At 37.0% G+C, this 574,339-nt stretch overlaps 1 protein-coding gene and 1 pseudogene across 1 annotated transcript; both read left to right on the forward strand.

Moving 5' to 3' along the window:
• LOC149089439 (DNA topoisomerase 1-like) overlaps positions 1-1,249 on the forward strand; it is a 5,890-nt pseudogene extending 4,641 nt beyond the window's left edge.
• Positions 1,250-42,311: 41,062 nt separating this feature from the next.
• Positions 42,312-457,510, forward strand: LOC149089440 (teneurin-a-like). The gene is made up of 31 exons (XM_089238543.1): positions 42,312-42,839; positions 128,056-128,117; positions 175,405-175,631; positions 224,082-224,387; positions 245,937-246,122; positions 256,522-256,630; positions 272,469-272,725; positions 272,833-273,072; positions 278,956-279,066; positions 280,754-281,046; positions 291,988-292,099; positions 296,551-296,655; positions 312,030-312,224; positions 312,338-312,547; positions 332,436-332,621; positions 344,670-344,816; positions 368,243-368,450; positions 372,138-372,164; positions 376,596-376,715; positions 395,552-395,837; positions 399,557-399,824; positions 407,572-407,712; positions 407,813-408,062; positions 408,147-408,382; positions 423,653-423,810; positions 423,927-424,974; positions 433,667-433,932; positions 442,561-442,863; positions 451,552-451,936; positions 452,938-454,152; positions 456,463-457,510. The coding sequence occupies exons 3-31, from the start codon at positions 175,412-175,414 to the stop codon at positions 457,377-457,379; spliced, it is 8,505 nt and encodes a 2,834-aa protein (XP_089094669.1). The 5' UTR covers positions 42,312-42,839; positions 128,056-128,117; positions 175,405-175,411; the 3' UTR covers positions 457,380-457,510.
• The last annotated feature ends 116,829 nt before the right edge of the window (positions 457,511-574,339 follow it).

The following is a 574,339-nucleotide window of genomic DNA, read 5'->3' on the forward strand; positions in this document are numbered from 1 at the left end:
AACCAAAAGATAGGCAACTTCAAAATTGAACCCCCCCCCCCCCCCCGGTTTGTTCCGTGAACGTGGAGAGCATCCGAAAATGGGAATGCTGAAGAGAAGAGTTCAACCTGAAGACGTTACAATTAACATTGGGAAAGAGGCTAACGTGCCAGACCCTCCTGCTGGTCATAAGTGGGAGGAAGTTCTGCAAGTGGCTGACCAGTTGGAATGAAAGCATACTCAATTCCACGAAGTACATTATGCTCAACCCAAGCTCAAAGCTTAAGGGTGAGAAAGATTGGCAGAAGTACGAAACAGCTCGGAAACTAAAGAACTACGTTCGTCAGATAAGACAAACATATTTTTCAGATTTCAAATCAAAACACACAAAAGTTAGACAAAGAGCTGTGGCATTGTACCTCATTGATAAGCTTGCTCTAAGAGCAGAAAATGAAAAAGATGAAGAGAGAGACACTGCAGATACAGTTGGTTGCTGGTCACTCCGGGTAGAGCACATAACTTTACATGAAGCAAAGGGTGACAAAAAGTACGTTGTTGATTTCGACCTTCCGGGTAAAGACTACATAAGGTAACAGAATTCTGTGCCTGCGGATAAACGAGCCTTCAAGAATCTGAATAGATTTAAGGAAGGCAAGCAGCCTGGTGATGATATCTTCGACAAACTGAACACAGCCATCCTCAACAAATACCTGAATGAATTGATGGAAGGCCTCACGGCTAAGGTCTTCCGTACCTACAACGCTAGAAGAACAGTTGGATGTCATTACACAAAAGGATATGTCTGTACCAGAGAAGATTCTTGTTTACAACAGAGCAAATAGGACAGTTGCAGACTTGTGTAACCATCGGCGTTCCACCCCAAAAACATTTCCAAAAAGCATGGAAACCCTTAAAAACAAGATAAATGGCAAATCACAGCAAATAGAAGACGTAAAAAAGGAGGTCAAACAAGCAGATGCTGATGCAGAAAATTCTGGATCTGCAAAAGACAAGATAACTATTGAAAAGCAAAAGGAGAAGCTGCAAAAACTGGGAGAACAGCTGAAGATATTGGAATTGGAAGCAACTGATAAAGAGGAAAACAAGCAGACTGCACTAGGAACATCCAAACTGAACTATCTCGATCCAAGGATATCTGTTGCATGGTGCAAGAAATGGGATGTGTCCCATCGAAAAAATCTACACCAAGGCACAGCGTGACAAGTTCAGATGGTCTGTGGAAATGGCAGGACGTGACTTCAGGTTTTGATACAAGGCTGTCAGCCTTTGAGACATTACTGGGGCTGATAGCCGCAAACCAGAATAACGTTCATCAGCTTATTGCGTTTTCCATTTTGTGCTGTTTATAAACATTCATTATTCGAATTTTTTTTGGTGGGTTTTTCTAAACAGTGAATAACCGAGTATATTTCTTCAATAAAATTGAAGTTCATAACAAGGTCTTCTTCTATTTATGGATTGTTCTTGTTTAAGCGGAATGCTTTTGTAGAGAACAGGATATTATAGAATAACATGGAATGTTCAGCAATTAATAATGTTATATACATAGATCTATATATCTTAGATGCAATGTGAAAACCATCAATATTCTCACTTCTGAAATAAATATCAAACAAATCTTGCTTACATAGAAGCTTTATTACTTTTTTTTATATAGAAACTGCAACGATCGTTCAGTGATATGCAGGAATGCATTAAAATGGTTTACGGAAAACTCACCACCGGAAAATTCACCGGCAACAATTCATCACCATGCAATTCACCTCTAGGAAAGTTCGTCGATCAACAATTCATCGACGGAAAATTCGCCGACTACAGTTCGACACGAGTCAGTGAGCCAATAAGTGAGCGAGGAATGACGAAGTGAGTGAGTCAGTAAATGATAAAATAGTTATAGTGAGTGAGTGGCAGGGTGGTTAGTGTTGGTGAGTGGAGCAAACTAGTGAGTGATCGAGTGACAGATGAGCGACCTAGAGATAGAGTAAGTGACCTAGTGTGTGAATGGACTAACTGGTGAGTGACCCAGCGGTAGACTGAGTAATATAGTGAGTAAGCGAGTGACAAAAGAAGTGACCTAGTGAGTAAGTGCGTGACCTGATGATTGAGAGTGTGTGTGGCAGAGTGAGCGACCTAGTCAGTGAGTAAGCTATTGAGACTGAGCGGTATATTAGAGAGTGAGTGAATGACAGAGTGAGCGACCAGGTGATTGAGTGTGTAACAGACTGAGCAACCTTCTGAGTTGATGGTAGAATGAATGACGTAGTGAGTGAATTAAACAAAGGTGGCACAGTAAGTGAGTAGCCAAGGAAGTAAGTGAGCGACATAGTGAATAAGCGAGTGACCGAGGGGGTAAATCAGCGACATAGAGAGCAAGTGACTGACCGACTAAGAGAGTGTTCGAGTGACATTATGAGTGAATGAGTGACCTCGTAAGTGGAACTCATTTGGCATGTTAACTAAGTGCAGTCGGACTTGGTTAATTCGAAGTCGAAAGTCACTGCAAAAAAGTTCGAATTATTCAATTAATCTATCCTGGCTCCATAAAATGACTACAAATTGGAACTTAATCATCTCAACATTCACGTAGAATAATATTCATCGATTATTAAAATTTTATCATCAGTTACGAAGCTGTTTCCCGAATTCTAGTAATTTATTAATTATAATAATATACATCTTAGCTGCTAGATTATTCCACTGTTCTGCAATCAGCATCACTGCAGGATTTCTTGACCATGCTCAAAGCCTGATTTACGGAAACAGTTCGTAATGAAACACATTCCCAAATTTTTCTTATCATTCTTATGGTATCAAGGAAATATACTGTAACATATCACAATGTGAACTTTCCGATACTTTCCATACTCTTCACGATGGCAAAAAAAAAATCCCAATTTTGAATGGTACACCTTGATTTATAGTTTGAAAAAACATAGTCGGTATCAACTGATACACATTCTCGATACCCTAAAGATGAACAAATTAAAAATGGGTATTAAATTATCAAAGAAAATGTAGAGAAAACAGAATTTTCAAACTTTTATTTGTCTTTAAAAATTTGTTGTTTAACAAATTGATCGACAGAAACAAAGTCTGACTTCTTGTAAACGTTTTGCAAATTAAATTTTCTTATACAAAAAAATCATAATTTTTTTTTCTTCCAACTTAAAATTGTCCAAAAAATTCGAATTTAACACGAAATTTTAACACTTTTTACTTACCTTTTGACTTTAACTTAAACTTAACTTTTAACTCTTAAGAACTTAAGTTCTTATTAGATATAAAGCTCGAGAGAAGCTCGTAAAAGTTCGAATTAACCAAGTGCCACTGTAAATCCTTAAAATGTTGAAAATCAGGTGGAATATTTATCACTTGGCTGCTAAAGAGTTAAGTTAAGACTCGCAGATATAAGTTTAATTCCTGTTGAGAAACTGACTTATAAAATTTTACTAGAAAAAAAGAAACAAAATTTCAAATGTCAATTTACTCCGATTCGCCTTTAAATATTGATTTTATAATATTTATTTTTAAAAATTAAGGTGGCAATTCAGCTGAAGGGATCTGAATCGTGGATAATAATCGCAATGGAGAATTTTCATCTAGTTCGAGAAAAGCACGAAGAATTTTGTAAAAAATAGTCACTACCGATTGTTAGCACCTCTTATCAAATACTCTCATAGAAAATACTGTATCTCGAGGAAAGTTACTAGGATGAGAATTAACGGGAATAACCACATGTATGTGTACTCAAAACTAGCCGACGGAACAGAAGTTGGCTCATACCGTTCGCGATGTGGGCACAATTTTTCTATCGCTAATTCCCGCAGCAATTTTCTGTACGAACCTCCTAAACATCCCGTTACGGCTCTTATCAGGAGACTTGATGAGTTTGTAGATTGTGTTTTAGGAGGAAGTGGCGAAAAGTCCTCTCTCACTCTCTCGTCCACGTCAGCACAAAACCTTTACCGCACATACACAGAAAGTGTGAGAGAGAGAGAGAGAGGATTTTCGTTCCTCCGAAATTAACACTCGTTTGACGACGGAAATTGCCAGACGGAAAAGCCACGGGTTCCAACCGAAAATAGAAGTTTTCCATCAATTTCAAACACATCCGCTCTCGACTAATGTCATTCCACACTTTCTCCGACCCCATTGTTTTGTTGTTGTTCCTTTCGATATCTCTGTTTCTCTGTTTCAGTTGGAAATCACCGTTGTTTTGGTGCTGTTTCTTCCACACAATCGGGATTCTATTCCATTAAGTCTCACTAGCAAGTCGAGATCCAAAATTTCTGAAAATGTGACTATTTTCAAATATCTAGAGCAATGGTCTTCAATCTGAGGCGATATGCTGCCCCCTTTGCAGTCCTGGGATATTCTAAGGTGGCTGCTGGTGAAAATACCAAATGAAAGGGGAGAAACGACAAGCGGTGAAGGAGGTCATGAAGAAGTAAAGTTCTCAAGTGAGATATATAGTGATATAGTGGGAAGTAATGTGACTAGTGCTTTCAGAATCCAACAAAGATGCCCATAGAACCAAGCCATATTCACACATGGGTTCATGTGGGCCTCATATATGGCCCAGTGGCCTCATGTGGGCCTCATATATGGCCAAGTGGCCTCATGTGGGCCCAGTGGCCTCATATCCATGGGGGGGGGGCATACATGATGAGATCTGGTACTATAATTCGAATGTAAATATGTAAGCTGTTACTTCCAGTTAATTATGGGGCTTCCTGAACATTACTTTGCCCGAGGAGACGGCTATGCATGAAAACCCGCACGGCAAGGAAGCTGTTGGATCATCTCGAATTTTGCACAGATTATTTTACTATTTTTACTACTTTTGGTCATATGAGTCGGCTATCAGGAAGGATGATCACAACTTCTGGATCCGTGCCCAGGCCCCACAATTCAAGAGATCGATCTCACTTATAAATTTTTTGTTCATTATAAATTCAGTTTTGATTTAAATCAATTCAGTAAGTAGAAAAGGTCTCACTCTTTGATGAGGATTGGTACCCTGGATGAGACGGGTGAGGGGGGGGGGGGCACTGAAAGAAAATATAGTACAAACGAGGCCATGGGCTGAGACAAAGGGTGAAAAATACTGTTCTAGCACATTTAGATTTCTCCAGACATTTAGTTCACACGGGGTACTCAAATCTATCGCGAATCACCCGATGACGGTCGAGAGACTGGCCATACTCGAATGACTCGAGTATTCAGTTTCGTAGATATCCTAGTCGCTAGTATTTTAATACTCTCGCCTGAGTACCATCATAGAAATGCACGTGTTGGATCGATTCAATACTGAGCCTTCTGGTATTTAGATAAGTGTCCCCATGTGAGCAGGGTCTAATGCTAATGTGGTATCAGTTCGATGTAGGCACTAAATGATGTACAGACGCTATCACGAATCATACCGCATGCTCGAAGAACACAACATGTACTTCCAGTTTTCAAATTTCTTTCATATCCAGATTTGATTAGACATTCAAGTTCTCTTTACATGGGGATACTGAAGTAGATCTTGAATAGCCCTGATAACAAGAGACTGGTCAACTGAACGACTGGAGTGGAGTTTTTTCCCTCACACACACACAGCAATACTAAAAACCCAACATACTGAGGATAAACTGGCGCAGTTCTTGATTTCGAGATTACCCCGTGAATTCGTCAGTCAACCGGTCTCGATCCCCTCAAGCGCCAGAGTGGTGCAGTGGTAAGATGTGAGTCTTCTACCATGAGATTACCGTTAAGGTCCTCGGGGCCGGAGAAGAACATCAGAAACAAGTTATCTACCGAGCCTGGGGCGACCACCGATATATATATAGATGACACTTTTATTTCCGAACCTTACTTTATTTACCTCCAACACACTGGTTAGAAACTGCAGTTCGGCGATATATGACCGGAGTTTGGAGTGCGGTAAAGTAATCAAACGGTCTCGTTGATATTTTAGTCCTGGATGCAGTTCTTGGAAAAAGAAATTACAGGGAAATTACATACTAAAGAAAACGCTGCAAAGCCGCGATTGCTTGCATAGTTTCATACAGGGTGCCCTGTAAGTCTTATAACTGGGATTCTATCTCATCAACCGTTCGTCGCGGAGGTATAGTAAAATTTTGGATACGTCCATCTTTCAGGAACGCTTCGATAACTCCTTGAGACGGGAAGCGGAGTTCGTCCGGTCTTTCAATGTATAATGACAAATAATACCGTCGGCACTCGGGGTATTCGCGGTGTTTGAATTAGTGTTCTTTTCCCATTTTTTTTTTTATTAGAAAACACTGTTGAGGTAATAATTCTCGTATTGGAAAAAGGTATAAATTGTGCATGCACTAACAAAAAAAAGTAACACGTATTAAAAAAATCCCTGTTAGGGGTTTGTATGGTACTTCTGAAAATATTTATGTGGTACAAGACTGTTGTTGTTTAAATACCGTTTCCAAAAGTGAAATCGTAAGTGAAACTTTCGTCCTCCGCGCAACCTCAAACACTCCACTCTGGATATCAGACTACTCTGTTACCAAACGTTTATCTTCCCCGTTCTTTCCTACGCCGCTGAAATTTGGGACACTTACACCTCCAGTAATAAAGACAAACTCGAATCAATCCAAAATAAATTCATCCGATTTGCTCGCGACTGCTGGTCATCTTTCGTTTCCGTGTCTGAACTTAAAAACGAACTTCATGTCCTCCCTCTTTCTACTCTTTGTCTCATTTCTCGATTAACATTGTTATACTAAAACTTTCCATGGTCAATTCAACATAGATACATGTGGTATCTTAGACAAGCCATCCTACATATCTAGAAAACTCGACCATTCCCTTACATTGAAACCTATTTTTGCTTCCACTGATTGCTTTAAATACAGCTTCTTTCCTCATACCATTGGTGAATGGAACAAACTCCCAAGGTATTGTCGAATCCCCCACTATCCACTGTGGTAAAAAACGCATCCTCTTGTATAGGCTCTAGGGCCAACAATATTGTATAAATAAATAATTGTAAACAAAATTCTAAATATTATCAATCGTTGCTGCGGGTTCTCGTTATTTCACGTTTACAGATAATTTTTTTTTGTCCCACGAGTGTCCGTAAAAGAGGGGTTTTACTGTATATCAAGAAATAAAAAATAATTAACGTTCGATCAGCCGTTGCTGTAGCTGCACCCTCAGAAAGTTCTGTTTTCTTGTGAGTGCGATAAAAAAGGTATGAAAGTCATGTATTGCATAATTTTCACATTATATCCAATATTATTTAATTTGCAAAGCCATGAGGTATTGATGGAAATAATAAGCCACATCTCCAAGTATTTTGCGTGAACAATGGGAAAGCTTGGACTACGAAAATACTTTTTTTGGATGGTTAATTAATAGAAGAGGGTTCACGGATGTAGGCATAAAAAAATTTGAAAATTAATTAACAGTAATTACGAAATCGGAAGAAGAGAGATTAATCGAGCTGATGCTTCTGAAACCGAAGCCGTTACCTTATGAAGATGATCAAGATTGAGAATGCGGAGACAAGTTCATTATGGGAGATATAGCAAAGGCTTCATTAGTTTAAATCAGCAAGGGACTGATTCCATGAAATAGTAGACCCATCCGTGGTGCGTTTTCACATGTAAAAACATTGGTAAGATGAGCTTTGTTACTATAAAATTTTAACTTTTCACCTCACACCAACTACGGTCATATCGTCATACGGAAATTTCCAGCCAGTGGAGTTGGGTGGGAAATTGAAAGTGCTATATTGATCACCCCAGGATCCGTAGGAAAACATTTCTGATGTTCCTCCCTGGATTCGAAACCGTTGACGTTCACGTTAAACTCCATGGTGGAAGACGAGCATCGTACCACAGTACCACTCGGGAACTAACGGATTAACTCTAATTTAGAAGAAACTGCTAACAGAGATTATGTTGTGCATCCAGAAAGCACATCGCCTTGAATCAGCAGACTCCTCCCCCCCCCCCTCTATATTTCTTCCACACAAAGCGGATACGTAAAAAGAAGATGCCTTTTTTAATGTTTGTGTTATTAGTGGATGTTTGGTATTTGTGGTCATCCCCGGAACGTAACAATCGCGAATACGTAATAAAATACTGTATAAAATTCCGACCAATCCTTATGGCAGATATCGCTCTTCAGGAACACGTATCTGGGTTGGGTTCCGTATTTGAAGTCAAAAATATTCTAGTCCGCAGATACTTAATATCGTCTTCTAATTGACACAATAGAAATGTACGAGTTAGATCACTTGGATACCAAGTTCCCTGGTACCCAGACCCAACATCAGTACAACCATATGAAGAGCGACTGATTCTAATGTGACATCAATTCATATTATGAAGATAAATGAGCACTCAATGATCGGTACATGGACCCACATCACGAATCATAACGCACAATTCAAAAACAGCGTGCAATCAAATTGTGCTCTGAGGAATACCTTTGAGGGAAGAAGAGACATTTTCGACGAGTGACTAGATCTACCAAAACAAATTACCAATTAATAGGATTTCGCCCTGTTTTCATGGAGTGAATCATATAACATGAATCATGCGGTTTTTTTTTCATGCCGCCCCTCTCTGGTGGGGGAGTCATAGTGTTCGCGGTCACACGCACTCTATATTCCGACATACGGCTCCACCTTTAGTTGAAACATTCGGAATAAAAAGCCAATTCAGAACATTTATAAAACACAAAAATTGGAAACCATTATGCTTTACTAGAAAAACTTCACACTCGGATATAACGGCCTCGGTTGTAACGTCAATGATTAGTGGTCCCTGCTGATATCACCATAGATAATAATGTTAATTAGCATTGTTTATAATGGCGATGAAAACGCAACGACCTCTTATACAAAGACGCTTTTTTCTGCGATATTCAGTGTTTTGTCAAGAAACTGATAGAACTGATCACCTTGAAAGAATAGTGTTCAAGTGCTGTTTTATTGATAGATAACGATTGAAAAAAATCATTGAATGTTCAATACTCAGGGGTCTTCAACATTTTAAGACATTCTGGGCCAAATTAAACTTTACACGAAGCCCATCGGGCCACCACGTCACACCACGGTATTCTCAGTTATTCCAGATTTTTCACTGAAAACACTTTTATTTGCTCTTAATTCATTTCTTTCATTAAATTTGAATTCTTATTTATTTTCAAATAACTTCCTTTCATTAATTAATTATTGCTTTAATTAAATCTGGAATTTGTTCGATAATTCTGAAATCAATTATTCATTAATTAGTTTTAAATTTTCATCAATTATGAAATTATTTCTTTCAAATATTCTCAATTATTTTTCATGAATTATTGCTCTCAAAAAGTTTGAAATTACTCTTGGCGGAAACTATCCTTAGCATTTATGAAACTACTCGTAATAATTCTGAAATTATTTCTTTCAGTAATTTTAAACTTTCATTAATTACGGAAATTATTATTATTTTTTAAATCTTAATTTTTTTTTTCATGAATAGTGTCTTAGCAATTGTAAAACTACTGTCACCAATTCTGAAAATCACTCTTCACAATTCTGAAAATTCCTGTTAACAATTCTGAAAATTCCTGTTAACAATTCTGAAAATTCCTGTTAACAATTCTGAAAAAATGCTCTAAACAATTCTGAAATTAAAAATACTTCTGAAATAATTTTTCACTAATTTTAAATTTTTATTAATTATGAACTTATTTCTTTCAAAAATTCTCAATTTTTCTCATGAATTATTATTCTTAACAGTTCTGAAACTACTCTTAACAATTCTGAAACTACTCTTAACAATTCTGAAACTACTCTTAACAATTCTGAAATTACTCTTAATACTTCTGAAATTATTACTTTCAGTAATTCTGTAACTATTTTTCCATTAATTATACACTTTAATTATGATTTTTTTCAATAATTTCAAAATTATTTCTTTCATTTGGAAGTATTTTTTTCGCTTTCCTGTAAATTCCGTAATCATATGTATCTTTCTGGATGCCGAATTTGGCCTCTCGCGAAGTATGTAATTTATATAAAAAAGCATAGAGAGAGACTCAGCTATTTTGGCTCCAGGTCCTTTGAATTCGTTATTACGGCCACTTAAATTTATCAAATACACAGCATTACTACGTATTATCCTTGAAAGTATCTCGCAGTTCTAAATACAGCAGTGGAAATTTCAGTGGCCAGAGTGCTCTCTTTAACATTTTTTTTTTTAAATGTAATCTTTTTCCTATCAGAGTAGATATTTTCTAAGTATGGGCGACGGGTCACAGCGAAAAGCTCGGAGGACCATATTTTGCCCGCGGGCCATGGATTGAAGACTCCTGTGCTCTAATGTCTCATTCACATCACCATGATACCGTATTTTCCTGTAATTCTTACCCGACTTTTCGAATGAAAATGTCCCGGCATATTGAAGATTACTTGAATTCGCAATCAGGGATGCAGATAATTTGAATAATTTGTAACAGGTATTCATATAACATACAGTCGATCCCGCTTTATCGGATAACGGATAAACGGATACCTCGCTTATAGGGATAAAATCCTAAGGCATCAAACTTTTTTCCCCCACAGAGACAATGTTAAAGTTTCTTTTTAATAAAAAGGGCCCTTCTTTTTAATATACAGGGCCTGGATCTTATAGCCATTACAGAAACTTGGGAAAACGATGAGATGAATCTTTCTTACAAATCTCAGGATATGATACTTTTTTGAGAAATAGATCTGAAAAGAAAGGGGGTTGGAGTGTTGATATACGTGAAATCATGTTTGAAGGCTAGAGAGTGTAACGTGCAGAGAGGTGATATTGAAACTATATGGGTTTGAGCTTGAAAACAAAAAGCGTCTTAATTAAATTTATTGTTGGGCTTTGTTACAATCCGCCAAATAGGGATCCAAACTATATCGCCAAATTTAATGATGAAATTTCCTACATGTGCAAGCATAAGAGGGTTGTCATATTAGGGGATTTCAATTACCCGGGTATCGATTGGGGGGATACTTTTGAGACCAATACGAAAGGGGCTTTTTTAAGTTGATGCTCGATAATTTTTTTGCATCAGAATGTATCAGAAGCCATCAGGAGTACTGCTATTTTTGATTTGGTTCTTACTAGTTCTGAGGATCTTGTTGAACATGTTTCGGTGGGGGACGAGTTTTCTTCCAGTGATCATCGTATCGTCAGATTTCACTGTAACTTTTCCTCGGGTAAGGTTGATAACAAAAGACTGGTTCCTTGTTTTCGGAGAACTAACTTTGATGTGTTGAGAAGAAGGTTAGCGGAAGTTTTCAAAGACCGGTTGGAATCAGTAGGGGTGGTAAGTCAATGGGAAGAATTTAGTACGAAGCTGTCCTCTGTTTTGCACGACGTCATACCCTTTGTTCGAGAAAAGCATGTTTGTACATCACATCCTCTATGGTTCACGGATAGCGTGCGTAATCTTTATCTTGAAAATAAAAGAGCGTTTAGATATAAAAGTGGATGAGGTGACTTTTCATTGTTTATTGATAAAAGAATAGCGTTGAAGAAAGCGATAAAAGATAGTAAAAAGGAAGTTGAATCTAGGTTGGCAGATAACATTGGCTCTGACCCAAAATCATTTTTTCGATACGTCAATAATGGATGTAAGGGGACAGTTGGCCCCCTCTCAATAGGAGGCTCTAGGTTATAGAGCGATGTCGGCATGTGTAGTGCTTTCAATGACTTTTTCGCGTCGGTATTTAATGAAGATGATGATATTCAATGTACGGGTGTTGCATGGGGTAATAAAATCCTCAACAATATTCAAGTGGAAGACGTAGAGGCCCTGAATTTTCTAAAAAATGTATGTGCAAGCAAAGAACCAGGACCAGGTGATCTATCCCGGGGTTCTCGGGGAATGGGCTAATGAATTGTTGGGGCCAGTCGCACAGATATACAGGAGTAGTATTGCTGAGGGTATCGTCCCAAGTGATTTGAAACTTGCTAATGTTGTTCCGATATTTAACAAGATATACACAGTAGAGAAGTTGTGCTCAATTATCGTCCAGTGAGTCTGGTCTCACCAAGCTACCTCTCGAGAATTTTGGAAATTATTATCAAAATGCAATTGTTGAAGTGGGTAGACGAGGATAATGAATTGTGGTATAATCAGCATGGGTTGAGGAAGGAGAAGTCGTGTGTAACTTACCTCCTTTGCTTCTATGATCACGTGACTAAGGCTTTGGGTAAAGGCAAAGAGGTAAATGTTGTTTACCTGAATTTCCAGAAGGCATTCAATCGTGTCCAACATGGCGTCCAACTCCTAAGGCGTTTGCACGAGATTGGGATTGGGAGAAACTTGCTGAATTGGATGGAATCGTGGTTAAGAGATAGGTCGCAATGAGTTATGGTGAACGGGGAATTCTCTAACTGGGCAAGCGGCAACAGTGGAATCGCTCAAGGAAGTGTCATTGGCCTCATACTTTTTCAATTTTTATCGATAAACTCAATCAGGGTATCGATGGGATTGTTAGCAAATTCGATGATGACATGAAGCTATTGGGGGTAGTTGGGAATCAAAGCTAGAGGGAGTTGCTCCAGACCCACTCGAACAAAATTGGAACATGGGGAAATGAATGGAACATGACGTTTAGCGTTGAAAAGTGCATTTTGGCTCGAACAACCCACATTTCTTTTCGCATTCTCTTAAATCAATCTTTCGCTTTTCTGAGGCTTAGTTCGTCCTGGATTGGAGTATGCCGTAAGGTTTTGGAGACCATACCTACAGAGGGACATAGACCTGGCTGAGGGAGGGGGTGAAGATATATGTTATTATTGGCCTCCTGTAGATGTATCAGTTCTGTATCGAGATGATGCGGCTCACAGATACGGTTAGCGCGGTTTATATACCAGTGTCTTTGGCACGCCTCTCTTTTGTCTTGGATGATGATTGGAGTTTCTGTGGAGGAACCGCTCTGCATGAGTAGGTTTTCTAAAACCACTGTGAGCGTTTTGGAGGCGTACAACGTTTTTGACGTTTTGAGCGTTTTCGAGGCGTACGAATCCTCTCTCGCTTGCCGCGGAGACTTGCGTCCGATTAACATCAGATTATGTCTTGCCACAGATATATGTAGGATAAACTTCAATAAGAAAATCTCTTAGACCATGGCCTAATAGCCCGGAAACCGCTTGCAAGTCATTGGACGCTGGCCATGAAAGCCTCAGACAATATTCGCTTCTAGAATACTTTCCGAGTTGTGACTTTTGGCGTTATTAGACCAATGCGTGACAAAACGAATTATAAGATCGGGAAAAAAGGAGGATCCTTTGACCTGGAGGAGAAGCTGGGTGTTCTTAGTCGTTCTCTTTGATCAGTCTTCCAATACCAGACTCCAACATTTGATGACTATCGCTAATGGTGGAGAGGCCACATTATCTGCCTATGGTAAACGTTGGAACGTATTGCGCCAGTCTGGACACGAGAGTGGCCTCGGTTTAATACATTTATGAATCAGCCGGTGCCAGGAAAGTGTTTGGAAATAATACATGTGTTCGATCAAATTTTTACATTCGCCAGACACATTGGGCAGACACAAGTTGAACCAAGCACGAGCAGGCTCTGCGGTTGCGTGATGTAATAAGTAAGCTCACAGCCCAGAGGGCGTGGTTGCACCGGAAGTATTTCCAACTGGGGAACGGGGTAGAAACAGAAACAGCATATGTCACGAAAGACGCATTTTAATGAGGTGTACAAAAAGTGTGCCCAGTGACGGGCATATGTGGTTCAAAAAACGATGCAGAGCATTTTCAGAGCTACAAAAGTAAAAGACGACAAATAAATTGTACATGTCATAGGGGGGGGGGGGTAATTGAGGGGTACGAAGTGGCCCAATGACGAGGGTTTATGTAAATTTCGGCTCCGATGTTTCGTCCCCTCCATTTCGCCCCTCGCACTGTCTATTTCGTCTGCTCTGACCGTGTGACCGACCAAATAAGTCACTGCATGAGTGACCATATGAATAACCAAAAGTGATTAACAAGTGAGTGTCTGTATGTGGGATCAGATGAGTGGGTACCTTGCCGTAAAAGTGGTCAATTGAAGGGGTGAGTAGCTATATGAGAAAGTGTCACTCATACTGCCACTAATTTGATCAATAATGCAGTAAACTCACTTGATCACTCATAGGGTCGCTCACTTAGTCACTACTACGGTCACTAACTTGATCACTAATACAGTCACCAACCCCCTCTCGATCTCTAATATAGTCAGTAACTTGATCAACAACACGATGACTCACTTGTTTACTCATACGGTTACATCTCGGTTAAAGTACAGTCACTCACTAACCCATACGGTTATTTTCCAATCACTTAAGTACTCGCACAGTCAGGAACTTACTCCCTCTGTCGCTTATACGGTCAGGGAGGGCTAAATGTCAATAGTGAAATGTCAGTGGCGAAACTTCTTTATCCCAGTGAGTGCGGTTCAGACATATCGGGCGATATATTTTTGTACAGTGCTATATTTGATGCATGTGAACATATTTTTCACATTTAAAAGTTCTTCAAAACGTCAACCACGATTGTAACGACACTCCGGTTATAGAGACAAAATTTCATGCAACCTTCAATGTTGTTATAACCGAGTATGACTGTAATGTCTGGAAAATTTAAAGACGTATTTTATATTACACAATTGCCTCCTTTATATCTACATCAAGTTTCCCGCTAAAGTGTTTCATAATCATTAAATTGGAGCGTATAATCCGTTTCTCTCCCGTATACGGAAATCACGAATAGTTTTGTTTGTAATGCACGACTCGGGCTAACATTCAGTTTGATGACTCAGTCGACGGTGAGCGAATCTTGATGTTTAGGTCACATTTACCTGAGTGCAGCCCCAAGCGACCCGCTAACTCAATATCCATCGTTCTGTGTTCCCGATGACCATAGTGAAGGTACCTGACGCAATGTACTGCTGGATGTTTTCTTCCACCGACCCGTCAAACATACTCACGACCGGTCTTCGTACTACTACAACTACCTCCACTACCACCAAACCTCCCCCCCCCCCATTTCAAACATCACGTGACGTCACGTTCTAGAGCATGACATCATATAGTCACGCTTAAGGCCCTTTTAATTAAAACCGAAAGCTTGGAGAGAGAGAGTGAGAGAGAAAGCTTCCATCAGAGGGCGATTTCCGGAATCAATATCCGAAACGATAGCGAAGATTCTGCATACACACACACAGCACCGGATTCTCCGGGATCCAGTGTTGACTATTCAAACTCGCACACAAACACATACACTGCGTATGATGGAGGGGATGGGGTTTGAGCGCACACACATACACACTTACCATCACAAAACGGTCCTCCGTTTATTCGCCTTTGAGAATTCATTCAGCTGTTAATGTACTAAAGCGAGAACATGATGCAGGGTCTCATACGTGTTCTGCAATATAACTTGTGTATGTACCCGACATACACATACTGTGTTGATATTTTCTTATATTATGTTCTCATAACAATGTCTCTCCTCATGATTACTCCTACAATCTTTGAAGGTTAGTAGGAAACAGGGCTGGAGAAATCTATTGCCCCCCACAAGCGAAATCCTTGCCGCTGTGGTGGCCGATTGTTCATAGTGACGGATTCTCGTAGCGAGGAGGCGGGTTCGAAATCCCGTCGGTGCCACAGTGGTGGTCGGATGAAGTTGGTATTCTGTGGTGCCCAACTTACGCGCGAATGTGAGTCGATCACTCCATTAAAAAGTCTTGGAACAGAGATCAACAGGGTTACAACAACGGTACGAAGGTCCAATCACTCACTTCCCTTCTGAAATAAAGATGGCAGCACTAAGAAAGCAGACACAACGCTATATACGTACTTGGACTGTTAAGTACTCACATGCGTTCCACATTCGGCCACGAAGCTTTGCTGGAAGAAATTTCTACAACGGGATAAGTCCAGCGGCAGAGTTCTGAAGTTCATTCATGCATTCATTGCCTGACGAATGTCTCGGAACTGCTGCTACCGGTTGATTTTTGAACGCACTTAGACCATTTTTTGAACAGTGAGCATACCTCTGCGACGAACGTTTGATGAGATGGACAACGAATTAGGACTTACAGGACACATTGTATAGGTTAAAAAAACATTATAGGCATCATAGCGGGACTCCGAGAGGTCGTTCCTTGTCGGTTCTCTTCCTACTTAGATGTTCGTACCGTAACACAGCAAGTTATTACCGGTCGAGTTGGGTTGGAAAGGAAGTCGCCAATATAAAGAAAAATTGCGAAAATACACTCATGTGCAAAATTAAGAGAATTAGCATATTATGTCGAATTTCTGGAAAACAAATGGACAGATTTTAATTAAATTTGGTACGAATACACAGTTATACCAGAGAAAGACATATATCGTACAAAAGTCATAGTACGCAAGCATGATTGCCAGTAAGTTTATACAAAAATTTCCACGTTTTCCCACATATTGAATTCACCTATGAAATAGAAAAAAATAATATGCTGCCTTTTCTCGACGTGCTCATTAAAAAGACAGACACTGAATTTCATACATCTGTGTACCGTAAGCCATTCGCTATCTCCATGCCACCTCATGCAAAATCCTTTCATCCTCCCAATCAGAAACTTTCGGCATTTTCTTCTTTTGTTCATCGAGCACTAAAACATCGCAGTGATTCAGCCTCCCTCCAGAATGAACTCAATATCCTTCGTGACATCGCTTCTAATCGGGGGTTTTCACCTTTTATCATCGACAAGATCCTCAGAAAAATTACCCAGACATGCACCACGAACCTGCTCCCAGCGGACTCAAAAAAGTTTTCTAATACCGTTGTTCTTCCATTCGATTCTTCAAGTTTCATGATCTCTTCTATCTTCAAGAAATTTGACTTCCATACAATATTCCAGCCAACAAATATACTCACCTTTTCCCATCTGAAAGATCCTATCTCACTCTCGAAAGAATCTGGTATCTACTTCATCCCATGCAAGAATTGTGAAAATGGATATATTGGCCAAACTAGAAGAAATCTAAATATTCGAGTTCCTCGAACACCGAAAGCATGTTGAGAAGGGACGGACGGATAATTCGGCTATTGCCCAACACTGTTGGCAACATTCACATTATTTTGATTTTGATAAAGCGTTTGTTTTTAAAAAAGCAACACACAATTCTGAATTGAATTTTCTCGAGGGATACTTCATCAGAACATGCCAGAATTTCCTCGTTAATGATGGAAGAAACACGCCACCCATTTCGTCAGCTTGGACAGGCTTTATTAACCTCAGTCGTGAAAAAACTTTCAACACTTTGCAACAGATGGCTCCCCAATTCGCATCCAAAGACCACTCGGATGCAGCAAATACAAAGGCGAACTCTTCGGACGACCAGACGTAAACATCACCCCTCCATGACTCATCCGTGTGAATTCTGACCACGAGGTCCCGATGACGGCTCTCCATTGAAGAGCCGAAACGCGTCGACCATTCGACCAATTGAATTTATTTGTCTTGAAAACGTGGCAATTTTTGCATAAATTAAAACCAGGCAAAGTTTCTCATTTTTGTGATAATTGCCAGTAAAGCTCATCATTGCAGGAATGTCCAAAATCCAGGTTGCAAGATCGAACCGAAAATGAATCTAATCTGGGGTATGGTCCCCTCTCGCAGTCAGACAGGTCGCACAGCGCGACGGCATACCCATTCCTGCAGCAACGAAAGTTTTCAGCTCTGGGATGGTTGCCCTCCTAAGAGCGTCCCAACATATTCTATAGGGTAAGAGATCTGCTGGCCAATCAGGTGATCCCGATGTGGGCGAACTTTATCGTCCTTGAGCAGGGACCGAGGGCCCAATGCGCCCCTGAAAACTAGGGCTTTAAGATCTCCTCTGTATACCTCCTAGCAGTGGTGGTAGGCTGAAGTTGGTTTTCTGCGATTTTATAGTTAGCCGGTCTTCCATTTATTTCACTTTTTCAAATAAATTTTCTGCGGAAGGACCTCCGCAGAGAGCTGGCAGACGTACAACACCGATTGAACATTGAACATTGAAGGACCGGACGCACCCCGCTTCCCATCTCAAGGAGATATCAAAGCGTTCCCGAAAGATGGGTGCATCCGGAATTTTATTAAATATGTATACATATATATATATCTATATAAATTTGTATAACAGAATAACAAGTCCAATTACAGAAGTATAAATCAACGGAATAATTATGATAAATCGTGATCTAAGAATCGAAATCTAAATTGATATTATTACGTCCTTGGCACGTCCGGACTCGATAATCAAATTCCGTTGGTGGCGGTCCGTCCGCGTTCATTGGATGTCACTAGTCGTGTAGGCCGTACAATGACGAATCTAATTCATGTTTGCGTCACATGTCATGGTCCAAGTGTCCAAGTCAGCCAATGTTCGGACTCCCAGATGTTTTAGCTCATTCTAAGCACACATTCCTGTTCCATAAGCATCCTACGTCTTAATTCTCCTGGGCAATTAGGAGATTTTCATCATTCCCGAAGCTACATTGGCTGGCTAGTTGGATTATGGGTGGCATTGGTTCACCACGTTTACATGTTGAGTGTTTATAGTTTCTCCAATAAAGTTCGCCGTTCAACGACGTATCAGTTTCGTGAACTTCCAGTACCCCTACGTGGCCGCAAGTTGTAGACTCTCCCTGGTATCAGCTTTACTGGTTTGGAAGGCTGAAATTCATCCTGCTTCTTCCGTAGTCCACCCTTCTTGTCGTGCAGCAAATATAGGTTACGGTCTAAAAATTGAATCAAATTTTGAATGCGCGAGATGTTCATCGGACTTTTTAGTATTCTTCTTTTGAATGCCGTCATCTGACTTTGTGACATCTGACCAAAATGAAACGCTGATGTGTGTGGACATTGCCAGACGTAATGCCATAGCGAGCCCGTAGCACCACACTTACAAGCATTGTGAGGTGATCGTCCAAAGTGCTGCAAGTATGTCGGAAATGGACCATGCTCAGTTAAAAGGATCGTTTTTGTTCGCGGCCATACACACTTGCGCAAAGCCACTCGACGTTGTATCTTGTATGCGTCTTTCGTTGAGTTCTTGTTCCATTCAACTTGCCAAAGATGAAGCATTCTGTCTTTCAAGATATTGCGGGCATGACTCCTCGGCCAAGGTAGAACAACCAAGTCTTTCAATGTTGTAGCTTCCTTGGCAAGTTGATCCGATTTTTCATTTCCAGCAATACCTACGTGCGCTTTGACCCAGACTAACCTTATGTCGTACAACACCGATACTAAAACAACATGAAAATTCAAGCATCTCCATCTTTACTTCAGACAATGTAAGGCACATGGCAGCATGAACACGAAACAAGCGTAACTCGACAACATAATACGTTAGGGCTACACATACACTCAGAACACATATTGCGGAATGTGTCGATTCGTTAGAAATTCCGTGGAGGAATGCATACAGGTAGAATCATACCTCTGCGACGGACGGTTGACGAGATAAAGGTGATATTAGTGCTTCCAGAACACCCTGTATACGCCAATATATATGGAAGATAAATTGTTTATGAAATTGATACCGGTATGCAGCATAAAAAATATATTGCGTAATAGGTTTTCTTTGTTTTCTTGCTGCATGCCAGCTTGAAACCAACAACTAGTTTTATTGAAAAAAAACTGTAACAGATAGTTTAGTTTTGCTATAGGTGACAGTACAAGCTTCCAGTTATACAAATACAACGCCACAACAGGCAAAATGCCCAACTAGGTGGCTGATAACAATCAATCATATTGTTGTAATTGGATTTTTATACGGTACCCTTGTCCTCTAATTTCCGATTAGAAAATTGTTGCCCTGTCTCTCTTGAGGCCAACAAAAAAAAACTTGTTTCCAAGTGCAATATTAGCTGAGATATTCGAATTCAAAAATTGGAGGAAAAGCAGCATATATAGTGTTGTCCGTTAGTTTTTGCTGCTCTTTAATAACTTAGTGAATATTCCACTTAGAAACATGTTTTTTTTTCCTGTTGGTCTCAGGAGATACAGGGCAACAGGTTTCTAATCGGAAGTTAGAGGGCAAGGGAGCATTTAAAAATTTATATATTTTTTTATTTTGTATATTTTCACTCTCAAAACTGGCACAGGGTAGTTTTGGAACGTCTATATAGCATTTTTGAAATTGGAATCATACCTCTACGACGGACAGTTGACGAGGTAAAGGCCGCATTAGTACTTTCAGAACACCCTGTACACATCGGTACTCCAATATATATATACGGAAGATAAATTGTTCTTGATTTACTTCTAATTAATTCGAGTAATGAGATCATTAATTTTTATTCCTCTCTGGAAACGTTAATGCTGAAGTAGAACCAAATCCGTAAGAAACATGACCGTCATCTCGCCATCGTCATCTTCGGGCCATCGTTAATTAGAGAAGCATCGCTTTCCTTCTCGGATCGCAATTCATTCAAATTTAAGAAATTTTTCAGGTTTTCTTTTAAAATAATGTTGAATTTCAATGGTTTTTGAGAAGGATATAATTAGTAAGTTGAGGCTGGAATTCGCTCGGGAGATCATGTAAATTCAATTGATAGTCAAAGATCAACAAATTAAAAATTAGAAAAATTGGATACTTTGAAGAGAAAATTCGAGAGAAATGCTCGTAATATCAGTTTAAATTGATTTTTGTTTTGTTGGGAAGCCCAGTTATAGTAACTGAACGGAAAATTAGGCTCGCCTATAGAAAAACCTGACTTAAGAGGCTATTATAGGTTAGACCTGGAATATTACAGGCTTCTTGCCTTTGGCTATTTACGCCGTTGAGTTCTCTTTGCGGTATGCGATGTGAAAATAATTGCAATGCTAATCTTTTATTGACAATTTGCAGCAGCGATTATTCGCACATTACACGGCATGTGCCGATTGGTTCGAAATTCTGTAGAGGAATGTGAGCGAGATGCATGTTCGGTTAAGTAGTAGTATCAGTTATTATTGGATTGTGGAGCGATGGGTACTCACCTTAGTGCCGATGATCTGCTTCTGCGAGAATCTCTCCCCCCTGACGGAGTGTCTCTTTGGGGCCATTCAAGTATTACGTAAGCAGATTTTCAGCCATTTTTGACCGCTGTATGAATTGCCAGAAAGTGTGACTGCATCATGAACATAATCGGAGGCGCGTTTATGGTTTTGCCGCCAGAGGGATACACGAATTTTCGCCGCCCTTCTCCCAATTTAGTCTACTTTTCGTGACTATTTCTTTGAATGCACCCCCCCCCCCCGCTTGGACTCCACCCACTCCTACGAGTACACCTGTGTCTTTAAATCACTCTTTTGCTCACCCCTATGCTATCTAAGCCATAATTTTAGTTATTCGCATGCTTACACATGTTTTGGTTACTCGTATGTTTGCACACTGCGAGTATGTTAAGAGGACAAAACTGTGTACAAAGATGTGAGTAACCAAAACAGTGTGCACATGTTTTGGTTACTCACATGCTTGAACACTTTTTTCGTCTCTTACATACTCTCACGCGCCCTTGGTTACTAAATGTTATAGCTTCGTGATTGTAAGTCATTGTTTTGGTAATTAACATGTTTGCACATGCTCTAGGCCCCTCACTGACCTAGTCCCCAGTTCTATACGTCACTCTTTTGTTCGTTCACATACCTGCTCGTGCTCCAACTCACTCATTTGCCCGCTGACGTGCTTGCGAATTCTGTAGGTCACTCTTTTGGTCACTGACTGACCTAGTTACTTACTGTCTCGACAGCAGGGCCGTTCTAAGAGCGCCATGGGCAAAGTGATATTTTTAAGGCCCCACCTGGCTATAAATGCTTTCCCGTTCCAATTTGCACGATTACCCTCGAAAATTTTAACCGGATCTCATTTTTTTTGTGACCCCCCCTCTGCTCTCCAGGCGGTTTCAGGTTGAAGACGGCACTACTCGACAGAAGCGTATTTATTTAAGGTTATACAAATTTTGCCGCCCTTCCCTCATTCTACTCATTTTCTCGGCCGCCCCTCCGAAATTTTCGCTGGTTATTGCCCGCTAAGCCCTCATGTAAATACGCCATTGAACATACTTAATATCAGTGTAACGGCATCATCAACATAAGTTGCAATGCACAATCAGTATAATGCAAGCATCAGATGCATTCCAATGGGTGAGGTGAGTAAGACTTGTTATGAGAGGCATGTGCAGAAACGAACTTCCAAATTTTCTCAAACATGTAGATTACTTCACCAAACACCAACTCTGGCCATATCGCTATATTGCAATTTACTGCCATTAGTGAGATGGGTTGGAAGTGAAGGCGCTGTCTATCGGTGGTCGCCTCGAGTTCGTTAGGAAAAATATCTTATCTATATCCTCCCTTGGGTTCGAACCCGGGACCCTGACAACAACCTTCACGATGGTAGACGAGCATCTTACCACCATGCCACTCGGGCACCAAATCAGGTAGACTCTCATTTGGAACCAAAACATTCATGTCTAACACCACCCGGTGGCAGAAAAGTCAATTGGTGGCAACAACAAGTTTCCTATCTCTCAGGCTCCTTTCTGATGATAATTAATATAAATATACGAAAAGTTAAACAGTTTTCAAAAGAGCAATTTTCTTTTGTTCTCAGTGGCACAAAATATTAAATTTCTACAGAATATGGCCTCTGAAATTTACCCATAGACTTGAAACAATGATAAAATCGGCATTTGTGTCAGGGAAATTAAAAAAAGAAGGTTAAAAAATAGGCAAAAAAACGCATTAAATCATTTGCCTAAACTTCTGGGCTGTATTTGATGAGTATATTACATTCATACGCGTTTGTATAATTATTGGTTTTCCAATTTTTATCCAATTAACATGAAGAAGATTATCACGAGATACATGTGGGGGTTATGGAGATTCCATCATAAAGAAAGAGATCAACATGTACTAAAGCTGTCTCGGTTCCCAAAGTTTGAAAAGACACAAAATAATAGCAAAACTATGAAAGATGACACTCGGGAAAGACTCATCGGATAGATGCCATTCAGTTTGGAGCGTCGCATTCATCTTGAAAATGAATGCTCGCCATTTTCGCTCAGGAAACGTCAGGTGTAACGAAGTATCTCTTTCTCTTAAACACTATAACCTGCCGAGAAAACAGTTGCCTATCGATCTCTAGCTCCATCTATTTCTATATATATTTTCTTTTTTCTGGATGAGAATTGGTTCTTTATGCGCCAGTGACGTTCTATGATGGGATCATAAATTAATTCGATCACGAAATCGATCGAAAATTTTTATCATATTTGTAACGATTTGAAATTGTAAAATGGCCGCGATTCCTGAAACGATAGTAGGTATAAATTACCAAGACACACTTCGCATTTTCTAGCAATGATAAAGCGTTCCAGGATATTGGGTGCGTATGGAAATGAGAAAGTCCCCGACATTTCCCAAGAGACCTTCACAAGTCAGTAGGGCGACCCGGCCATCGCTCTGCCTAAACTTTACATCCCCGCGTGACATGACATATGCATTTACGCACAATACGCATGTCAATAAGCAAATCACACATGCATTAACACAAATATCAGAAGTCACACACATCTAGAGGGTTGATGCACCGATTAGTTCAGTCAAAAACGCAGTCATCTGCCACTTTTACTTCAGAATGTGAAAGAAAGATGACAGCATCATTGGAATACAAAACACATATAACTCTGACAATATAAATTCTTTAAGATAATGCATGCACTCACGATATTCGTTAGGTACCGGGTCGTTACGAATTCTCCAGAGCAAAGTTAACGGGTTGCATGTACGATTCGAGTAGCAGTACTCACAAACGCATTCACACGGAGTTTAACAACCACATACAAATTTTGGGCGCGGTAGCCCAGGTCGATAAGATACTCGCGTAAAGTACCAAAGGATGTTCAGAGGTGTCGCGAGTTCGAGACCCGGCTCGTCCTTGTCAGAAAACTTCCCTGACGAAGGGGTAAAACAGAAGCGGCGATAGAAAAAATCCCTACCGCATCGAAGCGTTAGTGCACTAACCTCTCGATGAGTATGAAAACAATCCTGCCGTTCGGAATCGGCAATAAATAGTAGGTTCCCAGTCTAATTGGTCCTCGTGTGCAGAAAATAACCATGGTGCGACAAAAATGATCAAACATACACATTTACAGAGGTTAAAAAAATTGGCATATGCACAAAATACATAAAAATTGCATATGCATTCTGACAGTGTAAAAAATCATATGCGCTTTCACACAAAGCATAAACACACTTTCGCACTGACAGAAAATACACAAACGATATTACACGGCGAGATATTATATACGCATTCTCCCCAAGTAAAAAAATCATATACGTCTTTGAGCAGAGCAAAAAAAAAAAAAATTACACGTGTATTTACATGGAGCAAAAAAAAAAACACATATGGTATTATACATAGTAAAAAACACGTACGCTTTTACACATAGTAATTAAACGCATAGTAAAAAAAAAACAACGAATGTACGCAGATTATAAGACGCTCATTTACTCGGAGTAGAAAATCATATGCGCATTTACAGAATGTACAGATAAGAATTTACACAGTGTGAAAAACCGCACACATTCGCACAGAATGAATACCACAAAACGCTTTTACACAGTGTAAAAGAAAACACGCATTACTCAGAGTAGAAAAAATCCATACTCATTTACAGCGGGTATTCAAAGCGTAATTGATAGATACCGAATATATCATGCATTATCAAGAATTCAAATGATTTGTGAGTGTTTATAATACCAGCTGCTTTCGTAATGAAACCAACAGTACTTTTTTCCAGTCAATTTCAGCAATTTAGTTCTAACCTGAACTTTTTGAAGAATCAGAAATACGGCGCGTTAGTGAAAGTAAGTCACAGATACGGAAAAAATTCAGATACACATTTGCAAAGAGGAAAAAAATCACATTAAAAAATTCAGGTACGCATTTGCAGATAGTAAAAAATCACAGACGGTAAAGTCGCACAGATATTCACATAGTAAAAAAAGTTACATACGCATTTACACAGCGTAAAAAGTCAAATGAACATTTAAACAGAGTAAAATATCACATGCGCATTTACGCAGAGTAAAAAAAAAAATCAGGCATGCATTCACACATTGTAAAAAATAACTCATGCGCGTTTACACAGATTGAAAAACGGCATTAGGTAAAAATTCAGATACGCATTTGCACAGAGTAAAAAACGGCACACGATCAAAATTCAGATACACATTTACACAATAAAAAATCAGATACGGAGAAAACAGTGAAATACGCATTTACACAGAATAAAAATTAAGCACAAAAAAAGAATCCAAATACGCATTTCTACAAAGAAAGCATTACGCACAAAAAATTCCAAATACGCATTTATATAAAGAGTAAAAATTACTCACAAAAAAATTCAAATTCTCATTTACACAGTGTAAAACATCGCACAAAATAATCCAAATACTCATTTCTACAGAGTAAAAAACACACATGCGCATTTACACAGAGTAAGAAAGTGCATACGCATTTACATAAAATTAAAAAAAAACATATTTGCAATTACACAGAGTAAAAAATGCACGTGCATTCACACAAAATTGAAAAGATCACATACATAATTCACAGCTGGTACTTGAATCATAGCATATTTTATGAATCACTGACGTATACAGCACCCAAATCTAGATTTATATCGAAAATTCTAATGATTTTTCACAATATTCATGATTTAATATGGAGAGGTGCATGTCTGGTTTAGTAGTAATACATGATAGCATTCATGATAGTATCACGATGTAGTATTTATGATATGCACTGCTACTGTAATAAAATCAACAATGCCATTTAGCAGAGAATTTTAATGATTTCATTCTGACCTGAATTTTTTTCGAAGAATCTGAAATCATGATTTGAAAATTTGTTACTTCAATAATTACCGTTATATCAATTAATATCAATTAATTATATAATCAATCTCAAATCTATTGAAGACGAAGATACCGAAACGTATCGAAGGGTTTATTCGAGCTCTGAAACATATTACTCTTCTCATGTATAAAGGCGATGAATTTTCTTGAAATGATGTAATTATGCGAAATCCTCAGATTTCCCCCACGAAGGTCATTTATGACTCATTCCATATTGTTTACATTCAAGAACCTGCTTTATTGTGTACACGGACCGTCCATTAAAAGCACTCGACTTTGAAGCAGGACTCTCACTCTCTCTTTGAATACGTAAATGAATTCTTCCCATACCGTCTCTCTCATTCTGTGGGTAATATGAGTCGGCCTCGGTATTCATACGACCGCTATATTAGATACGACCGAATGCTCTGCAATGCGCACGGTAATTAAATGCAAATGCGTAATAATATTTGTTAATATTTAAGGGAGGATAGAGAGAGAGAGAGAATGATTATATGAGGGTAAAGCGAGAAATTTCTCGTGGTATGAGAGCCGTCAGCAGTGATGATAAAATGACTCCATTGAAGTATGATATCCATTTATTAACGCCGGGACAATGTTTCTATCCAATGAAGTGGGGGCTCCCCACCCCCTATATTCACACCTCTGTTGCTGGCAATGCACACACATTCTTTCGCGAGTGCAACGATCTGTAAATACGAGATAATATACATATGCGGATAGGTTGCTGTCATTTTAAACTACGCGATCCGGCTTTACGGTGGGCGCTGCCATGTTTGTTCAACGTCCCCAATACAAAATCTCCTGATGCGAGAAATTTTTTGATTGGAGACAACGCTGCTTTTATACCGACGGAAAGTAATATAATTATTTTTTTTTTCAGTCTTACAATCGCGTTTATTTACGCAGTGGAAGTTGTAAAACTTATTGTGGAAATAATTGAAGTTCGTCTGCATTTTAATGAGAATGCATATTAATAATGCTGAAAATGATGACAGCGATGTAGTTCGAGGATGTGATACCACTATCCACTATCCATACGAAGGTTTTTTAACCACTGGGTTGATGCGAAGATAATTTTTTTTTTTTTGGGGGAAAGAGGAAATTCAACTGCACTTGCGGGAAATCGAATCCATGACCTCTTACTTACCGTGTGAGTATCATATACCTCTAGACCAGTGTTTCTTAACCTTTTTCAGCTCATGGCCCCCTATGGATCACATTTTTTTCTCGTGGCCCCCCTGTCCTATCCGGGGCCCCCCTCTACCCTCGTTCAAGAGTGAGATGCTTTCTATTTTTTTCTTATGAATGGAATTTTAATAAATCAGATCAATCTCTGGAATCCTGGCTGGGCACGGATTCAAAAATGGTGGATTATCATTCCTCCCAGGAGTCAAATTATATGGTACAAAATGGTCTGTGTAAAATACGGGACGATCTAACGAATCTGCACGATAATTCGACCCTCCCAGCACATCAAATATTGCTCTGGCGGCCCTCCATACTTAGCTGGAAATAACAGCTTACATATGAAAATCATAGTACCAAATCCCCCCATAGTACCATATAGTGCAGTCCCCTCGTATTATAGACATGAAGACCCTGGTCATGCCCACATAGACCCAAGGGTTAAGATACCCCTGGCTCTATGGACGGATCTGATGAATTCTGAAAGTAGTAATATTTTTCAACCATGTTTCACTTTTAAACATTTTCTCATCACAGCTCTCTATAACTCCCTTCACCACCTGTCGTGGATCACCTTTCTTCTGATTTTCTCCCGTGGCCCCCCCCCTACAATATCCCAGGACCGCAAGGGGGCCATATGGCCCCAGGTTGAGAACCACTGCTCTAGACTACATAGGTAACGAATATCTCAATCTTTTCTTAGAACTCGTGTTCACTGAAATGGACCAGACATGGACGGTCGGGCCTTACTCGATTGCCATCTGGTGGCAGTGTCGGCAGTTGTGCGCTTCGGCCTGAGTTTTGCAACGCCTTCTATAGCAGAAGCCTCCGCGAGAAGCTTTGACGTCACTGAAGTCGTAAATTTCACCTGTAGCCATTGGATAAAGCAGGCCGATGTATGCGAAATCTTTCCCTTTTTTTTTTTGCAGTATATTCAACGGCTGTAGGTGGGTGAAATGGACGACTTCAATGACGTCACGAGCTTCGAGCGGAGACTTGCTGCTATAGAAGTTGTTGGTTAGGTCCGGCCGTCCATGTACGGTACCGTACAGTGCACACGAGCTCTAAGAAAAGATTGAGACATTCGTTGCTTTCGTAGTCAAGAGGTCTAGGGCGCGCACCCGGCAAGTGAGAGAACACACATTCGATTCCTCGGAAGGGGGAAGTTGCATTTTTCTATCTTTCCTAAAAAAATGCATCTTGGCATCAGCCAACTGTTACAAACCTTCGTAACGATGTAGTTGTTTGTGCATGTATAGTCTTTAAAATCTGGAAATATTCATTGCAGTTAAATGATAAAGAAATACATGAAATATACACGCCTCAATTAAGTCAAAAATAGCAATATAGATGATCCGTCCAAACCCCAAGTGGTGGTAGGCTCTGAAGTTAGTTTTCCGCGGATTTCCAACTCCGAGAAGTGAATGAGAGCCGGTCTCCTATTTATAAAAATATCTCCGCAGATACAAGCAGGTCTACAACACGATACTGACACAACATAAAAATCCAAGCATTTACCATCTTAACTTCAAAATATGGAAGACGGATGACATCAATAGTATATGTTAGAGCTGCACGCACGCGCACACAATAGCTGCGTCCAAACGTCCTTTGTGTTCCTAAAACCACGTACAAACTTTCGCTTAGAAGTTCCACGACCTTTCCTTCAGCTGTTGAATGGATGTCTTGCTCGTCTAGGAAGGTTCTAGAGAGAAAAGCCTAATCGACAGTTTTGCCTTTACCACTTATGGCTGCAAAGTATAGCCCGAAATAGCGTGTGACTAAGGACAGAGTGACCAGAACAGCATGTGAGAAGAAAAGATGTCGAAAACACGTGCCATTTTGATCACAATTCCGTTTTTTGATAAGAAGGAAAATTACGTCTAGCAATCAGATACACGCTTTATGTAATTTCTATAATGTCTCAAATATTATCTCAGAAAGATTTGATATATTCCTAAGGAGACGAAACTCGGTGTGATAGACCTTCTTCAAGTAAAAAAGTGACATTTTACTAGATCACTTAAGTCACTCAAGGTGTAAGTTCCACATCGCTTAAGACCCACGGAAAATTTACAGATCAATTTACTGATCTGCGGTGAAATTCTACATCACTTACGTTGTTCGAGGCACATTCATAGATGATTCAAGTGGCCCGCTGCACATTTTCACATCGCTTTGAGTGGTTCACGGCGCATTTACATATAAGATAAGTGATAATAATATAAGATTCATTATATTAAGATCCATACTAATATAAGTGACTCGTGCACATTATCAGATTGCTTAAGTGAACCACGACCCATTTACTTAAGATATCTGCGGTGGTATTTCACATCACTAAAGTTATCTGCGGCACTATTCCAAATCACTTAAATTATCTGCAACACATTTACACATCACCAAACATTACCAAATCGGTTATATGACCCACGACGTATTTACAGATCAGTTAAGTGACCCTCGGCACATTATCACATCACTTAAGTTATCTGCGGTGGTGTTCCACATCATTTAAGTGACTCGCGGCGCATTTCCGGATCGCTCGAGTGGCCAATCACCTTTTCACTTCACTCAATTTGCCGATGGCATATTCCCACTTCGTTTAAGTGCTTCATGGCTTATAATCAGAGAACTTACGTGATCTGCGGAGCTGTCACACACATCACCTTAGCGACTCGCATCACCTTTCCACATCACTCGAACGACCCGCGGGGAAGTTCCAAATCACTTGAGCGACCTGCGGCACATTTGTAAAATCACTTAAGTGGCCCGCACCAATAAAGCGCTGCACTCTCGGAAAACTTAAGAAGTTTTGCTTTACACAACACATATGGCTCGTAACATCATATCTAATATATGACAAAAGATATAGCGTCGTATTTTCTTTTTCCTACTGACCAATTTTTACATGTGAAAAGGGAAAATTTAGTCGAGAAAGTTGTTGAAAGATGGGAAGAAAAGTGAAGATATATATATAAAATCGGGGAAAATTTCTTTTCCGAAGGGGGAAAAAGAAATGTAGGGCTAAGGGGGAAGAAGAGGGTTTACCACACGTTGAAGAAGAAGACAGACAGCATAATAGCCTTTAGTGCATTATTAATAGTCCCTGCGTCGCTTCGTACTTCACGTGCACGTCAGAAATGAATTCATAAATGTCATCCTGAAGGATAGGGAACACCGAGAGCCCGTCACCATGGTAACGGGAAGCTCAAGATGAAATGGGGATGAAATCCTTCAACTTAGGGATGTGTGCGAGTGAGTTCACGCTCTACCAATTTTTTTTTTCCTCTTATTTATTTATTATTATTATTATTATTATTCGAAAGGGGGAAAAAATTTATACGAATTTCCAAGAATTTGACTGTGATGAGTGCTGTATAAAAGTCAGTTGATGCTGTGAGGGGGAGAAATTTTTATTATTATTATTATTATTGTGTTATTTTCATTTTTTCAACCAATTTCTTGCACTGACTTTGACAACTTTTGTGCATAATCTCGCGAGGGGGGGGGGGGGAGAAAAAGGATTACAGAAACAAATTTTAGCTGTCACCTTTTATGATAAGTATGACTTTTTTTATATATATGTTGGAGATGAAGCGGTACTTTGTGGAATGATGGTAATAATAATAAAAGACACAGCGAGTTTATTATTATTATTATTATAGAAAGAAATTCGATATAAATAGACGATTGGGTATGAGAAACGTATAAAATATACGTGATGATAAAGTAAGAAAATTCCAGGTATGAATACAGGTATATATTACGTGGGCTGAGTTTTGATTATATTTAAGGCGATTTGTGTATGTAATATTTCGAATAGTAATGTTATTTTCCGTTATAAAGGTTTAGATAGCTTATAAAATAATGATAAATAAATAACCACACTTTTTGTCTGGTAAAACGTTATTGAATAGACTATAGGCCGCAGCATTCAATTAGCCACGATAACTAAAAATCAACTTTTAAAGCTATTTATTCCTAATAATAATAATTTATTATTATTATTATTTCTATATAGACCTCTCCTCTTCTATCTTCCTAAATTTTCCGCTTGAAGACATATTCTAGCCCTAATCAGATGATACTTAAAATATCCCATATATCCCGACACGTAATCTTTGAAACAATAGTGCCTTAGCTAACCGGGAACAATTGATAGCTACAAATAAGCACAACACAATAAAATGCAACACTTGTGCGTCACAAATGTTGTATTCTCTCTAAGTACTTGGTTTCAAATCATTAGGTATGTATCTAATATGTGTTCGGTTCTCCATGGGTCAATCTTGACTCTTTTAGGGCAAATTAGAAAGATTGCATTCTGACACTAGCAAATAGACTATAACACCAGCGCATCATCAAGTACAAAAGACATTCGATGAAATTTTCATCATCATAGACTCGTTAATTATTACTTTTTATCAATTCGGGAATTATCTTTCTTTTTTTGTATCTCTCTATACTAACCGACTATTACATATTATCAAATGAAAAAGATGTTTTTAATGTCTTTTCTCTTAGACATAATACAGTCGCATCCCATTATAACGAACTCCAAGAGACCGGAGAAATCACTTCGTCATAATGAAATTTCGTTTAAAGGAGTTCCACGCTTTTACATTGTTCCTGCGCAGAATTATCGGGGAATTAGGAAAGTATAAATTAAAACGAGCTTATTTCATTATAACGGTATTCTTTAAAACAGAATATTCGACTGTATTTATTGTCTAATACGATACGTGTGTCAACGAATATACAAGAATCCAAAGGATAGTTTCAGGATACCATCATGTTTTAATAAATGGAAGAATCAGGAGAAAGTAAATAAATGAAAGTTGTGTATTCCATATAAACCTGAACTACACACACCTATGCATTTCTCTGTATTTTTTTTATTTCATACAGCTGAAAATATAATTATTTTGCATTCTAGCGCAATGCCTGGTATTGATTCAATACTATGTATTACTGATTCTCAAAAAATATATTAAGAGTACAAAATTTCAGTTTAATTCTGAGTTTCAGGTAATTTAAGTAGGTTTCACTTTTGTTTTACCTGATTCGATTTCGCCTATCAAATAATTAAAAAAAACCGAAAAACATCATAGAAAATAGAGAGATAGCGTCTTTTTTTCTTCTCAGCCCCATGATATCAAGGAAACGGATTTTCTGTATGTTTATGCCGAGGTGAATTCGGAAGGAAAAGTCATCTGAGACAAAGTCATTTCAAGCTGAAGTTAAGAGAGGATCCCAGTCTCTACTTCATGGCCTCACACCACAATTGGTGAAATAAGGAAGGTAGGGTCGTGTCTCTCAGTGGTGTAGCTGGTAGCATGCCTGTCCGGTTTGCAGGCACACCCAGGGTCCGAGTTCGAGTCCCGGTGGAGACCAGATGAATTTTCTTTCCGAGTTCACCCAGCACCTCCTAGACATAAAAGGCCTCCCACGCTGCTTGTGACGTCACGCAAGTAGTTCCTCCTCACTGAGAATATAATAATAATACTGGAGAAAAATTCCCACTACACGTGATAGTATCATCGTCGTGCGGAAAAGAAGCAAACGGGCACAGAAATGGTGATTTCTATCCCTCACACCCAATTACTATGCGGTATTTATGAGCCAGCCCGGCTCTATGGGCCGCCAAAATAGCAAGAAACGAAATTGGATGCTGTGTTTCAAAATGTGGCAAACTTGCTATGCAATCTTACCAGACTACTCTCATGACGTTCAGGTGAACTTCAGATTAAGAAATGGGTATTTAAACATGAAATTAATTTTGAGAAAACAAAATGGGGAATCATAAATTTGATAAATTTTTAGCAATAAAAATTCAGTTCTTTGTAATAAACTAAATTCAGTTCTTCGTAATAAACTAAATTCAGTTCTTCGTAATAAACTAAATTCAGTTCTTCGTAATAAACTAAATTCAGTTCTTCGTAATAAACTAAATTCAGTTCTTCGTAATAAACTAAATTCAGTTCTTCGTAATCAACTAAATTCAGACAATTTAGTTTTTAGTAATGAAATAATTTCTATAAAAATATTATATAACTTTTTGCCAATGAAAATTCAAAAATTGAAAATAAATTTCGATGATGAAATCAATGCATAAGATTTGAAGTAAATTAGAATAAGTTTTAGTATTTTTTTTTCCAAATTATCGCTGCTTATGAGAAGCTGCGTCGCGTTTACACGTACGCATGCTGAAAATAAGCCTCGGGTTATTTTCAGCATGCTCTTATACATCCCAGTGGACAGAAATAATTATAACTTTAAAAGTGTTTATGGGTTATTCCATAAGAAAACATGTGTAAAAGCACATAGGTTGGTGCACAGTATGGCCTTACATGATTTTCTATTAAACGAATCAACCGTCTGTAAAGATCGTTAAAAAAATCTGTTTGTTTAGACTTTCATTATTTTTCTGAAATTTTACGATTCTTTCAATAAAGTAAATGTATTTTTTTTTTTAATTTTAATTTCTGGGTATTTGTATAAATAATAATTTCAACAGAAAAAGACAGCAATTTATGCATATATTATGCAATTGTGTTTTTTGCTTTAAAATCATTCAATGACAAAAGTACTCTCATTTAATCATCTAATACTACATATAAGCACAACTAATTTTTCACATTTCAGCAAGTAATTTTTGAACAAAAGCGGTTTCTTACCTGCCAAAGAAACATGTTTTGGGGGGAAAAATAAATTCAAAACCAGCTTACTTTTTGGATATTTTGATAATTTTTCATATTTTTCATGTTTTTTGTCATTTTTACGCGAGAGATAACTTTTTCATGATTTTCAATAATTTTTAATAATCTTTTTAACGCTTTTCAATTAATCATTTTATGGCTTTTCCATGATTTTCAGTAATCTCAGTGTTCTTTTTTCATGATTTTCAGTAATCTCAGTGTTCTTTTTTCATGATTTTCAGTAATCTCAGTGTTCTTTTTTCATGATTTTCAGTAATCTCAGTGTTCTTTTTTCATGATTTTCAGTAATCTCAGTGTTCTTTTTTCATGATTTTCAGTAATCTCAGTGTTCTTTTTTCATGATTTTCAGTAATCTCAGTGTTCTTTTTTCATGATTTTCAGTAATTAATTTTAGAGCTTTTTTCCATGATCTTCAGAATTTAAGGCATATTCTCATATTTTGGAGCAGCATTATTTTGCATATTTCAGCTCAACAATGAAGAGGGATTTTTTCCTTCAAAAGCAACCGTTGGCAATATTACTTGTGTACCTTTAGCACTATTTTTGGCAATAATTGGTGCGATTCCCAGTAATTTCCCGTGTTTTTTCGAGAAAATATGGACTAGCTAATAGGAATAGCTAATAATAAAGCATACTTTTAGGTTTTTGCAGCAAATTGTTTTAGTTTTTTAGGACATAAATGCATTTTTTATGGAGCATATTCTGTTGGTTTTTAGGTCATAAAAATCCTATCCCTACTGCTTACAAATGATGCATGCAATCGATTTTCCGCGTAAAGTATCAAAAAAAATTTATATATTTTACAAAAAAATCAAAAAAATATATATTTTTAAATTATTTCCGCTATATATTTAAGCTTGTTGCATTCAAATCTAATCTATAGGATTCATATTTTTCGAGAAATTCGAATGAAAATGGAGTCAAATTTAGTTCAGTAATTAAGAAAAATAATAATACATACAGTAATTAACGAAATTTGGAAGAAAGCTAAGTTTAATATATACGCGAATACACTGAATTCAAGGAAAAGCAATTCGCTCATAAACTTTTCATGCAGATATGCAAATAAGATGGATATGCAAATAATCAGAGATGGCATATGATTAAAAGAACGGGTCCGACACCTCTGTGGATATACCACGTCCTCTTCTTTAATGCTAATCCAGTGCTTATGCCTAATTTTAAAGAAAAAAATAATTTTAATTGGAAAATTACAATTTTTTCCCCCTAAAAATTCTAATTTGAGGATCTCCTAATTTTGGACTGAATCGAGGGTGAGGACGTTAAGACTCTTCTTTATTTTGTTTTGTTGGAATTTCTTTTTAGTATACTCATTCTAGAGGGATGTCGAATCCACAGACTTGCCTTTAAGATGCGATGTGTGCGAATTCATTCAGTTCAATATAATTTGAAATAAACTAGGACATTTTTTAGAGTGTGGTAAGATTTGAAAATTGTAGAACGTTCAAATGAATATCGAAACATCTAGGGCGTTCTAGTGGCCAGGAAATCCACCGACAGCAGTTCACCGCCATGTAATTACGTTAACGTTACGAAAACGTTAAACGCGTTTTTACGAAGAATGATATTTAAACATTTTACTTGAGTTTGAAACATGATTTCTAAAAATCCATTCATTTTATCATTATGAAATTCTAATATAATATTTTACCGTATTTTTATGACAAATGTGCTGTACTAAAATCCAATTCCTAACACTTATAGGTATTTAATTACGGTGTTTTATGCACGTTGTGTAGAATGAAATTTGAAAAAAAAAAAAAATTCACTTGTGCACATGCACTTATAAACAGATTTTAGTGTAACTTATAAGCATACCATTCAAACATTTGAATTTTAGAAGATTAACCTGCGTCATCACTAGCTAAATATACAGTGTAAAAACAAGATATTGCATTTATAAAATTTTTAGCAATCGTGTTTTGAATAGCTCTTGAATTTGGCTTTAAATTTGACATAAAAATGACATTTCATGAAAAACGATACAGGTAGTCAAAAATGTATAGTTTTTTTCACATTTTGAGCAAGTATTTTTCAAAAAAATTTTATTAAATTTCACTCCAGTTCTATTAATTTAAACTTCCCACGAAGCCCGCGGGACACCAACTCATGTGATTTAGTTTCATCTTAATAGAGAAGGCCAATGGAACACCGAGTTAAACAGGAACGTAAATAATTGAAAAAATTTATTTATTCTGAGAATATTTCTTTTATGAATTAACAATTTTCATTAGTTCTGAGATGATATTTTTTTCACTTATTCTGAAGAAAAGGTTTTTCATTTTGATTACTCTGATTAAATTAATTAATTCTGAGATAAATTTTATTCTGAAATCACTGAATGATTCTCTGATTATTTATTTCGGTATAATCCTGAAATTATCTTCCTTCTATGTATGTCTTATCTTGAAAAAATATTTCTTTCATAATTGTGGAGTTATCCTTTTATTGATTGTGAAAAAAAAAAATTCCTATCAGAAATTACGATATTATTATCCCATTTATTTATAACTTTTTCACTTTTAATATCTTAAAAACTATTTGTTTCAAAAATTTTAAATTATTTGTTTCAAAAATTTTAAATTATTTGTTTCAAAAATATTCAAATTATTTTTTTCAGTAATTCTGAATATTCCTAATTTCTGGAATTATTTCTTTCAGTAATACTGAATATTCATAATTTCTGGAATTATTTCTTTCAGTAATTCTGAATAGTCATAATTTCTGGAATTATTTCTTTCAGTAATTCTGAATATTCATAACTTCTGGAATTATTTCTTTCAGTAATTCTGAATATTCATAATTTCTGGAATTATTTCTTTCATTCATCCCAGAATTAATTTTCTTATCCATTCTAGAATTAATTTTCTTATCCATTCTAGAATTAATTTTCTTATCCATTCTAGAATTATTTTTTTCATCAATTCCGGGAAAATATTTCATCACAATTCCGGAATGATTTCTTTGATTATTTCTAGATTTAATCGTTTTTCAATGTTTTCAACTATTTTCTGAAAATAATCGTGGGGTTGCGACTAAAAACTCCGAGGGCCAAAGTGTGTGTCCCGCGGGCAATGCGTTGAACATCCCTGCCGTAAGCTATTATAATGTATTGTCAGACTGTAAAATTTTATAATCACTTTTACCAATTAACAAATAAAGAGAACGAAACCAGTAATGCATTCGAACTTGCATTCTCTAGTCCATTTGTTATTTCATTCAAATGCCCATGGGTACATGAAAGGGATAAGCTGCAAGTTTTGATTGAAACTTTGCCAGGAATGTTCAATCTGCATGTTTTTCTCGCTGTCCTCTGGTGTTGTTATGTCCAACATGAATGTTACAAGTTTACCTTTCCAATGAATTATCTTTTTTCTAGTATTTCTAGAGAAGAACATCCTAACGTACGACGGATTCGATGTAATTTTTCTTTCAGAGATCCTGTTTGAAAACTAATGTAATTAAAACTATTAATGTCTAAAAAAGAATTATTCGTATTATTATGTGTATAAATTGCACAATTCAATTCACGATTAATCATTCATTATCTTCTCACCGAAGACATCGTATGCAAACATAGTGATTAATTAATTTCTTTATAAAAAATAGTTTAGAGACAATTCAAGAATATTCAAATATCTATTTATTTTTGTGCTTTACGTTATTAATACGATATTACAAATTTAGAAATTTCATTAAGAAATATCAAATAAGTTAAAAAATTGGATTATCACTTTCTGCCTCCGAGTGACGGTGTTTTTTTTTTATTGTATCAGAACGTATAACAAAAACAAACAATTTAAATTAAAATAATTAATGATATACATGTTTTTTTCAATATTTTGGGATTTCAAATCCAGAAGATTTTCGTAAAGAAAATTAAAGAATTTAAATTAAATGTAAACATTATGTAACACAAACACACAAATGTCTTAGGTTTTAGCGTGAAGATATAACTAAAGAAATAAAAATAAATTCATAAAATAAAGTTCCATCAAATCTAAAGTAAAATAATTAAGAAACCGATTGATGTGAAAATCAGAACAAGTTAATAAGAAGGGAAATAAATACTTTATGATGAAATAATTTTTGAAAATTCCAAATAGAGTGAGACAAATTTTGAAATAGATTCAGAAAATTTGATTCTGAGAATTTGAAATAAATTCAGAGGACCTGAGATAAATTATAAAAATTTGATAACAGTTTTTTAGAGAGAGATAGAGGGAGTAAATATCTGCATGCGCTTCTTCCTGTTGAAACCTTGACTTAAAAGGGTTGATGCACGCAAATTTTCTGCATCTAACTGTGTAAACGATTTTGTTTTACCTGTACTAAAAATAATTTTAAAACAATTTAATATAAACTGCTGGCAGGCATTACACATGCCAATGTTGTTCACTAAAATGTGTTTTTCTCAAAACTATGTTTATTGTTAGATAAGGAACAGTTTTACAAACACAACTCATTCAAATGTCTTGAAAATTTTCGTGTGTCTCAACACTATTACATACTTTACTTACTGTTACATACTTTAACTAGAATATTTTTTTATTAAAATTATTTAAAAAACATTTATGACACAAAATATGGATAAATTTAGGATATTTTTGAAAAAGTTGCATATTCGTAATGTTAAAATTCAAGAAAGAAATAACCAACAACTAAAATCCTAAAAGCTCGTGTATTATATTGAAGTATATAACACCATAGTGTTGACAGACACGCAACGTTTCTAGATATTCGAGTGAGTGGTGTTCCAAAAAAAATGTTCATTATCTAACAAAAAACTGTTTTGAGAAAGAAGCATTTTAGTGAAAAACATTAGCATGTGAAATGCCTGCCAGGGGGTTAGTTAAAATATTTTAAAAATATTTTTTTGAAACAGGTGGAACAAAATCTTGAACGCAGTTACAAGCAGAGAATTAGGTAGCATTGAAAAATCGGAAAATGTATTTTTTGCAAAATTTGCGTTCACCAACCCCCAATACTGTATAAGGCAGGCTCAAGAGCCCATGAAGAAGTGAAAAGTTTCAATGGAACAAAAATCACAAAAAATGAAGGAGGGAGAAAAATTTTTAATCTAATTTTTACTAATAAATCCCTGTTTAAGTTTGTCTTGATGACTACTTACTATTCGAAGAACCTATGGTCACTACAGAGAGATTCGAAATATTATGAAAAGGACTATTTTGAAAATTTCAAATAAGTTCAGAAAAGTTGAAATAAGTTCAGAAATTGTGAAACAGATTTGGAAAATGTTAAATAATCTCAAAAAATTTGAAATAAATTCAGAGTTCCTGATATAAACTAAGAAAATTTGAAATGGCTTCCTGACAGTAAAAAATTCAGAAAATTTGAGAAAAAAGTTTTCGACACAAAACATTCAGAGAATGGTGCAAAGGATGAGAAGATTTGACAATGAAAATTCAGAAAATTTGAGGGTTTTTTAGATAAAGAAAAAATTCAAGAATTATGAAAAAAAAATTTCCAGTAAGAATTAATTTGGAAATCCCTAACGATTTTTTTTTCCAATATAAATTCTTCTGAAAATTCCAAACGAATTTTTATTAATTTATCAAAATGAAGTCTTAAAATTCTAAATAAATTCTTGACAATGAATTTTATGAAAAACTGTGTCAAAAAAGAGATGAGTTCATAAAAATCTGAATGAACATTTCAAAAAACAGATTACTTCCTTTAGAAATAAAAAAAAAAACATTATTATAGCACATAAGTCTAAATAATTAATTGGTGTCTAATATTTTAATAAAACTGAAAGCAAACTGTAAAATTGATTGCTTAAAACATTTCTGATAAATTTGGAGAACGATATCCCATGTACATGATGGATATATTAACACGTAATAAAGCCGTATCTTCCATTGCAGAATCGAAATCTGAAGAAAATTAATTAATACATTTGTTGAATTTCTACGTCTTGTTCTGTCCACAGATAAACCTTGAAAAACTGATGAGAATCACTGATTTTCTTTTTACTTTGAGACATTTAATTGTATTTATTTAACATAAATATTATTTTTATGTTATTTAAAATTTAACATAATTATTTAACACAAACAATAAAAAGTTCAATATGAAGAATAGCTTCAATTAGCGACACTTAATTCATTTTACTTTTTTACAGTATAATGCGTTATAGTTTAATACAATAATTTTTTTCTTCTCTACCTTTCCTTATTTATAAATTATTTTGTTTTTTCTTCGTTTTCCGATAAAATTTGGCGGCAGCTTCAAATAGAAAAGAGACATGACTTAGTTTCTTCAATGATTTAATTTCAATTTTCAGAAAAAGATCGAAAGAAGCACATGAAAGCAAAATAAATGTCAAAAATCGAATTACTTTCATAAGAATGTCAGAAAACTTGTATTATATCATAAGAATCTCAATAATTAATCAGTGTCTAATATTTTCGTAAAACCGGAAGCAAACTCTATGACTGATACCACGACAATCACTGATGAATTGATGAAAATCATTGTACGTGATGGATATCTCAGCTCGTAATAAAGACGTATCTCATGGGGGAAAAAAAACAAAAATAAAATTAAGAAATTAAGAAATACCAGGAATCAGAAAATTCGTTTCAGAATTGAAATTCGAAGAAAATTATTTAATTCACCCCATGGATTTCTTTCATCTTGCTCTTCCCACTGATAAATCTTGAAAAGACTGATAATAAAAAAAAAATCATTGGTTTTTCTTTTATTTCTGTAAATGTAAAATTCCAATTTTCTTAAGTGTTCAAAAAGTGAAATTTTCAAAATGAGAAGAAATGTTTCAGCAGTTCACGGCGCTATATATAACTCATTCTACTTCTTTGCAGTATAATACTCTACAGTTGAATACATTTTCTTTTCTTTCCTACCTTCTCTTCCAATTTTATTGCATATATATGTTACCGCGAAAGGCCGAAGAGTCTTGACGAAAGTCCGAATTGCGGAAATTATCCGGTCGTTTCGTGAAGTGGCCCCGAGATTTCTGGCCAAAGCTCGATATGCTAATGAAAGACAGCCCTGTAGGAGCTAAATAAATTATTTTTTAATCGCCAGCCTATTATACATGTCTATGTATTAGCAACTGTATTGTATTAGGCCATGTGACGAGAGAGAAAATAAATTCAATGTGAGAGAAAAAGCTTTAAAAATAATTATGTAAAATTATAGTTCTTCCTTAATTTTGGAGAGAAAAAGTTATTACTGCGTCCTGACTGCTGTTTGATGGGTTGCCATAACTAACGGGGACATAATTATCACGAAAAAATACGCCAACTTGACAATGATCCCGAATCATACCTTTTGTTATCGGACTTCTTCCAGAGATCACCGGCCACTTCACGAACTGGCCAGGTAAATATTTAACGAAATTTACCAATTCGCGAAGTGGTCAGCCCCGTCGCGAATTGGCGAATTTCGGGCTTTGGCAGTAACATATATATTTTATTGTTAATCTTTTCTTCGTTAAGAAAAGTAAAGTCTTTAAGTCTCAAGTCATAAAAAGCAGCAGCTCAAGGAGAAAATAGACATGACTTAAGTTAAATTAATATTTTCATTTTACTATTCAGAGAAATCTTAACAAACACAGAATCAGAATAAATTAGAAAAAACATCAAATTACTTTCATTAGAAATATTAAAAAGAAGCCATCACACATCACATAAGAATGCTAATGAGTAATCAATTTTTAATAATTTCATAAAACTGGAAACAAACTCTATGATCGATACATTAAAAATCACAGATAAATTGGCCAAAACCATTGCGCATGATGGATATCTCAACACGTAATAAAGACGTATCTTCCTTCGTAAAAAAAAATTAAAAATTAAAAACTACCACGAATCGGAAAATTCGTCACAGAATTCAAATCCGAACAAAATTAATTAATTCATCCGTTGAATTTCTTCCATCTTGCTCTCCTCACAGATAAATCTTGCAAAGACTGATGAGAATCATTGGTTTTCTTCCTTTTACTTTCATACATTTAATTCCAATTTTCTTTTTTAATATATTATCTTTTTTCCCTCGAAATGAAGAAAAATTTCAGCTGGCACTTCACGGCGCTAACTCATCCCACTTCTTTACAGTATAATACTTTATAGTTAAGTACATTTTTTCTCCCTTCTTTTCCAATTTTATTTATAAATTTTTTTCGCTCATCCTTCCTTCGTTTTTCCGATAAAAAGCAGCAGCAGTTCAAAGAGAAAAGAGACATGACTTAGTTACTTTAATAATTTTATTTATTTTACTATTTTTTGGTTATTTCTTCCGATGGAAGCCTCGATTCAGTAATGTTAAGAGATGGGTAGTATCCGTTCGAGGAAAAAAATCCGGGGGAAAAAACAAAAAAAAAGGAGCAGAAATGTTTCTGTGTTCCGTCGCTGGATGGCGTTCAATTCAACCTCCTGTATGTTAGTATCGAAAGCAGCACTGGCAGCAGCAGCAGCAGCATCGGTTGCAAAACCCCTCTACATTTACCCATTCTCCAGAATCGGCAGAAGCACCGTTTCCTACACAAATAACCGATCAGGCCCATACCTCTCTCTCTATCTCTCGGCCTCGGGAACCGATTCAGAAACGCGCAAAAAAATATGGTTCTCTACTTTCTATATCATCTGTTTTTCTACTTCTTGCGAACAGATTTGAATTTGTGAGAAGGAAATATTAGTAGAGAAGGCGAAGGAAAAAAAAATATATATATATTATTTATACCGGGAAATTTGTTCCAAGAATACAGGAAATTTGTTGTACAATAATTATTATTTAATTCAACGGTAATAATTTGTGCGCGTGAATTTTTTCTTTTTCGTTGTGAAGTGACGTGATCGAATCGAAGGAGATTGTTTTCTTTTTTCTCTTGTTTTTGAAAACACATAGATATTAATATTTGTCTTCGACGGCAAACATTTATTTCATTTGCAGATGGCTTAGGAACTTATCACTACTGACAAGGCAAGTGGATATTTTGTACTTTGAAATTCTTACGTCTGTGCTATTATAGTCGGTATATACATAAGTACTATAGAGAGGCGATAATACTAGAATTCGCAACGCGTGTATCGAGAAACATCTTCATGTGCTGCATGCATGCTTAAAGCACGAATGTGCTACTTTAACGACCTGAGAGAATTTTTCAATAAAAATTCTCGTTGTTTGTAACGTTTCTGACGTTGAGGAAATGGTATCGTGGATAGGTGAAAGAGCGTTGATATGGACGCAAATTCAATCTACACCAAGTTATTAGTGTTTGAATTTAAAGATTCGAAGCAACACACTTTTGGTTAACTTTTCTTGCATTTTTATTATGGCTTTCACGAGATTTCAGTTCATTGACCATATTTTATTGATCAAATAACTGATTATATCTCGCTCGGCCTCGGGAATCAATCAAAAACGCGGGGAATAGGGTCATACCCCCCATCTGTTTTCTCCTTCTTACGTACAGATTTAAATTTTTAAGAAAGTGTTGGTAGACATAAAAATATAACTAGAATATACAACGCGTGCGTCGAGAAGAATCTTCATGTGCTGCATGTTTACAATGCGATCAGGAAACTTTAATGGCATGGGAATTTTTTTTACATAAATATTCGTTGTTTGTTCCGTTTCTGATTATAAGAAAATTGTTTTTGTGGATAGGTGAAAACGTTAATGTGGACGCGAATGAAGTTTGAAGCAGATTATTATGGAGTGAATTATAAGATTTGAAGCAACAAACTGTTTTTCATCTTTGCATGAATTTTTATTATGCCTTTTTTGAGATTCCAGTTCTCGTTATATTGACACATTTCACATTATTATCTCGTCTTTGACCATATTTTGTCAATCAAATAACAACGCTCGACCTTGTAGGCAATTCACAACGCGAAAAATGTGGTTCCATCATATGTTTCTTAGTTCTTACGAACATATTTAAATTTCAGAAGAAATTATTAGGGGACAAAACAAACAAATATAGTTTATACGAGAAAATTTGTTTCAAGAAAACATTTATATGTGTGATAACATTATCATTAATTCGACAACAATAATTTGAGTGGTGCTTGAATTTTTTGTGCAGTGACGTCATTGAATCTAAACTTTATATTACTGTTTCAATAAAAGTACTAGAGAGGGACGAGTCTAAAATGGAATATGCAATGCGTGTATTGAGAAATATATTCACATGTGCTGCATGCTTAAAATACGATTGTGGAACTTTGGACATCAAGATATTTTTGTATGAAAATGCGTTGTTTGTTCTATTTCTGAGTTTAATAATTATTTTTTGATAGATGAAAACTGGACGCGAATTATGTCTGAAGCAGATTAATATGGTGTGAATTTCAATATTTGAAGCAATGTTTTTTTAATCTTTGCATGAATTTTGATTATGCCTTTTACGAGATTTTAGTTCTCGTTACTGACATATTTTACATAATTATACGCCATTGACCATGTTTTATTAATCAAATAGCTTCGCTCAGCCTCGCAGCCAATTCGGAATGCGAAAAATATGGTTCTATCATCTGTTTCCTACTTCTTACACAAATATTTAAATTCGTGAAAAGAAATTACTAGGAGACAAAACAAATAAATGTAGTTTATACGAGAAAATTGGCTCCAAGAAAAACAATCATGATAACATTAGCATTAACTCGACGATAATAATGTCTGCGCGGGAAATTTTGTTAGTGACGTGATTGAATAGTAATTGTATATTAGTGTTAGAATAGACGGCATTGAAATAGATGATTCTCTAATACTGGAATATGCAACGCATGTAATTGAGACACATCTTCATGTTCTGCATGCGTAAAAAACGAATGTGCTACTTTAATGACGAGATTTTTTTTTTTTTTTAAATGCATGGTTTGTGTGTTTCGATTCTGACTCGTTATAGTTCTCGTTATTGATATATTTGACGTTGTTGTCTCGTAATTGACTATATTTTATTAATAAAATAACTGATCAGAGACCCATACCTTGCTCGGTCCCGGAACGAATTCAAAATGTGAAAAATATGGTACGATTACCTGTTTTCTACTTCTTACGAGGAAATTTGAATTTGTGAGAGGACAGTATTAGAAGACAAAAAATAATTAGTGAATGAATAACAATAATTTATACGTGAAAATTTGTTCGCTGAACACCATTACATGATTAGAGTATCATTACTTCGATAGCAATTGTGCGCGTTTTTGCGAGGGACATAATCGAATTGAACAAGATTGTTTATTTTTATTCCTCAACACATTTTTATCGGCAAACATTTGCTATATTATTTGCAGATGGCTTAAAGACTTATCACTACTGGCAAGAAAACTGGATATTTTGCACTTAGAAATATTTATATTTGTGTTATAATACATGCAGCGTGTGTGTTGAGAAACATCTTCACGTGCTGCATTGAAGCACGATTGGGCCACTTCAAAATAACGATATTTACTTGAGAATATTTTCAACTTGAGACATGAAAATGCGTTGTTTGTAGCTTTTCTGACGTTAAGAAAACATTTCTGTGGTTTGGTGAAAATGTTGATATGTACGCGAATTCAATCTAATTCAATTTTATGCAGTGGAATTTTCAGGAATTGAAACACCACACTGTTTGTCATCGTTTCACGCATTTTTATTATGCCTTTTACGAAATTTCCAAGCTCATCGAACATATTTTTCGTCCATCTATTCCCCATGACTTCGCGGTTTTCAATCTTCTATGACGCTTCTAATTTCCATGAAGGCTTTAAAGATGACGATACCAATAGTAATACTGGTTAACTAGTGTAATACGCAGTTATTAGTGAATTAAATTGAATTCTCACTTTTTAAAAGTCAAAACTTTTCTGCAATGCGCTCTTGTTGAGCTCGAATCGTGGATTTAGTTTCTTCTTTAATTTTTCAAATAATGTTTTTCTCTTCAATTTTTGTGACTTCCTTAACTAAGCTAAATTCACTACATTGCACGCTGAAATTGCTGAATATATTTATTTTCACAGAACTTTTTACATTTTCTGAAGTCATTCACTTAATAAGATGCTTATGTGGCTCCTCAATGACACAAAAATCGTCATGATTTCTCCCTCATTTTATTTGCATTTATGACGCGTTCAAATTCATTAGTTCTACGGTCTGATATATCTATACGTGCAACACAATAATTCTAAATTTTTCTCTGTGAAATCTTACAGTTTGGACGTTATTATTGGGATAATTCGTATATACACACACATAAAATTCCGATACTTTCGTCGGAAACCATAATTTCTACTTCTTTTCATACGTCGAAATCATTTGTCTTAGATCCCGGTGATAACTAAAACATTCATTATTTGGGATACGTTGGCTACTCATTTCAAGAATGAATTCATAGAGGATTTTGCTTAACATATTTTCATGGATAATATTTCTTGTTCATTTATCCAAGGATCTGTAATATTTTGGATTTCCTTTGACGCAAACAATCGTACTAGAAACAATATATAAATAAAAATCAAACTTCTATAGTTGTCTGATAGTTTACGTTTTGGAACAATGCATTATTATTGTGAAAAATCCTTACGTTCCACCGTATAGTCAATGAAATTAACTCTCTCATATGCTAGAATAAAGCAATCAAGCTGTAAGTGTGCATATAACAATGGTGAACTCCTGAATATTTCTACTTTCATATACTCATACCGATAATAATTTTATAGTGATTCCCTATTTGTCTTGAATTTCGATAGTTTTGCTGATTTGCGTATTGCCAGATTTTCGTAAAGTTACTGCCTTCGGGAGGTTCTACGGTATTGATATATACATATTTCGACATCGAAAACACGTGAATTAGGGAATACTTGATACATATTCATTTCAAATTTCGGTATCATTTAATACGTACATAGTCTATATCCGATTATAGAGTTTTACTATATATATAATATGCATATTATGAATATCAATTTATTTCATTTGAAATTTTTAATATAAATTTCCGATATTAGAAAATTCCATTTCATGACCATTGCTTTCAGACTGATAATTTCTGTGACGTTAAAGCAACTGTATTTAGCTGATCCACGCTGTGTTTTTGAAAACCCGTCTAACTCGATATTAGAATCAAACTTGAACTAGTTGACTTTCTATCGGACGATATTTTATTTCCTAATAAAAATAAATGCAGTGATACCTCAACTAACGAAGGCAATTTGTTCCGGAATAACTTTCGTTTGCCGAAAATAGTGGTAACGCGATTTTCCATCGCTTTCCATGAAAAATAGTTTATTTTGTTCCAGATTTGGTCTAAACGTTAAGGATAACTTTTTCAAAAAACACCAAGGAGTGCTATAAAAATGACTAAACTGACCGAAGGCTAAAATGGCAGCTTCAAAACTGGATAAATGTGAATTTAAGGAAGATGAGATACTGAGGGTATTTTTATTATACACAATGTACACGCAAACAACACCAGTTTTACGTCTTCTAAAGCTGGTGTTGACTGGACCCAGCCGAGTTCGTAGGTGTCGCCATCCATTTGTGAGTAGGCCAACTCATTTCTGTGTCAGATGCATATAAAGATTGAAAAGATAAGATCTTAGATGAATCTCCAGACTGTTCAGTTTGATGCTAAGAGTCTCGCACTGAAAGAACTCGTGCTCTGAAAACACAACTCTCTTTTTTTTCTCAGCGCATTTTTATTAGCTGAATCTTACATTTCACATGAAAAATATAAGAAAAATTCAGGCAAAGAATCTGGAAAAATATCCCGAGATAGATATGATTTAATCGAGCTCAAGCGTCAGTAATTCTGATGATGATACGCGCTAAAATACAGCCCGCGACGTGACTGTTTTATGTTAGTGTTAGTTCATCCACATCAACGAAAATGGTCTTTAGCCGAATCCGTATTCATTTGTCGAGGAAGAGAAATCACGAAAAAAAATCTCCGTTGGCCGAAAAGTTCGTTCGTTATCCGAGGTATCATTGTGCCAAGTCTACAACAGGCAAATTTTCAATTTTGTGATTATGGCATCATGTACACGAGACAAAATCTGAGCTTTTTTTGGAAAATTCACCAGATATAACGTATTTCAATGACATTGAAAAAGAAATGCCTGCTGGATATTTAGACTTCCATTTTCCGCTGGAAGTGAGAACGTCGTTCCGAATGGAATGAAAGTTCTTCAAAAAATTCTGTCGGGATACGTTTTTTTTTTTCAAAAGAGGGAAAAACACATCTTCGGAATATTCAATGTGGATTCTAAAAATCTTCAGCTTTGTGACCCATGGGGCTGTTTGTTTTTTGAAAGTGGTGAAATCCGTGACGCGATAAGTGCATTTATAACAGACTGCAAGTTGAGAATCAATGGCCGGGTATGACCGGTAGCTCAAGAGCCCCTGGTTATAAGTAGATCTCTACGCCCCTTATTGGAATCCACTGTGAATCAAATTTGGGTCGAGTCCCAGAGTCAAGAATCCCTGATTTTAAGTGAATTTGTACATTCCTCTCGAAAGCCCCTGCCTATCAAGTTAGGGTCGGGACCCATAGTTCAAGAAAACCTGGTTGTGAAAAGACTTATACGATCCCTCACCACAAAGCACCTGTGAATTAAATTTGGGATGGGACCAAAGGCGGCTTTCACGGTGGGCGCACCGGGTGCACGCCCGTTGCCCCCGACATCTGAAAGACCCTGAAAAACCGAAACTTTACACTTTTTCCTAATTTGAAGGGAGCCTCAATTTTCTCCTCCAGCGTCCGGGCCCTCATCTGACTACATTCCAGTTCAGGATGGACTATCCCAAATAGGCTCAAGAGACCCTGGCTGTGGGAAGTTTCGTACGAACCTTCTTGGAAGTCCCCGGGAATCAAGTTTACGTCATGATCCATATTTCAAAAACGCTCTTCTGTAAGTAGATTTGTATGACGCATTTCGAAAGCCCCTGCGACCCAATTTTGAGTCACGACCTGCAGACTAAGGACCCCCATCTAGGTTTCACTTAGGTTCTAAGTCTACAACAGGCTAATATTCCATATTTTGACTGTGGCAAACATACATGACATATTTCGAAATTAGAATTTTTCGGAAATTCACTATCATGTACTTTCAATGACCTTCGCCGACTGGCTATTTAGGGTTCCATAAATATTTTCCGCTGAAAATGAAAACCTCGTTCCGAGAGGAACGAAAATTTTCCAAATTCTGTCGGAATACTTTTTCCTTGAAAAGAGAAGTGAAAAGGCATCTTCGGGAAAATTCATGGTGGGTCCTAAAAATCTTGGGGGCCCCGCACGAGAAAGTGAGAGTAAAAAATCTCAGTCGGGCTGTTGTTTGCGAGCGGATTTCATGTCTTAATGCCTTTTCCTTCCATTTTTGTCGTAATTAACTGAAATTGCCATTGCCGCAACCAACGTCGGGCTCTAAGACTACTAGTACTACTACCACCACCACCACTACTACTATTATTACTCATGGAGAAAAGCGAGAGGAAAAGACGGTTATGGTTACGAGTTTTCACTATGGCGGAAAGATGTCTTCGGAACGAGGAATTTTAATGGATTTGAAAAAACTCACATTTCTATAATTTTCCTCTCCTTTTTTTAATATTTAAGAAAAAACTAATATTTATTTCTCTTTCAACTGAAATTCTAAAAAATCCGTTTTTCGTTTTAATATAGATCAGCTTTTCGACCCAAGGGTCTGTTTGTGTTTTTGAATTCGGTGAAACTCGTTACTGATTCGATAAGAGCATTTATAACAGACTGTAAGTTGCGCATCAAGTGTGGGTCTTAACCCATAGCTCAAGAGCCCGTAATTGTAAGTAGAAGTGTACGGTCCTTCCTGGAATACCCAGTGGTTAAATTTGGGTCGTGTCCCATATATCAAGAGGCTTTGTGTGTGAGTAGATTCAAGGCTTGTGGGAAGCCGATGCGAATCATGTTTGGGTCGTGAAACACAGCTCAAGCTATGAGAATATTCGTATGACCCTTCTCGGAAGCCCAAGAGAAGCAAGTTTGGGTCGAGACCCATTGCTCAAGGGACCTTGACTCTGAGAAGATTCGTACGACTCTACTCAGAAGTCCCTGCGTATCAAGTTTGGGTTGGGACCCATCAAAAATCATTGACTGTAAGTAAATTTGTGCGGATCCTTCTCTAAAGTTTCAGCGAATCAAGTTTGGGTCGTGACCTATAACTCAGAAACGTTTGGTTGTAAGTAGATTCGTACGACCTATCTCGAAAGCACATACGACATAATTTCGGTTCCCGACCTGTACGTTAAGAATCTCTGCATTAGACCAAACAAGATTAGATATACAGTCGAATCCCGTTTTAACGAATACCGTTATAGCGAAAATCTCGTTTTAACCAACACTTTTCTAACCCCCCAAATAAGTTAGGAACAATGCTAGGTAACATTCTAACATTCTATCTATTCTAGGTTCTTTATAACGAAGTGATTCTTTCGGTCTGTTGGCGTTCGTTATAATGGGATTCGACTATATATATATATATATATATATATATATAAACACATCTTTGTAGAGAGAGAGCAATGTTTCTCAACCTTTGGAAGCCCACGGCGCAGTGGAATTATTTTTTTGAGTGCAAAGCCCCGGTCATAAACTCGACTAACGGAAATGAAATGAGATGAATGACTCACGGCCCGACGTACAACTACACTGTCGTAGAGGGAATTATCGTTGTAGCGAGGTTTCACTGTAATTGCAAAGTTTCCAACAGGCTAATATTCCATATCGTCATTAAAGCAAAACATACCATACATGAGTATATACAGGGTGTTCTGTTAATGGACCGACATACTCAGAGGATTGTTAGTAGACATCAAGAGGAACAAAAATCTCAATGGAACACGGTGTCGCAAACCACGTTGAGAGGGTGAAAATCGTGAAAAACGCATGCAGGTTTCAACGTCACTCTCGAACAACAGAAAGCACAATAATGACTGCAAAAAGATTTATTTCATTAATTATTACAAGAGTTGTTGGAAGTGGCGGCCGCTGACGTCGTTGCACAGTCTAAAATGACATAAAAACGATTCCCGAACGCGCTCGAAGCCATCCCGATACTCATTGAAACAGGCAACTGACTGCTGCACGTGCTTACTACCTCAATAGCGCTAATTTACGTCGTGCGCAGAGCGTGATCCTATCCCAGCGCATGCGTTTCACGACGCTGCTTACGTCAGATATGGTGATCCAAACCACGAACGCATTCAGCAATCAACTGACATCCATCTTTCATCTCCTCTGGACTCAGAGCCTGCATACGTTTTTCGCGATTTTCATTCACCGTGGTTTGCGACACCATGTTCCATTGCAATTTCTGTTCCTCTTGATGCCTACTAACAACTCTCTGAGTTTGTCAGTCCATTAACAGAACCCTGTATATCCAAAAATTAAAATTTTTCGCAAATTCACTATCATTTTCAATGACCTTGAAGAAAGGAAAGCCGACTGGATATTTAGGCTTCCATAAACATTTCCCGCTGAAAATGAGAAAGTCGTTCCGGGCGGAACGGAAATTTTTCAAATTCTGTCGGAATACTTTTTCCCTTGAAAAGAGGAGAAGTGAAAAGGCATCTTCAGAAAATTCATGGCGGGTCCTAAAAATCTTGGGGGGCCCCCCGCACGAGAAAGTGAGCGTAAAAATCTGAGTCGGGCTGTTGTTGGCGAGCAGATTTCATGTCTTAATGACTTTCTTTCTTCCGCTGATTGCGTCGAATTTTCGCCGTAATTAACTGAAATTGTAATTACCGTAACCAACTTCGGGCTCTACGACTACTACTACTACCACCACCACCACCACCACCACCACTACTATTAATACTGCTGGAGAAAAGCGAGAGGAAAAGACGGTTATGGTTATGAGTTTTCGCTATGGCGGAAAGCTGTCTTCGGAACGAGGTATTCTAATGGCTTTGGGAACTCAAATGTTACCAATTTTCGTCCTTTTTTTTAATATTTCCAAAAAAATTTAATATTTACTTTACCATTTTTTTTCTTTCTTCTTCTCTTTCAACTGAAATTTTAAGACCCGTTTTTTTTTTTTTTCCTTTTTGTCTTGAAATTAAGACTGAACATTAAAATAATTTTTCTTCATGTACAGAAAAGAATCCGAAACACTTTAAAAGATTTTAAGAATGTTTTTTTAATAATAATGTGTAGAAGTGATTAGAAAATTTATTGTAATTCTGTTGTTTTGGAAAAGAATACTTGAGATGAAATTATTTTATTTCCTTTTTTATAATGGTATCATATTTAATTCCTGAAAAATAATATATATATACTTTATTTTGAATTTGTTTATATGTACATTAAGATGATTTATTTTTAAAAAGTTTTATAATATTTACATATTAATTTTCCGACTGATTGATATTGCATTGAGTCAACAATTATTAAGAAATCCGATGCAGTATATTTACCAGTTATTTGGAGATATTTAATTGTTTTAGTTTGCTTACTCTTCTTTTTTTTAACATTGTTTAAGAAAAATTGATATTCAATTTACAATTTTTTTTTCTTATTATCCAACTGAATTCTACCCGTTTTTTCGATTATTTTTTGAAATTAAGAATGAACACTGAAATGATTTTTCCGCAAATACACACGAGAGAAATTCAAAACACTTTGAAATATTTTAAGAATTATTTTCAATACTCATGTGTAGAAGTGGTTAGAAAATTTATTACAATTTTTTTTTGGGAAAAAAATATTAATTTATATTTTAATGGTAGGTACAAAAAATATATTTTATTTTACATTTTTTGCATGCTGAAATAAATTTTTAACATTATTATTCCATTTTTAAATAGTTTTATAATATTTACATATCAATTTCGATTGATTGATTTTCCATTAAGGCAACATTTATTAAGAAATTCGACGCAGTATATTTCCCAATTTTTTGAATCATTTTACTTCATTTTTTTTTATTATTTTCAAAAAAAATAATAATATTTTTAATTTGCCTTCTTTTCTTCCCTTCCAACTAAAATTTTAAGACTTGTTTTTCCGTTTAATTTTTAAAATTAAGAATGAACATTAAAATGATTTTTCTTCATATACAAGCGATAGAAAAGAACAATTTGAAACACTTTTTCAATAATCATGTGTAGAAGTGAAAATTTATTAAAATTCTTTAGATGAAATTCTTTTATTTATATTTTGATGGTATATCTATTTTCATTGGAAAAATATATTTCATTTTAAATTTTGTTTTATGAATATTTAGATACATTTTTGGATTATTTCATTTGCAAATAGGTTTATATTATTTGCTTATTAATTCCGACTGATTGATTTTGCATTGAACCAACAATTATTTGGAAATTTGATGCAATATGTTTAGAAATTATTTAAAGAACTTTAATCATTTAATTTTAATTCCTGTTCTTTTTAATAATTTAATTTTTATTCTCTTTCAACTCAAAATTTTAAAACCCGTTTTTTTCGTTTGGTTTTTGAAATTAAGAGAATGAACATTAAAATGATTTTTCTAAGCATACAAACGAGAAAAAAGAACATTTGGAATATTTATAAACGATTTTAAGGATGTTTTTCTGTTAATCATGTGTAGAAATGACTAGAAAATTTATTGTAATTATTACGTTTTTTTTTTCCTTTTTTTTGTCCAAAAATGATTATTTTAGAAAAAATTATTTTATTTGTTTCCCTTGATGGTTTTATACTTAGGTTTGTTAACAAAAAATTTTATTTTAAATTTTTCATTAATTCAACATTTAGATACATTTTAGTATTATCCCATTTCAAATACCTTTATATTGATTCCGACTGATTGATATTTTACTGCGTCAGGAATTGTTATCCATACGTTACGGTGAATGTCATTATGGGTATTATGCATACTCATCAACCGGTTTGGCAAGTTTGATAAATTTATCACTTTTTTACTGGCGAATATGCATAATAACCAAGTGTCTTTGGTAAATTTGATAAATACTTGAAATTTATTTGCCTTTATCCGGGATTATGCATAATACCCTGGTGTAATTGGTGAATTTGATGAATACCAATGAAATTCCAAATTAGTCTAGTATTTGTGGCGAATATAATTTGACCCCGATAAAATGATAAGACATTTCATGATCGTATATAATGATACAATACATGTATGAATTATAACGTATAGTATATGATGTAGTACGATTTTATCATGTTTAATAACGACGCGACGCTTGGGTATTGTTCATAATCAACGGTAAACGTGATTAACTTAAGGAAATTTATCAAATTTACCAACGACGCTTTGGTGCTATGCATAATCGCCAGTAAAAGTGATAAAATTAGGCACATTTATCAAACTTACCAAAATGCTTGGCGATTATGCATAATAACCGGATTTATCACATTTAACGTAACACATATATTTCCAAATTATTTAAACACATTTAATCATTTTATTTTTCATGAGATGAATTCTTTACGTGATGCACTTGATCATTGTATTTTATTGAAATTACAATTGATTCCGTAATATGTGCGCAGTAATTGACAGGTATTTGACACAATAAATCTAAGCTAAGAATGCTCAACCTTTACGAGAATGCGGGCCACTTAAGTGATCCTTAAATGTACCGCGGGTCGCTCAGGTGATCTACGAATGTGCCGCAGACCCAACCGCGGTCAGCTTAAGCACTCTGGAACTAAAGTGATCTGTAAATATATCGCGTGTCACTTGAGTGATTTGAAAACCTGCCGCGTGCCTCGTGAATGATGTGAAACTGCACCACGGCTCATTTAAGTGTTCTGAAACTGTACCACGGGTTACTCAATGATCTGTAAATAAGTCGCGGGTCACTCAACGATCTGTCAGTATATCGCGGGTCACTCAAGTGATCTGTAAATGCCCCGCTGATCACTAAAGAGCTCTGAAACTGTGTCGCGTGTCACTTAATGAACTATAAATATGTCATGGGTCACTTATATTATTTGGAAATGCGCCACGGATTACTCAATTATACAGAAATATGCCGCCTGGTGAATTTTTTACAAAATTGTTTATGAGGGTCTCCGGTCACATTAGATGACCCTGAGGATCAAATTTGGTCCGCGGGCTACAGGATGAGCATATATGCCCTAGATAATTTCTATCGCTACAGTTCCCAAAGTAATATGTTCATACAATAATTTCCCCCGAAATTAAGTTTTATTTCATAAAAATATTGTCTTGACATATCTATAATTTTGCCGCGGGTGACTTGAATGATATGGAACTGCACCGCGGGCAGCTTAAGCGCTCTGGAACTGAAGTGATCTTTAAATATGTCACATGCCACTTGGGTGATTTCAAAAAATGCCGCGGGCCTCTCGAATCATGTGGAACTGTCCCGCGAGTCACTTAATTACTCTGAAACTGGACCATGGATTACTCGACGGTCTGTAAATAAGTCGTGGTTTACTCAACGATCTGTCAGTATGCCACAGGTCACTTAATGAACTATAGTAACTTGTCACGGGTCACTTAATGAACTATAGTAACTTGTCACGGGTCGCTTCATGAACTATAATTACTTGTCATGGGTCGCTTAATGAACTATAATAACTTGTCACGGGTCACTTAATGAACTATAATAACTTGTCATGGGTCACTTAATGAACTATAATAACTTGTCATGGGTCACTTAATGAACTATAATAACTTGTCATGGGTCACTTAATGAACTATAAATATGTCATGAGTCACTTGAGTTATTTGGAAATGTACCACGGATTACTGAAATTATCCGGAAATGTGCCGCGTGGTTAGTTTTTGCAAAATAGTTTATGAGGTCACCGGTCACATTAGATGACCCCGAGGGCAAAATTTGCCCCACCGGCTACAGGTTGAGCATATATGTCCTAGATACCTTCTATCTCTACAGTTCCCAAAGTAATATATTCAGACAATAATATCCACCGGAATTTAATTTTTTTTTCCATCCGCCAATATGTCAGAATAAAGAAGCGAATATGCAAACAAAAATTGTATATACATGCATTTCATAACTCTCTAAGAATTCATATCTTAAATCGTTTTGTAACGTTCAATTTATTAAATCGATTAAAATTCCATTTTATAGATAGCTTTAGCATAGCTTTGTAAACATTTCGGCAAGAGGAACAAATATAAGCAAAATAAATTTATTTACAGAACGCGTATATATATATATATATATATATATATATATATATATACACACACACACACACACACACAAAATATTATAATAAATTGAGGCCTAATATAAACATATTTTCAAAAGTCTGCAAAATTGCATTAAATTTTTTCGTTTGAAATTTCTTCTTTCTTCAATTTCAATTCATGTTTATATTTTATTTTTGTATTGTATTTAAAGAAAATTAAATACCTAGAAATAATCGTTGATTCAATTCATGTGTGTAATTTATATCGGAGAGTTTTTTTAAATTTTATTTTCCGTTAAAAATCCGGTTTTTTTTTAACATATCGTGACAGATGGTAGAGGATAAACTTGTTATTTATTTCTGTGTTACTACCTGAAACCGGGGCCAGTTCGTGCATTTGCAAATTTCGTTGAAAATTGACCCGGCCAATGTCCGAATTTCCGGCTTCGGCCAGCTGGTTCACGCAGTCAACGGAGATCCTTGGCCAAATAACAAAAAAAGAATGGTCCGGGTTCAACGGCATTTGGCGTATTTTTTCGACGTATGTCCACGTTAGCTTTGGCAACTCATCAAACCACAGTCATGATGCAGTAATCACAGTAATCACTTTTCTTTCAAGTTTTGACAGAAAAACACGGTATGTCTATATTTCACTCGCGTAAGAAATTAAGAGAATTTGCAGACTTGGTCGATTATCTCTAGAATTACTGTACCGATTTTAATGAAATTTGATATGTACATACATTGATACAATACAAAACAAATAACTATTCAATAATTGTAATACACTCGCATGATCGCGCGTAACACTCGTTGGAGTCGGAAGGTATGCAGATTAAACAAAAAAATGGGTTAATAGGGGGGTATGGGTCTTTTCTTACAGATATACAGGTCTCGCAGCGTGATTTCATACTTGAAATAAGGCAGTTTATCATTTCCTGTGGCAATTGGTCCCACTCGTTCAGCAACGCTGTTTTCATTCCCTGCATGGCTCTCGGAGGGGGGTTGCGAGTTGCAATTGCCCTCCCCAGAGCGTCCCAGACATGCTCTATAGGGTTAAGGTCTGGAGATCTCGCTGGCCAATCCATCCGGCGAATATCTTCACTCTCTGTAAAGTCGTCGAGCAGAAGAACTCTATGTGGCCTCGCGTTATCGTCCATTAAAATGAACTCAGGGTCAACTGCACCCCTGAAAAGGTGAACATAGGGCTGCAAGACCTCATCCCTATACCTCACACCAGTCACAGTGCCTCTTTCAAAGACATGGAGGGGTGTGCGGCCATCCAACGTGATGCCTGCCCAGACCATTAAACCTCCCCCGCCATAATGGTCGATTTCGCGGACATTGGAGGGTAGGTAGCGGGTCGCTGGTTCTCTCCATATGAACGTACGGCGAGAATCGGTGCTTAAGCTGAACCGGGACTCATCAGTGAAGAGAACGGTCGCCCATTTACGCCTCGCTATAATCGACAAGTGGCGATCTTCTCTGGCCGTCATGGCTCTTGGAGGACCTTGCCCAGGCTTTCTCTCGATGGATCCGGTAATCTGGAACTGTTTCCATAAGTTACACACGACGATGGGCGTTAAATTGAACTCTCTACAAATCTGGACTTGAGATTGGCCTGCTTCTAGCCTGCCCACAATTCGCCACCTCATTCCATCATCTAAACGTTGGTGGTTACTCATTTTTACTGTTACAATTTGAAATTAACCGATTGCTGCAAAATAACACCAAGAAATTCGCCGAGGTGTGCTAGCGAACGTAATGCGTCTTAACTTACGCGCGCTTATAAAGCCTGTTTCTCTACTGGCTTAGCCTACACACACGTGTACGCTTACGTATTTGACGTATAAGATTTGCATTTTTGTCTAGAAGCAGTGGTTTTACATTCAGTTCAGTTCTTTTCATGAAATTCGATAAAATATGCAAATTCTCTTAATTTATTTCACCAGCGTATTATACACGTAGTTTTACTCTAAAATATATCTTTTCTTTCCTTTCGCCACATGGAACTATTCCGATATAGTTGCTATATATAACTATGTATCACTCGTTGGCGATGAAAGAAATATATTTGGGGCCTACCGGACAGTTTTATATCAGCATCTCACACTTTGACCAGGGACTTCCGGCCACTTCGCGATTCCACAACACTTCGGTCAAAGTACTCATAATATAGCAAAGTATTGTATTAGTAGTATATTTTAGATAGATAGATAGATAGATAGAACCGCGCACACCCCGGACTGATGCAAAGCACCTTACTTCCGTTACCTCAAAAGAGGCAAAGTTGTGTCGGAAAAGTTAGCAATATATTTATAGTGGTGGCTCCCCTTGCCCCGTGCTCGCAGGTATCGAATCACTCGCGTCGTTCTCCCCCATGAAGACAGCCATCAACTCGATGTAACTCACCAGCCATTTGACTAAAATGTATAGCTGAACCCAATGATTAGGGAGAAAAGGTGCACGCGTGCCCAGTGGTGCATAAGGGCCACGTTGTGTATATATATATATATATACAACGCCTCCACTGTGACGGGGAACGAGGAAACAAAGCCTCCTTCCACAGTGCTGAGGAGTTTTGCTTTCCTTTCTTTTTACAGAATATGCAATATGTGCACAGACAGATGAAACCACACAGAGCCTCCACTGCGACTTGAATAATCAAACAGATCCTCCGCTCACAGTGCTGGGCATTCACTTTTGAATTACTCAAATATATTATTTACATTGCAAAAATTTGCCTTTTTGACATAATTGAGAATGCACATAACATTAATATAAACACAACACATACTGGGAACAAATATGTGCTCATACAAGTATTCATGGTTACAAAATTCTAATCATGCTATGTCAGTGTACTATAATATTTAGTAGTACTATATGGTAAGTATATACATTTAGTACTATATTTTAAGTATACATATAATATAGGCCGAGGAATAGTTATCTCGGCAAATATAACAGACTTTTCCGTTATACGAAATTCCCAGACATTCCCAGACTAGATTTCTCAAATATGTTCATAAGATATTTTCCTCAGAAATTTTAATTGTATTTGATGCGTATCAACATGTTTATAACTCAGAACAAAGAAAGAAACCAATATGCAAATACAATAATGCACATATATTTTGTATCGTTTTGCGCTGTTCAATTCATTACAGCGATAAAAAATTCAATTTAATCAATATTTAATGCATTGTATAAAAAAGTAAAATATTTTAAACAATGGCTATTTTTTTCCGAAAAAAAATCTTCTACGTTTGGAAAAAAAACCATAAAAATAAAATAAATCTATTTAACAAAACTCTCTTATACGCAAAACAATATTCTTATTGATTCAATAATGTTTTCAAAATATAAATATATTGAAACATCTTTTTTGAAATTTTATTTTGCAATTTAAATACAAAATTTAATGCATGGAAAAGATTGATGATTGAAAAACGTAAACTTTATCATATTTAAATTTTCAGTAATTTAATGTTTAACGCATTGTGGAAGGTGACAGATATAATAACTTTCTGGTAGATGATAAACAACTTTCTTACAAATTTTTTTTCTATTGGTGTAGAATATTGTGTAGAATTGTAATTTGTAAATTGTAATTTATCAAATATAACAAAATTTCCCTTTATATATACACGCAAGTTCTGGATACTTGCTATTTCTACATTTATTAAATATGCAGTGAAATCTTCCCTAATGGACATCTCCCGTTGACAGACACTTCTCTGATCCTCGGCCCGTAGAATAGGACTTTAATGTACTTCAATTCCCGTTAGCGGACAGCAAAATCAGGAAAACTAATTTTTTTTCAAAGTCAAATTTATTATTTTTTCCATAATTCGAGAATTTATCATATCCAACAGTAGTTATATACAATCCCAAGCTCGTTTTAGTAAATATGATAATTCGTCTATTAATTACTTGATTAACAGAACACAACTACGTAGGTCCAAGATATTGATTCCGAATGATAATGTTGGTTTTGTTTGCACATGTTGATATGTATGAAGAAAGCCAACATTACGAGACTATAATATTATTTTCTTATCTTCTTCACACTTTTTATTTATCACTTTCCAACTTTTGGAATTATGCTTAATCGCCGATGAAAGTAATTATCATATAGTGAAATTTAGTCAAACTTTCTTTATCCACAGGATTGGTGAATTACGCATAATCACCGGTGGTTGTATCACTTTTGCAGTAATATATAAATTTAAAGAACCGATTACGACTGACGCGAAATGCCGTATAAATGACAACACTGCATATCGTGCCTCGCCAAAAGCGGACGATCCCTATTAGTGAACAACATTTTTGGTCACATGGTTGTCCGTTATCGAGAGGGTCTATTCTGTACTGCATTTTATCCATTTAAATATATATGTAACTCCGAAAAAAGAAACATATATAGAAATACAAAGAAAAACGCATATTTCGTAACTTCGCATCGTTTTCCACGATTCTATTTATTACAGAGATATAAAACTTCCATTTTATTGAAAATTTATACGCTGTACAAAAATTACATTACAACATTAACATTACAACGTTAACAACAACGACTTTTCTTATAGGGTACAAAATCTTCCTCGATAAATTAAAAATGTATATGAGCAAAACGAATTTATTTACCAAACTTGTACAGAAATAATATCAAAAAACTTTGCAATAATTAATTAATAATTAATTTTTATAGTCTACTTTTGTATATTTTTACAATAAAGTTAAATGTCTGGAAATGATCGATAATTGAAATCATATTGCATTTAAATTTTTGTTATGGATACTTTCATACCACAATGAGCAGAAACCTGTCTTATTCCGGGATTGCATTATAAAAGTTTGATAACTTCTAACTCTTATAATTAGGACGTTGTCGTCCTCTATCCTCCTTTGCGCAACAGAAAAACATTCCAGGTTTTCAAGTGAAATATTCGCTAAGAATTTCAATTCAAAAAGCGGAGAAAAGTCATGAAAGAACAGCAGAAACTAACGGATCTTTTCCTCTCTCTTTTCTCTTATTATGCCGTTCTTTCCCAACTTTTTTACGATTTTTAATTTGGAAATTAGGATAATGATAAATGAATGGTTTTTTTCCTGTTGGCCTTAGGAGATGCAGACCAACAACGTTCTAACTGGAATTTAGAGGACATGGTTACCGTAGAAAAATTTAGATTTTTTTCATTTTGTAGCACACTGTATTTTCCCTCTCAAAAACGGATACAGGGGACGCGTGTTGGACACTTTTCAAATTGAAACTATACCTCTACGACGGACGGCTGATGCGATAAAGGCTGCATTAGCACTTACAGGACACCCTGTATACGCGATATTTCACATTACAATAACAAGAAATTTCCATGTTATTCTCGATTCCTCTAAAATATCCTGGATCTCATTCAACTTTTGACTTTTATTCTTCAATATTCGATGATAGAAACTTAAAACGAAAAAAAAAAACACCGAACTGTCTACGTATCGGTATATTAAGACTAGCAATATGTCTACTTTCCTTATTTTTGAAGAATTTATTCCAAAAAAAAAATGTATTTTTTTGAATATATACAACATTTTTTCCTTTGTTAGTCTACATTCCGCAGTATGTTATAGTCTGAAAATGAATGATAACCGCAATGTCTGAAAAGGTGTCTGACGGATTCCGTCTTTCTTTAGAAAATCCTTCGGAGAAGTATTCAGTGCTATTTATCGTTCTGTGATAGGGCTATAACAGGAGTAAAAAATAGGAAAATAAATGGATGAGGGAAAAAAAAGGAGAAAGTACACATACACCGATGGCTGATATCGGTTCTATATTAGTCTCAGTTTTTTTTCTCCTATCTTTTGTCGAAAGTTCTTTGTTATATGAATACTTAATGCTGTTAGTTAGCATATGAGACAATACGAGGCGTTACAGACATCAAGTGTAGATTATAAAAAAAAATATATCTTAATATCTCCTGAAAAATGGAGTGTAGTCTGGAAAACGAAACTAATGTTAAATTTATTTATAAGCTGTGAAAGAGCGGAGAAATATTATTGTCTGGATCTTGAGGGGGGGATAGATGTAATTTTTGAATAATCTTAGTGAAATAAAACTATTCATCAGTCTGATACAAAATGAATGAAGATGTTTCTACCAACGGCGGCTCGTTAATGAGTAATTACTACGGCTTAGACAGTCGAAGTTGGTTAACCACTTGCCTGACGGGTTTTTAATTTTTTTTTCTGCACGGAAAATGTCTGGTTTTTGTACTATTTTTTCCCATTGTTTTCTTATGTCTGTGACTAGGAATAACACAATTACACGAAATCTTACTTATTTTTTTTCAAATTTAAAAATATTAAAATTTATACAAGGATGACGTCACTCTCCGCTACCATATACACAGGTTTTTAGCAACTCTCTGTTGCGAAGATATATTTCGGAAAGAGAGAAAATTCAACTGCAGCTGCGGGGAATCGAACCCACGCCCTAGACCACTAGACTACACATCCACAGAATCTCTCAATCTTTCCTTGGAGCTCGTTAGGGCGTTCACCCGTAACAGCCAGTTGTTAAAATCCTTCGTAATAAAATTTAGATTCACTTGATAACTTTTTTTTTAAATTAAAAAGAAATGAAAAGCTCTTACTTTTGAATTGTCTTGGGGGAAAAATCACCGACCCAACTCGATCCTTAACACCTGAATTGCCGTATGGCGATATGACCGGAGCTGGTTGAGTAGTAGGATTGTAGTATAGTAGCAATATCACCGGCTCGACGGTTGATTTTCCATGCACTCGTGCCAGTATTTCATCCGTACGAGCACATTTCTTTCTCGATGTGGTCTCAAAGTTTATGGAATTTTTGAAGATGGAAAAATAAGCCGTCTAGCAGTCCAGTGGTTAGAGGAGCCAGCTTCTGACTGTGCAGGTCTGGGTTCGGATCCTGGCTCGGGCATGGATGTCTAACAAATTCCCTGGACAGATCGTAATGATCTCTTTGGAATACGTGATGATCACGTTATGATTGAAAAAATAATAATCAATTAATGGAAACCTCACGAGCGTGGATTGAGACGACGAGTCTACATTATAAAGAATGGGGATTTGTTGAACCCCTTGCGGGTGCGCTGTCGGGCAAAGAATCGTAATTTTACGATTTCGGACACAAACATGTCTTGATTATTGCGTTCAGATTCGTCACTCGTTCTTGGCTAATCTTTTGTTGAAATCACTGACATATATTTGACGTACAGGGCTACTTAATTTGACTATACTACATCAGTGCAGGATAGATAAAATCCTGCTAAAAAGTGTCGAATTTATTCAGGTTTATTTCTTTTAAGTTTTATATCAACAAAAATTTAAAGAATTATACTACTTTCACCAACGATCGATTCTACTATATCGCAGTGTACAGGGTGCACAAAAAGTCCGTAGAAACTTTAAAAATTCATAAAAACCGAAATAAAAAAACGGCATTCAGGGTTAGTACTTTTTTTTGACAGGAAAAACTCAAAAACAGCCGATAGGTGGCGCTAACGTACACAAGTAAAAAAAAAAGAGACGCAAATAACGAATAGAATGCCTCTAAATCGTTTATTACAGCAGTATGTGTTCCACGTGACCACCACCATAGGTGATAGCACATTGTAGGCGAGTCACAAATCCAGCAACGCCAGAGTGCAGCAGGTCCGGATGTATACATGACACCTCTCGGCGGATCGCATCTTTCAGTTCCGACAGATTGGATGGACCGGATCGACACACTTTTCTTTGACTTGTACACGTCAGCGTCACCTATCGGCTGTTTTTGAGTTTTCCCTGTCAAAAAGCATTCCCTTGACCAAGCGATGCTAACCCTGCAAAAACCGGTTTTTTTTTTATTTCTGTTATTTTTCCAGTTTTTATGAATTTTTAAAGTTTTTACGCGGATTTTTTGCCCGCCCTGTATATACTTATCACTATATTGAAATTTACTGCCATTAACGAGTTTGGTTAGAAATTGAAGCGCCATCTATCAGTGGTCACCTCAAGCCCCTTAGGAAAAATATCTTGTAAATCTTTATTCTTTACAATAATTACCGAATATTCCCGTACAGCTGTTACTATACATTTCCGTACAAAGTTATGATCAAATGCATAAGGTTTCTTAAAAATACTAAAATGTAATTCGACTTTTGGTTCTCACTCATCTAAGTTATGATAACTGTTACTCATGATAACCGTTGTGGCAATTTCACAGATAGCAAAAACGCTCCATACTCATGTAATACCATGGAAAATGGTGTTAGAAAGTTTGATGCACGTTAATATATATCTTATATTTCGACATTTTTAATCTGCCAACAAAACTGGCATCACTGGCATCACACCAAGCATTATCTCTAACGTGATATCGCTGACAAACATCATCTGCCGTAACTTAACAAGATTAAGTTTAGGATGTGCGACGGAGATAGAAGTTATTTTTCGTAAAACTCCGGAGAGAGTAACACGAGATCATTCGCTAATACAATGATAAAACCATAAAGTTCGATCACCGTCCGGAAGAGAATGGAACTTCACCGCCGCGTGCCGACGACTCACACACAAAATGCGTGACGTAAAGCGGGTAATTAATTGAGTCATCTTACCTTACGTTATTTCATTATCTCGGAAGGATAAACACCACGGCGAAGGCATGCAATGGCGGTGTTGTTTTACTGGAGGAATGTCCGAAAGTTTCAGAGGGTTTTGGATGTTTGAGAGCAAACAGTTTCGTTCTCCTCTTTTCGGTCTATAAAAATTGAATTTCCCAATGAAAAGATATGTCATATACGGTGCCGAAATATTCACAACGCATAATCGAAGATGTATTCTCAAAATTTACGACGTTGGAATGCATTTAAAAATGAACATACATATATTTTCCATAATATTCTGCTGTTTTTTTAAGGTATCCAACTACGTTCGAGAGAGCGCTTCTCAGTAAAATGGTGCTGGAGTGATGATAACCTTATATGATTCAAACGTCTCGAAATTTTGAGAACAATAATAAATGTTTGACTACCAATTGCATTTCTATGAACAATTCCTTTTGATGTCAAATTTTAAGCTGAATTCCTGTAACATTCAGAACACGATTACTCAACATTCTTATGAATGATGGAATGTTCTGTTATTTTCACAGTGCATCCAGGCTAGTATAGAAAACAATGTTAAAAGTTGGTCTCATTATGTGGGATACTGCGCCGGAAAGGGAGGATTGTATGGTATTCTCTTAAGCTTACACTCAAATCTACATATCGTGTATTATCGCTGTGATTAGCTGTTTCAGACCCTGGCGTCACGAATGTGTGGGTTGCTTTTTCTCAATGTATAATTTTTTTTTTCTTTTGTGTTTAGGGAGTTAAGCCCTGACTTAAAGAATTGCGTAAGTTTCGAGCAAGAAATATGGCGAGCATGACCTTTGAGGGCTTTCATCAGAGGGCAGCACCCAAAGCTAAATTTTCGAAGGGGATTTTAAAATGGCTTCCAAGATAAAGTGCCTCGGGGAAATTTTAATTTACTACTTAAAATTTAGCAATAAAATTCTGGAAGAGATTTGTATGCAAAGACGAAGTAAAAACAATTTGTGACATTTGTTTTTTGAATGAAGATTTGCAACATCTAAATCTAGAATCATGTAGTGGCGACAGGAATTGTGTGAAATGTTTCGTGGATGGGCGTCGGTCCGTGGACCATGGTATAACGAATACTGGCATGTACTATAACGTTAGAGCTACTAATAATACATTTAAAAACACATGTAACTGTTGAAAATCCCATTAGAGACAAAAATGCAATCGTGTTTAATTGAAATAATTTTTTATACGATAATAATAGTTATTACTGGAATATTTCGTACCGAAAAATGGTAGTGATTATTTTCACTGAATTAATATTTACTTATTTTTACTTAAATATCGAAAATTAATAAATTTACTAATTAATTCGATCATGTTCAAACCAGAACGTAGTCATTAAATTAATCCCAAATATATCTCCATAATGTTTCAATATATACCGGAAAGTTTCTAAAATACTCGTAGTCCCCATGAATCTATTCAATTCAATTCCAGTTTTGCTAAGTGGATTTTTAAATGTGTAAACATGTGTCCAAACATGTTTTGAAGTAGTATAAGATCATGCGATTCAATTATCTCGTAAAACTGACGCACGAAGAGGAGATCCGGCACAACGTTGAAATCAGCGCGAGTTCCCACAAAGAACTTACCCGGAAGCAGTAAAAGTAAATTACACAAATGCAAAAAAACATACATTGTTGTTTAGATGTATCATTATCCGGCTGAGTTTCATCGACTAAATTCTTTCTCCCTACTCTTTTATCTCGTATTTCTAGGGGGATTCCGAGCACATAAAATACTTGACGATAGTATTCCTCGCGAGGAAAACGCGAAATTTAACCCTTTATATCCGAAATTAAGAAAAGTAGAATAAAAAGAAAATTATAATCAATTAAAATAAAAGTATAAATGTAAAGATAACAAGAAATAGTTATCACGTAAATTATTTGGTACGTCATTTTAGTTCTAATTAAACACAAAAAACAATGCTTTTGAAATAATTAGTTAGTTCAAAACAAACTATCTAACCTGATACTTTAAAGTACCGTCAGTATAGTTAATGAGACATCGGCCGAATTCTTTTGAAATTAAGACGCGTTTCCAGTGTACATGAAACAATTCTGAAATAATTCTTAAAAGAATTAATCAACTTAGGAAAATAAATTATATAATCATGAAATCAGATGGAGTCCAATAACAATCGTAAAACAAATCGTAAACATATCTCTAAAACAACTCGATATATTCTGAAAAAATTTCCAAAATATCCGGAGTCTTCGAATATCTCTCTTTCCAGTTCCAATTCCACTAAGTGGATTTTGAAACGTGTAAACATATCTGTGTATCAAAACATATTTCTTGAGACAGGGAAAGACCAAGTCGTGTAAAATCATGAGATTTTAAATAATAACACCCCCGTGGCACCAACAGGAGATCCCACCACCGCGTTGAAATTCGACACGAATTCCACAAAGAGCTTCTGAATTTACCTAGACGCAGTAAAAGTAAATCACACAAATGAAGAAACATATGTATTATTGTTTAGATGTATTACGCGGTTGAGTTCATCCGCCGAGATTCTCTGTCTACCCTTTTATGTCGTATTTCTGGAAGATTCCGAGCACACGAGATGCTTCACTGTATTCCTCGCGCGGAAAACGCTCAATTTAATGAGATATCTGCCGAGTTCTTTGTCGAAATTAAGACGCGTTTTCGGTGTTATATGAAAGAATTCCTCGTTTATGTGAGGTAGAAATTTTCCCTCAAAATCGCACAAGGAACGATGACAACATCTTAACTTTCCAGGTTATATATATATACATACTGTATCTTGCTAAGCTTTAGTAGCTTGTCTTATTTAGTATGTAAAAAGGCTCGAGAAACGCTCTTCGAAGGTAATCCGATGCTTCGGAATCGACCTCAATTTTTCTTCGAAATTTCGCAATTATTCTAATGCGCTTGTATTTTTTCCTCTTTTTCACTCGATCGTTCAAGAAGCAGCTTAAAATACATTATTGTTATTATCAGTGGTGCTTTGAGAAATCCAGAACCTTCTATTCTTCCGAATTCAGTCAGATTTCAGTCTATTTTGCATGACCGATAGTGATTTCGAATGTTTTATTGTAGAGCTTTATCAAGGTATATATAAACGTAATTATAAAATTTGCTGGGAACTCTGTATGAGTTAATATCGGTAACTGATTTTACAACAATTCATTGTTAGTAATAATATCGTCATTAATATTACTCTTTATACATTGGAACCTCCCTTAACGGACACTTCTTCCCCCCCCCCTCCGTTATCGGAGACTTTTCTGGTCCCTGGTCCTGTGGAATAGGACTTTAATGTATTTCACTCCCCGTTAACGGACAGTAAAATGTGGCAATTGTTTTTCCAAACCGCAAATTTTTGTTCATAAATCGAAAATTTATTATATTCAACGGTAATTATGTATCACATCAAGCCCGTATTGATAAATATGATAACCCATCAATTAATTATTTGATTAAGTGAATGTAATCAGATTTTCCAACTTCATTCGGGAATTACGCATAATCGTTGGTAAAAAAAGATAAATGTAGTGAAATTTAATCAAAAACTTTCTTTATCGAGAAGACTGATGATTATGCATAACTACCGGTGTATAACTTTTACAAACAGTACCATATAAGAACCAATATCGACCGAACCAAAACGTCATATAAATTCAAAAGTTGTATAAGTAAAGTTCTACTGTATATCGTACCCCCTGAATAGCGGACAAAAGTTTTGGTTCCATGGGTGCCCGCTATCGAGATGTTCTACTGTATAAAAAACAATTTATAATTTTTTTTTTAAATTATATGTATATATATTTGCTCATCCAAAAATGAATAATATTACAACGATTTTTCATAATTTATTATGAGTAAAATATCATAAAAATATGTAAATTACGTGTATTCCTGACCTAAATGGTGTTCTAGATTCAATAACAAAAATAATTTATGATAATTTTTAACAATTTCCCAAAACATTCTTAGTTACAAAAACACATCATGCGTCCAGGTTGTTTAAATAGTGATTTTAATATTCGAAAAAAATATATCAGTATATGCATTATTGTTAGTTGAATACAGGGTGTTCCATAAATTCGTAGATAGTTTAAAAGTTCACAATGCGGTTTTCGTAAAAGCTATTCATACGCGAGGGAATTTTTTTTATACAGAAAACAAATTAATTCCAACGTTTGTTGATAGACGGTGCTGTACGAAGCAAATTACAGGAAATATGGAAATCAGAATCATATAAAATGCAGGGCTTACGATTAAGAGCTTATTTCTGAATTTGCCTGTTACTCCCGCCCATACAAAGTTTCCATTGTGATGTTGCTTCACCTCAGCCACGAATCACCGCTGAACCTTTGCAAACGTTACGGACACGGAAGGGATTTGAGAAAGGTTTAGGTCCAATCACTTTTACTATACTTGTTTTATTGGCCCTCTATCGAGAAAAATTTAAACTAATTTTTTTTCGGTGTTAAGAAAAATTCTTTTTCCGTGGGAGAGAAAGTTATTCGCAAACCACATTCAAATATACCGATTCCTTCGAATTTTAGCAATTTTAAAACTATGGCAACTTTGTAAGGGCACCCTCTTGTAATTTTTTATACCATGATAATAAATACTATAAGAGTAAATCTCATCGAAAAATGGTAGCACAGTCAAATCCCGTTATAACGAACTCCAAGAGACCGTAAAAATCACTTCGTTATAACGAAATTTCGTTATAAAGGAATTCCAAGTTATTTAAAAATGTCCCTGTATAAACGTATCTGGGGCATTAGAAAATTGTTCGTTAAAACGAGATTTTTGCTATAATGGTATTCGGCTGTAATTTTTTTTTCCCCGAATTGACATCTTAGATACTATTCGAAACTAATCAATTCCCTCAACTTCAAACCAGAATAAGTCAAATAGTAGTCATAAAATGAATAAATTACAAATATATCTCCAACATAAGTTGATATATTCCGAAAATTTTCCAACACATCCGTAGTCCCCGAATCTTTCCAGTTCAATTCCGATTCCACTAAGTGGATTTTGAAATGTGTAAACAGTACGTGTCAAAACACGTTCACAAGTCGAGTGAAATCATGTGAATTTAAATATTTGATAAGACCGTGGCATCAAGAGGATATCCGGCACCATGTTGAATTCGGCGTGAATTCCACAAAGAGATTTGAAATTTACCCGGGCGCAGTAAAATTATATCACGCAAATGGAGAAACACATTCATAGTTGCTTAAATGTAAGAAGTCTCCGGTTGAGTTCATCTGCAAACTTCTCTCTCAAGTTTCCTAACTCTTGAAGATTCCGAGCACACAAAATACTTGACGACTGTATTCCTCGAAGGGAAAACGCTCAGTATAATGAGATATCTGCCGAGTTTGTTGAAATTAAGACGCGTTTTTTCAGTGCATATGAAACAATTTTTCCAGAAATTAATCAACTAACGTGAATTAATTCCATCATCTTCAAACTAGAACGAGTCAAATCATAGTCATGAAATACATAGGGAACATGCGATAATAATAATTATTATAGGAATATTTATCAAAAAATTATAATACAGTCGACTCTCGTTATAACGACCCCATGTTACAGTCACCAATCCATTACAACGACCGGTAAGATGTCTCAATAACGAGTATCATTGTATATTTTCGTTTCGATATAACGACCGTCGCAATATTAGCCATTTTCGACGAGACGAGCGGGTCGTTATATCGAGTGCCGACTGCAATTATTTTTACTGAATTACTATTTATGGAAGAGTAAATTTATTCATTTATGTATCACAAAAAAATGAAAAAAAAAATACAAATTCCGTCTTAAAACAAGAAGGTATAGTCAAAAAATAAATTGCAAATACTTCTCTCTCAAGTTTCCTAACTCTTGAAGATTCCGAGCACACAAAATACTTGACGACTGTATTCCTCGAAGGGAAAACGCTCAGTATAATGAGATATCTGCCGAGTTTGTTGAAATTAAGACGCGTTTTTTCAGTGCATATGAAACAATTTTTCCAGAAATTAATCAACTAACGTGAATTAATTCCATCATCTTCAAACTAGAACGAGTCAAATCATAGTCATGAAATACATAGGAAACATGCGATAATAATAATTATTATAGGAATATTTATCAAAAAATTATAATACAGTCGACTCTCGTTATAACGACCCCATGTTACAGTCACCAATCCATTACAACGACCGGTAAGATGTCTCAATAACGAGTATCATTGTATATTTTCGTTTCGATATAACGACCGTCGCAATATTAGCCATTTTCGACGAGACGAGCGGGTCGTTATATCGAGTGCCGACTGCAATTATTTTTACTGAATTACTATTTATGGAAGAGTAAATTTATTCATTTATGTATCACAAAAAAATGAAAAAAAAAATACAAATTCCGTCTTAAAACAAGAAGGTATAGTCAAAAAATAAATTGCAAATACTTCTCTCTCAAGTTTCCTAACTCTTGAAGATTCCGAGCACACAAAATACTTGACGACTGTATTCCTCGAAGGGAAAACGCTCAGTATAATGAGATATCTGCCGAGTTTGTTGAAATTAAGACGCGTTTTTTCAGTGCATATGAAACAATTTTTCCAGAAATTAATCAACTAACGTGAATTAATTCCATCATCTTCAAACTAGAACGAGTCAAATCATAGTCATGAAATACATAGGGAACATGCGATAATAATAATTATTATAGGAATATTTATCAAAAAATTATAATACAGTCGACTCTCGTTATAACGACCCCATGTTACAGTCACCAATCCATTACAACGACCGGTAAGATGTCTCAATAACGGGTATCATTGTATATTTTCGTTTCGATATAACGACCGTCGCAATATTAGCCATTTTCGACGAGACGAGCGGGTCGTTATATCGAGTGCCGACTGCAATTATTTTTACTGAATTACTATTTATGGAAGAGTAAATTTATTCATTTATGTATCACAAAAAAATGAAAAAAAAAATACAAATTCTGTCTTAAAACAAGAAGGTATAGTCAAAAAATAAATTGCAAATAACATATCTCCGAAATAACTCAATGTATCCCGAAAATTTCCTAAAATATCCGTAGACTTTCCAGTTCGATTCCGATTTCACTAAGTTGATTTTGAAATGTGCAAACAGCATGTGTCAAAACACGTTTACAAGTCGTGTAAAATCCTACGATTTGAATATCTGATAAAATCGAGGCACCGCGAGTTCCGCAAAGAGCTTCGGGATTTAACCGGCCGCAGTAAAAGTAAATCACGTAAAGGGAGAGAAACAAGCATTGTGTGTTTGTTCAGATTGTATTATCCGGTTGAGTTCATCACAACAAAATTCTCTCTCTCTCTCTCTCTCTACCCTTTTATCTCGTATTTCTGGAAGATTCCGAACGCACACGATACTTGACGACTGTATTCCTCGCGCGGAAAACGCTCAATTTAATGAGATATCTGCCGAGTTCTTTGTTGAAATTAAGACGCGTTTTCGGTGTTATATGAAAGAATTCCTCGTTGAAATTTTCTCTGCAAGTCACACAAGGAACGGTGGCGTGTCTTAACTTTCCACGATATATACGAATAAATCTCTTGTTACGCTTTACTACCTTTTCTTATTTATTACGTAAAAGACATGGGTTTGATATGCTCCAGAAACGTTTCGGAAAGTAATCCGATGCTTTGGAATCGGTCTCAATTTTTCCCAGAAAATCCGCAATCATTCTAATGCGTTTCTATTTTCCCTCTTTTCGCCCGATCCTTCGAGATGTAGCTTTCAAGACATTATTATCAGCGGTAGTGTTTGGGTTTTTGAAAACGTTGTTTCCTCCCAAATAATTATCAGGTAAGTTATTTTATCGTGCATAAATTTCACCGATTTCAGTTTACATTTTGATCTCCCAGTTGAAAGCTCATCAAAGTGAACAACAGGCCTACAACGATACAATTATTCAATCATTACACTTTAGTGATTATTAGAAAAACTGATGGCAGATGGTCGCATATTACACATGGCAAGCACTTTATACACGGAAACAAACTCCACGGCAATTTCACCACCAACGTGTTCCAGTTCGTTAGAAATTCCTCAAAGGAATATGGACGAGGTGCATGTGTGGTTTTGCAGTGGTAGTCTACATTTTTCATGGCCGATAGCAATTTTGAATGTTAACATAGAGATTTTTCAAAGGAAATTTCATTTGAGAGAAAGAGATGAAAATTATAAATTCAGTTGAAGAGTATCTATATATAGAAACTGCATATACATATATAAGTAAACATCGATAACTGATTTTGTAACGATCGACTTCAGAAATATACAATGGCAAATTGAAAAAAATATATCTTGGCACTCTACTACAGGGTTATTTTACGGTAAATGACCCGTGGGACATACGTGACCCTCGAAGCTTTTTTTCAGTGACTTACTCCCGCAAAAGCTTACATAATACAGAATTTATAGAAATGATGGGAAAAAATCTCTATTACGAAATATATACCGAAATTGGTTTAAATTTCGCATATGATTCACATCTCAGCGAACAAATAAATTCACCAAGAGATCATACGATCCATCCCAGTGTTCACAGTTGAAAAAGATACAATCAATTCATTTCATGTACATAATTCACACACAAATACATAAATAGAATTCACCATGTATGAATGAAACGTTTTCATTAATTTTGTTAGCATTGTTAGATTTATGACCATATTTTTTGTCTCTTTTGAGGGCTAATTAGACAGGGACCTATACAATTTATTGCCGCTTCCGAATGGCAGCCATCTTTTTTTTTCTCACCAAGAGTTTGGTGCGCTAACCCCTCGATTTTGGGGGGTCAGCGCACTCCCTGCGGTAGCAATCTTTTTCTGTGGTCAGTATCTGTGTGAGAAAAGTTTCTGAAAAGGATGAACCGGATATCGAACTCGCGACATCTCTAAATATCCTTTAGTACTTTAGGCGGGTATCTTATCGACTTGGGCTACTACTACTACGCACGCCATACATGCACCTCGTCCATATTCATCTCCGGAACCTCTAACAAATTCATACATGTTTGAATGTACGTGTACGTATAGTGAAACCTGGAGTGAAGTTTTTTTCTGTGTAATACTTGTTATGTGTAGTGCTGCCATCTGCCACCAGTTTTTCTAACTAAGAGTGAAGTGTAATGATTGAATGATTTAACGTTGTAGGCCTGTTCGCTCTCTATGGCGAGACTTTTTAATGAGGAGATCGGCTCGCATTTGCGCCCTTAGTTGGGAACCACAGGAAACCAACTTCAGCCGACTACTACTGTGATGACGGTGGGGTTCGAACCCGGATGCGTGTCCGTCACTATGTCCACCCGACCACCACAGCGGCTATCGACCTAGGCTACCACGTCCTATACATTTATGAAGATTACATTTATTTTGAAGATAAAATGATAAACTTGCTGTAAAATATTAATATCATTATGTGGCAAACAGAAATGTCAGTTTTAATAAAATATAATATCAGTCATTACAGTGTTATTTCAGAATTAGAGTGAAAAAGAGATGGCAAATGCCACAAAGAAGTCAGATACGACATTTTAAAAATATTGTTCAATATTAGTAATGGAAAGTATGATTGTTTAAACAATTTTTTAGAGTATTAATTTTTTTTTCATTTTGGATATCGATGTCCATTGTATTGAGGGCAGACAGGCCTACAACACGATACTGACAAAACATGAAAATTCAAGCATTTCCATCTTTACTTTCCAAAATGGAATCTAGATGGCAGCATGAGCACGAAATAACTGCACCTCGACAACATAAACACGTTAGGGCTAAGCATACGCTCAGAGAGAACACACATTCAAATAAAATTCCCCGACACCACCAGCCCCTTAACCGGGATATGGGCTGAAATTGGCGAATGTCGACAAAGCCTGGGTGATGCACAGTTTAAAAGTAGAAAAAAGCAAAGAACACACTTTCCGACATGTACCGATTCGTTAGAAGTTCAGTAGAGGAATGTGTATGAGGTGCATGTTCGGTTAAGTAGTAGTAGTAGTAATCTATTCCATTGCTATGGGGCAAAGTAAATTCAGTTTTTACACAGAATAATTTTTTTTTCTGTTCAGAAACAACTAAAATTTGATTTCGTCTTTTGAGATTAATGATATTCTGTTTATTGCACTGAACTCGATATTTGAATCTGACGTTTTTATATAAATATTATAATATTTTTAGAAAATATTTCAGAACTAATGAGAGAAATTATTTTAGAAATAATGAGAAAAATGATTTCAAAACTAATGAGAGAAATGGTTTCAGAAATAATAAGAGGAATGATTCCAGATCTAATGAGATAAAAAGGATTTCAGAACTAATGAGATAAAAAGGATTTCAGAACTAATGAGATAAAAAGGATTTCAGAACTAATGAGAGAAATTATTTCAGAACTATTCAGAGAACTAATGAGAGAAGTGGTTTCAGAACTATTCAGAGAACTAATGAGAGAAATTATTTTAGAAGTATTGAGATAAAAATGATTTCAGAACTAATGAGAGAAAAGTAAGTTCATGATTAACCTCTTAATTGTATCGATTACCATTAGAACAATGTTTATGTGGTTGAGATAATTTCCATTTTTGTGACGACAAAAAAAATCAACCTCGAAGGCTAAATTGAGTTTGTTCATTCTTCTTATTGATATAATACACGAAATCAAACAGGAAACTTGCAATTTTTCACGTATTCTTCCGAAACATATTCCACGGTTGCGTGGTGAATAGGCGACCTAGTTATCCAAATTTACTCTCGATCCATTTTCTCCAGTTAATCGAATATTATACACAGTTCTTTGTCAGTATATATAATAATATTTCTCAAAGTTTTTCCTCCGTGTAAGGATTTTTTTTCCTCAAATTATCTTGGAAAAATGTTAATTAGCAATAGATGATCAAATTTAGTGATTCCGTGTGTAGTTATCTCTTCAAAATTCTTCCTCGGGGCTTGTATATATAGGTCACGGTAAATGTGACAAATCCGATGGTTATGCATAATTACCGACCATTTCGATAAATTTAATATATTTTGAGAATTTATTAGTTTTACCGGTGATCGTGCGTAATTCCTTAATGAAGTTGGTAATTATGATAAATATGGAAGAAATAATGCGGAATGTTCCCGTAAATTCACCCACTCTTATCAGTCAGTTAAATATGAAAGTAAATATTATATAAAAAAAATATATATTACACAATAAACGTTTAAGTAAGTTTACGTTTTTTTTGATAACAGTTATGTTATCATAAAAAACAACCAACAAGCGAATCGGTTACATTGGCCCGGATGTAACTAACACGCTGAGATTGAAAAAAATTATCAAATTTGCTGTAACATTTACTTTATAAACTTTTATCCAAGATGCACATGGTGATATAGCTATTATTTTAGAAAATTATTTCAATTGCATTCAGGCTAAGTGTCTATTCAAACACACCTCTGAAAATGAAAATGACTCTTATTCCATCATTAGGTACTTTTGAGTAATACGTAGTTTCCCAAATTTTTTGTTCCATCACCCCCCCTCCTTCAGAAAATTTTTTCTCTCATCGCCCCCCGACTCAAGCGAACCCATAGGATGCTACGTTAAACCAGTAGCTTTTATCGCCCCCTGGACCATTCCATCGCCCACCAGAGGGCGATATTGGATAATAATTATAATTCTATAAAGCAGGTTTGACTACGATTGTTTAAGGTCGTGTAATTCGGGCTTTATTTTCGATTGACAGTCCACTGGCAATATCATACTCTTGAGAAATTTGCGAAGAGATTTCATGTGAGGAACGAAACAAACGGGTACAGTCGTCAAACCCTGAGAAATGTAAAAAATACATACATTAAACAACTTTTTGATTCCGACCGCTTTGTGCACTGCGTGAATACGTTCTATAGAAAATATCAAAACGACACCTATAAGTAGAATAATGAAATTTCATAATCTCTGCCTGAAAATTCTTTTGTCAGCGATTTCAAGTTTGTATTACTCAAGACCTAGATTTTGTCTGCCTACCAACTGTGCGATTATTTTTTTTTGTTCTGTCGAAAGCATGATATGGAGTACAATAATAACTCCCAACATCATCGAGCAAGACCCCTGGGCTGAGATCTTTGGTAGGGTACATGAGCTTGAAGATACAAAAAATGAGAAGAAACATAAAGATCTTTTCACATCATACAACATTGTACCAGCGAAAGCAATGCAGTAAAAGTGCAAATACCCATAAAAACGCGAAATTTCAATAACGTACGAGGACATGCTTCTTCACAAGTGTACCTTCAGAAGGTACAATATGGTTACTGGAGAAAGGCAAATACCATGGTAGAAACATCTGATCTCTTCTTATTTATATTCGCATAAGAAGGTTGTCCATTTCAGCATGTTTAACGCAAAATATGCATCCATATTAGGCAAATACTCTACAGTTGTTCTAGGTAGAACTTCGTTTTTACCACTAAACCAAGAAGCCTAGAACATTTATATTTTAGGAGTTCAAGCGACAACAAATTCAAGATCCTCAAAACTGATGAAATTTTTATGACCTGAGATAATTCGTTTCGGTGTAATCGCATGTCAAAGTAGCTTTGCGGTCAAAATGGCCGCTTTTCTAGTTTTTTTCGCTTCTGTCGTTCTAGTGTTAAAGCTTTCCAGCAAAAAGGATTGTGGGTCTACCAATGGCATTGCCACTTCCAAAGAAATACACTTTGATCTCTATATAGTTGCCCATCCCAATGCAGTGGTTCCCCGAAAATAACACCCGTCTTATATAAATTTTTGCCTCAAAAAATGCACTAGGACTTATTTTCGGGGTAGGGCTTATAATAGGATCATCCTGAAAAATAACGCTAAGGCTGCTTTTGGTAGAATAACTTATCTTTTTTGAAAATATTTTTTAATGATGATTACACGGAAATCGAAGAAAAATAGCAACTTCATAAATACTTCTTTTGGGTGTCATGGTTTAAAGTAAACAAGAACTTCAGACTTTCAGCATCAAACGAGGCAATGTGCCCATGCCAGCTGGAATTACGCGTCGCTTCATTCGGCCGAACAGTACTGTTAACGAGCTCACGTTTTTATTGTATATCGAGTGTGACCCTACTGCAACATTGATTCTAATCATCCCACTAATGTAAACATCCCAAAATGCCGTGATCGAATTTTATTCATAATCTTACGAATTTTGTGCTCCATTGATATTCATTGCGCAGTGAATCTAAGTCAATAACCACAGGCCCGTGTAAATGACAAGTCCAAGGAAACAAAGATAAAACAGTTAATTAATCTTTAATTATTAGGCTACTATAAATAAGGGCATTAAATATACGATTTACAAATAGAAGCTAGGATAGTGCAATTACATAATTTCAATTTACATGGAGAGTGATAAATGGTTCGTAAAATCGGAAGTGTGACTTACCCCAAATCCGGTGAAGATCAACTTCACTACGGCGTAGCTGCCCATCTCACACTTATCTTGTGGACTTCCACAACCTCTCTCTATCTCACTCACTCAGTCTCTCTCAATCTCTCTTTTAGTCTCTCCCTCTGTGTCCCTCAAACTTCATATATATATTTTTCTTTGGCTATCCGCCTACTCCTACCTATATTCCATAAACTTCATTTCATTCGCTAATTCCGATTTTCTTTTCTAAATTTTCTTTACCGAACTTCTCTTCACTTTACATTATTGGATAACATTTTCCTATGGACATGCGTTTCATTGGCTACTGCTATCCCTTTGGTTCGGTTGACGTTCCTGTGGGAACTATTCCCGGAATTCGCAAATCTCCTTTCACCTAATACCATCTGCTCTAACCCTGGACTTTCTCACGCTTTTACATGTATACAAAATTCTGACCAGCTGCAAATATCATTGAAATATGAGCGCGGCCGCTGAATTTTATTACCATATTCTTCTTATACAACTTATACCGATTTCTTTCATAATGTCCTGCACCCTTTATACGATTCATTTCAGTCCCCATATTTATAGATCTGTTTATCGCTACTTTTTATACTACTTCTTCGATTCTGTATTCCTTACGTGCTACGCGCAAAATTTATAGGTTTCTTTCATGATCCATATTCTTTGGGACTCTAACTCCTAACACCTGGATAACACCTGGCTGGTATGGCTTTGAAATACATAATTTCAAAGTCCATCCTTTCATACCTTTATTCCTCGAACGATACTATTATTTAACTTTGCTAATTCCTTTACAGTATAACAGTACCGGTTGTTTACTTATGGCCGCGTATATAGCACTTAAAAAGTTTGATAACGGGCCGTTCAAGTATTACGTCAGCAATTTTTTTTCCATTTTAGTCCCCCGCCAATTGTCAGCAAAAGTCAGCAAAACTCCGACCACCCCGCCCCGTCCCCGTCAGCAAAATTTCGACATCTCTGCCCCCTACCTCCTAATGCATATTGGTGGGATCAAAAATAAACTCGTGAGGGCGGGCATAGGGGGGTCGTGTGCCGCCCCCCCCCCGAAGTTATCTGATGTGGCTTGCCCGCTCAAACCCAATTTCGTAAAAATGAACTAAGCGGCACGTTTACAGATCGCTAAAATCACCCGTGGTACAATCCCAGTGCACGTAAGTGGCCCGGAAACATTTTCTGAACACTTGAGGTATCCGTGAAACATTTAGAGATCACTGAAGTAGCTCTGTAAGGGATTTATCATTAGAGAGAATGTTAATTCAGGTGACCACAAACTAACCTAAGATTTTTCTCGTTTTTGGCGCACCGAGTAAGATGTCATTAAAAATATTTCATACTTTCATAAAGGGTGGTTGATGACGTAAGCATTATCCAAACCCTCCCTTGCCATCAAAAGTCAGCAAATCGGAAACCCCTTCTGCCCATCGATGCTGACGTAATACTTGAATGCCCCCTAAATGATATTTTACAAAACTTGAAAAAACATCCAATAAGCCTATTGGTTACTTTTGCTTTACAGGTCGCATTTTTTAAAATTTCATCAAAGAACTTTTAGAAAACTTTTATAGCGTAATCCTGGTTATCCCTTTATGACAACGGCATCCATTGGGTATACGAAATGTGGCATAAGCCGGGATTACACTATAAAAACTTGAAAAAAGTTATTTTATAAAACTTGAAAAACAACCAATAAGCTTATTCTAATGTGCTCAAATGTAGCCAACACGCTTATTGGGTGCATTTTTCAAGTTTTATAAAAGAACTTATCCAAAACTTTTATAGTGCAATATAGGCCGTATGTCGTTTTTTTATCTACCATCAGAAACGAGTAGTGATTTCCTTCGTTTTCTTTGATAAAAATCACAGTCTCAAATTTATCTGTTTACGTAGGCGTCCAAGGAGGCCCGCTTTGGTGTCTACGAAACTGTAATTTTTTTTGTTTGCATTACAACTTATTTCAAATATAAATTTCAACGATATTTGATACTAAATAATAATAAAACCATCGTCATTTTATATAGTAGAATACGTCCATCACGTGATGCAACGACATACTAAATGCGTCGCATTGAAGAATTTAGCTACGCCTTACTTTCGGAGGAAAACACGGTATTATTCTTCCTGATGCATTTTACATAAGATCTCGTGTATTACAAAAACCGATGTTTCAAACTGCAAACCCAAACGGGGAGCAAGCGATGAAACCGATACCCTAGACAGGAGTGTGGATCGGGGATATTCCAGTGAAAAATATCCCAACACCATTGTGGCCCCGATTTAAATATATTAACCTTCAATGTTGTTCTCACAGGAAGAGTCGGTAACTATTCAAGTGCCCTTAACCCCACCCACGTTCGTTCGAGATTGTTCTTTTTCCCCCCGTTCTCTCTTTCTGTTTTAGCCTTTAATTGCATCAAACCCGTGAATTAGTAAACGGCGTATTTCTACAGCTGAGGGGTTTCTCATGCTTTTCCTCATGACTGGGAGACAGAGAGAGTGAACGTGGAGTGGATTCGGGTGAAAGATCGATCGAAAATTTTGAAGGTTACGCGGAAACTCCACTCACACGCGCGCCGCTTCTGCCTCCGATCCGAAACTTTGTATGTTTCCCGGAGTTCTTTAGGGGCAGGAAAAAAAAAAAACGGGACACATTCCCGTGTAATTCACTGCGCGTTAGTGCGTTCCCTTGAAAAAAAAAATAAACCATAAACTTAATGGACCTTTTTTTTTTCTCCTCTCGGGCCACGAAATTCGAAACTGATAGCTGTATTTATGGAGTAATGTCTCCTTTACGTATATATATATGTATATATATAGCAGTACTTTTCGTTAGAATATTTATAGAGCAATATTAATGCATTGACTGATCATAAAATTGAAATAATTTCACATGGAATTTTTTTTTTTTTTTTACCCGGAAACCTAAATTATTATTACAATGAGAATAGTTTTATGCGCCGTAGTTTTTCGGTTATTATTTGATCGGTTATCATAATTTCAGATTCAAATGGTTTTCGGTGAACGAATATGGCATGTTTTTATTATTGTTCCGGTAAAATATAAGGATATTTTCATAAATATGATGGCATATTGTTGTTACTTTTTATTGTATTATGGTTGTTTTTTCGGGAATAACTTGAAAATTCCCCCTCAAAGTTCATGTCTTTAAATTGAAGTTTGATAGAAATGGAAGTACTGTTATAAAGGCATTTTGTACTGTTATTTATTTTATTTGAACTTGAATTCCGGATGCACTTTTCAGAAATATCTTTCCAGTAATTCCTCGCCATTCTGTCATTTTCTGCCATATTCTGCGTGATTCTCTCATTGGAGACTTTTCGATGTTGTCTATAGATATTTTTGGGATAATTTTTTGAAAATCCATATGCGTTTACCTTCAGTATAATACAAGAGAAATACAAAACCAATTGAAAAAAAAAACATTTTTGATAGTATTACAAATTTTGCAGAATTTTTATTTCATATATCATATTTTTCTTTCTTCTAATATATATTTTTTGCATAGGTACGATAAATGTGTCCGTTCCAAATAATAAATGTCATAACCAATACTAAAGTATATATTGATAGAGATGAAGATCATGTCTATGAAACCGAAAATATTGTTCTCTAATAATAAAAATTCTCAAATTCAGATGAAGATAACAACAATTTTATGAGCAGTGTGTCAATACTATACTTTACCCATTGCTCTTAATTTTTTCATGAAGATTGCTTTCGTTTTGGGCATTTTTAGATGTATCCGTTAATAGGAGTTGCCCATTATGGAAGGTGAAACTGTAGCCAGTTTCTTCAAATACGCACAGATATGGTGACTTCTTTTAACCACCATCGATTATTCCGCGTAGAGACGACTTGTTTACCTGCAATCAACATATCTGGCCTTGAAAAGTAAGCTAAAGCTATTGAAAATCAGCATTGAGATTTAGTGAGCAATTCAAATAACCAATTAAAGAAACAAACATGGTACTTTGAAAATTTTTCAATTTTTGTTACTGAAGAGTAACTTCTTAAACGGTGCAATGAGTCATTTCGCAAACGAGAGATCAGTGCTGAACTTTCCAATATTCATGGATTAGAACCTCAGTGAGAAACATTGGAAACGGTGCATTTCCGAATGATTTTTAAACTGTGATTTTTAGCAAACGTTGCAAGCGATAGTAACTGTGGTGGGACTGAACGGTAGAATGCTTGTCAAAGTTGTAATTCCGAAATATCGTGGAATTTAATTTAATATATATCGATACAGTGATCTATACACATGGTTATTCATAAAAAAGTTAACTGAACATTTTAAGGCAAATGGGTATGTGAGTAGCTTGTTACAATGCATCACTCGTGAACGTTTCAGCTTAGAAGGTTTTCCGATAAGTGCGACTTATTTTCGTGGACCCAACCCTTGCTAACATTCATCGATATTTCCTTTTTAAAGCGTTTTATTGCTCTAACCACTTTTCATGGTGGTTTTTTGAAGAACATCACAAGTGGAATCATCACAAGTGGTTGATCTAGGAATGTAAGGTTTGGGTATACGCCACCGGGCCTATGGTAAAGACGCCCTTGACTGTATTAACTGACGAGCAAAATTTGGAAAACGAATCTCACATAAGAAAAGTTTCATTATGACCAGTCACGGTGAGCCAAATCCCTTACAATGTGCCGCTGTGGTGGTCAAGTGGTTATAGTGACGGACTCGCGATGCGAGGATCCGCGTTCGAACCCCACAGTGGTGGTCGGCTGAAGTTGGTTTTCTGTGGTTCCCAACTTCAAGGCGCAAATGCGAGCCGATCTCCCCGTTAAAAAGTCTCGCCACAGAGAGCGACAGTCCTACAACGATAAATCATTCAATCATAACACTTCACTCATAGTTAGAAAAACTGGTGGCAGATGGCAGCACTACACATAACAAGCATTACAGAGAAACAAAAAACTTTACGTCAGGTTTCACTACACGTACACGCACATTCCCGCATGTACCGATTCGTTGGGGGTTCCGCGGGGGCGGGGTGCATGTGTGGTGTAGCAGTAGTAGGTAGGGCCTCCAAAAAATGGCTCGGGGATCCATGATGTTCTTAAGTCAGCCACCTCGTTGGGCAATTTGCCTGTTGTGGCGTTGTATTTGTATGTATATAATTTGTATGCATATTACTCTGTAATTCGGTCTCAACAACAACTGAAGATTGCTTCTCTGTGGGCAACATCTTTCTGCAGCAAAGCCTGTCTTACAAGCAGATTCGTTGCTTCGTTCACAACAGTATCTCCCTTGAAGAACGCGTAAATCTCGCAAGAAAAGTAACTTCGCTGAAAACCCAACGAAAGAATCAACTTCTGCAGCCCATACTTTGCAAGCTAATTATGAAAATGTATGACATCACATATGTGTTTAGAAACTGATGGATTTCAATCGGGTGGCCTCATAATCACCAAATCTGACATCGAGAAAATCCTTTAACTTCGACCAGGTCAAGGAATTTGTGTCGAATGTTCTCACCGCTGACGTAGACCATGGCTTCGTCTCCTCTCTACATGCACATCCGTAGATACCATACAAGCATCACCATTATTCTACTATGTGTCAAGCTATGTCCAAGCATGCCCGGTGAGCATGCATGTAGCTACGTTGCTGTTGTTTTAAATTAGGTGGGGTTTTTTTCGTGCAACTAAAAAAAAGCATGCACGTTAAAAACATCCTTCAACCCTCTTTTACGATCAAATATTTTATTTTTTTTTATTTCAAAATCTTTAATAGGAACCCTTTTATTACGGTCATCCCCATTTTATGGTCGGATTTGTTTGTCCCACCGGTGTCCTCAAAAGAGGAGTATTTTTTCGCATAAATACTGTAAAAATCAACGACAATAGAGACATAATTTTTGGACAATTTGTTTGGAACCGAGTGAAGACTATTGTATCGAATGGCTATGAATTCTCATTGGCGTATAAGAAATTATGAAAACCTGATTCAGAACATAATATGAACCCCCATTAGCCATGCCCTGTTTCTCATAACTTCGGACCATGGGCAAATATTGATTTTTGTGGCTCTTTACATGTAGGCTTTACTTTAGGCAGAGGCGGGGAGGAGACAGAGGGAGCCGTGCTTATAATACAAAAGGAAGCCAATTTCGGTGCGATGGACACATGCCCCATTTTCCCATGCGAGATACAGACCCTGCTATCAGCAATAGGAACAAGTTAGCGTCAACTATAATTGAAGACGACTTAGTACTGAGATAATAACATCATAATCATAATGATAAAAATTGTCTATTGGAAAATTCAAAATAATTAAATACCACATAATATCTATAGTTCCAATATTAGAAAGTTTCCTTAACTGCCCGATTTTCTCTACATTTGTAGGTCCCAACCCCACGAAACACCAAATAAATGCTAAAGTATGTACGTACGATCGGAATTATCTCACGTTAATAAAATAAAATAGTGTTGTAATAACCTATTATTACATTCTCTTCTTCTTCTTCTTCTTTATTCATGACCCGAAGTTAATGAGAAAGAAAATTTCATCCGGTGATAGAAACTTTATGACCAAACCAGGGGGGGATAAAAAAAAGAACTAGATAAAATGAACTAGATTTTTATGACTTCTTATTTTGCTTTTTAACCAATGGTTTTTATGGCTGAACATATTACTACATGCCGCTATCGCGAAACCTCATTACAAGTTCAGTAGTTGGGTTAATGCATTATTAAATAAAGGAGTATAACCAGCGATATAAAATATACTTCACATTTCGAGAGAGTAGTGTTTCTCAACCAAGTAGTTCATTTACTTTCGCTCGCTTAGCTACCCAGAAATGTATTACTATAACATAAGCGCCGCATACTCAGCGTGGAGATGTTGGAGTTATCGGTGGGTTAGTCACTGGTTTGACTGAAATGACCATTTTCGTCTACTGTGAGTAGATCCTAAATGACCCTTCATCAAAGCGGTCGCATGACTGGGTAATCTCGGCCATGGGAACGGATCTCATTAGCGTTTCGCGGGGTACTTTCGAGAGGAAAAACATGATCACATACTGCATACATGCCGTGTAACCGCATACACGCACTTCAACCTGCTGACGTCCACGAAGCTTTAGCGTTTGGATATGCCTCGGGTACGGATTTATCGGTGCAATAATGCTACGCAATTTAACGAGTAGCTGCTGCTACTACATAACTATGCGAACTCACGCGGATTTCTCCGCGATCTAAATGGTTTTGTGAGAGAAGTTGAGGGTGTTTTGCCAATCTGTATAACTATAACTCTACTTCGTGTAAGAATCACATAACACAGTAACGAGGATAGAAATGTGTCAAAATGTTTTGTGCTTTTTATGTGTAGGTGTTCGATCTTGCGCGGTTTTACCTATGGGCGCAGATGCATATTTCATGAGGAATTTCTTGAGAAAGAATGTGTTCGTATGCGTATATTATAACACATGAAAATAGCTCTGTAAATATTCTAAAACGCGGTGCTCTATATGTTTACGCGATGTTGCCATAAACTATATTAGGTTCGTATTTCTACACCAATAGTGTTGAAAATACCCAATTAGATATGGTTATAGTTCTATATGTTCGAAAATAACTTAATACTATATTCTTCGAAATAAAATTGTCGTATAATACAGTTATTCTTATCATTTTTTTCAAGCGTGGGTGCTTTCGGGAACATATTTTCTTCTCGTTGCCCACGTATTATTCAGGGTCTACACCCTCACTAAGTAACATAATTCTTAGTTACTGAGTTTTTTTTTTCGAATGAATTTATTGTGAACGAAAATGTTATGAATAACAACTGCCCTGGACATCCAGGTTAGATCTCTGTGATTGTTCTATGTCAGGTCATTTCAACATCGTAGGTTTAAGGCAAAGAAATGTCCCGGTACACACAGAAATATCTGGAGGCCCATAAGCAGGAGTTAACAGCTAATGAGTTGTATATTTACATACTTAAACTGGAAAGAATCATTGCACTAGATCTTATTATTCAACACCTCTCCACCGTCTTAAAAGCATCATGGGCCCCCGGGCAGAGTGATATTATAGAGGCTACACTACTCCTTTCAGGCTGGAAATATCAGGCTACAACTTTACATACTTTACAAAAATCCGAGTAATATATATCATTAACATGATCTCTAATGTCCAAGCCCCCGGATAGGCCCATGTATTAAGACAATCTGGAAAGATAACATTCCAGGACATTCCTGGAAAGGCCTATTAAGATGGCCATGAATCTATGAGTCACATTTCTTCCCACTAATATCACTTAAAAGCTTTATTTCTTCACATCTGATTCACATCTTTTTTTTCATGTTCTTTGTGGGCCACTTAGCCACCTTTGATTTTACCTGTGTCCCCCGCAGAATGTTTTAGTTGGGGGCGATATAGTTCCATGTTCAGGAACACTGATATAAAATATACCTGATAATAACATAAGAAATTTTATGAATTTTTTCTCATTTCGAGTGGAATTCTACGAATATCCAATGATATGTTCAGCCAGCTATAAGCGTGCAAGCGTGGACATACGGCCTATTTTTATTTTGGTTGAGAAATGAACAATTTGGCACTAATTCGTTTTGTAAAGCCGAACGTCATTGAAATCTTGGCTCTTTATATTACACTTTCGCTGATTTTTTTAATTCCCTGATCCCATCCATGCAAAAAAGTATGGGGGGGGAGGCAAGGACACTTCCTTGAAGGGTACCACTTGTAACACCTGTCCAATGAGAAATTTTCCCCTATTCACCACAATCCACCGCGCCTATCTCTCAACCACGATTTCACCAATTAAGCAAGGAATCCCAATTCCCCCCCCCCAATCCCGATTTCATGTAAACGCTTCAAGAGTTTACCATGTAGGGCACGATCGAATGCCTTTTGAAAATCCAAATAAACAACATCGACATTTTTTTTTCCTTGCCCAAAACGTTAGTCATGTGATCATAGAAGCAAAGGAGGTCAGTTACACGTGACTTCCCTTTCTGAACCCATGCTGCTTGTCCGACAATACATTATTCCCGTCTATCCATTTCAACAATTTCCTTTTGATATTAATTTCCAAAATTCTTGACAAACTCGAAGGTTGATAATTGCTAATATTAATTAATAATAACGGTTTCTCTACTACCATCGTTAAATATCGGAACCACATTAGTAAGCTTCCGATCTCTCGGGATATTTTCTCTTTCAAGTAAATGTTATTCCTCAAGGCTTCCTAATCATATGCAGTTTTGTTGTTTTCATGATTTTTTGACATTATCATCGTAAGTTACCTCGATAAAAAAGTCTGCCCGATAGTAGCATTTTTTAGGCCAATGGAAATGGTTTCTTTGGATTCATTGCTAATACCAAGTTCCACATGTAAAAAATTAGCATAATATTTTTTTTTATTCCTCAATATTTGTTCCCCTAAAGGTCAGGATTTCGATTCCAAAGTTTATTATCAAATCGAAGTTTTTCTAAAATATTTAGATATTTCGACAAAATTGTCAATGTATTCGTTAAAATTCTGTGAAATAAGAAAACGAATAACCTGATTGCATTTTAACTCATTCACTGCCATTTTTTTGTGAAATATTTGGCCGGATAAATTATATATGTGCACAAAAAGTTGTGAACGTAAAGCACGTGAAATTCCAAAATCCCCAAATAAGGATCGTAGCAGCTAATGGGTTAATAACGAATTTAATACGGCTAGAATATATTAACTAGACGTTTTTTCAAAAATTTTTCTTCGATACGGATTATTTTTTCCTATTTTTATAACACTACAATTTTTTTTCAGCGCTAAATGTTTCTCATGATTTTCCAAACAAACCTGAGCAAAAATCACGATAAATCTCAGCATAGCCCATCAATTTCATATAACTTATCTGACAAAAACAATTTTTACTCTAATGAAGTAACTCACCAACATGAAAATATATAATGGTATCAAATATTTGTATAAAAGCTTCGATTTACAATTTCCCTATATTCACATAATAAAAGATACCTCACCATCAGCGTTGATGAATATTGATGGATACTCATCCAATTCCTGTCACGAACGGATTCGATCGATCATTGATTGTGAATATCGTCTTCAAGCGTTAAAATTGTAATAGCTATCTCCTTGAAATGTTACACAGAAAGAAGCAAAAAATAAGTAAAGTACAAATAAAAGTCATCATAGAGATAAAAGTGATGATAAAAGACAGCATAAAGAAAACTAGAGAATTTTTTGCATGTTAATTTTTCTTTGCGATAGAATCTTTCGTCAGCCGATAGAATTGTAATCGATTATTCATTCTTTTGGATTTCCGTGAAAACAAAATGAATAACCTGATTGCAATTTAACTATATTTACTGCCAAAATACAAATTCTCTAGATTTTCTTTCAATCTTCCCATTCAATACAATTGACAAATTCTTTTTCTTATTTTTAGAACATTACAAGGTCTTTTAAAATATTAAACGTTAACAATTGTCTAAACTACCCTGAAGAAAAATCACTGAACCTCAGCATGACCCTATCAACCACAGGTAAATTATCTGAAAAAAATAATAATAAAATACAGTATTTCACTCTATAAAGCATAATACATCAACATTAAAACAGATAATGGTATCAAAGATTTGTATAAAAACCTCGATTCCCAATTGCTCCATTCACGTAATAAAACATATCGCATCATTAACGTTGATGAGTATTGATGGAATCTCATCCAAATGCTGTCACGAACGGAATCAATCGATCCTTTATCTTGACTATCGTCCTCAAGCGTTAAAATAGTTATAGCTTTCTTCTCGATACGTTACACAAAAAGGAGCAAAAAAAAATATAACAAAAGTCATAAAATTCAAAACCAGACGGAAAGGATTTTTAAAAGGATTCAAACCAATCTTTTGTTGAATAAAATCAGTATAACTTTAGAAATTATGGTTGGAGAGGGCTGAAATTTTTACAAAAAAGTCATTTATAGTAAAAAAAAAATAGCTGAAAGAGGTATAAGTGAGGATAGAAGGAAGCATGAAGAAAACCAGAGAATTTTTACATGTGATTTCTTTATTCTATTTTTTTTTGTGATAGGATCTCTCGTCAACGATGGGATCGTATGTATTGCTTCATTCGTTACTCATCCCTTAAATGTATTTTTATTTTAGCTGTGGAGGTTTTTTTTTCCCCCTTAATGCATTTCGTGTTGAGGAACAATGACAAGCTCTAGCTCATTTGCATTGCAAAATGTCTGCAATGCTAAGAATCTCTCTCTCTCTCTCTCTCTTTCTTTCTTTCTTTATACTCAACTAAAACTAAAAATACAAAGGAAAGATTTTTAACGCAACAAAAGAAACGCATCTACTTTTGAATCGATTCGGAAAACTTCTAGCTCTACATCTCTTCTGGAAATTTTTCTTATGATTTTTCTACTCATTTCTGTTTGCTTTTTTTAACAGAAAAAAAAAAGGTAAATAGAAATTTCCTTTCTTTTCTCTGGAAATCATGTCCTTTAGAAATGTAAAATTGCGCAGTTAGATATTTAATATGATTTCCATTTCTTGGTTCTTTAATTGCTGCATCTTAATTGTATATCTTATATGAAGGTTTTTAAATTATGTTATGCACATATACGTGCATTAATGTTTTCATTAAAAGAGCGTATATTTCTGTGCAATTCACCATTAATTTTACTGGGAAACCGAAACTAATGAAAATAGCTAAGTTTCTTTATTGTTATTTTTAAATTTTGAGTTTTTTTGAGGTTTATACGAATTTATTTATGATAAAAGTATGCTAGAAATTAATGAGGGGCACTTTTAGGGAAACGAGTTAAATAATGAATATAATATAATAATACAGAGAGAAAACTTTGTTAAGCAAAATTTGAATTCATAAACAGTTTGAAAGAAAATCATTTATACAAATAGAAATGCAAATACAACGCCACAACAGGAAAAATGCCTAACGAGGTGGTTGAGAAAAAGATGTCCGTAATAAATATAGATCTCGTATTTATTATATGATTATTCATTGGATTGATGGATTATGTGTCATAGGTAATACATATACATGTATTATTCCATTTCGTTTTGTAGAACAAAGACAAGCTCCAGTTAATCTGAATTGCAAAATACTAAGAACATTCTTTCATTCTTTTTCATTCTTTTTACTAAACTGAAACTAAAAATATAAAAGAAAGTCTTTTATCGTAATAAAAGAAACACATCTACATTCGAATCGATTAAAAATACTCTATTTGTACGTACATTTTCTATAATTGTTCGATGATTTTTCTACTCGTTTCTTTTATTTTGTTCTTCGTTTTCACAAAAGGTCAATAGAAATTTCTTTCTTTTCTGGAAAAATTATGTTCATACTTTAAAAATGAAAAATTACGTCATTGAATATTTAACATGATTTCGTGTCATTGTTTTGGAAATTGTTATAATTGTATCGCGTATGAAGGTTTTGAAATTATTTTATTTTGGAAACCTTTTTGAAATTATATTATTTAATTTTGAAGAAACTCTTGGTTAAAAATTAAACTCTAATATCTCACTATGGAAAATTAAACTAATCGAAATATCTATGAACTTTGAGGCGCTGTCTAAGATTTATTTTCCCTCTCAAATATTAAGATTTTTGCAAATTTTCAATTAAATAGAAAATATATTAGAAACTAATAAGATGTTCTTTTAGAAAATATAACTTCAACAATGCATTAAAATATAATAGTGTAGTAAAATTTGGAAAAACAAATAGGATTCTGTATATATTTAGAAAATATAATGATAATTTATTCATTGGATTGATGGATAATGTATAAAGAAACAGAGAATATGAAAATTAAACATTTTTAAATCACCTCCAGGCTATTAAAAGTAAGTATAACGCAGAATTCTTATTACTTTTTATACATTTTGCCAGATATGTCAATATTTTATTACACTAATATAACTCAACAGCTAATGGCTCCATAACCGTGTTCTGACTTACGTTGAACTTTACCGGCAGTGAGTACTTTGAAACATAGACTCGAGAACAAAGTTCAAGTGATGATGATAAAGTACAGGGTAATGAATTTGTTTTGTTTAAAAAAAAAATTCACTTGAACTACTAATTCAGAGTTGTCTTCATTTAAATTACATGTACCCTCAACTATTTTATCACACTGTAAATTGCGATTAGGTGGCATGTTCGCTGAGAAGCACTTTATTGCGTACTTTTTCGTTGAATTTAAGAATTCCTTTGTGTGCACTATTTTTGGCAAATAAGACTTTCATAGCCACATTTCGTCTTCATAGGGAGCAGTTCTGAGCCATCCTTTTGAGTATGTAGTGCCTATTCTAGCAAGAATAGGCACTACATACTCAAAAGGATGAGTACATACTCACTGTTGAGTCTGTCTATTAGCTGTTGAGTAGATATTTTGATGAAACGTAGATATTTTGGTATATAGGATGCATGGATCATGGGCGAGAACAAAGATTCAATAAAAGTAGTTGCACTTGTTACCACCAGGTGGGGAAAGTGGCTTTTTTTCATGGGAATTATCTGTTTCTCATGATCTAAATAACCATATACATCAAGTTTCAATGAAATGCGTCCAATACAACGGACAGTACATTTGTCGGACTAGTGTCAGTATAATTAAGATGATTAGTGTGAGTTGAAATTACGTGATTTGTAATTCCAAAATGTAACAATTTTACTAGTTTTATTCAATCTTTCTGTTCTCCCATGGTCCATTGTCGTATATTATATCTATCCCACACACACATGGTCCCATGCAGTCGAATCCCGTTATAACGAACGCCAAGAGGCCGGAGGAATCACTTCGTTAAAACGGAATATCGTTATAAAGGAATTCCAGGTTACCTAGCATTGTACCTGTGTAAACTTATTTGGGGGATTAGAAAAATGTTCGTTAAAATGAGATTTTCGCTATAACGGTATTCGTTAAAACGGGATTCGACTGTATTACCACGGTTCATCAAAATACCTGCATTAGAATGGAGACTACACGCGGCTTATTTATAACCACCCTGTACGTTAGGCGAGTAGCTTATTGACCTGGGCTATCGCGGCCTAATAAATGTATCTATCTCAATTTGACAAAACGGGAAAAAGACATCCAGGAAAGGAAATTAGACTATCGCTGATTGGATAAGATTTTGTTGTAGATGGAAGTAATTTTAACATTTGCGGCAACTTCTGATTCATTATAGTTATAGACAGCGGATAATTTGATTAAGAAAGAAAAAGTAAAACTGTTATTTCGATTACCATTTCAAATCCAGAATTCGGTTTACGTGAACGGAAACCAAAACTTGCAACGAACACGAATAAACATCGTTCCGTTCTATTTTCCTTCAATCTCGGAACAGATACTGTTTAAACAAAGTTATATTCCGGTAAAATGCAAAAAAAAAAGAAAGAAAGATAATAAATAAAATATTTGTTTAAAAAAAAGTAAAATAAAAATGCAAAACCAAAAAGAAAATGCAGCGTTCGTGTTGTCACATCAGTGAGTCGAAATATTCGCGTGCGGCACGAAAACTCCTCCTTAGTGCAAGAATAAATGCTAGTTTGAGCACATTCTGTGCCATGATCATTACTGGCACATGAGAAACTTAATTTTGTTTTTGCTCCCCTCTCGTTTTATTGTACGTATAATATATTAATGCATTTTTTTTTTCATTTTTGTATAATTTTTTCAACAACAAAAAAGAAACATAAAATGTCTGAAAAGTTAATTATATATCTGAATTGGGCTGAAATAAATGATACGTGCGTTTCGTACTTCAAAAATAAGCCTTAATATCTAGCTCTAGGGGTCTAGAAACTCCGAAATAGGGGAGCCCTAAATCATAAACATAATTTAAGGGTTGTAAATTTTGTATTACTGTAATCAACTTTATTCCAAAAATCGTATAAAATAGTTAGAATGCAGTAATGAAATCGTTATTTTATCCACGTAATAAATTTCATTATAATTTTTCCCACATAAGTTAGCGTATTCGAATAATTTTCAAATCAATTATTAAGGGCAATTACTTCAATATTTGTGACAGCGAAAATAGCTGTTGTTTGTGCCGTTGTTTAGAATACTTTTAGTAAAAAATGAAATGTTTTTCCCGTCTTGAACCAACCAAATATCCTTCATTCGAAAGATGACCCCCTCTCCCCCCCACACACACACACGGCAGAGGCTGACAGGGTTCCAGTCCTGGGGTCGTTGTCTTCATCCATATGGTCTCATTTCATGGAATTAAAATCCAAAGTTCAGTTTTTGAGTGTTGGGCAGCACAGGACACCACGCTTGTTGATCCCGCTTTCGCAGCAACCGAAACGAAACAAAAACAAATGGGAAAAACCAGATGATTTTAAATTTTAAGCGCCAAGTTTAGGAAAAATCACATGTTAATAATTTAAGAAGTGGGAAACCACTCATTTCATGAAGGAGTGTAACAGTTGCTCCTCCCAACGATTATTTTCGCAATAGCGTCCGTGACTGGTAAGGGTAGCCCAATGCAAATAGTTGTCTTGAGAGATTTCAAACATTACAAACTGAATCGTAGCAGTTGTTCAAGATCTATAACAGTAAATATCCATTCTTTTCATGTATGTAAACTAATATTACTGCCAAAGCCCGAAACTGGCTAGTTCGCAAAATGAAAAATTTCATTGGATATTTACCCAGCTAATGTCAGAATTTCAGGCTTTGGCCAGCCATCGCAAAGAAGCCGGAAATCCCTAGAGAAAGTCTGATAACTAAAGACGTGATTCGATGCCGGCACCAAGTTGGCGCATTTTTTCGTGATAAATGAGCCACGTAAGCTACGGCAACCGATCCAACCGTATATATATATAGTCACGATGCAGTAATTTTTTTTTTCAAAAAAATTTTACAAAAAAAAACTATGTCAATATTATATAAATAGTTTTTCCTCTCAAGTTTCTTTTTCCCCCTTGTTACATGGAGCTAAGTCAATACATCTGCTATAAATAAATCTATTTGGCGCATACCAGGTCATCTTACATCAGCACGTCGAACTTTGGCCAGGGATCTATGGCGACTTTGCGTAATGACTAGCCATTTCCCGAATTGCATTTCGGAAGATGATATTTTAGCCGAATCTCTCTCTGCCATATTGCGAACTGGTCGCACTTCGGGCTTTGGCAGTAACATTGTACTCTCAATAGTAGTTCCCTTACCGAAGAATATAGAAAATAACACAATGTGCGAATTAATATACAAAACACAGTGTGCGAAACAGATTGATCATGTCGATCACTTTTTGTCATTCCATGTGTTAAAAAACCTACTTAGCATTTTTTTCGTGAAAACTTATTTCCTCTGTCATGTAATACTGCCACGGAAAGCAGGCTGCTGTCAATAATATGGAGTGTCTGGATAAAAAGCAAGTAACAATCCGCTTTTTATGCATCATAGATAACACTACATACTGAATCAGCATTATGCTCAGGTCTCTCGAGTCACAAACATGCCCTCACGCCGTCCTCGCATGCACTTGGCGACTGTTGGCCACAGTCTTTGGTGAGCCACCGCAGACATTTAATAATTAACATTCCACTAATTCTTACACATCACGTGATTGCACTATATTGGGTTTCGTCCCGTTTTTACGCTCGCTTAGAATCTGTTATTATCCAGAAACAATGTCTGACGTTATTTGGGGTATCGCTAAAGATACAATTAGTTCTGAACAAAACAAATTTGACTATAACACACCGCGAGGATCTCATATCCGAACTCAACTACCTCTACTAGCTAATCTTGTGAATTGCTTTTCCGTAGAACTCGGTTGCATGTTTTCATCTTAGATTTCTTTAAAACGAATATTACATTAGTGAGAGCTGAATTTATCCCTGAAATTTTAGCCCGATTTTTACTTTACACTTTTTTGTCGCACGGAACCGTAATCCTAGCAGCCCTTCAAGATCAAGCGATCTAGTATGTGTACAGGGTTATATGAATAAACCCGTCTCTTTCTCAGAAGAATGTGAAGGGAAATCCAATGAGCTAAATGACACCGAATTCGGGCAACTGGGACTTCAGATATAGTTGAATCGCGTTTTTAAGGGATACCGTTATAGTGAAAATCTCGTTTTAACAAACATTTTTCTAATTCCTCAGATAAGTTTATTTATATCATGATGTTATTATATCATGTTATTATAAATATAATAACATGATCTTCGCGCATTCCCAAGGGATGATCCGTCGAGGGAATTTGTTAGTATTAGTAGACATCCATCCATTCCCGAGAACCGGTATTCGAACCCAGACCTGCACAGTTAGGGGTTAGCTCTTTAACCACTTACATAGATAATAATATAATTGCACACACAATGCGAAAACTTTCTTCATAACCAAGTGATTTCTCAGGTCTTTTGGAGTTCGTTATAACGTTATTTTGACTGCTACGTGCTGACCGTTTCATAAATTAAAAAAAAATATATAGTATAATCAGTGACACTGACTGCATTGATTGCAATGGCTTTTTAATATAATGACCTCTCCATTACGGCGACCAGTATTATAAATTATTAATGCTAACTGAATCTCATGGTTTTCCTTTCAACATAACGAAGTCACGATTAACGTCCGTTTTTCATAGAACGAAGTGGTGTCCGTTATAATGAGCGTCGACTCTATTAATATCAGTCTATATATGACACTACCATTCAAATAATCATTCTGGGGATGTTTAACATATCTCTATAGTTCTTGGCAATGCTTTCTATCCACAGGTCTACTAAGAATAAATCTGTCACACTTGAGACCTAACATTAGTCAGAATAATGTGTGCCAAAAAGCTATTATCCTAAAGAGCATATTGAACATCTGTAGAGAGATTCACCGATGGTGTAAGACCTATCTGTAAATTTTTATACGGCATAACCACTTCACGTACAGCATTTTGGTAACAAATTCGGCCAACCTGTATTTGAAATATCGGCGATAAATCTAAAAAAACTGGTTTCCTCGTTAGCATGATAGAAATAAAAGGCGGGAAGGAAGCAGTTAGATATCCCCTTCTCTCTTTCTCTCTTTCCCTCACCCACTATTTTTCTTTGATTGATAATTATATAGAAAGTCACATCATATGCGGAGGGGAAACACTACCGTAGATTACGGAAAGAACGAGGAGGAAAAAACATGAGAAAAGCTACAGTTAATTTCTTCCGTTCGCATTAGGACGAGATATCTCGTTCCTGATCGTAAAAAGGTAGAATAATTATTGAATATTGAGCATATATAGTTTAAAATTTTTTTGGTGTCCGAAAATAATATAGCGTCATTTCGTTTAGTAGATCGCCCTCAACAACCTCGTTGTTCGAGAAGATCAATTTCAACAACCCCGTAGTAGTATTTCCTCCCCGCCCGCCCCCCCCCCCCACCACCAACACCAAACAAGACGAATTTCCAGAATCGAGGTAATTACCGAAACGGACATGAATTAGAGAATACAACGGGGGAAAAAAAAGCACATGCACATATCTAAGAACATATCACACATCAAAACTCATCAAGCAAAGCAACACACGGAAGTCCATCGTTACCACGGTTGAAAAAAAAACAAATCGTGACGAGAGAGAGAGAGAGAGAGATAGAACGAGTATTAGACAACCACACATAACCTAGACTAGACGTCCTACTGGTTATTAGCTGATCCATCTGCTTTTTTTTTTTTTCGGGAAACATCCTACGGTCGTCAGCCATGTAGGTTTTAAGGAAGTTTCGTCCTCCCCAATGACACAATCCATCATATCCTCGGCCTCATCAATCACTAGGCCGTTAAGGCTCGTGAAAAGAAAATAAGCCTCCAAAAATAGTAATAATCAAAAAAATATATATATTCTTACATCTTCTACATACACTTCGGGAACCGAAAGGCAGAACCGAAATAATGATATTTAGGAAGAGGAGAAGAAAAAAAAGGATATTTTTCTAGAGGAAAATCGGATAAAAATTTCTTTGTTATGCAAATGCGTTTATGCTAATGACGTTACATATACGATTTTTAAAAGTGCTATTGTTTCAAGGGATTCCGCCGCGCGATGAAAAATGTTATCCGCTCTGATGATGTGCGCCATAAATCTCGCTACGAAATGACTTCCCGAAGTATAATACGTATATAATGCATTTATAAATCTCTCTTATATACGTATATTGCTTTATTTTTTTGAGATTTTTATTCATATTTCGATTTTTTTTTTTTACTATCCTAACTATTTACGTAGATCACTTTATAATCTGTTCATGAGAGTGACAGTTTGAAAAAAAAAACGATCTGGAATTTTTTGAAATTTTTTTTAGGGTTTTGTTGCGTTTTGAGAAGTGTATTTTCAGTGTTATATATCATACTAGCTTGCTTCCGGGTTTTCTTCAATTACTGGGAGGATTGGAAATGTGGCAAACCATGCATATATATATGTCTGAAACGTATTGCTAGGGAACCAAGGCAACTAAAGTTAACCTTCCGAAAATGATTGTTGAGGCTCAGAAACCATTGTTGCCGACGGTTTTATTTTTTGCCTGTTTCGGGCATTTGTCCTGCTCTGATGAACTTTTAAATTAGCCTATCGTTCATGTCAGGTCCCGTTTGGTATATATGCGAAATTTGGCGACGATAGATCTAAAATTGTGGATTTGTATAGAGGACATAAACGCACACAAACACAGGAAGTCAATTTTATATATATAGACTACTAGCAAAAATGTCCGGTGCTGCCCGGGTTTTCTTCAATTGCTGGGAGGATTGCTGGAAAAAGGAACAAACCATTACAAAGGAACGAACTACAATACTAGCAGCATCAAAGTGACAAACCATTGTAAACGCATGTGGATGTCTGAAACGCATTGTTAGGGAACCACGACAACCGATGTGGCATTCCGAAAGTGACTGTTGGGGCCCAGGAACCATTGTTGCCCGATGGTGTTTTGGCCACTTCGGGTATTTCACCTGCTATGACGAACTACAATACTAGCAGCATCAAAGTGACAAACCATTGTAAACGCATGTGCATGTCTGAAACGCATTGTTAGGGAACCACGACAACCGATGTGGCATTCCGAAAGTGACTGTTGGGGCCCAGGAACCATTGTTGCCCGATGGTGTTTTGGCCACTTCGGGTATTTCCCCTGCTTTGACGAACTGTGAAAGTAGTCTACGGTTCAATACCAGTCCTGTGTGGTATATGCGCAAAATTTGACGACGATCGGTCTAAAATTGTAGATTTTTATAAAGAACAGACATACATGCAGACATACTTTCACATTTACGTATAAGATAATACCCGGCGCACCCGGTTTTTCTTCAATTGCTGGAAGGATTGCTGGAAAAAGGAACAAACCATTACAAAGGAATGAACTACAATACTGGCAGCATCAAAAAAGTGACAAACCATTGTAAAGGCATGTGCATGTCTGAAACGCATTGTCAAGGAACCACTACAACCGAAGTTGCCATTCCGAAAGTGAATTTTGGGGCCCCAAGAACCATTGTTGCCCGATGGTATTTTGCCTATTTCGGGTATTTGCCCTGCTTTGACGAACTTTTGAAGTAGTCTACAGTTCAATACCGGCCCTGTTTGGTACATGCGCAAAATTTGACGACGATCGGCCTAAAATTGTAGATTTGTATAAAGAATAGACATACTTTCACATTTACATATAAGATAATATCCGGCGCGCCCGAGTTTTCTTCAATTACTGGGAGGATCGGAAAAGTGGCAAACCATTATAAAGGCATATAAACTATTGTGCATATATATATACTAACAGGATTGAATAAGTGGCGAACCATTGTAAAGGCATATACATGTCTTGAACGTATTGCTAAGACATCCCAAGATAACCAAAGTAAACCGAAAATGATTTTGAGGCCCAGAAACGATTGTTGCCGACGGTTTTTCGCCCGTTTTGGGCATTTGCTCTGCTCTGACAAACTTTTAAGGCAGCCTATATCGTTCAATCCGGGCTGTGATTTATATAATGTATATATGCAAAATTTGGCGACGATCGATATAAAATTGTAGATTTGTATAGAGAACATACACACACAGAGAGAAAATTAATTTTATGTATAGAGATTTATAAATAAGGGTAGTAAATGTTAAAATTTATGAATTTCGCTTGATGTAATTCGGAACAGGGTTGTTTTTCCCTTTTTCCCTAACAAACTTCTTAATTCACAGGATTTCGGGGAGTGTCCAATGCAAAAAAGCGTTTGAAAAATAGTTTTTATATATAAAAGGCATTCTGAAAATCATTTTCTGAGCAGAGCAATGACTTTCTTAATAACTATCTAAACAATAATGTGTTTATTAATACTTTTCTGGTCTCTACAGATATCTCGATTCCTCCTTCTACCCTGAACCGTGTATCTTAACAATTCTAATAACAAGATCTGCATGTCAGCCCTTTTGCAGGCTCGCTGTAATTTTTTACTGGATTGCAGCTATTTCAACCGCTACTGCCCACCTCTGTGACGGGCGATGCCCCCACAGATTTTTTTACAATTCTTTTGCACCTGCCCTATAGTGATCTCCCTACGTGATCACCTTTTCGGTATTTGTGACCCTTCCCTTTCCGATTTAATCAGTTTCTTGAATACCCAGCTAGGTCGGGTTTGTCATGTTATCATTTCTGTAAAAATACGCATTGGCAACTCTCATATGTAAATTATGCTTGTTTTATTCATTTAATTGTATATATTCCATATGACTGCATGTTCTTCACCTTAATATATATCTTTTATATTGTATCTCAACTCGCCCCCTTTCGCCTCGCCCCTTTTTTTCAATTGTTTCATGTAATTTTGTGTTTGTTTAGTCACAGACTCCGGCCTAAAGCTGACTTAAACTACTGTTAATACTTTTCTGGGCAACAATGACTTGTTGCCCAGAAAAGTATTAACAGTAGTTCAATTTTTTCTCAATTTTTTTTTCCATATTAACAATGGATTTCATAATTTATATATAGTGATACCTTTAACTATTTATTTCTAACAACTTTCACAGTAAGTTTCTGAGTTTTCAAAGGATTTCAGAGGTTTACAAAGGTTTTCCTTGATAGTCTTCGGAGTAACAATGCAGTAGTTTTCTGCGTACAAAAATGGCTTTCTCAATAACTTTCTGCGTAGAAATGCCTTTCTCAATAACTTTCCGAATAATAACACAGCTTTCTCGACAATTTTTTAAACAACGATGACTTTCTAAGTAATAACATGGACAATAATGACTTTCCCAATAACATTCTGAGTAACGATTCGAGATTTGGGAACAGGGTTGTTTGCGAAAATCGACTTCAGAGGATTTTTGAGAGGTTCCAATGCAAAAATAATGGATTTATCCGAAAAACTTTCTGAGTAGAGCAATATTTTCTCAATAATTTTCTAATCAACAATGAGTTTTTCAATACTTTTCTGGACAACAACGAATTTTCCAATTTTTTTTTAAATTTTTACAATGGCTTTCTTAATAAGTTTCTGAGTAATAACTTTCACAATAAATATCAGTGTAAAACTTTCGTAATACATTTCTGAGTAATAAAGGTTTACCTCTTGATAGTCTTCTGGGATAACAATGCAGTAATTTTCTGTGGCAAGATGCTTTCTCAATAATTTTCTGCCCAAAAATGACTTTACCAATAACTTTCCGAGTAAAATATCTTTGTCAATAACTTTCTGAATAATAACGGCTTTCTCAAAAAATTTTTAAAGAACAACACGACTTTCCAAATCACTTGGGTGACAATGACTTTCTGATCCGAGATTTGGAAACAGGGTTAATTCCTAAAATAGACTTCAGAGGATTTTGGAGAGCGTTTAATGCTAAAGAATTTTAAAAAAAGGGAGAAAGGCTTTTTCTGAATAATTTTCTAAGTAGTAATAGCTTTCCACAATAACTTTCTGAACAACAATGAGTTTTTCAATGCTTTTCTGAGCAACAATGAATTTCACAATACTTTTCCTATTTTACAGTGGCTATCTTAATAATTTTATGAGTAACAATTTTCACAACAAATTTCTGAATAACAATGATTTTGATTGCAGTCTTTTGCGTAACAATGGTTTTCTCAATAATTCCCTATAAGAAATAAACTAAAGATTTTCTGAGCAACAATGTAATACTTTTCTGGACAACAATGTAATACTTTTCTGAGCAACAATGTAATACTTTTCTGAGCAACAATGTAATACTTTTCTGAGCAACAATGTAATACTTTTCTGAGCAACAATGTAATACTTTTCTGAGCAACAATGTAATACTTTTCTGAGCAACAATGTAATACTTTTCTGAGCAACAATGTAAAACTTTTCTGAGTAAAAAATGTTTTCTCATTAGTTTTCTGCGAAAAATGGCTTATACTTTCTCAAAAGCTTCCAGGGTAACAACGTAATAATTTTCAGAACGAATTCTCAATAATTTTTTTAACAACAATGACTTTCTCAATAATTTTCTGAGTAACGATGGCTTTTCATTTCCACTGCATTTGACAACTATGGTTCTTGAGTTGTTCATTGGGATAATTTAATGAAATATTTTAGTTCTCAATGGTATTTTTCAATAATTAGTGAGTAAAAAAAATATAGTTTTTCCAATAATTCTCTGTGCAACAATGGTTTTCTTGATAACTACCTAATTAACAGTGGCTTTTCCAATAACTTTCTGCGTAACAATAGCTAGCAGTAATTTTTCTGAGTAACAACGGCTTTTCTAACAGTTTTCTTAACAGCAATAAATTCCTAAATAGGTCTCCGAGTAAAAATGAGTTCATGAATAACTTTCATATTTCTAACTATATGGTTGTGCTTCAAGTAATGCTGAGTGGAAACGTGTGTATAAATAATGTTTGGATAATAATAATTATTATTATTGTAACTTCCTGATTACGTATCAAATTTAGTCGAGTGAGAATGACTTTTAATATTTTTTGAGTATATAAGTAACAGTGACTTTTTTGATTATGTAGATTAAAAATGGATTTTCTCATTGTGTTGAGGAACAATGCTTCTCAAATAAAGCTATGGCGAGTAATAATGACTTTTAAAATATTCTGAGTATAAAAATTGCTTTCCAAACAATTTTCTTCAAGGAATTGCGGTGAGTAATTCCTTATTACTCACCGCAAGTAAGGAATTACTCAAGGAAGTGACATTGTTCCTATATTTTTTGTTTCTTCAATTTTTACCGATCAAGTCAATCAGGGTATCAATGGGATTGTTAGCTCATTCACAGCTTTGAAGAATGCTTCAATTAACAATAGGATTATCATTAAGGTTCGTAATAAGTAATTATGACTTTTTGATAATGAATCATGTTAAGAAAAACTGCTTTTTAAAAACATGTTCCTTATAACATTTTATCTTAAGTGTGTTCTGAATAACAATGAAATTTTGAAAAATATCAGATAAACAATAAATTTTCGAAAAATATCAGAGTATCGATATAACTATTTCCAAAAAATATATACATCACAGTAACAATGTGACGGATTTTCGAATAGCAAACAGCGTCTTCTGGGAAAACTCCATGATGTAATAAACTTGACCAATCTCGCAATTCATGCCAGTAACCAATAATTGCCGACGTGGCAGCTGAGGAAATAAGCCCCCCAATGTATTATCCTTATTAAGGTTGCCATCGGGGCAGCGGATGGTATTTGAGATTGAAGAGCTAATCGTCTTCGAGTATATCTTGTCAGCGAATGTGTCGGTAATAAACAAGGAATTAGAAGCATCTCCAGCCAATGGTAATTGCATTGCGCAGTTCGCGTATGTACCTACGCATATGGCAGTTCCTATGTGTTCTTCTGGGTTATACAATATTAAACTGAATAACTTTCCAATCTGTGAGCAACTACAGCAATTTAAGCCGATACAAAAACAGATTACAAGGAAAGGGTCGCAAGGCGACGCCTTCGAAAAGTTTTGAAAAGCTTACCCCACTGATTCTACTCATTCAAATATGCATAGAAATTTGAAAGGGAAAAAAAATCCGGCGGAATTATCACAGATCACTCAAAAAAATGCAGATACTTACATTTTGAACGCCAATAGAGGCCAAGAAACAATTTAAAAATCCCTCAAACCTAGAGTGACGTCATTCAAACAACAAATTATCAAGTACAGCACAGATAAAGAAAGAAGGAAAAAAGAGAAATAAATAGTTTATAGAAACAGAGACAGAAGCTAGAGGAAAGAAAGGAAAAGAAAGTGAAAAAGAAGATTTTTATGTATATCGCAAAGAAGCGCTAGAGACGATGAGTAGCCAAATTATCATTTTTGATAATTTTTTGCGGCTTTAATGATCGCATTCCACCTCTAATCTTTTTTATTTTGTTTTCATATGTTTTTAGGTGAGTAATGTCATTATCCGATATTACTACAAAAATAGTGAATGACTTTCTCAAGAAAGAAAGACAAAAAAGAGAGACATTCAAAAATCGACAAAAAAACATTTTTTTACTCAAAAAATTATTTTATTGTTACTCAGAAAAGTATTACATTGTTGCTCAGAAAAGTATTACATTGTTGCTCAGAAAAGTATTACATTATTGCTCAGAAAAGTATTACATTGTTGCTCAGAAAAGTATTACATTGTTGCTCAGAAAAGTATTACATTGTTGCTCAGAAAAGTATTACATTGTTGCTCAGAAAATTATTACATTTTTATTTAAAAACATTTCAGAAATGATTGTTGCTCAGAAAATGTTTAGCTTATTTCTTAGGAAATTATTGAGAAAACCATTGTTACGCAGAAGACTGCCAACAAAAACCATTGTTATTCAGAAATTTGTTGTGAAAGTTGTTACTCAGAAAATTATTAAGATAGCCACTGTAAAATAGGAAAAATATTGTGAAATTGTGTATGCACTTTGTTTATAATTTGTTCCATTTATACGTACGACTATCACGCATGAGTCCGTTTCCACACTACACATATGTACGTCTAGTTCATTTCTAAATATTCCCTCACCCAATAACTGAATATGATTAAATTACAATAAAACTTATCTCTTCGAACCTATTCGCCTCGAGTATTTTGGCATGCTTTAACTATTGCGGTATTCACGAATACCTTAATAGTAATGAATTCATGAATACCGTAATCATTCTGTTACTCTTTTAATATACATATTTATTTCACCAATCTCAAACAGAAATTCCCGATAAGTCTAAGGTTTTTTTTTTTCGGCTGCTGCACATTCGATTTATAGACTGTAGTCCAAAATTTATAATTTTTGTGCCGTGATATTCATTCCACAACAGTCTGGATATAAATGATGCTCGCGAATGTAGAAAGTTGGAAGAAAATTCAAAATTAATTAGAATTACACCAGAAATTTCAAAATTTTCCTCGTAATTTCGAACTTGCAGGAATTCTACTGCACTCCAAATCCCTCGTTTTCGAAGTTAGAATAAAAATGCCCGTATACAAGGAATATCTGAAAAAAATAAAATTCAATATTTCTCTCAAGTGAACTTCACACAGAAGAAAATTCACCTTCGCCTTCTTTTCCTTTAAGAAAACTCGGATGTCACTTCTCTCTGTATACCCATTTTTTCTCTCTTTCTGATATTCCCCATGTTTTCTTATCATAAGGCACCAAAAGTACCTCACACCTAAAGTACAAAAACAGGAAAAAGTCAAGTCGAAACTATAGATCGAGAAAGAGAGAGAGAGAGAGGAGGGAAAAGAAAGCCATTCGTGCTTAAGGCATTTTATATTGTGGCGTCCCAGAGACCATATATAGACTAGTATATACAGGGCATATTGTTATTTTTTATCTACACTCACAAAAAAGCAAAAATAGTTCGCTGAAGTTTAAAGAAAATGCACTCTCGGGGATAGACATACACACACGTATATACAGCCTTGTGCAGTATAACACCAAGTAGCATGTACAGAAAAATAAGAAGAACCCCGGAAAAATGTCCGCCTTGTATCTACAATGGCTCGGAATGGTGTTTGATAGCGAGCTATTTACCCCCCTGGAGTGGCATTTTCCTAGTTGTACGCGGCGAACTGTTTACAAGGAGAATTCTCCCATTTTCTCCTCTCCTTATGACCTCAGTGCTCCTTTTTTCTTTCCTTTATTTTGCCTCCACCTACATATTCTCCAGCTGCTAAGTTTGTCTAGTATTTTTTTTTCTTTTCCTGAAGAGCCATTTCACCCTGTGCTCTGGAGAGATAGTTGGGATGTAGAGCTGTTTGGGGGTTTCCTATGTGCACCTTGGGAGTCTAGATGGGTTCCATGAAGTAGATGAACATCAGTCCAGAATAATTGTCTGTATCTATTATTACTGTTTCGTGCGAGCACAGTGTCTCTCATTTCCCTTCCTCTCCGCTTTATATGACATATTTAATTCCATATCAAATTTTTGACTTTATGGATGTGAGTAGAGTCGGCCCCGCTTAATCGGATAACAGATGAACGGATGCCCCGCTAAAACGAATAAAATTTCTACCATAGAGAAAAATTTCCTCACTTAAGATGATAATTTGACACTTCTACATGCTTAATCGAACATATCATTTCAGACATCAACTGATAATACGCATCAACCACTGCAAAAATAATGTTTTTATTGAATGAAACACCTGGAATTAATGAAAAATATGCTACCAATTTTTTTAAGTTAAATACATTTGAGAACATGTACCGGCCTCCAAGTATTCAAGTTGTCTTCAATACGTACATTTAGTTACTTTATTTTTCTTCTCTGTTGAGCCAATTGGGGACGCTAACTTCTTTAAAGAAAAGTAAAAAATCTTAGGAATTGTGTGATCAGTGTAATTAATTATAATTTCCATTTCATTCTTGATGTCTGATTTATTCGACAAATGCTATTAATATTGATCTTTCATCAGTTTTCTATACCAAAATTATACTAGCATTGTAAAATGACAATAGAATTGTTCCCCGCTTAATCGGATGTTGTGTGCTGGAATCATTGATATCGTATTGAGCGGGGACGATTGTATGTTCTGAAACAGTGGTGTGGTGTCTTCAATAGTGTGTATAACTTCCAACCGATCCGCGGAACATTTGGTCCAGTTCATGTAGCCAGTGCCTGTCAGCCACATTCTGACATGCCGAAAACATTAACCAATTAGCACAATTCTGACAACAAAATACTGTATATTTCTTGCTAAAAATGATTTAATGACATTTTAGTATCAATATAATAAGAATTTCAAGTATCTTAGTCTAAAAAATATATTTGTTTCGGCAAGTTTTGCGCCTTATTTAGACACTAAGAGTTCCTAAAATGGAACGGTCATTTTTGGGTCAATTTTGGTCCCCTGCGTCTCAAATTTCATTGGAAAGCGTCAATTGTTTTTTTCATTTTGCTCTGTGGGCATATATCAATTATTTGTGCCATCCATTTTACTGTGTGATTTTGTTTTCTTAATAATTTTCGCAGAAAAAATTGGAACTAAGCATAACAAGCAAATTTATGCCATAATTTTGCTTGTTTGGCTTATATTATTTTATTCATTAATATTTTCTCATAATGCGCGAAGCATACTAAAAATCATTGATATGTGCCTACATAGCAAAATATAAAAAAATTGATGCTTTTCAATGAAATTTGAAACGCAGGGGGCCCAAAAATAACCGTTACAGTTTGGCACCTTTTGGTGTCCAAATAAGACGCTGAACTTGTCGAAACACGTATTTTTTAAACTGAGATCTGAAATTGTTACTATATATTGATACTAAATTATCATTAAATCATTTTTAGCAAAAAATATACGGCAATGAGGTATTTTCATTTGAACGTCAGGTGTCCCCTTAAGATAAAAATCAAAATAAAGAGCACAATGAAAAATTTGCAGGGACATTACGTTTCGGTTACTTAATTAATAGTATGATTTGAATCATTCAATCCATAGTTTCCTAACCTTTTTTTGTCCATTCGCCCCCCTCAGAAAGTTTTTTCTCCCATCGCACGCCAACGCGATCGAACCCATAGGATCCTATGTTATACCGGTAGCTCCCACCTCCCCTCAGGGGGCGGGAATCACGCCCCCTCCCCACGTTGGGAATCAATGATTTAATCACTTCACAAACATATTTTAAAACATTATTTATTAAACTCTTCAATCAAAACTCTTTAAACACTTGAACTGCGACTTCTTCCGTGGTGAATAAATTAAATTTCATCAAAAAGGGTTATAGCTTATAACATTGGCAAGAACATAGAAATTTTAAAAACCACTAATAATAATATTTATATAATAATTTATATATATATATATATATATATATATATATATACAGTGGTTTTTAAAAACAGTATATACTTTATTATTATAACTTGCTATTATAAATGCGAGAAACACCGCTAAGCTATGTGTTCCTGCTGCCACCTAACGAATAAAAGTAAAACTGCTTGTTATAATTCTTGAAATAAAATTGTGCTTCGTTTTAAAGCGATGTGCAGCATATGAAAATATGCATCATGTGTGTGTTATGAAACTATACATATATGTATATTATTTTCCATGCTGTACGCTAGTGTTTGAACTTTTTTCCCCAAAATACCGGTTACTATGTTTTTGGTGGCTAAAAGTGATTTTGTGCTAAATATAAGAACATTGTAACCAACAATTTGGCCCAAAAAATCTACAACTATGTGCAGCGTAAAAATAAAAATATAGTTTCATACTACGTGTTTCTCATTTTTTTGGGCTACACACCAGTTTATAAAACCAAAAACTACATTAATTCAAAAATTGTAACAGAAAGCTTTTATTTGAAAGATCACAGCACAAGTCATAACGCATCAGAAAATTTCAATAACACAGCGGGTATATATATATATATATAATTTAACAGTAAACTTCATATATGAAGTAAAATCATAAATTATCTCTAGTTTCAATGAGAAATGAACACTGAGTCTAATTTTATTGTTATTGGTCCAGCTCAAAAATGATACAAAACTTCACTTAAAAAAATTATCCAAAACAAAAAAATTAAAAGGATGACTATTAGGGGGTCTATAATCAGAAATCCCAATTACTTCGATATTACTATTTTTTTTATAATTTAAAACATTTAATTATTTTTGATTTTTCAATATTGAATTTTTTACAATCTCTGATTTAAAGACAAAAAAATATGATAGAGGGAAGAGATTTAATTTCCATAAAAAATGAAATAACGTGTTGTATTTTGCTATAATTTTATGTTCAAAATAATTTTTTTGGCACGGTACTTGCTTCACTATAATCTTCAATTTTAAACATCTTATAAACGTTAACATGTAACTATTCCGCATCAGCGAATTTCAATAACACATCGGATAATTTAACAGCAAACTACATTTTAAGAAAAAAATCGCATTTATCTGAAGTTTTAATGAAAAACGAACGTTGAATCTCATTTTATCACTGTTTTTCCAGATAAAAAAACATCCATAACTGATGGGTCTCCTAATCTTTCACAGACAACGCGAATTTTTAACTACCACCACCATCGTCATCATCAATACAGATTTTATCTTTTTTACATGTTCAAAAGATAGAACTTTTATATTTTTCTGGGAAGACATCCGACCGAAAAATAGATATACGTACGAATATCTCGCATCGGAGTTACGAGAAAAAATATTGTTTCGTTGCAATATTGCTTATATTTTTCCCTTTAAAAATTAACTAGAAAAATATATAAAAATCAAAAATATACGAGTATATACTGTATATAATACTTGAAATAAATACAAATATAGTACTAAAATTATAAGAAGATGCAATTGGTGTTTTTTTTATAAAGCTTTTATTTGTATGAATAAAATACATTCAATTACATAACAGAAACAACACATAAACTACACAAAAATTTAATATAAGGGTATGATCTCCCAAGGAACCTGTGTCCGTCCAGATCCATCCGTCCGAGGCCGATCCATGAAAATACACCAAAATGAGTAATTTTTATGAAATATTCATAATTTTTCAATTGAATGAATTCAATTAATTGATTGAATTTTTTTATGAAGTATTTATTAAAAATATTTAAGATATCCGAGAGTATGTTGAAAACGTCATTTTGTGAAAGGAAATGTTGATTTTTATTAATTTGTGTTTTTTTATGAAAACTCTGTTTGGATTCCAAAACAGGCCTTGTTTTGTTTATATGACGCTCATAACCGAAGTTGCGTCCAATTTAGTGTTGCGTTTTTACACACAATTAATCCGTGAATAAAAACTTAACACGCGTTTAACGAAGAATGCTATTTCTGACATTTCAAATTGAAATATAGAAATATCCACAGAAATGTATAAAACATATTAAAAAAAAATAATTATAAATATAATAAAGAAAAGTCTTCCATTTTGTTTCCTTCTTATTACTAGCCTACGTATTTTGTAAAATCTTATTTCACAATGCACCACATTTTCTTCTCCATCCTTCGTTTTTTCGCATCTTCTTCAAGGAAACTGTGTGAGAACATATATCATAAATGAAAGAAAATGTGGCAGTTTCTATGGGTTTTAGTGTCATGGTTCTAGAAATGCAATGCATTCACATTAATCAAAAAATTACTTGAAAAAATTGTTCGAAAACAGTTTAAAACCGATGAACTCAACTATTAGTTCCATAAATAATAATGAAAAAAAAAAAAAATACAGTACGTGATAATCCTCACTTAAAAAAATCGATAGTCGAGAGATTCAATTAAGAAAAAAACTATCTAAAATAAATTCAAGAGGAATTCTTCATAAAATATCAATAAGAAACAGGTTATAACTTACTATATTATTTATTTTACGTTCGAAATAAGTTTTCTCGCTGCTTGATCTTATACACGTTAACGTATTATTTTCCCGCATCAGCAAATTTCAATAACACAGCGGGTAATTTAGCAGCAAACTTCATTTTAGAAATAAAATCTCGATTTATCTCAAGTTTTAATGAGAAATGAACGCTGTCTTATTTTACTATATACTTCCAGCTAAAAAAAAAAAGAAACATCCATAAAATGATAGGATACTGATGGAGCCCCTAATCTTTCACAGACAACGCGCATTTTAAGCAAGATCACCGCCGTCGTCATCAATACAGTGGTTTTTTTTTATCGCTGCTTGTGCATTTCTACATGTAAAAAGAGATAGGACTTTATCTTTCTGGAAAGACATCCCTACCATCAAAAAAAAAAAAATAATAATAATATCGCAACGCATACGTACGAATATCTCGCATCGGAGTTACGAGAAAAGATATCGCTGCGTTATAATATCGCTTATGATAATTTTTTTCCCCTGGAAAATAAACTAGAAAAATCCTGGAATCACATCTCGGCACTATTTTCTCTTATTTTTATTTTGTTATAGAAAATACATGGAAACACGACTCCACAAAACGCGCAATAAAATACGCGTTAAAAAGCCTCGGCAATTTAGGAACCTGGTGCCGCATTATGTTATTTCCCTGATATGCAAAGTTTTACGGCTTTTTCCATTTTTCCTTTTATTTTTTTTTCCTGTGTAACATTTATATTCTTCTCTTCTATTTATTCCGCTAACTTCCCTCGCTGATAAGAGTGTAAAGCAGTAAAAAATGCTTGTAAATCTCTATGTTTTTTTACTACTAAAAGCATGTTGGAACTATCCTTTTTTTCTGATATGAGTTAGTTAAGAGCATCATACACGTGAACTAAAGTATTAAAATATTTATAGAAATCAACGGTGCGAGATAGAAAGAAAAAAAAACGGTACTAAATTGTTATGTAGAGATGCGTATAAAAGAATTTTCAGGAATGCTTTTTAAATGATTAAACATACGCTTTTGATATTTTTCCAGTATGTACCGATTCCGTTCCTACCCCTTATACTGCTTTTTATAGGTGGTTTTTAGATGAAAATGCGTTAATCTAAAAACACAGACATCATTTATCTGCTCGATCGGTTCTTATGCGTTTTAGGTTCTCGTTTAGGAAAGCGGGAAAAAAATTGCTTTTTCTGGGGAGAAAATTCAATTTAATCGCTGGGCTATTCTGGAATCGTTTTCTTTAAATGCAGATTCGTGTTTCTCTGAAGGGAAATATGGGGGAAAAAATTTTAGATCTAACTAAATATTTTCTTTTATTTGTATCAATTTGAGCAACGTGAATAAAATTGTTATATAATGGGCCTGTATGGAATTTTACGAGGGTTTAAAAAGAGACTTTCGTTGCAGTGTGCAAGTTTTTTCATCCCCGCCATTTTCTTATTTATTTCAAATCAATTATTACATCATAACTTAGTATCGTCATTTGATGTTTTGAGTAAAACGTAATATTTCGATTTACGATTTGTATCGGATCGTAAACTGGAAATGTCATCTCCAAGATTAAAAACTTTTTTAACCATTTCACCGGCATAGACGAGATATATCGTCTCCTTAAAACTGTCTTATATACTTCTTTATATCGTGGCTATGACGAGCCCAAAGATTTCCGTAACTTTGTTTCACCGGAGAGTGTGCTTTCACACCTCCCCCCCCCCAACCTGCCAGACCAACCGCTGTCGGATTTTATCAAAATGTTGATAACAGAAGGAGAGAGGCACTGCCTATTTGAAATAAACACTTTCCCTTTCCCCTCTTGGGCAGTGTAGGAATGCACACACAGTACAAATAATAGAAAAAGCCAAAGTGTTTCCCTTTTTGGGTTTCATGAATTCGGGAGGAGGGGGCACTATCACCTGCACGAAACTGACCACTGTTTCAGTGAAGTTTTTAAAACTCACGAAAAGAATTAAGCAACCAGTAATTCATAATGTCCTATAAATTGGTAAATAGTTAAAAAATTCATAAAAGTAGGAAGAACTGATATGCAGAAAAGTTTGTTATAACGAGTACCGCTAATAACGAGAATCTCGACATAGCGAGTGATTTGCATGTGGTTGTTATAGAGCTAATGTTTCTATGAATGAAACGTTCGTGGAACTTCAGTCGTTGATTCACGGTTAAATTACAAAAACTTCACCAAAATAGTGCTTTACCCACCAATGCCAACATCAAAATGAAAACCTGACAGTTACAGGAAAATTCAGAAATCCTGAATTTTATAGGTCTCTGATTTGCATATTTCTAGTAATTCGATTTCGTGCAGCGCCGTCTATCGAATAAAATTCGAAAGAATTCTCCATCTCTGTAAAAAATAAATAAATAAATAAATAAATAAATAAAAATAAAAAATAAATAAATAAATAAAAATAAAAAATAAATAAATAAATAATAAATTGATAAATAAATCATCATTCCTTTCATACATAAGATTATAATTTTTCCAAACCGTATCCACAAGTACTAATTCGTTAAATTTTCATGAATTTTTTTGAACTTATTTTACACAAGTTCCATCATTAGATACTCATTGAGAAAATAAGTTGCCGTCTACAATTCTAAAAAGCGATTCAATATGTTTTTCCTTTGGAAACTAATTTTCTATTTGGTATACCAAGCAACGCAGTGTTTCTACGTACACGTATTTTTCCATATGCGGCTTATACATCCAAGAATCGTTCTATTTTACCGAAATTTATCAGGAATATTATTAGATTATTTTCAATAGTAGTAATAATAACATTACTTGTCACGCAAAATGAGGAAATAAAAGAGTATAGACGGATATTATCGTTATACGGAGATCGATAGCGGCAAACACAAAAAAACATTATAATGAAACATTAACACATAGAATCAAGCAAACGAAAATAAATGAAAGCAAAGGAGTAGAATTGTATTTATCGGAAATAAGAGATGGGCAGTGATATGTGTGTGTGTGTGACACAGAACCCGAAATCCTTCTCTCTCATTCACGAAGAGATTAAACATGACACAAGTCATTACCGCACCTGTTTGTTCCTCCGCTGGCTAAATTACTGTCCGAAAATTGCCGGTAATTTGGAAAATCACGTTCTCACTTTCCTTACCTATACCTGGGAGTGTGTGTGAATGGAGGAGAGAAAGGGTAAAATGGGAGGATATTATATCGGACACACACACACACACACACACAAACGTAGAAAAGGAACCGACCGCGTTTAATGATTTTTCTGTCCAAAGTATTATTCTTTGAAACACATACACAACACAGTCCTGTTTTTGTCTATCTGTGTATGTTTACTTGAAATAAATATATAAATGTTCATTCTGGACAAAAAAAAAAGAGGAAAACACGGGAAAGGAAAAGGATATGGTAGTAGCCTAGCAACACATTAGCAAAACACCAGATTTCATTTAAAGAGCTCTACTTTCTTGGTTAGAATATTAACTTTGCGAATTAGTTTCGGTTTCTCTAATGCGCTTATTTGCAGTATTGTATATGAAGATTTTACGGCTGTTATGGAGTTCCTTGCTCTGGAAAACCCGTGTTCGGTTCGATATCATTGCAAAAAAAAATCAATTGTCAGTAACCCAAGAACCCTCTTGGTAAATCACATAGAGCCCTAGAGCAGTGTTCGTCAACGTTTTTACATCTACGGACCGGCGGAAATTGGGAGAAATGATTTGCGAGCCGACAAGAAACAAATATACAGGGTGTCCTGTAAGTGCTAATGCGGCCTTCATCTCGTAAACCGTTTGTCGTAGAGGTATGATTACAATTTAAGAAATTCTCGAAATGTGTTCGAAAATTGCTCTGCGCGTTTCGAAAGTGAAAATACACTATGTCACAAAATAAAATAATAAAATCTAAATTGTTAATGCGTTTCCTCGTCCTCTAACTGTTAGTTGGAAAATCGTTACCCTGTCGCTACCGAGGTCAACTAAAAAAAAATTATTCGCTGAGATTTAAAAAACAAATCGGAGAAAAGTCGGGTCATGACAGCCTAAAAGAGAGTTGTCCGTTAATTTTTGCTGTTATTTCCCAACTTTTCTTTGATTTTGAATTGATTAAAACATCTCAGTAAATATTTCAGTTAAAGACATGGGACTTTTTGAGAGGGGGGTAAGAAAAGACAGGGCCAACAACTTTCTTATTGGAAGTTAGAGGCCTAGGGGGCCCATATAAATGTTTGGATTGTTTTCTTATTTTGCTTTGCGGAACGCTGTATTCTCACTCTTATAACTTGTACAGTTATTAGAATCACACTTCTACAACGGACAGTTGATAAGATAAGAGGTAATAATAACCCCCCCCCCTCTCAATATCAGTACTTACAGGACACCATGTATTTATTTTAAATTATTTGCGGACCTGGGGAAATAAATAAATGGAAGAAATAGTTTACGGACACACCGGCCAAAGAATAGGAGAAATAATCTTCCGATCGGCAAAAAGTAAATAGGAGAAATATTTTATTAAATAATTATATTAATAATTATTTAATATAATATAATATCAATTAAATGGGAAGCACTATTGGCAGACCCTGCGACAGCTGAGACAGAAATAAAAATCAACATAGAGGCGGTAACATATTTAAATATATAAATATATTGTATAGCGGCTACTTGAGTTGGTCAAGATTTTCTGTTCCTTCAATAATTCCATAGAAAAATGTAGAATCAGTACAAAAATAATTGGCAAAATAACGAAATGAACTCGTTTTCGTTATTTTTTGGCCAACCATATATTATAGTGAGATTTTTGAGACAAAGACTACTTCAATGTTTTGCTTTCATTTGCGGTTTTATTGAGGTAATTTGGAGCAAACACATTGTGTGGGTATGTGTGCGTTGCCACGCGTGGGACACATGGGGCCCTCGAAGCTTCTCTTCGAAGCATTTGGAGCACACACACACAGACAGTGTGAATGTGTGTACCAGGCGTGGGACACATGTGGCCCTCGAAGCTTTCCTTCAGTGACCAGCGAATCATTCATCGTGCGACCAGGGCTGTCTCAAGACCATCATTGGCCCGCCCCCGGGCCAAGTGATTTTTGCAATTATTATGCAAAAATTATTTATTGTAACTTATTTGTTATTGTTAATTACTTTTGCCTTATTTATCAAATTCTCGAAAATTTCAACCAGATCTCATTTTGTGAGGTCCCTTCTTCGATTGAGGTTCGCGACACGTCTAGACATCTTTTGATACTTCAGGAAAGTATCACGGACCATTTGCAAAACAATTGCTTAATTATTCCTAAATAAACTTGATTAGTCTTCAATCATTTGGTGCAATTGCTCAACTCGGGGCACCGTTGATCATTCTGTCCATACGCTTGTGTACATTACGTTAAGCCTTTTTGAATCTGAATTCCATCGTAGAATTCTAAATAGGAATTGGTAGCCCGCAGGCTTTGTGAAAAGTTTCAATTCCGCCCGCAATATCTGAAAGGTTGAGGACACCCCCCCTCTCCCCTAATGTACACTTTTAGCATCGTCCCGCGCATATGACGTCCATTACAAACGTCCCCTCCAGCATAATTAGCAAAATGGGAATCTTCGTTATTATGTTACTCCACTCATTCGGTCCCAGAGGTAGTTGTTATACCGAGGTCTGCTTAAACTATCCAGCAATTGAGAAATGAAATTTTTCGAGACTCGATATCATTTCAATAAAATACATTAAGGAAAAATACAAGAGTAATAATAAAATGAAAAATAACCATAAGATATATTATTTAAAAGGACAAAAAAATGGTTTTCCGCTATCTCCATCCTTTTGATAACTCAATTTCCCATCCGTTTATTGATGTTCTTTCCAAAGATAGTGATTAAATAAATAAAATCACTTTGTTGTGATTCATGTAGTATTATTAATTTTGATTGTGATTTTTTCTTTTTTTTACATTCAAGGGGATCGGAAACTTCTCGAAAATTCTATCAAATAATCTTTAGAAATCCAAGAAAAATGATCGCGCAAATCGGATTAATGAGATTTCACAATTCCTTTGAAAAAGAATGAAAATTAGAAATTTTCGATCTCAATATTTGTTCAGAGAGCTTTGTGTGTGTTCGATGAAATTTCGAAACGAGTGTTTCATAAATTTATGTGCATTGCATTTTTGGTTTTCCCCTTCTTTTTGGAAAGCCGAGTAAAGATGACAAACAGTCATCTTGCAACAAAAAACAAAATATCCTCGTTCCCAGAATTTCATTTGTCAAGTATTTTTATCTTGGTTTTGAGGATTAGAGACTTATGAAAATTGTTTTGTTATGAAATATGAGATGCGTTGTGATTTCAAAACCCTTAAAGTAATTTCATCAATGGTTATATTTAATCAATATTTTTGTTTTATGTATATGTTACGATAAATGCTATAAATCCAGTTATTATGTATAATAACCGGCTGATATGCATGCTTACGAAGCATTTTGGTAAAAATGATAAAAATTTCCCCTATCCCCAAATTTATCACATTTACTAGCGATTATGCATATTACTCAAACGTCGCGTCGTGTATAAACATGATAAATCATGATATATGATATACATGTAACTCATACATGTATTGCATCATTATACTGGGGTACGATCGTGGAATTTGTCATCATTATATCGTGTACGAATTTGTTATCATTAGGACTCGGATATTATGACATTTTAGGCATTTCCAAGCTATTGGTTATATTTTAAGCATTTTTGAGCGATCGGTCATATCGTGATAATTTTCAAGCAGTAGATCATTTTTCTTGGTCATTTTATCACCGAAAATTCCAATCTGTAGGAATTTTTTTTTTTGTGCATTTACAATATATTCTTGTCTTTCGTTTCTTTTTTTTGGAGAAAAAAATGGCATGACCAGTATCCACGTAACATGATTATTAAGAGAGACTAAGAGAGAGAGAGAGAGAGTGACATATATATATATATATGCCAATCACGTGTGAAAGATCTTATTCTTTCGAACACTCGAAATCTTTGCGTTATATAGATTTTCATCAACACAAGTACTTTTGTCAGGAAGTGCACTGAGACCTCGGTTGGAATCCCATCGGTGGCGTAGTGGTGATTGGCTGGAATTGGTTTTCCGTCGTTTTGCGGCTTCAGTCGCAAATGTGAGTCGATCTCAGTGTGAAAAAGTCTTGCAACAGATCCTACATGCAGGGCCGCAATGGAAAAACCAAAATTGGCACTGTCGCCCAGGGCAAGTACGCATTTTGGCGTCCCCCTCTTCGTAATTTTGGACGAACGAAAAGCAAACTTGGAGCCCATCTTGATCCAGCGCTTGCAGCACCAGACTCTCTTGCCTCTCCTAGTTGCGGCCTCATCTACAACCGTACAACTATCCAAGCTTTACACTTCATTTACAATTTGAAATGAAGGTAGCAGCACCAACTTCGAACATAACACTAGATACGTGTGCAGTCGGTTAGGTATACAGTATAAAGTATCAGTTATATATAGGCATACACTCGCATTCGGCACAACTCCCTTACTTTTGAAAAGGGAGATTGTAAATATTTCAAAAAAGAAAAAAAAAGAGTAAACTGCCTAAATGACGATAAACCGGACTTGTGCTCGATTTAAAAGAAGAACCATTGGTACTGTACAACTGTATCGTACTTTGTTAAACACGTTAAAAGTTTCAGCACAAAACTGATTTAATGTGAACTGCATTATTGCAATTCAACTTGAGACACAATCAACGGGATTGCAGAAACTAGGCATCTGCTTTGTGACAAACCTTCTTGAAATATCGCTCCATCTGGTAATTTTTCCTGAATTTTCAGAAGAAAACCTTTGCAAAGTAGTTTCTAAATATTTCTTAGAAGAAACTAAACAAAAATAGTTTTTTTCCCCTCATCAAATAATTTTTCAATATCTCATTATATTCAGCGTTATTCTAGAACGTAATGAGAAACAGTTACTGTGCATAAGATAGGCATGGTGTCCATTTAAATTTGGTGACAGAATTTTAATTAAAATTCCAAATTGATGAATTAATTTCGTTTATTTTTCAACTGAGTAATATAAGAAGCAATAAATGATAAGACGGGATGAAATAATGCAAAAACTGTAAGGTCATATTTTTTAGGTCATAAATGCTTGCATATTTTTAACATTTTTAGGTTATAAAAATCCCAGCCCTAGTTATCATTTAATATTAAACACACATACCAGACTGATTTGGATATTTTTTTTTCATATTTGTCAAGTTGACCAACGACGCATAGGTATTATGCATATTCAAGAGTGATAAATTTATCAAACTCACAAATAAGATTGGTAAGTATGCATGTTGAGGTATTTAATGTACCGTTTTCTTCATCTCATTCCTCCAAGAGAAATGAGGTGAAGAAAACGTTAACGCCTAAGTTTGCAGTTTCTTCAATAACGCTTGAGTTGTGGCGGCGTTGCTGTAGCAGCGAGAGAAAAGTAGGTCACGAGCTCGTGTGTGGTGTTTTCTCTCCAGTTAGTTGCTGTAGTGTGGTCGTTGATTTGTGTTCACGTGTGCGTCATGTTAATTTTGCATTAAATATATAATCATTTTATTGCTATGATGAGTAGCTTCTCTCTTTCTCTCTCTCTGCTGTTAAACGATATCTCCGCTGAGATTACCAAGAATGAATAATAACCGGTTATTGTATATAACAGCCAGTTTATCACATTTACCGTAACATTTATAACAAGATCTTACAATCCTGTATCATTCAATGATAGTATTCGGTTATGAAGTCTTGGTATTTACAGTTATCTTGGATCTTAATCTCCTTGTACATTTATGTAACATGTATGTCTAAAATGTAAACGGATGTAGAGATTCAATTTGTTTTTGTTAATTTTAATCTGAATTTTCTGTGTGAATTTGTTTGACCCTTAAATCCTCAAAATGTATTTTATGTTGATTATCCATTCTATTCAAGAAATGAAGAGTAATTTATAACATTTTTAGTAAAGTTGAAATTCGTAAATGTGGGAGTAGTATGTCATGTTTCCTCTTCCTACCTTTGTCTTCGAAAAACTATGCGTATTACGAAGTTGTATTTGTTATATCAGAAATACGAGTTTAAAAAAATCCTTTGCACATACGTAAAGCTACGAATGGCTATGGTTGAAATTCAATTTCAAACCCTTAAGTTGGGTAAGCAGAGTTTTACTCAGAATGAATATTTTTCTAAAATTTGCTTAACACTAAAAAAAAGATTAGAAATTAGAGAGAGGCCTTGTTGGCACCGGTGGTTGTGTTATCAGTGTCTGTAAGAATATACGTGCATGGTAAAATAGCGTGGCATGAATGTAATTGAATAAAAATTAATTCAAAATAAAGAAAACTGTTCATTTCATCAAATGAAGCGGGAGATTTAAATTTTAGTGCCTCGATCTTATTTAAATTCAAATTTTAAAAGAAAATTCAAAACATTTGTGTTTCATAGATGAAATACCGTATTTTCTTGCGTATAATCCGCAGGATTTAAAAACTAATAATCATAACTTACCTTGTGTTTCAATAACCAATCCATTGATACGCTAATTAATGAAACATATTTACGAAACAATAGGATTATTTACACGCAAAACATAATTTACAGTTCAAACAAATTCAGACTCATCAGAATAGTCATTACGCTGATTACATCCTTATCTGCAGGTGCAGATTGTTAGCAGCGGTAGATAATCCGTATTTTTTTTTGTTTAACCACTTTTTTAACTGATAATCCGCGGAGAAATCAGATAATTATACCGAGGAAAATACTGAATTTATGAATAATTTCTTTACGTTTCGCCTAAATTTCAAAGCCAAAATTTTTTTTGATCTTCAATCAATTTTTATCCCACTACATTGATTCTGTGCTACTTTACCATGCACTTGAGGAATTATTAATGCATTTTTTCCCTTCTTTTATATAAACCACTTGCTTGACATGGCCATGTCAGACGGGAAGAAGGGCATCCGCTTCTTCCTGAAATTGACTTGCCAAAGCATAGCACAGGCATCGTAATCTTTAAATCCAGAGGGTGCCAACGAAAAGTTGAAAATTAACTAAATCTCCACAAACGCTATGGTTTTATGCAAAAATGCTAATGATATGTAGACACATAATATTGTAGTTTAATTACATAGACAAACAATCTAGTTCAGTTACATAATCTATATGAAAGCTACATTATTTTTCTTCCATGCAAAAAAATCAAATAAGAGCTGTTGAAAAAAATTAGTTAAAAAAAATTTAGAAGTGTACAATTTTTTTTTTAATTAAAAATTAAGTGCGACTTTTGTTAATTTTTTGTTATTCCTAGTCATAGACTTACGAATAAAATGAAAAACTGAAAACCTGACATTTTCTGTACAGAAAAAAAATCAAAAACCCATCATGTAAGTGGCTAATAGTAGAAAATTTAGAAAAAGCATCAGATTTATAGAAAAAATTGTGATAGCATAGCATAGGATGTAAAAAATCAAAAATATGTGTACTAAATTTGAAATAAATTAATATTTAAATAATAATTTTAATTATATTTCCACTAGGCCGGTGCTCCGCGGAGCCATTGGGGCTCCTTATGCACTCTCCGGGGGCTCCGCGGCCGCTGTAGGAAAAAACATTAATATTTAAAATCATGATTATAATTATTTTTAAATAGTAAAAATAAACCAGTAACTTTAAAGAATAATTAAAAATGGGCCTAGGGGGATCCGCCATAGAAATTTTATACTAAAAAGGGCTCCGCGAGTCAAAAAAGGGTAGGAACCGCTGCCTTAGACCATAGTTTCTTTTTAAAGCTTCTTGATGATGTTAAAAGATATCGGTACCCCTTAAAATTACAAATACATTTTTTTTCTCTCTTCTCAATATCAACTCACAACAATGCCCAATATTTCATAAGTATCGTTTCAATAGTTGAATTCCATCACGTTACGCACAAGACCTAAAAAATCCCCACCAATAATAACATAATTGAATATACATGTACATACCTTTCTGGGAAACGTATCAGAAGGGTTATTTTTCCTCTTTTCTCCCACTATCTCTTTTAATACACGAATCACATTTGGGAAGAATTCCATTTGTTTCAGTGAAATATTTCTTTATACGAAGGTGTTCAAGACCCAAAAAAAAAAAAGAGAGAAATATTTGAGAAAAAGAGAGAAAAATCATAGAAATAGAATGTGTTTTTCCTCCCGACCAAAAATTTCTGAGTCTGCAATAAGTGATGACTCTTGTATCTTTTATTTATTTATTTTTTCATTCAATTTTTCTTTTTCTTATATATATATATATAAAATATTTTATATTTTCTTCTCCTTGTCAATGTCCGTGATTGAATTTTTCCTCCGTTGTGATGTTGCGTTTATATACAGCTTTTCATTTCCTTATATATATAATTTTTTTTTTTAGAAATTTTCTCCAAAAAGAGCAACACTTTTCAATTTTGGCCTCTTCTTCCAATACAGTTTATTTCTCAAAGAGACAGACTCATATTGCTCTTTTTTTCACATATATATAGAAAAAATATATATTTCCTTTATATATATATATATTCTTACTTGACTTTTCTATACTTTTTTTTTTATTATCTTTCTTCGAGGGGAAAACCAATCGATCCCAAGAAGTCCTTCAAAAGACGTACCAGCGTTGACAGTTCTCTACCGATGCCATCCGATATTTGCAAAATAAATAACAATAAAAAATTGCGAAAAATATTCCAGAGCACTCGAATCCCCCCCCCCACTCTCTCTCTCTCCATGCATTTTTCATTCGAACATCTAGTGTTAGGTGAGCAATAATATAACAGAAAAATGAAGAAGAAGAGAAACTATTGCACTTCCTCACCCCCTGTTTTTCCGAAGCCTATTTTTAGTTCTAATGGCTTTTCCATTGATTAGTTAGCTGAACAGCACTCAGGAAGCGAAAAATACAGGACGGAATAAAAGAATAATAATAAAGGAAGGACCAACCTCCGTTGCGATCTTTCTTTTAGATTCCGCTGCTGCTCTAATTGGTGCTAAAAGGATCATAAAACAATCCACGAATCGATTCGCGAAAAGATGGAGGAAATACGTAAACGTAATAAAAGAAGAGAAGATGGTAAACATTGTGTTATCTTCGGATAAGTTTAATATCGAATTTCCTCGGAATTTCTTTCTATTTTGTTTCGTTCTCTCCGTACTTGATAGAGAATCATATTTACATTTGTTCGAAATAAAACTAGGCAAATTTTGAATCGTTGTGAGGCATGTAGGAAGTTGTACTTGTGTATGTAAATGGATATATTTTTCGACAAATTGTAAGGTGTCTGTGATGGTAATATCGCCAATTTTCTGTGGTTTTTTTTTATTTATTTATTTAGAAAGCAATTTGAAATTTGGTGCTGTTATGCTGTGTAGCTATTTATACAGGCATTCACCTAACTTTTTTTTTTGCTTTGGTGATGCGCAGTGTCGGGCTAATTCGCCATATTGTGCCACAAGTGTCATTCGGAAAGTCATATCATTATTTTATCACGTTTGTATTTATTCTCAGTTTTCAATTACTCCACAAATTTAGTTCGTTAATCGTGACGTGTGGTTTTTAATGCTTCTCAACAGCATTCATTTTAGTTGTAATGTCTTTAAAATTCTGTATGTCATGCAGGTTTCTTTAAAATATTTGACAAGTTGCTTTTATGACCAGGTATGCTATATTCACTGCGCATGTGCGAGTACCAAATAATTTTTGTCAGAAATTTTATGTGACTATGTCTCTAAACCCTCTCCCTCCCTTCCACATTCGAAATTTCTATTCATTAAGAAGGAAGAGAAAAAATTCATATGCCCAAAATGTTTCCCTTACTTGGAAAGTTTTCAGTCTTACAGTTAGGATTTACTATTTTAATTTTAGTAAAAGCTTACGAACTAGATATTCTGAACGAAGTGTTTTTCTTTTTGTACAGGGTGGGCAAAAAGTCCGTAGAAACTTCAAAAATGATTAAAAAACCGGAAAAATAACCGAAATAAAAAACGGTTTGCAGGGTTAGCATCGCTGAATGAACGTCGTTAGGTCACAGGAATTTTTTTGACAACAAGAAAAACAACTCAAAAAACAGCCGATAGCTGGCGCTGGTACGAGTGACTTCGGTGTGAATATGCAAATGACACGGTTATATGAACCTGCACTCCTAATCTTCAGCCGGTTTACCATTGTAAACCGTGTGTGTGGACCGGCTGCACTTTTCCGTTGCTGGATTTGTGATTCGCCTGCAATGTGTTATACCCTGCGGTGGTGGTGATGTGAACACGTACTGCTGTAATAAACGATTTTGAGACATTCTGTTCGTTATTTGCGTGTCTTTTCTTTGACGTTGTATGTCAGCGCCACCTATTGGCCGTTTTTGAGTTGTTGATTTTCCTGTCAAAAAAATTCTCTAGTGATGCTAACCCTGCAAGCCGTTTTTTATTTCGGTTTTTTTTCTGGTTTTTATAAATTTTTAAAGTTTTTACTGACTTTTTGCCGACTTTTTATTTAATTTTGAATCAAATATTTATTTAATAAAATAAATTTTAGAATTAATAATACCCAAATTCAATGTCCGTTGTTTTGCTCAGAGGAATGCCTTCACCCATTGGGAATATGACCAAGAGGGTGGCTCCTACGTTCCGTTGAAATATGTACCGTATGGATCATTACTTTTTTGTTTTCTTTTAACAGCACTTCGATGTATTTTTTAACATTATCTGGCTTCCAAAATTTACCAGACAGGCCTCAGCAAAAATTATTGAAGCTTAGCATGACCATATTACCCTCACTCACCTTACATACTTCAGGTTGATTCCGGAAAGCGATTATATTAGAAAAAAAAACCGCATTATGCACAGTATTTAAAGTAAACCATATATCCGATAGAGAAAGCGTCATCTGGGAGTTCATTAGAATGTAAAAGAATGAGCTCTTTAAAAACCCTCCAAATTGGCCATTGAGAGTTTTCATTATACAATGCCCCATACAGAGGATCTTCAGCTTCTCGGACATTACGGGCCAAGCTGCTACTTCCTTGAATCGCACGGGACGGGCCATCACGTTCGTCCGCGGTATTTAGAGTTGTCAGACGGTATTAATATTCATAATGAGTGAATATCATCAGTAAAAAAACTATGTAATGAACATTGATGCTTCAACGAACAGCCCAATGGTGAGAAAACTCATCCCCAAAATTATTGGAGGCGTTTATTTACTAGAGACATTAGTGCCGTTTACATGTGCAATATTGCTGTAGCATAAGCTATAAAGTATAAAGAGTTCTAGCACCCGCTTGACGACGTTTTCCCTCGTAGGGAAAGAAATGAAGAACGGGAATTGTTCCTTCTTTGTTGGGGATACTTGGGGGAGTGTAACCTTCTTTCCTATAATCCTTTGCAACACCCCCATAGATAAAGTAAGATCTTATCTATGCGGGTGTTGATCCTTTGCACTGCGAATTGAACCGGCTAACCCACGTGATTTCTGACGACATTTGAAACATGGGTTAGTGGTCCAATACACGGTCAATGTAAACGGGTTTTGGTGGAAATCCTTACAACGGATATATTAAACCCGCTCTTTTTTTCCATGTAATCTTAATGTATATTTTCTAAATGTGAAAATCCCCATTTCTTTCACAAATTCCGGAATAAAAAAAAAAGAGATTGATTGTTTTTTTGTTGTTATTTTTTTCAGGAGCACTGAAATTACTTATTTCAGTAAGCTGTTTTTCAGCATTTTTCTAAGTTCGGTATTTACGTATGTCTTTTCGGATGCCGCTTATATATATATGAAATCAGGGCTCTAAAAAATGTGAGTGTCTCGCGTCCGTGGGCTTGCCAAGGTAGTCTTGTTAATGCATCAAATCCATTATTGGTCAATTTAGGAAAGCTTCTCATGGTCTTAAATATTCTTACATTGTTTCGAGCTTTATCAATTTTTCCCTCATAATTGTCTTTCGATTTCAAGCAGCTGTTTTGACAAAATGTTCAGTGGGCCTGGACAAAATGCCAAGAGATCCATAAATGACCCTCGTTCTATGCATTGGTGATCCATGGCCTATATCCCTACGATGGTCATATTAAACAAAAAAACGGAACATTTCATTGATGTTCACTCATCACGATTAAAAAAATATCAAACTGAGCTTTCATAGCATACTTGTCAAAATTAGCATGTTTACTTGCATTGGCCGAATGCTATGATAAAAAAAAAAAAAATTCTGCTTCGAGAAATATGGATATTATAGCTTCCTAGATCTTCAGATTCATTTCCGGACCAAAATGGCTAGACCAAAAATGACAAAATTACTGTCTGTACTACGTATAAGCAAAAGCAGGGTTGGACAACATCCCTCTGTTCGAGGGCCAACATAATGCTCAGCTTCGCGGGCCTCACTGGTGGCAATACTCCGACGTATGAGCTGCATCAGTAAAATGACCTGGAACTCTTGCAGCTTTGTCTCCGTCGTAAGTAATATGGTGAAACACGGGTAATTTAGTCGCTAAACTTTTACTTACTCAGTGTTTTGTATTTTCCTCCACTTCTTCATAACACTGATGCATATTCATTGTTTATTTGGTTGCTTTCCCCGATAGATGCGATGCATCCTAAAAACTGCAGGTTCTGCTGCAAATCATTTCATCCAATATATAGCTTGAATTTCCAGAGTCAAAACTTTTTTTTTTTCAGAATTTTTCTGTAATTGACCCTTGATTTGTCACCCCTCTAATAACCGTTGCACGGGTCAAACAGACGTTTAAGAAATTGATACACGTACCGGTAGACTAGGAGAGAGGTGCTTTATTATTGGTATGAAAAGCTTTGGAAAATGCAGTCGCGTGGATCGCATTGAATGCTTCTCCGCTTTGACACAAATATTCATCTTGTTCGGGAGAGCCCTCTGCAGTTATTAGAACTGTGTAGTTTCGACATGGCATTGTGAGTTGACATCCACTCCAGAAAAAAAATTCGTCACAGTGGGCAACACCAGATATACATTCAGATATTACACAGAGATTAAATACAGAGAATACGAACGGGCAACTTTCCCAACGAGAAAAGAAAAACATTTCCATATATATAACTTCATAGGCATTTTTTGTGTGTTCAAACGGCAGATGACAACATTGTAAATTATTTTCGTCCAGGAAATAATGAATGTCATGTCTGTTTGCAGTTAAAACCAACACTTGAAATAATAATCACAAATTCAATTTAATACACAGATTGTTCACCTAGTCGGGGGGGGGGGGGGCACAGAAAATCAACTCGCGTGCCAGCTGATGTCCACCCCTGCTCTAAATAATCTTCAAGATTTGATCTACACGTGAGTGGTAAGGAAAAAAAAAGACAAAAAACAAATCGTCCCTAGATGCAGATACCGACGTGGGTGAATACTCAAAATAGTTAAAATTATTTATTTCTACGCCAAATCGAATCAAGTAATTTGTACATATTTCGATTTGGAACACCATTTCTTATTTGTAAATGTAATCAATCGATTGAGACTAATATTCTGTCTCAAGGATGTTACTCAAATCAATTGTTGATATGTATAGTCGATAAGTGAGAAGTTTGGACTCTCCGTGAATACGAAAAAAACAAAGATCATGTCTACAGCAGATATTCACAGTTTTCAACTAGATGGCGAAAGTTTTGAGATTGTGGACAGATTTGATTTCCTAGGATCAAAAATTGTAAAAGAGGGAACTTGCACAGAAGAAATAAAAAGACGAGTAGTTCTGGGTAAAACAGCCATGAGAAAGCTTAATATAATAATGAAAGACAAAGATGTATCAATGGAAACAAAAATTAGAATTATAAATGCGTTGGTCTTTCCTGTCTTTATGTATGGATGTGAGAGCTGGACACTACGGAAAGCAGGTAAAAAAATAATTGATTCCTTCTAACTTTGGTGCTGGAGGAGGATGCAGAGAATTCCATGGACAGCTAAAAGGACTAAAAAATCGGTTATCGAAGAAGTCAAGGTTGACTATTCTCTAGAAGCAACAGTCATTAGACAGATACTCTCTTACTTTGGCCATGTAATGCGCACAGAGAGCTCACTAGAAAAAATGGTAATGCTTGGAAGAATCTAGAGAACGAGAGGCAGACCAAGCACCAGATGGATAGAATAGGTGTTGCAAAACACTGGAATGAAGCTAGCACAACTGAGACATGCTGTGAATGACAGACCAGCTTGGAGAGCCATGATCTATAGAGTCACCAGGATTCGAAATCGACTCGATGGTTCCTAACAACAACGCATAGTCGATGATCCTAATCTCATTCAAATTTCTATTAAACAATATCTTAACTTATCTTGGCTTAGTATCTTGGATGCAAAAAAATATTTTTGTTAATCTCCCTATTCCTTTTGGTATTTTAACGTGTATTTTCAGTCATTTCATAGAAAATTACCTTGATCCAATAGCTGTGCTGCCTATTGCTCCCTAATCTCGAATTACTTCTTAAACAGATGATTATTTCATATTTTTAATTCATCAACATTTAAATAATGGATTCTTAAACTATGACAAACTTGTTATTACAGGCATGATATTTTCCTTCCCTATTTTTTTGTATAAATATCATTATTTAATAATTCCGGCTTTCAGTATTAAAGAATAATTGACATCCATATAATGTTTAGGAGTTTTTTCGCCCACCCCGTTTTGGCAATTTGCCTGTTGTGGTCCTTGATGAAAGTTCTATTTCTCAAACGCTTTATAATGTCAAGAATGAATAAGTTACAAAAGAAACCACGCCACGATATAAACTGTCATTTATCATTTTAACAGAATGATATAATGAGTGATTGCACTATATTCAAGAGTCTTGAACAGAAATGATGACTTTTAGTATGACTCATAATTATGGAATTGGAGGTTAGGGTATGATTATGCGGAGATGTTTTTATTCTTATTTGTGAATTTTAATATAGCCAATTTTGATGCAATTTCTTAATGAAAATATTGTAGAATTAATTGTAATTGTTTCCATACATACAGGCTCGGCGGATTAAGCAGCGAGGCATGAAACATGGGAACAAGTTAATTGCAATATAACCACGGTAAGTTATTACAAATTACAGCATTTCGTTTGATATGTTTAAAATATGTATGAATTTCCTACTTCTACGGTTTCCTATATTTTTCTTATATTTTTAAATTATTATCATGCGTGTATTATATCTTCCCCAAACCTGAGACAAAACTACTCATTTTTTTTATTTGTGTATATTATATATCAAAAAACCCTTTAAAGAGAAAAAAATATAGAAAATTAATTTTAAAAAAGTTAATTAATTAATTAACTAATTGATTTGTGTCGATATCTTTGCTATTACCATTTGAGATTGGTACCCTTAAGCTTACTTTAGGTCTTAACTTGAAAAAAAAAAATCTTTAAAACCATTAAAAATATTGGTACACGTGCGTACCTCTAGAGCGAAGAGAACATAAATACAAGATTATCAATCATTGTAAAATTTAATAAATAAATGTGAAATTTCCACAAAATAATGCAAAGCTATTTTGAAAAATTGACATAAAAATTTTCATGTAAATTGAATATAGAAATTTAATATCATAAAAAAGCATAACTTTTCGTACAATATTCTCAGAACGTCATTCTTATAACAGTCATGAACTATTTCGACTAATTGATTCATTTTATTAATATACTAGCTATAATACCCGGCGCTGCCCGGGTTTTCTTCAATGAGGCTTTTTTGGATCACGTGATATCTCCCTCTCTTTTTCTTGAGGGACATACAAACCGTGTGCAAGTTAACCAATATAGCGACTTCGCGATTCATGAAATAATTAAATCTAGATTTACAGAAACGTAGAAATGAATATATATTTTTCCTTTTTGAAGGGGTGCTAGGTATTTCGATAAACCTCCACTCCCTGAACTTCACGTTACCCATCTGGCTATTTCAGCTTTCAAAAAATGCTTAATTAAAGCTGTGGAGTTTTTTCGATCCAATTTTTACGGGCTCATAACTAATTTCAAAATATCCTAACCTACACGAATTCATGCAAATAAATATCAAAAGACAATACGGAGACATTAATTTTCATGCTTGAGAAGATATAAATAAAAAGTTGAAATCAATGTTATTGCATGGATAGCCAAATCAAAAGTAGGTCCGGCTAATTACTTCATATTTAATCTCCTGGGCTTCGTATATCTCTAAGCGAACTGAATATTTCAAAAATCTAGAATTCAATACAATTTTTAAAATTATTGATGGGGCGGAAAATCCCACTAACTTCCGCATTTCTACAGTAAAATCGACAATTTTAGCACTGATTTCTATGAGGATCACCCTTTTCCTGACTCTCAAAGCGATGCTGATGATGATTATGACGTCTATTCAAAAAGCCTCATTACTGAGTGTATATTGAAAATGTGGCAAACTATTATAAAGGCATAAACTATTATACATATACTAACAGGATTAAAGAAGTGACAAACCGTTGTAAAGGCATATATACGTCTGAAACGCATTGCTAGGGAACCACGGTAACCAAAGTAAACGTTCCGAAAGTGATTGTTGAGGCCCAAAAACCATTGTTGCCGGACAGTTTTTTGCCCGTTTGGGGCATTTGCCCTGGGCTGACGAAATTTTAAAGTAGCCTATCGTTCAAGTCGGGTCCCATTTGGTATATATGCAAAATTTGGCGACGATCGATCTAAAATTGTAGATTTGTATAGAGAACATACACACACACACACACACACACACACACAGACACACAGAAAATCAATTTTATATATATAGAAGATAGATTTCGATAAAAAAATTCGATTCGCGTCCATACTGTTTTTCGTTTACATATTTTACATTCAATCTTTTCTTTTTGGAATTTTGATTTCATTTAAAAATGAATAATGAAAATCAAGATGCAAAAAAGAAAAAAAAAAAACCACTGATCAGATTTCTACTCAATTTGGTTTTTACTTAATCAGATCCTTAATTGATTACATTTTCTCTCTTTCCCTTTTGAAAAACTAATTAAATTTTTAGAGTAGTCGCTGTATTAATTTCTTTTTAAATTAATAAAACTGGCTGTAAAAATAACATATTGACTGTAAAAATTATATTTTTGTGAATCAATTATAGAATTATTCTTGAAAACAAAAATTATATAAATTCATCATGCAAGAAATATGTTTTGAAATTCCTTCAAAAATGATTTGAATGATTGCAAATATTTCGAAAAATCGATTGTAAGGAGAACTTCAAAATTCGATTAAAAAATTGTTTATAAAATCGATAATAAATAAATATCTTCTGACGTCATGTCAAAATTGAAATATACTGTCGTTTTTTGTTTTTGTTTGTTTTTTTTTTGGTCGTCCCATAAATTCCTAAATACCAGTTAGAAAATTCATAAAAATGGAAGGAATCGTATGTTTGAATAGCGGTTTGTGAAAAAAGTTCTCACAAAGGGGGATTTTTCGGTGCACAAAAAATGTTTCGAATTTTTGTCGATAGAGGGCCATATCACAATGAAAACCTTATGCAAAGCACCAGTGACGAAAATACAGAAATAAACTACTAATCCTACACCATTATATATTTTAGAGGACTATAAATTGCGTATTTTCAGTGATTACCTATAATTATGCACCTATAAGGTGCAACGTCGTCTATCGACAAAAATGTTCACTGCATTTTTTTTCTTATCAAAACAAACATTCCTCTCTCTAAGAACATTTTTTCAATGAATTGCATTCAAATATACTAATTATTTAAATTTTTATAAATTTTTAAACTTTTTATGAATTTATGAGGCATGGTTCATATTTTTAAGAGATAAAAAAATTTATAATTAATATGTATGTTTCACAAATATCGTCATCCAATTTTTCGTAGCGTTATTGTACGTAGAAGACATCTCGCCCGTTGAGGTTTCTTCTATCTGACTGCGTGCTTGCTGAATCCCATAGCTGCCAAGCCTACTGAATTTTAGTTTCATCTTTCGACCTCACGGCGACTTGACCGCTGTACCAAAATTGCTACCGCAGGGAGTCCCCCATCGAGATGTTAGCACACCAACCTCTCGATGAGTATAAAAAACAAGCCCGCCGTTCGGAATCGGCAATAAATTGTAGGTCCCGGTCTAATTAGCCCTCGTGTGCAGAAAATGACCGTGGTGCGACAAAAATGATCAAAAGATCTTTCGACCTCTCGAAAAGTTCTTCAATCTCCCGAATTTTTACAAAATCACAAAAATCCCTAATTGGCCCAAAAAATTCCCTACTTCGTTTAAAAAGAATCCCTAAGGAATTTCTTGTGGGGCAAAAAGTCTTTTGGTTCTGTTTTTCCCCCTTTCGAAATGACGTCACCAAATTTCATTCTGAAACCTCTCCTTCAATATTACAAGGGGGTGTAAAAAGGCGCGCTGCTGGCTTGCCCCGGGTGACGAAACATCTAGTTTTGGCCCCGCATCTTATCGTGCAGGGAAATAGCTTATCAGCCAATAGTCCTGGACAATAATTGAAGATTATATTGACGCGCATGATGTCAAAACTTCCTCTTTTGTTGAAGTTACTGGCGATAACAAAACATGAAAACTGATAAGCAAAAAAAAATATTTAATCGATTTCAAAGATACTTATTCCGATGAATTTCCTTTCATCAAACGTTCCAGAAAAAGGTCGACTTTTTCTTTTTGTACAAGTTGTGCGATAAGAACATACACATTGGTCATGGTGGAAAGACTGACATCATCACCCATGTGAAATCAAAAAAAAAACATTAAGCAAGTGTCTTCAAAAATCAACGCTTTTTTTCCTTCATCTTCCGTTGATTTTGGAGTCATTCGCGCAGAATGTTTTTTGTTCACATCGTTTCTGATTGAACACAATATATTTCTTTTAGATCACCATTGAAGTTTTGGCTTTCAATTTCACTTGTTTTTTGCGTAGGGATTTGATTCACAAGGGTTTAACTTCCACGCGTGTGTAAAATTCCTATTTTATTAGACTCCAATTTTCGAGTAGGGATTTTATTCCCTACGCTCCAACTGTTGTGTCGAAAATTTCTATTTTATTTGGAAAAATCCCTTTCGTATTCGTTTAAGTATAAAATACACGTCCACGCGAAAATCTCCCTAATTTTCATTTTCAAAATTTGGCAGCTATGCAATCCACTCCAGGCGTATACACACGCCTGTGGGAGTTAAGGGGTTAATCTTGTTTTATATATATAATAGCATACCATGAACTGATTCATCATCGCCGACCGGAAACACCGAAACTATAAATATGATATTTCATCAGTGGTTTCATCTAATGATTATAAAGACTCACTAAGAAGGAGTTTTTTTCAAAATTCGACCCCTATGGGTGGTTCAAATGTTGTATAGAGAAATCATGCCGAGCCAAAATTACTGAAGCTATGAATAAGGAATTTGGTTAGTAGTTTTATTTTTCATGACTTAAAGACTACTTAAGAAGGAATTTTTTGAAATTCGACCCCTATAGTGTTCATAAGAGGGTTAAAAGGTGACATCGGCTGAGCCGAAATAGCTGAAGCTATAAATAAATAATTTGGTGTGTAGTTTTATTTTGTAATGTAGAGACTCACTAAGAAGGGATTTTTGCCAAATACAGCCTCTAAAGGTGTCATAAGGAAGGGGCAGGTTCTAAAGTTATATGGGACAAGCATCGCTGAGCTCAAACCACTGAAACTATAAATATGAAATTTGGTCAGTATTATAATTTTTTATATCGAGACTCGCTCTAAGACGGGATTTCTGGAAATTCAACCCCTAAGGGAGTCGGGGATGGGGGTTCAAGTGTCGGGGAAATTATCACCGAGAAGTTTTCAGGTAACCGAATCCACGCTAGTGAAACCCCGAGTAAGCTAGTAGGTAATAGCTAGTCACATACATTTAATCACGCAATTCATTGGAATGAATACATACAGAGTGCTTACCACACAGGGAGGGGGTATGGCATTTTTATGCCGATCGGGTGATCCTAGATGTATACGTCAAATTAGTAAAAGTATCCGAATAGGTGTAGTACTCAGATACGTCATTCATATTTCAAAGTATGTATGGTTATTGAAATAAAATGAATAACTTTTTATACAGTCCCCGTAGGCTCCAAAACCCAATTAAAAAGTTGTTGCCCTGTCTCTCCTGATATCCGAATTCGACCAACTGTAGAAAGCGGGGGAAAAACCGTTTTACTCTCATTTAACGCTGTTTTTCCGAAATTTTCACCCAACCTTTTTCTGAATTCGAATATCTTAGCTAATATTGCACTTAGAAACATGATTTTTTTTTTTTTTTGGCATCAGAAAAGACAGGGCAACAAGTTTTTAATTTGGTTTTTGTGCGCATAGGGAATATATAAAAGTTTTTTTTTAATTTAATAACTGTGCAACCCCTTGAAACATGAATGGAATATCCGAGTACTATACGTTATTTGAATATTTTTTCTAACTGAAAGTATACCGGTAGGATCGCCAGTAAAATGCCATACCCCTGTTTGCTATGCGCCCTGTATATGCTCTTGGTGGAGGGTTCCATACATGTTTGTCAAATATTAGTTCAGATAATTGACAGTTAGATTCTGTAATTGCATAAGGGAATCATTGGCCGAGCGAATAATATGTTGGGAGTTTACTCAATGTTCTTGAAGTTGAGATACACTTCAGTAACAAATATAATAACAACATGCAGGGTTTTCCAATAGACAGTCTAAGGGGTTTATATCCCGAAGAATACCCAAAACGTCGGGTTTCCGGGTCTTTACGCGGGCAATAACATCGTCCGTGGTTATATCGTCTCCTGTAGATCAGCGGTTCTCAACCGGTGCTCCGCATAGACTTAAAGGCTCTGTGTAAACTCCAAGGGGCCCAACGGCCAATCGAGAAAAATAAAAAACAGTAAATTTTTGAAGAAAAAAAATTATAAGTATTTTTCAATAATAAAAATAAGTCAGTATCTATGATGAAAAAATAATAAATTTACCTACGGGGCTCCGCCATAGAAATTGTGTACCAGAAAGGGCCCCGTTGGTCAAAAAAGGTTGAGAACCGCTCTGCTGTAGATTGTAATATCTAGTAAAGATTTGTCGACCTATTTCGAAAGTCAACTTCCAATTATTCCATGATAAGTAAGCCACAATTTTTCGAATTCCTTTCTTAATTGATTAATTTATGCTGACTCTCTGAAGCTCGGGCTGTATATTCTATTGACACGTCTTATATACATGTGCAATCATACACCCGATTATCACATACAAACAGTTTCTAATCTTCCTCATCCAAACTCGTACGAAGCATTATAGAACAAGGAAGCTTATGGGAAGTCTATAGACTTGGGTACGCCCTGAGAAAATACATCTACCTCAATCACACAGTCATACGTTATCTCTACTGCAAATATTAATCAAATAATCGAGCTTTTCCATGAGAAAAATTATGAAAAGTGTTTATAAATGTTTCCGAAAAATGAATAAAATTTTTAATTTACAGAATGATTTTTCCCCCAGATAATACCGAATATGAAAAAAAAAACCCAGCCACACAGCTGTACACTTTTCCGAACTCACTTTCCCAATAACCCGAAGAAAATTTCGTACCACGTATCCCCGATAATCGACTGCGGCAAACCGCAACGGTGATTACGATTAAGATAATTGCGCATAATTAGTATACTCAGTGAATTGATTTTTTTTTCTCTCTCTCTTCTCCTCCTTACTCCACATCAAATGAGGATTGAGTCATTGAAAAAGAATTATCAAAAATCCTCGCAGTAATTAGGAGGGAAAGTGAGAGAGAGAGAGAGAGATGGAGGGAGAGTTTGCGACTTTATTTAATGAACAATCGATAAATTAAATCATGTGCAGATAGCTGTCATTACCAGAACCTAAATCTCTTAGAGGCTAAAACGCAGGGAATCCAAAATCACTTTCCTCGTCTTCCAATTCCTTTGAAAAGTCGAAAATGAGAGAGAGAGACAGAGCAAAAAAAAAATCGTCCGAAAAATCTATCAATTTGCACAGTCCTGGGCCCATTATTTAAATCACCGTGTTTTTCCAAGGATAGAAATTTGATAGCACCGGGGGTGAACCGAAAATATCCAGGAAATCATGTCAATGCAACGATTAAGCTAAGGTTTACCTGCTACTTAATCGGTCCGGATGATTTAATTTTATCTGTGTTTGGGACGACTATTTGCTGAAGAGGCGCAGTGGTTGTCGTCAAGATTGAAGCTCCATTTAAACGGGCTAATGTTCGATTTGTACAACCTTTAACGTACTACCTTCGTTTTTGACTGTGTGGAGTTCATTATGGAACCACCGCCTATTGATGATGAGCATGTTATCGATGTGAGAGAAAGCTATATTCTTGTTTTAATCACGAAATTTTGGTATACCACCTTTTTTAGACCCGAGCATTCATTTTTAGGAATTTTCAAAATATTTGTGTGTGTGTGTGTGCGCGCGCGCGCACTTTTGACACTCAAAAAATGCATTAGAACATAAATGACAGCAATTCTTCAAAATTTCAACTTTTTTTATATTTGTTTGTGAAAAAATAATACCCAATTCATTCAACATTTTTCAGCCAAAATAATGCAGGGTATATATTCATCTTCACATACAATTTTCCCCAGAATTTTATTGCTCAATTTTTTTGTAATAGATCACGATTTTGGAGGTACTTTCTCTCTTGGAATCCATTTCAAAACCCATCCCCCAGAAAAATTCAACTTTTAGTACTGCCCTGTGATGGAAGCCCCCCAAAAAGTTCAAATCACCATATCTCTAACTCAAAATTTGCGCAATCCTTTAAGTCAGGGCTTAACTACCTGAGGACAAAAGAAAAATCCTACAGTGAGAAGAAGCAAACCACATATTTATTTGTGGCACCAGGGTCTGACAAGAGATACATCCTCTCGTTTCTAGGAAACACTAAAATTTAAGAGTAAGTCTTGATAGAAATGAATAATCAGACTAAATAATGATCCAGCAAACCCGTCATGTAAAAAAAGCAGGGAGTGGTTTCCCCCCGGCTTTTGAAAATACACTAAAAATGGTATATATATATACATACATTGAGTACATGTGCTTCCCCCCCCGGAAAAGTTGAAATGACGGCCCTGTGATCCAGACTGGAAATATCTGTACATCAAAGGAAATTCGAAATTCAAATGATTTTGTATCCATCTGTGATAGCATATTCAGTAGTTACGGGGGAGAGTCGTAAATAGAGGAGAACAAGGGCGGCAGGTGCTCCGTATTTTCAACCTTGGACTTCCATTGACCGTTCGTGCATAATTATGGGTATATGGCTACAAAATGAACGTTATAACAAATGAAAGCCTATATTTTCGGTTCTAGTTACTATCCTGGAGACTTGATAGCGACGGTAAAATCTTCTCCGCTGTTCCAGAGATCATTAAGGGCCGTATTCACCGACATGGTATGGTTTGAATTGTTGTCACACAATTTTTGGATAGGAGATCAACATAGACTATTGGTTAAATTCAGGTTTTTAACCAATCCATGTTGATATCTTATCCAAAAATTGAGACTACAGTTTAAACCATGTCGGTGTGAATGCGGCCCCTATTTAGTTTGCGTTCTCATTTATATAAGGAAATGATTGAGTTGAAGTGGTAAGGGGTCATTCAAGTATCACGTCAGCATTGAGGGTGGGGGGGTTTCGGATTCGTTGACTTTTGATGACAAAGGGGGAGGGGGATTTGAAGGTTGCTTACGTCATCAACCACCCTTTTTGAAGATATGAAAAATTATAAGTCGCTGACGAAATTTTGCTGACAAGGGGAGAGGGGGGGAGAGGGTCAAAAATGTCTAAAAATCTGCTTACGTAATACTTGAATGGCCCCTAAGATAATATATGACATGATGCCGCTTTCCACTTGTTAATGCAAGATATGCAGAAAACTGGATTTTGTGAAGATAATTTTATTTTTTGAGATGTCGATTTTTTAAGGAAGAAAATAACTCATCTCTATATACCGGGAGTCGCATCCGGGTCCCTCGTTTGCCGGACGAGTGCTTTTGCCCCTAAGCTACAGATTTTCCTCCATATTAGAGCGTATATATGCCAAACGGGACCGTGCAATGGACAGTGGCACTCGTGGCTTGTCATTAATGAGCTATTAGCTGATCGCGTGTCCATTGTACGGTCTTGTTCGCCATATATACGCTCCAATGCAGAAGATTCGCTATCTCCCCTGTAGCTTAGTGGCGCGAGCACTCGTCCGGCAAACGCGGGACCCGGTTTCGACTCCCGGTAGAGGCAGCGATGAGTTATTTCCTTCCATAAATATATGATCACAACGTCCAGTTTTCAGTGTATCTTGCACGGTGACGTAGCCTTATTAGGGTTGGAAGTTTTTGATTGACAATTCTATTCCTTTCTAGCCGAATATCACGTACAGTATCGCCATGTGTACTTCACTCCAGCAGTTAAAATTATACATTTATAAATATTCAATACATATTTGTTAACCTCTTCGCTTACAAACTATTGGCAAGAAATTAAAATGATTTTTATTTGATGAATCGGCGATAAATATAGTAACCTTGTCCTAACCTAACCACGTTAGAAAAAAGAAGGAAAAAAGTGAAAGTAAAACAGTATAATAGATAAGTTGATAAGAGATTCCTTACGAAGTAGATTTCTCTTTTTACCTTCATCCTACCTGCTCACTTTCGCTCTTATATGTATCTAATAGGAGGATACATCACATGTGTAAGAAAATCACTAATATATGTAAATATAGAAATGAACAGAGGAAAAAAAAAACCAACTTTTCCATAGGGTTACATCAAAGCTTCACGATTATGATGATGAGAGAAGAAAGAAAACAGAGGGAACTTCTTTGAATTTATTACCACTGGCATTTGGACGCGATATTACGTCACTGTTCGCCCTATGCGATTGTGGAGTCAAAATGGCTATTTTCTCTCTATTGGATATACAGTCGAATCCCGTTTTAACGAATACTGTTATAGCGAGAATCTCGTTTTAACGAACACTTTTCTGATTCCCCCAAATATGTTTTCATATTAACAATGCAAAAACCTGGAATTACTTCGTTATAACGAAGTGATCTTCTCGGTCTCTTGGATTCTCTCTCGTCGTTATAACGGGATTCGACTGCATTTTCGTTTCTAATTACGATCCACTACCGCATCTTTAAAAACCCACATTTTTGTAAATATTCAGAAATTTCCTTTCCTGAATCGCCATTGGCCGTCGTTTGATCACTAGTGCTGCACTAGAGAGATTGGGCGCCAAGACAGATGCTTTACCCGATAGACAAACAGTATTTTCGTGCTAGTTATTGTCCTTCAGACTTGCACGGAGTCGATAAGATCCCCGCTGTCCAGAGATGAGTGTCTCCATCTATTGTAATTTGTGTGATTATATACTTTATATCCGGGAATTACCAAGTTTCATTAGTATCTCAAGAACTGAAATGTTTTGTTAGTACGGGACTGTGAATCAGTTTCATGAAAATCGGAATTCTGGGATTGCAAAATATTTTTCCTGTACTAGTCGATTCTCAAGTGCAGTATTACCATGTCTACTTCCAAACCAGCGGTGAAAACGTGCAATTTCGCATGTATACATTATACATTTTTTTCCTAAATCACTTGGTGTCATTCTTTGACCGCTTGTTGAAGATGGATTCTTTCCCTGAGTGGCGGAGTATATTTTCGTTTTTAGGTACTATCGTGGGTACTGAGAAAGTCGGTATGACCATATCCTGAGAGATACAGTCATACAAGGGGAACGGTTATTTAGCCATATAAAGAGTATGTTACTGTATGCAGTGAAACATCGCTACAAAGATACTACTCGATGTAACGATAATACCTCTAGAACGAATTTTTTTTCAAATCTTGTTAGGAATCGCCTGTACTCTAATGTTAACCTCCTCTCGATACGACGATATCCTCTATTACGACATTTTTGAGGAGACTTTGACAACAACTACAACAATGTAGGATATATTTATTTATTTATTTATTCATTTATTTAATTTAAATCGTCATGCATTTAATTTTAACTTGTTTTCATTCTTCCAAGAGCGTCTAATATCATCGGTGTTTCGAATCACATGATCACCGAAAATGTTCATAAAGCTGTTGGTGTATTGCCACTTTCTAAGTCAAAAATGAGCAATACATGAATGAATGAACGCCAGAACTTTGCCACTGGACTTATCCCGTTGCCGAGATCTCTTCCAGCCCAGCTTCGTGGCAGAGTCTGGAACAAAATGAGCAATACAGTAAAATCCTTTACAGGGGCAATTAATGCATTTGAACGAAATTTCATTAAAACCTAGTAATTGATTACAGTTTTTCGCTACGAATAAATACTTTAAAGCGCGTTTTCTGATGGTATATACTAACAAAGCAGCTTTAGAAAAGATGCCAGCAAAAGCATGAATTTCGTGGCTCGAGATAATAATGATATGCTTCTTAATATAACGATAATTCCTCTACAACGATATACTTTCATGGCCAGTAGAATATCACTATATCGAAGTTTCACTGCATAATATTGCAATGTAATTTTCCACAGCTTTTCAAACATAATAACCCCAGAAAAGCTCCCGCAGAATCCGCTTACTATAACAGTTGAAGATACATGTTATAAAAAAATCTGAAATAGAGCATAAGAGAATTCGGAGGGGGGCACCATTGTTATGTGATTTTTCCTTGGCCCCGCGAAATGACCGAGTGTTGAATACTTCCCACTATTGAAATTCTTCTTTCCCTGGTAACAGATTTTCACACTTTAAAAAGGAATACGACAAGTATGTTGGGATAAATCCAGATGCTATTCATACATAGAATAAGACAACGTTAAATATACTTTATGGGCAGTGTATAATATTTTATCATGTATATACAGGGTGTGTCCCATCAAGACCGCCCAAACTCATCCAGATACCCCCCCCCCAAACCTAATTTTGTAAAAATGAACTAAGCGGCACATTGACAGATCGCTTAAGTGACCCGGGACACAGTTCCAGAACACTTAAGCGATCCGTGACACATTTACAAATAAATACAAATACCAATACAACGCCACAACAGGCAAATTGTCCAACGAGGTGGCTGACTTAAGAACATCATGGATCCCCGAGCCATTTTATGGAGGCCCTACCTACTACTGCTACACCACCCCCCCCCCCCCCCGTGGAACCTCCAACGAATCGGTACATGCGGGAATGTGCGTGTACGTTTTTGCGTGCGTGCGTGTTTTGTTTCTCTGTAATGCTTGTTATGTGCAGTGCTGCCATCTGCCAAAGATCCCATTTAGAGATCCCTTGAGTGACATGTGATCTAGTTTTAGAGCACTTGAGTGACCCCCACTGTGTTCTACATCTCTCAAGTTACCCGCACACATTCTGAGATTATTTAAGTGTGATCCGCGGCATATAATTACGGACCACTTGAGTGATGCGTAGCACAGTTCCAGAGCACTTAAGCGGCCCGTATACGCTTCCTTCGCATTTTTCTCAAAAGCTGTGGGTCGTACAGGTTATACAGTTCTCTGAGATTTTTTTTTTTTTTTTTATGTATTCCAAGCGAGGAATCTGGCAGTGCAGAATTTGTTTGGTCCTGATGGGACACCCTGTATAGTTTTAGCATTTTCATTCATTCTTTATTGTTAAAAGTATATGTCATACATATTTATGTTATGGACATATTTTTCTCAGTCTCCTCGTTAGGCATTTCACCCGTTGTGGCCTTGCATTTGTATTCTTTATATCCTTCTGTCTTTGAATCTTTCAATACGCCCCAAGTTCGCGAGACTCAATTTTGTTCCCCTGAATGAAAATAATGACTCCAGTAGGAAGCGTTGTCTGAATGAGAAATTGTAACGAGAGAAATATTAGGATAATTACATTGTTCCGATCAAACGTGGAAATTCGGGGAAAAGGGTATTTTCCACTCAAAATGCCGGAATATCATCGCTTGATTTCAAAAATCGTTCCAAAAAGGCCTCTCTACTCTCAAAGAATATTCCATACGTGCATTCATGCCCGGTTGTATACAGTACAGCACGCGCGCGTGTGTGTGTGTGTACGCACGCTTATAACAGCAGCCATTTCCAGCAATGCCGCTGTAAAGCGAAGGGCATGCAAATTACTCACACCGAAGCGATGAGCGATGAGATATAACTAACTCTTATTATGGAAATAGCCGTTAAGATTAATGGCTTCGAAAAGATGACTGCTGTTTTCTGATGCAATAGTATCTCATTATACGATCTACTCCGTGAGGAGCATCAATTTCAAAAGCTCGTATCAACCATTGTTATGAAAATGAGAAGAAGACTCGAAGTGCGTACGTGTGTTATACATGTATATATGTTGCAAGCATCAACATTAAGAATTCTCTCCTAATGCTGTGCTGCTACATAGGTAGGGAGAAGGAAAGGAGCGATTTCTAGGAAGAGTGTGTGTGTGTTTTAGGAAAATAACATGAAGTAGCTGCCCTTTCGCAATGACAAGATGCAATAACTCTCTCTCTCTCTCTCATCTTTCTCCGCTATAGAGAGAGATATATCTCCTCCCGATGAATCTCAACTACGAGAGAGAGAGAGAGAGAGAGAGAGCGAATGCAAGAGTACATGACTCTTCTCTGAGATCAACGAGGATCTTAATCAAACCACTCCATGGAAAGTTCCTCCCATATTCTGATATGAATCATGAAACATCCTAAATTATCAGATGCTCGTCCAAAGGCTGGGCGGTTAATTGCAACTCGGGGATATAACGAGCTATAACGTAGTTCCATCCAGTTGGCGTGAATTTTTTTCCACTCCTACAGCAATATACGATATAACTATTGCGAGTTCGGCTTTCCTTGAGTAACCACCACGCTTTCTCTCGAGTAAAACCGTTGGTATCCAATAACCAATAAATTTGTAAGTTACGTATAATTGAAGTTGGCCTATTCTGAGCTGTCTACACCCTTGATCAGCCATCAGAAAAATTTAATGACGTCGTTTTGAGGGATGGGGAGGATTTTCGAAGCTCATTCAACGACTAAAAATACTGAAAAAGCTGTTGGCGGAGAATCACGTTGTTCGTAAAAGAGATCTGCCAGCGAAGCACGTTTTTGCAAGCTCATAGTGAAGGCTATATAGTAAAGGCTGTTTCATCGCTTTGGAATCGCGCTTGCCAAACCGGTCACAGCGAGCGTGATCTCGGAGATACTGCGTAATGTCACTGTTTAGACACTTTTTTAACAGACGTCATCAGCACGCGAAACGTGCTAATTTTTTTTTTAATTTTTAGTAACTCATTTTGTTGTTTTAAGTGAGCGAGCTCTCGTTTATGGCGTTGTTTTAGAGTCACGGGTGTGCGCGTGTGGTGTTCTTATAATCTTTTTACACTCTATCAGCAAAGAGAAAATGGATTATATTCAAAAAATAGTTGGTAAGTAATGTCTTCTGTGATGTTAGCATTCAAAACAAAATAATAATGGTAATGCATTCAAACATTTTATACCCGAATTTTTATATATATATTTGCCTCCGACGTTTTTATATTATGAATGATATAGTTGTATTGGTAGTAACGAAGTGCAAGGCTTCTAAAAGCTACACCTAATTTTAAATGCAAACAAAAATATAATCAAAAAATATTAGAAAGTTCAAAAAATAATAATTGAAATTATCTGTCTCGAGTTGATCATGTTGAATGATGTACGTTAATCGACTTTCATTGGGTTGAAAGCCAACTCGAGACACATAATTTCAATTATTATCTGTTGAACTTACTTTTCTGTGTGATTATATTTTTGTTTGCATTTAAAATTAGGTGTAGCTTTTAGACGCCTTAGACTTCGTTATTGCTCTCAGTTACTCTTGTTACTCTCAGTGGAAGTTACCTCACAAGCAAATGCGAAATTCCTTATTGTAAATGTTTAAATGGTTTAGAAACAAGCCAATAAATATACAAATACTAATGAAAATGATCGAAAAGATAATTTTGGAAAAAATTCAGTAAAATAGGCAGTTCACAAGCGATACATTTGCCTTGAGGGATTTGCCCTGTGTGTCATGCACCTAACATGAAGTTTGTTCCTGAGGAATAATTGTCGTGCGTCAGGGGAAGTGCTGCCATCTTAACTCCATTTTCAAAAACAACTACGTATTTGGTTATATTAGCTTGTCCATATTCAGCGTAAATTCTCAATATTGTGGCCAGATTGAGTATGAAACTATAAAGTATTTCACTTCATCGATGGTGACCAAGCAGCCATATGTTTAGTATACCCTCAATGGTATGGATTGAATCACTAGTAAAAGGAATATAATTTAAAGAAAAAAACAACATGAAATCATTTGGAAAATCATTGGATCACCTTTGAATGACCGTAGGCTGAAAACATCATAATTACATTAACAGATGTGGTTTCTCTGAAGCGCAGAGATTTCATCCCGTTGCCCATGAGCACCACGGTACACACCAACCAACCACGTTGATTTCACGGGATTCGGTTTACATATCCAATTAACTTTTAAACCTAACCGCATGTGTTGTTAGGTTACCGGAGGATAAGCCGACAACCTCTTTCAGGAAAACCCATTTAAATAGCAATCTTTCATTCCACGGTGCTCACCGGAGTATTCAATGTGTACGTCCAATTTCGTACTCGCGCGAGAAATATTGATTATCACCTTCAGTGAAGTCATATCCAAAGATTAACATTAGAATCTAGCTATTGCTAATTTAATGTCTTGACGTGAGTGAGTCTGATCATATGAGACAGAATTTGCTGCTCAAATTTGATTGTGTTCTCAAAGATATTTCAGTGATTTAGGGGTGATTTCGGGGCGCTGAATCTGAATGTGGCATTCGTTTTGTTAGATCTGTTTTTTTAGATAAAGTGAATGTTAAATCTCAGTAGTATAATGCATAAGCAGTATAAAAATTAAATTGAAACTGTGCGTTATAAATAATAATAAATCAAATTGTGGTAAAAATATTTCAGCGATTTCAGGGTGCTTATTTCGAATCATGCATTGGTTTCGTCAGATCGGATCGAGTTTTAGAGATAAAGTAAAAATTAATTCCAGTTAAGTAATACATAAGTAGTGCGAAATGTAAATCAGTAATGAACTTAATGTTAATTAGCAAAGACCACTAATCAATTAAACAGATATTTTCTGTAGTTATGTCGAGGTGAACTCGAAAAGAAAAGTCATCCGGTCTCCATTGGGACTCGAACTTAGCCGCTCTTACAAACCAGGCAAGCATGCTACCATCTACACCACTGGAGACACGACCCTGCCTTTCATATTTGACGCACTGTGGCGTGATGTGGTGCAGTAGAGGCATTGGTAGCCTCTTAACTTCAGCAAATGGGACTCCAGATGGCGTGGGACGGTAGATGGCTTTCTTGAGCCCAAAATATCAAGAAAACAAATATTTCATGTGCCGAAGTGAACTCGGAAAGAAAAGGTATCTTGTGTGATCACCACCGTTGTATCATGCTCATGATATAAATTTATATTGAATATGTCCATGATATATTGAACAAAATGTGGGAGGGGAAGAGAAATGTTGAAAGTAAAACTCCGGCGACAAAAATTGGTGCCTCTAGAGTGTAGACCAGCGGTTCTCAACCGGTGCTCCGTGTGCACTTCTCAGGGGCTCCGCGGCTACTCGAGTATAATAAAATAAATCAATAAATTTGATAAACAAACAAAAAAAGAGGCCTAAAGGGTACCGCCATATAAATAATTTACTAAAAAGGGCTCCTCGAGTTAAACAGGGCTCCACCATAGAAATTGTTCACTGCGAGTCAGAAAAGGTTGAGAACCGCTGGTGTAGACTATTGTAACTTGTTTAGAGCAGTGGTGCGCAAACCGTGAGTCGCGACCCCACGTGGGATCGTGTCAATGAACAACGGGTTCACGAGAGATTCTCCAGAATGAAAAAACTCCCAAATAACAAATCTTTTTTTGATAAAAATTGTTTTTTCGGGTTCGAAGACCGTCGTCCGTTTGAGTTTGTTCTCAACGTTTCCCCAACACTAGTGGTTGGCATCATCAGGAGAATTGATAAACTGGATCAAAGTCAAGTTTTCCGGAGTCTCAGGTTGTATTTATGCACATAAGTGGCTTGAACTACACTATTGTTTTGTGATTGGTCAGTTGATTCTATGGCTGGCAGCGTATTGTAAACAGTTGTTATGCTGGTAGAACCTGATTGGCCGAGAGATGTGGAGTTATCTGATTGGCTGTTGTCATCATTCTGTTGCTGGACCTTGAAGGGGAAGGTTCTTGTTCTTCTGAGAGCTGGTGTCCAGGATCTGCTCAATTTCAAAGTTTCTTCTCTTCTATTATAGCTGTTTTTGTGCTTGTATATTTCAATAGCCTCTCTGTAGATTCGTGGGAAGAAGTGGTCAACATTAGCTATTACCTGTGTTTTGCTGAACTGTACACTGTGGTTGTCGTAAAGCGCATGCTCTGCCACCGCCGACTTTTCTGTTTGGCCCATTCTGCAGCATCGTTCGTGCTCTTTTATTCTCGTGGCCACAGATCTTTTTGTGGTTCCAATATATACCTGACCACAGGTGCACGGTATTCGGTAGATCCCCGGTGTTGATAGAGGGTCACGGCGGTCTTTTGCTGATCGTAGCATTTCACATATTTTTCTGGTTGGTGTGAAAATGGTCTTTATACGATGTTTTTTCATGACCTTGCTGATTCTTGCCGTCACTCCGGGGATAAAAGGCAGCACAGCTTTTCCAATTGATTGTGACTGCTCATTTTCCGTTGGTGATTCCTTGATGGAAAGGTCAGGTATATATTGGAACCACAAAAAGATCTGTGGCCACGAGAATAAAAGAGCACGAACGATGCTGCAGAATGGGCCAAACAGAAAAGTCGGCGGTGGCAGAGCATGCGCTTTACGACAACCACAGTGTACAGTTCAGCAAAACACAGGTAATAGCTAATGTTGACCACTTCTTCCCACGAATCTACAGAGAGGCTATTGAAATATACAAGCACAAAAACAGCTATAATAGAAGAGAAGAAACTTTGAAATTGAGCAGATCCTGGACACCAGCTCTCAGAAGAACAAGAACCTTCCCCTTCAAGGTCCAGCAACAGAATGATGACAACAGCCAATCAGATAACTCCACATCTCTCGGCCAATCAGGTTCTACCAGCATAACAACTGTTTACAATACGCTGCCAGCCATAGAATCAACTGACCAATCACAAAACAATAGTGTAGTTCAAGCCACTTATGTGCATAAATACAACCTGAGACTCCGGAAAACTTGACTTTGATCCAGTTTATCAATTCTCCTGATGATGCCAACCACTAGTGTTGGGGAAACGTTGAGAACAAACTCAAACGGACGACGGTCTTCGAACCCGAAAAAACAATTTTTATCAAATGATGGCCGCGAAAACCTTATCAACTATTTAAATCTTTTTTTATTTAAAAATATGTTTGAACTAAAGAATGCCTTTATTCAGCTGAGCTGATTACCATGTATCATACAATGTTATTTTATAAAATTCTAGTTGTAGAATAATTAATATATCGGCTCCGTCATGCCTGGGCATGTGCAAAAAAAAAAGGACGTGGGAGAATCATCCAATTTCAGAATTGTAAATTTCTTGAAAATTAAAAACACAGAACAGTAAATAGAATAAGTAATATGTGAATATACGGGAAAATTTGTGTATGTTTTATGAGCAATTTTTTTTATGGTTGATTTCAAGTGCAGAATAATTTTAAAATAAATTCTTAATCACCCTGTATACGAAAATACATCAACCATACACCTCGCTACACTTCCATCTTGCATAAGGGATACTAAGCACATCAAAAAACAAAGTAAATATTTATTATGATATTTAAAAAAAAAACTGAATATCTTTGAAAGTTAATATCGCGTAATTAAAATCGGAACAAGTGTTCCGAAAAGGGTTTTCGGGACAGTACGTTTACTTGCAAAATAAATCGGGACATATGGTCAGCCTATGTAGGGTCTCGGGACATATGATCAATCTATGTAGGCGTCTCAGAACATATGATCAGTCTATGTAGGCGTCTCAAGTCATATGGTCAGCTTGTATAGGGGTAGCCAAAAACCAAAAGCAACACCAGTTTTAAAAGCAGTAGCTCCAATCTACCAGAAAACCGTTAAAATTTCCTTGGGAAATGATTTTTTTTAATAGTGTTATCAGGTGAGTGCTCTTTTTCCGGTATTGAACATAAAGAGAATATACCCGTAAAAAAGATTTCGAACACTTTAGTCTAATTTCTACCATCCCTCGTACAAATTGAAAACAAATGAAATTATTATAACACCTAATAAAATCCTTACATTCGAAATAAGAGAAATATTTCCTACCGGAATAATTCCGAATTGGTGCTTTCAAACTTAGATTAATAAGTTTTCTTTGTTTTTTGGTTTTTAGATTATTCCCACTATAGCCTTTTCAATCATCATGTTTAAAATATCTCGACCGGTCATGGTCAGCTCCAGAACATGTTTCCTCCATGAGAATCATTAACTTTTGATGGAATCCCTTACCTCTAGGATAAGACTCGGAGAGTGTTATTAGAAGTCAAGTGGAGAGAGAGAGAACGAAAAGATACGCTTCCATAAATATCTGTAAAGTTTTCGAGAGTTAAAACGTTAAAATGCCGTCCCAGTCTACGAAATCCCTGGTATCGTTTCCACGCGGATTCCGATAAACATCTTACTTAAGGCAGTCCACGTAACCCATTGGCAATCCTTACCCATTAACTATGAATCTTAGTGATATATCTTAAAAGCGCCTGGAGGTGCACATTTTCCACTTTCTCTCTCTCTCTCTCTAGTGTAAAGTTTTTTTTTTTGGAAGAAAATGTCGATTTTTGAAAGTGGAGCTCGAAGAAGCCGTAAGAAAAGAAAGAAATGGTCAGAGGAAAAAAAGAAAAAGAGCAAGGAAAGCGTAGTGCGTGATGAGAAGTCACAATTACAGTTGGCAGCCCTTCAAGGCAAGTCGTAACGTCTGAAATGGAGGAGAAAAAACACCAAAGCACACAAGAGAAATAAAATGGAAAAGAAAAGGGGTCCTTCTCTCTCCTCTCGTTTCACCATGACTTTCGATCTCTTCTGGCATCATTCCAATTTTCGGCCATTCTCATAAGAATCTGACTGTTCAACCAGAACATGGAATCGGACCTCTTTAGCTTTCCACGAGAAAAAAGACCTTAGAGAAGTCGTGAAGTAGCCTTCACCTGATGAGCTGTCCACATTAGTTCGGTATAGAAATCTGCTGCGCTGATAAGAAAAGTACACATTTATATACATTACACTCAGTTATACTTTGATGAAAGGTATATCAAACAAATGGGAATCAAGTCTTGCATCGGGTAGCCCCATTGAGTGGTATTTGGTTTCAGTTTGCTTCCGTACTTCTCGTCATGAGAGATGTGTTTCTTTCGGTATTCGGTTGCGATTGGAATACATGGAACGAATGCAAAAGAATACTGCTACTACTACTTTCCAACTACGGTCATATCGACGAAGTGGGAGCCATGTTCTGGTTTGGTGGTGGTCATATCGTCATACATCAATTTACTACAGAACTGAGACTTCCCTGACTGTGAAGAGAACCGAATCGCCTACTGCTGGGGAAGTTCGCGATATGCCTGGAATATTCCAGAGTGTTCGCCAATCCCTCCTTCTCCACTGGTCTTCTTGCATCACTGTTGGCTCTTTTGAGCAATTATTGTAAATTATTCATTAAAATTTCTTTTTTTTTTAAGGTATACGTTATTCTTGTGTTTTTTTCTCGTATCCTCGGTTTCACTCTGTTGCGCCCTGTAGCACGTTTGCATTTCATTTCAGATCACGCATTCTTTGATGAACATTGTTTTTGTGTGCACTATCACCTCTTAAAGTTTCCCCCCCCCCTTATTTTTTGGATCACCCTGTATACAAGCTCTTAAATGTTATTACTTGTTTGCGGCAAGACAACCATAAATACATTATGGACATTGTATAGCATTTTATCATGTGTATATATTGTTTATAATTTTTGTGATTGTGTTTTCAATTGGGTTGCTTTATTTTTGAAATACACTGGTGAAAGAAATTAAGAGAATTTGCAGACTTGGTCGATTGTCTCTAGAACTACTGTACCGATTTTAATGAAATTTGATATGTACATACATTGATACAATACAAAACAAATAACCATTCAATAATTGTAATACACACGCATGATCGTGCGTAACACTCGTTGGAGTCGGAAGGTATGAAACAGCGGTTGCAGAATAAACAAAAAAATGGGTTAATAGATGGGTTAATGGGGTTATGGTCCCCTCTTACAGATATACAGGTATCGCAGCGTGATTTCATACTTGAAATAAGGCAGTTTATCATTTCCTGTGGCAATTGGTCCCACTCGTTCAGCAACGCTGTTTTTATTCCCTGGATGGTTCCCGGAGGGGGGTTGCGAGTTGCAATTGCCCTCCCCAGAGCGTCCCAGACATGCTCTATAGGGTTAAGGTCTGGCTGGCCAATCCATCCGGCGAGCAGAAGAGCTCTATGTGGCCTCGCGTTATCGTCCATTAAAATGAACTCAGGGCCAACTGCACCCCTGAGAAGGCGAACATAGGGCGCCAAGACCTCATCCCTATACCTCACACTAGTCACAGTGCCTCTTTCAAAGACATGGAGAGGTATGCGGATATCCAACATGATGCCTGCCCAGACCATTAAACCTCTTCCGCCATAATGGTTGATTTCGCGGACATTGGAGGGTAGGTAGCGAGTCCCTGAATCTCTCCATATGAACGTACGGCGAGAATCGGTGCTTAGGCTGAACCGGGACTCATCAGTGAAGAGAACGGTCGCCCATTGATCCATACTCCAATCTCTATGCTCTCTGTACCATGATAAACGGATTCTCCTGTCCGTAGAAATGAGCGGGACGCAAACAGCCTCTGCAAACAACCCAAACAACCCATTCTTGCAAACAACCCTCTCTCATGAAATCTTTTGGAAACAGTCACCCTTGACACACGGGTTCCTGTGGCTGCATACAAGTCACGAGAGAGCTGAGAAGCTGTAGCACTTCTGTTACGCCTCGCTATAATCGACAAATGACGATCTTCTCTGGCCGTCGTGGCTCTTGGACGACCTTGCCCAGGCTTTCTCTCGATGGATCCGGTATCCTGGAACTGTTTCCATAAGTTACACACGACGCTGGGCGTTAAATTGAACTATCTGAACAAATCTGGACTTGAGATTGGCCTGCTTCTATCCTCCCCACAATTCGCCACCTCATTCCATCATCTAAACGTTGGTGGTTACTCATTTTTACTGTTACAATTTGAAATTAACCGATTGCTGCCAAATAACACCAAGAAATTCGCCGAGGTGTGCTAGCGAACGAAATGCGTCTTAACTTACGCGCGCTTATAAAGCCTGTTACTCTACTGGCTCCGCCTACACACACGTGTACGCTTACGTATTTGACGTACAAGATTTGCATTTTTGTCTAGAAACAGTGGTATTACATTCAGTTCAGTTCTTTTCATGAAATTTGATAAAATATGCAAATTCTCTTAATTTATTTCACCAGTGTATATGACATCCATATTTGTTATGGGCATCTTTTGCTCATCCACCTCGTTGGGCATTTTGCCCGTTTGTGGCGTTGTATTTGTATTTGAACGAGTCGGGTTGGAAATGAAGACTCCAACTCTCGGTGGTAGCTTCAGGCTCGATAGGAAAAATACGTTGCTATTTATGTTGTCGCCGAAGATTGAACCCACGGACCGGACGGCAATCTTCACGGTGGTAAATGAATATCTTCCGAACCACATTTTTGCTTTTTTTTACTCACCGAGAGCTTTTGCTTTTTTTTTTTCCAACCCCTCGGTGTCGGGGGAATCCCCCTGCGGTATCAATCGTTTTCTGTGTGGTCATGTTGATGCCGTTTCTGTTTTACCTCCGCGTCAGACAAGTTTCTGACACAAGCACGAATCGGGGTATCTCATTCGCCACAACCTCTATGCATTCCTTGCGTATACTAAAACGGTCTACGTGTAAGTCCTGTCTAATCTATAGTACAAATTCCCACAAAGTGACTTTAACTGACTTTAAAGTGACAAAAACTTCCGTTTCTTCGAAGGCTGTCCATCCCTTTGTGAAAAGAGAGAAAACCGTCCCAAGATGGTCTCTCAGGGCTGTCAGTGGTCATGTCTCTCTCTGAGACGGATTTCAAGCTCTCGTTGCTTGATTTACACCTTGATTATATCGATCCAGTGGCATGCAAGAATTCGCATTGCCCTCGTTTGTCAGAAACATCGGCCATTATCATAAGAACGTGGAATCGGACCTCTTTAGCTTTTAACGCATAAAAAGTATAGTGGTCGTAAAATAGACTTTACCTGATGAGCAGTGCACATTAGCTCGGTATAGAAAGCTGCTGTTCAGGTAAGAAGTATACATTTATATACATTATGCAGACGTACTTTGATGAAAGTTATATCAAACAATATCAAATGATTGTCGGACTCATATGATGATATGTGAATGTATATCTACAGTGTGATGGAATAATTACAATGTAAAATATAATACTTAAGTGAAGTAATTATTATAAATCCCAGGGACACTAAATTGCTGCTCACGAATTGTTAATTGTTGCTCCCTGGGGTAAGATGTAGAGTTGATTTTTTTTTTTTTTTTTTGTGGAGAAAATAAATGCTCCCTTCGGGGAACCCCGTATGGTGAACTATTTTTGCCGGACTGGGGTTCAGTATCTCTTATATCAAACGAATAGAATGAAGTCGATGCTCATTGTTGTGATGGAACGTTCGCCAGAACGTGTGGTCATTATAACCAGCGTTGACACTATCGAGAGTGGTATATACAGTAGTTCCAGACAGTTTCCTTCTCTGCATTTTCCATCAGAGATGTGGGGTTTTTTTCTCGGTTACTATTAGAATACATGGAATGAATGCAGAAGAATTTCGGTGTGTACAGTGAGAATTGTTGTTGAAAAGTTGACAATTTTTGACGTAGAAATTTCGGCCGATTTTACCAGGTGGTCGAAGAAGACCTGGGTCCTGCTGGAAGCCGTGCATATATGTATGTGTTGTGAACCTAAAGCGAAGTCTGTTTCTGCGTAATGATCGTCATGTGTAGTGCCACCGTCAGTTTTTCTAACTATGAGTGAAATGTAATGATTGAATAATTGTATCTCGTCATGGGCCTGTTGCTCTCTGTGGCGAGACTTTTTAACTGGCAAGCATTCACCCGGAACACACACACATTGTCTCTCCGACCTGTGCCGATGCGTTAGAAATTCCGTAGAGGAATATGTACGAAGTGTGAACGAACGGTTAATTAGTAGTAGTGTATCCAATGGCTATAGGGGGGATGACCTTCTTCAGTGACGTCATGAGCTTCACGCGGAGGGCTTCTGCTATAGATGGTGTTGGCAACACCCAGGATGTTGGTGCCAATAGGTAATTTTATCCATTGCATCACGATTCGCCGCAATAGGATTGTTTTCTTCAAAATGTCCCTTTATTAATGAATTGATTTGCGTTAGGTTTCGGTTTTTAGGATTTATCCAGTTTCTTAGTCTCATAATCTGCTCACCCCATTCCTCGGTCCGGTTCCGTAAATCAGCTACTACTGCTAAATCAGCACCTCGTACACATTCCTCAGCGGAATTTCTAACGAATTGGTACATGCTGGAATGTAAGGTGTTGTGAATATAACTTGAAGTTTTTTATTGTGTAATGCTTGTTATGTGTGTAGTGCTTCCATCAATATTACAGAGTATGCGTGAAGTGCAATGATTTCAGATTTGTACCGTTGTAGGCCTGTTGCCCTCTGTCGCGAGACTTTTTTAAAATAGCTGTAATCATCGTTCTGGGCTCTCATACTGAGATTCCAAGTTCGAACCCCGGTGGTGGTCAGCTGAAGATGGGTTTCCTGCGGTTTTTCCAACTTCGAGGTGTGAATGCGAGCCGATCTTTTATTTGAAACAGCCTCCCCGCTGCAGGCAGGCAGGCCCACAGCATCATAATTTCAGAACATGAAAATTCAAACATTTACCATCTTCATTTCAAAATATGGAAGACAGATGGCTGTATAAGGAACAACACGTAACAAGCGCAACTCTCGAAAATAGATATGTTAGGGCCGCATACACACACAAGACAACACACATTCCGACATGCGAAATTTCGCACAGGAATGTGTACGAGATGCATTTACGGTTAAGTAATGTAATAGGGCTTCAACAAAAAATATTCAATATGCTTACTTTGATAATTAACATAATTAATAACTGAAATAACATATAATTTAATTTATAATCTAATTATAAACTAATATACAGGGTTGGCAAAACGTCCGGAGAAAAACTTTGAAAATGAATAAAAAGAGAAATGAAAAACGGTTTGTAGGGATACCATCGGTAGGTGACGGGAATTATTTCGACAGGAAAAAAAAATAACTCAAAAAACAGCCTGGTATAGATAGCACTGGTAAAAGTGATTTCTGTGTGAATATGCAAATGAGACGGTTATAAGGACAGGAGCTCCTGATCCACAACCAGTTCACCGTTGTAAACCGTGTATGTGGACCTGCTGCACTTTGCCGTTGCTGGATTTGTGACTCCCCCTGCAATGTGTTTCACCCTGTGGTGCTCATGCGAAACACATACTACTTACTAAACGATTTGGAGGCATTCTGTTCTTTATTTGCTTTTCTTTGACTTTCTTTTTTTAGCGCCACCTATCGGCTCTTTTTCGATTATTTTTCCTGTCTTTAAAAACATTCCCGTGATCTAGCGATGCTAACGTTGCAAACCGTTTTTTATTTCGGTTATTTTGCGGTTTTTATGGATTTTTGAAGTTTGTACGGACTTTTTGCTCACCTTGTATAATCTAATTATAAATTAATATATAATCTAAAACTAAATATTTATAAATTGTATAAAACAAAAATAACAGTGTAATTCGATGATACTTTCTTTTTTATATTTAAGGACGGTTTCACTGATTTTCAATTGGTGATCGTATTTCTTTCAAATTTCCGATTTGAAAAAAAAAGAAGGTTTATTTGACTTTCGATAATTTCTTGTGCAAATAAATCAAATTGCTGTGTTCATCAGAACCGTCTACGAGTAAGTTCCGACTGATTTAATTAGTACGAGAAAATTCTCTCTCTCTCTCTCTTACCATGAACTCACCGAACTCCCACCAAGAGTACTTGGTGGTACTTGATTTCGTACTATATTCATCAACACCCCGATTATATGTTGGGCTTCGTGTTGCCACCTACCAAATGAAAACAAAACTATCTGTTATGATTCTGGAATCAAAATTGATTGTTGGTTTGAAACGATTTTGCAGCATCAAAATGGACTACATGGTATGGCGGTAAATATTGTTTATTTGCATTACGAGATGTTTTAATGATACCACGCAACTTTTCGTTGTTCTGTCATCACAAGATGCTGAACAGGATAATTGTTACATGGAAAGAAATAACTTTCATATGTGTCGGCAAATATACCCACTTTACCTGAATAACTGTAGGCAGTGTCATTAGGTTCATGAATTGGCGGAATTCGTTTGGTTGTAGGTCTGCAAATTTTACAAACTTTGTTACAAAGTTCTATCAGAACAGGCGACATGTTTAAGAAAATTCATGTAGCGCTTGTTCATGAATCCTTAATGTCACGTGACAATTCCACCTTGCGAGTCCTGTATCTATCGTGGAAGTACGGATTCAGGGTACGTTGCCATTTCCTCCGAAATTTATTTTCAGTTTGATTCTTTCTTCCATCCAGTGGGCAATGCCAACACCATCTATATCGCCAAGCGAAGCTCGTGACATCACTCAAGATGGTCGTCTCACTTACGTGTTTTAGTAGCAGGCCGCTACTGAACCGTGCATGCACCTCATATACATTTCTCTATGGAATTTCTAACGAATCGGCGCATGCCGTAATGTGCGTTCTGGGTGTATGTGTAGCCCTAACATATTTACGTTGCGCTTGTTTCGTGTTGCCATCTGTCTTCCATTTCCTGAAGTAAAGATGGAAATGTTTGAATTCTCATGTTTTGTCAGTATCGTGTTGTAGGCCTGCCTGCTCTCTGCGGAGAGACTTTTTCAAATGGAGACCAGCTCGCATTCTCGTCTCGAAGCTAGATAACCGCAGAAAACCAACTTCAGCCCACCACCACTGTACCGTCAACGGGGCTTGAACCTGGATCCTCAGGAAGAGATTTCAGCACGATGCCCACACGACCGCACAGCGACTATGGGTAGTGATGTAATCTGTCATCTATTTTTCTAACGGACATTGCAGGCCGACGGATGCTACATCTTCCCCTTTTTTTGTAGTATATCCAATAGCTGACCTTCTTCAGTAAAGTCACGAGCTTTGCGCGAAAGTCTTCAGCTATTGATTGTGTTGGCCATGCCTAGTGTATTATTATTAGCGACCTCACGGGCCGAAGTATTGGCTGAAGTTGTGATGGGATCTGTGAGTTGTGATGGATGTCAGTCTCACAATGTGAGTAATACTGACACCAACGGAGGAAGGCATTGTGAATATGTCTAATTTGCATTTAAAGTTGGCCCAGCTCTCGCACCATCTTTACCGGTTTGTAGATGTAGGAGATGATCAATTCCGCTTCCAAAAATATTGGGTTGTGATCTGATGATGTGAAATGGGTTGAACATAAACCGACATTGCGAGTGAGTGACCATATAGGTGACTCACTCACTCGCTTATTCATCCAGTCACTTGCTCAATCACTAACTCGTCCACTCACTTACTTGCTCAATCACTTACTCGTCCACTCACTTACTTGCTCAATCACTAACTCGTCCACTCACTCACTTGCTCAATCACTAACTCTTCTACTCACTCACTTGTTCAATTACTAACTCTTCTACTCACTAACTTATTCACTCATTCACTCACTCCCTTATTCACTCATTCACTCACTCCCTTATTCACTCATTCACTCACTCCCTTATTCACTCATTCACTCACTCTCTTATTCACTCACTCCCTTATTCACTCATTCACTTATTCACCCATTCACTTATTCACCCATTCACTTATTCACTCACTCATTTATTCACATCCTCACTCAATATCTCACCCACCAGATCAATCACTCACATGCTTCCTTGCGCACTGGCTCAACCACCTGTTCAAACACTCACTCACTGTCACTCCGTCGATTTCATCAGTGAATTTTTGCAGTGATGAATTGTCATGCCTGTAAATTGTTGGCGATAAATTTTCTGGCGGTGGATTTTAAGGCCAAAGGATCGCTATCGGTGAATTTTCCACATACGAATTTTCAATTGATTGGAAACGAATTAAATGCTCTTTGTGAGCATCTGCTAGCACTAGCCGGTGCTGTGCTGTCGTGTGGGCATCGTTCAGGACTCACATCATCAGAATCCACGTTCGAGACCCCGTTGGCGATACAGTGGTGGTCGACTGAACTGACCGAATGCGAGCCGGTGTCCCATTTGAAATAAGTCTTTCCGTGGGGATCGGGTAGACCTTCAACATGCTACTTAATTCCCATAACCACGCTTTTCACGGAAGAGAAGTTTATTTGACCCATATCAAAAATAATCCAAAAAATCAAGTTCCAAACCAAAGTTTGAAATTTACATTCCAAACAACGCTGTAAAATATTGATAACTTTCTCCAAATTTCTGGAATTCTCGATCCTACGGAATCCACAAGCGCAGTACCTCAAGAGTTTTATGGTCCTCTCTCTCTCTCACCATACGAAAAACAAACCCAAAACAACATCATAAGAGATTCTCCCAACTCTTAAATTACGTTCTCTCCAGACTCTCACACAAAACACAAAAAAAATTCTACGACTAACTTCTGGTATTGGTCGTGTCCTTCGTGTTGGATTTCGGCCAATGTTTTAAACCTTTACGTGAGGAGAAAAATGAAACATTTCGTTGTCGAAGAACAGGAGGAAAAAAAACAAAAAAATATGGAGAAGATATTACATGGCGTTTTACTCGCCGAAATAAACCGAGTTATTTGGAAATAACATAGTAACGGCCGGCGATTTTATTGTTCCATGTTCTCCAGAAAATTTACGGACTTCCGCGACATAATTCCAAGGGAGCCAGACTACAACTCTCCGAGCATTTATCACCGAGCGTCACCTTCCGAAAGTCTTATAATAACGCCGCTATACTACGTATATTACGTAAGTACAACGCGCGCTGCGTTCCATTCAGAAAGCATTCAGCTGTTATTTTCAATAAACACGGAATTATTATGTAAAAGGATTTTCCTGTCATTTTTTTCTTCTGTCTTTCTCATTGCTCGGATGACGTGATGGATTATTTAGAGCAGACGCCAATGGGGCCGTGGAAGGAAAATGAAAAAAATTTCTACTTTTGTGTTCTTATTATTTAATATATTATAGATGTATTTTATTTTATATTATTAACCCTATACATGTTTTAATTAATTATCATTAGAAACCATAGTATTTGTTAGTAAGTGAAGTTTTAAGGTGTGCTTTTAGGGAAAAGCAGGCGATTCCTGGTTGAATATCATAAATGTATTTTCTTTATACAGGGTGGACAAAAAGTACGGAGAAAATTCAATAATTCATAGAAACCGTAAATATAACCGAAATAAAAAACGATTTGCAGGTCACCGCTAGGTAACAGGAATTTTTTTTAAGACAGGAAAAAAAAAAACCTCACGAAACAGCCGATACGTGGCGCTGACGTACACAAGTCAAAGGAAAGATACGCAAATAACGGACAGAATGCCTCCAAATCGTTCAATACAGCAGTATATATTCCACATGATCACCACCACAGAGGATAATACATTGCAGGCGAGTCACAAATCCTGCAGGGGCAGAGTGCAGCAAGTCCACATGCAGGGTTTACAACGGTGAACTGATTGTGGATCAACGGATCTTGGATAACAAAATTTGGAAGAAACTGGAAAGAAACACGATCACCAATTGAAAATCAGTGAAAACGCTTTTAACGCCATAAAAGAAAATTTATCAAGTTAAAATTTATTTTTGTTTTTTAAATTTATAAATATTTAGTTTCAGATAATGAATTAGTTTATAATTTGATTATACAGGATGGGCAAAAAATCCGTACAAACTTCAAAAATCCATAAAAACCGCAAAATAACCGGAAAAAAAACGGTTTGCAAGGTTAGCATCGCTAGATCACGGGAAAAATAATCTAAAAAGAGCCGATAGGTGGCGCTAAAAAAGAAAGTCAAAGAAAAGCAAATAAAGAACAGAATGCCTCCAAATCGTTTAATACAGTAGTATGTGTTTCGCATGAGCACCACAGGGTAAAACACATTGCAGGGGAGTCACAAATCCATCAACGGCAGAGTGCAGCGGGTCCACATACACGATTTACAACGGTGAACTGGTTGCGGAATAGGAGCGCGAAAGTTCTTACATTTTTTTATTGTTGCTTCACATTCATTTTACACTGCAATTAAAGTCACGCTTACATTACGGATACTTTGTATTTATGTCGCATTTACTTTACGAACACATACTACATTTTGCATTTATTTATAACGGACATTCTACCAACTGCTCTAAATGATTCTATTATTTTTTCCCGAAATTTTCTAAATTTATTTTGAGTTTATTTTTTTCACGTTTGTATTTATTTGTGTCACGTTCATGTTACAGTTATTTATAATAATGATTTCTTATTGAATTACGATATAACATGTGTCTTTTATATTTTAACTATTCACTCATATATATTGTTAGCTTAAAAATTACGAGTTACCCTGTTCAAAATATTCTGCAGTGGCAAAAAATTGTTTTCTAACAACAATTTTCGTCACTCTTTCTAACGGCTATACTTTATTACAACTGTTAAATTACGATGATCCGTATGGTAAGGCCAGTATGGTTTCCTATTCACCCCATGTTATTTCGTCGCATCCAATATAACGACCTGCAAAGACCATCCAATCCACTAAAACGCGACATAATTCCAGGAAGCCAGACTACAGCTCTCTGAGCGTTTATCACCGAGTGTCACCTTCTGAATGTCTCGTGATACCGTCGCTACGTACACTCATTGTCATAAAAATTTGCGCACCGAGAAGTAATTGTTAGATCGTAACGAAACTTATCATGAAGATACCTGTCTGGCAGATATGTAAATGATTACATAAACAGCGTGATTGCGCAATGTGTAATTCCACCAGAGGGCTCTGAACTTCGTTCCCCTTGGCGTATGAAAGTACGCAGATGAATTTTGCGTATACTTAATCTGTTGCAGAGGGATGCTTTTTCATTAGGGATGTCGTTACGCTACCATCGAAGGCAAGTAATCATCAGCATAGCGTAATTGTTATGTCCTGAATACTTGTAAAACGAGAAAGTGCCTTTTTAATGATTCTTGGACGTATTTCAGATGTGATATTAGTATCATAAATGTGTTTTCTTTATGGATTTATTCATGAAGTGATAATGCATTTATCGTAAGATTATGGCCTTTTTCTTTAACGTTTGCGCTATTTTCCTTCTACGCTTACGTAAAGCTCATCTTACATTCTAATTAGATTACCGTCATATTTAGATTACAATTTATTTTGCATTTTTAATCAATTATGTTTATTTTACATTGCGATCTAATAATGCTTACATTACGGATAGTTCAGATTTGTTTCACATTAACTTTACGAACATGCTACATTTTGCATGTACAGTAAATCTCTTTGCGGACAGTCGCAGGACAAAAAAAAATTGTCCGTAAAAAAGAGGGGACCGTATCCGAGAAGGGTTCCTGTATTAATTGTATTATATAGTGTCGACAGTAATTGAAATTGTTATTCATATGAATGTGAATGAAAAATTCTGACAATATGAGATTATATAGAAGCACAATCAGCAACACATGATTCCAGATTGTAAATCGGACATCAGAAGTGCCAAACATTACCGAACTTCAAGCCAAAATTTCATTAAAAAGTAGCCAAATATATACACAAAATATCAAATATTAAAACTTTTGCTACCAAATCTAGTGAGCATAATTCGCACTACAATACGGAACGACGTGTTCGTATTGGGGTTTTAGTCCAATGGAAATTATGTCCTGGGCTGGGGCTCAAAATAGGGTTGTTTTTTTTTTTATATGCAGTCGTCCCCCGTATTGGCGGGGGTTACGTTCTACGGGTGACCGCAAATGCGGAAAATCCGCGAATAATTTGGAAACGGACATGTTAATTGTAGAATTAAAATTTCTATATTTCATTACACACTCACATATCTCTCCTCGCTGTTTTTTTTTTTATATATCATTATTTGCCGCATTGCATTTTTCACAAAATAATTTATTTATAAATCATTTTTAGCGGCTAATAAGCCACGTTAATGGTCACGAAAATTGTTTCGCCCCCAAACTAGCCTTTATGTTGGTAATTAAACTGGAAATTCCTTCGAATTCGTGAGTGAAAACCATAATCGTGGGAGCTCATGGGCGTTGCCAGGGAAGGTCATAACTCCCCTTGTACTAGACATGATATTGATAAATTATTAAGTTAATGAAAATAGAGAAAGAAAATATTATTCTTATGAAGATATATGTTATGTAGGGTCTGCAAAGCCTGGATTTTCTGTAATTACCCTAATAAGGACATTTCCTGTGTGTGTGAAACTGAAACAAAACATAAATCTTCTCCTAGAGTGTAAAATTCGCCAAAAACCTGGAATTTTGGCTACACCCATGTTTTTGTGATGTGCAAAACATTCCCGTGATGTACTTCAGAAAGATTACTTGCCCGACGGGTTCAAAGCAGGGCTATTACATTGTGTCCCGTAAGTGGTAATGCGGGCATTATCACATCCACCATCCGTCGTAGAGATATGATTCCAATTTAAGAAATGCTCAAAAGACTTTCAAAAATTACCCTGTGCAAGTTTTGAGAGAAAATACAAAGTTTACATTTTTATACAGTCCCACTGTGCTCTTAATTTTCTGTGTTTTTCAATATCAAAACTGACACAGGGTAATTTTTTAACGCCTTTTCGGCATTTTTAAAATGAGAATCGTTCCTTGATGAGATAAAGGCCGGATTAACACAGGACACCTTGTATTATAAAGGCTGTTTCTCTCTCTCATTCCTTTTGAAGTCGCGATGCCGTGTTGGCTCAGTGGGCGTGGTCTCGGAGCTACTGCGAGACGTCGCTGCTCAAGCAGTTTTTTAGCGCACGGCATCGGCACAAGAAACATACTAATATTTTTACATTTTTATGGTGGCTTATTCTACTGTTTTAAGTCTATTGTTGTTTCAGTGTCAAAAGAGTATGCTTGTGTGGTATTTTTATAATCTACAAGCTAAGAAATGTGGATAAAATCCAAGGAATAGTTTGGCAAGTAGAAATATCTCTTTACATCTCGCATCCATAAAACAATAATAATTTCAAATATTTTATAATAGGATTTATTTTACATTTGCTTCTGACGTTTTTATGTTCTTGTTGTATTGGTAATAAGTCCAAGCCTCTCCAAAAGTGGCACTGCCGATATTGCCAATGCGTCGGCTTCTTCGTCCCCGTAAATGTTCCTTCACTCATATAAGGCGTACTTGGCTATTTGCACAAACTACACGAATACGACGTACATGTTCAGTAATTTACTACCGATCGTGTTGGATCGGAGATTAAGGCGCCATCTATGGTTGCATCAGGTTTGATAGGGAAAGGATTTGTGACATATATGTATATGTTACTGCCTGAGCCCGAAGTTGGCCAGATCGCGAAGTGGCCAGCCCAGTTGACCAGACCAATATCCAAAATTCTAGCTTCCGCTGGCCCCTGTGTCGATCCCTATATATGGATGACTAAGATATCAATATTTACAGAATCCTTCGATCGTTAGGGTTGCCAAAGCTAGTTATAATAATTATAGGTAAATATGGCTAATTATAAATCGCCATAATTATCGCACACAAAAAAAGGCAACGCGGCATTGACCAAAAATCACGGAAACAATACATAGAGACAGGCTTAAGCCCGAATTTCGTTCATTGATCGGGTCACCTTACCGCACACCAAATCCAGCCATATAATATCTCCCTACGACAATTTCCAACCAGTAGAGTTAGGTGGGAAATGAAGGCACCATCTATCCCCATGCTCGTTAGGTAAATAACTTTTTCCTAACGTTCTATGGCCGGATTCGAACCCGTGGACCTCGACGATAATCTTCATAGTGGGTAACGGGAACCTTACCACTTCGCCACTCGGACACAGGACTGGCTACTTGGCGAAGTGGCCAAAAATTCAGGATTTTTGGCAGTATATATATATATATATATATATATATATATACAGGGTGATTCAGAAAAGATGGGAAAAGCTTTAATAGGTGAGCTCTCTCTATCTATCTATATATCTATATATATAGGTTCAGGAGAAATGAGATAAACATCAAGAAGTGGTAGTACACACAAAAACAAACAAATAATAATTATTATTATTGTTTTGTTGTTATTTCTTTTGCCTTTGTGTGTACTACTTTTCCTGAACCTATATATATATATATATATAGATATAGATAGATAGATAGAGAGAGACAGAGAGAGACACAGGGAGAAAGACTGACTTGCGTTAACATATGAAGATTGGAAAACAGTTCAGCCGGCCACCACAGTACTGCTGCAATCGCTAAACCAACACGACCGTGCAGCGGCTATCATAACCCGCACTGAAAATTTAATGACTGTATTTCTAACGACATTATTCCATGCATGTAATCGACATAACGCGGTGAAATATTTCAATATAGTGGCAGGTAATAGAGTATTTTGAAGCTTCTCATGGACACGGGAATTCCCAGTGAGAAAAGCAGTCCTGGACTTCGAAGATGGATTTCTTTTTCTTTTTTGTTTTGTAACGTTCGCGGCGCGAGAGAGAGAATTTAAAATTCATTCCGATTCCCAAGGATATTAGCAATGGCCAGAACTCCGTGGAAAAGATTCAGCTCGAGATAAGATTTCGCTTATACAAACATTGGGGGGGGGGGGCTAAAGGGTCTCTCCTGCATTCAAATGAGGCCCTTTTTTTGTTCTTTCTTGTGGACGGTGACCAGTCATGAGCCAAAGTACTTTTTTTTTTTAACATTCTTTAAAATTCTCTCTCGGTGTCTTATCCCCGAGGGGGACAAAACGTCTGCCAGCGTTTGTCGGAGCATCGAGCAATCCATGCTGGAATAGAGAGAAAGAGGAAAAAAAAGGAAAAAACCCCCTCTTCTCCAGGTTTGTGGAGGCTGAACAAATAGTTTATACACTTCGGGAGTGAAGTAGAAAAATACCTCGAGCAAAGGCATCTTAAGTAAACATATCACTACACACACACGCACACACTTCTTTCTTGATGCATGCGAGGGGGCGGCCGCGCGCCCCGTGGAAGTTCACAGACACCGACGGAATAAAAGTCGAAGGACCCATAGAATTGCAAAGTTTTCATTTCCTCCAGTTTACCTTCAGGGCGCAGCTGAACTTTTGAAACTTTTCTGCCCGAGATAAAAAACAAAATAATAATAATGGAAGAAATTCGTCTTGAATTTTCTTTGGCTTATATTCCTTGTTTATCTTATTTGATCTTCTTCTTTCTTTCAATTTCTTGTGAGCGTTCGTTTTGGATATCAACCAGCGGATCCATAACTGCCGATGTCGTATCATGATATTCTCAACTCATCCCATTCGGGCAATTGTGTAGTTAACAATTATGTGCAATTATAAACAGTAAATAGATCAATTCCCAAAATGTAACTAATACAATTCATAACTATTATAAGTTTTAAATTTCGGAATAATCAGAAGTATATAGGTTACTCCTTGAAGATCGAAATTCAATGGCCAAGAGTTAATGGTCATAGTTCGATTCGTAGAAATGGTTCGGGTGTCGTCCGGGCAATGAATGAAGTAGCGGGAAATCCCTGGCCAATGTCCGATGTGCTGATGTAAGACCATCGAGCTTATGTTACTGGAGGGCGTGTGACGTCAGCGGACTTCGCCTTGGCAGTACTGAGAACGGTGTCCGCAACATCATTCCTGGGAAGATCACCTGACATGTTGAATATCTGCGCAATTCCCTTAATTTTCTTATGGACATCCATAGGATTTCAAAGGAGTTTACAACAATAAAGGAAGAAAAACATTTCAGCATCGATGCCATAATTCCAAAAGTAAAGACATAACTCCAGAATTAATGAAAGTAAAATTCCAGAATTAATGAAAGTAAAATTCCAGAATTAATGAAAGTAAAATTCCAGAATTAATGAAAGTAAAATTCCAGAATTAATGAAAGTAAAATTCCAGAATTAATGAAAGAAAAATTCTTGAATTAATGAAGAAGGTAATTCTCCAGAGTCGATGAAAGATAATTCATGAATTAATCAAAGAGATAATTTCAGCATTAATCAAAGAGGTAATTGCAGAATTAATGAAATAGCAAATTTCTAGAATAAATAAAATAGGTAATTTCAGCATAAAGAAAGATATACGTATATAAATATAATTTCAGCATTGACGAAAGAGGATATTTCAGCGTTGATGAAAGATAATTGTATAACTAATGAAACTAATTGTCCCAAAATCAACAACAAGATCAGCTTAGCAAGCCATGGGACTGTTTGCTTTTCGAAATGACTCAAACCAGTAACGCAATAAGTATATTTATAACAGGCTGTAAGTGGATTCGACTCATCTAGTAAGACCCTGCAAATCAAGTTCGTGTCGTGACTCTTATGGCTCATGAATCCTTATTCATTCATTACACTTCACTCACTACGAGTTCAGAAAATCTGTTAGTTTAAAAAAATACTGTAGATGGCAGCACTACACAAGCATCACACTGAGACAAACTTTACGAAAGGTTCACTACACGTACATACACATTCCAACTTGTACCAATTCGTTAGAAGTTCCGCAGAGGATTATGGACGAGGTACATGTCTGGATTAGTAGTAGTAGTAGCTCATGCATCCCTGGTTATAAATGAACTTATATGACCCATCTTGACAGGCCCTGCAAATCAAGTTTCGGTCATGACTCATAGCTAAAGAATCCTTGACTGTGAGAGGCTTTTTACGGCGCATTTTGGAATAAAATTTCGATCATGACCCATAGCTCAAGAATATACGGGGTGGGGGAGTCGTTAGTAGGCATCAAGAGCAACAAAAATTTCAATGACATTTGGTGTCGCAAACCACATCGGGAGGGTGGAAATCGCGAAAAACGCATTCAGGCTCTGAGTCCAGATGACACGAAAGGTTGATGTGAGTTGATCGCTGAATGCGTTCGTGGGTTCCCTCACCATATCTGACGTAAGCAGCGTCGCGAAATACATGCGCTGGGGTAGGATCACGCGCTGCGGACGACGTAAATTATAGCTATTGCTCTAGTATGCACGTGTAGCAGTTAGTTGTCTGTTTCAATGAGTACCGTGATGGCTGACTACACGAACGAGACATACACTGATATGCACCTGCTTTACGGTCGAGCAGATGGCAATGTGAGCTCAGCACAGTGGCTGTGCCAACATCAATATCCGACAGCAATAAGCATACCTGGTATCTTCGTACGCGTCCGCGAATCGTTTCTACGTTGTTGTAGACTGCCCAATGACGTCAGCGGCCGTCACTTCTGCTAACTCTTGCAATAAGTAATCAAATAAATGTTTTTGGATTTATTATTGTCGTTCCACCGTAACGTCGTAACCCGCGTGCGTTTTTCGACATTTTTCACCCTCTCAACGTCGTTTGCGACACCATATTCTACTGCAATTTTTGTTCCTCTTGATGTCTACTAACGACCCTCTGAGTTTGACGTATATATATATATATATATACACACGGCCCATCTGGGATACCACTGCGAATCGATTTTGGGTCATAACACAAGAATATTCGGCTGTAGGTGGGTTTATATGATCCATTTCGGAAGCCATTGCGATTTAAGTTTGGATCGTGAGTAGCTCAAGAGTCCCGTTTCTCTTGACTATCGTGATGTCGCATCGTCCAAAGCGATATCTGCCCATGTTCTTATATTATTTTGCATATTGATGTTTTACGTATATTCTTCTATTGTTCCGGAAATGCAAGTCCAGCAGCTTCACATACCGCCCTTATTGTTATATATCTGGGACCTCTTGCCCTTTTCGTACTTTTCGAGTGAGCTTTGTGCGGATGTGATTGGGGAATGGGTTGGGGCTTGTGTTGGATGTCACTGGATGTTTCCACCGTGGCCCACGTCTCCTGAGACGGACCAGCTTATATCCCCTAGTGGGACAGAGCGGTGGTCTGGTGGTGGTTGGGGCTTGATGGGACCCTGTGGTCTTCCATAGGAAATTTAACGGCATTTCAACATGCTCCCTATATGCTAGAGGTTTCCAGTTGGAATGTTAACGAGTGAGTGAGCGTGTGGTTTTCAAGCTCAAGAGTTTCTTTCTGAAAGTAGATTTTCACGATTCATTTTTGGAAGACATTGCGAATAAAGTTTCCGTCGTGCACATAGGTCAAGAATACGTGGCTGTGTGCGGGTTTATACGGACCATCTCGCAAGCCCCTGAGAGCCAAGTTTGGGTCGCGACTCGTAGGTCAAGAACTTGGGCTGTGTGCTTGCGTGCGCGTGCTACTATGCATCAAAACTACCATTTTTCGGAAAAAATGAGGATATGAACTTTTTTGCGTTGCGATAAAATTCGCCTGTTGCGGCGACACAAGATTGTTTACTTGCATGTGATTGTCGTGAAAAAGTACACGTGATTCTATCACCATATTTGAAGGTTCAATAATAGTTACTTTATACAAAAATTGTCACGTTTTTAAGACAAATAAATTCAATTGGTCGAATGGTCGACGCGTTTCGGCTCTTCAATGGAGATCCGTCATCAGGACCTCGTGGTCAGAATTCACACGAATGAGTCGTGGAGGAGTGACGTTTACGTCTGGTCGTCCGAAGAGTTCGCCTTTGTAGTATTTGCTGCGTCCGAGTGGTCTTTGGATGCGAATTGGGGAGCCATCTGTTGCAAAGTGTTGAAAGTTTTGTCACGACCAGTCAAAGTTTCTCATTTTTGTGATAATAGTTACTTGCTTTGCATAATCATGTGCGATCATGCAAGCATTGTGATAGATTAGTATCGTGAGGATTCTCAGGTACGAACCCAGTTGACAGTTCAATAATGGCCTAATATAAACTTGGTTTTCTTTTGTTTTCGAACTTCGAGGCCTTTAAAATATTGAAATTAAGAGTTTTGCTTTATATACATTATTTTCAATGTAAATATATTATATTTTGAATATAATACAGTCAAACCTCGTTAATGAGTCACTCTTAGGAGAGCAAAAATATGACTTGATAAGCAGAGTGACTCGTTAAACGGAGTAAGCCATAGCAGTGCTAATTCCTGCCTGAGGATAATTGGGACTTCCAAACGGTGATCCGGTAAGCGGAGTGACGTATTAACCGGATGACGCACTAACGAGGTTTGACTGTATATATATATAATCACTTTCTCTAAAAGGAATGGAATCACACGTGAACTTTACTCATCCCTTCCAGACCCTACATGCAGAAATGGGATGGCTGCTTTTTCTTACTGTAGGAATTTTTTTTATCCCCAGGGAGTTAAGCATTGTTTGTAAATTTTGGGTTAAATATATGGTGAATATGAACTTGAGCGACTTCCATCAGAGGGCAGCACTTAGAGTCGTTTTGGCTTTTTTAAGACAGCTTCAAGGAGAAAGTGCCTCAGGGAAAATGTTATTTATTACATAAAATTTTGCTATAAAATTACGAAAAAAATTGCTTATGAAGATGAATGTACCTTGCATCATCTCGGCTGAAAAAAAAATTGTATAAAGTAAATTATTTCTTCACAGAAAAAATTGAAAATGAAATAAAAATTTGTCAACATTTATGTTTTTAATGCATTATTTTGAGTTTCAAAAATGCGAAAGCATCTTGAAAAATCCATGCTCGGGTCTGGAAGCGTTATAAAACTTGAAAATACTCTCCCCCAGTCCTAATTTTTCCAAGTCTCGAATCTAGCTGAAGTACAAAAGAGCTATTGTCAGAAGTGACCGCTCTCAAAAGCTGTTCATCTATACAGGGTGTCCTAAAAGTCATAACGCGGCCTTCATCTCACAACCGTTCATTGTAGAGGTACGTTTTCAATCTAAAAAAAAATTCAAAATGTGTTCCAAAATCACTCTAGTTTGAGAGTGAGAATGGAGTATCATAAACTAAAAAATATAAATTTTTATACGATTCAACTGTCTTCTAACTTCCAATATCAAAGGTGTTGCCCTGTCTTTCCTGAGGCCAACAAAACATTTCTAAGTGAAATACGTGCTTAGATATTTGAATTTAAAAAAACTGAGAATAGTTGGGACAGACGAGCATAAACTAGCGGGTGTGACTGTCCTTTCCCTCATTTAAGTTGTTCTTTCCCAACTTTTCTCCGATTTTTGGAATTCAAATATTTCCACAAATCTTCCACTTTTGTTGGACTCAGGAAACACAGGGCAGCAACTTTCCTATTGGAAGTTACAGGACACGGGGATCATATAATAATTGAGATTTTTTTTTATATTCTGGATATTTTGAAAATTCACTTCCAAAACTGGTACAAAATGATTTCTGAACACATCTAAAATTGAAGACATACCCGTGTACAATGAGCGGTTGATGAGATAAAAGCCGCATTAGCACTTACAGGACACCCTGTATACTAATTCGTTTCTTCTAAACAAGACTGTATACTACACGTGTTAGCACGCCTAGGGATCACCGACCGTTTTATAAAAAAAGGAAGAAATAGTGTGTGTTCCACCTTATAATAAATAACTTAACATATTTCCTTCCAGGAAATTGCCCGAGATTTATTATCCTTAACACACAAGAACCCATCAAGTTTATTTTCCCGCTAGAAAATGAAATTCCGGGAAATATAACGTCAGTTCTCCGGGAATATATTGGGAATAATAATTTGATATATATTCTACACCGTAATAAGACGTTCCGCTTTTAGAGTGTAACAAACTTTCTTCTCAAACAAATTTCCCCCTCCCCTGTCCTGTTTTCCGTATTTGAAAATTCGAATAAAATTTTTCTCCTGAAATTGACAGAACGTTTTTAATATGCTGGTATTTTGGTTTTTTTTTTTTCTCCCGTGAACGAGGCGGGATCTGGAGAACGTCAAAAATGAATATTCAAATGATGTCTTTTTACAAAAAAAACAGGGATTTTTTTTTCCGGAATCACCTCCATCTCACGCCGCATATAACGTAACGCGGTATCTGGAAAAGAAAAAATTTTGGAAAAAAAGGAATGATTTACCTTTTTTGATGCCATATTTTTCTTTCCGGGTTTTTTTTTGTCCTGGTGCAATAAACATCGATTTTTTCATTAGACCTTCGGAATGTCGTTGAACATTTCTCTCTCCCGATCCCGTAACTTATTCAGGTCCTTCGCATGGAAATCGATTCGGAAGAAGATAGATTCGCATTGTGACTTGTTGAATTTAAATGTCCTAAATTTAGTTTTTTTTTTTTTGCCCCCTCCACTTCCATCCGTTTAAATTACGTGATATGATTTCCTTCTGAAGGTAATTTAACTTTTCCATTACACTGAGGAAAAACGTGAAAAATACGGATAACATGGATTTTAACATTAAATCGCTGCTTTGTTTTATGTATGGACGAGAATGTTTAACCGTTAGTATAGAGTGCGGGGCTACTGTATTTATTTCATAAAAACGTGTGTCGCGGGTCACATAATTAGGTGATATATAACAGCGTGCGGGTTACGTAAGCGATCTGTGAATCTTCTTCGGATCGTTTTAAGTGCTCAGGAGCTGTGCTGCGGTGATCTGTGGAACGTGTCGAAGACCACTCGAGTTATCTGGAAATGTGCCGGGGGCCACTGGAGTGACGTGGAACTGAACTGCACCGCGTGTCAGCTAAAAGTGATCCGGGAATGTGTAGCGGACCGCTGAAGTGATGAGAGGCCGCACCGCCGGGTCACTTGAGTAATCTGGGAATGCACCACAAGGCAGTTGAATGATACGGAACTTCACCACGAGTCACTTAAGTGATGTGTCCCTCATTTCATCATACAATATTAGGTTTGAGCTCGCGAGTTATGCCTCAGATGACTCCGAGAACCGCATTTGACCCGCGGGTTGAACATGCATGCATGCTTTAGAACAGGGGTGGCCAACAGCTGGCCCGTGACAAGGTGACAGTACCATGAAAAAAAATTAAATTTCTGATCATTATTTGAAATATCGGTTCCAACAGCACATTTCTCGATTAACAAACCGCTTACAAACTTCTTATTTCCAGTGACGAAATTAATTTAATAACTAACTAATTAATTCAAATTAATAAATGAGTGGCCTATACACCGAAGTTGCACCACTGTTGCGGCAGGCGACGCTATAGCTGACCATTATGTTGGCCCGCGAGCAGAAAGAAGTTAGCCATCCCTGCTTTAGAACAACAAATTACACACTTCGACTCTAGCGTTCGGCATCATCAGGCAATGTTTGAAGGTCTTCAAAAGGTCAGTCTAAGAGACTTGATTAAAAACATAAAAATATAAATTTTAACTGAATCTCATTTTTATGAGCCCCCCCCCCCACCTTTACTCTTGAGGCCGCCGGGCCGTGACCAGGTAGGCCCAGGCGTTAAGACGACGCTCCTCACGTGAAACGGATTTGTTTAGGGTTGTATACATTTTGATGCTCTTCTCCCATTCTACTATTTTTCTCGGCCCCACATTCCTCAAATTTGACGAGAGATTCACACTGAAGTGTTGAACATTGAACATATGGTTTAATTGGCAACTTGTCGTTAAATGCGAAATTTGATTGACGATTTTGCTGAAATAAACAACGTTTATAAATGAACGCCCTCAAAAAAAGGAGGGGGGGAGGCATTTTTATCATTTGATCATTTTGATTATGAACTAATAGCAAAGGAATGGGTCGGCTCCCTCTTTGATATATATATATATACATAAATATCGACTGAGATACAGAAGAAATCATTTCCCCACGGTTTTAATTTGCGTATATTCGTAGATAATATCAAATGCAGGAGTTTGAAACATATAGAATAGTTAATCGGCCCTCGAACGTTTTCATCTCAACCGGAGGGAGATGTTCTTTCTCCGCCAACAATACATGGAGGAAAGATACTTTCTGTATAGATACTACTGTAAAGATACTACTGTAATGATACTTTCTGTATAGATACTACTGTAAAGATACTACTGTAATGATACTTCTGTAATATATACTACTGTTAAGATACTACTGTTAAGATACTTCTGTTAAGATACTTCTGTTAAGATACTTCTGTAATAGATACTAATGTAAAGATACTTCTGTAATAGATACTAATGTAAAGATACTTCTGTAATAGATACTAATGTAAAGATACTTCTGTAATAGATACTAATGTAAAGATACTTCTGTAATAGATACTAATGTAAAGATACTTCTGTAATAGATACTAATGTAAAGATACATCTGTATACAGAACTGAACCCGTTAGAAAAGTATTAGCAACATACCACAAAGACACTATTTCTCTCTCTCGCTCTCTCTCTGAGTTATCACCACCTACGGATATCTATCGCTCAGTGGAATCATATAGTTCATGTTTTTTGATCATGATCGGGTTTTAGAATTTAAAAAAACAAAGAAGTACTGGTAAAGTACAATTTCTCGGGTCGCGCGAACAACTTGGTTTAAGAGTGTTTCGTAAGGTGAAACATTTAAAGAAATTTTTGAAAGCACACTCTGTGTGGGCAGTTGTGCAAGATTGTGCTATATATATATCTTCTCAAATAAAATGAATTAATTCCTATCTTCGGCCATTGTGATATTGTGGTCATAATAAGTGGTCATAATTTTAATTTCGTTATCCAAACTAGCGTCCAGCCTCCTGTTCTCTTTCAGAATTATCATTTTAATTAATTAATCGAAAAGAGTGAAAAACTTCAAATTAAAATTTCTAAGAACCAAAACAATTCACACACACATGTTAATCCATAGAAATTAATTAATATGCTCATAGAATCATAAAACTGAACGGTATTTGTTTTGTCATAAATGCTATAAAAACCATATTTCAGTTGAATATTCCGTCATCGCACGTCTTACCAATAGCAAAAAAATATCCAAAGAGAGGGGGGAAAGTGTACCTAATACCACCAAAAAACTTACCATAAACACAGAAAAACCGTTGTCCCGGAACTGTAAAATGGTATGTGAGACAAAGCTTTCCCTGAGGTAAAATATATACATCATGGATTTTATATTTTCAGCCGAGAACAAAATTTATGGGTACAAGACCAATGCTTCTAGCGAACGGATCCGAGCTCAAATGTGTGTGTGTGTATGCATGTATGCGTGCGGTATATGTAATGCTTTTTAAGGATTTACCAGTTTATCCCATACCATCTATTTACGTAAAGTATCAATCGTGCTCAACCAATATATATATATATATATATATATATATATAATACACACACACATATATATATGCGTACGTTGCTTCGTACCCTGAGCTGACCATGCATCAAGAAATAGAAGGGGAAAAAAGTTTGCTCCTCGAGCTGCTTCCTTCGGTTTTCTGGTCAACAACCGTACATCGATCAAACATCATTTTCCTGGATACGTCTCTTTTTACATCGCCTTCTACCGAAGGTGCATTTATTTTACTTATCTCCTATATACCCTGTACATTTTCCTCCAGCTTATCGATGAATGTTTGGCTGCGAAGAATGTCCTTTACGAAAATTCCCACGGTTTTTTGTTTTTTTTCATCATGGTAGGATGGCTCTGAAAGTGACGCAATAGAAATATGCTGGGTTTTCACCGTCGTCAATAGGAAAGAAAGTTTCTCGGAATAAAGGGAACCTCGACGATAATAGCTCGGAATACAAAAATAAAACACTGGAGAGCTGTTTCGAGGCTAGACAGCTCTCCAGTGTTTTATTTTTGCCTGTTATATATAAAACTAGCGGGGTTCTGCCGCCCTGTCGCCCTTGGCGGCCAACCCCCTTTTCCTCTTCAGAACATATCTTGTTTATTTCGTCCCACTTCATCAGAGTGATATGGAAAGATACATGTGAAAGCACCAGCTTACTGAAGAAGCGAATTTTACAATAATAAAGCAACAAAAAACAAATATGATCCATCAAGTACCCCCAGAAAACTTCTCCATGAGGATCCCCAGACTCCAATTCGCTGATTGCAAATTTTACAATGTTTAATAACAAAAATCAATGAGATTCAACCAGGGGAACCCGAAATGAGGTTTGTCGGACATCCTCCCTGTAAGGGTCACGAACATTTTTCATTTTTATTAATTTTACAACGAATAAAATTCAGCCCCCTCCCCCACATCCAGTAGCGGGGACCCAATACGTCGATTTTTAGTGGGGAGGGGGGAACCCAGACTGGATTTATCTCGGGCTTCAGCAGCTGTTGCAAATTCCACAATGTTAAACAACAGAAAAGAATGAGATTCATCCAGGGCCCGAAAATTAATCCTGTCAATTTCCACATGCCCCCTCTCCCGACTTGGAAGCTTGTCCGACGTCCCCCGCTGCGAGTGCTACGAAAAACTTTCATTTGTATTAATTTTACCAACGAATAAAATCCAGGACCCCCAACCAATTACCCGGGACCCAATTCGCATACTTTTAATGGAGGCCCCACTCTGGTTTTATCTCGGGCTACCGATATTGCAAATTTTACAATGTTAAACGATAAAAATATATTAGATTAATCTAGGGGGCCTCCAAAATGCAACATTTCAAAATTTTCATGGGGCCCTGACCTGGACTCTTATCAAACCTGTGAGTGACCACGAAAATTTTTAATTTTTATTAATTTTACAACGAATGAATTCCAGGGCCCCACATCCAGTAGCGGGCACCCAATACGCAGATTTTTAGTTGGGGACCCAGACTGCAAATTCCAGAATATTAAACAACAGAAAACAATGAGATTCATCCAGGGCCCCCAAAATGAAACGGGGTCCCCGACTCGGAAGCTTATCAGGCATGAAGCCCCGTGAGCCTTCGCAAATATTCATTAGTATTCATTTTAACAACGAATAAACAAGAGTGCCCCACGCAATTACTCGGGTCCGAATTCGCAGATTTTTATGGGGCCGCAAACCGGATATATCTTGGGCTTCCGCTACGCTATCAGAATTTATCAGCACATAACTTTGTCCAAAGGGGTCGAATGGGTACCGATATGCAAAAGTTGAATGGAAACTTGACCCAAAATCGTAACCGATTTCCGTAACACAAAAACGTAACAGATTTTCATCACATAAAAACGTAACCGACTTCCGTTACATAAAATGGTCACTATTTTTCGTTGCCTAGAAACGGACCCTTTTCGAGTTTGTGATTTTATGTTATAGAGTAGATATAACTGGCTGAGACGAAAATATAAAAAAATATATATTTCTACTGACAGAGGGGCTAGATTACGCTAGGAACAGCTACCCGGTGTTTTATTTTTGTATTTTGAACTAATGCCGTTCGTCCTTATGTGTCAACACTGCGCTCAAAATGTATTTCCATTTAAAAAAAAGGACGTTCGTCAATAGAAAGAGGGTTTCTTGGGCAGAAGGGCCATTAAAAACAAAAAGATAATTTCTTGGGCTGAAGGGTCATTGTCAATAGATAGAAAGTATCTTGGGATTAAGGATCGTCGTTACTAGACCAGTCAGTGACCAAAAGGGGTGACCTAGAGAAATTGCAAGTACGTCAGTGGACAAAAGAGTGACTGACTAGAAGCGTGCGGAAGCATGTGAATGAACAAAAGAGTGACCTACAGAGCGAGGGACAGGTCAGTGAGTGACCTGTAATTCATAATTATTGAGTAATTGGAGAATTGTTAGAAGCAATGGGTTCATGAAAATAATTAAGAATTTGTGAAAGAAAAAATGTCAGAGTAAATTAAAGTGTTCAGTAATTTGGTGAAACCTTGTTCTATAATTAGGGAATGAGACTTGTTGCTTAACCACGGTGTGAATTGATGACCCGCAGGTTTCATGGAATGTTTTAATTTGGCCCGCAATGAGTAGCCCCCCCCCCCCCTGTGAGCTAGTATTTCTTTTCCTTCCCAGCAATGTAAGTACAACCAACGTTTTTGTGGATGTAAGTAAATGAATATGAATTAAATGTATTTTTACTTCTACAGGTACTACATGGACAGTAGTAACTTGGGAAAGCCGAGTCGTCTGAATAGGCAGGGATCAAGAGGTGTCAGGCGGCATAGGAGTCAGGAATGGAACGATTATTCGTCATCAGATAACGAAGACCCCTTGGAAGGACGACAACCGTACAACCGCTACGCTCAAGATGACCAAGACTATACGGCTGCGGTGGCTGACCAAAGACCTGCTGAATCCAGAAAACATGGACATAGTAAGTGACAAACCATTGAAAATAATATACAGGGCGCATAGCAGACAGGGGGTGTGGCATTTTAGTGGTGAACCACTGATCCTATAGGTATACTACCAGTTATTAAAAAGTTTCCTATTGAAGTGTAGTACTCAGATTATGACATTCGTGTTTCTCAAGGGATTATAGAGTTATCAAAACAGAAAAATTACCTTTTTAAACATTCTCCCGTGTGCCCAAATACCCAATTAGAAAGTTGTCACCCTGTCTGTCCTGATGCCAGCAAAAAAAGTTCCACGTCTCTACAGATATTCGAAATATAAAAACAAGGGAAATTCGGAAAAAAACAGCTCTGAATGCGAAAAACCGTTTTACCCTCATATAACGCTGTTTTCCCACAATTTTTCCCCGTTTTTTCGTATTCGAATACCTCTCAGTGAATATTAGAAGCACTTAAAAGCATGAAAGTGGTTTTTTTTTTTGTTGGCATCAGGAGAGACAGAGCAACAACTTTTTTAATTCGGATTTTGAGCGCACAGGGACTGTATAAAAAGTTCATTTTTTTAAAATTTAATAACTGCACCCCCTTGAAACATGAACAGCATATCTGAGTACTATATATACGTTATTTGAATAGTTTTTCTAACTATAAGTATGTCTTTAGGATCAACGGTTCACCAGTAAAACGCCATATTCCCTCCCCGTTTGCTATGCACCCTGTACAGCAACTGTTTTGAATTAGCTCTATGTGACGAGAGAGAGAAAAACTGCAAAAAATGATTATATAAACACATTTATAGTTCTTTTCTGTCAAATTTTGAAGAAGAAATATAGATTAGTACCGCATCGCGTGACCGTGATTTAACAATTTTTTTCTAATATCCGAAATAAAACTCCTGTAATTAACTCCTATGGGAAGAATTCTGCTAGCGGACCTCGATATAACGAACTCCTACGCAACAGATTTTACGGTATTACCTTGCTATAGGATATTATGCATACGATATAAAGTCCATTAGGGAGTATTTATGCATAATCACCGCTAAAAGCGATAAATCTCAAGTGTTCATCAAATTTACCAGCTACGTGGGGGTATTATGCATAATCGAAGGTAAAAATTTTGAATATAGTGAAACTTATTAAACTATAGGTGATTGCCGTTTGCAAAAAAAGGGAAGCCTCACTATAACGATACTCGATATGTAGAGGGCAATTCCTTTACAACGATATGTTTTCGTCTTGTTTGGAAATGTCTCTAATGCTTAAACGCAGCAAGTCGATAGAACGGTAATCCCTTTACAACGATATGTTTTCTTGCTCTACCGAGAATCGTTATGTTGAGCTTTGACTGTATAATGTTTTAAATCCCTCATTAACGGTCATCTATCCTTTTACGGGTGATTTTTTTTCTTCCCGTTGGTGCCCGCACAAGCATTTTACTATATTCAAATAGCCACATGATAAATTATCATAAACTCTAAGATGTCCTGAAATAAGCATTTGTATAAAGGTGTCCCACAAATTCGTAAACAGTTAAAAAAATTTATGGAAAATTGAAATAAATTAAAAATTTGAACTTTTTTTTTGCTATTTGTGACGAAATTGTTCTCACAAAGGGGATATTTTTGGACATATTTTTGGATAGGGGGTTTTTTATAGAAAAAAAAGTTCAAATAATTTGTCAATAGAGAACGCTGTAAGAAGGCAAATCACTGGAAATATGCTAATGAGAGTCATAAAATGCAGGGTGTACGATTAACAGCTCTTTTCTGAATTTTCCTGTTGTATGGGACGACACTTAAATAATGTTTCATTGTGATTGTATAGCATTGGAATATATGAAACATTATTGGTGAAGCGATGGAGATAGAGGGTTTTTTTCTCAGCCTTGCATATCAAGGAAACATATTTTCTGGTGTCCGTCGGGGGACTTGTACTCCATTCTCTCCTGCAAACCGGACAAGCATGCTACCATCTGCACCACTGGAGACATGACCCTGCCTTCCTTATTTCACACGCTGTTGAGTGAGACGCGGGCCTAGAGGCGTTAGTGCCCTCGTAACTTCAGCAAATATCGTCCCCCAGGTGGGACGGTAGAGAAAGAGATAGGCGGCTTTTCTGAGCGTAAGATATCAAGGGAACATATTTTCTGGATATTATGCCGAGTTTAACTCGGTAAGTAAAGTCATCTGGTCGCGCTTGGACTCGACCGGCACCTCCTGGTGGTAGAAGGCCTACGCACGGGTTGCCAAATTTCTTCACGACAGTAGTACGGTAAGATCACCTAGCAACTTTGCCACATTTTAAACCACAGCATCCGATTTTGTTTCTTCTTATTTTAGCGTAGAATTTTCCGGGGTGGCCCACAAATACCGCACGGTGATTGGATTTGAGACACAGAAATCGCCAACTTTGTACCCGATCCTTTCTTTCCCTCAAGACGATAACTAGCACGTGTAGCGGAATATTTTCTCTGAATATTCTGATTGAGGAGGGACTACTTGTGTGACGTCACGAACAATGTGAGGAGGCCTTCTGTCTCTAGGAGGTGCTGCTCGGACCCTGACCCTCTTGCTAACCGGACAAAGCGTGCTACCACCTCACACCGCTGGAGACACAACCCATTTATGGCCGACGAGACGATTATTAGTGATTTTTACCTCGGCCACGAATCACTGCTGCAGCTTCACGAATGTTCTTAAAACAGAAAAGATTGAAGGAAGGTTCGGGATTAATCATTACTACCGAACTTTCGTGCACCGCCCTCTATTGACGAAAATATGAACAATTTCTTTTCGGTACCAAAAAGTATCCCCCCATTCGTGAGAATAACTTCCTCGCCAACCGCATTCAAACAACACCACCTATACCACAAGGCCGCCGCACGAAGCTTGTGACGTCAATGAAGAAGGCCATTTTTCCTATTGCCACTGGATATACTGCAAAAAAAAAAAGGTAAAAGATATCGCATGCGTCGGGCTGCTATATCCAATGGCAATAGGTGAAATGGACGTCACTTCTTCAGTGACGTCACGAGTTTCGCGCAAAGACCTTGTTCTATACGTGGTGTTGATTCAAATCCTTAAATTTTTATGATTTTTTTAAATTATTTAAGAATTTTATGAGACACCCTGAATATTTATTAATTAACACAATGCAAATTAAATCCTTCATCAAATTGGGATAGAAAAAATAAGTAATTTCAAGATCGAGCCGCTTTTATAGTTTGTTACATCATGTTGAGGATTTCATCCGATCCCTATCAAATAACCAATTAAAAACCCCCGAAAAAATTTTTTCTTAATATTAATATCGCAATATATATAATGTGAGTTCACATTACAATATTAAATAATAACAATGATTAAGATATTTGATAGAAATTAATTAGACAATATTTTTGTTTTCTTTTTGAGAACGTGGAACTATATATGACAATTATTTTCAGCTCGTATTACGATATTTTTAATTAAACCCAAACTTATTTAATTTCCTTTATCATTTTCAACGATATTTTTAATTAATGCCCAGGATTTTAATAATTGGAACTGCAACAACCGAATTCGTTAATGTTAATTTATTATGAAATTTTAATTCGTAATTATTAGGATATGTGTTTTGGTTATAAATCAATTCTCAACGATTGAATTATTTATTAGTCGAGAAAATGCACGTGAAATTACCGATGTTTGTTACAATTGGTTCCGGAATTCCATGTGTATAAGTAATTGTGCGATACAGCTGCAGTGGCGTATTTTCATAGCGGCTAATTCGAGGAATGAGGGGGCCGAGAAAATCAGCGGAATCGGAGAAGGGCAGAAAAATTTATACAACCCTCAATAAATCCGTTTCACATGAGCAGTGTGGTCTTAACGCTTGGGCCTACCCGCACGGCCCGGTGGCCTCAAGAGCAGAGGGGGACATCATAAAATTGAGATTCAGTTTCAATGTTCGAGAGTAAGCGTGTAATTTTCCACGGGCAAGCATTTCTAGGCCAGGTACGGCCTCAAAAATATCACTTTGTCCAGGGGCCGTTGATGCTCTTAATACGGCCGTGCTGCCGAAACAGTAACGGGTCATTCAAGTATTACATCAGCATCGAGGAGGGGTTTCGGATTTGCTGACTTTTGATGACAAGGGAGAGGTGGGGTTTGAAGGTTGCTTATACGTCATCAACCACCCCTTTTTGAAGATATGAAATATTCTAAGCTGCTGACAGGGAGGGGGGGGTCAGTGTTTTGCTGACAAGGGGGGAGGGGTCAAAAATGACTGAAAATCTGCTTACGTAATGCTTGAATGGCCCCTAAGGGACTTGGTCAGTAAGTGGACCGAAAGGGTGGCATAGAGAAATTGCAAGCACGTGAGTTGGCAAATAAGTGACGTGGAGAGTGCGCAAGCATGTGAATGACCTAGAGCGTGTGTAAATGATTTAAAGAGTGACCTATAAAGCAAATAACCATGACACTGAGAGACCAAAAGAGTGACTTAGAGACACAAGTGTATTTGCAGGCGTAGGGAGGGGGGCAGATAAGTTATAGCACAGAGTGGAGGACACATATGTCCCGGAAAACCGGGACATATTCTAAATTTTTTGCTAGTATATGTACTGAGGTAACACCATTTATAGCATAAGGCCTCTGCGCAAAGCTCGTGACGTTACAGGAATAGCTCATCTAACCTATATAGCCATTGAATATACTACAAGAAAGGGTACAGATGGTGCATTCCGGGGGAAGGGGGGAGTGGCCTGCTATATCCAATGGCTATAGGTGAGATAACCTTCTTCAGCGAGCTTCGCGCGGAAGCAGTCCGCTGTAGATGATGTTGGCTGAGGACATCTGGTTTCTCTCGGTTAAAATTGAGAAATCAATGGTGAATGAAATAAAATTTTCGATATTTAGTTCCTAGAACTAATTGATTACGGAGCTTCGAACTATTCACAGATTGTATTTAGCTTTGAATCCGACGGTTGATGGACTGTGTCATCAACGCAGTCGCAAGTTAGAACGGAAAGCACATTGCGCGTCGTAATGGTACATAGTGGATGACTTGGTAACCAAACGCCAGGTCACCATTACCAGGCCCAGGGCGCAGTGAGAAAATGTTCTCGGGTTTCCACGAGTTTTATATTATTTCGAATATTCATAAAATCATCATGGTTGTAAGAACAGATACCCTTGCTTTGCTACGCGAAATTATTTTAAGTAATTTCAGTAGTTTTTTTATTGGAGTCAGAGCAGCCTCACTTGTCACAAAATTTTATAGACAGCTCTGTCCAAACATGAATAGATATGCACAATATAGTATCGTTGGATTTGTCTGAACAATACACAGTCCCTCTGTCCACAATATTTTTAATCCACCCCCCTCATCAACTTGATATTTTGATTATTATACAGGTAGAGCGTAATAAAATTACATTAGATGATAAGCAGCTTCTCATCTAAGTGAAAACATTTCTTTTTAATTTCTATTTATTTTTATTTGCTTTAGGAAAACAAACAAATCTCTTGCTATGTTTTTATTTTGGAGAATATCTTGCACCCCCCTTTACCCTATATCTGAGTCGCGACCCACACTTTGGGAACCGCTGACATAAAGCATTTCACAGGAATACAGTAAAATCCCCTCCTAACGGTCAACTACTGATTTAAGACCCAATAAAAATATCCTGGCAAAAAGCCTATTCAAATCATGTATTTCTAACTTAACGGTCACGGACATCATTTTCATCATTCGTTCCATTGAACTGAAACCCTTATACCATAGTTTCCCAACCTTTTTTGTCCTATCGCCCCCTTCTTCAGAACATTTTTTCTCCCATCGCCCCCCCCCCAACGCAATCTAACCCATAGGATCCTATGTTATACCCGTAGCTTCTACCGGCCCCCCCCTGGAACTTTCCATCGCCCACGTTGGGAATCACTGCCTAATACGGATGCCAATATTTGCAGTTTTGGTACAAATCATGTTCACTAGATGGCAGGAGAAGTTATGATAATTGTTTCGCTTTTCTGCTACTGTTCAATGAAATTTTAGTTTGAAGTTTGTTTGTCAACTCTGACGTCAGTGTTTTCTCTGGTTGTGCTCGTATATTTTACGTGATCTCATATGTTTAGGGAGGGGGAAGGGGGTCCCTCTACCTTTTTTATTCATTGGTTTATTTCAAAATTTTACCACACATATTTGGTTGGGTTTGCTATCCTATGCCTGTAAGGAAACTTACATATCTTGAACGCTTAATGTTTCACAAATTTTCAAACAAATGTAGCAAAAACAGCTAATAATAAACGTACAAAATTTCCAAAACTCTACAAACTTTAAATTAAATAAAAATTTTAAATACGTGATATGCAGGGTGTCTTCCAAGAGCTAATATGGCCTTTATCTCATCAACCGTTCGCCGTACACAAGTATTCTAGTTTAAAAAAATATGATCAAAATGTTGTCAGGAATCACCTTGCACCAGTTTTGGAAGTGAAAATACAGCGTATCACAAAATAGAATTAAAAATCGAAATTCCCTCATCCTCTAACTTCCAATTAGAAAGTTGTTGCACCGACTCTTCAGAGGCCAGCAAAAAAATTCACTTTTCCAAGCGCAATATTCACTGAATTAAAAATCGGAGAATAATTATGAAGGAACAGCAAAAAGTAACGTCCTTTTATAACTTTTCTGCGATTTTCAAATCCGAGAATAGAGAAAATTGCACTTAGAAACTTAATTTTTGTTGGCCTCAGGGGAGAGACGTTAATAAATTTCTTACTGGAAGTCAGAGGACAACGAGACAGCATAAAAATTTCGATTCTTCATTTTGTGACTGTATTTTCACTCCGGCAACTTTTACAAGGAAATCGTTCCACACGAGAACTCGGATAAAAATGTTTAACTGTTTCCAACGTGTAACTGAAAGAAAATTGTACGTGTTATACATAAATGCATGTATGAAAAATATAAAGTATACAAAGTGTACATAGAAGGAAACAGGGTGAAATTAAATTATATATGTTTATCTAAAACTATAGTAGTTACTGTGTTACATTTATGATTGTCATAATGCTGTTTATAACTTGTAAATATCATAATATTCTTTCAAGAGTTTAGAAATTATACCCTAAATTAATCTGAAAACTAAACTAAACTGAATCAATGTAAAAATATAATGCGAGAAACCACAGACACGGAATATTTGGATAAAAAAAATCCTGACGGAAAAATACTAGAATGTCCCATAAAATAATTGTTATACTGTCACACTACGTCAATCCAATCTTTAGCCATAGGCTTTCTCTCTCGATAATGTAATAATCAGATAATTTCACCGACTATTGATAAACGAGGTTTCACGTAAAAATAAAAAAAACGTAACCATAGTTTATATTAAAACCGACAATACGCTGACTGATCAAAACTTTTTCACCATGTCGTTAATTAAATCCATTAGTTATAATTCGGATAATTCTTAACTCAACGATTTCCTAAAGCATTTGTGCATTTTCATCAAATTTTTCTTCACACTTCAACTTTTCTAAAAAAAAAACTAAATAAAATCATTCATTTTCTTTCCTTTTAAAACCCGAACACAAAAAAATAACTCGCACCAAAATCGCTTATTAAAACATTTCCATTCCGTTCGAAAATCCACAATCAAAAGAAAAACAATGATTAATGCGTGAAAATAGCTAATAACAAACTATACGAACTTTTCAAAACTCTTCTACAAACTTTCAATCAAAAAAGAAATTTCCAAACACGTAATATATAATTTCGCAAGCCTAAATGAGTTCTAATCCAATTTAAACTCATTCACACGTTTTTTTTTTTCCCCCAAATTTTTCTTAGCCTTTTAATCAATTATCACAGTTCCATAACTCTAACACTAACTTAGTCACAAAGACTGTCAACTCAACCTAGTTATTCAAAAAGTCAAAGAAAAACACAAAAAAAAAATACAGTTTCATTCCGGAAACCATGATGTGAAAATTCACACTTATTATTATTATTATTTTGTTCTTATTACGTTTCCCTTTTTCATTGCCACGAGGAACAACCGAAAAATAAAACGAAAAAAAAATTGAAAAAAACACCGAAAAGAAACTTGAAAAATGTTTTCCTTTCACACTTACAAAGAAATCGTTCCACATGAGAACTCGGATAAAAATGTTTAACTGTTTCCAGTGTGTAACTGAAAGAAGAAAAAAAATGAAAAAAAATGAAAAAAAATATGTATTATACATAAATGTATGTATGAAAAATACCGAAAAAAAAAAGTATACATAGAGGAAAAGAAGATGAAATGAAATTACTTTCCGTTTTTACTAGCCGAACAGCATAAATTTGCATCAAAACCATTCTACCGAAATTTTTCCACGGCACTGAACTTTTTCAGTGCGTGGGAATTTTTCTTTTTAAGAAAAAATTTTAACAAAAAAAGGAATAAGAATTCTTCCACGTTACTGTACATTTTCTTTTTTTATCTTATCTTTTTTTTTCTATCTCCATCTCTTTTCTTAGTGTCTTCGGTTGAAGTGTGTGCTTCTTCGTGAAAGTGGCAATTTGTCTAACTCGGCTTTAAAGCTTGCTTCACCGAGTTCTTCGCCACTTCTTTTTTTTTTTTCCTCTTATAACTTTTCCTTAGTCTCTTTCTCCTATTCATTCGCCCCCTTCTCCTATTTTCTACTCTCCATTTTCTTACAACTGTACAGTATTTCACTTCTATCGGGTATTAACGCGTCATTTGCGCGTGATTCTATTGGGTTCGATTCCCGGGCGCCTTGTTCTGTAACAGTTTCGCCGATGACGGTAACGTTGGGCATCCATTAGTTACTTCCCTTTCCCTCAGGCCTAGAACTGAGGCAGTGGCGGCAAGAAGCCCTATTTATTTCTGCTTCGGTGATCACTGTTACGGCCCTTTCCTCTGGTTTTTTGTATTTTTTTGTTTTTTTTTTGTTCTTCCTCGCTAAAAGTCCCGAAATTCATTCCATTTTCTGGGATTTTTTTTTTTTTCTGAAATTTTACATCTTCTATGCCATCGTATTTCCGGATTCAGGAGAAAAAAATTCTCAGTGAAAGTGATGGGAGAGCAGAGTAGAGGGATATCATTCGTGACTGAATGGGAATTCTACGATAATTACGTACTTGTTAAAAAGTATGGATTTTTTTTTTTGAAAAAACGGAGACATATTTTAAAATCCGTGAGAGTTTCAAGAAAGTTTTACCAAAAAAAGACATTTTTTTTAAATGAAATATCAGAAAAAAATTTAAAAATATTTAGAAAAGAAAGCAAAATATTCCTTTGCATACGAAAAATGTTTAATATTTTTGAATGTAGAAAACTGATAAGAGAAATGAAAAATAACTATTTTTAGAAGGTTCAGAAACGATATTCCTTTACTGAAAGAAGTTATTGTTAGCTTTGAAATCATTGGCATTGTTAGCATTCAAAGCATTGGTATTGTTAGCATTCAAAAAGCATTAGTATTGTTAGCATTCAAAAAGCATTAGTATTGTTAGCATTCAAAAAGCATTAGTATTGTTAGCATTCAAAAAGCATTAGTATTGTTAGCATTGAAAAAGCATTAGTATTGTCATTATTCAAAACATTGGCATTGTTCGTGTTCAAAACATTAGCATTGTTAGTGTTCAGCATTAACATTGTCAGTGTTCAGCATTAACATTGTCAACATTCAAAGCATTACCATTGTCAACATTCAAAGCATTACCATTGTCAACATTCAAAGCATTACCATTGTCAACATTCAAAGCATTACCATTGTCAACATTCAAAGCATTACCATTGTCAACATTCAAAGCATTACCATTGTCAACATTCAAAGCATTACCATTGTCAACATTCAAAGCATTACCATTGTCAACATTCAAAGCATTACCATTGTCAACATTCAAAGCATTACCATTGTTAGTGTTCAAAGCATTAGCATTGTTAGTGTTCAAAGCATTAGCATTGTTAGTGTTCAAAGCATTAGCATTGTTAGTGTTCAAAGCATTAGCATTGTTAGTGTTCAAACCATTATCTTTGTCAGCATTGAAAGCATTAGGATTGTCAGCATTGAAAGCATTAGGATTGTCAGCATTCAAAGCATCAGCATTGTCAGCATTCAAAGCATCAGCATTATCAGCATTCAAAGCATCAGCATTGTAAGCATGCAAAGCATCAGCATTGCCAGCATTCAAAGCATCAGCATTGTCAGCATTCAAAGCATCAGCATTGTCAGCATTCAAAGCATCAGCATGGTCAGCATTCAAAGCATCAGCATTGTCAGCATTCAGAGGTTAGCGTTGTTGGTTAATCGCGATTTGCGTGCGATTCTTCTGGGTTCGATTCCCAGTTGCCTTATTCTATAACAGTTTCACTGATGACGGTAATGTTGGGTATCCATTAGGTACACTCGCGCTTAAGTTAAACACGCGACGGCTTATATACCATTACAACACCACTTTAATCTTGCCCCTCTAGATTACGTGGTTAGTGGAACACAAACGCGTGGCCCTCGCGCGTACAATCCCTTCACGTGGAGCCGTCGGAACTCAGTACCAGCAGATAGTGTCTTACCAAGTGATATTGCAACCTTGGAAGTAACAGTGTTGTGGAGGTCGCTCGTCGATTCCGCTTAGCTACTATCGCAATATACCCATTACGCAATCATATCCCAAGCAAGTCAAACAGCTGACCGGAGACATGAGTCCAGTGAAGCAAAGTACCATCTCCATCTGATGATCGGTATATTGTAGTACCCAAGCGGAATCCACGAGTGACTTTCACAACTGTTACATCCACTGTTACAGCACTGTTGTTCACTTGGTAAGACAATATTTGCCAGTACAGTATGCCGAAATGAAGGGACTATGTGCCCAAGTACAAGCATTTGTGTTCCATTAACCATCAAATCCAGGACACGGTTGAATTTGTGTGGTAATGCTACATAAGCAGTCACGTACTTAACTTTGGGAAGCGAGTGTACTTTCTTTTCCCTTAGGCCTAGACTGAGGCAACGGCGGCAAGAAGCCCTGCTTATTTCTGCTTCGCTGATCACTGTTACGGCAATTTCTATTTTTCCCCTTGCCTAAAATTCCCGAATTCGTTCTATTTTCTGAGATTTTTTCCCTATTTTTTTCTGAAATTTTACACCTTATTTCCAATTTCAGAAGAAAAATTTCTCTCTAAAAAAAGTGATGGAAAAGCGGGGTAGAATATCATTCACGACTGAATAGAAATTCTACGCGTCAATTGCGTACTTGTTAAAAAGATGAATTTTTTTTTTCATAAAGCAAAAAATTCGCAAAAATCTAAGTTTTGAGAAAACTCTGCAAAAAAAAAAATTTCCATGAAATTTTCGGAGGAAAAAATTCATATTTTTTTTAAACGAAATCGAAATATTTCTTTTTGCATGCGTAAAATTTTTTGTTTGAATGTCGAACATAAGAGACACAAATAGCCTTATTTTTAGAAGGTTTAGAATGGAATTATTTTGTTGATCAAAGGCCTAATCAAAACAATTTTAATTACCTATGCTAAATTTTCATTCAAATTGTACCTAATATCTGATTTTCGGTATCAAAAAAAAGAGGAAAAACACAAATTTTCCCTAAATCAATTTTCCATCAGAAGCCATGCGAAAATTTTAATCTTCACAATCCTACAAAACATCATTCCACCATAATGAGTGTATTACACACACATAGTTCAGTCTTTTTCCGATTTTATTTGCATATTTCATTCAAAATTTTAAAACCAACTGCAGAATTTTTATTCTCGGACGGTCTTCATGAAACATAGTGCGTTTCCTCTCAAAATTTACACGAAAATATACGTGCTTTATAATTTTAATATCTTCACAGAAAAACATTTATCTTACTATAAAATGAAAATAACTCAATGGGAATATAACAACAAGGAGAACTCGAATCGCAGCTTCTATATGTTACACAGCAATACAGCTGAGTCATACAAATATGTAACAAATGGGAGAGAATAGAAAAACATATATACGTATATATTGTCAAATACTTTTCTTGGAAATATTTGTTTCCTTCTTTCTTTGAATTTCTTTCTTTTCCCGAGATCACTGACATAATACGATAAGAAACAAAAGTATTTCTTTCTTTCTTATCTTTTCTAACGAACGAAATCTTTTCTGTCCGACTCTTTGGGTCATGCGATTTCTCGTTAAATAGCAATTTATCTTCGTTTCTTACGAGAGCGACGAACATTTGTGGTACAAGACTCGACTACTCGAGGATACAAGACTTCAAAATGACAAAAACATGCCTCCTTTTATCCCTTTTTTTCCCCCTTTCAGAAATATATATTTTATACTAAAATGGAAGAAAAGAAAATCTCTAATATATGTAGGTAGAAAGGGAACTCTTTACGCTCGTATATTACGGTATTTCCCGTGGAAAGTGTCACTTATACAATCGCGGATACGCTGTATTTGCATTCGAATTGACATCTGATTACATTTATGTCACGTATGATAACTTGTGTTACTTAAAAAAAATAATAATAATACATTTGAAATCTCTCGTGTGTGATTTTCAAAAATAGTACTTTTTTCCCCCTTTATCTATATAATATTGCCGAAAATGTGAATTTCGAAATTTACTTGACGGCGTAGATATGGACGGATGATAATTTGGTAATGGGTTATTCACGTTATAGAGTAAAAATGTGAGAATTCCTTTATCAAAATGATGGATAAAGTGTGTTTTTATTGAGGAACACGCATGAATTCCGGATGTGTTTCAGACGAAATTATCGGTATGATTAACTTTGTTGGGAAAAAGCTAAGCAGATGTTTAAAGCGTGAAAAATATTTTAGGAATTACATATTCTTGGAGCAAGCAATAGTTTGAAATATTTCACGTTTTCTCTCTAAAAAGCATAACAAACATATTGAACCCCTTCAAGGAAACAGGAATGAGAATTTTCGAGATATTTAAACGTGAAATTTCTTGAATATTTTCTGAAAATGACATGATTTATTAGTGGAAGAGCTTGGAATTACATTATACATGGTAACATATTTCCTGCTAGTTTTAAATGCTTTTTTCCTGCAGTTGTGAATGCATAAATTGCTAATGTAAATTTATGATATACATTGAACATACAGGGTGTAAAGTCATATCATTATACCTTTTTGAACCGTTGCTGATAGAAACATACTTTCTCAATTAGAAAAAGTATCCAAATAACTTGCCTATGTAAGATGTGTCATTTATGACGAAAGACGTCACTCTCCCTTGTTAATACGACATATACGGAAACTGGTTCAGTGAGGAGATTTCGATGTTTCTGGAAAGGAAACCTCATCTCTACCCACACGGGTGACTCAAACCCCGGCCTGTCGTTTGCCGGACGAGTACTCTACCAAGTAAGCTATGAAGACAGATAAAATTTCCCCTCCTAGGATCGTATGTATATGCTGAATGGCTCCGTGCAATGGACGGTGACGGCATACTGCAAATAGCTCGCAGATGACATCAGGGCTGTATCTGTCGTATTAACAATGTAGAGTGACGTCTTTCGTCATATACCGCCATCTGGTGGCCCTGATGTCATCTGTGAGATAGTAGTAGAATGCCGCCACCGTCCATTTCACGGAGCCATTCAGCATATACATACACTCCGCGAAGGAGGTGTACTACCTTTCTTCATAGCTTAATTGGTCGAGCACTCGTCCGGCAAACGAGACACCGGGGTTCCAGTCCCCGTCTGGGCAGAGATGAATTTTCCTGTCCGGAAACATCGGTATCTCCTCAGTCAGCCAGTTTCCATTGCCATTTAGTTTACTAGGGAGCAGTATATGCACTGAGTCCTAATTACAAAGTTTTTGCTCCGTCTCTTTTGATCGCCCCAAAAAAACCATGTAGCCATGGCCAAAAACCATGAGCAATATTAGTAGAGATATTTCAGTTGAAAAATCATTGCAATTACTTTGCCGTTTATTTAAAAAAATGGTAAATTCTGAGATGCCTCTCAGACTTTAATTATATAACAATATCTCCCTAAATATTTAAATTAGAAACATGTAATTTGTGGGGGTGACTCAAGACAGACTGCAACAACTTTCTAACAAAAGATGTTAATTAACAGGAAGACCGTATAAAAATATTAAATTTCGTATCTCGATATATACGGTTCCCAATAAAAATGAACGCTGTATCTGAAATGGGCACATCATTTAGAAACATTTTCTTATTCAAAGTAACCGAAGATTCAAAAGATAAAGTGTGACTGTGATATCACTTTTACTCAGTGTATCTATCCTCTACACACCTAAGATAGAACTGACTATTGAAACAAAAAATCGACTGATTTTGGTATGTCAAAATGCTTTTATGAAATAATTTTTTAACTTAATTATTTATTTAATTTAAATTTAATATAAAATTCAAATTCTACTTCATAGTCCATGTTATACAACTTAATTCAAAGCATAGTCCGGGTGTCTTGAACTTTGATGTAATTTTGCAGCCTTCTTTTCTGTTCTTAGTGATAACATACCCGATAAAATAACCATACATTGACGGTATATTAAGTCTGATTCAATATTGTTCACATGACCATTTCATTCATACTTGAGTCGGTGCAAAATCTCGGCTTCCCGTGCTTTTCTATAAAGAAAAACCATCTGCCTTTGAAGGAAGATTTAAAAATTTGTCTAATTTAGTCATTGAATCTGTTTTTCTTAAACTCGGCGGATATTTGTATGCAATTTATGGAGAGCATTTAGAATTTTAATTGTCCGTACTTCATACAACGGCACTGATGCAGATATCATTATTGATAAGAATTCCCCTTGTTGAAACATGTTACACCTCAGAGACACACGATGTTCCAAGACCTATGAACACGTGATGGTCGAAAACAATGCTTCTTATTTGACAATAAACTGTTTTGAAAAAAAAAGGAATATTTTAATAATGTTAACTTCAAAGGACAGACCATGTTATTGATCGCTTTGGAATACTTGAGAGGATCACATTATTTAAAAAACATGCACAGTTGAATCCCGATATAACAAACTCCAAGGAACCAAAGAGTTCACTTCGTTAAAACGAAATTTCATTGTAAAGGGAATTTCATATTTTACGAATATTTTAGCATTCGTTGTTGCGGAATTCAACAATCCTAAGGGGAAAAAAATCAATTATTCACGTTCTAAATAATGAAAATAATGACGTAAAATTTCAGAAAAACAAATCAATTAGGCATCGAACTGTTTTATTTATAAAAGTTTTAGTTGCTTAACATATTTGAGGCGAACAAAGCCGAGGAAATCACAAATTCCTCTAAGTATGCGCGTGCAATGTTTGAAACAAATGCTTGAAAGATTTCGCATCCAATATCACGCGCAAATTCCAAAGTCTTTCCTCATACGCGAGTGCGCTGTTAACCATTTTACCACACACCAACTCCGGTCATATACCACCATTTCCAACCAGTGGAGTTGAGTGGGAAATGAAGGTTCCATCCACATCGGTGGTCGCCCCAGGCTCGGTAGGTAAAGAACTTGCTTCTGACATTCTATGCCCGGATCCAAACCCATGGACCTTGATGATAACCTTCTACAGTGGAAGACGAGCATCTTACCACTGCGCCACTCGGGCGTTGCGCTGTTAACTGTCACATTTCCTGAATGAATGTCCTGAAACCATGTATGTTTCTGGAAAATGTCTTGAACGAATGTCTCGTGTAAAGACAGCTACATCCACATCTGGAAAATTTGAAAATCTAATCTTTTTTGTATGAGGAACCTATAAATATGCTATTTGAATTTGAAATTCTAATTTAGCTCGATTTTTAAAAATTTTCGAATGAGTAGATGGAGATATGCAGTATTTTAATGTCTAATCTAATCAAGGGCGTAGCGTAGCGTAATCAAGCAAGGGAGGGGGAGATTTGGGGGTTTGTCCCCCCCCCCCTGAACTTCTGATGAAAATTCTCTGAAACCAATTGATTAGAGCATTTTTGGAACGTTCTGTACTCTTTTGTGGATTTTCAGAAACTTTGATTGTGAATTCGTTATAATGGATTTTTCATTTCGTAACATCGAAATCTGCAATACATGGATTCTATGCAGTCTTATTTACTGGACTAGGAGAATTTTCGATATTTCCGTTGTAGTGGTATCCCACTGCATAAGAGCCATTCAAGTATTATGTAAGCAGATTTTCAGCCATTTTTGACTCAAAAGTCAGCAAAACACTGGCCCCCCCCTGCAAGGCTGCAACTAAGGGGGAGCAGACAGGTTTCGCGCCCCGGGCGCTATACCCGAGGGGCGAAAATTTCATTCTGAAACCACGCCTTCATCATTACAAGGAGGCATCAAAATGAGCGCTTGCCCCGGGTGACCAAGCTCGTAGTTACGGCCCTGTCCCCCCCCCCCCCGTCAGCAGGTTAGAATATTTCATATCTTCAAAAAGGGGTGATTGATGACGTAAGCAACCTTCAAACCTCCCCCTCCCCCCCTTGTCACCAAAAGTCAGCAAATCTGAAACCCCCCCCCCCCCCGATGCTGGCGTAATACTTGAATGGCCCTATATAGGCCGCATAGCTAACAGCACTTGCCTTATTTTATTAACATATTTAAAAAAATAGTTTTTATATGGTCACCCTGTACTCAAAAATCCAATTATAAAATTGTTACCCTGTCTCTCTTGAAGCGAACAAAAAATCTACGTGTGTAAATGCAATATTCGCTGAGATATTTCAATTGAAAAATTGGTAAAGAATAGAAAAAAAAAACTAACGGACAATACGCCTCTCTCTTATTTGTACTATTCTTTCCCAGCTTTTTCGCCGTTTTTGAATTCAAATATCTCATTGAAAACGTGAAATTCTCTTTGTTGGTATAAGGAGAGATAAAGCTACAACCATCTAATTGGGTTTTTATGTACAGCGTGTCCATATAAAGACTTATTTTTTTTATTTTAACAAATATACAATCCCTTTCAATACGAATGACGTATCTGAGGTCAACACGTGAATTGGTTACTTTTTTCTAACTTCAAGTATGTCTATAAGCAGTGCCGTAACCACGCAAGTGCAACAGAAGCACCCGCAAAGGGCGCACTTGGAAGGAGGCCCAAAATGAGCCTAAATTCGCCCAAAAATGGGCCAGAAGGGGCCTACATTCAAATTCTTGCACAGGAATGACTAACTACGGTCCTGCCCATAAGGATCAAAGGTTCGCCAATAGTTGCGTGCGGTTAGCTGTGCACCCTGTTCATATCTTAGCATATATAATGCTCGTGATCATCTTATATTAAAATGTTTTGAAAACACTTCAGTTGAGGAGGCGACACAAATTCGAACGCAGACCCTGAAAAGTTTGCAGTATTTCAAAATTAGATTTTTTTCTGGAATTTCCGCGTGCCAGATATATAAAATTATATGAAAATCAGCTACTTCCAAAATTTCAACAAGGGACAATCGTATCAAGACGAAGAAACTAAGGAAACCCATGTAGTTGATGACGTACTACTAAAGTTGGAGAAGACGCTATATTTCCCAAAATGGAGCTCTGAAGATGAAGTAGTTGATGAGAGAGAGAGAGAAATGAAGATATGCCTAGTAATTTACTTCCAGGAACAGAGTGTAATAGTTGCAGCAGCAGAAGCAGTTACTGGTTCCACAACGCGTTCCTAAGCGAACACGAAGAAAATGAACATTAACGGAAAATGCTTAAGTCTCTTTTCTGCTTCTTCTTGTGAGAATGGTACTGTAATCTTTTCTCCTTGACGAAGCAAGGGAGGAAGAGAAGAACTTTCTTTAATAACGAGAGCCCAAGACAAAGATGTTAACGTTCCAAGAGTTCCGAGGAGAGGAGGGTGTCCCATGCATGTAAGGATCGGTCCCCCGTTCCGCATTCCTGAAATTGAGCTTTAGTAATACTCTCATGCACAAGAAATAAACATTCCAATAAACAATCTGAGTAATAATAAGTTATATTGACACAGACATATTGTCAAATATAAATTATTTTTTAAACTGCACATAATCGTGGAATTTTCCGTGTAATACGTAGCAGACATGAATTATTTTTTCTAGAATAAACAGTATTTTAGAGAGTCTCTGAACTGATATTTGCAGTAAATCATTGAATTTATTCTACCCAAAATGCTTTGAAGTTTTTTATAGTAAATTAATGTTTCAGAAAATAATTTAAGAATATATATATAGAACTAGTTGTTATTATACCAACGGCTTCGCTCGCTTATATTTGGTAATATGGAAATTTCTTGGCGATGATTCCTTCCTACAACCCCGTTGGGTGCTGCATTTCCAGAAATCCCGTCATGGCGTGTCTCCATAGCCCCGTTTACATGTGCAATAAAATATCTCGGGAAGTTACCAGTTACAGGGATTTTTCGCTACAACCCGTTTACATGGCGTTCAGTTTATGCCGGTTTTGTCCCTCTTCTTTCCGGAAGTGATCACGGGTTACCGGGTTATGATCACGGGAGGTCGGAGTCACCCACCATTATTCCTCAACAAAGATGGGACTATTTAGATGGATCTTCGTCCTCCCCCCCCCCCCATGAGGAAAAAAAGTTGTCGTGCAGGTAACATGTAAACGAGGCTTATATTATAAAATAAAATACTGATGGAATTTCATATTTATAGCTTCCAGGGGTTTGCACTCAGCGATGGTTGCACAATATTACTTTTGTACCCCTCCCTATGCCCCCCTTACAGTATGAATTTTGAAAAATCTATCGTTAGTGAGTGTTGACATTACAAAATAAAACTATTGACCAAATTTCATAATTAAAGCTTCGGCGATTTCGGCTCAGCAATTATTGTCCCATATAACCTTTGAGCCCTCTCATGACCACTTTAGGGGCCGAATTTCGAAGAACCCCTTCTTGGTGAGTCTTTACGTCATGAAATAAAACTATTGATCAGAGTTCATAAACATAGATAGCTACAGCGGTTTCGGCTCTGCATGAATTCTCTGTATAACCTATCAACCCCCCCTTATAAATCCCATAAGGGTGATTTCGTAAAACAAAAAAAAAACCCTTTTCTTTACGTCATGAAATAAAACTACGGACCAAATTCCATGAATTTTTTTAATTGAATTAAATTTCATTAACATTACACTCACACTGAAGTGCCAAAAGTCATGGGATACCTCTTAATACTGCTGCACTTCACCGAGTAAAAGGAGGTCCCACACGATATTAAGAGGTATCCCATGACATTTGGCACTTTAGTGTATTGCTCTAGCGGTTTCGGCGCCGCATGATTTCTCTGTATAAACTTTGAGCCCCTTTATGACCCCCTTTCGGGACCAATTTTAGAAAACTCCTTCTTAGTGAGTCTCTGCGTCATGAAATAAAAGTACTGACCACATTTCATAAATATTGCTCTAGCGGTTTTGGATCCGCATGACTTCTCTGTATAACTTTCGAACCCCCTTAGGACCCACTTAGGGGTCGAATTTCGTCAAACAAAAAAAAAAACTATTTACGTCATAAAATAAAACTACGGACTAAATTTCATAAATATTGCTCCAGTAGTTTAGGTCCGACATGATTTCTCTGTATAACTTTTGATTACCCTTATATGACCCCACCCTCCCCACCCAGGTTTGAAATTCGAAAAAAAAAACCCTTTCGTAGTGGGTCTGGTGACTTCGGTGGAAATAAGCAAATGAGACAGTTATAAGAACTTGCGCTCCTAATCCGCAATCAGTGTAACACAGTAGTAAACCGTGAATGGGGACCAACTGCACTCTGCCGTTGCTGGATTTGTGACTCACCTGCAGTGTATTATCCCATGTGGTGGTGGTGGTCATGTGGAACATATACTGCTGTAATAAACGATTTGGGGGCATTCTGTTCGTTATTTGCGTATCTCTCCTTTGGATTGTGTACGTCACCCATCGGCTGTTTATTGAGTTGATTTTTTCCTGTCTTAAAAAAAAACCCATGACCTAACGATGCTAACCCTGTAAACCGTTTTTTATTTCTGTTTCTACGGACTTTTCGCTCACCCTGTATTTGTATATAAAATTGTAACCTGGAGTTTAAAGCAACGTAACGCCATCTGTCGAAGACAATGATAAGTCACGACGATTGCCTTGAATTTTCTATCATAAAAGTAACAAAAATTATTATCTTGATAAACTCCGTAGTTTATTCCTCGATTGCAAACAATCAAAGCAATATGTCAGGAACATAAACATTATTTCAAGAGCTTTCCAGAACGGCTGGTAAGATTTTCTTCATCATTTGCTACGCTAGTCATCGATGGTCCATGGGAATTTTTCTGTCAGGGTTTTCAAAAAAAATTCATGCACTCTAAATAGCCCTAATACAATTTAGAATTAAAAAAACTAATGAAATACTTTCTCTGAATTAGTTTGTGTTTGGTTTTTACCGTTAAATTGTCTAAAAAGTATTTTTTTATATATATATATTTTTTTTACTAATCTTCGTGTTTCACAAATGCGTTATAACGTTCATAAGCGAGTCAATATGACTCGGTACGACCAGAGGAAGTGTATGTATCTTAGTCCCGTTAAAATGAACACTCCAGAAAATTCCCCCTTAAATATATATATTTGGTGACAGACTATGATGGAGAAGATGTGCTCGGCACTTTGAACTAATGATAAACGGGAACAAAATATTATTCCTCCGATTTATCCGAAAATTATTTTTCCTATTTATCATTTTTTGCAGATTGTATGTACTTCATATTCACTTTTTGCTGGTCTGCAAAATATTCCAAGAGTTTCGGCATTCTGCAAATTGCTCCTTCCATTTCTGCCGGTCCATCAAAAACAGGAATTGTTTTTCTGTTTTCACCGGTCCGCAGGTGTGAATAGGTGGTGTTTGTTACACACACTTTTATATAGCCGGTGTTTAAATTATTTTTCGGCCCAAAAGTATTTCTCCTTTTTAGCCATCTTTTGCCGGTCCAAAAAAATAGTTTTTAATATTTATACATCTCAGGCCGCAAATTTCTTTTTCCTCCAGTTCATCCTTCTCGGTCCACAAATCTTATCGTCTATTTAATTTTTGTTCGTCCTCAAATTATCTCCACCTAATTAGTTATCATTGACCGGTTCGCTAATTACTTCTCTTATTAATTTACCTATTGCCGGTCCACAAATTGATTTCCCCATAATTTCTTGGCCGGTATCCAATTTTTTCCCCTATTTATTTACCATTTTTTGCCTGTCTGCAAATTATTCTTCGCATTTCTGCCGGTCCACGAAATTTTCTTACTTTTTGCACCGGTCTGCATGTGTAAAATGTTTGAACACTGCTCTAGAAGATTTCAAAAATTCCTTGCAATATCGATATTATTTTCATTGATCCAGTAAAGCCATATGGTTTGAGAAACTCTTCACTATACGGTTTGGAAAATAAATTCTTGATACCATATTTTTTGATCCGATACTATTCTGATGACTTGTCAAAAATAAGAAAAATTCATCAAATGATAATTGACTTATATATATACAAATGCCAGAACGCTTTCTTTCCCCCTTATAAAAAATAAACCATGTATCATGTAATAATATACAAAAAGAATTTATCACTTCAAATCTTTGATTTGGATCGATCTCTTGCTATACCATCAAGTGGAAACGAAATAGATTCAAAGAATATCATTTGAGTTATGTCTCGTCTCCTTACTCTCTCTCTCTCTGTCTCTCTATCTTTCCCTCCTCGTGTATTTTCTTGAATTCAATTGAAACGAGAGAAACATTCAAGAGAGACTATTCTCGAATCAACTGGAATCAAGAAAATGTGAAATTTTCTTACTGTTGTCATCGAAAAAATCCCTTTCATTTTTTCTTTGGTTTAGTCTTTCTTTGCACTTACCGAAGACAAAACCTACAAACGACGATTGTTTATTTTTCACTCTTCTTTCTTCTAGACATTTTTTGTCATCAGCCGGTCTGCAAATCAATTTTCCTGTTTATATATTTGTCTCGGTCCGCAAACTATTCCTTCTATTTATTTATGGTTTGCCGTTACGCAATTTATTTATCTTCTGGCGGTCTGCGTATAATTTTTTGCTATTTATTTATCTTACGCTGGCGCGCAAATGATTCCTCTGATTTATTTATCTTTTTTGTTGGTCCATGAATCGTTTGTTTTGTTTTTTCTTTTTATTCGTCTTTTGCTAACCCAGGAATTATTCCTCCTATTTATTTATATTCTGTTCTTCCACATCGTCTTTCCTGTTTATTTTTTGCCTATATTAATAAATTATCTTCCATAGTCATTTATTCTACGTGGTCCAAAAAATTATTCCTCCTGTTTATTTATCTGCCGCCGGTCCGCAAATTATTTCTCCTATATACTTATCTATAGCTGGTTCCCCCAGTTATTTCTCGTATTTATTTATCCTCTGCTTGTTCGCAAATTAATCCCTCTATTTGTTTTCCGGTACATAAACCATCTCTCATGTTTATTTATCTTCTGCCAGTCGGTATATTATCCCACCTGTTTATTTATCATTTGTCGGTCCATAAACTATTGTTCCTTTACATTTATCTTCTGCGGTCCGCATATTGGTTTTTCTATTTAATCTTTGTGGGCTTCAAATTATTCATTTATTTATCTTTTGCTGGTCTGCAGTTGTAAAATCGATGAAGAACACTGCTCTGAAAGATTTCAAGAATTCCTTGCACCATCCATATTATTTTCATTGATCCCGCAAAGCCATACATTTTGAGAAACTGCTTTCTATATGGTTTAGAAAATAAATTCTTACCTGCCATGGCTTCCAAGCCTTGTTAAAGATAAGAAAAACATACCAAGTGATAATTGACTTACGTAAGCTCCCGTTCAATATGTCAAAACGCTTTCTTTCCCCTCTGTAAAAAAAAAAAAAGTAACCCATGTATCATGTAATCAACATGGAGACTGAGAAGAGAATTTATTACTTCAAATTTTGGATTTCGATCGAGGTTTCTCTTCAAATCTGTTGCAATACCATCAAGACGAACCGAAATAGCCTCAAAGTATATCATTTGGATTATCTCTCTTCCTCTTACTCCCTCTCTCTTTTACTCCTGATGTATTTTCTTGAACTCAATTGAAACAAGAGAAACATTCAAGAGAAAGACTATTCTCGAATCAACTGGAAGGAAATGTGACATTTTCTTACTGTTGCCATTGCAAAATTTCTTTTCTTTTTTGGGTTTTTTTTAGTCTTGTTTTGCACTTACCGAAGACAAATACTGGAAAAGCCGATTCTTTATATATTTTTTTTTCCGCTCGTTTTTCTCTTCTAGATTTTTCACTGAAAAAAAAAAAAACATACATATAAAAAAAACATCCTCTCCTTTAAAATCGTTAACTGCCTTAACGACTGTTACGGAAAGGGTAAAAAAAAAAAAAATAATAAAATAATATAAGAGAAAACCATAGAAGGGAGGAAGAAAAATAAATAAAATTGTCGATTTTTCACTGGGAAAAAGTATCGAATTTTTTGGCGCAAAGAGCATAAAACGCTTCAGTTTCAGCAGCAGTTACAAAAATGGTTCCCACCTTCTAAGAAAAAATAAAATAAATATTTTTTTTTTTTCATCCTCCCAAGTTCACAGTTAGTGCTTTATTTGATTTTCCTCTCTATCTATCTCTATGTTATCTCTATTTTTTTTTTTTTTACTTCTATCTCTTTTTGCTCTGGCAGTATAGTATTCGCTCAGGAATAAAATATCGACAACCGGGTTATCGAAAACCAAAGATAAAAAGACCAAAAAAGAGGGATTCGAACGATTGTCTCGAATAAACTGGAAAATTGGTGAAATGATGCGTTGCTGGAAAATGGGCTCTAAGGAAATTTTGGGATTACGGGAAGGATGAAAAAAAAAAATAGAAATAAAATAATGTGTGTATAACCTCTTTGTCTCTTGGACTTGAGTACAAATAACAGTTATAGAAACATTATTTCAGTGGATAAACGTTCCCGAATGTCAGAGAAACGTTTGAGATGTCTGACTGTAGGATATATATACTGCACGTGAAGATTCAATGACTGTGTATGATGTGTTATACTTATATACTGTAAACCTCGAGGCACTTTGGTTTATCGATAACGCCATTGTCGGGTTTCACTTTATTGACATCTAAGCACGACGGAAGATGGACTTTATCTGATATGATTTTGGTAACGCGTTAAAATCGATTCGAATTGATAATACGAGGTTAGAAGGAATGGTTTGACAGTATGGTTGTCCAGCACGAAAGGAAAAGTAAAATTACATGACAGAGCTTCACCTAATTAAACTGATAGTTAGGAGGGCGATGTATGAATCGAAATTCTCATACGCCCTCTATCAATGAAATGTAAAGCAAACTTGATCATTTTGCTATCACAACGGGAAAAAAAATTACCCTGCACCATCAAAATGAAAAACCACCGAGATATGGATCATAAAAGAACTTGAATTTTTGTATTTTTCAGGAGGAATCTACAGTCTTAAGTAGTAGAATGTTGCCACACCGTCCATTGCACGGAGCCATTCAGCATATACATACGCTCCAAGGAGAGGGAATTCTATCTGTCTTCATAGCTTAGTTGGTGGAGTACTCGTCTGGCAAACGAGAGACCGGGGTTCGAGTCCCCGTCAGGGCAGAGATGAATTTTCCTTTCCTGAAACATCGGTATCTCCTCACTTAGCCAGTTTCCTGCATCTGTCGTATAAATGTAACTTACTCATGTAGGAAGAAAAGACAATTTTCCGCGAGAAAAACATTAGAATGTCGTTTTCAGTTAGAAAAAGTTGTTCTAAATGCTTAAAAATATTAGAAATGCCATACACTCAATCAAATGTCTTGAAATTTTGTGTGTCTCGCAACACTATGGCGTTACATACTTTAACACGAGGATTTTTCATTAAAATTATTTTTAAAATATTTATCACACAAAATATGGGAAAATTTTGGTCATTTTTTTGAACAAATTGCATGTTCTTGAAGTTGCAATTAAAGAAAATAACCACCAATTAAAATCCTAAACACTCACGTTCAAGTGTGTAACACTATAGTGTTGAGATACGCAACGTTTCAAGACATTTGAATGAGTGGTGTTCGAAAAAATGTTCCTTATCTAACAAAAAACTTAGTTTTGAGAAAAACGCAGTTCAGTTAAAGACATTATCATGTGTAATGCCTGCCAGCGGTTTGTATTTAAAATATTTTTAGTACAGGTAGAACAAAAACTTTAGACGAAAGTTTAAAGTTTCAAACAGATACTTTAAACAAGACGCAGAAACTTGCGCAGTATTTAAAAATTTAAAAAAAAATAGGAAAATGTGCTTTTTGGAAAATTTGCGTGCACTAACCCTGAATTTCATATGCATCATGCATGTTGCAAAGGGGTTGTATAGTCATTAAAATAAAATAAAAACTTTTTATACGGACACCCTCGGCCCCTAAACCCCAATTAGGAAGTTGTCTTTTCTTTCTTGACGACAAAACACGTGCAATATTCGCATAGATATTTGGATTAAAAAATCGGAGGAAAGTTGTGTACGAACAGCAAAAACTAACGGACAACGCTTCATTCGCAACTTACCTCTGCCATTTGAATTCAAATATCTCCGCGAATATTGCACTTGGAAACATGATTTTTTTTTTGACATCAGTAAAGACAGGGCAACAACCTTGTAATTTTGTTTTTGGGCACATGATGTCAGTATAAAAAGTTTTTTTTTTTTTTTTCAATAACAATACGTCATCTCACAACATGAATGACGTGGACTACACACATGTATATTCCGCAAGAATGACTAATTCCCCGTTTTCTAGCTATCCCATTGTTTTGAAAACCGTCAGTCGATTGTGGGACACTGTATCTTAGCCACCTCGATGAGCTGTTGTGACCTTTGTAATTGTATAACGAAAAGGGAAACCCTTTATCTTATAACCGTAAAATAAGTCAACGGAAATAAAACAAGACTTGAATCGAAGCTTTTATTTGTGACATGGCAACGGAGCCGAGTCATACAAAATTTGCAACAAAAGGGTGAATAGAAAAATATATACAGTAAACCCCTCTTAACGAACACCCCCTCAGTACGGTAACCCCTTTTTTTACGGCGAAATAATAATTCCCCCTCTTGAATAATAAAAGTATGCATTTCATACCCCTGAATAACGGTCACTCCTCTTTTACGGATGAGATTTTTAGTCCCGCCGGTGACCACAAAAGAGAGGTTTCACTGTACGTACATACATTTCAGAAGATAATTGCAGAACTGAAAAAAAAAAATAATGTGTATAACCTCTTTGTCTCTTGAACGTGAATACAAATAACAGTCCCAGAAACATTATTTCACTGGATAAACTTGTGTAATAGTGCTTTGAGATGTCTGGCTGTAAAATATATGCTGCACGTGAAGATTCAATGCCTCCATATAATGTGTTATAGGTGCTGTAAAGCTGGAGGTACTTTGGTTCATCGATAATACCATTGTCGGGATTGACTTCACTGGCATCCAAGTGCGACAGAGACGGATTCTATCTAATACGATTTTGATAACACGTTAAAATCGATATTATATGTTCGGTATACTATTAATAACGAAGAACAGGATCTGGGGGGTATTGTATGCAACATATCTTGTTTCGTGGAACTATATCTAATACGGAATAACCCTGACTGGAATTGATAATATGAGCTCAAGGGAGAATGGTTCGACTGTATGTTGCCTTGCGATGTCGTGCTGAATAGACTATTGGAATGTGATTTGAGAATATCTCACAATCTAAATACAGAGAAAGTCCAATGCAACGAGTACGGATTATAAATAGAATCTCGCTTATAACGAGTGATTTGCAAGTGATTATCGAAAATAATTCATGTTCAAGATACAAAAATATTCGCCTATAGCGTTAAGAAAATTATGAAGCATTACAAATACATAGGCCGCAACAGTCAAATTGTCCATCGAGGTGGCTGAAAAACATTCCGCCACCAATGGATGACAGATAACCAAAATACAGCAACCCAATAAAAAAGCATATATCACAAAAAATAAAAAAATACACAATACACTGCCCATAAAATTGATTATAGTTATCTTATCTAAGAACGTATACCTTCTCGAATTACTCCAACATATTTATATCGTACTTGTTTTCAAACGTATCAATTGTGTTAGAATTCACGATCCATGTACTTAAGCTATTCCATTTATTAACAACCCTATTAGAGAAAATTTCCTTGCGACACCGCAACCTGAAATTGTTCGTTCTTAAACGATACTGGTGTCTTCGTGTCGAACTAGTTGACTGACTATGCATTAATAACTCATGTTGTGCATTTTATCCATCCCGTTTGAAAATTTTAAACACTTCAATCATAGCACTCCTCCCCGCCACCTGCATTCCTCCAATGTGAACATATTCAAGAACTCGAGTCTTTCTTCATAGCTCAAGCCTTGTGTGTCAACAAAAGCACGTATAGCTCTTAACTCTTCATCCTCTCAATCACGTCTATGCCCTTCTGTTTTAAGTATGGTCTCCAAAACCTTACGGCATATTCCAGTGCAGGACAAACTAAGCCTCGGAAAAGCGGAATTAGTGGCTCCTAATGACTTTAGGTGAATGCAAAAAGACCTTTCCAAGAGTGAAGCCGAGCATTCTATTCGATATTTTGACCACCTCTGAACAATGTTCAGAAAACCTAAGCGCTCGTGAATGGGAATTCTAAAATCGACGGCCTTATTTGCATCCGGGATAGTAATACCATTGAACTTGCGAGCGAAACATAGATTGTTCGAACCAAAATGAGCGACAATGCCTTTATCTACACTGAAGTCATGTTCCATTCATTAGTCCATGCTGCAATCATATCCAAGTTCGTCTGGAGCATTTTCCTATTGCTTGGATGCCCGACTACCCACATTGGCTTCACGTTAGTTTATGAACAATCTCATCGATTCCCCCCTGATCAAGTTTATCGGTAAAAAGTGAAAAAGTATGAACCCCGAGGAAGTGTCCTCCACACGTCCAATCAAAAAGTTCCCTGTTCACCATAACCCGTAGTGTCCTATCTCTCAACCACGTTTCTATTCAATTCAACAAATTGCCCCCAATCCCAATCGCATGTAAACGCTTCAAGAGTTTATCATGTTGGATCCTATCAAATGCCTTCTGGAAATCAACATAAACTACGTCGATGTTTTTGCTATTTCCCAAAGCCTTAGTCACGTGATATTGGAAGCATAGGTGATTGGTTGCGCAAGGCTTCCCCTTCCTGAACTGGTTTTTCGGCAATACGTTATTCTCATCTATCCTCTGCATGTGATAATAATTTCCAAAGTTTTCGATAGGGAGCTCGTCAACCTCACTGAAGAATAGTGACCTAATTGATCCTAAATCTTCATCATCTACCCAGTACCTTCACGAAACAAGGGACCAAAGTAGAAAACATTATCGTCCTTAAGAAAATATCTTAAAATAAAAGAATCAGGTATTCGTATAGATGGAAAAGGAAGAATAACACATACCATGCGGGCATATCAGATTGCATTTTATCCCCGGAATAAGTCAATATACATTACTGCAATTCGCATTTTTTCATGAAATATTAAAGTAAGGGAATTTCTATCTCGATTTCGAAATGTTTTGCAGAAAACAAAAAAAATTAATGGAAAGTGGAAATGATTTAAAAACCAACGAAAAAAATGAAAAAATGAATAATTATGAGAAATAATTTATGAACCAGCCAAAAACTAAGGAATAAGAGAAATAATTTTGGACGGAAACACATATAAGTAGAATAAATAATTTGAAAAACATCAAAAAATTAATAAGTAGAAATATTTTGTGGACAGAAAAACATATAAAAAGGGAATTGGTTTGGAAACCGGTGGCAAACACATATACGAGGTGTGGCTATTAATTTCCAGGACTGTCCAAAACTAATGTAATTTACATATACGTTTAATATGTCTCGAAGTAACTTCCGCCTGCCGGAATACACTTCTGTGCTCGGCTGTACAATCAGCTCTAAAATTTTTTTCCAACAATTTTTACAGCTGAGAGAGCTGGTAGAGTCATCTTCCGGAATACTCTCTCTCTCTTAATTTCGAACGTCACATTTGCCTTGATGTCGTCAATACCCTGATATCTTGCTCCCCCTTTAGTGATGTTTTCAGTTTAAAGTCATGTTAATCGCTTTCTTCGATAGCAAAGGCCTAATCCATCACGAATTTGTTCCACCTGGCAAGGCTGTCGCAGGATTATTCTACGCAGAAGTTGTGGCCCGACTTCGCAAAAGAATTCTAAGAGTAAGGCCTCGTTTTCGACGAAAGAGTAGTTAGTTGCTTTTGCACGACGGCGCACATTGCCATGACTGTGAATCGTTTTTCGGGCGAGCATGAAATAGTGCAGTTCAACCACCCTCCATATTCTTCGGATTTAGCACCCACCAACTATTTCTTATTCCCCTAAATCGAAAACCATCATTAAAGGGAACAAGATTTCAGGAAATTGATGACATCAAGACAAATGTGACGTTCGAAATTAAGAGGATTCCGGACGATTACTTTAAATTTGTTTCCAACAATTGTACAGCCGATCGCAAAAGTGTATTACGGCAGGCGGAAGTTACTTCGAAACATATTAAACGTAACTTTACATTGATATTTCCGGAGTCATTTGAACAGTCTTGGAAATTAATAGCCACAATTTGTATATGAGAAATTACTTACGAACAGCAAAAAGTTAATACATAAAATACCTAATTAGAGATTCGAAACAACCACATAAATAGGAAAAGTAGGTCAAGGGCCGGCAAAAAATTAATACAAATACAACGCCACAACAGGCAAATTGCCCAACGAGGTGGCTGACTTAAGAACATCATGGATCCCCGAGCCATTTTTTGGAGGCCCTACCAACTACTGCTACACCACTGTGGGGTTCGAACCCGGATCCTCGCATCGCGAGTCCGTCACTATAACCACTCGACCACCACAGCGGCCTACTATTATTTATACTATACAGCAGCAATACTATTATTTATACTATAAATAATAGTATTAATTTGAGTACCATAAAAAAAAAAATACACAAATAGTAAGAAATAACTTCAACACCGGCCTAGACGGCAATAAAAAAACTGCATTTTACTTATTAAATCTAAATTTATCTATCGGTTACATGGATCATTATAATGCTTGGTGGACCGATAGGAAATTCCCACGAGCGTACTAACGGTCGTACAACACTGGAAAAACTGATTTGAAATATTCCTAAAACTAGACACTAAAGTAAAAAACAGTATCGTCCGTAAAAAAATATCGTGTGTATAAAAAGAACCAGGGGGAAAAGAGGAAGAACAACAGATACACCATGTGGACATATCAGATTGCATTTCACATCCCCGGAATAAGTCAATATGCATTACTGCAATTGACGTTTTTGCATGAAATATTAAAGAAAGGGATGTCTAGCAAATTTTCTTTTTTTTATCCAGAACTTTCAAAAAGATTGCGTAATTAGGAGAAAAAAAGAAACGCAGAACTGCAAAGTCAAGTTCATCTGCGTAAAAAATAAAATAAAATAAAATACATAAATAAATAAAAATCAAAATAAAACGGGAAATGAGAAAAGTTTCAACGCAGAATGCGTTTAGGAAATGTAAAATAGATTGCTGTAGGGATTTTTTTTTTCCCTTCGCTCTTGAATTCGGCATCACGTGACTCGTAGTAGTAGTTGTTTTCCCTTTTTTTCCAGTTTTTCTTTTCCCACTGATGTCCTGGAAACATTTTTTTTTCCTGAATTCCCCCCCCCCTCTATCTTTTTCTTTTCCTCAGGAATTGCATTTTTTTTCCCTTCCAAAAAAAAAAAAACCAAAGGGAAAAGTTTTCCGGGATTGTGTGTGTGTGTGTGTGTGCTTTTATATATATGTAGTTTTTTTTTATATTATTTATTTGTATATATTTGAACTGGCATAAAAACGATCTCCTTGAAGAAATAAAATTCATTCGTTAATCTTTAAAATTCAATTTCAACCGAGCTCGGATGTATTCCACGTGATGTGATGTCTCGCGGGGAAAAGATTTGGGAAAGATCAAGGGAAATCTTATCGAAAGCAATTGATTGCGTGTGTGTGTATATATATATATATACAGTTTTTTTGTGTCGACTGCTTTTGAAGTTTCTCACATGTTGATCTTGTGATTCTCGAAGTATAATTTTTGAATGAGGCTTTTTTTTCCGTTTCATTAGGATAATCAATATTTCCGGAGCTAAATCTTGGGAAGAAAAACTTCGAACCCAGGGCCTCTTGCATCCCGGGCTATATCTCTCGTGCTACCATCTAAACCACTAGGGACACGACCCTGCCTTCCTTATTTCACTTACTGTGGCTAAGAGGCGCTGGAGTAGAGGTATCGGCCTCTCTTAACTTCAGCAGCTGGCTCACACGGGTGGGACGGTAGAGATAGGCGTATTTTTTATCGGCCCAAAATAACCAGGAAAAACGGATATTTTCTTGATTTTGTGCCCGAGGTAAACTTCGGAAAGATTCATCTGGTCTCGGTCGGAACTCGAGCCCAGGCCCTCTTGCATTCCTTCTTTTTTTTTTATGATTTTTCTTTCCGAATTTGCCGCGGCGTAAAATCCAGAAAATATGTTTTTTACTTGATATAAATGAGCTGACAGAAGAAGTCGTATACAGGGTGGGCAAAAAGTATAAACTTTAAAAACCGAAATAAAAAACTGTTTGCAGGGTTAGCATAGCTAGGTCACGAGAATTTTTTTTAAGACAGGGAAAAAAATCTTAAAAAACAGCCAATAGGTGGCGCTGACGTACACAAGTCAAAGAAAAGATACACAAATAACGAACAGAATGTCACCAAATCGTTTATTGCAGCAGTATGTATTCTCACCACATAACCACCACCACAGAGAATAACACATTGCAGGCGAGTCACAAGTCCAGCAACGGCAGTGTGCAGCAGGTCCACATACACGGTTTACACCGGTGAACTAATTATGGTTTAGGACCGCAAGTTCTTATAACCCTCTCATTTGCATATTTCCACCGAGGTCGCTCGTACCAGCGCCACCTAACGACTCTGCCTCGCCAGTTGTGTAGATGGTAGCATGCTTGCCCGGTATGCAAGAGGGCCTGGGTTCGAGTCCCGGCGGAGACAAGGTGACTTTTCTGTCCGAGTTCACCTCAGAATAATATCCAGAAAATAAAATGTTTCGTTTAGCAAGGTTACCTTGTAGTTGTTTCATGAACTACTGATAAAGAATTAAAGCACCAAAATTAAATCACACGCATATGTAAAATCAATGTGTAGTAGTTCTGTTGTAAAGAAAAGCTAACAATTCTAACAGTTGCTCTGATTAGTCTAAATTAAAAATTATCAGCATAAATGATAAGCGAACCATTATTTTTTAACGTAATAAGTTAAGTAATAAAAGCTCTAAAAGTTAAGTAATAAAAGCTCTAAAAGTTAAGTAATAAAAGCTCTAAAAGTTAAGTAATAAAAGCTCTAAAAGTTAAGTAATAAAAGCTCTAAAAGTTAAGTAATAAAAGCTCTAAAAGTTAAGTAATAAAAGCTCTAAAAAAAGCTAAAGAAAATTCAAATTTTTTTTTTGCAATCTATAATTTTTATTAACATAATATAATATAATTTTCTTAAATAATATTTCATAATATTTATAATTTTATAAATTCATATTCGAATAAATGTTATATTACTTTAAATTTATACGATTTTCCCAACAACACACATTGACACTGACGGCACTTCGCTCAAGTCACCGCTCCGCTTAAGCCGTCATAATTTTTTGATAACATATTGATTTATCGATGTTTTACTGTATTATTAAAAAAATGATTTTATACTATTCGGTTCGTAGAATATGAATATAGTTCAAACTAACGGGCACTAATACATTTTGATGTAGTTTTTTTTAAATTCTTATAGATGGCAGCAGTATTTCTAGTGTAGCGATATTTACTTGTATGATTAAATAAAAAACACGCTCAACTTCTGCTGCCATCTACCAAATAAAGACAAAACTATCCCCAATGATTCTGAAAGTAAAATTTGCTATGTGATTAAAACGTTTGTAAGACATCAAAATGAGCAATATATAGTGCGGTACTAAAGTATATTTTCTTCATTCTAATGTTGTGTAATTTTTTTACTGGTTATTATGCTTCTATGTTTTGCGTAAAATTCGAGTTATTATTTTACAAAGACAGTGAAAACTTTACTCGCCATTATACCGCTTACTATACTTTCGTGTTTGCCGCAAAATTTCAGCAACTAGTTTTTATGTAATACTAGTAAAATATAATTTTTTAGCAGCTGAATATTCACTGCTTCTTTGTGGGAGAAAAGTTTATGTACGTGGCTTTAGCTTTGTTTCTCTGGGATATACTACTACATTCAAAAAGTTCCGGAACCTATTTTATTACGGGAAAATGATTACAGATCGAACCTGTTTATTTGGTGTTTCCTTCGAATTAACCACCATGTGCAATTATGCATGTTTGTTATCGCTTATACACGGGTGTAAATGTGGATTGCAACCCTTCTTTTCTTACATCCTCCAGTGACCTCGTCGCTACACTTCTTCGAAACTTGAGAATCGTTGCCCCCTTGAGTAAATTCTTCATCCGACGAAAAAAAAAAGGTTACGTGGGTGTTAAGCAGGTCGTGGAAGTATCAAAATGTGATATTTCTACAGCTAATGATATTCGACACCAAGAGGGACCTGTGAACTGGCGCATTATCGCGATGGATCACCAACGACTGGGCCTTCCATAGATCTGGTTGCTTGCGGGTCACCGAATCATGCGGACGTTTAAGGGTTCACAGGACCTCCCGGTATCAGATTACCTGCCAAAATCATAACATTCCGATACTTCCACAACCAGCTTATTCCCCTCATCTCGTCCCCCCCCCCATGTGACTTTTTCCTTTTTCCTCTGGATAAAGCATTTGCTTAAAGGGCAACGATTCTCGGGTTCCAAAGAAGTGCAGCGACGAAGGCACTAGAGGGTGTGACAAAAGTAGGCTTGCAATCCGCATTTACACCTGTGTAGAACGATGACAGAAATGCATAATTTCACAGGCTGGTTACTTAACACCAAATAGGTTCTATATGTACTCATTCTTCCGCAATTAAATAAGTTCCGAAACTTTTTGAACGTAGTAGTAAAACGTTGCAATAATTACGATTTTTGTTCCTCTGTTTGGTTTTTATTACACATACCTTGCAGAACAATTTTTTTTTCTACATTAATAGAAACTTCAGAAGCATTTTTTTGCACCCGGCAACAATGCTGCTGCCCAATCCTGCATTGGCTTTAAGAACTTCGCGGGCTTAAGAAGTTCGTATTCCGCGGACCAGCAGTCGAAGAATACTGATGTGGATAACTCCAATGAAATATATGAGAATATCTGTATAAGTAATTATCAAGTCAAAATCAAAGCCTTAATTCCCAAGTTCTTGAGAGAGGACCAAAATTAATGCCTCAAATGGTTTATCTGCCAAGAAATATATAACATCACGGTAGACCAAATCGCGAAATTTCTATTGGTCGGATGAATTTGCAGTAAATCTCTGATCGCAGATAGAGAAGAAAGAAACTTATCAGGGGAGGGTCTCGTCACCAATCTTGGCAAAGAATAAATTAAAGCGGACCGAACAAAGCAATGAATTAACGCGAATCGAAAGGTAGTAGGAAAACTCTTCGAGATCAGTGGTTGAACGTTAGAATCCTTTCGATGAAGATATCAATGGCGGAGCGTTTTTGGCTTCACCTGCACAATCGATTTCAATCAATCTCAATCACTCCTCGGTCATTGTTCTTTCTCTCCTCTCTTCCAGGAAAAAAAGGAAAAAAAAAACTCCTTTTTTTTCCTCAGAAAAAGTTTGTTATCTTTATTTCTTTTGACTGAAAAGAATAAGTCAGATCTAGATATAGGTTAGTAAGGATTTCTCCTTTTCTTCTGTGCGTTCTCTCTTATTTCTCTTCTATAGTTCCTCACTTTTTCTTCCATATCTTCGACGTTATCCCTTGAATCCAGTGCAAAGACCTCATGCTTTTATATATATATATTTTGAGGAATAAAAGCCACCTTTTCTCCTTATCTATATCTAGGAGAAATAATGCTATAAAACACATACATGCACACAAAAAACCCCTAAGTTTTTTTTTCTCCTCTTCTTCTATTGCTTTTCTGTATAACTGCGACCGATTCTCTGCTGATACTCGACCAAAGGGGGAAAAAAAAATTAGGAAATAACCAAGAAAATAGACGGGAATCGGTGAAAGAACAGGGTATAGAAGGAAAAAAAATGAATGAAAGAAAGAAAGAAAGAGGGAGAAAGAAATAGATAACTGTTCTAGTTAGAGCAGCTCCATGTTCCCAAGAAGATCTGAACTTTGTGCTGTCGCTGGTTGTGTGTGTGTTCCTGTGTCCGCGGCTCCTTTTGTCGTATCTTGGATATAAGGAGAGGTCACGTGCCGTTTGCCGTCGTAGATCACCGAATATCGTGTCTTTTAGTCGTTTAAGACATACTTTTACCTTACATTGTCCTTTCCTCTACCAATTTCTTTATGTGTCGTCTTTTTTTTTTTTTCAGCTTTCTCTTATTCCTTATCCATCAATTTCCTCAGAGAAAACACACAGATTGATCGATAATGTCTCATGTTTCAAGAGAACTAGAAATAAGATATCATATCTCATGTATTAGCATGTCGTTGCTTGTTAAAAGTTGTTCGTGATGAGCTAGCGGATGTCATCGGAAATTTCAGATTCCGCAGAACTTGAGGATTGTTTTATTTTGAATGCATTATTCCGTGATTCGGGCGGATTTTTCGTCTACTGCTAATATTTATTATTGGATACTATAGCTATAAGGGGGGCCGTTCAAGTATCACGTCAGCAGGTTTTTAGTCATTTTTGACTCCTCCCTTGTCAGCAAAACTGTGACGCTCCTTCTCCTTGTCAGCGAAATTTCATCAGCTCTGCTTCCCCCTACCTCTTAATGCATGGGGGGGGGGGTGGTTGCAAGAGCTTCCTATGCCGCCACCAGACGAACAAAATAAAGAAAAGAGGTTTGATGCAAATTATACACTGCTGGCCACCCAAATTGCAACACCAAGAAAGACAAGAGATATCGCAACAATATTTATTTTGTAGATAACATGTTGACCAAGCATCAAATGATTAAATTTATAGACTTCTGTGAAGTGTGGTTCCTGCCAAAATCAGTAGCCAGAGTAGCCGTCATTGTTGGAGATCACCGTTGCCACACGCCTCGGCATTGATTCAAAGAGACTTTGGATGTGTTCTTGGGGTACAGCAGACCAAGCAGCTTCCACGCGTTGCCAAAGTTGATCTGGTGTGGCAGCTGGGGATGTAATCTGGGTCAATCGTTGAGCAACCATGGACCACATGTTTTCTATCGGCGAAAGATCCGGAGAGCGAGCTGGTCAGGGAAGCAATTCAATCTGGCGATTGACGAAGAATCTTTGGACAATGCGTGCCACGTGTGGTCGCGCATTATCCTGTTGAAATATGGCTGTGGGCAAGCCCTGAAGGTAAGGAAGGACAACTGGCTCCAACACTTCGGAGATGTAGCGCTGGCTTTTTAAAGTACCGGCAATGCGTACTAGAGGAGTGCGAGAGTGATATCCAATACCGCCCCATACCATAATACCCGCTGCAGGACCAGTGTGGCGGTGCATAACGCAGCTGTTCAGCATCCTCTCTCCACGGTGTCTCCAGACTCGAATCCGACCATCGTGGTGTTGCAGACAGAAGCGTGACTCGTCAGTAAAGACAATTTCATTCCATTGTGCCGTCCACATCCTTCTTTCATCGCACCATTGGCGGCGGAGACGTCTGTGGTTCTGCGTCAAGGGTAGACGAAGCAATGGACGTCTTGCGGACAGACCACTCTGCTGTAAACGGCGTCGAATGGTACGCGCAGACACTGGATGATGCGGTACAGACTGAATGTGCTGTGCTATGGTTAATGATGTGGCTGAGCGATCCGTCACTGCCATACGCACAATACGCCTGTCATCACGTGAAGTGGTGCACTGAGGTGGATGCGATCGAACACGTCGGTCCGTCGTACCATCCTGCATCCAACGATCACATATCCGCATTACAGTTGTTTGGTTTCGTCCAACACGACTACCGATTTCCCTGAAAGATAATCCACAATCTCGGTAGGCCACTATCCTTCCTCTGTCGAACTCGGATACTTAATCAAAAGATGATCGCTGTTTTCTACGAGGCATAATTGATCGTTTTTTTGAAAAAACCACAAGAAAAACACAATTGCCGTACTTCAAATCGTCGAAATCTCCAAGCCTTAAATAGCGCTTTGAAGTGGCGCCACAGGCGCGCGTGATGTGCGTCTGCGCTGAAATTCTAATCATTTGCATATCTCACCTCCGCTAATGCATGTTGTAAATTTCATATTATTTGCATGCTTCCTTCAGGGTGTTGCATTTACGGTGGCCAGCAGTGTATTTCAAAATATTTTTTTTAAACGTCGGAAAAAAATACCTTAAATGTTAGAATCAATTTTTGTTAATTTCAATAATATTTGAAAGCTAAGAAATCAAAATTTCTCTTTAAGCAATTCATTGCGACCAACTCTCTAAGCCATATATGCTCAGCCCATGGCCCGTCACTTTATTAACACATTTTGCGATCTTATCATCGAACTAGGGTCACCGATTTGGGAATTCTCATTGACGAGCGGCTTAGGTTTTCTGAACATTGTTCAGCGGTGGTCAAACAAGCGAATAGAATGCTTGGTCTCATTTTGAAAAAAGGTCTCTTCGCGTTCTCCTAAAGTCATCCTTCCGCTTTTTCGAGGCTTAGTTCGTCCTGGACTGGAGTATGCTGTAAGGTTTTGGAGACCATCCCTACAGAGGGACATAGACTTGATTGAAGGGGTGCAGAGAAGAGCTACGCGTGTCCTTATTGGCACACGGGGCTTGAGTTATGAAGAGAGACTTCATTTTTTGAATACGTTTACATTGGATGAACGCAGGTGTCGAGGAGATATGATCGAAGTGTTAAAAATTTTCAATGGGATGGATAGGATGGACCATGAACTTTTAGTACACCGCCAATCGACTGCTTTTACAAGGGGACACCAGTATCGATTGGTAAGGGACAATGCAAGGCTATGATGTCGCAGGGAATTTTTCTCTAATAGGGTTGTTAATAAATGGAATAGCTTACCCCCAGAGGTAGTAAATTGTAACACAATTGACACGTTTAAAAAGAAATACGATAAACATGTTGGGGTAAATCGAGAAGCTCTTTCCATACTTAGAATAAGACAACCATAAGTATTCTTTATGTGCATTGTATAATATTTTATCATGTGTATATATTGTTTACAATTTTTGTTAATTGCATTTTTAATTGGGTTGCTATATTTTTTAAATATATGACATCCATATTTTCATCGGCATCTTTTTCTCAGCCACCTCGTTGGGCATTTTGTCTGTTGTGGCGTTGTATTCGTATTTGTATAACTTGCAGATGTAAAAGATCAAGCTTTGAGATATTCACCTTCAGATCTGTTTTCAATGATTTTGTGCATGTACATTCACTGAAGGAATAACGCTTGGATAATACTTCCAGTTACAGATTTTATCGGCGAATTTGAAGATTTGGTTTCGCTCTGAGATCGGAATCAGATAAAAATCTTCGTAATCTTATTAACTATGGTTTCATTATCATTTATTCACAATTAGAATGATTTATAAATACAAATACAACGCCATAGCAGGCAAAATTTTATCGATAACTGGACGTAATTTCATATTATAATCATAATCAGAGCGATCTTACCAATGGCTTTGCGCATGTGATTTTATCCTAGGAAAATTCCAATAACACATATCGTGCGTGATCTTAACAATGACTTTGTGAATACAGCTTAACAAGATCGGAGATTCTTTTCCATTTATTGCGTTAGAGATTCATCGTTGTGTGATAGAATTATTTCAAGACTTTAATAATAATAAAAAAAACAGAAATACTTTAGAACAACCATTCGGAGAGAAACAAATACTCTATACCCTTCATATTACTCCACAGAATACCCAATATTATTTTGTTTTTATATGATCTCGCAACCCGAGCTGATCAGAATAAGCCTCCGAGAAGAAGACAATAATCTAATGGCATAAGCGGTTGAAACCAACGAACCACCAAAGAAATTCAATTTTCATTCAATTTATCCACTTTTTCTCCTGAAAAAAAAATTATTATTAAGAAGGAAAAAAAAACAAAATTGAATGTAGTATATAAAAATTGTAACAAGAAATGTACTTTATGATGAAGGAGAAGGAAAAAAAAAACTCACTTTTGAGAATTAATTTATAGCCCGGGAGTAAAAAAGAAATGAAATTTGTTTCAGTAGAAAATATTTTTCACGTTTTCTCTTCATTCTCGCTCTTGTTATAATATAATATATATATTTTTTTTTTCCCCAGGAATACAAAGGGAGAAACCGGAAAATAAAATTTGGCGAGATATAATAAGAACAAAAGTTGAGAGAAAATGTTAGAGTTTAGTGAAGAAAAATTGGTCTTGACGAGGCTCCTTTAACATTTTTTTTTTTTTTAAATGTATAAGCATGATTATATTTTGTGTTATACATTTCACAGCATTAAAAGATGGCGGTGATGTAGTTGTATGAGCTGGAACGGGCTTTGAATGAAGTTACGAAAAAGGAGGCGATGCGCCTGTATAGTTAGAAAACCTATGGGTTTGAATCTGATTGTCTGGTCGAATGGTGTCTATTGTGACCGGTCCACTTTCATAATGCGTGAACAAAAAAAAAATGATTGAGAATTACAGTCGAATTTCGACTATCCAACTAACTTCTATTCGGCTTCCGTACTATCGAGCCTAGTCTCTTGGCGACATGACATCACCAAATCATCGGAGTTGTCACCGAAATTCGCCAAGTTTGGTGCCAATTTAGCGATATATATAGAGAAATGCGCTGATTTTCATTTTTACATAAGATAACGACCATTTGCAGGCGAAAATGGACTTAATAATTGGTAAATAAGAACTATTTACATAATTTTCGCAATATTTATATTTTTCGTAATATTTATATTATTAAGACTTCCTTTTTCCGTAATAAATTTTTATAACATGCAGTACAGTTCATAACAAACTTTTACATTATATATATATTTATGTATAAAGCACTGACCTGTACCAAGAGGTCATAAAATATGAGTAGAAGCGGTTTTTTTGGTATTAAAATGGTGTTTTTGATGTTATGGAGAGGGTAGGAAGTGAGCATTTATAGAACTCCGGCCCATCCGGCTTTTCTGCTATTCAGCCCTTCCACCACATTAGTTCAGATAGTCCGGATTCTAATGTATTTGCGATACGAGTGTGACTTAGCTTTACATGCACCTCGTAAACATTCTGGAGAATTTCTAACGAATTATTATATGCAGGAACGTGCTTGTGTATATGCGCAGTCCTAACGCATTTATGTTATCAGAGTAATGCTCTTGTTTCGTGTTGTGTAGGGGGTGCTGCCATCTTCCTTTCATATCTTGAAGTGAAAACGGCAAACGCTTGAATATTATGTTATGTAATTATCATGTCGAAAGTCTGACTGCTCTCTGTGGAGTGACTTTTTCGAATTAGTGACCAGCTCTCATTCACTCCTCGAAGTTGGAAAATCGAATCTGGTCCGACTGGGTCCGACTCTGAGTCCTCTAACGATGAGAGTTCAGCAATAGGATGCAACGACCTCCAATATTAATACACTCATAAAAGTTTATCTTATCGTGGAAAATCCGTATCTTTAATGTCATGTGTGAATTCGAATTCACACAGTTATGTAATTCACACAGTTATGTAATTCACACAGTTATGTAATTCACACAGTTATGTAATTATCATGTCGAAAGTCTGTCTGCTCTCTGCGGAGTGACTTTTTCAAATTAGTGACCAGCTCTCATTCACTCCTCGAAGTTGGAAAATCGAATCTGGTCCGACTGGGTCCGACCCTGAGTCCTCTAACGATGAGAGTTCAGCAATGGGATGCAACGACCTCCAATATTAATACACTCAGAAAAGTTTATCTTATCGTGGAAAATCCGTATCTTCAATGCCACATGTGAATTCGAATTCATTATATGCGATATTAATAAAACATAAAGATTTCATGTGGATAATTTTCTAAAATCAGAAATCCATTAACCTATTCTAAAACACTTCCTATGGTAGCAGATATAAACTAAATCAAGCAAGTATCTGCATACACAAGTATTCTGATACGCATCAAAAAGATTCAAGATTTGAACTAATCATCTAACTCATAGAGATGAATATATTCAAATGATTCAGGTTGTCTGAAATATCGAAATTCCCTGCATACAGACTGCAATGGCTTATAATTCCCATTTGAAAATTTCATCCATCAATAATGTAACTCCAAACAACAGAAAGGATTGCTTATAATGCTTCTATAGAAACTTTTGCTGCCTTCTTCGGTAGCGGCTGTTTGCTAGCTTGTTACTTTAATAAAATTTCCGGACACATCCATCCTTCGGGAACACTTCGATATCTTTCTGAAAACTGAAGTGGGGTGTGTCCGGTCTTCTCCAACGTTTTTGTAGAAAACTTACCTTGATTTTTTTATTCTACTCTTTAAAAAATGATTTTTATTTTTTTTTGCTCGTTAATGTTCAAAATATTTATATCTATTCCAACCTCTCAAGATAGAAAAAACTGCAGATATATAAGACACAGCCGTATGTAATACGCACCAAGAAATTCCGACGTCTATTAACGTATACATACATAGAGAAATGTCCTCTCCACTTGTCAATACAAGATTCATTGAAAGAATATTAGTATTAACCACTAATTTATTAGTGGACTATTAGTATAGACCCACTGTATTAACAAGTGGAGAGGACATTTATATATGCATGTGGCCATCTGGTGGCCTACGTGATTCACGAGCTATTAGTTGATTGCTGCCTCCGTTCCATGTAAGGGGCCTTTCAACATATATATATACGCTCCAAGGTCGAGATATTCTGTTTCCATAGCTTATATGGTAGAGCACTCGTCCGGCTAGCGTGAGAATGGGGTTAGAGTCCCCGTGGGGGCAGAGATGAATTTTCTTCCTTGTAATCTTCATCTCCACAAATAACGAGTCTTTCAATGGATATTGTATTAACGTATAATCCACTGATGGATTTTACGCAGGAAAATGCGATAATTCATAAAATTTCAGAACCCCGTATTATACAGATCGAGGCTGGAGCAATATTAGAAAATTAACATACCCGGTCGAACATGGAACTTGAAATAATACATGCCTTAATTCAGGAGTTCTTTAATATTCCAGACCTTGCGAGCCAAATTCAAACTTTTCGCGGGCCACCAACTAATGTAATTTAGTGTCATCTTAATAGATGGGGGTTCAACGGTTCCCCCCCCCCCCCCCGAGTATAACAGAGACAAAAATGATTTAATAATTTATTGATTCTGAAATAATTTCTGAATAGTTTTTGATTGAAATTACCAATAGAATTGATTATTAAGAGAGTTGAGTAGTTGAGAGATAGAAATTATCTGAGATTAATTTCAATCTGAAATCACTGAATTATTCTGTAATTATCTGTTTTGGTGATTCTGAAATTATTTTCCTGCTGAATGTCTTAGAATTTTTTTCTTTCAATAATCATGCAATTATTCTTTTACTGATTGTGAAATAATTTGTATCAGAAATTTCTAAATTTCTTAACTTCTCATATTACTCATATTTCTCGCCTTTATAAGTATTTTCCTCACTAACTCTAAAATTATTTCTTGCAGTAATTCCAAAATTATTTCTTTGATTGATTCTAGAATTAATCGTTTTTCAATGTTTTCATCCATTCTCTGAAAATTTTCGTCGGGCCGCGACGAAAAGCTCCGAGGGACAAATGGGGCCCATGGGCCATGCGTTGAAGTCCCCGGTCCTAATCAATATTTCACATGTCCAAAATATATTACTACATATTTTTACTATAGAGATTTACTTAGAGCGATTTTGAAGTTAAAAACCTATTTCAGCAAAATCGTTGATAAGATCAAAAAAATACTCCCTGAATGTAATTTTAGAGTGAAACCACATCCGCAAAGTTGTTGATAAGAGCACAAAGTATTCAGTAAGTGTGAAATGAAAGAGAATCCACATATATATATATGAGGAAGACTATTAATATCATCACAGAGGGGTCATTCAAATATTACGTCAGCATCGAGGGGGGGGGGGTTACCGATTTGCTGACTTTTGATGATGGGGGGGGGAGATGATGCCTACGTCATCAACCACCCTTTATGAAAATATGCAATATTTCTTAATGGCTTCGTACTCGGTACGCCAAAAAACGCGAAAACCCTTTAGATAATTTGTGTTCACCTGAACTAACATTCCCCCTATTGATAAGTCCCCTACAGAGCCACTTTAGTGATCTCTGAATGTTTCGCGCAACAAAGTAATTATGCCGCGGGTCACTTCAGTAATCTGGGGATGGGCCGCGTGTAACTTCAGCGATGTCGAACCGCACTGGAGGCCACTTAAGTGCTCTAAAACTGCGCCACATGTCAATCAAGGTATCCCTAAATGCACCTCGGTTTGCTTAAGCATTCTCGAACTGTGTCACGGGTCTACTTGAATGACCTGGAATAGTGTCACGGGCTGCTTGAATGCTCTGACATTGTGCACGGGTCACTTAAGCGATCTGGAAATGTGCCACTTGGGTCATTTTTACAAAATTATGTTTGAGGGGACAGACCACATCAGATAACCCAGGGCCACATTTGGTCCGCGGGTCAAGAGTTTGCAATGAATTTCTTAGAAAGAAATTTTGAGTTCCTCAAACAGCATCGAAATTAAGAGAAATTGATTATAATAGCATATATAAAGGTATTTTCTCCCAAATTGTTTTTTAAATATTTCAAATATTTTTCATTAAAAAATAAATTTTTGATTGTTGGGGGGCACGTTAACCCTCCCCCCCCCCCTCCGCCACATACAAATACAAATACAAATACAACGCCACAACAGGCAAACCGCCCAACGAGGTGGCTGACTTAAGAACATCATGGATCCCCGAGCCCCTACCTACTACTGCTACACCACACATGCACCCCCCTCCCCCGCGGAACCCCCCAACGAATCGGTACATGCGGGAATGTGCGTGTACGTGTAGTGCAACCTGACGTAAAGTTTGTTTCTGTGTAATGCTTGATATGTGTAGTGCTGTCATCTGCCCCCAGTTTTACTAACTATGAGTGAAGTGTTATGGTTGAATGATTTACCGTTGTAAGACTGTTGCTCTCTGTGGCGAGACTTTTTAACGGGGAGATCGGCTCGCATTTGCGCCTTGAAGTTGGGAACCACAGAAAACCAACTTCAGCCGACCACCACTGTGGGGTTCGAACCCGGATCCTCGCATCACGAGTCCGGCACTATAACCACTCGACCACCACAGCGTGTCCGATCCCACCAATATACGTTAGGAAACAGGGGACAGAGCTGATGACGGGAGTGGGGGGTCGAAAATGGCTGAACATTTGCTGACGCAATACTTGAACAGTCCCAAATCTTTCTGCAAGTGTGGTTCTTAACCCCTTCGCGTACAATCTGCTTTAGATTAAATTCGATCCGTATTAGACGTATAGGCGATAAATATGGTAATATGATAGCCTTGTGCGCACATCAAGTAAAAAAAAGAAGTGAGGGGAAGCAAGAAAACACAAACCAATGACTGTGAGGAGGAAAAGTACAGACAGTAGATAATTAGATGAGAGAGTTGCAGAGAGATACGAGATGTACTGTACACCTTGCTTCTTCACCCACACCTACATGTTCTATTTCTCACTCCCGTGTACAGTATACAATTGAAGGATTAGTTCTGTGAAAGATACATTACATGCGGGGGGATGCCATGGGGAAACTAGAACGGGGGAAAGCTAAGAATAACACGGAGAGGGAGAAAACATACGCAAATTTTTTTCACGGAGGTTACAATAAAGGTTCTCGAGGAGGAAAAGAAGAGGTTGAAGAAACAGTCAGCTGGGGAAATCGAGATTATTCCACTGGTATTTTTGGAAGCAATAATACGTCCCTGGTCATAAACGGTTTAAAATCGTATCCCAAAATATTATCATAGCTGATCTCACTGTGTAAAGCCTCGTCTGTAAGGCAATTGGTAAGACCGCGAAGTCTTCTTCCATAGTGCGACGGCCTAAAGCAAAACCGCATCCGCGAAGTCGTTGGCAAGGGAACAGGATATCATTCAAGCTTTACGCTTCGAATCAAAGCCACAAAGCCAACGATAGCGAGTCGCTCTACTTCTGTTCTCCGGGGCAAAACAATTTTTGAATTTCCCTGAAAACCCTTCAAAACTTGCTCGATATTAACCAAAAAATTATTTTAATATTCCGATGCATATATAACGCATCTCTACCACACGCTATAGAATTTTTATCAATCTTGCGTTCGGAAACTTAACCTGTGATCGTTGTCAAGAATATCTAAAGATCGTAACAGCAGCTGGGGCTGCCCGTATAAAACGAATTAATTAACGGGTACCTCAATTTTTCTTGCCGTGTTCCTTTCCCACGTTAAAAGGGATGTCCACCTAATTAGCAGGGTGTCTAATTAAAATGTCCTTTTTTTTCTTATTTTTCAAACAATTTTAAAGAAAGTTCATTCTAGACTCTCTCTCTTGTCTTCTTTTCTCGAGATATTTTCTGTCGATAAGCGATGAAGATTTTTCATTTAATAAGGGAAAAAACCATGTTCATCATCATGTTTTTTTTTCTCCCCCGTCTTCACGTGTGTAGGCGATTGATACAAAAATAGCAAGATTCTTTTAAACCCTGTCCGTATCAAGAAAAATAGCGTGTTCGTAGCTTCCTTGAATGGCAAGTTCAAGACAGAACTTTAATGAATATTCTTATTTCTCTCTGAGCATAAATTAAAAACGTATTTTGCTCGCGATAGAAATTATCTTTTTCGTATCGGAAATTAACATTTAATAATTTGCATTTCATCGCGTGTGATTACAACGCAGCAGTAAAGCCACTCTTTACCGCGTGGCGATTATAATGATAATCACCGTTATTATCGATATTTTTCATCACACGTTCCGCTGTGGATGTTGAGAATTAAGTTGAGATTCAACAGCTAGAAATTTACTATTCATATAATGTGATTTTAACCATATAATATGTAAATCTCGAATGTGAAATGAGTCCATTGAATTAAATCAACCTACTACATGAGGACGATATTGAAGAGTTCACTCTTTGAAGTTAATAAGGTTGCTAAGGGATATTTCGGGGCCAAATCAATTCAAACACAGTGGTATGCATGTGATTTTAACGGGTCTCCTACCTGTTAATAGGGTGAAAAACTAGATCTACTAGAAATATAATTAAAAATATTTGTTAACCGTTCATTTATTCAAAATCAATCCACAAATAATTTTGATTGTCTATGGTTTCATAGGGGGCCATTCAAGAATTACGCAAGCAGATTTTCAGCCATTTTTTACCCCCACCTTCCCCCCCTTGTCAGCAAAAGTCAGAAAAAAACTGACCCCCCCCCCATCAGCAAAATTTCGTCAGCAGCTTAGAATATTTCATATTAAAACTGACGTAAGCAACCTTCAAACCCCCCCCCCTTGTCATTAAAAGTCAGTAAATACGAAACCCCCTCCCCCCCCGATGTTGACGTAATACTTGAATGACCCCATATGCTAGTACTAAGTAATTATTATTTAATAAATTGTAAAATTGTATTAAGGGTATTTCCCGTAGCTCCCTCCGTAGTTGAGTGCGGCCGTCCATAGAAACCACGGACAGTTCACAACTCGGTGAATATGAATGTCTGACATTGCGTAAATGTTTTGATTTCACATTTAATGCTCGATTTGTAGTAAGTAAATTGTAGTAAGTGAAGAAAGAGAGAATGTGTGTGCAAAGTAATTATTTAACAAAAGAATATATTTATATATATATATGCAGGGTGATACACAACTCTACGTACAAACTTTTAGGGGAGGTAGAAAGCACAAAAACAAAACAGAATCACATATTAATGTATTACCGGAAACCCGAAGGATAAACAAAGATGCAGAAATGACAAGTCAATAAAGGGGTGGGAAATAATTATCTTCCCTGGATTTCTTCTTGTGGGGGACCCTGAAAACCTTGGTCTACGAGGCGCCCGTTGACTCTGACACCGACCTCGTCGCAAGAATCTCCGTCGCAGCTGCAAACGTCCGCGAAATGCCGGGTATTTTTGAGAGGGTTCGACGATCAATGCGTCGCTGTTTTGGAGCGTGCGTAACCGTGGATGGTAAGAACTTTGTGAAGCACTTGTTGTGAAACTTCACGTGTGCATGTATTGTCCTCCTGTAAAGTATCGCTAAATAAAGACTTTATCCACCCATTATTGGCTTGTTTATCCTCCATCTGATCAGGTTGGGGTTTCCAATCATAAATTCCTATGTGATTCGTTTTGTTTTTGTCCTTTCTACCTCCCTTGAGTCAACTGCCTACGTTCAAATGACGATTTTTTCGAAAATGTTTTTATAATTTCATTTGGAAGAATGTTTTACACAGAATCCAAAACTATTTTATTCTTGCACATGCAATGAGTAGCGACAAAGTTATGGTTTTTGAGGGTTTTTTTTCATTTTTTCGTTACTTTATTTCACGCGAAACATGATTTCTCAATCACTACGCAAGATATTCTCATGAAGTTATTCAACAGTGTTCCAGATAATGTTAACTGTGCAATGAACTAGGATCTTTGCCATATGTTTAGAATTCAATATTTTACAACTGTTTGAATGAAACAATTGAATTTTTTTGTGAAAATTCTCACGTATTGTTTCACGAAATCTGCCATATCTCTGAGAATATCTTATGTATCTTAAAACTTTTAGTTCATTACACACACGACAGTCACAGAAACATATATGATAAAAATTATTCAAGTAAGTTGTGTGGTTGTTAGTGTGCAATGTTTGGCGAAAGTACTGAAAATGAGTCAATTTTGAGGACATAATTTAGAATATCTCAAAAACTTTTAAAGGTATTTCAGAAATTTCACTGGATTTCTTTATTTCATACAGTGCGTTTATTCAAACCCCCACTTGTTTTGTGAAAATCAGTGTGTTTTCAAAAAAAGTGTCCCGCACGTAGTCATCAGTTGCCTTAAAAGTTTGTACGTAGAGTTTTGTATCACCCTGTATATATTTGAAGCATAATATTCATGGAATTCTTCAAGTTCGTATTTGTGATTTTTATGCGTGATAAAATTAAAAGAAAAAATTGTTGTATTCATAAAAGTTCTTGAGAATAACGATTTGCTTCATCTCCATTTCAGTTGGTTCCGGCAAGTACCCAGCATACGGTTCTCTCAGCCGTAAAGGATCCGTACCACAGCAGATGCCGCTGCAACAACAGCAGCAGCAACAACAACAAGACGAGAGCTCCATCAGAGAAACGCGAAGTGGTTCCTCTTCTTCCGCCTTACACCAGACTCCGTCGACGGGATCGCGGGGTCGGATACACATGTCCTTACACAGGGGTCACTCTTCATCTTCCACGTCAGACAACAATTCGGACGCTACGTTCACGGATAATGAGTTCGCTGCGGCCAGAAGGACCGGCGTCATGCGGAGCCAGACCGGTAATCACACTTTTTTTCAATTTATATATGCCCAAATTTTTATCTGTCACACTGTATATTTTGGACTAGTCGATTTTTTTCAACGGGGGGACTCCAATCACGATATCTTATGGCAAAAAGCGCGAAAAGAAAATGTGACTCCAACAAAATACTTGACAGTCCAGGCTGACTCATGCGCCATCTTTGAGCAAAGTTTTCTGTCAGTAATATTTCACTACACCAATTGCTGTATTGTTATTCTTATCCTGTTTTCTTTTAACGATCAGACATCACTTTGAACAAAAAAAACTGATTCTGAGCCCCAAGATGGAAGAAAGCTAATCTGCACAACTTTGAAGGCTCCTTAACCATACTTAGATTAGCTTAGGGTTCCTCGAAAATCCAAGCTGACTCATCCGAAATATTTGAGTGAGGTGTGACGTTAGTATCATCGCTATTGTGAATTACTCCTCCTCCTCTTCCTAACCAGATCATGGCGCACCGCTCTGTCTCAATGAAGAGATGATAGCAGGTGATCGAACAAAACCTGGGCCATGGTGGAAGCTGTGCATGTATGTGTCGTGAACCTATCGTATAGTCTGTTTCCATGTAATGCATGTTGTGCTGCCATCTGCCGTAATTTTTTGAAACTATTGGAGGATTGTATAGTTCTTAGGTGCCTTTAATATGCGTACATGCTATTTTTGCTTCAAAAATGGAAATTTTTGCGATGTCAGGCGTGCATATGATTCCACCGTTTCAAGCGCTGGAACTTCAACCACTCGGATCGACAATTCGAATCGGCAGCGTCCCGCTTTCATCCCAAGAAAATATGGTCATGACCAAACCATACTTTGTTAGTTGGAAATACATTAAACTAAAAAAAAAATTTAATATAATGATCACTGCCCCAACAATTTCTGCGCGTAGGCCTAATTTCTTCAATATATACCGTACGTATAACTATGCATGAGATTCTTTGCCGAAACTAATTTCTCGTCTCTAAGTCTCATCCCGTTCGCTTGTACGCAGTTTGTTTTAAATGTAGTAGATGCAAACACAGTGCGTAGAATTGTTTTCGAGAGAAACTCACAGTTGGTTTCTGTGTGTGTGTATGTGTATATATACTTTTGTGTGTGAGGAATTCGGATGAGCGGGAAATTGTCAACGAAGATCATTAGAATATTTCACGCTTTGTGAATTCACTTCTGGCACTATGCAAATATTTCGCTCTTGTTACTCCCGGATCTAATGAGAAAATCGATTATCTACTCGTTTGGGTAACGGAAGCGAAGCTTTTGTGGGGAGGAATTTCCTACTGTGTTTCCAGAATACTCACGAGGTTAGCACTCGAGGTCCAGACAAAAGTATGACCATCATCTCATTTTTCTTTTTGGTTCCTTTCTTCAACATGTACTGTACGCAATATATGCTCTCTCTAAGCGTAGCTTCTTAAGCCCACCGTTGCCATTATTACTTAATAATTTAATTATGCAATTTATTACCTTGTACCATAAAGTACGCAGTTCCCATTGAATGCATAACCAGAATTCCACCCATTCTTAACTTGTGAAATTTACAAGTTACATGTTTTCTTTGACTGTTGAAATTGAATTATACCATTTTTTTTCTCGTGGGAGTATGGTTTTTCCACGTCCCGATACAATGCAATGTGATCATATCGGGACTCGGGCATTGGTAAAAGGGGACCATTCTGCAGTTGGATCCCGTTTTAACGAATACCGATATAGCGAAAAAATCTCATTTTAACGAAGGCTTTTCTAATCCTACAGATAGGTTTACACAGGAACGATGCAAAATCCTGGAATTCCTTTATAACAAAATTCATGGATCCCTTGAGAAAGTCTCTGAAAGGTTCTGAAAGTCTCTGAAAAAAAATGATGGTTCTAGAAGAAACTGAAGAAAAGGCCTATCAATTCGTCATGCATTATCCTTCATTATAGGAAGACTATTGCAAAAGCAGCTTCACACGTACGTGGAACACAGCGAATACTACAGACGAATAAGGCATTAAATAGGCACGGAAATGTTTGTCAACAATGGGGAACCGAACATCTTCCAGCCTCCTACATATCCTTCCAACATGGTAACGATAACGTAAAGGCGGAAAAAAATAAATTATTCCAGATATTGGTCCCTTTCGTTCTTTATCACAAAAGTGGTAACAATACCAGAAGATAATATTATCCTTGATTATAATAAGAGGCATCGATTGCATTTCAATCACAGCTTTGATGGGAATCCTCAGAGAAGATTCGTATACGTCCCAAAAGCAAGTGAAGAGAGGGTCTTAACCCCTATGTCTCGTCCAAACGCCAGTTTAAGAAACTCATTCCAGCTACCCTTTGTGTTTCCTTACCTCTTTGTTTGTATATATATAATCGCGAAACTTCATTGTAACAATGTGTTGAACGGTAGATTTTTTTTCTCCCAATATAACGCACCTTTACAAGAATGAGAGAGGGGAAAACAGATCACATATAGTTGAGGGAAACAATTACACCATATACATTCGTTCTCTACTATTCGCTACTCTGTCACAACTCTACCACAAAGCTAGGCTTACATCACGGCGACAGGATAAGTACGGCGAAATAGTTCCGGTGCTCAGCTAATCTGTAACATTTTGACTGTGAGTGAGTGATTTTGGCACCTAGAAACACTTCGACATTCATTTTGTCATTGCTTTCGAGAAATTAATTCGTTCGCAGCCAAAATGGCATTTCACCGCCACTTTCCGCCTTCATAAAAACCGGTAATACGTTCTGAGCTAGTCTTTTCAGACATATTCTGAAAAACAAAGGAATCAAACTCACGTACGTGGGCTGAGAGGACGAGTTAACTTATAAATAGCGATGTCCGTTGCACCTCACGGACGATTGTTTATCACTATATATGCCTTGGCGACAAACAGAAATCGCCAATTTTTCGAATGTCAACCATTTACACGTTTTAAAACTTGCATAAAAGCATCATGCAGAAGGTTAAACGAATGGGAAAGTAAGCCAAAGCTTACTACATGTAATTACATGAATGCAGGTGTATCAATTTTCAATTTTATTCCAATTCAATAGATGTGATAAATTACATATTGTTAAAATGTACAATATATTATTAGTCGACAAGAGGCCGGTGATTCTACAGTCGACCGTAGACAATTTAAAGGGATAATTATCAAGATATTAAATTTTTTTTTCAATATCTCGATGATTTTTCTTTATGTGTCACGATTTCAAACGAACGCAACGACAAATAATCGTAATTTGATCCAATAAATCGTAAAAAAAACAGACAAACCCCACATTCAAACAAACACCAATTTATCAAAAAATCCCCATTGAAAACGAACGTATAACAGCTGGTGTCTCATTCAAAATTATGCTCAAATATTCAGAAACAATACAAATAATACGCATCTTACATTCCATAAATCTAATATTAACGTACAAACAAAACACATAAATATTCAATCATCAACGACAAAAATCTCATACCAATAAATAATACTAGAAAAAAAAAGAGGGAGAAACTACACAGAATCTCTCGTCGAAATATTTGTCCTGAAAACATAGGAAACACGGATCATTTCGGAGGCACAGGGAAAAATATTCCATAGGAAGAGCCTCGAAGAACACCGAAAAGGGATTCTTATTTGAGAACCCGTTGGAATTGAAATAAGTAAACAAAAGGGTTAAAGGCGTAAGAGGGGAGGGGGGAGAAAAGGTTACCCTTATTTAAATATTTATCTTTACCAAAACCCTTGTTATATCACATACTACTACTACTACTACGAATACACAGACTTTGAAAAGGGGAGGGGGGGGGGGGTGTTCCAGTGCATCCCGAAGACGGGCGGGGTTTTCTTTTGTGAATCGTCTTTCCTTATGGAATTTTCCACGATCCTTTAGGTATAAAACAGACAAAAGACCGTGTCTCTACAGGAGGGAATTCAGGGATAGGCGGGGGAATTCAGTTTCCAGATTTAATGTCAGTTCGTGTCAATTCGCGCCGAATACTTCATTATTTAGTTCGGGGGGTGTAATATATTATGTTTTCGCCGGTAAAATAAATGATTACGCTGAGAAAACAAACTTCTCTCTCTCTCTCTCTCTCTCTTTCCTTTCGCACGAGTATGTACGAGGGATTAGAGAGTCTCCAAGAATCCGGAAGGAGAGCTGAATTTTTAATGAGTCCCGAAATCTCTTGGTGAATTCCTCCATCCACCCCCTCGTATATATATATGTAAACTGTCTAAGAAAATAAAAAGGAATTTCTTTTTTAAGTAGAAAATATATATCAGCAAGTTTTCGATACCTCTTATTCGCCCCAACCCCCCTCAAATGTTATTGTTAAATAGCTTTTGAACAATGTTCCTTGATCTTTTCTGTATCGAGGGATGCATGAAATATTAGGTTAGGTTTCGTGGAACTGTTTAAACATTTAAGGTGAAGCTTCTTGAACATCTCCCCCCCCCCTCCCTCTCGAAACGTTCGAGGTTGAGCTCGATAGAAATCTAGAAATGTTTAGTGAAGCGTTGTTGGTAGAGAGAGAGAGATACGTAGGGGGTTATATTTGAAGCTCCTTCAGTGGAATTTCGAACCTCAAGTACGCTATTGAAATATTCAGTGATGGCTTGGTAGAGCGTCTGGATAGTTGACATCACGGATTCGTTGAAATATTTGGTGGATTCAGGGAATATTATGAAGCATATCTAGGGGGAACAGATAAGTGATTCGTGTAATGGCGAACGAATGAAATAGCTGGTGGAAATCCGTAATGGATAGCATTGATGCATTTTGTGGCATCTTTGCTCTTTTCTTTTGATTTTAATTTATTCGTATTCGTAAAACGTCATTGATAATTGAAAAGTGTATGCAGCGTCACCTAAAAATCCGTTTACAGGGTGTTGCTGAAAGGACTCCCTAACTAGGAAAGGTGAAATCAGTAGTCCGTGTTCACTGGACGTACATGGAATTTGGAAGAGCATGATTTGTTAAATTATTCGAAACTTTGGCTAATAGATGGCGCCACAATCTCGGTGAAATTCCCTTCAGACGGTGGGTGATATTGTGCTGCTCAAACATGAGTCAGATCGATGGATTCGAAACCGTCGCCTTGCCCAGCAATGACAAGACTGGAGTTTAAAGCGATTTCCGTGCAGTGTCGCTACTGCAGTGGATGCCTAAGGCCCCTTTCACATGGAGCGGATGCGGATGCGGACGCGGATGCGGAAGCGGGTCCGCATACCCTTTCACACGAGCACTGAAGATGCGGGTGTTTCGCCCGCATCTTTAGGTTGAAATTCGTGCATAAAAACTATTTTTTCGCAATTTTTGTAATTATTTTTCTCCTTCACCCCTGATTCAGTGGCCATAGGCAGCCTAGAGGCATTCTTTGGTGGTTTAGTCTAGAGCCACATAGAATATGGGAATAAAGATGTCTTAATTCCGATCCTCACAAGTAGTGGATGGGAGAAAATGTCTTCAAATATTTTCAAAACATTTTGAAAAAAAAAATCCGTCTTTCCGGAAAAATATGAAAGAAAAATTCCAAAAACATCCAATGTTCGAAAAATCCAATCCAAAAACATCCAAAACATTCGATGTTCCTAAAAACAAAATTCAGGAGATATCAAAGAATTTGCAAGTACAAAAAAATGGGAGGGGTGGGAACGTTCAAAATGTCTGTGCTTAGAAATATTCACATCACAATTCTGTCTTAGGCCGGGATTACAGTATAAAAGTTTTATAAAAGTTAGTTTATAAAACTTGAAAAATGCAACCGATAGGCCGATCAGTTAAGTTCGCTCGAATGTAACAGATGTGTTTATTGGTTACATTTTTCAAGTTTTATAGTGTAATACCAGCCTTAGGCCGGGATTACACTATAAAAGTTTTGTAAAAGCTCTTTGATAAAACGTGAAAAATTCAACCAATATTATCTTATTGGTTGAATTTTTTTAATACAAAATGTGTAGGTCGCAACGAGTTATGGTGAACGGGGAATTCTCTGGTTGGACAGACGTCACAAGTGGAGTTCCTCAGGGAAGTGTCCTTGGCCCCATACTTTTTTCACTTTTTATCGATAAACTCGATCAGGGTATCGATGGAATTACTAGCAAATTCGCAGATGATGTGAAGCTAATGGGAGTAATCGGGAATGAAAGCGATAGGGAGTTGCTCCAGACCAACTTAAACAAGATTGCAGCATGGGCAAATGAATGGAGCATGACGTTTAGCGTAGATAAGTGCATGGTCGCTCATTTTGGTTCGAACAACCCACGGTTCTCTTACGAGTTGAATGGTGTCACTATCCCGGATGCAACTAGAGTCACCGATTTGGGAATTCTCATTGACGAGCGACTTAAGTTTTCTGAACACTGTTCAGCGGTTGTCAAAAAATCGAATAGAATGCTTGGTCTCATTTTCAAAAAGGTCTCTTCGCGTTCTCCTAAAGTCATTCTTCCGCTTTTTCGAGGCTTAGTTCGTCCTGGACTGGAGTATGCTGTAAGGTTTTGGAGACCATACCTACAGAGGGACATAGACTTGGTTGAAGGGGTGCAGAGAAGAGCTACGCGTGTCCTTATTGGCACACAGGGCTTGAGTTATGAAGAAAGACTTCATTTTTTGAATATGTTTACATTGGATGAACGCAGGTGTCGAGGAGATATGATCGAAGTGTTCAAAATTTTCAATGGGATGGATAGGATGGACCATGAACTTTTAGTACACCGCCAATCGACTGCTTTTACAAGGGGACACCAGTATCGATTGGTGAGGGACAATGCAAGGTTATGGTGTCGCAGGGAATTTTTCTCCAATAGGGTTGTTAATAAATGGAATAGCTTACCCCCGGAGGTAGTAAATTGTAACACAATTGACACGTTTAAAAAGAAATACGATAAACATGTTGGGGTAAATCGAGAAGCTATCCATTCTTAGAATAAGACAACCATAAGTATTCTTTATGGGCATTGTATAATATTTTATCATGTGTATATATTGTTTGTAATTTGTGTTAATTGCATTTTTAATTGGGTTGCTGTATTTTTGAAACATATGACAACCATATTTTTATGGGCATCTTTTTATCAGCCACCTCGTTGGGCATTTTGCCTGTTGTGGCGTTGTATTTGTATTTGTATTTGTATTTGTGTGTGTGTGTGTGCACCGGTTGCATTTTCTTGAATGCAACCGATGCGCCTATTGGTTGAATTTTTCAACTTTCATAAAAGTTCTTTTATAAAACTTTATAGTATAATCCCGGCCGGATTACACTATAAAAATTTTATAACAATTATTTAAAAAAAAGCAACTAATAAATTTATCGGTTGCATTTGCTCTAATGCAACCGATAAATTTATTAGTTGCTTTTTTCAAGTTTTATAAAATAACTTTCATAAACCTTTTATAGTGAAATCCCATCCTTAGATTAGTTCCTCAACTAAGTTTTCAGTTTATAGACTGAATATCGAGTAAAATAAACTTGTAGGGGTATCGGGGGAACCACCAAAAATATTCAAGTGCTAGGGTCTTCAAACGTCTTAATCCGGCCATGAGTGAACACCGTACGTGGATAACACTGTTTAATAAAAGAATTTTTTTTTAAGTTTGAAAAAATTAAAAGATTAAAAATTTAAAAAAATAATAAATATTTAAAAAAATAACAAATATTTAAAATAATATTTCAAATATTTATAATTTTTTAAATAATTTTAAAAATTTAAAAAGAAAAAAATTAATATTTTTAAATTAAATTTAAAAGTTATTAAAGTATGTAGTCAATTAAATATTCGTAATGAACAGAACGGCTTATAATTTTGGTCCCGTCAGTGGCCCTTGTTGGCAGGTTTTATTGTATAAAATTGTGAAATATGGACAAAAGGCAGTTGAAGTTGCTATATCTCAATCTCAGAACGAAACAAAGGGATAGACGTATGTGGGTACATTATATTAATGAGCAGGGACCCTCATATGGTGTTTTTAAGGGTATTTATGGCAAATAATTCAAAAAATTCAGTGCAAAATAAGCTTTAAAAAGTAGCCAAAGATGCGGACGAATTCGCTCCGCATCCGCATCGTCTGAATAGCTCCGAATAAACCTATTGTCAAAACTTCTATGTGCGGATGCGGAGCCCGCACTTAGGTTTTGACACATGCGGACGACGTCCGGACCCGCATGAACATTTCCTAGGTGCGGAGATTTTTCGGCTCGTCTGAAAGGCGCAGTATATTCCAATTGTTAAAACTTCTTCCGGACCCGCATCCGCATCCGCGTCCGCATCCGCATCCGCTCCGTGTGAAAGGGCCCTAACAGATGAACTGTCCGAGATGATACGGAGTTGAAGACTCTTGCAGAAATAATGACCTTCTATGATAGGAATACCAACCGTCCTCCTTTTTGATGTCATTCCAAGCGTCCTCCTAACGTTTCGGAAAATTCGCCTTTTTGTCCTCCTTTTCAGGTTTCCGGAATTATTTTTCATTTTTATTCTGGGCAAATTTTTCTTTTCTCCACTTTGAAACACATATTTCTTCATTCTATTTCTCTATTAACTCTATTTCTTCTGATAATTCCGAAATTATTTTTCCATTAGTTGAGATTGATATTCAATAATTATGAAATGATTTTGTTCAATCAGTCTGAAATTATTTATTTCACTAATTTTTGAAATTACTTAACATTTCTTCAATTTGTATAATTACATATGTTACGGAGTTTGAAGTATAGTCGTACCGTTCTAAAACATAGTGTACTCCTGAGTGACCCGCGTGCTTTATCGATTTTTTTTTTATAAGTCTTTCAATGTGTCCATTATTTATTTTCTCGAAATAAACATCGGGCAGCCGCAAAACACTTCGAAGGCCGTGCATTGAAGGCCCCTCCCTGCTCTCAAAAATAATGACAACCATCTTACATTATTTTGCGGTTAGTTTGATCTCTTTGAAGTACTTGAAGGTCTTCGAGTGAAGGACAGACAAAAAACATCCTAGACAAACATCGAAATTTTCCGATAGCGGGAATATTTGAGATTTTTTTCTTTTCCACATGCATCGAATGTTTAGCATATTTCCGTAGGAAACCTCCAAATTTCGGAAAAAATGTCAAATTCATTCCCACCTTTATAAGTGTCGGGACGTATACAGATTAAGGTCGGTTTAGGCCTTGGGTGTGGAAGAAAATATTGGGTGCCTTAAATTAGAAAGAAGAGTAAATTTGGGGTTTTGCGAGTTCCCTTCGAAGGTCGGGGCCCGTTACGTCCGCCTCTGCGTCTGGACTAACGAATTTTGTTTTCCTTACATGGAAATTCTCATTCTTAACTGCCAAAAAGTTGAATCTACAGTTTTTTAAATCCAAAGAAGGAAGAAGAAAATTCACGTGGGGTTATTACAGGACAGATTTTAAGAAATTTCTTCCAAGACCGCCGCTCATTCAGTAGATTAAAAATCCACCATTAGTGATTAATGACAGCGGTATCGCAAGCCTCATTTCTTTCCCGAGAAAAATTCACAAACCCGAAAAGTTATTTGAAGTAAAATAGAGAGAAAAAATAATAATGGGAATATATTCTGCGTTTATTCCAGTAAAAAAAAAAACGGACATGCACGGCAACAAACAGTGAAGACTGCGCCCATCAAGAAAACGTTTGGTTTTGAGAGCCGAAAGAAAACGTTTTTTTTTGGGGCTAAGAAAGGTAGAGAGACAGAGACATCGGTATAAGATATCTCAGGTTTATTTCCCTTAAACATGAGGAAAAAGAGGGGTTTTTCCTCAAAAAAACATAATAAAAAAAAACTTTTATTGTCGTTTTCCACGGTAGCCGAGGGACCCTGTGTAAAGTTTTCTGCATCTCTCTCTGTCTTCGAAATCTTTTCAAGTTTAAAAAAAAGAAAAACTCAAAGCTCAACTTTGATCTTCTCAACGGATCCCGAGTTTTTACGATTGCCGAAGGAGTTTGAAAAGTTAAAGCACTTTTAAGCTATAAAATGGAATTAGGAAAAAGCACTTGAACCCCTTCCAAAAACATTCTCACAAGCGTTGCACCGATTTCACTTTCCAGCCATTTTTGCGAACTTCACCTGCGAACGACTAAAAGAGAATCTTCTCTCTCTCTCTGGAACGAAAAGATAGTTGTTTTTCCCCCTTCACTCTTGAAAAGCTTTCGCTCGCTTGATAATATACGTGGAAGTCTTTGCTGTTGCTACTGCTTTTCTCTCCGACTCGGTGTAATTAGGGTAATGAAGTCTTTCGCCGCGCGCGCACACACGCACACCATTATAATGACGAGGTTTTTCTTAATCCGGATCCTTTATCTTTATCTAATCTCGGTGAGAGAGATGCAATTAAGAAAGGACTTCTCGGAGACTTTGCTGGAAAACTAAAAGTTTTATATTGAAACATCCGTTTTTCTAAAGCAAAATGCGACCCGTCAACTCTAGTGTTCGCTGGAACGGAAGAGGAGAACTTTCTTGGACCTATTTTGTCTCAAGGTTAAAAGATGGATAGTGTGGAAGAAAATCTCATTATTAAGATGTAATATTCAGTTATTATACTACAAACTAGAAAGATAATAGAATAAAGGTGAAGACTGCGACTCGTCATTAGTTCCTCGTCTGATAGACATTCTTCTTAAAACTGAGAGCTATCTCTTAGCCAAGAGACCACGTCACCTCAACCTTGCAACGCGAGCGAGCACGAGCTCCACCAGGTTGACGATAAATTACTGTTGTAGAGCCCAGTTGCCCTAAATTTTTATGTTTCGAAGTTTATAGAATTGTCATATGGGTGATTTTTTATGCTTATCGTCAATTTATCTTTTCTTGCCTTCGTCGGGGGCGGCTATGTTGTTAACATGTTGTTCAATGAAATTTCCGGACATACCCATTCTTCAGGAATTCATGTATATCTCTCTGAAATATGAAGTAGGGTGTGTCGGTCCTTCAATCTTCAATGTATAAAATCAAAAAAGCGCAATCCAATCTATATGATGTACCGAGAACGACGCGAGTGATTCGATACTTGTGAGCACGGGGCAAGGGAAGCCACCACTGTAAATCTTTGTTAACTTTTCCGCCACTACTCTGCCTCTTTTGAGGTAACGGACGTAAGGTGCTTTGCATCAGTCCGGGGTTGTGAGCGGTTCTATCTATCTATCTATCTATCAATCTATGATGTACCGGCTGTCGACGAATCATCTCATATACGAATCTCGTTTCTAGTTTCGTAAATCATTGCAGCTTGTCACCCCATTTACATACGAGAGCTTAGCGAATCGCTCAAAGACAACGGGTAGTGTGAGTGTGTAGACGTACCTTTATAAAGTCGGCTCGTGTCTCCAACCCGCACCAGTGAGTTTGTTCATTTTTCATTGTAGTGTTCAAGGTCGTTTTCTTCATAACGCTGTTGAAAAGAAGGTTGAAAAAAGTGTTATTTTGATGATAAATTCAATCAAATAAGAAAAACGAATTATTGTATAGCAACAAGAGCACGTGTTCCCTTGATTTTTAAAGAGTCTGTCTGAATCAAAACCAATCGCTGGTCCCTATGAAGAAAAAAAGTACCGGTGAGATTCCATTGGGGCTCCAAAACTAGTGCAGATGAATTATCGAAGGTAACGGAAAAGTAAGTGATGAAGTGACTTTCAGCGACCATGACACTGGTTTATGGCTTACAATCAGACAGGATGAAGAAAGCTGGATAGATTTAAGAAGCTGCGTTTTGAACAAATTCATTTTTCCACGTATTTCATTAATGTCACATAAACGAAAATTGAGGGCCGATTTCATTTTAGTGTAGCCTACAGCTGTCAGATTAGGGGAATATAGACATCAGGAAATCCATTAGCTTGAATGAGGAAATATAATCAAGAAGTCCCCCTTCTGTTGGGGCAAGCGGTCAGTGGAAAACAAAGGATGAAGAATCCAGTTCTAATATAGATCTGGAAACATTCGAATCGTCGATATATCGGTTGTAGAAGGGTCACCCCTTCTGATCGTCATTGCGCCGAATCTAATTTTTTTCATATCTAATTCCTCAAATATACTGATGCTTATCCATTAACATCGTCTAACAGCGCGTCAAATTTTTAAGCTATCCTTTCCCCTCCCCCCTATATTTCATGGCATTCTTTTCCGCTTGATCAGTCAAACTTCGACAAAGTTCCTGTATAATTTTAACTTGAAAGCACCAAAAACAGCAACACCGCATTATTTTATTTACACCCAAGATTCCTTCCAGCAACAATGGCACCGACCATTCCCCCCCCCCCCCCACCTCCCATGAGACAAACATTTACGAAACCAAACACGAGCTATCAATTACTTGATCATATCTAATCGCTCAGGTAGGTAAATACGTGTCTTAATTCAACTCGATAGGAAATTTTCCTCGAATTTATCGCAGTAGGATTACAGAAAATTAATTTTATACACGAAACTATATATATATACTGTATAAACGCTTCAGCAAACCACAGGTATCATCGTAATCCGGTAACAAAGACATAAACATATAAACGACGTACGGAATATACTTTCCTCTCTCCGCTCTATATTACAACAGGATCAGTAGCATTTTATCAACCGAGGATTCATCACCCTGAATACGTTGTATCCTTTTACATTTCCGTATTTAAAATAAAACTAACCATAAAACTCCGTTTGTCTTTCCGAAATTCGTCGCACCCCGAATACAATAAACTTGAAAATCCCGTGGAAAGAACCGGAAAACAGCGGAGACAAAATCGCGATTATATTCTCCACAAGTCGAATTTTCGACGTCGCGAGAGAGAGAGAGAGAGAAAGGAAAACGAGAGGAAAACCCATTCCCAACAATGATTCCATGTAACGATGAAAATAGCTTAACTATTAGTTCTAAAAGAGAGATAAGATTGTATTTTCCTTTTCCTTGCCCAGGAAAAATTGAAATAGTAATATAAAAGAAAAAAAATTAGACCGCAAAAGTCTCGCTTTTGTTTCAAGGGGAAACACACACACAACCATTCTATTCTCTAGTTTTCCCCTCGCTACATTCTCTTACCTTTTAATTTCCCCTGAGAAAAGTTTCCCCCCCATTGGCGGAGACAAATACAACACCCACGTACAACCGAAAAATTAAAATACAAAACTCTTTTGCCTTCGAGAAGATAAAGGACCACGTAATTAAGCTTTTCAATTTATCAAATTTGGGTCCTCGGATATAATTTTATTAAAGGACGAGGAAAGGAGGAGGTGGGAAAAAAAAAAACACAAGATTCAAAATAGAAACAAAACACAATTGAAGCAACTTCAAAAGCGAAACAGAGTGAAATTGTTTTCCAGGAATACATTTTCGTTTAGAATTGTTTAGGTTGTTGTGAAAATATATGGAAATATTTTCCGCGCGTTTTCCATTGAAACAGTTTTCCCTGGTTACTAAGTCTTGTTTTGCTGGCATTTCAAGCTCTAATACTTTTTTAAGTGATCTATAAGGGAGGGGTAATACTTCGAAAGGGTTATAATGTTTAAGGAATATAAATAGTTATAATGTATAATTCTTTTTGTAGAAATATAAATCTATTTCTATCAACGTCATCGAGAGGAATCGTCAGTACCGTAAATTACTTTGTATGTATTGATAGGCTTTTAGGGATTTTTCTCTCGAATTAGGTATTAGACAAATGAAAAACTATAATACTATCCATTATGGGAGTAGTTGGAATTTTTAGGTTTTTTTCCTGATAGGCATGCGATAAAATTTCGTAAAAGATTACGTGGGATGTTAAGAGTTAAGTTTGCATTAAAATAACGTGTATTTTTGCTCGCATAATCGCATGGTGGATTGTAATTAGGTTATATGGATGTTGTATAGTAATCAAACTATACCAATCCAACAACAAACCACCAACTACAACACACACATATTAAATCACAAATTCAAATACAAAACTATTTTGCCTTCGAGAAGGTGGGTCCTCGGATATAATTTTATTAAAGGACGAAGAAAGGGAAAACGAATCAAAATAGAAACACGATTGAGCAACTTCAAAAGCGAAACAGAAATTGTTTTCTAGGAATTCATTTCGTTTAGAATTGCTGTTGTTGTAGAAATATATATATGAAATATTTTCCGCGTTTTCCATTAAAACAAATTTTCTACCTAAATCTTGTTTTGTTAGCATTGAATTTTAATTGCTAATACTTTTAAGTGATCGAAAAAGGGAGAAAAACCTTTTAATTCTTATTTTTATAGAAATATTATCCATTTTTTTAACTGTTTCAAAAACGTTATCAACGTAATAGAGATTAATCCTCGATATCGTAAATTATTTTATATGTATTACATGTATTGGTAAGCTTTTAGCATGTTTTTTTCGGGTTAGGTATTAGCCAAATGAAACTAAGATGCTGGGAATTGTTACTTTTAGGTTGTTTTTATCATCGACGTATGGCGGAATTACGTAGAAATCACATGCGATGTAGTTTGCATTAATAGCATGTATTTTTTAATACAATATCGATAATCCTATGACAGATTGTACTTAGATGTTATTAATGGTGAAACAATTTTTGAAGCATTTTTAATACTTTTTGAAAGAATTTTGTCCTGTAGGTCAGACAAGATCTCTATATATGGGTTTCCTTGCCAACATATATTAAATGTTATTTTATGGCTTTTTCTTTCGATACCTGTTTGATCAATTAGAATTTCTGTTACCAAAAATAGTAATTTTAAGACAGGGTGAAATACTGATTTGGTCTTTTTCCCCTCCGATATAATCGGGAATGGTTTACTTTTTGTCATTAATGACAGCAGCTTCATTGCTGTCATTCAGATGGGAGAGAAATATTTAAAAAACGATGCCGAAATTAGGCCTTGTCCCATAAGCGCATCCACTTTTACCCCTACCTCAATTTCGACTATTTCCAATCGAAACTGTCATTTGCAAATTCCACACAATCAGTGCAGAGAGGCTATAGTAGCAGTAGTGTATACACATTTTTTCATCATTGAATCAATTTTTGATGTTATTGTGTCAAATTAATCGATTAACCCGAGTGATAAGCATGATTACTGAAAACTGAAATTTTTCTACGGCATCATCATCATCATCATCGAATTTTCGTCTGATAATCGAAACCAGTATTATTTTTCCACCAAGTCTGACATCGAAATTTATGCATTTATTTGTTCACTTGATTTGTATAGCTTCTAGGCTTTATTTATGTCTTTGGAAAATGCTGTTACTCACATTAACATATATTAAACTGAATCCACAGTACTCGTCAGGTATTATAAACCCATTGTAATGTTTCACCTCTTGATCACTAAAAAGTATGTATTAGCGCTTAAACTTTGATGTCAACAAAACAAGATTTACCAACCAGGGAAAACAGTTATAATGGAAAAACAGTTTTTTTCCAAAACTCATCAATTCTAGACGAAATGTATTCTTAGGAAACAATTTCTCTTTGTTTCGCTTTTGTTTCTATTTTGAAATTTTTTTTCGTCCCTTAATAAGATTATATCCGAGCACCCAAATTTGATAGATGGAAAAGCTAAGTTGCGTGGCCCTTTATCTTCTCGAAGGCAAAAGTGTTTTGCATTTTAATTTTTCGGTTGTAAGTGTGTGTGTTGTATTTGGTGGATTGGTATGTTTTGATCATTTAACACACGAATTCGCAGGAACCGTCACGCTTTGTCTAGGGGGGACGATCCAGAAAGTAAAATAGTGCCAAATTCCTGCAAGAATCCAATTGAGCAGAGATCTACCTTGAGCCTTCTCCTCATATGGCTTGACGTGAAAATTTTTGGTTAACCTAAAACAGATGGAGTGTTACTGACTCATTTGGTTCCCTTTGCTTGTTTCTGGATTTTTCATTCCTTTCATATTAATAACGAGTTCGGGAAAGTGCACAAGTACGTAATTTTTACAATGTTATTATGCACGCCAGGGTAGCGATGACCAACTATTCTCCCTTACGAATTGAATAGTAAAGTTATTCTCGATGCAACGGGGATCACCGAGGAACCGATTTGCACATTCTCATAGCCGAGTGACCTAGGCTTTCTGAATATTGTTCAGCAGCGAATCGAACAGGATCCTCTGTTTCATTCTTAAAATGATCTCTTCGCGTTCTCCTAAAGTCATTCTACGGGGCTTGGTATGTCCTGACCTGGAATATGTTGTGCCTGTAGGATGGACCATAAGTTATTTAAACAACATCAATCGACTGCTTTGACAAGGGGACGCCAGTATCGTTTAGTAAGGGACATAGGTAGTGGTGCCACAGGGAGTTTTTGCCCTAACAGGGTTGTGAATAAATGGAATTTCGTGAGTCCACTACGGGCACGCTCGAAAGAAATATCATATAAATAATATAAATGGAGATGGTTATCCATTTTTACATGAGACAATCACACGAGTTTCATGATTATTTGTTTTTTATGATAATTGCTTTTTTGAGCTGTTGTAATTTAAATATATATAAAATGATCAAAAAATCTGTAGAAACTTTAAAAATTTATAACAAACCGGAAAAATAACCAAAATAAAAACAACTTGCACGGTTCGCATCGCTAGATCAAGGAAAAAAAAATTTTAAGACACAAAAAATAACTTAAAAAAGTGCTGATAGGTGGCGCTAGCCTACACAAGTCAAAGAGAAGATACGCAACGAACAGAACGCCTCCAAATCTTTTATTACAGCAATATGTGTTCCGCATGACCACCACCGCAGGGGATAAGTCGCAAATCTACCAACGGCAGAGTCCGGATGTATACATGGCATCTCTCGGCGGATCGCATATTTCAGTTTCGACAGATTGGATGGACCGGATCCATACACCAGGGATTTCAAATATCCCCTTAACCAGAAGTCTGCCGGTGTCAAATCTGGAGACCGAGGAGGCCATGAGAACTTGCAACGCCTGTTAATTCTTCCCCGAACGTCTGCATCAGTAATGCCTTAACCGAAGTAGCAGTGGGACTAGTTACGCCCGAGTGGCGTGGTGGAAAGATGTTCGTCTATCGCCGTGAAGGTTGCTGTCCCGGGTTCGAACCCATGGTAGGATATAGATAAGATATTTTCCCAAACGAACTTGAGGTGACCACCGATAGACAACGTCTTCATTTACAACCCATCTCATTAACGACAGTAAATTGCAATACAGCGATATGACCAGAGTTGGTGAAGTAGTAGTGTGACTAGAGCTTGCATAAACGTGATGTAGAAAGCGCATCTCTCTTTCAAGCAAACACAAAGACGTTGCTGGATTTGACTCGCCTGTGATGTGTGGTGGTGGTCATGTGGAGCTGTAATAAACGATTTGGCGACATTGTAATTGTTATTTGCGTATCCTTTCTTTGACTTGTGTGTACGTCAGCGCCACCTATCGGCTGCTTTTTAGTTATTTATTTTTCCTGTCAAAAAAAAATCCCTTGACCTAGCGATGCTAACCCTGCAAACCGTTTTTCATTTCGGTTGTTTTTCCGGTTTTTGTCCATTTTTAAATTTTCTACGAACTTTTTTCCCCCACCCTATATTTTACATCCTTATTTATTTATTTTTAACAAGCATCTTTTTCCCCTATTTGGACATTTTGCTTTTTGTAACCTTTGTGCTTGTTTACAATGATTTAAAATTAAAAATATTTCATTTTAAGTGGATACATTTTTAGAATTTTTATTTCCGTATTCACAGTTTACAAAAAAAGTTCCAAGAATTCGTCTTCGAAATTGAGGAAATATTAATGTCGAAAATACACACACATGATGATGATTCATGATCGGAAATAATATTCGAATATTCATTGTGAAATCTCTCCTCTAATATTGTTTCCGTTAATATGAAGCAATCCATGTAATTAGAAACTTCCTTTTCGAAATTATTTTCCTTCATGAAATTATCATTTCCTAAGATTTAATTTCGTTCTGAAGAATCCCTCGAAAAATTTCAGGGAATATTGATCTATAATTACAAATGTTATCGATAATGAAGTAACTAGATATTACTTTTCAAACTATTTTCAAGTGAATCCCTTCGTAGAAATCATCTCTGGTAATGTTTCGAAATGTTTCATGATTCGTGAATGTATGCAGTATAACCTGTTCTGGGAGGTTATGGATCAGCGCAGATCAAGGGGAAGGGGGCGCAGCTGATGGAAAAAGTTTATGAGAACCTCTGCAGCATAGGCCCAGTACCTATACATATAAAATAACATGTCCTGACTGACTGACTCATCGACTGATTCACTGACTGGCAGATTCATTATCGCCGAGCCGCAGCTGCTGAATTATGAAATTTGGTCAGTAGTTTCACTTTGTGAAGTAAAAACTCACTAAGAAGGTGCTTTTCGAAATTCGATCCCTAAGGGGCTCATAAGGGGGTTCGAAATTTGAATAGAGAATCATGCCGAGCCGAAACCGCTGGGGGGGGGGACCAGAGCCCCATGTCCCCTTCCCGATATGACCTTGCTGTTGGTGATAGATTTGAATGCTGTGTATGAGGCGTATAGGCGGGTAAAAGGAAAGAAATAAAGGGAAAAACCAATCAGGGTGGGGGAGGAACAGTACACAGACAGTAGATAACTGGATAAGAGAGTTACAGAGAGATAAGAAGTGTACAATATCTTGCTTTTTTGCCTCACTTACGTCTTACTTCCGTGTACTGTATATAATAGAAAGATTAGTCCCGAAAAAGACACATTATATATATATATATATATATATATATATATATGAGGGAGGGATGGCGTGGAAAATGAGGGGGGGAAAAGCTGAGGACAACAGGGAGGACGAGAGAACACATACAGCTTTGCATCATAGGGTTACACTAAAGCTTCGAGATGAGGAAACAAAGAAGTTGAAGAAACAGTCAGCTTGATTGAATTCATCCCACTGGCACACAATACTACGTCCCTGATCGTAAAGGGGTTCATGAACATTACCATCACCGAACGAAACAAAAATCCCACCACGTGAAAGTACATTCGATTGTTTACTCATTAAGGGTTCACGAAGCTTGCCCAATTCGTGTCATTGTTACGGGCCAATCAAAGTCCTCATTCACTCTTGATATCTCATTCTCCTCCAAGAGTTTCCCTGGCTGAATTTTTCTAATGAAACCAAGCCCCCGTATTTTTGACTTCTCCATAGGTTACTTTATTTATTTCTGCCGCGCAATCACTTTTCACCCGTGTTAATGAATCCAATCAATGGATTTCCTTTGATAAACCCTTTCATTCCTTAACCCTTCCCGAATTTCGTACAGATATGACCTTAGAAAACCGAACTCAACGTCGACGTAAACTTGAAGAGTTATTGCTGCTGTATTAGTGGGTTGAGGTTACCACGGCGTTGTCAATGCCATCATGTATTCGTGTATATTCCAGAAAATACTATAATGACGGATTATCTCTGCCTTCTCTCGAATACACTCATGTAATATCCCAGGCTGTGTATTCAAATTGTCTCCCCATAAATACCGAAAACCCTCATCATTTAAACGGTTTCAGACTTCGCAACGTGTCACCGTCGTTTGTCGAGAGGTCCTCCACCCTGCCGGAGAGCAAAAGGGGGGATGGGGAGGTGCTCTTGAATAATAATATTCAGTTTAACACCAGTGAATAACAATCACGTTTCCAACCTCTCGGCGACTCTGTTATTTCATGAACTCTCGAAACGGATATTATATAAGACACGGAGAGTCGCGTCGTCGTCATCATCATTATGAAAATGGGGGGGGAACAGGTGGCTCGAAAATTTAACGACAGAACCAGGTTCCATCCTCTCGATCACGATTTGTATCTTTGCCGGGAATGCACCCGCACTGCAATAAAATGCAGTACCCGGAGAACCTATACGATCTATAGATGTAGTTTTGTTGCCGTTAATATTCCTCCCCACAACATCTGTGGGTGTCAGCCGAGCCGGAATGGGTAAGGGGGAAACCCTTGAAAGATTGTGGAAATGGTTCTCGAATGGGATTCGGTTGTAGATTTCTCTTCCCAATCCGCAAACCTCTCATATAATGCGTATATGATACGAGGAAAGCAACTGCTGTTGCTCCACCCGAACGTAACAGAAATTCTTCCACGTGGAGTTAGAGGGTTTCAGTCGGAATTCATAATTCACGATTGGTCTTCTCTTATCGGTTGTGGTATTAGCCGCGTTATACACGACGCGAACTCTCTCTCTCTCTCTCTCTCTCTCGAATACCGGGATGCACTGGTCTCTCTCTCTTGATTGGGTTCTAATGAGTTCTGCCGGCACTGGAGAGCATACTTATATGAGAAAGTTGTTGAGGGGGAAATCTTCGCTGCTGTTTCCGATTAATCCTGTGTATTGCATTTGATGGCAGGAATCATAATCGATGTGGCACGGAACACGGTGGAAAAAAAAAACCCTTGTGTGTGGTTTCTTTCTGGGTGGAGTACTTTTCCGACATTTTGTTAACGACTTCCTTGATTTGTGTTGTTGATAATTCAAATGCTTAATAAAATTAGGCTGTGTTTGATCTTCATTTAGCTAATGAAAACGTATGAAATTTACAATATATTAATTTCGCGCACGCGCGATTATATCGTAACAATCGACAAAAGATAGGTCTTTGCTTCGCTGGTGACGTCGCATAGGTAATTTTGATATTAAGTAGAGCTCCTTGAAATATCAAACTCACTGTCACCGTCACAAAATATCACCGTCGTCACTGAGCGAAAGTGTGACGTCAGTGTTATCGCTCGCTGTAGCCCCATCTTTGTTTCTTATCCTGCTTATTTTTTGCAACGATCAGACATCACTGGATGCCGGGAAAAACCAGTTTTTGTTCGAAGATGGAGGACGATGAGTACACTTTCCTTTATATTACTGTCTTGTTATTAGGTACAGATAATGTGTCTATACAACAGAGTGGGATGCCATCTATTTTCATCCATCTTTGAGCTAATAGCAGGGTTGCCACTGCAAGGAAATGAAGGCACCCATCTATCGACGGTCGGTTCAAGCTCGTTAGGGAAAACATATCTTGTTATCGATATTTCCCCGGTTCGATCCTGGGACCTAAGGGCAACTTTCACGGTGGTGGACGAGCATTTTAGTGACACGCCACTCGGGTGCACTTTCATACTACTGGACCGATCCTTTCTTTTTCGCAAATGGCTCCACATTCTCGACTCGTCTTCCCTTTGATACAGTTTTGCCATCACACTTTCCACGGAATGCTGCTCCATAAGAGTTTTAACGTTGCATAAAACGGGCGTTGCGATCTAGTAACGAAAACTTTAAGACAAGGGAGTATTTCACATATCATGTCATGCGAAAATGAATTTATAGTTATCATGGTTTTTTTTTTCAGTTCACCCCATTCCAGTTTCAAATCCCGTGACTCTAAATTGGATCAAGTCCAAAACAATCACCATGAATCATTCCGGATTGCACATTCCCGGGGTTTTTATCTCTGAATTCCATTCACCAAAAGCGACGAATATATTTTTCAAGATATAATTCCGTAACTTGTCCCTGGGTATTTCATGAATAATATTGTGTTTTTGTTTTTGTCTTACTACTATTAGGATTTGTCGAGAGCCCTCCGGAGCCAGCGCCTCCCTCTGTGCCGCCGAGGACAGTGACGTCTGTGCACCACGTAGATGGTCTCGGTCGCAGGCCGCGGCTTGGTTACCTCGAGAGCGAATGCGAGTCTGAGCCACCTTACCTACCCACTATGCTTACGAACTCTCTGAATGCCTATGGATCTCCTGGTTAGTATTTGTGTGTTCTATCTACCTGTAGTATTTTGTATATTCATATACGTAGAATTGAATCTCTATATCCGGCAGTTGAAGATTCGGGACTCCGTTGGAGCAAATCAGTCACGAATAGTAGAAATGACTTGGAGATTATCTGAATTTTGAATTTTTGCATTAAAGTCATACGTTGTTTAAATCATTTCTATGAGTTACCTAGCAGCTGAATGGGTTAACACATTCACTGTTTGCTTCTTGGCCTCCCCGCATCTTACACCAGGGCCCCTAGGCTAAGCTCTTTGCCCTGCGTGTCTTCTCTGGGCATCGGGGCATATTGTTTTCAGAAGGGGATCCCTCCTTGAAAGTGTTATTATGCCAAATGAGGGAAAGTTTTAAGGGAACCCCTGGGACAGTGCCCCGGCTGTCCCAGCCTAGTTGCGGCCCTGCAAAGACCTCAGCCTAGACTTTTCACGGGGCCCTTCTTCAGTGAACTTATATCGTGAAAAACAGCAAATGAGAAAATCGTCTCGCGCCCGGGGCTGGAGCTCTGTCAGCGCCACCTTTGTGGAGACCATGGTTGGCTTATCAGTTCTGAGTTTGGATACCAGTGAGAGGTATAGAACCACATTGGTTTTAAACTGTACTTCCTGGTTTTTTATTTATTATTTATTTATTATTATTTATTATTATTATTATTATTATATATACGTTAAATTTATTAACCCTCTCAGTGGCAAATACGAGATATCTCACCAAACTTGATGCTTTGCATTTTTCAAACTACGAAATATTTAGCTTCCTTAAAGCCCGGTTTGTTTCGGTAATGACGATCCCAAAGATCTCTGTAAATCACGCTTTTTGATGTGAGTACGCATTTTAGATCATTTGACGATGTTGGTGCATTCGCAAAAAGTTGCGTAACGAAATAATTTAAACGATAATATCTCAGGAAGTATTCAGAACATATGGGTGTTTTCGATGTCTAAGGGTAGATCTCATTTAGACAAATATAATGATATTACTCCGAATTTAATATCTCTTTCAGTCTGGAGACCAGTCTCGCTGCTCTTAGTCGTAACGAAATCGTTTTACGTTATATCTCTGGTAGTTCGCAATGCAAATAAAAGGCGCTAGTGTCGTCTGATAGGCATTTCCAAGACAAATCCAACGATGATGCTACTCTAGTTTTAATACCCGTTACGGTGTGGGCATTGGACTCGCAGCCCGTATTCTTAACGAAATAGTTTTACGGTACATCTCAGAAGTTTCGTAACGCAAATAGAAGACAATGGTATCTGATAGGCATTTCAGAGACGAATGCAATGGAATATCTTTAGTTTAAATACCTCTTCCGGTCTGGGCACTAGGCTCGTGGCCCGTATTCGTAACGAAATTGTTTCACGGTATATCTCTGGAGATTCGTAAACAAATAAAAGACAACAGTGTCACCTGTTAGATATCCCAAAGAAAAATACGATGATACCAATTTCATTATGTCCCACGCGATTCGAGACGCAAAGAAAGTATTCACGTTAAATCTTACGGCCTATGATACGGCCTATTCTATATTTTTTTCTTCCTCCCCCCCCCCTAATCTGTGGGTGGAGTCAGCTTTTGTTCAAAGTTCGATAATAGAAAGATAGAGACGGAGATATTATCTTTTCCCATCGGGGTAGTATAGAAATACGCATACAGCATAACTAACAGTAAAAGCTGGAGTTTTTTTTCCCTCTTCGATTGTTCTCGAAGTTAGGATGTGCGAAAGCACTATATATATATATATATAAATATATATATATATATATATATATATTGTTCATGGCAAAAAAAGGTGTGGTATTTTACAATAGGTTCAATGATTTCCATTGTGGCAGTTTTAATGCGGATCAGTGAAAAACCGCGGAAATGGCTAAATGGCAGTCGCCATGTAAAAATACATTCCCTCGCCTTATGTTTACCGTACTTGTAGTGCCACTTGACTTTTTCACGGATCCTTGAGCCTTTTCTTGAGATAATTTTCTCGTCACATTTAGTAGATACTGTTTCCTTAAGCAATTCTTCGAATTTATTCACAAAAATTTTTTTTTTCCTCCAATGCTTTCGAGGAATTAGACGACCCGGGTGGAAAAATTCGTTTTTAACCCCTAAGGTTGGACGGAAAAATTTTTCCTTAAGGATTAACCCCTCCTCCTCTCCAATCATGGCCTGAATAACGAAGTACGTACTGGAGTGAGAGTGAATAAGTAGTATACAAGAAGTAGGTGGAAGGATTCTCCTCTCGTGAAAATGAAGCGGCCGTGCATGCGTGAAGTGCGTACCAGGCATTCAAATATACTTACGGCTGCTTCTCATCACCGAGAGAGAAAGCTGGTTTTAAAAAGCTCTCCCTTTCGTAAAAGAAGGAAAAGAAAGCCGTGACGAAGTTAATACTTTCCGGAATAACTGGAGAAAGGAACTCTCGCGAGAAAGAAAAATCGAGGATCTCTCTCCTATATTCTTGAGAATTTCCGTCGTTGGTTCCTAAAGTAAGAGAATACTGGGAATTCCGTAGTCATGGTGGAGGTTTTTCGGATGATGGAAATCCGTGGGAAATTTTTTTTTTGTTGCTTTTCCGTCATGGTATAAACCGGTATGAAAATATTCGTAGATACTTTAAGGTTAATTATAAAGAGATTTAGAGCCTACTAAGAATCGTGTTATATTTGTTATGGGCATCTTTTTCTCAGCCACCTCGCTGGGCATTTTGCCTGCTGTGGTGTTGTATTTGTATTTGTGAGAAACAAAAATTACGTCGAATTGATAGGCATGATCTACTGTATTTCGCTTCTAAATCATTTGGCACGTGTTGCATATTAATATACAGGGTGTCCAATAAGTGCTGATGTGGACTCTATCTCATCAACCGACGTATAGGTAAGGTTTGAATTAAAAAAAAAATGTTCGAAAGGTGTTCAAAAATCACCCTGTACCAGTTTTGAGAGTGAAAATAAAGTTGACGGAAAATAGAAGAGAAAAACCTAAATTTTTATACAGTCCCCTTGTCCTTCAACTTCCAATTAGAAAGTTGATGCCCTGTATTTTCTGAGTCGAACGAAAGATTCCCCATGCTTTTAACGGTGATATTCGCAGAGATATTAGAATTCAAAAATCTGTGAAAAGTTGGGAAAGGACAGCATAAATGAGGGAAAGGAGCGTTATCCATCAGTTTTCGCTGTTCTTCCATAACTTTTCTTCGATTTTTGAACTCTCAAATAACTCGGTGAGTGTTGGAATTGAAAACATGTTTTTTTAGCGGGGGGGGGGGGGGCTCTCAGAAAAGGCAGGGCAACTACTTCTCAACCGGAAGTTAGAGAGGTCAAGGGGGCCGTAAACAAATTTAGATTTTTTATTTTGCGGCATACTTTATTTCTACTCACAAAACTTGTACAGAGTAATTTTTGAGCATTCTTTAAATTGGGATCGTACCTCTACGACGAACGGTTGATGAGATAAAAACCGCATTAGCACTTACGGGACACCCTGTATATTAATTCGTTCACATTTAAAGTAACTTCAAATTTTTCTTTAATTTAATAATTTACTTTAATATTTAACTTTAGTCTTGTAATCAATATATACTATGTATTCAATAATGATAAATATACAATTAATAAAATAGATACTGAGATCTCGGCACAACATCTATAAACTTCCGAAAAAATATAGGTAAACATTGGGAAGAAAGTCTAAATTGATAAGCTTCTTCACTGAAAACATTTACACTTTAACAATAACTTCACAAATGATTTTAAAAAATTCAATTTCATCCATTTCATTCAATTCATACCACGAATTTCCAGCTTAAAAAAAACATCTCACCAGCTATAAAATTCAGTGTTTTTCAATATTTTAATTGATTCCCAGCTTAAAAAAGACTCTGCAGCTTCAATGTTTTCCGATAATGAATTACCAGCTTAAAAAAACAGCCCTACAGCTTCAAAAGTTACTCTTTTTCTAAATCCAATACTGAATTTCAAGCTTTAAGAACGGCTTTCAATCTCAAAAACTTCAGATTTTTCATTTCGAGAAATGAATATTCAGCTTGATAAAGGAGCACGATGTCTTTAAAATTTACTTTCTTTTGAAAATTCTACAATAAATTCCTCAAACGTTTCTTTATTTTCAATTCAACAATGAATTTCTAGCTTGAATCAAGTACTGACAACCTGAAAATTTAAGCATCCATTGTTAAAATTCCAAAAACTGTTGTTCGTGCAGTTTCTTGATACTATCCATAGCGTATGTCAATATTTTCACTATCGAAGTCACTTCCAACGCATCAAGAATTCTGTGAACATCTTCTAGATCTCTAATGGATTTCCTAATTCCCCCAGACATAAAAATCAAGATTAACATTAAGTAAATCAAGTTTTTCTTGAAGAAACATTCTTAAATTTTTGTACGTTTCACCCATAAATTTCAAAAAAATGGTGACGGAAATCCGCGCGTAAGAAGATATCAATCATTGACATTCAAGATTTTTCATTATTATGAGTTGAGTGTTCTTTTCGGCTTTATACATAACGAGTCCCTTCGAAAATTACGCAAACATTACATACAAATACCGAGAGTTTCAGATTCTCAACTGACATAAACAGACCGCTGGATAACGACGCGTATATGACACATCAGTCACCGTGAATAATACCCACCAAAAATCCGCTTAAAGGGTAGGTTATAGTTTTAAAGTGTTGCTCTCTCTCTCTCGCACACACGAGGATAACTCAGAAAACTACACGTCTCTCCATTTACCGAAAATCTTCACCGCGTATGTCAAGGTGGCCGTAGCTGATAAGGTAGAAACGACTCGTACCAGAAAACGCTTATTTAGTTAGCGAAAATGATTCGCCAGTGATTAAAGCCGAAGTGGTTTTGCAAGAATTACAGATTAGAATCTTGGAAACACGGTGGAACGAATGATGACTGCTTGTAAGTTCAGTTATGGGAGTAGATAGAGTAAAAGGGGCCGCGTGGTGTGTGTTCCTCTTAGAGATTCACCTACCGCCATGCCCATCAGCATAGTCTTCGAGAGAACTGATTTGTCGCACCCGACCAGCTTTTCTACCCATGTTCCTTTTTGGAGAATGGAAAGGAGAAGTGGAAAACGACGGTATATCCACGATGTCGTCGCGTTTTGCTAATTACCTAAGAAAACTGCTGTTACCCTCCCAAAAGGCGAGAGAGAGAGAGAGATACAGAAACGTAGATGGGCTGGAATAGGAGTAGGAGGAGGAGGCGATTTCTTTAATAATCTTCATTAAGCTGCTCTAAGCTTAATGATGTAATTAAGTTCAAGTTATCGTCGATACTCAGGAATGGTTACGCTAATGTTTCTTCAGAGAAAAGTGGTGGTGTGATAAGTTGTACTCATTTGTAATCCTCACATTTTCCGACTACGTCAATCAATTTTTCAATTAGCAGAATTTCGGGGTCCGAGAGGGAAGCAGTAGAAAGAAGGGAAGGCGTTAAGTTCAGTTATCATTGCTGATGCCCTTCGGAGCAAAAGCAATGATAATGTTTTCCAACGTCTATCTCTCTTCTCTCTCGTCCCGTCCCGTTCTTCTTCTAGTCCCTGCCCGGTAATTACCGTGACGAGGGTAATATTTAGAAGAATGAAGGGGGAAAAAAAAACCCTTGCCCGGAGAAAAGGATAAATTTTTGTGATTTTCTAGGGGATTTTCTATGCGTTTCTGGCATCGTCGGTGGTGGTTATTAACGGTAATTCGTCGCGTATTTATTTTACTTGTAGCGCCTCTCGTGATGGAAACAATGACAGTTGATATACCTCCCAGTGACGACGAACAAAAGCCTTTAGTCTTCATGTATTCATGTTCCGGTGACTGATAATGAAACAAAAATGATATATGTGTGTTATCTGTATTTTGATATACGCTGATTGCAACCCCGTCGTTGTGGAAATACTATGGATGTTATATCTAGTTGAAACGGAAAGTTATGTGTATTAATTTGCGTATCGTGCTAATTATCGTCCCGACTCGTGATGTCATAAAACTTTCCGAGTGATGTATTCACTCGATTTTCCCATGATATGATATTTTTAGCTATGGTTGTCGGTGAATGTGGGAAACTATACCAAGATGAATCAACAGGGATGTTGTCAATCTAAGGACTAACGACTGCTAATGAGATAGTACTGAATAGATGGACTTTCCGGAAACCTGAAAAGAGCTGATAAATTCTGAATAATTATGTTCGCAATTTATAAATTCTTCAGGTTTTTTTAGAGTACTTGGGAATGTGTTTTTTTCTGTCCAGGACTGAAGTATAGAACGAAGAAATCGCGGTCTTGATAACTACGGAGCTTTAATTGTCTACAGAGATCCAATGAATTATGTTTGTGTGTCGTCAATGACACGTTTTATCGCTTCATCTACACAGAGTAGTCATCATTTGCGAGGTTATGGTGGTACACCAAATGTATCAAAATCTAACGCCGAAACGGGTCGTTCTAATGGACCTTTTCCACCGCTCACAGACTCCGGTCATAACGCCGTACAACAGTTTACTACCGATCGAGTTTTTTGGGTCGGAATTCTTTCTCTCTAGGGAAAGTCATTACGTCTGTCTTCGTCCGCAATGAATGGTTGGAGTGCCATCTATCGTTGCTCTTTTTAGATCTGATAGAAAAAAAAAGTTTTCTTGTTGCTGTTCTCTCTTGGATCAAACCCGTAAACCTAACGATGATCTTCATTTTTCAGGGGATTTTTCTAGTTTCCAGTATCGTTAGTGATTGTTATAAAAAAATGTGAAGTACAGAAATCACCCTTTTTGATTAACTAAGGAACTCTGATTATCTTCATCATCGAACTTCAATTGAACTACACTGTGTGGTCACTGAAACATTTCATCCAAAATGAATAGCCATCGTTTACGAGGTTAACATAATCAAATGCCAATATTGATGGTTTCATAGACCACTGCGTAAGGATAATGCATTGCTGCGAAACAAGGGCTGGGTAATTGCTAGGAATGCCCGGGGCATGTAAAAATTTTGGCCTTGCATGCATTTTCCCACTCACATGACCGACGCTGTCATATAAAATACCGATACGGGGAAATGTACATACAGTAAAAATCCTCTTAGCTGTTTCATCCCCTCTTTTACGGACAAATAATTATTTCCCCCTTGTATAATAAATATACGCATTTCAAACCCCTGGTTAACGTCGAGGAGAATGCGGGAAGTCACGATCCTCAGTACGGATATCACTAAATTTTTCCAGAAATTGCAAATTATTTGCTTTAAATGCATTTTGATGACCATATTTCTTTGAGCAAAAGTATAATTCTGTAAACTGGGATCTTAAATAATAATCCGTATAATATGGGGGGGGGGGGAGATTGCCATCGAAAATCTTGTCAGAACAAAGCGCAATCACCTATCGTAATTGGAATTCCAAAAACAAAATTGAGGGCAAAACGTGAAATACACGTATCGTGAAATGAATATTTATAATTTTTTCCATAATTATCATGTGTGTGTGTAAAACAATAAGTATCGATCACATCAGTATCGTTGAAGAAACAAAAAAAAAATGTAAAAAAAAGTCGGAGCAACGGAAATTACAGGAATGTCCCGTAATACGGGACACAAGTTGTCCCGCACAAATTGTTTCAGGCACTTTACTGACCCTTGTTTTCAGAAAATTTCAGAAACACTGGTCTATAGTCCGACGATAATTACGTCACGAAAATATTAAGCAGATGTAATTTATATGGAATTCATACTCTTTCACAATCAGTAAAGGGAATGGCGTCAAGCGTCAAAATACCTCCTCTTCCTAACCAGAACACCAGAACATATCCCGCAGCTCTGTCTCACCGAAGAGATACAAGCAGGTGGTGAAAGACCTTGGTCATGCTGGAAAACAAATCACCAAAATACAAAAAATAGACCATAATCCAATAAAATCAGACAACCCCTCCCCCCACACGATTTCCAATTCAATGAACGAATCCAAATCCCTTAAAATAATCATTTCGATCCACGACGAGGATATCATTGGTCCCAAATTCACCTCCCAGCTGAATTTCCCAAAACCTCAGCCATTTCAAAGAAAACTTATCATACACCCGAGTCAGTGTGTAATTTGTTTTGTTTTTCTCCCCCCTCTCAAGTGTCTTTTACTCCATTTCATGACCATATTTCAAGAAATAAGACGCACCATCCTTTAAAACAAGACCTGAAAGAGAAAGGAGAGGAAAGTAACAGAGAGAGAAGGAGAGGAAAAGGGAGCTGTTAATATTATACAAACAAATCATTTCGGGTCGCTGGTTCTTTCATTTCCATCGAATACAACTTTAACGCGAGGCTGAGCACCAAACGGACCAAGTCATCGAATTAAGGAGAGACGTCCACCGCAAAACCCCTTGGACCGCGGGTTCAACAATGTGTACGTGTAAGACGAAAATATTCCGAAGGGAGAAGAGAAAATACTTGATATATATATATATTTCGTTAAGGACTTTCTCCACACGCACAGTCCATGGACCTTTTCTCCTCCGATCAGTTTCTGAAGTGTAACCATACGTTAACCCTGAGATAAGAGACACAAAACCCCTTTTACATCTAATACCCTCTCTATACCCCCCCTTTTTTTTTCGTTTTTACTCATCCTTGTTTGGATATAACTTGTTTAGTATTTATAAGATATTAGCTTTTCCGCAACTTTTCTGCTTCCATGCGTTATTATCTTCGGTTTCGTGTTTACGATCTTCAAATTGACTTATTTTTATGTTGTTTTTCCTGCCTGGTTTATGGTCATTGAGCAATGGAGATTGATGCGTCGTCCTACGTGAAGCATGTTCAATTAACTCCATCTTCTCTTATCTTTGTTTTAAGTAATTCATTCGCGACAAATTTTCTGTCTCTGCAACGATTTTTTTTTTCCCCCACGCTGTCTGTGTCATCGGTGTCGAAAACTCGATGTTACATATTTTTGGTTGTCACGCTTTGACTTGGATGGACGTGATTGTGACGATGTGCTGTTGTTTCTTGATTGACGTGGTTCCCGTCATTGGTAACGGGAACTAAATTCCGATAATTTCCATGGATTTGTGTTCACTGCCTGGCAAATTCTGTCGTACCTAGCGTGCAAGTTGGCTGTTTCTGGTGTTCTGGACCAGGCTCAGCAATCTAATGGAATCCGCTGAGTATTCTAGCAAGCTTAACCCTCTATGGTCTCGTGTATATTAGAAATATGCACGAGAACATACGTATATATTAGAAATATGCACGAGAACATACGTATATATACCAGTTTTCTTTTCTCAATTTCCTATTATTTTAGAAAGTACATCTTTTAGTGCAATTTCAGTTCAAAACACTGCTATATAAGTAAAATAACTTTTTATCTAGAAAGAATTGATTCCTTGATGGTGTTATCTTTTTTGACAGCAGTTGGAATTTTACGTGTTCAGAGAGATTTATAAAATCTCATCGAGGGAAACGGGAGTAAAATTCAAGGAAACAATTATTGTGGTGGAAAAGCGGGCCGGATAACAGGAAATCCAGATAGGCCGAACTTCTAGAAATGTTGAATTCCTACCTCCCACCCATTCATCAAAAGCACCCGTTTTATACCCAAACCCGATTTTTTCCGACCTCTAAATACAGACGAGTACTCAATAAATGCTTGTTACGTACTGAACTGTATGTTTTAAAAATTTAGAGAATAAATGGTAAAAGAATAAAAACAGTTGGAAGTTAGGCTAAATATAAGTTATTCTGCTTAACCTACTTATATTACGTCTAACTTGATTGCAGGAAACATAAAACCATATACAGTATGAATTCATACGCTTCCTGAATATACAGAACAAAAACGTAGACTTGTTTCTTGCAAAAATCATTTTAATTTGTTTCAATGTTAAGTCCTTCATATACGTATATAGATGGCGGCTTTTTTTGTTTTAGGCCGGTATTACACTATAAAAGTTTGACAAAATCCCTTTTATAAAACTTGAAAAATCTAACCAATAAGGTTATTGGTTACATTCTAGAAAATGCAACCGGTGACCTTATTGGCTGCATTTTTCAAGTTTTATAAAAGGGATTTTATCAATCTGTTACAGTGTAATACCGGCCATAGACCTCTTCCGCTACGCAATGTCTCTCCACTTGCGCTAGAACCTGTTCAGAAACGAGTTTTGAGGTGTGGCTAGTACAGCACAATTTTGCGTGTAGCCACACCCAAAAACCCGTTTTCTGCAGCTTTGGTATAATTTTTAACTAGGCCGGATAATACAGAGAGAAATAGTCGAGAGTCTACTGTATATTAAGTATCATAAATGTTTATCTTGAGTGAGAATGAAAGTCAGCGTTTATTATATTTCGTAAAAACATTTATTGCAGATATCAATTCTTCTTCCAATGCATCGCAAAACCACTTGGAAAACGTCGACGAACCAGTAGAAAGTCTCTTGGGAGGAATGAGCAGGGTCAGCACCAGCGAAGCCGAAAGGTAAGACACGTAATCATGAATGAAAACGATGCAGTATATATATAATATGCGGAATTTTCTCCATAAAAATGATTGGAGTAATTTATTGTTGCAGTGTTTTTTCTTTCTTTTGCATGCAATATTAGTTATGTATTGATCAGCGTTGAATTTCCCCTACAGGCTGCGGCCTAGGGCCCCCGAGATCTGCAGATGGTTTCAAAAGCATCTCCAACTGTTATTTTTTGGAGAATTTGCTCAAACATCAAATTTTAACACATTTAAGTGGGGAATTTAGAGATTTTTTTTTCTCATATTAATAATAAATAATGTTAATTTTAAATTATTTATTAATGTTATTTGTATTACGTACCATAAATTGCCATATACCCAACTCTAAAACCAGCAACACTTTGTCGTTGACTAAGGACAACTGGGGTTGGACGTGTAGCAAAAAAATACTACGTTTTTAAATGCAATATTGGCTGAGATCTTTTAATTCCAAAAAACAGAGAAAAGTTACAAGAAAAACATTAAATTCTGGTATATTCGCCTCATTAGAGAAAGGCCAACAACTTTCCAATTGGGATTTTGATACCACATGTCTGCATGAAAAGTTAATTTTTTTATTTTATTTTAATAACTATACAACCTTTTGCAACATAAATGACTTATCAAAGTTCAAAACGTTATCTGAATACTTTTTCTAATTGGAAGTACGCCGCTAGAATCAACGGATCTCCAGTAAAATGCCGTCCGTGCTGTTTACCAATGCACCCTGTATGACCTGGAGGTACACCAAACGCATCTAACATTGCAACAGAAGAATAATCACATCCACTGCCTTCCACAACCAAAATAATTAAGTTGAGACGTAGATCAACGACAATGTGTGTGCGCTATATTTGTTTCGTGGTTGGAAGCACCTGACGATGATCTTTCCGAAGGGTTTCAACCAAGCTTGTTCATTTAGGCCGGTATTACATTATAAAATTTTTCTAAAAGTTATTTTATAAAATTTGAAAATTTCTACCAATAAGATTATTGGTTGCATTTGCTCGAATGTAACCTGTGAGCTTTATTGGTTGGATTTTTAAAGTTTTATAAAAGGGATTTTATCAAACTTTTATAGTGTAATACCGGCCTTATAGATTTGAAAAAAAAAAATCATCTATAATTTCAGTAATATCTGTATAAGGCCGGGATTACACTGTAAAAGTTTGATAAAAGCTCTTTTCTAAAACTTGAAAAATGCAACCAATAAGATAGCCGGTTACATTTGGTGGAATGTAACCAATATTATTATTGTGGTTCGACTTTTAAAGTTTTATAGAATAACTTTTATGAAATTTTCATAGTGTAATCCCGGGTTAAGCAATGGGTTTGTGGTAAAATATTTTGGAGTCTTTGCCATCGTATTGATGAAGAAGGTCCCACGATATTTCTTACACTTTGAGCTGCTGCAGTTTTTTCGCTACCGATAAACGGGATGTTATTGAGATCTCTGATAATTATGGAAATCAGTTGACTTGTAATTCTAGGTACTTCCACACTTTTTAGTGCAGTTCTAGGTTTTCATTGGTGGCTTCAATGTGGTTTGCATTAATTGTTTCTAGTACCATTTGATTTTGTAATTGCTGAGGCGTTTTTGGAAATATAATTTCATTCTGTATTGAGGAATTTCAAAGCTTTTGGTTAATTCTTACTACAGATATGGGAGCAGAAAGAGCGCGCAGAGAGGGTAGAGGCCGTCTTTGCAGTGTTAATTCATTTCGATTATGGAGTGATTTAATTCACTTCTATTTATGAAGTGATTCAATCAATTCCGATTGTAAAGTGATTTAATTCATTTCTATTATGAAGTGATTCAATTCATTTCGATTATCAAGTGATTCAATTCATTTCGATTATCAAGTGATTCAATTCATTTCGATTATCAAGTGATTCAATTCATTTCGATTATCAAGTGATTCAATTCATTTCGATTATCAAGTGATTCAATTCATTTCGATTATCAAGTGATTCAATTCATTTCGATTATCAAGTGATTCAATCAATTCCCATTACAAAGTTATTTAATTCATTTCCATTATGAAGTGATTCAATCAATTCCGATTATAAAGTGATTTAATTCATTTCGACAACAAAGTGATTCAATTCATTTCGACAATCAAGTGATTCAATTCATTTCGATTATCAAGTGATTCAATTCATTTCGACAATCAAGTGATTCAATTCATTTCGATTATCAAGTGATTTAATTCACTTCTATTTATGAAGTGCTTCAATCAATTCCGATTATAAAGTGATATAATTCATTTCGACAATCAAGTGATTCAATTCATTTCGATTTTCAAGTGATTCAATTCATTTCGATTTTCAAGTGATTTAATTCACTTCTATTATGAATTGATTCAATTAATTCCGATTATCAAGTGATTTAATTCATTTCTATTATGAAGTGATTTAATTCACATCTATTATGAAGTGATTCAATTAATTCCGATTATAAAGTGATTTTTAATCTATTTCGATTATCAACTGATTTAATCCATTTCGATTATCAACTGATTTAATCCATTTCGATTATCAACTGATTTAATCCATTTCGATTATCAACTGATTTAATCCATTTCGATTATCAACTGATTTAATCCATTTCGATTATCAACTGATTTAATCCATTTCGATTTTCAACTGATTTAATCCATTTCGATTATCAACTGATTTAATCTATTTCGATTACCAAGTGATTCAATTCATATTTCAGTCCCAAACCTGTATAAGCATTCACTTGGATAACTCCGACGAATTCTCAAGTAACGGATCCTCACTTGGAAATTCAGTTCCGGTACCACGTTACAGGTTTATTAGGCTGTAAATTTTTATTCCAAAAACAGAGAAAAACAGGAATGCATTTCTTTTCCCCCAAATAATTTTTTTCTTTTAACGTTAGAGAGAGAGACCATCTTGTCTTTCTTTTCCTACGTTTCCTACAAAAAAAAGAAGTAAACCACGTATTTTGTGAGCGGAATTTATATGTTTCTTGTAGTAAGGATAGTGTCGTCGTCGTCGTCACAAGTACAATCTCGCGAGGGTTTTTTCCGCCCTTTAGGATTTAAACCAGAGGTTGTTTTTTTTTTATTATTTTTCCTTTATCCTTGTTTTTAAGGTTTTTTTTAAAAAAAAAGGATTTTTTTCCTGTATTTTTTTTTCTTATATATTTTATTCCAGCTCCGTTTTTATTATTTTTGTGATCAAAGTTATCTTCCTGGTGCTCTTTTGTGTTCTTCCGTCTTATTTTTTTATCCCTTACTCCGACTTCCTCTTAATATCCGCTTCAAAATTCCGTGTTTGTGCCTTTTTTTTTTTTCACTTCCAGGATCAAAAAGGAAATGCGTTTTATTTATTTATTTACTATTATTTTTACTTGCGTTGGCCCTCTCCACGAGAGCTTACAGATCTATGAATAGTGAAGTATCAAGTCTCTTGTTTTTAAGTTTCTTACACGACTAATGAGACACCGATATTGTTTTCTTACCTCATTCGTAGATTGCTTATCATTTGACCATCTTTTTTTTTCTGCGTAGTCCTATTTTGTGCCACCGGATTGGTTATCGGGACATGAATCTTGGGAAAAAATGCAAAATGATTTCATGCTTGAGTCCGGGGATTCGAATGCAGACTGGAAATATTATACGTAAGAACACCATCGGTTCCCAAGTCCTGCTCAGGGACGGGCTTAATTATTTTTTGACCCGGTGAGAAAACAGCTCAAACAACGCCCCCCCCCCCGAAATTATTTTTCCTGATCCTTGAGGGGGCTGAAATAAGCCTCAACCCCCAGGTTCGGATACTTATGATATTCTCTGGCATAGACATCGGACCCATTCTGCTGCAAAATGTGGGCGCCATGTCTACAACATGTGTACACAGCACATCACAATGGAAGGGCTGTCAGGGCTAGACGACGGATTATCTGCCCAAAGTTACAACTCTAAATACTCTTTTAGCTGCGATAAGAATGCACTTGATTACGATACGAGTAGTTTCAAATACAGCACGTCGTTAGAGTGAGAATTCAGCGCTTTTTCTTGTCCAGCGCCTCTGAGCAAATGGGACACGTTCCCGCAGAATTTAGCTCCTCTTTTCATTACAGGCAAATCCCTCCCCCCCCCCCGCCTCTGCCTCAAAGGGAACTACAATAGCCACCCAAAAATAGTATTTGCCCAGGGCACGAACTTATGAGATGCAGGCCCTGGGTTCGGGGGGGGTTGTCAAAATCCTAGATCTCGAGGGTCCCCTGTCTTAAACAGAATCTTAAGATATTGCTTTGATAAGAAGTCAAAATGTAACTCAATGTAGTCAACGTATTTACCGCAATGTAAGCAAAGTCTTTTTAGTTCGTTTTGGGGCCCCTATAATTTAGCGGCCCGGTGCGGCTGCACCCTTCGCACCTGCCTAATTCCGGCCCCGGTCCTGCTGCACAATATTTTAATTTCCCCTTAGAATATGTAATCTAAAAAGAGAAAAATATATAATAATCTCTCTCAGAAATCATTCGGGATTATTATATTATATTAATATAGAGGCCTAAATTGGACTTGCACCAGGGTCGACAACTTCTTTTCAAACACATTCCTTGACGCGGAAACGTCTTTGAAAAGCAATTTTGGGCGCGGGCATTGATTATTATTTATATAATAATTATAAAAAAATTGCAATTGGAATTTACTGTAAGCGATTGATGCTTTCAGGAATTAACTGCGACAGCATCTGACACTGCCTAACCCTTTTTTTTTAAATTTTCCCTGGATATAATAACCTCTCAAAAAATCACTCGGAATTAATATTATTGTACTGAATATTTCCCCTCATGTCACTGTATAGAGAGAAATAAGCTTATTGAAAAAACTTACACCGAGTATAATCATGTAAATTGTTCATCTGGTTATTTGTGTTCTTATAAAGATAACAAAAATCGTTGTATTTGTTTTCTTCTCAAAAACGTAATTAGTAGATAGCAAATTATCTAACACATTGCAAGTTTTCTAACTATCTACAGATAACCATACCACGATAAAGGGTAGCAAATATCGTTATCGTCTAAGGTTTTGCAACGGGGAAAAGTGGAATGAGTATAAAGTGATGCGAATACAAAGGCCACAACAGACAAATTGCCGATCAAAGTGGCTGAAGATGAATGTGGCTAAGTGGCTAAATTACGCCCATAAAAAAATATGAATGTGAATTATATGAATGTCAATACAGCAGCCCAATATAAAAGCATATATGATCAATAATAATAATAATAATAATTAATAATATATAATACACTGCCCCTGAAAAAAGATTATGGTTATCTATCCAAAGAATGAGTAGATTCTCGGAAATAAATGGAAATGAAAATATAAATACAATAATAATAATAAATATTTTTCGTGCAAATCATTAGATAAATAAATAAATTATTTGATAGGTCATTTTTGTTATAATTAAAGAGAAACAATTAGAAAGTTGCTGTTATTTTAACAACCAGTTAGTAGATTACAAATTATCTAACCCATTATCAAGTTATTTATAAATCTTCAACTTACATAAATATCCACAAATTATCTACCTATCTACAATTTATCTAGTACATAAAGGGTTAGTTTTAGAAGCAAATATCTTTGTCTTTGCTACAGGTCGTGTGACATTTTTGTCTCCAAAACATAATAAATTCCACGACGGCAGTTTTAAAAATGCGTGGAAAATAGATTATAATTGTATAAATTGGAAAGATAATAATTTTTTTGAAAAGAGGTAAAGTCATGGCATTTTTTTTCTTTCTATAACATCAAAAGAAAAAACGATCTAAACTTCCAGGATTATACCCAGAGAATAAGATCTATATCCGTACAGCTCTTTCTACATTCATAGAAAACAATCCCACAAATACAACTCATTCCAAAAAAAAAAACGAACTCCGAAATCCACATAATTTATAATTTCCCATAATATATACTCAATAAACAAAAGTATAGCCATAAAAATGCTCGCAAGGAAGCACGTGACATCCATAGTTTGACAATATCATAAAACTTCGGTACCATCTCCTAAGAAGAACCATTACTCGATGTAAAAACATGTGAGATATCCACTGCAGTAAATACTCAGAAATCCTCGGAATTCTTATAATTCCTAACAAAAAAGTGATTTAATTCCAAGAATCACTAGATTCACAAAAAATAATAACACGCACAATAAGTATACAAACTTTAAATATTAATACAATATTAAAAGGAGTACCGCACACACACCCCCACACCACACCCCGAGCCTTCTTATTATTATCATCCGTTGTAATTGAAAATACAGGGCTTTCTTAAGAGTTGTAACATTCGCTTTCTCTAAGATATCATCTGTCATTACAAAACCCAGCTTTCTGAGAATATTCTACATGCTTCATTTCTTTCTTTTACATTCTCCACATAAGAAAGACGTGTTCCGTATGCATTAACCACGGCTAAACATATGTGGCGGTGCATGATGCCTGTGTCTTGGTGTGGGAAAATAATTCTTGTTGCCCGTTTTACCTCAGTTCTCTGCTGTAATTTATTACGAAACAGCTAATTTCCAGCAAAAAAATTAATATTGTAATAAATCATAATTCCGGTTCTCTGTTTCATAATGACTGGAATCCACTTTTATGTTTTTATAATCAGCTACATAATTGAAATGTTTACTGCTTTAATCCCTTTATTCCAGTTTATGAGAAGTTGAGAAATGATAATAATAAAAATCTATCATGTAAATTGTTTACTGGGTCATTTTTGTTCTAATTAAATAAAAAAAATAAAAAATTATAGTGCATAACAAGTTATCTAATCAATAACAAATACAGTCGAATACCGTTATAGCGAAAATCTCGTTTTAACGAATATTTTTTCTAATTCCCCCAGATAAGTTTACATAGAAACAATGCAAAAACCTTAAATTCCTTTATAACGAAGTGATTTCTCCGGTCTCTTGGAGTTCGTTATAACGAGATTCCACTGTATCTAAAAAACATTATCTGTGGATTATCTACAGATTATCATCAATTATGCAAAAGGGTTAATTTTAGGAGCAAGTACCGCTATTGTCTAAACTTTCGCTAAAGGGCTTACACCTTTTTTTGCTTAAAAAACAGTGAAATTCCACCACGACAGAGTTTCGAAAGTTACTAAAAATTGTGGAAATGAAAGAGATGGTAATTTTCAAAAATAATTTGGCCTAAATTCTTAAAATGATTTTCTTCCCAAGGAAAACGAGTAGAACTTTCGAGATAACCCAACACATTAGATCCATATCCGTGTACATATTTCTCTACATCCAAATATTATAATCCCATAAACATAACTCATCCCAAAACACACCGAGATTTTATAATTTCACGTAACGTATTTAACAAACAAAAAATTCAGCCATAAAAATGTTTAAAAAAAAAACCACCTGAAAACCATACTCTTTGACAATATCATAAAACTTCGGTACCGGTTTTACATTAAGAAACATTACTCGAAGTGGAAAAACATGCGAGAAATTCACGGCAGTAAATACTCAGAGAATTCTCAGAATCCGCGTAAAAAATGCGATTCAGTTCCAAGACTCACTGTATTCACAAGAAACAGTGATATAAAAACACAAAAACTTTAAATATTAATATATAATATTAAAAGAGAGAAAAAGGAGGACCCCGAGTCTTCTTGTTATTATTATCATCATCCGTTCTTGTAATTGAAAATACAGGGCTCTCTTAAGAGATGTAGCGTTCGTTTTTCTTAAGATATCATCTAACATTACAGAACCCAGCTTCCTAAAATTCTTCATGCTTCATTTTTTTGTTTTTTTTTACATTCTCCACACGAGAAAAACGTGCTCGCATGCATTAAGCACGGCTAACATATGTCGCTGCGCATGGCACGCGTGCCTGAGCGTGGAAAAATAATTTTTGTTGCCCCTTTTCTCTCTCTCCCAGCTCCGCTATAGTTTATTACGGGGGGAATAGCAATTTTCGCGGAATATAACTGAAAAGAGGAGAAAAATGAATAGCAAAAGAGGAGCAAAAAAAAATAAAATAACATTACAAACGCTTGCCCGTACGTACGTAGTCACGGGGAATGGTAAAGAGATGGGCAAAAGTACCGTAAACGTTAATCTCGCCCTCTTAGTATTCTACGAAGGTGTTGCTGCAGTGAAATATGAGACGAGGTCCTCTTTTTTTTTTTTCTCGTACAATGCCTTTCGGGAAGTGGTTTCGTTTTCTTTGCTCGTTATTTTTACCTCCGCTCGCTCCCTGTTCTGTGTTTGCTCGTATGAAAACTCCAGGGCTCGTTCCTTTTTTCTACAGAGAGAGAGAGAGAGAGAGGGAATAATGACAGAGTTTATATACGGTTTGTCTTCTTTTAAGAACTTTTCACTATAAATTTCTGACGTCGTTCGTTTATTTTGTGGGAAATGATCGTTAACCGAGTAACTTTGATTCTCCCCGTTCGAGTACAGACGAGCGCGCAATGGAAAATAACAAGGGATGATATTTTTTTACGAATGTAAAGGTCACAACAGGCGAAAAGCCCAACTGGGTGGCTGAGAAAAGATGTCCATTAAATATATGGATGTCGAAACATAACTGAAATACAACATTTCCAAATAAGAACGATTACCACGAAAATACTAATACACACTGAAATAAAACTGATAAAAAGTAATGTTTATATGATGAAATGAAATGCACTGTCCCCATAAAAATAATCCGTGGTTCTTTAATCTAAGTATGGATATCTTCTCTCGATTCATTCCATTTTAAACATCGGGTTACTTTTTTAGAAGCGTCAATTGTGGTGGAATTAATTTTAAATCGAAATACAGTGATAGTGATAGGAAACGAGAGACATCCAGGCTCTGTCACACTCAGTGATATAAGCACATTGTCCCTGGGGACTCGGGTGTCTCCGGGGAAACCTAACCATTTATTGATCTTGAGAAAGATATATTACATACATGGGCAGGTGCCATTACGCACCTCGCCAGTAAACAAGTATAAAATTTGTAATCGAAAAATGGTGATTCTGATTACAATCACAATTGTAAATCACAGGTTATAAATCACATAATAATCGTCATAATCGGGAATAGTTCTTGATAAAATGTGATTTGCTTCTCTTCAGGGATTTTCATTGGATCAGTAACTATCACATCAATGAAAGCTGTCAATCTACTGCTGGGTTGATCTAATCGCTGCACCGTGTAGTTTGATTTGGTCCAAAGACATTCGTCAGTAATTGCTGCCTGTATCCAGCTTTTCGATAAGCCAGCGTGGATCAAACTATTCTCGACAACTCAGGCTCCTCTTCTTCTTCCTCTCCTCTAAACAGATGTACGAGATCGCTGTCTGGGTGTAGTTGACGTCGTAGTCTAGTGGATCTCCTAACTGGCATAGGTGGCTCTCTATCTGGTTCTGGCTCCGGGACTGTAGTTCTGATATCCTCAGGGTGCTACAGTGGAACTGGGTCATAACGACACCTTGCCTATAACGTCAATAGTTAGTGACGGGCAAACATACATAATGATACGAAGGTTTTTAACAACTGGCTGTTACGAAGAGAAAATTCTACTGCCTTTGCGGGGAATTAAAACCACGTCCTTTCACTTTGAAGTTGAGGATAACTTCTATCCATTGTTCTGGATAACTACCGGAATGTTTTTCACTGCCATACATTGCCATTTTATTTACCATTTTCTATGTCTCTGGGGACACTAGGGTGCCCTGATGAGAGGAAAGGAATCCTCGTTTGAGAAACTCTGTACGTAATGATATATCGGAATCTCGAGAAAGCATCCAATAACTTTCTTTATATAAAAACCATATAAGATATTGCAAATAAATATTTTATTTCACAATATTTTAAAAACGACGTAAAATATCGCAAAAAAAAAAAGGTTCATAAACTATCGTGACAAATAAAAATTTCTTGATAACAATTAAAACAAACATTTCAAGAAATCAATCGAAATAAACAATGCATTTGCGATGATCAAATTTTCTCAAAACTTTTCATCTCATTTCAAACCTATTAAAACAAAAAAAAAAAAATTCAAATACATCGGAACATTCAATTTCCAAATATTACAAATATTTCGTTCAAATGTTCCTTTGAAATATCTTTTGTCAAACTTTATTTGAAAGAATTTGAAGAAGAGTGAAAAAAAAGTAAAAATGAAAAAAGATTCAATGTAAAAAAACAGAAAGAAATAAGCAACACTTTATAAGACCTTGCAACGAGAAAAATAAAAGAAGCTCCTTTTTCCTTTATAATAAAAAATAAGAAGAAACTTCCCTATATAAGGAGAAGAAATAAGTAGAGGAAAGAATAAGAAAGAAAGGAGAAAAAAACCTCTGCCTGTCATGAGCAATAAGTACCTTTGAAAGCTTTCACGAAAGTGGTACTGTTAACGGTGGTGGGCTATAGATGTCAGAAAATTCAGCTTTCAGGCTTTCTGAAGTTTTTCCCTGGAGAAAGCACACACAGGAAAAAAAGAGAAATAGGGGAAAAGGATATGTATAGATATATATCCACCCTTAGACTTTGAGAACAGAAATGAAAGTGGAAACGATTCCTTTCCCATTTTATTATTATTATTATTATATATTGATCTCAAATGTCCTCCTTGCATGACAAGTTTCAACTTGAATTAACAAATCGTTTTTCTCGTAAGTATTATAACTTTCCTTTGACGTTTCGGGAAACGTAATGTGTTTAATAAGTATTATAGAAAAAAAACAACTTTAGAGTTTTTTCTTGAGATTTTCGGGCTGTTGAAAGCCATTGGATTTTATCGAATATTATTCAATGTTCTGAAGAATATACTGGTTTTTTAGAACACTGGTAATATCACTAAATCTCCGTTCGGGGGTTGGGACCTGTTTGGTTCATTTTTAAAACTCCGGAAACTGGGGTGAAGTGGCTACGGATTTTGTAGTTTTTTGGATTTTCTCTCTTATTAGAAATAGCATTGTTTTTTTAAAAACAAAGAATCACCATTAGAAAGTGTTTTTAGTTATTTCTTTTATAATAGGATAACTGTTTTGTAACTTTTTATAATGAGGAATAAATGCAAAGTCGTAGGCAAGTTTTTAAGAACATGATAAATATTCGATTTCAGATTCTTTGTCGTAAATTTTTCATTTGGTTTTAATAGAACAAGACAAATTTCATAAATGTGGGTAAGGGAGAGATGGTTTGTATCCTATACTCACTCGGATTAGTATCACAGTTACTTAATTTACCACGAAGTTTCGATTCAACTTCATAATTGAACATTAAATCATGATTCAATTCCGCAATTTCTCCACATGATTATTAATCAACCTCATATTTGAATGTGAAGTGATTATTCAACCACATAAGTGACCAAAAAAATTCTGATTCAATAACGTATTTGAAATGACGATTCATCTTCCTTAAAATTGATACTCAACTTCCTCAAAATTGTGACTCAATTTCCTTAAAATCGTTACTGAACTTGCTTAAAATTGTGGCTCAACTTCCTCAAAATTGGGACTCAATTTCCTTAAAATCGTTACTGAACTTGCTTAAAATTGTGGCTCAACTTCCTCAAAATTGGGACTCAATTTCCTTAAAATCGTTACTGAACTTGCTTAAAATTGTGGCTCAACTTCCTCAAAATTGTGACTCAATTTCCTTAAAATTGTGACTCAATTTCCTTAAAATTGTGACTCAATTTCCTTAAAATTGTGACTCAATTTCCTTAAAATCGTTACTCAACTTGCTTAAAATTGTGACTCAACTTCCTCAAAATTGTGACTCAATTTCGTTAAAATCGTTACTCAACTTGCTTAAAATTGTGACCCAACTTCCTTAAAATGATCAGAAATAGCTTCCTTAAAATTATCAGAAATGGCTCAACTTGCTTAAAATTGTGACCCAACTTCCTTAAAATTATCAGAAATAGCTTCCTTAAAATTATCAGAAATGGCTCAACTTCCTTAAAATTGTGACTCAACTTCATCACTGAACACAAAATTATGATTCATCATCATATTTGACCTCAGAAACATTATTCGACCACGTAATTGACTATAAAATTGTTATTCAACAGCGTAATTTACCACAAAATTATCATTCAACCGCATAATTGACCACAGAAATAGTATTCAAGTATGTAATTGACCAGCAAATCATCATTCAACCTCGTAACTGACATCGAAATCATGGTTCAAGTTCACCAGAAAATTTGCTTCAATCTCTTAATTGGACATATAATTAGATATAGAATTTGACATAGATTCAATCTTCGTAATTGGACCACCAAATTATTAATAAATTACTATCCAACCACAAAATTGATAACAAAATCACAAAAAACGTAAAAAAAAAAAAAAGATTAATGAAAGGGCTTTTCCTTTAATGTAAAAGTAGTGCAAAATAAACTGCTGACGCATGCTAGCAAATCAACCTTTATATGATTCAAATCTCGTCAATGATAAATCAATATCTCATACGCGTTGGACAATCAGTTCCAACTAATAACCGATTACAAATAATTTATATTATATATATATTGCAATTCAGGATCAAAACATATTTTTAAAAAGTAAGTTATGAAATAAATATATTTATCCGCTTGGAAAAATAGAAAATGTATCATCCCTCGAAAAACAATTTCTTCTTGCATCTGTCAAGCTGACTTAAACAATTGTCCTCGAAGTCACAATCAGACCTGGATTATATATAAGACAACTCTTCACCTGTGTCCTAAATATATATTACAAAGTTTCTTAAGCCCCAGGGCGTAAACGGACCTAACAGAGAGTATAAGAAAAAATACATATATATATGAAGATAACTTTAATATATATTTTTTGACATTTTTCTTTCCTCCTCCGTCACAAATGGTACATTTTAACATGAACAAAAGCCAAAGAAATTTTCTTTTCCACCCAAGATTCTGGATACTTATATATATTCTTACGTTGTCCGCAATTTTTATTTACCGTTATATGGTATTTTATTATTTCTTATTTTTTGATACGTACTTTGCCGCCAAAACCTCCGGAAAGAAAAGAGGCGGTAAAAGACCAAGATACAGTGAAAACAAAAAAATATATAATATTACATAAAAAAAAAAAAAGAACTTTCAATGGAAAGAATTCTTTTGGTGAAATAGATAAAAGTTGCTTTTTTTTCTTTCGCTACTATCCTTATACAAGGACAGCCTTCCCTCCTTCTTCTATCTTTTCAAGTCCGGTCACAAGAAATTGCGTTAAGAAAACTGGAAACTCACTTTCATATCGGAAACAGCAACAAAAAGAATAGATACCTCCAGAAAAAAAAATGTATCTATAGCGAGTATCAGAAACTTTGAAGTTTTTTTTTTGTGAGATTACAGATGTGAAAGAGGATTTTAAGGATTAATTTCACCGTTGCTGTATACGTTTCAACTTTATTTATCTATATTTTTTTGGGGGGGGGGATTCTTCTGTATTTTCTTTTGCCAAGGTTTATTGTTTTCGGTTTCGATTAAACTACGTTCTGCTGCGTTTCACTCGTCTTTTAGATATAGATTTATTTATTTATTTATTTATTAATTCTCAGGTTATTTTATTATTTTTTGCGGGTGATAAACTGAAGTTTTTATCCTTTTTAGCTCGTTTAAGCTGTCATTGTGGATGTGATACAAATACATACCATAAAATTTATTTTATTATATATATATTTTTTTACCCTGTATAAATGTTTTCTTGTTTTTTTTTTGTATTCTACCAGATAAATCTCTTTTAAGCAGATTTTATGAAACATTGACTATTTCCATGGGAAATAACATATATTTTATAATTTGGAAATTTCGGACGCTGTGTGTGTGTGTGTGTGAGTGGTCATTAACATATTTATATTCAGTTTCACCGAACTGATTCGTCTGTGTAAATATGTACACGTCTGAGTTAAATATATAAAAAACGTGGAAATATAAAAAAATATAAACACACTTTAAGTTGTTTTTTTTTCATCGACGATGATGGGAAAATTGCACGCATGCGTGAATATTTACAGAAATGCTTTCTTTGGCTGCCATAATGCAATTGTGGAGCCAACGTATTGTGATCTATTTTCACAGTCCTAATATTTATCAACACGTGGGGTCTCACAGGCCCTGATATACTGCAACTAGGCCATTCTAGAAAACAAAAAAAAACTCACTTCCACCGAAATAGTATGCCCCTAATGCAGTGATTCCAAATCGGTGCTCCACGGAGCCCCATGCGAACTCCCAGGTTCCGTGGTCACTCGAGGAAAATTAAAAAAAAATAGTAAATTTGAAAAAGAAGTAATTATAAATATTTTTGGATAATAAAAATAAATAAGTAACTTTGATGAATAAATGAAAAATAGGCCTACGGGTCTCCGTTTTAGAAATTATATACTAAAAAGGGCTTCGCGAGTCAAAAAAGGTTGAGAACCGCTACCCTAATGCATACATGCCAACCTTGGAACCAAGAATGTTGGTCAACAACAAGGGGAGCGATGTTATGGTACTTAGCTATACCTAAATTTATTTTTGTCATGAATTTTTGTTTTAATTCGGAAATCAATTTTCTTCAATTTCAGAAAAAATCGTGAATCTGACATACTATATCGAACTAGCAGTAATACCTGGCACTACCCGGCTTTTTTCATATACTGGGAGCACTGAGAAAAGTGACAAACCAATGTTTCGGAACCAAGTTAACCAAAGCAGACATTCTAAAAGTCATTGTTGTTGTTGCTGAACAGTTTTATAACTCTTTCATTTGCCCTTTTAAAGTAGCCTATCATTTAAGTTGGCGGCCTGTTTGGCACACTCAAAGTTCGGCAAAGATTGGTATAAAATTATCAATTTGCGTAGAGAACATTACACAGAAAATCAATTATGTATAAACATATAGATGTCGAGATTTTTGTTTTACAGCGCCATTTATGCGTGAAATTTGAATTTTCTTTCATTTATCAAATGCTTTACGCCAAGAAAAGTTATTTTAGTACAAACCGCAACCTTTTTGTATCAGTTGTTGATTTGATATTTATTCTAAACTCTTGATATTTGTTCTTTGGAGATGCGATCTTCGCGTGACGTCATTTTGTACTCGAGAGGATAATGGGATTCAAAGAAATCCTAAGCAAAAGAAATTTCTAGAAAAACCAGACCTCCGGTTTTTTTTTTCGCGATTCGCCCTAGTTCCGTATTTTATAGTAGAAATTCGTAGAAGCTTCGTAGTAGTTGGATTCGATTCACGGAATAGAAGATTCGATTTTGAACGTTGCCAATCTTTCAGCGCTTGTAGCTCGCCATTAAAACCAGATATTTCGATGAAATTTGTGTCACCTTAAAGCATTTTTCCTGTTCTTTTCGAGTATGTAATGAGTCTGCATATAGGTCTCCCAAAAACCTCGAAAATTCCGGTTTTTTTCAGACTTGACGCATTTTTTTCCCGTAATCAATTATCCTCCATAACTCGAAAACAATTTCAGATAGCACAGAGTTGATGGGGTGTTTCGTGATCCACTTGGGCTCGTCTATCACTCGTTTTGTTCGGCAGAATAGGTCGGATTCACTCTGTATAGCTTTGTTACCTGGTACATTTTTATTGCACCCCTTCATATTCTAAAAAAAAATTAATAATATAATTTTTTAACGACCAATTATATGTAATTCTCCCAAGTTAAGCTTTATTTTCCAAACTTTCGATTCAACGACTTCCTAATATAATGCCGGCTTTCCGTTGAGCGATGGGGCCGTTATTACGAGCGTCGACTTATTTGAATTTCATTTTCTTTTGCAGGTTGTGTTCGACGGCGTCCCAGAAATCTCCGTTATCGAGAGGAGTGATACCCGGCGGTATTGTTGGAATGGCCGATCCATCTATTCTAGCGACTCTTCCATCCAAAAACTCGGTTACGACCAATGTAAACGGAACACATTTTTCTGTGAATACTTCGAGTACGACTGCTACGACGGCGAGTAACAGTTCGAGTACTGGTGGTCCAACTTACAGCAATCCACTCCCCGCTTTCTGTGGTACGCCGAATTCTACTACAGGTCAGTCTATTCGCACGCAGACGAGTTTTTGATTTACGGTAGTTTGCGATAAATAACTGAACATTGTGAATTGATGGAAAATCTTTGCTTTTAAATTATTCTTTTAGGTCCCATGGTGCCTATAACGAATTGTGTTAACCCGCAACTAATCCAACCACCTACTGCACCCCCTTCGACTGGAAGACACCACTTCATAACATCGACGTCCGCTTTCTCGTCGGCGGCCATTGCTAGCTCCAGGTTCCATTTCACTAAGACTTGCGTTCAAAGATGTTCTTGGAAAATGTCCACCATCGTCCTAATATTTGTGGCTGTCATACTTTCAGCGCTGATGGCTTATTTTGCCGGTAGGTGTATGTCGATATAGAAAACATGAGAACGAAGCGAGGCAATCCGATCAATTGTTTATATAAGTCAATCAAATGATATCCGTACTAGTGGATCTACTCCGGACAGAACGGACCGAGCACGACCATGCTCTGTCGCTTACGCGGTATACGTTCATTGTCCAGAAGGGCATGGTAGTGCGGGAATTACAAGGAGAAAAAGTAATAATAACTGGGGTCCCTATTATGGGATCTAAAGGAATCCTCCCCCCAGTCATGTATGCGCATTCATATACAGTTAGCAAAACATTTGCGAGGTTAGAGTTCTTCGTTATGAGTTCAGACCCTTGCCCCCGCTTTTTAAGCACCCTTAGACAATATGGATTCGAAGTAGCATGTACCATCCGAGGATGATGTCACTCTCCGCTATTGCGAAGATGAATTTAATAAAGAGAGAAAATTCAAATTTCTTTGTAGGGAATCAAACCCACGTCCTCTCACCTCCCTAGCGCGTTCACCCGGCAAGCGAGAGGACTCAAGATATCTAAAAAAAAAAGATGTTTGTAGTCAGAATCCTCTAAGAAATTCCGTTGTAGTGCTTTCAAAAACTAAAAACTATTACATAAAATACAAAAATTACAGCGGTTATCCTTCTAAGCCAGCCAAGTTTGCGATATGAATTTGTACTAATGTCATTAATATGATCACGAAAGGTAAACTCAGAGCTATAAATAATAACCAGGTCAGTAGCGTAATATCATCTCTGTAAATCTTAATGTCAGTATAATAATAGAAAATAATAGAATGTTTCATGCGAGTAAAAGACATAACAAAGCATTTGTTTATATTCAAGTGTAGATGATTCTCGGTACATCTACAGTGATAAATATAGATTAACCCTATCTTCAATAAAAGAGCAAGATTCAAAATGTACAACGAAGTCAAATATTTTCAAAGTCATCAGCAAATAATAAACAATTATGAAAGGCAGCTGCTAGGTCACTAATAAATACGAGAGGCAACAAAGATCCAAGGACAGAGCCCTGAAGGACTCCAGATGCTGCACGAAATCCGTCAGTAACAGATGAGCCACGAGATTCCAAATACTAGTCTGTTTTTTGAGGTACGAAGCAAATAAATTACAAGTATTATCAAGAAAATCAAATTCTGTTTTTAGTTTTCACATCAATATATATATAGAGTGACTAACACAATCAAATGCTTTAGTGAAGTTTGCGTAAATTACATCAAGCAGGACGTTTTAGTTCATTTGTATTAGTTTATTTAGTTGCTTATTGTACAAAAATTGATGGCCCATGATCAGTTTAGTAGGCGTACTGCATTAATAACGTTCAAATAACAGAAATTTTATGTCATTTATCACTAATAAGTATATATAAAAAATATCATGGATACACCTACTGAGAATTTCTCTTCTGTGTTATACTTTATTGAAATACGGAAAAGCAAAAAACAGCAACATAACCGTGAAAGCATCAAGCACACAAGATCTTGAGATAATTAACCTCTTCGTTCTTTCATTACGAAAGTAATTCCTCAAGCTCATTGAGAATTTTTTTAATTGCATTTTTCTTTTACCCTTCATCATCTCACACACACACACATGAATATATTATGTCTTGCAAAAATTCCCAATTTAACGAGATAAAATGTATATATAATACATAGTTTTGAGCGGTTTTCAGAATTAAAAATATAAGATAGTTAATTAATCTGTAAATATCGTTGTAACGTTTTCAAAATCTCTTAGAAACATGGTTGAGAGTGGTTATGAAATTTTAGATTATCGTTGAACGGTTTCAGACTTTTTTTTTAAAAAAATAAGAAATATCAATGAAAGGGTTTTAAAATCTGTTGAAAATAACGTTGTAGCGGTTGTAAATTTTTCTAAAAATATATTATTTTCGCCGGGAGATTTAGTGAACAATAGAGATGTTTTTAAAAGGTCATGATTGCACAATAAAAAGTTTTATAAAAGATATTTTTATAAATTAAAAAAACAATCAATAGGCCTATTTGTTACATTCGCTTGAATGTAACCGATGCGTAAAGAACTTTTATAAAACTTTTATAGTGTAATTCCGGCCTTGACGCTATTTCTAGAGGTGTGTCAAAAATTACAGTTTAAATCTTTTTTAGAAATAGTGTCGATTTTGTTATTGGCATTTCGTTACTGAGCAGCTGCAACAAACTGGAAATTAAAAATACCTAAATAAAAAAATATATAGAAGTTATTTGCATAGGCAGTATATTTGCATATGTGGGGACTTTATTTTGTAGATCAATATGCCACCAAGAAATAGAAAATATGCATTTCAAAAACATGTCTGCTTCTTTTTCGTGCCAAATTTTTTAATGCATATTTTCTCATTTTTGGTTCGCATTTCAGAATTTTCAACTCTTTTTCAGGATTCGTTTAGCACATAACTTATGTATATATTTTGGGTTTTCTATGCATATTTGGACATTTTTAAGTGCATATTTCGGCATTTTTAGATGCATATCGTGGCATTTTTAGATGCATATCGTGGCATTTTTAGGTGAATATCGTGACATTTTTAAGTGCATATTTGCATATTTTTAGAGCATATTTCGCCACCTTTTTTAAGACATTATCTAGTTCTGGCTGTAATTATAACTTTTATTATACCGAAATCGATAGTTCACGACCACTTTAGTTGGCATATTCCGTCAATAACCTTCAAATAACATGCGAAGCCCTTATGCCATTTATCACTAATAAGAACATAAATGGCATCACGGATGCACCTGCTGAGAAGAATCCCTTCTTTGTTATAGTACATTAAAAACAGCAACACACTCCCGCTCAAAGCATCAACCACACAAGATCTTAAGATAATTCACTTCTTCGATCCTTTATATTCCGAAAGTAATTCCTCAAACTCATTGGGAATTTCATTTTTTTTTATTTTAATTACATTTTTTTTCCCCACATTTTTACCCTCCATCATCTCACATACGAGTGTACGTTCCGCAAATTTTCAATTTTAACAAGAGAAGAAAAAAAAACAATTTGGAGCATTAAAAAAAAAATGAATTATCACACACACACACACACACTGTTCCCGAGATAGCAAGTCGATGATCTGGCAAGAGAGGAAAGAGATGATGGTGATGGTGATGATGCCTGTGGTGTGTATTCAGTAATCTCTTTGAAAGTGCGATCAATAATGGAGTGAGAAATGAAATAGATGATAGAGAGAACGAAAGGAAAAAAAAATGGAGATAGAAGAGAGATAACGCAGGTACAGAGAAAAGGAGAAGAATAATTAAATGGTGATGGGAACAGAGAAGAAGACAAGGCGGATAATTTTTTGTTGTTTTGTTCAGGAGATTGAGGGAAAAAAAAACTGATTGTGACGTTATAGTTATCAGAGATAACAAAAAAAAAAATGATTTAATATAATGAATCTCGAGATCGATATCTGAGAAATCGAATAAAGTCATGTTCAAAACTGGGGAAAAAAGTCTAGTAATAAATAACTATCTGGTTTCTGTTATTTAGTAGACGCTGGTGTGCCATATAATTGGTCGCGGTGGTGTCTCTGATCCTATCCAGATGGAAATACCGTGATTAATTAGCTTTACGGTTGTGATAATTCGATTATTTGTACGAATTTTTCTTCTATTTTTATTGATATGTTTTAGTAGATTAAGGCACGGTCTGTTCTTCATAGTTTGGGCCCATGGCAATCACAACTTTTCGTGGAACTTTTATACATATTATTCTTTGAGTCAGAGGCGTACGCAGAAGGGCATGGAAGTTAAGATGAGCAAAACTAAAAATATTTGATTGTATTTCTGTAAAACATTAAAATATCGGAAGAAGATGCTGATTTTGCATCTGAGTGGGCCCCGAAAATTTATGGGGCTTTGAATTCGTGCTACGTTTTCTGTGCAAAACGGAAACAAGCGCTTAACTCACGTGATATTTGACGGAAAAAAAATCGGTAAAATCCATGAAGCAAAAAAAGTGTAATAATTTGGTAAATGGTTAAGGAAATCATTTTCTAGATATTATTTTCTGAGTTCCTTTATAGACAAAGAAAATTATCAGATTTTTTGCTGTAATTTTGTAGATAATTTTAATCATTTGTGATAGTTTATAATTATTTAATACTTTGAATATTTTCTAAGAAATTTAGCATGATCGTTCACATAACAAATAAGAATGTTTGAATAAATTTGAGAAGACTGGATTGGAGTTTCAAAAATAATTATGTTGTAAAAAAATAATCCAGGGGTTGTTTTTATGAAGTTATCATGCGAAAAATCCGAATTACCATTTATTATTATTTTTAACAAATTGTGGAGCTTTCCCCACTCCCGCATAAAATTATAAATAAATCATACGGTCGCACAAATGAGAAAAAATAATTACACAGGTTATTATGCCGGGGTCATACAAGTAATTACGTGGAAAAAATGTGCACTTCGTCAAGATGCGTTTTAAATAAGTGTTGTTCAATCTTTTTAGAGCTGTGAAAGTAGTTGAGTAATTTGGCGGACAACTGGAAATGTGAGAAATGATTTGACAAAAGATAAACAATGAACGGAAGAAATAATTTGAGGATCAAAATCTATATAAATAGAAGAATATTTTGAGGACCGACCAAAAAATATTGATAGGAAAATGTGAAAAATAGGTTGCAGCTTTCTAACGGGGCAGAAATGAAAAACCAATATAGAGATGGAATATTATTGAATAAATAATAAAATCATGCACCAGCTATATCAATAAATTGGTCGAGATTTTTCGTGGACCAACAGAAACTTTTCACGGACTGTTGGAACAGCACTGTTTTGAAAAGATTTGAACATTGAAGGACCGGACACACCCCGCTTTACGAATTGATTTACGAATTCCAGTTTGAGGTATTTGATAGACAATTTCGAGAATTTTAAAATACTTTGCGGAATTTTTCAAGGAATCCTTAAGATGATAATGTGAACTTTTCGTTCATTATCCTGTTCCTAAAATACTAAATCTTTTTCACTCAATGAACCACACGGAAAATAATGTAAATTCCAATTTTAAAATTTATTCATTTGCTAGAGGGACACATTATGAAGCAATTATGCAATATTTACGATGCTTGAGAAGTTGGATGCATTGACGTATATGGTATATCTGTGTGATCCTAATTATTTCTGTAATTTTGGTATATTGCAAGAAATTAACATTTAAGTAAAATATATTCCATAAACCATAACCAATTAACTGACTAATTTTTTAAAAAAGAAACGTCAGTTGCCACTTGTCTAACAGATGACTATTCTTATAGACCTGCTGGAAGGACCCCCTAGTCCCTTGGGGTCACAGAGGGAATGTTCCTAATTTTATGTTTATTTATTTTTATGCATGCATGTATTTTTGTTCTGTGTTACTGTGTTTTTGTCTTTTTGTAGTAATTTGATTTGAAGTTTTTTGATTATAACCAGAGAATATCTTAATCACAATAAAATTTCAACGAAACAGTTCAGCTTCAATTAGGAATAAACTTCGGAGTATTCCAATTAAATATAATCGATTACATGAAAGAGCAAAGTCAAATTTCATATTGAACCCCCACCCCTCATCCAACAAATAATGTGCACATCACATCTAACGAATTATACTTCACATTGTTTCTCACATAAAATTTCATGCGTTACACTTTGCGTGAAACAACTTTCAAATTATTTATTAAAATCCCCTTCAACCTAACGATACTTCTATCATACACAGCAGTATACAATAACCGTAGCTTTCACCAGCAATAGCCTGGTAATGGCTCATACTTTGTAAAGTACCTGAACTCACAAAAAGCATGAATGTATCGATGAGCAATTATTTAATCCAATTCTTTACCATACTTTCAGCTGTAGGAAGCATGGAGGACGGCCTGGAATCAGCGAAGCCATGTATAGTAGTGGAAGACGGTAAACCTCCTCACGAATCGACAGGAACACCGCTGACCCTTCTGACGAAAGGTATGTCTGCAATCGTATTACGATCAATATTTCAATCCTGATCACACACAAACAGTATCAATCTATTCCCCTAAAATTCCTGGTGACTCTCAATAAGCGTCAATGAAATGCACGTGACAATCCGAAAACAGGTTGATATTTGGTGACACGAGTTAATTTTCAAAAATTTGAAATTTCATTTAGACCCTTCTTCATAACATATACAGAGTGAAAACTCAAGTCAGTTTCACCTCAAATGAGTCTGTTATACGAACATACTTTCAATTAGGAATAGTATTTAAATAACGTGTCCTCCTTAGATATGTGATTGCGTCACTGTACCGAGATGCAAAATTTAATTCTTTATACGGTCCAATATGTGATTTTTACCCTGTCACTAACTCGCAATCAGGAAGTTATTCTTCTGTCCCTCCCGAGCGCAGACAAAAAAAAAATCCAATTCTTTTTTAATTGCAATATGCGCTGGCATATATGAATTAAAAAACGCTGAAAATGAAGGGAAACTACAGCATATGTGAAGTGTAGAATGAGCTTATGCGGTTCTTTCCCTCATTTCAGAGAGATTTTGGAAGTCCAATATATATATATACAGTCAAACCTCGTTAATGAGTCACTCTTGGGACCGCAAAAATATGACTTGGTAAGCGGAGTGACTCGTTAAGCGCAGTAAGCCATAGCTGTGCCAATTCCAATTGGGAGTTCCAAAAAGTGACCAGTAAGCGGAGTGACGTGTTAACCGGGTGACGCACTAACGAGGTTTGACTGTATATGTCTTAGTGAATATTGCACTTAGAAACATTTATTTTTTTGCTGGGCTCAAAAGACGTTAGGGAACTTCTAATTGGAAGTTAGAGAACACGGAGGAAGTTATAAAAATTAAATTTTGTATCTCGGTACACATACGTTCCTCAATAAAATAAATTACACATCTAAGATGGACACGTTATTTCAATACTTTTCCTAATTGGTATTACGTTTGTATAACTAAGGGTATTTAAGGTGATACGGACTCAAGTTTTTACCCTACCTTATACAGTGTGTCCTGTAAATGCTAATGCGGCCTTTATCTCATCAACCATCCTTCGTAAAGATATGATTCCAATTTAAAAAATGTTCAAATTGTATTCAAAAATTACCTTGTAGCAGTTTAAAGAGTGAAAAGGCAGTGTGTCAAAAAATAAAATAAAATTATACGGTCCCCTTATCCTCTAACTTCCAATTAGAAAGTTTTTCGTCTGTGTCTTCTGAGGCCGACAGAAAAATTCCACGTCTCCAAGTGCATTACTCGCAGAGATATTTGGATTCAAAATTGGAGAAATGTTATGAAAGAGCAGCAAAAAGTAACGGATAACGCTCCTTTTTTCTCACTTATGCGGTTTTTTCCCCAACTTTTCTCAGATTTTTTTTTTTTTGACCTCGGGGGCCACAGGGAAACAACTTCTTAATTTTAAGTTAGATGACAAGGGGACCGTATAAATATTTGGTTTTTGTTATTTTGCGACACTGTATTTTCACTCTCAAATCTGGGTAATTTTTGAACGCGTTTTGAGCATTTTTTAAATAAGAATCACACATCTACGAAGGACGGTTAATGAGATAAAGGCCACATTAGTACTTACAGGGCACCCTGTCTATTCCCTGACATCGCATTGTTAATTGGTGCACATTTTCATTCGATTTATTTCAGACGTGAACCACATCGCAACTCCACAACCAATATGCGTTGTCGTACCCAGGGACATATCAGAGTACGAGGAACACCCTCCGGAATTGAAAGATTCCAGGACGCTACAGCCTCAAGAATCTTGGAACGTGTGGTTTAGTCACCCGGAAGCTTCTTTCGTCAGATTGAACTTCTCCGTCCCGCACGGCTCCCGATTGGCTCTCCTGGCTAGGAAGAACGAACCGCCTTCAATCACGTCCTACGACATCATGGAAGTCATTGGCGACGAGTTGCGCAGATACGTCAGAGCCGCTCTGGTAAGAAACGATTCTAGCACACATTTCCTTCCACGGAAGGGCAAAAAAAATACCTCAAATACAGGTTAATTCAGACCTCGTGCGCAAAACTTTGGGAGCTTTGAACCACGAAATTAGCCATCTATGATAAAAATAACGATACATATAGAAACAGGGCTTCGTGTTTTTAATGACAGCGCTTCCAGCGGTCCACCGCTTGAATTGTGATCATGAATTTAGTGATAAAACTTGCTTGTTCAGGTGTATTCTATCATTCATCAAAGTTTTTACCCATATGATCTGAATCTCTATGAACAATAAAAATTATATGAAGAGATGGTATTTTATCGGCGTGAAATATACTGAGAAATTGAATTTTCTGGATGTTATGCCGAAACTGATATTTGGAAAGATAAGTGATTTGCCTCCTCCAGGAATCGAATCCCTGTCCCGTTGCAATCAATTCAATTTCTAAGTGAAAATTATAATCACCCGCAAGGCTTATTTCACGCATTTCAGTCAAGTAAAAATTGAATACAGTTGAAATATTAAGTATAATGTTTTAAACATGACTCGAGAAGACACGCCGATATCATTCCTTTGAAGAATATAATCCTTTTATTTTCTTCCAGCTCATGTTTACCTTCGTATATGTAGGGGTATATATATATATTTTTTTTCATTCCCGTCAAGCTTCCGGATGTTATATCTATCAGCTACGTAACATTTCCCCTTAAGATTAATCCAGATTCTATTAACATGGTCACGTTCCTTCACTTTCATACTGACCATCTGGGAAAGAAGAGAGTAGTTGCAGAAGAGATCCTACAAGGCTTTGTACTAGGACCCGTAGTTTTTTTTATTTTATTTTATTTCTTGTGTTTTTCGGACGTCTCGGTTGTGCGAGAAGTGAGTCACGTACATATCCAAATTGTGGGAAGCTTGCCAAACTGGAAAAAAGCTTTACGTGGAAGATCAGCTATATAAGACTTAGAAGTTGCAGAAGTACAAGGTATAGAGAAGCGACGAACACACATACAAATTCTTTTCCACTTTTTTTCTTTCTTTTTAATATTTTCTCATATTTTTAGGTTTTTTTTATCTTCGTTTCTCCGCTTTTCAACGTTAATATAAGAGAGAAAATGTTAGAGATTCCACCATGTCACGCATTTCTTTAATAGTCTTTTCTCTGGGTCTTAAATTCCTTTTTAAAAAAAAAATGTTGGAGAAGGAATTAAGATTGGTCACACAGATGGAAGAAAGCTACGTAGGATATGAAGGATGAGGAAACACTGAATAACTTCCATAATATGATTTTCTAGTCTTGAGGAAGACTATATATATCGTCGACGTGAACATGCAGACATATTCTAAGAAACGATTAAAGAAATTACCGGTTTTTAAGAGTACAGTGTTGTCCAGCGGTGAGAAGATATGTGGCTCTCATCCCGATGACCCGGGTCGCAATCCCGGCATGTTCAACCTCGTTACTTCTCCTTAACTATTACGGAAATCAAACCTGTAACCACTATTCCAAGTGCCCTTAAACTCTTCCTAAACCCAATTCAAAGACGTGTAGTCCAGCGGTGAAGATATGTGACTCTCACCCCGATGGCCCGGGTTTGAATTCCGGCATGTTCAACCTAATTACTTCTCCTTAAGAAAGTTACTTAACATTAAGAAAAAGACATGATGTCACATATTACATGGCGGTTTTTTTTTTCAATTAGAAAAATCCCACGTCGTTTCGTAATATTTTCATGTCATTAATATGAAGGTTATAAATTGACGTTATTCTCATGTTTTTACATGACGCAAATATTTTATCACATATAATGTCATCATCGTTCGGTTCAAAAATAATTCAAATCATTTCGCAGCTGAAGTTTATTTGTTATGGAACGCGTGAATATTTAAAATCCATGGATAATAATTAAACACGAGTATTCTTTGGCCAACAAATGCCATAATAATTTTCAAGAAAATTATTAAAAGAGTGCATCTTTGTTTGAAAGAAGAAATAAGGAGACAATGGTTCTTTTTCATATAGTGTGAGAGAATTTTCAAGACCAAATTTCAATGTGTTATAATCTAGGGATAACTTTTATTCGAAAGACTACGATTATGCAACGAGAAAGTAAAAAGCACCTGTAAATACACATTTTATTGTTGAGTTGAGCGTGAATAAGGCAATTAATTTACTTATAAATTCACATGTAAATTAATGTGATTTATGAATCAAATTGTAATTTAGTGTTTTTAAATAACTTAATTTATTTTTATTTATTTATTATTTACAAATTATTTTGAAATTTATTAATGCATAATAATTTAATAATGTAGATAATAATTTAATTAAATTTATAAATTAGTGTGATTTATATACAGAGTGCATAGATAGCAGGGCGTATGGCATTTTACTTGAGAACTTGATTCTAGATATTTGTATTTCCAATTAGAAAAATGTATTCAAATAACGCGTGGTACTCAGATGTATGTCATTTATGTTGTGAGGGGTTGTATAGTTATTAAAATTTAAAAAAATAACTTTTTATATCCTCCCCTGTGATCCAAAAATACCAATTAGATATTTGTTGCCCAGTCTCTCCTGATGCCAAGTGAAAGCATTCCACGTTTCTAAATGATACGTGTGAATGATACAGTGAATATTGTACTACTACTACTTCACCAAACAGCAACTCTGGCCATATCGCAATTTACTGCCATTAGTGAGATGGGTTGGAAGTGAAGGCGCTGTCTATTGATGGTCGCCTCGAGTTAGGGAAAATATCTTATCGATATCCTCCCTTGGGTTCGAACCCGGGACCGTGACAACAACCTTCACGATGGTAGACGAGCATCTTACCACCATGCCACTCGGGCACAATGAATATTGTACTGGAACTCGAAAAACGGAGGAAAGTTTGGAAATAACAGCATTAAACGTGGGAAAACCGATATCCCGCGGATCTGGCGATGAACCTATGCTGGTATCGCATTCCTTGCAGTCCGTAAATAGAAATCTCTTCTCGTTAAAAGTCTCGCCACGGAGCAGCACCTCCTAGAGATAGAAGGTACCTGCAGTTTGCTTGTGACGTCAGTAAAAAGTCCATTTTCCCCTCAGAATATTCAAGAGAAAAAAATTCGCTGCTCGTGCGAGTATCATCGTTGTGAGGAAAAGAAATGATCGGGCTAAGAATTGGCGATTTCTATGCCCCACATCCAATCACTAATCGGTATTTGTGTGCCAATCAGGAAGATTCTGCGCCAAAATAAGAAGAAACGAAATAGGATGCCGTGTTTCAAAATGTGGCAAACTTGCTAGGTAGTCTGAATGACGTTTATGGCGAACACTGCAGAGGCCTTCTATCTCTAGGAGGTGCTGCACAGAGAGCAACAGTCCTACAACGGTGCAATGTTTCAATCATTACACTTCGCTCACACACTGGTGTACAAAAATTAAGGACGAGACGGTTTTTCTAATGTAACGTCGTGCAAACGTGTTCCAAATCGACACGAATAATACCATAAGATCCCCAAAACGAAAGAACATGTAAAAGTAAACAAAACTTTCCAAAAAAAAAAAAATCCAAAGCATAAAAATTAATTTATTGAAAAATTAGCTTCGAACACAATTGGACAGAAGACCGAAACGTCCATGTGACAAGGCAAGTGACTGTCAAGGAGAATCCAGCTTTTGTAGTGGATATGGTCACCCTTGACTCCTATACCTGATTTACATCGTTTGCCGATGCTGAGTATAAGGTTGTCAATGAGCTGCTGAGGCGGCATTGCTGCCCATTCCTGTTGTAGCGCCAATCGCAGATCCGAAATCGTCGCTGGCGGCTGGTGACGTGCTGCCAAGCGTCTCCCTAGGGTATCCCAAACGTGTTCGATTGGATTTAGATACGGAGACCTTGCTGGCCAATCGATGCGCTGAATATCTTCGCTGACCAACAACTCTGCGACAGCCACTGTACAATGAGGTGTAGCGTTGTCGTCCATGAAGAGGAACCTAAGACCCATAGCACCCCTAAAAAGACGCACGTGAGGAAGGAGAACCTCGGTAGAATAGCAGGCACCCAGTGACTAAACCACCACCTTGGAAGATCTACGGGTACCAAACATGATACCTCCCCAAACGAGTATTCCGGCATCTCCAAACCGGTCCCTGTCGATGATGTTTGGAATGGGGGGTTATTGCGTGTTCCCCGCTCTCTCCAGGTGTGTATGCATCCAGAATCGCCAGTCAGGCTAAATCTGCTTTCATCTGTAAGAGTACTCGACCTCAACTTTTCAACTTCGTCTTTACTTTTTGCACTCCAGCGTAGTTAGAATAATTGATGTAGGATAGCCACAATACCCATCGCAAGCATTGCACAGAAACAAACCTAACGTTAGGTTCACAACAAGTACACTCACATTCCGGCATGTACCAATTCGGTAGAAGTTACGCAGAGGAATGTGTACGAAAGCACATGTACGGTTCGATGTACTAGTCCGTAATGGGTAATGAGTTGATCTCATAGGCGTCTGTCGATCTATCGTGATTCGCTTACAACGTGATTCAAAATGACGTCCAATTTGAATGTAAGAAATTCTGGTAGACAATGAGCATGTTCAAAATTACCAACCACTGATTATTCTGGTAAAAAATGAAGATTAATGATCTTCATTTTTTAAACTCTCTCAGGTCGTTACACCAGGGAGTCACGAGCAGCGTCAGATTTATGGTTTTGCCGCCTTTCTGTCATCTAATTTGATTTTCTTGGATACTCATTCCTTGAATTTGCACCCTGTGCATTACCCGCTTGGTCACCACTCCTGAAAATACGTCTCTGTCTCTTTGTCATTCTTTTTGTCAATTACTAACCTTATTCGCTAGATTACTCTTTTGTTCACTGACGTGCTCACACACTTTTAAGACCACTCTTTTGGTTACCACTGACCAGGTCCCTCATTTTCTAAGTCATTCTCTTGGTCATCAACATTCTTGCATACACGCTAAGTGACGCTTGTGACCTGAAACCGACCATGACCCCCCCTCGCTTTGTCCCCATAGGGGATAAACGCTTGTGGCCGCTCACTAACCTGATCCCTAATTCTGTAGGCCACTGTTTTGGTTATTCACATTCTTTTACGCGCTCTAGGTCACTCTGTTGGTTATTTACATTCTTTAACGCGCTCTAGGTCACTCTGTTGGTTATTTACATTATTTCACAAGCTCTAGGTCACTCCTTTGGTTACTTGCATTCCTTCAGGTGCTCTAGTTCTCTTTTGGTTACTTGCATTCTTTTAAGTTCTCTAGGCCACTCTTTTGGTTATTCGAATTCTTTCAGGCGTTCCTTTTGCTCACCAACTTACTTGCACGCCCTTCTTGCTCACCGATGTACTTGAACGCTCTTTTTGCTCACCAATGTACTTGAACGCTCTTTTTGCTCACCGATGTACCTGCACGCTCTTTCGCTCACCGGTGTACTTACACAATCTGCCTTTCAGACACATGCTCACACAAACTTGCGAACTCTCTCAAGGTCACTCATTTGATCATTCACTGACTGTGATTTAGGGACTGTGATTTTAGTGTAATTAGGGATCAGGTTAGTGAGCGGCCACAAGCGTTTATCCCCTATGGGGACAAAGCGAGGGGGGGGGGGGGTCATGGTCGGTTTCAGGTCACAAGCGTCACTCATTTGATCATTCACTGTTCCTTAACTAGGCAAATGTGGATTTATGGTTTTCCACATTCAACTAATTATCTCGGTCAATTATTCCTCAAATTTGAAACACCGGGCTATATAGCCTGGTACGTCCCCCTCCCCACCGTATGAATGCGACACTTGTCGCGAGAGATGAATTTACAAATAAATATACCACAAAGACATCTTGTGAGAGTGAGTGGCACGTCCATGACAGCCCCCCCCCCCCCCACATTCTATTACATACAGTATATTTCATTAAATAAAAACACAGCATGCGTATCCCATCCCTCGCCCAAGTAATATTAGGGTACATGTTGATATATTACCATCAGAGAAATCCCAGTTTTTCGTTCCTTCGTCTTTTTGTTTTTTTTTCTCTCGCCTGTGAATAGGTGTCTACACGGGACGGACACAGAAGCTGTATCCTATCTGTTGGTGTTACAGAGGAAGAGAGAATAACACAGGGCCGGAGGAGACGTGATGCCGTTATTGCATGGGACGTGCCGTCTGAAAATGAGAATTCGCGTAATTCCGCAGCGCGTGCTTTTCAGCGATAAGGGCTTCGAAGGGAAACGGTGATGAGTTGAGCAAACGCGACGTATCTGAAGGACGTGATGGTGTGGGTACTCCTTTTTTTCCCCCGCTTATTTTTCTCCAATACTACTCTCTAGATGTATCCACGCGAAATATACTTTTCCTATCTCGAATCGCTGGTAACTTTTTATCCTTAAGATAAGGAAAAAGAATCAGCAAGAAAGTAGATACGGACACATTTCTCTCTCCTCCCGGATATAGTTCTTTAAAAAAATGTTAAATAAATAAAATATTCTTGGTGTTACTCACCGGTGCCTGGTTTACTGTTGGAATTGGGAGGAGAGATGATTATTTATACTATAAATATAGTAGGATCTCGACTACCGATACTAGTCTCGTGGCGCCACGATGTCGCCAAACTTCTCCACGTCTTTTCCCAATTTGGCGATATTTACAGAGGAAAGCGTTGATTTCCATTTTTATACAAGGCAATGACTCTATACAGGCGAAAAATGACATAATAACTAATAAATAAGAACTATTTACATAATTTTCGTCGCGATATCTATATTCTTGGACTTCTTTTTTCTGTACATAACTTCTTTTTTCGAATGCCTGGTTTCGATACCTCATCACAGTTCATCTTAAAATTTGTTTCACAACAAATATTCCAATATAAAGTATTTTTAAACACTTTTCTGGAAGTTGTAGAGAGCAGTGACGAAAACGAAAGTAATTCAAGGCAGGGCGACTGCAATTGCAACTATCACAACATTGCTTTTCAATTGTCAATTTCAAGGCAATTTAAATATAGACAATATAAAGCTAATTCGCTATCAATGTAAATTTCAAGACTATTTAGTATGTACAATATAAATAAGACTAATACATAGTCGTGGAATCACGACTGCCTCAACAATTTGCACTTATAAATAGGAACATTTAATGTGACTTACCAGAACGACTTATCCATAACCAATTTTTTTTACAAAATTGTATTTAAAAAAATATTTTTTGGCAACACGCATAAGTAATTTTTTGTTCCCACTATTTAAATTACATTGACTTACGTTACGTTCAGTAATGCTATATAACATTTATACAACTCGTGTTTCTTTTAGATAACTCATCACTGTTCATCTCAAAGTTTCACAATACATATTCCAATTTATTTATACACTTTTCTTTGAAATTACATGGAGCATTGGTGAAAATGAAAGTAATTCAAGGCAGGACGACCGTAAGTGAAACTTCTTCACCAAACACCAACGCTGGTCATATCGCTGTACTGCAATTTAATGAGTTGGGTTGGAAATGATTGCGCCATCTATCGGTGGTCGCGTCAAGCTCGCTAGGGAAAATATCTTATCTATGTTCTCCCCTGGATTTGAACCTGGGACCGTGACAGCAACCATCATGGTGGTAGACGAGCATCTTACCACCACCATACCACTCGGGCGCAACCATAATTACCACAACATTTTTTACTTTCCAATTGTCAATTTCAAGACTAATTATAGATATAAACAATTCTGAAGCTAGTACATACTCGTAGAATCGGTTCAGTAGGACTCCTATAGCCATCTCAACGGTATACAGGCATGAATAGTAAAAGTTAATGGAACTTACTGTCCACATTCTCCCATCTGTGAAATTACTTAAGAAGAAAAATTTTGGCACACAACATAAGTAACTTTTTCCACCAACGATTTAAATTACGTTGACTTTTAGAGTCTGAAATGCATTCTCCCCTCGACGAACATTTTTTTTTTTTTCAGTGATGTTATGTAACATTTATAACTCGTGCTTCTTTCAGATAACTCATAACAGTTCATCTTAAAGTTTGTTTCACAACACATATTCCAATTTATTCCCACACTTTTTTCTGGAAGTTGTAGAGAGCAGCGGCGAAAAACGAAAGTAATTCACAGGCAGGACGACCGTAATTGAAACTAGCACAACATTCCCACTTCCACCGCTCTTCTTATTATTCCTCCTCACCACCACAGTGGCGTAATAGACAGCACTTTTTTTTTTTCCTTTTTTCCCTGGCTTTAAATTAAAGGTCTTAAACGTCAAGCTATCATTTTTCACGTGGCGTACTTACACAAAAAAAATAAAAAAATAATAATTTCTCCCTCCACATCGCAGCAGTAATATTTCACCAAGAACAACAATGGAATGTTCCGACAATGGACTCCTGGGGAGATGAGGCTGCATCGGCAGGCACCAGCCCCACCATTCTTTCTCCTTCTCCATAATAATACTAAAAAAAAAAAAAAATAGTATGGACAGTGACAGATTAGATTTTACACAAGGGACATATGCTGCCAACAACGAAAATATAAAGTTTTTTTTGCTTTAAATACAAAAAAAAAATGAGAATCGTCAGTGAAAGAGAAGAAGAAGAAAAAAAAATTACAGCACAAAATGTAATTAGAGTTGGTTTTTCATAATTAAATGTCACTCATCTTTTATTTCCTTAGTAGAAAACAAAAATTAATGTTTCTAGAAAACATTTTTTGCTTGTACTGGTTGTTCTTAGTTCAGTCATCATCATACGACTGAAGTCAATATCGTCTTTGGTTTTGTTGGGCTTTTTTTCTTCTAGATTCCAAAGTTAACAGACATTTTCAAATATTTTTTAAAAAAATTGATTTTGTCAAAATTTATATCTTTTTTTTTGGTTGTAATTTCCATATTGTTGAGATATTAAAGTGGGAAATAGCAAAAAAATGATCTCTGGAATTTGAATTTTTTTTTTTATTTTACGAGCTGCATTTTAAGTGATTCCTTGAACACTTTGTAGTTTCTTTGTAAATATATTTTACGTTGCGGTTGAAAAAATATGAGTATGATTAGATTTATAACTTTTACCGGCGGTTTCCCTAAAAAAAAAATTATCTAAAACCAAGTAAATTTAATAAATACGGAAAAAGTCATCAGTTATCACTAGAGCTCGGATTATATGCACTAAAATATTGGCAAAATATGCACTAAAAAATTCTGATATATGCACTAAAAATGCTGAAATATGCACCAAAAATGCTGAAATATACACCAAAAATTCTGATATATGCACCAAAAATGCTGAAATATACACCAAAAATGCAGAAACATGCACCAAAAAAATGAAGATAAATCTACATTTAAATACGTCGAGATATGCCATGGAATCAAAAATACGGGCGAAAAATGGAAACAAATCTATTTAATAATGCCGAAGTATGTCACTAAAAATGAAAAAAAAATATACGCAAAAATAAAAATCATTCGAAAGTGCTGTAAAAGTTCATAAAAATTGTAGAAATATGCATTTAAAAATACCGAAAATTGCATGAAACAAAAAATATGCCTTAAAATTTTTTCAATTCTCTATAGAGAATAAGTATATTGAAAAATATACGTGAAATGAAAAAATATGCATTTAAAAATGCTGACGTTTTCCTAAAAAGCAAAATTATGCGCAAAAATTGAAAAAAAAGTGCACTTGAAAATGCAGAAATATGACCTAAAAATGAAACATATGCATATTAAAAGCACTGAAGTACGGTCTAACATAAGAGAAAAGAGATGTATGCAGTGAAACTAGGAAGTATGCGCAAAAAATGAACACATATATTTAGCAGTGCAAAAATATGCCTTCAAAAGTGCCTAAAAATGTATTCAAAAATGAAAAATATTCAATGGTGAAATGCTTTCTTGAAAAAAAATGAAAGAAATTTCATATTAAATATGTAGAATAAAAAGATAAAAATAGTCTTGCAAACATTAATACATGGTGATCAACGGAAAAAAAATAACGCTAAAAATATTCACTCATTCAAAAATTTCGGTGATTTTATGCACTTACTACAAAAATTGCTAGAATTTGCAATTGCACATGCACTTACGCATTTGCATGTAATCCGGTCAGTACATATCCCTTTTACCGGCGATTATACTTAATACGCAAGCGTTGTTGTAAACATGATAAATCTTACTAAATTCATCACATTTGACGGTATTATGCATAATCATCATTTCACGTTGGTAAATGTGATAATCCGGTCCTATTGCCGTGATAAGATGTATTACTTACCGTCAGTTCACGATAAAGTCAAACTCTGATAACTCGAATATGTGTTCGTTTCACTCAGCCTAGAAGATTTTACATATTTTTAGTGTTAAAATTTTTCCTCAACTCAATTTTCTTTTCTTTTGAAGTTAAAGTTTTCGGGATTGAGAGAAATTTAAAACATAGAATTTATTAATAGCATTTCGCATTTATCAATTTTATTTAGCACCTAGCAACATAATTTAGCATTTAACAACACAATCTAGCATTTAGCAATAATGCAGCATTTAACAATAGAGTTCGGCAGATTCGTTTCGTGGATTCATTATTTTACCGTAACATCTACATTATTACCGAGAATAGTCGTATGTATTTTAAGAAACTGCCTTCACAGAGAAAATACTCGTAAGAATGCAAAATTCCTTATGAAAATGTTATTGATTCATAATGAAATGAAACTAAAACATTATTTCTCATTAAATTCAATTCCTATCAAATCAGCTGATGTCTCTGTTTATCTCCCCTCTCCCATAATCAATTAATACTCATTTCTGCCTGATAATCATCCTTGATTATCTTAATGCAGAGAATGATATGACATGTCTTTATATGTTGATGAAATAGGTCTCACGCAATGGTTTATTACATTTTTTTTCTGGTATTTTTCAGCCGAAGCAAGAGGTGAGCTTCTTACATTTCCTAGAGCCCGGTACATGGTACTTCTCCATAATCAATGACGATAGCTCAGCCGTTGGTTTGACATTTCACCCCATGTTAGCGAGTAAGCAATGTTATTATTTTATTCAATCATGCATGCGGAATTTTTCGGTTTTCTGAATCAAAAACATATATTTTTCGCAACTACGGTATTTATTTATATCACCTTCTATTGATCACTTGCCTCGGTGCAACCAATACCTATTTATTAATCACTTATCATAGCAATTAGTTCCTCCACTTATGATGATTTTCCTCACAAAAGGGATAATTAGACCGGAACGTACAATTTATTGCCGATTCCGAACCGCGGTCGGTGCACTAACCCCCTCGATGTGGGACTCCCTGCGGTAGCAATTTTTTTCTATGGTCACGTCACCGTTTCTGTTGTACTCCTGTGTCAGGAAAGTTTCTGACGAGGACGCATCGGGTGTCGAACTCGTGACACCTCTAAAAATCCTTTGGTACCTTATCGACCTTTGGCTACCGCGCGCTCCTTCATTTATACCTCGTCGTTGAAGCATCCAATCTGTTCATTCATTAACCTACGTTGGAAACAGCCGATACGATCATTTACTCGTAAAAGTTAAGATCAATGCAGCTTATCTCCTCCTGCAAGAAAAGCCAAAGTTGCCGAGTCCCCCATCCATCACCAAACATGAAAACTGTCTTAGGGTCATTGAGGTTGAAGGTTCTCCTTCATTCGTCCGCTAGTATTTAAACAACCGGGATTCAACTTAACGAGGGTACTGAATACTTTATTAATGAGCTGACATCAAGAAAGTTGATTTACCCCCAGACAACAAGATTCAAGAACAGTTATCATAAGACATGATCACATTTTCACTTCATTGCGTACCCAACACCGCCCAGGATCTATCGAGCATTGTTAATTTTAACCATTGCCTCGGAAGAAGGGCTGGACGGTGTCGGGTGCTTTATTATGCATTACATACGCACAAGCACCACAATAAAGCACAAAAAATGGCAATACAAATAGCAAAAAAGAAAGAAATTCAATAGCAATAAATTTACAAAATTTACAAACAGCTCCCAAATATCGCCGCCACACGAACAGATGAAACATCATCAGCACAACTGGTTTCCCGCCAAACATGGTGTCGAATTTTTCATTCATCGGCTAATATCAACACAACTAGTTTGACACTAATTCACTGAAGGATTCATTCATTCATTTAACCAACAAGTTCGCATTATATGAGCGTCCCCACCCCCCCCCCCAACGGCCGCAAAATCCAAGGAATGCTAATGAAATTCGGGAAGATATGGGTGTTTTGGAGTACGTACTGGAGAAAAAGGGATGAGAAACAGTAAACCTAGCTCTCGCGGTTATTGTCACAGCAACAAAATTTCAAAAATTTAAACGGCAACACTCACTTTTTGTGCACCGTAAAATGATTCGCGCAATGAGGAAAAACTATGAACTGTGTTAAAACGGTACCTGTATCGCCATAAACGCCAAAGGGGTAAAATATCTCACCAAGAGGGTTAGTACGCTTACTGCTCGATCGGGGGGTAGATCTTAACGAGCAGTTAGCGGACTAGTCCCTTGGGTGAGATCTTTCGTTGTCTGCTTCCTGCGGCGGCGTTTATAGTGCTACAGGTACCGTTTCAACACCATTCATGGTTTTTTACTGCGCCAATCATTTGCGAAAGCATAAAAGTGACTATTGCCGTTTGAATTTTTCAAAATTGTTTACTGTAGCCACAACCCGGAGAGATAGGCTTTTGTTTCTCCTCTAATTCTCGAGCGCATACTCTGAACACCTATATTTCGAATTCCATTCACATCCGTTGGTTTTTGCGACAGCTAAGGGCTAGTACAGTGGAACTTCCCGTAACGGACACTCCCGTTAACGGGCACTTCTCGTTAGCAGACACTTTTCTGCTCCCCGGTCCCGTGGGATAAATATGTGGGCTTTAATGTATTTCACTCCCCGTTACATATATATATAAGTAGTGAACACTCTCATTCTTTAATTTTAGTTCATGAATAGAGAATTCATCATGTTGAACGGTGATTATGCATAATCCCAAGCTCGTATTGGTACACAGTGAAACCTCGTTAAAGAGTCACTCTTGTAAGAGCAAAACTATGACTTCGTAAGCGGAGTGACTCGTTAAACAGAGTGAGGCATAGCTGTGCCAATTCCTGTCTGAGGACAATTGGGACTTCCAAAAAATTGACCCGATAAGCGAAGTGACGTATTAACCGGGTGACGCACTAACGAGGTTTGACTGTATATGATTACCCGGCAATCAATTACTTGATTAACTGAACCAGGAACTATGATCCAGGAAAGTGATTACCGAATGGTAATGTCAGTTTTGCTTGCACATGTTAATATGTGTGAAGAAAGCCACCATTACACAAGACTGACAATGTTGTTATGAATGTTTTCATCTTCTTCCATCTTATTTTAATTTAATTCAATTTTTATTGCAAAATATGTGTTGTGCACTCATCATGTGTACGGGTAAAAGTAATTAACTGGTTTATTGAAAGAAAGATAAATTTTTCCATATTTATCAAACCTTCCATTTTTGTTTGGGAATTATGCATAATTGCAGGTGAAAGTGATAAATGTAGTGAAATTTCAAATCAAAATCTCTTTATTGAGACAATTGGTGATTATGCATAATCACCGCACCGGTGTTCACTTTTACGCGCACGCACAGTAACATATACATTTTAACATTAATATTTACAAGAATAATTTGCTACCAAAGCCAAACGGCTTATAAATGTGAAAGTCGTATAAACGAGTTTTCACTGCGCATCGTACCTTCCCATTAGCAGACACTCCACACTTTTTGGTCTCATGGGTGTCCGTTATCGAGAGGGTCTACTGTATATCAACGGAGTTGTTTTATGACCACCCTGTATTTCCTATATATATATATATATATATTCCGTAGTGCCGTAACTAGGCAGGTGCAACAGGCACACCCACACCGGGCCTACTTGGAAGGAGGGGCCAGAAGGGGCCGAATTCTTGCACGGGTCACAGGAATCCCTAGTTGCGGCACTGATATCCAGTTATTCTATTTTCTCAACGAATCGAATCGTAATGTCACTAAATTAATACATCCTTTAGAAACATTGGCGTAAAAAAAAAATCCAACTCGAAATATCAATAAAACTGTATAAAAAGAATTTGTTATAAACACCGTATGCCTCGTTATAACGCGCATTCGGTTCTCTCTACCGCCTCCGATTGAAAGCGAAGTTAAAGAACTTAGGTTTAAAGTCGTCAATTACATCGCGCTTTCAGCATATATAGCGCCTTTTTTTCCCCCTCCCATCTCGCGATATAACAAGGAATTAATGTATATAAGCTAAAACCTACAGATTAATTAATTCCTTCAAATATCCATTATTGAAAATGCAATAGACAAGGGAATAGGCGTATCAAGCATCCCATATTACAATATCAACACATAATATGGTAAAAAAAAAAGCCTATCCCTCTCTGCGCAGGAAAACCTGCAACATTACAACACCGAACGAAATACATAACTCTCTTCCATATATCCATGAATTCCCAGTAACCTGATGTTACTAAAAAAAAATGGGGAAGAAAATACCGATTCTCATTAACTATCACCGTAATTAAACGTCGATGAAAAATGACTTTTTGATCATCATTTTTCCTCCCGCGATCTTAATTACGCTCACGATCCGAAAATAAATTAGCGCCATTGAAATTGACACACAAAGAAACGCTAATTTTCGAATGGATACAATGGAAATATACATTATAATACAGAAAGAAAGACAGAAAAAGATACATTTATCTCTCTCTCTGTATATATATTTTCGTTACATAACACATCCCTAGAGCAAATATAATTCCGAACTTATTCCAAGTCTAAAAGAGAGGAAAACGCCCCACACACGCTTAGAGCGCACCATTGCGATTTTTCACCCCCCCCCCAATTCCGGAACGCGGTAAAATAGGAAGTTAGGCTTAAAGCTTCAACGTTATTAAATATGCAATTCGCCGCGTGAACTGAATAACAAAAGCGCTGTGTGTGTGTGTGTGTGTTTTATTTCATTATTAATGTTATTTTTATTAAGCACCGCCTTTGTCACACCAATGGAAAGACTGTAAAAAAGGAGGGAGGGAGAGAGAGAGAGAGAAATAAATGCAAACACACCCAGAATTAGCCACGAAACCAATAGTTTCTAGCATTACAGCCTCTCAATTTCACTGTAATATGGAGGTTTCCACATTTATTCTATTCCTACATCTCCTCGGAGGCAATAACTCTTTTTTTTCTCTTCTCCTCGATTTGGTTCTCTTTTGTGTGAAGAGAAGACGGAATAAAATTACGATCTCTCTCTCGATTTCTATTCATCTTTTTTATTCTATTTCCAATTTACCTCCTAAGGTTAAATTCTGTACGATCTTTAGTTTGATGTGTATTGCATTTTGTTTTTCCTACTTGATTTATTTAGTAATTTTTCCTTTTGAATTTTACTTGAAACAGAGGACGTACCAACCTCTTGTCCAAACAACTGCCATCACCACGGCAACTGCCACTTGGGAAAGTGCCACTGCTTTCCAGGATATATCGGCAGGGACTGTGCTGACAGTAAGTGATGATATTGTAACTCTTTTTTTTTTTTCCGTGGGTTTTTTGGCGTTTTATCGTGATGGTTTTTAGGTGTATGTGATGCATTTTGTATATAGTTTCTGCACGTCTATTTATCAATGGCTATGAAATGCGAGTGAAAATTCTCCAAAGTTAGATTCGAAATCCAGCCAAGACAATGAAAATGACTTATTTCGATTTTACAGTGTTCTCAACCAATTTGCATCCGCAAGCGGAGTTTTCCGAGAGTTTTTATTTTTGTTCACCATGCCGTGTGGAATAACCACTTGAATTATAATCTCAAAGTATTTTTCTGTAGAAAAATTCACGGTTTGTTCCACATTTGGCGGAAAATTGTCGTTGGCACCAGTGGATTATCAATCTCTCGGTGTTGTCTTTCTATCGAGAGATTGATAATTGACTGGTGCCAACGACCATTTTCCGCCAAATGTGGAACAATCCGTGAATGTTTCTGGAGAAAAATACTTTGAAATTATAATGGACGGAACTAATGTATCATACGCTGGTTTCGTTTTTCGCTGTCATCTAGGAGGTTTCTAGAAATTTTTTCTTTCAACAGAGATTTATAGAAATTTTTTTTGTGACAAAAGTTTCTAGAAAAAATGTTATGACAAAACAAAGGGTTCGTAAAAAATTTTCTATCAGCAGAAGTTTCCAGAAACTTTTCAACGAAAGTTTATAGAAAAAATATCTGTCAATAACAGTTTTTCGAAAGGATAAAGAATGGTATAAGAAAAGTCAGTCGCAAAGTTGATGAAATATTCCACTCTAAAATCATTCTCAGAGCAGTATTTGATATTTCAAAACCATTTATAGCAGCAGAAAGTATGGAACACGTAGCAGACAGATCTCCAAAAACTTACATGCCCGGTCGGGCATGTAATTCAAAATAATAGTTGCCAGAATCACACACAACGTTTTACTCTTGGAAAATATTATCACTTGATTTGCCTAATTTTTTTAACTAATAGAAATTGACGGGAAAGTACTTGGGCAGGGGCAGGCAGGATGCAAATTGGCCAGATGATGCGGCTGACAAACCGGGAAAAATCTTGATGAAATCCGGGACATCTTGAAAAAAATATATATTCAGACGGCATTGCTGTGTGTGTGTGTGTTCCGTCGAATTGCAAGGCAATTGCTAAAATTACCTACTTTCTATAAAGAATGGGTCTTGCACAGTTTATTCGAGTGTTCCTCAACCTTTTTAACATTGCAAAACGCTAAAATTATTGAAAACTTTCGTGGACCGGTAGAAATGAAAGATCTAATTTGCGAACTGGTGAAAAAGAGCAAAGTATTAAGAGTCTATTTTCCCGACCTTCCGACTGAGAATACGAAAATATCTTCTGAATAACAGAAACCCCTTTAACTTAGGGACCCCGGTGTCACCTGTTGAATAAAACCAAAACTATTTGTTATAATTCTTAAAATAAAATGGTTGCTAGTTTTGCTAAACCAATGTGCCGCATGCAAATGGACAATATGTGGTATGAGACAATATATATATTTTTAATGCTGCTTACATTTATAAATTCTTTGCACCATAATATCGGTGTGCAATTAGTATGTGACTTGAGTCACTCTTAGAGTGATAATTCGTGAGTCCATCGTGATCGTTGGCACCCAGGTTCAAGTAGGGCTAAAAGGAAAGCTGCAACAAAGAAATATTAAGGGACTCAAAAATAATGAATGGCCGAAAGACAGGCAGATTAAATTTTTAAAAAATTTGAATGTTTAATTCATTATAACTTTAAGTTGCTGTTGACAAATCAAAGGTCATCTTTAACACTTAGAATTAGGTATGGTCTGTCATTCACATATCAAAATATAAACCTGAAACATTAGGTGCACCTTTAGATAATTTTTAGAATGTATGACCATTTAAAATTTTATATTTTATTTTTACTGTTGGGGCCCTCAACCACAAAAAACCAATCCAAAGTTTTGAACTTATCTAGCTGTCGCTGAATTCATGAGGCTGGCGTTGACTCCGAAGTGGCCTAGGCGTTCATACTCGCCATGAGAAAAGCTTAGTCCATATTTCCAGAGGAGAAGAGGTGAGGAGTTAGTCCCCTTTTCTTGCTGTTGAGAGAAAGTCAGAATGTTAACATGAATTGGCAGGGAGATGATGAACACGAGGCGAAGTGGTACTGGCACACGTACAACACCAAAGGGAAGTGCCGGTGTAGTCCATTTCGTTTTTGAAGTGAAGTTTCGATCTTGCCGTTTTTTGTGAGAAGAATTCGGGTGATGATGATTGCCTCGCTTAAGGGGCACGTGGGAGAATCACCTATTCCATCGCATGTTGAGCCGCCATGAACATCTTCGGACCCTCCCGGAGCAACCACCGGAAATTTTTTGGTACGTCTTATCAGATTGAAATCACATCTCTCACTGCCTTAAATCTCAGTATCTTTCAGTATTCTGTCTTACTAGCACGTCGCTCGGGACCTGTGATTGGCTGAAAGTAGCGGATCACGCGCTCTCTCCCCCAGTATCTGCTGTACATTATCACGTGTCCGGTTTAGAAGCGTCAGCTTTATGATGACACATTCTTCCAACGTTTGAAATTTCATGATTGTGCATGTCGATAATTCTGCACATACCGGGTGCTCAACGGCGTGTGTGTGGTACGAATCAGTACCATAATATTTTCCATTTGGCGAATATTTTTTATATTAATATTACAATTTTAATTTAACACACATTAAAATCTTAAAACAAATATATACGTTTCAATTTTTATGACCTGTTATGAGCCGCCCCGCGGTACTGCTCATCGGTCACTGTGTATTCAAGGTTGGAGAAAAATGAATTCCTGCAACCTAAAATCAATCCTCCTGCAACAAATATCCATAATAACCGATATTTTGGTGCATAAAATTTACACCGGTTTGCAGCATAAGAATGAAAAATATAGTTTCATACCAACATGTTTTTCATTTTCATGCTTCGCATGAAACTCTTCGTCGTGCTAGGAAGCCTTGCGACCTTTCGGGACAGGACTTCATTGGTCAAAAACTGAAATACACTCTCCCTGCAAACAGAGACGTCTTACCGCCCTAGCCTAGGATGAATCCCGTTATTATTTTTACCGAAAGAATTAATTTCACCAAAGAGGTAAAATTAACCTAGAAACTATAGAAGAAAACCAGTAAAAAATCCTGACCTGGGCACCCGTCAAAGATTCCAGCCTTATGAGCCCAGATGCAGTATATGAGGAACCCTCCCCCCCCCCCATCAACACACTGGGGTGCTAAATATTAGGCCAATAAAAATAGATCAAAATAGATCGTTGATTACACGTTTGCATCACGGCAACTACTAAACCAGGCACGCACCTCATCCATATTCCCATGCGGAACTTCTGACGATTTTGTACATGTTGCAATGTGTGTGTTTGCATGTAGTGAACCTTCCGTGCCAGTTTGTTTCTATGTAATGTTTGTTATGTGCAGTGCTGCCAGCTACCATTACTTTTTCTAACTATGTGTGAAGCGTAATGATTGAATAGTATATCGTTGCAGGCTTGTTGCTGTCTGCGGAGAGACTTTTTTAACGATGAGATCGGCTCACATTTGTGCCTCGAAGTTGGGAACCACAGAAAACCAACTTCAGCCGACCACCACTGCCGTAGAAAACATTTCTCTGAAATTGCACACGTGTGTGTGTGGAAAACATTATTGTCGAGGGGGGGAAAACCCGAAGTGTTTCAATTTTTCTTTTCTTGTCTGCGCCAGGCACGTGGTAGGAAAAAATGCATGGTCGGTCGAAATTTTTACATGACTTGGGCATGTCGGGCATTAGATTTGTCCAACCCTGATATGAACACGTCGTGCTATTCCCGGCTTAATTTTGCTAAGATATGATCGGTCCCGCTCGATGGGATATAACAATTCCCACACCCACAATATCCAATTATCGGATAAGGATAATAATTCAAGTCGAAGATAATATATTTAAGAACAATAATATTCAATTGCCATTTTGCAACGTTAGTTTTGTTTGTATGTTTGAAAACTGGCGAAGGATCAATGTGAATTAAGCTTCTCGAATAAATGAGTTGTAAAAAATTAAATGAAAAGTATAATTACAACTATCACAATGCCTATGTTTTTCACGGGAAGTTAGCGATAAATATTTTTAAATAGTAAAAATAAATCAGTGACTTTGATGAATAATTAAAAAGTTGGCCTACGGGGCTCCACCATAGAATGTTTTAACTTAAAAGGGATCCGCGAGTCAAAAAAGGTTGAGAACCGTTGGTTTAAACCATGCCGGTGAATACGGCCCTGCGCGGGACCGACTGTATGCCTGGCAAAAAAAAAAAAAAATGACGAAATAACCCAGATCATCACCACGAAACCATAGCGAATTGATGATAGCCAGCTTGAGAAAGTAAGTTTGTCCAGCATATCCAGGAAAACAAATCCATTTATAGAGGTCGTATCGGACAACTTTGGTGCTAATTGCAAGATAGGCGAAGAAACAAAAAAAAATATTAGGAGGGCTATTATTGAGGTAATTGTGTTTGTATACATTAGTTGTTTTTTTTTTTCCAGGACGGGATAGAAATCATGACTTGGTAGATGCCAGTCTTCTTCGATCATTGGCAATACCATGGTCTCCTGAAAAAAAATTGGTGCCTTTTTCCGTCTAATAGGGTTATTCTCTATCAGAAGAGGTAAAAAAAAAATGCATTATCGTGAGTCCTAACACTTGCGTTATCCATCTCTTTCAACGCTATAATCCCGTTAATAGAAACGAAAATAGTAATGATTGATATTACAAGAGTGTTTCGTCAATTAGTCACTTTTATTTTTAGAGACGAGTTATTTCTTCCATCTGCATACCATATCATCAGCATACTCATTAGTTAGAGTTACTTTTTTTTTTCATTTGCTGCTGAAGTTCCGTGTTCCATGCAGAAAATGGTACAGGCTGTAGCAGAATAGGGACACGAAGCCCCTTATGACCAAAATAACTCGATTTCTGTAATATAGAAACAGGTATTCAACTGATATTGCTGTACAGTCTGTCGGTTATGGATGCATCCTACCGACCGATGATGTTTTCAACAGTGAAGTGACTCATTAGAAAGACATAAGCAATGTGATGATGTATTATACCTAAAATCATTAACGCGGTTTCGTCTTCAGCGAACGCAAGGCCATCATGGTTAATCTACACCCCCCCCCCCCACACACACGCACACAGCAATAATAAGCTCTGCCCAAAGCACTTTGGCGACCAAATGAAGATCTTTCCAGCCAATGCGGAACCGTAAGCACTGCTAGAAGTCAAAACGATATACAGCTCCATGTTGATTGCTATTATGTAGAACGGTTAATGCTCGAAGAACCATGGTGCGCTGGGAATTCATTAAAGGACAGTTATGAGTCTTTATATAGCCTCGCCACAGAGAGCAACAGGCCTACAATGGAGCAATTATTCACTCATCACACTTCAGTCTTAGTTTGAGATATTGGTGGCAGATGGCAGCACTGCACATAACAAGCATTACACAGAAACAAACTTCACAACACATACACGCACATTCCAACATGTACCAATTCGTTAGAAGTTACGCATATCAATATAAACGAGGTGCATGTATGGTTCAGCAATAGTTGGTAGTAATAGTATTCTTTATATAGGACAAATTGTATATTAGATGAGTGAAACCTGTCTTATTTCTGTCTGTGGCCGCGTTTGGGCACTTCTAAAAGGTTCTAACACGGGGTGAACGTAATATTCGGTTAAAAAGCCATGATGCTTTCCCTCAGGGAATTTCCTCATACAGTGGAACCTCCCACAGCGACCACTCCTCTTTATATTTTCATATTACATAAAAATATTTCTCAACCTTTTTTGACTCGCGGAGCCCTTTCCAGTATGTATTTTCTACGGCGGAGCCCTGTTCGAATCGAGGAGCCCTTTTTTGTACATAATTTTTATGACAGAACATTGTAGGCCTCTTTTATTTACATATCTATCAAATTTACTGATTCATTTAATTTTTCTCGAGTCACCGCGGAGCTCCTGGGAAGTGCACTCGGAGCCCTTGGTGCTCCGCGGAGCACCGGTTGAGCACCGCTGCTCTAAGTGAAGCAGTTCGTGACAGCGCTGGAGGGGGGGGGGGATTTACGTTAGAATCTCTCGCAATATAAGTGGAACTTTGCTGGCATCAGGAGACACATGGCAACAACTTTCTAATTGGGTTTTTAAGCATAGGGTGTTCGTATAGAAGGTTATTTTTTTCAATAACTATACAACCCCTTGCGACATGAATGGCGTATCTGAAATTTCCTGGCTTCACACATTTATAACCCGCAAGAATGACTTTTAATATCTGTCACCGTTTTCTTGCTATTCCCATCTTGAAAGCCGTCAGTCTATTTTGAGACACCCTGTATATCACTTTTGATTTTTTTTTTTAATGCTATATAAATCTATTTTTAAAAAGTTTTCGAGTAAGTAAATACAATTATAATATTTTTCGGGCATCTATTATTTCAAGTTACATGCCCGGATGAGCATGTTAAGTTTTTGGAGATTTGTCCAGCACTCAAGCCACCTTGACAAGTCGCAGTGGCTTTGGTACGTCCATATTCGCCCATATTTCCCGGCATATAAGTTCAAGTATTCTTACGAATAATAAATCCTGTTTCATTTCCATTTTTACCACGTTCTGTCTAATCCCATGATCTGCAACTTTGATTTCCTTTCTCTTTTTTTTGTTCTGAGACCATCGATCCCACTAAAAAAGACCACAGCTGTCTGAACCGCGGGGAGATAAGTTAAGTACCTTGAAGTAGGAAACGCGTCGACGAGACACAATCACCGTGGCAGCAGCACGTAGCAAGCACCACTAGCATTGCCATCGATTTTACTCGATATGTTATCTTGGTTTTTACACTTGAATCTTCAAAAAGAATTGTCATTGAAATTTGTTAAATTTCACAGTTGCAATGAAAAAAAGAAAAGTTGACTTTTTACGAAAAAGATGGCCTAAAATTCTGAAGGAAAGTCACAGTGCCACGGACATCTGAATGGGAAACATTTCTTCCTAAATTATTGATAGAGCAATTAGAATATTATGTGTGCCACTCTACAGATAGAAAAATAAAAGCACTCAATATTTAGTTATCAATATTAGCCAATGAAGCCGATTTAGATCTTAATCATTACTGGTAGAATCGTGGATGGAGGTAATGTGATAATTTATAAATTATTTAATAATGAATGACTTTAAATACAAATATTGATTTCACACATTTGGATGTTTATTTTTTGTTCATGAAAGAAATGCATTTCAAGTCACCACAGACTTGCTCTAACGCTGTTTGCCATGATTTATCACATGTGGCAATTTCACCGGCATTTGGCGACATTTATTGGCGAGAATCGGCCTATATTTTACTCCAACAATTATGGCCTACTTAATCATAAAAAAATGACAACTTTCTACACACAAGCACAGCATACGGAAACCAAAATTTCGGTGTGCGTTAGTAGGGCTGAATGACAGCAATTGTCGCCAACTTAGCATTGCCACAAAAATTTAATTACGCCTTTTTTGGAGAGAAATTACAAGAATATGGCCTTACGTTAATACGCGAGTAATGTACAGGGTTGTGAAACCATAGTTAGCGATTTCGCCAAAAATGGCAACTTTTCTGGAGAGAAAATCGGTGGTCTTCCGTATCTTTTCCTCTATCACATATGGCCACTTCAATTACAATGAGAGTAGAAACTTTATGCACAGCATGTGATTGCGTCTGATTATACTTTTCGTTTTAGAAGTTCTTGAAAACGTCGACCTACGACGAAACGACGAAATTTTGAGGAATCTTTGATGCGGTTTTAACCGAGATTGATTGTATTGTAAAAGCAAAAATGCGGTATCCACTACAGAATGTTTAAAGAAAGTTTTCATCGACATCCAGAAGTATTCACAAATGATCCATCCTTTTGTGAGCTGCACCATTATCTTGGTTGAAGGACAGTCGTAATTCGATATTCGAAGTTCCGGGGATGGCCGCGTAACACAGAAAATTCGCGAAGAACACAAACCATAAACTTATCTTTTTTTAGGCATCTCGTTTTCACAGTATCTGCTTTGTGTGGAAGAAGTAGGCGGAGAACGGGTCCAGTGATTCCAGGCGATGTTTTCTGAAAGAGCAATATGATGTCTGTTGGCGTTTCTTCTAAATTTTAGTTAATTTTCTGAAGTATGGCAACAAGGACCTCTCTACCAATTTTTTTACACGTGAAAAACGTACCAGATGGGACTATTTCCTGTAAACAGTCTATTGCCGATTTAAACCTACGAAGCCTACTTTGATCATAATTAACTTGTCTTCTACTTCTCTATCCTAAACATCTTCATATGGTATCTGCGTCGGTCTCAGAAGCAGTCAGTTCGATTGCTGAGTCAATTCTCTAATTTCATCTGTGTTTACATCAGTGAACCCTTGCGCATAAAAAATTCAGAAATAAGTGTTTTTGTAGCCCCTAAAATTTTTCCAATAACAAAATATTAGGAGATAAGTGAATTATTCTTTCCCTCAATGCTCACGGATTTGCAGATTTATTAATGGCAGTTACAGTGTGTAAGTTATGCAACACATAACTTGCATACTCATCTTATCGCACCCACAGAAAAACAACACTTCCGACATGAAAGACACGTGGATCCAGGGCATATAGTAGCAGGTGTCTGTAAGCTACAGCAATGGCTGATCGAATTCTGCTTCTATTTCTTTATATATTTGACTATAGATTCATCGATGGCGTAATAACGGGAAAACGCAGCAATGCTGCTAACTTCCTCAATATATTTTGAATTTCCCTTGCAAATTTTACCCTTTTAAAAACATTTAATCACTAGTCTAGACTAATTAACAGTATAGTAGAATCACTTTCAGAAGCACCATAAAAATCTTTAGGAAAGTTTTTTCCCCTTTAAATAATTTATTTAACACTTCAACTTATATTTTGTTCCGATACGAGAATTTTCATCCCAACAATGTTTTCCGGAAAACTGGAGAAGAGACCACGAATATGAAATCCGCGAATAGAGAGGGCCTATTGTAGCGTTTAGTAATGATAGACGTCGAGCTGAAGTTGCCACGTCTCGTCACAGGCCAGACACGGATACGAACCAGAAATTGAGGAAACCTGTTGCGAATAAGACAGCAAAGATTCCGTCAGGTGTTTTTGGCATCCATTACTCCCTCCACTCTAGTATCCATTAACTACTCTGTGCCCCGTTATCGCGTTCCGCCTATTCATTTCCGACTGACCACAATGGGTTTGGTCACAGGACGGCTAACAGTCAGAGATCAGATAACCCGTTGACCACGCATATCATCGCGAATCTCGATTCAGGTTCTTCCGCGTCATGCATAAAAGGGGGAAAAATATTATATCTACACAATATGGCTTCTTACGCATATTTATATAGATAGGAAATATCTCATGGTTGCGTTGTCTAAATTCCTTGCATTAGTTTAATAGAAAAACGTGAAGTTCATGCGTAAATTATTTACGAAGTTGTACCGCATATAGCCGAGACAACTATACCTAAGGATCAGCCTCTGGGGAACATATTTTAACCTAGTAGAACGCTCGGGTTATGCTCTATATCTGTGGTGCGCAAATCGTTTTTGGAGAGATTCTCCAAAACAAAAACTTAAATCAAATAAAACTTGACTAAAATAAAATCCAAAAGCAAATAAGAAATTCATTTTTATTTGAAAATATGTCAAAACTAAAGAAAGCCTTTATTCAGCTGAGCTAATTACCATGTATCATACAATATAAATTTATCAAATTTGCACAATAATCAATATATCGTCTCCGTCATGCCAGAATCCCGAACGTGCAACGTCCTTGCAAAAAATAAAATAAAGAACGTGGGAAATTAGCCGTTCTTCTATCATTCTACCAACTTTCTTGGCAACTCATTCCTCAAATTTGTCGCCGCTTTTGACTTGCCGCCCTGGGCTATAGCCCGCTCAGCGCCCCTGTAAATACGCTACTGAACGTGATTGCAAAGCGTGGTCTTGCTAACGAGATGAGCTAAAGCTGCACTACGAATTGACCTTGAATTCTTGAATTGTCCTCGGATTGGGATTGTCCTCGGAGGACAATCCCAATCAGGAGATCCCATTACGGCACAATTAATTTCTTAAAGAGAAATTTTTTTGTTATTAGCCTTCAAATAGCATTGAAATCAATACAAATTGAATTGATGAAGTTAATAGCGCATGATCCTTATTATGAACAGCAAACATCAGAACAATCGAAATATGTAAAATCAACACTAATTTAAAACTGTTGTTCATTCAAGCAAAATGTGCATATTTCAAAGTCCGTGAAAACTTTTTTCCAGAAATAAATCACTCACATAATAGCTAAATTCCTTTTCCTAAAAAAGAAATCAATAATGCAAGGAAAACTCGAGAACATCCAAAATTATAATTTTGCAATACATGGAATAATCTTCATACAGAACAATAATAATTTCACCTGAGGCCGGGATTACAGTATAAAAGTTTTGTAAAAGCTCTTTGATAAAACTTGAAAAATGTAACCAATAAGTGTACCGGTTACATTTGAGCAAACGTAATAGTCGTTGCATTTTTGAAATTTCATGAATGAAATTCTATCTAAAACTTTTGTAGTGTAATCTCAGCCTAAAGCAAAAAACACAAGTTTCACCCATATCACGGTATTGTTTAATTCCAAAAAGAAATCAATTTCCACAGCATACCGAAAACAATCAGCAACAATTGGATTGTTACTGTTATTTTTCCTTTCGTTTTCAGTGCATTTATCAGATTTCATTATTTACTATTCGGAATGAATTCGCTCTAGAATGAAAACAGCAATAAAGGTCTCTTCCAACCGTATATTTTTTCCCATGCTCTATGAATTATTAATTATCATATTCAATCTACTCCTTGCTCATAAAAAATGCAAAGCTTCATCCAGAATGATGATGATAATAATAATAATAATGAAATACAGAATCAATTAAAGTATTCTGTATGTTGTCGCATAATCTCACCCCCCCCCCCAATTCATTCTGCACAGAGGAGAAAAAATGATTTTTCTCAGACGTGAATATGAATATCAATTTTCACTCTGCGAATCTAAAAGAGTAATTGAATAGTGAATATTTCATGCATTGTTATGTTTTTTTTTTGTATTGTTACTCGCGTGACAATGAATGTCACGGCGTGTAATTCATGAGAAGCTTTTTCCCATTATTTTACATTATTTATCGGCTTTCGTTTCTGGTTGTAATTATTTTCACTGATTTTTACATGCAAAAAAAAAAAATTGTTTTTCCGTCTCTTGGAATAGATTTTTTTAGTTTTCAAAATTTTAGTTAATTGAAAATAATTGTTCCGGTGGAATATTTTAAAAAAGTATGCAAATATATATACATTTTCCCCCTTGAATAATTACCTTGAAAAATTGGTTTATTGATGGTATCCTGATGTGTTGAAAATTCTTTAGCGCAGTATTCTTCCACCGCTGGTCCGTGCACCTGCGACGATCCACAAAACATTTTGTATCTGTTACGGTAAAAGTGAATAAATCCGGTAATAATGCATAATAACCGGTTATTATACATAATCGCAGAGCATAAACGTTTGATAAATATCCATGAGTTACTCACTTTTGGATGCGATTATGCAAAGCACCCAAGCGTCGTCGGTGAATCCAGTAAATAAACTAAAAAATTATCACTTTTACCGGTGATTATTCATAATACCCAAGCATCGCGTCTTTGGTAAGTATGACAAATGGTACTATGTGATATATTATACATGATAATTCATATATAATGGTACAATATATAGGAGTACGACCGTAAAATTCATCATTACACCGGGGTCCGACTACATTCATCACACATACTAGACTCATTTGGATTATTTTTGATTATTTCATGTTTATCAAGTTCACCCACTAGGGCAACCGTTCCCAACCGGTGGCTCCGCGAAGCACTTGGGGATCCGTGTGCACTTCCCTGGGGCTCCGCGACCGATCGAGGAAAATAATATTAATTAGTGAGATTGTTAAATGAATGAACAAAAGAGGCCCACGGGGCTCCGCCAAAATAAATTATACACTGAAAAGGGCTCAGTGAAGCGAAAAAAGTGTAGAATCACTGCACTGGGATATTACGCATAATCACAGATAATGCAGTAAATTTAAAATATTTATGAAATTTGCCAACGCTTGGTAAGTATACTATGTAATAGCCAGTAAAAGTGATAATGTTCTTAGCATTTATTAAGTTTACCAACGACGATTGGCTATTATGCATGATCTCCGGTAAAAGTGATAAATTTATCAAAACTCATCAAAACGATCGGTAAGTGCACATAATAACCAATGACACTGTGTATAATTACCGATTTATCACATTTACCGTAACATATCCACTAGATAAATTCTTAATAAGTAAAATGTACAGTCTATATATTCATTTTTGTCTCATTATTATTTCTCTTATTTATTAATTATTTTCCTGTCCGCAAATTATTTTTCCCCTATTTATTAATATTTTGTCGGTCCGCAAATTGTTTCTCTTATTCATTAATTTTTTGGCCGGTCCACGAATTATTTCTCATATGTATTGTACTCAACAAAGACTATTAGAACAATGTTGTACCAAAGTTTTTCTAACAATGCTGTGGACATAAAATTTTTTCCTACAATACTGTATCTAAAAGTTTTTTAACAATGCTGTACACAAGAAAAAGTATCGCAACAATGGTGTGAACTCAACAAAGTTCATTAAAACAATGCGCTTAACCTCAAAAACCTTTTCAAACAATGCGATGCTCAGCCGAAGTTATTGGAATTATGTTGTATCTAATACAATTTTTCCAACATCGCTATACATAACAGTGTTTTTCTAACAATGCTATGCATAAGAGTGTTTTTCTAACAATGCTATGCATAAGAGTGTTTTTCTAACAATGCTGTACACAAGAGTGTTTTTCTAACAATGCTATACATAAGAGTGTTTTTCTAACAATGTTGTACCTGACAGAAGTTTCCCTAATATCGCTATATCCGACAAAGGTTATTACAGGAGTACTGTACCTTGCAGTTTTTCTAAAATTTCTGTACCAAAAAAAGGCTATCGCAACAATACTGAACCCAACAACACTAATTACAACACTGCGATTTTCTTTCAAAACTTTTTCTAACAATGCTAAGCTCAACAAAAGTTATTACAACTATGCTGTATCTAACAGAATTTTTCTAGCAATACTATACCCAACAGAGGTGTGTCTAATAATGTCATATCACACAACAGTAATCGCAACAATGATTAATAAAGCTTATTACAGCAATGCGGTACCCAACAAAAATTGCTGTACAGCACTGACCTAACAGATTTTTCCAGCAAATGCTTAACCAAACCAATTATTTCATGATGCTAACCTAACAAAATAACGAACGTTTTTCAAAAATGCCATGACAAACACAATATTCAATTATTCACGGAATGAAGATTTTTTTCTGGCAATTTACTTACTTACTTTTTCTTCTTTTTCCCCAAACAATGATTTTCCGAAGCAATACAATTCACTTATATAAACTGAAGAGCCAAAAAACCTGGTACAGGAATGCGTATGCAAATAAAGAGATATGGAACCAATCAGAGTACGGCGCTGCGGTCGGCAACGCCTATATAACACAACAAGTGTCTGGCATAGTTGTTAGATCGGTAACTTCTGCTACAATGGCAGGTTATCGAGATTTAAGTGAGTTTGAACGCGGTGTTATAGTCGGCGCACGAGAGATGGGACATAGCATCTCCGGGGTAGCGATGCAATTTGGATTTTCACGTACGACCATTTCACGAGTGTACCGTGAATATCCGGAATCCGGTAAAAAATTAAACCTACGATATCGCTGCGGCCGGAAAAAGATCATGCAAGAACGGGACCAACGACGACTGACAAGAAACATTAAAAGTGACAGACGTGCAACCCTTCCGCCAATTGCTGCATATTTCAATGCTGGGCCATCAACAAGTGTCAGCGTGCGAACCATTCAACGAAACATCATCGATATGGGCGCTTTCGGAGCCGAAGGCCCACTCGTGTACCCTTGATGACTGCACGACACAAAGCTTCACGCCTCGCCTGGGCTCGACAACACCGACATTGGACTGTTGGGGACTGGAAACACGTTGCCTGGTCTGACGAGTCTCGGTTCTCATTGCTTCGAGCTGATGGACGTGTACGGGTATGGAGACAACCTCATGAATTCATGGACCCTACATGTCAACAGGGGACTGTTCAAGCTGGTGGAGGCTCTGTGATGGTATGGGGCGTGTGCAGTTGGCGTGATATGGGACCCCTGATACGTCTAGATACGACTCTGACAGGTGACAGGTACGTACGCATCCTGTCTGATCACCAGCCCCCATTCATGTCCATTGTGCATTCCGACGGACTTGGACAATTTCAGCAGGACAATGCGGCACCCCCACACGTCCAGAATTGCTACAAAGTGGCTCCAGGAACACTCTAAATGAACTCGTAGAACACTCTAGCCACCTAAATGAACATTATTGAACATATCTGGGATGCCTTGCAACGTGCTGTTCAGAAGAGATCTCCACCCCCTCTTACTCCTACGGATTTATGGACAGCCCTGAAGGATTCATAGTGTCAGTTACCTCCAGCACTACTTCAGACATTAGTCGAGTCCATGCCACGTCGTGTTGGGGCACTTCAGCGGGCTCGCGGTGGCCCTACACGATATTAGGCAGGTGAACCAGTTTTTTTGGCTCTTCAGTGTATATAATATGAATTTTTTTTTTTCACCTAAATCATACTCTTATGCCGGTCGTCCACTGGAAGCTGCTAGGAGCGGAAACAAGTCACTGAACAAGTCGCATGAATGCGCAAAAACACTATAAGAGTTTTGCGCATACACGTGACTTGTTTTCGCTCTTTGTAACTTCCAGTTGGACGGCCGGCCTCAAATATTTATAAAAAAATCTCTCTTTTATATGACATTTTTAGCATTGAAATATTGTACTTATTTTAGTTTTAATTTTATAATCACATAGAAAATCTTGGACGATGATGTTTCAACAATGTGTTCATTTCTTTTTGGCTTTCTTTTTTCAAATTTGCGTTTCCTTATAATATGTGTTTTATGTATTTTCTCCTCATTCATTCAATAATGCAGTTTTAAATGTTCAAAATTTAGTGAGGCAATTCCTCATAATTGTGTGAAATAATTGACACTTTGTATGTTCTCCACTGATGTGACTTTTTTTCTAAATAATTTTACAGGCGTTTGCCCCGTGCACTGCAGTGGACACGGCAGATACGCCCAGGGTTCTTGTAGATGTGAGGTCGGTTGGAAAGGCCACGAATGCAATGTTCCCGTTAGCGAGTGTGAAGTCGTCGACTGCAACAACCAGGGAACGTGCGTTGACGGGAAATGTAAATGCAGGTCTGGATTCAAAGGACATCACTGCGAACAAGGTGAGAAGCTCTTCAAGTCATGGCGAAACACATCTGACCGATAGTCAAACCTAAGTATTGGCACAACCTGCAAAGACTGAACATTAACGTTCGAATTTTTTTTCTGATTATAGTTGATTGTTACGACCCTATGTGCAGTGGTCACGGGGTTTGCGTGGCCGGACACTGCTGGTGTAAGACAGGTTGGAGAGGGATCAACTGCAGTGAAGCGGACAACAGGTTGAGCCGCTGTTTCCCAGACTGCAGCCAACATGGAGTTTATGACATTGAGACCGAAGGTTGCGTTTGTTTTGAGCACTGGGCTGGGCCCGATTGTTCTTTAGGTCAGTTATCGTAGCATATTTATTTTAACTGTTACTAGTGTTAGAAACTATTCATTTACGGGATACCTTCTGTTGAGAGAATCATGTGCATGTATAAGTTTAAAAAAAAGAAAAGAAGAAAAAACTTATAAAATGTGCGTTTTGAGAACGTTGTGAAACGCGAAACACGATCTGCCAACAATCAGATCTTTATGAGTCACTAATTCGTCCAGCTCGCGTTCTTTGTCTTGTGATGTGTCATCCCCCTCACATCAGTCGCTGAGTAACAGGAGTTAAGTCTAAGTCACAGGAGTTAAGCCAACACCGTCCGTAGCAGAAAGCCCCCGCGCGAAGCTCGTGACGTCACTGAAGAAGTACATTTCACCTATAGTAATTGGATATACTGCCAAAAAAGGTAAAGATATCGCATGCGTATGGCCTGCTATATCCAATGACCACAGGTGAAATGGACTTCGGTGACGTCAAAACTTGACGTGGAGACCTTCTGCTATAGATGAATGTTCGTAGAGGCACCAGAAAATTGTGCGTATTTTCGCAGAAACGCGGTTTTATTTTTCATGATTACGATAAAGGTCAGAATAGGTGGACGTTTTAAGGGCGTCTATAATTGAAATAGACGTGTTCTGTACCTCCTTAAACTAGATTCCATAAACCTAGCAAACTTACAGAATATTTTAACTCCGTCAACGTTAAGGCTTTTGGCAAAACATTTGTACGATATACAGTTGAAGTTATATAAGGCAAAAACTGATATTATTGCTAACATATAGGAGATAAAGAAAAACAGATGAGTAAAGCATTCTTCCTCCCCCCCTCCCAGACATTTTTCCCCTGATACACTTGATACCATATTTCTTTTAACTGAAGAACGGTACGGAGGGAAAATGAAATGCTAAGGTGTGTGTGTGTGTGTGTACTGAAGGGAAAAAACTCAATTTCAATTCATGTGACTAACAATGATGCTTCAGACAAAAGAAGCAAGAGACGGCATGAATGAGAAATCATTCCATTTTCCCTGAGCCGAGATCTTCAGCCCATGTACCGGGAAAGGTTATGGCATGAGATAGAAATTAGAAGAAAAACAGACCAAGCAGTGTCTGTGACAGACCAAGCAGACGTCGACCAAGTTCGACATTCATTAATGGAGGATGTTTGCCATGCAACTTGAATGCACATGCTATTTCTTTTGCTTCCTTTTTTTTATTAGCAAAAATGTAACCAAACTGCATACGTTGCATGGCAGGGCTTGTAAAAATCGGGTGCGATAGCCCAGGTCGATAAGATAAGTGCCATAGGATGCTTAGAGGTGTTGTCACGAGTTACATCCGATACCCGGATCATCTTTGTCAGAAACTTTCCTGCCACTGGGTTCAACATATACTGCGACATGACCACAGAAAAAGATTGCTACCGCAGACAGTCCCACACTGAGGGGATAACGCACCAACCTCCCGGTGAGTATTAAAAAGGTTGCCGTTCGGAATCGGCAATAAATTTCTGGTCCCGGTCTCATCAGCCCTCGTGTGCAGAAAATGGCCGTGGTGCGACAAAATGATCAATGGTGACGAGTTTACAAGAATGTGCTTTGCTGGTGAAACTCGTATACGAACACTGCTATATCATACAAAAGACTGGCTATATGGAGAATTTCAGTCTTTGAATGAGCTTCAATTTTTTTTACAATTCTTAGGCCGATAGCTTAGGCCTAACGAGCTTCGAATATCGACAATCCTATAAACCTGAAGAAGTAACACTTAACACTTTCTCACGAATATTTTATTCGTCCAGCTTATTTTGCATTAGCAAGGGGACAGGAGTTTTTCTCTATGTACTTAACACTTTCTCACGAATATTTTTAATACTCACTTGTTTAAGCTATTGTCAAGCATCGCACGTAAAAGCACTTTTGTTTTATGTTCTACGCCAAACTGCCTTCGAGACAAAAGAAAAACGGCAGGGAGTAAAAAGATCCGATCATCACTTCCGTCTGATATAAGATATCGGCCTAAATAAAAGTCAAATGTGTTCGAAGCATTTAACTCTTCCACCATTTTTTATTTATTTCAAGAGAAACTTGCACGCATTGACGGATGTGGGGGTTTCTTAGTTATTCCTATCTTAATGTCCGGGGTACTTGTGAAATATCGAAAAAGAAAATCGGAAGCACACCAACCACCCTAATGTTCAGTCGGTCGTCACGATTACATCCACGATTCTTTTCATGTGCACATGCGCTTCTACTCATCGCAAATGACAGAGGTAAAAGGACAAAAAATATTGTAGTGACCGATCATAAACGATACTCTGTGACGTCACGATGTCACGTTTTCTCGTTGTAGCGCTTTTCGCCTTGTGATGGATGGTAACCTAGCAACGGATGGCCAGAGAGTTTTCGAACGTTTTAAGGAGTTGATTGTATTTCGTCATAGAGTATGGATGTCGCGTATAACTTGTCCGTGTGTGTGTAAATAAAATGTTCATGTCTTTAAGAATGAAATTTACATCTTCTCATTGCCGTCGCCTTTACTGGTGACCCGGACGTGATCCCGAACCTGCCAAGAACTTATCGCCATGGCTGAACAGCAAGAGAGCGATCTTCGAATTCAAGCTGTCCACGCGAAACTGCCGACATTCTCGAAGGACAATATCAAACTTTTTTTCGTCCAGCTCGACGCTGCCTTCAAGATCAACCATGTTACTGCCGAAGGAACCAAGTATAACTACCTAGTCAACTGCCTAGATGTGGAGATCTTGTCAACGGTAAGTGACATTGTTTACGATCCTCCCGCATCGGATCCGTTCTCGAAACTCAAGGAGAGACTTTTCGCTGTGTATAAACATTCAGCCGCGAAAGAGGTCAAGATATTGTTAGAAGACCTATCCCTAGGTGATCAGAAGCCTAGTACGTTGCTACGTAAAATGCGCGAGCTTTCGACAGGGCGAATTAGCGATGAGACTTTCCTCAAAAATTTGTGGCTTCAACGGCTACCAAAGAGTATGCAAACGGTGTTAGCAGCTAGCAGTGAAGAACTGGACAAGCTAGCCGAGTTAGCTGATCGAGTAGCTGAGCTCACCGAACCCAATTACGGTCATGTAGCAGAAGCCTCGTCTTGCTCGGAAATAAGAGACCTTAAACTGCAAATCTCGGAGCTGACTAAAAGAGTTGAGCAGTTGGGCAAATATCCGAGGAATAGCCGGAACCGCTATCGAAACTCCAGTCGAGACCGACGTTATTCTGATTCTAGGAATCGCTCGCGATATCGAGACTCCGATGAAAACTCTAACGTGTGTTATTATCATAGCAGGTTCGGAGATAAAGCTTTCAGATGCAAGTCCCCCTGTGCTTACAACGCTCAGAATATTCAGGGAAACGGTCCAAGCCCCCCGCAGTAACGGCATGCGGTGGCGGCGATAACAGTCTTCATCATAGCCGTTTGTTCATTATGGAAAGGAAAAGCGGCATGAAGTTTTTAATTGACTCTGGAGCTGATATATCAATTTTACCTTACAAAGGCAACGGCAAACCGACAACTTTTGAGCTTTTCGCTGCAAATAGTTCCCGTATATCTACCTACGGTTTGAAACTCCTGGAATTGGACTTGAACTTACGGCGGAATTACAAATGGCATTTCACCCTCGCTGACGTTGAGAGACCAATTATCGGATCGGATTTCCTTGCTCACTACGGACTCATCATCGATATCAAAAACAAGCGACTTATAGATCCACTCACTTCTCTCACGTGTAAAGGTTTTACTTACAATGGACCTTCGACAACGATTAAAACAATCTCAGGAAACAGTGCTATAACTGAAATTTTGAAGGAATTTCCCGAATTAACGAGACCTCGTCCGTTTTCGAAGAAAGCCTCCCATAATACCTTGCACTACATAGAAACTAAAGGTCCTCCTGTTTTCGCAAAGCCACGCAGATTGCACCCAGCTCAACTCAAGATTGCCAAGACCGAATTCCAGATGATGTTGGACCAAGGTATATGTCGTCCATCGAAATCAAACTGGGCTTCCCCGTTGCACATGGTTTCAAAAGGACCGAATGAGTGGAGACCAACTGGTGATTATCGAAGTCTGAATCGAATTACTGTGCCGGATAACTACCCAGTGCCACATATACAGGACTTTGCGCAGAATCTGCATGGATGTAAAATTTTCTCTAAAATAGATCTGGTCAAAGCATTTCATCATATTCCTGTAAATCCCGACGACATTCCCAAGACAGCAATCATAACTCCCTTTGGTTTGTTTGAATTCGTAGTGATGCCGTTCGGACTCTCAAACGCTGCACAAACGTTCCAACGCTTCATCCACGAGGTGCTACGCAATCTCGACTTCTGTTTCTCGTATCTTGATGACGTGCTCATCGCCAGCCATGACGCAGAGCAACATCACAAGCACCTTAGAGAAGTGTTTGAAAGACTCGATAAGTACGGACTGACAATCAACACATCTAAATGCGTGTTCAATGTACCGGAAATTTCCTTCCTTGGCTATTTGGTCAATGAACACGGCTCAAAGCCTCTCCCAGACAGAGTTCGTGCAATCCAAGAATTTCCTCTTCCAGAAAACATCAAGCAGCTTCGAAGATTTCTAGGAACTTTGAACTTTTACAGGCGATTTCTACCATCTACAGCAGCTGTGCAAGCACCACTTCATTCCTTCTTGTCCAGCACCAAGAAGAATGACAAGACATCAATTCCTTGGACTCTTGAGACCAGACAAGCATTCGAAAAATGCAAAACGCAGCTCGCTAATGCCACTCTTTTGCACCATCCTTCAGCATCATCACCATTAGTTTTACATGTGGACGCCAGTGATTTTGCTATAGGTGCCGCCTTGCATCAAGTATCTAACGATAATCAGCTACAACCACTTGCATTCTTCTCAAAGAAGCTTTCAAGCGCACAAAGAAGCTATTCTGCATACGATAGAGAATTACTTGCAGCTTATTCTGCTGTCAAGCACTTCAGGTATATGCTAGAAGCAAGACAGTTCTGCATTTATAGTGACCATAAGCCGTTGGTGTATGCGTTCAGGCAGAAACCAGAAAAGTGTTCACCTCGCCAGCTACGACAGTTGAACTTTATCAGCCAATTCACAACAGACATTCTTCATATAAAAGGTGTCGAAAATATTCCAGCTGATACTCTTTCTAGAATATCGACCATTTCTGTACCCACACCTTTAGATTATGTGCAACTCGCAGCTGACCAAGAGAATGACAAGGATCTCAAAACCATCTTAAATTCTAGTGTATCATCTTTACAACTGAAAAAACTCAGCCTTCCTGACGCAAAAGCCGAAATTTGGTGTGATGTGTCAAACGGCAAAATAAGGCCTTTTGTACCAATTTCTCATCGACGACGAGCGTTTGAATCATTGCATTGCTTATCACATCCTGGCATCCGAGCAACATCAAAACTGCTGAGCGACAGATTTGTTTGGCCTTCAATTAGATCTGACTGTCGTGAGTGGACTAGAGCATGTATTCCATGCCAACGCTCTAAAGTTCACCGACACACTCGATCCGCGCTGGCTGAATTCAAGGTACCTAACAACCGATTTCAGCATATCAATCTTGACATAGTTGGTCAATTACCATTATGCCAAGGTTCTCGGTACCTCCTAACGATGATAGACAGATTCTCCAGGTGGATCGAAGCCTCTCCAATGCCAGACCAAACTGCCGAAACAGTCGCCAAAACATTAATTGCCACTTGGTTTTCAAGATTCGGCATACCGCACAGGATCACCACCGACCAGGGCAGACAGTTCGAGAGCCAGCTTTTCCAAAGCTTGAGCAGATATCTAGGATTCCAACATCATAAAACGACTGCTTATCATCCACAAGCAAATGGGCTGATCGAGAGACAACACCGATCGCTGAAAACTGCCCTGAGATGCCGTATTCAATCGAATCCTGCTTGGGTTGATGCTCTTCCATTCGCTCTACTGTGTCTAAGAGCAGCAGTGAAAGAAGACCTGGGATGCTCTTCCGCAGAAATCCTCTACGGAACACCATTGCAGTTGCCCGGCGAGTATTTTTCGAAAACACCAGACATTATACAATCCGATTTCGTCCATCAAATCCAAAAGTTAATGCGTTCATGAAGCCGGTGCCTACAACAACTCACGGATACACGCCGACGTATATTCCTAGTGATCTGCAATCCGCGTCGCATGTCTTCGTACGCAACGACGCACCACATCCTTCCTTACAACCAACATATCAAGGCCCGTTTCCTGTCAAAGATCGCAGAGAAAAATTTTTCGACATTGGCATCAATGGGGCAAGCAAGAGGATCTCCATTGATCGTTTGATTCCAGCTTTCCTTGGAGATAGCTTTAAGGTACCTTCAGAAGTGCCCATTCAGCCATCCAGTACAGCGTTGCCAGCACAAGCAGTACCAGCAACTGTGACTCGCTCCGGTCGTCACGTCCACTTTCCCGACAGATATTCGACCACAAATTTCGTTGACACTAGGGGGGGAGTGTGTAGTGACCGATCATAAACGATACTCTGTGACGTCACGATGTCACGTTTTCTCGTTGTAGCGCTTTTCGCCTTGTGATGGATGGTAACCTAGCAACGGATGGCCAGAGAGTTTTCGAACGTTTTAAGGAGTTGATTGTATTTCGTCATAGAGTATGGATGTCGCGTATAACTTGTCCGTGTGTGTGTAAATAAAATGTTCATGTCTTTAAGAATGAAATTTACATCTTCTCATTGCCGTCGCCTTTAATATCAACGTTCCAATTGTCGCCTACGTTCCTAATATCGCCTACCACGGTTTCTTCTTGATTAATGCAGGTAGCTGGTGGCCACTACCGGAACTACGAAGCTTTCTCCTTCAGTTGTTGTTTGTGGAAACTAGACGCACCTGCGTTGTTTTTTTTTTTCTTTTCTCTGGGAATTTTTTCTTATTTTCGTGTACGATGTTACTTAAACACGTTTCATTACTTTTAGTATAGTCAATGAAGTTCAAGTGATAGCGTTATATCATTTGAGACAGTGATTGCGACCGTAAAGCCCGGTTTTCCTAGGAGCAGGTTTCTACAGCGCGCGACGCGTGAAAACGCTGATTGGTAAAAAAAAACCTGATTTTTCATGTTTTTAACCAATCAGCGATTTCACGTTTCATACGGCGCAAAAGTTCTACTCTTAGGAAAACCCGGCTTTACAGACTACATTTTCGTGCAGTTTCATTCTTGGTTTGCGATTCGATTCCGAGCGTGGAGGCCGCCATGTTTCAGATTTAGGTTGTTCACAATGTCGCCCACTTGAGTCTTGTCATAATCGCTCTAGGCAATATTACGAACACTTTCGAAGTAGGTTTTTTTTTTTCAGATGAGACATAGAAAGACGTGCAACAAGATTAAAATGAAAGATGTAATAGCTGTAAAAAATAAAGAGTTGGGGCTATTGGAAGCATCGGAAGCTTTTCACGTACCTGGATCTACAAATAAAAGACTACGTAAAAAAGCCTGAAGGTGAACTTCAAAAATTACTTGATGACCACTAGGACGCGAAGGCCTTTTTTATCTCCTTATGTAGAAGTTTATTACAAGAACCTTATGTCAAATTCTTGAGAATCATTTGCAAATGGATAAAACTTATTATGGACTTACAACAAAGAACGTAAAAAGGATGGAATTCCAACTTGTCATTAGAAATAATTTACACCACCCATTTCCTGAAGAAAAAAGTTCAGGTATAGGAAATGCCTCCCTTTTTTTTTCAACAGATACCCTGATTTGTCCCTGGAAAAGCACTATCGCGTGAAATTTCGTCAACTTGTGGAAAGGAACTGGCAAAAAACATCAGGCAAAGCTGTAAAGGAGCCAGTTCCGGAAAAACGCAAATCGGAAAAACTTCAGAACATGAAGAACCTCCATATGCGTCAACTGACGACAACGAGAGCAGTTGTGGCGAAGAAGATAATGATGCCCAATGTTCAATTTGTGGAGGATTTACTCAAACGATTGTAATGGAATAACATTGTTAAAATGTTTGATATGGTGCTATGAAAAATTCGATCAGAGGAAAGTGAAGAAAAGAAAAGGTTATGTTTGTGTAGAATGCTCCTAATTTGTTTTTTTTTATGTTGCATTTAGGAAAAGCGTTAAAAGGGTACGTTAATTATATATTTCTAAAAGTAAAAAAATAGTATTGTATTACTTTCGATTTTGTTGTGTCTTAATTTTTACGTTTAATAAAGAAAGTATAATCATAGCATAAATTAAACTTTATTTCAACCCATTTTAGACGAAGGCGATATTAGGAACATATAGTAGGGGGATATTGGAAACATTTTTTTTTAGTAGGAAAAATTAAGAGTTCACAAAAAACATTTTGGGTGTGTTAAAATTATCTGTTAGAGTTGTAATTCAGTTAATTTTTAGATAACAGTCTAGACAATGGAATAGCATAACTTTTACACAAATTGCACATGAATTAGTCCTATAATTAAAATAATGGCTTAAGTGAGCGATATTTCGTCCCCTACTGCGTATGTACGCTCAAAAGAAGAAATTTTCTATATGCTTCTATAGCGTAGTGGTAGAGCACTCACCTGGAATTCTAATGGTTGTGGTGGGTTCGAGTCCCCGTAAATGCAGAGGTGAAGTTTTCTTTTTGAAAATGAGTATCTCTACACAAAACAGGCGATATCCATCTTTTTCCACTCAACACTTTCTCAGAAATATTTTTAATACCTTCGTCTTTATGCTATTGTCAAGCATCGCACGTAAAAACACTTTTGAGGTCGAACTACCTTACAGCAGCTACAGGGGGAAAACAAAAAACGGGAGAGGAACAGAGAAATCCAATCACCACCATCTGATAAGATACCGGCCGTACATTTTCCTAAAGGATAAGTCAAATACGTTCAAAGCATTCGATTCTCTTCCACCATCTTTTTAATCCTAAGAGAAACTCACACGCATTAACAGGTGGAGTGTTAGTTTTTACTGTCTTAACGTCCAGTTACTTAGGAAAAAAATCCGAAAAGAAAATCGCAAGCACACCTACCACCCTTATGTTCGAACGTCACGTTCACATCCATGGTTCTTTTCATGTGTACATGCGCTTCAACTCATCGACATACTACTACTAAACCAGACATGCACCTCGTCCATATTCCTCTGCGGAACTTCTAATGAATTGCCACATGTTGGAATTGTTATGTGTAGTGCTGCTATCTGCAATCAGTTTTTTTAAACTATACGTTTTTTCTCTACTCATAGTCAGTGAAGTGTAATTATATCGTTGTAGGCCTGTTGGTCTCTGCGGTGAGACTTTTTAGCGGGAAGATCGGCTCGCATTCGCGCCTCGAAGTTGAGAACCGCAGAAAACCAACTTCAGCCGACCACCACTGCGACGACAGTGTGGTTTGAACTCGGATCCTCGCGATGCGAGTCCGTCACTATGACCGGTCGGCCACCATAGCTCAGAAGATGAGATGTTTTATCTGCTTCTATAGCGTAGTAGTAGCAGACTCGTTGGCATGTCAACTGGAGCGGGTTCTAGTCCTCGTAGATGGAGAGTTGAACTTTACTTTTAGAAACATAATATCTCGACATAAAACAGCCAGTTTCCAGTATATATCTTGTATTGAAACAAGTGAAGAGGACATCTTAACACTTTCTCACGAATATATTTAATGTCCTCGTCTTTAAGCTATTGTCAAGCATCGCATGTGAAAACACTTTTTTATGTTCGACGTCGAACAACCTCAGGGCAGTTTTTGAGGCAAAAAAAAAATAGGAGAGAAGGGGTAAAAAGATCCAATCATCACTTCCGTCTGATAAGATATCGGCCGTACATTTTCCTAAAGAAAAGTCAAATGTGTTCGAAGCATTCGATTCTCTTCCACCATCTTTTTTTTTTCCCCCCTTTTTATCTTAAGAGAAACTCACACGCATTGACGGATGGAGGGTTTTCTTAGTCTTTCCTATCTTAACGTCCAGTTACTTGCGAAAAAAAAAAAATCGGAAAAAAGAAAATCGCAAGCACACCAACCAGCCTAACGTTCGATCGTCACGATCACATCCATGGTTCTTTTCATGTGTACATGCGCTTCTACTCATCGAGAGAGAGAGAGATAAAAGAACAAGAAAAAAAGAAGAATACTCACATATATAGGCCTATATACATCTTAGATGGAATAAGCAAAAATGGGGAAGAAATTCCGGAAAAAAAAAAATAGGAAAAAATCGGTAAAAAAAAACAAGTTATAACATTGAAAACGGGAGAAACGCAATTTTGTCTGTACCATGTTTTATTCGCCTTTCACAATATATTCTTTTGCTCCTTCGAGAATTTCTCCCCCATTATTTTATTCTTTTTTTGAGGGGGGGGGGCTTGTTTTTTTATGGCTCTTTTCCCCAATATATCTTATCGAGAAATATGCTTAAGTGCCGTCACGATAAATGGGATCAGTGCTGTGGATGAATTCCATGAGTGAGAATATGTTTCGATCCCCCCTTTTCTTTCTTAGTTTTTATTTCTTTAAGAAACATTCTATGTCTTGAGTAAGATGGCGTCCCAATACGATTCAACAATATATCTTGTTTTCTTTTTATATTATTATTATTATTTTGTATAAGTCTTTTATCCCGTTTTCAATGTTGTCGGTAATATAAATGAGAGAGAATATTAAAAAAAAAAAAAAAAATTTCCACGTGAGTAATATCGTATTCGTGGGTGTTCGAGAGAGAAATGGTGTGTATGACGAATATTCTTTGGAAGATTGTCTTCGGGAATGTTATGCGTGATTTGGTTTTATTGGCTGGACCTCTTAAAAAGATTATTTATATCGCATGAGTATGGATCTTAGATAAATTTCCATCATGATAAGAATTATTTTAGCAATAATCATACTATCTATTTTATCATGTGAATTTTCATTTTTGCGCACCTAATCATATTTCAATGATGAATTTGCGTCTGAAGGAAAAAATAATTTAATGGAAACTCTCTCTCTCCGCATATAAGAGCTGTACGGAAATATTAATCAGTTTTTTTATAGACTCTGGCTACTAAAATGATTTTGTAACGCTTTGCAAGCTAATTTTTGGGCTTGGTAACTGCTCACCGGCCAAAATGGCATTGCATTTTTCATAATTTCAAGTTGAATACAACGATGGGGGATTCCAAACGACAGGATCATAATTTTTCCATGGAACCAACCCCAGCTAGATTTTGGAAATGTTTTATGTCCTGTCCAAACAAATTGAAGTAACCACAATCTTTTTTCAAATTAAATATGATTTCACATTCATTTTTCTCCGATATGTATTCAGATAGGCTACACCACATATTATGACAGCCAACTTTTGCCCGAGGCACACGGATTGAGCCTGCATGTTACAAAATCGCATGGTAATGGATTGATGAGTCTTCACAAGGGAAATTAAATGTTGAGGGTAATGTCGAATTGGGGTTAGTATTCAACTTATTGCTTCCGTTCCTTTCATTTGACATTCTAGAGATGCCAAATCATAAATATCAATGAATGCGATTCATTTAGGCTCTTCACGCAGATGCCTTTGACAACAAATTTGAATGATCTCTCTATTTGACGAATCGGTGATAAATCTGGTAATCCTGCTCAAACCTAACCGCGCGTTATAAAAATTAAGAAGAAGGGAAAAAATACAAATATAAAAGGAAAAAAATATATAAAATGAGTGCAGTATAATAATACAATATATATTATCTGCATAACAGACAGTATATATGGTATCTAAAAGTCGTATTCACCGACAGAGTTTAACTGCAATCGTAAGTTAAAGAATTAGAAATCGACACAGATTCGATTTTAACCAATCCGTGTCGGAATCTTATCCATCCCTGATCTCTTATGTCAATTACATCGCATTAAGCTATAATATACCAATTGTCAATATCAATTCTCAAGTCAGGGCAAAATAAAGGACTTATGGAGTCCGTCATGAGTTTTAATTACAATTTCCATGCAACTGCATGTGATAAAAATTGATTCAATTTTTTTGGGTTCGACTCTTTAAATTAATCAAATGGATTTTGTTCAAACACAAATTAGACTAATCTACAAGATTTTCCTAACATGGAAAATTTTAGCTGTTCTTAATTAATTTCCGGGTGCTGATTCCTGATCTGACCTTAAAAAATGGCCATCTCGTCTAGTTTTTCTTTGTATGGCATTTAATTTTGAATAACTTTCAAAATTTACATATTTAAGCTACACTCGTGAAATTATACTGGAAATCATAATTGAATTTTTCAAGGTCTAAAACTTGAGGAATGGCAACACTGTTTTCATCTCTAACCGTAGGCTCTCCGTTTTTTTAGTTGAAAGAATAACACAGGCTTTATGTTTATGTACAACCCTTTAGTCAAAAAAGTCAATGTCGCAGATGCAATAATGCGCCAAATAAGTTTTGCTATGCGTTTTGCTGCCACTACATCGCATTAAATTGGAACTGATCAGAGCTGTACGTAGGGTGGGAGGGGCGGCATGAGGGCTTATGGACTTCCCAAGACGATTAAAAATATTTAAAATTTTAAAAATATTTTTGTGAAAAATAAAATATCGAAAGACTAGAAAAGAAAAACTAATAAAGTACCTTTATCAGCTATTTTAATCAATTTCTGTTAATTTAAACGTTTTTGAAAGTTGATAGTTAATAATTTATGTGGAAGAAAATAATTGTGAATACCCGCCCCCAACTTTTTGTGGCCTCTCCTTAATCGATCCTGCGCACACCCCTGGGCCCTGATGGAAAACATCATGAATGCCATGGACAAATCTGGCCCAGGTTTCTTGCACATAAAAGAAAATTTTCACCTAAATTAAATGAGACAAAACTACAAGTCCTCAAATATAAGGAAATTATGAAGTGATTGATTTGTTTTTTCACATAGAACTCGCTGCATGGCAATCATTCACATCTGCTATAAAGGGGGTTTTCAGTGGTGTAACCGTTTAATGATGAGTCGTTACAGTTGGTTCTTACAGAAAGAAGTCACAACACAATATATAAGAGAAAGAGATGAATTATTTTAATAAAATACTAGAAAAAGTTGGTATAAATTTGGTTTTGTGTATATGCGCACGTGCACTTTATGGATATCACATTTATGCGTATGAGAAAAAAGAAAAAATCGCAATTTCATATACAGCGATGCATTGATATGATAAAATAACTATCGCATTATAATTTGTTATTAATAACATGCCGATTATCTCCATTTTAAAGATGTGAAATTTTTTCATATGATATGCGTATTTCAAAAAATGGCCATCATGCATACAGAAAAAATTGTACGTGATGGCGATTTTTTTACATTCATATTTGAATTTCGCACCCCATAATTAGTCTAAAAATACTTGGAAGCACTGATTTCAACACTAATTCTAACCGGAGGTTCTTCGTTTTTTTAATTGAAAGAGTAACATAGGCTTTATATTTATGTACAACTCTTTAGTCAAAAAATGAAGCCGAGTCAATGTCGCAGATGCATTAATGCCCCAAATATAAGTTTCGCTATATTATAGTCTAAAAACGACTTATTTCACTGCATTCTTGGGGGGGGGGGGCAGGGGAAAGGTTAAAAATTGTTTACCAGTGCTATCCACGGACAGAAATTGCTTACTTAAAGCCAATTCACATCGGGGAAAATTCTAGTCTCATAAAAAAAAAGCAAAACATAGTACGAGTAGATATTCTACCTAATAATCCCGTACCAACAACGAAAAGTTTAATAATCCAGTCTAAAAAAAACACACACAAAAAAAAGTAATAAATACTTGCAAACTAAACATTTACATACATTCAATAAGCTGGTAATGACGACATCGTTAAAAAAATAATAATAAGTTAAGCCTATTACATTACGAACGATATACTCGTAGTATACAGCGCTATACATGTATTATTCACATCTTTCTATTTTTTTTTTAGTTTTTAATGCGTTTTAATTCCACGTCAATTTAGAATTCCGAAGTCATTGCGCGATAAACATGTAAATTTATCATAAATTTACGAGAAAATTATTAGAGAGAGGGGGAAAAAAGAAGAATTAATTGCATTTTCCGGTCTCGCCTTTTGTTTTCTTAATGAACAACCCTGTATATATATACGCATAATATCATACTCTGGAAATTATTTTTCCTAGTTTTCGATCAAAAGCTCATTTTTACGGCACTTTATTAAGCATTTAAAAACAAAAAAATTTTGTAGTTTTCGCGAGGATTTATCGGATTATTATTCCGTTTATTTCTTTCTGTCTTCGGTTTTTATTATTGTTATACTCTTTTAATAATACATTTTTTTTTTTTTGTAACAATTATTACATGGAGTTGATTCCCAAGTATTAATGTTTTACGACACTTTCCGTTATTTTTAATGATGGTGAAATGTGTTTCCTCGGGAATGTTTTAATTTTTTTTTTTGGAATTCTTTTCAAAATCGATAGAGAAGATTTTTGTGTTTTTGTTGTTGAGGTTTGGAAGCGTCTTCTTAATTGCCGTCGAACGTCCTGGAATGATCGAGAACATTTGGAATTATTATTTGAAACGACCTTCGACATGTTCTTACGTCTATTTTCGTTTCAGGGCATTCGGATATATTTGTCTTTTGTTTATGAAAATTAAATGATTGCTATATTAGATATATGAATTTTTTTTTCTAGAATAACTCAGAAATTTCGAAAAAAAAAATTAATATTAATGATGATTGGCGATGTTTTTACAGTTTTCTGGCGTCAATGAAAAGTTTTAATGCGTTCTTTGGAAATTACTTAATGGCAATAGAGATTATAATTGAACCGCAAAATAGTTCGTGTTAGCTTATCCGTCACAGTGCTAATGCTGATTAAAACCTGCATTTAGAGCATGTGTGCTTAACCCATGGCCCGCAGGTGAAATATGGCTCTCGTGCTCATTTGACGTGGTCCGCGACTTCAAGCGAAATTTTTTAAAGATGTGCTAAGTGGGGCATTAGAAAACAGTTTAATGACCGGAGGCACATTTAAGGAAAAATTAAGTGGCCCGTGGCGTAGTTCCGCTTTACTCAAGTGGCCCGAAGCACATTGAGAGATCACTTAAGTGACGTGTAGCACAGTTCCAGAGCACTTAAGTGGCCCACACGGCACATGATTACACTTATTTCCCCTTCCCGCATTTTACTAGCGAACAACTGATCCTCGAGACATACTTCCAGTTGGGAAAAGTATTAAAATAACGTATAGAACCCGGATATATATACGCCATTCATGTTGCAAGGGGTTGTTTAGTTATTAAATTACGAAAAAAACAACATTTTATACGAACGCCGTATCTTCAAAAACCCAATTGAAAAGTTGTTGCCCGTCTTTCTCTCCTGAGTAAAACAAAAAGCTTCTACTTTTCTAAGTGCAATATTCAGAGATATTTGATTTAAAAATTTGCAAGAAAGTTGTCAGAAAAAGCAGAATAATCTAACGGATAACGCTTCTTTCCTTTGTTTTTACGCTGGTTTTTCCAAACTTTCCTCCGATTTTCAAATTCAGATATCAGTGAATATTGCACTTAAAAACGTGGAATTTTTTTTTTTGACATCAAGAGAGACAGGGTAGCAACTTTTTTTATTGCTTTTGAGCACAGGGTGTCCGTATAAAAAGTTATTTTAATAACTATACAACCCCAAGCAACATGGAAGACGTATACGGGGTGATTCAGAAAATATAGGAAAAACTTTCAGAGGTGATAATACACGTCAATACAAACAATTGTCATCCGAGAATGCATGGTCTAACATGAAAAGCACACGCGCTAGCACGTTTCGAAACGGCCGCTCCGCAAACGTTAAAATAGCATTCCTGTTGAAATTTATCTGGAGGAAAAAGAACACCATGCATGCAAATGTAACCTGGCGAAGAAAAAAGAAACCTTATGCACATCTGCGTCATAAGTGAATAAAAGGCTCGGACGCTAGCCCTGTGAAGTTATTCCATCGTGTAACCGTTCTAACAGTTGTGACGTACGAGATAATGGCGCACTTTATTAGCACTGAAAAGCAGACACGCATTTCATTTACTGAGCTACAAACGGAAGTACCACGGATGCAGCACGAAGTACGGTGAACGTTTTTCCCTACATGCGATTGCCCAATCCGAAAATATTTGCGCTTGCATCAGCAGCTGTGCGAAACGGGATCCTTTATTACTTCCCGGTCTGATGCAGGCCGTACAAGGATTGTCAGACCAACATGTGTGGAAGACGAGATTTTGGAGATGAGATAGTGGCAGATCAGTCAACTACAAGCACACAAGCTGTCAGCCGTAGCCTTGTTGTGCCACAATCCACGACATGTTTCACCCTGTCGCACGTTTGCATTTCATTTTAGACCTCTGATGAAAATTGTTTGTTTTTATGTGTACACTACGACCTCTTAAATTTTTTCCCGTCTTTTTCTGAATCACCCTGTATATCTGAGTTCTATACGTTACATGAATGCTTTTTCTAATTGGAAGTACCCTTATAGGATCACAACGGTTCGCCAGTAAAATGCGGCAAGGGTAATTAAGTTATCACCCTCTATACTTGTGTAGTTATGATACGATAACCCACCTACTCTTGTCACTCACCCCTGTTTTACGGAAGAATTGATTCGCCCCACTTGTGCCCGCAAAAAAAAAAATTGTTTCACCGTATGCAGGGCCGTCTTAAGAGCATCATGGGCCTCCGGGCCAAGTGGTTTTTCTGAGGCCCTACCTTGTGAATTCCAGAAAATTTCAACCGAATCTAATTTTTGTGAGGCCCCTTGACCGTGCCTGGGTGGGCCTACGCGTAAAGACGGCACTAACTGTATGTCCTTATGACAGTCGGAATTTATATTTCGAATAATTCTCATTATTCAAAACAAAAACTCCACATTAAATCCGGTAAGCGTTCCCTATTTAAATGGCGTACCAAAATTATTGGACTCATATATGCACGTATATAAGAAACAAAAAACGGAATAAAAATGATAGAAAAAGAAGAGTTTAAAAAGAAAAACAGAATTTATCTCTCGATTGCTTTCCGATACATCAAATCACCGATTCGTAACTGAATAGCTATCGGTTTGTGTGGATACATGTTCTTTTTTGTAAAACGATTTCACCGTGACCTTTTCACACATCAATTCGTTCCCGTTCATCTGAGATGAAATATCCGACATGAAGAAATAAAACATGTTACATATATATACGTATAGGATTGCTCACGTGAGATTTATTCTAAAAACGATAGAAGGATATAAAGAAGTCATCGCCGCGTCTCTCAACACACGGTATCCAAGCTTCCAAACTGTGGTGACATCAATCACCTGATGCCTTGGAGCTATCAAAAAAAGATGCTCAGGAGATACACACAACATCTTTTTTTTTTGTCGAAAGGCGGAAAAACGATATGATATCTTTCTATCACCTTACATTTTTTGTTCCCCTTCTGTGTACATTCTTGTTTTTTTTCATGGCCATAAAATATAATGTATTGACTGTATCTGGAAAGCGGGGATAATCCAATAGCTGTCTTTTGAAGGTCTCGCGTTTAATTTCCATTTTATCAATAAATTATCATCTAATTCAGTAGTTCTCAACCTGGGGCTCTATGGCCATCTTGCGGTCCTTGGATATTCTAAAGGGGGGCATGGGTGAAAGTCAGGTGAAAGGGAAACCATGTTTTGTGGTGAAGGGAGAGAATATATCATATCAACAGAGAGATGTAAGGAAATAAAATTTTCAAGCGAAATATGCCTGTACATTTAGAATTCCAGCAGAGCCATCCATGGAGTAATGGCCATCTAAATCCATGTGGCTATGTCTTTGGGGGAAGGGGGCCTGCGAGTCCATTGGAGGCTCTTCGTGATGACATCTGGTACTGTGATTTTTGAGTGTAAATATGTAAGCTGTGTTGCGTTTACTTTTGCTACTTTTACTGCTAAGTATGGAGCCCAGAACATCCCATTGCCCGATGACCCATGATGGTGAGACGGTCATGCAAAAAACCCCAAAAGCAGGAAGCTCACCGAACGCTAGCCCAGGGTAAGTGCGAACCCGTTCTATAATTCGTCTCTTGAAAAGTTGGAAATCCCCCCCCCCTTCTTCTGGATCCCTGCATCGACCAAATTCAATTCAGTACGCAAAAAGGGTCTTGTTCCTTCTTGAGGGTAGGAAGCCCTTAGTTAAGACGGGGGGCACGAAAAAAACATATGGTTCAAAGGGGGGCCATGGGGTAAAAAGGTTGAGAAACACTGATCTAATTGACAGAGTTCTTCAACAGCTAGTCCGTGAGGATATCCTTCTGGTCCGCGAAACACAATTCCACCAATTCATATATAGCTCCTATTTAATTTAGATTCATCAAATCTTTTACGTCTCTACAGGTGGATTCCGAAAAAAAACATCGCCAAAATGAATAGGCAATTCAGGTAACAATCTAACAATCCCACAGGAACATAGGTTCGCAAACGCCATCCGGAGCCACTACAGGGAGTTGTTGCGTCACAAACTTTTAAGGGGGGGGGGGGGGTGGCGTGTGCACGTAAATTTTCTAAAAAACACATTTTCGAATTTTTCAGTTTTAAAATACTATAAAATTTTCTGCGTCTGTTTTCGAGTTTCCTGTTTTACCTGTACTAGAAGTATTTTAAACATATTTTAACATTATTCTGGATAATCTCATCCGTTTCAACTTGACGGTATTTCGAGGGGCTTACAAAAAAAGCGTTATTTACAGGTAAGAATTACAAATAATAAAACATGTATAATCACTATTTTATAAAATTTTCTAACAATATCGACCTAAGGCAGGCATTATATATGTTAATGTTTTTCATTAAAACGCTCTTTCTCAAAACCAAGTTATTTTTGTCAGATAAGAAACATTATTCAAACACTGCTTGTTCAAATGTGTTGGAACTTTGTATATGTCTCAACACTAGGGTTTACATACTTGAAAGTAAGGATTTCCTATTAATATGATTTGAAGAAATTCTATGGCACAAAGAAGGAGTGAATTTCAGTGATTTTTAAAATGCATGGCACTGAGGTTGAAATTCAAGAATAAAATAACCAACAGTATTGAAATCCTAAATAGGCTCTCTGTCCACAAATTATTTCTTCTATTTGGGGCATTATTTATTTTGCCGGTCCGCAAATGTATTTCTCTCATTTCAGGTAAAAAATTACAAAATTACAAAATTTTCTCACATTTTGTGGTTCTTTTCTCCGGTCTCCTATTTCCAGTATTTACTTTTTTTGTCTGCACTTAAATTATGTCTCAAATTTGTGGTATGGTTTTGCCAGTCCGCGAATCATTTTCGCGGACAGTATTTTTTGCCCGATCGAAAATTACTATTTCCCCTATTTACGGTCATTTTTCGCCGTTCCGAAAGATATTTCTTCTATTTCTGGTACTTATTTTTTTGCCGATCCTCAAAATGATTCTCCCATTTATCTGTCTTTTAATCTAACGCTAAAAGTTGTTTTGTGGTAAATGCAAAAAAATCGTGGAGTGACGAAAATATGGATCATATCTGAATAAACCTCTTTTCTTACAGTGATAAGTTTTATTTAGTTCTTAAATCGTAATATATACAATTTATGTACTGTTCCCGTCGCATTTTATGTGTTATGTGGAGTTTCCGCATACGCCGCCATCTGTGAATGAAATTTCGAACTATTTGCTTCATTCATCCGAAAAAAAGCACCTCTACGCCATAATAAAGATTTTAACAAAAACCACACTTTTTTGTGTCAATTGGTTGATTTTCTTTTAATATTTTCTTTTACGTGTTTCAACTTGTGAAATTCTTAAACTTGAATTATAGAAATTGACCGTAACGTCCTGTTCCTTTATTTGCAGCCAAATGCGACCTAGACTGTGGACCGAACGGCCAATGCGAAGAAAGACGATGCCGTTGCGACATTGGATGGACCGGAGCCCGATGCGACCGTCGGACCTGCGACGAGCGTTGCCGCGACCATGGCCAGTGCAACAACGGCTCGTGCGTTTGCGTCCAGGGATGGATGGGCACCCACTGCACCATAGGTAATTTAGCATCCGATAAATTACTGTACTTCATCATAATCGATAATCAGCTCAATATTCGTGGTTTTAAATGTCATTTGTTGCCTAAATGTTCAATGTCTTTAACCAACACGAAAACACTGGACAAAGGCAACCAAATATGAGAGTAAAGAAGACGCGAAACATGGGAATTTGATTATTTTTTCCTCTTGTTATACAATAAAGAGAGGAAATCTTATTATAATAACCTCTTTTTTGTTATCCTCTCGGTGCTATAGCGTACGAGGCGTTTGTGGTAATTCCGAGCCACATACAACTAATCGTATTAAGAAACCGGATGCTTTTGCACCCACCAAAGAAAATTAACTTCAATAAAGAACTTCTTCGGGTTCTAACCGTTGTAATGAAGCAATAAATATGTAAATGAATGGGTGCTCTTCCCCCCCCCCCCATCTTCACTACAGGGAGGCAAACAGGCACCTTTTATGAAAATTTCTTGACTTTTAGGAAAAGATAGAGAGCGAGAGGCCATAGGAGTATTCTCACGTTCCCTACGCATACATTATAAGGATAATGGACAGGGACCACCACCGCCGCCATCTCAACGCTATCTATATCGTGTTATACTGCCATTGTAGGGGCGCACTTTACGGTATTAGTTGTCCGTCGGGAACAAAAGAACATCGAAGAACATCGCTGAAGAAGAGTATGTGGGTTTTTTTTTTTTTTTTGAATGTGTGGGAGAAGCCTTTTGAACATCTCAATGTCTATACATGCCTAGCAGGGCTAAGAAAAAAACATTATTATGATTAAGCTGAACATTTGTATGCAAATATGCCGGGTTTTTTGGGCCTGAACCGCATAAAGCTCGAATTTCAATACATAAAGAGAAAAAAAAAAAAACCTCTCGTATAACCGTAGCTGTATACAGTGGAAATTTCCATGAGAATAAAGACCTCGTCCAATTCAAATTTCGAAATTTCTATTTTCAGCGGTGGAGGACTGGGGTACGTATATATTATTCTTTTATTCCCATTATTCACCATCGAAATTAGTCCTGTAAAATCAAGCTTAAATTTCTTGATAGATTTTATTCAATAGGATATAAGAAAACAGGGCATCGCGCATGTTTATTTAAAGGGGAAAAGAATAGTAGGAAAACCCATATAGAAACTTGCAGGCGAAGTTGATGGAATGTTCAAGTTGGAAAGCCCGGTGGTATTACGGCGTGTCTAAAACTTGGGTTTTAGGGTCTGTTGATGGTTCTTTATCCTTCACCTCAACGAAGAATATAAATTCATGTAGGCTTTGTTGAGAATATGGGACTTTTTTATTTAAAAATAGTCGGGGAAGACCAAAATTCATGTTAAAATACTGGAGTGTTTCAGACAATATGGGTCATATGGTCACCCTCACTATGACCATAATGTCAATCGTCAATAATCCCATGATAGCCAAAATCTACCGTCAACACCAAAGATATATATATATATATATCCATATGTCCATACAATTTATTCTCACAACATCAGCTCATGTATTCCTGCAACCGTTACCTTATTTTTTTTAGCATTGTTTATGTCTCTCCTTGTACAGTAATACAAACGACCAAGCACCTCCTAGAGATAGAAGGCCTCCGCACGGGTTGCCATAAACGTCATTCGTACTACCTAGCAAGTTTGAAACATAGCATCCTATTTCTCCTTATTTTTGACGTAGAATCTCCCTGATTGGCTCACAAATACTACATAGTGATTGGCGCGTCCGAGTGGCGTGGTAGTAAGATACTCGTCCACCACCGTGAGGGTTGCTGTCACGGTCCCGGGCTCGAACTCGAGGGAGGATATAGATCAGATATTTTCCCTAATGAATTTCAGGTGACCACCAATAGAGAGCACCTTCATTTGCAACCATCTCATTAATGGCAGTAAATTGCGATATGGCTAGAGTTGGTGTTTGGTGAAATACTACATAGTGATTGGCGCGTCCGAGTGGCGTGGTAGTAAGATACTCGTCCACCACCGTTATGGTTGCTGTCACGGTCCCGGGCTCGAACTCGAGGGAGGATATAGATCAGATATTTTCCCTAATGAATTTCAGGCGACCACCAATAGAGAGCACCTTCATTTGCAACCATCTCATTAATGGCAGTAAATTGCGATATGGCTAGAGTTGGTGTTTGGTGAAGTAGACTCTGACTGTGCAGGTCTGGGTTCGGGCATAATTGAATGTCCACTATCATAGTGATCGGATGTGGGGGCATAGAAATCGCCAATTCTGAGCCCGATCTTTTCTTTTCCGCACAACGATCGTACTCCGTCAGACCAGACACGACCGGGATATAAGCCTTTTACCCGTGTGGGTTTGATCGTGCTGTGGAGAGGCAACAACGATCATACTGGCGTGAGCAGGGGATTTTTCCCCCTGAATATTATGAGGGAGAATGGTCTACTTACTGACGTCACAAGCAGAGTGCGGAGGCTTTCTATTTCTAGGAGGTGCTGGTCGACCCCGCTTATCATAATCACGGATAATGTTATCATTTGGGTATTGTTACATCTTTTTCAAAGGGCAAAACAAACCAATATCACAATATGAGGGGAAAAAAGCTCGTTTATAGGTATCGAGACTTCGGATAATGTTATAAATTATTTTGCCATCGATTTTTTTTCCCCTGCACATTTTGAAGCTAAAGTTCAACCAAACTTATATATTTCCCTATTGGTTATGGTTATCAGGCTTCAAGTCTATGTAATAGAGGCTAGAAGGTGTTCTTTTTCCTCCATCACTTGTTGGCAAACATTTCCGTACTCCGCAATCGGTCGGTAGCAATTGCTGTAATCCATGTGAGTGTGGTGTCACTTTGGTGATCTCTAAATATTCCGCGATCCCCTAAAGTGCTCTATAACTGTGCCGCACATCACGTGAAAAATGTGATGTTATGGTTAAAAAATTTGACTTTTCTGTGTGAATTCTCTTTTAAAAGTTCCTCAGCGTATTTTTCACCGGGGGACATGTACCATGGTAAGAATCATTATGTTCAATTCCTGATAATAGAGGACAAAATACTGGCATTTTAATTTTTTTTTTTGTTATTTATTTTATTTTATTGACGTTATATAGAGAAAGCGTCCTGATTTTGAGTTCGCTATAGCCGAATATTTTTGTATCTTTAAAATTAGCTACTCTACAATCACTTGCAAATCACTCGTTACAGCGCGATTTTCGTTATGATCCTTACTCGTAAGGAATACATAACGGAATTTTACTGTCTTTATTAGAATGATATTTCAACTCCATTTGCATGAAAACATTTTATGCAATGAAGCATTTTTCATTCAGAATTTCTAATTTTTGAGAAAAACAAATATTTTGACACTTTGACATTTTTTAATTCCACAAATTTTTCACCATGGATATGCTTTAGAACCCCAGACAAGACTAAAAACTGTTTAATGTTAGCATAATCACAGCGTGAAAATAGATTTTCTAACTTGGCCATTTCATTTACTACGTCCAAAAGATTCTGGAAAATAACAGTTTTTTCGAAACAAACGCGTATTTGCTATATCCTATCGAATGGTTATTTCCCGCAGAGAAAATAATCACGGAAATTTATCCACTTTATAAAATTTCATCTCTCGTTACATTCCCGAAAATCCATCAGGATATCACTTATGCGGATACGGATATTTCTCGATAATAATCGGAGAAATCGTCGACCCCATTTCATTCTCCACTAACAATCCATTGGGGGATATATATTCATATGCTGTGTCTCCCCAGACACCCACCACCAAAAGCAGCCAAAGTCCGAAACGAATCCTTTCATTAATCTTCATTGGGAACGGCATCCGGTGACAATAGGGTTTTCTGTGATAGCGTGACAAATAACATCCTATTAGCGAATTTATTTCGAAATTCATCTTCTCGTGTCTTGGAGATATTAGTCTCTCTCAATAACGCCCTGGACAAAGATAAAGATGAAGACATACATAGAGACAAGTATTGTGTTGTTCGTCACCGGAGAAACCAAGGGTGAAAAGGACACCCACACATAGGGTCCAATAAAGTCTTGGACATCTCTCACGACACAGTTTCTAACCCTGTCATCCTGATGACGGGGATTTCGAAACCACATGTTAAGACTTTGGTGTGGGCGAAAATACAGTGACGTTCTTTTTCTGGTTTGTTTCTTCGGAACATTCTGGAAGGAGATCTCTCATCCACAGCCAACACCACCGACCCCCAATTGTCTCCAACGTGGGAGCAGTAAAAATTGACTGTAACGTGGTACTCAATATGTAGAGCAGTTTGTGCCGTTAATATCCTACCGAAAACCAAGTACTGTCACTCGTTTATTCTCGCAATATCGGCTCATGTATTCTCGTACATGTTATGTTTGCATTGTTTGTGTCTTTTCTTGTAGATTAATATTAAGATTGGAGAATTCAACCCTTACATACCCCCACAAGCGGGAAATAAGTATAGTAGAGTGGAACTTCGGTTAACGAGCGGTTCGGTTAGTGAGCAATTCGCATAACGAGCAAATATTTTGGAAAAAAAATTCATTCGATTAACGAGCGATGGTTCGTATTACAAGCAAAAATTTTACGCTTTGTTTATTTATTGTCAAGTTTTCACAACTAAGCTGATGATTTTTCACTTTTGTGCACACACGTACTGTGAAAAAAATTGTAGGTAATAATTTCCCCTACAGTGTCAGGTCAGCGTGCCTGAATTGAGTGTGACTTGTATACGAAACTAGATGTCGCGTTGTAATCGCGCGTATGTGCCCTTGTTGTTTTTTATATAAATTCTGCATGGTTAGGAGTTGACCACCATTGCATGCAACAGTAGGACCTTATGTTGAAGGTATCTTTTTCTGAGGAAGAGAGAGAAGAAATTTCACATTTGAAAAGTGAGAAGTCCCTCACCTTTCAAATGTGATTAGAGAGATGTGTAAAATGTGGGAATCCGTGCAAAATCCTGTAGAAAAGTACCAATGAAATAGAAGCACAGTAATGCAAGCAATAAATCTGTCCAACGCGACAATACAATTTCCCATCTCTGAGAAATCCTGAAAAGGAGACAAAAAGCAAGTGCCATTGGATACCTTCTTTTTAAAATCACACAAAAAAGAATAAGAATGCAAACAACAGTGAGTCCGTAAATCGTCCAACACGAGATAGTCCTTTTCTCTGTCGTTGTTTAGAGTAAGTTAATTTGTATACATTATCGTATATATCGCATGTTTGTTCATGGCTTTATTACATTATATATACTTCATATACTACATATTTCAGTTGAAAGCTCTAATTCTTCACCTCTCTTTCTGTGGCTCCCTTCAGAACTTGTCGTGGCTCCCCTTTCCATTTGTGGCCCCCTTTCTATCTGTAGCCCCCTTTTAAAGTATCCCAAGACCACATGGCATCAGGTTGCGAACTACTGCTGTATTATATAACATGCAAAGAAAAATTATTTCAGCGGAATTTTTTTGCTGTCACCTTATCGAATAAAACTGTTTTAATTTTCCGATTGAAGGGTTGCTGCCCGGCTTCTGAATAGCGTAATAATGTGATAAAAATATTGTATTATATATATTGATAATATTTCAAGAAATAATAATGCATACAGAATTATTGAATTTACTAACAACTTTTATCACTTCATGTTTGCGTATAGTAATATGATATCAGTAAATTTTGTCAAGCGTGATCATCTTTCACTTTAACCAGTGATTAAGGTTGAAAAAATGACTTGCAAAGTCAAGGATGGCTGAACCAGAATTATAGTTTTAAGGTGATGCCTGGCCCTTAACGCGGGCCATCTGTCACCATACAGGCTGGGGGCCCTTGCGTCCCCCCCCCCAATGAAGAGAAAGACAAGGGAGTAATATATGACGCTGGAAAAAAAGTTTGTGAAAATATCCTCTTTTAGTCTCAATCGGGAAAAGTCATAAAATGGTTCCTGGCTTTCGTTTAATTTAAATTTGAGTCGATGGTAAAATGCCGCCACTGCCTCACGTGATTAGTATTATTATTATTAAGCCCACTTGATAATTATAGCCCTTATTCTAGTGGCTATAAATATTATTAGCTTCGCTGTGAAGAAGCAAGGTCGGGCAACGTTAGATGTTGACCTGGTCGTCTCATATTGGCTGAGACGTGGATTCGATTCCCCATTGGCTGGAACCTGGAAAATACACATTTCACACACAAAATAAAAATTAGTGGCAAGGCATATGAAAAATAGAGACAGGATCAGTACGATTGTTCAAAAAAGTCAGAAAACCGAAAACCGTAATTGGTGAAACGGGGTTCCAATGGATAGTTATAATCCATCAAACCCCCTTCATCATGACTGCCAATTCCTGCGCAGTAGTGCGCTTTGCAATGATAGTTAGATTCTAATAAGGTGGGTGAAGACGTAGGTTCACCTGAGACCCAAGGGTTTTTTTTTTTCTTTCAAAAGTTTTCAAATGTTCATAAACCTGGCAACACAGGTCGAAGCATGTGTAGAAAATTTTTTGGTCTTTTTAATCGTGCTTTGTGTCTACTGTCGTATGATGAAATCTCCGCAAGGTGTGGAAATTCAGAATCGTTCAATTCATCAAATAAGTTCTTTGCCAGTTTCTTTGCATATGACGTTACATCAGCTACTCCGGAATCACGTCTGATATTGACGTTTCTAACGGTCCAAGGTAGTCCGGTGTATCTCCTCAGAGTCTTGTTCTGAAATCTCTCCAGAGCGATGATATTCATTTTCTTCGAGAACAACCAGACAGGCGCAGCATACAGAAGAATCGGTCTAATTGCCATCTCATACAGAATAATTTCATTTCGAATTGAAAGACTTGAGTGCCTGTGGCTTAGTCTGTTGAGCATGAACGAGGCCAGGGTCGCCCTACGGATGGCATCAACACACTGCCGGGAGAAACTGAATCTCTTGTCCATTATCACCCCCAAATATTTATTGTGAATGACTGGGTTGATTATAACTCCCTGTACCTCTATGTGTGCTTGTTGTGGTAATGAGGACTTGCTAGTGAACCACATGAATTTGGTTTTATCTGCATTCAGTTCAACACTGCTTCGCACACACCAGCGCTCGACCAATCTTACCATTTCTTGCAAATTTGGTGGCAGCAGATATTTTAGATCAATGATTTATGTTATTGACATGTTAAGATTGCAGTGGTTTCATGGTGTCATATGGCCCTCTAGCGTCTCTGGGATATTGGATATTCTGTGGGGGGGGGAGCACAGGTGAAAATCAGATGAGGGGGAACTACAAGTGCTGAAGAGGGCCCTCAGAGAGAGATTTCAAGTTAATTATGGTGGGGAAATATGTTAATACTTTGTGTCCAGCACAGCATGGAACCATGACCATCTAAATCCGCGGGTCCATATGGGCAGGGCCCGGGCCCTCATATCCATGGGCGGCACATGATGAGATGTGTTATTACAATTTCTGGATGTAATTAATATGTAAGATATTACTTTTCTCTCCGGCCAAATACTGGTGACCCCAGAGCAGTTTGTCAGTGCCGTCTTAATACGCGGGCCCACCATGGAACAGCCCGGAGGCCTCAAGTTTGAAAGGGGTGCTCATGATAACGATATTTGGTCAAAATTTTCGAGAGCTTCAATATGTGAATAGCACACTAGACAGGAATTTCTATCAAAGTACAGGGCCATAGAAAAATATCTGTATCCAACGTGGAAAAGCAAATGTGGCTCTTAGGACGACCCTTCACTTTTGCTGAGGACCCATGATGTTGAGACGCCCTCCTCGTAAGAGGGAAGTTCACTGATTTCTAGCCCAGGATAGGCGCGAGCCAAGGTCAATATCTCTGAAAATTCACTGGCTCGTCTAATATATTAATTTTAATGTATTATATAAAAATTATTATTATCATCATTGCATTGTATTATTGATTAAATGCAGTTCTTATTAGTCATTTTTATGTGAATGAATAATTGTGGAACGAATTATCCGTGTTTCCATTATTTCCTATGGGGGAGTTTGATTCGAATAACGAGCACGTTCGCGGAACGAATTAAGCTAGTCAACCGAAGTTCCTCTGTATTTATTAGAATGATTTTATCTTCATCTGCATGAAAACATTTTACGCAATTTTCACTCCGATTTTCTGATTTTTGGAAATAAAATTATACTGGCATTTTTTCGGAGATGTTTAATCAACTTGATGAAATTTTTTCACCATGGCTTAAAAAAAACGCCACCAGCGGCGAAATCTAAAATGAAAATGTAATCACAGTGTAAAAAAGTGTTTTCTATTACAAGCATTTGATTTACTGCGCCTGAAAGATTCTAGAAAATACAGATTTTTCGACATAAACGTGCACGTATCAAATGATCATTTCCCGTAGAGAAAATAATCGCGGAAATTTAAATTTATCTCCGCTTTATGAAATTTCATCTCTCTCGTTACATTCTCGAAAATCCATCAGGATATCAGTTATGCGGATATTTCTCGATAACATTCCCCCACTTACATTCTCTCCGCTAACAATCCATAGGGGGGAAAATATATTTATACTATGTCTCCCCAGATACCCACCACCAAAAGCAGCCAAAATCCGAAATGAATCCTTTCATTAATCTTCATTGGGAACGGCATCCGGTGACAATGGGGTTCCTGTAATAATGTGACAAATAACATCCTATTAGCGAATTTATTTCGAAATTCATCTCCTCGCGTCTTGGAGATATTAGTCTCGCTGAATAACGCCCTGGAGCGAGAGAGAGAGACAGAAAAGTTGAAGACACACACACACACATATATAGCTAGAGAAAACTATTGTGTTGTTCGTCACCGGAGAAACCAAGGGTAAAATGGCCACCGCCACCGTCCCCGACACACGTACGGTCCAATAAAGTCTCGGACATCTCTCGCGACACAGTTTCTGGCCCTGTCATCCTGATGACGGGGATTTCGAAGCCACATGTCAAGACTTCGGTGGGAGTGGGGGGCAGGGAGAGAAAATACAGCGACACATTTCTCTTTTTCTCTTGTTTCTTCCGACCATTCTGGAAGGAGAAGTCTCGTCCGTCCCACAACCGACACCACCGACCGCACCCCCAATGGCCTCTAACGTGGGAGCAGTAAAAATTGATTGGAACGTGACACTCAATATGGTGAGCAGTTTATGCCGTCAATATCCTAACGGCAGCAATGGGACACGACGCGTAGGAGGAAATTGGAATTTCGGCTTAAGCTTTTTCCACACTTTTCTGCTCTTTCTTAACTCTTCGGATAGGAAAAAAAAAAAAATAGGATAGGTTGGCGAATTCTCACAAAAGAAAAAAGGAGATATATCTGTACACATAAGAAATACAATACATGCATATATGAATTATCTAAATGTCAAGGGCGTATATAAACTAGGAAAAAGAGAGAAATACTGTTATATATTTGCTTTTCAGATTGGAAAAAATTCTCAATCTCGTTTGCATTTATCTCTCTCTATCTCTCGAAGAGAGAATAAAGAAATAAATTCCTTTATTACTATTTCTTTTGGATTTATATATATGAACCGCGAGAATCTTCTCGATGTGAGATGGATTTACCGTCGGTACGATTTCTCAACAACATGACGTGATTGTTTTTTGTCTCGCGCGGAAAACGTATTTTCACTTTGAAATCAAGTTTTTATTTCGTTTGTTGTTGGGGAAAAGAAATTGTATTGTAATAAATTATTGTGGTTTTTTTAGGATATAACGATATTTTAAATAATTTTCGTTTTCGAATTTTATAATATTTTTCCCTATGTTTTTAGAATTATTTTTCTGTTCGATTTCTCAATTCGATTCTGTTTTCGTCTGTATAATTCCATTTTCAAAATAAAAATCCGTTTTGATTTTGGTTTTTCTGTTTTATTTTATCGTTATTCTGATTTTAGTCCACGTGTCGGGAAATTTTCATTTTTTTTATCGCCTTCTTTCTCTTGAATTTGTTTTCTTCTAAATAGGTTTTGCTTCTTTTTATATGGTATTTGGTTTCTTATTACTTTCTTCTGTTTTAAAGTTTTACCATTTATCTTTAGATTCATTTCTTGTTGTCTTTTTTTTTCCTGTGCATTTACTCTATTCGCCTTCCATCTCTTAATAATATTTTTTCTGTTCTTCATTGCTCAATAATATATATATATTTTAGCTTTTTGTCTCAATTTATTCAATTTCATTTTGTATGTTTTTTCTTCTCTCTCCTCAGTCTTTTCTTCCCATTTTCTGTTCATTTACGCCTTGTTCTCTGTCTTGTTACATTCTCTTTCCCTCGTCTTTTCATTCCTTATTAAACTTTCTTTCTATTACTTTCTTCATTTTCCCCTTATCTTTTTCATTTCTCTTTCTTACTTTATCCCTTCTCTGTTATCTTCTTTCATTTCTCTCTTTTACTTTCGTGTTTTTTTTTCTCTTATCTTCTTTTGTATCTCCCTCTTACTTTCATCTTTTTTCTAACATTCTTTCATTCATCTCTTATACTTCCGTCCCTTTTTCCTTATCTTCCTTTATTTATTTCTCTCTCTTTCATCCTTTTTCTTTCTCTTCTTTTATTCATTTCTTTTTCTTTATCCTTGTTTATTTTTCGTCTTTACCACTTCTGTTCCTAATTTCTGTTTTGCCTTCTTCCTACTTTTTCAGCGCTTTTCTCTTCACCTTTCTTCTTATTTTTACAATTCATTTAAACCTGCCTCATAAAATTCCACTCTTTCTGTATTTTCTGTCTTTTTCTTCTTTTTTTTTTGTTATTTTTCGGTTTTCTGTCTTTGATTTCCACATATTTGGCTCCTCTCTTGTGACATTGCCACAGTTCACAACGTTCTAGCATAAATCTTATACGAATATATATGTATTTTCCTTTTTTATCAAATAATTCTGAACCAATTCATTTTGAACAATTTTATATTGATAAAATTTTGTACTGTTTTTGTATTATCATTTATTATTATCAATTTATTTATATTAAAAAAACATTTATTACTCGTATTCCCCTTATTCATCTGTATTATCATTCATTCAACAGGTCTTCAAGCGCGTCTCCGGGCTTCTTTCGATGGAATTCGATTCTCTGATACAATGTGCCCTTTCCGAGTATATCTCTTTTAATATGCGGCATTACACTGTTCTACATAATTAGCACTATATTTTTAATAAATCCCCTTTTCGAAACAAAAATTTTAGTCCTTTTTCTGTCACAATTCAATGAAATGCATTATTATTTTTCAAAATGCACATCGTTCTCATGCAAAAAAGTTTGTAACTAATAAAAATGTTGCATGAAGTCATTTATCATTCGAAATTATATTTTCAAGTTAAAAAAATAGAGAGATTTCGGAAAATATAGGAAAATATGATTATATCGATTTGAATAAGTTTTTACCACCAATTAGGGTAAAGGAAATATTTATAATTTTTTTTATTATTAAAACATGATATTCAAATGCATACTGGTTGCAGTAAATTTGTTATTTGTAATTCATTTCTTATCGCATTGATGACGTTATTGATGCTGGCATTCGTGAAGGAGGAGAAAAAATGCAATCACAAAATCAAATTAAATAGTATAAATTGAAGGAATATAAAGAAAGAAATTTATTTTATAAATTATCTTATCCGAGATAGGAAACGTTTGACGATAAGATAATATAGATGGATGCTAAGTGAATTCAAATAACGTGTCATTTATTTCCCATTAGGCGCTAGAATAAATCCTAACGGAAGTAAATTGCGAGAAAATTTACTCTGGTTTTTATTGGGTCTTTAATATTAATCGGAAGACATAAGAGATAAATATGCGTAAATTTTAGTGAATTCACTTCAATTTTAGATTTGTATTTTTTAAAAGGTTAATTAAGGATGTGGGAGAGAAATTTTCAAATTTAATATTATATTCTCAATTCAATTCGGGGCTTATCGGACTTGAATTTTCAATTCCACAAAAAACGGAAGGAAATAGGGGATATCTATCCTGATCATAGCCGTCTACCTTGTATCTGAGAGAGTATTTCAACTGAGTCTGATTCATTTTTCTATTTACAGAGGGATGCAAGAATGGATGCAGTGGAAAAGGTCAGTGTGTCCTTGAGGAAGGACGATGGTTTTGCCGATGCGAAAGTGGTTGGGGAGGACTGGACTGCAACACCCCTCAAGAGACGAACTGTAATGATGACAAGGATAACGACTCCGGTAATATATTCCACATCCTCCCTCCCCCCCCCTTCCCCCCAATTAGGTTATCCCAAGAAAGCATTTAATCTGTCTAAGACATTTGTCTCCAACTGAGGTGCCGACATAGCTATTCTGGAATTCGGCTGAATCTGAAGCATCAAAAAATGTTTTCGGGTGATGCAATAAAAGATCTATAGCCGTGGAAATACTCACAAGTGTGTTTGGATCCCGAGAAGAGCAAAGAAAGAAAAGAATTTTTTTTTTTTTATAAAACGAAGCTACAGGTTTAAACCTAATTACAGCTTGCAGTAAAAATAAAAATTTGCACAGAATAGAAAAAACGACATGATAAAGTACACAAAAGACAAATAAAAAGTAACAAAGAATTACGCAAAATACAAAAATTCTATACAAAGATATATACAACGCAATCACAGCAAAAATCTTCTAAAGTCGGTAACAGACGGATGAAAAATATCCAGATGTTGAGGAAGCGCATTATAAAATTCGGAAAATCTGTTTACAGCACAGTAATTACCAATATTAGTATTATATGATTTGATGGCAAATAAGCAACTAGATCTTGCATTGTGACACTTAATATTGAAACAGATTTCATTAAGAATTGGTATACAATCAATTTGGTTAGTCAACAGTTTCTTGAAAAAAATAACGAGCAGTACACTCTGCGTTTTTGTAAGCTATTGACATTGAGACTGTTTCGTAGATGAGTGGCAGATAGAATATTGTTATAAGGGCCATGTTTTTTGAAATATAAATACCTTAGAAAATTGTTTTGAATAATTTCAAGATTGATAATATTGCAAGCGTGAAATGGGATCCAGATAATTGAAGCATATTCAAGTTTAGATCTTATAATCGTATTAAAAAAGGATATTAACGTATTACTATCCTTGAAATCTCTCGACATTCTTTTAAGCAAACCAAGTTTTTTATATGACACAGAGCAAAGATTTTTAATGTGATCAGCAAAGTTAAAATTGGTACTATAAATAACTCCCAAATCGGTCGCAGAGGTTCTTCTAAGCAATTGGCTATTATTAATGTTATACGTAAAAAAGATTGGATTCTTTTTGTGAGTGAATGAAAGAACAAAACATTTATCAATATTGAGATTAAGTCTATCAAGTAAACACCATTCGTGAAGTAAAGACAGCTCATTTTGAAGGCTATAACATACATCTATACAATCAATACTTTTAAAAATCTCCAAATCATCAGCAATGATTTGTGTCGTAACATCAAGGATTTTGTACTTACTAAAACGTCGTAAGCTTCGATTTTAGGGAATAGACCAGAGGATCTTTTCAAGACGCGGACTACCAATCATTTTCAGAAAATGTTCAAAAACATTGAAAAATGATTAATTCTAGAATTAATGAAAGAAATAATTAGGGAAGCGAGGAAAAAGATAATTCTAGAATGAAATGAAAGGAATTATTATAGAAATTATTATAGAATAAATAAAAAAAGAAATAATTCTAAAATAAATGAAAGAAATATTTCCAGAATTAATGAAAATTCAAAATTAGTGACAAAAATTATTATAAAATTTATGAAACAAATAATTTCAGAATTAGTGAAAAAAACAACTAAAACATCAATAAAAGAAATAATTTCGGATAAAAATTATCACACAGTCAATGGATGAATAATTGCATAATTATTGAAAGAAATTACTTCAAATTATTGAGAAGGAAAATGACATCAGAATTACCTGAAAAAATCATTAAATAATCGTTTAAACTGATTTCAGATTTAAAATAGTTTCAGAATTAATTAATTTAGTCAGTAATTGATCAAATTTATTTACAGAATTACTGAAGAAAATTATTTAAGAATTATAATCGGAATTAATAATCAATAAAATAAATAATTCAGAGAAAATGAAAGTCTTCAATTACTTTAGTCCCTGTTTAATTTAGAGCCACATGGGCCCGCTGTCTATTGAGATGTCACTAAATTACATGAATTGGTGGCTCGCGGGCTCCGTGTGTAGCTTCAATTTGTCACACCGTGTATGAAATATTGAAGAGAGAGAGAGACCCCCGTGATAGACTGTTAAAAAGTTCTCCAACCCAGTTTCAGTCTGCCACCACTTGCATCGGCCTTCTCGAAACGTGAAGTCATCACTTTAATCACGTGACTTCTACTTAGCCACATAAATATTCCTTTGGGGAATTTCTAACGGATTCGTACACGCCGGAACGTGTGTTCTTGAGTTTATGGTGTGTCCTTAAGCAGGGGTCAGACATTGCGGGACTTCAACGAAGCCAGGGATCAACAACAAAGTCATATTCTGGTATCTGGATTCATACAGTGGAGCCCAACGTGGCCCAAGGCTCCAAGTCAAACGGGGCTATGTTATCAAAGAACTCCCCTTATTCCGAGAGTAATATAGTAATATTTGCATTAAATATGAAAGTTTTCGGGAGAGCAGATGCTTTGCCTAATAATACTCAAAAATGTCCATTGGGTGAACTTCAAATACTCATGAGTGTTCATTTGGAAAACTCGTCCCTCCGCAAGCAGACTATCAGCACTTGCATAAAAAGAAAATTGCGGCCACTTTCGCTTCGAAATATGGAAGTTAGATGGCTGGACCACTAGAACACCGAACAAGCATAACCATGGCAATATGAAAACTCCCGGGAGGGGGTTCTTCAACGCATGAACACACGTGCCTCTCAAAGCATTTAGCGGTGGCCCAATGATTAACAATATAGTTACAGAATTCATAGAAATGCTGGGAAAAAAACCGCTCAGTGAAAAAATTTATTCCAGAATTGGTGAAAAAATAATTTTCAGTTTAAAAATTTCAGAGAGAAATAATTTCGGAATTAGCGGCAAAAAATATTTTGCAATTGATGAAAATTCATAATTAAGTTAAAATATTTCCAGAATTATTGAAGGAAATATTTTCAGGAAAAAAAAAAGGAAGATTTTCAAAAATAAAAATATATTGAATAAATAATGGAAGTATTTGTATTTGATAGGAAAAAAAATATATTTGAGGTTAACGAAAATCCATATTTCATGAAAAAAATAATAATTCCAGAATTGATGAAAACTTTCATAATCAAAAAATCATCAACGAATAAGGCAAATACCAGGAAATACTAAAAAAATTCCTAATGCATTTCATCACGCTATGGGCGTCGTCTTCAGAGGATAAGAGTATCACGTTGACCAAGTTCCCCACTTGGATTGAGTACCAAATCTCGGTTGCTCAGCGGAACGGAAAAACAATACATCTGTCCAAGTGAAACATCGTGGAAAGAATGAAACGAAGCGCCTGCGTATTAAGTCTTTCGTAACAACCTCATTGGCTGCTTGCGAAAGGAAAAGACCAGTGGAGCTATCCGACTGATCTGTTTGTGACGTATTTGAAGAAAATTCGAATATACCAATCGGATATCTTCATTTCGCAAGCAGCCAATGAGGTTGTTACGAAAGACTTAATACGCAGGCGCTTCGCTTCATTCTTTCCACGATGTTTCACTTGAACAGATGTATTGTTTTTTCGTTCCGCCGAGCAACCGAGATTTGGTACTCAATCCAAGTGGGGAACTCGGTCAACGTGATACTCTTATCCTCTGAAGGCGACGCCCATAGCGTGATGAAATTCATTAGGAATTTTTTTAGTATTTCCTGGTATTTGCCTTATCCGTTGATGATTTTTGATTATGAAAGTTTTCATCAATTCTGGAATTTTTCTTTTTTTCATGAAATATGAATTTTCGTTAACCTCAAATATTTTTATTTCCCATCAAATACAAATACTTCCATTATTTATTCAATATATTTTTATTTTCGAAAATCTTCCTTTCTTTCTGAAAATATTTCCTTCAATAATTCTGGGGAAATACTTTCACTTAATTATAAATTTTCATGAATTGCAAAATATTTTTTGCTGCTAATTCCGAAATTATTTCTCTCTGAAAAATTTCTAAACTTAAAATTATTTTTCCACCAATTCTGGAATAAATTTTTTCATTGAGCGGTTTTTTTCCCAGCACGTTTCTATGAATTCTGTAACTATATTGTGTAAGCCTTTTAGTCGGTGGGCCACCACTGAATGCTTTGAGTGGCACGTGTGTTCATGCATTGAAGAAACCCCTCCCGGACGTTTTCATATTGTCATAGTTATGCGGTCCAGCCATCTAACTTTCATATTTCGAAGCGAAAGTGGCAGGTGCAGCAATTTCTTTTTTATGCAATCGTGAAGCTAATGGGGGTAATCGGGAATCAAAGCTATAGGGAGTTGCTCCAGACCAACTTAAACAGGATTGCAGCATGGGCAAATGAATGGAGCATGACGTTTAGCGTTGATAAGGGCATGGTAGCTCATTTTAGTTCGAGCAACCCACGGTTCTCTTACGAGTTGAATGGTGTCACTATCCCGGATGCAACTAGGGTCACCGATTTGGGAATTCTCATTGACGAGCGGCTTAGGTTTTTTGAACATTGTTCGGGAATGTTCAAAAAATCGAACAGAATGTGCTCGGTTTCATTCTAAAACAAGGTCTCTTCGCGTTCTCCTAAAGTGATCCTTCCGCTTTTTCGTTGTTTAGTTCGTCCTGGACTGGAGTATGCTGTAAGGTTTTGGAGAGGGACCTACCTACAGAGGGACATAGACTTGGTTGAAGGGGTACAGAGAAGAGCTACACGTGTCCTTATTGGAACACGGAGCTTGAGTTATGAAGAGAGACTTCATTTTTTGAATATGTTTACATTGGATGAACGCAGATGTCGAGGAGATATGATCGAAGTGTTCAAAATTTTCAATGAGATGGATAGAATGGACCATGAACTTTTAGTACACCGCCAATCGACTGCTTTTACAAGGGGACACCAGTATCGATTGGTAAGGGACAATGCAAGGTTATGGTGCCGCAGGGAATTTTTCTCTAATAGGGTTGTCAATAAATGGAATAGCTTACCCCCGGAGGTAGTAAATTATAACACAATTGACACGTTTAAAAAGAAGTATAATAAACATGTTGGGGTAAATCGAGAAGCTATTCATACTTAGAATAAGACAACCATAAGTATTCTTTATGTGCATTGTATAATATTTTAGCATGTGTATATATTGTTTATAATGTTTCTAATTACATTTTTAATTGGGTTGATTTATTTTTGAAATATATGACATCCATATATGTTATGGGCATCTTTTTCTCAGCCACCTCGCTGGGCATTTTGCCTGTTGTGGTGTTGTATTTGTATGTAAGTATCGTGCTGAAAGTCTGCCTGCGGAGAAACGAGTTTTTCAAATGAACATACATTCGCACCATTAGAGGGGGGAATGTTCCTCACAATGTCGGCACTACTGACTCCTCCTTCTAACCAGATCAATAGTTGGAATCCACACAAAACTATGCCGGACACTACTGTACCGTCATTGGGGTGTCCAGCATGATGTTGGCACGCACTACACTCCTCCTAACCAGATCATGGCCCGCTGCTCTGTCTCAATGAAGAGATTTCAGTAGGAGGTGGAAGTAGACCTATTCCCTGATGTAAGACGTGCATGTATGTGTTGTGAACCTAACGTGAAGTGTGTTCCTGCATAAAGCTTTTTATGTGTAGGCCTGTCATTTTCCGTAATTTTTTCTAACTATGAGTGATGTGTAATAATTGAATAATTGTAGAGGCCTGTTGATCTCTGTGACGAGACTTTTTAACGGAGAGATTAGCTCGCATTCTCATCTCGAAGTTGGGAAACAAAGAACCAACTTCAGCCGACCACAACGGTGGGGGTTCGAACCCGTGTTCTCCTGATGAGAATCCGTCACTGTGACCACTCGACCACTACTACAGCGGCGGCATTACTGACTATAACTCAGCATCTCAAAAATAAAATACCCTCATCGAGAGAATGAATTTTTTCCATTTCTCACAACCATTTAAATTTTTGTTTCAAATTACAAATGACATCATCGGAGAAAATTTTCAAAAACCTTTAATTAAACAACATTCCAATTAATCTCGAATGAACCCAAAATTTCATTTCCAACCAACGAACGTTGAAAATGAGAAATTTTCGCGAATTCTAATTTATCCCAGACAAAATTATATGAAAATTGTTCGTAGACAGCGACAAAGTGGGGGAGGGGGGGGGGGCTAATATTTAGTCACTGCAAATATTCGAATGCAAATTCCATTCATATTCAGAACAGGGGTTTTGAATGTGATCGTGCAAAGAGTTCGAGATTACTCCAAACGTGTCATTTAACAAACATTGATTATACCCATTCCTATGTCAATAAATATGTATGGATAGATAGATAGATTTTTCCCCGTCTCTTCTTCAATTATTAATAGATGTTTCCGAGAATTATTGCTATTTTATTCATTGGCAATATATATTATTTAATGTTTGCATAGAATTTAAAAGCAATGGTTTTTGATGACTGTTTTCTGTGAGTAAAGTAAGTAAACACCTGATATTTTATGTCTACACTTTACATTTTCGTCGATGTTGGATTCTTTCGATGCAATAGATTTTAGAATATTCAATTGCACAACTTATATTGGGTGTTTGTTTTCATCATCGCCATCATTTATCTGCGCCATCTGTTATTAAAAATTGCGAAGTATTTTTTTTTTTTTCAAATGTTTACTGTTTGAAAGTCTCGCAGAATAAGCTTTTGATAATACGCGTTGCTTCTGTGCGGTCTTGTGGGCAACCCTTATGGTGGATTCACATCTTACAGACACTCACCGTGTCGTGTCTGACACCGGCAAACATTCTTTAACATAAAACCAGTGAACGTATTCATATCTATCGTATCGTGCCTGCGCAGGCGTAGAAAGTCATTTTTATGTTAAAGAGTAGTTGCGTGTCTGACACGACGCGGTGAGTGTCTGTGGATGTGAATCCACCCTTATTGCGAGGATTCAGGTTTGGACTCCGTTGAGGCGCAATGCAGGTCGGAGGGTCGTAAATTTATACCATTGGAAAATGTCTCTCCACAGAGAGCAATCAGACCTACAACACTCAAAATTCAAGCATGTGGGGGAAAAATAACCTGATGAGTTGATCGCTTCTTAATTTGGAACACTCAGATGGCATCATTCCCTGGAACATAGAACATACATTTCTTAGAAACGAACTTCACGTTGGGTACAGCACACATTCACGACACATTGCACATCTACAAACTCGTTAAAAGCTCCTCAGAGGAATATTTATGAGGTGAAATGTGCATTTTAGTACTAGAAATTATACGAACACGCGAATGCCAGTCGGTCTCCCATTTGAAAAAAGCAGACTTTTTACCATAATACTTACATAAAACGAAAATTCAAGCATCTACCCATCTTCGAGAGAACACGAATCAAGCACAATTCTAGGAGCATAAACAGGTTAGGCACAGCAAACGGGATCTAGCAAAACCCCCATCTTAACGGACACCCCCTCAGATGCGGTCACCCCCTCTTTTACGGTGAAATAATAATTTCCCCGTGTATGACGAATCTAAATTATTCAAATTCCTGATTAAACTATTTTACCTGGTCATCCTTCTTTTACGGGTGAATTCAATTACCCCATCCGTGTCCGCAAAAGAGAGGTTTGAAGCGTATTGCATTCAATCAATCCGTTGAAAATCACCTGTATATGAACATTTCTGATTATATAAATTCAAGGAAACTTCTACTGAAAAACGGGAAAAACTGGGACTTTTTCTTCAAAAAAAAAATCGGGACGGAGAAAAAAAATATGGTGCAAAACGGATATATAAGAATACAGTCGAATCCCGTTATAACGAACGCCAAGAGACCGGAGGAATCATTTCGTTAGAACGAAATTTCGTTATAAAATAATTCCAGGTTACCTAGCATTGTTCCTACGTAAACTTATTGGGGGATTAGAAAAGTGTTCGTTAACACGAGATTTTCGCTAAAACGGTATTCGTTAAAACGGGATTCGACTGTATAATCATGCTTATATATATACACTCATCATTTGGGCTAGAATTTTTATAACCTAAAAGCCGTCGGAATATTATCCATAAAAAATGACTTAATGCCCTAATAACTAAAAATATAAGCCGTAAAAACCTAAGAAATATGATTTTATAAAATAGGCTGACCATATTTCCTCAAGAAAAATACGGGAAATCGCCAATCATTGCCAAAAAGGAGGGCAAAGGTACGTAAAATTACCAATACAGTAGTTGCTAATATCGCCAAAAAAAACTCGCCAATCATTGCCAAAAACGATGTAAAAGGGCATTGATTGCTAAAAAAATCACCAATTGCAATAGATGAAGTTATTGAAGTGAGAGCTTTTGGGGGGAAAAACAGACAAGTCTCTTCACTGTTATGCTGATATACGGAAAATAATGCCTCAAAAATGTGAAAATATGTCTTAAATTCTGAAGATCATAGAAAAATGCCCTAAAACAACTGGCAATCATGAAAAAAAAAAAAGGTTCTATTGCGTAAAAATATCGAAATATGTAAAAATGTATAAAAACATATGCAAAGTCATAGAAATCCTAGCCCTACTCGTCATCCTTCCACTCGACGCGTTTCTGAATTCGAAATAAAGTCCCTATGTGTTGAAGACATGAATGTCACAACACGTGTTTTACATTTCGTTGAATGTTACGCATTTTACCACGGAATGGAATTGTTGCGTTAGACTTTAGTATGTATTTTAAACTCCTGCCAAGCCTTATTTAAATACAATTACACTATACACGACGTGTAGATATTTAACAGTGTTTCGGATTTGTTGTTGACGAGCCTATACTCGTATTCAGGTTGGAACATATCAGATAAACCCTTCAACCGGATCACGCCGTCCACGTACACGTGTAATGAAAAGTATTTTTAGCGAGAGATAAACTGAATATTCGATTACCGAACGTCAATGGACGTCTTTTGAAACTGACCTCCCCACGCCTTAAGAAACGCTCCACCCTCTGACGTAGGAACCAGGAGATCTTTGGATGATTACAATCGCAAATTGCATGAATTCCAAGGAATAGACGTAAATTTGATTAGGAGAGAGAGAAAGAGAGATGCAAATCGGTTTCCGGAGAATTTTCGAGTAGCTCGGTTTTAAATAAACAAGTCGGGACGGTGATCTCTGATTACCCGATGGAGGAGGAGGAGGAGGAGGATGTGGATTTCAATCCTCCCTTATTTCAATACAAAGTCAACGCAATCCGTATTTTAATGTCACGAAATCCTATCCCCGACGTCGGAAATTATTCAGAAAATATATTACTTTTTTTCCCCCTTTCCCCCCTTCGCGATTTCCTTATGAAATTAGAAATTGAGTGAGAAAAATCTAATTTGAATAATTGAATTAATTGATTCCTGTGAAAAATTTTCATAAATATTTATCGATTCCCCGTCACGCGATGCGAAGGAATTAATCCGAGAAAAATTTCAATTAGGAATTTCATAATTTGATTATAAATATTTTCCGTCACGCCTTGAGTTATTCATAAAGTCAACAGACATATTCGTTAACCTTATTTACACATTTTTATATTAAATTTATTAAATGTAAATTAAATTTATCACCAATATTACAGTCTTCGATGTTGACGATATTGATGATGTAGATGATTTGAAATTTCTTAGGAATATAATAATCATAAGATTTCCGTAATCCAAATGCCAATTTAAGGAATAATCATCCAAAAATGATTTTGTGAAAGCAGCATTTTAAACAATTTCAAAGCTTTAAAACAATTTGGAGCCGTTTCTGAACATTATTCAGCGGTGGTGAGAAATTCGAATAGAATGCTCGGTTTCATTCTCAAGAAAATGTGTTTCCTTGTTATCCTAAAGTGATCCTTCCACTTTTCCGGGGACTGGAGTATGTATGCCATCAGGTTTTGGAGACCATACTTACTGAGGGGCATTGACTTCGTCGAGGGAATGCAGAGAAGACCCACACGTGCTCTTGTTGGCGCACAAGGCTGGATCTATGAAGAGAGACAATTTTTTGAATATGTTTACATTGGAGGAACGCTGGTGTCTGTGGGAGGGATATGATTCAAGTGTTTAAAATTTTCAACGAGATGGATTGGACGGATTAGTTTTTAGTGTGCACCGTCAATCAACTGCCAGTATCGTTTCTTAAGGCATCATTTCAGATTTAAGTGCCGCAGGGAGTTTTTCCTCTAAGATTGTTAATAAATAGTGTTACGATCTATAGACGATAGATGGCGCGATTTGTTCGATGGCTGTCAGAAATATCGAAATGTTGATACCGGTTTCGGTATTACGCAAAGGCATGGGATTGGCGAAGAACTGGTAGAGGGTTGGACAGAAGCTTCCAGAAGGTTACGCCCATTCAGACAGTGGCGCCACAAACCAGGTACTATGAAATAGAAATTTGTGAAATGTTCATTTTCTCGAAGTTTCGACCGGAGCTATAAATATGAGGCGATCGAAAGAAGGATGCAGATTCCAGATCAGAGAGACTGGATGAAAAGTCAGTTGTGATTGAACTTTGCGCGAAAGTTGTTAGCTCTCTGATTACTCTGTAAATACGTGTAAATTGCTGTTCTGTAAATAAATCCGTGTTTGTCCGTCGAACCACTTCTTGTATTGCCATCTCGAAGTCTTGTGGAAAGTGTCCGGTACAATAGAATAGCTTACCTCCCCGGACGCCTTGAACTCCAACACAGTATTGACACGTTTGAAAGGAAATACGACTTTTATAATGAGGAAAACCGAGAAGTTAAACCATACTCATAGATAAGACAACCATTATTTTTTTATAGCAGTGTATTTTGTTTTATCTCTGTTTTTAGCATTGTCGTGGTCATTGCTCTTGCATCCAGTCAGCACCTCCTACAGATAGAAGTCCTCTGCACTGTTTACCATAAACGTCATCCAGACTACCTAGCAAGTTTGCCACATTTCGGAACACAGCATCCTATTTCGTTTCTTCTTATTTTGGCGTAGAATCTTCCTGATTGGCTCACAAATACCGCTTAGTGATTGGATGTGCGGAATAGAAATCGCCAATTCTGATCGCGATCATTTTTTTCCCTCACGACGATGATACTGGCACGAGCAGGGAATTTTTTTTTTTCTCCTGAATATTCTGAGGGAAAATGGACTATTTATTGACGTCAAAAGCAGACTGCGGAGGCTTCCCATCTCTATGAGGTGCTGATCCAGTTGCCGTATTTCAGATATATTTGGCATCCGTATTTTTTACGGATATCTTCAGTCACATCGTTAGGCATTTAGCCTGCTGTCACCTTTGTATTTGTAAATAAATAAAAAAAATACCATAAGGACATCATTGCAATAATTCTCTAAGGTTACTATCGAAACAGCCGGAATTCCACTTATTGAAGGTAGTGGATTCCTTAGTAACCAGCTGACATCATGAAAGCTGATTTCCCCCACACATCAAGGTAGGATCTTTCGCAATGTCACTATGGGAGAAATTTTAGTTCTTCAAGATTTTATTTTCGTTTAAGCTGGGTATTCGATTAATCGCTATCCGGGGTCAACTATACATAATGTCCTGTGAGTGCGGCCTCTATCTCATCAACCGTCCATTGTAGAGATATGATTCCAATTTAAAAATACGTTAAAAAGACGTTCAAGAACTATCCATTACCAGTTTTGAGGGTGAAAATACGGTGTGCCACAAAATACAAAATCGAAATTTTTATACGGTCTCTAACTTTCAATTAAAAGTTGTTGCCCTGTCGGAATCCAACCGAAGAGATCCTACATTTTTAAATGCAATATTCAATGGGATATTCGAATTCACAAATTAAGATAATTAAGATAATTCACGAATCGGAGAAAAGTTAAGAAAGAACGACAGCATAAATAAGAGAAAGAAGCGTTGTCCGTTAGTTTCTGCTGTTGTTCCATAACTTTTCTCCGATTTTTGAATTCAAATATTTCAGTGAATATTGCAGTTAAACACGTTAGATATCTTTTATTCTACTCAGAAATGACAAGATAACAACTATTGAGATTTAGAGGACAACGGGGCCGTATAAAAGTTATTATTATTATTATTATTATTTTGTGACACACTGTATTTTCAGATACAATATAATTTCTCGAACACATTTTGAGCATTTTTTTTCTCCTTCAAATAGAATAATAACACTACAACAAACGGTTGATGAGATAACAGTCGCATTAGCACTTACAGGACACCTTGTATAGTGAAACCTGTCTTAAACGGAATCAAAATACAGTCTGTTCAATGATAAGTGCTTTCATTTCCACCCTTTACAAAATGGAAATCTGTCTATAACGGGATATTATTTGAGTCGGTTGACGTTCCGTTTCGCACGGGTTTCACTGTATAAAACAACATCAATACACACTAACGTGACAACAATTGAAACTGTGTTTTAGATATTCGAGATTTCGCTTGATTAGACCTAGAAACAGACCGAAAAATATAAATCCAATCGGTCAAAAAAGGCTTATAAAATATCTCTCCCAGACGGTAGAGTCAATCAGAAACAGAAAACAAGGAAAAAATCAGACATAAGACCATAAAAAAAAACGGGAAACGGAAACCCGAAACCATGAAGTGATCCATCATAAGATTCAATAAATAGAAAATAATAGAAGAGAATAAATAAATAAATAAAAATAAACTAAAAGGCACACAACAACACCATAGTAGTAGTAGTAGTAGTAGTAGAAGAAGAAAACACAAATGGACATGAAGCAAAAAACAAAGGAAAATAAACCAGAGGAGATAACAAAAAATAAGGATAACAAAAGATAATAACGCCAGAGATATCGGCCTTTTTGCTTTATTTCCCGTCCAACAAAACAACGGGAATCGGAAGGGGAAAAAAATAAAGGGACCGGGATAAGAAATGGACTCTCGGACCCATTTCTTTAGCAGTAGCTGGGTCCAAATACATTAAGAATAGATCCTTACCATGACATTCGATTGCAATACGGCTGTAGATAGGGCACAGTTTCTATTTTTTCCCCCCTCTTACCCTTTGATGAATCTATGGCTACTTAATGAGACCCGATTTCAGAACTTTTCGGCTTATACAGTGGAAGAGAAGAAAAGTACCCGGTACAACGGGTACGGTTTTATAACGAGGATATCACTATATAACGGGTGATTTTAAAATATGTAATGTTAAGGATCCGGGGTGGTTTTAGGGGTCATTCAAGTGTTACGTCAGCATCGAGGGGGGGGTTTCGGATTTGCTGAGTTTTGATGACGGGGGGCGAGGGGAGTCAAAATGGCTGAAAATCTGTTTACGTAATACTTGAATCGCCCCTTATAAATAAACTGTACACTACTCAGACGTATGTAGCGTTCATTCTGATAGAATTCGGTATATAGGGTACATGGAGCATGGGGAGAATTCAATAAAAAATAGTTCAATTTTTCACCACCACGTGGAAAGTAGAACTTTTTTTTTCTCAGTTTTATTTTTTCCACGATACAAATAACGTACGTACCAAGTTCCGATGAAATACGTTCACCCACCGCGGACGCTACATACGTCGGAACAGTGTCAGTATAATTCAATATGACACTACTTAGCTCAATTATACTACACTACTGCGACCCATGTAGCGTCCGTTGTGGTGAACGCATTCCATTGAAACTTAGTAACCATGGAAGAGAAAGATAAGTGTGATGATAAAAAAAAAGTGTCACTTTTACACTTGGTTGTCAAAACTTAATTTATTTTTAATTGAATTTTTCTGTTCCTCATGGTCCATATATCTTATATACCAAGTATCATCGAAATACCTCCATCAGAATGAGCGCTACATACGTTTGAGTAGTGTCAGTTTATTTTTCACCACCCTGTACAAAAAATATTCGATTATTAGAATTAGAACGCATTCCTTATAACATGTAAAAATCCTAAAAAAAACCAGTGGTTTTTTTTTAGGGTTCTTCTCTCTTCATAAAGAAGCCATGCTGATTACAATATAAAAGTTTTAAAAAATTTATTTCATAAAGCTTAACAATTATGACCAATAATCTTATTGGTTGTTTTGTGAAAGATCTTTCATCAAACTTTTATAGTGTAATCCCACCCTTGGGAACTTTTAGCAAAGAATGTGGACCCACACATCGATTTTTCAACCTCCTTCCTCTCTTTCTATTCTAGTGCTGACCTCACTATACAAGTCCTTTTTAAAAAATTAGAACAGCCCGGAAATTTCCGAGAGTACTTCATAAAATGTTCAAGTTCGAAAGCCCAAATTAACAGTATAGTTGTAATTTGTGTTTTCATCTTCTAAGAGGTTGTTCTTGAGTATATCGTCAGCCAAAAATTTGCATAAAGTAGATTGAATGTTTTTTAAAGAGTCGAATTACTTTTTCTTTGTTTCAAAAAATTAGAACATCCGCCTCAAAACTGATTATTACATGAATATTTCTATGCAAATTCATATCAACTTGATCGAATTCATGTTTTATATGCCTTTTTAGTTCTGTATGTAAGCCAAGAATCGTTTAAGCTTCGTAATACGAATAGAAGAATGGGATATTTCTGCAAACGCAAAATTGCATTTGCATTTCCCAAGACAGTATGAGGAATGGCGTGCTGATATCGTACGAATGCATTGTACTGTGGCCATCTTTGTCTTTGTCCATGGATTTTTATACTCTAAGACACTGAATTTATGAGTCTCCAACACATATCTTTATCGGACCTCAACCATCTTCGCTATTTTACAGCCGATAGCAACTGTTATGCAATTGATTCGTTTTTTTAGAACGATTCCAAAAATCTCTTGTAAGGATCAGCATCAGTTACAATCATCATATATCATAAAACCACCGAAGTATCGATAATATTTGATGGACATTGCCAAATTCTTGATACGATCATCGTTTCCCCATCCTTCAAAACAAAGTCTTTAGCTGCTGGAACCAAAAAAATAGAGTCCAATGAATCAGAGGACTTCTCTGGATGGAGGTGTACATTAGGCTCTCTTCCTTTTGTTTCCAAAAGTTGAGACTTGTACGGATATTGAATTGCTATCGAGATTTTGACTATGTCTAAGAAGCTATATCAATGTTTCAGCAATTCACATAAGGGAAAATCTTGATGGCAAATGAAATTTCGCTTATGGGGGGAGGGGGTGCTGACAAACTCCAAGCGACTGATCGTCATAGTGACTATAAAATAAGTATCGGTGCCTGAAAAACTTCATATGCGATCCATAAATTGTAAGAATGACACAAAATTTTCTGGTCTCATTAAGTAGGTCTTTTTAGTACGGAAAGGAACTGAAAAATAGGGGAAATAATTAAGGGATGTTTCTCTTCCTAGAACAAAAAGCATGTTTGGCTCCTAAGAAATCTGGCTAGCACCTAAATATTTATTTTTATTAGTCCATCGCTGGCTTATAACGAGAAGTCCATTATAACGACAATTTTCCTCTTGATTGTGAACTGTCGCTATAACGGATTTCTACTGTAATTTTGTTTTCGGAGGAGGATTTCCAACCGAAAAAAAGTGGATCAAAGCAGTCCCTAGCTTTCTCATGCTGTCCCGGCAACTAATTAACGCGTATAAATCCATAAATTCCCGGCTTTCGTGTCTAAAAATCCTAATATAAACCACGTACACCTTTCTCTCGAAAGATAATCTTCTGTTATAGAGGGCGGCCGGGAAGTAACTCCGGGTAATACAGGGAGGATTCAAGATTAATTTATTTTGGTTTACTTTGTTGTATCTGAAAATTATAGAGGGTGTGTCGAGTTGGGGAGGGATTTTTCCGTATACCCTTCTGGGAGATGAGGTTGAGGAAGGGATAGGGATGGTTTCGGGAATCCCCCAGAGTGTCAACTCCTGGATTAATTTGTTGTGACTTCCGTATAATTGTGAATAAATATTAACTGCCTTTTTCCGTGAATATCATCGCGAAAGAGAGGAATGTTATTTTTCCACGGAAACGTATTATTTAATTAATTAGAGTTTTCAAGTTGTGAGAGACGAATATAACTGGTGGAATTGGAGAATTTTGAAATTACTGATTTGAATAAATCTGAACTAGTTTCGTGGTATGGAAATGAAAGACAAAATTCTAGCCTGAAGTAAAATGGTAATTAATAATTGAGGTTATCTGACCTGTGTGTATTATAGAAATAGCTAAACATTTTAACTGGAGGCAATAGCAGCTGTAAATAAATTTTGGTTCTGAAAAGAATAATAGTTGCATCATTACTAATTAACTGAAAAATTGGAAGAGGTTTCTAGGAAGATTGTTCTAGAAGAATAGGAGAAAGCTTCGTCCAACAAACAAAAATAAGGAAAGTTTCAAATGCAGACAGTGAAGTCACAGGTAGAGAAATGAGACAATGTTTCTGAAATAATTTTGATGAATCCGCGAAAAAATTAGAAGAAAATATAGAAGTGTGCGTTTTGTCTCGAAATTAAAAGAATAGTACAGTCGAATCCCGTTATAACGAACTCCAAGAGACCGAAGAAATCACTTCGTTATAATAAAATTTCGTTATAAAGGAATTCCAGGTTTTTGCATTGTTCCTATGTAAACTTATCTGAGGGATCAGAAAAGTGTTCGTTAAAACGAGATTTTCGCTATAACGGTATTCGTTAAAACGGGATTCGACTGTAGTATGTTTCTGAAAGAAATAGAAAAAGGGAGGATGTTTTTTTTGTCCCGGAAAGGAAGAACAGTAGGGTGATCCTGAAAGAAGTAATGTATATGTGGGGATGTTTCTGAAAGAAGTAGAACAAAGGAATTGTTTTTACTGGGTCTGAAGAAGAGCGGGACATTTCTGAAAAAAAGTAGAAGGACAGTAGAATGTTTCATAAAGAAGTATAAGTAAAGAGGGATGTTTTGTTTCAAAGTATGGAGTTTTTAACCCAAAGTAAAACGCTGGGGTGTTTCTGAAAGAAATAGAAGAACAGTCGGATGTTTCTGAGAGAAGTAGAAGAAACGAAAGATGTTTCAGCCTGAAGTAGTTGAACTGCGGTGTTATTTTTAGCTCGGAGTAACACAAAGATATGTTTCGGAAAGACAAAGACGAGCAGTAAGACGTTTGTTTCGAAAATAGGTAGATATAGACCAGATGCACCCACCTTCTCACATCTTTTGAAGATTTCAATCATTTTAAGGATAATCCGCCGTCCTTCTATTCTGTCCAAAAACACTCTACCCGCGTTCTGCTACTATTTTCTTAAACACCCTACTGTTCCTCTACCTCACCCGAATGGAAATCCCCTTGGATTCTCTTTAGAATCCTTTGAGATTTCCATTCGGGTGAAGAAGAGGAGAAACGGTAAGATGTTTATGAAAGTAGTAGAAGAACGGTAGGGAGTTTTGGACACAGTAGAAGACCAGCGGGATGTTTTTCAAAGGAGTGGACGACTAGAAGAATATCTTGGCCTCTCGAGAAAAACTAATGGGATGTTTTTTCCTGAGGTAGAACAACAGTATATGTTACGAAATAATGTAGCAGAAAGGAGGATGTTTTGGTTTTGGCCCGAGGTAAATGATATTTCAGGCTTTGGCTGAAGGTGAAGAATATCTGGATGGTGTGGGAAAAAATAGTGGAGTTTTTCCACTGAATATAGGAAAACAAAACACTATGCACAAATTACTCATCAGACAAACGGTCAAACCACAACCCAGGGTTCAACCAGTCAAGCTTATGAATGGAAGCATAAAAAAGAGTTTCGGACGGTCAAGAAGCATTTTTGTGTCGTTTTGACCAAGGTGGAAGAATAACTGGAGATTTCGAAGCTGAAAAGAAATTATTTAAGGAATAAGAATGGTGAAATTTTCTATTATAGCTTTTTCCAATGACAGTTTCAGTCTTGGAAAAAATTTGTAGAGATTTGCCGTATATTTTGTGTTTGGGTGGAGTTTCATCAGAGGGAGAAGGGGGGAAAAGGAAGAGAAAGATTTTTGTTTCAAGTTGAAATATATGTGGAAGTAAGAAGAAGTAAACTGATATGATTTGTTTATTTAATGGCATTATTGGTGAATATACAGTACACGCCCATTATTAGAATCATAAAATAATGTTATCATTTGGGTATTTTTATCACTTACGCAAAGTGCGGAACGAACCAATATCATAACATGGGGAAAAATTCCTTTACAGTTATCAGGAGTTAGATTTTATGTTACCAATTTTTTTTTCCGTCGAAAACTTTTCATTTCTTTTTTCTATGTTTTGAAGCTGATTTTGAACCAGACTTAGTTCTTTCCCTCGATAAGTTATCGTTATCAATCTGCAAGACATTGTCAGAGGTCATAGAAGGCTCCTTTATTGACAAAAAATTTTCCTACTCAGTTCACTATGTCCTAATCGGGCCGCTATGATCCGTGTACATGTGGAGTTGTTTTGCGACGGTTATTTCCAAAAGTGAAGACAAAAATAGGCCCTTTCTTCAGTTTATGATCAGTTTCTTTCAACTGATTACATTCACAATTCCACTCCCGGAAGACTTTGTGACAAGGGAATCTATAGAACTTACTGTAGATATTATAAAAAGTGATATAATAATTCCGTAATATGCATTACTCAGCTTCCTTTCTAACTCCCCGCAATTTCTGAACAAAAAATAAGGATTTTAGCTCTATTTTAGCTTTTTTTCAACTGTTGGGGGAGACGACATGACCTTTAGAAGCGTCATGTACAGGGAGGGGAAGAGAACGGAGTTGTCCCATTTCCTTACATCCCGTTCGTCCAAACAGAACATATGGTCATCTTACTTACAACCAGTAATTTTTTTTTCGGATATATTCATCTATCGGTTACTGTTATCAGAAATCCCCGAGTTCCAATGTGATCATATTAAGCGGTGTGCACTGTATCTTGGCTCTGTCGTACATTGATAGATCTGATATTGGTGAAATATACGAGTATATTATTGGCCACACGGCGGAAATATCTCATAAATGTTTCAGTTGGAAATACGTCCGGAAGAGATAATAATCTAATATTCAAAAACTATTCATTAAAGAGAATTCAGCTCTCTCTCAAAATGTTTCGCGAGTTTCCATCTTATAGATGTGAAAATATTTCTTAAATACCCCGTTTTCCCCTCTTATCTAACAACACAACCATGTTTTTTGGAACCCATTCCGTATCCCTGAACTACAAGAGACTAAATGAAATGCAAAATTTATGCTTTCTTGTGTGTGGCTCCATTTTACTCTATTTTCTACCTTATTTTTTGCTCTTGTTCTTCTTTCATGTAATGTTTAGGGCGGGGGGTGTAGCGAAACCTCCATGCGCACCTGCGGTCTTTTTTTATTATTATTATTCTTTTATATCCTTCACGCAAAAGAGCTGTACCTGATACCACATAAGGATAGTACAACGAGGGAGATAAAGAGAGAGAGGGGCGTGGAGGATATACTTCGCAAAACGTCTTTAAACAGTAGCATAGCCGAGTCAAGGACATGAATTTTACATTAGGTTGTGTTCAGGTCGGGGTGGTGGGGGGGGGGGAGAAAGGCATTCACAATGCAATGCAGAAGCTTTAGGCACCGAGAACAAATGAACCCGAAACTATAGCTAAAGATGTCTTTTACTAGTTCGTAACATGGTCAGAAATGGTTCCTGCCATAAGATGGAACATGTCTTTTGGCTCATCTTTTCTAAACTCCGGGGGCCGTTCACCAAAATTATGCCGAGTTATTTCTTGGCCGACACGTGAAAAAAGGGAGAATTTTCTCACGTTTTCTCTGTCTACCTGGGGACGAATTTCGGAACTTTTACGATCGCAAAAGGGAATTTGAATGTATTATCGAGAATCCATTTCAGCTTGACCTGATAACGTCTCTGTAATTAGTATAATCACAGTCTGGTTCGTTTTGATTCTGATTGGTTCGTGAAAATGACCAGTTATGCCTTTAGCAAAAATATTTTACTCAGAAATAAATGCTATATTTTTAGGAGAGTGAATAGGAAAAATACGGGACACATAACGGCAACTATACAAAGGTTTTTAACAGCTGGCTGGCGAAGATATATTTTGGAAAGTGAGTTCAACTTCCCTTGCGGAGAATCGAACCCACGTCCCTTCACTTTCCGGGTGAACGCCCTACACCACTAGACTACAGAGGCACCGAATTGCTCTATCTTTCCTTGGAGCTCGTGTGCACTGAACGCGACCGTACATGGACGGTCGGACCTAACTCAGTCCAAAAGTCACAATTGCTGACGATGCCACCAGATGGCGACTTATCCGAGGATAATGTCACTCCCCGCTATCCATACAAAGGTCCAAGAGCTCCAAGGGAAGAATAAGATATTCGTTGCCTCTGTATTCTAGTGCATTCACCCGGAATGTGAATAGACGTGGGTAGTTGAATTTTCCCTCTTTCCAAAATATATCTTCGTATCAGCCAGCTATTAAAAACCTTTGTATGGACAGCGGAGAGTGACATCATCCTCGGATATCGACAACTGTCACCAAAACTATTGCTACTTGTATCCAAAAAAACTACTAAAATATGCTAAACTCATAAAAATTTTGCCAATCAATGGGATATATAAAAGCCATTCAAGTTTAAATCTGCTATAAAAATCTATACAAATACTATTACCAATGGGCAAATCTCAAATCTGCAGAGAAGCTACGTTTCACAATAGGTGCGTTTGGACCCCTATTATCGGACCCTCCATTAACAGAGTTTCGGGTCATCCCAAATACTTCTCATAATTTAATTTTATAAATCAGCTGCAGTAAAATTACGTGTCGTGACCGACTGGTTCACAGAATCCCGCAGCGTACAGAAGAGCTCCACGGATCGGAAAGGGCTACAAATGGCGATATCGTCTTTTACGGAAGGAGCTGGAACAGTCGGAGGGGTGGGAGGTTGCGATAGAAGATTAGTATGCAACAGGAGACCTTATGGGTTGGCTTATCCAGGAGGCGATGAAAGGTTAACGTTCACGAGGAGAGAATCCGCCTCAAATTAAATTAAAGTTAGAAGACTCTTAGATGGACAAACGTCTCAGACCTGGTGCTCGCGAGCACTCTGGTGTTCCCCTGAAGCATTTAGAAGTGTTCGATGACGAAAGAAATGTTTAACCTCCAAATTTAAAATGTTAATATGTTGCAGTAGGTATTTCACGTAACTAAACTAAATACGGGAAATTGTGGTCCTGCATACCGGGTGTCGCTAGTTGCTGCCAAAACATGCACTTCCCAATGAAATTGTCAATTATTGCTGAAATCAAAGACCATTGAAAATCAGTGGAAAAAAAATGTATAATCACATTTCATTGACTCTTTCCACGGCACGATAAAAATCACTGAATCCTCCAGTGAAAAGTGGCATAGCTTTAATAATGAAATAGGCTTTCCTTCTGATTTTCAGCAGGTGTAAACTGAGGGTGTTTAGGGAAAATTGTTCCATTGAGAAATCAACTTTACACAATACTTGGGCTCGTCAATGCTAAAGTAAAAGGCTGTTGTGGAAGCGAGATGTATCTGGTAGACAATTGCATGATAGCAATTTGAAATGCACTTCCCGGAAGAAGAAAAATGAAAATATAAGACAAATATGTGAGATGGATATTTATATTTGTAGTCATAAATATAATAATATATATTTGAGAAATATATATTATAAATATAATTATATATTTTCTGAACATAGTTCACAGCGGTGGTGAAAAAATCGAATAGAATGCTTGGTCTCATTTTGAAAAAAGGTCTCTTCGCGTTCTCCTAAAGTCATTCTTCCGCTTTTTCGAGGCTTAGTTCGTCCTGGACTGGAGTATGCTGTAAGGTTTTGGAGACCATAACTACAGAGGGACATAGAATTGGTTGAAGGGGTGCAGAGAAGAGCTACGCGTGTCCTTATTGGCACACGAGGATTGAGTTATGAAGAGAGACTTCATTTTTCAAATATGTTTACATTGGATGAACGCATCAGGTGTCAGGGAGATATGATCGAAGTGTTCAAAACTCTCAATGGGATGGATAGGATGGACCATGAATATTATTAATACGCCGCCAATCGACTGCTTTGACAAGGACATACCAGTATCCATTGGTGAGGGGCAATTCAAGGCTATGTTGTCGGAGGGAGTTTTTCTCTAATAGGGTTGTTAATAAATGGAACAGCTTACCCCCGGAGGTAGTACATTGTGACACAATTGGCACGTTTAAAAAGAAATACGATAAACATGTTGGGGTAAATCGAGAAGCTATCCATACTTAGAATAAGACAACCATAAGTATTCTTTATGGGCATTGTATAATATTTTATCATGTGTATATATTGTTTACAATTTTTGTTAATTGCATTTTTAATTGGGTTGCTGTATTTTTGAAATATATGACATCCATATTTGTTATGGGCATCTTTTTCTCAGCCACCTCGTTGGGCATTTTGCCTGTTGTGGCGTTGTATTTGTAATTGCTATGTGCACGTTTTCGATTTTAGTAAAAATAACGCAATTCAAATTTCAAATTCCAATTTATTGATCTGATCATAAAACCGATTGCTAAGGTGGCAACACAATAAGGTACAATTAATATTCACTGACAATTAATACACTTGACAAGTATGACGTAAAGCTAACCCAGTTATATGTGTGTTATACGAAAACGCTCATGGCCCATCCGCAGTACTACAAGAAACGGGTACACAACCTAAATTTGCACGACACTGTACAAAAGCAAATATATAATAATAGAACTCTATTAAAGCGGCCATAACGCTACAATGCAAACGCCTCCCAAAACATTCATATGTCAGAATGAAACAAAAATATTTAATAAATAAATTAATAATATAATTCTAAATTAATTAATAATAGATTAATAAATTAATTAATAATAAAATCAGCTTAATTGAAAAAAATACAGTAAAATAATTAATATATCGGTCCAACCTAAAATACGGCAATGTCCCGCAAAATACGGGTCATACACGAACTCGTAAATCATACTGTAGAAATGATCCTATGAAGTATGATCTTATACGGGTCATACAGTCACAATGAATTGTTTCAGGCATTTTACTAGTCCTTGGGTACAAAAACAACGAGAAACACTAGCCTAAAGCCATCAGTGCTAGACATTGCCGGTGGCTACTTTGTCGCGTTCAACGGTTTGTTACCATGCATAATATATTTTGTTTTGCTCCCTACTCGTCATTATGTGGTTACATTTGTAGTATCTAATGTTTCGCTCGATGCATATCAACAATGTTTATACATGCAGACCTCACGTACTCTCGAGGCCCGGAAGTTGGCGTGACTCTGATCAAATTCACTTTCGCAAGATCGTGCCTCGAATAATATTTGGCCCGTTTCTGGGAGGAAAAGACGCGTGAATCCATACCCGTCAGAACTTTTAAGGAAAACAGAAATTGACGTTATTTACGAAAGTGTTATATACCACTCGCTTTCTTACTTTTTTCTCTACCCTAGATTTATTTTCTTATATTTCACTTGCCAGATGGCCTGGTCGACTGCGCGGACAGTGAATGCTGCCTTCAGGAGAAATGCAAGGCCAGCCCGTTCTGCTCGTCGGCTCCCGATCCCTTGGACATCTTGTTGAGGAAGCAACCTCCCGCAGTTACGGCGTCTTTCTACCAGAAGATGAAGTTCCTCATCGAAGAAGACAGCGTCCAGAGTTACGCCCATCGGGACGAATATTCAGAGAGGTATGTTCTGTGTGAACACCTTTCCCCCTTCACACTTTCAGTTAACCCTATTTAGTGTTTTTCACAATTTCATTCATCCGTATTATATAGCTGTCACGATGAAAAATCCCTAAACCCGTCTGTAAAATTATACTGTACATATTCTCCCTTCCACCAACTCCGAGAATAAGTTTTAAAAAACAATCGAGAAATAGAAATACTCTGGATTACTCAACTATTTATACCTATTTTATGTACTGAGTTAGGAGGTTGCCTATTGCGCAGTCCCTCCCGTTCAGCACAAAAGGAACACAGTGGTCTTGGGAAAGAAAATGTATGTCCTCTCTGTAGCTTAATGGTAGAGCACGCGCCCGAAAAGTGCGAGGTTGGGGGTTCGATTTGTGTCACCAACTGACAGTACAATCATGTGATTCCATTAATTTCCATGCATCAGTCATCATCACAATTCTGGGATGTGGGTGGTCCCTGGCTATAACCTCGAATCTTCACGTGACAAGAAAAAAAATACTTATTTTTTAAATCGCTGTACAGTTTCGGATACATTTCAGTAATTTCGTCTTCAGAGAATGAGTGAAACAAATCGTCTCGAAATGGTAGATCTTACATCCAGGAAGTCTTTGAAATGAGCTGAAAACAATTCTTCTGTTGCCATTGGGACCCGGAGAGTTGGACACTCTGCTTAAATGCATTTACAACGACTTTAACAGATAGCTGAGTATTACTGCATCTTGGACACGGTATTCAGGTGTCTTCAAATGACATCGTGATTTTAGAGCAACATATCAGTGGATGCTGTCTAATCGATACACGAACATTCCTTCGCAGCTTTCCCACCGTCAGTCAATTCATAACTATATAAGCTGAGCTGAAATTGCAAGTTACATCGGCATTCTCAGCCATCTAAAGACAACTTTATCCAGCAAAAGCTGAATACAACATACCTTGAAAATCCCAACCGACAAAACTCAAATCCTGAAAAATAAATTCGAATAGACTTTGGAGGAATGTAAGCCTAGAGAGAGTAAATATCCTTAAATTTTCGAGATGTTTCCACAGCCAACAGTAAACGGTCTCCGATGCCGTCATCACGTAACATTCCCGCCGGGTTTTAATTCTCCCGGCAAAGAAATTTATTATCACCGTACGTATTCTTAATGCACGTTCGTATCCGACTAAAAACTACTAATAAATATCATCTCGAAATATTAATAAAGTCGAGCCCCCGCACACAGCGAAATAACTTGACCTGTCGAATTGAAATATCATCGCCCGAAACTTTTAGTGCTTTTATAAATTAAACTTGGGTAAAGCTTTAGACGTCGAGACAACAACTACTTTAACCCTGGGTTTTGATGAAGAGATCGAGGGTATGGAGAGTGCAAAAAGGAGAAACAGAGAGGGTGGTGAAGTCGTGCTCTCTCTCTCCCTCCCTCTCTAAGAGACTAGAGCGAAATTGCACTGAGACATAGAAATAATATTTACTTTGCACGCACTGTGGGAGAATGAGAAAATGGCAAGACTTAGGAGAGCACGACGGGAAGGGTTAAGGGTAGCTCAGGGGGTAAAGGACGAAACAAACAGCCGAGGACCACCTTCATTGAAAAGTCAATGCTTTATGCGGCACATTAACGTCCGAAGCAGGAGCCATAAGTTTCCAAATTATGTCCTTAATGGCGCCCATGAGATACAACCAGAAGACAAAGTTTAGTTGATGCAATGAATTCTAACAATGAACACACTCGCTCGACATTCCTTTGGAGAAATGACTTCCTCGGATGCACATCCTCTAAGGTACGTACCCGAGTATCGTTTCGGAAAAGGAGTGGGAAGTTTCCGGCCGGACGAAAAGGAATGCGAGCTTTACTCACATACTGCTTGTATCTGTATATGTGTGTTTGTGAGAGAGGATATTATGAGAGAGAGGATTGTGTTTGCGGGCTCAACTCCCTCTCTCTTATAAGTACTCTCTATCCCCCCTCGATATATTTCACCAGCACGATAAAGCCACGTGAGTGTGTGTGTAAGAAAACACACATATCTCATTTCCGCATCATTCGCTTCCATAATTATCGTGTAAATGTTGCTAGTAGATTGAAAAATAAAAATGCTGTGCAGTATTTCACCGCCAAAATGAGAGAGTGGTGATAGTACACTTCCAGACGAACAATACCTTTGCAATGGAATCTGGGGTCGCAAATGATTTTTTTATCCAGCAAATAACAACAAAAATAGGAGAGGGAAAAAAATTCCGAAAGTAATCCCCTGAAAGTGAAAAAGGGAATAAGATGCTTTTTCATTCACATACATCTGATACCGCACGAGACTAAATGGGACGGTATTTTGTTTTCTTTTCGTATTTGCAAGTAATAAACGCCCTTGAAGCTTCTCACATAAAGTAAGCAATGTTGCAATATTTTGGTGACTTCTTGAAGTGAGGGTGGGAGGATGATACACGTATAAGTGAGTGATAAGATACACATTAACAAGTGGAGAGCGACATTCATGTCATATATATAGCCCTCTGGTGGCTCGTCGTCCATGAGCTATTAGCTGATCGGTTTCACCGTCAATTGCACGGTTCCGTTCGGCATATATACGCTCTAGCGAAGGAAAATCCCTCTCTCCTCTGTAGCTTAGTGTTCAGAGCACTCGTCCGGCAATCGAGGGACCCGGGTTCGACTCCCGGTGGAGGCAGAGAGTTTTTTCCTTCCTTAAAAAATAAACATCTCAAATAATAAATATCTTCACAACATCCAGTCTTCTGTATATCTTGTATAAGTAAGTTGCTACGCGTATAGGTAAGTTGTGGCCCATGGTTCCGTTCCATTATAAAAATTGTTGGCTATGATTTCCGTAAACGAGGTTGTTACCAAGTTGGCGATATTTTTTGGCGTCCCTGATAGTTTACCTTGGCACTTTGACTCTTTCAGAATTTTTCATTCTTTTCTAGTAATTCTTCTTTTTTTTTGCCATTTTTAATTTGAAAAAATATTTTTAAATAAATTGAAGAAAAATACATACAAATATACATTTATTATAGATTATATATTCATATGTTTTAGCTCGGGCTACATCTAAACGGGTGAAAAATCATGCTCGTGTTGCAATATGGTAGTGTTATGCGACGAAAATTGTCACAAACGTTAATTATGCACTGTTTGGGTTGCATTTAATGTGTTATAACGAGTTTTCCGTTTTAATGGCACCACCAATAAATGTATGTTGAACCCTATTCTTTAAATTTATCAAAAAAATCTCTATAGGTCATGTTAAATATTTCCGTGCGAACCGCAACTTTTAATGTCATTTAGTTGAATTGCTATTCATTTTTAAAATTGTGTCCAGGAATTCTCACCCACCCTTGACGTTTGATCTACATGAAGGTAGTTTCCTGATGGGATTTTTTACACCAATACAATGATTCCACCACAATAATTTTGAGGAGATTTTTTTAAGTGTATATACAATTTTTTCCTTCGTAATTTTCTTTACATAAGAAAACCGGAAAAATTACATCGACCGGCCTAAAATATTTTTATATTTCGTCATAAAGACGTACCTAAAATTCCATAGTTTCCCGATGGGTGGTGGAGTTTTTACACAGTGCAAAATAATCCAATTTAAATTACTGAGACCCTGTGTTTATATCACAAGTTAACATAAATCTTTTTTGTTCTTGTTTTACAGTCAGTTTTGGACAGCCTTTGCCAAGAGGTAAGTTCCATGCAATATTTTTGTTTAGTAATATGTTTAAAAAATTAATAATTTCGTACATTAAGCTAGTATCATAGTATTAAACATTAGAATTCACTAAGATTAGTAGTAATGTATATCTTTTGGGTAATATTTAAATATTAGGAACAAAGAGCACGGGCTAAGGGCGGTCGTCCATTGGAAACTATTAGGAGCGAAGACGGAAGCGCGGAAGAAGTCTCGAGAAGTCTTTCTCAGACACGCGACTTGTTCTGCTCCTTGTTTTGGTTCATAGTAGATCCTAGTGAGTGACCAGCCTAAAGCTGAACACAATGTTGTATTTTCTAATCAAATGAATATACATAAAGAGAGTAATGTAATGACTTCTCCGAAATAACTAAGAAGTTGTCATGAATGAACGTATCCATTCAGGTCCTTTAGGTGTGAAAGGATACCGTAATTAGTGTAGGCATTTCTAAAACGACCCGATGTCTTCCAAGCATAAACCAAGCGACAGTATTGCGAAAACCTAAGTTTTAAGATGTGACTAATTTTTCCTATGAATCTCGTGGTAATCACACGCAAGAACTCAAAAACATATACTTTTTCTTTTTTCCGTTATGTACAGATTACGGTTGTTAGATGCCCCCTAGATATATTCCCGTATTTGAAAGAAATGTCTCAGTGGAATATTATTTCTTATACACGGAGTTTAATCATTTGGCATTTCTATCTTTGCAGAAAGGCTAAATCACTACAATTTAAATTCGCGTGCAGCGCTCCAAATGAAATTCTGTTTGACGAAAGAAGTTAGTAGTTAATAGTTCAATCGTCTTGTTAGACCAGGGTTGGCCAACCTTTTTCCAAGCAGCGTCACATTATTTTCAATGCATGTGCCACTTTACAAAGTTTAACATGCAGACCATACGTCCCATTTTACGGGACACGAGCACATTCTTTCTTCTGCAAATATTGTTCGGCTGCCCACTTATTTTCACGAAAAAATGTTCAGTTTATCACTCTTTTGAGTCATAAATTGTTTTTATTTTTGAGTCATAAATTCGATCATCACTTTTGCTAACACCATGTTGGACATAGACACAGGAACCCGAGGACGCCCAAGAATTCATGGATGCAATGCATTTCCTTTATGCGAACGATCTCGAGTCTTGTACGCATGGTGCATCAATAAACAATGCTCAAAGATGAAAAACTGAACAGAAACGCATTGAATAGAAATTCATCAGATAATTATTTTATTTCTAAAAACACCCACCATAGGTTTGCAGTAGAATTATACGTAGCAGTATTTTAACAGCACCACCTATATAGGTCTCTGGCGGCCTGCAACACCACTATTCATGAGAAAAGGGTTATTTAAATATTGGAGGGAATTTATTTGATTGTGTGAAAGTTAAACAGAATTTCTTTAATTTTTGAAAAGCGTTGGCGTGCCATTCCCTGTACCATGGCATTCCACCCCTGTGTTATACAGTTCTTATATTCAAGAGTATGGAGTTTGATTGCTATAAAGGCGCCATCTGTTGAGGCTAGCAAATTTCGTTGTGTGTGCCGAGTTATGACATTCAATATATTCCTAGGGGTAGCATTTATCTGGAATTGATTAGCGATTTTCTAATATGATCAGTAATGTTAGCAATTTTCAAAAATTTAAGCAATGATCAGCAATGTTGGCAATTTTCCAATATTTAAGCAGTGATCAGCAATGTTATCAATTTTTCAATATTTCAGCGATGATTAGATATTGTCGGGTATTTCATCAATGATTTGCAATTTTAACAATATATATATATATATATATATATTACAAACGCAGAGGCCACAACAGACAAATAACCCAACAACGAGATGGATGAAAAAAAAATTGTCGACGTCACGTTCTTTCCCGTAATTTGACATCCCGATTTCCCGTATTTTTCTCGATGAAATATTGTCATCCTTGAATAATAACAGAAAAAGAGAAACACGCCTCGAGTTCCTGACAATCAATCAAAATCAAAAATATACATTACACACGTGATCACAGCACTAGAATCCGACATTCATTCAGAACAAGACCCTCCAGTCCAACTCCCGTACACACACACACACACACACATCGCGTGCCGCACCCTGATTGGACACAACATCGACCCGATACCCAATCCTCACTAGACCACCAATCGAGACACAACAGCAGATACAAACCGCAAACTATGGCTCGAAATCATAACGATGTCATTACGGGAAATCTCGGATCAATATGAATGTCATAAATTCAATCATATAAAACTAATGCGTCTACAATTCCCTCCTCATCCCCACCCCCGGATAAACAAATAAATTATTACACACGCACACACACACACATATTACAGGCAATACCATACCTCAAAAAAATAATAATTTGATACCGAGTTGAGATTTAATGGCAGCTTGCGATGATCTTATTCACTTTCCTCATATTTCGGGACGGCGAGTAACAAGACCTCCCACTCACTCCCCAGGGCCCACGGAATTCTCGAGTAATTCTTACCCCCCGCGTAATTTCCATTCCCCAGGGATCATTTTTGACGAAACTCTTCGAAGGCTAACCTCCACCATTTCAACAATAAACACGCGTACAATAGCTAGCTTAATTCATTATAGCGATCGAGAATTAATGGGCTCATTATCGTGCTCTCTGAGCGAGCCCATCTAGCCTAGTGGCTCAGTATGTATGAGTGTATTATACGTTTTATAACAACCCGCGAGATTTTATGCAAATCTCTCTCTGTGTGTGTGTAAAGCGTATTCATGCCCGGACAATTTTCTATCCTCTCACATATACTCTCTGGTATTTCCATTAAATTTCAGTCATTATTTCCCATTTTTCACGCCATACTTCTCCCACTAGAGAGAGAGAGAGAATGCGGTGATTTCTGTGATTGCGGTGGTTATTTGGAGAATCATGGAGAGAGAGAGAGAGAGGATTTTCATCTCTCGAATTTCTACAGAGGGGAGGAAAATTTTAAAATTCTTATACATTTATACGGCGTTGACTGATGCAAATTAGGAATTTTCCCTAAATGTAACATTTCACAAAGGGATTCGCTAACCCAAGCATTTATTTTACGTCCGCAGAATATTTTCATTTCTCTTCCCCCTCCATTACGCCATGAAGTTTTCTTCCCTGCATAAATTTCCGCTTTCAATGATTATGATAACTTCTCATCCACAATAATGTGGAATGTATCGCATGTAATGGCATCTTCAGAGACATCTAAGCCTGTGTATCACGTGAGTGGAGTTACGTATAAAAATAACACTAAGCTTATGGTCAACCAGGGGATTTATTGTATTCTAGTCTTGTTACACCAGGTTTTACGACATGAATACCGTTGATGTGTGCAGAAAAGGCTTAAGAGCACTGTGGGAGAAATATTTGTATTTTCTGTAAAGATTGAGGTATAAGTCTTTAAAATGGCGTTCATTTCGTTGAATACAAGTTCAGTCTGACTGATTAGCTCCGAGGTTGGTGTTTTTAATGATATTGAATGTATTTTCTACAAAATCCGGACAGCAATTAGAGCTTCAAGCTTACATTGTTTTATGTGAATAATTGGTCTTATCTTTGATTAATTTCACGTATATACAGGGTGTCATATTCATATGCACGCTTTATCTTTTCAACCGCTGGTGGTTTATAAATAATTTCAATTAGAAAAGGCATTCAATGCAGCGTGTCCATTTCGGAGCATGTCATTCGATATCACTCATTGCCCAAACGGACATTGTTTAACTCTTAAACATGTTCATTCAAGATATGACAGGTGAATCATCAAATTACGTAATATGACGATTCATTAACAGCATTAACACTTGTATATAGGTTCGTTCATTTTACTAGGGACCGTATATGTACAGAAATAACAAATTTAATTTTTATACGGTTCCGAATGTTCCCTACACTTCCAGTCAAAAAGTTGCCACCGGTCTTAAGCCGAGGGAAAAAAAATCCCATGTTTCTGGTTGCAGTATTTGCTGAGATATTTCTGAATGAATGTTAATGGGGCATCTCAGAATTTAGAAAACGTGCAATAAACAGCAATCGAAAGAATTCTTTCAAATTTTTCTTGGGTTTGTGTCCTTTAATATGTTCTTTCCCTCATTAACGTGATTTTTGAACTCAAATATCGCGGTTAATATTGCACTTAGTTACATGAGATTTTTTTTTGTTGGGCTAAGAAGAGGCAGGCCACAAATTTCTAATTTGAGAACAGAGATCGTATATACGTATATATATATTTTTTGAGTAATAACATATCTAAGTGAGCACGATATCTAAGTACTTTTTTCTAATTGAAAGCACGTTTCTATCACCCCCAGTTCGAAAGATCAAGGCTGTATATAGATGACTGTTAGCACCATGTATAAATTATATATAATTTATAATATTTTCTTTCACTTTAGCCGAGTGTCCGTCATAAGAGGGCGAATTCTCAACAGAGAAGGAAGTGGACTAGTTGGTATAAGAGTCAGCGTAGCTACGGATCCACAGTTTGGATTCACCCTTTCGAGACTTGATGGATGGTAAACACATTATCTTTTCTGATGCCAAAATACATTTATAAAGATTATTATTATTATATGTCGGAAACAAACCAAAGTTCTACGATTGATTTTAAAATTAGAAAATGGGATAAAAAACGGATCAGCAAAAGTTAACTTTTGATAGTGATATCTATAGCCCCGTTCACTTGGGAAATAGAAAAAGCGGGTTTCAAACCCGCTTCAAGAATTTTCACCAATGACTGCTCTCTATTTCCTTCCTTACGGAGGAAAAAAGTCGTCAAGCGGGTGCTATAGAACCCCCAATGCTACCGCAATATTTGCACGGGGCTTAAGTAAGGTATTCATCGGCGTAAATGGAAAATTTTTTCGTACGGTCTCTAATAAGAAAAAATCCAACCATTCAATAATGTGCGTACTTTTATATATTTTGTACTAAATGAATTTCTCATTGAAAGTTTATTTAAATACAATAAAGTTGCAAATATCAATTTTTTAGGACAGTATAAATTCTTATAAGTGTTTTTATTATTAATAAAGTTTTAATTAAAAATAAAATCTAAAGCTCAAAATAAAATTTATACCGATTTATGTATTTTTAATATTGCATACGGTTCAATCACAGTTGAATTACCGTTTTTCTGCTAATCATTTTTTACATTTTAATAATAAATTCAAACTTGACACACTTTTATCTTCTTTCCGCACTTTTCATGAAATACGCTGCATATTATGAACACTGTATGCTTTTCAATTCAACGCCCATGTACGAAATTAATGCAGAACAATTCAGAAAAGCTGCAGGGTGATTATAGTAGGAGGTTACCGTACTCGGAGCAGTCTTTCTCAAAAACTGCTTGTCCGAATACAGCCAAACTTTCAGGATATCTTCATGAGACCATGGGAGAGAAAGATATGAAATTTAAAAAAAAGTTCAATTTTTTACCACCAGGTAGAAAAATGACAGTGTTTTTATTGTATTTCACATTTCCCCGTGATCCCTATAGCGTCCACACCAAGTTGTAATGGCATATGCCTACCAGAATTGACGGTATATAGGTCTGAGTAGTTTCAGTATACTGACAGACCTAAGTATCACCCGCGAGTATACTCACACTACTCCGGCCTATATAGAGCCCCTTCTGGAAGAACTTGGTATATATACGCTATATGGTCGATGGCGGAAAAGGAAAACTCAGTAAAAAAATTACATTTTTTTTTAACCTAGTGGTCGAAAATTGAACTTTTTTATTTATTTCATAAATTTTCTCCCACACGCATGATCTCATTAACATATCCTAAAAATTAGACTCTATACGGATAAGCACTTTTTTTGAGAAAAACTAATCAAGAGTACCGTACGATTATAATCAAATCCCGGGAACTTCGATTATAATCACCCAGTATAATTAAATTCACTACATATAACGATCTCATTGTCGCGCCACAAATATTTTCGTCTTATTTTTTTCCTCTATGTTTTTTTTAAAGTATTCATTTAATTAGCCTAACTCAAATAAATAACTCCTACTTTCAATTAAAATAATTGTAACCTTTTAAGACATTTCTCCGGGACATCAGGCTTAGCTGCATCTTAAACAAAGAGGAAAATATCAACATTTATTTCCCACCTAATATGTATAATAAATACTTCCAAACGATTAATTAGAATTCCCAAAGAAGCACAGTGAAAGATAGAAACATTTTATATGAATGATAAATTTATCACAGATAACTAAATTAGTTAAATTATTAATTATCAATGACTGTCAAAAAATCTTATTGCTTATTGAGTGTGAGATTAGGAAAACCATAACGAAAGGAAAAATAGGAATGTTTTTAAAAGTATGAGCTGATGAATGATGATGATGCGTTTAATTTTCGGGTATGAAATTTAATTTTTGTTATTGTGATTGATGACTTCAAAGTAAGTGGATTAATTTTATTTTTTTAGTTTTATTTATTTTTTTATTTTAATTTTTTTTTATTATTATTTTATTTTATTTTTTTATTTTATTATTTTAAATCTTATTATTTTATTTTAATTTAATTTAATTAATAAAAAATATTATTTTAAATCTTACGAATTATTAATATTGAAATAAATTTTCTTGATTGAAATAAGACACATTTTCTTGTTTTTATTTCTGATAAACCGCCAATCGAAAGTTATTAAAATTTGTATCTTAGAATATTTCAATCTCTTTGAACTGAAGTTCGATATTATTTATGTCTTCTAGAAATGATTATATTAAATATATTTAAAATAATTCTTTCGAAGTATAAAAACCATAAAATATACAACCGATTCAAAAGAAAAATGTTGCGAAATGTGCATTCCATTTCGATTTCCAGAATTTACGTGCAATAACACTGTCTATTGCTCTTTACAAACACGTTGATTGAATTTTGAAATTCAAAATATTTTGCGGATGTCTGATAATTTTATTACCTTCAAAAGTGTAGTCTCGTCTGAAATTGAAATTTTTTCTTTAAAATGCTTTTAAGTAAGCACCGTTGTGAAATTTTCAGAAAAATCCGTACATTGCCTTCCATAACTAAACCTAAAATTACAGAGGTAGGGAAACGAAAATGATCATGTTTTCCCTCATTCAAAATTTATCTTTTAAATAAAATTAGACTCTTTCTTTCCTCTCAGAAATTTTCAATTATTAACGATTTCAAAAAAAATTGTAAATGTCTAAAATGTAAATTTTCAGAATGTTGTTACATTAATATTAAAGAAATTTTCAAAATAATTCTAATATGAAATTGCTATTTACATTATGTACCAGCAAATACATGCAAAAACTAATTCGTGATAAAATTTTATTTTCATAAACTTCCTTAGAAAAAATTTCTAATCTCCTGTGCGCAGCCATGACTGAAATAAAATGGGTATTACAATTCATAACGTCCTATTTTTGATTACACAGGGTAATCCAAAAGGCACAAACTAAGATGAACTTTAACATTTTGAAGTTCAATAATTCTTAATTCATATAATAATGTACGTAGAGCAGCGATGCCCAACCCCCAGCCTGCGGACCAAATGCGGTCCAATAAGGGTTCCCATCCGGCTTACAAAAAAGTGTTCCGATAGGAAAGCATCAGTACACATGATACGATAAATACCTAGAGCATGACAATATTTCCTTCATGAAAATACATTAAATTGGGATCCATACGGGACGTTGTCAAATACCGCCAAAAACTTGTCAAAGACTAGTAAAGTTGCCAACTATCGCTGAATTTCCTTGAAAATTGCCAACGACGGGAAAGAGACGACTACTGCAAGTCATAATTGGTAAAAATTCACCAAAAAAACGCAGATTGACAAATATGTGAGATAAATATTTGTATATATGACTATAAATAATTGTCATAATTACCATGATATTATCCGTAAGTCATGAAAATTATCTTAATTCTTGATTTCAATAGCCTCGTTTAAGATAAGAGGGAAAAAAACGGGACATTTTATAAAAAAAATTGGGACTGCCAAAATTACGAGAATGCCTCTCTCTTCAAACGCAAGTCATATGGTTGTCATATTATATATATATATATATATATATTACCTTATGTATACAATTTTCTGGTCGTGGTAGAAAAATCACGTAAAAATCACGTATCTGGCCCGCGGATTAAAAAAGTTGTGCACCTTTTTGACGTAGAGCATAGTTTCCCAACCTTTTATCCCTCCGCCCCCTTCTTCAGAATGTTTTTTCTCCTATCGCCCCCCAACGCAATCTAACCCATAGGATCCTATGCTATACCCGTAGCTTCTACCGCCACCTCGGAACATTCTATCACCCCCCCCCCAGGGGGCGTTAACGCCCACGTTGGGAATCACTGAAGTAGAGGAATAAAAATTGGTACGCATGTGTGGAAGAAACGGCATGGGGTTTTATTGAAATCTTCACAAAATAATTACAAAAATAACCAACAGATGCCACCTCGTGTGATAACAAAAATGAGGATTATCGCTACAATTTGTTATGTTAGAGAAGGTTAATAAATATATTAACTATACATACAGATTAAAAATCTGTTCAGCGCTATCTTTTGGCAAATTATGCAACTATTAACGTGTGAATAAGACCCCCCCCCCCCATTTTCCAGAATGTATGTAAATTTGTTACTTTTCGAAATTTAAACTGAATTTTAGATCGTCCTGTGTTTTTGGGTAAACAAATTCAAGTCTCAAAACTGAAAAATAAAGCAATTTGGCCTTAAAACGGTTTTCACTGCACATATATAATATGCGAGGATAAGCCTATATCGCTTCTGGTATGTACGCTTATTAAACATTCCAATTAATCGTTTCGTAAATACATTAAATTATGTAATTTCCTTTTGTATTTTATTTCAGTTAAAATAACCATTTGTTCTTAAAACACGATTAATTTGAGAGTAATTTTTATAAGACAATCTGGCTTCTGGTATGTGCATACCCTTGGAAATTCCCGATCAATTAAAACAGTGATAAAAATTTATAAACTATAATAATTTAACTTTTTTAAACATCTTTGTGAATTATAAAAATATTAAATTTTGAATTTAATTTTTTTTACATCGTATTTCTTCCAGTTTTACAAGTTTTTGAAAATATAATATTGGAAATTCAGAAAAATTAATAAATGTGGATTGTGAAGAAAAAAAAAATTCGTACTTAAAATTTTACGTCACAATTTTTTAAACATCCCAATTATAACGCTTATTTAATCATCTGAAATTTCATTCTCACATCGGAAATAAGTTGATATATTTTGATGAATTTTTGATGTATTTTAAAGTTTAGATATTTTGTTTCAATTGATGAATATTCTGTAGTCGATGAAAGTTATTTGAATATTTTGTGTATTCGAAAAAAGACAGATTCTACAAAACGTTTCATTTAGTGTTATTATGTTTTGGGCCCATTATTTTCTCAGAATTTCCTTGACGCAAAAAATATTTTATTTCGAAATGGGATTCACGGGCCAAAGATGATTTGAAATTCAAAAATAAATTGCTCAGAATAAAGGAAAAAATATATAACTTAAAATTAGAACAGAAAAAATGCTCTATAAAGGAATTTAAATTCTCAGAAAAAGTCTGCAAATTAGTGTCTAAATTTCGTTCTTTTTTAATATTATAAAGTAGCAAAATACAGAAAATTTCCTAACCAATATAAATACAATATTCGTTAGATTCTTCAAATAAAAATCTTCAATTTTAACCTGTCAGTGCATTTCATTTGATATTATGACCTTAACAGGAAATTTAATCAGCGACGAAAAATTTGGCACGATAATTTATTTTTCCCAACACAAAAAAAAATAATTTCCGATATTAAAATCAATAACATGTTAAAAACAATTTTATCAATAAAAATATTAAAAACAAAAAACTAAAATTAAAACTCCGAAAATTTTTTTTTTTTCAAGTTCGAAAACAAAAAATGCGTTTAAAAATCTCAAAAACTTTGAAACTAGACAAAATTTTAAAAAAAATTCGAAATGAAACAAAAATTTTAAAAAATTCCAAAGCAAAAAAGAAATTAAAAATATTCAAAAACGAAACTAAAATTTTAAAAATATTCCAAAAAAAGTAAAATAAAATTCCAAAGCAAAAAAGAAATTAAAAATATTCAAAAACGAAACTAAAATTTTAAAAATATTCCAAAAAAAGTAAAATAAAATTCCAAAACAAAAATAATCAAAAAAACTTTATTGTGTGTATTTTCTTTCTTTTTTGAAGTTCACGCATTCCCAAAAATTCAAAAGAGTTGCAAAAATTTGAAAACTCCTATTTGAAATTCAAACGGAATAAGATATTCCCATAAAATACTTTTTTAGGAAGAGTTATCAGAATTGAATTGAATTGATATGTTTCTTTTGAAAAATAACAAGAAAATAAAACACGTAAATTTTCCCCTCTATATAAAATAAGGGTTTCAAAAAATATATATACAAAAATATAGCATAAAAATTACATATTATTTTCGTAAGTGAATGCATTTTGTATTGCATGTGCTACTTGCTCCCTCTTAAGATTCCTATTGTTTATGGAACACGACTCAATCGAGTTTCCTCATGTTTCTCTCCCCAAGAATTTCATACCTGAGTATTTTGTATTCCGGATCTATCCCGAGCACTATAATATTCCAGAATATTTCAGGATTTTTTTTTTCATTTTTCCTCCCCGATATAAAATTCAATTTAAGTTTTCATATATTTAATTTAAAGCGCGGTGTTCAAATTCGGTAGAAAAGGGGCCGCGCTTTTGCATTCCGCCATCTGCCCAATGCTTATTTTTCGATGAATATTTCTCTTTTCGCTTCATATGTGCATGTTTATGGTTTTAAAGTTTATGAATAGAAGGTATTTTTATCGAATTTTTCGGTATTAAGTAGAAAATTGGAGAAATTTAGTTGTTTGGTTTTTTATCGAATTCTCAGCAAAAGATTTAATTCTTGAATTCGAGTCACTTTGAATGAATTTCTTTTATGAGAATAGCATTCAAATCACGAAGATGTGGATTTTATTTGCAAAATAAAGCGCTTAGTTTAGTTTCGTTTATTATAGTTTATTCAACAATTACACCTATAGATAGTTAAAAAAACGCATGAAGGAAATATACGACGCCATTTAAAATTTTTGACAGGTCTTTCAATTTATGTGATCAAATTGCGCAATTGATTTATATATGATAACTCGTTACTTAAATAACATATTCGGCAAATTTAAAAGGAAATTGGAAATTAATTTAGCATATTTTCTTTGTAATTGATGAAACTTTTCAATTAACGTTTTGATTAATTTAAAATAATTTACTTCATTTAGTTGCAATAGTTCTGATTTTTATGAAACTTTTACATCGTATGACAGAAAAAAGTACTTTTTATATTTTTAAAAATTATATTTCTGTTCCTGGTCATGAAATAAATTTTTCAGATTAAAAATTGTGATAAAATACCTGAAAATTTATGTTTTAAAAAGTTATCAAAAGTCAAGTAAGTAAAGTAAGTAAATTTTAAAAGTACTATGTAGTACTATGTGCATTCAAGTAAATTTTAAAAAGCACTGTGCACTCATTACACGTTTTAATTTCCGAAATTGTTCATTTTTACACAGAAATTGGCATCAAAATTAACCGAAAATTTTTTTTAACGCAACGTCAAAGAAAAATGGGTAGATTGGATATGATTAAAATATATTAAATTAATATATGCATTTAAAATGGCAGATAGATATGATATGATTTTCAACAAAATTTGCGAATTGTAGAAGAATTTAAAAAATTTCCTGGGGCAGTGTTTTCTGAACTTTAGAACGAGGCAGAGCCTTTTCGGGAAGAAGCTGTAATTACCAAAAAGTAAAAATTATTCAGTAATTTGATTGAATCTTATCATGTAGTGTGTGTGTATGAACTCAAAAATTTCAAAACTAATTTTGCCCCAATCAAAAAAACAAATATGTACGCAAAAATACTCGTTTGAAATTTCAATGAAATCACAAGTTTTTACTGTCTAAAAACTTAATAAAGAAATGAATTTTTATTAAACTTTTTATAGAAATTAGATAAAGAGCGACTCTTGTACAGTATTTTGACAAATCCACAAATAGAATATATACAAATTTTTTGAAAGTAGAAGAAACTTCAGAAAGACGTGAATACATATTTTGCACTTCGTTAAGGTGAAGAATGGTCAACATGATGACTAAATACAAATACAAGCCCCATAAACTTGAAAACATATTGATATAGTAGTATTATTGGAATTTTTTTAAAGAAGATCTGTCCGTAGAATCCAAAAACTCTTATACAGGGAAACCTGTGTGTAAAGATACCGTATATAACGATAAACCTGCTTATAACGATATTTTCTTTGGTTTTCCTGGTAGAATTTCTATTCGATAGGGAATAGCGCAAATACTCAAATTGTCTACAATGATAACCTGTCTATACAATATTTTTTCTTGGTTCCAGAGTATCTTTATAGACAGGTTATATGTACGGGGTGATTATAAAAAAACTATCCCGACATATGGGCCCCTAACTATCATACCATTCACAGAAACTGAATGAAATTTTGGCATAAAGTATTTTGAGGTATGCGCTCAAGAATGATATGGAAAACAACAGTGTCACTCTAACAGTTACGGTTACAGTGAGAAAATTTCGAAAATATCAAATGGCAACACCAAAGTTTTTGTATTGGAATGCGATCTCCATACTGAAAAACACTAAATAGCGTTGGAATGTCACCTGTAGCAAGAAAATCCCCGGAGCTAGGCAAGGAAAAAGTAAAAAGGACTTTGCCGTGCACCAGAGCATTAATGTTCGTTTCATTCGTCACACCGTTTGAAATCCCAGCCTGATTAGTCCTCCACAAGGTCATGTGGAAAATTTGTGAAACACAATAAAATGCTTTATTTTATGCTGCTTCTCTGTCCTTATTGGTTGTCCTCACTTTTAGCCTATCTACCGCCGGTGATTTTCATGCTACAGTTGCCGTTCGAACGCTATTTAGGGTTTTTCACAATGGAGATTACATTCCAATACAAAAAACTTGGTGTTGCCATTTGATATTTTCGAAATTTTCTCACTGTAACCGTAACTGTTAGAGTGACACTGTTGTTTTCCATATCATTCTTGAGCGCATGCATCAAAATACCTCATGCCAAAATTTCATTCAGTTTCTGTGAATGGTATGATAGTTAGGGGCCCATATGTCGGGATAGTTTTTTTATAATCACCCTGTATATGCCATATAGAGATACACTGGCTTAAAGTGCCACATATTCTCGTTACTTTATGCCAATTTTTGAAAAACTACACCTAATTTAGTCGATTTCAAAGACATATTCGCATCAAAGCAGATGATATCTTAAATGTTTAATTCATTGATCAACCATTTTGCAGCGGTGGACTGGTGGAACTGTGAAAAATAATTTGCGGGCTGGCCAAAAATAAATTGAAAGTAGATATAAATTTCAGGATTTGAAAAAATAAAATATCAAAAATAGGAAATAAATCTGGGGAAAAAAATATTTTAATAATTTAAAAATAATAATGATACGAGAAAAAAATAAGCAGGAGAAAATCAATTTAACGATTCGGCAAAAAATGAATGAACGGGGAAAAATAATTTTAATACCGGTAAAATAAATAATTGAATACACGAAAGATTTTTGCTTACCAGAGAGCAAATCATACACTTGAATCCCGTTATAACGAAATTTCGTTATAAAGGAATATCAGGATATTTAAAAATGTCCCTATGTAAACTTATCCCGGGGATTGGAAAAGTGTTCGTTAAAACGAGAATTTCGCTATAACGGTATTCGTTAAAACGAGAATTCGACTGTAAACGAATGGGAAATATTCAGCAAAATGCACCAAATTGCGATTGATCAGTTATTCCAAAATATGTTAATTCACTATATAAACTTTGTGCGATATTTCTTTTGTAATTTTAATTTCGTATCTATGCAATATGTATGTATTTTGATGGCTTCAAAAATGCATTTCATGTTTTCAGAATTACATTCATATTCAAATGAAGAACCATTTCAGTTATTGATAAAACTATATAATACGATCGAAACAGGAGCCCTCTCCGATACGGTCGCCCTTCTTTTACGGACGATTTTTGTTGTTGTCCCACGGGTGTCCGCGAAAGAGTGCTTTTTAGTGAACTTTCACTAAAATTCATCAAAGTACTCTGCGGGTGATTATCGCCATAACACCGTAAATTTCTTCAAAAAGAGGTAGAGACGCCAAGTGTGAGTAATTATAGGGCTTCCTCAACACTTCATCAACAGGATAAGTTACACAGAAACAACATGATCCGTTCTCACTCTTTGATCATTTACTTCACTGCCAGGTTCTTTAATAGCCGATATTCGAGCCCTGCTCCCGAAGATGGTGATGACGATAATGACTTGATCATCGATATTCATGGAAATGACCGTCCGCCCCCCTCCGAAAGATAAGTACCATCATGTCGACTGATTCTCAATTACCAATGAACTCTGGTCTCTCTGGAAAATAATCTCTCGTTATAAGAATTATTCTTAGAATTAATTTTAACGAGAATCCCGTTCTGAAATAATTATAAGCGTTTTAGGAAATTGTTTATTGATTATTCGTGGAATACGATACCAACACTTCAATTTTAGCTCTTGTAGTTTCTCGTGATAATACAGGGTGTCCCGGAATTTCGTAATTCGTTTTAAAGTTCATGGAAATTTAAGGAATCGGTATATCTGAATGCGGTTTGCGAGAAAGTTATTCTCACAAAGTGGGATTTTTTCAGTACAGAAAATAAAATCAGTTCAAACTTTTGTCGACAGAAGGCGCAGAACGAAAATAACTCGCCGCGCGCATCGGACCCGAACCTTACTTCCATCTCTTGTGTGTCCAAACCGTTCGTAAAGCTTCAGCCGGTGATTCATACTTGATGTAACAACTTCACCTATAGTGTTTCACCCCACCGATGTCGACATCGCAATGAAAAACCTTCCGTAAGTGGCAGCAACAGGAAAATTCAGAAATGTCCGGTTATAATCTCAAGCCCTGCATTTTATAGTATCTGACGAACTTTTTTTTACATTTCCTTATTTGTTATGTGCAGCGCCCTCTACGAGGAAAACTTTAAACTAATTTTCAGTTTTAGTACTACTTATCTATTATTAGTATTATTATTTTTACTTTTTTTATTATTAAAAAAATCTTCTTTTTTGAGAGTATTTTTTAGCAAACCATATTCAATTGTTTAATTTTAATAAAATAAATTTTTAAGCTATTTACCAATTTTTTTGGACATCCTACATATAGGAGGTTGGCAATTTAAAAAGAAAATAAAGTAAATAATTGTAATATTTTTTTCTCAAATTAAGTGCGACGCCTTTTGGATTGCCACTGTAAAAAAACCGGGAAACTAACAGTTATCCAAATGAGTGGATTAAGTGAAGAAATTTAACTGGTGAAAGAAGAGAAAATGCCCCGTCCGACGTCTTTTCATGTTGGATTGCTAGTTACAAGGTTGTACAGTCGACCCCCGTTATAACGAACTCCACGAGACCGGAGAAATCACTTCGTTATAAAGGAATTCGAGGTTTTTATTCATTGTTCCTATGTCAACTTATCTGGGGGACAAGAAATGTGTTTGCTAAAACGAGATTTTCGCTGTAACGGGATTCGACAGCAGTACTCAAATGTTTAAGAATAAAAGCTGCGGGATTTCGACACTTACAGCCAATTTTATGGGTTTTTTTTTCTCTTTTGCGGCTAATAAGCGGGTAGCTATACCATTTCTATATAAAGGTTGAAAAACACTGTTTAAAAAAATTAATGTCGTTTTAATTTTGAAAAATATAAACCTTAATTAATATTTTCACATTAATAGCCATATTGTTTCAATCAAAGCAAATTTCCTTGATGTGAATAAATTCATATCCTATCCTCCACCTTCAACATGTCAACTTCTTCTTCTTACTTGCCCATAAGTCTTTTCCACACTTCTTTTGAAATCCCAGGCTGCGGTCTCCGGCCCTTAAAATGTTAAATTATTTTTTCACAATCATCATTTTTGTTGAAGACCCACAAATTATTTCTACCATTTAATCCCCTTTTTGCTGGTCTGCAAATTATTAATTTTTTCCAATTACTTTCTGCCGTCCCACAAATTATCTCTTCAAACTATTCATTTTTTACCGGCCTGAAAATTATTTCTCCCAATTATTCATTTTCTGACGATCTGCAGATTATTTCTTCTATTTACTTTTATTGCCGGTCCACAATTTATTTATTTTTTGCCACCTGGAAATAAAATTTCTCCTATTTACCTTATTTTTCGGTCAGCAAATTATTTCTATTATTTTTCTCCAATTTGTTTTTGTTTTTCCTATTCGCAAATCATTGGTCCTCGAAACTGTTCAACTACTTCCAACGGTCCCTAGCTATATAAAGTTAGAATATGATTGGGAAAGTCGTTTTAAAAAAAATTAATTTCTTCATTTTCGACAATTTAGTATTCATAGCAATAGCTACATTGTCTCAATCAACGCTAATTTCCTTGATGTAGCTGCTACGCGAAATGTTATATAAATGAAACAGCAATGGGAATAAATTCATTTCCATCTCCTCCACCGCCACGTCAAGCTACTTATACCGTTACGTTACATACCGTTAGAACGCCGAGAGATTCCGACAACAACGCGGAAGAAGCCGGATGGTTGCTCGAGTCGCAGACATTAGGAGACAGAAAGAGGCGTACACACACACAATGTGCGTCGAAAACATGGCATTTACCAAAACTAGGTAGAAAGTTACAAGAGGCAGGCAAACAAAGCGCTGTTGCTTTTAATTAAAACGTCTCCTTCTCGCGCCGTATGACAAAGCAAACAAAAGTAAATGCCGAAAGTTTGAAAAGCGCTCTCTTTTCTGACTCTAAACCTGGCGAGAGATGCGATGTTTTCAAACATTCGCCTCCGAGGCAGGCGAATTCGCAATTTCCGCCCAGAAAATGCAACCCCTTTCACTAGCGAAACATCTCTCTCTCTTTTATATTATCATACATTTATTGTTTGCCGTTTAAAGGAGACGCATCCGACTCGATGAATATCCTTCTACGGATGCATTCGGCACAAATTACACAGAGAGAGAGAGAGAGAGACAGGAAGGAAAGTTATGAATTCATCTCTTTCGATCGGAGAAGATTACTAGACTTACATTTTGTTACGACCGGAAAAATTGAAAGTCAAATTAGTAATTTCCACAGCGTTTGACCTATTGGACGGTGAGTGAATATTCTGGAGGTAGGGTTATGTATACGGGAAACGACAGAGAGAGAGAGAGAGAGAGTGACATGGATGGAGTGATTCTTTGGCCAGAGGCGGCACGAATAATCGTGTTAACCGTTCGTATCACTGCCTGGCTGGGAAAACTATTTTCCATCTCGTTATTAATTTCAAGCGTCTATTGACATTGAGCTTGGGGTATCATGATTAAATAAATCCCTGAAAATGTCGTGTTCGGGAACACAATCGTGCGGTAAGGGTACCCAAACACGGGAATAAATGATCCACGGAATTCGTGGGATTAGTTTATGAATTTCTACCCCGAACGTGTTAGATTTTTGTACGTGGTTCGTCATTATAGAAAGTATATCTTCAATGTATTTGTAAATATCGCGGTTTTAATTATTTGTATTAATTCTCTGAAGAAGAGGATTCTTCCAGGGAAATTGCTGCAATTTTTCAGGTGTGAATCTCGGACGAGCAGAGGCGTACCCGGGGCAGTGGGGAGCCCGTGCTTCTTCCCATGAGTTTATGAAAATTTGAAAATATTTGAAAATGATTAAAACATCGAAAGAAAATACATTGATATGCTATCTTAATCAATTTCTGTTGACTCAAAATACTTTTTGAATGTCAGCAACCGAGAATTCTCTGGAAGAAGTTTATTGTACCCCTCCCAAACCCGGTGAGCTTCCCCATACAAAGGTCAATCCTGCGTACGCCCCTGTGGATGAGACGTTGATTTTCTCAGGGAAAGCGACACAATCTCGCAATGTTTTAACCTGCTCAATGTGATGATATTTTTTTAATGTTAACTCTACCTAATGGAATTAGGTTACGGCAATACGAAGGCTTCGAGGCGAGCTGATACTATTTGGCATGGCCTGTGTAGTGCTTTAAATACCCCCCCCCCCCCAGACTATTCTAGGGAGCCGCGGATAACCAATGTTAGAATAAAAGAGTCGTGGGTGGAAAAAAGTTTCAGAAAGTGTACTTTTTTCAAGCTTACAAGAAACCACTCAAATTTTATAAGCACAGTGGATGCATTTGCGTGAAGATTTTTTAAGCTTAGATAAGGCACGTTAAAATTTTCTAAACAATAAATACATATTGGAAGCTCGGAAGATTTGAATCAAAATTTTCGAAGCTCAAGAGCAAAAAAGTGCGGATTTCGGAGATTCTAAAAAATTGCTGCATCAAAAAATATGAGAAACTCCTCACGTCACTCCTCACTCCACACATTTGCCAACTTTATCTATGATACTTGAATCCACGTTCAGTCTTCTTAGTATCTGTTTACAAACTGTCTGAAACATAGTTTCGGCTGTAATCGCCATCGTGCCAAATCACAAAGTAAATAAATTTTCACATCCGCTAAATAACAAGTGTTTATTCAACTACGTCGCCAAACAACTTTTCAGTTGTGCCAACATTTCCTTCGGAAGGTTTACCAAATAAGAACATTTTGGCAATATATGAGTTCTTGTTAGGAAAATGGCCGCAATCGATAGAAAAGCAACGTGAATGCTTATCTGAAGTGGACTTTAGTAATTGGTCATCTCAACATATTTCCGGAATTTCGGGACCAGTTTTTCCGGCAAAAAAGCAGTTCTCGTCTATCTCGATCATTAAATTAATATCTGCCAACATTCTCATTTTGGAATCGATTTACTTTCTCACTGCATTCCAACGCGTGTTGAATTATTAAGTATTTATCGGGGAAAAAAGAGCCATCAACTTGTGCCCTTGTGTGTTCTTCTCTCGCATATCATGAATAATCAGAATTATCGACGATATACCTGTAATCAAGAAATCGCGTGTTTTGAAATACGATCGATACTGTATATTTTTCCTCGACACGTTGACGAACGCACGACGCATACATACTGATTAATTCTATGTCATATGTCGTATCGCTTAATTCAACTCCAGAAAAATTGTGGTGAGCCCGTGCCGGCATTGAGGCATACTTATGTCAAAGTTTGTCGCAAGGGTGCTCTTCGTTTACTGACTGACACAAGTAGTGCTCGTAAAGCCTCTTACGATCATTGACAAACCCAGATATTTTGTTAAAATGATTTGTCCATTCAAAACTTTCCCCCCATACTCCTTAATTTAGTCACGAATCGTAAGAGCGGTCAAAAATATAAGTTCAAGTCTAATTATTTGTGATTTTCTTTTGGAAGCGCCCTCTATCGGCAGCAATTTCAACTAATTTTTTCCGAATCCAAAAAAAAAAAAATCTTCTTTTGAGAGACTTTTTCAAATACACAAATTCCTTCAATTTTTACGAATTTATGGGACAGCCTGAATATTCCTGAAAATAATGCAAATATTTTATATCACAGTTCTCATATTCATTTACATGCAACATGGAAAACTCACAATACACAAATTGAACTTTCTGTTACACACCGGTACTTCCAGAGTATACCCCTCGGTACATTCTCCTTACACCATACATACGTGTACACCTACACACGTCTGGGCAGGAATTGCCCAAAACTGATGACTGTTCCTTCGATAAGGAGACTAAGCGCGTTGGGTCCTTATCCAGACCTCCATTTATTACAAGGTAGAGGAGAGAGAACTTAACACTATAGCTCCGTCCCCTACTAAATCTCACCGTTCCCCCCTTTTCCTACCATAGTCCTACATTATCCCGATTTACCTTGTTTTTTTCCTTTGGTTTCTTTTCCTCCATTTATATCGCTCCCGCCCCGAAAAAAAAGAAAAGAAAGTGACTTCGGTGGCGACGTGGGGGTTGGGAGCGCCGGTGAATCGGGGGGCGCCGATTCGAGGCGGAAGTTAACTCTGATAAGTGATCTTCCACTGGGGCCACTGGCTTAAATTCTCATCAGGGGGATAACAAGCTAACGACCGCACATACATACACAACTGATGCCAGTCCCGGATACGAGCCTCGCTAAAAAAATATATATGTGTGTGTGTGTGTCCGGGAGAAAAGGCGAAAATTCCGGGAAAAATGGCGGAAAAAAAAATGAGAGAAAATAATATATCGATGGAACATAAATATGATAGAAGTTGTATCCTTTTCTACGATCTCTTCTCTGGTTTATATATATTTTCCCCAAGAACTTTGGAAAAGGGGGAAATATATATATTATGAGGCGAATTTTTGTTGCGCCTCTCACCTGTGAATAGATGGCCTCACTCGCCTCCTTCTCACTGTATATATATATGTAACGGTAAATGTATTAAATCGGTTAATCACACATAAAAACCGATTTATCATAATCGCCGTCCGTTTTCGTGTTTGATGAATTTTCCCGAATTTATTACTTTTGTCGGCAATTATGCATAATACCCTAGTGCCTCTGGTAAATTTGGTAAATGCTGGAAACGAGTTATCGCTCTTACCGTTGATTATACATAATGCCCAAGCGTATCTGGTAAATTTCATAAGCACGTGAAATTTATCGCTTTTATCAGTAGAATAATACATGAACCATAACACCCAATTGTAATTAGTGAATTTTATGAATACAGGGTGGTTATAAACAGTGCCGTAACTAGCCATTCCTGTGCCTTGTGCCCCCCCATTCTTAAGCCTAAAAAGGGTCATTCTGCCCCTCTCCCCTTCCAAGTAGGCCCTGTGCGGGTGCATCTGTTGTACCTGCCTAGTTAAGGCACTGGTTATAATAAACGGGCACTACTCAGACCTATGAAGTGCCCATTTTGATGAAACTTGATATATATAGGATATACGGAGCATGGGGGAAATAGAAAGATACAGTGGAAAAAAAAAGTAGTTCAGTTTCTTTACCACCAGGTGAAAAAAGTCGTGCTTCTTTTTTTTAATAGTCCAAATACCGTACGCAGCAAGTTTCAATGAAATACGTCCCCCATAACGGGCGCTACATAGGTCGGAGCACTGTCAGTATATTTAAGCTGAGTAGTGTCAGTTTGATACTTAGTGCCCGAGTGGCATGGTAGTAAGATGCTCGTCTACCATCGTGAAGGTTGTTGTCAGGGTCCCGGGTTCGAACCCAAGGAAGGATATAGATAAGATATTTTTCCTAACGAACTCGAGGCGACCACCGATAGACAGCGCCTTCACTTCCAACCCATCTCACTAATGGCAGTAAATTGCAATATAGCGATATGGCCAGAGTTGGTATTTGGTGAAGTAGTTTGATACTTAATGAGAAAGCTGTTGGCTTTGCCTCTCCTGATGGCACCAAAAAAAAAGAGTTCTACGTTTCTAAGTGGAACATTACGACACCACTTCAATCTTTCCCCTCTAGATTGCGCGGTTAGTGGAACACAAACTCGTGGTACTCTCGCATACAGTCCCTTCACTTGGAGCCGTCGTCACTCAGTATCAGCAGATAGTGTGTTACCAAGTGATATTGCAACCTTGGAAGTAAGAGTTGTTGAGGTCGCTCGTCGATTCCGCTTAGCTAATATAGCAATATACTGATTACGAAAACGATTCCCAAGCAAGTCAAACAGCTGACCGAAGACATGAGTCCAGTCAAGCAGGGTTACCATCTCCATCTGATGATCGGTATATTGTTATAGTACCCAAGCGGAATCCAATAGTGACTTTCACCACTACTACATAAATTGTTGCAGAATCACTTCGTAAGACAATATTTGTCAGTACTGTGTGCCGAAATCTCCACATGAATGGACTATGCGCCCGAGTACCACGCATTTGTGTTCCATTAACCGTCCAATCCAGAGGGACACGGCTAAAGTGGTGTCGTTATGTTATATAAACCGTCGCGTGGTTAACTTTTGGAAGCGAGTGTACATCGTCTTGTCCTAAAAATCTTATGTTATCATCTGTGAATAAACAATGTAACATGTGTTGAATTAATAAACATAGTAAGAGAACTACACATGATTACTTATTATAATTGTATCATCCCTTTCAGACCCCGGTGAGACAAAAATGCTTTTGTTGCTTTCTCTCACTGAGGAGTTTTTTGTTTTTACCTCAGGGAGTTAAGCCCTTCCTTAAACTATAGTGTAAGTTTTGAGTTAAAAATATGTTGAACATGAACATTGGCGGCTTTAATCAGAGAGAGAGCAGCACTTAAAGATGAACTTTCCGAGGAATTTTTAAGATAGCTTCTCCAGACAAAAGTGCCTCCGGGAAAAGTATGATTTATTGCAGAAAATTTAGTAATAAAATTCTGGAAAACATTGTATGTGAAGATGAATATAGACTGAAAAAATTTGAACGAAGTGAATTATTTATACAAACACAAATCCACGACAGTGAAAATGCCCAACGAGGTGGATGAGAGCAAAAGTTGCCCATAACAAATAGCTAGTCTAGACAAATATATTTCTAAAACACAGCAACCCAATTAAAAATGTAATTATAAAACTATATATACACGATAAAATATTATAAAATACTCATAAAAAATATTTATGGTTGTCTTAAATTATCTTATATCTCATTATAATCTTATATTTCTTCACGAAGAATATTTTAAAAACGAAGTTTCAAAGAGAAATCGAAAAAAATAAAGATTTGCTGACATATTTATGTTTTTAATGCATTTTTTGAAGTGTAAAATGCATTAAAAACATAATATCATATATAATATCATAATATTAAAATATATTAAAAACATAAACATAAAAATGTAAAAACATTTTGAAAATTTTGAAAAAAATTGAAAATTTTGAAAAATTCCTCTAGTTTATTTTTGCTAGTTAATAAAGTTTACTACGAGCACTTTTATTGGCTCTACAGATGTTCAAACTCTACTTGATCTCTTGCCAAGTGTCTAGTAGCATTTGAAGCGTTAATAATTCAATTTTGATACGCTAGCGGTACGAATGTGGCGGCAGATTTTAATTCGGCTGGTCAAAGGTTGCACTTGAACCTTACGTAGGTGCATCCACATACTGAGTAGGAGTCACGGCATGACTGTGCTAAGAAAAGCGTATTCTGTCCAGTGGTTCTTATTTCAAATCATTTTTAATTTTCTGAATTCCAGCTATAATCATCCTGGCAATGCCAATTTTTTTGGCAGTGGATATGTTTGTTGATTTAAATGTTTTTCTATTCAATTCCAGGTTCGACATCCTCGTCAACGGGGGAAGCGCAGTGACTCTTCAATTTCAAAGGAACCCGTTCCATCCAATCAAAAGAACCGTTCTCGTCCCGTGGAACGATATAGTCGTCATGGATCCAGTCGTCATGTCGGCACTGATAGAAGACGTCAACGTCGCTGAAGAGTTCCTTCACGAACCTTGCGTCGATCACGATTTCGACCTAATGAAGCCCATCGTTTATCAGACTTGGAGGCCGGTATCTGAAGGGGGATGCACGTACAGTAGTGCCATCATCGCCGAGACGCAGGTAAAATTCCGGATGCACATGTTATTTCCTGGTGTTATAAATCTCACACACGCGCATACCTTTTCTTGCATTGGTACACGGAATGCTGGAACTAGTCTGGTGTAGGCCCTAACAGCTTAGACACACGTCTCAGACAAGGTGTATGGACTTGAAACGTTATCTGAGCTGAAAGATATCATATGTCGAGAGATCTCTGCTGTCGACTTCAACATGCTGTCCGCAAGTCTAAGGCCGGGTTCACACTGGACTGATACAATAACCGACAGAACCGCAACGTCGACAACGTTTGGTTAAAAAACTGAATTTCAGATTTTTTTTAACCAATCCGTGTTTACATTGTGGATCGTATCGTTGAGTTATTGTTTCAGTTTAGCCTGGTGTCATACTGGACACACCCAGACTGGTTTCACATATGGGGATCACACGGGACACTGTGGACCGATACAGATACCACACGGGACGCACTGGAATGTTAAAGAACCATACTGGACACACTGGACCGATACGGAACCATACTGGGCACACTGTACCGATAAAAGCACCACCAGGGCCATATTATAAGGGCTGTCTCATTAAGCGTCGCAGTCTGAACCAGCTGACGTTACCGCTCTGACAGAAGCTTTTAATTATCATTGGTTACCCAACTATTCCAAGGTTGCAGTTTAGTCAAAAGGTACAGGGTGGTAAAAATAAACTGACACTATATACTCAGACGTATGTAGTGCCCATTTTGATTAGATATTTTGATGAAACTTGATATATAGGATATATGGACCATGGGGGAAAAACAAAGATTTAATAAAAAAATAGTTCGATTTTTGACCACCAGGTTAAAAAGTGGTGATATTTCATTGCAATCATCTCCCCCCCCCTCCACGCCCATGATCTAAATAACATATATACCAAGTTTCAATGAAATACGTCCACCACAACAGCCGCTACATTGGCCTAAGTAGTGTGTAGAAGGAATAAGGCGGTTGACGACAAACACTGCCTTATACAATTCAAAGATATTATTAAATATTTATTAAACAATCAAACACAAATAAACAGAACCTATAAGAACGAGTGGACCGCGTGACTGCCTCGTTTTAGCGGGCAAAACCCAAATCAAGTTCCACCATCGCGCAGGCGCGCTCTTTTCCCTATTACGCGGAAAAGGCCATCCAGTGGTGGACGCTGTCGCCACAGTACCCTTGTAGAAGGAAGTGTTTGTCGTTCAACCGCCTTATTCCTTCTACAAGTGTCAGTTTACTTTTACTGAGCTTAATTTCACGGACTCTTTTATGCACTTTTCGCTGACCCTGTACATCTCTGAAACGCATTGCTAAGGAACCACGGTAAACCAAAGTAAACATCTCGATAGTGATTGTCGAGGACGTCCCAAAAACCATTGTCGCCCGACAGTTTTCCGCCCATTTTTAGGGCATCCGCCCAGATCAGACAAACTTATAATGTAGCCTATCGTTCAAGTCGGGGGCCCCGTTTGGTATATATAAGCAAAATTTGGCAACGATCGATCTAAAATTGTAGATTTGTATAGAGAACACACAGAAAATCAATTTTATTATATATAGATATAGAGATTTTTAATGTTTTGAAACAACAAACTTGTATTTCTACAGCATTTCCCGGTACCTAATAAATATTGTTAGAGCCTCGAGTCTAGTTTCCCCTAGAATTTGCTAGATCAGAGAGAGAGAGCGACTCGTGCATCAATTACATCTAACAGCCCACAAGGCGATGCGCGATGGCAAAAGACTGCAGTTTTGTCGCATTACGTTCCCGCCGAGGGAACAATTACCTTTTCACGCTCTTTTCCTCGTCTCTCTCTCTCTTTTTTTTAATGTTTTTGGTGTCTTTTAGTCTGTATTCCCTCAACAGGAGGGGGGGGGGCAGGGGGCCCCTTGGAATAACTCATTAACCGGCTCCGTCCTCAATCCTTCCTCCCCACCCCCTCACTCCGTCATCGCCGCATCAGTATCAGGCTGGGACCTCATCTTCTTCGTTGTCGTAATATTCATTTTCTGTGTCCTCACCGTCCGCGACGACGTTTTCCAAAAGAGAACTCACGTGTCATTTTGAAGGGGGGAAAGTGTTGGTGAGAGGGGGGGCGGTGACACAGATAATTCCTGGAAACTGTGATAAAACTGTGAAGTTTTATGATATGTGGGAGATGGGAGATGTGTAACGATTGTGCTCATAATACAGATGGTGTTCAACCTCTTTGGGAGAGTGCGGGCTACTTCGTCGATCTGAAAAGTTTGTCTCGGGCCACTTAATTTAGTGATGTGGAACATCGCCGTGGGTTACTTAATTAAATGTGCCATGGACCACTAGGGTGATCGGGACCCGTGCCAGGAATCGCTTGGTTAATCTGGAACTGCGTCAGTCACTTAAGTGATCTGAAGATATCCCCTCAGTGATCTGAAACTGTACTGAAGGTTGGTCGTTCAAGTGATTTTGTAAATATGCCGCGGGTCACTAAAGTGATTAGGAACTGTGACACGAACTGCTTGAGTAATCTGGAATTGCACCGTTGGCCACTCAAGTGATCTGAGAAAGTGCCGCGCGGATGGTCATAATTCATCTAGAAACGTGCCACGGAAAATTTAAGTGGTCTGGAAATCTGTCGCGGGCAGCTCGAGTGATCTGGAACTGTGCCGAAGTTCCCTCAAGTGATCTGTAAATATGCCTCGGGTCACTCTAGTGATCTCAAAATATGCCACGGTGATCTCTAATTATGTCAAGTGTGATGTCTAAGTATGTCAAGTGTGATGTCTAAGTATGTCAAGTGTGATGTCTAAGTATGTCAAGTGTGATGTCTAAGTATGCCAAGTGTGATGTCTAAGTATGCCAAGTGTGATGTCTAAGTATGTCAAGTGTGATGTCTAAGTATGTCAAGTGTGATGTCTAAATATGCAAAATCTCCAAAGTGATCTTGAACTGTATTACGAACCGCTTGGGTAACCAGGAACAGCACCGTTTGTCACTTAAGTAATCTGAAAACATTCCACAGTTTGCAGGCCCGTCATTTCGGGGGGGGGTCACGAGAGGGGCCATTGATTCCTCCCCCGGCTTAATAAAATAAACTAAAAATGGTATATATATATATATACACACATACATTGAGTACATGTTTTTTGCCCCCCCCCCTTCCCAGAAAAAGTTTGCCCATCCTCAGTGGAAAAAGTTGCAATGACGGCCCTGAGATAGACTGCCTTAATGATCTAGAACTGTGCCGCAGGTCATTCAATTAATCTGTAAATATGCTTAAGAGCTCTGGAACTGCGCCTCGGTGATTTGTTAATATGTCGCAGATCACCTAAGTGATGGGGAGGGGGGGGGGCAATGTGCCGCTTAGTGGACGTTGAGTTTTACAAAATAAGGTTTGAGATCCACATCACATGACTCCGAGGGTCACATTTTACCCGCTGAGCCATAGATTGAGAATGTACGGTTTATATTGGGCAAGAATTTACGCAAGTAGTAGTGAAATGGGCCGTAGAAGCTCCTATGGGAGACGTCGAATTTCTCTGCTACTATCACATTTCACTACTACTTCTCCCATAGAGGCTTCTACGGCCCAGAAAGGCACATTTCACTACTACTTACGCATCCCAACGATTAACCCAATATAAAAGCCGAAAATGTCTACCAATTTCACGATTGTATGTTTGGGAGGGTGATAAAGTGCTGAAATATTAATTTTTTTTTAGGTTCTCCAAGAAAGCCTTTCCATACAAGGTTCCGATCTGCACCTGGTGTTTCACAGCAGCCACGCTCAGGGTTACCTGTCCACGATCCACCTGCAACTGACACCTTCGAACCTGACGTCTCTACTGCACCTCGTTCACTTGCGCATCGTCATAGAAGGCATCCGCTTCGAGAAGTCGTTCGAAGCCGATCCTGACATCAAGTTCACGTACGCGTGGAACAAGAGGAACGTCTACAAACAGAAAGTCTACGGACTGACTACGGCTAGAGGTCAGACACTGTTACCTTTTCTCTTAATATAGTTTGTTTCCACAAATACTATCTTTTTAATTTGAAGGCGTTTTATCTGATGAATTCTGAATACCACAGGCTCGAGTTGATATGTTTAGATGGAAGATAGGAAATATAGGATACGAAATACTAACCAAGGTTTAGAATACATGAGTGGATATAGGTTTCTCGGACAGGGAGGAGGAGGCGAAATTTTGCTGCTGTAACCGTAACCGTGGGAACTTGGATTTTGTTTCTCTTCTCATTCTCGAGCGCTTTGTCTGAAACCTTTATTTCGAATTTCATTCGCATTTTTTGATTTTTATGGTCTCCCCCGAAAACGACCGTGGATCCCTCTCCCGCTCTGTCCTCATAGGGGATATAAGCTGGTCACCTAGAGGGTTTGGGCCATGATGGAAGCGCGATGCGAACTCAGGAGCACTACGCACCGAAAGACCACTAGCGGGCAAGAAGACACAAAGTTGAGGTTGGGCAGGTGCGTACGCACGTTGCCAGTAGGCCTCGTGGTCTGCAGAAGATGTGCGTTTCTGCACCTCTGTGCCCATGTTCCCCCATATCTTTCTATTGATATATAATTTCATGTGCAACAAGTGGGGAAGTGTGTGTGTGTGGGGGGGGGGTGAAGTTGTATGAGAGATCTTGCTGCTGGTTGGATTGTGGCTTGGTGTGGGTAGTTTGCTGGTCTTGGATGTCATTGGATTTTTCACCGTGGCCCACGTCTCCGGAGACGGACCAGCTTATATCCTCTAATGGGACAGAGCGGGAGTCACGGTTGGTCTGGTGGTGGCCACGAGGGGGCCCCAGGAATAACTATAGACACATATGTACGTAAGAGATATATACAAATACAAATACAAATACAACGCCACAACAGGCAAATTGCCCAACGAGGTGGCTGACTTAAGAACATCATGGATCCCCGAGCCATTTTTTGGAGGCCCTACCTACTACTGCTACACCACACATGCACCCCCCCCCCTGCGGAACCCCCCAACGAACCCCCAACGAATCGGTACATGCGGGAATGTGCGTGTACGTGTAGTGCAACCTGACGTAAAGTTTGTTTCTGTGTAATGCTTGTTATGTGTAGTACTCTCATCTGCCCCCAGTTTTTCTAACTATGAGTGAAGTGTTATGGTTGAATGATTTACCGTTGTAGGACTGTTGCTCTCTGTGGCGAGACTTTTTAACGGGGAGATCGGCTCGCATTTGCGCCTTGAAGTTGGGAACCACAGAAAACCAACTTCAGCCGACCACCACTGTGGGGTTCGAACCCGGATCCTCGCATCACGAGTCCGGCACTATATATAAACATATATATATTAGGATATAGGATAATAATAGTTTATATTTAATACATACAAGAGAGACGAGATTGTTTAATAACCGCAATAAACGGGAATCAAGGATCTTCATTGTCTGTCAGAAGATGTACACAAAGACGTTGTGAGATAACTTTAAAACAATATCATGCCAGAGGATCGTAGTCTGAATCTGAGTTTGATGAGGGGTTGTTATCAGCTTGTGAGGGAACTGAAACATTCATAATTTGGCACTGTTTCGTGACTGAGATTTTGTCTTCATTTGACGTGGCGTATCTAATAAGGTGCTTAATTCTTTCCATTCTGAAGTGTTTCCGCAGTAACTGTAGCTTCCAGTTGGTGTAATTCTGTGGTGTTGTAGAGCCAAAAGGAAAGGTTTTGTAGCCGCTAGAGGCTTGTATATCGGCAAAGTTATTTTATGACCACCACGTATATGCACTTCTGTCATCTTTAGTGCGGGGGCCCGGTGTGACCTCACCTGTCGTGCACCAGTAAACACAGCTTTGTGGAGATGAAATAGTAGATAGTATTGCGCAAGAACCATTATACTCCACAATCCCCTGCGTTCAATCAGATCGAAGCGTTTTCAGTCGCAACTTCATACAGGGTGATTATAATAACGTGGCATTACACAGACCTATGTAGAGCCGCCCATTCTGATCGATGTGTTTCGTTGAAAGTTGGTATAGAGGTTAATTGGACCATGGGGAAAAAGAAAAGTGCAATACTTGATAAAACTTGAAGTAGGCGGTGTCGTAGACACGGCCGCAAATTTTGACGTGAATACGATCTGACAGACGATACCATTGTCATCTATTTGCGGTGTTAACTTCCTCACACATACTGTAACACAATTTCGTTACGAATGCGGACCACGGGGAAAACCGAGAGAGGTATAAACAGCTGTAGGGTATCATCAGATTTGTCTTTGAAATGTCCAACAGGCGATACCATTGTCGTGTATATCCGTTGCGAACCTCACGAGATATTGCGTAAAACAATTTCCTTGAGAATGCGAACCACAAGCCTGATTCCAAAACCGGAATAAGTATCAAAACCAAAATTGTACCATTGTATTTTTCTGACAATATCTATCAGAAAGCACTATTGGCTTCTATTTGTGTTGTAAATCTTGCGGGGTATAACGTAAAAGAATTTTGTTGCCAATGTGGCCGCGAGACTGGCACTCAGACCGGAAAAGGAGTCAAAACAACAGTGACATCATTAGATTTGTTTTAACGAGACCTTTACCCGCACACATCAAAAACCATGGCATGTTCTGAATATTCCTGAGATATGAGCGTTTTTAGCATTGAGTCCCGCAACTTTTTTGCGAATGCAACCAGCATAATCAGATGACAAGACGTATTACGTCGAAAAATTGTTTAATTTTTTACCATCAGGTGAAAAAGTGGCGCTTTTCATTGCAGTTCTATTTTTTCCATGGTTCATATAACATATACACCAAGTTTCAACAATATACAGGATTATTCAAAACTCAACATACAAACTTTCAGGGGAGGTAGGAAACACGAAAACAAAACAGAATCACATAGGAACGTATGACCGGAAACCCCAATCTGATCAGCTGGAGGATAAACGAAGATGCAGAAATGACAAGCCAATAATGGGAGGAAAAAGTTTGTATTCATCGATACTTTAGACGAGGACAGCACGAGCACACTTTAAGTTTCAAAGTGCTCAAAGCTCTTATCATCCACAGTTATGCACGCTTCACAACGGCGACACATTGATCGTCGAACCATTTCAAAACTAAACACGTTTACAGCAGCGACGGAGATTCTTGCGACGACGTCAACAGGCGTCTGGTAGACCATGGCTTTAAGGGTCCCCACACAAGAATAAATTCAGGTTAGATAATTTTCCCACCCATTATTGGCTAGTCATTTCTGCATCTTCATTTAACTTCCAGCTGATCAGTTTGGGGTTTCCGTAGAATTCATACAATCACATACATTCCTATGTGATTCTTTTTTGTGTTTGTGTTTTCTACCTCCCCTTAAAATTTGCACGTTGAGTTTTGAATCACCATGTATTTCCGCCAGTAGGTCTGACTATCGTCAGTTTAATTATATAACCACCCCCTGTGCCAAATACCAATACGATTATTTTCAAACATAGCCTGTAAGTGTTCAAATCGCACAACAGAGACTCCATATCCAAAATATATCCGTCTTTAATATCCGAAATATGTCCTCGTGAACACGGTGTTACGCATTAGAAACCAATTGGAACAGGGAGAGAGGAAACACATCGTGAAGGGGCTTCTCGGAAAGCCTATTGGCCCTCCTGCTGTAATACATGAGCTAATATCAATCATTGCAACTACAGCAGTAAGTATTTCCTCCTTCCGGTAAAGAAAATTTCATTTCCCCTTTTCAAAATTCCAAATGCAATATCCGTTTTTAAAGTAAAAGCTCGGATTTAAAACAACGAAAAATGTATATGAATAATTCTGCCCTTTTCAAGATAAATTCCGCCATTTTTTTTTTCCTCCACCATAAAGAAATAAAATTTCAACCATTTTAATTACGTATTAGGAATGCGTAATTTTAATTTTCTCTATTTTTTTTCCCCCTCTCCTATTTCATATAAAATCTTAAAAAACAAATTATACGTATAAGAGAAGAAATGGGGGAAAAAGATATGAATGTGAAATGCTCGTGGGATTCCTCGAATTACGTATTCGTGGTTATTTTTTTTAATATGCCTTTGGAATCTGGTGATATGAGAATTTTTCAAATTAAAATGTTATAAAAGATTTCTTATTTTAAAAAAAAAAAATTAGTTGACAATAAATATGAAGAATTTTGTTGGAAATTATGAAATCTTTTCCCATTTCTCTTATAATCATTTTGGTAATTGGCTTTTCTTTTTGGTTTCTTTAATTTGATCGATCGGATAGTAAATGGTATTTCCTCAAATATTTCGATTATTGTCATCGCAGTGTTTCAATGTATGATTTGTATGATTTAGATGTTTTATGTCGATTTGGTACAAGTATATATGATTATCGATTTGTCCAATGGTTGGAGTTTCACTTCATATGATATCCTATTTATAAGCATTGTTTTGTCATGAGAGTCTCTCGAGAAGCATTGTTGCCATGAAAGTCTCTCGAGAAGAATTGCTGATATGAGAGTCTCTCGAGAAGAATTGCTGATATGAGAGTCTCTCGAGAAGTATAGTTGCTCTGAAGAATTGCTTGACTTCTTCAGAATCACTGTTGCCCTGAAAATTGCTTTAGAATTACTGTTGCAATGTGAATTTCTTGAGAAGCTTTGTTGCTCTGGTAATTTCTTCGAAAACATTATTGCCCTGAGAGTTTCTTGAAAAACATCTTTGCCTAAAGAGATTCTTGAAAAACGTCTTTGCCTAAACAGATTCTTGAAAAACATCTTTGCCTAAAGAGATTCTTGAGAAACATTGTGGTCCAGAGAGTTTCCTGAGAATCATTGTGGTCCTGAGAGTTTCTTGAGAAGCGTTATTGCTCTGAGAGATTCTTAAATAATTTCTTCAGAAGCATTACCCCAAGAGTCTCTTTAAAATCATTGTTTCTCGGAGACATTCTTGAGAAATCGTTTGCTCTGAATGATTCATTAAACTGTCTCCCATTGTTGCCCTGAGAGTTTTTTGAAAATAATTATTGCTCTGATAATTCCTTCTGAAGCATTGTTGCCCCGACAGGTGTCTTTAAAACATTGTTGCTCAGAGACATTCCTGAGAAACATTGTCACCCTGAGAGATTCTTGAGAATCATAGCTGCGCTCAAGAATTGCTTGAAAATTCCTTCAGAGGCAATGTAGCTTTGAGTGTTTCTTGGGAAACATTGTTACTCCGACAATTCCTTCGGAATCATTGTTACTCTGACAGTTTCTTGAGAAGTATTGTTGCTTTGAGAGTTTCAAGAGAATTTTTTTCCTTGAGAAACTTTGTTGACCTAAAAATTTCTGGAGAAGTTTTGTTGACCTGATAGATTCGTGAGAAGACATATTGAGAGCCATTTTGGCTTTGAAAGTTTCTTGAGAAGTATTTTGCTCTGATAAGTTCTTCAAACGCATTGTTGCCCTGAGTGTTACTTGATAAGCATTGTTGTCATGAGAGTCTCTCGAGCAGCACTGCTGATATGAGAGTCTCTCGAGAAGCATAGTTGCTGTCAAGAACTGCTTGGTTTCATCAGAATCACTGTTGCCCTGAGAATTTCTAGATAAGCACATTTTTGCTCTAATAATTTATTCAAAAGCATTTATTGCTCTGAGAGTTTCTTCAAAAACACTGTCAGCTAAAGAGATTCAGGGAGTTCGTTACACTTCATGAGGGCAAAGTGACTCATGTTTCAATTGTAAACCTTGTTTTCACGATGTTTTGGATACGAATGTTGTACTCCTTAAGACAGTGGTAATCATAAGAAGAATTCACAACCTTAGAAAATTGAATGTTGGCCAAGTTCCACCATTCCAAAGCGGTTCAAAACTAGTTGATCAACAATTTATGACTTTTTTTTTTTCAAATCTATGCAGTGGGTAACTTCATCTTTAACGGACGCTCCCCGTTAAAGGACACTTTTCTGATCCCCAGTCCCGTGGAGTAGGGCGTTAATGTATTTCACTCCCCATTAGCGAACACTCGACAGCGGACAGTAAAATCAGGCAAACAATTTTTTTTTCCAAAGTCTAATTCATTAATTTTTGATCCTAAACAGAGAATTTATCGTATTCAATTAAGATTATATGTAATTCGAAGCTCGTGTTCGTAAATATGACAAATCATCAATTAATTGCATAATTAACTGAACATAACTATAGATGGTGAATTCGAACGGTAGTTATGGTTTTGTTTCAGTACGTGTGTGCAGTAAGCCATCATTGTGCAAGACTGATAATGTTGTTGTTATGAATATTTTTACCTTCTTCACACATATTTTAATTTTTATTGCAAAATATGTATGTGTAGTTCTCACGTATTACGTACAGTACGGGTAAAAATAATTAATTGGTTCAATGAAGAGAAAAAAGGTTATAGATTTTCTCCCACATTTATCAAACTTTCCGTCTTTATGTGGGAATTATGCGTAATATCCAGTAATAGTGATACATGTAGTGCGAATTTAACCAAACCTTCTCTTTATCGAGACGATTGGCGATTATGCATAAACACCGGTGTTGTCACAATAACATATACATTTCGATATCTAGGAACCAATAGCGACCGAAACCAAACGTCGTATAATCGAGTTTCCACTGTATTGTACCTCCCCGTTAGCCGACAAAATTTTTGGTCTACTATAACATTTTCCATTTTTTGCCCCTGCCAATTAATGAATTTTTTTCAAGTGCTTACTTCAATAGTGATAATTCATAATACGAGTATTTGTCGGGCATGTACTGTTTTAAATTTCATGCCCTACTGGGCCCATAACTTTTTTCGCGGTGGTTTAGTGCAGCGATTCCCAAATACTTTTAGTTGTGGATCCCCCGAAAATCTTGTTTGCCACAGACCGCTCCTCTCGCCCCCCCCCCTTTCATTGCGGTGTTTTTTATTTTATCTGTGGTCCGCAGACACTCGGGGATTGTGCGACCACTTTGTAAAAGATCCGTCAGATCATTTCCTTTCGGCCTGATACGTCCAGCGGAGACGACGCAGCCTCCCTTCGGCAAATACGCCCCAGATGGCGACAGTAGAGAAAGATATCTTTTCTGGCTTAAAAAAAACAACAACAGCGCAGCACGCAACTATGTGCGAGATTAGTTTTGTCTCTGGTTAGCTGTTTATTGGTTAGCGCACTTGCTCGGTATTCAAGAGGACCCAGATTCGATACCCGGTTTAAACAAATGTCCTACTGGCGTTGTGCGTTTGTACACCTGCCTTACGTATTTCCGCCCATTTTTTGTACGATGGTTCGATTTCTCCTCTTCGGGTACGGCTAGTGTTTTCCACCTTGACCCATGCCCTTGTGGCGAAGCAGGGCACGTTCTGTCCCCCCATGGGGGTCAAGGATGGTCTGGTGGTGGTGAAGACAAATAACTTTTCTTTCCGAAATTCATGTCTGTCGGCACCAATATAAAAAAAAAAATCTCTCTTTTTTGATATTGTGCAATATACATAGTTGGCCAAGAGATGGCATTCAATTAACATGCGCTTTCTTCACCATGGCTTTGTCCTCCTAAGAAAAGATGCCTCGATTACATTCTTGGAGTGCTAACAAATAGTGTCCTCTGTCGCGTGACGTTCTAGACAGCTTTTCCGAACATCATTGTGATTCATTTCGAAGATTCCTACCATCCCACGATCCTTTAAACCCGTTTGGTGTACCCTTTGTATATGTGAAATTATTGTTATGTAAAATTCAAAAACAGGATTAAAAATCTCTTTTTTTTCTGTAGTTTTCGTTGGTTACGAGTACTCATCTTGTCGCAAGATAGTATGGTCATCCCATTCCTTGACGTTGAAAGGTTACGACATGGATACCTCGGAACTTGGAGGCTGGAACCTAGACATACATCATAGGTATAACTTCCACGAAGGTAAGATCTGATTTCGCTATATTTCTTGCACAAATGGTTTTGCAGTTCTTTGACGCATGAGAAACTGTAAATTGGTTTTTTTTTCTGTTCCGTTTTCAAGGTGTCCTGCAGAAAGGTGATGGCACGACTATCTATTTCCGACAGCAACCCCGTGTCATATCGATCCTTATGGGTACGGGACACCAGCGTCCACTCTTGTGCCCGGAATGTAACGGCATGGCTAAAGAAGCTAAATTGCTGGCACCGGTCGCCCTGACATCTGGGCCCGACGGCAGTGTCTACGTCGGCGATTTCAACCTGATCCGACGTGTCACGCCGAACGGACAAGTATACACGGTGTTTCGAATGAGGTGAGAGGGGAAACATTCTGTTTAAAATTCACACGCTTTATTGATCCGAATGGTCAGTTCATGCATTGATTTTCTTTCTTCAAGAACAACGGACATGTCGACGCATTACCATATAACACTGAGCCCGACTGATGGTCATTTATACATTTCGGATCCGGAACGGCATCAGATACTCCGTATACAGTCACTGGATAAAGTCGAGGACCCGGAGTCGAATTTCGACGTCGTCGTTGGCAGCGGTGACCGTTGCTTGCCGAGGGACAGAGACAATTGCGGAGATGGACGACCGGCGCTTGAAGCCAGGCTGTCTTATCCTAAAGGTTAGCCAAAATTTTAGCTACAGAACGATAAACAAGACTGAATTAATCTATTTTATTCACACCATATCAATTTTGACTGTTGGCCAAGGGTGTACAATCACTGGCCCTCGGGCCAAATGTGGCCTGTCAAACGTATTCATTCGAAGTGTTTTCCTGAAGAAAAATCTTAACATACACATCGGCTGACCGTATTTTGCGAGAAAAATTCAAGAAATCGTGCCCTCTAGACTAAATACGCGTCATTGCCATTTATGGCCGAAGAAGTTGTCAAAGATAAAGGAAAGATAATGCCTATATGTATCAGTTTCACTCCCGCGAACAGAAACAATATTGCATTTCTAACCCGCGGACTGAGAAGGTTGTGCACACTCGGTCTTGACGCTCTCGGTAATATGAAATAGCTAAATGAATATCCCTCTGACGTCACTCTTTCTAATTCTCGAGGCTATGTGCCACGAAACACAGATTAGAGAAAAATTGTGCTATACTTACTGCTTTCAATAGAATTCCGTAATATCCCTGAATGGTTGTGCCTAAGTGGAAAGATATTCGTTTACCACCAAGAAGGCTACCCTCAGTTCGGCAGGTTTGATACCGGGTAAGAGCAGAGATAAGTTCTCTCCCTACCGAGCCTAAGGTGACCAATGATTGACGGTACCTTCTCATTATGTCCTCACAAAAGCCTCTCCATACTGAAGACGAGTGCGGAAATATACCGTGACTTGCTCTAAGAGAGAAAGATTTCCGACCCGACTCGATTGGTAGTAAATTGTTGTATGGTGATATTGCCAGAGTTGTGTGCATTAAAGTAGTTAGTAGTAATGCTTTCACTTTGGAAGCCAGGCATGAGGGCTTAAGGAACAACTCTGTGGGCAAGAATGCTTTTTGAGATTATTCTCGAACTAAAAATGATTTTCAAGTCATTCAGAGGAAACAATGATTCTCGAAACTCTCAGGGCAACAATGCTTCTTAGTGATATCTCGGAACAACAATACTTCTAAATGTTCTCTCGAAGAAAAAATACTTCTATAGGATCTCTCAGGGCAACAATGTTTCTCAAGAATTTCTCGAGGCAATAACGCTGGTTGAAAACCATTGTAACGGTGCTTGTCGAAAAACTGTTAGGGGAAAAATGCTTTCCCCTGTTTATGTGTCCCTTGATAGTGTATATGCTTCCCCCCCCCATTCCCCCCCCCAACTCATTTTCAGCGCTTTTAGAACTCAAATATCTCGGCTAATATTGAACTTAAAAGCATATCAGTACATATACGAACCCAAGTACAGGGTGAGCAAAATGTCCGCGTAGAAACTTTAAAAATTCATAAAAACCGGAAAAATAACCGAAATAAAAAAACGGTTTGCAGGGTTAGCATCGCTAATGTCACGGGAATTTTTTTTAAGACGGGAAAAAAATAAAAAAAACAGCCGACAGGTGACGCTAGGACGAGCGACATCGGTGGAAATACGCAAATGAGACGGTTATAAGAACTTGCACTCCTAATCCACAATCACTTCAACGTTGTAAACACTATATGTGGACCTGCTGCACTCCGTCATTGATGGATTTGTGACTCGCTTGCAATATGTTATCTCCTGTGGTGGTGGTGGTCATGTGGAACACATACTGCTGTAATAAACAATTTAGAGGCATTCTGTTCTTTACTTGCGTATCTTTTCTTTGACTAGTGTACATCCGTGCCACCTATCGGCTGTTTTTTTAGTTATTTTTCCTGTCAAAAAAAAATTCCCGCGACGTAGCGATGCTAACCCTGCAAACCGTTTCCCATTCCGGTTTTTATGAATTTTTAAAGTTTCAACGCGCGGTATTTCCTTGCCCACTATCAAGTAATAAAAATTACATATCAAAAATTATCACATTGTTTAGACACGTTTTTTTACAATCAAAAGTACATTTCTATCACCAACGGTTCAAAAGATAAACGGTGTATAATGTTACGGCTTCACACCCTCCTGAATATACACGTGTTAAAAAAAAGAGCTATAAATGTTCCCTTTTTTATTGTTTCAAATGCAAATTCCTGAGAGTGTTACGAAGTCACACACACACACACACACAGTAGCGTAAAACCTTTCCCGTATATTTTTATTGATCAATTTCCCCTCGTGCAATCGCTCAAGCGCCGTTATTGTCACATAAATCAATAACTTTTGTTTCCCGACGGTATTTACATTTGTCTTTTGCAGATATAAATGCTTTTCCGACTCCTCCTATTTTTACTATTTTTTAGGGTGGCGGGGGCGCTGCTGCCCTTTTGTTTTGGTCTCTCATTTAACACAAAAGAGCAAAAGTGCATTGTTTCTAGTCTTTTCCCTACCTTTTTTTTTGCAAACGTCGCTTCCTGACATCCATATATTTACATATACATATATTATTTTGTGGAATTTTAACATTTTTATTTTACTTCTGTCTTTCCCCCCGACATTATCAAGGTTTTAGAGAGGGAAGGAAATCCCCTTTTTTTCATATTATTTTCCGGGGGCGCCTCCCCCCGCCTCCGCTTACGGTATTCAGGCTCATTCCGCGGCGGTTTTCGTACGTTATTTATGAAAATCGATAGAAATTTGTCACGAAGGCTTTATTATTTTATTTCGATGCGGGAGAAGGAATACAAAAGGCACAGCCCGATATTCAATATGGTCCCGTTTTATTCCTGTTTTTATATTTTGGACTTGTGAGTGCATTTTGTGCTGTTGGAAGTCATTATTTTTTCATTGAATCGATTGTGGTTTTTCCTTTTTTTTTTTGTTATTTATCGTGATCGTTTGTGTGAGAGAAAAGAATGGTGTAATATAAAATTCAGGTCTTGTGCATGTGTGCGTGTGTGTATTGTATTTACTATGACGAAAGTCTTTGATATGTATTAGGTTCTTAATAACACCCGTCTGTTAACAAATAACGATGCGATATGATATAATATTTATGATTGTCAGGAGAACTCACATAACCGAACTAAATAATCGATATCGTGGGGATACGATAAGGATGGATGTTTCGGTTGGTTTTGGTGGCTTAATTTTCTGGTGGTGATTACAATGAAATAAGAGCAGTATCTATAATTACACCTATTCCACCACAATCAATCGTTCTATATCTATTCGATAGAGCACCAACCAACTTCTCGAAACTCTAGGGCAATAATGTTTCACGAAACTCTCAGAGAAACAAAGCTTCTCGAAACTTTGAGGGCAATTATGCTTTTCAAGCAATTCCCAAGGAAACAATGCTTTTCAATGCTTTTTGCCGCTGTGGTGGTCGAGTGGTTATAGTGACGGACACGCGATGCGAGAATCCGGGTTCGAACCCCACAGTGGTGGTCGGCTGAACTTGGTTTTCTGTGGTTCCCAACTTCAAGGCGCAAATGCGAGCCGATCTCCCCGTTAAAAAGTCTCGCCACAGAGAGCAACAGTCCTACAACTATAAATCATTCAATCATAACACTTCACTCATAGTTAGAAAAACTTGTGGCAGATGGCAGCACTACACATAACAAGCATTACAGAGAAACCAAAAAAAACCTTCACATCAGGTTTCACTACACGTACACACACATTCCCGCATGTACCGATTCGTTGGGGGTTCCGCGGGCGGGCGGGGTGCATGTGTGGTGTAGCAGTAGTAGGTAGGGCCTCCAAAAAATGGCTCGGGGATCCATGATGTTCTTAAGTCAGCCACCTCGTTGGGCAATTTGCCTGTTGTGGCGTTGTATTTGTATAAGCAATTCCCAAGGAACAATGCTTCACGAAACTCTCAGAAAAACAAAGCTTCTCGAAACTTTGAGGGCAATTATGCTTTTCAAGCAACTCCCAAGGAAAAAATGCTTCTCTAAACTCTCAGGGCAACAACAGGTCTTTGATATATATATATATTAGGCTCCTAATAACTCCCGTCTTTCTGTAGCAAATAACGCTGTGATATGATATAGTATTTATGATTATGATATGGGATAACTCACATTGGAACTAGATGATCGAAATCATGGAGACACGATCAGAACGGTCGGTTTTGGTGAATTAATTTTCGGTGATTATCGGTCATCATATTGCCAAATGCTACTATAATTATCACCGTATATGCTGAAAACGTTTGTGTCCAGAAATAGGAGAGATGTTACCACCTATCTATTAAATTATCAGGAAGTCTAAGTAATGCCTGAAACAATATACCGTATTTACTCGCATGCAGGATGAGGTATGGTTTTGGAAATCAAAATAACGAAAACTAGGTTTATTAATTCGACTACGCATTTCTTTTATTCACTGATAATAGCATACGGTTTATAGGGCGAGACGACGTTAATGCATGGTGACGTAAGTCGAGGTATTATTTTATAGGCGTGGTTTCCAAATTAATTCTGGTTGGCGATTAGAATGGTGTTAAAAAATACAGTGGCTGTGCTTGAGCACTCTCTGCAGTCCCGGCTCTGACGCAACTGTTGGGATCGTGGTCTGTGGCCCGGAGCCCTCAATAAAAAAAAAACGGGCCCTAAAAGTGTTGAAGACAGATTCTAAAAATTAGGACTTTGATAAATTCTGAATTTTCATTGATTCTGGAACTATTTTTCTCTAATTAATTTTCGTTTCATTTCATTCATCCATTGGATTTGTTTTTATTGATTAATTTTCAATTTACTTACATCCCGATTCTGACTTCAATTTTTTCATCGATATTGAGTTTCTAATTAATCTCTGATTATCATTTCAATCAGACACAATTATCATTAGTTCCGGAGTTATTTTTTCAGATTAATCCCAATTTTCCATTTCTTTTCTTCTCTTTTTGTGTCATTTGGAAACAGTGATGATGACTGCGCCCGAGTGGCGTGGTGGTAAGATGCACGTCTACCGCCATGACAGTCCCAGGTTCAGACCCGAAGGAGAATATAGATAAGATATTTTCTCTAACGTGAACTTGAGGCGACCACCGACGGCGCTTCCATTTCCAACCCATCTCACTAATGGCAGCAAATAGCGATACGGCCAGAGTTGGTCTTTGGTGAAGTAGACAGAATGGTGAAACAGAAATAGTAGTTCTCGCTCAATAGGAAGGCCTGGAATTTCAATTACACCAGTCAGTAGAATAATTTTATGATTTTGACTCATAGATGACGTCACGACCTCGGTAAAATGCTTTTTTGAAACAGTGGGTGATATTTCACAGTGACGGACGCGCATTGCGAGGACCCTGGTTCAAACCCCACCGTTTGCGAGACGATCTCCCCGTTAAAAAGTCACGCCACAGAGAGCAGCAGGCCTACAACGGTAAAATCTTCTACCGTTACACTACACTCATGGTTAGAAAAGTTGATGGCAGAACTACGCATAACAAGCATTACACAGAAACGAGCTTTACGTTTGGGTTCACAACGCGGACATTCACATTCCAACATGTACTAATTCGTTAGAAGTTCTGCAGAAGGATATGGACGAGGTGCATGTCTGCTTTAGCAGTAGTGGGTGGTATTCATCTTTGAAAACATCGGTCAGATTAATTGTCAACTAAGCTATGACGTGACAAAATTGACAAAAACGAAGAGTGCAGTTTGGAGCTACTTTTACCGGCAAAGTTTACGCATGCCTAAATAACTGATGCATTCTTCAAAACATCGTTTGAGGACTCTAGCTGTAAACAGTGACCTTCAAACGTCGCCACAGGTAGAAGTCTTGGAAGAAAACGAGTGTGGCGCCAGCTATAGATCAAAATTCAAATTAATTTTACAAACCGATATATTTATAATTTTGTCGCTTTATCTACTTTTTTATCTTTTTACTTATTATGATTTTTATATGCCACTTTTTTTCTATCTTTTAATATTTCATTAAGTTATTTGTTTTTTTATCTATATTAGTTAGAAATATATATGTTGTCTTAATGAATCAAAATAATTCATTACGAGGAAACAGATGTTTTCTAAAAGTTATTTTATAAAATTTGAAAAATTCAACCAGTAAGGTTATGGGTTGCATTTGCTCAAATGTAACCTATGAGCTTTATTGGCTGAATTTCTCAAGTTTTATAAAAGTGATTTTATCAGTTTTTTATAGTGTAATGCCGGCCTTATGCAGATAAGCGGGTGTTATCAACCCTTTAGGCGTTGTTGGCTACTAGGTCATACCGCGGTATTCTTGGTTATTAAACGGGGTTCTTTCTCCAAATCATTATCACTTTTAATATTACTCCGAATTCACTACTTTCATTAAATTTTTATTTTCAAATATAACTGACTTTCATTAATCAAATTTTCATTAATAAAGGATATTATTTCAAAAATTCTTAATTTTTTTATTAATTATTTTACCCGACAATTCTGAAATCACTTCTACCGTTAATTCTAAAATTATCAGTATTTTTTGTAACTATTTTTTCATTAATTATGGATTTTCATGAAAAATAACAGTCAATAATTCTAAAATAATTTCTTTCATTCAGGTATTTTTTCAGCGTTTCTGTAACTAAATATACATTTTGGATGCCGAATTTGGCCTCTCAAAATATGAAATCATAGGCCTCAAAAACTGTTTTTGCTACCGGTCCCTTGAATTCGTTACGAGAAGGCCTAATATATCAAATGAACAGCATTCCTATTTAAATCTGGAAAGTATCTCACAGTTCTATATACAGAAGTACTGGTACCAGTGGCCACAGGATTCTTTAATGAATTTTATTTTTGGAATTTGATCGTTTTTCTTTATGTAAAGTAGATATTACGTAAAAATGGTCGGCGGGCCACAGTAAAAAAAAGCTCGGAGCGCCACGGTTTGAAGACATCTGTATTTGAATACTATTTATTTATTTAATATTTGAAAGTGGTTGTTGAGCCGCACAAAAGCGGATTTATTTTTGCCGAATGTGGAATAAACACATATATTGCCGCCCTTAACCATCACCACCTAGAGATAGAAGGCCTCTGCAGTGCTTGCCATAAACGTCATTCAGACTACCTAGCAAGTTTGCCACATTTTGAAACACAGCATCCTATTTCGTTTATTCTTATTTTGGCGTAGAATCTTCCTGATTGGCTGAAAAATACCGCACAGTGATTGGCTGTGGGGCATAGAAATCGCCAATTCTGAGCCCAATCATTTCTCTTCCTCACGACGATGATACTGGCACGAGCAGGGAATTTTTTTCCCTGAATAATCTGAGGGAAAATGGACTACTTACTTGACGTCACAAGCAGAGTGCGAAGACCTTCTATCTCTAGGTGGTGATGCCTTAACCCATTCTGATCTAATTTTCTTTGTCACTCAATCCTCATATTTGCCTTCCTAGGCTATAGCCAGCTTTGCCCCCCTCCACCTGATCGCTCACAGGCTTCCATACTCTTTAGCTCAATCGCTGATCCAGCGCCCTCTCACTCTCTACGTCACTCTTTCAATCACACACTAACCTGCCGGCTCGCTCTCTTTCAGTCACTCACTGACTGTTGTCCCCGTCTCTCTAGTATCAGTACTACTACTACTTAACCACACATGCACTTCATATTCCTCTGCGGAACTTCTAACGAATTTGTACATGTTGGAATGTGCGTGTACGTGTAGTGAAACCTGACGTGAAGTTTGTTTCTGTGTAATGATTGTTATGTGTGGTGCTGCCATCCACCACATATTTTTCGAGCTATGATTGAAGTATAATGTGCTGAAGATTTTACCATTGTAGGCCTGTTGCTCTCTGTGGCGAAAGTTTTTAACGGCGACATTGGCTTGCATTCGCGCCTTGAAGTTGGGAACCACAGAAAACCAACTTCAGCCGCCTACCACTGCGGCGATGGTTCGAACCCGGGACCTCGCGATGCGAGTCCGTCACTATGACCACTCGACCACCACTGCGGCTCTAGTATCATATTGCTTTGTAGAACGTTTTGAATGAAAACGATTCTATGCTGTTTTATGAAAATCGTCGGCGGGCCACTCCAAAAAGCTCGGAGGGCCACACCTACGCGGGCCATGGGTTGAAAACCCCCTGAGAAAAGGAGCTGTAGTGAATTACCACGTATGTATGTTCTGAGAAACAAATAGTGGCGTGATAGAAAATCGATTTCTTAATCTGTTATCCAAATCTGTAAAAAATTTTATTAAAGAGAAGAAAGCAACCTCTCTTAGGTCTCACACTTTTTAATATAGTGAAAAATTATGCTCTAAGAGAAATAACCATTAAAAATATTATTTAACTATTGATTTATTTCAAATTTTTCGCACGCGTTTTTGATTGTGTGTGCTATCCTGTGCTAGTCAAAAGTTTCACATATCTCAAATACCTGAGTTTTTGTAAATTTTCAAAAAAAACTTCAATAAAAACGGCTTGCCCTTATGATGATATACCATGATATCAGTTCAATTGAATAAAAATATCGATATCAAAATAAATACCGAAATGATTAAATATAAATGTTCATGAAATGAAACAAACGTTTTAATTGCTTTAATTGAAATTTAATTGTCTCAATCTTATTTAAAATTCAATTTTAAAAGATTCAGTCGATGAAATGTCTCAACTTTTTTGCTTTTTTCATGAACGGAACAGTTTCCTTTACATTTTGAATCAATTTTTATTCAACCGCAATTGATGTCATGGTATTATATCATGTACGCAAGCTGTTTTTATTGCATTATTTTAAAAATTTACAAAAAGTTAAGTATCCAATGTCTTATATAGCAAGTCGTTAGATAAAATGACTTTTGCGCCATCTATAAATCCAAATATAAATTCAATATGCAAACCCATATATTTACAATTTTGGGTTTATTTATGAAATTTATTGCATTTTCAACTTTTCTATTAATTATTATGCTTATCAAATAAACACATTTTTTGACTTTTTATTTATCATTAAGTTATTTATTTTTGAATAATATAAGATATATTAAATTATAGTTTCCCAACCTCCCCCTTCCTCAGAATTTTTTTTCTCCCAGCACCCCCCCCCCCCTTCCAACGCAATCTCACCTGTAGAATCCTATGCTATACCCGTAGCTTCTACCACCCCCCTGGAACATTCCATCGCCCCCAGGGGACGTTAACGCCCACGTTGGGAATCACTGTAATATATAGTTACTTCAAATTCTATTAATAAGATTTAGTATCCCCTACCAAACTGAGTGATTGGTATGTTGTAATGGTCTTGTTGACTGTGAAAAGAGCATTCTCCCGGACATTTATGATATATTCTATCTTTTTTCCTCTTTCACACACACTTCTGCCTGATTGAGGTGAACTTCCTTCAGTTTTTAAAATGAAGTTCTAGCTCACATAAAATCAGTTAGTTCAGTTTTCTATATGAAAATTAGGGAACTAATCTATAATTTAGAACGATCAAACTATCCATTCGTGCAAGCATCGTGGGGTAAGTTAATAGTCTTGAAATCTTTCGAACGACGAAGTCAATGGCTTTTTTGAAAAAATACAACATTTTGACAAATGGGAACGGTGAATTGGACAAGGGCAAGATATTTATGCTAAAGACAGAAGCAAATAATTTGACACTGGATGGAGGAAACGATCATGTTTATAGACAGCAACTTCTAGTGGTAAACCAACAGACTTTTGGTTATGGCATGCAGACTTCAAATGCAACCAATATAATCCGAAACATGCTGAACCTCAGTAGTATATATATTTTAGGGCCACGCATATGCACACACCCTGCTCCAATTTGTTATATTCCCCATAGGAATGTTTATACGATTTGCATGTACGGTTGAGTGATATAGTTCTCAAATGTAAACAAAAAAAGATGTTCGTATTGCATTAGAACCTATCGATAACGGGCAGAAATGGGGCAAAAAAAATTGTCCGCTAACGGGGATTATGCGCTAATGGGAAGGTACGATATACGGTGGAACCTCGGTTATAGAACTTTCACAATTACACGACACGTGGCTTCGCTCGCAGTTGGTTCCTATACATTTTAATATTAAAATTGCATATGTTACTGTAGAGAAGTGATACACCGGTGGTTACGCATAATCACCACTCGTCTCGATGTGTGAAGAAAGTTCAATTAAATTTCACTACATTTATCGCTTTTAATGGTGATTATGCGTAATTGGCAAAAATTAAGTTGGGAAAGTCTGATAAATATAAAAAAAATAATTATAACCTTTCTTCCCTTTGTTAAACCAATTAATCATTTTTACCCGTACACGATACTTGCACTACACATATTTTTCAATAAATTATTTTTAGTTATTATAAAAATTAACATTAAAACAACTTTGAAGAAAACAATCACATCATCAGTCTTGTACCTAATGTTGGCTTTCTTTACACGTATCAACAAACGAAACCAACATTGCCATTTGAATTACCATACTTATGTTCAGTAAATTAAGTAATTCATTGGTGATTTATCATATCTAACAATACGAGCTTGGGATTAAACATAATCTTAGCCGAATATGGTAAATTCTCGGTTTATGACCAAAAATTAATAAACCAGAGTTTGGAAGGGAAAAAAAACTAGAGTTTGCCTGATTTTACTGTCCGCTATTGAGAGTTTTCACTAACGGGGTCTGAAATACATTAAAGCCCTATTCCACGGGACCGAGGATCAGAAAATGTTTCTCTAATGGGAGGTGTCCGTTAAGGGAGACTCCGCTGTAATTAAAGTTTTTAGGGGCAGCTATGAATTTAAAGTAAAAACCTATCAGAATAAAAAAAAAGCCGAGCATAATTATGCTTGGGGGAAAAAATGCGTCGTTTTCAGCGAAAAAATTCAAAATTTGCAGTGTTTTTGTGAATGAAATCTGAAAATTTCAATTTCAAAACTTTTTTTTGGCGAAATTTTGATTTTTCAATTGCGAAATTTACGTATCTCTAGACAATGATCGAAAATCCATTTCTTATTCTGATATGCTATCCGTACGAATTTTCTAGATACAAAAAAATAGAATTTGAAACTGCGTCGCCTTCACCACTAACGCTAATGAAAAGGCTCGTTTCTGTGGAAGGTGAAGGCCACGCTAAATGTCACGGCGGTGGCGAGGATACTACTACTGCAGAAAAGCTTCGCTGAACGCTAGCGTAGAATACATATAGAGGAGGAGAGAGAGCACCGCATTTTGCTGTTATTCTAAAAGATCCCGAGTTAATTAAAACTGGACTTTTCACCTACCGGCAAACTTTGCATGATGTTGGGTGCCCCGAGGTATCTTGAAACTTCCGCTCTCCTGGAAACCGTTTAATTTAAAGCCCTCCCCCCCCCCTCCCACCACCACCTTTAAACTCTTGGTGTGTGAAATACCCGGAGCCTTTTCAAACGCCACTCGATTCAAGTTATTTGGAGTTCTAAAAAGCAAAATAAAGTCTCTACTGATACGTTCACGCATGCATGCATGCATGTATGGTATGGGATACGCGTCGGTTTATTATCAGCGTTTTCCACGGTTCTGGCAAAAGGCTAGTTGGTTCTGTTGCTTGCTGCATGAGTAATTGAATGCCTTGAGACGAATGGATGAATGAGACATCTTTTTCGGATGGAAGTAAAGAGCCGGGGCGAGTAAATGGGTAGACACTACGTTCGTCTGTGTGCGCGCGCGTGTAGAGAAAAGCTCTTTACGAGTTTTGTGGCAACAGATGTTTCACAAGTCATTGATACGCGGAATTGCGTTGAGAGGGATAACATGGCAATTTGTATTTTGTGGGGTGGGGGTAACTATTTCGAAATAACGTTCAGGATCCCTTTTAGCTTTTCTCGGGCTGCTGTAATCGAAGTATTTGAGGCGCGAATGGCTTTCTTTATCTTTGAAACTGAGCATAACTCCTGTCTATCGCCAAGGGCAGTTTACTACCGAACAGGGGCGACTCGTAAAGGAGGTGCCAAAATGTGCACCCCACCCCTTGAAAATTTCAAGTCATTGATTTAATTCTTCAAATAAATCTATTTGACGCCAACTTGATTCCAATGAATTTGATAAATTAGAAAATAAATTTATACAGAAATTGCCACGTTTTCAAGACAAATAAAATTTAATTAGTCGAATGGTCGACGCGTTTCGGCTCTTCAATGGAGAGCCGTCATGAGGACCTCGTGATCGGAATTCACACGAATGATTCGTCGAGGGATGATGTTTATGTCTGGCCGTCCGAACAGTTCGCCTTGGTATTTGCTGCGTCCGAGCGGTCTTTGGAGACAGATGGCTCCCCAATTTGCATCCAAAGACCACTCGGACGCAGCAAATACAAAGGCGAACTCTTCGGACGACCAGACGTAAACATCACCCCTCCACGACTCATTCGTGTGAATTCTGACCACGAGGTCCTGATGACGGCTCTCCATTGAAGAGCCGAAACGCGTCGACCATTCGAATTTATTTGTCTTGAAAACGTGGCAATTTTTGTATAAATTAAAACCAGGCAAAGTTTCTCATTTTTGTGATAGAAAATAAATATTTTCGGAAGGCGCTGATTGAAAAAAAAAAGTTTCTCATGAAGTACGGGTCGTATGGTCAATGTTTGGTGGAGCTTTCCATGAAGAGAGCTCTGTATTATTCTTTCCTTTTAGGCACTTTCCGTCCTGCACCGATACGAGGTACCCTTACTAAGAAACACGAATGAAGGGAGAAAGGGGATAGTTAGCGCAGGTTATTACGCTCGTTTTGGCCGCGCTGTGAAAAACGCGCCGCGAATACTGATGCTACCGTGTATTTTCTATCTTTTAAATCTGTTGTGCCTTTTGTATCGTTTAAATTACAATATATATTTGAGTATAAAATATGTACATATATATGCAGTGAAACCTCTCTGTCTCGAAACTAATGGGACGGAAGAAAATTTAGAGACAGAGTTTTCAAGAAATAAAGTTTTTTTTAGTAAGAAGGAAAAAACACGCCCAAAAATGGTGAAAAATTCGATTGATTACAAATAAAAAAATACCGTAGGCCTAACTGTATTTTACTACATACTATTGAAATTGTTGGGTACACAATCAGTGTTCAATTACAGTGTATGCAAATACACTAAAATATGTTCGAATTTTTTTTTTTTTGTTCAACACTTTTCAAAATAATCCATGAGCTTAGATTGATGCATATTTTTTGCACTTTGAGAGCCTCCACAATTTCATCTATACCAGCAAGAGCTGCAAATATTTTGGGCTCAACCCTAGCTTCTGAAGCATTTCGCTCCAGAAAATGGTGCAGCGTTTTTACTTTTCTTTTAATTCCTCTGGCAGGGCCGCCATTTCAACTTTTTCCGGGGGGGGGGGGGCAAAGCACATGTACTCAATGTATGTATATATATATATTTGTATATATATATATACCATTTTTAGTGTATTTTCAAAAGCCAGGGGGAGCGGGGGAGCCGTTGCCCCCCCCCCTAAAAGACGGGCCTGTCCTCTGGAGCATCTTCTGCTGTATTTTTGTCACCTGAGTCAGACATAAATTCAGCAATAATTTCGATATCAGTGCTGCTGAGGGTTTATAGTAGGCTGACCATATTTCCTCGAGAGAAATACGGGACATCGGTATTTCAAATACGGGAAAATACGGGACTTCGCCAATTATCGCCAAAAACGACGCCAAAACCAAACAAAGTTGCCAAATATTGTTGAAATTACGGAAAAATCACAATGGCGGGAAATGATGCATTACTGCAAATTGCCGTGGATTAAAATGTATTCCACGGAAAAAAAACGTTTACCGAGGCAAATGTGGGAGATTAATATCCCATATATAGTTGTAACTATCATAAAATAATTTGAGTTGAAAAATAATTTCAACCTTCGACTTTAATAAAGAATAAAAATTCAAGTAGGCTTCGTGTGAAATACGGGAAAAACCGGGACACTTTTGCCAAAAAGTCGGGACGGCCAAAAAAAGAGAAAATACCGGGACTGTCCCGGGAAATACGGGACGTATGGTCACCCTAGTTTATAGTGAACTGTTCATTTCCGCTAAATCAGAAAATGAAATTTCCAGCCTCCTTTTTTTTAGTAATGCCATTATATTATTCAATTTCATCTTCAGCATTGTTCCGAGAATCATTGAAATTCACGTGAACCACAAGATCCGATCCTTCATCACTGCGATGAGTGATTCCAAAACCGCAGCATTATTGAAGCAGTTTCGAATTGCCTATTTGCTGACTTTTTGTCATGCTGAGAACAAGCCATCCAACCCCCATCCCCGGTGAATCATAGTATCCGCTTATGATTGAAAAGATCGATCAACACAATTGGCTGTAATGGGAATAATCCTTTCTTACAAATTTCTTTCACCTCCGGAGAAGAGTTAAGTTTTCACCAAAGAAAAGAAATTTCGGAAGTGTGTTTGTGGGTCGAACAGTGCTATTGTGTGTGGTACCAGGGCCGGAACTAGAGGCAACTGCCCTAGAGGCAACTGGGGGGGTGGCGGCAAAATTATGTTTGCCCCGGGCGGTAAAAATCCTAGTTACGCCCCTTATGCGTGTATAGCGTGTTACGGATTGACTATCCTCTTTTCACTTTTTTTAACCCTTTCAGAACCGAGCTTCATTTTTCAGAATTTTGAAAATGCTTCATTTTATTTTTCTGATTTTCAAAGCATTAATAACATCAGTCAGCAATTGCCATTTTCCGAATTTCTCAATTTTTTGCTGAGAAATAATTCGTTTGTTTTAAATTTTTTCAGCCAAGATGGTGAAGGGTATACTGATCTTCACGTACAATTTTCTCCAGAATTTTATTGCTAAATTTTATGTAATAATCGCACTTTCCGCTGAAGCTCTTCCTCCTAGAAGCCATCCTAAACCCACCCGCCACCCTCTGAAAGTCCAACGTAAGTGCTGCCCTCTGACGAAAGTCGCCAAAGTTCATTATAACCGTATATCTGAGTCAAAGCTTACGCAATCCTTCAAGTCAGTGCATGAATTCCTAAGGTGTAAAAGAAATTCTACCGTCAGAAAAAGCAACCCACGCACTTGGGCAAATGGGTCTGAAAGGGTTAAACAACATGATTTTTTACAAAACGTGAGGTTTTAATCATAATACGGTGAAAATGAGGAAATACAGAGCAACTTTCTGAAATATATTGATGACTTTTGGAAGTATATATTCTATATTATGTTCTCAAAATTAGCTTATTGTCATTACTTACGCTGTACTGTGTCCTAAAATCTAAGCACATATCCATAGGGTCCAAATAGGTCCGCTATCATATGTTGCTAAGACGGTTGTCGTGAAACGAACTAAATGCTTTAAGGTATACAGTCGAATTAAATCTGTATTGTAGATTTATACTGAACTGACACTTTTGTTACCGTTCTTAAACAGGTATGGCAGTCGCAGTTGACAACACCTTGTACTTTGCGGATGGTGCTAATATTCGTCTGGTTGATAGTCGTGGAGTCATTCACACATTAATCGGTGATCATCATCATAAACGCCAATGGAGGCCCATACCATGTTCTGGTACTCTTAAAGTTGAAGAGGTGAGTTAAACATGAGCATGATTTGTTTTTACGAGGATGACTCTTTGAAAACATTAATGTTGTTCTTCAGTCTTTGTGTGCTTATCAATATTCCAATGTTTCTCCTCTGTTCTCAGGTGAAGCTGAGATGGCCCACGGACATGTCGATCAGCCCTCTAGACAATTCCTTATACTTCATCGATGACCACATGGTCTTGAAATTGACTCACGACAGACGTATCACTGTCGTAGCTGGACATCCAGCCTACTGCCGAGCCCAGTCGACGACGTCCTACCGGAATAGAATCTCCACTGGAAACGTGCTGTGGTCGCTGATAGGCTTTAGTTTCAGCCCGACGGGAACGATGTACCTAGCAGAGGTCGATTCTAAAAATGTACACCGTATCCGGGTCCTGATGCCCGACGGCGATATGCTGCATTTCGCAGGACGAGAGGGTCTTTGCGAATGCGAGTGGATGAACTGCACCTGCAGCGACAGAGACGAGGGACAGCTAGCCGTGGACACGCGTCTGCTATCGATCACGTCACTGACTGTCACCGGTGACGGCGTCGTCCATATAGCAGATCAAGGGAGCCTCAAGATCTTCTCCGCCGTACCTTACCTTCCTCAAGCTGATACCAACCACGAATTCCAAATTGCTTTCCCGGATTACCACGAGCTTTACGTATTCAATAAATACGGACAACACATCACGACGAAGAACGTTTTGACTGGTAGGACAGTGTACACATTCCATTACAACGTCAACACAAGCTTCGGTAAATTGAGTGCCGTGACAGATGCCTCCGGGAACAAGGTGGCTTTCCTCAGAGACCCTGGGAACAGTTTACACACCGTTGAGACTGCCCGTGGACAAAAGTGTAGGATACGTGTCGGCAAGCAGGGATTACTGGAGGTGTTCGTCGATCCAGATAACATGGAGACAGTCTTTGATTACGACAGTAACGGCCTGTTGATCAGTCGATCTGATGCCTCCGGAAAATCATTCTTCTACGTCTATGACTACAACGGCCGTTTGGCTCAAGTCGTCAAGCCGAGTGGACAGGAAACACACTTGACCTTCGACCTCGGTCCTTACGGTGCCTCGGTCGTATCAGCTGATCAGAACCACGGTGAAGAAGCGGTGGTCACTGTCCGGGGAAACACCGTCTTCACGAATCAAGGTAAATAATAATCGCTCTTTCTCGTTCTAAGCATCGATTTTAATATGTCGTCATGTATATCAAGGGGTACACAACTTCCGGCCCGCAAAAGGTGTGTATAGCCTACTGCAGAAAAGTATCAATATGCACAGCACGATAAATGCTTAGGCTGGCCATGCTTCTTTCATAAAAATACGAGAAATCCAGATTTTAGATTTTATACGTGATATTGCCAATTAGCGTGAAAACAATTGTCAAAAATGAGTAAAAATTGTAGCCAAAAAAGTTGTCAAAGGCAAGTAAAGTTGTCCATTTCAGCCAAAAACTTTTCAAAGGAAAATATAGGTGCCAATTTTTCAGTCAAAAAAATTATGAAATACAAGTAAAAATGCTAATTGTGACAAAGCTGCCCAAAACAAATAAGGGAAGTAAGTTATAGGGGAAAAAATTAAGGAAAAAAAATTGTCGAAGGCAATTGAAATTATAAATTGCAGCCGAAAAAAATTATCAAAGGCAAGTGAAAGTAAAAGTGCTAATTACATAATTACAGCCACAAAGTTCACAGGCAAGTTAAATTCCTAATTACAACCAAAATGTTATCCAAAGCAAGTAAAAGTGCTAATTACAGCCAAAAAGTTGTCAAAGGCATGTAAAGTTGCTGAAATTGCTGAAAAAATGTCAACGATGAGGGAAAAAGAGTTGAAAGTCACAATCGTAAAAATTTAACTAAAAAAAATGCACATGTTCCACAAATACGTGAGATCAATAGTTTTATATCACTATAAATCGTTATGATCTAAACGTACAGAGTCTTTATAATCAAAGTTCCTCTTTGAAATTGACATAAAAGGAGAAAAGTACTGGGAAAAATGTTATCAAACTTTGTAATACTTTACAGGAGGTCATGGGATTCAATTTTCCGCAAAAAAAAAAGTTCAAAAACTCATCACAAGCGGTGAATGGCGCTGTATGCAATATTGGTAAACAAAATAAGACACGAAGACATCGGTTTAAAATGTTTTTAATCGTTTCTAAAACGTGTTGCAAAGCATGTTTAATGTGGCGTCCACCATTTTCCGAAAGCAAGTTAAAGCGTTATTATTACTGCGTTCTCAATATTAGCTCTTAGCGTATCAGGAGGCATGTTACGGACATGGTGTGTCACATTTTTCAATTCCACCAAATTGCTTATGTTATTACCATAAACAGTGGCATTGAGGTTAAAAAACATTTTAAACCGATGTCGTCATGTCTTATTTCGTTTAACAATATTGCATACAGCGTCATTCCCCGCTGGTGGTGAGCCTTTGAACTTTTCTGCGGAAAATAGAATCCCGTGACCTCCTGCAAACTATTACCAAATTTAATAACACTTTGTCCTTTAGTTTTCCTTTCATGGCCATTTCAAAGTGTAACTTTAATTATAAATACACTGTACTTATCAGTTATCATAAAATAATCATGGTCATATATAGTTACACAACATAAATATATATACTCTGACCCGCGAGCGACAAAAATGGCGCCGAAAGAACGGAGACCCGCGGACTGAAAAGGTTGTGCAACCCTTGTTGTAGATAATAGTGAGTCTAGTTGAAATCAAAAACAATGGTTGTTGGTAATTATGAGTAAAACTTACTACTTAAAATAAATTTTCGAGCTAGTTATTGATGATGTTTTGATGTAATCGATAATTATTTCTTCTGATTGTAATTATGGTGATCGATATTATCACGAAGTTCATTTCACTGTAATAATACATTACATAAAGGAAATTATAGCTATTTTTATAATCATGTTTTATATTGTAAGTAAAACATAATCAATAAATGTGGGATGATATTATAGAAATTAAAATAAATTTGAGAACATAACAAAAGACACTCAAGAAATACAGATCATTTATAAAAAAGAACGAAAAATTTACATTATAACAAAAAGATGTACTCAAAATCATTGAAATTTATGCAGAATACTATTCACAATATTCCCAAAAACTAAAAAAAAAAAATGTATACAGTGTCGCACAAAACACATGTTTAATTATGCAAATCATATTTATAAAACGAAAATTTATTCACTAAAATTTCAACAGGAATGTAGAAGATTTAAACAAAGAACTCAAAAATTCGCACAATAACAGAAACATTAGACAATGATAAAAAAATATATATTACGCGAGAGAGAGTATACGATCATCTATATGAAAATACTCAAAAAATATGTACAAAATTACAAAATTATCATATACAAAATTACAAAAAATGTACGTAATTAACTCTAAAACTGTACACAATATAACTCAAAAACTGTACACAATATAACTCAAAAACTGTACACAATATAACTCAAAAACTGTACACAATATAACTCAAAAACTGTACACAATATAACTCAAAAACTGTACACAATATAACTCAAAAACTGTACACAATATAACTCAAAAACTGTACACAATATAACTCAAAAACTGTACACAATATAACTCAAAAACTGTACACAATATAACTCAAAAACTGTACACAATATAACTCAAAAAATAATGAACAATTGGTTTCAAAAATATACAGTCGACTCCGAAAATATACGCAATTAACTCATATAAAATTTACGCAAATATATTTATACAACAAACAAAAAAATATGCATAAAAAATGTGCTCCAGAATCATCACCGCATGAAATACTTTCAAAAATACAAATATTATACAGAAAAACTCCAAAAACGTAGGTCCTACATGAATATCTCCAATTGAATAATTTGGCACAACCAACGCCAAAAACGTACGTAATTAGCCCCAAAACTTTTTACAATCAATATTCAAAAATATGCAAATATTATACCAAGAACTCGAAAAATGTACGAAAGAAAATAAAACATTCATGAAATATTTAAAAAACAACAAATACACTCACGAAAAAACCGTAAAAAACCCTCGCAATACAAAAAAATATGTACTCAAACCCAAAAAAAAGCACCAAAATCGTAAGAAATAAAATTGAAAAAAATACGCTTAAAAAAAATTGATCATGCCACTGCATAATAAAATTTCTTGAATTCTTAATTTCTCAAAATGTATAGCATAAAAATACTCAAAATATCACCCGAAAACACGGGAACCATTCACTTCATATCCAAAATCCTAATAAGAGACAACTGTAAAAATTTCCAAAATTGCAATCCACCAGATGGCGATCAGTCAAATAAAAAAAAAAAAAAGCATAAAATAATTAATTTTAATTCTGATAATACTTCCAGAAGCCACTTCAATCATCCATAGAAATCAAACAATAATAATGGAAATTCAAAAAATTCAAAAAATAGAGATAACACTTCTATCTCCAAACCCCGTTCGCTTCTTAATAACTTCCATCTTCTCACAGTAATTTAAGAGATAATATGTTATGAATCATTCGTTCTTTCCATCCTATTATTAACAATTTCCATTTCACTTCCCGCGGTAATTGCATTTTTCTCTCTTTTTTCCCGTTCATCTTTTGTCTTCTTTGTACCTTTTATTCAAAATTTAACCAATAGATAAAGCGTCGAGTGTTTCAATTGAAAAAAATAATAATAATAGTAATAATACCCGCGACGTGTACGGAAAAACCTTTTCCCATACATTCTCTTTACTATTACAATTATTATCTTCATAAGGAAAGAACGGGTCTATTCAAAACTTATAATAGAAGAGCACTTGTAGGAATTTTAAACTTTTCTCTGTGAATTTTAATTCGTTGCTCTTCAAAATTGAAGTCATTTATGTTCCTACGAGCTTCCATATTGTTCATGAATTGAAATAATCTCCGTTTCGTAAAAAATCCTTTTTTAGTTTTGAATATATGGAAAGGATATTTATATATATATATATATAACCTCTTGAGATAGTATTTATTACTTCTTTTTTAATTATTTTTGGTTATTATTTTCAATATATTTTTTATTTATGAATGGAAGTGTAACTCCATTCAGTTTTTTTTAAACTAAAATGCGCACAGGAATTCAAAAAATTTACAAGCGAAACTCAACAATTCACTCAATAACAAAAAGATTAGACAATGATAAGAAAAACAGTACGTCAGAAAGAGGTAGTATACGATCATTTATATGGAATTATTCAAACAAATTACAATGATTGTTACAGAAACACAAAAAATGCTCATAATTAACTCTAAAAGTACACAATATAACTCAAAAAATATACACAATAAAACAAAAAATATACACAAAAAATAAAACAAAAAATATACACAAAAAATAAAACAAAAAATATACACAAAAAATAAAACAAAAAATATACACAAAAAATAAAGCAAAAAATATACACAAAAAATAAAACAAAAAATATACACAATAAAACAAAATATATGCACAATAAAACTCAAAATACACACAGTCAAATCCAAAGAGATGGAAACAATTAACTCATAAAACTGCAGCAAAAAATGTATACCACAAACATACAGGGTGTCTTGTAAGTGTTAATGGGGTCTTTATCGCATTAACATCGTATAGGTATAGTTTCAATTTTAAAAATGTTCAAAAGTGGTTCAAAAGTTACCCGGAGCCAGTTTTGAGAGTGGAAATATGATGTGTCAAAAAATATAAAATCTAAAGTTTTTTACAGTCCTGCCTGTTTAACTTCCAATTAGAAAGGTGTTGTTCCTCTCTATCTCCTGAGGCCAACAGAAAAAATCCCAAGTTTCTAAGTGCAATATTTACTGTGATATTCTAGTTTAAAATCTGAGAGAAGTTAGAAAAGGACAACATAAAAATAAGTAAAAGGAGCAAGTCCGTTAATTTTGCTGTTCTTTTTGAATTGAAATAACTCAGCGAATATTGACATTACAAACATGGAATTTTTTCTGTTGGACTCTGGAAACACAGGGCAGGAACTTTCTAATAGGAAGTTAATGAGCAGGGGGGGACAGTATGAAATCTTATTTATTTTTTTACACTCTATTATCACTCTCGAAACTGGTACAGTGTAATTTTTAACAGAATTTGAGTATTTTTTAAATTGAAATAATAACTCTACGATGGACGGTTGATGAGATAGCACCATAAAGAAATTTTTCTCAATTCCGCTGCTCTTCAAAATTGAAGTCATTTAAGTTCCTACGAACTTCCAAATTAAATATGAATTAAAATAAACTCCGCTTTTCGTGAAAATTCAGTTTAGTTATGAATATGGGAAGCAAATGTTTATATTATACTAGCTATAATACTCAGTGCTGCCTGAATTTTCTTCAATGAGGCTTTTTTGGATCACGTGATATCTCCCTCTTTCTTTGAGGGACATACAAACCGTGTCCAAGGTAACCAATATGGCGACTTCCTGCGCGACTCATGAAATAAACAAATCTAGATTTAAAGAGAAACGTATAAATGAAAATATTTTTTTTTATTTTTTCAATGGGCGCTTGGTATTTCGATTCCCAACCCCCCTCCCTGGACTTCAAGTTATCCATCTGCCTATTGCAGCTTCCAAAAATGCTTCGTTAAAGCTATGGAATTTCTTAGATGTATTTTATGGACCCGTAATTAATTTTAAAACAACCTAAACTATACGAATTTATGTCGTTGAATATTAAACGACAATACGGAGACATATATTTTTTTCATTCTTCAGAAGTTATAAATAAATGGTTGAAATCAATGTTATTATATGGATATCAAACTCCGGCTAATTTCTTCACATTCAATTTTCTGTGAATTCAAATATCTCTGTGCGAACTCAATATTTAAAAAATCGAGAATTCAATACAATTTTTTTAAATTACTGATGTGACAGAAAACCCCACTAAATTTCCGCATTTCTACAGTAAATTCGGATATTTTAACACTGATTTCTATGGGTATCATCCTTTGCCTGACCCTCAAAGCGATGCTGATGATGATTATGACGTCTATTCAAAAAGCCTCATTTCTGGCAGCATTAAAGAAATGACAAACCATTGTAAAGGCATGAATAGCCATACACGTCTGAAACGTATTAGTAGGGAACTACGGTAACCAAAGTAAACGTTCCGAAAGTGAATGTTGAGGCCCAGAAACCATTGCTGCTCGACAATATATTTGTCCATTTCGGACATTTGCCCTGCTCTGACGAACTTTTAAAGTAGCCCTTCGTTCAAGTCGGGTCCCATTTGGTATATGTGCAAAATTTTTGGTGACGATCGATCTGAAATTGTAGATTTGTATAGAGAACGCACACACACAGAGAAAATCAATTTTATATATATAGATATATAAGCTCTTGAAATATCATTTATTAGTTCTTAAAAGGAGGAAGTGTAGCTCCCTATTATTGGTTTTTGTGTAAGAAAATTTCTATATTACCGAAAAATATTTTTTGGAGGTAATTTTAATGTTATAATAAAAATTTCAATTAAAAAGAAGCTTTTGTAAGGAATTTTGGGATAAATTTTATTTCATAAACACTATTTTGAATTACAAAATTGTATTCATTTTTTAATATTGTAGAATTTTTGATTTCTTTTAAGCATTTTTTTTCTTTTCGAAATAAGAATTATTGTCAATTAATGTAATTGCAATTATTACCTTTATAAGGAAAGAGCGGGTCTAATCAGAAATTATAATAAAAGAGTAATTGTAGGAAATTTTAAATTTTTCTAAACTTTATTTCGTTTTTTTTTGCTCTTCTAAATTGAAGTAATTTATATTCCTACGAACGTCCATCTTATTTATGAATTAAAATTTTCTCCTCTCCGTAAAAAATTCATTATAGATTTCAGTACGGGAAATATATTTATACATTATATGAGCTCTTTTGAATAAATACTTATAATTTATTTTCAATTATTTTCATTTTTATGTTTTTAAATATTTTTTTTATATGAATGGGACTGTAAATATTCATTATATGTTCTTGTGTAAGAAAATTTCATTATCACAAAAAATTATTTTTAAAAATTTTTCCTGTTATAAATTTTTTTAATCAGATAGAGGCTCTCGAAAGAATTCTTTAGATAAATTTAATATTAAAAGATTATTTTTAAATTACCAAATTGTATTTCGTTCGTAATGTTTAGAATTTTTGATGATTGATTGATTTAGTTCTTAATTTCACTGTTGTTTTTTTTAGAGTAAGAATCGATTGTGTGAATTAATGTAATTAAAATTATTAAAAATTTCATAAGGAAAGAACTGGTCTAATCATAAATTATAATAAAAGAGCACTTGTGCAATTTATAAATTTTTCTGGATTTTATTTCGTTGCTCTGCAAAATTGAAGTCATTTACATTTCTACGAACGTTCATCTTATTTAAAAATTTAAATAATCTCCGCTCCGAGGAATTCATTTTAGTTTTGAATGTATATGGATGATTTTATATTTTATGCATACATAAGCTCTTGAAATAATGTTTCTTTTTTTGATCATATTTATTTATAATATTTTAGTAAATTTTTTTTTGAATGCGAATGTGAGTCTTAATTTGTTAAGTGTAAGAAAATTTGTATACTACAAAAATTTATTTTTTAAAGATGTTTTTATGTTGAAAAATTTTTTTATGGGAAAGGGGCTTTTGGAAGAATACTTGAGATAAATTTCATCTTATAAGATTGTGTTGAACTACGAAATTGTTTTTCTCCTCAAATATTGTAAAATTTTTCATTTCTTTGAAGATTTTTTTTTTTGGAATAAGAATCAAGTATCAATTACTGTAATTACTTTGATCTTATGGTATGGCATCACTGAAGATTTTTCACTAAATAGCAATAATCACTTTACATTCGTTCTTTAAGATGTGATCTTGAATTTTTTTAAGACGCTTTCTTGAAATTTCTTTAATTTTTGCAATATTCTTTTACTGATACATTCTCAGTGTTGCCACAACTTAATTATTTTCCAACTAGATCTGGTCTTTTTTCTGCCATTTAGTTGGAAAAATATCCATCTGGTTGTTTTTCTGATCTTTTTCAAAAAATTCCCTGCATACTTAGTAAGTAGTCTATTATTAAACTACGTTAAAATACGGGAATGTCCCAAGAAATACCGGACGTATGGTCATCAAATTAGGGACTGGTTGTTTTAGCCTAAAATTTTCTGGTTGTTTTTAGCCTGGTCTATAGTTTTTTATGATGAAGAATCTGGTTGGAAAAATTTTTGACTGTTGGCAAAACACTGTTCATTCCTATAGAATTTTTTCCATCTCAGATATGTTTGTCATTTCTGTTTTTGTTTAATATAATAATAGTGTCCACGACAGCCGATATTACGAATACTCTACATAGACATAAGTCAGTGGACATTTTGGAGAGAGAAGTTCAAAGACTTTTTTCGCGAATTTCTAGAAAAATACTCGATGAATAATTCTGAAAGTTCAGTCGTGTAAACTCTGTGTTTGTGTTCTCGCAATCTATGAAAAAAAGTGGTCTGCATCATGAAATAAAACTACTGACCGAATTTCATATTTGTAGCTTCAGTGGTTTCGGCTCGGCAATGATGAATCAGTCGGTTAGGACATGTTATTTTCTATGCCATATAAGTATCGTGTTGAGGGTTTGTCTGCTCTGAACTACAACCACTGGTTTCGGGAATGTACCATTAGAACATGTCTTACACTAAAACCATCTACTGCCGACGTACTGTACATAATTTTCTAAGCTATTCTTAGTGGACATTGTTGTATGTTTTCATATATATTTACGGTCTAAAACTATTTATTTATTTTCTCGTCCTTAAAGGTGGCATTCCGATAGAAACCACTATACACCAGAACGGTGTGATCGAGGTCGAAACTCCCTGGCATCAAGGATTCGTATGGGAATCAAGTCCTCACCCTGTGCTTCTAGGATTACTGCCGGTGCAAGCCGGGATGTTTCCTGTTCCTATTAAGTTAGTATCTTTCGCTGGTCAGGAGAAAACATCCACTTACGCGTGGAATTACGAGATAAAGTTCGGGAAACGGGACAAGGAGAAAAGTATATCGGCTGTGGAAAGAGTCCTAACGGTAAGTACGTCAAAATTAATCTCACCTAGACCGACATATTGACAATACTATGCGAATTTTTCAGGACTTCTCCCGCAATGGTGCACATAGATTGGGGGAATGGGTATATCACTGCTATGAGTACATGCAAAGTCGGTGGTATGGTTGTCCTGAACTAGTCTTCACGATAGTACTGGTAGTGCTAAAAAAAATCGTGATTTTTAGATATTTTTAGATAACCCCGCGATCGGGACTTCACAATTTTTGCCTATCAGGTGGGATTCTTCATGAGCTAAAATACACCAAGGTATCATTGCTTAATGCACTCTTTAAAGCTTAACGTCCAGGCTGGGCCAGAGAACGCAGTGAATAGGCCATCGGTGATTAGAAGCAAATAAAGTGAAGTAATGAGTTTCGTTTCTACGGACATACAGGGTATCCTGTAAGTAAAAGCACGATTTATCTCATCAACCGTCTGTCGTAGAGGTATGATTCCAGTTTAAAAAATGCTCAACAGGCGTTCAAAAATTACCCTGTAGTTTTGAGAGTGAAAATACAGTGTGTAACAAAATAAGAAAAATCTAAATTTTCATATGGTCCTACCTGTGCTTCAACTTCTAATAATACAAATACAAATACAATGCCACAACAGGAAAATGCCCAACGAGGTGGCTGATAAAAAGATGCCCATAAAAATATGGATGTCATATATTTCAAAAAAAAAAACAGCAACCCAATTAAAAATGCAATTAACACAAATTATAAACAATATATACACATGATAAAAAAGTCGTTTCCCTGTTTTCCTGATGCCCACATAAAACATTCCATATTTTTAAGTGCAATATTTGCAGAGATAATATTTGAAAAACGGAAGAAACTCGAGAAAGAACTGCGTTAAATGTGGGTAAAACGGTTTTTTCATGCATGTAACGCTGCTCTTTCCGTAATTTCCTCCATTTTTGGAATTTGAATATATCTGTGAATATCGCACATAGAAACGTGAGTTTTTTTTTTCCTTTTTGCTGGCATTGAAATTATATTTGACATGGATATTCTTTTGGGCAATTTGCCTTTTGTGGCATTTGTGATTATACTTGTGTTGTTACCAGTTCGAACGTGCCACTAGTTCCCAACGCCCCGGGAGAGTCGACTCATGATCTCACGTTCTGCCACCGATTGTTGAGTTGGGCAGTCAGAGCTATCTTTCATTGTTTTACGTTTGGGCGCACGAACAACTAAGTCCCTTCAAGCAAGGCTTCACATCCGTGGATAAACGCAAGGACTAGAAGCAAAATATCGCAAATCACAACTTACGTTGGAAGCCTCCGCTTCGGAGTGGGCACTTTAATCAATCAAGCAGAAGCCCCCGCTTACTGGAGCATGCTTGGGGAAGTTAAGAGTGAGCATGACCATGGAGAACGAATGAATGAAAAAAATGTATCCAATCCTCCCGTGGAAGGACAACAATGCGGAAAACTCCCATCACAAACAACAAAGGCGGAATTTCCTATTCGTTCAACAATGAACATGAAAAAGCATGCAATGCATGCTACTGAATGAATGAATGCCAGAACTTTGCCACTGGACTTATCCCGTTGCCGAGATCTCTTCCAGCCCAGCTTCGTGGCAGCGTCTGGAACACTTTAGTTTGTATCGAAAAAGAAAAAAAAAACAGGAGAGACAGGACAACAATTCTGTAATCGGAAGTTAGAACGCACGGGGAACATGTAAAAATTTAGATTTCTTATTTTGTTACACACTGTGTTTCCATTCTCGGGGCTGGTACAGGGTCATTTTCGAACGCTTCTTGAGCATTTCTTAAATTGGAATCATACCTTTACAATGGACTGTTGATGAGATGAAGGCGGCGTGCTAGTACTTACAGGACAACCTATATAAAAAAAAAAGTACAAAAAATATACACTTTGGACTTTTTTAAATTTTTCCATCGACGGTGATGCAATTGTTCTGATATATACATATGGGCCCCTAACTATCATACCATTCACAGAAACTGAATGAAATTTTGGCATAAGGTATTTTGAGGTATGCGCTCAAGAATGATATGGAAAACAACAGTGTTACGCTAACAGTTACGGTTGCAGTGAGAAAATTTCGAAAATATCAAATGGCAACACCAAGTTTTTTGTATTGGAATGCGATCTCCATACTGAAAAACACTAAATAGCGTTGGAATGGCACCTGTAGCACGAAAATCCCCGGAGCTAGGCAAGGAAAAAGGACTTTGCCGTGCACCAGAGCATTAATGTTCGTTTCATTCGTCACACTTCGGCTGAGATCCCAGCCTGATTAGTCCTCCACAAGGTCATGTGGAAAATTTGTGAAACACAATAAAATGCTTTATTTTATGCTGCTTCTCTGTCCTTATTGGTTGTCCTCACTTTTAGCCTATCTACCGCCGGTGATTTTCATGCTACAGTTGCCGTTCGAACGCTATTTAGGGTTTTTCACAATGGAGATCACATTCCAATACAAAAAACTTGGTGTTGCCATTTGATATTTTCTCACTGTAACCGTAACTGTTAGAGTGACACTGTTGTTTTCCATATCATTCTTGAGCGCATACATCAAAATACCTTATGCCAAAATGTCATTCAGTTTCTGTGAATGGTATGATAGTTAGGGGCCCATATGTCGGGATAGTTTTTTTATAACCACCCTGTATATTGGTATTTTCTAAGCAATTTCAGCAACAATTTCTGATTTTGATGACTTATGGCCATGCTTTTTAACAACAACTGCGGTGTCTCGTATCTTGCTTCATTGGAAACACACCCCACCCCTTCCCGATTTCCCGTATTTTTTTTTAATGAAATATTATCACCTATTCATAATGAATGTTTTTCTGTTATTCTGAATTCATTTCCGTTTATTCTGATTTGCTGCAGCCCTTTCCTTGTTCACCCTTCACTATTTTAATGATGAGAATAGCAATTTTTTCGTAAATTGCATTTCCTCGCTACAATGAGCCATATCCCATATACCTGTTAGACCAGAAAAGACTCGGGCTCTGTCCCTTCCGGGATATAAGCCCTTTACCCACGTGGGTTTGGTCATGCAGGGGAAATCTCATATACCTAGGATCTTAACGCATTTTGCGGGATTAGATATGTTCATTCCAAGTATGAAGGTCTAATTTTTATTTGAGACAATAACAAATGTAATAACTACTAAACCACACATGCACCTCGTCCATATTCCTCAGCGGAATAAGAACGTTACCGATATCAATTCCAACAAGTGAATAATTTTTCATTCATTTATAATGAAATCATCATGTCTGCCTGTGCGGACCACCTGTGCTACTATCGTCACGGACCATAGGTAGAGAAACGCTGGTCGATTTAAGGAATACTTAAATTTTTTTCCAATATGTTGTACAAGTTTCTACGCTACTTCTGCACAATCTATCAAGGGAGGAAAAAAGGCTAAAGAGTTTCTAAGGAAACATCGACAAGAGCAGTTTAAACGCCATTTTCTCCCTCCATCTTTTTCTTAAGAAAAACAAGAAAATTCTCCCTCCTTTCAATATTTCGATATTTTTTCTCAGACATGGGTAAAAAAAAATATCGCATACGTACATATCGAAGACGTTTTAGATCGTCCATCGATGATGTGGGAGGGGAAAAAGCAAAAAAAACAACACTAAAGTACGCTACTGGCACATTCTCCAGACGGAAAAATGGGAGCAAAAATTACTGCAGTGTTTTATTTTTTTTTTTGTTTTATTTTTCGATTGTTCCTGTCGGTTTGCTCCAGGATCTCAACCCACCAAACTCAAACTTTTATAGTGTATTTTTCCTGTTTTTTTTTTTTCTTCTTCTCCTGTGCTTTTCGGTGTAGGATAGAAAGAGTCAGCAATGCATGGAAGTATCTAGACGGATGGATCCCAAATCCTCACCTTTCCAGTCCAACGCACAAGAAGACATACCATCCAGTCTCGCTGCTTATTTCACACTCGGTTGCCTTCTTCTTATTTTTTTTCTTACCCAAAAAAGATCTAAGAGAAAAGGGCCCCTGAGGGGGGCGTTGATACCAAAAGGAGAGACGAACAAGAATAAGAAAATGAAAATTCCTCCGGTACTTCTTCTCCTAACGTCTTCCATCTGGAAGTATATCTGGGGATGCTAAAGTTTTTGGAACGGATCTTATCTCGACTTTAACTTACATCCCTCCTTTTTGCCGTCCTTTATGTAGCGATGAATGGGCAATCTTCTTCTTCTAGTCGTCCATTCCATCTTTTGCTCGTTTAAACGCCCTTTTTTATTTTGTTTAGTGTGAAGTAAGAAATGTCCATAAGAAAAGAAACTCTTATTACAGATGTGTAAGTAATCAGAGTTTAAAAATGATGATGAAGGAGACGGGGGTATCAGAAATTTTTCGGGTTCATAATTGCCCTTGCTCGTTTTTCCGAATTTTTTTCTGGAATTATGCAGTGAAACCTCGTTAGAGGGGCACCCGGTAACGTATCACTCCGCTTACAGAGTTAATTTTTTGAAATACCGGTTGCCCTCTATGACGTTTTCATATTATTGAGCTCCTGGTAATACGTCCCCATTTTTCTCTTTAGGGGTGACTTTTGTGAAAGTAAACTTTTGTATAATTTCGTAGAAATCGATAACTCTTCATACAATGTACGCGATAAGCCCAATGTTTAATTATTGGTGGTTTTCCTGCCGTTGTATTGAGTGTGAGGTCCCACGTGAAGAGGCTGATGGGCTCTCATCCCATTCCAGGATATAAACTCAAAACTTTCATAGTTTTTTTTTACTGTGCTGTGGTGTGGGATAGAGTCACAATGCATGGGAGTATCTTGACCTTCTTAACCCTTCAAGCGGCCATGACGAGATATCCCGCCTTCATAAAAGCCACTTTTTTTAGCATTGACAACACCAGATATTTTGTAAAAATTATTTCCCAATCGAAAACTCTTCCTCCATACTGCTTAGTTTGCACTTGCTGAAAATAAACCCTACTTAATTAAAAAAGATATGGCATTTTTTGAAGGGGGAGGGGAGTTTAGTGATTTCTAATTGCAGCTTAAGGGGTTAACGGATGGATCCCCCGAATCCTCACCTTTCCAGTCCAACGCACAAGAAGACATACCATCTAGTCTCGCTGCTTATTTCACACTCGGTTGCCTCCTTCTTACCCAAAAAAGATCTAAGAGGAAAAGGGCCCTGAGGGGGGCGTTGATACCAAAGGAGAAACGAACAAGAATAAGAAAATGAAAATTCCTCCGGTACCTCTTCTCCTAACGTCTTCCATCTGGAAGTATATCTGGGGATGCTAAAGTTTTTGGAACGGATCTTATCTCGACTTTAACTTACATCCCTCCTTTTTGCCGTCCTTTATGTAGCGATGAATGGGCAATCTTCTTCTTCTAGTCGTCCATTCCATCTTTTGCTCGTTTAAACGCCTTTTTTTTCCCCTTTCCTTTCGTGTAAAGTAAGAAATGTCCGAAGAAAAGAAACTGTTATTACAGATGCGTAAGTAATCAGAGTTCAAAATGATCATTGTGATGATGATGATGACGAAGACGGTATTGGAGATTTTTCGGGTTCGTAATTGTGATGGTTCGTGTTTTTTTTGGAATTATATATATTGGAAATTTCTTTTCCGAGAATGGTGTCATTTATTGGGAGTAATTTGCACGCGTTGGTAGTTTATTAGAGATCATTGGGGATCTGAAATTGCTGTCTTGATCAACCGCGTTAGACTATTTCAGAAAAAAAAAGTTAGTATATCTTTTAAACAAGTTTGTAGACAAAAGTAACGTAAGAATACTGCATTTAACAGAAGTGAATGCATTTGTCTACAATCTCATACTCACATAGTGCTAATTTTTAATATCGATTTTACGAGATGTACGCATATTTATCTTGTTATTCATAAATTATTCTCCAAATTCTGGCAGAGAAACTTAAGGAGCAAGCTCATAAATGAAAAAGAATACATAGTAGACAAATTTTTATTACAGGTAATCGTACATATGACTCTATACATTACTTGACGTGATTCGCGAGCCATTCTAGAGAGCAGTGTTCTAGAGAGCAACTTTTTTCTTTCTACTTGCGGACTGGTGGAATCAGGTAGATAATTTCGCGGACCTGCACAAATGGGAGAACTAATTTCCGGACTGACAAAAATATTTTTTTGAAATAGTAATAATGATAATAGAAAGGATAACGATATTAAAAATTTACTATCCTTCTGACATTTTGTTTTTCATATTTATTGCTATTACATGCGAGACACATCATTGTGCTGGAACCCTTACTGCCAGCTACCAAATAAAACGAAACTGTCTGTATGAATCTAATTTGAATCTAATGTATCAAGTAAAATTGATTTATAGCTCTAAATAATACGCGCGGCATTAAAAATGGCCAGTATGTGTGATGTGATACCATATAATTTTCATTTTTATGCCGCATATCGGTGAAAATTATGAGTCATAATACCGTTCACCATTTGTTTTTTTTGTTTTTTTGAGGGGGTTAGTGCTTACGAGAAGTGTTCCTGCTACAAATCATATTAACCGGTTTCAAGCATATAAATATGAAAATATACAATGCCATACCAACTTTTTTTAATTTTTATGTTGCACACCGGTTTGAAAATAAAGATCCCTAACAAATAGTTCGGGTTCCATTTGATAGGTGGCAGCAAAAGTCCTAACACACGCCTCTGGAAGAGTGCTGTAGAGACAGATATGACCCAGGCTCTGTCCCGTGGGGAATATAAGCACATTACCCTGAGGGTTTGGGCCACGCCGGAGATAACTCAGTGCGCCGGGCCAGAAGGCTCTTAAGCCGAAGAACTCTTCTAGCTGGAAGAGTGCTGGGATGCTTTGCAGCTGCTCCCTTGTCACCTTATTTTGAATCCTCTTAAGGGTGGGGGGGGGGGGTCTCCTACCTTTTAGCATGGTAAAAAAACTTTCTGTGATGTAGAAATATTATTAACAATGTTATCTATACATTGATTTATTTCAAATCTTTACCACATATGTTTTGACTGTGTATGCTATCCTATGTCATTACAATATTTTACGTGTCTCTAATACTTGATTACAAATTTTCAAAAAAATGCATTAAAAACAAATTGTGTACATGATAAAATTGCAGGAAATCAATGGAATTGAAAAAAAAAATTAAAAACTGTTCAGTTCACGAAATAGATTGAGACTGATCAACTCAATATTATTTAAAATTTTAAAATTTAAAAATTTGAAAATTTGAAAAATGAAAAAAATTATAAATTAAGTATTTGTAAATGGATCTCAAAACTTTTTCACCATTTTATGAACTGAACGGTTTCCTTTATTTTGAATTAATTTTTATTCAATTTCATTAATGTCATGTTACCTTGCACGCAATATATGGTTTTTATTAATTGTTTTTTGAAAATTTGTAAAAAATTAAGTATTAGACACATGTAAAACTTTGTACTGGCAAAGGGTATCATAACATGCACAATCAAATATATGTGGTAAAATTTTGAAATAAATCAATGGGTAAATAATATTTTTAATAATGTTTTCACATAAGAAAGTTCTTCGCTATGTTAAAAGGTAAAGACCTCCTTAATATCGTTGAATCGTTTCACGATCAGCTTCAGTATCAGCTTTAGAGACAAAAAATAATCCACTGATGCCATGTCTGGTGGGTGCTATGGGAGTATTGCAGCAAAATTATTATTTTTTTGCCAAAAACTGATGAATAGCAACTACGAATAAAAGGCCAAAACACACTACTCTGACGTGACGTGAAATCACGTTTCTCATTCTACGGAAAGCATAGAGAAATTTTTTAAAACGTTTACAAACGCTTGTATGTAAAGGTTATAAGATGACCAGGCGTCATGTTTTCCCCAGGGCTGTCTCGGTTTTAAGAGAAAAAAATCAAATCTGATTGGGTTGTACTTTTTGGCCAATTCGGTATTTAGTTCCAACCTTGGAATTATCGAAAGGATTCACTTGTTCTTAGTAATTCAGCTAATTGTAATTGGATGCGTGTGATACTGATCGATATTTTCTACCCTCTTTTAGTTGTGAGAACGTGTCCTTTTGCCAATACATACATATTCATCCACCCGACCAATATTTCAATTGCTCCTCGAGGACATAATATCAAGATACAACCCGAAGCCATGGTGACCAGATTTCAAAAGGACAAAACCGGGACATCTACAGAATACAATAAAATCCTTTTTCTATAACAGTCGACCCTGTTTTACTGCCAAATATTTTATTTTACTCTTGTATAATAAAGTATGCATTTCAAACCCCTGATTAACGATCACTCCTTTTTCACGGACGAATTTTTTTTTCACCGCTGGTGTCCGCAAACGAGGGGTTTTACTGTGTAATTGTTTTGGTCACAAATTGATATTTGGTCGTATTAACTTGGATGTGGTTAGTTGGCTTAATCGATGAAAATTGACTTTATATCCCGTTTTTGTCTTTTTGAAATCTGGTCACTTAATCTTTGACGCTAAATTTGTCGTCGTCGTTAGTCTGTCATCAAGACCGCTTTTATTTTTCCCCCTTTTCACAAACTGTAAGTATCTATATTAAATGTTTCATTCCAGGATATTATATTCATTACTGTTGCATTTTCGCAGATCAACTCGTCCCAGCTGATGACTGTCGAGTACGATTGGGTAGCAGGTCGAGAAATCCTTTACAACAGCTCACGTAGGCCGTTCCTCGTCGTTCAGTACGACAGTTTCTCCAGACCAGTGCAATGGTTACCGACTGACACTAGGGTTCCTCTGAATCTGATATATGAAAGACTTGGCCGGCTCTCTGGATGGCAGCAAGGGTCACTATCCGAAACATTCGGCTACGACAGAATGGGCCACCTCACGGAAGTCAAATATCCTGACAATTCAGCGATGAAACTCAGCTATGATGTCAAGACGACGGTGAGTTGTGCCTCATTTATACCTAAATAATTGATAACACAAAATAATGGCAAATATTATATAAATGATATTCACTTTCATGACATACTTTCAAAATTAAACCTTAGAACTCGGAAAATATGCACAACAATCATACTTTTCTCGGAAATGGCAACGCTCTTTAAAAAAAATCAGTCCACTGTAATTGCTAAACCTCTAAATTCAGATTTGTCGTGCTGATGCCTGTGCTCCTACTACGAGCTTATTCATCATGTCTAATATTATTCCAAAACAATGGATTTGCAGGAGATCTATACAAGAAAAAAATCATCAATTAAATATACCTTAAGTGTATGCCAACAAAAAAATAAAATTCTCAAGTTGGCATTTTAAAATTTGCAACAACATAAACATACTCAAAATATCTTCAAAAATACGGAATTATCCCCTTTATATCATAACAAGATACGTGCAAAAAAAAATTTGAATCTTAGTCTACCAGATGGCGTTAAATCAAGTGAAGGGAATATAAAAAGACAATTATAATTCTATATTTTCAGAAGTCACTTCAATCATCCAGCTAATGATGATGCCAAGCAGGGGCTGGGAGAATCTGGAAAAGGCGCCTATCGAGCATGTGATTAAAAATAAATAGATGCTCGATGAATAATTACTGAAAAATATTATTTGAATACTAAAATTAAAGAAATAATTTTTTTTGTGTGTATATATGTAAGAAACCGAGATATTGTGAGAAATACAAAACTTCGAAAGCATGTGGTCATCAGTAAAAAATCGAAAATAAATCGAACCACCCTGTTTCATTTTATTAGATCAATGTAATTAATGACACGAATTCAAATATTATATAAAGCGGGGGGGGGGTTCTCTTGAGCTTTTTCAGAGCCGCGAGCCGAAAATCAGCAACAGGACAGCTGCCATGAGTCAGCTTCGCGACCCATGGGACTGTTTGTTCTTCAAAATTTGTGAAACCAGTGTCGCAATAAGTGCGTTTATAACCGGACTGTAAGTGGATTTGTACGACTCATCTTTTTTTTTTTTTTTTTTTTTTTTTTTTGAACTTTATTTAACACGATGAAATAGCACAAAATAATAAAACAAATTCACCAAGAGATCCCGTGGATCTGTACTGATGAACACGAAGTATCGATGAGTAATTACAATACAATTTCAAGGACAGAACGAACACAAAAAAAAAAAGAGGGGGAGGGAAAAATGTTGATAATTATATCGAAGTAATTCTGCATCTGTGAGCAATTATAGATACAATAGAATACAATTAGATAGTACAATTAGAATACAATACAACATTTCAAATATACAGTATGTTTTCATATACATTATAAATGAAGATTATGGAATGCTAGATTGATGCGAGAATTGTTTTGCGACTTCGACATGTGGAGGCAAACAGCAGGAAGTGTACTTAGACATTTAGAAAATTCGATTTAGCACTGATCGATAGAGCTCTGTTTTTGTTTTTTAAAAATGATCGTTGATGTTAGCTATTGAAAAAAGGTAATTTTTTAAACGTTTTTTCAGTAACGGTATTGAAGGGGGAAAAAGAATATCATGCGGCAGTTTGTTATAAAATTTCGGAATAAGATATGTAAAATGGTTTTTCTTCACTGTTTTATGTATCAAGGGAATATTAAGAATGTTATTGTATCTATTTGATGTCCTTGATAAATTAAGAGGGAGACAAAGTTGTTTTTTATTAAGTAGGAGAATCGATTTATAAAAATATAAATACCGCAAAGGGAGTATGTTAAGTTGCCGGTAGAGATCAAATGACGGAGTTGAGTAATTGCCAGTTAGTGATCGGATTATTTTCTTTTGGGTCTGGATGATGGGTCGCAACGTATTGATGTAGTCACTGCCCCAAACAGATAGTCCATATAATAGATGAGAATGAAAAAGGGAATAATAATATGACAGCAAAAAATGAGTATTTAGATAATGTTTTAGATAATAAAATTTATAAACTATAAAACAAAGTTTTGATTGGATATGTTTTACATGGGACTTCCATTTAAAATTTCGATCTATAACAATACCTAGGTATTTAATGGAGCTTACTTGTTCTAATGGAGTACAGGTACATAAAAGATCAGTAGGGCAGTTTTTATTATGAAAAATGAGGTTACAGTTATCGAAATTAGTGAGGTTTGAGAAACTAATGTATTTTGTTTTTAGAATGTTTATTTCGAGATCATTTGATCGAAACCAATTTCGGACTTTGATTAAATCGTTGTTAATAATATGATCCAATGATTGATGATCATTCTCAGAATAAAGAAGTACAGTGTCATCCGCAAATGTGATTATTTTGGCATTTAGTTCAAGGTTACAGAAATCATTAATATAGATAGTAAAAAGCAACGGTCCCAAAGTAGTTCCTTGTGGAATTCCTCTGTGCATGTTTACTGGACTACTAATATGCTTACCACACTTAACAGATTGAGATCTATTATTAAGATAGGATTCAAATAATTTATAAGCAGTACCTCTAATACCATATGTGTACAATTTAGCAAGCAATATATTGTGATTGATGCTGTCAAAACATTTTCTTATATCAAGAAAAATTGCTATTGTTTGTTTTGAGTTATCTAAGCTATCAACCACAAATTTGCTAAATTCAATTAGTGCAGTTTCAGTGCTTTTGTTTGGCAGGAAACCATGTTGATTTTCTGAGAAAAAATTATTAGCATTTAAAAACGAGTATAATCTACATTTTAAGATAGATTCCAATATTTTGGTTGTCGTACTGAGAACTGAGACTGGTCTATAATTGCTGAGGTCATTCTTGTCACCGGTTTTATAGATAGGGGTAATGATTGCTTTTTTGAGTGATTCTGGGAAAACACCACTTTGAAAACAATTATTAACTAGATCAGAGAATACCTGAATGACGCTGTCAGGAAATCGCTTCCAAACTTTTGAGTTCATTGCATCGATGGAAGATACAGAGTTTTTTAGTTTGTTAATAATTTTCTTTATTTCAAAAATATTAGTTGAAGAAAGAAAAATTGAATTTTGAAAACCACGTACGTAGTTTTTATAGTCATCCATGGAAACTACAGTATTTCTTCCAATACTATTGAAATACAAGTTAAATTGATTGGCAAGAATCAGAGGTTCAACATTTTCTGGAAGTACATTCTCTTTATTCTCAGTGCCTAATATTCTGTTAACAAACTTCCAACGCTCAGTATTGTTACGACATTCCGAGAACTTGAAAGAGTAGTACTGTTTTTTAGATTGCTTTATTTTAGATTTGATTCTTGATTTTATATTTCTATATGCAGTTTCCATAGAGAGGTCATACGGATATTTTCTTGTTTTTATGTAAAGTTGTTGTTTTGTCTTAATCAAATTGCAAATTTCGCCTGTAACCCATGGTTTACCGATCTTCTTCCTTGAAACAATTATTCGGTCACTGGAATGATTTTGGACAATGACATTCATGGTGGATAAAAAATTATCAAAATCTTTTTCGGGATGAGTGTGATCGAATCGAAATTCATAATTTTGGAGAAAATTTGACATATCAGCATACCGAATAATTTTCATTTTCCTATGTATAGTTTGACTTATTTTATCTAATATTGGGGTGGCAAAGTGAAGTTTACAAACGATCGGAAAATGGTCAGTTATGTCTGTGTCAACTATTGATGAATAGTATTTGGTAATATTAGTTGAGTGACGTAGATAAATATGATCAATACAACTATCAGAAAGAGGCCTAGTTTGATCAGTAATTAAGGGGAGGAAACCATGTCCTGACAACATATTCATGTAATCTAGATCGTCATTATTGGGTTTTAATATGTTTATATTGATGTCACCTACCAATAGGACATTTTTGGATTTTGTATTCATTAATATAGAGTCAAGTTCTTCAACAAATTCTGATTTTGAAAATGAGTGTGATCGATATAAACAAAGAATAGTTAATTTGAGTGATGGCTGGTTAATGCCAATCACCTCAGCTGTTTCCATTGCGATTGACGTAATGTTATTATAATTTAAAGATTTATTTGTGTACACCAATATGCCTCCTGAATTATTGTAATTTCTACAGCATGGGAATAAATCAAAACCTGATATTTTATAAAGGTCAGACTCTACATCAAAAATCCACACCTCCGAGAGAATTATAATATCTATATGATCAACACAACTACTTATAAATGACATAAAATGGTCAAAATTGGCCCTAACGCTTCTTATATTCAAGTGAAAAACCTTAAAATTTGCTTTATTACTAATATTGTTACGTTGAATATCGTGAATAACGGAAAGAAACCTTTCTAGATCCTCCAAGGTGCTCATTTTGAGATTTAAATTTTCGTTACTATTAATTGACATGAGATAAGTCATCTACATGACTGATTTTGAACACCCCGGAGTCATCTGTTTTACGCATAAAAACTTTACCGTCACGAATCCAACAATACGCGAAGTTGTGTTGTTGCTTATGTTGTTTAGAATGATAAAACACATTTTTCATGTATGGGCTCAAATGTTCATTAAAATAAACTGGTGTGGGTCGTAGTCTGCTGTCGATCGAAGACGCTTTCAGTTTCTTAGATTTTGCCAACTTGAGAAAATTGTCACGATTAGATTTTTTATCGAACTGAATTATGATCGGCTTTATTTTATCTTTCATCTTCGTAGGCACTCGATGTATAACTGTAATATTGCCCACCAGATCACTTTGCACCTGATCAGCTATTCTTGCCTTCAATTCAATCACATCCTCATTTTCAGTCTCTGGAAGGCCTTGGATCTCAATGTTACAGCGACGGGAATATTGTTGTAGTTCACCAATTTCAATCTGAAGTTTCTTGACTTCAGTTTTTAGCTCAGAATTTTCCGATGACAGTTCTTGTTGCTTTGTTTGTAGCTCAAGTAATTGGGATTGATAGTGCTTGTTTTGGTCACTCAGTTCTTTGAATTGGCAGCACATGTATGATTTCAGTGATTGTATGTTAGCATAGAATGCTTCACTTATTCCGTTCACGATCTCTCTTATATCACTCGGCATTTTTTCAGTATCAAGAGAGAGTAACTGCATATCCATTAATGGTTCGGGATCCGGATCCCTCGTAGAAGTATCCCCTGGATCATCTTGTCTACGTGGATCTTTCTTCGATGACTTGCTTGTTGTTTCTTTACATTTAAAGCATATCCAACTCAGAACCCGATCACGCCTCAGCCTGCGGAATACCAGTTCGCTGAAACCTCCACAACCATAATGGAAGATGTCTTTGCATTTAGTGCAACTAATTGAATCGTCTGGAGTTATGATTGTCTCCACACACCTGGAACACACTTTCTCTGCCATACCGAATAAGATCAGAGCTCTTATTATTTGTATTATATGAATAAAAAAATATTTAACATATAGTACACATCCGTAAAATTATATTTCTATGAGTATATATGAAATGTCTTCATTCAAATTACCGGAGGAAAAAAACGGGACATTTTTATAATTCAGTCGGGACGTGCAAAATCACGTGTAAAATATGGTAAAGTCTTGAGAAGTAACTGGTCATGTATATACGACCATCCTACTTATAACTGCATTTTCTTTCGGTACTATTGAATACCGATTTAGAAGAAAACATAAATTAAGTGACAGGCGATAATGATATACTGCCTCTCGATATAACGATAACCCCCCTCCCTCAACAACGATAACTTTTTCTTGATCCGCAGACTGTCGTTACATCGGGATTTCATATTACTAAATATAAATCCCCATATCAGGTATACAACAAATTGGCACACAAAAACAGCAATATAAAAGTTTGAAGTATGACATCATAGCATGATAATGAGTTACATCTTGACAAACACTCGCGCAAACAAGCATTTACACATTTCGCAATCCATCATTTTCCGAGGCCATTCGTAATCGATTGCAAGGAGACTAATCTTCAGAATACGTAATTTCGAGAGTCCTTCCGACAGGAAAAAAAAAAGGAAATACCCTATCCCAGAATTCAATTGACAACGGAATCCGAGTAATTAGCGAGTACTCAGGTGTTCCGTGTCCTCAGTGGCCTTCACTGCGTTTCGTAGAGCGAATATATATTCCATATATGTTTGATAAATCGGAGGGAACTCGTTGGCCATTAATCAATTCCGTCCTTATTTATGGATTGGGGGAGAGGTATTTGCATGTGGGAGGAGAGGGGGCGAGGGGGCGGGGGGGGGGAAGCCTACTACTACTACTACTACTACCACGGTGGCAATCCATCCATTTAACGCCGTCGATGTGATGCCAAAAGGAGGTTTCCTCCGTCCCTTATATTGGACGCGAGAGAAACGCTATCTATTTATTCACACGTGAACAATCGCTCATATTTGAGTGAGAAGATAGCACAGCTATGCGTAGTTTTGTGACTGTAAAAGCTTGTATAGAGATGATGGGCCCGCGTGAGATAACGCTATGGATAATGAAGAAGGTGTTATTGATGATTTTCCGGCGGATTTCACGCTATGGTGGCAGAGTTACAGCAAAAGCCTTCGTTGATGCACGTCACGTCGTAGTTGACAGCGGCAAGAATTCGCTTTAATTATTCGGGATTACTCGTCCAGTTTACCTAATGAATACTTTTAGTACCTTAAAAAAAAAAAAAAAACCTTATATCTTATGATTAGGGTGAGAAGACGTCCCCCTTGAACAAGAAAAGTCCCGGTCTAAAGGACCTGTCACTGTATATATCCCTGCCCATTTTTTTTCTAATTTTTTACGAAGGCCGTTTTTCAAGATATGCCAAAACTCTGCAGATAAAATGAGAGGGTTGACAGCACACGTGAAGACAAATACAGCCGAATCCCGTTTTAACGTATACCGTTATAGCAAAATCTTGTTTTAACGAACACTTTTCTGATTCCCCCCCCCCCAGATATGTAAAAAAAAATTCAAAAATGTATAAACCTGGAATTCCTTTGTAACGAAATTTCGTTATAAACGAAGTGATTTCTCCGGTCTCTTGGAGTTCGTTATAACGGGATCCAACTGTGTATATTTTTTTCAATGGAACTTCGGGCCACAAAACCCAATTGTTCGAGAGATACACGCAAAACAGCACCTCCTACAGATAGAAGGTCTCTGAAGCCTGCTTGTGCTATCTCTAGGAGGTAATGCGCAAAACCCCATTTGAGAAGCCGCCAAAATAATGCAACCTTGCTCATTATTTGCTTGAAAAATAGCGTCTCCCCTCCTCAAACGCTATAGTGCGCTCACACGCGTGCGTGCGTGTGTGCTGGGGGGAGGGGTTCTTAAATTTAATATTATGGGGTCATTTTCAAGTATGCATCGATGGGGGGGGGGTTTTGCCGATTTGCTGACTTTTGTTGACAGGGGGGAAGGGGGGTTTGGATGATGCTTACGTCATCAACCACCCTTTATGAAGATACAAATATTCTTAATGCCATCTTACTCGGTGCGCCAAAAACGGGAAACGACCGGATACTTTTTTGTATAGGGGGAAGAATATTACCTACAATTCCACAGTACGCAGTACGTGTGTGCGCGAAAGCGATAAATCATCAGCTGAAGCCGGGTTTTCCCAGCAGTAGGTTTCCTGTGCCGCGCGCAACGTGATTTGCCCAGCGCGACACGCCATCCACTCACCAATAAGAAAAGCAGCATGGCTGTTTTCCTACAGAGCGTAATACGCCTCACGACAGCACTTTACGTCGGGCGTGATTGGCCGGCTGCTTCTGGAGCAGCCAAATGCGTCGTGCGCCGCGCATTTTACCGATGTTCTCTTCACTCTTGTAACTTCTTCCCCTTCCCTTCAAACCGGAGCATGCAGACGACAGAGTAGAGCTGATGCTAAGGCCATATACTATAATATAGCCGCCCTGAGCTGATGCGCCACGCTAGGAAAACACAAACGCGTAGCGTAATTACGTAACACGTTTCTGCCGGTGCGAAATGGTCTAATTCGGTTCACGCGGCGCAAAAAAAAAAAACCTATTCCTACGAAAACCCGGCTTTAGTTGTGAAAACGTGACAATAAATAAACAAAGCGTAAAATTTTTGCTCGTAATGCGAATTGCTCGCTAACCGAACCGCTCGTTTACAGAAGTTCCACCGTATTCGTAATAAGTTTTTCAAGTAAAATTAACCGTTGGTATAGTACCAGTGCGCGGTATGGAAAATAATGGGTACAGTTTGTATAATACAGGGTGATCCAAAAGTCACGCACCGTTACGCAGCATGAAAATAAACAATATATGGCATTACACTATGTACTATTTATTTTCCTGCTGCACACTGGTATTAAATCAACGGTTAATTTTACTTGGAGAATTTATAACAAAATAGTCTTGTTCTTATTTGATAGGTGGCAGCAGGAGTTCCAGAGCGAAGTTTTCTTCATGGGAACGGGAAAGTGAATAGAGTTAGAACCCATCCATCAGTGTTATTATCAGGGATTACACCATAAAAGTTGATTCATAAAACTTGAAAAAATGCAACCAATAAGCACATCTGTTGCGTTCAATCAAATGCCACCGATGCTCTTACTGGTTGCATTTTTGAAGTTTTACAAAAGAACTTTTATAGTGTAGCTCCGGCCTTGGGCAGCACAATTTATCACATCCTGACATTACCTTCATTATATTGAATTCATTATATCTTTTTTTTTTGTTCCGTAGCCTTCCAAAGTGGTCCTTCCGAGCGGTAGGAAGTACACCTACCAGTACGATGAGAACGGTGGCTTGAAGCACGTGGTGACACCGAAAGGGACGAGGCACACATTTTCGGCTTATGTGTCCATCGGGTTCTACAAGCTGCAGTACACACCACCAGGGAACGCTGGGTCTTACGTCGTTCACTTCAACGACTACAAGTACCCGGTGCTGAAAACGTTTCCAGGTGATCTGGGACGTGTCCTCTACAAGTACAATCGCCACATGCTGCTGACGTCTATAATTTACGGTGGCGGCCGGATCGACCGCAACTACACCGAAGCCGGATTCATCAGTACGGAGAGTTGGCAGGCAGAAGGGATGACGATATTCTCTAATTATTTCTACACGGGTAAGCAACTATAAAACAAAACTATTTATTTCATCGTCCTCCATCTTTGAACAAAAAAACTGGTTTTTAGCTCCAAGTTTTATCGTTGAAAAAAAATAACAGGATAGGGAACAACGATTGGCTATAGCGATGATACCTTTCCTCAAATATGGCGGAGGAGTCAGCCTGGGGCGTTTCGAGAAGTTCCGCATCGTAAACATACTCAACCCGCAGCCCTCGGGTCAAATGTTGCCATCAGAGTCATTTTAATGTGGTCCGTTACCTAAAACATATTTTTGTGAGAATGAACTTGACGGGACAGTCAACCAGATCACTTTGATGACTCGCGGTGCAGCTCCACATCACTTCAGTGGCCCGTGGTCATACATCAAGGTCCCCTAAGGTGGTCCACGGTGCATTTACATTTCAGTCAAACAGTCCGAAGCACGTTTATTAGTCATTTAAATGACCCGCGCCACAGTAACGGATCACTTAATTGACCCGTAGCATATCTACAGATCATCGTGGCATAGTTCCAGAGATTTAATGTGACTCGCTACACATTTTCAGATCATTTGAACGTCCTACTGCACAATCACTCAAGTGACCCGTGACACAATGCAAGATCGCTCAAGTGATTCATGGCACATTTACAGGCCACTTACGTTCTGTTCCATATCACTTAATTAAGTGGCCCGTGACAAGTTTCCAAATCAGTTAAGTGGCTCCCACTCTACATCCACTTAAATCTCACTAAAATAACAGGGTGACTCCTGCGCCATCTTTGCACATTAGAGGGGCGTATCACCGCTATTGCCAATCGCTGTTCCCTATCCAGGTTTTTATTTTGCAAAGATTTCTGAGGCATTACTTGGAGTGGCTAACACGTTCTTTGCTCAAAGTTGAACGACGAATCCTCGCTCTTTTGCAGACACCTTTCATCCGCACAATGGGTTTCCAAAGCTTTAATACTCTTGTCAAGTATCCGTGGTCTAAAGTCTCATTCTCTGGTTTCTTCGCAGGTTCAGTTCTGAAGAGGAACAAGTTGACCTTCAGCAGTTCGTTTCCTCTATCCAACGCGGTGTTCACCTACACCTACGACGCAATGAATCGCCCACTGGCCATCGCACCACGCATCGGCAGCACGTTGCTTCAACCCCTCGAATACGTGACGAACACCAGCACCGGGAGACGGGAACAGATCGGTCCTTTCCGTTGCTACGAGCGTCACCACAACGAATCCGTGATATCGGACGGTGTCGCCTCGGTGACGAGACAGATGGATTCACTCTACAGGCTGAAGTACCTGTCCATAGTGATAAGCGACAAGGAGGTCTACAGGGTCGACATGAAGTACGACAACCGAAACGCCGTGACGCAGTCAAAAATCTACATGAAGCACCTGGGTATGTCGAAAGTCCGCGTCCAGAACTATTCGTACGACGAAGACGGGCAGCTGGTGGAGATGGTCGGGCGCGACCACTGGAAGTTCCACTACGACCAGAACAGCAACATGGTCACCATGCAGTACATGGGCAACAAGATCGACATCCTCCATGATGTCGGCGACAGAATAGTGAGCTTCGGTGAGACCCCCTACGTCCTCGACGGAAGGGGTTTCGTCACTCAGAGGGGTGAGGAACGCTTCGTGTACAACACGAAATCTCAACTCACGCGTGCCTTCAGGATAGGTAGATACGATATCGACTATTACTACGACGCTAGGGGTAGGTTAATCGTACGTAAGGACAATGTCGGGAACGTCACGCAGTTCTTCTACTCGGATCCGAACCACCCGAAGTCCGTGACCCACATCTACAACAACGCTGATGGCAGGACCATCACGTTACTCTACGACGACCGCAACTTCCCCGTGTTCATCCTACTGAACAAGGAGAGTTTCTACGTCGCCACGGATCACACTGGCAGCCCTCTTCTGGTCTACGACATCTACGGAGACGTCGTCAAAGAAATACACCGCGGACCTTACGGGCACGTCCTCTTCGACTCGAACCCAAACTTCTACTTGCCGGTGGATTTCCAAGGTGGACTGCTGGATCCGATGACCGGACTCATTCATTTCGGCGAGAGGGTCTACGACTCCCTTGTCGGGCAGTGGATGACTCCAGGGTGGGACGGCATCCTCAGGTCGTTGTCTGATCCAAAAAGTCTCCATCTCTACAGGTTCAACCAAAATGATCCAGTCAATACTCATCGGAAACTCAAGAACAGACTGGGTGAGTACAGGAAATGGTTCAGTTGCGGTCTAGATAAAAGAAACAATAGGTTATTCAAGGGGACCCTTTAGACCAGTGAGTCCCAACGTGGGCGTTAACGACCCCTTGGGGGCGATGGAAAGTTCCAGGGGGGCGGTGGAAGCTACGGGTGTAACATAGGATCCTATGGGTTACATTGCGTTGAGGGGTGATGGGAGAAAACATTTCTGAAGAAGGGGGCGATGGGACAAAAAAGGTTGGGAAACTGTGCTTTAGACTGTTGCCGGTCTTTGATCTTTTTTTTTTTCAGGTCACCAATCAAACATTTTTAATGGTCCGTAATTAATTCGTAATGTGAAAGCACATACTAATACGTTCATCCTAAGGCCTTCAAGGTGGGACCCCTGCCAGTCTCTGTGTCTCTGTGGAAGCCTTACCATTTCCATCCATTCACGATATTTCACTGATGTAGCTGCCTCATGTTAGCACGTACGGTTTGCGGGAAAGAAATAAACTCAATTATAGAAAAATGAAGGCTTTTCGATGCGGTGTCTATAGTTAAATGATTCAGAGAGAGAGAGACAACCGAGTTGTCATGATAGACAAACGGACAATTACGGCGATAGTCACTGTGATCAACTAGGGTATTCACATATGATCGTTTTTCTGACATACAAGACGGAAAATTCAGTGGTGACGAGAGTCAATATGTTGTCCTTAGTCGTTCATAGAAGTGACAAACAGGACAGACAATTGAGTTGAGATAATAATCATTGTAATCTTCTTGGCTGTTCAGAATCAAACGAGCTGTCTGGCATAACAAATCAGTTGTGACGAGAGTCACTGTATTCTTCTTAGCTGTTCAGAAACAACAGAGCTAGACAGGCAATTCAGTCATGACGTGGGTCATTGCGATCTGTTTATCTGCTCGCAGACAACCAAATTGTCTGAGACAGAAGACAGACAATTAAATGTTGACGAGAGTCACTTGTCTCTTCTTCTGCTTTGAGCACCAAGCTGTCTGAGAGACCAGACAGACGATTCAGTTATGACGAGGGTCACTGTGATCTCCTTGGTTATTCAGAGGCAACTGGGTTGTTTGTAAGACAGAGAAACATTATTGATCTTTCTGAAAGACCGGAGGGACAATCGAATTGTCTGAAAGGAGAAACGAAAATAATTCATGCGATTATTATTATTAGAATGAGAGTAATTTTTTGAGGTAACGATCAGGGCCGTCTTAAGAGCATCGTGGGCCCTTGGACCAAGTGATTTTTCTGAGGCCCTACCAGGCAAATTCTCGAAAATTTTAACCACATCTCATTTTTGAGGCCCTCCTTTTCTCTTGAGACCCCGGGCCGTGCCCGGGTGGGCCCATGCCTTAAGACGGCACTGGTAGCGATATAGAGAGAGTTAGTATAAATAGACTGAAAAACAGAATAGACAACCGAGTTTCCTCTGAACAACCAAGAAGATCACAGTGACCCTCGTCATAACTGAATCGTCTGTCTTGTCTCTCAGACAGCTTGGTGCTCAAAGCAGAAGAAGAGACAAGTGACTCTCGTCAAAATTTAATTGTCTGTCTTGTCTCTCAGACAATTTGGTTGTCTGCGAACAGATAAACAGATCGCAGTGACCCATGTCACATGACTGAAATCACACATCAATTCCACTCCCGTCATAACTGGATGTTTGTCGCAGATGTTGGATTGAAACTTCTGGAAGCCTTAATTCCACTGCACTAGTGATTCTCAAAGTCTGCGTCACGGCTCCTGGGGGGGAGGGGGCATTGCAAATTATTTCTGGGGCAGCGACATCAAGCAGCTTGCTCACATCGATATCACAAGCTGGTGATATTTATGTGTGTCTGTAGGGTCCTTGAAGCGATTCTTTGTATGACTATTCTGTGGATACATCTTGTCCTAGACAACTCTATGTTGGCTAGGGCAAGGGGACAAAAATGTTTGAGAACCACTACACTACACCATTTCTCCTTAGTCTCCTCTCAGCACGGAACCATGTTCCCAGGGGCGTCGGTGTTATAGACCTGTGGTTGCTCGGCTTCAGCTGGATGTAGTAGAGATTTGGATTTCTAAATCAATTATCAGAGATGCTCGTCGCCATGGTGCACAGTTATTTGGTTCACAATCGAGCACCCACAATTCCTCGCAATGGATATCTTATCTTATATCAACAATTATAACACTCTAATGATTCGTTGTGATATCTTATATGCGTATCTCTATATCATAAAAATTCTGGCATATTTTGTGTGTAAGATATTATGTATGGCATTTCCTCATACTTTTTTATTTTGTGTTCATATCTTAGATCTGAGAGAGTGGATAAAGCATCAGAGTATAAGTCTCAGCGAAGTGGATCTCTCTGCCGAGTCTCTCTTCTCTAGGATGCAGCACCTACACGACGTCAACCCGGAACCACTCTTCCTCGATATGCCTTCCGTACCGCTCATTTCGGGTCTGTCTTGCGCCGTTCAGCAAAAACTCCGGACGTTCGCCCGTCTATCCAGCGTACACAGATCCAAAGTCAAGAACGAGCAGCTGTTCGACACCCCGCTGCCAAAGATAAGCACCCAGAACCTGCCGTTTGGCAAGGGAATAACGGTGTCCAGCGTCAAGGGGAAAGCCGTCGTCAGGGCCACGGCACGAGCCGAAATAATCCGTAAGGACGTCTTCTCGGCCGTCTTCAACAACTGTCACATCCTCGACCTGCACCTCGTGTCCCACGACCAGGACGTTTTCTACCTGGTCAAAGACAGCACCTGGCGAGTCGGCGACGACCTGAACCAGCTGCAGAGACTCGGTAACGCCGCCATCAACACGACGGTCCACGAGAGCAAAGTCGACGAGGAGCTCGCCGGCACGGGAACGGAGAGCGGATCGACGTCGCCGAACCACCACCAGGTCGACGTCAGGATCCACGCCCACCACGCGATCTTGAACATACGGTACGGGACGTCACCGGATCTCGAAAGGCAACGCCTGCTGAGACACTCGAAGCGCCAGGCCATAACCAGGAGGTGGTCGCAGGAACGAGAGATAATATCGTCTAACCAGCGCGGACCCCTCAGATGGTCCGAACGCGAGAAGGAGCAGATCATCGGCAACGGCCACGCGGCTGGTTACCGCGGGGAGTATTACCACGACGTCAACCTGTACCCGGAACTCGCCGACGACCCATCGAACATAGTATTCCACAAAACAGACCACAGGAAGACCAAGAGGTGATAGATAAGGGTCTAAAAACCCTCTCCCCTCCCCAGGACGTTCCAAATGAAAGAAGTGTTTAGCATCGTCTTATTTAAATGGATCTACCGGATAACTAATATCTCTACCTGTACATAAACGCCAAAAGAAAACATGAACTCCTAATAACTTACTGTGTTGGAAAACAAACAAAAAGGACATTGAGAAAAGAACTTGATTGGTTTTTTTCATTTAATTTCTTGCCAAGGTGCCAAGATTGCGGAGTTTGGTTCTGTTTTGCGACTTCTCCGCTGGTTCGTGTTGCGAATGTGAAAAAAAAAATTATATATATATATATATATATATAATGACTCAGGATAGCCTGGCGTTCAAAGTGCATTTCGGACAGTAACTGCGTGTAACTAATTACTATCATTATTATTCAAATAATTATTAAACAATCATTTTTCCAAATCCCTTTGCGTTTTTATTTGTGTTCTGTCTGTCGTTTTTAGACCCAGGGAAGTCTTCGAAAAGGATATGGATCTTAATTATCCCTCATGCTTGCATGTTGCGGCCCTACTGGTGCATGAGTAAGCTCAGTGCTGCAATTCCGGATCAAAAACCCCGTTTTTCGTTGCTTTCTTCAGCCGTCTAGGGTCACGAAGCGGACGCTTACGCCATTGAACAAACTGCCAGCAGATGCTTAAGCCCACGTCACAATTCTACTAGGAACCTGCTTTCAAAACAAACCTGTGAGAGAGAGAGAGAGGCTTTTTCTACGTCAGAGGTGACTAACTTTTTTCCAAGCCGTAACACAATTAATATTAAGGAAATAGTTATTGTTCTGGATATTCTGCTGAGAGGTGAACTCGGAAAGAAAAGTCATCTTGTCTCCGCCGGGACTCTCTCGAACCCAGGCCCTCTTGCCATTCCCTGAAGTTAAGAGAGGCTGCTAATGCCTCTACTTCAGCACCATACGCCACAGTGCGTGAAATAAGGAAGGTAGGGTCATGTCTCCAGTGGTGTAGATGGTAGCATACTTGCCCGGTATGCAGGAGGGCCTGGGTTCGAGACCCGGCGGAGACAGGATGACTTTCCTTTCTGAGTTCACCTCAGCATAATATCCAGAAAAATAACTGTTTCCGTGATATCTTAGGCTGAGAAAAAAAACACGCCTATCTCTCTCACAATTAAATATCATTATCGATGCCGGTTTTTACAGGACATAAGCTTTTTCCTCTTCCCCCTCCACAAAAATATTGTTCTTCCGTCCTCCTGTTTTCACAATGGTCCTTATCACTCTTTTGACTTGAAACTGTTTTCATTTTTGAGTCGTGAATTCGATTAACTCAAAACAGATTTTTTATGCACTCAAATCGATTGAAAAGTTCGTCTTATCTGCCCCATGTTCAGCATAGGCACTGGCCCCATAGGCGGAGTTAGACTTGGAAGTCTGGGGGGGGGGGCACGGTCATTATTGCTGGGAGGGCAAGATGATGATAATGTCAATTCGTATATACATATATACATTAGATCAGTCAACTCCACCTTTGACGCTGGGGACGGCAATGTCCCCCCACGCCCCCCCCCCGTATCACCGTCCATGACTGGCCCCTGAGGGTTCAGGCTCCTTGGGGGTCCCCTTACTCCTGTAAATTTCTCATGAGTGCTGAGCCCCCAGAAACTCATAGATATAAAAAGCATGCCTCCCATGTGGACGTCTGACACGTACGTATTGGACATCTAGCAACAACTATGGTCCCAAAGACGAAAATAAAAACAGAAACTCATTAAATAGAAATAAATTATTATAATTAATTAGGAATACTTTTACCGGTACTACATATAGGTTTGCGGCAAGCCACGAGATCATTTGTAACCTCCATTCATAAGAAAAAAGATGTTTCCGAATTGGTGGAGAGAATTTGCTATTAAAAAATTAAATAGAATATCTTTAACTAGTTGCAGGAAAGAAAAATCCTTGTTTACTACTCCTGATACCAGGACGTGCCACTTGGGGGGGGGGGGGCACTCGTGCCGCCATTTAGCCACCCTTGTCCTATATAAACATGACCTGCGGTTAAGTATCCATCCATTAAGAATAACCGTAACCTTATACAGGGTGTCCTCCCGTAAGTGCTAGAACGGGCTTTATCTCTTCAACCATCCGTCGTAGAGGTATGATTTCCATTTAAAATATGTCCGGTGGGCGTCAAAAATTACCCTGTACCAGTTCTGAAGGTAAAAACACAGTGTGTAACAAAATGAAAAATCTAAATTTTTATACTGCGCCCCTGTGCTCTAACTTCCAGTTAGACAGTTGTTGCCCTGTCTCTCTTGAGACCAACAGAAAAAATTCTATGTTTATAAGTGCAATATCTCCACAGATATTCGAATTCGAGGAAAGTTAGAAATTTTTGGAAAGAAGAGCGTTACATTCAACGCTGTTCTTTCCCGAATTTCTTCCGTTTTACTGGTACAGGGTAATTTTGGAACGTCTTTTAAGCATTTTTTAAACTGGAATCATACCGCTACGGTGGACGGTTGAGATAAAGACCGTGCTAGTACTTACAGGACACCCTGTATATGAAACGTGCAAGAAGCGTGTGCAAAAAATTCGTCGCTACGCAATTCACCGAAAGGAAAATTCGCTGTCAAACAATTCATCGACAAAGTGGCATAGCGAACGAGTGGACGAACCAGTGAGCAGTGAGTGATTGATCTAGTGTGTCAGGGAGTTAGTGAGTGAGCAGATGAACAAGTGAGTGAGTTCTAGTCACTCCAATTACTCATTCACTTAGTCACTCACTCTGACACTCACTATGTCACTTACTCGGTCCCTTACTATGTAACTCACCCACTTACTTGGTTACCCATATAGTCAATGACTCTCTCAATCTCTCACCTGGTTGCTCATAAAGCCATTCAATCGCTCACTTACTCACTCGTTCACTCGTACGGTCACTGACACGATAGCTCACTTACTCGTTCACTCGTACGGTCACTGACACGATAGCTCACTTACTCGTTCACTCGTACGGTCACTGACACGATCGCTCACTTACTCGTTCACTCGTACGGTCACTGACACTATCACTCACTCACTCGGTCGCTCATATTACTCCATTTTACGTCAGCTAATTCAACAACTCTCGTACGGTCTCACTCGTTTTACATATTCATTCACTCGCTCAATCACTCTGTTACTTGCTCACTGGTGACGAACTGCTCTCCATCGGTGAATTTTTCGTCTGTGAATTTTACTATCCGCAAATTGTGTTGTTGCCGGGGAATTGATCTGTAAATCCGTAAGATGTGGTTCTTACGTCCAAGGAATTGGTATAGGGTTGGCGAAAGCGTATTTACATAATTAACACACGACCTTATTTATATGGGGCATGAAAATTTCGACAGCTGGCCTTGCGGGGAATCGAACCCACGTCCTTTCAATTGCCAGGTGATCGTACTAGACTGCAAATACCTAAGAATCCAATTTCCTTAGAGCTAATGCGCGCTGAATGAAGCCGTGTATGGACAGCCAGGCCTAACTCAGGCCAAAACTCACAATTTCTGACACTGCCACCAGATGGCGACTTAAACGAAGATAGATGATCACTCACGGCTATCATTCCGCAAGGCCAGTTGAATTTTCTTTCCTTGATTCATCTTCGCACGCATCAGCCATCTGTCTAAACCTTACATTCGTAGTGATAGCGGAGAGCGACATCATATCTTCGGATACTAGGGAGGGGGGGTGTATTTAAATAAGCTGTTTCCCAGTACGTTCGAGCATCTATCCCAGAACCATATCGGCCAAAGACGAAACACTCTGCAGTTACCTCATTACATATTCTGGCATAGACCATTCATTTGAAATTCCGTAGAGGAATGTGTACGAGTTGCACATACGGTTGAGCGGTAGTAGTAATATTCACTTCAAGGCCTGGTGAACGTATTTTCTTTCTGACATCTCAAAGCTTGTACGAATTCTTTTTTTTTTTTTTTTCAAACCGAGCACAACTCAGGTCTATTGCCATAGTCAATTTACTGCCTAGTGAGCTGTGCCGGAATTGTGTGTGTACCTAACAGTCTGAGTGTGTATCTAGTGTTGTGTATGATTTTTCAGTGCTGCCATCATCATTTGATCATTTTTCTCGCACCACGGTCATTTTCTGCACACGAGGGCTAATTAGACCGGGACCTACAATTTATCGCCGATTCCGAACGGCAGGCTTGTTTTTTATACTCATCGAGAGGTTGGTGCGCTAACCCCTCGATTGGGGACTCCCTGCGGTAGCAATTTTTTGCTGCGGTCAAATCGCCGTTTTTTGTTGTATCCCTGCGTTTCAGGAAAGTTTTCTGACAACGACGAACCGGGTATCGAACTCGCGACACCTCTAAACATCCCTTGGTACTTTAGGGGAGCATCTTATCGACCGGGCCACCGTGCCCCAGTGCTGCCATCTATATCTCAGAAGTAAAGTGAGTGATGTGTAGTGACTGAATATTTGTACTGTTTGTAGGCCTGTTGCTCTCTGAGGCGAGACTTTTTAACGGGGAGATCGGCTCGCATTTGCGCCTCGAAGTTGGAAACCAGAGAAAACCAACTTCAGCCGACCACCACTGTGGCGACGGTGGGGCTCGAACCCGGGTCCGTCACTATGACCACCACAGCGGTGAATGCCCAGATCGCTACAGAAGAAACAACATCCTCACGGACTGAACGTAGACATTTGGCTCGTGATATCGGATTGCATCAGAAAAGTAACTCACTATACATTCTCCTACATCTTTCGCTAATATAACATATTCAAGTTTATTTCCCTTTTTGCAAAAGTGATTGCTATATTTTAAGAACACTAATATCTTTTGTTTCATATTCATACGTAATTAAAGTTACTTAATACCGGGAATTTTTAAATAAAATGCAATCTTAGTATCAACCTACGTCTTTCGCTAGATGGCGTTACTATACTAAAAAAGAATAATTTTCTTACTAAAATAGAACTGTTATTTCAATTTTGGGCATTTGGCCTATCACAACCTAATCACATTATTGATATATTATGCCTACGAAGGTTTCAACAGCTGACTGATGCGAAGGTAAATCCAGGAAAAAAAACTGCAACTGGCCTTGCGGGGAATCTCGAACCTACGTCCTGTCACTTGCCAGGCGAGTGCCTCATCAACTACTCAACCGTACATGCACCTCGTACACATTCATCTACGGAATTTCGAATGAATTGGTACATGCCGGAACGGGGGGGGTGTGTGTACGTGTCGTGAACATAACGTGAAGTTTGTTTTTGAGTAATGTTTGGTGTGTGTAGTGCCGCCATCTGCCATCAATTTTTGTAACCATGAATGAAGTATAATAATTTAATAATTGTATCGTTGTGGGCCTGTTGCTGGTCAGCGGTGAGACCTTTTAAAGGGGTAATCGGCTCGCATTGGCTCCTCGAAGTTGGGAACCACAGGAAACCGACTTCACACACGCAACCGATCCACACTGTGGAGACGGCGACGTTCGAATCCAGGTTCTCGCAATACGAGTCCGTCACTATGACCTCTTGACTACCACTGCGGCATTCAACTAGACAACAAAGTCAAGGAATCCCCTTTCCTTTGTGCTCGTGTTCGCTGAACGGTTCCGTCTAGCTCAATCCAGACCTAACTCAATAAAATTTACAGTTTCTGCCACCGCCAACAGATTGCTACTTATCTGAAGATGACTTTGATTCCCCCGCCAAGGCCAGTTGAATTTTATTTTCTTGATTTATCTTCGTATCATCCAGCGGTCGAAACCTTCATAGTATGGGGCCGTTCAAGTATAAAGTCAGAAAATTTTAGCCATTTTTGACTCCCCCTTGTCAGCAAAAGTCAGCAAAACTCTGACCCCCCCCTCCCCCCCTATCGATGCCGACGTTATACTTGAATGACCCCTAATAGCGGAGAGCGACATCACATCTTCGGATATACTGTACCTGGTCTTACGCCTGGAATTTACAAATCAATTTTCCACCCAATCAATCTTGTGTTTAACCAAACATCGAGATATTATCAGTCATAAAAGTAACTAATTAATCAATATATTAGTAAATTAATTTATACTTCACCCAAATCCGAAAGTAGTATACTGTGAAGTAAAGAAAACAATGGTATTACTACGGCACACAGTTACTGTGTTTTCTCCCTCCAGAGCTGTACGTGAAGCCTTTTCTAGAATGGCATGGCAACTTGAATATTTTGCATCCGAAATTCACACAAACTTTACCCGTTCTCTGTGACTATCGAAGATGATTGGTCAAAGCGTTTAGGGCAGAAATCATGTAAATACGCACACTGATAAAGAGATATGTTTCGCAGAACAATTCTCCCAGAAAGAAGCAAGGAAAAATGATTCCGGAAACCTGAAAATGAGGACAAAAGAGGAGAAATATTTCAAAAACCTTATGAGGACGCTTAAAATTTACTAAAACAGTGAGAAGTCTGGTAACTCTTCGCAGCCTGATCGTAACTCTTGAAAAACTCTAGTCAACTTATTTGTATCAAACAGAGGAAGTGGTCACAATAGTTTGACTTGACTGTGTATTTTTTTTGAGCAAGCCAATAGTCACCAGTTGCTTCAGCCTCGCATTCCCTTCGCCGGTGCAAAGCGAAATAGAAGTGACCAGACCAGACCAGCATCAGATGTTTCCCCCAATGCCCAGCCCATAGGGCTGATTGCGGAAATAAAAACGGGCCAAGGTAGGTCTATGAAGAAGGTAAAAGTAAAAAAGACTGTGTATTTAATGTGTGTTAGTAAGTGTGTGCGTGTTGTGTAGTGCTTGAGAAAGAACGTGAAATAGAAGTGACCAGACCTGACCAGAATGCAAGTATTTTGCCGGTTCCTGGCTGAACCATCACGCGGCCTTAGAATTGGCCCTATGGACCCTTAGAAAGTCTCGCCAAAAAGAGAAACAGACCTACAAACAGTGCAAATGTAATTCAATAGCAACGCATCACTCACTTCCCTTCTCAAATATAGATGGCAGCACTGAAAAATCGAACACACAACACTACTTACGCACTCAGACTGTGTTAGGTACACACACAGTTACACTTCCGGCACAACTCCCTAGGTAATAAATCGCCCATAGATGGTGGTATGATGGTGGTGTTGAAAGAAAGAAAAGAAAGTAGCCATATGTACAGGGTCTCCTGTAAGTGATAATGTCGGCCATCCGTCGTAGAAGTGTAATTCCAATTTAAAAAATGTTCAAAACACGTTCAAAAATTGCCCTGCACCAGTTTTGAGAGTGGAAGTACAGTATGTAATGAAACAAAAATTTAAATTTTCATACTGCGCCCCTCTTATTTGTATCAAACAGAGGAAGTGGTCACAATAGTTTGACTTGACTGTGCATTTTTTTTTTAGCAAGCCAAAAGTCACCAGTTGCTTCAGCCTCGCAATCCCTTCGTCGGTGCAAAGGGAAATAGAAGTGACCAGATCAGACCAGCATCAGATGTTTCCCCCAATGCCCAGCCCATAGGGCTGATTGCGGAAATAAAAACGGGCCAAGGTAGGCCTATGAAGAGGGTGAAGACGGGGCCAACAGTTGTTGCCCTGTCTCTCGTGACGTTCGGGTCACAAGACACACACGCAGATTTTCTAGCATGGCTCAGGTCTTCTTCGACCACCTCTACTTATATCTCTTCATTGAGACAGAGCGGCTGGCCATGATCTTATTAGGAGGAGTGGTACAAGGTATCAAGTGGTACACGTTCTCCATGCGCCCGAACAGAGCAATATTAAAACGGGCATTAAATTATCAATGAAACAGAAGAGAAAAACGGTATATTCAAACTATTATTGGGTTGTTTGACAACTTAGTCAAGAAAACCAAAGTCTGACTTCTTTTAGAATTTTTCCGAACTGAATTTTCTCATATTGAAAAGAATCCTGATTTTTGTTTCCTCCTACTAGGAATTGACCAAAACAATTCGGGGAAAACAATCTAATTAATACTAGAAAGACGGGAAAAGGGTCTGTGTGACCCCCATTGACTTTTCCTTCAATTTTTGAACATTTTAATAATTTGCGGCATGGTATAATATTTTTATGACAGAATATCACAAATAATTAGTGGTTAAAGCAACCTGTTGATGTATTTTACCGTTATTTAATTTTAAAGGATTATTTTGCGCGCAAACGACGTCTCTTGATGAGCGTCAGTGTGGAGGGAATTCGAAAGTGACTGGGGATCTCAAACTAATTTTGAATTTTTGAAGTGGTTTCCCCCTAACACCATGATGGATGGGTGGGTAAAATGATATGCTGGGGCTCCACCTCCTAATTTGCATACTTTATTCTGAGAATTTCCAATAAAGAACAGCTGTATCAATAACTAGAAAATTCTTTTCTGTGAAAGCTCTCTGCGCACTGGGATTTTTGAAGTTCCGTCAAAAATCAGAATGTAAATCAAACGTGTCACGGATTGATTCCGCAGAGTAAATCCGTGACGTTTGATTCCGCGGTACCCTACAAGAGCTCTCATGGAACCCTTGGGTTCCGCGGAACACCAGTTGGAAATCTATGTCCTATATTCCCGATAGAATTTCAGTGTTACATCGCTTCTAGGTTGTGAACATGATCAACGAATGTGTGTGAGTGTGTGTGTGTGCTATATTTTTTTCGTGGTTTGGAATCACCTGACGATGATCTCTCCGAAAAACCAAGCTTTTTGACTAAGATTTGGAAAAACGTTCACACATTTCCAGCGATGTGGAATCGGTATCTGTGAGAATTGAGTTTCTCGTAAAATATTTTTGAATCCTTTCCGTCCTATTGAAGAGGAAGCCACGATATTTCATACACTTTCATTGATCATTTTTGTCGCACCACGGTCATTTTCTGCACATGAGGGCTAATTAGACCGGGACCTACAATTTATTGCCGATTCTGAACGGCAGGCTTGTTTTTTATACTCATCGAGAGGTTGGTGCGCTAACCCCCTCGATGGGGGACTCGCTGCGGTATCAATTTTCATACACTTTCATCTACAGCAGTTTCTTCGCTACCAGTAAACGGGATGTTATTGAGATCTCTGATATTTATAGAAATGAGTTGACGTTTTTGGATGGTTGTTTCTGCATTCTGTTTTAGCATTTCATATTGCATCAGCTGAGGAATTTTTGGAGGTATAATTTCATTCTGTGATTCGCGCATCCATCATCAATACTGTTGCTTACTTCGCAAAGGTTTTACATCGGGTATGTGGATTTTATTCTCTCTCCCCTTCTAAATTCTCATCGTCAGCGCTACTGCTTTTTCCACGCACAATCTTTGCCAAATTCTGAAAAATTGTATCTTCGGTGAATCTGTGTAACTTTTTTGTCATTTCTACAGCAATCAAGCACGTGGATGTTTCTACTTTGCAGGGCGAACAATTTATTCGTCAATATGACAAAAATAGTTGACAACAAGAGCTGAGACACCTACTGACCGACATCTGCAAATAAGAATGATGGTAAGAAAAAAAAGCTTCAGGGAAATTGGGGATTATATATACCGTATTAGATACACAAACACACTATCAGAAGAATTTTACCTTACAAAATCAATTGTTACAATGATAGTAGCATTATATGGGGAATGTGTTCTAAAATATATGGGAGGGTCGGTGTGACCCCCCTTCGTCTTTCCGTTGTTATCTCCATTGCTTTTTACCAATGTATTATCTTCTTTAAGATATTATTTTCTTTAAGATATTATCTTCTTTAAGATATTATCTTCTTTAAGATAATGAAAAAAGCTTTGGTGTACGCTAAGAGCATGATAACTCACGAAAAGTAGAGAAATTTTAAAGGTTTTGGTTCATTCTTATTTGAGATATGGAATCACAAAGAGCGCGCAGATTCACACTGACCCAGTCCGTCTTTTTGGTGTTAAACAAGAAATTTTAACATTAAATCAGATAGAAAACTCAAGGGGAATTCGTAAAAGTTCGAAATATCTAAAATTTGAATTAACTAAGTTCTACTGTACATTCAAAAAAGAGAAGAGATTCAAGTGCAATGAGAAATATCGCTATAAAACGTACACCTACTAAATTCCCGAGATTCTTACCGTGAAGGGAACGTAGTAAGAATGTAATGTATGGGGAATCCTCTCCCATTCAAGACCCCTGTGTATCGTGTTCAGGTACGGATTTATGGGCCGCACGGGTAGTGGCGCGTTTCTTACACGATATTTGAAATTCAAAGTATTGTTTTTTGCTCTCGTGTATCTTTTCCTCTCCTAGTACAACAATTTTGTCCCGGCACTGAACAACAACAACAAAAAAGTAAAATACAATGAAAACATACAAAAAATACAAAAAAAAGTTGCTATGGTTGTGCTGCTGCTCCATCTGCAATGATGGATGAAGAGACTTTTGCTGGTTCTGGTCCACGCTCTCAGGCAAAAAGCGATGGAAAAAAATAGCAAGAAATTGGGTGGTGTTGTGGCGCTGGAGTAGGTAGGCGTGTGCGATGGCTAAAAACATACGAAAGTTTTTAGTTTGAAAGAGCATTTCCATTTGCTTCACTGATATAGTCTTTTTCATGCATTTATTAATTTTTTTTTCTTCCTTATTTATTCTATTCTATGCATAGTTTTCGCGATGCAAAAAAATAACAAAAATATTATATATCGATATAAAAATTCGTTGCAAAAAAAAAAAATTATTTTATTTTTCGCTTTTGTAGGAAAAATTTGCATTATTTTAACTCTTCCTTCCGAGGGATATTGATTTTTGCTTTCTTAGAGATGATGGTGTTTTTCATTTTCGTATTTTCATTTCTGGACGTTTTATTTGTCTGCGTTTTTTTTTGCTAGAAAGTTTGAATTATTTCTAGAAATTCAGACGCTTTTGATTCTTTTTTGGTCTGTTCTTGGCTTTTGTTTCGTTTCTACTGTGGGTGTTTCGCACCGTTGACATTTTGAGTTTGGCCTCAGCATTTACAGTCGAATAAGATAGCAATTGCATCCCTAGGACGGACTTGTTGCGAATCCAAAGTACAATCTGCCTTCGCTTTAATCAGATAATGGATTAAAATCGTCCGGAACCGAAATTTCTCCCATAGGCCGGGATTACACTATAAACGTTTGATAAAAGTACTTTTATAAAACTTGAAAAAACCGACCGATAAGGTTATTGGTTACATTCTAGAAAATTCGACCGGTGACCTTATTGGTTGCATTTTTCAAGTTTTATAAAAGGACTTTTATAGCATAGTTTCCCAATAATTTTTCTCCCATCGCCCCCCAACGCAATGTAACCCATAGGATTTTATGTTATACCCGTAGCTTCTACCGCCCCCCCCCCCTCTGGAACATTCCATCGCCCACGTTGGGGGAATCACTGTTTTATAGTGTTATCCTGACCTTATTTACATACAATGATAAAAGTTCCCCGCTGAACCTATCATAAATTCAGCAATTTTTCCCCCGCTGAATCGAACGTTATGATTTTCACGACAACTGTTTTAGTACCCATTAACCACTATTTATATAGCATTTTTATTGTATAGAACATTTGAAATTAACAGCATATACAGGGTGCATGCATAGTAAACGGGTGGGGGCATGGCATTTTACTGTCTAACCGTTGATTCTAGAGACATACTTCCAATTAGAAAATGTATCCAAATAACGTTCAGTACTCAGATATGTCATTCATGCTTCAAAGGGTTGCATAGTTATTAAAATAAAAAAATTAACTTTTTATACATTCCCCGCATGCTCTAAAACATAATTGAAAAGTTGTTGCACTGTCTCTCTTGATGCCAGAAAAAATTCCACGTTTCGTAGTGAAATATTCACTGAGATATTTGAGTCCGCAAAAAATTTGAGAAAAAAAAAAACAGCGTTAATTACGGGTAAAGCGGTTTTTCCCCGTATTTTAAAATATTTTTTCTCAACTTTTCACCGGTTTTTTTTAAATTCCAATATATCTATGAATATATATCACCTAGGAACATGGAATTTATTTTTAGTTGACATCAGGAGAGACAGGGCAAAAACTTTCTAATTGGGTTTTTGGGGCACACGAAGACTATATAAAAAAGTAATTTTTTATAATAATAACTATACAACCCCTTGAAGCATGGATGACATATATGAGTACCGTACGTTATTTGAAAACTTTTTTCTAATTGCCAGAGTATATCAATAGGATCACCGGTTCGCCAGTAAAATGTCTCCAACCTATGATAGGTCCAAAAATCAAAACTAAAATATGTTGTGAGAGTGTGCGAATGTTTAGAATGTGTTCAAATTCCGTTGTTGCGTCCCAGCAACTTATGTCCGGTGTAAGCTGAAATGGTGCAGAATTCATAGCGTGTAAAAGGATTTAGAAACATTCATGTCATATTCCCCGATTAAGTGACTATATGTGATCGCCAAGTATTTCATTTTTAATTGACTCGAGTATTGAATATTTTAATGTAGGAATTGCGCTCACGATTTAAATCATCGCTGACCAATTGCGGTCATTATCGCCATCAGTGCTTACGCTTCTGAACACGGGAGAGATTCAACCATCAAAATTCAATTTCTCTCCTCCGAATTTCGTTGAGGAGTGAAAATACTCCTTCACAAATTCGAACTAATTTTTCTAATGCAGTTATTTCTTTGTTTTTCATAAAAAAAGTGCCCCATTGAATTTTGTAGAATGAAATTTATTCTTGCAAATTATTTTTTCGACATTGGCATTATTCCATTTGTATAAAAATGATTTTCCAGCCAATACATAATTGCCAACGCAGCTGTCTACCAAGTCACCATAGTCTATAAATATTGCTTTTAAAAATGTGAAATGGTTTTGAGAATGGATACTGGAAGAGAGAGAGAGAGAGAGATGTTTCTACTAGTGTTATGAAGAAATATAATTTAGAAGAAAATTTTCATTCCTCTCCAAAATTTGGAAAAATTTTTTCATTCTCAAACGAAATTTCACATTTACCATGTTAGTTCAAAAGTTCTGACGATAGAGAACGCTGCACAAAAGCAAATTACTGGAAATACTCAAATCAGAGTATTTACAGTAATTTGTTACTATAATCCTGTTACTGGCACGTACATAAGTTTTTCATTGTGGCGACGCCATGAACCGCTGGCGGTAGTTTTACGACCATAACCGGCACCTCCTAGAGATAGAAAGGCTCCACACGGGTTGTATTTCATCTGTAACGTCATTAAGACTACCTAGAAAGTTTGCCACATTTTGAACCACAGCATCGTTCTTTCTTGTTTTGACGTAGAATCTTCCTGGTTGGCTCACAAATACCGCATGGTGATTGGATGTGGGGCATAGAAATCGCCAATTCTGAGCCCGATCATTTCTTCCCTGCACGATGATACTGATACGTACAGCTGAATTTTTCCCCTGAATATTCTGAGGGAAAATGAACTACTTGCTGACGTCAGAAGCAGCGTGCGAAGGCCTTCAGTCTCTAGGACATAGCAGACAAAGAAGGTATTGAAGAAAGCTTCAGGTCCAATCAGTGTTCACATGTGCAAACTTGTTTCTCTTCTTCACAACGCCTCAGAAAGGCTATTTGTAAGTCGTTAGACAGCCTCATTGGTCTGGGAAACAACGAAATAAATTGAATTCTGTTTGTTCTGTTTCTTCTGAAAAGGATCAAATCGACTTTAGTCGCTTGAAAGTGTTCGAAAAATGACTCAAAAGTCATGAGTATCTTCCGGAATTGAAGAAGATTTGGGAAAATTCAAGCTTCGCCCGTCGTGAGTTATCCTATAAATTCGTAAATAGTTTAAAAACTCATAAAAACTGAACGAAATTTCTAAGCGATTTGCAATAAAGTTAGTCTCAAGGAGGGGAGGGATTTCTTTTTCTTTTTATGTACTGAACGAAAAATTAGTTGAAATTTTTGTTAAAAGAGGGCAAGAATGTCCGGCAGGAGCGATTGGACCTGAACTTTTCTTCAATCTATTCTGCGTCCCAAATATTCGTGACTCAGGTAAAACATCTCCACCAACAGTGCTTTATCCTAATTGTCAAGAACACGATGAAAACATTATACAGGGTGGACAAAAAATCCGTAAAAACTTGAAAAGTTCATGAAAACCGGAAAAATAACCGAAATAAAAAAACGGTCTGAAGGGCTAGCATCGCAAATAACGAACAGAATGCCTCCAACTCGTTTACTACTGCAGTATGTGTTCATGGGCGGAGATACGGGGGGGGGTCGTGCCAAAGCCTCCTAGAAGTACTTTCGTCAGTTGTAGTATCTAGGAGGCTTTGGTCGTGCCCCCCCCCCCCCCGACTGAAAGGTGGAGTCGACTGATCTAATGCATATTCATTCATATATTGCCGTCCCGCGCCCAGAAGCATACAGCGGGTCCTGAAGTTCAGCATTTCAAGATCAACCCCGCTCAGCACAAAAAGTCCAATTTTCCTAAAGTTTAGGTAATTTAAGCTACCCATTCATTCTACCCCTTTCCGTTTACTCTAATATCCAATTTTATGTCCAACTCTGTATCGAAAAACAACAGACAAAAGTAAAATTATATCAAAATCATTCGCACAACAATGAGGAAAATAATTAAATAAATAATAAAGGATGGGGGAACATGGAAATCAGAGTCATCTTCGACAAAATATAGATCTAATGTATGAATTGATATCATCATCATCCTGCCTCCCTCCCAGACTTCGAAGTCTATCTACGCCTATGAGGTATCTGTTAACGGGGAGTGTCCGTTAGGTGAGGTCCCACTGTATATAGACCATGGGGGGGGGAAGAAAGATTCGATTTAAATTAGTTCAATTTTGGTGATAATTTTTCAGGTTAGAAAGTGGCTGTTTCTCTGTCCCCCGTCCAGTGGAATAGGTCTTGAATGTCTTTCACTACCTGTTAGCGGGGACACTCCATAGTGAACAGTAAAACCAGACAAACTCATTTAAATTATAAGTTTTTCAAAATTATAATTTAAATTTAAAATTAATTAAAATTTTAATTTAAATGAATTTGTCTGATTTTAATAAAGTGTAATTTTTCCAAAATTATAATTTATTAATTTTTGGCCATTAATCGATAATTTATCATATTCAACGGTGATTATGTATAATCTCAGTATCTGTCACTTGGACCATGGGAAAATCCAAGTGACGTATATACGAAGTTTCAATGAAGTACCGTCCACCATAACGTGCGCTACATAGATCGGAATAGCGTCAGCATAATTCTGAACTCAGATGGCAAAATGTTATGCATAAATTACTTTTCCCAAGAAATTGAGTCGTTCGCATTCCGGAGCCCCGTTCGTTAACACTTTTAAAGGTAAGGTGGAAAAATTTCGTCTTTCAGTTCATGAGGAAGCAACGGAGGGAAATTGCCATAAGTCAAAAAGCCGCAGCATTGCAATGTTGGCAAAATATTATTTACAAATTCACCATCGTCAAATTTTCAGAAAGTGACGTAACATTTTGCCACGAGAGCACAGAATTAAACTGCGTATTTCTCAGCTTAATTATACTACATACCAAACACTAACTCTAGCCATATCGCTATTGCAATTTACTGCCATTAATGAGATGGGTTGGAAAATGAAGGCGCTATCTATCGGTGATCGCTTCAAGCTCGTTAGGGGAAAATATCGTATCTGTATATTCCCCCGGGTTAGAAAAACTGCAACTGTGACAGAAACCTTCACGGCGGTAGATGAGGATCTCACTACCACGTGACCCTACTCGGGCATAGTTTAATTATACTTACACTGCTCCAGTCTATGTAGCAAGGACGTAGCCGAGGGGAAGGACTTGATGGTCTGTCCTAGTCTGTTCTCCCCCCCCCCCGAAATATGAGAAAATGACCGGGCGAAAAGGGGAAAAACATGGCCACATTTATTGTTGTATCACTTTGCCCCTCTTCCAGAACGAAATTTCTGGCTACTCCCCTGCTATGTAGTGCCCGTTGCGGTGGACGTATTTCATTGCAACTTCGTAACATGTACGTTATGGAAAAGAGCATAAGAAAAAATATAACTGCGATAAAGAAGCGCCACTGTTTCACCTGGGGGTTGAAAATCAAACTATTTTTATCGGATCTTTCCCCCCTCCCCCAGCTGCCACCCAACTGGTGGCAGATGGCAGCACTACACATAACAAGCATTACAGAGAGCTACAAAAAAACTTCACGTCAGGTTTCACTACACGTACACCACGCACATTCCCGCATGTACCGATTCGTTGGGGGTTCCGCGGGGGGGGGGGGGTGTGAGGGCAGGGTGCGTGTGTGGTGTAGCAGTAGTAGATATGGCCTCCAAAAAATGTCTCGGGGATCCATGATGTTCTTAAGTCAGCCACTTCGTTGGGCAATTTGCCTGTTGTGGCGTTGTATTTGTATAGTCCATATATCCTATATAACAAGTCGCATCAGAATGGACGCAACATACATCTGATTATCGTCCGTTTCTTTATAACCACCCTGTATATTCACTTATTAAAAAAACGAGAAGAAACACTAACCTATTGAATTCAATAAACTGTAACGTATTAAGCCTAAAAAAAAACCACTGAAAACAAACTTTCTCTTATCTCCTTTCTTTTCTCTATAATATGTATAAAAATTCTATCTCCTCCGTTTTCTTGCTGTTTTTTTTCTTCACTATTTCAACTAACGGTAGAACACACAAAAAACTCATTTCACCGTAAACGCATCGCAGTGTATAATTTTGTAGCCTCCAATGTTTCATCGATAGAAGAAGTAACTAAAAAAAAAAACTATCTATATATATATATATTTTTCCACCCTCCTGCAAAAAAGTAAGTGCAGAGCATTCAGCCATAATGCAGAGTTTTTTAAAGACAGTTTTTTTTTGTACCCCCCTCTACACCAAACTTTACAAGGGTAAAAATAAGGAGGAAAAAACGGGGTACGAAAACAAAAAAAAAGGAAAAAATACCCGGAACAAGAAATGGAAGTTACACATAATTCGTAGTTCTTATCTTCTTCTTTTTTTTTTGCTTCATTCTTTCCTGTTTTCATCTCCCATTTTTCTTCCCGGGGACGACGCCGCCCGCCCCCCCCCCAAGAAAAAAACCTGGAAGAAGTAGCCGGAAGTCCTGGTGTTAAGCCACGCGGTCAATACGCCGAGTTCGTCTGTCCGTGAAATAGCTACTTCTATTTTCTCTCTCTTTTCCTCTATTTATATATATATATATATATATATATATATATTTTCCTCTCTTCGGCCATTTCCAGTTTCTACCCCCTTCCTATTTTTTGTCCCGGATGTGTATATATGAGCGAGAGATAGAGGGAGGGGACGGTCCCAAACAAGAAAAAAACTTTCCAGGCTCGGGAAAAAAAGGATCAGGTCATTTCTCCGCCGTGGGACAGATAGCAAATTTCACGGCGTCCTGCGTCCGGGACCGAAGAAAAGTCCCACAGTGAGGAAGACGACTTATCGGGCCTGGAGAAAGAAGAAGGTGGGGTCTACTATACTCTTCGCAATACAAAAGAATGGGTCTCTTTGTGGCATTAGTCCTTTGAAGAGAAAAAAGTAGTGTCCTTACCACTAAAAAAGCAGCGGAACTGGTGAAGAAGACCCACTCTCCTCCCATTTCGCTTTGTCTTCTCTCTCTCTCTCTCCTCCATCTGTTTTTTTTTTTTCACTTTTTACCGGTTTTATTTTTTACTTTTTACCTCTTCTTTTAACATTGGAGTTTGGAAATAAACGCGAGTTTTGGAAACAAAGGAATTGTCATCGATGGCAATAACGGTGAAGTGAGTTGAACACTTGAAATGGATTCACGATATCTACGAAATTGAGGGCTCTCTCTCTCTCTCTCCGCTCCTTCACTATAACGGGATTTCGGCTAAAAATTTACAATGTGGTAGCCATCGCTTATAAGAATCGGATCGCCAGAAATTTTAACCCATACGTTATCATAAGGTAGGAAAATCATCGGTTGTAAGAATCAGATTTCTGCTTATAAGAATCTTTTTTTTTTTTTTTTATTCCAGTTTTTCCAGTCGTGGGAATACGTGAGAAATGTTTTATTCACGAGATTGAGTAAGTTTTACACAAGTGAGTGCCTGTTCTGATGACGGAGTGAGTGACCTGGTTGGTGAGTGATCGATCGGCCCATTAGCTCACTTACTCACCCATTTGCTTATTCGTTCACTCACTGGCTCATTGGCTCACTCACTGACTCATTTTGTTCCCGCTCAATGACTCACTTGCTCACAGTAACATCCCCCTATTGATAAGTGCCCTACAGAGCCACTTTAGTGACCTGAATGTGTCGCGGATCCAAGTGCTCTGGAAATGTGTTCGGGCCACTTAAGTGCTCTGGAACTGCACCCCGCATCACTTAAATAATCTGAGAATGTGCCGCGGGTAATTTGAGTGATGTAGAACAGCACTGGGGGGCCAGTTAAGTGCTCTAAAACTACGTCACATTTCACTCAAGAGATCTCTAAATGTGTCACGGATCGCTTAAATGTTATGGAACTGCGTCTCGGGTAATTTAAGTGATCTGAAAATATGCCACGGGTCACTTAAATGTTCTGGAATTGTACCACGGGACACTTAAGCGATCTGTAAATGTGCCGCTTAGTTCATTTTTACGAAATTAGGTTTGAAGAGGGCAGGCCGCATCAAATAACTCCCAGGGCCATATTTGGTCCGCGGGCCAAGGAACTTTATGTGATTTATCATTATATGGCTAAGAGAGTGGGTCGCAATGAATTTGTTAAAGATAAATTTTGAGTTCATAGCCTTCAAATATCATTGAAATTAACAGAAATTGATTATAACAACATATAAAGGAATTTTCGTGTACCAACCTTTTTAAGACAGAACACACATGCCCGCTAAACGTTGAGCCACATGGGCATATTCTTTAGTGGTCCAACACTAAGCAAATTACTGATCAAAATGGAGAAATTCGGGCTTGTTTTATCATCGTAACTAATAGAGAAACAGTTTTCCTTTTCGTACTCCCGCGTTCAGAAAATTCTTGGATTATTGTTGAAACAATAATCATCAAACTTAGACCACTATGTAAAAGTTTTTAGATATTATAATACATTTGTTACAGTTACAGAGGACTGAAACATTTTACTTCAAGTATAAGCATACACTGGCATAAATAACACTTAAAACTAGTGGCTACGCATATGTGGAGGTACTTGGTGAAAGAGAGGGAATTATTTTTAGAAAGTTATTTCAATTATAACCGTTTCCCCTCTCCTTCATCAAATTAACATTCAGAAAAATTTGCGATTCATTTAGTTCCTTACGGTATTTTAATAGAAAATCATCACATTCATTGTATGTATATCGGAAGAACGAAAAAAATTAATGTCACCAATAACAAAGTTAAATCTGTCAGTTCCAGGAAACAGAAGGAGTGAGGGCCGTATTAGCGAGAGATAATTGCAACGCGAGGATCCAGTCTCTCGACTAATTGAATCATTTCAATAGTTTTCCTTGTTTAGGATATTTTTAGAAATTTCTACATTAGATACCTGAAGAGGCGTCACCATCATAAGAATGAATCGTCATAAGTGGAGAAAATTTCCCGGGAGGGAATCGCATTTTATTTTAATCATGGAATTTCACATGTCATACTCGTATACGCAGGGCCCATGTGTCGAGAGGATTGGCCTACGTATACGTAGGTTTGTTGGATCGTCCCATATTTTACGAGACAGATGCGCTATTACCACATGGCAACTAAGGTTATATCGCCGAACAGCAATTTGCTACCAATAGACTTGAGTCGGAAATGAAGGCGCCATCTATCGAGAATCATCTCAGGTTCCACAGGAAAAAAAACTTGTCATCTATGTTCTTTTCCTGGATCAAACCTGTGGATCAGACTGCAAACTTTATGGTGATAGACGAACATCTTAGCACACGGCGACACTCGGGTACCTACGCGACAGTTCAACTTTTTTTCCACCATATTACTTAGCTCTCGGGAAATGAGATCGCACCACTTGGCAAATCCGCACCTGCCAGTGCAACGAATTAAAGGTAGATGGAACACTCCCAGGTGTCATTTTGATGGCACTATCATCAGGGATTTTAATTGGCGTGTTAGAGACAATGCGTTTGAAATGACTCAGCAAAAAAGCATTTTCGAAATCCTTTTTTTAGCGAGAAATATATAAACAAACTCAATCTCAGGTGTTTCCATCCCCATCCTGATTAGGGTGACCATATTTCGTGGAGAAAATACGCGGAAACTGAAATGAATAATACCGTCAAATGAGGTGACTTTGCCAAGTTTAAAATTTGAAATTAAAAACGTTCATTCAACCCGTTGGTTAAAAATCAAAAATTTATGTTTGGTTCATGGTTTGTAAATATGATTTATCTAGTTTTCATTTTAATGGGTCAACCCCCTTCTTTTTTTTATGGACAACTAAATACGGGTAGGGCAAAGTCACCCCATTCTGCAATGGGTGACATCGCCCACCACCTAATTTGGGTACGAAACAAGGATGTGAGTCGATCTAGGGCAAACACGGGGTGTCGCAAGAACCGCAATGACAACAAAAATAACGCAAGACATTGCAATGATGTTTTATTTTCAAAACATGTGACTTAATTATGACGTTTTCTTAAAGCGGGTCCACGAAACATTGCGATAAATTATAAAAGTGCGGATTAAATTTGAAATTAGGTAAATTATATGCATTAAAAATTCATTCGTTCTTATAAGAGAGGAAAATCGCTGAAGAAAAGGAATTTCAAATTTCGAACAGAACAAAATAAAAAATAACAGAAAAATCTACCGATCCGATCGTTTCACTGCAATGTCCATTAACATACACAGAAAACAACATAGTTGAAAGCTCTCATATGTCGTGTTATCTTTAGAAAATACCTAAATCCAATATTGAAAGTGTTGGGGGAAAACAATCCGGAATCAAAAAGAAAACGTACGGAATACGCAGTAAAAGTTACAGGTTGAATGTGGTCCCCCACAAAAATTTCAATGAAATCAAGCTATTTTCTGTGTACATTGGTTCTTTATGAGAGTGAATCTCGTGTTTAAAATAAACTTGTTTTTATTTTTTCCCAAGCTGTTGAATAGCCTCAAATCATATTTACGTTTCTCAAGATTTTTATCCATTTACACATTTCAAGTTGGTGCTCTGAGGCAAAATGGCAATTATAGGAAGTGGACAATGTCATCCTATATCTCTTATGGAACCTGGGGGTGACATATAGTGCCTACTAAAATAAAAATCTTCCGATAAGGTGCGAAACCAAAACTGTCCAATTGCTTTACAATCTTCGTTACATCTACTACCAATAATAATGACTGATGGAACTCACCTGGATATCAAAAAGGCTGCACAAATGAAAGTTTGAGACCTTCACAATTTTGTTGTTATTGAATCTCGTGGGAAAACCTTCTAATTGACGATATCCCTTGTCAGAAAACGCCCCCAAACCTAAGGTCGTCTCATCTTCATATAAAATGAATCCCTTGACGACTGCAGTGCCACAATCGGTCAACTAAATAAGTCTTACATCACCGAAATTGGTTTTTTTTTTCTTTTTCAAAACTCGGCAAAGACTCCAGTTGACGGTATTGCACATCAACGATTCTCACCAAACATGATACCCCCCCCCCTTCCTCCATTGTCAGTGAAATTGCCACAAACATTGCTTATAAATAGTCCTTGATGAAAAATACAGAGTTATAGCAAGTCTGCAAAAATATATTTCACGGGAAAAAATTAACAGGGCATATAATATACGGGATGAATGTTTATATTGATATTCATGAAAAGGCATTCCTTAAATTTCGTAAATTACCTTCATCTCCGATTCTGGTAAACACCAGGAATTAATGTGAGCTTCATCGAAAAAACGGAATGTTTCTGTAAGAAAAGTTCAAGGCGAAAATACGGGAATGTTTCCTTTACTGGTCATGTGGCATGGTGGTAGTGGTAATATGCGCTCTTACAGGTTCGACCCGGAGGAAGAACATAGGAAAAAAGTTCTTTATTTTCTTTACCTACCGAGCCTGGGGCAACCACCGACAGATGGCGCCTTCGATTCCCACCAAACTCTACCGGTTTTAAATTACCATATGACGATATGATCGGAATAGGTGTGCGGAAAGAAGGGCAAGTCGAAGCGTCAAACGCGTAATAAAACTTTTTCTTTTCATCGCTACGTAAAAATAGAACAAACACACGAAAACATTACCTTAATGAAATGAACTAGGAAATGAGTTCTGGGAATTTTTCCGAAAAACATCATAAAAACGAAAACAAAAGCGACAAAAAAAATTTGTCTTTATATTATTCTCTACGGCGATCAGCCCGGAACTACCAATTATCGAAGTTATAGCCGAGACGTCGTTCGTTACAACCGAGGTCGTTATAACCGAATTTGATTGTAAACATCCAAAAAAATCCCAGTCTTTTCAAAGGCAAGAAAAACACTACCACGACGTCGGAGCCAAACATAAAACAGCAAGAAAAAGATGAAAATGGAATTCGATTCAACGCATTTCTCTTCCAATCAGTTACCGGCCGTACCTTTCCGTATATATCTATCCACTTTCTCCCAAAAAAAAAAACAACAAAAGAATGTTGAAGACAAATTTAGCAGGCGAAATAAAAGAATTCTTGCCCTTCTTAATTCAATCAAGGCCGATAACTTCGTCGAGAAACAGTTCCAAGGAGAGGCAGGTTTTCCTTTCCCCCAAAAGATTTTTTCGAAAAAAAGTATGTTATAGGAAGATATTATATTATCAATCCAGTACCTACAACAGCTGTGATGCCAGTCTTTGGAACACGCAGAAAGTTTGGGCAGGGAGATAAAATCAACAGTGTTGCGAAGGAAAAAGGCGACAAATGAAATTACTGTCTTAAAGGTTTGTTCATTCACTTCACAAAGCAATGAAGGACAAGGAAAAAATGTTCAAGAAACTGCTAGAAAAAAATTTTGCTCGAGACATATTTGAGCTTTGATCTCGTCACTTCTCCGATATAAGAAAGTAATTATCAATACTGTAATAATACATTTTTTTCCCCGTTTGAGTTTCCGTCATAAAATGATAACAGCAGTTCTCATGTGGAGGAAATATTACAGTATATATGTTACGGTGAATGTGATAAATCGGCTATTATGCTTAATAACCAGTTATTACACATACTTAGAAATCGTCTTGATGAGTTTCATAAATTTATAACTTTTACTGGAGATCATGCATAATACTCAAGCGTCGTTGGTGAATTTAATAAATACTGAACACATTATCACTTTTTATTGGTGATTACACATTATAGCCCATGTTCCGTTGCTAAATTTAATGAATACTGAAATTTATCGTCTTTTACTGTAATTATACATAATACCCTGATGTAATTGATGAACTTCATAAATACGAAAAAAAATTCCAAATGCGTCTAGTATGTGTGATGAATACAGTCAGACCCCCGATATAATTATAGCAAATTTTACGATCGTAGTCCGATAATCAGTAATAAAATACGCGTGCAATTTATCATGTATGGTATCATTACCATACAGTACGATTTATCATGTTCACCAAAGACGGCACGATAAGATATTATCAAGTGATTTATTTAGGGAAATTTATCACACTTACCAAAATGCTCGGCGATTATGCATCATAACCGGAGTTTTTCACATTTACCGCAACATATGATGAGTGTAAGAAAAATTATCATGAAACTGCAAAAAAAAAAGTGCTCAAGACATATTTGGGCTTTGATCTCGTCACTTCTCCGATATAAGAAAGTAATTATCAATACTGTAATAATACATTTTTTTCCCCGTTTGAGTTTCCGTCATAAAATGATAACAGCAGTGGAGGAAATATTACAGTATATGTTCACGGATAATGTGATAAATCGGTTATTATGCGTACTTGGAAATCGTCTTGATGAGTTTGATAAATTTGGACTTTTAGGAGTTTATGCATATTACCCAAGCTTCGTTGGTGAATTTAATAAATACTGAAAACATTATCACTTTTTACTGGTAATTACGCATTATAACCCATGTTTCATTGCTAAATTTGATAAATACTTGAAATTTATCGTCTTCAACTGTAATTATACATATTACCCTGGTGTAATTGATGAACTTCATAAATACGAAAAAAATTCCCAAATGATGTGTGATACAGTCAGACCCCGATATAATTATAACAAATTTTACGATCGCAGTCCAATAATAAAGTCGTCATAAAATGATAACAGCAGTGGAGGAAATATTACAGTATATATGTTACGGTGAATGTGATGAATCGATTATTATGTTTAATAACCAGTTATTATGCATACTTAGAAATCATCTTGATGAGCGATAAATTTATCACCTTTACTGGACGTCGCTGGTGAAGTTATCAAATACTGAACACATTATTACATTTTATTGGTGATTACTCATTATAAACTATGTTTCGTTGCTAAATTTGATGAATACTTGAATTTATCGTCGTTGACTGTAATTATGCATAATACGCTGATGTAATTGATGACCTTCATAAATAAAAAAAAAATTCCAAATGCGTCTAGTATGTGTGATAAATACAGTCAGACCCCCGATATAATTATAGCAAATTTTACGATCGTAGTCCGATAATCAGTAATAAAATACGCGTACGATTTATCATGTTCACCAAAGACGGCACGATAAGATATCATCAAGTGATTAATTTAGGGAAATTTATCACACTTACCAAAATGCTCGGCGATTATGCATCATAACCGGATTTTTTCACATTTACCGCAACATATGATGAGTGTAAGAAAAATTATCCAGAAACTGCAAAAAAATTGCTCAAGACATATTTGGGCTTTGAACTCGTCACTTCTCCGATAAGAAAGTAATTATCAATACTGTAATAATACATTTTTTCCCCCGTTTAAGTTTCCGTCATAAAATGATGTCAGCGGTTCTCATGTGAAGAAATATTACAGTACTATATATATATAAATACTTAGATGTATTCCGAAATATACGGTGGTGGTTGGTATGTATAAAGACTCCTATGGAAAAAAAATAAATACTATGCCTTATTGATGGCATACGCCGACCTGTTTTGACAGAATCGTATTTTCAGACAGATGTTTCAGTCGTCGTTCGAATGAATCGATTTATCGAAACAGGGTGGAGGAATCTCTCTCTGATATTTATTTCATTTTTTTGTATTTATATTTTTTCCGTGTGGTCTATGTTTTTGTTTCTTGGGTTAGTCGCTTTATTCAACCGCTCGTATTCGTGCTCTAATTTTCTATGTCGATACACACAGAGAATGCATGAGAATGGGCGACGTGTTTATCTAACTCTATATCAATGAATTTTAACTACTGTATATTCAAGATAGATTGTGGTATAAATTTCGCATGATGTTGGACAAACATGAAACCAAAGTAAAATTTTGTGATTTTTCAATTTTAACTGACTACGTTCGGAGCAGTACAAAAAAATACTGTGATTTTCATAAAACAAGTGGGGTTTGAATCAAAATGCTGTATGAAATAAGGAATTCCAGTGAAATGTCTGAAATATCTCTGAAACTTTTCGAGATATTTTAAATTATGTCCTCAAAATTGGCTCATTTTCAGTACTTACGAATGGCATTATCGATTGAAAGCCAAAAAATTTATTTAAATAGTTTTGATGCTATATATTTCAATGACTGTTATGTGTGCAATGATCCAAAATTTTTAAGATACATAAAATAGTCTCTGAAATATGGCAGTTTTTGTGAAACAATACGTGGATTTTCACAAAAAGAAGTTTATTTATTTTTTCATTAAAACAGCTGTAAAATATCAAATTCCAAATAGTTTAATAGCCAAGATCCTAATTCATTGTTCGTTATCTGGAACACTGTTGAATAATTTCATGAGAATATCTTTCATAGTTTTTGAGAAATTTGGTTTCGCGTGGAATAAAGTAACGAAAAAATGAATCTTCAAAAAAAACGCGTGTGAAAATTGAACGGCTTTTATATAAAAGGAACCAAGCGCCATTTTTAACGTTTTTGAGACATGCCTACATCTGATACCTATAATAGAAATAATTTGAAGAGAGTAAAAAAAAGAAATAAATAGGATAAGTAATTTGCAGACCAGCAAAACCTAAATAAGTGGGCCAAAAAACAAATATCAGAAATAATTTGTTGATCGGCAAAAAAAATTAATAAATAGGAGAAATAGTTTGTAGACCGGCAAAACATGACCTAAGTAGGCAAAAGAAATAATAGAAATAATTTTTAGAGCGGCAAAAAGTTAAATAAGTAGGGCAAATAATTTATACAAATACAACGCCACAACATGCAAATTGCCCAACGAGGTGGCTGACTTAAGAACATCATGGGTCCCCGAGCTATTTTTTGGAGGCCCTACCTACTACTACTACACTACACATGCACCCCGCCCCGCGGAACCCCCCAACGAATCGGTACATGCGGGAATGTGCGTGTACGTGTAGTGAAACCTGACGTGAAGTTTTTGTTGTTTCTCTGTAATGCTTGTTATGTGTAGTGCTGCCATCTGCCACTAGTTTTCTAACTATGAGTGAAGTGTTATGATTGAATGATTTATCGTTGTAGGACTGTTGCTCTCTGTGGCGAGACTTATTAACGGGGAGATCGGCTCGCATTTGCGCCTTGAAGTTGGGAACCACAGAAAACCAACTTCAGCCGACCACCACTGTGGGGTTCGAACCCGGATCCTCGCATCGCGAGTCCGTCACTATAACCACTCGACCACCACAGCGGCTAGGCTTATGGACCGGCAAAACATAAACGAGCAGGGGGAAAAATAGATATCAGAAATAATTTGCAGACCGGCAAAGCCTAAATAAGCAAGCAAAAAAATAAATATCAGAAAAAATTTATGAACGGCCAAAAAATAAATAGGTGGGAAAAATAATTTGTAGACCGGTAAAACATGGCCAAGTAGACAAAAAAATAAATGTATAGTAAAAATAATTTGAACAGAGGGAAAAAAATAAATAAGTAGGATAAATAATCAGCAAAACCTAAATAAGTGGGCGAAAAAACAAATATCAGAAATAATTTGTTGAGTGTCAAACAAAAATTAATAAATAGGAGAAAAAATAAATGAAACTGAAAACTGAAACTTTATTGATTTGCACATTGGGATTATAAAGTAATAAATAAAACAGGAAAAAAATAAATAGAGAAATACAGATGCGGACGGAGCAAAAAATTAAATAAGTTAGTAGAAACATGTTGCGGACCGGTAGCAAATAATAAATAATAATGCTGACGGCCAAGATGGAAATAAAAACCAATAGAGATACGATAAAATATTTAAAGTTAAATACATAATTATGTGACTATCGAGTCCAAATTATTCCCACGCACCCGAACTAAGGGTTGAAGCACGTATTTCCGCATTGTTGTATCTTATGGCATATCTGTATACAGAGTGTCCTATAAGTGCTAATGCGGACTTTATCTTGTCAAGTATTCGTCGTGGAGGAGTAGTTCCAATTTAAAAAATGTTCAAAATGTGTTCAAAAATCACCCCCCATACCAGTTTTGAGAGTAAAAATACAGTATGTCACAAAATTAAAAGAAAAATTAATTTTTGTTTCTGCTATCCTATCCTAAAAATTGCTGGCCTGTCTTTCCTGAGGCCAACAAAGAGATCACTTTCTAGATGCAATATTCGCTGTGATATTTGAATTCAAAAAATTGGTTAAAAAATGTGAAAGAACATTACATATCATATCCGTCAGTGTTTATGTTTTTCGTTCCTAACGTTCCCTCCAATTTTTCAATTCAAATAGCTCAGCGAATACTCAACTTGTAAAAGTGAATTGTTTTTATTTGCCTCAGAACCGACAGGGAAACAACTTTCTAATTGGGTTTTTCAAAACACGGTGAACAAATAAAAATTTAGCTTTCTTTTTTAATTCTGTGACACACCCTATGTTTTCACTCTTGAAACTAGTACATGGTGATTTCTAAACACATTTCGAGCTTTTCTTTTGCATTAGATCCATACCTCTACGATGAACGGTTGATGAGATGAAGATCGCATCAGGATTTACAGGACACCCTGTATAGTAAATGTGTGCTCCAAATATCGATGATGGGAGTAGCGGACTAACGGTATGTAACTCGAAACAAACAAAGATGAAGAGGAAAAAGGAGGGGAAAAATGCCATACGAAGCAGTTTCCTCACAAGTCTTCCGACTTCCTTCCAGAATATGTTGTTGTATGCTCGGTATGCTGTGTGTGTATATGTTGGTTCTCCATCTCTCTCGCCCTCTCCTCGGAATGGACATTTGATGAGGGTCATTTCGTGCCCGGAACGCAGTTAGGGCTGGCAAAGCATCGACAATCAATGCCAAACAACTCCCGGGTGCTATCTGCTACCGATGCTTTGGAGTAAGATGACTAGTTGCGAGGAAAATAACTGACGGACGTCCAGCGAGAAGCCTGTCTATGCCTTCCGGGCTATGTCAGATTTATACTCGGGGGAAAAAAGGGTCAAAGAGCTGTAAGAAATGTATAAAAACAAAATTTCCCATGAAAGATATGCTATATTCATGTCTTATCGAAATGTATAAATTGGAAACAATTTCTCTCTTTTTTTCGGATGAAAACGCAATCTTTGGTACCGGAGAGAAGAAAAATTGTGGAGTTTCAAATGTTTTCGTCTCATTTCACTCATAAATCTTCTTTTTTCACTCACTATACATTCGTATAGCAATAGAAATTGTTCGGTCTTTTCCTTTCCATGCGTATGTGGTCATACCCGGTGTAACGAAATCAAACATTCCACGGAACTTTGTCGTTATAACCGATGTGTGGGTAAACATTTTTTGAAGATATTTTTTATAAGCATTTAAAATATAATCAGATACTAAATCGAATTTTTCGCATCGAATTGTTATTCGTAATGAGTTATATAATTCAGTAGGGAATTCCTCAGTAAGGAATTTGCAGTGCTACTTATATGTAAAAGACAGAGAACTGAAAATGACGGTACGTGTCGCTAGGGAAACTCCTTAGCAAAGGGTGCAATGGGAGGGGGGGGGGGCTGGTGACGGGCATGCGTGGTTCAGAAACATGGTGCAAAGCGTTTTCAGTGCTACATATGTAGAATACAAGTATGTTGACCATACGTTCCGTATTTCGCAGGACAGTCCCGATATTTTTTGTTTGCCTGGCCGTCACGACTTTTTGGAAAAGTGTCCCGGTTTTTCCCGTTTTTTTACACGAAGCCTATTTGAATTTTTATTCTGTATTGAAGTCAAAGATTGAAATTACTTTTCAACTCATAAATTATAATATGATAATTACAACTATAAATAAGAATATTAATCTCCCACATTTGTTTTGGTGAACTTTTCGTGGAATCCATTTTAATCCACTGCAATTTGCAGTAATGCTTTCCGCCATTTAGATTTTTCCGGAATTTCAGCAATATTTGGCAACTTCTTTTAGTTTTGGCACCATTTTTTGAGAAAAATTGGCGATGTCCCGTATTTTCTCGTATTTGGAATCTCAATTTCCCGTATTTCCCTCGTGAAAATATGGCCTAAATATAAGGAAATGAAAATAACTGTACATGTCACGGGGCAAGGGGTACAATGGGTGGCCTAGTGATGAGCATGTGTGGTTCAAAAACATGTGTAATACATTTGAAGTGCTTACATATGTAGAAGACAAAGAAATAAAAATAAATTTTTTTTCTTCATTCAAACCGAGCGCAACTCCGCTCTATCCCCATGGGCAATCTAAATAAATATAACTTCATAAGGTCGTGCTCATAGTGAGGCAAACAAGAGATACGGCAGTGCATAATAGAGACTAGCGTCGAAGACAGTTGTTTTGTTTTGTTTTGTTCTACACCGCACATACTCGAGAAGCGAGGCGAAAAATAAAGAAAGAGGCCACTCAGCGAAGTGAGCGACTTGAACAATCCTGTTTGTTTTCTCCTCGATCTGCTGATTATATAGTCTGTTTTCCATTTTTTTCCTCCTCTTCTGCGGAGGGATCATCATCTCCACACCCCTTACATTTCAGAACCTATCCGATCATTTTCTCTCTATCCTCCTCCTCTTTTACTATGCGCGGACATCTCTTCCTCCACACCCATGCATTTTTTTTCCTTCCTAGTCGCAATTCTTGTAACTCGCACCTCTTCGCTCCCCTATGAGCGCAGCCTAAGACATGGTGATCCATAAGCGACGGGTACACGTGGGTGGCTAGTAACGAATATGTGCTGTTCAAATGGTGCAGGACATTTTCTATAGCACATATGTAGAAGACAATGAAATAAAAATAACTGTACGTGTAATGGTGTGGGGAGGGGGGTCTAACAAAGGGGGCCTAGTGACCAGCATATGCATTTAAAAAAAAACACGATGCAGAAGAAAGGGAACTAAAATCAACTGTACTCACAAAACCACAGTACACTCCTCCAAAAGTACCAATATCAATCATAATTTAAGAAAATAATAATAACAGTAATCCGAAAAATTCCAAGAACTTTCGAAGACGTTTTATTCTTTAACAACAACAATATTATTATTAACTTTTTAAAGACTAAAAAAAAGAACTATTCAATGAACATTATTTTTCCTTGTTCAAATTTTTCAAGGGAAGGATTTCGAATCTCTCAAAATCATTAATGAAACGTCAACATGAATCTCTTTCTTTTCTCTCTCTCTCTCTCTCTCTCCATCATCATCTTCTCTAGTTTCGATTTCAATAATAAGGAAAAAAAAACGTTTTTCATTATTATTTTTTATATATATTTCATGGTTGAACCTCCATAAAGCACAAGATGAGAATTTAATTTTAGGTATTGGTTGAGTAAATATTTGCTTTGAATATTACTTCTTATAACTTCCTTTTCGTATATCCTCTTCTTTTCCCAATTCTTCATCTTTCATATTGGAAAGCAGTACATCGTATTATAATGCATGAGTGCAAAGAAGAGAGACAATTCACTTATTAAAACTAATTTTCATCGCGTAATTCATTAAATGTTCGAATTTTTTTTTTTCATTATTAGAAAAACAATAGTTTTCCTTAAAAAATATTTCAATAGTGTAAAATGTCTCCGAGATATTAGAATGGGAAATTATTATTTTAATTTCGTATAAGATATTAGAAAGAAAATATATAATATCATCCTTTCTTTTTGATGATTAAATATTAGTTGATGCTAAGATAATTCATTTTTCCGATTACTTTACTCGGAATATTCACATTAAATAGGTATGTATTGGAATATTTCGAACAGGGCGTGTTTGTCTTTGCAAGGAAAATTTGCATATTTCTAGCCCCTCTTGTATGAGTTATTTTTTTGTTGGTAATGTTAATTCTTATTTCTCAATAATAAAAGGATTTCTCTTTTGAAAGAAATTTAAAAATATGTTGATTTAAATTTACTTATCGTGAATGATAATTAAAATTTAATGAATAATACCGAAAGTTTTGTGTTTTTAGGTTTCTGATGAGAATAAAGGTCGTTATTGGAATTTGTTTGAGATAAATAATGAAAAAGTACAGTATAATGTCTTATACTTGAAAATGATTCTTAACCACTTCATGTACTGGGTTTTTTGGCGACAAATTTGAATTATCTCGGATGAACTGGCGAGAAATCTGGTAATCTTGTCCTAACCTAACAGCACGGTAGAAAAAGGAATATGGGGAAAGAAAAAATATATGTGAAAAAGGAAAAAGTATAATAGATAAGGCAGATAAGATAGTAGTTTTTTACCCTCACCCTTCATGTTCTCTTTAGCTCTTGCATGTATATAGTAGAAAGATGCATTATCTGTGTGGAAAAAACAATCATCAACAGGAGTATACAAAGAGATGGCAAGAAAGCGCCACTTCGGTTGATAGGGTTACTATAAAGGAATCGCGATGGTAAAAATAGAGGAAAGAAAACACAGAGAACTTGTTTGGATTTATTCTTCTGGCGTTTTGACGTAATATTACGTCCGTGATCTTAAAGAGGTTGAAGCAACGTTTCAAGGTGAATATTCATAGCTTAGCCGCATGCATTTAGGCCCTCCTCGTTGCCGTTATCATAAGTTGAAAATAAAAATGCGTATATGTAAATCTGGGAACGCTAAAAGAAGGGTTTTTTTTCAAAGATGGAGGACAATGAGTCCTCCCTCCTTTATAAATGCCATAGCCGCAGTCATAAAATATGCCATGGAAGTAGGCCGTATTTCTTCGAGAGAAATACGGGAAATTGGGATTTGAAGTACGGGAAAATACGCCAATTATCTCCAAAAATGATGCAAAAGTGAGCAAAGTTGCTACATACTGTTAAAACAACGGAAAGGTCACCAACGGCGGGAAATGAAGCACAACTGCAAATTACAGTGGATTGAAATGAATTTCATGAAATAAAACGTTCACCATGATAACTATGTGAGATTAATATTCTTATTTATATTTCAAATAACTTTATGAGCTGAAAAATATATTTCAATCTCTGATTTTAATAAAGAATAAAAATTCACAAGTAGGCTTTGCTTAAAAAAAAATCTGCAAAAAACGGGACTGTCCCGGGAAATACGGGACCTGTGGTCACCCTACACGAAAGCAATTAGTAATGAAAAACGTGCATTTCTAAATATGTATGTGAAACCACAGCGGCCTGGTAGGTAGTAAAATCTACCTTTCTTTTAAGAGCTGGAAATGGACTAATATGCTTTAAAGTATTCGAAATTCAGTTCAATCAAGAATATGCAGCCAAAACGTGCAATACGTTCGGACATAAATATGCCAACACTTCTTGAGCCTTCTTCCCTTCCCCCCCCCCGTCCTTCTATGCGACTTAAGGCCGAAACACTACACTGACGTGACGTGATTATCACATCACGTCATAGACTTTGCGAATTCTGATTCGTGGAAATTCTGTGACGGTTAATAAAATAAAAGACTGTTAATAAATTATATGACGTGAAATTCCCGCGTCACAGAATTTCCACGAATGGGAATTCACGACGTCTCTGACCTGACGTGAAATCACGTCACGTCACGTCAGTGCAGTAGGTTTCAGCCTTTAGACTTGTTTTTCAGGTCCCGCCTCTGACGAGATTGTTCACAAATCCAAAACCTACCCATACTCCTTATCTGGGCCGTCTACCGTCGTCTTGGACCTGAAACATGCGCAGTAGCGTGACTATTTAATTTGATGCATCTGGACCAAGGAAAAAAAAACATCCATCTCTAATGCTGCCACCTGGAGGCCAGTCGTTGAAGTTTGTGTGTGCGTGCTTAAAGGGATGATTAAGCCCTGTCTCTATAGTATGATTATCAGTGCACTTGCCCCTTTAGCAAGAAGTCCTCAGTGGAGATAACAAATGTTTCTTTCCCAAGTTCACCTCGACATAATACAGTCAGGACCACACTCTCGTCAAGGCTGGTCCAATACGTTCCAATGCTGGTCGTGGGCAAGTAGTGTGGCACCTCCGCCGTTAGCAATGGATGTCAAATGTTGGAGGCTGGAGGATATTGGAAAGATAATCGAGTACCTTCCAGCTTCCAACCCAATTCAAAGGAGCCGCCTTCCTTTCCGATCTTCCAATCAGTCTGGCCGCACTTTGGTCGAAGAACACCATTAGTCACAACAAGCGTTGACGTATTAAATTGATCTGGAAGCAAATATTCGCCAAGGTGACGTTGGGCCAGGCTGAACCAGGGTGTAGACAGCCTATGCCGCTTCTGCTTCTTCACATCAAGGGAAGGCAAATATTTGCGAATCAGTATTGGGCCATTCTTGACACGAGTGTGACCGTTTCTCATCCCGAACGTCTCATGATTTGATGTATCTGAGTTAGAATCAAAGCCAGAAATCAAGTCAATATCAATCTTACATTGCGAATCATCGGTCGAGTCTAAACCACAACATCACATCTTTATAAGATTTCCTGTCGATTCACCGCTAAATTGCCAAAACCTTCAATTCACCGATTAACATTTGCGGAAAATATCTCAAGACGCATTTTTATCTACATCTACAGCCGACGAACAGAACAGATCGCGCCGATAAGTTGCATTCCAAGTACAATAGAAAGCACAAATGCATAAAAATAAATCTCGCCATTCTAAACCACACGTAAAATTCCACAAGATAATTTCAATATTCTGAGAGAAGAAAACCTATTGTGCAGAAATATATGGAATACTTCACCTTAGAAACGAGATATCACTACATAGAGAGAGAATTGATTAAAATCATAATATAAAACTTGATTCCCTATCACAGATAAACGTGTTTCTATCCGGGATTCATACTCACGAACTCTTCCGATATAAACGAGGAAAAAAAATTGTAAAAAATACAAACAACGCCATAAAAAACAGGAAAAAACATACCTGTTCAGTATTTCCCAAAGGGTGTTCCAGGAAAAAAAATTATCTATAAGGAAAACATTTCTCCTTCACTTCGATGTGAATAAGAGAGAAAATACTTTGTAGTAGATGGAAAGGAGTGAGAAAAATTGTGCATCTCTCTCAAAATGTATATATACGAGTATATGTACGTACATGAATGTGTATGTATATAAAATTCCACCGAGATGAACTGAATGGATTGAAAGCTTTCCCGGAAAACACATTTCCCGGCTTTTCATTGTCCGTATGAGCAGTATCGTCGGTATTCCGCTTGCATGTTATAGCCATTGCCATAAATAAAATATAGAACGAAAATAAAAACAAAAATTTGGAGGACACAACAAAAAGGGGGAAATTCAGGAAAAACACATTTTCTAAAATCTCTGTGACACAACCCTCTCTCTCTCTCTCGCTACTCTTCAAAATCCTAAAAATCGCTTTGATTTTAGTTTGTTTTTTGGTTTTGTTTGGAAAGATTGGATAACTTATATAGCTGTTTTTTACAGTTACGTGTAAAAGCTATGTGTGTACATAGAAACTAATTTATAAAAGTTTGTAACAGAATTTTCGATTTGTAATTTACGTGCTGATAAATAGAATTTTTTCAAGCAAATGACGATGCATGCTTTCTTTATCTGGCACTACACTCCATTCATACATTAAAAAATTGATGGCAGTACTATAACAAGTCATTAGACAGAAAAGCTTCACAACACGTACACGAACATTCCCCAGCATGGCCCAGGTCTTCGATTTCCGACACAACTCACTTGGTAGTAAATTTCCCCATGGTGATGCAGTCGGATGATATATGCAGTCGAAAATATTGCATTTTTAATTGGGTTGCTGTATTTTTGAAATATATCACATCCATACTTGTTATGGGCATCGTTTTCTCAGCTACCTCGTTGGGCATTTTGCCTGTTGTGGCGTTGTATTTGTATTTGTATAAACCCGATATAACGAATTTCTCGACTCAGCGAATTTTTTTAGAGGTTTCTGTACTTGTGTTTGCGTGAATCTCATCGAAAATACGATTTATCCCGATTTGATGAACGGAATTTAATCTTTATTCAATCTTTTCTGTGTCTGAAAAATTAGTACATCTTCAGCAGCGATTCGTAGCTTTATCCCCACCGGTGTCAAAATCATACTGAAAACTTCATGTGTAAGCGACGTTACAGGAAAATTCAGAAATCAGCCCCTAATCGTACATCCTGCATTCTTTAGGACTCTAATTTGCATATTTCCAGTTATTTGTCTTCGTGCACCGCTCTCTGTCGTCAATAACTTGAACTAAAATGTTTATGCAATATTAAAAAAGCTATCGTGAGAACTTTTCACAATGCACCGATTCTTTAATTTTTATGAATTTTTCACCTATTTAGGAATTTATGAGGCATTCTGTTTATTCATACGCCATCTGCACGTTATTTTAAGAATTCCCTCTCTATAAACCGATTCTAATCATCATGGATTATTGAACAGCTAAAGACATCTTCTATAAAAGTAACGGGAGAAGTTTAAGTTAGTCAAGTTGTTCATTTAGATACAGAGGGGGGCAAAAAATCCGTTGAAACTTTAAAAATTAATAAAAACCGGATTACGGGGATTTTTTTAAGTCAGCAAAAAAAATAACTCAAAAACAGCCGATAGGTGGCGCTGGTACGAGCGACTTCGGTGGAAATATGCAAATGAGACGGTTATAAGAACTTGCGCTCCTAATCCACTAGCAGTTCACCGTTGTAAACTGTGTTTGTAAACCAGCTGCACTCTACCATTGCTGCGACTCGCTTGCAATGTGTTTTACCCCGTGGTGGTGGTGGTGGTCATGTGGAACCCATACTGCTGTGATAAACGATTTGGAGGCATTCTGTTCGTTATTTGCGTATCTCTTCTTTGACTTGTGTACGTCAGCACCACCTATCGGCTCTTTTTTGAGTTATTTTTTTCCTGTTTAAAAAAAAATCCCGTGACCTAGCGGTGCTAACCTTGCAAACCGATTCATATTTCAGTTATTTTTCCGGTTTTTATGAATTATCAAAGTTTCTACTGACTTTTTGCCTACCCTGTATAATTCGAGATTTGAAGAGTGTGTGTGTGTGTGAATATAATTTTAGTCTGTTCTGTATCTGCCAATCATAGTATAGTGGTGATAATTTGATAATCTCCTCTATCAGCAGAAACAAATTCTTCTCTCAAACATGAAAACTCCACAATTAATCAAATACACGGAATTGATTAATGGAAATTTTTCAACTTTACGGAAAACATTAATTTTTTTTTCCACATATTTTACTCTGAGGCACGTCAAATAAAATGATCTATTTGATTTTAATCCCTGAATAATGAAATACTAACCCTAATCAACTAACAATAGACGTTTTTCCGATTCCAACAGCATTCAGGTATAATTTAGCCATTAAAGGCAATACTCAATTTCCACGGTTCTCACTAAACAATTAAAGCAATCAAAAAAAAAAATTCTTTAATTACCTTTTCTAAACGCCAGTGGGCGTTTGTTTTGTTTTTTTCTTCTTCTCGAAAACTATTTAAATTGTAATTATGGTTAGTGAAATTTTTATATTGATAGTCATTAAGGTTGGTCAATAATTAGCGTTAACGTAAAACTGATCAGTGCTCGGGTGATCTTTTATTGACAGTCATTAATCAAATTTAATTATTTATTTATTTATTTTTAAATAGGAAATTCTTTCAATACTTTCACCAGACGGCAGGCCGTTCCAGCTGCGTAATAGTCAAATTCAGTGGCGCACAACTTTTTCCGTAACATTTGAATACTTCCCGTTACTTGTGAGGACCCGCTTTGTTTTAATTTCTATTCTTTACTAAAATTGAGGATGAAAATTATTTTCATGACTTATAAATTATATTGTGATAATTATGACTTCATCATAATTACTATACACACGTATAAATTTATAGATGCCGCATATTTGTCGCCCTTTTTTTTTTGGTGAATGGCATTTCAATTTATTGTGACTAGTACATCAGCCCTCTATTTTTAGTCAGTGGAAAAATAGAGATTTTTCTGCGATATTAGTGATGGTTGACAACTTGACAAACGTTTGGCAATTAGTTTGGCTTTAATTGGTAACTTTACTCGAATTTGACAAAGTTTACAGTCAAATTGGCTACTTTACTTGCCTTTGACAATTTTACTTGCATTTCACAGGTTCTATGGCGGTAATTCGAGGTTTTACTTACATATGACTGAATTTTTTGGCTAGAATCGGCACACTTTACTTGCCTTTAACATTTTTTTGTTTGGCTATAATTGGAAACTTCACTCGTGTTTGACAACGTTTTTGGGAGATCTCTTATGGATACAAATTCCCGCATCGTTAAACGATAGGGTTTAAGATCCGTGTGTACACGAACCCTTGATATCAACAAAGACTATTGAAAAACAATGTCTCAAGCAACAACTTCTTTCAAAAAAGGCAATTATGTTTGCGACGACAACTTTCGAACAATCTAGATTTCAGAATAGGTTTTTCGGTCAATGGTCTGGAAATTCACAAGAATACCGTGAGACCAAAGGACGTCTCAAGCTTACCTGCCGCTCGGGTACAAAGCCTCGTGTACTGCCCTTAATATCTAAGTAACAATAGCTTCTTCATTTTTACTATCATGAATAGCGTATTTCCCGGAAAACGTGTCTATTTTGTGTATGGTGGAATTCGCAATTTTTTATCTACTAGTATTATAATTATTAGTCCATGGAGGTCTGAGATTGCAAGGATATTTTCGATGATTTGGGGCAATAAAGGATTTTTGAAAATAATTTAAACTCTAGGATAAATCTTTTTCTTTACAAGACACGCAAATGCTATCTTAAATTATAACTAAAAACTGAAAATGTAAGTTATTTTCAAAAGAAACTCCAAACTTTCTCAGCATCAGTAGCTTTCATCCATCAATCCTTAAAAAAAATAATTAACAAGAGAATTTTCGAACAATCCTTTTCCAACAGAAACTCTTACCAAACTTTTATATTCAACAGTAAACAACCTAATAAAATTCTGTATAAAGCTATATCCATTTAAACACAGTACATGCATAAATATTCGCATACAGTCTCTAGGGGAGTAGGGTTAAACAAGAACTCTGGTAATTCGTCTTATGAACACTATAGTCGCATTTTCCTCGGATAAAACAGTATGTAACACATCAAAATGACAACTACAATTTATTTCACGTAATTCGTAACAATATTGATGTGCATGAGGTAAAAAACTTTTTACCGTAACAGTTTTTGCAGCCCCCAATGCCATTATAAACAGGGCGTTAATGATTAAAAGCTCCTATCTCTCCCATAATGAAATGATGCATTATAATCCCCGGGAAGAACGCTCTTTTTCTATCCTCTATTCCCCCGTTCATTCGGAGGAAAACCAGGATCGCAAACTAAATGCATGATGTGACAACATCAATCATGCTTCTAAAGGACTCGTGTGATTGAACGGTAGCAATATTGCAATTTATAACATCGTTCTATTATACGCTCTTCCTACCCGTTCCCTCAAAAAAAAAAAACGTATTGTTCCTACAGCATTCCTATGTACAGCTCGGGATGATTTGTGCTGTACCGGGGGATGAGAAAGAGAGAACGAGGCAAGGGTATTTCTTATGGTACTCCCCCTCGTCGCAATTCCAGTCCTCTGCGTCCTCGATTTCCGTAACTTGTATTCTCTGCACTAAACGCTTTTGTATAGTCAGTCGAATGAAAAGTACAGGAGGGAGTATAGACAGTAATATGTATGTATTGAAAAAAAAAAAAAAAACCTCCGCTTCCATAGGAGCAAAAGAAAATGTCTTGTGGGGTAGGAAAAACTTAAGAAATTGCCTGTCAGGATGAAAAAAATATTACCGACCAGGAAAAATATCTAGTTCCATCCCCTTTTTGCCATTTTTTTCCACCAGATTATTAAAGGTAAAATATGATTTACGAGCATAAAATGAAACATGAACGTGCCTTCGACATGTTCTCCTTAAAAAGGCTGCTGCTGCTTTGCTCCAAATAAATTGACCTGATATATTTTTAGTGATCTGTGCTGAAGAAATGCCCCCCCCCCCCTTCCCTATTTTTTTTTTTTTTCACGTCCTTTTGGGATCACCAGATCACGTTCACTAACGGATAGATATTTTCTAAAGATTGGAAAGGCTTCTCTAGTAGAAGAAAAAAATCGGATATATATATTTGATAAAGATGTCAACGGCGCAAGTAATGTCTAGTTAATAAACCTAATTTTTATGGATTTTATATTGATTTTGTTTGACTTGAACATTGATTCGTTTTTTGAGTTTTGCGAATTGTTTACTTCTTCGTTGCTGTGTTGCGAGTATGTTTGAAAATGCTCTTATGTTTTAATAAGAATGAACCCTTTTTTTAGAAAGAATAAACTTGTGTCTGCATTTTTTTGAAACATTAGTAACCATATGATGGTTGAAAATGTGTTTGCAAAACATTGCAATAGTATAAAAATAAATGGTGAATCCAAAAGGTTTATTGTGAAAGAGATAAACGTGATTGCTTACAAATTTAAGTTGCATTCAAGAGGGTAACTTCTTGAGTGTATTTGAAAGTTATCGATGTTGAATATGAGCACATTTATTAGGCCCGCATCAAATTATAAGTGTTCCAAGTGGCAATTATTTTTCACCAGTATTTCAGTTTAAGGTTTTCCAAACAATACATCAAATGATGAGGATTCTTCAGCATTGCTTCAGTTATAAGAATGTTTAAACAATGCTTCAAGTAGCAAGGGATTTTAAACAATACTGTATGCTGCAAAGATTTCTAAACTCTTCAGGAGATAAGAAAGTTTTCTTCAGCAAGCGTTCCAAATAACAAAACTTCACTCTACAAAGATCCTTCAGTAAGACTTCGTGGAACAAAGATTTTTCATCAATATTTCACGCAATAATATTTCACAATTTTTTTTTTCAAAAATTCTTGTTATAACCCTTTTTAAAAAATACATTAAATTATGTGTAAGAATTCTTCAGCATTGCTTAAGGTAAAAAGGATTTCTAAACATCAGGTGACATGAATTTCTAAACAATGCATCAAATGATAAGTAATTTTCATCATTGCTTCAAATAACAAAACTTCCCATGACAAGGGTTCATCAATCATTAATGCTTCATGCAACAAGGATTTTTCAATCATATTTAACGTGCAACAATTTTTTTCCACCAACAATTCAGTAATAAGGATTTCTAAGCAAAGCACTAAATTATAAGGATTCTTCAACGTTGCTTCAGGTAACAAGAATTTTCAAACAATACTACGAAGTAAATATTTCTAAACAGTTTCGCAAGCAGCAAGGATTTCTAAACAACACTTCAGGTCACAATAATTTCTAAACAGCACATCAAATGATAAGTGCTTCATCTAACAATTTTTCGACAATACTTCATGCAACAATTTTTTTCAACAATACTTCATGCAACAATTTTTTTCAACAATACTTCATGCAACAATTTTTTTCAACAATACTTCATGCAACAATTTTTTTCAACAATACTTCATGCAACAATTTTTTTCAACAATACTTCGGTGATAAGGATTTTGAAAGATTACATTAAATTATAAGGATTTTCAAGCAATGCTTCAGTAAAAAATATTTTCAATGATGTTTCAGACGACAAGAATTTCTAACCAATTATTACATTAAATATATTTTCAGCAGTGATTCAAATAGCAAAAATTGACAAGGATTCCTTTTCAGTGCATTATACAGTATAACAAAGATTTTTCTACAACACTGCACACGCAACTATTTCTTTTTTTTTTCTACAATACTTTAACAGACTAGAAATTCTAAACAATACATCAAATGATAAGTATTGTTCAGCTGCTTCAAATAGCAAAACTTGACATTACAAGGATTCTTCAGCATTCTTTCAGCAGTGCTTCACGTAAAAAGACTTTCCGACAATACTGCAGGCAAGAGGGATTTATAAAGAAAATATATCAGGTCAATAACAATCCTTCAAGAATTTTTAAACTTTATATCAAATGATAAGGATTTTTTAACAACAATTTTTTTTTATCATTACTTCAGTTAAAAGGATTTTTCAACAATTCTAAAGATAACAAGGGTTTTTTTTTTTTTCAACCGAACTTCGATTAAAATGAACTTTTTCAACAATACTTCAACTAAAAAGGAATTTTCGACAGTTATTCCGGTAAAAGAAACAAAATTTCAACAGGGTTTCGAAGAAGCAAAAATTTTCATTAATCTTTCAAGTGTGAAAAATAATTATAAAAGAAATGAAAAGTGTCAAATTTTAACAAAAAAAACTTTTAGCAACGTCCGCCTTTTTCATGGCTTCAAGAAGTTAATCTTTAAATGCGTAGCTTTGGATATGTAGTAAGCATTTTTTAAACTCGCAATGTATTTGGGCGCATAAATTTTTAATTTCCCGCATATTTTTTGAACAAAATAGGAAAAAGAAATATTTTAGAACACACATATTTGTGGATTTTAACTATTTACTAGCCATTACGGCAGTACACGGATATACAAGCAAACGTCCAAAACGGCCGGAATTTAGAGGGTATGAGTACATAAGAGATTATTGTCAAAGGACAAGTGAGGGATGTTTGACAACTCTTGTCGGGGGCGGGAACGGGAAAGACAAGCGTAGATGCCCCATCAATTTAATTTTAAAACCTCCTCTCAAGCTTCACGATAAAGCTCACTGCTGTTTGTAACAATACAATATACGAACTGAATGGTAAGAAAGGATGGAGGTTGAGTGAGCAGTAAAAGCTTGAACGAGTTCATTTTAGGAAGCAAAAAAGGTTGTTCTCATGTACCTTCCAGTATACTTCAAGAATCGGTAAATGGTTAATATAACAAAAGAAATTGATGATAAAGATTTCTTGCTGATGTTAGATGGCGATGAAATCATGAAATTTCACTGAAACCATGAAGGCAATTCATGTCTTAAATTAATATATTTCTTATGTACCAATTTAGATTTTTGCAATATCAGTTCAAACTATACAGGGTATAACTAAAATAATGATCAGAACTGTAAGGGGTGATAGAACTCGCCTGAACAAACAACTTCCATCATACAATGTGTGGTCAGAAAGCAAGCGGCTAGACTCAAGAGGGCACCTGACGAATGGAAATGGAAAACACAGTAAAGACGAATAATAAAGGACAAATAATCTCAATTGTCAAAAATTTTCCAACAAATGCTCAAATGAGCGACCACCATAAACAATACAGTCGTCACTTCGGTGACGGATTGCAGCTGAGTGACAGGTTCTGCCAAAAGCGGCATTTCATCAGAGAATGCGCCCTCTCGCGGCTCACCGCTTGCTTTCGATCCTACACTGTATGGAGAATGTTTGTTTTGAGGAGTTTTACCACCCTTAGAGTTCTGACCATCAGTTTAGTTATATCCTGTATACCTAAAGTTATAAATAATGTTTCCTTTTAACCCTTAAATTGAAAGAATAATCAAAGTAAAATGAAAACTCGAGAATTTAAATTTGAAAATTTTGTCGCATAATAAGATATATTCTAGGAGTCATTTATTTATTTATTTAGACAAAAACATGCAAGACAGAAAGACGAAAAGAAAAATAAAACTTCAAAACAAACACAGTTTGACCCAAAGGGATATAATCCTTCCATGGGTCATAAGCAGCAAGACAAATGCCACAATTTTCTCGTCAACCTTCAAAGTGTACAAAAACAATAATGCTCGATAGTAAATACGCAATAAACAATAATATTCAATATCCAAATTAACTGTTTTTGAATAATATTACTTAAATGTTTAAATATTACCCCCCTCTCTCTCAAATTACAGCGATTAGTTAATTATCAAATAAAATGAACCGTTCGATATCCGTTATTTCAAATATAAAATTTATTATATATTTTTTGTACATATTAAGTGAAAGCTGTTTTATATTAATACCATTAAACTCATTGCATAACCTTGGAGCAAGAAAGCATAAAGATTTTTCATAAATTGTTTTTCTTGGCAATAGTGTATGATATAGATTCTCTGTTCGTATAGTACTTCTTTGTGTAATTGCTCTGTTGGAATACCAGTCAGGATTTTTTACACATAAACAGCAGGAGTTTGTATAAATAAAGTTGACGTACATTAAAATGAATTAGCGATACATTGCCTTGCGAGAAAATATTGTTAATGTGCAGAATATCTCTCCGAAAAAATCATATAAACGATTTATGGATAGAATAGAGTTTGTGTATGTTCCTTCCCAGACAGTTAATCCGTATAATATATGTGGAAACACTCATGCATAGAACACTTCTCTCAAACTGTTGTACGAAATAATAGGTTTTAGTTTAAATATCAAACTCATAATTGCTCTAAGTGTATTGACAATTAAAGTAACGTGATCTTTCCATTTCAAGTTAGACGCGATAACCAATCCAAGAAGATATTTATAGTTCATTACTCCTTCTGTATAAGCGTAATAACAAATAGTATTAGGATGAAAATCATCATATTCATGAAATGTATTAAATTAAGATGCATCCATTTGGTTTTACTTGCGTTAAGCTTTAGTCGAAGGCTATTAATTATTTTGTTTTATGTCTTTTTCTAAATTTTTAATGAAATCTTCAGTTGTGTCAGCAGTACAAATTAATACAGTATCATCTGCGATTGACACCAACTGACCAAAAATATTAACATTAAGTATTTCATTTGTATAAATGAAGAAAAGAATTGGTCCCAAAACCGATCCCTGAGGTACACCTGAAAAGTAGTGAAATGTGTGCCTATTTTTATTACTTTAAAATCAGCTACACTGTTATTAATCCTTACCGACTGTTTCCTCTCTGTAATAAAAGATCTAAACCAGTCAAGGGGATGGCCTCTTATTCCAATATTTCTTAGTTTTTCTAATAAAATATCCCAATTGACCTTATCAAATGCTTTGCTAATACCAATAAACACAGCTGCTACCTTTTTACGTTTATTTATATGATTTCATATGTAATCCACAAATTTATTCGTAGTCATTTCAGCGTTCATTTTGTGTCTAAAACTAAATTGGCAATGCCAGTAATAATTAATAGCAATTAAATAAGAATTTTAAACTGCTGTTTAATCCATTTATCTATTAATTTCGACAAAACTGATAATATTGGGATAGGTCTGTAATTGTTCATATCCTCTTTGTTACCGTTTTTCTATATGGGAGTGACAATAGATTTTTTCAGTTGAGGGAAAAAAGTTCCGATACTTAGGGTTTTGTTAATCAGATGAATTATAACCGATTATTACAAAAGTATTAATAAAACTAAATGCAATTCAGAATTGATTCAGCACTTTTTCCTCAATTTTATTGAATAATTTTCCCATATATATTATTCAACATTTTATTCCCTCCATGTCAAACAAATTGTTAAAAAAATTCAATAAATATAAGGCACTTTAGGAACTAAAATGAAACATAAATGGATAGAAATAATAGTTATATGAGTGAGTTAAATCTCTTTTTTTTTCATTTGTGGTGAACTTTTTCAATTTCATTCGAATGTCAGTCTTATGACAACTTCGTTTCTCTGTAGAAAATAAATTTTTTTTCTGCCTCCGGGATTCCCATGAGGTTCTTTTTGCAATTTCATGCTCTGGGGAGTTACATTGTGATGAGAGTTAAGAGCTCAAAACCACTGACGTTCGGTTTCTTTCATTTTCTTATTTCTTTCAGTCTTGATATGTCTATGGGTTGATGCAGGTCAGTTTTTCTTTTTCCTTGTGATTGATTCTTTGATGGTCGAATCACGTTTTAACTGTGACATATTCTCTTGATCTTAGAAGGAAAATGTTTTTGTGGGTTTTTTTTTTAAAATTTTAATGCCGTTTTTATTACTTAAAAATAAAAATTTGCTTGAGGAAATCAAATGAAAATTGTTAGTATGTAGGCTTTGGTACATAACTTTCAGTCCAAACTGTTCGCTGTTTCTCTGAATGCAATTTGAACCTATTGAAATGCAGTTCACGCCGCTTAATGCGGTCACGCCGGAGATCAGAGTTTTTGAAAACAATAACCGATTGATAAATATATCCGAAAACCTAGGTTGTAAGTAATATGACTGTATGTCCCAATGGTTTGAACGGGACGTATGGAAACGAACCAGCTCCGTTTTTGTTCTCCGGATAACATGTTTCAAATATTAAATTAGGTATATATCAGATATCAAATCATTTTTTTTAAATTATTCTAAAAAATTATTTCCCCATCCCCCTGAAGCTTATTTTTTTATTCAGAAATCGTGAGGATTTTTGGAATGAAACAGTCTAATATTACCTAAGTTGTGTATGCAAAATGAAGTCCTGATAACTATCAACGAATTGTTTTTCAATGCTATGATATTGGTTTCGCACTTTGCAAAAGCAACAAAAATATCCGAATGATAAGATTATCTGTGATTCTAATAAGCGACGTCGACACAATACGCGAAGAACACCTTCAAAATATTGCAGAAATTTTGAGAGTGCTCCGGAACTTTCCTAAAATTATTTATTATATCTTGTATTTATTGGAGATCGGAAATTTCCAACATTATTCATAACCTTTTTAGTATTACGTAGGGAACCCCCTCGACAACGAATAATCCCTCGCTATTGGAGCATCTATCGTTAACGGACAATTTTGGAGCCCAAAAAAATGGCTTCAATGTTCAGTTTTCTCGGGTGTCGACAAGACCTACAAGAACCTTGCGGTGTATCTTCATCACCTCACCGAGCAGTACCAAGGTGGGTAAGACAACCAAAGCTGAAACGCCAATTGACTAACCAGGCGTCATTACGGTCATCGCAACAGTATCAACAACATCAGTTCGCAGTTCGGCAGACCACCACCAATATGAAAAAGCTATGATTTCCATCTTTCCTACGATTGGGATGGTGTTATCGTAGAGCAGGGGTTCTCCTATGGGTCGCCGTGGCTTCCGAGATGGGTCGCTCATCTCCACTTACAGCCAGGGATTCTAGAGCTAAGGGTGACGACCCGAACTTGATTGGCAGGAGCTTCCGAGATGTGTAGAACAAATCCATTTACAGCGAGAGATTCGAGAGCCATGGGCCATGACCCAAACTTGATTTTCATAGGTTTTAGAAATGGGTCGTACAAAACCGACTACTGCAGCGATTCTTGAACTATGGGTCACTACTCGAACTTGATTGACAGGGACTTCTGAGATGGGTCGTATAATTTACAGCGAGGTATTCTTGAGCTATGGGTCGCGACCTAAACTTAATTCACATAGGTTATACAAATGGGTCGCACAAATACACTTACTACAGGGATTCTTGAGCTATGGGTGACAACCCGAACTTATTTGTGAGGGAACTTTCGAGATGAGCCCTCCAAATCCCTTTACAGCCAGAGATTCTTTAGCTGTGGGTCACGGCACAAACTTGATTCACATAGGTTTTAGAAATGAGTCGTACAAACCCACATACAGCTAGGAATTCTTGAGCTATGGAGTCACGACACAAACTTGATTCGCAGCGTCTTCCTAGATGAGTCGTAAAAATCCATATACAAGTGATATTATAGAAATGAACTTATGGACTTATTGCATAACTGGTTTCGCCAATTTTAAAAACATACAGTCCCATGGGTCGCGAAGCTGGTAGCTCTCAGAAGAAAACGACGGCACTTTATACATGCCCCCACTCATCATTCCGTACCACAATGCAAGGGCGCATGCAACAGGAGCTGTGTCTGATTTGTGCAATCGCTGGTGTAAGGAAGTGTTCTACCAAACCCCTATACTCTCTGGATTTAGGTCCCTGAGACTTTGACCTAACCTCTAGAATGGAGGAACCTTCTCGTGAGGGTTCGTTTCCGAACAGTCAGACATTAGATCGCTCTCTTTGCACCATCCAGAGATAATGCAGTGCCAACGTTATCCAAAGGCCGCATCGCTATAAACACGTTGTACGTAATGCTGGTGGCTTCATGGTAGTGTGCTGCGGGTTATCACGTGGTGATCTTTAATTATGTCTCGAGTTCAATAAAGGGGTCTGTAAATATTAAGCGGGTCACTCGAGGGATTTGGGAATGTTCCGCGGGCCATTGAAGTCACCTGAAAGTACGCCGTGGGCAGAGGTGATCTTCAACTGTACCTCGGTTAGCTTAGTTTAACTTACGGATTTCCGTGAGCTTTAGAACTGTAGAACCAGACATGACCCAGGCTCTGTCTTATGACGGGTTTCCAACTGGTGTTTCGCTGAACTCTGGGGTTCCGTGACAGCTTCATTTTTGGAATACGGCATGGTCAAACGCCGCGAAACCATTAAAAATCCCAGAACTCGGAGAGCTTTCAAAGAAGAAAACGTTCTTGTTACTCATACTCGCAAAACTGTTTTTTGTTTTGAAGTTTATCGCGATAGTATCGTACAAAAAAAAAAGAAATTCAGACCACTAGAATTATTAACCTAATTAGTGTGCAAGCATGTGACTGACCAAAACAACGAGCAAGTATGTGAATGATCAAAAGAATTACACTTGGTGAGCGAGGGGATGAAAAGTGACCCAGAGGGTGTGAAATCGTGTTAACGGCTGAAAGAACGATTGGAACCATCACCTTCTAAAGCAGAACCAGCACCTTCTAGCTAAAGATGGCGCTGCTGGATCACAGAGGCATATTTACGGTGTGGGACGGCGGGGACCAAGCGGGACATGATCCAGGGCGGCTAATTTGAAAGAATAAGTAAGCAAGACTAGAATGGGTGAAGGGGGAGGGATTTGTGTGTAGTCCACAAGTAATAAAACTATGAATCCGATTCTGGAGGGGGCGCGGGGAAAAAGCCCTCATCGGAGGTCCCTAAAATTATGTGCCCCTTTGTCAACTGCTCGAATATCCATTTGGAAAAATGAGGCATTTGCCCAAGCGGCACCAGCTTTTTAGCTTTTTCCTCATAACACCTGGCCCCATTATCATGGGTTGCCGCTATGCACCCGAGCAGATCTTTCGTGCCGTGCTTAGCATGTCCCTGCGTTTAGACCTGGGTGGGGGAAGAGGGGGGTAGTATATTGAAGAGTCGGGAAAAATATCTTCCTCCAACAATTGAGAAAGAAACAAAATGGGCGAAGCAACGCTGAATGAATGAAGAAAAATAAGCACCTCACGCGCATGCCTGTTTAAAAGCACCATCATAAAAATGTATGCATATTAAAAGCGGTTCTGTCTGCTGGAAAAGCAGTTGTCCTTCATTGTTGGTTGGTGTAGTGGTGCCATCTGTTGAGTACATAAGCAAGGGACATAGCCAAAGATGCATGCCCATGCTGCCTCATGTCCAAGTTTAAGAATACCTGGAAGGACTAGGATTACGCTATAAAAGTTTTACAAAAGTCCTTTTATAAAACTTGAAAAATGCAACCAATAAACACATCGGTTACGTTCGAGTGAATCGAATCAATAGGTTTATTGGTCTTTTTTTTTAAGTTTTATAAAATATCTTTTATCAAAATTTTGTAATGTAATGCAGGCCTAATTCAATGGTTTTAATGACATCTTTACTACGTAAATAATAAATAATATTGTTACGTTGTCATCTATGAAACACAAAAACATTCTTAACATTAGCATGCTTAAAACATCCCCCCGAGCTGAATGAAAAATTTTATTTCGGTGGACCAAAGATCCTCACCTGCACAGAACTGTTTCTCTGCCCCAAAGAATTTCGATATCTGTGCGGAATTACAAAATAGCATGCTCATACGATTTGGGGGAATTTTTTTTTCTTCGTTAACAAAAAGCTATCGTTTATTCCTCCTGGATATATTTACAGGAAGCTAAGACCGGTTATTAACGGGATTATTTTCTCAGGGCGTACCGTAATTTACGTACCAAAGTTCATTGATGCGTGTTTCTCACATGTAATATAATATTGTACCGTATGATTGTTTTCAATGTTTTAGAAATCACATATTTTTGCTGATGAAATTTTATTTTCACGTTTTATTGGTTATGGACAAAAGAGAAAGGTAGTTTTCTCATGGTGAAAAAGTTAAAAAAAATATGGACGTTTGTAGTCTCTGAGAATGCTGCCGTGTGTACACGAAGTTTTCTTCTTCGAACATTGAAATTGATTTCTAACACATTGAAAACAATCATACAGTACAATGATATATATCATGTGAGAAACACGCATCAATGAACTTTGGCACGTAAATCACGTTAATGACCGGTCTTAGCTTCCTGAAAATGTATCCAGGAGGAATAAGAGATTGCTATTAGTTTACCGACGAATACGATCATTACACAGACAGAATTTAATTTTTCTCGTCGCTGCCCAGCCCAAAGGGGCTGCCTGGCGACTTACAGACTGCTCTTGCTAGCTATGAAGAGGGTTATAGACAAGTTTGTGCGTGTTTGTGTAGATGTGAAGTGCTTGTAAGTTAATAGAGAGAGAAAAAAAAAAAAAAACACATACAGTCCGATAAATGCTACCATCAGAATAGTAAAATACACAAAGATCAGCCAAACTTCACCAAAATGCCACTCTATGCAATAGAGCAGATGATCAGTAAAATCAATAGTAGTAAAAAAAAAAAAAAAAAAAAAAAAATATATATATATATATATACATATACACACATATATATACACATAAATATTATGCGATAAATGTATATTATAATGGACACAAAAATGAAATTACTTATGTACAATTCACCAAAACGCTACATGATGCACTAATGAGAAAATAATAATAAAAAATAAATCTAACATACAAAAGAAGTCATAGAAAAACAAGTGTGTTAGCCGAAATTATACAAATTGATGCAGTGCAAGATCAGTCATGTGCATCAAACCACAATGCCACTCTATGCAATACAGTTGATCGATTATTTCGATAGTAAATTAAAAGTACAAAAATATTATGATAGATCGACAATGATTATACAGCTCAGTAGTTCAGACCCTAGCGCACCGACCATGGCACGTGCAGCACGTTTTGAGGTCTAAGAAATTTTAGTCTTTGACGTGGGTTGTAATCGACCAGCTCTCTCAGATGCTCGTATTCTGAGTTCCTCATCCTTTCAAAGTGATCCTCTGAGATTTGTTGGATGTAGCTGAGGATGGTTGGAATCTTCAGGTCTTTTCTAATGTCAGCCCCTCTGATGTACTTTGGTGCACGCACAAGAGTTCGCAGTATTTTATTCTGTTGACTTTGCAGACGCTGCATGTTGGTTTTTGAAACATGAGCCCATACTGGGGCGGCGTAGGTCATGATAGGTCTAATGATTGATTTAAACAATATGACTTTGTTTTTAAGAGTTAGTCTTGCACTTGGAAATGTAATGCGTGACATCATTCCCATGGTTTGGGTAGCCTTAGTTCTTACGTAATTTATTTGCGGAACGAAGGATAATGATTGGTTTAGAATACATCCCAAATATTTCACTTCCTTCACAGGTCTTATGGCTTCTCTGCCCAGGTAGATTGGTGCTCTAGTGAATTTGGTTCTTCTTGTTAACCAGATGAACTGACACTTGGCATGATTAAGCTCGACAGCATTATCCTCACACCAGTCTTCAACCTCCTCTAGAGTCTCCTGAAGATTTTCTCTGCATTTATCAGATTTTCTGTTGTTGGTGATAATAATTGCATCATCCGCAAAGAGACCCAGTATGCCCACTTGGGGGGCAGGGAAGTCATTGATGTAGATGGAGAAGAGCTGAGGTCCAAGAACTGATCCTTGGGGAACCGAGCCTCTTATTGGACGAACAGAAGAACAAGCATTTCCATTTTTTACCAGAAAATGTCTGTCTTTAAGATAGCTGTTGAAGAACAACACGTAGTGGTCAGGAAAACCGTATTCAACAAGCTTGGCCAACAGAGTTACGTGATTCGTTTTGTCAAACGCCTTGCTAATGTCCAAGCACATTGCGCAGGTGAAATCCTTGTGGTTGAAGGCTTGTATTGCGAATTCTACGACTCGATGCAGCTGTGTGACACAGGAATGGTTTCTTCTGAATCCATGCTGCTCAGGACGAAGAAAATTAGAAGATTCGAGATAGTTATTGAATCGTATAAGAAGAATACGTTCAAACAGCTTAGATATATTGCTCAGAAGGCTGATCGGTCGGAAATTTTTCGCTATGAGAGGGTTAGAGCCAGATTTGTGGATAGGTTTGATTACTGAAAGCGTCCATACCTTCGGGAAGTGACAAGTTTTTAACAAGCTATTAAAAATATTGGTGAGAGTCATTAGGGCAGATAGGGGCAGATTTTTGAGAGCGAGATTGGAGATTTCATCCAGTCCAGAGGCTTTCTTGATCGAGAGCTTGTTAATAAGTTCTCTAACCTCCTCCATAGTTGTTAGCTCTGAATCTTGAAACCCACTAAGACTCTGATGACGTGGTCTGTTGAGAAATTCCTCAATTTTATGCAAGTGTTCCCGCTGAGTGCCAATCGGTTGATTCGTGTTAGATTTGAATTGACCCTCATAAGTTTCGGCAAGCACTTCCGCTATCTCAGCATCAGTGAAAACCAGTTCACCTCGTTCGTTTTGAATTTTGGTAATTTTCTTGGTTTTCTTTTTACAGATCTTCCAAACTTTCCAAAGGGAACCTTCACTCGCAGTGGCCTCTTCAACGAAGTTCGAAAAGCGCTCGTTGACGAATCCTTTGATTTCTTTCCTGATTTCCTTTTCCAGTCGATTGAGTGCAACTTTATCCAAAGGGCGACGAAATCTTTGCCAGGATTTTCTTATTTTATTTTTGAGTCTAATTTTTTCCTTTAGCTCAAGAGAGATTCCAAATTTGTTTCCCGGATATTTGATTTTTCTAGTTGAATTGTGTAATGCGGCTTTAATACTGTCCGAAAAGATGACCGTTGCTGCATCAACTTCCTCCTTGTTTGCATGCCGAAGCTCGAGAACTTCGTCAACATCTAGCAGATCCCTGAATTTATTCCAGTCAGTGGCAAGGCAGAAAGGAACATCTTGAGGTCTTGTTAGATCAATCGTGAATATGATTGGATTATGTGTTGAGTTGAGGCCAGTGAACGATTCTAAGTCAACATTATTCCGAAAGTTTTTAGAAAGACCATAGTCAAGTACATCCGGTGAACCCCGCCCTCCAGGGTGATGGGTTGGTGTGGAACTGGAGTGTATTTGTAGGCATTTGTTTCTACACCATCTTTCCAGAATTCTACCACAGGAATTTGATCTGTTACTGCAGAAGGCAGGACTTTTGCAATTCCAGTCCCCATGACGCTTACGTGATCACCCACCCTTTATGAAATACAGCGGAACTTCGGTTAACGAGCAGTTTGGTTAACGAGCAATTCGCATAACGAGTAAAAATTTGAAAAAAAAAAAAAATTGACTTGGTTAACGAGCGATGATCCACATCACGAGCAAAAATTTTGCGCTTTGTTTATTTATTTTCACATTATCACAACTGAGCTGATGGTTTGGCCCACACACTTGTTATGTAATTGCGGGTAATGTTCTCCCCTACAGTCTCGGTTAAGTGTGCCTCACTCGGAAAATTAACACCCATTGCGAGTGTGAATATTTACGATTCGAAACTAGATGTAGTATTATTGCAGCTCTGCGTATGTGCGCTTAAAGTTGTTGTTTTTTTTTAATTCTGCTTCGAGAAAACTCTGCGCCGATTGCATTATTGAATGTAACTTTGAGGGACTAGCTCATGAACAGGAGCCACTACTTGTCGAAGAGATTGTGTGCTTGGGGAAAACCATGGACTGGAATTATACACGAGGATGATATTCAAGAGCTAGTGGGGAAAATGTGGTCTAGAAGTTGACGGTAGATGAAGGGATGGATCTCTTTTGCACGCACCAGCAAACGTTTATGGAGGTATCTCATCAGAGGAAAAGAGAAGTAAGTAAAAGTCCCTCACACATGAAATTATATTAGAGAGATGTGTGAAATGTGCTCAAAAAAACTCCGTAGAAAAGAACCTCCCAAATAAAGCTGCAGCAATGAATCTGTCCAATAAACACCGCAATTTCCTATTTCCCAGGAATCCTAAAAAGGAGACAAAAGCAAGTGTCAATGGATAAGGTTCTTTTTCAAAGTCACAGAAAAAGAATGAGCTTGCAAACAACATAGTCCTATACGAGAGTCCTTCCCTCTCTCGTCGTTTAGAGTAAGTTAACTTGTAAACATTATGGTGTTGTATGTTAATTTATGGCGTTATTTGTATTATGGTTATTATATTCTATTACGTATTATTATTGTGTTTAATTGGTAAACACGGTTTTTGTTTCTTTGACGCTGAGTACTGTTTCTTACGTATTTTTCGATGCTGATTCTGAATCCGTCGTCAGAAATCGTCCATCAGGCACCAGTTTTCCGCAATTGCATTTTCCATTGTTGCGGATTAGCCTAACCAGCCTTAATATTCTATACTTAGAAGATCAACATTTTTAGCCTAATAATGGGTATTATGGATATTAAAACTTGCCTTATCTCTGACTAAATATTATGGAATAGTACGTCAAGATTCTTTTGAGATACCTCTGATCATGTGCTAGCCATGGGGACAAGGGAATTACGAGTCCCTTTCACCCTTTCTAGGGAATTCCTGACCAAACTGTCCAAGCTTTGCTCGTCGACAAAAGCAATTTGAGCACCCTTTTTCGAAGGAAGACGACTCAGTCTATTGCAATGATGTCAATGCTCTGTACGTTGCATTGGGGCATCAGTATAACCCCCTTACAGTGGAGGTTATTCATAGATTCCTCTAAAACCAGCTTGAAAGCAGTACTTTTGCCCAATGGTTACAAAAACCCCTCCATTCGCATTGCTTACGGGGCCCACATGAAGGAGACATGAAAACATGAAAGTTTTATTACGGATGGTTCAGTATGAAAGACATGCCTGGCACTTTTGTGGAGATTTGAAAGTCATTGCCCTTGTACTCGGTCTTCAACTGGGATATACCAAATTTTGCGGTTTCTTGTGCTTGTGGGACAGCAGAGATAGACAAAACCATTACGTAAAAAAACAATGGCCACCAAGAAGACAGCTCGTTCCGGGAACCAAAATGTCGTCAGTCAGCCCCTGGTGGATCCTCAGAAAGTCTACCTGCACATTAAACTGGGATTGATGAAAAAGTTTGTTAAAGGAATGAATTGAAACGGCTACGGTTTTAGCTTTTAGCTTTCTAAAGAACAAATTTCCACGGGTCAGTGGCGCTAAAATCAAGAAAGGCGTAATCGTTGGCCCTCAAATTCGAGAATTAATGAACGATGCTAAGTTCGATGCTACTCTAAATGAGCAAGAAACACCAGCATGGGAGTCATTCAAGAAAGTAGTCCAGAACTTTCTTGGCAAATAACAGACTGACAAATATAAGGACAAATATAATATCTTGCGGAGGAATTACTTCAGAACTATAAAGCTCTAGGTTGCAATATGTCACTGAAGATACATTTTCTTTATTCACATTTGGATTTTTTCCCAGAAAGCCTAGGTGATGTCAGCGACGAGCACGGTAAGCGATTCCACCAGGACATATCCATCATGTAATCGCATAATCAAGTCAAGTGGAGCCCAACGATTACTGTTGGACATTAAAAAGAAATATTCCTGCTGCAAAATACAGAAGAAAATCATGTAAAAATACCTTTTGAACTGCCATTAATATTAGAATTTAAGCTATTTTAAGTCGTAAGCAAATGCGAAAAATAAACATTTTTCAAAATTTTAAACGCATGTTGCTCAAAAACTATGCCTGACATACACATTCTGAAAGCAGATTCGGAATCAGTGGGGAAAATACTATAAGAATGACCCTATTTGATCAAAGAAACACGAAAAATGTGAAATTTCGTTTACCAGTGCTATTGATTGAATGCCGTTTTTACTAGTCATTTTTATGTGAACGAATTATCCTAGTTTCTATTATTTCCTATGGGGAAGTTTGATTCGAATAACGAGCTCTTCGGATAACGATCACGCTTTCGGAACGAATTAAGCTCGTGTGTTAACCGAAGTTCCACTGTATTTCCTTTAAAAACATGAAATATCCTTAATGTCATCTTACTCGCTGAGGCAAACACAAGTAAAACCTTCCGCTAGTTTGTGGGGACCTGAACTGGCATTCTCCCCTACTGATAACTCCCCTACAGAGCCACTTCAGTGATCTCTAAATGTTTCGTGGATCCAAGTGATCTGGAAATGTATCGCAAGCCCCTTAAGAGTGCTTTGCACCTGTGCCGAGCATCATACAAGTGATTCGTGATAATGTCGTGGATCACTTAATCAGTCTGGGATTGTGCCGCGAGGTAACTTCAGTGATGTATAACTGCACTCGGGGTCATACCAGTGCTCTAAAACTATTCCACATTTCACTCAAGGGATCTCTAAATGTGCCACAAATCACGTATGTGTTATGGAACTGTATCGCGGGTCATTTAAGCGATCTACTTGAGTGATCTGAAATGCCACGGGCCGCTTTAATGGTCTAGAATTTTGCCACGGGTGACTTAAGCGATCTGCAAATGTGCCGCTTAATTCATTTTTAAACAACCCATACAACCCATACTCAATACAACCCATAGGATCCTATGCTATACCCGTAGCTTCTACCCCCCCCCCCTGGAACATTCCATCGCCCTCCCAGGGGGACGTTAACACCCACGTTGGGAATCATTGGCTTAGAGGGTGCGTCGCAATAATTTCTTGAAAAAACAAAAATTTCAAATCTTAGCCTTCAAATAGCATTGAAATTAATAGAATCTATTAATAGATTCTATTAATTTCAATTAATGGGGCAGAGCGCTCTGGCGAAATTTTGCTGACGAGGGGGAGGAGTTTTGCTGACGGGGAGGGGTCGAAAATGGCTGACGTAAAATGCTTGAGCGGCCCCTAATACAGCATGTTATCTTACCGACGTCATTCCGCACAGATATCGAAATTCTGTGAGCAGAGAAACAGGTCTGTGCAGGTGAAATAAAAGGCAATGCGCCCCCCCTATCTGGAGAGAAAAGAATTAAAGGTCACATTTCATGTATAAGAATAAAATTTTTCCTTTCCCCAAGAGCATCTCGGTGCTCAGGATATACTCCCCCCCCCCAAGGCCGATATCTTTGTTGGGGTCTCCTCTATAGTGAATTTATAGAGTAAAAAAATAAGATTTGTCCCGGGCCCAAATGCCTTACCCTTGTGGGGGTCATGGTACGTGGTGGTGGGAGGGCGGAGGCTTGATTTCGTACTCGAGAGATATTCACCGACAATCAGAGTTCACGCACTACTACTAAACCAGACATGCACTTCGTCCATATTCCTCTGCGGAATTTCTAACGAATTTGTACATGTTGGAAATTGCGTGTCTGTGTTATGAACCTTCCGTGAAGTTTGTTTCTGTGTAATGCTTTTTATGTGCTGCTATCTGCAATCAGTTTTGTAAACTTGGTTTTAAACTCGTCCTGGCACTTTTCTTCTGGTGATGGTTTATAATGAAAGCTCTCTCGATTCGCGAATATGCCTCCGATCAAGCTGACAGAGATCCAATTTCACCAGTCCCAACCGTGAGTTCAACCAGGCCCGGTACGGAGACCCATGGCCCCACAACCCACAGTAAGGACCCCTACCCGCTGTGGTGGTCGAGTGGTCATAGTCACGGACTCGCGTCTCGAGGTCCCGAGGCGCGAATGTGAGCCGACCACCTAGTCTCGCCACAGAGAGCAACAGAGCTACAAGCAGTACAAATGTAATTCAATCATAACACATCATTCACTTCTGAAATATAGATGGCAGCACTGAAAAATCAAACACAACACTACATACGCACGCACACTCAGACTGTCAGGTACAATTACACAACTCACTAGGTAGTAAATCACCCATAGAGCTGATGTTGTGCTTGGTTTGAAAGAAAGTAAGGTCCCCTAGGGTGAGATCTTTTAGTGGGCCCAGGTCAGCCTGTTCACGGGAACTCTCTATAACAAATTTTTACGAATTTGTATAGTAAAAACAAAAAAGGGAATCACCTGAGTCATCTCGGGCCCCCGGGCAGGAGTCCTGCCGAACCCCTTCCCTTGAGGTGGCCAAACAGGGACCTCAGTTGAATAGAAGCTTCCGCGATAAGATCTGGCACAATGATTTATGACAATAAAATATTTAAATTGAGAGGTGGTGCTTAAGCCCTCTTCCATTTTTCCCTGGTGGGTGGGAGGGGCTATGATGCAGAGACGGCAAAAGGAACACACACCTTTTTGTATAAATGTCCAAAAATTTGTTCTGCAAAACAGCCTCATCGTCATCAAGGGTTCCTCGGAACAGCCGTACAACTATCAAGCATTCCGCGAGAAAATTTACGTTCGAAACCTCTGGCTTAGGTGATGTCGAACTACACCACGGGCCGATTAAGTGCTGTGTAACTGCGTCGCGGGTCACCCAAGAGGCCTGGAAATGTGCCGTTTAGTTCACGATGCCTCCGAGGGCCACATTTGGCCCGCGGACCATGGGTTGAGCACGTATGGTGTAAAGAGCCTACTAAGGCATGATAGTATTCCGGGGGTTAGGTATGGTAATAACCTAGGATATTCCGCGAAAAAAAAAGAATAACACGCGGATCAATGAAAATGTTAAATAAATACCAACTATGTGTGTAAAATCAAATTAACGGAAGCTTAGCCAAGGAGAAACGGGCTTCGGGAGGAATTAGGAGACATTCCCAGGGCAAAAAAAAAAAAGGGAGAGTTCTTTTTCGTGGACGAGAAGAGACTAGACGTGGTTTACCGGGACATTTCCTCTCCTGCACCCATAATTGATTCCTTCGGGGAGTGATGTGAAGATTGATAATTTGTTTGTCCAGAAAAACCCCGAGACTCAGCCTTCTTTTTTATTATTATTATTCTCTGCCACCGTACAGTACTTACTCCCTAGTTATCTTCCCGTGGGCTTTTCACGGCTTATTGATGTTGACGGTCACGTCGGACTTCGAGGACAGTGGCCCACTACAGAGGGATCAGGATGCCATGAGAAGCTAATGCCATAGGTAACAGGAAAAGCTAAACCAACCTGAAGAGAGAAAAAAAAAAGAAGAGAAAGAAACGTAGTTAGATGTAGCTAAGGAGTGTGGAGCAACCAACTTTCCCGTTCATATTTTATTGCCTTACGTTACGTTGATTTTTCTGTACTATGGACCGATTTTTTTTTTCCATGGCTATCAAATTGATATTATTCTTCAGCTGATCTCGTTTCGAAACATTTCAGAGCTTCAGCTTAACTCTAAAGAATTCGTTTTAGTTACGAAATAAAATCATCTCAAGAAATGCATCAGATATAATTCTCTTTTAATATTTAATAAATTTCCAATAATGTTATTTCACGATCATTTGATTATTTGTTTTTCGTACCATGGTCATTTTCTGCATACGCGGGCTGATTAGACCGGAACCTAAAATTTATTGCCGATTCCGAACAGCACGTCTTAGAGTTTGAAGGCCTCTCTCTACAGGTAGTCCATTTTCCCTCAGAATATTCTGGGGGGAAAATTCCCTGCTCGTGCCAGTATCATCGTTGTGAAGAGAAGAAATTATCGGGCTCAGAATTGGCGATTTCTATGCCCTACATACAATCACCATGCGGTATTTGTGAGCCAATCAGGAAGATTCTACGCCAAAATAAGAAGAAACGAAATAGGATGCTGTGTTTTTCAAAATGTGGCAAACTTGCAAGGTAGTCAGTGACGTTTATGGCAAAGAGTGCAGAGGCCTTCTATCTCTAGGAGGTGCAGTTCTGAACGATAGCCTTTTTCTGAAATGAAACTTCTTTAGGGAGGGTGCGAATTTTCAAATACACGTCACAAAAAAGTGAAACGAAAATGACTTAAAATTTCCTTTCCCTCAGTGACAAAAGGTGAAACGGAAGTAACGTATAAGCGCTTTCCTTTCTCTAGTTCCGTACAAGGAATTACGTTGGGTTGGTAATTGAAGGCGGCATGGGATGTATATGGAAATCTTTGGTCAATGTGTGTGTGTGAAGAAAAACAGATTTTGATTGGTGTGAAGGTTCTATCAATCGTCGCGATCACGATCGAGAAAACACTGTGGCCACAAAAAATATTAACGAACGAAAAAACAAAAATTCACGAAAATTTGAAATTAACTTAATAACTGATGAACATTTCGACTAGTTGAATGACTAGTTTTTTGACAAAATTTCTAAAATTAACTTTTCAAAACCACGTTACATCGAAATCGCCTAAAGCGAAACCGCGTAAAACGAGGGATAGGCTTAACCTGTATCGTCCAAGTTCCAGAAACCAGTACATATCACGAAATACGATATGACTCAAAACAATTTCCCCGCACAGCATTAATAATTCAAGATAGAAATCCCGACACAAGAAAGTAGAAAACGTAATATATATAATATAACCAAACCGTGAATTTTTCGACGACAGGTTATTGACAGAAACTGACTTTTATTAGAGATGAAGTAAAGCGAAGGTAACAGGAGAAAAAAATAGGAACGTGTTTATCTTGAACAAAGTCAAATAATTTTTCCTTTTTTTTTTCCTAATCTTTCTCGACCACTCTAATGCAAACTCGAAAAAAAACTAATAATAAACTAAAATCTGTCTCGAGTTTTACGTGAATTTGGCACAAAAAAGAAGCGGTAGCAATTGAATTTCTCTGTGATTTCATTGAAAGCAAATACAGAAGAAGATGAGAACAAACCGGAAGAATTAATAAGGTGTTCTTTGTTGCTGAAGGCCAACATTTTTTTAGTTTTCAAATTTTCTTATAAAAGAGAAAAAAGACAAAAAAAATGGGAGATAGAAAAAAAATAATTAATAATAAGAAAAAAGGAACGGAATCTTTAGGATATAATTAGGAGAGAGTTTATAAATGAGAAAAATGGTGGAATAACTGCTATTTTTTCCACTTTTTTGTTAAAGAAAGTCGCAAATTACGCTATTTTTCCTTCTCTCTCTCTCTCTCTCTCATACTAATCAAATGAAACATTCATTTTCCTCTCTTTCTTTACTTTCTTCATTTTAGAGTTGATTTAGCTGTTCAAAATGAGCGATGGTCAGCCATTTATAAAACAAATAGCTTTGTTCTATTTTTCTTATGCCTTTTACAGCACGAAGTTCCAATTTATTAATCTCGAGAAGAAAGAATTTTCGGGTTCTCCGTGTTTTTTAGGTTTAAGGCACGATAAGTAAACACGTAATGTCTGTAAATTATTTTTAACTATCACATATAGATTTCTTAAACATGGATCAGATACGCATTTCATATCGAAAAAGAAAATTCACATATAAACATTAAAATTCATCATTCTTCATTACCAATTTATCTTGAGAATAATGAAGAATTTCTAGATCCATGCTTTTAGATTTGAAGAATTTCTAGATCCATGCTTTTAGATTTGAAGAATTTCTAGATCCATACTTTTAGATTTGAGACACGATTAGTGAACTGTGCAAACTGTTTTTAACTATCATATTGATCTCTTTAACACCGATTGAAAATACGCATCCTACATCCGAAAAGAAACTGTAATTGAATTGCAAATTAACATTAAAATTTATGATTATCCAGAAAAAGAATAAAATTTTGGTTTCTGTGTAATACTTGTTATGTGTAGTGTGCTGCCATCTACCACCAGCTTTTTCTAACTATGAGTGAAGTGTAATTATTGAATAATTGTGTCGCTTTTTTGTAGGCCTGTTGTTCTCTGTGGCGAGACTTTTCAATCGGGAGATCGGCTCGCATTTGCACCTCGAAGTTGGGAACTACAGGAAACCAACTTCAGCCGACCACCACTGCGGCGACGGTGGGGTTCGAACCCGGATCCTCACGATGCGTCCATCACTATGTGTAAGGGACTGAGAGGGATAAAACAAAATACTATGGTGTCAGATCGAAAGATCTGGGTGGCCATACATAAGGAAAGGATCGACTGAGGACACGATGTTCCCCAGATGTTCAGCGCAGTAATCGTTTCACAGACGTAGCAATATGCAGTGGTGCTCCATATGCGAGCCGATCTCCCCGTTAAAAAGTCTCGCCACAGAGAGCAACAGTCCTACAAACAGTACAAATATTCAGTCATTACACTTCACTTCTGAGATATAGATGGCAGCACTAAAAATCATACACAACACTAGATACGCACTCAGACTGTTAGGTACACATACTTACACGTCCGGCACAACTCACTAGGTAGTAAATTGCCCATGGCGATAGACCAGAGTTGTGCTCGGCTAGAAAAAAACAAAGTGGTGCTCCATCTCGCATAAAGGTGACTGTATGCACAGCGCTTGTGGCACTTGCAAATCTCAAATAATATTCTTTTGTAACGTTGCTTCACATCGCCCAGCATTTGACGGAAACTGTTTTTACAACACAGTCCCGTTGACTTCATTTTTTAAACCGTCCCTAATTTCCATAATCTGATATTCCTCAATCTTAAGCGCCATCTGTTAGTCGGAAAACGCACAAAACCCGCATTATTATTATTTGAACATAAATCCGGCGTCATGGCCAACTATTCCGCCCAAAGAGAATCTTTTTTTTTCCCTAGCTTCGTTGGTCAGCGAATTATCGAATTTCAAAGTTTCATCCTTACTTTTAGATCACCCGGTACATAATGTTTTTTAAAGCTTCTCACAGAATAATATGCATCTTGGTTTTTCCTGGTGACGCCTGGGAGATATTTCCATCTTATAATATTGGACAGGGGGGAAAAGACCGTTGAAAATGGATATTGACCCAACACGTGAGACATGATCGGATATTAAATAAAAGACTTTTTCAAGAGCTGGACGTTTAAGAAAACTGTCAAGAATATTGATATTGAACGGAATAGTGATAGGTAACGTGAAACGTAAACCACACGACACATATGGTATTTTTTCTCACGTTTCTAACAATAGGTTTTCCGCTCTTACAAACGAAAATATCGACAGCTTCGCCATGAAAAACAGAAAAAATACATCGATATGAAGTAAAAAAAACGATCTTAATGATGAATAAACTGAATATTATCTTCCCTCTTTTCTTCCTATATTCGCGGAAAAGGTGGATAATAATAATTATTTTTAACAATGTCTATATTTCGTCCATCCTTGGATATACAGGGTAATTATAATTAATGTTCCTGTTTCCTCGCAAAAAAAATCTACTCATCAGAACTCAGCCAAATTTTCAGGATATCTTAATGGGGACATGGGAAGAAGGATTTATGCAATGGAAAATAGTTAAATTTTTGGCCGCCAGGTGAAGGAGTGGCGCTTTTTATTGCATGCTTTTTTCCGGGGGTCCATAAAAAGCGTATATACCAATTTTCAATGCGCGATATATTCTAGAAACCTTGGGAATGCGTCCACCAGAATGGACGCAACAGAGGTCTGAGTAGTTGCATTATACTGAGACACTGCTCAAACCAGCGTAGCGCCCATCGGTATATTGACTCTACTCCGACCTGTATAGCGCCCGTTCTGGTGTATGTGTTCCATTGAAACTTGGTATATACGCTATATGGACCATGGAGATAAAGAAAATGCAATATAAAGCTCCACTTTTTCACCTTGTTGGGGGGCCGTTCAAGTATTACGTCATCATCGATGGAGGGGAGGGGGGTTTGGATAATGCTTACGTCATCAACAACCCTTTAATAAAATATGAGTTAGGATTCAGAGGGGCAGAGCTGATGACGAAATTTTGCTGACAAGGGGGGGGGGGGGGGGGGGTCAGCGTTTTGCTGACTTTTGCTGACAGGGAGGGGGGTAAAAATGGCTAAAAATTTGCTTACGTAATACTCGAACGGCCCCTGGTTGAAAATCCGAAAAAAAATTTCATAAATGTCTCTCTCGTGATCTCATTAAGATATCCTGAAAATTAGGCTGTGTTCAGACGAGTAGTTTTTGAGAAAAACTTAAACCGGTAATTCACCGGTTCACTCATACGATCACTCACTCGCTTGGTAATGCACCGGTTCACTCATACGATCACTCACTCACTTGGTAATTCACCCACCCACTCGATCGCTCATGCAGCTACTCACTTACTCGTTCACTCACTCGGGTATTCATACGTTACTCACACTGTCATTAACACGGTTACTGACACTGTCATTAATACGGTTACTCACTCACTCAGTTACTAATGTGGTCACTCATACGGTTACTCACTCACTCAGTTACTAATGTGGTCACTCATACGGTTACTCACTCACTCAGTTACTAATGTGGTCACTCATACGGTTACTCACTCGGTTATTCATGCAGTCACGGTTATTCTCTTGCTAATTCATACGGTCACTCATCCACTCACTCGATCACTCATGAGGTTAGACACTCATAAAGTTACTCACTGTCAGGCAGTTTCGGTAACTCATTCGCTAACAAATTCACTCACTTGCTCAATCACTCGGTTACTCACTCACTGGTGACGAAGTGTCGGTGGATTTTCCCAGTGATGGAATTTTCCTACCAGTGATGGAATTTTCCTACCAGTGAATTTTCTCGCGGTGTGTTGTTTGTCAGTGAATTTCCCTATCGTTGGTGTTCTCTTGTCTCTAAATTTTCCTGTCGATGAATTTTCCGGCGGTAACCGGAAATTTAGTTTGTCAGTGAATAAATTTTGCTACGCTGGTGAAAATTTTCCATAAATCCCCAAAAACTTCAAGTTTAACAGTAAATATATATTGCTACTTTTATCCCGTTTTCAAAATTATTTCTTATCCTCTCGATATTCGAACTCCAAAATACATTTCTTCTCATGAAAATACGTGTTTTACTCATTGATTTATTTCTTTATTTTCAAATCCTTCACTATAATATCATACGAAGGATTATTGTGTGATTCTTTTTACAACAGCAAATAAGATAATCCAATGGATTAAAATCAACAACAAAGGAAAGTTCTCGGTCCTGGAGAAACAGTTCCTGGAGGATTAATAAAAGGGGAAAAAGTTCTCTCTTTTTTTCCGGCATTATTATTTCATCGAACTCCTACAAAAACATCCGTCAAAGGAAATTCCATTGAGAATGAGCGTCTAATCTTCAATTAAGCTGCTTACGACCCCCAAAGAAAAACACGCACCAGTCGAATAAATGTCACTGAAACTGTTTTCTTTCCCAGTTAATCCATGTTTTGTTGTTGTTAGACTGCTTTTATGTGCACACCTTTTTATTATTAATAATAATAATATTATTATTATCATGGTGCTTGTTGCGTCGATCAGTTCTTGTAGGAGTAATGTGATAACATAGCAAAAATACCGACAGTTTTTAACATCAGTCTGTGTAAAATTGTTCAGTTTTTTCTTACTTATGTAGATAACGTATCACATTACGTCGTAAAAGCTGAAGTTTTATCAATGCCCGCGTCATTTATTCATTCGTTAGTGTAATCAACAACGACAGTTTCATGGGTTTTCCGTTTATTGTGTTTTATAATTAATTATTTCTACTCGTTCTATCTCAGTGGTATCTAAACGGAGGTGAAGGAGAACACTTTTAGGGGGTGCGACATGGAAAAAAAATTACATGTTGACTTATTCATGGATGTTCCAGACTCGAAGCTGGGTTGGAAGAGATCTCGGCAACGGGGTAAGTTCAGTGGCAAAGTTCTGGCGTTCGTTCATTATTCATTTGAAATTTGAAATTATTAACAAAAATTTAATTTTTCAATTCCTAAGAAAATGTGAATTATACCAATATTTTGATGCCTCATCTTCTGGTTTCTGGTAGAAATATGTCACGAATTTTGCGTTGCAAACATTTCTCCGATCGTACTTGTTCGGTTGAGAACAAATATATCATCATTTACCTAAACTATTTCGTGGTTTGTCCACATTGATACCTCGTGTTACTAACATGTTGTGCTTAGATTTGATACTGTCGTAAACACGCATGGCTCAGTAAAAACGTCGAAAAAATTCAGTCAAGTGTGAAAGAAACATTAATTTATAGTTGTTGAGTAGAGCATCGATTATCCGTAAGGTGACCATACGTCCCGTATTTCCCGGGACAGTCGCGGTATTTTCTGTTTTTTTGGCCGTCCTGACTTTTTGGCGAAAGTGTCCCGGTTTTTCCCGTATTTTAAACGAAGTCTACTTGAATTTTTATTCTTTATTGAAGTCAAAGATTGAAATTATTTTTCAACTCATAAATTATATTGTGATAATTACAACTATAAATGAGAATATTAATCTCCCACATTTGTCTTGGAGAACGTTTCGTTTTTTCGTGGAATTCATTTTAATCCACTGCAATTTGCCGTAGTGCTTCATTTCCCGCCATTGTGATTTTTCCGTAATTTCAACAATATTTGGCAATTTTGTTCGGATTTGGAGTCATTTTTGGCAATAATTGGCGATGTCCCGTATTTTCCCGTATTTGGAATCCCGATTTCCCGTATTTCTCTCGAGGAAATATAGTCACTCTAATTATCCGAAACAATTCGAGACTAGGAGTGTTCGGATAACTGATTTTTTTCGGATAACCCATCATTCACGGGGGAAAAAAAATTGCACCATTGTCGTAGGAGTAATATGAAATAAAGAAACAGTGATATTAAACCCAAAACTGTATATAACTTGTATCACATGTCTTACAAATAACACAGAGAACTGACTAGTCTAGTTTGACAAGTTCAAAATGGTCATTAAAGTAGGCCAGTGTACAGTTTAGGAAAAAGAAGTCCAAAATTTCCTTTCGCTGCACTAAAAGAACTATCGGCCACTACCGGCCGCTAGCGGAACGTCTACATGGCACGCAAATTCGAATTTGCCGACTGGAGCGCTTTCGGTTAACCGATGTTTCGGTTGAACGACATTCGGATAATTCATGCTCTTTACTGTATTCAACGAATCTTTTTTTTTTCCAAATCTCAAATAATGTTAATATGTAATGCAATAATAAATAATAATGTCTGACCTATTAATTTATTTCATAGGTGAGACAACGCTCGTCCACGTCGGACTCACCTGGTCAACGATTATCTGCAAAGTGAGGATATTCGGCGTATGGATTGGCCAGCGAGATTTCCTAACCTAAACCCTATAGAACATATTTGGAATGCTCTTGGCAGAGCAATTGCATCTCGCCATCCCCCTCCGAGAACCATCCCGGAACTGAAAACTGCGTTGCTGCGGGAGTAAGGCCGATTGCCTCAGGGACTCCTCAACTGCCACGTGTCCGTCTATAGTATGCCGTCGCGCTGTGCGACGTGTCTGATTGTGAGAGGAGGACCGTACTCCCCCCCCCCCCACCCCTAGACTAATTTCCAGTTCGATCTCGCAACGTGGATTTTGGGCATTCCGGCAATGATGAGCTTTAATGACAATCATGCGTGGTTACTATGGCCTTTTTATGGTACATCTCTTTTCCTGTTATATATATAACTGTGTATTCGTACCAAATTTCATTGAAATCTGTCCACTAGTTTTTTCGAAATTCCACATAATGCGCTAATTCTCTTAATTTTGCACACCAGTGTATATTCAGCGAGAGGTTGGTTGGTGCGCTAACCTTTCGATGGGGGACTCCCTGCGGTAGCAATTTTTTCTGTGGTCATGTCGCCGTTGTACCCCTGTGTCAGTAAAGTTTTCTGACAAGGAATGAACCGGGTATCGAACCCGAGACACCTCCAAACATCCTTTGGTACTCTAGGCGATTATCTTATCGACCTGGGCTACCGCGCCCATAAATCATAGTATTTGTTGTGTTGATCACTTCTCGTAGCAGCAATGGGATAACGGCAAATATGTGACAGTTTTTAACATCAGTCTGTGTGTTGTGTGCGTGTAAAATTGTTCTTTTTTTTTTTTCTTTACTTATATAGATATACTATATTATGTCGTAAAAGCTGAAGTTTATCATTTACTGCTTCATTCATTCATTAGTGTAAGTAACAACGACAGTATGATAGGTTTTTCGTATATTGAGTGTTATAATTAACTATTTCTACGCATTGTTCTATATTAATCAATTTTTTAGTCAAAAAATTTTTTTGTCTCCTTTGGAAGTACATTTCCTCTACATCTTCCTTGTAGTATATAATTTCGAATTATCTGAGCATAAAAAGTTACGAATTTGAAAAACTGTTAAATTTAATTACCTGTATGGCAAAAAGCAAAAATATGAAAAGTAATAAAAGTATATTGTATACGGTGTTTTATATTTTTAATTGTCGTTACTGTAGAAAAGTATTCAAGTTGAACATTATGAGGATTTTAATTTTTGGTTTTCGGCTGAAATATCCCTTTATAAACAATTTATTTTCCCATTTTTACAGTTTTCCGAGCTGCTGTGACTAATGACATAGGAAAAGATATAAATAACATTCTGAGAAGCAGCCGGAACGAAACCATTGTTTGATGATCATGTTAGTATAGCATAGACTAATATATTCACATATAAATATTTATATGTGAATATATTAGTCATAAAATATTTTTTGTTACGGTCATTGCTGCAAATTTCTTTTTTTTTTCCACTGTTAGCATTATTAAGAACTTCTTGTCATGAGCATTGTTCAAAATCAATTGTTGAAATATCAGCCTTGCTCGAAAACTACTGTTTTTAATGGGTATTTTGGCGGAACCAGCAAAAATTCCTGGCCACCATGAGCGTTCTTGCAAAATCATTATTTTCATAAAAATCGGTATTATATGAAATTTTTACAGCAAGCATTGGCGTTATTAACGAATAAATGTCACTGAAATCGTTTTCTTTTTCAGTTATTCCTTGTTTTGTTGTTGTTGGATAATATTATCATGGTGCTTGTTATGCTGGATCGATTCTCGTAGAGGCAATGTGATAACATAGCAAATACCAACAGTTTATAACATCAATTCGATGTAAAATTGTTTCTTTTGCTGTTAATTACATAGATAACATATCGTATTGTGCTAAAAAATCGTAAAAGCTGAAGTTTATCAGTGTCTGCTTCATTTATTAGTGTAATTAACAACGATAGCTTGATAGGTTTTTCGTTTATTGGTGTAATTAATTAATTCCTAAGCATTGTCTCGACTAAATCAATTTTTTTTCGACGTTATATTAAAATTATTTACTTTCTGTAGAAGCCTTTTGCATGCAGAATATAAGTTCGAATGATCTGAGCATCAAGTTACGAAATGAAAAAAAAAGCTAGTTTTAGGTTTAGTAACGTTAATTAACTGTATTGCTTAACAAATAATGTTAACTAGCTCTGTATTACAGAAAAAAAGTAATAAAAGTATATTATGTACTGTGTAAAATTATATTTTCATTATATATATACATATTTATTTATATAATTAAATCACGAAAGACAACTCATGTTGTACTCACAACGTGACACAGATATTACTACAGATTGGATATTATTGTCGATGCATTGGAAAAGTATTCAAGTTGAGCTCTATGAGAATTTGAATGTTTGGTTTAGCTGAAATGTTTCTGAATCATCACTTTGTAAGCAATTTATTTTTGCATTGTTGTTGTTTCCGTTACTGTTTTTCGAGCAGCATAGATCATATGGGTAAAAAACATAAAGAGCATAATGAAGCAGCCGAAACAAAGGTTAATCTAATTAAACCAGTTAAACTATTGTTTAAAGATTATGTTAGCGTATTATCGACTATATCAGTGATTCCCAGCGTGGGCGTTAAAGCCCTCTGGGGGGGGGGCGATGGAACGTTCCAGGCGGGCGGTAGAAGTTACGGGTATCACATAGGATCCTATGAACTGGATTGCGTTGGGAGAAAAAATTTCTGAAGAAGGGGGCGATGGGACAATAAAGGTTGGGAAACTATGGACTATATAGTCGAAAATATTTTTTTACGGAAATATAGTGCAATTTTATTTTTCAACTATGGGTATTCCTAAGAATTTACTGTTGTCATGAGCATTTTTTAAAAACAATGTTTAAGTGATCATTGTTCAAAATCAATTTTCGAAACATCAGCATTGCTCGAAAACTACTGTTTTTATGGGTATTCTGGAAAACCCATTAACATTGTAAAACTTGCAAACATTTTGGCCACCATGAGCATTCTTGCAAAATCATTATTTTAATAAGAATCTCTCGGTATTGTTTAAAATATTTCTACAACAAGCATTGACGTTATTAATGAATAAATGTCACTGAAATTGTTTTCTTTTTCAGTTAATCCATGTTTTGTTGTTGTTAGACTCCTCTATGTGCACACACGTTTTTTATTTAATATTATTATTTTTGTTATCATGATGCTTGTTGCGTTGATCGGTTCTCGTAGAAGCAATGTGATAACATAGCAAATACCGGTAGTTTATAACATCAGTCGGTGTAAAACTTTCTTGTGTTGTTAATTATACTGACAGCATATCGTATGGTGTCGTAAAAGCTGGAGTTTATCAGTGGCTGCTTCATTCATTAGTGAAATTAACAACTATAGTTTGATAGGTTTTTTTTTCGCGATATTGCTGTAATTAATTGTTTTTACGCGTTTTTTGATCTAAATCTTTTTTCTCTTTCTTTGGATATTTTACTGAAATTGTTTATATTCTGTAGAAACCTTATTCAATTGCATGTGGGGGATATGTAATGCTGAATTACTGAATTATCTGCGCACAAAGTTGCGAATTTGAAAAAAAAAATTCAATTTAATTAGATGTATTACAGAAAACAGGAATGCGAAAATGTCTTAAGACTATATTTTATATGGTGCAAGATTTATATTTTTATTGAGTGTTTTGGAAAACGTACTCAAATTGACTTCTTTGAGGATATGAAATTTAGCTGAAATTTGCAATATTGGGTTTAGCTGAAATGTTTCTGAAATAACGTATATATATGTCATTTTATAAACAATTTATTTTCCCATAGTTACTGTTTTCCGAGGATCAGCTGAGACTGATGACATGAGGAAAGACTTGAAGAACATGCTGAAAAGTAACCGGAACAAAACCATTGTTTGAATGTCATGTTAGTGTAGTATAGACCAGTGTTTCCCAAAGTGGGCAATATCGCCCCCTGGTGGGCGATGGAATGGTCCAAGGTGGCGATAGAACCCACTGATTTAACATAGGATCCTATGGGTTTACGTGAGTTGGGTGGCGATGAGAGGAAGAAATTTCTGATGAAGGGGGCGGTGGAACAAAAAGTTTGGGAGACTACGGTATAGACTAATACTATTCGAAAATATTTTTGTTATGGGCATTGCTGCAACACTATTCTATTTTGTATTGTGAGCATCATTAAGAACTTGTTGCTTTCAAGAGCATTGTTTAAAATTACGTGTTATAACAATCATTTCTGAAAAACTATTTTAAATGAGTAATTTGGCCAAGTGATTGTTATTGTAAAACTTGTAAAGTTTCCTTTGTACTATGAGTCTCCTTTCAAAATTATTGTTGATAAAAGAATATATATATATATATATATATATATACACCGTATATACTCGTGTATAAGCTGAACCCCCCCCCCCCTCCTCCACTTCAGGACCACCAAAACCGCAATAAGTTGAAAACCCGTGTATAAGCCGACCCCAAAAAACCGTGCAGTTCAGAGAAAAACAATTCTTATATTTTCATGCAAAATGAATAGCTTGCGAAAATTTACAATAGAAAATGATTCAAACTTTTTAATCCGTTTCTTCTTAGTCTCCAACTGATCGTAATCCATCAGATCATCATGGGGGTGCGACGTCTTCGTTTTTATCCTCATCTGGGTTGTCATCGCCATTGTCACTTCCAAACTGAAGATGTCATCTTCAGTTCCGTGCATCGCATTGCCGATTCAACACTTTTTGAAGGATCGGATGTTAATTTTGGTGGAAACAGAATTGCACGCCTCATGTACCCATTGGCACACTAGGCCAATGTCAGGTTTCTTCAAGTCACCACTTTTTGTAGCTTCTTTATCATCGGAACTCATCCATTCGCTCCACAAATTCCTCAGTCTTTGAGAGGCTTGTTGATGATCACATCTAAAGGCTGTATAATCGACGTTAGCCCACCTGGTATCAAAGCCAATGATGTTTTCGATTTCTTTGCCTTGGTTTTGACTTTATCGGTTCTGTGGGGTTTGAACATATCCCATACCAATAATGCGGGGGTCGATATTTTCTCATCAAAAACTGACCCGAGTAAAAGCCGACCCCCCCCTTCCCCCCCCCCCACTTGAGGAACGAATTTTTCCACAAAAAAACTCGGCTTATACACGAGTATATATATATACGGTATATATAGTTACTATTTAAAATTTTTACGGCAAAAAAAGCATTGATGTTTTGTTCGTAAAAAGCGCGTTTGTTTGTCACTCCCCCTCTGCTCCAGACCAACCAAAACCTGATTGCAGCGTGGGCAAATGAATGGAGCATCTCGTTTAGCGTTGACAAGTACATGGTCGCTCATTTTGGTTCGAACAACCCACGTTCCACTTACATGTTGAACCGTGTTATTATTCCGGATGCAACTAGTATCACCGATCTGGGTATTCTTATTGATGAGCGGCTTAGGTTTTCTGAACATTGTTCAGGAATGTTCAAAAAATCGAACAGAATGTGCTCGGTTTCATTCTAAAACAAGGTCTCTTCGCGTTCTCCTAAAGTGATCACTTTTCACTTTAAAGTGTTCCACTTTTCAGGGGCTTCGTTTGTTCTGGGTTCGGGAATGCCCGTAAGGGTTTGGAGACCATACATGCAGGGGAATATAGACTTGGATGGGGTGGGGTGCAAAGAAGAGCTGTCCACGATTTCGTTGGCACACGTGGCTTCAGTTATGAAGAGAGATTAGATTTTTCTGAATATGTTTACATTGGAAGAACGCTGATGCCGAGGGTGGGATGTGATAAAAGTGTTAAAAATTTTCAACAGGATTGATAGGATGGACCACGAGTTATTAATACACCGTCAATCAACTACTTCGACAAGGGGACACCAGTATCGTTTGATAAGGTTGTGGTGTCGCAGGGTGATTTTCTCTAATAAGATTGTTAATAAATAGAATAGCTTACCTCCGGGGGTCGTAAATTCCAACACGATTGCCGCATTTAAAAAGAAATACGATAAGCATAGGGGGATAAGTCGAGAAGCTATCTATACTTATATTGAGACACCCATTACCTTTTGTAACCCAGATGGATAAGATATTCTCCTTAAGTATCAAAGGATAATTAGAAGTGTCATGAGTTCGATACCCGGTTCGTCCTCGTCAGTAACTTTCCTGACACACGGGTACAACAGAAACGGCGACATGAACACAGCAACAGGTTACTACAGCAGGGAGTTTCACATCGCGGGGTTAGCGCACCAACTTCTCGGTGAATATAAAAAAATTAAACAGGCTGCCGTTCGGAATCGGCAATAAATATAATTAGACCGGGGCCTACAATAATTGTATAAAATGGTCTAATTAGCCCTCGTGTGCAGAAAATGACCATGTTGCGACAAAAATGATCAAATTATCAAATTTAAAACCCATCATTTTAATTTGTGCAAAAAATCATTGATTTGAAATCATTATTTTAATGTACATTGTTCAAAAACCACGGTTGTATTCACAAGGATGACGTCATCGTCCGGTGGCAGCGTCAACAGTTGTGAGCTTATTCACAAGGATGACGTCATCATCCGGTGGCAGCGTCAACAGTTGTGAGCTTGGCCTGAGTTTGGTCCAGCCGTCCATGTACGGTCCCTTTCAGTGTACACGAGCTCCAAGGAAAGATTGAGAGATTCGGTGCCTCTGTAGTCTAGTGGTCTAGGGCGTTTACCCGGAAAGTGAAAGGACGTGGGTTCGATTCCCCGCAGGGGCAGTTGAATTTTCTCTCTTTCCAAAATATATCTTCGCAACAGCCAGTTGTTAAAAAACCTTCGCATGGTTGCATTGTTCAAAAGACATTACTGTAATGAGTAGAAGTGAAAGTTTCTTGATACTGTGAACATTAATTAGAAACCATTGTAATAATGGGTATTGTTTAAAAACCATTGTAATAATGGGCATTGTTTAAAAACCATTGTAATAATGGACATTGTTTAAAAACCATTGTAATAATGGGCATTGTTTAAATCCATTGTAATAATGGGCATTGTTTAAAAACCATTGTAATAATGGACATTGTTGGGCATTGTAATAATGGGCATTGTGGGGCATTGTTTAAAATCCATTGTAATGATGGACATTGTTTAAAAGCATTGTAATAATAGACATTGTTTAAAAACCATTGTAATAATGTACATTGTTGGGCATTGTTTAAAAACCATTGTAATAATGTACATTGTTGGGCATTGTTTAAAAACCATTGTAATAATGTACATTGTTGGGCATTGTTTAAAAACCATTGTAATAAAGGACATTGTTGGGCATTGTTTAGAAACCATTGTAATAATGGACATTGTTTAGAAACCATTGTAATAATAGACATTGTTTAAAAACCATTGTAATAATGGGCATTGTTTTAAAAACCATTGTTACAACGATCATTGTCAAAAATTACTTACTTCCATGATTGATGAAAATTTGAATGATGAATGTTCATCGTGATTTGAACGATGTTCAAAAATCATTCTTCGTATGGACATTGCTCAAACCCCATCATTATAAAGAGCCTTATTCAAAGACCACTGTTTATTCGAGCATTAGTGAAAGTCTCTCGATTCCATGAGCATTTTTCAAAAAAACCATTGTTATTTACAATGGGCACTGCTTAAAACTCTTTGTCACTATTCCGATCCTTATCTCAAAAATCTGCTAGACTGTAACAACAGTACACCATGTCCGTCTGACCGTGTGTGTGTGTGAGAGAGAGAGAGAGAGAGGGAAACGTTTTTATATAACAAATCTTAAAAAATACCTTCCAATAAATGCATCTAATTCAGTTCTATAATCGTTTCCATTGTTTTCCACGACGCATAATGTATCGCGTAATTGTAATAACAAACAAACACACAATCTCTCTCTCTCTCATCTAATCTAGAATTCCCCGCAATAAAAAAAGAAAAAAACACTAAATAAAATCAAATAAAAATAATAAATTGAAAATAGTAAAAATCGGTTTCAAATCACGAACGACAGATTTCGAAGATTTATGACCCCGCGTTCGGGAGATGGTTATTTGCCACGTAACAAATTACATCAATATATTTTAGGTGGGAAGAGAGCTTTTCGTTTCGGGGAGGAGAAAAGATTACATTCCTGTAGTAATCAGCCATTCAGAACCTTACTTTCGTTTGAAGTCGAATGTTATTTCGTAAAAATAAAATTCATTTCTTCTTTTTTTAAAGGAAGAAACAAGACTGTTTTGAGGGTTTCTAACTTGGCAATCGGACTAATCAGAATTCATCTGGAATTGCCGTACGCCTCGCTGATTCTCGATGTAATTCCTAACTCTGATGTTATAGGAGATGGACTTGTCTCATATATATTCTCTTCCACCCTCTCATTGCCGGTTGTTTATTTAACGCCTGTGGACATGATCAAAGTTCTCTATCTCTCTCCCCCTTTTTCCTTTTTTTTCCTTAAAACTCGATTCCAGTTCTGAAACGAAGAATAATTCCGCCTTGGCGCATCAAACTTAATTACGCCATTTGCTGCCCGGAATCCTCAATATCTGAGCGAAAATACCACGATTTTAAAAGGGATGCCCCTTGCCGAGTGATACGATGCCATGAGAACGAGAAGATGCGAAATTAAGTTTCGAGGGGAAAATTTTCATCCTCGAGATTGCGATACTGCACTAATGGTTGAGGATTATTTATTTCCTATTGTATACTGATCTTTTTTTTTTTCGGATGAAGATTGCATTAGGCAACGGATTGTGACTTTGGTTGTTTTAGTTCGTTCGTACGTGCTCAACCCATGGGTCCGCGGGCCGAATTTGACCCTCGGAGTCATGTGATGTGGCCCGCGACTCAAACCTGATTGTGCGTAAAAATGGTCTAAATCATTGTTCATGTAATTAGTGTTCGATTAAAACAGTGGTTATCGCACAGTAAGCCCTTCAGCTGTGGATGCCAACGGTAATGTGATAGCACAGTCGGACTCGTTATAACCAACTCCAAAAGACCAGATGAATCCCTTCGTTGTATAATGAAATTTCGTTATAAAGGAATTATTATCGTTCAACAACGATACTCAATATAACGATAAATCCCTCTACAGCCATACTCAATATAACGATAAATCCCTCTACAACGATACCCAATATAACGATAAATCCCTCTACAACGATACTCAATATAACGATAAAAAATCCCTCTACAACGATATTTTATTTAGTCTTGTTTGGAATTGCCTACAGTCTAATATTAAACTCCACTCGATACAACGATATCCTTTACTACGATAAATCCCTCTATAACGATATTTTTTCGGAGATTTTTGAAACCACTTTAAAAAAAAACGATAGTTTTCACATTTTGCTAAAAACTGTTTTGATTTCAATTTTAACTTCGTCACTAGTTTTCGTTTTTCGGAAGGGGTCTCGTAACATCGATGTTTTACGCCACTGTTCCCTAAAGTAAAGTGGGCAATATCGCCCTCTGGTGGGCGATAGAAGCTACGAGTATAATATAGGGTCCCATGAGTTTGCTTGAGTCGGGGAGTGATGAGAGAAAAATTTCTAAAAAAAGGGGGTGATGTCGATCAAAAACTTTGCATAAAGACACATTTTCTGGTGGTGTTAACAATGCTGATGTAGAAAAGATGACAACAGGGTCATAAATTTTATCACACGTATGGATAATGTTGCCTCTTGAAATAACGATAACCACCAGAGGTGCATTTATGGTTTTGCCGCCCCTCTCCCGTTCCAATCTAATTTTATTGACTACTCTTCCCTCGAATTCGCCACCCTGTGCTATAATCCACTTGCCCCCCCCCCCTCCTGCAAGTATACCCGTGTCTATAACTCACACTTTTGGTCCACTCCCATGCCCAGACATTCTTTATATTCACTCATTCAGTCATTCCCATACATGCTACTTGCTCACTGTTTTGGTCATTCACATACCTGCACACTGTTTTGATCACGCACATTCTTGTACACCGTTTCACGTTTCGGGCACTCGCATGCTTGCACACTATTATCGGCACTCACATGCTTGCGCATCGTTTTAATCACTCGCATACTCGCTCACTGTTTTCGGCACTCATGCTTACACACTTGGTCACTCACATGCATACATTGGCGTACGCAAAGGGGCCCCCCCTCGGAGCCAAGATTGTTGTTTTATTTTGCAGGAAAAAACGTAACCCCCCCCCCCCCCCAGAAGGAAAATTCTGCGTGCGCCTATGCATGCATACACAGTTTTGTGTTTTGGACACTTACACGTTTGCACACCGTTTTGGGCACTCGCATGCTTGCACATGAAAACCAGACGCGCCTCCACGTTAAGATTCCGCATGCTTGCACAATGTTTCGGTTACTCACATGACATACTTGGTCACTAACATGCATACGCAGTATTTTGGTCACTAACATGCATACGCAGTATTTTGGTCACTAACATGCATACGCAGTATTTTGGTCACTAACATGCATACGCAGTATTTTGGTCACTAACATGCATACGCAGTATTTTGGTCACTAACATGCATACGCAGTATTTTGGGCAATCACATGCATACGCAGTATTTTGGACAATCACATGCATTCGCACACTCTTGATCACTCACTCATTCGTACGCATGAACACTGTTTTGGTCACTCTCACGCTTGCACACACTCTAGGCCTATCTTTTGGTCACTCACTGACCTTTGATCATTTAGATGATCAACCAATGATCAACTCTTTTGATCATTTAGACGTTTACACCGTTTTTTTTTTTTTTTTTTTTTTTTTGCAATTCACATGCTCCAAGTCGCTCACTGACTTAGTCCCTTACAATCTCGGCAGAGGCAGATACACTTAGGATTATATACAAATTTTGCCACCCTTCTTCCATCCATTCTACTAATTCTCTCGGCCACGCATTCCTCAAATATGCCACCCCATCTGAACTCGCCGCTATGGGCGTCCATGAAGCCTCTCGTAAATACATCACTTGATAATCCCTCTACAACGATACTTTCTCTTGATCCGCAGGATATCGTGGATATCGAGATTTCACTGTATTTTTCTCCAATATCCGAGCAGATAAATAATTGTTAGAAACTGTGTGACTGAATGACAGAAAAATTCCTCTCTCTCTCAATTTATTCCATTCACACGGTAATTATTTTTTGATTTGCTTTCTATTTCCCACGAATTAAAATATCGCACACAACTCACAAAAGATTTCATATGATACCCTCGTCCCAGTCACTAGAGACGTCGGAGGATTCACGTTGTTGGGGGGAGGGGGTACAAATTACAGGTCTCGGTACTCAAGTATACAACGGCAGTGCCAGAGAGAGAAAGGGGGTATTTCGCACAGAAGAAGTAATTAATGCTTTTTAAAGCCCTAGAGAGGAAACGGAACCGGCCGGCGATGGTGACGACGACGACGGGAAAACTGCCTGTGAAGACGAACGTGTATATGCGTCTCCTTGAAAATTTCTAATAAGAGGTTATTCAAGTTCCAAAAGTTTCATTGCAGCTTCGGAATCTTGAATTTCCGACCCGAGATTTAATTAACCTTTACAGTCAGCGTGTGTGTATCCTTACACGCGTATGCATATGCGTACGGGGGGAAGATGAAGGGTCCGTGGGTATTTGCAGGATCGCGATTTCACTCGGACGGATGACACGGATACTACGTATTGCCCCTTGCGGATCCAATATACACACACGAATTTAATTTATTTGAAATCTGGATCAGGAGCAGAGTGAGAGCGAGAAACAGACGCGTATATAAGCACGTTACGAGTTTTAGATTGCTTTCATCGAGAAACGATGATTACTATCATCACCTGAAGCTTTTCCTATTCCCTCTGAAATTGTTTTCTAAGATCTCATGTCCGGCATCACTCGGATGTGATGATGATGGAGAATTCGAAAGAGAACAATTTTTCCTGTGATCATCGCTCTTTGCTCCTCACAATAAAATCTCAAAAATTATTCTCTACTACAAATCGTGATTCAATTCGTACATTCACGGAAAGACATACTCTCATGTTAAAATAAAATTAAATCTCTCGGACATTGACGGAAAGATACTCCTGAAAAGTGTCATTAATTTTCGTATTATGGTCATGTTTTATATTGAAAATACCCGGTGCTTTTGTCCTGGTTTTCTCCATATATTGGAGGAATTTATAAAGTGACGAACCATTGTAAAGGAATATGCACGTCTGAAGCGCATTGTTTGGGAACCGCGACAACCAAAGCAGCATTCCAAGTGTTATTGTTGAGGGGTCATGAACCATCGTTGAACGACAGTTTTCCGCTGATTTCGGGCATTTTCCCAGCTCTGAAGAACTTTTAAAGTAACGTACCGTTCAAGTTGGATACACTTTTGTATATAAGTAAAATTTGCGTAAGATTAGTCCAAAATTGGAGATTTGTATAGAGGTCTTCTCTATACAAATCGCCAATTTTGGACTACTTTTGGACTCCAATTTTTGCACACTCACACTCAGACAGACAGACGTACAGAAAATCTGTTAGATCCTGTAAGTCTTAATGCGGCTTTTATCTCATCAACCGATAGTCGTAGAGGTATATTTCCAGTTTAAAAAAATGCTCAAAATGTGTTCAGAAATCATTCTGTATCAGTTAGGTGAACAGGTGAAAATACAGTGTGTCACAAAATTAAAAATCTAGATTCTTATAGGATTCCCATGTCCTCAACATCAGCTTAGAAAGTTGTTACGCAATCTCTCCTGAGGCCAGAAAAAAGTTTTTTCTGGCATAATAAAAAAAATTTAATTAGATTTCTTACCGATAGGTGACGCTGCATAGTTTTGCTCCGTGATAACGAACAAATTTGATCCTTCTAAATGACTGTGGTAATGAGAATCAGCAATTAGTTCGTGAACGAATTCTTCCTAGGTAATAGTGAATGTGAATTCTGAATTACTGCTTTGTCGCATAATTACTTCTCCTTGAAAGACTGCGATGTTGACGCCGGTAGAAAAGGCATATGCAGAGAAGTTTCTGATATCTAAAATGTTTTTCATGACATCAAATTGAGTCACCTATGGGTGAGAACTTCAACTAAATTTTCTTCTTGTGTCAAAAATATCCGACTCTTTGACAAATTAATTAGCGCAAACCGCAACTCGGTATGTCTGTTTGTTGATTTGTAATGATTTTTTTTAATACGTTCAGAGTTATGACACCCTGTATAACAAAGCCCAGGATTAGAAAATTTACTTGTTTCTTTACCGAAAAAAATAAAAGAAAAATTTTATTTTTTTCGCCGATTCGCAAATTATTTTTCCCATTTATGTCAGTCCGCGAAATTTTTCGCCAAAAGTTTACTAGACCGCAAGTGAAAAAATAACAACTGGTACGAAGCTTGAACTAATAATGATAAGAACTCTATACGTGCGAATAATGGTCATTTCACACGCTTTGAAGGCTGCATACACAAAATGTAGATTATCTTTACTTCATTTCTGCTGAATTCCCTTCGAATCATGATTAAACATTCTTACAACAATCGTTCTTTAAACAATGATTCTTCCAGCAATTATTCCTCCTTTAAACTTCCTGCAGCAGTCGATCTTCAAACAATGGTTCCTGCAAAAATCTTTCTCCAAATAATGATTCCTGCAAAAATCTTTCTCCAAATAATGATTCCTGCAAAAATCTTTCTTCATATAAGGACTTCTGCAACAGTCATTCTTCAAACAATAGTTCCTGCAAACGTCGTTCTTCAAACACTGATTCCTGCAGCAGTCGTTTTTCAAACAATGGTTCGTACAAAAATCGTTCTTAAAGCGATGGTTCCTGCAACAGCCGTTCTTTAAACAATGATTTCTCAGCAATTTTTCTTCAAGCATGAAACAGACGTTCTTCAGAAATGATTCTGGCAACAACCAAATGGAATGATTCATTTCCAACTGTTCTTCGAAAATGATTCTTGCAAAAACCAAATGGAATGATTCATTTCCAATCATTCTTTAAGCAATGATTCTTGCCGCAACTGTTCTTCAAGCAATGATTCCTGTAGGCATTTTTCTTCAATGATTCCTGTTGGGGATCGTTCTTCAATGATCCCTGTCACAACAATCTTTCTTCTAACAATGATTCCTGCTGCAACAACCATTCTTAATTATTAATTATCAATCAACAATCAATCATTACAATGACTTTTCTAAGGATGGTTCCTGCTACAATCATATTTTTCCAACAACAATCATTCATCCAACAAAGGTTCCTATAACAATGAATTTTCTTTAAAGCAAATAGTCCCTTCGTACGAAGTATTGTCATTTTATTCTTAGTCTAAGTTCAAAGCGTCTTTCCTAAAAAACACAGCAAGTCTTCAAACAAACTTAAGAAATGACAACAACTAATGCCAATTCCATCCCAAATCATAAGCAGTGCCTAAAAAGTCAACTAACTGCACCTTAGAATCTCTTCCATGAGGGTCACATCGCTCTAATATTGGAAAGATTTATTTTAATTCCGTACACTGCGATATTTTTATCCTCTCCAGATATATTCGAAGTAAAAAAAAAAAAGGAGCCGGGGATAATCCCGGACAAGAAGATTTTCACTCGAGAAACTTCCAAAGAAAAAAAAAAAAACAAGAACTTCTTTCTTCATCTCACACTTTAACCAGCGGGTTTTACTCCAGGTTCTCAAACCAAATGGAGATGGATAGCTTTCGATCTGGAACCCTCAAGGAGCAGAAGAATTTCGGGAACTATCAAATCCTATCGATTCATCACTTTAATAGGAAAGAACGGGAATAAAAATATATATATCTAAAAAACAGCAAGGAAAAAAGCAACCTAAGAAAAATAGTAAGGAGAAGAGTTTCTTAAAATCCCACAGAGATGACAAATGTGCATCTTAGAGGTTCCATACAACAAGAACATAATTAGATCTGATGTTTCTTAAAAGCAGCTCGAATTTCTCTTGAAGAAAAACATAGTTCCGAAGTATGGAATGAGTTCCATGGAACGATAAAAGTTATTATCTTCCTTTTTTTTTCTGTTTTATGGAAAACAAAATCGTCGGTTTGTGTATATTTATAAGAATTAAATGAAAAAAGAAACGCGGAACGTATGTGTTTTGATACAAACGTTTATATCAAAAGTTTGCTTTGAAATTTTTTTCTACTCGTTTCTCTAAATCTTGAAACATTTTTCATATCTCCGGAGAAGAAGATGTAAAAACGATCCAATTTATGGGTAAAGGATAGAAAAACTAAAATCCCATAAGAAAAAAGATTGGGGGGGGGGGGGTTTGAAGAAAGAATATTCAGAAGGGTTTTAACGTCATTTTTCCCTGTGAGATCCGTGGGAAAATTTCCTTTGGAAGATGAGATAAGAATGGTAAAACTTGTAAATTCCCTTTACTTTATTTCTGCTAAACTCCTTTGAAATCAGGATTCCTCTCAACAGTCGTTCGTCTAACAATGATTCCTCAACAATCGTTCTTCTGAAGACGATTCCTCAACAATCGTTATTCTAACGATGATTCTATTAAAATGATTCTTTTACAATATTTCTTCTAACAATGATTCCTTAACAATAGGTCTTCTATCAATGATTCCTCAACAATTGTTATTCTAACGATGATTCTTTTACAATATTTCTTCTAACAATGATTCCTTAACAATAGGTCTTCTAACAATGATTCCTCAACAATCGTTATTCTAACGATGATTCTTTTACAATATTTCTTCTAACAATGATTCCTTATCAATAGGTCTTCTAACAATGATTCCTCAACAATCGTTCTTCGGAAGATGATTCCTCAACAATCGCTATTCTAACGATGATTCTTTTAAAATGATTCTTTTACAATATTTCTTCTAAAAATGATTCTTTTACAATATTTCTTCTAAAAATGATTCTTTTACAATATTTCTTTTAAAAATGATTCTTTTACAATATTTCTTCTAAAAATGATTCTTTTACAATATTTCTTCCAACAATGATTACTTAACAATGATTCTTCAACAATCCTTCTTCCAGCAATGATTCTTCAACAATCCTTCTTCCAGCAATGGATTCCTCGACAATCGTTATTCTAACGATGATTCTTTTACAATGATTCTTTTACAATGATTCTTTTACAATGATTCTTTTACAATGATTCTTTTACAATTATTCTTTTACAATTATTCTTTTACAATTATTCTTTTACAATTATTCTTTTACAATGATTCTTTTACAATATTTCTTCTAACAACGATTCCTTAACAATAGGTCTTCTAACAATTATTCCTCAACAATCGTTCTTCTGAAGATGATTCCTCAACAATCGTTACTCTAACGATGATTCCTCAACAATCATTATTTTAACGATGATTCTTTTACAATATTTCTTCTAACAATGATTCTTTTACAATATTTCTTCTAACAATGATTCTTTTACAATATTTCTTCCAACAATGATTACTTAACAATGATTCTTCAACAATCCTTTTTCCAGCAATGATTCTTCAACAATCCTTCTTCCAGCGATGATTCTTCAACAATCCTTCTCCCAGCAATGATTCTTCAACAATCCTTCTTCCAGCAATGATTCTTCAACAATCCTTCTTCCAGCAATGATTCCTCAACAATCGTTATTCTAACGATGATTCTTTTACAACGATTCTTTTACAATGATTCTTTTACAATGATTCTTTTACAGTGATTCTTTTACAATATTTCTTCTAACAACGATTCCTTAACAATAGGTCTTCTAACAATTATTCCTCAACAATCGTTCTTCTGAAGATGATTCCTCAACAATCGTTACTCCAACGATGATTCCTCAACAATCATTATTTTAACGATGATTCCTCAACAATCATTATTTTAACGATGATTCTTTTACAATATTTCTTCCAACAATGATTACTTAACAATGATTCTTCAACAATCCTTCTTCCAGCAATGATTCTTCAACAATCCTTCTTCCAGCAATGATTCTTCAACAATCCTTCTTCCAGCGATGATTCTTCAACAATCCTTCTTCCAGCAATGTTCTTCAACAATCCTTCTTCCAGCAATGATTCTTCAACAATCCGTCTACCAGCATTGATTCTTCCACAATCCTTCTTCCAGCAATGATTCTTCAACAATCCTTCTTCCAGCAATGATTCTTCAACAATCCTTCTTCCAGCATTGATTCTTCCACAATCCTTCTTCCAGCAATGATTCTTCAACAATCCTTCTTCCAGCAATGATTCTTCAACAATCCTTCTTCAACAATCCTTCTTCCAGCAATGATTCCTCAACAATTGCACTTATAACAATGATTATTCAGCAATCATTCTTCTAGCAATGAATTTTCAGCTTAAAGTTCTCCCTATGTACGTAAAACTACGTATGGTAATTTCACACTCTAGGGCAGGCATCTTAAACCCCGTTGCTCACGAGCACTACTATGCTCCCTGAAGTAGCCGGAGTGCTCGATGCTCGTGCATTCCTATGTTAAACTTGCCGTAAGGATGCTTTTCTTTTCATGACGGTATCCCGCAGTACTTGCGACTGGAAAAAGGTTGAAGACCTCTGCTCTAGGGCTTTTTACTCCTAAATTTAAATTTACGTTATCCCGTTCAGAACATGATGCCTGCAAGAATTGTTCCTGATGCAATGATTCCTGCAGCGATTGTTCCCGAAGCAATGATTCCTGCAACGAATGTTCCCCCAAGCAATGATTCTTAGAAGGACGACTGTTGCAGGAATGATAGTTTGAAGAAAGATTGCTGCGGGAATCACTGTTATAATAACCATTGTTGCTGAAATTATTGTTTGAAGAAAGATCGTTGCTGCAGGAATTATGATTTCAAAAAATTTAACTGAAGTAAATTAAAAAAAATTCACATTATGATATAAGAAGCTATCGAAGAAATGATCAAGCTGAAAACTCGTTGTTATAGGAATTATTTTTGAACGAAGGATTCCTGCAAGAATTTTTGTTAAAAGAATGTTCCCGGAATTACTGTTAAAAGAACGTTTGCAGCAGAAATCATAGTTTAAAGAACGATTGTTGCAGAAATCATTGTTTGAAGAAAAATTTTGCTGGAATCATTGTTTTAAGGACGATTGTTAAGGAATCATTGTTTTAAGGACGATTGTTAAGGAATCATTGTTTTAAGGACGATTGTTAAGGAATCATTGTTTTAAGGACGATTGTTAAGGAATCATTATTTTAAAGACGATTGTTAACGAATCATTGTTTGAAGAAGAAAAGTTGCTGCAGCAATCATGATTTGAAAGTAATTTAGCAGAGAGAGAAATAAAGTAAATAAAATTTACAAATTTTAGAGCATTCATGTCTTATTTTCTAAAGGGAATTTTTCCCATGATCCTTAAGCCCTGATTACACTATATAAGTTTTATAAGATTCTTTTATAAAAGAAAAAATAGGTAATCAGTTGCCTTCGAGCAATTGAAACAGATAAAATCAATGGTTGCATTTGTCAAGTTTTATAAAATGCTTTGCCTCTTTCCCTTTTTATGGGACTTCAGTTTTCCTGTCCTTTACTCATAAATTTACTCATTTTTACATTTTTTTTCCTTCGAGCGACTAAGATATCAAAAATGTTTTTAAAATGTAGTGAAACGATAAAAAGAAATTCCTTCACTTTATTTCTTGTGAATTTCTTCCAAGCAATGTGATTTCTGCTCCAACCATATTTTTTTCGAACAATGATTCGTTCAACAAACGTTCTTCTAACAACAATTCGTTCAACAAACGTTCTTCCAACAGGGATTTCTGCTACAATAATTTCTCCAACAATGATTTCTGCAACAATCTTTCTTTTAACACTACTTCCTATGACAATGAATGTTCGGCTAAAAATGCTCCTTACGTACGAAAGTGTGGTCATTTTGCACATTCAAGATCTCTTTTCACCAAAATGTAAATTTTCTTTACTGTTTTCTGCTACTGTAAATTCCTTTCAGATCATGATTTCTGCAGCAAAATCACCGAAAAGTGTCGGTTTATCCGGTTTCTTTGCATTTTCAACAACGTAATGAGCAAGGCTCATGAAAACGTTTTCTACGGGAATCAGCTGGAACAGACAATTATTGACGTTAAATCACTGTACGGTGATATAACTGGAGTTAGTACGGTAAAATATAATTCTTGACGTTATAGCTAAGGTGTCGTTACAACCGAGGTCGTAATAACTGTGTTCAACTGTAACCCCCCCCCCCCCTCCCATAAATATCATACCTACCGGTTGATAGCCATTGGTTGGTATCCGGAAATTTCGCCTGCCCTGACAGTATGAGTGACCTACCAAATAATTGGTGAATGTCCATGTGTATAAGTGAATACCAATTTATACCAATTGTATAAGTGACTGACCACTACTTTACAGCAAGCCAACTCCTGTCATATATCGTCATACGGCAATGTCCAACCAGTGGCGGTGGGTGGGAAATGAAGGCACCATCTATCGGTTCACCATCATTCACTCACTTGGTCACTTACACGTCACGCACTTGTTCCCTCATACTCCACGCACTTGGTCACTCATACGGTCACGCCCTTGGTCCTCCATACGGCCACTCACACGGTTAGTGTAGCCGAAATTTACCGGGCATGAAACGTGCTAGGGGTAAAAATGTCGGGGTCAAAGTTTCCGTAAACCCAGTTGATTTGGGCCTGGGTAACTATGGGTAGAACAGCACTTAACAAAGGTATATTTTATGGTTTGTGATGCATCTTAAATTGAAATCGAGTCATTCTGAGTGACTTTATTGAGGAAAATAGTAGGAATTTTCTAGTTAAACCTTCTGATAATAGTAACACTTCATTACACCAACTGAACTTAATGAATTTTTCTTCGCCGAAATAAAACAAACTTTCATGAGAAGTGCTAGGATCACTTAAAAATTTCCAAAAAAGCTGACATCCTAGAAATATCGGGCTCTGTCGGTGAGTTGCCGTTTTCTTGAGGGATATTTCAGAACGACACCCTAAAATGTCTTTGGTGGAATTCTCCTTACGGTGTGTGTGTGTGTCCCTAGTTGTCATTTCTGCGGCAGTTCCGTTGAACCTCGAGATTTCCCTTCAAGGAAACATTTAAGATCCCGAGAGGTTTCCTTTCAATTTCATGCTTGAGGAAAAACCATTTCAAAAACACACTCACACACACCAGTTATAGTTCCAAACTAACATTGCGAGTCTTATTTTTATTTCTTCGGACACACATAGCTCTCTCTCTCTCTCTCTCTCTCTATCTCTTCTCTATCTCTATCTCTCTCTCTCTCTCTCTCTCTCTCTCTCTATCTCTTCTCTATCTCTATCTCTCTCTCTCTCTCTCTCTCTCTCTCTCTATCTCTTCTCTATCTCTATCTCTCTCTTTCTCTCTTTCTCTCTCTCTCTCTCTCTCTCTCTCTTGAAATTTTTATCCTCCCTTTTTTTTATCTCCCTTTTGTTTATCAAAATTTCTATTATGTATTGCATCTAGTAATAGCTTGTTTCATAGTTATTATGTGATTTAGCCGCTGTGGTGGTCGAGTGGTCATAGCGACGGACTCGCATCGCGGGGACCCGGGTTCGAACCTCCACCGTCACCACAGTGGTGGTCGGTTTAAATTAGTTTCCCCTAAGCGAATGCGAGCCTATCTCCCCGCGAAAGTCTCGCCGCAGAGAGTACAACAGTCCCCCGACCACGACGATACAATTATTCAATCATTACACTTCACTCGTAGTCAGAAAAATTAATGGCAGATGGCAGCACTACACACGCGAATGCGAGCCGATCTCCACGTTGAAAAGTCCCCCCCCCCCCCGCAGAAGAGAGCAACGGGACAACAACGTTTCAATCATTCATTCATTACACGCCACTCACTATCAGTTGAGAAAAAACCTCATAGTGTTAAAAAAATTGATTGTATAGATGGCAGCACTACTCATTACAAGCATTACACAGAAACAAACTTCTCGAAAGGTTCACTGTACATACACATTCCAGCATGTCCCAATTCGTTAGATGTTTCGCACGAGGTACATGTATGATTTAGTAGTAGTTATTATGTTGAATCAAGTTTGAATGAAGCGAGAACACGCCTGCTGTCCGGGTTGAAAGCATCCACTTACAGCCTTGATCTATGGGCCGTGACTCAAACTTGAATCGCCTGGTTATTCGAGAAGGGTCGTACAAATACACTTACAGCCTTCCCCCCTCCCCTCCCAATGGTTCAAATTATGGAAATTTATGGTTTTGTAGAGTAGATTTATATATCTCTATTTTTCGGTCTCTATCTGAACTTGTATCTGACCACCAGACCAATCTTGTATCTGACCACCAGACCAGAACGTGAGCTTTTGCTGGTTCCGGCTATGTCATCCCACGCGGTCTAAGAAGTGCGTCGTAGAACCTTGTGTTTGATGAAAGAGTTTATGTGTATAGAGTGTATGAGAAAAAGTGCGTCTGACGAGCAATAAAAGTTCGACGTCTGTAGCGCTATCTATCGTTGAAATCGGTAACTACTACCAAGTCCGATGAACTTATGCAGTTATAAATTTCAAAGGTAAGTAACGCTGCAGTAGTTGAACTTTTATTGGTCGTTAGAACATGCTAATCTCTGTATTTCAATTTTTACTGTTTTTCAATTTTTTTTTCAATATGTACTTCTCCTCCTAACAACAACATGGCTCGCCGCTCTATCTCACCGTACAAGAGATATTGAGCAGCTGGTCAAAGACTTGGATCATGCTGGAAAGCGATATACAGTCGAATCCCGTTATAACGAACTCCAAGAGACCGGAGAAATCACTTTGTTATAACGAAATTTCGTTATAAAGGTATTTCAGGTTGTTTGCATTGTTCCTATGTAAACTTATTTGAGGGATAGAAAAGTGTACGTTTAAACAAGATTTTCGCTATAACGGTATTCGTTACAACGGGATTCGACGGTATGAACCACCGAAGCTATTACAGGTCGTCAGACGAACGTTAGTCCATTACTAGCATGAACACTCACGGATCATCACATTTCTAAATAAAATAAATGTCGACTTAACAAAGAAATTCGAGAACGGCAAAGCTCATCATGAAAATCTAAATCGCACTGCGGAGCAGTGCCGTCTATCGATGAAATTTTTAACTAACTCCAAGAAAAATTGTGGTGGGGGGGAGGGGGGAGGAGAGGAAATACAGACTGTCTTTTTCTTTCTTCGTAATCGAGCCCGTCTTCGGTCTATCGCCATGGGCAATTTATCCCAGAATGGCTTGGACCGCAAGTGTGCTAACAGTGCTCACAGTATCTGGTATTTGTTGTACGCTAGTATTGTAGTATTTGTAGAATGTGTGGTTGAATGAGGTGAGGAAAATGTAATGGTTGAATATTTGTACTGCTGTAGGTCTGTTTGCTCCTATCTGGTGATACTTTTTGACGTGGGATGATCAGTTCGCATTTGCGACTGCAGGCTGTCTGACAAAACGTGAAGCAAAAAAACACGTTCTTTCAATAACTGTTACTCAGAAATTCAATTTTAAAGTTGAGGTGCTCTTTTCCGGAGTCCCTGCAGCTTGAGAGGCAGAAATCGTTATAAAATGGTGAGCAATTTGTTTTTAATATTCTAATAGAAAAAACTCTATTTTGCTTCAATCCATTAAAATCGCTATAAAGAAAACTTTTGCTATAGCATCTGCTATACAGGGGTAAGTACCCCAGGGCCGTCATTTCAACTTTTTCCAGGGGTGGGCAAACATTCTCCAGGGTGGGGGGCAAAGCACATGTACTCAATGTATGCATATATATATTTGTATATATATATATATACCATTTTTAGTGTATTTTCAAAAGCCGGGGGGGGGGGGGGAGAGGATGAATGAACGCCAATGAACGCCAAGAATAAATTTAAAAATACCGCAACCCTACAGTCTGATTAGGTGCAGCGCAGACAGGAAAAAAATACAGTGGAACTTCGGTTAACGAGCTTAATTCGGTTCCACTAACGTACTCGTTATCCGAATCGCTCGTTATTCGAATCAAACTCTTTTTATGGGAAATAATGGAAACTCGGATAATTAGCGCCCACCGTATAAATAACTAGTTTCTTCAAGGGGAAAAAAAGATGTAGGAAAAAGAGGGAAAAGAAGATATCGCCAAGAAGCGTGACAGGTGATGAGTAGCCAAATCTTGGCATTTTTTAATAAATTTTTGTGGCTGGAATAATTAATTGCATTCCGCCCTTAATTTCTCTTTTTTATGTGTTTCTAGGGGAGATGAGTATGCTTGAATTTCTTCAAAATGTTTTAAGGATGACGCCTTTTGACCCCCTTTCCTTGTAAGTGCAATATTCGCTAAGATATTTGAATTCGAAAATCGGAGAAAAGTTATGAAAGAACATGAAAAAAAAAATTAACGGAAAAAAAATGCTCCTTTCCCTTCATATTTTATGCTGTCTTTTCTAAACCTCTCTTCGATTTTTGAATTCAAATACCTCAGCGAATCTTGCACTTGGGAACAAGGAATTTTTTTTTTTTTTTTGTTGGCCTCAGGAGAGACAGGACAACGACTTTCTGACTAAAAGTTACAGGGCACGGGGACCGTATGAAAATTTAGATTTCTTATTTCGTTACAAAGTGTATTTTCACTCTCAAAGTTAGTACCGGCAGTGCCGTCTTAACGCATGGGCTTACCCGAGCACGGCCCGGGGGGGCCTCAAGTGAATGGGGCCTCACAAAAATGAGAATCGGTTGAAATTTTCGAGAATTTGCTAGGTAGGGCCTCCGAAAAATCTCTTGGCCAGGAGGCCTATGATGCTCTAAAGATAGCCCTGGGTACCGGGAAACTTTTGAGCGCCTATTTTAAATAAAAACTACATTTCTATGACAGACATCTTATGAGATAAAGGCCACATTAGCACTTACAGGACACCCTGTATATCAGACCTAAATGACAATTTTATCGCAGAGAAAGGAAAAAAACCTGTTTTTTTGAAAACTTTTGCTCCATCAGAGAATAAAATCGTAAAACTCGCACCTTATCTGATAAAGTGCATTAAACGAATAAATAAAACAAAAAAAAATATATTAATACCCATCTGTAACTTCTCTACCATTAATTGTTTAATAAAAGGTTCATTGATTATACTCTCGCTCTCTCGCATTTAATGGCCACGCAGGTAATAACTAATAGGGTTGGTTGCTGCGGAAAGAGGCATATCAAAACCGGCAGTTTGCCATAACAGTTATTCTGGTAATTGCTCCATTTACTGAAATGACCATCAACCACTCTCTCTCTCTCTCTCTACCTCTTTATGGCGACGTTAACCTAACTGATTTCATTCATCTGATGGCTCTTAATCCAGGCTCTTCTGTATTATTGAGGAGCAATTTTTAGAATTCCTGCCAAGGGAAATATCTGTTTGAAAATTCAGTGGTGGGAGAGATATACTCTTGGTAGTGACTTTGATAATTCATGTGAGGGAACAAAACGTCGTTTTGCTCTGAATTAAAAACAATAGGAATCGTAGAATTTATTTATTGTTGTTGTTTTTTGCGTCCGCTGAAGACGGTAGTATCAACATTGTGTAGTTTGTCACCATCTCTGATGCTAAGCGAATGTAATTAGTCATTTTGGAATCGTTAGACTACATTTCTATAACAGACAGCTTATGAGATAAAGGCCACATTAGAACTTACAGGACTTCCTGTATATCAGACCTAAACGACAATTTTCTCACAGAGGGGAGACAACTATCTCTCTCAGACGTTTCGGTAAACCTTAAATACCTAAGATACACTGACAATCGATAAGTGGGAATCTGAGCAGCTAAAATGGAGGTAAGTAAGCTCAAACCCCTTGTTTAATGAATCAAATGAAACTGACATTTTTATTCGTTAAATCGGTTGGGGGGGGGGGGGGGAAATCGTAATATCGACGTTTGAATAAACACAATATAGGCACGGAAACGTCTTAAAAAATTCGCTGATTCGGAGATTGTTTCCGAGTGAACCTAAAATACACAAGTGAAAGGCAGGGTGAAAAACGAAGCTCGAAAGCATGAATATTCACAAATGACTCTTTTCCGAGGCTTAGTTTGTCCTGGACCTGAGTATGTTGTAAGTATATGAAGACCATACCTACAAAGGACATGGACTTGGTTTAAGAGGCGCAGAAAAGAACTACGCGTGTCCTTGTTGGCACACGGGGCTACTGAACCAGACAGTAGTTCTATATTCCTCTGCGGAACCTCTAACGAATTGGTACACGTTGGAATGCGTGTGTAAGTATAGTGAGAGAACCTTCCATGAAGTTTTTTTCTGTGTAATGTTTGTTATGTGTAGTGCTGCCATCTGCAATCAATTTTTTTAAACTATGAGTTTTTTCCCCTCAACTCATAGAGCGTGAAGAGTAATGAATGAATAGTTCTAACGTTGTAGGGGCCTGTTACTCTCTGCGGCGAGACTTTTTAACGGGGAGATCGGCTCGCATTTGCGTCTCGAAGTTGAGAACCGCAGAAAAGCACACGGGGCTGAAGAGAGACTTCATTTTTTTTGAATATGTTTACATTGGATGAACGCAGGTGTCGGGGAAATACGATCGGAATGTTCAAAATTTTCAACGGAATGGATAGGATGGACCATGAATATTATTAATATACCGTCAATCAACTGCTTTTACAAGGGGACACCAGTATCAATTGGTAAGGGACAGTTCTAGGTCGTAGTGTCTTCTTCTATATTTTATTTTTTATTTATAAAGTAGAATTCTTCTCTAATAGGGTTGTTAATAAATGGAATAGCTTACCATCGGAGGTAGTAAATTGTAACACAATTGACACGTTTAAAAAGAAATACGATAAACATGTTGGGGTAAATGGAGAAGCGATCCATACTTAGAATAAGACAACCATAAGTATTCTTTATGAGCATTGTATAATATTTTATCATGGATATATATATTGTTTGTAATTGCATTTTTTAATTGGGTTGCTGTATTTTTGAAATGTATGACATCCATGTTTGTTATGGGCATCTTTTTTTCTCAGCCACCTCGTTGGTCATTTTGCCTGTTGTGGTCTTGCATTTGTACATGAGCTATGAATGAAAAAAAGTTAAACTGCGTAAAAGGCGAAATTTTAAAGAATAAAGGAAAATTACGTTGAAGGTGAAATGGTTAAGAATAAAATAAAATTACCTCTGAAGGCGAAATGTTAAAAAACAAAGTAAAATAGCCTTAAAGAATGAAGTAAAATTACGTCAAAAGCGAAGTGTTTGAAAAATAAAGTAGAAAATACGTGGGAATATTTTACATACGTACTGCATAAACATATCCTGCAAGATTTCTATATTGTTTTTATTGAAAAATTATTGAAAATTTATCATATATATAGGAATGTATAATTTGCAATTTGATGTCCCCCCCCGCCCCCGGAGGTTTATTATTCATTGGTTTGAAAAATAAATAGAGGGATGTATAAAAACATAAATATGTTTGGTTAATTGTCAACAGAGACTTCACAGAAACCATCTTTGAAGTGTAAATTCATAGCAATAGTTTCTAAATTGCAGTGAATCGCGTGACGAAAGTCTCAAAAGCGTTAAAATTTGAATTGCATTTAATTGAGATTTTGTTGCAATACCTCATTCATATGTTAAAAAAGAATCAAATGAAAGCAGCGTCTCTCAACGGCCCACGTTATAAATTTATTCCTAACCTGATAAAGGAATCCCATGCGAAAAAATTTCTATATTCATCCCCTCAAAAGAAGAAATTAATTCTTTTTGATGTAAATTCAAAGCTAAGAAGAAGAAGAAAAATGAAAGCTGAATACGCCCGTACGGTGTGAATTCAGTTCCAACTCCGCATAATATTTTCACGGATTAGGAGTCGATCATGGCGCCTTTGTGGCAAACAAAGATGGCAACGATATCTGTAATTGTGGCCTCGGGCTGTGAGTCATTAAAATGAAATTGAAGTAGCAAAAACACGAAAAAAATATTTAAATTTATATATTTTCGAGGGATAAAGGTCTTTTAGAATAAACGTTTGTGAAACTAATTGTAAAACTATAATGAGATATCGCGAGTGAGTATATAATTATCAATATAATTTGGCAATCGAGTTTTTGGAGTTTTATTTGGCACTTTTCTTTTTTGTTTCGTTTACACCCTAGGTTCAATGATAAATATCCTTAGACCAGATTATTAAACCAAGGAAAAGGAAGTTTCAAAGCAAATAATTAATAGCGCGTTTATCACTGTAAATGTTATATTAAATGTAAAATGGGGGCAATGGAATCAGTGTTTAATACCGTTGAAAAAATATAGTAGTACTAAAAGATTGTTTTCGTGCTCTAGCTTTTCTATTTCTTTAATTTAGAAGAATTGCAGTCGATTCGCGATAACTCCGATAGCTCGAATATCTGTTTAAGTCGAAGTTTTCAATCAGATTCAGTATTTTTCCGTTATTTTAGTGTTGAAATTTTCCTTTAACTCGAAGTTTTCTTCCTTCAAGTGGAAGTTTTCGGGAACGAGAGTAAGTTTAAAAGATAGAATTTACCAATGTAGTTTAGCATTTAATGATAGAATTCATCAATAGAATTTATCATTTTGATAATAGAATTTATCATTTTGATAATAGAATTTATCATTTTGATAATAGAATTTATCATTTTGATAATAGAATTTATCATTTTGATAATAGAATTCATCAATAGAATTTATCATTTTGATAATAGAATTTATCATTTTGATAATAGAATTTATCATTTTGATAATAGAATTCATCAATAGAATTTATCATTTTGATAATAGAATTCATCAATAGAATTTATCATTTTGATAATAGAATTCATCAATAGAATTTATCATTTTGATAATAGAATTCATCAATAGAATTTATCATTTTGATAATAGAATTCATCAATAGAATTTATCATTTTGATAATAGAATTCATCAATAGAATTTATCATTTTGATAATAGAATTCATCAATAGAATTTATCATTTTGATAATAGAATTCATCAATAGAATTTATCATTTTGATAATAGAATTCATCAATAGAATTTATCATTTTGATAATAGAATTCATCAATAGAATTTATCATTTTGATAATAGAATTCAGTATTCAGCAACACACTTTAGCATTTCACATTAGAATTCATCATTTAGCAATAGAATTTAGTGAATTCGTTTATCTGCTTGCAAAAACGTGAGACAGACAGAGAGTCCAAAAACCACTGTATTTTTTGTGACAGAAAATAATCTTGTTTACACTTTAGTTATAATTCGTCTCGTTTGTATTTCTACATGTATCACGTATTCCTCCGTTTTCCTAATATACAGTATGCACGTCTAGTTTATTTCTAAATACTCTAATTCAATAATTAAGAATGATTAAATCACACTAATCTTTCCGAATTTCTCCGTCTAAAGTATCTTGGCGTGTCTTTCTAATACGATATTCGTAAGTATCACCGTTATTTTAATAAATCTTTCTTTTCAAACTCTGAAATCGTAATTTCCGATAACTCAAAGTTCGAGTATCGTTAAGTATCATAAACTCCAAGTTTCGAGTTATCGAAAGGTACGTTATATACGTTAAGATAAGTCGATACATTCGACTTATCGAGATTTGACTGTACATAAAGTCTCGAAATTTAAAACTTTGGAGGGAAATAATGGGGAAATATGAAAAAATAACAATAATTCTGATTTAATGTGGTTATAAGGGAAACTATTGTGCTTTCACTATAGTAAACCTTGAAATACGCGAAATAGTTTTTATAATATTGCATTTTAGTTGATGTTTTTGACGTGTAAGAAATTGGAAATACGCATCAACTCATAACTGTTCTCAGTTCTTTGTCTGTGAACTTGACAGAGATTTTACAATTGGCGCATTTTAGTAAAAAAAAATGTGCGTTTGTTTTTTGCCGCGTTTCTTCGCAACATTGCACGTTTACTGAACTATACTTCGTAGTAATGATCTATGCAATCGCTTGATGAACTATAGCAGGTGTTCAATCATACCAAGCACTGTAAATAAAGTTATTGATATTTTTCAAAAATGATGGAACATAGAGTGCACCTTGGAGCAATATAAAACTGGAAATTTCCCTAGTTCACCTTGAAACAGTCAACTTCTCTAAACCTCTTCACTAATTAGGGGCCATTCAAACGTAAGCAGATTTTTAGCCATTTTTGACCCCTCCCCCCCCCCCTTGTCAGCAAAATTTCGTCAGCAGCTTAAAATATTTCATATCTTCAAAAAGGGTGGTTGATGACGTAAGCAACCTCAAACCCCCCCCCTCCCCCCTTGTCATCAAAAGTCAGCAAATACGAAACCACCTCTCCCCCCCCCACCCGATGCTGATGTAATACTTGAATGCCCCCTTATACAAATAACAATTATCTGGATTCCAAGCGAAGATGAATTTCGGGAAGAAGATTCACATTCCTATGTGGGGAATCGAACCACCAACCTCTCATTGTTCACGTGAGTGCTCCACCATTGAGCTACAAAACAGAACGAACCGAGCGAGCACGAACAGGATCTGTCGCTTACGCGATATAAATTCGTTGCCCCGTAGCGCGTGGTTGTGAATAAAATTCTGAGTCACAAGGAGAAAAAGAAATTAAAAGTAATTGGGGTCTCTATCATAGGATCTAAAGGAGCCCTGGTCATGTATGGCCCTTCATATACGATTAAAATAAAACATTTGTGAGGTCAGGCATATAACAAAGAGAATCCGATTAAACGATGAATTTTCGATAGCCCCTAGTTTAGTGTAACTAGAGACCCTTTGACAACGCGATTACGCTACCGAGGACAGACATTTCTTTCTTTCCCTTATATATCAACGCTGAATGTTGCAGCGCTGTAGACAGCCTCCTATCTCAGCACCCGCAACACCGCCATCTGAGGGCTAATGTCGTTACAAGTACCGAGTTAAGAGTCTGTCTACAGCGCAGTCACGTTCAGCGTTGATATAAGGGAAGCAAAAATGCCTGTCGTCTATAGGTCATGTAGAGCTCTTGCCTTTCACAAGTCTGGAGATTCTCCGTTCTGCCCGAACATTCATCAGTAGGTGACGACCACAAGTTGCAAGTTGAGACCCAGTTTTTTTTTTTTGCCTGACAGTTCAGTCTTTATTTCACACTTTCTGCTCTTGAACACGTCCCAAACGCGGTATTTCCACTGATACTCGCTCCGTGGCTCCGAGCTCTTACCAATCATCCCACGTTCAGAGTCCGTCAAAAAATCGCGTTCCCCCCCCCCCCCATATCTTCAAGGACAGTTGTCCTATACTATTGTGTCAGGAACTAAGCTTTCCTTTTTTTAGCCCCGTTCACATGTACAATAAAAACATCCCAGGAAGTTCCCGGTAACGGGGATTTTCGCTACAAACCATTCACATGACGTTTAGTTTATGCCGGTAATCTTCGTCTTCTTTCTGGAAGTCGTCACTGGTTACGTGGGTTTAACGGAAGTGGTTGATTCAAGATGGCTGACGGAGGAACTTGCAGTTGTTTTCTCGGCGCAAAGGATTATGGGAGAGAAGGTCGGCGTCGATCACCAATCCACCCCAAGAAAGATAGACTTTTTTGTGATGAGCTTCTCTCCCACCTTTTTCTTCCCCTGTGAGGGGAAAATAGTTGCCCCAAAGTTGCCGGTAATTATCACCAAAGCGACCCCCAATCTTGCACATGTGAACGGGGCTTTTATGCTATAGCCCAGCCCTCTAGCGGTAGCAGTGCGCCGTCATATAGCTGATTAGCTTAAAAACTGTCAGGTGGTCATAATAAAGTGACCACTCAGTGTATAAAATACGTGCACAAAAAGTACATTCCAGCAAATTGCCCCTATTACGTCTGAAGATATATTAAATTTCAAATTGCTGCTCTACAGAACCCTGAAGAAGTGCGGATGACCCTAAATTGTTTGAAAATTATACATAATGCGTAGGCGTTATGCGCACGTAATGCAATTCAGTTCTGTTTCCGATTAAAGGAATAATTTCCAGGCTACGCACAAATTATACCTCCCCATACGGTAATTACGTCAGCGGACATTAACACGTAGAGTGATCAACAAATACACGCTTGTGGCTGGCAGTACATTAAAGCTATATATATATATAGCAGCTCCTAGCCAACAGCAACTGCGTAACCAAGAGGCAAAAAAAAAAGTGCTCTCCAGTGCTCTCAGAAGGTTTTTCGAAGAGTTCCAACGAGATAATTTCATAAAGATTTTCCACTCTGTTGGAATTAGCTGACAACCGTAAAACGGGATCATTATTCGAATGGGGCCGAGGGAATGCGTGTCCAGGGGAAGTTTGGGCTGATTAGTCAACCACATTGTTAAATAATTCAGAAAAACCGTGAGATTGTTGATATTTGTAATTTTCTTTCTCCCTTTCAAAGAAAAGATAATGGCAGGAACATGCTTCCGTTGCAGTTTCTTTCTTATTTTTTCCTGTTAACGAAATGAAAGTTTCTCCGGTTTCCTCCAGATTTTCAAAGCTCTCGCGTGAATTCCGGTAATTTCGCAGACCGACCTCCGTACACTCGACGTTAATGTCTGGGCAAATAGATGTTTTGAGGTTCGTGTTTTAACGACCAAACGTTCTGTAAACAAGTGGCCGGGTAAATTGCGTCTGTATTTGCCGTTTTACTGAAGTCGGTGGGACGAACGTCGGAATGTCCGACCGACAGCGAGAGACAAAAGAGGAGGAAACCTTGGCACGGGTGGAAATAAATATGTGATTACGCATCATGCCGCGTTCACGGTTGCTTAGTTCACGGCGGCATCCTCCCATTCCTAGACTTCGGGAATTCTCAACGTTAATGTCTTGTGACGACAACGTCCGGAATGGAGACAGCGTTAAATTTAGCGCTAAATATATCTTGGGACGAAAATCGACCATGTATAACTCTCGCTCCTTATCTTTCCCTTTCTCTATAGAAACTTCACTTCGATATAGAAATTTTTCAACAATTTTTATCTAGGAAACACACGAAAACGGTACCAGTGGATTTTTGGTCAAATATGACATGAATACAATCGAATCCCGTTATAGCGAAAATCTTGTTTTAACGAACGCTTTTCTAATACACCCCCCCCCCCCCCAGGTAAGTTTAAAAAAGTTCCATGTTTTCTAAGTGCATTATTCACTTCTATATTGCTTATTGAAAGTGTAAGGGTATCTCAGAATGTTGAAAAGTTTCAATTCGAAAGTGCAAAAGATGTCTCTCAAGTTTGTCCATCGAGTTTGGTGGACACCTTATACAGGGTGCCCTGTAAATCCTTATTCGTCTTGTATCCCATCAACCATTCGTCGTATAGAGACATGGTTCCAATTTAAAAAAAAATGCTCAAAATGTGTTCGGAAATCACACCCCGTACCACTTTTGAGAGTGAAAATGCAATTCGTCGCGAAATAAAAATATCTAAATTTTTAAACGGTCCCTTGTCTAACTTTGAATTTGCGTCTCTTCTGAGCCCAACGAAAAAATCCCGTGTTCTTAACCGCAACATTCGCTAAGATATTTGAATTCGAAAATAGTGAAAAGAAGGAACGAACAGCATAATGTGTTTGTCCGTTTAGTTTATACTGATTTTTTCCCCCACCTTTTTTCTCCGATATTTGAATTCGAATATCTCAGAGAATATTTCTGGTGGAGACACGGGATTTTTTTTGTTATCGTGCTCAAAAAAGACAGGGCAACAACTTTCTAATTGAAAGTTAGCCGACAGATGGGATTGTTTAGAAATTTCGATTTTTTTTTTATTTTTGGACACATTGTATTTTCACTCTTAAAACTGGCATACATGGTGATTTCTGAACACATTGTGAGCATTTTTTAAATCATACCTCTACGACGAATGGTCGATGAGATAAAAACCGAATTAAGATTTACAGGACAACCTCCATATTGTTTTTCTAAATATTTTCAACTCAAATCCCTCGGCTAATATTTTACTTAGAAAGATATGAAAAAGAATTAATGGGCCCAGACAGGTCCGGAACTAGGAGTGGCGGTAACTGCTCATTGCTGCAAAATTTATTGCTCAACAGTTAGAACACATAAAATTTATCGAATTTTAAAGTTGTGGGGGTGACAAAATCTCCTAATTACGACCCTGGCATCAGAAGAGACAGGGCAACAACTTTCAAATCGGAAGTCAAAAGGCAGAGGGACCGTATAAAAGAAATGGAATTTTTTATATCCCAGTACACACAGTATACAGGTCTTTATAGAGAAGAAATGACATCAATCGTAGAGGAATGATTCCAGTTATGATAACTGGAATGACTATGACAATCCGGCGATATTTTTCGAGAATGGAAAAGGAAAACTGCTCACAGAGACATGCAGTGTAACATGAAGTTTATATATTATTTAAATGGGCTTTTTCGATTAACTTCCAGTAATCTGGCGGTTTCGGTAATCCGGCACACCCTGGTCTGATGTGTGACGAATTGGCGAGAGTTTATAAAATAGGCATGTTATTTGATTGTGTCATTCAAATGTTTCATAACAAAAACTTAACGTGCAAAGAAAGACTGTTAAACTGAAGTACTCGTCTAGCACAGCCCATATGTTTTGTTTCAAATAAATACACCGTTGTGTTTCAAAGATATTTTCTGCTCAAACAAAAATTGATGTTTATATGCCCGTCGGTAGTACTTAATGGTTTCTGACCAGTTGATATTGAGAAAATACACACTTTTAGAGTGAGAAACGTTTATACTTATTCTGAAGCTTAAAAAAATGAATTTTAAAGATTTTTTTTCATTTTTGTGAATCGTGTTTTGCTTATGCAAGTCCTTTGTCATTGATATAAAATACTGTAAACATGCATAAATCTATATATATAAAATTGATTTTCTGTGTGTCTGTGTGTGTGTATGTTCTCTATACAAATCTACAATTTTAGATCGATCGTCGCCAAATTTTGCATATATACCAAATGGGACCCGACTTGAATGATAGGCTACTTTAAAATTTCGTCAGACCAGGGCAAATGCCCCAAATGGGCAAAAAACTGTCCGGCAACAATGGTTTTTGGGCCTCAACAATCACTTTCCGAACGTTTACTTTGGTTACCGTGGTTCCCTAGCAATGCGTTTCAGACGTGTATATGCCTTTACAACGGTTTGTCACTTCTTTAATCCTGTTAGTACATGTATAATAGTTTATGCCTTTATAATGGTTTGCCACATTTTCAATATATTCTCAGTATATATTCTCAATATATTCAGGCTTTTTGAATAGACGTCATAATCATCATCAGCATCGCTTTGAAAGTCAGGAAAAGGGTGATCCTCACAGAAATCAGTGCTAAAATTGTCGATTTTTCTGTAGAAATGCGGAAATTAATGGGATTTTCCGCCCCATCAATAATTTTAAAAATTGTATTGAATTCTCAATTTTTTAAATATTGAGGTCGCTTAGAGATTAAACAGCCCATTTAACGAAGCCCAGGAGATTAAAAATGAAGTAATTAGCCGGACCTACTTTTGAGTTAGACATTCATGCAATAACATTGATTTCAACTTTTTATTTATATCTTCTCGAGCATGAAAAATAATGTCTCCGTATTGTCTTTTGATATTCAACTGCATTAATTCATATAGTTTAGAATGTTTTAAAATGAATTATGGGCCCGTAAAGTACATCGAAGAAATTCCACAGCTTCAATTAAACATTTTTGAAAGCTGAAACAGGCAGATGGATAACTTAAAGTTCAGAGTGGGGGGATCGAAATACCTAGCACCCCTTAAAAAAAAAGGGGAAAAAATATTCGTTTCTATGTTTCTTTAAATCTAGATTTGTTTATTTCATGAAGTCGCTCAAGAAGTCGTCATATTGGTTAACTTAGACACGGTTTGCATGTCCCTCAAAGAAAGGGGGAGATATCACGTGATCCAAACAGCCTCATGGAAGAAAACCCGGGCAGCGCCGGGTATTATAGCTAGTCTATATATATAAAATTGATTTTCTGTGTGTCTGTGTGTGTGTATGTTCTCTATACAAATCTACAATTTTAGATCGATCGTCGCCAAATTTTGCATATATACCAAATGGGACCCGACTTGAATGATAGGCTACTTTAAAATTTCGCCAGACCAGGGCAAATGCCCCAAATGGGCAAAAAACTGTCCGGCAACAATGGTTTTTGGGCCTCAACAATCATTTTCCGAACGTTTACTTTGGTTACCGTGGTTCCCTAGCGATGAGTTTCAGACGTGTTTATGTCTTTACAATGGTTTGTCACTTCTTTAATGCTGCCAGTTATGTATAATAGTTTATGCCTTTATAATGGTTTGCCACATTTTCAATACTCTCAGTAACGAGGCTTTTTGAATAGACGTCATAATCATCACCATCATCGCTTTGAGGGTCAGGAGAAGGGTGATCCTCATAGAAATCAGTGTTAAAATATCCGAATTTACTGTTTACTACATCAATAATTTTAAAAAAGTGTATTGAATTCTAAATTTTTGAAGTATTGAGTTCGCTTAGAGATACGAAGCCCAGGAGATTAAATATGAAGTAATTAGCGTCGGACCTACTTTTCAGTTGGATATTCAAGTAATAATATTGATTTCACCTTTTTATTTATATTTTCTCAAGCATGAAAATTAATGCCTCCGTATTGTATTTTGATATTCAAACTGCATAAATTCATGTGGGTAAGGATATTTTAAAATGAATTTTGAACCCGTAAAAGTACATCGAAAAAATTTCACAGCTTTAATTAAGCATTTTTTGAAGCTGACCGTGACCGTGAAACAGTTAAGCAGAGCACCGGACCCATTTTTTAATAAATGGTCTACATCTCCTTCATCATTGTGACCACTATTGGCGTGGTCGATTAAAGGGCTTTGGGTTATAACATTTTTTTTATGTATTTTTTAGAATTGGAAGCAGAAACTGGCAGATGGATAACTTGAAGTTCGGGTGATGGGATCAAAATATTCAGCGCCCCTTAAAAAAGGGGAAAAAATATATTCATTTCTACGTTTCTTTAAATCTAGATTTCTTTATTTCATGAGTCGCGCAGAAAGTCGCCATATTGGTTAACTTAGACACGGTTTGTATGTCCCTCAAAGGAAGAGGAAGATATCACGTGATCCAAAAAGCCTCATTGAAGAAAACCCTGGCAACGCCGGGTATAACAGCTAGTAATTTATAAAGTAACTCTTGCTTTCAGATACATCCGAAAACGCAATTGAATTTTGATTGTTCTTTTATAGGTTTTAGCCATGTAAAATTCTTCAATTTTCTATGAAAAAAAAATGATAATAATTTGGGCGGAAAATACTTCGAGAGAAAACGTAGAACTAATACTGTCCGTCTCAGAAGTTTAGATAATGCACTTTACTTAAAATAACAAGAAAAATACGGCAACTGAAATTAGCACATTTTAATGGGTAATACCTGAAGCATTTCTATATTCATAGAAAAAAAATTTCTACGAAAGAACATTTAGAATATTCATAGTATCGAAAATACAAAAAAATTCGGCTGTCTCAAAAGTTTAGAGAAAATTCAGATTTATACAAAAATTACTGGCTTTTAATAGCTAATATACTTTTTTTTTCTGACAACCTCAAACGCAATATCCTCCATGGATCTAATTAAATTCTGCAGGGTTTCAACATCAAAACTGTACCATGCTTCCGTGATAAAGCTCTTCAAGTCATCAACAGTCGGATACTGTATGCCTGCCCCCCCCCCATACATTCCTGATAGGATTCAAGTCAGGACTCATCGACGGCCAGTCTGAAAACCAATACGTTTTCGCGATTAAAGAGCTTTTTGTGGCAGCAGATCTTTGAATAGGCACGCAATAACGTTGAAATGTGTCAATTTTGGTCTTCCTAAAGTTTTTCCAACCAGTAGCAAGTTCTCGAGAATCTCCTTCAAGCATCAGAGTTTTGACAACCAATTTCAAAAGTTAAGGAAGCCTCACTATTAGGAGCAAATGCTGCCAATACCATTAACGATACTCCAACTTACTGTCTGCCGAACACTCCCGTCTGGAACATGTGAGTTGCATTTATTTTTCACTTTTTTTCCATGTTTTCACCACTAAACTTGATACCGTGCCTTTTTTCTCCATAAAAGATGATTTCATGTCCATTCCAATCTTTCTTCTCCACCTCTATTTGGTGCTTGTTTGTAAAAAAATGTGATTTCCTAACCACTGTTTTATAAATCAAATAAAAGCTTCTCTGATCTGTCTATGGACTATTGAAATTTTCACTCCAGAACCTTCCGTAATTTCATGAACGGTCATTCACTTTTTGCGTAGAAACCAATCTCCCAACGGTTTTGTTTTCGCGTAAACTTGTACTGCACTGCCTACCGCAACCAAGTTTTCGCTTTTGCGACGCACGTTATTGTCAATACACGTCAGATACTTCATTTCGACCTAAGCATCAGATTTTAAAAAGCATCAGAGTTTTGACGATCAATTTCAAAAGTCAAGGAAGCCTACTCAAAGCAATAGCAATGCCTATTAGATCTTTTCTTTTTGCTCCCAAATGAAGTACTCGAAGGATTTCATCGTACAAAATGCGTGACGACTTCGGCAAGTGCTTTTTTATTTTCAAAATTTTGAGTTTAAAAAATCCAAAACTTATTTCCCTCAACAAGATCGAAGTTTAAAGTACGTTTTTGCATTCTGATCACGATAAAAGAATAATGAAATAAAAATCTCTGAAACGGTATCCACGGCGCAGCTAAAAATCTATAGTGTCTAATCTTTGAAGACAGACTGTACTTTTAATTTCTATTCAAAGCTCGAATTGCACTGGAATTCATAGAAACGAAAACAAGTTCTATATAATATATTATATTTCATGTATTATCATTCAAAATGTGCTGTCAAATGTTTACAGTAATTTCCAAGTTAAGAAACTCTCAAAAACCACGAGTTTTCACTATGGAGGCTAAAATTAAGATCTAGAAACTTGATCGATGCGGAGGAGAGAAAGAAGTAAGTTGTTTTTTCTTTCAAACTCCTAAATAAGAATAAATGAGGAAACAAAACACAGAACCGGAGAGAGAAAACGTTTTCTTAAAAATCCTTTTACTTTTCTCAAAACCCAAATGACAAATGCGTATTTTGGTTTGTAATACGTGAGCGTAATTAGATCCGCTGTCTCATAAGATTCGAATTTCTCTTCGCAGTAAAAACACCAACGCGAACAGAAAAAAGGAAATATATAGGAGAAGATTCACTTTCTCTCTCTCTAACTAAAAATTGTTTTGTTTTCTCTCTTTCTCTCTCGTACCTTGACGTGCTTCTAAGTAAGAATCTTATCAGCTCCAGTCGCAGGAAATGTAAAAGAAACACTCTGTACTTTTATCCATTTTCCGTCTCTAGAAGTTTGTCCTGTTTGTTCATTCTTAGGGGGCGTTCAAGTATTACGTCATCATCGATGGGGGGGGGGGGAGTTTGCAATATGCTTACTTTTGATGACAAGGGGGGGAGGGGGGTTTGGATGATGCTTACGTCATCAACCACCCTTAATGAAAATATTGAATATTTTTAATGGCATCTTACTCGGTGCGCCAAAAACGAGAAAAACCTTTCGATAGTTTTTGGGCACCTGAGCTAACATTCCCCTCCTATTGATAAATACCCTACAGAGCCACTTTTGTAATCTGTAAATGTTTCGCGGATCCAAGTAATCTGGAAATGTGTCCGGGCCGCTTAAGTGCTCTGGAACTGTGACACGCATCACTCAAGTGATCCCTAATTATATGCCGCGGATGACATAAATAATCTGAGAATGCGCCGCGGCTAACTTGAGTGATGTAGAACCGCACTGGGGGCCACTTAAATGCTTTAAAACTACGTCATATGTCACTCAAGGGATCTCTAAATGTATCATGGATCGCTCAAGTGTTCTGGAACTGTGTCCCGGGTCATTTAAGTGATCTGAAAATGTGCCACAGGCCGCTTAAATGTTCTGGAATTGTACCACGGGACACCTGAGCGATCTGTAAATGTGCCGCTTAGTTCATTTTTACAAAATTAGGTTTGAGGACGGAAGGCCACATCAGATAACCCCCAGGGCCATGTTTGATCCACGGGCAAAGGGTCTTTATGCGATTTATCATTAAATGGTTTTGAGGGTGGGTCGCAATGAATTTATTAAAGATAAATTTTGAGTTCATAGCCTTCAAATAACATTGAAATTAACAGAAATTGATTATAGCAACATATAAAGGTATTGTCTTCCGAAATTTCAAATTTACAAAAAATATATTTTTTTGCATTTAAAAAATAAATTTTTGATTGTGGGAAGGGGGGGCATGAGAGCCCCCATGCCCCCTCTCCCCGTGTACGTCTCCGCACCCACCAACATGCGTTAGGATTCAGAGGGGCAGAGCTGATGTCGAAATTTTGCTAAGAAGGGGAGGGAGGGGGGTCAGAGATTTGCTGACTTTTGCTGACGGGGGGGGGGTTCAAAAATGGCTAAAAATTTGCTTACGTAATATTTTGACGGCCCCTTATCCCTCTGACTCATTTTCGGTTTCGATTTCTTCATTTTTGAAGAAAAGACTATACATTTCAGTGATTTTTTCCTTCTTTCGGAGCAGCAATTAAAAATAATCTCTGGAAGAGTTATGCAAAGTAAAAAAATTATATTTTTAGTACAACACTATTTTTGTATGTATAAATATTATACAGTGTGAACAGAAAGTTATTATCCAGGCATTCTTTTCTTTTCAACCGTTGGTTATAGATACATACTTTCGAATGAAAAAGTATCCGATAAACGCGCCGGTTTCGGATATATCATTTCTTTTACCACAGGCGATATATGCAGGTGCATGGGAAAGTACAGGGGGTGGGACAAAATAATATGAACACCTGCGAAATGAGACGAAATCTTTATTAATAGGCTGTCACTACCGTCGACACGGTACTTCTCCCGACACCAACAAGGGTGGCCGTTTTCGTTAATGTGGCCCCCCAGCAAGACGGGCTGCAACAATCACGCCTCTTTGGGGTCATTCAAATATTACGTCAGCATCGAGGGGGGAGGGAGGGGGTTTCGGATTTGCTGACTTTTGATGACAGGGGAGGGGGTGTCTTTTTGAAGATATGAAATATTCTAAGCCGCTGGGGGGGGGGTCAGTGTTTTGCTGACAAGGGGGAGAGGGAGATGAAAATCTGCTTACGTAATACTTGAATGGCCCCTTTCGAAATCTCTGAGGAAAGCCATAACGAAGTTTCAACTCCCCAATATACTATTTCGCATCCGAACGCTATCACTGCTACGACTAGACTGATGTGTGCACATTCTCTCGCCCGCTAGGTGGCATTCTTCTACGCTAGAGGGCGGGAGTATACGACAGGTTCCCTCGAGTGTCGTCTCATTTCACAAGTGTTCATATTATTATGCAACCCCTGTACCTTCCTCCTGGAATAACTCGCGAACCGTTGTTCCTAGATACTTCGAATCGGAAAAAGTATCTAAATAACCTGTAAGACCACAGATACGTCATTCATATTGCAAAGGGTTGTATAATTATTAAAATAAATAAAAAAAATTATTTGATTACCCTGTCCTAGAAACCCAATTAGAAAGTTTTTGCCCCGTCTCTGGTTATCCCAATAAAAAAAAATCCATTTTTTCAAGTGCAATATTCGCTTGGATATTTGAATTCAAAAGTCGCTGAAAATGAAATACAAACACAAAAGTCCACAACAGGCAAATTTCCCAACGAGGTGGCTGAAAAAATATGCCCATATGGATGTCAAATATAACCAAAAATTAGAGAAAGAACGGCATATGAAGCATAGAATGAGCTTGTCCGTTAGTTTATACCAGACGTCTTCAACCTTTTACTAGTCGCGAGCTGTACCTGCACCAATCATCAAAAAAAGAGCACCATTACGGCAATTTTGACATACGAATGCTTGCCTTGAGTGCACAGTTTGTACAGGGTGCTTAATTGCAACGTTGAACAAGTGCTTCCAAGCACAAAATTGGACACGAGTATTGAGCACTCTAGATGATTCATGGAGCACCGTGGTGCTCTTGAGCAAGATGCCTGGTTTTTTTATATTACAGTTCTTTTTTCTTTTTTTTTTCATTCTCAGAGGATTTCGAATTCAAATATCTGAGCGAATACTGCACTTAAAAACATTGACTTTCTTTGTTGGGCTCTCTAGACAGGGAAACAACTTTCTAATTTTGTTTTGGGCTTCTTAGAAGTGGATGATCAAATAAATGTTTTTTTTAATTCAAATAACTATATAACTAGCACTATGAATGTTGTTTACACGTTATTTGGATAATACAATTTGGCTTTTAGGATCAACGGTTCACGAGTTATTCCAGGATAAAGGGACTGTCTTGTGCACCCCGGTAATGATACCAAGATGCAAAATTTAATTTCTTACACACTCCAGCTGTCCACCGAATTCCAATTAGAAAGTTATAGTCCTGTCTCTTCTGAGCCCAAATATTTTTGTTTTGTTCTTTTTGAACTGAAAATAAGAAAAAGAACAGTTATATGAAGCTAAAAATTATACAACCCTTTGCAATATGAATGGCGTATCTGTGCTCCTATAGGTTATTTGGATACTTTTTCCCGATTCGAAGTATCTAGGAACACAACTGTTCGCGAGTTTATGATGTTCTTACCCTCACTTTCAGTGATATTTTTGAATTCAAATACCTCGGCGAATATTGCTCTTGGCGGCTAAAACATGGAATTTTTGAGTTCAAGAGAGACAGGGCAATAACTTAATAGGGCATGGATGCATGGATAAAAAATTAAATTCTGTATCTCGATACATGAATGGGTCCCTGGTAAAATAAATTTCATATCACAAATGGACATTTGTTCTTGAAAATATATTTCTACAACTTACTGTTAATAAGATAAAATCCTCGGTAAGAACTTTCTGGGCGCACTTTATATGCAAAAAGGTTATAACACATCATATGCATGTACTTATTTTTAAGGCGTACTGTCTCGACGTTGGATACTGTAAAATAAGCATATATTTCCCTCCACTTTGAATATTTCTTCCCTATCAAATTGTCAATTAAAGGTGAAATAAGCACTGATTTAGAGCTGTTTCGGGACTTTATCGATTCATCGCATTTTTTTTTTTTTTATATACATATATTGTTATTAATCTACAAGAGGTAGGAAGAGAATAAAAAAAAAAAAGAGACTGGGGTCCAACCAACCTTCAGGGTAAAAGAGAAAAGGAGAGGTAAGAAATGTCTTCCGGTAGTAGACGCTTCCCGGACATTTACATCCGGGAGATGATATTTCACATCACGTATTTCTAGTCGCTCTGATTTCCCCACCAACCAACCAACCAACCCATTTTTACTACGACTACGCAAATGCGTGGGTCTTTAATGGGCCTGGAGCTTGCTTTTCCACTTTTTTTTTTTTTCTCCTTGGCCATCTACCGAACGCTGATTCCCTGAATTATGGTGAATTCCGGATACTGATTCTAGCTTCTTCTTCTTCTTCTTCTTTTATTTTTTGTTTCCCACATCTAGCGCTAGCTTTACCCTTATTTATTTATTTTTCCTTTTTTTCTGCTCCTGCCTTTTTTTGGTATTGTAAAGTAAACGGTGAGAGAATATTTCTGATTAAAATTCAAGACAGCGTCACCGTCATTCATAAAAAAAAATGCGTTGTTTCCTCTTATCGTTGAAAGTAGAATAATATTGTGTCTGGTTGGGGGGAAAAGACTGGGAACGTGTCAACCGATCCCGGAATCAAGGGGGGGGGGGGGAAGGATAATCACGCACTTTATCACGTAGTTTCACATGCATTTGTTTGATCCTTTTTTGCTTTTTTTTAAACCCGTAAGTTATACTGGATGTTCGAATTTTCCTCAAGATAAAATGATGGCATTAATTGGATAGAGGAATCTTATACCGACCTCTCTCTCTATCAAGCAAGTCTTGAAATATGCTCTGTTTGATCAGCATATCTACGTGAGTGGATGACATTGAACTACACTTTGAGATTTCTTTTTGCCGTCCAAACATATAAGTTTTTAAAGAATTTTTATATCGAAAAGTATAGAAGATTTTAAATGTATTCAGATGAAGGATGGAGTTTTTGAATATCAAACGTGTGGTTTTTTATTGCTTAAAACTGTCTGGTGCCTGAAATTCGAACTTAATTGTTCTAAACATGGAAGTGCTTAAAGTGTTACATGGGAACCAACAGATACAGTCGAATACCGTTATAGCGAAAATCTCGTGTTTTAACGAACAGTTTTCTTATCCCTCAGATAAGTTCACTTAGAAAGAATGCAAAAAAAAACCCTGGAATTCCTTTATAGGGAAATTTCGTTATAAGGAAGTGATTTCTGCGGTCTCTTGGAGTTCGTTATAACGGGCTTCGACTGTACTTTTCTAATGGAAGTGATATACAGGATGTCCCATACAAATTCGCAAATACTTTGAAAATTCATGAAAGTTGAAGTCACTGCTTTATTTTGATACGGTTTGCGAAAAACTCACGAAGGGGAAATCTTTTTTGATACAGGAAAAAATAGTTCATATTTTTGTCGATAGGGACGCGTTGTCGATAGGGCGCTTACAGAAGGTTCCAATTTCGATGTTCGCATTGGTGCGGTTGTTTTACCTTAGCCTCGAATCGCCGTCTGAAGCTTCACGAGCGTTTTGGACCCAGAAAAGATTGAAGAAAGGTTCGGGTCAAACCACTCTAGCCGGTTATTCGTGAAGCGCCTTCTATCGGCAAGAAAAATTTTGAACTAATTTTTTTCCGGTCCGAAAAAAATCTCTTCTTCATGAGAATAACTTTTTCACAAACTGTATTTGATATGACCATCCTTCAATTTTTATGAATTTTCAAACAGTTTAGGAACTTATGGGACACCTTGTACTAAAAATTATACTCGTGGATTCACAAGTAGCCTATAAACACAAATCCGCCAAAAAAAATTTAAAACAATTCACAAGTATTCAAAACTGCGAAAAACCTGTTCAAAAAGTGCCCATAGTTACCACACAAGTGTACTCAAGTACCAAAATATGACATGAAACCAATTAAAATATTTTCCATTGATGCCATTAACAATTGAGGTACTTCAAAATTTGGTCAACCAGATGCTGCTAAGGCAGCGATTTTCAAAGTCGAGGGTCGTCTATTTTTGTTAGGGACGTCGAAATGAGTTGGCAACATCAATGTGCACAGGGCAGCAACTAGACTCTTGACCAGCTGAGGCAGACGCGCATTTTGACGCCTCCTTGTAATTTTTAAGGAGAGGTTAATGGGTGAAATATGCGTGCTCTGGTTCGGCACCCGGGGCACCACAACCGACTGCCCCACCCTAGTTGCGACTCTGCCAAGTGCTTTTAAATGGTACTTTCCTACACCACCTGTAGGTGGGGGTGGGGGAAAAAGTCAACTCCTTTATGCCCTCTCCCTGTGTACGTATCTACTACTAAACCATACATGTACCGCGTCCATATTCCTCTGCGGAACCTCTAACGAATTGGTACATGTAGGAAATGTGCGTATACGTGTAGTGAAACCTGAGGCGAGGTTTGTTTCTGTGTAATGCTTGTTATGTGTAGTGCTGCCATCTGCCACCAGTTTTTTCTAACTATGAGTGGAGTCTAATAATTGAATAATTGTATCGTTGTGTAGGACTGTTGCTCTCTGTGGCGAGACTTTTCAATGGGGAGATCGGCTCGTATTTGCGCCTAGAAATTGGGAACCACGGGAAACCACCACTGCGGCGACGATGGGGTTCGAACCCGGATCCTTGCAGCTGTGTACGTATCTGCAAACCATCCCTTTCATTCATTAAGGTATTCCTTATAAGGTGAGACAAAAATTCCTAGGCCTACATGTGCATAATCCGGCATAGCGGACTTATGGATATTTTTGGATTGATCAAAGTGACCATATGACCCCGGATTTCCCGAAATATTCCCGTGTTTTCACCGGATTTCGGCCATCCTGACTAGTTTGTATAGAAAAAAAAAGTTCCGCGCGCGCGCGTTGTGTGTTTCCCCTTCTTCCAATAAGGAATACAGTACATCAATTTCTTTCTTTACCGAAATCAAGGATTAAAATGAATTTCTCCAGCATATCAGTTAGATGCATTATTTATGGCAATATTTCCATTTAATCATTTTAAAAATACGTGTATGAATATTAATCTCACAAGATTCTTAGTTATTTTGCAAAAGGTATGAGGCAGGGTGAATGTGGTCATGTCATCTAATAAAATTGTCACATTTAACGTGCTTCCCCAATGAAATAGGATGCTGTGCTTCAAAATGCGGCAAACTTGCTATGTAGTCTTAATGATGTTTATGGCAAACAGTGCAGAGGCCTTCTATCTCTAGGAGGTGCTGGCTGGACTCTCGTTGTGAGTATCCAAGTTCGAACCCCGTTATCGGCATAAGTGTGATCGGTCGAATTTGATATTTTGAGGTATTACAAATTTTAGACGCAAATGTTAGCTGGTTTCCATCGGCAAAAATATCACCGCAGAGCAGGGAGGGCTTCAATATAATACTTCGGGTTCATTACATTAAAGTATCACGTCAGCATTGATGGAGGGGAGGGGAGGGGAGGGGGGTTCCGATTTGCTGACTTTTTTCAATGATAATGGGGGAGAGCAGTTTGAATGATGCTTACGTCATCAACCACCCTTTTATGGAAACATGAAATATTCTTAATGGCATCTTACTCAGTGCGCCAAAAACGAAAATATCCTTTCGCTAGTTTGTGGGAATCTGAACTCACTAACATTCTACGTATTGGTAAGTCCCCTATAGATCCACTTTAGTGACCTCTAAATGTTTCGCGGATCCACGTGATCTGGAATTGTGTCCGGGCTGCTTAAGTGCTCTGGAACTGCGCCACGCATCACTCAAGTGATCCGTAATTATGCCGCGGATCATTTAAGTCAGCGGTAAATAAAAATAATATTTCACTACAGATGGTTTGAAATTTTTTACCTATTCAGATACAATTTAGCCACTTGACATCGACCTGGATTGACTTGGATATTTCCAGGCTCCAATTGTACACCAACTTGCTGATTCACGTACGAGTCTTTCTCCTCATTCGAGGCGCAGTTTGACGGCCTACCAGAGAACTCTTGCTTGAGTAAAGCATTGATGTATGGAGCAAAAAGACCCTCCTGAAAGTGGTCAAAATGATAGATCTAGAAAAAATACAATACTAATTAGGAAAAAAAAATAATCGTGGAAAACATTAAAAATAATTATGGGTTAAAAAAAAATACCTCGTATATCTTTTTCACTACATAGCCCTTTTCAACGGCCTTCTTGAGTTCCTCAGTCACCTAGGTGCTTGTGATACATCTCTCCTCGTCGTTTTCTGATGGCATTCTTTTAAACGTGTTTCCAAACGAACGACATAAGAGAAAGGTAAATTTTCCACCGGATCTAGAAAAAAGGAAATGCATTAGTAAATGTTGTAATGACATGAAAACACTAAGAAAAAAATTTTATTAAAAATTTGTTAGATAATAATACCTGTATGGGAGAACGGGCAGATATAAGCCCCTTGGTGGTAGTACTTTGCATTTAATGATGCCAAAATATGATCCCAACTGTCCAAAGTTCTCGGTAACTACTTAGGGGTGTCCGACAGGATATCTGCAATGAAAGAAAAAAACTCGTAAAAAAGGAAAAAAAAAAGCAATGGTAGCCATATTTGTTAAGTTATAAATTTTAAAGTACTCACTTGCAGTATTTGTTGACCCACGGATACAAAGACGTGAAGTCGATGTATTTTGCGATGCCTTGATAGAAGAGTTTAGTGGCGTTGGTTCGGCCTCCGTAGAAAGAATCTCTGGGTTCTAGCCTGTCGACAAAGTGAAAGTCCACCAGGAAGCATTTGAGAGCTTGATCCGTTTTCTTCAGAGCGTTAAAGTCATGCTCCCACATGACTTCGAGATTGTATCCGCCTTGACGGATCTTTTGTTCTTGATCTAAAGTTTTCTTGTGGAGTTCCCACATACATGTCTGGGTGCTGGGGTTCACCATATCCTTTTCAAAGCACTGCGGGCAGCCGTGCCAATAACATCCTAAATTGAAAAAAATCATGAAAATAAATTCGCGAAAAAGTTTTGAAATAAAATTAATTTAAAAATAATGATAACACTGGTAAACAAGGTTTTTGTTTTTTGGACGCTGAGTAATTTTTCTTACGTAGTTTTCGATGCTGATTCTGAATCCGTCATGAGAAATCGTCCATCAGGCACCAGTTTTCCGCAATTGAATTTTCCATTGTTGTGGGTTAGCGCCTAACTAGCCTTAATACTCTATACTTAGAAGATTAACATTTTTAGCCTAATAATGGGTATTTTGAATATTAAAACTGGCCTCATCTGGACTGTCTCCATGGGGCGATTTCTTAAATGTTCCCTGTCTCCATCGATTCTCATCATCGTCAGAGCATCGCGACTTGGTAATATTATTTCTTTCATTAATTATGAACTTTTATCAATCTAATATGGCATAACTTTGAATATTTAAAACATTTTTTTTCACTTGGACTGATCATTCTTCATAAATGTGTATTTTCAGAATGCTCGGCTGTGTCCCAGGAGGGCCATAACTCGTTCTGAGACCCTGATCCTCAGCAATCCGGTGAGAATATTATATTTTTTCATTTGTCCTTTATCGAATAATATTTTTTTCATAAAGACGAATAAATGCACCCTACGAAAGGGCACTCCCCCCCCCCTCCCTCCCCCGCGCACCAATACTAAAGAACAAAACTCATTAAATCCCTATTTTGTTTCACTTATACAAAATAAAAGTGTAGGAAATGCACAAAGACAAAAAATATATATTTAAACATAGATTTTTTTTTCCTTTTTAGGGTCTTATTGAAGAAATCTTGACCCACGGAAACTACGAAGGTGGAGACATTCGCATCCGTCCAGCCGTTCATCCTATAATGAGGACGCGAGCATCCTTCGTGGTTCCACAAGTCCGGGATATTAATGGATGAATCACCTGCACCGTCCCAACAGCCATCATTCATGAACCAAAGGCCCAAGATGAACCAAAGATGGCAGATGTCACGAATTACTCCGGACGAGTAGGGGCGAAAGAGCCTGCCAGCGACGCAACGACAGACATCCCTCTGGCCATGTCCTTACCGAAAACAAGTCAAACTTCAGAACCAGTCGCGAAAAAAAGCCCTCCGAAACCTTCCGAGGATGAACGCCCTACTCGTGGAAGTAAAGTCAGCCCCCGTGAGGCACCACACGCTAAAGTCACCGACATCCAGATAACGACAACTACACTATGTACAACGTGTTCGTTACTTTATACCGCCGCTTTGAGGCGCACCTGATGAAGGTTGGCGGCGCATAGTTTGAGAAACCATGCCCCATGGGGAAGACAAAGCGTGGCTGTACCTGCTCCTTGTTTCTAAAGTGTTCCCAGGTTTTGAGGCCTCTTTTGTTGTTAGTACTTAGCTACAGTCGAAAAGTAAATTTGAATTACCTGAGGCATTGGTTACCCCCCCCCCCCACCACAGAAATAAGACTGACAGGACTCCAGCCATAGGGCCCTTGTTTTTTTTCCATTCTATAAAATCGTTATAGAAGGACCCGTGAAAAATCTGGCTTGGGGATCTGCCAAAAATTCTAACCTACAACTCTTAGAGAGGACATTGAATCTGTGTATATATGCACCTCGTTGATGTTTAGTTCCAGTGCTCTCTCCAGGCCCATGCGTATTGCTGTTAATTCACCCTAAATACAGTTGCCATATCTGACATTCTGTAATTTTTTTTTTTTTTGTATAGATGTGTGTGTGTGCGCGTGCGTGTGTGTGTGTGTCCATTTTTAAATATAATAAATGCACACGATGTTCAGTTATACATTAGCGATCCGTCTGTGTAGATGGACCGTTTATTATTGTTCAAGTGATAAGCACTCGAATTGTGTTTTTTTTTTCATTAACCACGGCTGTTCAAAGTCGAACGTTTTTCTACACACCTCGTCTTGATGCACCATTTCATTGCCTATTTGTATCATCCTATTCAGTTTAAATAACTGAAACATTTTCCATTGTGCTTGTGCCTTCAAATGCAGTGGTAAGCACCCCGCTAATATTTGTAGGCTTTCATTGGCCACTGTATTGTAGCACTTTTTTTTGTAATTATTAGTAAGGTAGTGCGTTGTATTTTTATAAGTCTATCGTTTATGTATTTTTGGTTCAGATACCATGCTACCATTCTTCTATGGCGTATAGAACTTTCTTTTCGACACACATTAAATATATGTCTTTTACTGTTTCGGGTTGCAATCCCCATTTGGCTCTTAATAATCTCTTTATCTTGTGCATTGTATATTGCTTGTATATTTTTCCAATTCTTTTAAATAATTTGTCATGTTCATATTGTAATCTAATCGGATTTCCAAGTACTCTATGTAGTTTTTGTATGGTATTCTGTTATTTCTAATGCGTATAGGCGGGTATCTTTGTATTTCACGTCCATAAGTATATACACAATAGCTTGACTTTTCGAAGTTTATTGAAAGATTGTATCTTTGTGACCATGAGTCTACTAAGTTGAGAGTTCTTTGACTCAAACCTTCTAGATCGCCATAGTTGGTTGTTAAAATGGTTATGATGATGTCATCTGCGAATGTCTGAATTCTTTCATGTGCTTGTAGTGGTATTTCTAGTAACTGATTGATCACCAGTAGCCATAAGATGGGCCCCAACGACGATCCCTGTGGGAGTCCAACGTTATATGTGTGGGGTGTTTTCCTTATCCAGGTGTCTTAGGAAACTGCAAATGGTCCGCCTCAGATAAGTCGGGTCTTTACAAAAATTTACTTCAACCAACCACATAACAACCCCTGCCCCCTGATAGCAAAAAGGTGCATAATCGGGCCTGTAAATAGGCTGGGGCATCGAGCCAAATGGGGCCTCACAAAAAAAATATGTATACTTATTTTGCAACCTTTTAGCGGGGGCCCCAAGAAGGCACGCTATGACCTTGCCCATGATCATTTAGTTTATAGGCTGAAAAATATTTTTTCACCATCACCAAGTAGGCATGTCCCCTTCCCATGGCCTCCAGGATGGGATCTTCTGCGGGCCCCCGTCAGACTTTTCACGGGTCCTTCAAAAGAAATTTATAGCGTGGAAAAGCAAAACATTATAAACAAATTATAAGCAGGGCTGTCATTTTTTCTAGGGGGAGGCAAAGAACATGTCCTCAATGTATTTACAATTATATATATATATATATATATATATATATATATATTTATTTATTTTTTTTTTTATTTTTTTTTTTTTTGTATATATGTATATATATCCACATACCATTTTTTTAGTGTATTTTCAAAAGCCTGGGGGAGGGGCAACGTCCTCCCCCTGACCCCCCCCCCCAAATGACGGGCCTGATTATGAAAATTGTCCCGGGCCCCAGGGCTACAGCCCTGTCAGCCCCACCCTTGGGGCCATGCCCCCCCCCCCCCATTCTGAAGCTGAGTCTCTCGGCCGGAATTTTTGGTAGGGACCCAGATGAAACG

This window comes from Pholcus phalangioides, unplaced genomic scaffold (genome assembly GCF_987345545.1).
Source record: "Pholcus phalangioides strain wild (caught in Gottingen) unplaced genomic scaffold, Ppha-v1.0 ptg000002l_1, whole genome shotgun sequence".
Lineage (NCBI taxonomy): Eukaryota > Metazoa > Arthropoda > Arachnida > Araneae > Pholcidae > Pholcus > Pholcus phalangioides.

Coding starts and splice junctions, on each gene's coding strand:
- LOC149089440 (XM_089238543.1), top strand. CDS start 175,412: ATGGACAGTAGTAACTTGGGAAAGCCGAGTCGTCTGAATAGGCAGGGA. Junction 332,622..344,669: donor GGGCACCCACTGCACCATAG/GTAATTTAGCAT, acceptor TTCTATTTACAG/AGGGATGCAAGAATGGATGC. Junction 451,937..452,937: donor CTCTAATTATTTCTACACGG/GTAAGCAACTAT, acceptor GTTTCTTCGCAG/GTTCAGTTCTGAAGAGGAAC.